General features: G+C 46.0%; 1 protein-coding gene across 2 annotated transcripts; it reads left to right on the top strand.

The window, feature by feature from the left end:
- The first annotated feature begins 61,907 nt into the window (after positions 1–61,907).
- FUT8 (fucosyltransferase 8) lies at positions 61,908–332,110 on the top strand. 2 transcript variants are annotated; one of them, XM_077256999.1, is made up of 12 exons: positions 62,004–62,143; positions 174,334–174,414; positions 175,545–175,904; positions 201,684–201,802; positions 218,764–218,932; positions 220,023–220,137; positions 232,420–232,657; positions 247,892–247,942; positions 282,775–283,021; positions 299,528–299,704; positions 303,836–303,986; positions 331,180–332,110. In XM_077256999.1, the coding sequence occupies exons 3-12, from the start codon at positions 175,633–175,635 to the stop codon at positions 331,495–331,497; spliced, it is 1,857 nt and encodes a 618-aa protein (XP_077113114.1). In that variant the 5' UTR covers positions 62,004–62,143; positions 174,334–174,414; positions 175,545–175,632; the 3' UTR covers positions 331,498–332,110. The 2 variants fall into 2 exon arrangements, with proteins under 2 accessions (XP_077113120.1, XP_077113114.1); XM_077257005.1 differs by lacking the exon at positions 247,892–247,942 and having other exon boundaries at positions 61,908–62,143.
- Positions 332,111–576,716: the final 244,606 nt, after the last annotated feature.

A 576,716-nucleotide genomic window follows, 5' to 3' on the forward strand; every position in this document is an offset into this window, starting at 1 on the left:
TGGTGTCGGTAGTACAACTGGATGTAAGTTGTTCCAAATGGCCTCACAGGTTTCACGAACAAGTTTGCAAATGGTAGATTTGCCCAGTTGAAATTGGAAATGCAGTGAGGCAAACGTTTCTCCCGTAGCCAGGTATCTATGAGCAAAATGGACATAGGGTACAGAGTTTACAAAAGCTTAAATTTTTTCAAAACAAGGCGTCTAAAAATGGATATTAAACTGTATGACATTTGGCTACGTGTAGGAAACAACATGAAATGCACAATGGTATAATTACATTACATCTTGTCTTTGAAATCAGCTGGCACAATTTAAAGAAATAAAAGAAAAATTACCTCAGGGCAGGGCCGGCGTCAGCACCCGGCGCACCCGGGCAAGTGCCGGGGCCCTGGCGAGATGGGGGGGCCCTTTTATGGTAGTAACGTACAAGTACTGAGTCTGTACACACACATGCGCAGCGCTCCTGGGGGCCCCGAAGCCGGAATACATCCCTGCTGTGTGTGACTCTTACATACACGCAGTCATTCAAATCCCTCTCCCAGCCAGGTCTCGGAGCCTGGCGGAGAACATCCATCATCCCCGCTGCGCCGGCGCCCCGGCAGAAGGCGGCAAAGAGCTCTCTTAGGGTTTCGCAGGCGCTGCGCAGCTGCAAAACTCACCTCCGCCGTCACCATGGATACGAAGAGAGTCACTTCCGGGCCGGCGGTCATCTGTCCTGTGTCACTTCCAGTCGTTGAGAGTGTCTAGAGCTCAGAGAAGAATTCTACATCCACCGTCCAGGACAGGTCCAGCGGCAGCGCCAAGCAGAAGATGAGCTGCAGTCAGGTGCGGACGGTGAACGGTCGGTGCATGCACCCTGTCCCTGTGTCCACAATGGGGGCAGCAGCACTGTGTGAAGCAGTGAGTGAGTCTTCGGTCCCAACACATTGCAGGGGCATGGGGGATGCAGCTGCAGCGCCCCAGAGTCCTGGTCGTTGCAGTGCTGTGGCTTCGCCGCTAAGGGGAGCCATGGTACGTTCGATGGCACCGAAGGAGTTCCTCCAATCAGGTATCACAGACACCAATATGTTTCACAGCTGGGCCTCCGGGGGGAGCTAAGGGTGCTATTCATTAGGCCACTCCCCACCATAGTGGGTAAACTGGGGGTCAGGCAGGAAGTTAGACAGAACGCTGACGGGATTGAACGGAGCAACACCCTGTGGCAGGGGGTGTTGTGAAGGGAGAGACTGTAGGGTCTCTGCCAGGGGTGGGATCCTGGCAGAGGCTTGGCATTGAAAGAACGTAACGGGTCCGCGCAGGCTCCTGGAAGCGGCGGGACTCAAGAAAGGACTAGAAGCGAGATAGATTGTGCTGAGTGAGAAACGAGATCAAGCAGAAGGAGAATACCAGCAGGGGTTTTGTTGAAAGAGGCAGCACCCTGCTGAGGCGCAATACCGGTGGCCGGAACGCCGAGGGAGTGGATTAGAATACAGCTTCAAGCCATACTCCAAACAGCGGCAGGACAGTCGGTCTCAGGCGGGCTGTCTACCACATATCACCTATGAAGTCTTGGGGGGCAATTGCGGGAGAGGGGCGACTCTAGGGTCCCGGAAGAACTCCAGGCCTACCTGACAAACGGGTGCCATTCCAACCTGAATACAGGGAAGGGGTGGATTACAGAGGAACATCAAATCGAGTTGTGAGGGAACTTAAGAAACAGACACAACCGTTGTGGGGTTACTTTCCGTGAGCACAGCAGGGAAGGACTACAACACATAGCGCTAGAAGGAAGGCACAGATTTCCACCTGAGAGGAGAACTCTGGAGGTGCCATTGGACCGGCCGGACTTGCGTAGCCTGGTGAACCGTGTTCTGGACTGAGGACTCAGAGATCTCCAGTAAAGAGGTAAAGAGACTGCAACCTGGTGTCCTCGTTATTTACCGCGACTTACACCCCACAACCGCACCGCTCCATCGCTACCATTACTACCACCTATTACACCGGACGTCCCCCACTGACGGACAGGGCCACGGACCGGGTCTAGCCACCGTGACAACCCCGAGACTGAGAACTAGAGGCCCGGCTCCGGGTACCCCTCGGCCCTGCGGCGGTGTGGGGGCGCGCTGCAGACTTGGCGTCACGAACAGGATCTACTTAAGCCTGAAGAATCAGGTCATGTGTGCCTAGAGACTGTGATTTGTTGTGCTTGGACTGTACTTTATTACAAAGACTGTGCTGCGCCAGTTGCCGCCAAAATCCGCCGCCATTGCAGCGCTGAGGAGAGCGCAGGAAGAGAAGAGGGGCGTGGAGTGGGCGTAGACGAGCTGGAGAGCGCGAAGAATAATGGCCGCCCAGTCTAAATATTTCTGTGCAGTGAGGACGTGTCCGTCAGCAGCAGAGATCCGCCTCCTAATCCTTAATGGGGGGCGGAGGCAGAGAAAACGAAACTGCTCACGCAGGAGAGAGCGGGAAAAAGACCAGGAAGCGACCCACGTGGAGGACGCTATGGCCAGCAGCTCCGAACCCGACAGCGGGGTTGAAGTGGAAGTCTCCCCTGACTACCCGGATGAGCCCAGCAGCCTGTCCTCCGTGGATAACACCAAATTCCTGAGAGCCGAGATGGAGGATTTACAGTGCCTACAAGTAGTATTCAACCCTCTGCAGATTTAGCAGGTTTACACATTTGGAATTAACTTGGCATTGTGACATTTGGACTGTAGATCAGCCTGGAAGTGTGAAATGCACTGCAGCAAAAAAGAATGTTATTTCTTTGTTTATTTTTTTTTAAAATTGGGAAAAGTTTTTTCAGAGGGTCATTTATTATTCAACCCCTCAACCCACCAGAATTCTGTTTGGTTCCCCTAAAGTATTAAGAAGTAGTTCAGGCACAAAGAACAATGAGCTTCACATGTTTGGATTAATTATCTCTTTTTCCAGCCTTTTCTGACTATTTAAGACCCTCCCCAAACTTGGGAACAGCACTCAAACATGGTCAACATGGGAAAGACAAAGGAGCATTCCAAGGCCATCAGAGACAAGATCGTGGAGGGTCACAAGGCTGGCAAGGGGTACAAAACCCTTTCCAAGGAGTTGGGCCTACCTGTCTCCACTGTTGGGAGCATCATCCGGAAGTGGAAGGCTTATGGAACTACTGTTAGCCTTCCACGGCCTGGACAGCCTTTGAAAGTTTCCTCCCATGCCGAGGCCAGGCTTGTCCGAAGAGTCAAGGCTAACCCAAGGACAACAAGGAAGGAGCTCCGGGAAGATCTCATGGCAGTGGGGACATTGGTTTCAGTCAATACCATAAGTAACGTACTCCACCGCAATGGTCTCCGTTCCAGACGAGCCCGTAAGGTACCTTTACTTTCAAAGCGTCATGTCAAGGCTCGTCTACAGTTTGCTCATGATCACTTGGAGGACTCTGAGACTGACTGGTTCAAGGTTCTCTGGTCTGATGAGACCAAGATCGAGATCTTTGGTGCCAACCACACACGTGACGTTTGGAGACTGGATGGCACTGCATACGACCCCAAGAATACCATCCCTACAGTCAAGCATGGTGGTGGCAGCATCATGCTGTGGGGCTGTTTCTCAGCCAAGGGGCCTGGCCATCTGGTCCGCATCCATGGGAAGATGGATAGCACGGCCTACCTGGAGATTTTGGCCAAGAACCTCCGCTCCTCCATCAAGGATCTTAAGATGGGTCGTCATTTCATCTTCCAACAAGACAACGACCCAAAGCACACAGCCAAGAAAACCAAGGTCTGGTTCAAGAGGCAAAAAATCAAGGTGTTGCAGTGGCCTAGTCAGTCTCCTGACCTTAACCCAATTGAAAACTTGTGGAAGGAGCTCAAGATTAAAGTCCACATGAGACACCCAAAGAACCTAGATAACTTGGAGAAGATCTGCATGGAGGAGTGGGCCAAGATAACTCCAGAGACCTGTGCCGGCCTGATCAGGTCTTATAAAAGACGATTATTAGCTGTAATTGCAAACAAAGATTATTCCACAAAATATTAAACCTAGGGGTTGAATAATAATTGACCCACACTTTTATGTTTAAAATTTATAAAAATTTAACTGAGCAACAAAACTTTTTGGTTTGTAAGATTTATGCATCTGTTAATAAATCCTGCTCTTGTTTGAAGTTTGAAGGCTCTAACTTATTTGCATCTTATTAAACCTGCTAAATCTGCAGGGGGTTGAATACTACTTGTAGGCACTGTATATAACCAGCTCCTCCAACTGCATGTAAGAGTCCAGGCCCCGCATCAGGTGGGACCGGCAGTGGATTCCCGGACATCGGAAGAACCAGCGGGACCTGTTGCGGAAAGTGGAATCGTACCAGTGGGTGAGTCCGCCGATCCTGCCCCACCAGCAGAGGGTGTGTTAGTGGGTCCCGTAGCAGCACCACCTCTCCCGGGGACCCATAGACTTCAGCGCCTGTTACCATGGGAGGAAGCCACGGGCATGGAACACCGTATGCGAGCCCCAATCACCCCTACTCCCTTGCCGTGTGAGGTCAGCGCGGAGCGCACGGTGTGCCGCTGGGTGAACCCTGGATCCAATCTCATGGGGTTCCCCGGGGTGGAGACCCAGAAGGGAGAAATGGTACAGGCCCTAAGCTGGGAAGAATACCAGATCCAGCTAGAACAGCGGTGGCGAGAGGAAGAGGAAACACATCAGGCTAAACGGGAGGCCTACCATCAAAAAGATTTGGCGGTCAAGGACCGGGCCCGTAAGGACCCCACCACTCACCAGGCCCCGCGCAGGCAGGGCATCATCACCGTCTTTAAACTCCAAGGAGGCTGGGGCTTCATTAAAGAACCGGGGCTATACGCGGAGGTCTTTGTTAACCGACGGGATGTCGAGTCACACCTTAGAGAGGGTCACCCCGATCGAGACCTCTATCCGGGAGACAGTGTTACCTACACCCGGCATCTTGGGGAAAAGGGGTGGTTCGCTCTGAACGTCTACAAGAAAGAGAAACCAGCCCCTGTGGCCAAAGTGCCGCCGTGTGACCGATCTGTAACCACCCTGGTCGGCCCCACCTGCCTGACCACAGAACTTGCGATCTGCCACCCGATCGCCGCCACCACCGTCGTGCCTAAGGAGGTGCCCCTTCGAGTGACCGATGTTCCGGATGTACCAGCACAGAGAGAAGTGGGGACACAGACCTTGATCGCCGCGCACGACCTGGTCGTGCAACAGACCCGGACCCATGGGGTGTATCTGGCAGCGGGAGTGGACCTGAAACCTGAATTGCAGGGGTCCGCCCGCCAGGTGGCGCCTCATGGAAACTTCTGAAAGAAGAGTAAGATTTCGCTTTGTGAAAATGTAAATAGTTACTGTTTGTTCTTTTAAGTTGCTGCTAAACCTGTCCAGGGTTAATGGATCCCTTTGTTGACCCGGGATCCCCTTTGTTTGTTTTTCTTTTTCTTGAAGTTTTTGCACCAAGTTACACAAACTGCAGAAATCATGGACTGTGCATGATTCGAACTTTCTTTTGTAAATAGTTTGCACCTTCTTAAAGGTGCTCCCTACTGGTTTTAGCCAAAGACACTTTGCGAAGATATTTGCCCTATTGGTTTGAGCCAAAGACACTTTGTGAAGATACCTTTCCTACCGGTTCTAGTTAAAGACACTTTGCGAAGATACCATACCGGAACCTTTGCGTGGGCTGGTAGGCTGAGAAGACGAGCTACCTCAGAAAGACTTGGTCCCCTCTTAAAGGGGATGTGTGAAATTGAACTTGAGAAAGATACTGTTGCAGAACAGTAATGTGATAATGAAGCTTGAAAAAGAAATGTAACTGTTTTACATGCTAAGTTATATGTGTTGAATTTGTTGAAATGTGAAATCTAAATAATGTTTTGCAGAAAGAAAAGATGCAGAGAGCCCGTAGGGGTAGAGATAGAGATCTGCATAGCTGAAAGTAAGGAAGTAATGATGAAGGTGAGGATAGAAGGTCAACCCTGCGTCCCCATAGAAAGTTACTTTGTTACTAAGGACAGAAGGCGAACCCGTAGGGGTTAGAGAGTGAGTCCTTAAAGGAGCCGAGTAGAGCGGGCTCAGAGTTCTTTAAACGAAAGGAATGTTATGTCTATACTATGTATAGTAGCGAAAGGCAGTAGGCCCTGGCTGAACGGGGCGGTCCTGTAAAAGAAAGGAGAGGCAGTAGGTCTGGTGCCATAGGGACAGGCGGTCCTGCAGGTTCAAAGTAGGAGAATGTGAAGTTACCTTACCCTGTAATGTGATTATAGGAAGGCCTTTGGTAAACTAAGAGTGTATGTTTCTTAAAGGCAATGTTAATTTATTGTTCCAGAATTTGCACTAAGTAGAATACCCGGTTGGGTAACAGGAGTTATGCATAGCCTGTAATTTATAATGTTGACCATGTTAGTAACGTTAAAAGTGTCCTCACCTCCCATAAAGGGAAGCCTGTTCAAGTATACTTATCGTTTTGCACTCAACAAAATTGTATGTCTTTTTGCTAATCTGTATTGTTGTTTTTCTTCCCAGTCCCGGAGTACTGTGTTTAACCAGGGGGGAGTGCAGCGCCCCAGAGTCCTGGTCGTTGCAGTGCTGTGGCTTCGCCGCTAAGGGGAGCCATGGTACGTTCGATGGCACCGAAGGAGTTCCTCCAATCAGGTATCACAGACACCAATATGTTTCACAGCTGGGCCTCCGGGGGGAGCTAAGGGTGCTATTCATTAGGCCACTCCCCACCATAGTGGGTAAACTGGGGGTCAGGCAGGAAGTTAGACAGAACGCTGACGGGATTGAACGGAGCAACACCCTGTGGCAGGGGGTGTTGTGAAGGGAGAGACTGTAGGGTCTCTGCCAGGGGTGGGATCCTGGCAGAGGCTTGGCATTGAAAGAACGTAACGGGTCCGCGCAGGCTCCTGGAAGCGGCGGGACTCAAGAAAGGACTAGAAGCGAGATAGATTGTGCTGAGTGAGAAACGAGATCAAGCAGAAGGAGAATACCAGCAGGGGTTTTGTTGAAAGAGGCAGCACCCTGCTGAGGCGCAATACCGGTGGCCGGAACGCCGAGGGAGTGGATTAGAATACAGCTTCAAGCCATACTCCAAACAGCGGCAGGACAGTCGGTCTCAGGCGGGCTGTCTACCACATATCACCTATGAAGTCTTGGGGGGCAATTGCGGGAGAGGGGCGACTCTAGGGTCCCGGAAGAACTCCAGGCCTACCTGACAAACGGGTGCCATTCCAACCTGAATACAGGGAAGGGGTGGATTACAGAGGAACATCAAATCGAGTTGTGAGGGAACTTAAGAAACAGACACAACCGTTGTGGGGTTACTTTCCGTGAGCACAGCAGGGAAGGACTACAACACATAGCGCTAGAAGGAAGGCACAGATTTCCACCTGAGAGGAGAACTCTGGAGGTGCCATTGGACCGGCCGGACTTGCGTAGCCTGGTGAACCGTGTTCTGGACTGAGGACTCAGAGATCTCCAGTAAAGAGGTAAAGAGACTGCAACCTGGTGTCCTCGTTATTTACCGCGACTTACACCCCACAACCGCACCGCTCCATCGCTACCATTACTACCACCTATTACACCGGATGTCCCCCACTGACGGACAGGGCCACGGACCGGGTCTAGCCACCGTGACAACCCCGAGACTGAGAACTAGAGGCCCGGCTCCGGGTACCCCTCGGCCCTGCGGCGGTGTGGGGGCGCGCCGCACAGCCTGCTATGGTAATGGTATGTTAGCAATGCTGGGAGTGGGACTTGTAGTTATAGTCATAGACTACTCACTACGGTATATATATGGCTGGCTGTGTTATATACAACGTCACGGGGCTGTGCTATACTACGTGCACTGTGCTGTATACTACGTGGGCTGTGTTATATACTACTGGGTTGTGCTGTATACTGCATGGGGCCATGGGCTGTGTTATATACTACGTGGCTGTGCTATATACTGCGTGGGCTGTGCTATATACTGCGTGGGCTGTGCTATATAATGCGTTGGCTGTGTTTTTATACTGTGTGACTGTGCTATATACTGCGTGCTGTGTTATATATTGCACGTGCTGTGCTATATATTGCACGTGCTGTGTCATATATTGCGCGTGCTGTGTTATATATTGCGCGTGCTGTGTTATATATTGCGCGTGCTGTGTTATATACTGCGCGTGCTGTGTTATATACTGCGCGTGCTGTGTTATATACTGCGCGTGCTGTGTTATATACTGCGCGTGCTGTGTTATATACTGCGCGTGCTGTTATATACTGCGCTGTGCTGTGTTATATACTGCGCTGTGCTGTGTTATATACTGCGCTGTGCTGTGTTATATACTGCGCTGTGCTGTGTTATATACTGCGCTGTGCTGTGTTATATACTGCGCTGTGCTAAAGGGGGGGGGGGGCCACTGAGACTCTTTCGCCCAGGCCCTCAAAAATCTGGAGCCGGCCCTGCCTCAGGGTCACCACTAAACGTTCTTCTGCAGAAATACTTTCATGGAAACTGCTGTGTTGATGACGTATCTCAAACGTTTCAATTGTCATTCGGAGATATTGCTGAAATTTAAATGAATGATCCCGAATTAGAACATAGAGGGTGTTAAAGGCACCATATGCTTGCAGAAAAAAGTTGACTTCACTAACCCAATATCTCCTCTGGAAAACACGTCTTCTCTGACGACTTCGCAACTGCATCAAGCGAAAGCTTACAAGAAGAGACACAAACATCTTGCTAGCAGCTGAAGTACACTCAATGCTTCCAAACTGGAGAATGTGTCCATCCACACACAACGCTGACATTTTTATAGACCCCCCAAAAACTGAACTAACTTCATTGACATTGTCTGAACGCATACAAATGGATACTTCTGGAACGGACACCATAAATGACCTAACGCAGCCACATGTGTTAACGCATGCGTTAGCACGATGGCAAAAATACACAGAAACAATTTTGGGCTCATTTTTAGTGCATCCCTTTAACAGATCCGTTAAACGGATTGCCCTAACGCAATGTGAACCAAGCCTAATGGTGGAACAAACAAATATTACTACAGAAGAACAGCAAAATGATTCTTAGCAATTAGATGATATTGTTGAAGCTGCTTTACACCTCTTTCCTATTTATCACATGCGCTGTGTTGTGCACACACTGCAGCTGGCAATAAGAGATAGTCTGCAAGAGGGACATGCTGGAACTCCGACTAGCAAAGTGAGGAAATTGGCTATTGCTGCCAGAACCTCTAAAATTGATTCCATCTTGAAGAGACGTGCTGGAAAAGAGGTAATTGTGGATCAAGCCACTCAGTGGGGCAGCACCTATTTAATGATTGAGCAATTGCTTGAGCTGAAACCCTTCCTTGTAGATATGGCCAACCCTCAGGTAACACTACATGAAGGTCAATGGATGCAGGTGGCTGAATTGAAGGAATTGCTTCAAAACCTATTTACAGTGACTAAAAAACTAAAAAGTTTCAAGCTTAGAATTTAACTCCTGGTGTTTTTATAAAGGAGTGGAAGAACTTGTTGTTTTGCCTGTCCCAAAGAGGAGGTTTAATCGCAGATGGCATTGCTGCTTCAATGAAATGAAAAGATACACTATTAGAGAATAAAATGCTTCGGGCAGCTGTTTATGTGGACGTGAGTCATCATATTGCTGGATGATCAACAGCTTACAAAAGGGGAAAAAGCTCTGATTAAGGGAGCAGTTAGGATGAGTGGTCTACAGGACGGCCAAGAGCAAGAGGACTCGGGTCCTGCCAGTGCTACTGCTGCCATTTCTCCACCCTCATCAGATGAGGAATTTGATTTCGACAAGTATTTGGACGACATGGAGCAGGCAAAGCATTGCCACAGGGTAAAAGATTCCACTCCCATAGAAAAGAGAATGACCATATTTCAGCAAAATTTTTCACTTGCTCTCAAAGAAGTAGAAGAGTTCAATCGTTCATCAAAACGGACTGTGCACAAGGCAATTCCATTATACCCTGAAATAATTAGAGATGTTGTCCGTATGGTTGCTGCTTTGCCACCAACCCAAGTTAGTGTACAGAGGTTGTTCTCTAGCCTTAAAATAATTAGGTCAGATTTGAGGTCATCTACAGCTCTGGCAAAAATTAAGAGACCACCACATCAAAAACCTGTCATGGCCAGCCCAATCTCCAGATCTGAACCCTATCGAAAACCTCTGGAATGTAATCAAGAGGATGACGGATAGTCACAAGCCATCAAACAAAGAAGAACTGCTTACATTTTTGTGCCAGAAGCAGTGTGAAAGACTGGTGGAAAGCATGCCAAGACGCATGAAAGTTGTGACTAAAAATCATGGTTATTCCACAAAATATTGATTTCTGAACTCTTCCTAACTTAAATGATTGTGAACTTGTTTTCTTTGCATTATTTGAGGTCTGAAAGCACTGTTTTTTTTGTTTTTTTTTAATTTTGACCTTTTCATTGCTTGGAAATTCGGAGACATGTTGTCAGAAGTTTATAGAATACTAGATGGCAGCCCGATTCTAAAGAATCGGGAGTCTAGAATCCATATATACTTTATTTATTCAAATGTAAGAATAATACAATTAATAAATCATAGTAAGAAAGAACAAAAAATGGCTGCACTCACCAGCTCTTGACAATTCTTGACAGTACAGCACATTTCTGATTGGTCGCTCGCGGCAGGCGGCAACCAATCAGAAAAGTGCCGCGCACCACGAAGGCATATATCTTTGTCCACCCTGAGCGGGTGTAGGACGCTGGTGACGTCACTTATCTCCGGACATTATCTCCGGACAAAGCCACGGAAGTTGGCACAAATTGCCGGAAGTAGTATTCTAGGCAATTATATATTAGATTTTAATGTTATCAGTGTTTACCTTTGAACGTTTATATTGTATTGTCCTGTCACCAGCCATGTGTACGATTATCGGCCGAAAGCCTCTCTGGAACCAATAATCACCCCATGTAAAGGTATCTTTATAAGTTAAAGATTCAGAATACTATGACTTTTATCATATCCTGAACAGTCAAGTTTTTTATGAACCGTTAAGGTTTTCTGGTTGAAGTAAAAAAAACTCTGAGTGTTTACAGTTTGAAACCATAAAATGTTGAAAAATTATGTCATTCTTGAGTATATCACTCAATGGTGCTCATAAACGTGTCAAATTTGATCTATAATATACTTTAATATACGTTACTTTAATCTTTAATATACTTAAGAACAGGGCCCCAGACATCACACAGGGGGTCTGAAACACCGCACAGTGGTCCAAAATATTGCTGTGCTCTGCCTGGGGCCCCATATGCTGCCTGGGGCCCCTGTGCTCTGCCTGGGGCCCCATATGCTGCCTGGGGCCCCTGTGCTCTGCCTGGGGCCCCTGTGCTCTGCCTGGGGCCCCATGTTCTGCCTGGGGCCCCTGTGCTCTGCCTGGGGCCACTGTGCTCTGCCTGGGGCCCCATATGCTGCCTGGGGCCCCTGTGCTCTTCCTGGGGCCCCATATGCTGCCTGGGGCCCCTGTGCTCTGCCTGGGGCCCCATAGGCTGCCTGGGGCCCCTGTGCTCTACTTGGGACCACTGTGCCCTGCCTGGGGCCCCATATGCTGCCTGGGGCCCCTGTGCTCTGCCTGGGGCCCCTGTGCTCTGCCTGGGGCCCCATGTTCTGCCTGGGGCCACTGTGCTCTGCCTGGGGCCCCATAGGCTGCCTGGGGCCCCTGTGCTCTGCCTGGGACCACTGTGCTCTGCCTGGGGCCCCCTGTGCTCTGCCTGGGGCCACTGTGCTCTGCCTGGGGCCACTGTGCTCTGCCTGGGGCCCCATATGCTGCCTGGGGCCCCTGTGCTCTGCCTGGGGCCCCATATGCTGCCTGGGGCCCCTGTGCTCTGCCTGGGGCCCCATGTTCTGCCTGGGACCACTGTGCTCTGCCTGGGGCCCCATATGCTGCCTGGGGCCCCTGTGCTCTGCCTGGGGCCACTGTGCTCTGCCTGGGGCCCCATATGCTGCCTGGGGCCACTGTGCTCTGCCTGGGGCCCCATATGCTGCCTGGGGCCCCTGTGCTCTGCCTGGGGCCCCATAGGCTGCCTGGGGCCCCTGTGCTCTGCCTGGGGCCCCATATGCTGCCTGGGGCCCCTGTGCTCTGCCTGGGGCCCCTGTGCTCTGCCTGGGGCCCCATATGCTGCCTGGGGCCCCTGTGCTCTGCCTGGGGCCCCTGTGCTCTGCCTGGGGCCCCATGTTCTGCCTGGGGCCCCTGTGCTCTGCCTGGGGCCACTGCGCTCTGCCTGGGACCCCATATGCTGCCTGGGGCCCCTGTGCTCTGCCTGGGGCCCCATATGCTGCCTGGGGCCCCTGTGCTCTGCCTGGGGCCACTGTGCTCTGCCTGGGGCCCCTGTGCTCTGCCTGGGGCCACTGTGCTCTGCCTGGGGCCCCATATGCTGCCTGGGGCCCCTGTGCTCTGCCTGGGTGTAGGACACTGGTGACGTCACTTATCTCCGGACATTAGCTCCGGACATTAGCTCCGGACATTAGCTCCGGACATTAGCTCCGGACAAAGCCACGGAAGTTGGCACAAATTGCAGGAAGTAGTATTCTAGGCAATTATATATTAGATGGGCATTTCCTGAAGGAAATACATGGTGCTTGAACAGCACTACCAGCTTTACAGCAGCACTTTTCACACACGGGACTGGGGGGCGCGCTTACTTATGCACCTGGGGCCGGGGGCGCGCTTACTTTTGCACCCGGGGGCGCACTTACTTTTGCACCCGGAGGCGCACTTACTTTTGCACCCGGGGGCGCACTTACTTTTGCACCCGGGGGCGCACTTACTTTTGCACCCGGGGGCGCACTTACTTTTGCACCCGGGGGCGCACTTACTTTTGCACCCGGGGGCGCACTTACTTTTGCACCCGGGGGCGCACTTACTTTTGGGGCTGCACTTACTTTTGGTGGGCGGGGCTCCTCGGCCTCCGATTTGGTTGGTGGGGCCCCTCGTCCTCCGATTTGGTGGGAGGGGACCGGCCTCCGATTTGGTGGGCGGGGACCCTCGGCCTCCGATTTGGTGGGCGGGGACCCTCGGCCTCCGCTTTGGTGGGCGGGGCCCCTCAGCCTCCGATTTGGTGGGCGGGGTCCCTCTGCCTCCGATTTGGTGGGCGGGGACCCTCGGCCTCCGCTTTGGTTGGCGGGGCCCCACGGCCTCCGATTTGGTGGGCGGGGTCCCTCTGCCTCCGCTTTGGTGGGCAGGGCCGCTCGGCCTTCGATTTGGTGGGCGGGGCTCCTCGGCCTCCGATTTGGTTGGTGGGGCCCCTCGGCCTCCGATTTGGTGGGCGGGGCCCTTATCCTCCGATTTGGTAGGCGGGGACCCTCGGCCTCCGATTTGGTCGACGGGGCCCCTCGGCCTCCGATTTGGTGGGCGGGGCCCCTCGGCCTCCGATTTGGTTGGTGGGGCCCCTCGGCCTCCGATTTGGTGGGCGGGGCCCTTATCCTCCGATTTGGTAGGCGGGGACCCTCGGCCTCCGATTTGGTGGGCGGGGCCCCTCGGCCTCCGATTTGGTAGGCGGGGACCCTCGGCCTCCGATTTGGTCGACGGGGCCCCTCGGCCTCCGATTTGGTGGGCGGGGCCCCTCGGCCTCCGATTTGGTTGGTGGGGCCCCTCGGCCTCCGATTTGGTGGGCGGGGCCCTTATCCTCCGATTTGGTAGGCGGGGACCCTCGGCCTCCGATTTGGTGGGCGGGGCCCCTCGGCCTCCGATTTGGTGGGCGGGGCCCCTCGGCCTCTGATTTGGTTGGCGGGGCCCCTCGGCCTCCGCTTTGGTGGGCGGGGACCCTCGGCCTCCGATTTGGTGGGCGGGGACCCTCGGCCTCCGATTTGGTGGGCGGGGACCCTCGGCCTCCGCTTTGGTGGGCGGGGCCGCTCGGCCTTCGATTTGGTGGGCGGGGCTCCTCGGCCTCCGATTTGGTTGGCAGGGCCCCTCGGCCTCCGATTTGGTTGGCAGGGCCCCTCGGCCTCTGATTTGGTGGGCGGGGACTCTCGGCCTCCGATTTGGTGGGCGGGGACCCTCGGCCTCCGATTTGGTGGGCGGGGACCCTCGGCCTCCGATTTGGTGGGCAGGGACCCTCGGCCTCCATTTTGGTGGTCGGGGACCCTCGGCCTCCGCTTTGGTGGGCGGGGCCCCTCGGCCTCCGATTTGGTGGGCGGGGTCCCTCTGCCTCCGATTTGGTGTGCGGGGACCCTCGGCCTCCGCTTTGGTGGGCGGGGCCCCTCGGCCTCCGATTTGGTAGGCGGGGACCCTCGGCCTCCGATTTGGTCGACGGGGCCCCTCGGCCTCCGATTTGGTGGGCGGGGCCCCTCGGCCTCCGATTTGGTTGGTGGGGCCCCTCGGCCTCCGATTTGGTGGGCGGGGCCCTTATCCTCCGATTTGGTAGGCGGGGACCCTCGGCCTCCGATTTGGTGGGCGGGGCCCCTCGGCCTCCGATTTGGTGGGCGGGGCCCCTCGGCCTCTGATTTGGTTGGCGGGGCCCCTCGGCCTCCGCTTTGGTGGGCGGGGCCCCTCGGCCTTCGATTTGGTGGGCGGGGCCCCTCGGCCTCCGATTTGGTTGGTGTGGACCCTCGGCCTCCGATTTGGTGGGCGGGGACCCTCGGCCTCCGATTTGGTGGGCGGGGACCCTCGGCCTCCGATTTGGTGGGCGGGGACCCTCGGCCTCCGCTTTGGTGGGCGGGGCCGCTCGGCCTTCGATTTGGTGGGCGGGGCTCCTCGGCCTCCGATTTGGTTGGCAGGGCCCCTCGGCCTCCGATTTGGTTGGCAGGGCCCCTCGGCCTCTGATTTGGTGGGCGGGGACTCTCGGCCTCCGATTTGGTGGGCGGGGACCCTCGGCCTCCGATTTGGTGGGCGGGGACCCTCGGCCTCCGATTTGGTGGGCAGGGACCCTCGGCCTCCATTTTGGTGGTCGGGGACCCTCGGCCTCCGCTTTGGTGGGCGGGGCCCCTCGGCCTCCGATTTGGTGGGCGGGGTCCCTCTGCCTCCGATTTGGTGTGCGGGGACCCTCGGCCTCCGCTTTGGTGGGCGGGGCCCCTCGGCCTCCGATTTGGTTGGTGTGGACCCTCGGCCTCCGATTTGGTGGGCGGGGACCCTCGGCCTCCGATTTGGTGGGCGGGGACCCTCGGCCTCCGATTTGGTGGGCGGGGACCCTCGGCCTCCGATTTGGTGGGCGGGGCCCATCGGCCTCCGATGTGGTGGGCGGGGCCCCTCGGCCTCCGATTTGGTGGGCGGGGACCCTCGGCCTCCGATTTGGTGGGCGGGGACCCTCGGCCTCCGATTTGGTGGGCGGGGACCCTCGGCCTCCGATTTGGTTGGCGGGGCCCCTCGGCCTCCGCTTTGGTGGGCGGGGCCCCTCGGCCTTTGATTTGGTGGGCGGGGCCCCTCGGCCTCCGATTTGGTTGGTGTGGACCCTCGGCCTCCGATTTGGTGGGCGGGGACCCTCGGCCTCTGATTTGGTGGGCGGGGACCCTCGGCCTCCGATTTGGTGGGCGGGGACCCTCGGCCTCCGCTTTGGTGGGCGGGGCTGCTCGACCTTCGATTTGGTGGGCGGGGCTCCTCGGCCTCCGATTTGGTTGGCGGGGCCCCTCGGCCTCCGATTTGGTTGGCAGGGCCCCTCGGCCTCCGATTTGGTGGGCGGGGCCCCTCGGCCTCCGATTTGGTTGGCAGGGCCCCTCGGCCTCCGATTTGGTGGGCGGGGACCCTCGGCCTCCGATTTGGTGGGCGGGGACCCTCGGCCTCCGATTTGGTGGGCGGGGACCCTCGGCCTCCGATTTGGTGGGCAGGGACCCTCGGCCTCCAATTTGGTGGTCGGGGACCCTCGGCCTCCGCTTTGGTGGGCGGGGCCCCTCGGCCTCCGATTTGGTGGGCGGGGTCCCTCTGCCTCCGATTTGGTGTGCGGGGACCCTCGGCCTCCGCTTTGGTGGGCAGGGCCCCTCGGCCTTCGATTTGGTGGGCGGGGCCCCTCGGCCTCCGATTTGGTTGGTGTGGACCCTCGGCCTCCGATTTGGTGGGCGGGGACCCTCGTCCTCCGATTTGGTGGGCAGGGACCCTCGGCCTCCGATTTGGTGGGCGGGGACCCTCGGCCTCCGATTTGGTGGGCGGGGCCCATCGGCCTCCGATGTGGTGGGCGGGGCCCCTCGGCCTCCAATTTGGTGGGCGGGGACCCCCGGCCTCCGATTTGGTGGGCGGGGACCCTCGGCCTCCGATTTGGTGGGTGGGGACCCTCGGCCTCCGATTTGGTGGGCGGGGACCCTCGGCCTCCGATTTGGTAGGCGGGGACCCTCGGCCTCCGATTTGGTGGGCGGGGACCCTCGGCCTCCGATTTGGTGGGCGGGGCCCCTCGGCCTCCGATGTGGTGGGCGGGGCCCCTCGGCCTCCGATGTGGTGGGCGGGGACCCTCGGCCTCCGATGTGGTGGGCGGGGACCCTCGGCCTCCGATTTGGTGGGCGGGGACCCTCGGCCTCCGATTTGGTGGGCGGGGCCCCTCGGCCTCCGATGTGGTGGTCGGGGCCCCTCGGCCTCCGCTTTGGTGGGCGGGGCCGGGCCCCTCGGCCTCCGCTTTGGTGGGCGGGGCCGCTCGGCCTTCGATTTGTTGGGCAGGGCTCCTCGGCCTTCGATTTGGTTGGCGGGGCCCCTCGGCCTCCGATTTGGTTGGCGGGGCCCCTTATCCTCCGATTTGGTGGGCGGGGACTCTCGGCCTCCGATTTGGTGGGCGGGAACCCTCGGCCTCCGATTTGGTGGGCGGGGCCCCTCGGCCTCCGATTTGGTTGGCGGGGCCCCTCGGCCTCCGATTTGGTGAGCGGGGACCCTCGGCCTCCGATTTGGTGGGCGGGGCCCCTCGGCCTCCGATTTGGTGGGCGGGGACCCTCGGCCTCCGATTTGGTGGGCGGGGACCCTCGGCCTCCGATTTGGTGGGCGGGGACCCTCGGCCTCCGATATGGTGGGCAGGGACCCTCGGCCTCCGATTTGGTGGTCGGGGACCCTCGGCCTCCGCTTTGGTGGGCGGGGCCCCTGGGCCTCCGCTTTGGTGGGCGGGGTCCCTCTGCCTCCGATTTGGTGTGCGGGGACCCTCTGCCTCCGCTTTGGTGGGTGGGGCCCCTCGGCCTTCGATTTGGTGGGCGGGGCTCCTCGGCCTCCGATTTGGTTGGTGGGGCCCCTCGGCCTCCAATTTGGTGGGTGGGGACCCTCGGCCTCCGATTTGGTTGGTGGGGCCCCTCGGCCTCCAATTTGGTGGGCGGGGACCCTCGGCCTCCGATTTGGTGGGCGGGGACCCTCGGCCTCCGATTTGGTGGGCGGGGACCCTCGGCCTCCGCTTTGGTGGGTGGGGCCCGTCGGCCTCCGATTTGGTGGGCGGGGCCCCTCGGCCTCCGATTTGGATGGTGTGGACCCTCGGCCTCCGATTTGGTGGGCGGGGCCCCTCGGCCTCCGATTTGGTGGGCGGGGACCCTCGGCCTCCGATTTGGTGGGCGGGGCCCCTCGGCCTCCAATGTGGTGGGCGGGGCCCCTGGGCCTCCGATTTGGAGGGCGGGGACCCCCGGCCTCCGATTTGGTGGGCGGGGCCCCTCGGCCTCCGATTTGGTGGGCGGGGACCCTCGGCCTCCGATTTGGTGGGCGGGGACCCTCGGCCTCCGATTTGGTAGGCGGGGCCCCTCGGCCTCCAATTTGGTGGGCGGGGACCCTCGGCCTCCGATTTGGTGGGCGGGGACCCTCGGCCTCCGATTTGGTGGGCGGGGACCCTCGGCCTCCGATTTGGTGGGCGGGGACCCTCGGCCTCCGATTTGGTGGGCGGGGACCCTCGGCCTCCGATTTGGTGGGCGGGGACCCTCGGCCTCCGATGTGGTGGTCGGGGCCCCTCGGCCTCCGCTTTGGTGGGCGGGGCCGGGCCCCTCGGCCTCCGCTTTGGTGGGCGGGGCCGCTCGGCCTTCGATTTGGTGGGCGGGGCTCCTCGGCCTCCGATTTGGTTGGCGGGGCCCCTCGGCCTCCGATTTGGTTGGCGGGGCCCCTCGGCCTCCGATTTGGTGTGTGCTCTGCCTGGGGCCACTGTGCTCTGCCTGGGGCCCCATATGCTGCCTGGGGCCCCTGTGCTCTGCCTGGGGCCCCATATGCTGCCTGGGGCCCCTGTGCTCTACCTGGGGCCCCTGTGCTCTGCCTGGGGCCCCATGTTCTGCCTGGGGCCCCTGTGCTCTGCCTGGGGCCACTGTGCTCTGCCTGGGTGTAGGACACTGGTGACGTCACTTATCTCCGGACATTAGCTCCGGACATTAGCTCCGGACATTAGCTCCGGACATTAGCTCCGGACAAAGCCACGGAAGTTGGCACAAATTGCAGGAAGTAGTATTCTAGGCAATTATATATTAGAAAAAAAACAATTTACATTTTACTCAAAAATATTCCTATAACGAGAAAAATCAACAAACTGAACATTTTGCAGTGGTCTCTTAATTTTTGCCAGAGCTGTATGAAGGAGGATCTGATGGAGGCAATACTATATCTCAGAACAAATTCATAGACGGCACCAATGTTATTCAGTACGTTTTTGTTGAAAACTGTTTTTTCCACTTACTGCAGTGTATAATAAATTGTAAATATGCAAAAGTTTTTTGTTCTAAAGTTGTATTCCAATAAATATATTTTATGTTTTATCAAAATGGCTTGATTATTGTATCATAATATTGATTAAAAGCCTGATGTTACCATTTTACTACAGTAAATTTATCACTTAAACATGAGACATGTATGTGGGAGTCGGAGTTGTGGTCAAGGAAATTGAGGAGTCGGAGGTTTGGCTTATCGACTCCACAGCCCTGTATATAAGGCAGCACGGTGGCTCAGTGGTTAGCACTGTTCTATATATAAGGCAGCATTGTGGCAACTCTGATCAGCGGTGAATTCAGTACCCGGTGACTGTGAAGAGCAGTAACATTACTGCTCTTCATAGTCGCCGGATTTGGGAATTGCTGGACTACATCGGACCTGCGTGGGAACATGTTTTGGAATAAATTGGGGAAGGAGGAACATTGTCTTGTTTTTTTATTCTCTCTTTTTTTGTGGGCTATGTCAGATTTGGTGGACTACGGTGGTTTCCTAAACTATGGAGGATTTGCATGGCTTTTTTATTTTAAATAAATTAGTGAACCAGGGAAAGTGTTGGTGTTTTTCTTTTCAAATAACCCACTTTGTATGTGTATTTTTTTTTTTTTAGTACTGGGCTAGTAATGAGGATGTCTAATAGACATCTCTACATTACTAACCCCAGGGGTTGATGCCAGCTGTGATTTTTGACAAATCACAGCTGACATCAACCCCAACTACCATTACTCTGATTGCCACCGCGCCAGGGCATCGGGAAGAGCACAGGAAAGCACCAGAATTGGCACATCTAATGTAATACAATACTTCTGGGGTGGCTGCGGACTTGTCTGGGAAGAGCCCAATAACCAGGGACCTTACAAGCCTGATAATACCAATCTGCAGCTGTCAGCTTTACCTTTGCTAGTTTTTCAAAAATAGGGGAACCCTAAATCATTGTTTTATTTATTAGGATAAACCAGGTTAAACCCCTTCGTTAGTGTCACATAAAAGGCACTAAAGAGTGCAATTTTATTATATGTAGGGGGCTTGTGACATTATATACCTACAGTCAGGGCCGCCATCAGGGCATAACTACCCTTACTGCTGTATGGGCACCGGTGAGCAGCAGTATTAATAATAATAATAATAATAATAATAATAATTTTTATTTATATAGCACCAACATATTCCGCTTTACAAATTATAGAGGGGACTTGTACAGACAATAGACATTACAGCATAACAGAAATCACAGTTCAAAACAGATACCAGGAGGAATGAGGGCCCTGCTCGCAAGCTTACAAACTATGAGGAAAAGGGGAGACACGAGAGGTGGATGGTAACAATTGCTTTAGTTATTTGGACCAGCCATAGTGTAAGGCTCGGGTGTTCATGTAAAGCTGCATGAACCAGTTAACTGCCTAAGTATGTAGCAGTACAGACACAGAGTGCATAAAGTGTATGTGAACATGATGCGAGGAACCTGATTATGTTTTTTTTTTTTTTTTTTTAATAGGCCACACAGGGATAGTTAGGTTAATGCGTTGAGACAGTAGGCCAATCTGAACAAATGAGTTTTTAAGGCATGCTTAAAACTGTGGGGATTGGGGATTAATCGTATTAACCTAGGTAGTGCATTCCAAAGAATTGGCGCAGCACGTGTAAAGTCTGGGAGACGGGAGTGGGAGGTTCTGATTATTCAGGGATGCCAACCTGAGGTCATTTGCGGAGCGGTGGGCACGGGTAGGGTGGTAGACTGAGACCAGAGAGGAAATGTAGGGTGGTGCTGAGCCATGGAGTGCTTTGTGGATGAGGTAAGTTTTGTACTGGATTCTGGAGTGGATGGGTAGCCAGTGTAATGACTGGCAAAAGGGTAGAGGCATCGGTGTAACGGTTGGTGAGGAATATAATCCTGGCAGCAGCATTCAGGACAGATTGGAGCGGGGAGAGTTTGGTAAGAGGTAGGCCAATTAGTAGAGAGTTACAATAGTCCAGACGAGAATGAATAAGTATTCAAAGGGGCCTGCAGGTCAGGGGCCCCGCTCTTGTGTTTCTGCTGATCAGGCCCCACCATGCACTAAAATAATGTGCACTGCAGCGCACACGTCGGCACTGGGGTCCGGGAGCCTTTTTGGAGCTGTGCACGGTCATCTAACCTAGTCGGCTGCACAGGTCCTGCTTGGCTGTAGATAGAATGTATTGGCTCCTTTCAGGTCCTGACTATAGTACATATATTCTAGCTGTCTCAGTAGTGAATGTGCTAGAATGTATGGGTTCCTTTCAGGTCTAGTATAGCCCATACATTCTAGCTGCTTCACTGCTGAAAACACTAGACACCCCGGGAACGACTGAGGTAAGTTTTTGTTTTTTAAATGGGTGAGGTGGGGGGGAGTGAGACTGCACATGATGAAGTGTGTTTGAGGGGGTACTGTACATGGTGAAATGATAGGGGGATAGGGGGCTGCAAATGATGAAGTAAGGGGGACTGCAGATGAAGTGAAGGGGGATAGAGGACTGTAAATGATGACGTAATGTGGACTGCAAATGATGTAGTAGGGGCGATGGTGACTGCAAATGATGATGTGGGGGTGATGGGTACTGTAAATGATGTGGGGATGATGGGAACTGTAAGTGAAGTGGGGGTGATGGGGACTGCAAATGATGATGTGGGGGTGATGGGGACTGCAAATGATGAAGTGAGGGTGATGAGGACTGCAAATGATGAAGTGGGGGTGATGGAGACCGCAAATGATGTGGGGGTGATGGGGACTGCAAATGATGACGTGGGGGTGATGGGGACTGCAAATAATGAAGTGGGGGTGATGGAGACTGCAAATGATGAAGTGGGGGTGATGGGGACTGCAAATGATGAAGTGGGGTGATGGGGACTGCAAATGATGTGGGGGTGAGGTACGGGGACAGCAATTGAATTGAAGGTGGGGGTGGGGAAAGCAAATGGTGAATTGAAGATGGGGAGTGGGGAGAGCAAACAATGATGAATTTTGAGGGTGGGGAGTAAATGATGTATTGAATTTGGGGAAGAGCAGTTGATAATGAATAGAGGGTGGGAGAGAGAGAAGACATGACAATGAATTGAGGCAGAAGGGGCATGTAACTATAATGAATCGGGGTAAGGGTTAGAGTGGGAGGTACATTGTGGGGGCGTTGAGAATAAAATGACTGGTAATGAATTGAGGGAAAGAGTATAGGTGCTAATTAATTTATACATTAAATGGGGAGATTGGCTATGTATAGATAGTGGGGGCACAGTGGGGGATTATAATTTATATTTGGAATGGTGGGTTGCATAATAACCAGTGATATAACTCGATGGAGGCCTCATGCTATCGAATCGGGAGGGCGGTAATGTCACGATGGAGGCAGGCTTTGCAGAGTTGAGAATCTCTCCCCCCCATATGCTCACCCACCTATCCACTCACTCTTTCCCCATGTGCTAACTTCTTCCATCTGTGCTCTCTTCTTTGACCTGTCTACCCCATGTGCTATTCCCCTTGTCTGCTGTCTCTCTCCTTCCTGTGTTCTCCCCTCATGTGCTGTCCCGTTTGAGCTGTCTCCCCATGTTGGCATTGATATTTGCTTTTTAACCCCTTCCCGACATGTGACGGAATAGTACGTCACATGTCGGGACCCCCGCTTTGATGTGCGCTCCGGCGGTGAGCGCACATCAAAGTCGCGACATGTCAGCTGTTTTTTACAGCTGACATGTGCGCGCAATAGCGGCGGGTGAAATCGCGATCACCCACCGCTATTAACTAGTTAAATGCCGCTGTCAAACGCAGACAGCGGCATTTAACTACCGCATCCGGCCGTGCGGCCGGATATGAGCGCATCGCCGACCCCCGTCACATGATCGGGGGTCGGCGATGCTCCTCCATTGTAACCATAGAGGTCCTTGAGACCTCTATGGTTACTGATTGCCGGTGGCTGTGAGCGCCCCCCTGTGGTCGGCGCTCACAGCACACCTGCATTTTAGCTACATAACAGCGATCTGATGATCGCTGTTATGTAGCAGAGCCGATCGGGCTGTGCCTGCTTCTAGCCTCCCATGGAGGCTATAGAAGCATGGCAAAAGTAAAAAAAAAAAGTTTTTAAAAATGTGAAAAAAATAAAAAAAATATAAAAGTTTAAATCACCCCCCTTTCGCCCCAATCAAAATAAATCAATAAAAAAAAACCCCAACCTACACATATTTGGTATCGCCGCGTTCAGAATCGCCCAATCTATCAATAAAAAAAAAGCATTAACCTGATCGCTAAATGGCGTAATGAGAAAAAAATTCGAAACGCCAGATTTACGTTTTTTTGGTCGCCACGACATTGCATTAAAATGCAATAACGGGCGATCAAAAGAACGTATCTACACCAAAATGCTATCATTAAAAGCATCAGCACGGCGCACAAAAAATAAGCCCTCACCTGACCCCAGATCACGAAAAATGGAGACGCTACGAGTATCGGAAAATGGCGCAATTTTGTTTTGTTTTGTTTTTTGCAAAGTTTGGAATTTTTTTTCACCACTTAGGTGAAAAATAACCTAGTCATATTAGGTGTCTATGAACTCGTAGTGACCTGGAGAATCATAATGGCAGGTCAGTTTTAGCATTTAGTGAACCTAGCAAAATAGGCAAGCAAAAAACAAGTGTGGGATTGCACTTTTTTTGCAATTTCACTGCACTTGGAATTTTTTTCCCGTTTTCTAGTACACGACATGCTAAAACCAATGATGTCGTTCAAAAGTACAACTCGTCCCGCAAAAAATAAGCCCTCACATGGCCAAATTGACGGAAAAATAAAAAAGTTATGGCTCTGGGAAGGAGGGGAGCGAAAAACGAAAACGGAAAAACGGAAAAAGCTCCGGGGTGAAGGGGTTAAAGGGGCTTTCCCAGGAATGAAAGTTCATTTTAAAAATTGTCTGTGTCTGACCGTGTACAGAACATACCACAGCTCCTGGGCAGGGGAGGAAGCAAAAGACAATACAGGGGAGGAAGCAAAAGACAATTGTGGTCAGACACAATTTTTAAAATGAATTTTCGTTCGTGGGAAAACCCCTTTAATGTGACCAGCTACCTCTGCCTGTAGACACGTCGTGCATCTGCCACCGGGATCAGCCGAATGATTCACTGTGCCAGCGCGGAATTCGTGCAGGCGCAGTAAATCAGACTGCCGCCATCTTTGTGCAGACAGATAGAGGTGGTCACATTAAAACTGCGCATGCGCTCCTCCTGTACAAAGATGGCGGCGGTCAGTGAATCATTTGGCTGATCCCGGTGGCGTATTTGCGACGGTGTTCTGCTCAAGAGGGTGCGTACGGCATATACAGTGTGTGTGTGTGGTGTGTACTGCGTATACAGTGTGTGTATGTGTGTGTGTGGGGCGACGATGTTCCGCTGGTGGTACCGCGCAAGAGGCTGGTACCACGAGCAGTTTCCATATTGAGACACCCATCACATGGGAGTCCCAATATGGAGGTCGGCGAACTTCTGCCGCTTGGAATTCTGTGATCCGGACACATCTGGATGGAACAGGATGTGAAGACATTACAAGGTACAGAAAGTATATATACTGCTTAAAAAAAATAAAGGGAACACTAAAATCCCACATCCTAGATATCGCTGAATGAAATATTCCAGTTGTAAATCTTTATTCATTACATAGTAGAATGTGTTGAGAACAATAGAACCTAAAAATGATCAACATAAATCACTAATAACTAATATCCCACGGAGGTCTGGAGTTGGCATGATGCTCAAAATCAAAGTGGAATATGAAGTTACAGGCTCATCCAACTTCAGTGGAAATGCCTCAAGATAAGGAAATGATGCTGAGTAGTGTGTGTGGCCTCCACATGCCTGTATGACCTCCCTACAATGCCTGGGCATGCTCCTGATGAGGCGGCGGATGGTCTACTGAGGGATCTCCTCCCAGACCTGGACTAAAGCATCCGCCAACTCCTGGACAGTCTGTGGTGCAACAAGACGTTGGTGGATGGTGCAAGACATGATGCCCCAGATGTGTTCAATCGGATTCAGATCTGGGGAATGGGCGAGCCAGTCCATAGCTTCAATGCACTAATCTTGCAGGAAGTGCTGACACACTCCAGCCACAAAATCTTGCATTGTCCTGCTTTAGGAGGAACCCAGAGCCAACCGCACCAGCACATTGTCTCACAAGGGGTCTGAGGATCACATCTCGTTGCCTAATGGCAGTTATGCTACCTCTGGCGAGCACATGGAGGGCTGTGTGGCCCTCCAAAGAAATGCCACCCCACACCATTACTGACCCACTGCCAAACCGGTCATGCTGAAGGATGTTGCATGCAGCAAATCGCTCTCCACGGTGTCTCCAGACTCTGTCACGACTGTCATATGTGCTCAGTGTGAACCTGCTTTCATCTGTGAAGATCACAGGGTGCCAGTGGCGAATTTGCCAATCCTGGTGTTCTGTGGCAAATGCCAAGCGTCCTGCACGGTGTTGGGCTGTGAGCACTACCCCCATCTGTGGACGTCGGGCACTCAGGCCATCCTCATGGAGTCGGTTTCTGACAGTTTGTGGAGATACATGCACATTTGTGGCTTGCTGGAGGTCATTTTGCAGGGCTCAGGCAGTGCTCCTCCTGTTCCTCCTTGCACAAAGGCTGAGGTAGCGGTCCTGCTGCTGGATTGTTGCCCTTTTTCGGCCCCCTCCATGTCTCCTGGTAGCGCCTACAGCTTCTGGACACTATGCTGACAGACACAGCAAACCTTCTTCCACAGCTCGCATTGATGTGCCATCCCGGATCAGCTGCACTACCTGAGCCACTTGTGTGGGTTGTAGAGTCCGTCTCATGCTACCATGAGTGTGAAAGCACAACCAACATTCAAAAGTGACCAAAACATCTGCCAGAAAGCATTGGTACTTAGATGTGGTTCCTAAGTGGACAGTTTGATTTCACAGAAGTTTGATTTACTTGGAGTTATATTCTGTTGCTTAAGTGTTTCCTTTATTTTTTTGAGCAGTGTATTAAGATGGTGGGTGCACGTCTGCATTTAGATGTGTAGTGTAGAAGAAAGGGAAAAAGTGAGGAATGTGCTCTGGAAGCGGTGCTCTACATAACTGTTATTTTATGCAGAGACGAGTCCTGGCTGAAAGAAGTGATGGCGGTCTGCACTGGATTAAAAAGATACGCAAAGATGAAGGACTTCAGCTAGAGACGTCACTGGTGAGTCACTGTGTTACATGTACACTGAGGCTATACACTATATACAGAGCTTATGTGTATAATGTCACTGGTGATCACTGTATTACCTGTACACTGTATGCTATATACAGAGCTCCTGTGTGTAATGTCACTAGTGATCACTGCATTACCTGTACACTGACACTATATACAGAGCTCCTGTGTATAATGTCACTAGGGATCACTGTATTACCTCTACACTGACACTATATACAGAGCTCCTGTGTATAATGGCTGTTATGATTCCTGGAGTGGACCCACTGGATCGTGGTGACAACCGTTCCCAGGCGAGCTGACCAGGTGGAACGACCCCTATACAGGGACCGTTAGGGGTAAGCCTAGGAGGGAGACACACCGCGATAGCTTGTGCCAGAGGGGCAGCTCGAGGAGAATCAGGGTACTCACCGAGGACCAGACTGGTGGTGCAGCCACAGAGAAAACCCTGGACTCAGGACATGGCAAAGTTCACACAGAGGGTACCGGTTACTGGACGGAGCAGAGCATGCACTGGAAGTGTACAGGGACAGAGTAGAGCACGCATGCACTGGAAGCATACAGGGACAGAGAAGAGCACGCACTAGAAGCATACAGGGACAGAGCAGAGCACACACACACTGGAAGCGTACAGGGACAGAGCAGAGCACGCACACACTGGAAGCGTACTGGGACTGAGCAGAGCACGCACGAACTGGAAGTGTACAGGGACTGAGCAGAGCACGCACACACTGGAAGCATACAGGGACAGAGCAGAGCACACACGCACGCACTGGAAGCGTACAGGGACCTGACGTACTGAAACCTAAGTTGACCTGGTGGGAGCACGGAAGGACACAATAATAATCAGGCGCTTCCTCTAGCAGGAAGCGACCTGATATACCCGGATGCCAACAGAAGAATGATGGAGGTTAAGGACCACAGGATTAAGGAGAGACACATTGATGGAGTTGGAGATACGGAGTGAGGCAGGCAACCTCAACTTGCAGGCTACATCATTGATTCAAGCCAAGATCTCAAAGGGACCAATGTAGCGAGGACCCAATTTATAGGAGGGAATCTTAAGATGAAAGCCAGACCTTATCGCCGGGTTGATAAGGAGGAGCATCCAAACGTCTTTTGTCAGAATGCTTTTTCATCCTAACGCAAGACCACTCAAGAGTATCCTTGGTCTCCTCCCAAATCTTAGAAAATTCCAAGGACAGGGAGTTGGCAGCCGGCACACCCGAACCAGAGGAAACTCGAAGAGGCAGGTTGGGATGTTGTCCAGAAACGATGAAGAACGGGGACTTGGTAGAAGACTCACCGGAGTGATTGTTATAGGCAAACTCGGCCCAAGGGAGGAGGTCAACCCAATCGTCCTAGTGGGCATTAGAAAAATGTCGAAGATACGAGGTTAAGACCTGATTAATCCGCTCCACCTGACCGTTGGACTGGGGATGATTGGCTGAAGGGAAATCTAAAGTCACATTCAAAAGTTTACAGAGAACTCTCCAAAACCGAGAGGTGAATTGAACTCCCCTATCTGATACGATGTGTTGCGGGAAACCATGGAATTTGAAGATGTGATGAATAAACATTCTTGCTCCCTCCTGTGGTCATGAGTGGTACTGTGTGAGTTTGTTCTTGGGCTCCCTCTGGTGGCCTTTAGCGATATGGCTGGTCTTGGCTGGGCTCAGCTGTTTCATCTCCTGCTAGGCTGGGCCTATTTAACTCACCTGGACCTTTACTTGTCGCCTGCTGTCGGTGTGTTCAGTCCTGATCCTGTGCTCTCCTGAATATTCCTTGTGACCAGTCTCCTGCTATGAGAAGCTAAGTTTGCTTGTTCAGTTTCTCATTATTTCCTTGAAAATGTTTCTCATTATATTATGAGTTCAGCCCAGCTTGCTTTTATGTGATTTTTTGCTTGCTGGTTAGTTCTGGGGTGCAGAGTGCGCCCCTCACATCGTGAGTCGGTGTGGGGGTTCTTGTATTCTCTGCGTGGTTTACTTTTGATAGCTTTTGTACTGACCGCACAGACACCTATCTATTATCTGCCTACTAGTATTAGCGGGCCTCATTTGCTAAACCTGTTTCATCTCTACGTTTGTGTTTTCCCCTTAACTCACCGTTATTATTTGTGGGGGGCTATCTAAAACTTTGGGGATATTTCTCTGAGGCAAGTGAGGTCTTTGCTTTCTCTCTAGGGGTAGTCAGTTTCTCAGGCTGTGACGAGGCGTCTAGGTTTTCAGGTAACGCTCCACAGCTGCCTTTAGTGTGTTTGGATAGGATCAGGATTGCGGTCAGTATAGCTTCCACATTCCCAGAACTTGTCCTATATATTCAGGGTATATGTGTCAGGTCAGTTTGAGATCCTACCACCAGGATCATAACAGTACAGCAGGCCCGAAAGTGTTAATGCAGCAGAAGAGGGAGAAGAGAAATCTTAAGGTCATTTTTTTTTTTTTTCCTTCCTGTGTTTGGCCTCTGTCCTCCCCTTAATCTCTGGGTGGTTCTGTATGCAGCTACTAATATGGACATTCAGAGTCTGTCTTCTAGTGTGGATCATCTCACTGCAAGGGTACAGGGCATTCAGGATTATGTAGTCCGCAGTCCTATGTCAGAGCCTAAAATACCTATTCCTGAGCTGTTCTCCGGAGATAGATCTAGGTTTTTGAACTTTAAGAATAATTGTAAGTTATTCCTTTCTCTGAGACCTCGCTCATCTGGCGACTCTATTCAGCAAGTTAAAATTGTTATTTCTTTGTTGCGGGGTGACCCTCAAGATTGGGCATTCTCTCTGGCGCCAGGAGATCCGGCACTGCTAAATGTTGATGCGTTTTTACTGGCGCTTGGAGTGCTTTATGAGGAACCAAATCTGGTAGACCAAGCAGAGAAGGTTTTGCTGGCTCTCTCTCAGGGTCGGGATGAAGCAGAGGTTTATTGTCAGAAGTTTAGGAAGTGGTCAGTGCTCACTCAGTGGAATGAGTGCGCCCTGGCGGCGATTTTCAGAAAGGGTCTTTCTGAAGCCCTTAAAGATGTTATGGTGGGGTTCCCCACGCCGGCGGGTCTGAATGAGTCAATGTCTTTGGCCATTCAGATTGATCGGTGTTTGCGGGAGCGCAAACCTGTGCACCTTCTGGCGGTATTTTCTGAGCAGAAACCTGAGCCTATGCAATGTGACAGGATTCTGACCAGAGTTGAACGGCAAAACCACAGATGTCAGAATGGGTTGTGCTTTTACTGTGGAGATTCTGCTCATGTTATCTCAGCATGCTCTAAGCGCTCAAAAAGGGTTGCCAAGTTTGTCACCATTGGTACTGTACAACCTAAATTCATTTTGTCTGTTACTTTGATTTGCTCTCTGTCATCCTACCCAGTTATGGCTTTTGTGGATTCAGGTGCTGCCCTGAATTTGATGGATTTGTCATTTGCCAGGCGCTGTGGTTTTATCTTGGAGCCTTTACAATTCCCTATCCCACTAAAGGGAATTGATGCTACACCATTGGCCAAGAATAAACCTCAGTACTGGACTCAATTGACCATGTGCATGGCTCCTGTACATTAGGAGGTAATTCGCTTTCTGGTGCTACATAATTTGCATGATGTTGTCGTGTTGGGTCTGCCATGGCTGCAGGCTCATAATCCAGTCCTGGATTGGAAAGCAATGTCTGTCAAATTGGGGTTGCCAGGGGATTCATGGCGATGCTCCTTTGGTGTCAATTGCTTCTTCTACTCCTTCTGAAGTCCCTGAATTTTTGTCGGACTACCAGGATGTATTTGATGAGCGCAAATCCAGTGCCCTACCTCCTCATAGGGATTGTGATTGTGCCATAAATCTGATTCCTGGTAGTAAGTTCCCTAAGGGACGACTTTTTAATTTGTCTGTAAAAGAACATACCGCTATGCGGAGTTATATAAAGGAGTCCTTGGAGAAGGGACATATTCGCCCGTCCTCGTCCCCTTTGGGTGCGGGGTTCTTTTTTGTGGCCAAGAAGGATGGTTCTCTGAGACCCTGTATAGATTATCGCCTTCTAAATAACATCGCGGTCAAATTTCAGTATCCCTTGCCACTGTTGTCCGATCTGTTTGCCCGGATTAGGGGGGCCAGTTGGTTCACCAAGATAGATCTTCGTGGAGCGTATAATCTTGTGCGCATAAAGCAGGGCGATGAATGGAAAACAGCATTTAATACGCCCGAAGGCCATTTTGAGTACTTGGTGATGCCCTTTGGGCTTTCTAATGCTCCCTCTGTGTTTCAGTCCTTCATGCACGACATCTTCCGAGAGTACCTGGATAGATTTATGATTGTGTACCTGGATGATATTTTGGTCTTTTCTGATGATTGGGAGTCTCATGTGAAGCAGGTTAGGATGGTATTTCAGGTCCTGCGTGCCAATGCCTTGTTTGTGAAGGGCTCTAAATGTCTCTTCGGAGTCCAGAAGGTTTCCTTTTTGGGCTTTATTTTTTCTCCTTCTACTATCGAGATGGATCCAGTCAAGGTCCAGGCTATTCATGACTGGACTCAACCTACATCTGTGAAGAGTCTTCAGAAGTTCTTGGGTTTTGCTAATTTTTACCGTCGCTTCATCACTAATTTTTCTAGTGTGGTGAAGCCTTTGACGGATTTGACCAAGAAGGTGTTATGATCCCAATGGCAGAGGATCTCTGATATTCCGGCAAGATAGCAAAAATATAAATACTGCTCTAGGGAGGTGGAAACTGGGCTAACTGCATACCTGATCCTGACACAAACAACTAAAAGTAGCCGGTGAACGTGCCTACGTTGGTTCTAGACGTCTCGAGCCAGCCGGAGAACTGACTACCCCTAGAGGGAAAAAATAAGACCTCGCTTGCCTCCAGAGAAATTGAACCCCAAAGATATAGAAAGCCCCCAACAAATAATAACGGTGAGGCAAGAGGAAAACACAAACGTAGAGATGAACTAGATTCAGCAAAGTGAGGCCCAATAGCCTAGATAGCAGAAAATAGATAGTGGACTATGCGGTTAGCAGAAAACCCTACAAAACATCCACGCTGAACATTCAAGAACCCCCACATCGACTGACGGTGTGGAGGGAGAATATCAGCCCCCTAGAGCTTCCAGCGAGTCAAAAATCAAATGTAAAGCAAGCTGGACAAAAACTCTGAATAATGCAAACGATCCAAATTGTACAAAACAGACTTAGCTTTTCTTGCATGAGGCAGACTGAAAGGAATCCGGAGGAGACCAAATAGGTCTGGATACAACGATGCCAGGCAAGAGACTGAGTCCAGAGGAGACTCAAATAGGAAACACCCGCTGCTTAACGACACAGCTGGAGCTCAGGCCTGCAACAAGACATACCTAACACAAAACCGTTAGTGACCACCAGAGGGAGCCCAGAAACACAGTTCACAACAGTACCCCCCCCTTGAGGAGGGGTCACCGAACCCTCACCAAGACCCCCAGGGCGATCAGGATGAGCATCGTGAAAGGCATGAACCAAATCAGCCGCATGAACATCAGAGGCGACAACCCAGGAATTATCCTCCTTACCATAGCCTTTCCACTTAACTAAATACTGGAGTTTCCGTCTAGAGATACGAGAATCCAGAATCTTCTCCACCACGTACTCCAACTCGCCCTCAACCAAAACTGGGGCAGGAGGCTCAACAGCAGGAACCATAGGCACCACGTACCGCCGCAACAAGGACCTATGGAACACATTATGAATAGCAAAAGACGCTGGAAGGTCCAAGCGAAAAGACACCGGGTTAAGGATTTCCAAAATTTTATAAGGACCGATAAAGCGAGGCTTGAACTTAGGAGAGGAGACTTTCAAAGGAACATGCCGAGAAGACAACCAAACCAAATCCCCAACACGAAGTCGGGGACCCACACCGCGGCGGCGGTTGGCAAACCGCTGGGCCTTGTCTTGTGACAATTTCAAATTGTCCACCACATGGTTCCAAATCCGCTGCAACCTATCCACCACAGAATCAACCCCAGGACAGTCAGAAGGTTCAACCTGACCCGAGGAGAAACGAGGATGAAAACCAGAGTTGCAGAAAAAGGGTGAAACCAAGGTGGCAGAACTAGCCCGATTATTAAGGGCAAACTCGGCCAGTGGCAAAAAGGTAACCCAGTCGTCCTGATCAGCAGAAACAAAACATCTCAAATAAGTCTCTAACGTCTGATTAGTTCGCTCGGTCTGGCCATTAGTCTGAGGATGAAAAGCCGACGAAAAAGACAAATCAATACCCATCTTAGCACAAAAGGATCGCCAGAATCTGGACACAAACTGGGATCCTCTGTCAGATACAATATTCTCAGGGATGCCATGCAAACGAACCACATTCTGAAAGAACAAAGGAACCAAATCAGAGGAGGAAGGCAACTTAGGCAAGAGCACCAAATGGACCATTTTAGAAAAACGATCGCACACCACCCAGATGACAGACATCTTCCGAGACACCGGAAGATCCGAAATGAAATCCATGGAAATGTGCATCCAAGGCCTCTTTGGGATAGGCAAGGGCAAAAGCAACTCGCTGGCACGAGAACAGCAAGGCTTAGCCCGAGCACAAATCCCACAGGACTGCACAAAAGAACGCACATCCCGCGACAAGGAAGGCCACCAAAAGGACCTGGCCACCAAATCTCTGGTACCAAAAATCCCAGGATGTCCCGCCAACACCGAAGAATGAACCTCAGAAATAACTCTGTTGGTCCATCCATCAGGGACAAACAATCTCTCTGGTGGACAACGATCAGGCCTATCAGCCTGAAATTTTTGCAGCCCTCGTCGCAAATCTGGGGAAATGGCAGACAAAATTACTCCCTCTCTGAGAAAACCAGCCGGCTCAGAGACTCCCGGAGAATCAGGCACAAAACTCCTAGAAAGTGCATCAGCCTTCACGTTCTTCGAACCAGGCAGGTACGAGACCACAAAGTCAAAACGGGAGAAAAACAACGACCAACGGGCCTGTCTAGGATTCAGGCGCTTGGCAGACTCGAGGTAAATCAGATTTTTATGATCAGTTAAGACCACCACACGATGTCTAGCTCCCTCGAGCCAATGTCGCCACTCCTCAAATGCCCACTTCATGGCCAACAACTCCCGATTACCAACATCGTAGTTCCGCTCAGCAGGTGAAAATTTCCTTGAAAAGAAGGCGCATGGCTTCATCACGGAGCCATCAGAACTTTTTTGCGACAAAACAGCCCCTGCACCAATTTCAGAAGCATCAACTTCAACCTGGAAGGGAAGAGAGACATCCGGCTGGCACAAGACTGGCGCTGAAGTAAACCGACGCTTCAGCTCCCGAAAGGCCTCCACGGCTGCAGGAGACCAATTCGCAACATCAGAACCCTTCTTGGTCATATCCGTCAAAGGTTTAACCACGCTGGAGAAATTAGCGATAAAACGACGGTAAAAATTAGCAAAGCCCAAGAACTTCTGCAGGCTCTTAACAGATGTGGGCTGAGTCCAGTCATGAATGGAACGGACCTTAACTGGGTCCATCTCCACAGTAGAAGGGGAAAAAATAAAACCCAAAAAAGAAACCTTTTGTACCCCAAAGATACATTTTGAACCCTTCACAAATAGAGCATTCTCCCGCAAAACCTGAAACACCATCCTGACCTGGTTCACATGGGACTCCCAATCATCAGAAAAAAACAAAATATCATCCAGATAAATAATCATAAATTTATCCAGATATTTCCAGAAGATGTCATGCATGAAGGACTGAAACACAGAAGGAGCATTAGATAATCCGAAAGGCATCACCAGGTACTCAAAATGACCCTCAGGCGTATTAAATGCCGTTTTCCATTCATCTCCCTGCTTTATGCACACAAGGTTAAACGCACCACGAAGATCTATCTTGGTGAACAAACTGGATCCCTTAATCCGAGCAAACAAATCAGACAACAATGGCAAAGGATACTGAAATTTAACAGTGATCTTATTCAGAAGACGATAATCAATACAAGGTCTCAGAGACCCGTCTTTCTTGCCCACAAAAAAGAATCCTGCACCAAGAGGGGACGAGGATGGGCGAATATGTCCCTTCTCCAAAGACTCCTTTATATAACTCTGCATCGCGGCATGCTCTGGCACAGATAAATTAAAGAGTCGTCCCTTAGGAAACTTACTACCAGGAATCAAATCTATAGCACAATCACAGTCCCTATGAGGAGGAAGGGCACTGGACCTGGCCTCATTAAATACATCCTGAAAGTCTGACAAAAACTCAGGGATCTCAGAAGGAGTAGAAAAAGCAATAGACACCAATGGAGAATCGCCATGAATCCCCTGACACCCCCAACTAGACACAGTCATAGCTTTACAAACTAAAACTGGATTATGGGCCTGTAACCATGGCAGACCCAAAACGACAACATCATGCATTTTATGCAGTACCAAAAAACGAATCACCTCCTGATGTACAGGTGTCATGCACATGGTCACCTGCGTCCAATACTGAGGTTTATTCTCTGCCAATGGCGTAGAATCAATTCCTCTAAGAGGAATAGGATTTTCCAAAGGCTCCAGGACAAAACCGCAGCGCTTGGCAAACGACAAATCCATCAGACTTAAAGCAGCACCAGAATCCACAAAAGCCATAACTGAGTAAGAAGATAATGAACAAATTAAAGTCACAGACAAAATAAACTTAGGCTGAAAAGTACCAATGGCGACAGGATTAACTTTTTTCTTTAAACGTTTAGAGCATGCTGAGATAACATGTGTTGAATCACCACAGTAGAAACACAACCCATTTTGACGTCTATGATTTTGTCGCTCGGCTCTGGTCAGAATTCTGTCACATTGCATAGAATCAGGTGACCGTTCAGACAGCACCGCCAAAGGATTATCAGATTTGCGCTCCCGCAAACGTCGATCAATTTGAATGGCTAGAGCCATTGAATCATTTAGACCTGTAGGGATAGGAAACCCCACCATCACATCTTTAATGGCTTCAGAAAGACCATTTCTGAAATTTGCGGCCAGTGCACACTCATTCCATTGAGTAAGCACGGACCATTTCCGAAATTTTTGGCAATATACCTCAGCTTCGTCCTGACCCTGAGAGATAACCAGCAACATTTTTTCAGCCTGATTTTCAAGATTAGGCTCCTCATAAAGCAAACCAAGTGCCAGAAAAAACGCATCAACATTCACCAATGCAGGATCTCCTGGCGCCAGAGAGAAGGCCCAATCCTGAGGGTCGCCGTGCAAGAAGGAAGTAACAATCTTAACTTGCTGAGCGAAATCACCAGAGGAACGAGGTTTCAGAGACAGAAACAATTTACAATTATTCCTAAAATTCAGGAATTTAGATCTATCTCCAAAAAACGGCTCAGGAATAGGTATTTTTGGTTCAGACATAGGGCTATGGATAACAAAATCCTGAATGCTTTGTACCCTAGCAGCAAGCTGATCCACACAAGAAGTCAAAGTCTGGACATTCATATTTGCAGCAGAGTTTCAGCCACTCAGAGAAAAAGGGGATGGAAGAAGCTAGGCAAACTGCAGCAAAAAAAAAACAAAAAACTCAGAACTTCTTTTTAATCCCGCTTCTGCGATGCATTAAACATTTTCTTTTTGGCCTGGCATTCTGTTATGATCCCAATGGCAGAGGATCTCTGACATTCCGGCAAGATAGCAAAAATATAAATACTGCTCTAGGGAGGTGGAAACTGGGCTAACCGCATACCTGATCCTGACACAAACAACTAAAAGTAGCCGGTGAACGTGCCTACGTTGGTTCTAGACGTCTCGAGCCAGCCGGAGAACTGACTACCCCTAGAGGGAAAAAATAAGACCTCGCTTGCCTCCAGAGAAATTGAATCCCAAAGATATAGAAAGCCCCCAACAAATAATAACGGTGAGGCAAGAGGAAAACACAAACGTAGAGATGAACTAGATTCAGCAAAGTGAGGCCCAATAGTCTAGATAGCAGAAAATAGATAGTGGACTATGCGGTTAGCAGAAAACCCTACAAAACATCCACGCTGAACATTCAAGAACCCCCACATCGACTGACGGTGTGGAGGGAGAATATCAGCCCCCTAGAGCTTCCAGCGAGTCAAAAATCAAATGTAAAGCAAGCTGGACAAAAACTCTGAATAATGCAAACGATCCAAATTGTACAAAACAGACTTAGCTTTTCTTGCATGAGGCAGACTGAAAGGAATCCGGAGGAGACCAAATAGGTCTGGATACAACGATGCCAGGCAAGAGACTGAGTCCAGAGGAGACTCAAATAGGAAACACCCGCTGCTTAACGACACAGCTGGAGCTCAGGCCTGCAACAAGACATACCTAACACAATACCGTTAGTGACCACCAGAGGGAGCCCAGAAACACAGTTCACAACAGAAGGGTTCTGATGTGACGAATTGGTCTCCTGCGGCCGTGGAGGCCTTTCAGGAGTTGAAGCGTCGGTTTTCTTCGGCTCCTGTCTTGCGTCAGCCCGATGTCTCTCTTCCCTTTCAGGTCGAGGTTGTTGCTTCTGAGATTGGAGCAGGGGCTGTTTTGTCGCAGAGAAGCTCTGATGGCTCTGTGATGAGACCATGTGCTTTCTTTTCAAGAAAGTTTTCGCCTGCCGAGCGGAATTATGATGTTGGTAATCGAGAGTTGTTGGCAATGAAGTGGGCATTTGAGGAGTGGCGACATTGGCTTGAGGGAGCCAAGCATCGTGTGGTGGTCTTGACGGATCACAAGAATTTGACTTATCTCGAGTCTGCCAAACGGTTGAATCCGAGACAGGCTCGATGGTCGCTGTTTTTCTCTCGTTTCAATTTCGTGGTTTCATATCTTCCGCGTTCGAAAAACGTGAAGGCTGATGCCCTTTCTAGGAGTTTTGTACCTGACTCCCCGGAAGTTTCTGAACCGACTGGTGTTCTCAAAGAGGGGATGATTTTGTCTGCCATCTCTCCTGATCTGCGACGGGTGTTGCAGGAGTTTCAGGCCAATAGACCTGACCGTTGTCCACCGGAGAGGCTGTTTGTCCCAGACAGATGGACCAGTAGAGTTATTTCCGAGGTTCATTCTTCGGTGTCGGCGGGTCATCCTGGGATTTTTGGTACCAGGGATTTGGTGGCGAGATCCTTTTGGTGGCCTTCCTTGTCGCGGGATGTGCGTTCCTTTGTGCAGTCCTGTGGGATTTGTGCTCGGGCCAAGCCTTCGTGTTCTCGTGCCAGTGGATTGCTTTTGCCTTTGCCTGTCCCGAAGAGGCCTTGGACGCATATTTCCATGGATTTTATTTCGGATCTTCCTGTCTCTCAGAAGATGTCTGCCATCTGGGTGGTTTGTGATCGTTTTTCCAAAATGGTCCTTTTGGTACCCTTGCCTAAGTTGCCTTCCTCCTCCGATTTGGTGCCATTGTTTTTTCAGAATGTGATTCGTTTACATGGTATTCCAGAGAACATTGTGTCCGACAGAGGATCCCAGTTTGTGTCCAGATTTTGGCGATCCTTTTGTGCTAAGATGGGCATTGAATTGTCTTTTTCGTCAGCCTTCCATCCTCAGACGAATGGTCAAACCGAACGAACTAATCAGACCTTGGTAACTTATTTGAGATGTTTTGTTTCTGCTGACCAGGATGATTGGGTGACCTTTTTGCCATTGGCTGAGTTCGCCCTCAATAATCGGGCTAGTTCTGCTACTTTGGTTTCACCTTTCTTTTGCAATTCTGGTTTTCATCCTCGTTTCTCCTCGGGTCAGGTTGAGTCTTCTGACTGACCTGGGGTGGATTCTGTGGTGGATAGGTTGCAGCAGATTTGGAACCATGTGGTGGACAATTTGACTTTGTCCCAAGAGAAGGCTCAGCGCTTTGCTAACCGCCGTCGCTGTGTGGGTCCCCGACTTCGTGTGGGGGATTTGGTATGGTTGTCTTCTCGTTATGTCCCGATGAAGGTTTCCTCTCCTAAGTTCAAGCCTCGTTTCATCGGTCCTTATAAGATTTTGGAAATCCTCAACCCTGTGTCTTTTCGTTTGGACCTCCCAACATCGTTTGCCATTCATAATGTGTTCCATAGGTCATTGTTGCGGAGATATGTGGTGCCTGTGGTCCCTTCTGTTGATCCTCCTTCTCCGGTCTTGGTCGAGGGGGAGTTGGAATATGTGGTGGAGAAGATCTTGGATTCTCGTATTTCGAGACGGAGGCTTCAGTACTTAGTGAAATGGAAGGGTTATGGTCAGGAGGATAATTCCTGGGTTGTAGCCTCCGATGTCCATGCGGCCGATTTGGTTCGTGCCTTTCATTTGGCTCGTCCTGATCGGCCTGGGAGCTCTGGTGAGGGTTCGGTGACCCCTCCTCAAGGGGGGGGTACTGTTGTGAATTCCGTTCTCGGGCTCCCTCCTGTGGTCATGAGTGGTACTGTGTGAGTTTGTTCTTGGGCTCCCTCTGGTGGCCTTTAGCGATATGGCTGGTCTTGGCTGGGCTCAGCTGTTTCATCTCCTGCTAGGCTGGGCCTATTTAACTCACCTGGACCTTTACTTGTCGCCTGCTGTCGGTGTGTTCAGTCCTGATCCTGTGCTCTCCTGAATATTCCTTGTGACCAGTCTCCTGCTATGAGAAGCTAAGTTTGCTTGTTCAGTTTCTCATTATTTCCTTGAAAATGTTTCTCATTATATTATGAGTTCAGCCCAGCTTGCTTTTATGTGATTTTTTGCTTGCTGGTTAGTTCTGGGGTGCAGAGTGCGCCCCTCACATCGTGAGTCGGTGTGGGGGTTCTTGTATTCTCTGCGTGGTTTACTTTTGATAGCTTTTGTACTGACCGCACAGACACCTATCTATTATCTGCCTATCTAGTATTAGCGGGCCTCATTTGCTAAACCTGTTTCATCTCTACGTTTGTGTTTTCCCCTTAACTCACCGTTATTATTTGTGGGGGGCTATCTAAAACTTTGGGGATATTTCTCTGAGGCAAGTGAGGTCTTTGCTTTCTCTCTAGGGGTAGTCAGTTTCTCAGGCTGGGACGAGGCGTCTAGGTTTTCAGGTAACGCTCCACAGCTGCCTTTAGTGTGTTTGGATAGGATCAAGATTGCGGTCAGTATAGCTTCCACATTCCCAGAACTTGTCCTATATATTCAGGGTATATGTGTCAGGTCAGTTTGAGATCCTACCACCAGGATCATAACAGGTTCCTCTTCAAAATCAGCCGACTGGAAGGACCTTGACAGTGCATCAGCCTTAACTTTCTTCTCGCCTGGTCGGAAGTGAAGCTTAAAAGCAAAACAGGTGAAGAACAGGGACCACCGAACTTGCCTAGGGTTGAGTCTTTAGGCCAACTGAATATAAGCCAGATTCTTGTGATCGGTGAAACTTATGATGGGGTGTATCGCGCCTTCCAGAAGATAATGCCACTCCTCCAATGCTAACTTGATGCCCAATAGTTCTCTGTCATCGATGGAATAGTTGCATTCTGAAGTAGAAAATGCCTTGGAGAAGAGTCCGCAAGTGATCAAATGACCGGATGATGACCTCTGGGAGAGCACAGCCCCGGCCCCTGTGGAGGAGGCATCCACCTCGAGAATGAATGGTCTATTAGTGTCTGGGCGATGAAGTACCGGTGCTTGTGCAAAGGCTTGCTTCAGAGTCAAAAAGCCATCCTCGGCCTCCAAAGACCAAACACTGGGATCAGCTCCCTTGCGAATAAGTGACGAGAGGTGCATGGTCAACAAGGAGAAGTGGGGCACGAACTGCCTGTAATAGTTCGCAAAACCGAGGAATCTTTGGATGGCCTTCACCCCGAGGGGGTCGCGGCCAGAGAGGATGGCGGACACCTTTTCGGGATCCATCTTTAAACCGGAATCAGAGATGATGTACCACAAAAAAGGCAGGGATGTCTGTTCGAAGATACACTTTTCATACTTGGCGTAGAGACGGTTCTCTCTCAAACGAAGTAACACTTGACGAACGTTCCATCTATGGGTAGGCAGATCCGGAGAAAAAACGAGAATGTTGTCGAGGTACACCACAATGCAGGAATACAAGAGATCCCAGAAAACGTTGTTTATAAACTCCTGAAACACTGCAGGAGCATTGAAGAGACCAAACGGCATAACCAAATATTCATAGTGCCCATCCCGGGTGTTGAATGCGGTCTTCCACTCGTCTCCAGCACGGATGCGGACCAAATTGTAGGCCCCACGTAGGTCAAGCTTAGTAAAAATTCTTGCTCCTTGAAGGCGATCAAAGAGCTCAGGGAATAGTGGCAGTGGGTACTTGTTCTTGATGGTAATTTCATTGAGCCCTCTCTAGTCAATGCAAGGACGAAGTGAGCCGTCCTTCTTGACAAAGAAGAATCCAGCGCCAGCGGGAGAAGACTTTTGGATAAAGCCTTTGGCTAGATTCTCCTTAATATACTCCGACATTGCTTGCTATTCAACTGGAAAGAGCGGATAGATTCTACCCCTGGGAGGCGTAGAACCAGGAATGAGCTCAATCAGGCAATCATATGGCCAATACGGGGGGAAGACTCTCCACCTCCCTCTTGCAAAAGACATCCGCAAAGGACCAATAAGCGACTGGTAATCCGGCCAGAGCGAAGATGGGAAGAGAAATTTTGGCAGGGTGAACTGATAAGAGGCATTGATCATGGCAGTGCTGTCCCCAAAGAAGAACGTTCCCCAAGCGCCAGACCAGGATAGGTTCATGCGCACTCAGGCAAGGTAGCCCATGAAGAATTGCATGGGATAAATTGGGCAAGACGTAGAATGCGATTCATGCGAGTCCCCACCTCCAACTCCACCTCTTCCGTAGCCTTCATGACGGTCTCTTGTAAAGGCCTTCCATCGACAGAAGAAATCAGACGCGGCTCCTTTAGGATCCTTACCGGAATCTGGTGCTTCTTGACCTCCTCCAGACTAATGAAGATGCCTGCCACGCCCGAATCCAAATACACTAACACAGAGTAGCGCCCATTCACAGAAGTTTTCTGGACATAGTTAAAGCTACAGAGGAGTCACACACACCCAGGGAGGCCTCTCCTACCTGACCTAGGTGGAAGAGTTTCCCAGCCGAACGGGGCAGGAATGGAGTAAAGCCGAAGCACTACCACAATAAAAACAAAGCCCTTGTGCAACCCTCTCTTTCAGATGCTGATCCGCCATCTTGACCTGATCCACCTGCATAGGTTCAGGCGTGGGAATGGAAGAGGATGCCACAGATCGCGGGCTGAGAGATCTATTAATGGAGGAAACCGGACAATGGTACCTCCTTTCCCGAACGGACTCCTGGGAGTGCTCCTGGAAGCGTAGGTCAATATGTGTGGCCAGAGAGATCAAATCCTCTAGGGACAATGGAGTATCCCGACCCGCCATTTCATCCTTAATTCGACCCGACAACCCACGCCAGAATGCTCAGACCAGTGCCTCATTATTCCATCCCAACTCCGAGGACAGAGTACAAAAATGAATAGCATATTGCCCATCCGTAAGGGAGCCTTGGTGGAGATTAAAGAGAGCCTCAGTGGCGGAGGTTACACGACCAGGCTGATCAAACAGTTTGCGAAAGGTCTCTAAAAAGGTAGACAATTGAGAGGTTTTGGGACCATCACATTCCCACAAAGGATTTAACCAGGCCAGAGACTCGCCCTCCTTATGGGAAACCACAAACGCCACTTTTGCCCGATCAGTGAGGTATTGGTGTGGCAATAATTCAAAATGTAGGCGGCATTGATTAAAAAAATCCTGACACAGCTTCGAGTCACCATTATACCGGGGTGGTTTACCAAGATGGGGTGGAGGGTGCAGAGAGGGATCAGGGTTATGAGACTGAGCTTGGGCAGAGGCTGTGGTGGCAAACTGAAGGGGGAGCAGACGATCATCCACTGAAGCCATGTAGCTTAATGTGAGTCTGGGTGTCACGCTGCTGAACTTGCTCCTGTTGGGAGACTGGCGAGCTGGGAAGCATTCCCAGGGTCAGAGGCCTGTAAAGCGGACAACCGAGACTTCATGAACAACATGATACGCGTCTGATTCTCCCGCAAGTACACCAACTCCTTCTGAGTGGCAGCCGAAGCACCAGTGGGGTCCATGGCCTGATTATTCTGTTATGATTCCTGGAGTGGACCCACCGGATCGCGGTGATTACTGTTCCAAGGCGAGCTTGACCAGGTGGAACCGACCCCTATACAGGGACCGTTAGGGGCAAGCCTACGAGGGAGACACACATGAAAGCTTGTGCCAGAGGGGTGGCTCGAGGACAACGAGGAGAATCAGGGTACTCACCGAGGACCAGATGGGTGCAGCAGCCACAGGGAAAACCCAAGACTCAGGACACGGCAGGGTTCACACAGTGGGTACCGAATACTGGATGGAGCAGAGCACGCACTGGAAGCGTACAGGGACAGAGCAGAGCATGCACTGGAAACATACAGGGACAGAGCAGAGCACGCACACACTGGAAGCGTACAGGGACAGAGCAGAGCACGCACGCACGCACTGGAAGCGTACAGGGACTGAGCAGAGCATGCACGCACTGGAAGCGTACAGGGACCTGACGTACTGAAACATAAGTGGACCTGGTGGGAGCATGGAAGGGCACGATAATAATCAGGCGCTTCTTCTAGCATGAAGCGACCTGATATACACGGAGGTCGCTGCCCAGGCAGGACAGCGCTTCTGAGTCAGTACAACCCGTCATCATAAGAAGCCAGGAGTGCTCGCGACCACGACCTATGCGGCCTAGCATGAATGCGTGGGGAACGGGATTCCCAGCGTGGCCGAGAAGAGGAGGAACGCAGCGAGGGACCCGGGAAGCTAGGTGAGTATCACAGTGCTCCGTAATAATAGCAATTAATTATTGCCATTACATCATTAAATCATTCAGCTGCGGCAATAAAAACTAAAACTCCGAGCACTAAAAAATACTCGGAGGACACCCGAGCGTGCTTGGGAAACCTCGAGTAACGAGTATATTCGCTCATCATTAACTGTTAGAATTTGTATTATGGCAAGAAAAAAGCAGCTAAGAAAAACGAGTGGCCATCATTACTTTAACCCCTTTCTGCCATTAGACACTATTGTGGGGTGGGCCCTATTTCCCAAGGACGGAATAGTACGTCCAGAGCGATTGGCCGCGCTCACGGGGGGAGCGCGGCCGGGTGTCAGCTGACATCCGGCACTACGTACCGCCCCCGGCACATTGCGATCAAACATGATCGCAGTGTTGCGGGGGCATAGGGAAGCATCGCGCAGGGAGGGGGCTCCCTGCGTGCTTCCCTGAGATGATCGGTACAAGGCGATGTGCTCACCTTGTACCAAGCATCTCCTCCCTGCAGGCCCCGGATCCAAAATGGCCGTGGGGCTGCATCCGGGTCCTGCAGGGAGGTGGCTTCACAGCGCCTGCTCAGAGCAGGCGCCGGGAAGCCTCCCTGTTGTGTGCTGTGTGATCGCTGATCTGACACAGTGCACAGCAAAGTGTCAGATCAGCGATCTGTCACTTTACTGAGATGTTCCCCCCTGGGGCAAAGTAAAAAAGTAAAAAAAAAATAAAAAAAAAATTCCTAAATAAATAATAATAATAAAAAAAATATTGTTCCAATAAATACATTCCTATATCTAAATAATAAAAAAAACAAACAATATAAGTACACATATTTAGTATCGCCGCGTCCGTAACGACCCGTCCTGTAATACTGTCCCACTAGTTAACCCCTTCAGTGAACACCGTAAAAAAAAAAAAAAACAAGGCAAAAAACAACGCTTTATTATCATACCGGCGAACAAAAAGTGGAATAACACGCGATCAAAAAGACGGATATAAATAAACATGGTACCGCTGAAAACGTCATCTTTTTTCACAAAAAATGAGCCGCCATACAGCATCATCAGCGAAAAAATAAAAAAGTTATAGTCCTCAGAATAAAGCGATGCAAAAATAATTATTTTTTCGTATAAAAGCGCCAAAACATAAAAACATGATGAGTGAGGTATCGCTGTAATCGTACTGACCCGAAGAATAAAACTGCTTGATCCATTTTACCAAACGCGGAACGGTATAAACGCCTGCCCTAAAAGAAATTCATGAATAGCTGGTTTTTGGTCATTCTGCCTCACAAAAATCGTAATAAAAAGCGATCAAAAAACGTCACTTGCCTGAAAATGTAACCAATAGAAACGTCAACTCATCCCGCAAAAAACAAGACCTCACTTGACTCTGTGGATCAAAATATGGAAAAATTATAGCTCTCAAAATGTGGTAACGCAAAAAATGTTTTTTTGCAACAAAAAGCGTCCTTTAGTGTGTGACGGCTGCCAATCATAAAAATCCGCTAAAACACCCGCTATAAAAGTAAATCAAACCCCCCTTCATCACCCCCTTAGTTAGGGAAAAAATAAATTTTTTTATTTATTTCCATTTTCCCGTTAGGGTTTGGGCTAGGGTTAGGGCTAGGGTTAGGGCTAGGGTTGGGGCTAGGGTTAGGGTTGGGGCTAGGGTTAGAGTTAGGGTTGGGGCTAAAGTTAGGGTTAGGGTTGGGGCTAAAGTTAGGGTTTGGATTACATTTATGGTTGGAATAGGGTTGGGATTAGGGTTAGGGGTGTGTCAGGGTTAGGGGTGTAGTTAGGGTTACCGTTGAGATTAGGGTTAAGGGTGTGTTTGGATTAGGGTTTCAGTTATAATTGGGGGGTTTCCACTGTTTAGGCACATCAGGGGCTCTCCAAACGCGACATGGCGTCCGATCTCTATCCCAGCCAATTCTGCATTGAAAAAGTAAAACAGCGCTCCTTAACTTCCGAGCTCTCCCGTGTGCCCAAACAGGGGTTTACCCCAACATATGGTGTATCAGCGTACTCAGGACACATTGGACAACAACTTTTGTTGTTCAATTTCAACTGTTAACCTTGGAAATATACAATACTGGGGGCTAAAAAATAATTTTTGTGGAAAAAAAAGGATTTTTTATTTTCACGGCGCTGCGTTATAAACTATAGTGAAACACTTGGAGGTTCAAAGTTCTCACAACACATCTAGATAAGTTCCTTGGGGGGTCTAGTTTCCAATATGGGGTCACTTGTGGGGTATTTCTACTGTTTAGGTACATTAGTGGCTCTGCAAACGCAATGTGATGCCTGCAGAACATTCCATCTAAGTCTGCATTCCAAATGGCGCTCCTTTACTTCCGAGCTCTTCCATGTGCCCAAATGGTGGTTCCCCCCACATATGGGGTATCAGCATACTCAGGACAAAATGGACAACAACTGTTGGGGTCCAATTTCTCCTGTTACCCTTGGCAAAATACAAAACTGGGGGCTAAGAAATAATTTTTGTGGGAAAATTTTTATTTTGTATTTTTACGGCTCTACATTATAAACTTCTGTGAAGCACTTGGTGGGTCAAAGTGCTCACCACACATCTAGATAAGTTCCTTAGGGGGTCCACTTTCCAAAATGGTGTCACTTGTGGGGGGTTTCAATGTTTAGGCACATCAGTGGCTCTCCAAACGCAACATGGCATCCCATCTCAATTCCTGTCAATTTTGCATTGAAAAGTCAAACGGCGCTCCTTTCCTTCCGGGCTCTCCCTTGCGCCCAAACAGTGGTTTACCCCCACATATGGGGTATCAGCGTACTCAAGACAAATTGTATAACAACTTTTGGGGTCCATTTTCTCCTGTTACCCTTGGTAAAATAACACAAATTGGAACTGAAGTATATTTTTTGTGAAATGTTCTTTTTTATTTAAACATTCCAAAAATTCCTGTGAAACACCTTGAAGCGTCCAGTTTTTAGAATGGTGTCACACTTGGTTATTTTCTATCATATAGACCCCTAAAAATGACTGCAAATGAGATGTGGTCCCTAAAAAAAAATAGTGTTGTAGAAATGAGAAATTGCTGGTCAACTTTTAACCCTTATAACTCCCTAACAAAAAAAATTTGGGTGCCAAAATTGTGCTGATGTAAAGTAGACATGTGGGAAATGTTACTTATTAAGTATTTTGTGTGACATATGTCTGTGATTTAATTGCATAAAAATTCAAAGTTGGAAAATAGCGAAATTTTCAAAATTTTCGCCAAATTTCCATTTTTTTCAGAAATAAACGCAGGTAATATCAAAGAAATTTTACCACTACAATGAAGTACAATATGCCTCGAGAAAACAATGTCAGAATCACCAGGATCCGTTGAAGCGTTCCAGAGTTATAACCTCATAAAGGGACAGTGGTCACAATTGTAAAATTGTGTATGGATGTGTCAGTGTCTGTAGTGTGTGTATATATGTTTGTGTCTATGTATGCACAGTGTCAGTATATGTACATTGTCTATGTGTTTCAGTCTCAGTGTCTGATTATGGCTATGTACAGTACAGACCAAAAGTTTGGATACACCTTCTCATTTAAAGATATTTCTGTATTTTCATGACTATGAAAATTGTATATTCACACTGAAGGCATCAAAACTATGAATTAACACATGTGGAATTATATACTTAACAAAAAAGTGTGAAACGACTGAAAATATGTCTTATATTCTAGGTTATTCAAAGTAGCCACCTTTTGCTTTGCACACTCTTGGCATTCTCTTGATGATCTTCAAAAGGTAGTCATCGGGAATGGTTTTCACTTCACAGGTGTGCCCTGTCAGGTTTAGGCTGGTTTCACATTAGCATTCGAATCGCAAGCGTTTAATCCGCATCCGCAAGTGCAGGAAAAAACGCATGGAAACACGTACAAACGCGGCGTTTTTTAGACGCATGCGGGAACGCATGCAGTTAAAAAAACGCAGCGTTTGCACGCTTTTCTATGCGTTTTTTCCTGCGTTTGCATTTTTGGAGCGCATGGTGACAAATTTTACAGGAGAAAAATCTAGATAACCAGAAACCGCCAATGGGACTACAGAGGGCGTGTATTATGGGATCTCTATATATAGATTCTTGAACAGCTGAAATCTTCAGATTTTGCTCCTGTATGCTGTGTCTGAATGGATCTTCGCATGGAGAGCTTTTATTTCAACCTGGATTGAAGCATCAAGCTGTGCGTTTGCTTGTGAGCAAGACAGAAATCGCAAAAGATGGAGGAGACGGCGTAGGCGTTTTTGGAGACACCCCATTATCGAACTACGTGAGAGCCGCGGAGCCTATCACACGCTGTATGGCGAGCTTAATGCCAACCCGGATAAATTCTATGAATATACAAGGATGTCGCAAGACTCGTTCCGGGATTTGCTTGCTCGTGTCCAAGGAACCATACGGAGACAGGACACCCAGCTCCGTGGAGCGATTCCACCCGAGGAACGTCTGCTGGTTACATTAAGGTAAGTTCCAAATCTAAACCAATGATAGTCCAAATTTTGGGTGTTCTGACATGTATGTTTTGGGTATTTTCCTTTCTGTCTTTAGCGTAACCACACCATAAATAGAATAGATTGTAATTTTTTTTTTGTTTGTTTTTCTTACAGATTTCTGGCAACCGGAGAGAGTTTATCATCCCTCCACTTCCAATACCGGCTTGGAATATCCACCTTGTCCGGAATAGTTGCGGACACCTGCCGGGCTTTGTGGAATGTACTCCGGGATGAGCTTATACCCCTACCCACCTTGGACATGTGGCTTGAAATTGCGGAAAAATTCTGGAGTGTGTGTGATTTCCCAAACTGTTTGGGAGCGATTGATGGAAAGCACATTCGCATTATCAAACCAGCCAGAACAGGATAGGAGTACTTCAATTACAAAAAATATTTTTCTGTTGTGCTCATGGCAATAGCCGATGTGGACTGTCGCTTCATCGCTGTGGACATTGGCGCTTTTGGCCATGGCAACGATTCCCAGACTTTTAAGAACTCTGATATGGGCCGCCGTGTGTATGGCAAAAAATTTAATTTTCCACGGCCACAACCGCTCCCCAACAGTCAAGGTCCACCGATGCCATTTGTTATGGTTGGGGATGAGGCCTTTCAGATGTGTGAAAACCTACTGAAGCCATATTCCAGTCGGGACTTGAACCACACTAGAAGGATCTTTAACTACAGACTGACCAGGGCCCGAAGAACAGTGGAGTGTAGCTTTGGCATTCTGGTCACTAAATGGCACATTCTTGCATCAGCCATTAATCTAAAAATGGAGACAGTCGACGAGGTGGTCAAAGCCTGTGTGGTTCTGCACAATTATATAATGGCAAAGGAGCAACCCAACATTGAACTGGATGAACCAGTTGCACACCCACTGCCCGATTACCAGCATCACCCGCTGCGGTCAACTGCTGAAGTTGGTCACATGCGGGACCAATTTGCTTCCTTTTTTGATTCTGATATTGGACGTGTGTCATGGCAGGACAATGTTGTGTAAATGTCCTGTTGTAATTTTATTTGTACCAGTAATTTTCTTAAATGTTAATAATAATTCTCATTAATAAACTTTATTTTTGGTTGTGTTGACCGTGTCTCTTATGTATTTCCTCTACAAACCAAGGCTGTCCTAAAACTAGCAGTATTTGGTCTGTATTTAATATCAGTATTTGTAATCCAAAACCAGGAGTGGGTGATAAAGGCAGAGGTGCTAGTTATTATGTTAATATTATATTTTACCTCTAATTGTTCCACTCCTTGTTTTGGCTTACAAATACTGATATAAAATACTGACCACATACTGCTAGTGTGACGGCAGCCATGTTGCTTTAGTGGTAAGCATGTTGACGTCATTGCGTCCTGATTCTGTTCTGCAGTATCCATTGGACACAGACTGAAGAGACAATGACTGTCATACGAAAGAGATCTATACTCATCAAGACAGGTGTCAGAAATAATGAATTCATGATGCTCATATAACAGCCTCATGAATTCACTATTTCTGACACCTGTGCAGGTGAGCATAGATATGCCGTGTATGACCACCATCGTCCCTTCACTTTGTGTGGAATAGATTATGTACACAGAAGAGAAAATGGAGGTTATACAAGGCAGTTCTCTACTCACCAGGTCAGGTGTCCTAACTAATGAGTTTTTTGACACCTGACCTGTTGAGTATAGTTCTGCATTGTATTTCCGCCATTTTCTCTCAGACTGCAACACTAGTCACAGACTAAGCAGAAGGAAGAAATTATGGAGATAATACATGAATTAATTTTTTGGCCCACCTCATATCTCTATACTACACTATGTTCCAAATTATTATGCAAATTACATTTTTATCAGATTTTCCTAAATGGTCGGTGCAAATGACAGTCAGTCTAATAAAAGTCATCACCCGTTAGATTATACATCGAATTTTATGGAAGAAACCTCCCAATGATAACAGTATAATCTCCAAAATGAATAAAAACTCAAAATGCACTGTTCCAAATTATTATGCACAGTCGAATTTCTAAACATTTGATATGTTTTAAAGAACTGAAAATGCTCATTTGTGGAATTTGCAGCATTAGGAGGTCACATTCACTGAACAAAAAAGCTATTTAACGCCAAAACATCCCAACAGGCCAAGTGACATGTTAACACAGGAACCCTTCTTTGATGTCACCTTCACAATTCTTGCATCCATTGAACTTGTGAGTTTTTGGAGAGTTTCTGCTTGTATTTCTTTGCATGAACTTGGAATAGCCTCCCAGAGCTGCTGTTTGGATGTGAACTGCCTCCCACCCTCATAGATCTTTTGCTTGATGATCCTCTAAAGGTTCTCTATAGGGTTGAGGTCAGGGGAAGATGGTGGCCACACCATGAGTTTATCTCCTTTTATGCCCATAGCAGCCAATGACTCAGAGGTTTTCTTTGCAGCATGAGATGGGGCATTGTCAGCATGAAGATGATTTTGCTCCTGAAGGCACTTTTCTGCTTTTTAGACCATAGAAGAAAGTTGTCAGTCAGAAACTCTATATACTTTGCAGAGGTCATTTTCACACCTTCAGGAACCTTAAAGGGCCTTACCAGCTGTTTCCCATGATTCTGGCCCAAAACATGACTCCTCCACCTCCTCGCTGACGTTGCAGCCTTGTTGGGACATGGTTGCCATCCACCAACTATCCACTACTCCATCCATCTGGACCATCCAGGGTTGCTCAACACTTATCAGTAAACAAGACTGTTTGGAAATTAGTCTTCATGTATGCGTGGGCCCAATACAACCATTTCTGCTTGTGAATACTGTTTAAGGGTGGCCGAATAGTAGGTTTATGCACCACAGCAAGCCTTTGAAGGAGCCTACACCTTGAGGTTTGAGGGACTCCAGAGGCACCAGCAGCTTCAAATATCTGTTTACTGCTTTGTAATGGCTTTTTAGCAGCTGCTCTCTTAATCCGATGAACTTGCCTGGCAGAAATCTTCCTCATTTTGCCTTTATCAGCACAAACACATTTGTGCTCAGATACAGCCACAAATCTCTTAACAGTACGATGATCACACTCATGTTTTTGGAAAATTTCTAATGTTTTCATCCCTTCACCAAGGCATTGCACTATTTGATGCTTTTCAGCAGCAGAGAGATCTTTTTTCTTTCCCATGTTACTTGAAAACTGTGACCTGCTTAATAATGTGGGACATCATTTTTAAGTAGTTTTCCTTTAATTAGAATCACCTGGAAAACCAATTATCACATGTGTTTAAGATTGATTTCAGTGATCCATTGAGCCCTGATACACAATACCATCCACGAGTTTATTTGAAAAACAAAACAATTAAATCTTTATGACACTTAAATCCAATTTGCATAATAATTTGGAACACAGTGTAAAGACACACAAAGCTGCAGACTTTTATTTGCTAACTACTGGAGCTATGATGTGGCCAAAAAATAAAGTGTGTGGCGAAGTTTCTTATTTGGCGCACGGTGTGTGTTGCCGGCGGCGAAAAACACAATAAACCAAACATAATTGGGGCAAAAAAACTTGTATTTATTATTTAACAACCAAAATATTTCTTTAACTGCGCCGGCTTGGGGTAGAGTGATGTAAACGGGGGTGTGAAGCACTGAGGCCTGGCTAACCGTGGACAACGCAGAGGTGGCAGGAGGAGGGGCAATTAAACTAGTGGGGTCTGGTAGTTCGGGGATAGGGCTTGACACATGAGAGGCTTGAGAGGCACTGGAAGGGTGAGACAAACCTGACATTACAGACACACCGGGAGGTGAAGGGGGAGGAATACTAAGAGTCCGCTGTTTTTTTTTTTGTTTGTTTTTTTGTGATTGCCGGGTTCTGGGAAGCCTCGGTGGGCTCATATGTCGTGGCATGGTCGTGGTGGGTGACTTGTCAGGGTCCGGCTGCACTGTGTCAGAGTCCATAGTGCTCTTAGAACGTGCAGCCATGCCAGAGTCCACAGTGCTCGTAGAGCATGCAGCCATGCCAGAGTCCATAGTGCTCGTAGAGCATGCAGCTATGCCAGAGTCCATAGTGCTCGTAGAGCGTGCAGCCATGCCAGAGTCCATAGTGCTCGTAGAGCATGCAGCCATGCCAGGGTCCTGCTGCATCGTGGTGGTGGCGGTACGGAAGGCCATGCCAGGGTCCTGCTGCATCGTGGAGGTGGCGGTACGGAAGGCCATGCCAGGGTCCTGCTGCATCGTGGAGGTGGCGGTACGGAAGGCCATGCCTGGGTCCTGCTGCATCATCGTGTCAGTGGAGGAGGTCCAAGCAGGAGCAGCGGTTGTCATGGTGGTTGCGGTGGGCTGTCCAACAGCACTCGGTATCGTGGTGGTGCTGTACTGTTGTCCGGCAGTGCTAGGAATAGAGGTGCCGTGCAGTGGTATGCAGCAGAGGTCGGCATTGAGGTTAATCGTGACAGTGAAGGCACAGGTGGATATGCCGCCACTGTCTGCTGACAATACCGACTCTGCTGCATAGCCTGCACGTAAGCAGCATTGCAGGCCTGCATGACACTCAGCTGGAGATCAGGAGTAAGGTGTTCCGACATGCCCTGCTCAATTTGGTTAAAAAAATGATGTGTTGGCCTCTGGAGGTCGGCTTTTACTTGGTCAAGGCTTTTGGTGACCTCCTGGATACGTGTATTCATATGGCTAAGTGAAATATCCATTCAGTCACCCAAAGCCTTGAGTCCTTCGTGAAAAACCGAGCTCAAGTGCAAAAACTCGGGCATGAGGGACCTGTCCGATGCCGTCTGCCGCTGCCGGGAGGAGCCCCCCAAAAAAGGGGCAGTGGCAGAGGACTGGGAAAGGGGAACACCTGATGGACCAGCTTCCTGGTCTCCAGTTAGTGTGGCAGGCCCACTTGCTGCAGCGCTGCTGCATGGCTGGGATGGGTCCGTGGCTGTCTGATGAAGGACCGCTCCAGAACCTGGGCCAACAGTAGTGCTCCATGTGCTGTGAAAAAAGGAAAAAGAAAATTAATACCAAAAATTAACCAGACGCAAAATCCTGTGGAATAGAAATATACAGATTATGGCAATACAATACAACCTAATGCAAGGGAAAAATACTTACGTTCTCTGGGCAAGGACCGGTCTTAAAAATGCCAGAATGCGATGGTATTTGTATTTTCTGATCCTTGCTCCTGAACCACTGGGAACACGGCTCTCTTGACGCAGGTCCTTGTTGAAGCGGTCCTTCATCGAACACCAACGTGTTTTGACTTTGGCCACTGTTAAAAAAAAACCCATTATGGTCAGAAAATGGACTTTTGGCCGTGCTCACACAACTGTGTGTGATGAGAGAAACTCCTGAGAGTTTCTTTCATCACACAGAGTTGTGTGAGCACGGCCAAGGTCTCTGCTGTTTCACACTGCAGTGCAATAGTTACCAAATGCATTTCGGACCAGATTCGGGGCGTTGTCCCAGCCATCCCACATCGCTTTGGCCACCTCATTCCATAGGCGCCGGATTGTCACGTTGTTTGAGTGCAGTGGATCCCGGGTGTCCCACCACGGGACTCGCTCCTGGACCAGGGAGATGAGGAGGTCATTTTCTATGAGGTCTTCATCCCGTTCTGGAACCTAAAAATTAAATAAAGACATTAATGTTGGGTCAATTAACATAAGGAAAAGAAAGAAAACAGAGGCTGAGAAATGGCATGAATAGGAAAGTCAAGATACAAAAGGATTCCAGAAGAAAAATGTAAAGAAATAGGAATGTAAAGAAAGGAAGATTCAAGAATACTAAAGTGAGGATACAGCAAACAGTCAGCCTTGTATAAGTACACGCTGCCGCCTTGCCACCCGATCTTGACTCCGCTGCTCGTGCCCAGTCTCTGCCGCAGTAGAAGAGCTCTAAAAAAATGAAAAACAAAAATTGTCATATGTGTAGATGTGACAGTGAATACTTACCAATCTGAGGAGGCAAGTACTCACCTCACTGACATGTTCTACTTCAGAAGGCCCAGGACGTTGTTCCTCATCAGAAGAAGAAGACATTCTGATGCATGCAGAAAGAAAGAAATGGCAGAAATTAGGACATGTAGAGACAGAAAATAATGGCATTGGATAGGATATACTCACATTGTTTTCCTCCAAGGATGTAGCCTGCGTCTCGTCTGCTTCAGTGTCTGCTGAGTAGTGCCTGCAAAAGTCCACTCCCTCCATTTATCACCTTGTATGTGGGGGGTGGCTTATCATTGTCTAGACATGTTTTACTCTTGTGGAACGCATGCGTTCATGAACGCAAGCAAACGCATGTGCTTGTGAACGCATGCGTTCATATAGACAGCAATGCGTTTTTTTGGCGCATTCCTTGCGCAATCGACCACATACGTTTCCAGGCGGCAAATTGACGCCTCTAAAAATCACTACATGTAGCATTTCCGCGACAAGCCGCAGACGACGAAACGACGCATGCATCGTCAAACGCGGCAAAACGCGAACGATCGCAGACGCATGCGTCCCTAATGTTAAAGATAGGAATACACAACGCATGCGGATATTTGCGGAAGAAACGCAACGGACACAACCGCAAATGTGAAACCGGCCTTAATAAGTGAGATTTCTTGCCTTATAAATGGGGTTGGGACCATCAGTTGTGTTGAGCAGAAGTCTGGTGGATACACAGCTGATAGTCCTACTGAATAGACTGTTAGAATTTGTATTATGGCAAGAAAAGGCAGCTAAGAAAAACAAGGGGCCATCATTACTTTAAGAAATGAAGGTCAGTCTGTCCGAAAAATTGGGAAAAATTTGAAAGTGTCCTCAAGTGCAGTTGCAAAAACCATCAAGCGCTACAAAGAAACTGGCTCACATGAGGACTGCCCCAGGAAAGGAAGACCAAGAGTCACCTCTGCTTCTGAGGATAAGTTTATCCGAGTCACCAGCCTCAGAAATTGCAGGTTAACAGCGGCACAGATGAGAGACCAGGTCAATGCCACATAGAGTTCTAGCAGCAGACACATCTCTACAACAACTGTTAAGAGGAGACTTTGTGCAGCAAGCCTTCATGGTAAATAGGTGCTAGGAAACCACTGCTAAGGACAGGCAACAAGCAGTAGAGACTTGTTTGGGCTAAAAAACACAAGGAATGGACATTAGACCAGTGGAAATCTGTGCTTTGGTCTGATGAGTCCAAATTTGAAATCTTTGGTTCCAACCACTGTGTCTTTGTGCGATGCAGAAAAGGTGAACGGATGGACTCTACATGCCTGGTTCCCACTGTGAAGCATGGAGGAGGCGTGATGGTGTAGGGGTGCTTTGCTGGTGACACTGTTGGGGATTTATTCAAAACTGAAGGCATACTGAACCAGCATGGCTACCACAGCATCTTGCAGCGGCATGCTATTCCATCCAGTTTGCTTTTAGTTGGACCATCATTTATTTTTCAACAGGACAATGACCCCAAACACACCTCCAGGCTGTGTAAGGGCTATTTGACCAAGAAGGAGAGTGATGGGGTGCTACACCAGATGACCTGGCCTCCACAGTCACCAGACCTGAACCCAATCGAGATTGTTTGGGGTGAGCTGGACCGCAGAGTGAAGGCAAAAGGGCCAACACGTGCTATGCATCTCTGGGGACTGCTTCAAGATTGTTGGAAGACCATTTCCGGTGACTACCTCTTGAAGCTCATCAAGAGAATGCCAAGAGAGTGCAAAGCAGTCATCAAAGCAAAAGGTGGCTACTTTGAAGACCCTAGAATATAAGACATATTTTCAGTTTCTTCAGACTTTTTTGTTAAGTATATAATTCCACATGTGTTATTTCATAGTTTTGATGCCTTCAGTGTGAGTGTACAATTTTCATAGTCATGAAAATACAGAAAAATCTTTAAATGAGAAGGTGTGTCCAAACTTTTGGTCTGTACTGTATGTCACCGGTGATCACCGTATTACCTGTACACTATATACAGAGCTCCTGTGTATAATGTCACCAGTGATCACTGTATTACCTGTACACTATACACTATATTATTATTATTATTATTTATTGTTATAGCGCCATTTATTCCATGGCGCTTTACATGTGAGGAAGCATATGCATAATAAAAATATTGTGCAATATTCTTAAACAATACAAGTCATAACTGGTACAGGAGGAGAGAGGACCCTGCCCGCGAAGGCTCACAATCTACAAGGGATGGGTGAGAATACAGTAGGTGAGGATAGAGCTGGTCATGAAGCGGTTTGGTTGATCGGTGGTTACTGCAGGTTGTAGGCTTGTCGGAAGAGGTGGGTCTTCAGGCTCTTTTTGAAGGTTTCGATGGTAGGCGAGAGTCTGATGTGTTGTGGTAGAGGGTTCCAGAGTAGGGGTGATATGCGAGAGAAATCTTGTATACGATTGTGGGAAGAGGAGATAAGAGGGGAGTAGAGAAGGAGATCTTGTGAGGATCGGAGGTTGCGTGTAGGTAAGTACCGGGAGACGAGGTCACAGATGTATGGAGGAGACAGGTTGTGGATGGCTTTGTATGTTATGGATAGGGTTTTGTACTGGAGTCTCTGGGCAATGGGGAGCCAGTGAAGGGATTGACAGAGGGGAGAGGCCGGGGAATAGCGGGGGGACAGGTGGATTAGTCAGTCAGCAGAGTTTAGAATAGATTGGAGGGGTGCGAGAGTGTTAGAGGGGAGGCCACAGAGCAGGATTTTGCAGTAGTCAAGGAGAGAGATGATGAGGGCATGGACTAGGGTTTTTGCAGATTCTTGGTTGAGGAATCTACGGATTCGTGAAATATTTTTGAGTTGAAGTCGGCAGGAAGTGGAAAGGGCTTGGATATGTGGTTTGAAGGAGAGATCAGCGTCAAGGATTACCCCGAGGCAGCGAGCTTGTGGGACTGGGGAGAGTGGGAAGCCATGCACTGTAATGGATAGGTTCGTTGGGGGGGGGTCGCATGAGATGGGGGAAAGATGATGAATTCTGTTTTGTCCATGTTAAGTTTCAGAAATCTAGCGGAGAAGAAGGATGAAATAGTGGACAGACACTGAGGGATTCTGGTTAGTAGGGAGGTGATATCTGGTCCAGAGATGTAGATCTGTGTGTCATCAGCATAGAGGTGATACTGGAAGCCATGAGATTCTATGAGCTGTCCCAGGCCAAAGGTGTAAAAGGAGAAGAGCAGGGGCCCAAGGACTGAACCTTGTGGGACTCCGACAGATAGGGGGCAAGGTGAGGAGGTGGTGTGTGAGTGGGAGACGCTGAATGTCCGGTCTGTTAGGTATGATGAGATCCAGGATAGGGCCAAGTCTGTGATGCCAAGGGATGAGAGGGTCTGTAATAATAGGCAATGGTCCACTGTGTCAAAGGCAGCCGACAGGTCGAGGAGGAGGAGGACAGAGTAGTGTCGCTTGCTCTTGGCAGTTAAGAGGTCATTGGTGACCTTAGTTAGGGCAGTTTCAGTGAAGTGGTGTGACGGGAAGCCAGATTGTAAGCGGTCAAAGAGGGAGCAAGAAGAGAGATGGGAGGACAGTTCAAGGTAGACGTGTTGTTCCAGTAGTTTGGAGGCATAAGGGAGAAGTGATATAGGGCGATAGCTAGATACAGAGGATGGGTCAAGAGAAGGCTTTTTGAGGATAGGTGTGATTGAGGCATGTTTAAAGCTTAAGAGGAAAACACCAGTTGTTAGTGATAGGTTGAAGAGATGGGTTAGGGTTGGGATGAAGACTTTGGTGAGGTTTGGGATGAAGTGGGATGTGAGCGGGTCAAGTGCACAGGTGGTGAGATGCGATCTTGAGAGTAGAGTGGAGAGTTGATCTTCTGTAATGGTGGAGAAGTTGGATTTGAAGGTGGAGGGCTGGGAAGTCGTGAGGAAGGGCTCTGGGGGTTGTTGACCAAAACTGTCTCTGATGTTATCAATCTTCTGATTGAAAAATGAGGCAAAGTCTTCAGCTGAGATAAGTGGGGAGGGAGGAGGTGCTGGGGGACGGAGGAGAGAATTGAAGGTGTTGAATAACTGTTTAGTTTAGGGTTGTGAGACAGGGAGGATGTGAGAGATGAGAAGTAGGTTTGTTTAGCTGTGGCGAGTGTGGTCTTGAAAGTAGTGAGGGACTGTTTGAATGCGATGAAGTGCTCGTTGGAGTGGGATCTTTTCCATCTGCGCTCAGCAGCCCTGGAAGCTCGCCTCAGTTCTTTGGTCAGGCTGGTGTGCCAGGGCTGTCTGTTGATTTTGCGAGCTTTGGTATGTGTAAGTGGGGCAGCAGATTCCAGAGCTACAGCTATTGTGGTGTTATATAGAGCGGCAGCGTCATCCGCATTGTGTAAAGAACTTATATCTGTGAGAGGGAGGAGGGATTCAGAGAATGAATGTAGGTCAAGATGTTTAAGATTTCTGCGAGGGTGTGAAAGCTTGTGGGGTGGGGATTGTAGACATGGAGTGGAGAGGGAAGAGAATGTGAGAAGGTTGTGGTCAGAGAGAGGAAGAGGTGAGTTAGAGAGGTTAGATAGGGAGCAGAGGTGGGTGAAGATGAGGTCCAGTGTGAGACCATCTTTGTGAGTGGCTGCAGAAGACCATTGAGTGAGGCTGAAGGAGGAAGTGAGAGATAGAAGTTTAGTGGCAGCTGAGAGGGAAGTGTCAATGGGGATGTTGAAGTCGCCCATGATGATAGTGGGGATGTCCGCGGAAAGGAAATGAAGTAGCCAGATGGTGAAGTGGTCAAAGGTGATGGCTGGCCCTGGGGGGCGGTAAATGACAGCCAGTTGGAGGGGGAGTAGATGCGCACAGAGTGCACCTCAATGCAGAGCTCCTGTGTATAATGTCAATAGTGATCACTGTATTACCTGTGCACTTACACCATATACAGAGCTCCTGTGTATAATGGCATCGGTGATCACTGTATTACCTGTACAGACACTGCATACTAAGTACACATGCCTTGTGTATAATGGCACTTATGGTGATAGAATTGTTTTTTTTAATTAATGATCAGTATTGTAGTATTCAGTCACAATGTGGTGGTAATATGTTTTCCGGCCATGGAGTGGTGGTATTTGTTCCTTGTATGTGCTATTATTTGGTCACTATGTGGTGGTAATATGTGTTCTGGTCATGTTGGTATTTGTTCCTTACATGTGGTATTATTGGTCATCATGTGGTGGTAATATGGTGTGGTGGTATTTGTTCCTTGTGTTATTATTTGGTCACTATGTGGTGGTAATGTTATGTTTTCTGGCCATGGTATGGTGGTATTTGTTCCTTGTATGTGGTATTATCGGTCACCATGTGGTGGTAACATGTGGTCTGGACATGGTGCGGTGGTATTTGTCCCTTGTATGTGATATTGTTCGGTCACTGTGGTGGAAACATGTGGTCCGGACATGGTGTGGCGGTATTTGTTCCTGATATGTGCTATTAAAGGTCACTATGTGGTGGTAATATGGTGTCTGGTCATGGTGTGGTGGTATGTGTTCTATGTATGTGGTATTAATGGTCACCATGTGGTGGTATTATGTGGTCTGGACATGGTGTGGCGGTATTTGTTCCTTGCATGTGGTATTATAAGTCACTATGTGGTGGTAATATGGTGTCTGGTCATGGTGTGGTGGTATTTGCTCCATATATGTGGTATTATTGGTCACCATGTGGTGGTAATATGGTGTCTGGTCATGGTGCGGTGGTATTTGTCCTTTGTATGTGGTATTATTAGTCATTTTATATATTGAAAAATAAATATATACCTAAATTGTATTGCATATTTTAACAAATGTTTATTAGGTTAGAGTAGAGTAGGGCTTGGCCAAAAGAGTCTACCTTGTCCTCGTGGCAGACTAAAAAAAATCTGTTAATGTGAGAAGTGAAGTCTTTCCAAGAGAGAGTGGTAGGATTGTGGACAGTTCGAGGGGTGGAACCTGGGCGGAGTCTCAAGGGGACCCCAAAATTTTTGCCAGTATGGGACCCCGAAATTCCTAGTTGCAGCCCTGCCTACAGTACTGTTACGGAACCCCCCAGCACCCAGAATATGTTGTGCAGTTATATGTATGTATAATAGGTTCCATGTGAGATGCATGTCCCTAATGCATCAGCCCACAGGCTGCGCCCCTGGGCAGAGGGGACAAAATATCCCCCTTCTAACCTCCCCCACCTTTGTAATTCCCATAGTAAATATCAGCAGGCTCCGGCCACCTGCAGCTATTGTAATGTATGTCTGGCCTGCCGCTTTTCAATTGGCCCGCCCTCTGTATCTGTGTGATATATTCTGTGTCCTGTGAGTAAAGTGTTGTCACACTGGAAATACGTGGAGAAGCAGTGATCTTTTATATGCGCCCATGTAATGAAGCCATTCTAGCCAGCGTCCTTCATTCAGACTCCAGCCAAAGCAGAGTGGACCTCCTGAAACACGGGGTGGTACTGAAAGAGGTACTCCAGCACGGTAGACCCGTTACAAGTACATCTATACATTCATCTATTCGCCGGGTTCAGGCTATGAATTTACTGTACTCGGCTGATGACATTTCGGGTTTCCTTTAAAATTGCACTCGGCATATTTATACGCAAGTGGGAGCGAGGCCTTAGTCAGAGACCAGGCTGAAGATAATGTGAGCAAAACTGTAAAGCGCTGCGGAATATGCTGGCACTATATTAAAAGTAAAATTATTATTATAACTTTTCTTATTCTGCAATTTTTTTTTTTGTTTTCTACAGGTTAAAAAAAAAAATCACAATAATAAAATACAATGCAGTGAGGAGCCATAATGTGAACATGCATAAAAGCAACCACAAAAATGGGCATCAAAGTGGGCAAAGAAGAGTGTTAGTGAAAGGGTTAAATGAGTTTGGGCCACTGACCTCACAATGCAGGCACATAAGATAGTGATGCTCACATCTTGTTCAGTAAAGGTTGCACTCTATCGTGCCAAAGCATGTCTAATATGGAATACTTGAAATTTGAATAGCAAAATGGCTTTTGAACATTAGAAAATTATTTAAGAGACGCTTAGCACAGAATTTGATATAATCAAATAGTGTGTGCCCATCAACCGACGTCAAGGTGGTCTCATAAACTGATGGGTCCCTGACCTCCCTGTCCAAATGTGAACACTTACCGAAGGCCAATGTCTGTATGCCTGGGTGAATGTGAAAACCTCTGTTCAGCACAGCCTACATATGAGTTGGCCGGGACCAAGTGTGATGAGATGCAATTAAAAACCACATGGTGATGGGAGGAGTGCTCAGTCAGTCAGCTAACATAGAAATGACAGAAAAAAAGACTCGCACATCCTAACCAGTGTGAATAGGTGCATACCAGGAGCAGCTACCTCCATACATAAATATACAAAAAAGGTTGCACTCTATCGTGCCAAAGCATGTCTAATATGGAATTATGAGACCACCTTGACGTCGGTTGATGGGCACACACTATTTGATTATATCAAATTCTGTGCTAAGCGTCTCTTAAATAATTTTCTAATGTTCAAAAGCCATTTTGCTATTCAAATTTCAAGTATTCCATATTAGACATGCTTTGGCACGATAGAGTGCAACCTTTTTTGTATATTTATGTATGGAGGTAGCTGCTCCTGGTATGCACCTATTCACACTAGTTAGGATGTGCGAGTTTTTTTTCTGTCACATCTTGTTCAGGTCACCCCAGTATGGTCCATCAGGATCTGCGCATGAGAAGTGGCATCAAAGTGTGCAGTCGATTTTAAGACCAGTTACTAATTTTTGAATTAGTAACTGGTGTTATTAAGGGTTTAAAGGGAACCTGTCACCTGAATTTGGTGGGACCGGTTTTGGGTCATATGGGCGGGGTTTTCGGGTGTTTGATTCACCCTTTCCTTACCCGCTGGCTGCATGCTGGCCGCAATATTGGATTGAAGTTCATTCTCTGTCCTCCGGAGTACACGCCAGTGCAAGGCAATATGTAATCAGGAAGGAACGGTGGCAACAGTGGGATCTGCCGTAATTAGGAAGGGACGGCGGCCACAGTGGGATCTGCTGTAATCAGGAAGGGACGGCGGCCACAGTGGGATCTACCGTAATCAGGAAGGGACAGCGGCCACAGTGGGATCTTCTGTAATCAGGAAGGGACGGTGGCAACAGTGGGATCTGCCGTAATCAGGAAGGGATGGCGGCGACAGTGGGATCTGCTGTAATCAGGAAGGGATGGCGGCGACAGTGGGATCTGCTGTAATCAGGAAGGGACGGTGGCCACAAAGGGATCTGCTGTAATCAGGAAAGGACGGTGGCCATTGTTTTATGGTTTTAATATTTTTAAAGGATTTTAACTCTCTTCTGGTGTCCCTGTGTAGACGAGGATCACATGTCGTGTTATTCTACTGCAAGCTGCACGAAAATGGATAAGTCATCTTACTCATACTCATATGTGGGAGAATTGGCGATTTGGCCCCTTTGATGCAAAGACCCGAGGGCCTGGCTGGGGTGATGGGGTTAGATGTGGGATCGCAATGTAACGGTCACTTAAGCCTCCCAATCCTGCCCTTCGGTGCCCACTCTGACGCCCGTTTCTCAGGGGTGCAGCCGCCTTTCGGTGCAGTCACATCTGGGCTCCGCGCTACATTGGATTTTATCATTGGGACTTTTGTGGTTAAACTAAAAAACACAGAAGAAAAAACATTTCTGAGTAAGAAACCAACTTCAGCCCGGTACCGGGGGTCGCGGACGCCGCGGGCAACACTTGTCATGAAATTCAATTGGCAAGATGACTGGTTGTCTGATACACCGACATGTAGGTAACAACCAAAAAAGTCCCCCCAATGATAGAAACCCCCCTAACAGCCCCGTGATGCCGGTACCGCGCCGCGCACACCCAATGCCTTCGTTGCTTGCTGTGGCTCAGGGGGTGTCGCTGCAGTTTCTGCTGAATTTGTCCCCCCCGCCCATCCGTATCGCCTCCCCCCTCCTATCGCCCCCGTTGATCACACAGTACTGTGCGCATGCGTGTTGTATCCTCTCCCCGCCCGCTCCCTCCTCCTCCTCCTCTCCCCGGTGCTAGTGCCGCTCCGCTCACCACCCGGAGGCGCCGGGCACAGGGTGGAGGCTCTGCCGGCTGCACGGACCACACAGCCACCGCCACCGGACTGGAGCTCCTGCTACAAGTTATCCTCACACAGTGACAGCAGCACGGTAGGTGGCCCCGGGACACAGCGGCGCTGCCAGGGTGGGAGATGCGGTGCGTGCGTGCGTGTATGGATGTGTCAGTGTCTGTACAGTGTGTGTATGGATGTGTCAGTGTCTGTACAGTGTGTATGGATGTGTCTGTACAGTGTGTATGGATGTGTCAGTGTCTGTATAGTGTGTGCATGGATGGGTCAGTGTCTGTACAGTATGTGTATGGATGTGTCAGTGTCTGTACAGTGTGTATGGATGGGTCAGTGTCTGTACAGTGTGTGTACGGATGTGTCAGTGTCTGTACAGTGTGTGTATGAATGTGTCAGTGTCTGTACAGTGTGTATGGATGGGTCAGTGTCTGTACAGTGTGTGTACGGATGTGTCAGTGTCTGTACAGTGTGTGTATGGATGTGTCAGTGTCTGTACAGTGTGTGTATGGATGTGTCTGTACAGTGTGTATGGATGTGTCAGTGTCTGTACAGTGTGTATGGATGTGTCTGTACAGTGTGTATGGATGTGTCAGTGTCTGTACAGTGTGTATGGATGTGTCAGTGTCTGTACAGTGTGTATGGATGTGTCTGTACAGTGTGTATGGATGTGTCAGTGTCTGTACAGTGTGTATGGATGTGTCAGTGTCTGTACAGTGTGTATGGATGTGTCTGTACAGTGTGTATGGATGTGTCAGTGTCTGTACAGTGTGTATGGATGTGTCAGTGTCTGTACAGTGTGTATGGATGTGTCAGTGTCTGTACAGTGTGTGTATGGATGTGTCAGTGTCTGTACAGTGTGTATGGATGTGTCAGTGTCTGTACAGTGTGTGTGTGTATGGATGTGTCAGTGTCTGTACAGTGTGTATGGATGTGTCAGTGTCTGTACAGTGTGTGTATGGATGTGTCAGTGTCTGTACAGTGTGTATGGATGTGTCAGTGTCTGTACAGTGTGTGTATGGATGTGTCAGTGTCTGTACAGTGTGTGTATGGATGTGTCAGTGTCTGTACAGTGTGTGTATGGATGTGTCAGTGTCTGTACAGTGTGTGTATGGATGTGTCAGTGTCTGTACAGTGTGTGTATGGATGTGTCAGTGTCTGTACAGTGTGTGTATGGATGTGTCAGTGTCTGTACAGTGTGTGTATGGATGTGTCAGTGTCTGTACAGTGTGTGTATGGATGTGTCAGTGTCTGTACAGTGTGTATGGATGTGCCAGTGTCTGTACAGTGTGTATGGATGTGTCAGTGTCTGTACAGTGTGTGTATGGATGTCAGTGTCTGTACAGTGTGTGTATGGATGTGTCAGTGTCTGTACAGTGTGTATGGATGTGTCTGTACAGTGTGTATGGATGTGTCAGTGTCTGTATAGTGTGTGCATGGATGGGTCAGTGTCTGTACAGTATGTGTATGGATGTGTCAGTGTCTGTACAGTGTGTATGGATGGGTCAGTGTCTGTACAGTGTGTGTACGGATGTGTCAGTGTCTGTACAGTGTGTGTATGAATGTGTCAGTGTCTGTACAGTGTGTATGGATGGGTCAGTGTCTGTACAGTGTGTGTACGGATGTGTCAGTGTCTGTACAGTGTGTGTATGGATGTGTCAGTGTCTGTACAGTGTGTGTATGGATGTGTCTGTACAGTGTGTATGGATGTGTCAGTGTCTGTACAGTGTGTATGGATGTGTCTGTACAGTGTATGGATGTGTCAGTGTCTGTACAGTGTGTATGGATGTGTCAGTGTCTGTACAGTGTGTATGGATGTGTCTGTACAGTGTGTATGGATGTGTCAGTGTCTGTACAGTGTGTATGGATGTGTCAGTGTCTGTACAGTGTGTATGGATGTGTCTGTACAGTGTGTATGGATGTGTCAGTGTCTGTACTGTGTGTATGGATGTGTCAGTGTCTGTACAGTGTGTATGGATGTGTCAGTGTCTGTACAGTGTGTGTATGGATGTGTCAGTGTCTGTACAGTGTGTATGGATGTGTCAGTGTCTGTACAGTGTGTGTGTGTATGGATGTGTCAGTGTCTGTACAGTGTGTATGGATGTGTCAGTGTCTGTACAGTGTGTGTATGGATGTGTCAGTGTCTGTACAGTGTGTATGGATGTGTCAGTGTCTGTACAGTGTGTGTATGGATGTGTCAGTGTCTGTACAGTGTGTGTATGGATGTGTCAGTGTCTGTACAGTGTGTGTATGGATGTGTCAGTGTCTGTACAGTGTGTGTATGGATGTGTCAGTGTCTGTACAGTGTGTGTATGGATGTGTCAGTGTCTGTACAGTGTGTGTATGGATGTGTCAGTGTCTGTACAGTGTGTGTATGGATGTGTCAGTGTCTGTACAGTGTGTATGGATGTGCCAGTGTCTGTACAGTGTGTATGGATGTGTCAGTGTCTGTACAGTGTGTGTATGGATGTCAGTGTCTGTACAGTGTGTGTATGGATGTGTCAGTGTCTGTACAGTGTGTATGGATGTGTCTGTACAGTGTGTATGGATGTGTCAGTGTCTGTATAGTGTGTGCATGGATGGGTCAGTGTCTGTACAGTATGTGTATGGATGTGTCAGTGTCTGTACAGTGTGTATGGATGGGTCAGTGTCTGTACAGTGTGTGTACGGATGTGTCAGTGTCTGTACAGTGTGTGTATGAATGTCAGTGTCTGTACAGTGTGTATGGATGGGTCAGTGTCTGTACAGTGTGTGTACGGATGTGTCAGTGTCTGTACAGTGTGTGTATGGATGTGTCAGTGTCTGTACAGTGTGTGTATGGATGTGTCTGTACAGTGTGTATGGATGTGTCAGTGTCTGTACAGTGTGTATGGATGTGTCTGTACAGTGTATGGATGTGTCAGTGTCTGTACAGTGTGTATGGATGTGTCAGTGTCTGTACAGTGTGTATGGATGTGTCTGTACAGTGTGTATGGATGTGTCAGTGTCTGTACAGTGTGTATGGATGTGTCAGTGTCTGTACAGTGTGTATGGATGTGTCTGTACAGTGTGTATGGATGTGTCAGTGTCTGTACTGTGTGTATGGATGTGTCAGTGTCTGTACAGTGTGTATGGATGTGTCAGTGTCTGTACAGTGTGTGTATGGATGTGTCAGTGTCTGTACAGTGTGTATGGATGTGTCAGTGTCTGTACAGTGTGTGTGTGTATGGATGTGTCAGTGTCTGTACAGTGTGTATGGATGTGTCAGTGTCTGTACAGTGTGTGTATGGATGTGTCAGTGTCTGTACAGTGTGTATGGATGTGTCAGTGTCTGTACAGTGTGTGTATGGATGTGTCAGTGTCTGTACAGTGTGTGTATGGATGTGTCAGTGTCTGTACAGTGTGTGTATGGATGTGTCAGTGTCTGTACAGTGTGTGTATGGATGTGTCAGTGTCTGTACAGTGTGTGTATGGATGTGTCAGTGTCTGTACAGTCTGTGTATGGATGTGTCAGTGTCTGTACAGTGTGTGTATGGATGTGTCAGTGTCTGTACAGTGTGTATGGATGTGCCAGTGTCTGTACAGTGTGTATGGATGTGTCAGTGTCTGTACAGTGTGTGTATGGATGTCAGTGTCTGTACAGTGTGTGTATGGATGTGTCAGTGTCTGTACAGTGTGTGTATGGATGTGTCAGTGTCTGTACAGTGTGTATGGATGTGTCAGTGTCTGTACAGTGTGTGTATGGATGTGTCAGTGTCTGTACAGTGTGTGTATGGATGTGTCAGTGTCTGTACAGTGTGTGTATGGATGTGTCAGTGTCTGTACAGTGTGTGTATGGATGTGTCAGTGTCTGTACAGTGTGTGTATGGATGTGTCAGTGTCTGTACAGTGTGTGTATGGATGTGTCAGTGTCTGTACAGTGTGTATGGATGTGTCAGTGTCTGTACAGTGTGTGTGGATGTGTCTGTACAGTGTGTATGGATGTGTCAGTGTCTGTACAGTGTGTATGGATGTGTCTGTACAGTGTGTATGGATGTGTCAGTGTCTGTACAGTGTGTATGGATGTGTCAGTGTCTGTACAGTGTGTGTGGATGTGTCAGTGTCTGTACAGTGTGTGTATGGATGTGTCAGTGTCTGTACAGTGTGTATGGATGTGTCAGTGTCTGTACAGTGTGTGTGGATGTGTCTGTACAGTGTGTGTGGATGTGTCTGTACAGTGTATGGATGTGTCAGTGTCCGTACAGTGTGTATGGATGTGTCTGTACAGTGTGTATGGATGTGTCAGTGTCTGTACAGTGTGTATGGATGTGTCAGTGTCTGTACAGTGTGTGTGGATGTGTCAGTGTCTGTACAGTGTGTGTATGGATGTGTCAGTGTCTGTACAGTGTGTATGGATGTGTCAGTGTCTGTACAGTGTGTATGGATGTGTCAGTGTCTGTACAGTGTGTGTGGATGTGTCTGTACAGTGTGTGTGGATGTGTCTGTACAGTGTATGGATGTGTCAGTGTCTGTACAGTGTGTGTATGGATGTGTCAGTGTCTGTACAGTGTGTGTATGGATGTGTCAGTGTCTGTACAGTGTGTGTATGGATGTGTCAGTGTCTGTACAGTGTGTGTATGGATGTGTCAGTGTCTGTACAGTGTGTGTATGGATGTGTCAGTGTCTGTACAGTGTGTGTATGGATGTGTCAGTGTCTGTACAGTGTGTGTATGGATGTGTCAGTGTCTGTACAGTGTGTGTATGGATGTGTCAGTGTCTGTACAGTGTGTGTATGGATGTGTCAGTGTCTGTACAGTGTGTGTATGGATGTGTCAGTGTCTGTACAGTGTGTGTATGGATGTGTCAGTGTCTGTACAGTGTGTGTATGGATGTGTCAGTGTCTGTACAGTGTGTGTATGGATGTGTCAGTGTCTGTACAGTGTGTGTATGGATGTGTCAGTGTCTGTACAGTGTGTGTATGGATGTGTCAGTGTCTGTACAGTGTGTGTATGGATGTGTCAGTGTCTGTATGGATGTGTCAGTGTCTGTATGGATGTGTGTCTGTACAGTGTGTATGGATGTGTCAGTGTGTGTACAGTATGTGTGTGGATGGGTCAGTGTATGTACCGTGTGTTTATGGATGTGTCAGTGTGTGTGTATGGATGAGTAAGTGTCTGTACAGTGTGTATGGATGTGTGTGTCTGTACAGTGTGTATGGATGTGTCAGTGTCTGTACAGTGTGTATGGATGGGTCAGTGTGTGTACAGTATGTGTGTGGATGGGTCAGTGTCTGTACAGTGTGTATGGATGTGTCAGTGTCTGTACAGTGTAGTTATGGATGTGTCAGTGTATGTGCAGTGTGTGTATGCATGGGTAAGTGTCTGTACAGTGTGTAGGAGTCTGTACAGCATGTGTATGGATGTCAGTGTGTGTAAAGTGTGCTTATATATGTCTGTGTCAGTATATGTACAGTGTGTGTATATGTCAGTGTATGTACAATGTGTATGGATGTGTTAGTGTCTAGTATGTGTGTATATATGTTTGTGTCAATGTATGCACAGTGTCTGTGTATTGACATTGTCTATGTGTTTCAGTATTTGTGCAGTGTCTGGTTATGGCTATGTACAGTACAGACGAAAAGTTTGGACACACCTTCTCATTTAAAGATTTTTCTGTATTTTCATGACTATGAAAATTGTACATTCACACTGAAGGCATCAAAACTATGAATTAACACATGTGGAATTATATACTTAACAAAAAAGTGTGAAGCGACTGAAAATATGTCTTATATTCTAGGTTCTTCAAAGTAGCCTCCTTTTGCTTTGATGACTGCTTTACACGCTCTTGGCATTCTCTTGATGAGCTTCAAGGGGTAGTCACCCGGAATGGTTTTCACTTCACAGGTGTGCCCTGTCAGGTTTAATAAGTGGGATTTCTTGCCTTATAATTGGGGTTGGGACCATCAGTTTTGTTGAGCAGAAGTCTGGTGGATACACAGCTGATAGTCCTACTGAATAGACTGTTAGAATTTGTATTATGGCAAGAAAATCGCAGCTAAGTAAAGAAAAACGAATGGTCATCATTACTTTAAGAAATGAAGGTCAGTCAGACCGAAAAATTGGGAAAACTTTGAAAGTGTCCCCAAGTGCAGTTGCAAAAACCATCAAGCGCTACAAAGAAACTGGCTCACATGAGGACCGCCCCAGGAAAGGAAGACCAAGAGTCTCCTCTGCTTCTGAGGATAAGTCACCAGCCTCAGAAATCGCAGATTAACAGCAGCTCTGATTAGAGACCAGGTCAATGCCACACAGAGTTCTAGCAGCAGACACATTTCTACAACAACTGTTAAGAGGAGACTTTGTGCAGCAGGCCTTCATGGTAAAATAGCTGCTAGGAAACCACTGCTATGGACAGGCAACAAGCAGAAGAGACTTGTTTGGGCTAAAGAACACAAGGAATGAACATTAGACCAGTGGGAATCTATGCTTTGGTCTGATGAGTCAAATCCAAATTTGAGATCTTTGGTTCCAACCACCGTGTCTTTGTGCGACACAGAAAAGGTGAACGGATGGACTCTACATGCCTGGTTCCCACCGTGAAGCATGGAAGAGGAGGTGTGATGGTGTGGGGGTACTTTGCTGGTGACACTGTTGGGGATTTATTCAAAATTGAAGGCATACTGAACCAGCATGGCTACCACAGCATCTTGCAGCAGCATGCTATTCCATCCAGTTTGCGTTTAGTTGGACCATTATTTATTTTTCAACAGGACAATGACCCCAAACACAACTCCAGGCTGTGTAAGGGCTATTTGACCAAGAAGGTGAGTGATGGGGTGCTATGCCAGATGACCTGGCCTTCACAGTCACCAGACCTGAACCCAATCGAGATGGTTTGGGGTGAGCTGGACCGCAGAGTGAAGGCAAAAGGGCCAACAAGTGCTAAGTATCTCTGGGAACTCCTTCAAGATTGTTGGAAGACCATTCCAGGTGACTACCTCTTGAAGCTCATCAAGAGAATGCCAAGAGAGTGCAAAGCAGTCATCAAAGCAAAAGGAGGCTACTTTGAAGAACCTAGAATATAAGACATAATTTCAGTTGTTCACACTTTTTTTGTTAAGTATATAATTCCACATGAGTTAATTCATAGTTTTGATGCCTTCAGTGTGAATGTACAATTTTCATAGTCATGAAAATACAGAAAAATCTTTAAATAAGAAGGTGTGTCCAAACTTTTGGTCTGTACTGTATGTATATCTTATATCTCCATCCATCTCTGGCAGTGTGAAAGACTGTTGGAAATGATGCCAAGACGCATGAAATCTGTGATTAAAAATCATGGTTATTCCAGAAAATATTGATTTCGGAACTCTTCCTGAATTAAAACATTAGTATTGTTGTTTCTAAATGATTATGAACTTGTTTTCTTTGCATTATTTGAGGTCTGAGAGCACTCTTTTTTTTATTTTTACCATTTTTCTTTGTAGAAAATAAATAAAAAATGTATTCCTTGGAACTTCGGAGACATGTTGTCAGAAGTTTATAGAATAAAAGAACAATTGACATTTCATTCACAAATATACCTATAAAGAGAAAAATCAGACAAACTGAACATTTTGCAGTGGTCTCTTAATTTTTCCCAGAGCTGTATATGTTTATTTGTATTGCCCATGAATCTCGGCTGCCACTGCCACAACTGCAGCGTCGTTCATCCTGTGTCTGAAAAGTGATATGATAGTTGACCGGTACCACACGTCTTAGCTAACCTCTCCATACCACAGGTCCATTCTATAGTCTAATAATGCCATTTGTTTGTCGTAATGGTTTCATTTTGCAAACACATTGTATTCAAGTATCTGGAAAATGGCGCCATTTCTCTAATGTAACATTTTCAGTTCACTTTGGTCCTACTGATACCAGCTTCTAAGGGTGGTTTGTTGGGCTGTTGGGAGTGCGGTGGGGTCTGGTCACCTTTGTTTTGTTGTGGAAATTTCATCCTGTCAGTTTGTGTATGAATATATGTATATATACAGACAGTGGGTACTGAAAGTATTCAGACCCCTTTAAATTTTTCACTCTGTGTTTCATTGCAGCCATTTGGCAAATTCAAAAAAGTTCTTTTTTTTTTCTCATTAATGTACACTCTGCACCCATCTTGACTGAAAAAAAACCCAGAAATTTATTAAAAAAAGAATAACTGAAATATCACGTGGTCATAAGTATTCAGACCCTTTGCTCAGTATTGAGTAGAAGCACCCTTTTGAGCTAGTACAGCCATGAGTCTTCTTGGGAATGAGGCAACAAGTTTTTCACACCTGGATTTGGGGATCCTCTGCCATTCTTCCCTGCAGATCCTCTCCAGTTCCGTCAGGTTGGATGGTGAACATTGGTGGACAGCCATTTTCATGTTTCTCTAGAGATGCTCAACTGGGTTTAGGGTCATTGTCTAGTTGGAAGGTGAGCCTTCGGCCAAGTCTGAGGTCCAGAGCACGCTGGAAGAGGTTTTCATCTAGGGTATCTCTGTACTTGGCCGCATTCATGTTTCCTTCAATGACAACTAGTCGTCCTGTCCCTGCAGCTAAAAAACACCCCCATAGCATGATGCTTCCGTCGAGCCACTCTGCCATAAAGGTCCGACTGGTGGAGGGTTGCAGTGATAGTTGACTTTGTGGAACTTTCTCCCATCTCCCTACTGCATCTCTGGAGCTCAGCCACAATGATCTTGGTGTTCTCCTTTACCTCTCTCACCTCTTCTCCCATGATTGCTCAGTTTGGCTGGACGGCCAGGTCAAGGAAGACTTAAATTCTTCCATTTAAGGATTATCGAGGCCACTGTGCTCCTAGGAACCTTGAGTAATGCAGAAATTGTTGTAACCTTGGCCAGTTGTGTGTCTTGCCACAATTCTGTCTCTGGGCTCCTTGGCCACTTCCTTTGACCTCATGATTCTCATTTGGTCTGACATGCACTGTGAGCTGTGAGGTCTTATACAGACATGTGTTTGCCTTTCCAAATCAAGTCCTATCAGTTTAATTGAACACAGTTGGCCTTCAATGAAGGAGTAGAACCATCTGAAGGAGGATCAGAAAGAAAATGAGAGCATGTGACTTAAATATGAGTGTCTGAGCAAAGGGTCTGAATACTTATGACCATGTGATATTTCAGTTTTTCTTTTTTATTAAATTTGAAACAATTACTATATTTCAGGTTTTTTTTCAGTCAAGATGGGGTGCAGAATGTACTTTAATGAGAAAAAAATGAACTTATTTGAATTTATCAAACGGCTGCAATGAAACAGAGTGAAAAATTTAAAGGGGTCTGCATACTTTCCGTACCCACTGTGTATAGTGTGTTCCTGCTTGCTCTATGCAATACATGTGTTGCTCTGATTTCCTACATGCTGCGTTCATCTTTGGTTTGCTGTAGGATGAAACACGCGTCATATCTATGATCCTGCTGCAGGGATGTAGCATGAGGACTCCTCTGGTCCAGCACTAGTGGATGTGACTCTTTGTGATCGTCCTGGATGGATGCAGCATGAGCCGGCTCCTCTGGTCCAGCACTTGTGGATGCGGCTCCCTGTGATCATCCTAGATGGATTCATCATGAGCCGGCTCCTCTGGTCCAGCAGTGGTGGATGTGACTCTTTGTGATCGTCCTGGAGGGATGCAGTATGAGCTGGGTTATCAGGTCCTGCACAGGTGGATGCGGTTCCCTATGATCGTCCTGAATGGATGCAGCATGAGCCTCCTCCTCTGGTCCAGCACTGGTGGATGCTGTTCCCTATGATCGTCCAGAATGGATGCAGCATGAGCCTCCTCCTCTGGTCCAGCACTGGTGGATGCGGTTCCCTATGATCGTCCTGAATGGATGCATCATGAGCCGGCTCTTCTGGTCCTGCACTGGTGGATGCGGCTCCATGTGATGCTGCTGGAGGGATGCAGCATGAGCCGGCTCCTCTGGTCCAGCACTGGTGGATGCTGCTCCCTGTGGTCCTGCTGGAGAGATTATGGCAACCAACCCAGAACTATGGACCAATCAGTGGAGTCCAAACAAAGATCAGGTGAAAAAATATATAGCTCTTTATTAATTGGTGACAAACAAAAATGACATAAGAATAAAATGTAAGGTATACATATTATAAAATCATTGTGCACATGTACAGGACCAGATTGGATTTGTAACCCCTAAAACTGTAATATGGTAGATAAGATAGCCTAAAGAACACATGAGAAACAAATACTTGTGACAAAAAATAGTGACAATAGCGTGTGAAAAAATTAATAATAACAATAATTTTTAGAAGACATTTCTAGGGAACCTCACATAGTGCATAATAGCTATATAGTGAATCCATAGTGTAAGCAGTGCCAAATAATAACCATAGAACACGGAGAGCTAATTGCAGCTCTCAGTGTGCATAAAAGGAAAAAGTAAAGTGAGTACAAAATGTAATGGGCACAAATAAAAGTAATGCACCTTCAGGGGTTAACAGGTCCTGGATCACCGTGCACCCCGATGCGTGTTTTGGAATTAAATTCCTTCGTCGGGGGGGGGATGCAGCATGAGCCGGCTCCTCTGGTCCAGCACTGGTGGGTGCTGCTCCCTGTGGTCCTGCTGGAGGGATGCAGCATGAGCCGGCTCCTCTGGTCCAGCACTGGTGGGTGCTGCTCCCTGTGGTCCTGCTGGAGGGATGCAGCATGAGCCGGCTCCTCTGGTCCAGCACTGGTGGATGCGGCTCCCTGTGGTCCTGCTGGAGGGATGCAGCATGAGCCGGCTCCTCTGGTCCAGCACTGGTGGATGCGGCTCCCTGTGGCCCCACTGGAGGGATGCAGCATGAGCCTCCTCCTCTGGTCCAGCACTGGTGGATGCGGCTCCCTGTGGTCCTGCTGGAGGGATGCAGTATGAGCCGGCTCCTCTGGTCCAGCACTGGTGGATGCGGCTCCCTGTGTTCCTGCTGGAAGGATGCAACATGAGCCTCCTCCTCTGGTCCAGCACTGGTGGGTGCTGCTCCCTGTGGTCCTGCTGGAGGGATGCAGCATGAGCCGGCTCCTCTTGTCCAGCACTGGTGGATGCGGCTCCCTGTCGTCCTGCTGGAGGGATGCAACATGAGCCTCCTCCTCTGGTCCAGCACTGGTGGGTGCTGCTCCCTGTGGTCCTGCTGGAGGGATGCAGCATGAGCCGGCTCTTCTGGTCCAGCACTGGTGGATGCGGCTCCCTGTGGTCCTGCTGGAGGGATGCAGCATGAGCCTCCTCCTCTGGTCCAGCACTGGTGGATGCGGCTCCCTGTGGTCCTGCTGGAGGGATGCAGCATGAGCCGGCTCCTCTTGTCCAGCACTGGTGGGTGCTGCTCCCTGTGGTCCTGCTGGAGGGATGCAGCATGAGCCTCCTCCTCTGGTCCAGCACTGGTGGATGCGGCTCCCTGTGGTCCTGCTGGAGGGATGCAGCATGAGCCTCCTCCTCTGGTCCAGCACTGGTGGGTGCTGCTCCCTGTGGTCCTGCTGGAGGGATGCAGCATGAGCCGGCTCCTCTGGTCCAGCACTGGTGGATGCGGCTCCCTGTGGTCCTGCTGGAGGGATGCAACATGAGCCTCCTCCTCTGGTCCAGCACTGGTGGGTGCTGCTCCCTGTGGTCCTGCTGGAGGGATGCAGCATGAGCCGGCTCCTCTTGTCCAGCACTGGTGGATGCGGCTCCCTGTGGTCCTGCTGGAGGGATGCAGCATGAGCCTCCTCCTCTGGTCCAGCACTGGTGGGTGCTGCTCCCTGTGGTCCTGCTGGAGGGATGCAGCATGAGCCGGCTCCTCTGGTCCAGCACTGGTGGATGCGGCTCCCTGTGGTCCTGCTGGAGGGATGCAACATGAGCCGCCTCCTCTGGTCCAGCACTGGTGGATGCGGCTCCCTGTGGTCCTGCTGGAGGGATGCAGCATGAGCCTCCTCCTCTGGTCCAGCACTGGTGGGTGCTGCTCCCTGTGGTCCTGCTGGAGGGATGCAGCATGAGCCGGCTCCTCTTGTCCAGCACTGGTGGATGCGGCTCCCTGTGGTCCTGCTGGAGGGATGCAGCATGAGCCGGCTCCTCTGGTCCAGCACTGGTGGATGCGGCTCCCTGTGTTCCTGCTGGAGGGATGCAGCATGAGCCGGCTCCTCTGGTCCAGCACTGGTGGATGCGGCTCCCTGTGTTCCTGCTGGAGGGATGCAGCATGAGCCGGCTCCTCTGGTCCAGCACTGGTGGATGCGGCTCCCTGTGTTCCTGCTGGAGGGATGCAGCATGAGCCGGCTCCTCTGGTCCAGCACTGGTGGATGCGGCTCCCTGTGTTCCTGCTGGAGGGATGCAGCATGAGCCGGCTCCTCTGGTCCAGCACTGGTGGATGCGGCTCCCTGTGTTCCTGCTGGAGGGATGCAGCATGAGCCGGCTCCTCTGGTCCAGCACTGGTGGATGCGGCTCCCTGTGGTCCTGCTGGAGGGATGCAGCATGAGCCGGCTCCTCTGGTCCAGCACTGGTGGATGCGGCTCCCTGTGGCCCCACTGGAGGGATGCAGCATGAGCCTCCTCCTCTGGTCCAGCACTGGTGGATGCGGCTCCCTGTGGTCCTGCTGGAGGGATGCAGTATGAGCCGGCTCCTCTGGTCCAGCACTGGTGGATGCGGCTCCCTGTGTTCCTGCTGGAAGGATGCAACATGAGCCTCCTCCTCTGGTCCAGCACTGGTGGGTGCTGCTCCCTGTGGTCCTGCTGGAGGGATGCAGCATGAGCCGGCTCCTCTTGTCCAGCACTGGTGGATGCGGCTCCCTGTCGTCCTGCTGGAGGGATGCAACATGAGCCTCCTCCTCTGGTCCAGCACTGGTGGGTGCTGCTCCCTGTGGTCCTGCTGGAGGGATGCAGCATGAGCCGGCTCTTCTGGTCCAGCACTGGTGGATGCGGCTCCCTGTGGTCCTGCTGGAGGGATGCAGCATGAGCCTCCTCCTCTGGTCCAGCACTGGTGGATGCGGCTCCCTGTGGTCCTGCTGGAGGGATGCAGCATGAGCCTCCTCCTCTGGTCCAGCACTGGTGGGTGCTGCTCCCTGTGGTCCTGCTGGAGGGATGCAGCATGAGCCGGCTCCTCTGGTCCAGCACTGGTGGATGCGGCTCCCTGTGGTCCTGCTGGAGGGATGCAACATGAGCCTCCTCCTCTGGTCCAGCACTGGTGGGTGCTGCTCCCTGTGGTCCTGCTGGAGGGATGCAGCATGAGCCGGCTCCTCTTGTCCAGCACTGGTGGATGCGGCTCCCTGTGGTCCTGCTGGAGGGATGCAGCATGAGCCTCCTCCTCTGGTCCAGCACTGGTGGGTGCTGCTCCCTGTGGTCCTGCTGGAGGGATGCAGCATGAGCCGGCTCCTCTGGTCCAGCACTGGTGGATGCGGCTCCCTGTGGTCCTGCTGGAGGGATGCAACATGAGCGGCCTCCTCTGGTCCAGCACTGGTGGATGCGGCTCCCTGTGGTCCTGCTGGAGGGATGCAGCATGAGCCTCCTCCTCTGGTCCAGCACTGGTGGGTGCTGCTCCCTGTGGTCCTGCTGGAGGGATGCAGCATGAGCCGGCTCCTCTTGTCCAGCACTGGTGGATGCGGCTCCCTGTGGTCCTGCTGGAGGGATGCAGCATGAGCCGGCTCCTCTGGTCCAGCACTGGTGGATGCGGCTCCCTGTGTTCCTGCTGGAGGGATGCAGCATGAGCCGGCTCCTCTGGTCCAGCACTGGTGGATGCAGCTCCCTGTGTTCCTGCTGGAGGGATGCAGCATGAGCCGGCTCCTCTGGTCCAGCACTGGTGGATGCGGCTCCCTGTGTTCCTGCTGGAGGGATGCAGCATGAGCCGGCTCCTCTGGTCCAGCACTGGTGGATGCGGCTCCCTGTGTTCCTGCTGGAGGGATGCAACTTGAGCCTCCTCCTCTGGTCCAGCACTGGTGTGTGCTGCTCCCTGTAGTCCTGCTGGAGGGATGTAGCATGAGCCTCCTCCTCTGGTCCAGCACTGGTGGATGCGGCTCCCTGTGGTCCTGCTGGAGGGATGCAGCATGAGCCTCCTCCTCTGGTCCAGCACTGGTGGATGCGGCTCCCTGTGTTCCTGCTGGAGGGATGCAACTTGAGCCTCCTCCTCTGGTCCAGCACTGGTGTGTGCTGCTCCCTGTAGTCCTGCTGGAGGGATGTAGCATGAGCCTCCTCCTCTGGTCCAGCACTGGTGGATGCGGCTCCCTGTGGTCCTGCTGGAGGGATGTAGCATGAGCCGGCTCCTCTGGTCCAGCACTGGTGGGTGTGAGCCCCAGATACAATGATTCATGTTGCTTTTCTCAGGGGTAAACATTTACACTTCTTGTTTGTTCTATTCTGTAATATCGATACTGCTTCCTCACTCTTCTTCCACCTCTGGTGTCTTAGATGATTTCTGAAGTAGTATGTACTTAGTCAGCTACTGAAAATCTATCCTATATACAGTTGTGACCAAAAGTATTGACACCCCTGCAATTCTGTCAGATAATACTCAGTTTCTTCCTGAAAATGATTGCAATCACAAATTCTTTGGTATTATCTTCATTTAATTTGTCTTAAATGAAAAAACACAAAAGAGAATGAAGCAAAAAGCAAAACATTGATCATTTCTCACAAAACTCCAAAAATGGGCCAGACAAAAGTATTGGCACCCTCAGCCTAATACTTGGTTGCACAACCTTTAGCCAAAATAACTGCGACCAACCGCTTCCGGTAACCATCAATGAGTTTCTTACAATGCTCTGCTGGAATTTTAGACCATTCTTCTTTGGCAAACTGCTCCAGGTCCCTGATATTTGAAGGGTGCCTTCTCCAAACTGCCATTTTTAGATCTCTCCACAGGTGTTCTATGGGATTCAGGTCTGGACTCATTGCTGGCCACCTTAGAAGTCTCCAGTGCTTTCTCTCAAACCATTTTCTCTAGTCACCTTCCACGACGGCATATGGAGGTTGCCTCTTTGCCCTAATGGGGAACAGGAAATGGAGAGGTTAAAAGGCCCTCCCACCTCCCTCTCACCAGTGTCTTTTCCTGTTCCCCATGGGACAGGAGAGGTTTACTTCGTATGCAGTGGTGGCCGGTGACTGCTGCATCTTACAAGCGTCGGCTTGTGTGTAACCGGGCAGCATGGGGTCGTATCTTACCTCCCCTTTTATGCTGCTCCCGTCGCGCCGCGCTGCGGTGTCCTCGGGACCTGTGCCTAGCCTTCCCGCGCCCCCGTGAGGGCAAAGCAGGCTAGTGTTTCTGACCGGAGTCCTCCTGGAGCTCTCCGGTCTCCTTCCCCTCCACACACGCTGCTGGCAACCCGGAAGTGATCGCGCGCGTCACTTCCGGTCCTTTCTGCGCTCCCTGGAGGCACTTCCGCCGGCGGTGTCTTGTGCAGGACGGCGTCCTCCACGCTGGACTATGGAGGGGAAGAGGTGATCGCTGGGGGCAGGTGCATTCCACCGTGTATAAAACCTGCCAGAAAACGTCGCAGGTAAGACTGTTCCTGTCATGGAGAGCGGTACCTGCCCTGCGCTTGCAGAGCCCAGCGCTGCCCCTGCCACAGTAAGTGCCGCAGGGACAGGGGTCCTTAGGTAGTAACTTTGGGGTATCCTTGGTCACTCTCTCTCTCCCCTCTCATTGCAGGGAGAAAGGTCTACCCCCAAAACTACTGTTAAAAAGAAGTGTGCCATCTGTACCATTAAGCTGCCACCTTCATGGGAGAAAAAACTCTGCAGGACCTGTACTGACAAAGTTGTCAGGGCAGAGCAACCTTCTTTACTAGAGGAAATCCGATCCCTGGTCAAGCAAGAGGTGCAATCCTCCCTAGCAGCCTTTACCCCTCCACCCCCTCCGCCACCCCCTCCGCCACACTCTCCAGCCAAAAAAAGGAAGATCCAGGAAGAGGATTCTGAATCTGAGTCAGACCTCTCTTATGCCTCATCCTCAGGTCGTCAGGAGGAATCTGCATCCTCTATTACATCTGAGGCCAGAAAATATCTCTTTTCTTCTGACTGGATTGAGGACTTAGTAGCCGCAGTACGCAGTACTATGGGGCTGGAGGAGGAGCCAGAACCCCAGTCCATACAGGACCAGATGTTTGGTGGCATAACTAAGGGTAAACGGGTGGGGTTTCCAATCCACCAGAATATTTCCGATATGATTGACCAAGAGTGGGAATTACCTGAAAAGCGCCTCAGTACTCCATCCGAGATGAAGCGTAGATTCCCCTTAGAAGGCGAAATGACCAAATGGGATGTCCCTAAAGTTGACTCTCAGGTGGCAAGAGTGGCTTAAAGAACGGCTCTTCCATTTGAAGACTCGTCACAATTAAAGGATCCGATGGACAGGAAGATAGAGAGTCTATTAAAGAAATCATGGGAGACCTCCTCGGTAGCCCTCAAAGCTAATATCGCATCAACATGCGTGGCTAGAGCTCTATTCCGCTGGATAGGTGAACTGGAGTCTCACATATCCCAGGGCACTTCAAGAGCTGAGTTGTTAGACTCCCTTCCTAGTCTCCTTAGAGCCACGGGTTTCCTAGCAGATTCTTCGATGGAAACGATCAGAATTGCTGCAAGGTCGTTAGTACAGACTAACTCGGCCAGAAGGGCGCTGTGGTTAAAAATGTGGTCTGGTGATATCACCTCCAAAGCCAAGTTATGCGCCATACCATTTAAAGGTAACTACGTCTTCGGGCCTTCTCTTGATGACATCTTGGAGAAAGCAACCGATAAAAAGAAAGCCCTCCCAGAACAAAAAACTCCCAAAAAGAAGTTTTTTCGTCCCTTTCAGTCCCAAACCTCTCAGAGAGGGAAAGGCAAGTCCGGGAGGTGGAGTTACCCAAAGGGAGGGGGGAGAAACATCCTCATCCCTCAGCAACAGCAGCAGCAGTCTCAACAGGAGAAACGGTGACTTCGATCCAGTGGGGGGGAGACTTTCAAATTTTTACTCCCAGTGGCAAAACATCACCTCTTGCCCCTGGATCCTCAATATCATCAAAGAGGGTCTCCTAATAGAATTCATTTCCTCCCCCCCACGGGGTCTAAAAGTCACCTCCCTACCCTCCCTGAAAGATCAGTCAAAATTGGCGTCCGGTCTCAGAGCCCTAAAGATGTCAGGTGCGATATCCCAGATACCGGAATCGGAGAGGGATCACGGCCACTACTCTCGCTTATTCCTGGTTCCCAAGCCATCGGGCGAGTCCCGTGTCATTATAAATCTAAAGAATCTCAATCGGCATATAAAGTACCGAAGATTCAAGATGGAATCAGTGAAGAATGCCATCCCCTTGATAGGTCCACACTACTTCATGGCCACTCTCGATCTGAAAGATGCCTACTTTCACATCCCTATTCACCAAAGACATCGCCAATACCTCAAATTCGCTGTACAGAGAGGGCGTCTGATAGAGCACTATCAATTCAACGTCCTCCCATTTGGAATTTCCTCGGCTCCAAGAGTATTTTCCAAAATAATGGGGGAGGTAGTCTCCTTTATCCGGAAGCAAGGCGTCTGTATAGTGCCGTACCTAGACGACCTTCTGATAATAGCTCCTTCCAAACAGGCCCTGGAGTCCCATGTATCCAAGACTCTCGAAATCCTGACATCTCTTGGATGGGTGCCGAATCTGGAAAAATCTCACCTACGACCCTCCAAATGCAGGAAATTCCTGGGAGTTCTCCTGGACTCGGCAAAACAAATGTCCTTCCTCCCAGTGGAACACCGTCAAACCCTTTTATCAAAGGTAAAAACGTTCAGGGACACCAGATCCCCTACAGTCAGAGTAGGCATGTCTCTTGTGGGCTCGATGACAGCCTGCATTCAATCGGTACCGTGGGCCCAAGCCCATTCCAGAATTCTTCAGGCACATATCTTGCAGAATTGGGACGGTCATCCCAATTCTTTAAACAAGAGGTTGTACACACCAGGTCGTGTCAAGGCCTCCCTGGCTTGGTGGATGTCCCCAAAAAATCTACAAAAAGGGGTCAGCTGGACGCAAGTCCCACTGACCACAGTAACAACGGACGCCAGCCAGAGAGGCTGGGGGGCCATGATAAATCACACCCCTTTCCAAGGTCTCTGGGACCAGTCAACAAGCAAGAAATCTTCCAACTACAGAGAGCTAAAAGCTGTAGAAGAAGCCCTACTAGTAGGAAGTCATCTAATCAAGGGACATCACGTTCGGATATATTCGGACAATGTGACCACGGTGGCCCACATCAGACATCAGGGCAGTTCAAAAAACAATTGCCTGAAGAATATATCTGCCCGGATATGCTCCTGGGCAGAAAGACATCTCTTATCTCTGACAGCGGTTCACCTGAAAGGCTCGTCCAACATTCAGGCAGACTATCTAAGTCGCCAAGACATACATCCGGGGGAATGGTGCCTGAGCAACCGAAGCTTCGAGATGCTGGTGAACAAATGGGGTCTCCCAGAAATCGACCTCTTTGCATCCAGCCGAAATGCGAAAGTCGAAGCATTCTTCTCTCTGAACCCCAGGGACGGCTCCAAAGGAGTGGATGCACTGGTCCAGAAGTGGAATTTCCGGCTAGCTTATGCGTTTCCACCAATCCCAATTCTGGCAAAAGTCTTACAGAAAGTGCGAGAAGAACAAACGCCTACCATATTGGTAGCTCCACTATGGCCCAAGAGGAGTTGGTACAACCTGATAGTGGACCTTCAGGTGGATGGGCCGCTCCACTTTCCGATAGAAAAAGACCTTCTTTCTCAAGGACCAATCCATCTCCTAGATGCCCACAAGTGGAATCTGGCAGCATGGCTACTGAAGCCCAAATATTAAGAGCAAGAGGACTATCAGAAGCAGTGGTTTCCACACTTCAAAAATCTAGGAAACCTGTAACCATTGCAATATATAATAAAATCTGGAAGAAATTTTCATCCTTCTGTCTTCCTGAGGTGCCGGATCCCTTCAACCCGAATATTTCAAAAATTCTAGACTTTTTGCAAAAGGGCTTAGAAATAGGCCTCAGGCCTAGCACCTTAAAAGTCCAGGTGTCCGCCCTCAGTTCAATATTTGATCAGGATCTGGCAAATCATCGCTGGATCAAGAGATTCATGATATCAGCTTCTAGAATGAACCCTAAGAAGCAAATAACAGTACCACTGTGGGATCTCAACCTAGTATTACAGGGGCTCACAGGTCCCCCCTTCGAACCATTATCCTCCTGCTCCCAGAAAAACCTAATCTACAAAACAATTTTTCTTGTGGCTATTACATCAGCAAGGAGGGTGGGAGAATTACAAGCTCTCTCAATAAGAGAACCATACCTAACCATTCGAGATGACTCTATAGTACTGCGCCTAGACCCTTCCTTTCTCCCAAAGGTCGTATCGGACTTCCACCGCTCCCAGGAAATTATTCTACCTTCTTTTTGCCAAAATCCTGCAAATTCCAAAGAAGAGAGATTCCATATGCTGGATGTCAGGCGCACTGTATTGTTTTACTTAGAACAAACCAGTTCTTACAGAATTGACCACAATCTATTTATCCATCCATCAGGACAAAATAGGGGAAAAAAGGTAGCCAAAAGTACTATTGCCAACTGGATAAAGAAAGCAATAGCAGAAGCATACCTTGCTCAAGACAAAACTCCTCCAGTGGGAATCAAGGCTCATTCGACTAGATCAACCTCAGTCTCCTGGGCAGAAAGAGCAGGTGCATCAGCAGAGCAAATCTGCAGGGCAGCCACATGGTCTTCTTTGCATACCTTCTCCAGGCATTACAGATTGGATGTAATGCCCAACAAGGATTTAGCCTTCGGCCGGAAAGTACTCCAGGCCGTTGTCCCTCCCTAGCGCCAATCAGTTGGTATTCCTCCATATGCCGTCGTGGAAGGTGACTAGAGAAAATAGAATTATTCTTACCGTTAATTCGGTTTCTAGGAACCTTCCACGACGGCGCTAGTTCCCTCCCTATACTCCTGGATTTAAATCTGGGATTCAAGGTAAACCGGTGCTATGGTTTTCAGTTATAAGTCACTGGTGAGAGGGAGGTGGGAGGGCCTTTTAACCTCTCCATTTCCTGTTCCCCATTAGGGCAAAGAGGCAACCTCCATATGCCGTCGTGGAAGGTTCCTAGAAACCGAATTAACGGTAAGAATAATTCTATTTTCTAGTGCTTTTTGAAGTGTGTTTTGGGTCATTGTCCTGCTGGAAGACCCATGACCTCTGAGGGAGACCCAGCGTTCTCACACTGGGCCCTACATTATGCTGCAAAATTTGTTGGTAGTCTTCAGACTTCATAATGCCATGCACACGGACAAGCAGTCCAGAGGCAGCAAAGCAACCCCAAAACATCAGGGAGCCTCCGCCATGTTTCACTGTAGGGACCGTGTTCTTTTCTTTGAATGCCTCTTTTTTTCTCCTGTAAACTCTATGTTGATGCCTTTGCCCAAAAAGCTCTACTTTTGTCTCATCTGACCAGAGAACATTCTTCCAAAACGTTTTAGGCTTTTTCAGGTAAGTTTTGGCAAACTCCAGCCTGGCTTTTTTATGTCTCGGGGTAAGAAGTAGGGGTCTTCCTGGGTCTCCTACCATACAGTCCCTTTTCATTCAGACGCCGACGGATAGTACGGGTTGACACTGCTGTACCCTCAGATGGCAGGGCAGCTTGAACTTGTTTGGATGTTAGTCGAGGTTCTTTATCCAACTTCCGCACAATCTTGCATTGAAATCTCTTGTCAATTTTTCTTTTCCGTCCACATCTAGGGACATCTTCTTGATGACACTGCGCACGGCAGACACAGGAACATTCAGGTCTTTGGAGATGGACTTGTAGCCTTGAGATTGCTCATGCTTCCTCACAATTTGGTTTCTCAAGTCCTCAGACAGTTCTTTGGTCTTCTTTCTTTTCTCCATGCTCAATGTGGTACACACGAGGACACAGGACAGAGGTTGAGTCAACTTTAATCCATGTCAACTGGCTGCAAGTGTGATTTAGTAATTGCCAACACCTGTTAGGTGCCACAGGTAAGTTACAGGAGCTGTTAATTACACAAATTAGAGAAGCATCACATGATTTTTCGAACAGTGCCAATACTTTTGTCCACCCCCTTTTTTATGTTTGGTGTAGAATTATATCCAATTTGGCTTTAGGACAATTCTTTTTGTGTTTTTTCATTTAAGACAAATTAAATGAAGATAATAATACTAAAGAATTTGTGTTTGCAATCATTTTCAGGAAGAAACTGAGTATTATCTGACAGAATTGCAGGGGTGTCAATACTTTTGGCCACAATTGTAGGGGCTTATTCCTGTTGCATGCGTATGGAGTTTTACAAACTCCACTCAGGTGTATGGAAGACTCCTGTACCATATCTACTACCCCATTAATCAGTCATGCATAGACACACTTCTCAGTCCCTAGATGCAGTGACATGCAAGAGTATTTTCCTTGATAAAAAAGCATTTTCTTTTGATTTTGCATGGCAAGTTAACTCATATACACAGGATACTCTCCAACTGCGTGGGGTGCAATCATTGCGACCTCACAAAAATCAGATTTTGTTCCGTATTGAACAGAAGGAGGCATGCATTCTTAACCTTTGCCTTATTCTCTAGGAGTCTACTGTAGACAGTGATTCTCCATTGCTAGCAGTCTCGTAGACAATGAAGGGAGTGAAGGAACCTCCGACCATCCAAATAGGCTCTACAAATCCCCGTTCTCAGGCTTCCTGAGCCTTGTTTCTCAGATTGCTCAGTCCCTTAGCGATCAGCAGGCTATCCCCTATCCCAGATAAAGATTATCTGTCCTGGGAAAAACCCTTTAAAAGGCTTGTTATCTTTAAAAACAAATCGCTTTTCTATGTGTTTATAATATAATAAGAAAGAACTTACTATTTCTTTTTTTTATTTCAATGCCACCCTGAGCTGTGTTCGACAGTAGAGGGTTTCCTGTGTCTGCACCTCATTAGAGATGTGAACAAAGTGGGTAATTCAGTTCTAAGGAAGACCCTTTCTCTTTTTTATTGTATACATAGACTGAGAAGTGGGTGCAGCTGTCTTTTGATGCAGTCAGCCAGCCCCCTCCTCTGTCTTAGCTTGTACACATTCATAGAATGGGTCTGGCTTGGCTGTCAATGAATAGTCGGCATTTCTGTCTTGGCTTCTTGGCTAGTACACAGACGGTAAATGGTTGGGGGTTGGGTTGCTGGCTTGGCTTTTGATATTCAGTTAGCCCATCTCCTTCTATCTTGGATGATGTACTGATACAAGGGGACTGGCTTGGCTTTCAGTGTGCAGGAAACCAACCCCCTTTTCTGTCTTGGCTGATGCACAAAGATGGCTGACTTGAGTTTTCATGTGCAGGCAGCCTGTTATCTTCTGACTTGACTGATTCAAAGACAAAGGGGCTGGCTTGGCTCTTAATGTGCAGTCAGCCTTTCCCTTTCTCTGTATTGGCTTATGCGCAGTCAGCCTATCTCCTCCTTTCTTGGCTGATGCACAGTTGGGGGCTGGTTTGGCTTTTCATATTCGGTCAGCCCATCCCCTTCTGTGTATTGGTTCATGTGTAGTCAGCCTATCACTCTTCTCTATATTGGCTGATATGCCGTCAGCCTGCCCTCTTCTCCGTATTGGCTGGTGTACAGATAGAGAAGGGGGCTGGCTTGGCTTTTGTGGCACAATCAACCCTCTTCACACACAAAAACAGTTTCTCCTGTGTGGAGAAGAGAGCTGAAAGTGGCCCTGCTGTGAGCACTGCTGATATCTGAAGATTGGGACACTTCTACAGCTGAGTCTATTAGAAGGTTCTTTATATTATACACACCGCAAATATTTTTGGGAAAGTTTGTTTTCACATATACAAGTGTACTGACATTGTAGAAACTACCAAAGATCCGGGCCGAGTTGTATCATAACTTGTGGTGTCGCCGGCTGCCTTCATATGAGTGTGTGTTGTGCACTTGGCGCACCTCCTGTTATTACATAGTCGCCTACTTCTCTGTAGTGGAGTTGTGTGGCTCGGGGTAGCTTCCCTGGTCAGGGTGACTTCTTATTGCCAGGGAGCACGACATTCCTATTTGACCTGTGTGATTTTTGCCCGTTCCTCTTTCTCCGTTTTTTACCCTTACTTATAGGGCATTCCGGGCCCGAGGCGTCCATATTGGCAGATGTTGTGACCCCGTTCTGTGTAAGTGGCGAGGCTGTCAGGCACGGCTCTGCTTTCTTCCTCTACGTCATTTTTGTGTTGGCAGATGCTGTAGTCGTCTGATGTTGATGGGTGCCAACATTCCCCGGGATATGTTTGTCGATACTCCATTGTTTCGCCCTGATATTAGTGGTGTTGGAGCCGACCAGCATCCGCCTCTGTCGGAGTAACAAAGATGCTTGTCATCTGTTCAATGAAGGTTTTGTTCACCTTTACTGAGAATGTATTTTTCTTTCTTAACTGTAACTATTTAGGGCTAAAAATCATTTTAGCAATTGGGTTTCATTACAAATGTTGCAGTTTGCCTTCAATAGCTTCTTTGTTCTGTCTGCACAACGAGTCAGCGGAGAATCTATCAGTGAGCCAGCGGTGATAGTCTGAGAAGTTTGCAACTCTTAGCTATCTTTTTCTGAGCTCTGCTGGTTTCTGACAGCAGTGAAACCAAGAACCTGTAAAAGCAAAACGGTGCAAAATTCAGCAACTCAATTAGTCACTTGGTGAATTAGTGGCGGCCTTGCTCCATACAAGTGATTGGAGCGAGGCCGTGCCCACCTGCCAGGCTCTGGCCAGGAGTATGCATTTGGCCCCCTTCACACATCTGTGTTTCCCAACGTATACTGTCATTTTTCACACGCACACCCATTCTGGTCTATGAGGCTGCACACATGTCCGCGTTGTCAGACACATCGTGTGTCCGTGTGACCCACACGTAGACATGTCTGTTTTTTCCCAGCTGTGCGGATGACATGATTGTGACATCCCTGTGCTGTCTGTGGGACACTCACCGGAATAGATGCACAATAGAAATGACGATGTTTCCAGGTCATCAATCCTGACAGCGCCATGGAGGTCGTCCTTCTTATCCTCACTGGGATCCTTCTTCCTGCGTTCTACCCTGGAACGCACGCCGGCCGCTACCCGGAAGTGCTCTGCCCGGCCCGCAGAGATGACGTCGCCGGAAGCACGCCCGAGGCAGACGCCGGGGTCAAGAGCCTCCAGGCAGGAGGATCGGCTCACAACTCAGGAGCAGCACTCACCGAGATAGGCTGTGGGACCCTCCATCGGAGGGTGTCAGCCGCAAACCTCTTGTCAGTGGGAAGGGAGAGGCAGGCCCCCTGATCCACGCTGGTCTGCCCGGTACAGCCAGAGATAGGAGCTTCCTCTCATCATTCCTATCCTCACTGGGACAGGAAAACACACTGAGAGGTGGAGATGGGAGGGTCCTTTTAACCTCTCGTTGTTTCCTGTCCCAGTGAGGATAAGAAGGATGTCCTCCATGGTGCTGTCAGGATGGATTTCTGGAAACACAATTACTGGTAGGTCTAATTACTGTATTATGTATTATAGATGTGCAAAGATAGAGAGAGATATGAGAGAAACAGGGATAAATAGAGGGATAGAGAGGTAGATGGATATCCATAAGATATACAGTGGCTTGCAAAAGTATCCATCATCCTTGGCAAGTCACTTTGGATAAGTCACTATGAGCTTTACACATCCGGCTACTGGGATTTGTGCTCATTCCTCAAGGCAAAAAACTGCTCCAGCGCCTTCAAGTTTGCTGTTCAACAGAGGAAACCATCTATCTTCAAGTCTGACCACAGATTCTCAATTGGGTTAAGGTCTGGGCTGTGACTAGGCCACTCGACAACAGTGACACATTTACTCATACAACACTCGAGCGTTGTTTTGGCAGTATGCTTTGGGTCAGTGTTTTGTTAAAAGGTGACCCTCCATCCCAGTTTCAAAACACTGACAGACTGAAACAGGTTTTGCTCAAGAATATCCCTTTTTTCACACCATCCATCTTCCCCTGGACTTGGACCATTTTCCCGTCCCTGCTGCTGAAAACCATCCCCAGAGCATGGTTCTTTCACCACCATGTTTCACTGTGGGGATGATGTTCTGGGGGTGATGAGCTGTGTTGGTCTGACACCAGACATGGCTTTTAACTCGATGGCCAAAAAGTTCAATTTTCGTCTCCTAACCACAGCACCTTCCTCCATACATTTGGGGAGTCTCTTACATCTTTTAGCTAACTCAAAACGAGCCTTACAATTTTTATGTGTAAGTAAAGGCTTTTTTTTGCCCACTCTTCCATAAAGGCAACCTCTATGGAGTGTATGGCTTATTGTGGTCGTATGGACAGATAGCTACTCCAGTGTCTACTTGGGAACTCTGCAGCTCCTTCAGGGTTACCTTTGGTCTCTGTGCTGCCTCTCTGATTGATTAATGCCCTCCTTGCCCAGGTGAGAGTTTTGGTGGGCACCCTCTCTTGGCACCTTTGTTGTGGTACCTTGTTCTAGCGATTTGATCATAATGGATTGGATGGTGCTCCAGGGGATCATCAGAGATTGGGATTTTTTTTTTTATAAAACAATCCTGACTTGTTCTTCTCAACAACTTTGTCCCCGACTTGTTTGGAGATCTCCTTGGTCTTCATGGTGGTGTTTGGAGAGCTCCTTGGTCTTCATGGTGGTGTTTGTAGATCTCCTTGGTCTTCATGGTGGTGTTTGGAGATCTCCTTGGTCTTCATGGTGGTGTTTGGAGATCTCCTTGGTCTTCATGGTGGTGTTTGGAGATCTCCTTGGTCTTCATGGTGGTGTCTGGAGATCTCCTTGGTCTTCATGGTGGTGTCTGGAGATCTCCTTGGTCTTAATGGTGGTATTTGGAGATCTCCTTGGTCTTCATGGTGGTGTTTGGAGATCTCCTTGGTCTTCATAGTGTTGTTTGGAGATCTCCTTGGTCTTCATGATGGTGTTTGGAGACCTCCTTGCTCTTCATGATGGTGTTTTGAGACCTCCTTAGTCTTCATGGTGGTATTTGCAGATCTTCTTGGTCTTCATGGTGTTGTTTGGAGACCTACTTCGTCTTCAATGTGTTGTTTGGAGATCTCTGTAGTCTTCATGGTGTTTGGTTAGTGGTGCCTTTAATGGTGTTGCAGCCTCTGTGGCCTTTCACAAAAGGTAAAGTGTATATACTGACAGACATGTGACACTCAGTGACAGGAAGTCCACCTAAGCATGTGGCTTACGATAAAATTGCTTGCACCAGAAATTTTTAGGGGCTTCATCGAAAAAGGGGTGAATATATATGCACATGCCAATTTTTAGTTATGTGAGCCCATAAATGTAAGTAAGGCTAAGTGCACACTTTGCAGAATTGCCGCGGAAATTTCCGCGGCAATTCCGCAACTCCTGCCGCGGGTATATCACATGCGGAATTGGCATACATTTTCCTGCTAAACACTAGCGTTTTGCAAGCGTAATTAGCTTGCAGAATGCTAGCGTTTTCCAAGCGATCTGTTGCATTGCTTGGAAAACTGATTGACAGGTTGGTCACACTTGTCAAACATAGTGTTTGACAAGTGTGACCAACTTTTTACTATTGACAATGCCTATGCAGCATCAATAGTAAAAGATAGAAAGTTAAAAATAATAAACAAAACAAAAAATCATGATATTCTCACCTTCCTTCGTTCCCGGCAGTTTTCCCGCTCCTTGCGATGCTTCGGTCCCAATAATGCTTTGCGGCAATGACCTCAGATGACGTATCGGTCTCGCGAGACCGCTACGTCATCATAGGTCATTTTCGCAATGCATTATTGGGAACAGAAGCATCGCGAGGAGCGGCAAGATTGAGCTCTTTGACATTAACTCAACTCGCCGTGTTTGGAGGAAGATAAATGCTGCCTATGACCCAAAGAACACCGCCCTCACTGTCAAGCATGGAGGAGGAAACATTATGATTTCGGGGTGTTTCTCTGATAAGGGCACAGGACTACTTCACTGCATCAATGGGAGAATGGATGGATCCATGTACTGTAAAATCCTGAGTGAAAACCTCCTTCCCTCTGCCAGGACATTAAAAATGGGTCATGGCTGGGTCTCATTAAGGTCATGGAGTGGCCTAGCCAGTCTCCAGACCTTAATCCCATAGAAAACTTATGGAAGGAGTTGAAGCTCCGAGTTGCCAAGCGACAGCCTCAAAATCGTAATGATTTAGAGATGCTCTGCAAAGAGGACTGGTCCAAAATTCCTCCTGACATGTGCGCAAACCTCATCATCAACTGCAAAAAATGCCTGACTGCTGTGCTTGCCAACAAGGGTTTTGCCACCAAGTATTAAGTCTTGTTTGCCAGAGGGATCAAATTCTTTTTAAGACTGTTCATGTCTTTGTCAGTGGGCAAACTTACAAAATCAGTGAGGGATCATTATTTTCCCCACTGTATGTATATACCCTTATATCCATTTATATTGGATTTTTATCCCTTAGGATATTCTTATCACCATGTATTTTTGTTTTTGTCATGTTTGTCATACTCCCCATGTGTGTTTTTAATGTTTTTTATGATTTTTACTGATGATCTTACAGTCATCAGTTGTTGTCATTATTATGCGGGGGTCTTTGTTCGGATTCATTGACACATATAACCACCCTATGTGCATGGCCTGTTAGGCTGTTGATGTCCTATACATGAACTGATGCAAAGCCTCAAAAAAATTTGAAATTCCAGGTTGTGAGGTAGGAAAAATGAAAAATGCCAAGAGGGGGGGGGGGTGTGTGTGTGTGAATACTATCGCTAGACACTGTAGTGTGCTAAAAATTCCGAAATGTCAGTGCGTTTGTTCAATCACACCTAGTCAGGCTTTAAAAAAAAAAAAAAAGAAGCTAGATTCTTTGATTTAGAGATAGCGACGCTATTTCCCTGTCTCCCATCAGGACGAGCTCACTAAACGTTTCTCAGTTAACTCATTCTGCAGCCACTAATACTACATCACAGTCTATAGATGGCAACCGGTGCAACATTGGCCAAAAGCAGATGCAATTAAGTAAGCTATAAAAGATAGCGACTGCTTCCATACTCTAAACTAGGATGAATCCACTGAGACATCGCTCAGCTTTATGGCTTGTCGGTCACATGAGGCATCCTTCCCTTACAGAAGAGAAGCTTTTTTCCTGAAGCCGCACGCTGATCTCTTCTTGCTTCGTTGCTTGCCCCTTATACCGCCAGAGGGGGGGCTGCAGCGTCTGCTCTAAAGCCGGCCGCAAACCCCCTTGTGTTAATATACTGGCTCAGGGTGACGGACAGCCGAGGAGGAGAGAGAGAATCGTAGGAATTCAACCTGAAGAAAAGGGAAATTTGGTTTTTCTTTGCCGTTTCCAGGAGAAAATCTACTATATAATTGTCTAAGGGTCACTTCCATCTGTCCTTCTGTCTGTAACGTTTATTCGTTCGCAGATTGGTCTCGCCAGCTGCCTGTCATGGCTGCCGCGACCAATCAGCGACGCGCACAGTCCGGAAGAAAATGGCCGCTCCTTACTCCCCGCACTCACTGCCCGGCGCCCGCATACACCCCTCTGCTCACCGCTCACACAGGGTTAATGCCGGCGGTAACGGACCGCGTTATGCCGCGGGTAACGCACTCCGTTACCGCTGCTATTAACCCTGTGTGACCAAGTTTTTTACTATTGACGCAGCCTATGCAGCTCCAATAGTAAAAACATCTAATGTTAAAAATAATAATAAAAAATGATTATATACTCACCTACGCCGCCTTTCCCGCTCCTCGCGATGCAACCGCCACGTTCCGTTGGCAAGGATGGTCTAGCAGAAGGACCTGCCGTGACGTCACGGTCATGTGACCGCGACGTCATCACAGGCCCTGCGCGCCTGCGCGAGCAGGCTGGGACTGGAAGCTGCCGCCTGTACCTCGCACAGGCGACAGAACTACAAGTATGGTGAGTATGTTAGAACTACAAGGGGCCCTCGGATCGGAAGGTGAGTATGTTTATTTTTTAACCTGTGACATACGTGGCTGGGCAATATACTATGTGGCTGGGCAATATACTATGTGGCTCTGTGCTGTATACTACATCGCTATACTACGTGGACTGTGCAATATACTATGTGGACATGCATATTCTAGAATACCCGATGCGTTAGAATCGGGCCACCATCTAGTAGTTTCATACTTTGTCCATTCCTCCTGACAGCTGACATAACGGGACGTGTTAGGACCACTGCCACGCGGACCCCAGCTGCTGCTTACCGCACATGTTTTTGCTCTCTTAGCTCCACTCATTGTCATTATTGCTGATAGATAATCGCATGGCTCCTAATTTCATAGCTGGGATTCCTAGAGAGAGTGATCGGGTTTAATTTGGAACTCTCCCTTTTTTTGGGCAACAGTTTGATTTCCGCTTAGCTGCCGCAATTAGGGACCAATTGTCCAAAACCCTAATTTGCATTAATATTTATCATCTATCCTGAAAATAAGTGATGACTTGTGGATTGCTGAGACCCCCACAATCATAGATGCCTTGTTTGAGTAGACCAGTGGCCACCACTGTTAGAGGGATTGTCCACTACTGTACAACCCCCGCTTCATCACTTTTGGGCCCCTTAGAGAGTATTAAAACAATGTATACTTGTCAACCACAGCGGTGATGTTGGGTCTCTTGACCCCTGCAGCCAATCTGTGGTCACTGTTAATCAGAATTCCAACAGAGTGGATGTCCTCTTTGGTAAAATAGTAAGGACTGCAATTGCTTTGCAGATTGGACAAAATGGTAATGGCTGCAGCTGATCATTGACTGCAGTGGTCTGAAATAGCCGCACCGACATCAGTGGAGTGGTGTTACTGCTGGTAGCAAATATAGACTGTCTTTTAATAGATATGGGGCCTCCTAAAGCGATTAAACAAAGGTTTTCCAATAGTAGACAAGGTTATCTTCTAAGTTTCTATGGGGCCACCAAAGATGGCCGAGGACAACAGTCTCCTTGCTCCTCGCCGCTGATTGACAGCACTGTGTGGGGAGATCCAATGTTGATATAAAGGACTCTCCTTGATGTGTTCTCTTTTTGGAGTCCTTCATGAGCTGAGCCTCTTGCCCTTACCACTGACCGCTTTTTTATTTTGCACAGCAGTAAGAGGAGCAATTGTGTAGGACTCCACGGGGTGAGCATATCCTGGGGAAGACTCCAAAAGATGTGCTCATTGTGGAGTCCTTAATATTCATGAGCTGCGGCACAGTACAGGGAGAAAACTGAGTGATATTATTAATTATGGAAGAAACTGCAGCAAGGTGACCTTGAAACGTTACAGAGCGGTGACATCTGGAGCTGAGGAGCAGAGAGCAGAACAATCGTCAGTGCTGTGCGGAGTCCAGACCTCCTCTGGTATTACCATTAACACAAACACTACGCCCCCACCGGGAGCTTCTTGGCCTAGCAGCTGCATGCAGCCGTACATCACCAAGCACAATACCGAGCATCAGATGGAGTGGTGTAAAGCTGCCACCACTGGACTCTGGTCGGATCACACTTCTCTATTTGGCATCTGATGGAGGAGTCTGGGTTTGGTGACTGTCAGGAGTATGTGACCCCCTCACTGCATTGGGCCTCTTGTACATTTTGGTGGAGGAGGATAATGCTATGGACTTGTTTTCCGGGGTCTGCCTCGGCCCCTTAGTTCTAGTTAATAGAAATCTTAATACTTCAGCGGAAGATATTGTGGACAATTGTGGCATCCAGGTTGTGAGAACAAATTGGGAAGGTCTTTTTCTGTTCCCCATAATGGTGCCCAGTGCACAAGGTTCATACAGTCATGGAAGGTGGAGTTTGATGGAAGAACAAGACTGGCCACACAGAGTCCGCACCTCAATCCCCACACAACAACTTTGGGATGAACAATGATTGTCATCCCGACCTCTCCAAACATCAGTTTCTGACCTCACAAATGCTCACAAATTCCCCCGACACCTCCAGAATTTTGTAGAAATCCTTCCATCTAAGGATGTAGAATGGGAGGTCGGGAGAGCTCCCGTAGGCAGAGAATGGAAGGTCAGAAGAGCTCCTGTAGGTGGAGAATGGGAGGTCAGAAGTGCTCCGATAGGTGGAGAATGGGAGGTCAGAAGAGCTCCCATAGGTGGAGAATGGGAGGTCAGAAGAGCTCCCGTAGGTGGAGAATGGGAGGTCAGAAGAGCTCCCGTAGGTGTGGAATGGGAGGTCAGAAGAGCTCCCGTAGGTGGAGAATGGGAGGTCAGCAAAGCTCCCGTAGGTGGAGAATGGGAGATCAGAAGAGCTCCCATAGGCAGAGAATGGGAGGTCAGAAGAGCTCCCGTAGGTGGCGAATGGGAGGTCAGAACAGCTCCCGTAGGTGTGGTATGGGAGGTCAGAAGAGCTCCCGTAGGTGTTATGCGAAGGCAGCACAATACTTTTTGTCTTGCTTTGGTGTATTGTCTTGCTCTATCGCCTTCTTCTAGGACATGGTTATTTCTTGCCGCCTCCTGTTTTTCATTCTCTCTTCCTGAAAGCGGTGACATGTAAAGCAAGCCTGTGGAGCTGAAGATGACTAATCTCATGTCATGATCCAACTTCCTCCTTGGTTTCCTAACCCAACTAGTCGCTTTGACTTTCAGGAGTGACAAAACACAAAAAACCCGTGGCCTTAAGGCCTATCTTTCTTACTTTGCTTTGGCTTATAAACCGTGGCCTTAAGGCCTATCTTTCTTACTTTTCTTTGGCTTATAAACTTTTAATTCAGCATGTAGTAAGAACACTCCTTCCAGACAATTGGCCCTCGTAAAATTGTCTTGGATTGAGTGATGGGAGAGCAGAACCCTAGCTTCTTGTAGACTGCCTAAAAGACAATCCTCCCGATCTGCAGATCTCCCCTGCTGCCAACTGTGTGGGGACTGAACAGCTCTCCTAATGATCGCTCATTCCTTTCCCTCTGTTTGCACATGTTGCCATAAAGGTATGATGGTGGGTGTGATTACAAGCTAATTACCTCTTGTCATTTGATCACTTGATGCGTTTCCATTGACCAAGAACAGATTTTTGTCTGAAGGGTCGATCAGCGATTGTTGTTGCTTGTATAAAGCATTCCTAAAGGCCCCATACACACTAGATTAACGTTGACCAAACCTGCAGATATCGTCTGCTTCGGCCCATGGCCTCATGTGTGTAGCGGTGCCTTAAACTCTATTCCAACGGATGTTTTAGGGAGAAAAGGGATTGGCATGTTCGGACTGCTATCCTTTGTTGCCCAAGAAGTACCGTAGTCTGGCACCTTCAATCTATTCTCTATGAGGAGCAAGTGCTCCTGCCAGCCAAACCTCCCACTCAGCCATCATTTGCCCCACTGCTATCTAATATCTGTGACGGGGGAATTTACAGATGGCCACCAGTTGCTGACTGGGATCTGCCTAGCCTTCTGTTCCTTAGAAAAGGGTGGATATCTATCTATCTATCTATCTATCTATCTATCTATCTATCTATCTATCTATCTATCTATCTATCTACGGTCAGCCTAGCGCTTGTTTGACCAGCATTGTCCCCCGATCTGAAAGTTTTTTTCTTTCGATGTTCCTTTCCTGTCACCAGCAGCATGATGTAGGGGCTGAGACCCTGATTTCAGCAATGTCACTTATTGGTCTACATGCTGTCTTTCTGATACAATCACTGCTTTCTCTACTTGAGATCTAGCAAAGCTCAAAACGCTGAGCTGTGTATAACCCCGCCCCCAGCACTGCTATAGGCTGCTTTGTGTACATTGATAGAGGCAGCCAATCAGTGCTGGAGGCAGGGTTGGACCAGGAGGCACGAGACCCCAAGTCCTGTAGTGATAATCTCCTGCTGATAAAACACTGATTTTATTGAAACAGCAACACAGTGTAGAAAGGAACACATTGCTGGAATCAGGGTCTCAGATTACATAGCAAACAACTACTGACAGATTCCCTTTTAAAAATCAAGTAAAAATTATTCTTTAAAGATGTTTGTCTTTTTTCCACTTTAATTTTTGCTCATTGTGTTAAAGAGCCACTCCAGCATTTTTTTTTTTAAATTTAATTGTCATTTTACTGCTCCTTGTCTGATACTCACCTGCCGCCACCTTCATCAATTTCCAGCGTCACTCTAGTCTGTTTACAACGAAAAGTGTCCTGGCAGCTCCAGTGCTTCATGGAGCTGCGCGGAGGTCAGTAATCAATACAAATCTATGAGAGCCTCCTTCTGGCCTCCTCCGGGCCTCATTCTGACACGCCCACCAGGGCCGTGGGGTACTCGGAACCGAGTCGGACAGTTCTTTGGGGAAGTCATGGGGCCATGACCTGACTCCGTGGCCCTGGCTGTGCCGTAAAATGGGGAATATGTATATGGGATTTAACGTGACGCCACCTGTGGTGTTGAGCAACAGATGACCGATGCTGCTAAAGGAGACCGCTGGGGCTGATGGTGACACAGCTGGAATGGTTCTGCTCCCCACAGGCGGAGTGGGGCCCCAGGGCTACCGGTCCCATTTATGTCAGGCTTCGTGTACCTTGTGGTGCAGGACTCAGGGCGCAAGAGATCACTGAATCACAAGGGCTGTAGTTTTCTTTTCCTTTACTTGATGGTTGATAGCACAGACCGGGGCACTGGTAACAGATCGTGATGGAGAGCCAGGCAGCCTGGAAGCAATTTTGGATATACCTGGCCAGGTAAGTACAGAGCCCTTCCTTCTGCGCTGTCCTCCCTTTTTACTTGCTGCCTCACCGCTCATCCTCCTGCAGCTAAATGTCACTCTCTGTTTTTAGAAAAAACTATCTGTTGCCCGCATGGCAGGCAGCTCGAGCACATCACAGGTGCCGCTCCTTTGTGTCTGCTCCAGGCTCTGGTATGCTGCTGTGCCGCCGGGTATTAGATCGGGCCAGGAGACCTGCAGTCCGCTGCCCTACGGATTTAGCTGCCGGGACGTAAGTACCCGCCCAACCACGGACTCCGGTATCCGGTTCCTAGTGCTCAGCTCTGGGGCGAGTTTAAAAACTGCTCTACTCTCCTACTGACACCTGGTAAGGGGACCCTTCCTTGCTTCCAGGCAAGACATTACTCCCTGTGAGGGAGGCAATGCCACTGTGGCAACTGGACCCCTGGGGTGCCACAGGTCTACCCTTGTTCTGGCCTCGTTCTGGCTCTCCTAGACTTGCAATTAGACCTTGTGAGTTGCTTGCGACTTCCGACCAGTCTGAATTTGTGCTCACAAGTTGGCGTCGCGGGATTGGAGCAGTGCTGAAAAACGTTGAAGGTGCCAGAGGGCGAGTATATGACAAGGGCCGGGAGGGAAGAGGTTAAAGCGCCACTCCACGCATAACGCAGTACATGTACGGCGCGGGTGCACGCTGATCGCCGCGATCGGATGCGGGTGTCAGAGCTGACACCCTGCAGCAACGCCCACGATCGGTGCCAGCACCGATCGCGATCATTTAACCCATCTGATGCCACTAAGCAAGTTGGCTGCAACATCCTTCAGGGTCTTGCAGGGAAGGTGGCTTGTTGAGTGCCTGCTAAGAGCAGTAGCTGAGATGCCTCCTCCCTGCCTGTCTGACGCTGCTCTGATGCTTTGTAGTGCAGAAGCATTACACAGTATCAGATCAGCGTTCTGTCAGTGTAAGGGTGATGTAGTGGGATAATATAAAAAGTAAACAAAAAGTTATAAAAAAGTGTAAAAATGTGAAAAAAAACCCCAAATAAACAACGAAAAAAATATTACCGTATATACTCGAGTATAAGCCGACCCCCCTAATTTTGCCACAAAAAACTGGGAAAACTTATTGACTCGAGTATAAGCCTAGGGTGGAAAATGCAGCAGCTACCGGTGAATTTCAAAATTAAAAATAGATGCTCCATACCGTTCATTATGGCCCCATAGATGCTCGACATAAAGCTGTGCCACATATAATGCTCTGCACAGTTCATTATGGCCCCATAGATGCTCCATAGAAAGCTGTGCCATATACAATGCTCTGCACCTTTGATTATGGCCCCATAGATAGCTGTGCCATATACAATGCTCTGCACCTTTGATTATGGCCCCATAGATAGCTGTGCCATATATAATGCTCTGCACCTTTGACCTTTGATTATGGCCCCATAGATGCTCCACATAAAGCTGTGCCTTATATATAGTGCTCTGCACCGTTGCCCCATAGATGCTCCACATAAATCTGTGCCATTGCTGCTGCTGCTGCAATAAAAAAAACAAAACACATACTCACCTCCCTTGCTTGCAGCTCCTCAGCGTCCGGTCCCGGCGTCTCTCTGCACTGACTGATCAGGCAGAGGGCGGCGCGCACACTATATGCGTCATCGCGCCCTCTGACCTGCACAGTCAGAACAAGAGGACGCGAAGACAGAGCGGCGCCCGGCGGGTGGAACGAGGGAAGGTAAATATGTAATACTTACCTGCTCCCGGCGTCCCGCTCCTTCCCCCGGACAGCTGGTCTTCGGTGCCGCAGCCTCTTCCTCTGTCAGCGGTCACCGGCACCGCTGATTAGAGAAATGAATTATGCGGCTCCGCCCCTATGGGAGGTGGAGCAGCCTATTCATTTCTCTAATGAGCGGTCCCATGTGACCACTGAACAGGGGAAGAGCTGCGGCACCGAAGACCGTGGGACGGGCAGGGGGAGCGCCAGGAGCCCCGGAAGCAGGTAAGTATGCCTCAGCGCCCTCTCCCCCTCACCCGCCGACCGTGACTCGAGTATAAGCCGAGGGGGCACTTTCAGCCCAAAAATTTGGGCTGAAAATCTCGGCTTATACTCGAGTATATACGGTAATCTTAATACATTTAGGCTATGTGCACACGTTCAGGTTTTTTCGCTTTTTTTTCGCTATAAAAACGCTATAAAAGCTCATTAAAAACGCATACATAATGCATTCTGCATGTTTTGTGCACATGGCGGTAAAAAAAGCAGCATGTTCATTAATTTTGCTGATTTTCCGCGTTTTCCCCGCAATTCTATGCATTTGGAAAAAACGCACAAAAAACGCGCAAAAAAAGCGTCAAAAACGCGTCAAAATCGCATTAAAAAACGCATGCGGTTTTCTGGCAGAAATGTCCGTTTTTTTGTCAGGAAAATTTCTGCAAGAAATTTATGTAAAAATAAACAAAAAAGTACACATTTGGTATCGCCACGTCCGGAATGACCAGATCTATAAAACTGTACCACTAGTTAACCCCTTCCATAAACACCGTAAAAAAAAAAAAAAAAAAAAAAAGGCACAAAACAAGGCTTTTTCATCATTCCACCAAAAAAAAAAAAAAGCAATAAAACGCAATTAAAAAAGACGAATGTAAATAAAAATAGTACAGGTGAAAAATGTCACCTTGTTCCACAAAAATCAAGCCGCCATACAGCACCATCAGCAGAAAAATAAAAAAAAGTTATAGCTCTCAGAATAAAGCAATGCAAAAATAATAAATTTTTCTGTAAAATAATTTTTGTGTAACCACACGCGGAACGGTGTAAACCTCCCCAGCTTTGCTGGCTTTTTCTCATTGTGCCACCCAAACATCAGACTGGAAAGCTACCAAAAATGTGATGTGCCCGAAAATGGTACCAATAAAGACGTCAACACTTCCAGCAAATAAGCAAATAAGCAAGCTATAACATGACTCTGTCGGCCGCAGTATGGAAAAATGTTGTGTAAATTTGAGAATGCAAAAACTTGTTTTTTTTGCAATAAAAGTGTATTTTAGTGTGTGACAAACATAAAAATCCAATATAAATCTGGTGTTGCTGCAATCGCACTGACCCGAAGAATAAAGTCACCTAATCACTTATACAGAAAATGGGAAAAATATAAATAAAACCATTTCTTTACCTGCTGTTGATTTTTCTTTCTGCCTCCCAAAGTTCGAAGTAAGGTTCGGCTCACATTTATCCTGCACTCTGCGCTGAGCGCTTACACTGGGGTTTCGTGTAAATTGCTGAAATACTTGATTCAGATGGAACCTCTTGCGGAAGATTCATTGTAATGAGGCAGATGGAGGCACTGTGGACGCCGTTTGACCTGTGATACGGCAGTGTCCGTCTTTTTAGGATTGCATAAGGCTACTTTCACACATCAGTTTTTTGTCTTCAGGCATAATCTGTCTATTTTTTAAAAAAACGGATGCGGTGCAAATTGTGAGAAACTGACGCAGTGGATCCATTTTGGCTGGATCTGTTTTTGTTTATCGGACATACAATTTGGACTTCCTGTTCCGGGGACAAGAGCGAGAGATTATTTTTTTGAGTTCTGTTTTTACAGCGTTCGTGATAAAATTTAACTATCAGTATGGTTCTCCAGAACAGCGAGTATGGCGATACAACACTGGTATAGTTATAGAGAAATAAGAAATGTTACCTTTTTGGAAAATATTTTGGTTTGTGTTGTCGTTTTCTGAGACTATTAACTTTTTTTTTTATTTTTCCATAAGTTCCTGTGTTGTTAGAGCATTTTTTTGCATGGCTAGTTGAAGGTTTTTTTTCTATGTCTACTAGAGGAAGACACTGACGTTCTACTGCAAGTTGTTCTGAAACATGAAAGATGGAGCTAGAAGAAGACACCGTCATTCTACTGCAAGTTCTGAAACGAGAAGGGAGGGACTAGAGGAAGACACTGACGTTCTACTGCAAGTTGTTCTGAAACATGAAAGATGGAGCTGGAGGAAGACACCGTCATTCTACTGCAAGTTCTGAAACGAGAAGGGAGGGACTAGAGGAAGACACTGAATTTCTGCTGCAAGTTGTTCTGAAACATGAAGGGTGGAGCTAGAAGAAGATGCAGACATTCTATTGCAAGTTCTCTTGATACCAGAGGCAGGAGCTAGAGGAAGACACAAACATTCTACTGCAAGTTCTCGTAAAACGAAGAGGCAGGAGCTAGAGGAAGACACAGACATTCTACTGCAAGTTCTCGTAAAACGAAGAGGCAGGAGCTAGAGGAAGACACAGACATTCTACTGCAAGTTCTCCTGAAACGAAGTGGCAGGAGCTAGTAGAAGACACATATTCTACTTCAAGTTCTCCTAAAGCGAGGTGGCAGGAGCTAGAGGAAGACACATTCTATTGCAAGTTCTAATGAAACATGAAGGGGGAAGCTAGAGGAAGACAGACATTCTATTGCAAGTTCTCCTGATACCAGAGGCAGGAGCTAGAGGAAGAAACAGATATTCTACTGCAATTTCTCCTGAAACAAAGAGGCAAGATCTAGAAGAAGACACAGATATTCTACTGCAAGTTCTCCTGAAGCTCCTGAAGCATAAAGGGAGAATCTAGAGGAAGACACAGAGGTTCTACTGCAAGTTCTGAAATGAAAAGGGAGGAACTAGACAGTCATTCTACTGCAAGTTGTAAAGGGAGGAGGCATGAGCTAGAGGAAGACACAGTCATTCTACTGCAAGTTCTCCTGAAGCATGAAGGGAGAAGCCAGAGGAAGATACATATATTCTACTGCAAGTTCTCCTGAAATGAGGAGGCAGAAGATAGAAGGCAAAGAATCTACTGGAAGCTCTCCTGAAATGACAGCTACATTTCTCCATAAAACTTTATGAGCACCAACTGTCATCTCCCATCTCCGTAATGGGAAAATCTGTGTTAATTGAATACAGATTTTATCTGTGAATTTAGGATTTTGAGAATGGAAGATCAGTTCAGGAATAGAAATAAGCAGATGGCTCTGATAACCTAAATGTATATGGTTTCTTATTTTCATGTGAACTCTTGATTTATCTAAAAAATGAAGATGAGGTTCACACTTTAAGGGTAATGGACACGGAGTGCTGCTGCTTGCTGTGCCAAGCTGTAAAGTGAATGTTCACCTATGACCTGATTGTGGTTAGGTAGGTGGAGTGCGCCAATGAGGCTGTTTACAGGAGCGTCCAACTGTTATATGTCCCGGATTTTAGGGACCATCTTCATAAAACAATTTAGGTCTTTTATGAATACATCACATGTCTTGCCTCCCACAATTACTGCAATGTACTCCGGAGCTGCAGTCACAATTCTGCCACTTGCAATTAACAATTTTAGAGTATGTACAGTATCATTTTAGATCATGTGAGTTAACAGTTTCACCTTCTTACTGCCCGTTGGAAAATTTAAAGGATTTTTACCATCTTCATAAAAAGTCTTATTGTAAATACAAGCAATTTTTCAGTTTATTGCCTCTTAAAATTTTCCGCCGTTCTTGAGATATTCACACTTTTCATTTGTTTATAGCTCATTGCTTTGGAGACAGACCACCCTTTAAAGGCTAAAACTTGTTTTTTCTCATTGTCATGAGTTAATAACTTGATTTTTACATTTAGCTACTTTTTCTGTGTGATGAGTTTGTGTATTTCAATGACACCATTTTGGGGTACATAAACTTTTTTTATTTTTATCAGCTTTTTCTCGTAGGCTATGTAAAAGAAAAAAATATGTATTTTTTTTTCCTCATTTTTTTGCTATGCAGCAGAAACAAGTTACAGTTACCGTATTTTTCGGACTATAAGACGCACCGTAATATAAGACGCACCCCAAATTTGGGGTGAAAAATGCAGAAAAAAAGATTTTTTTATAAGATGGGGGTCCGTCTTATTGTCCGAATTTAAGATCTCTTATCTGAGGGCAGGCAGTGGCAGAGCAGGGTCACAGGAGGCATGGTGGTGGCAGAGGTGAGGTGATGCTGAGGTGCGGTGGGTGGAACGGCGTGCACCTGAGCAGGGTCCCATCCTGCTTAAGTGGGCGATGCCATGGCCTGGTGTCCATGGGGAGGTTGCTGTGGCGGTGGCAGACATGCGGTCACTTCCTCAGGTGGCAGCGGCCAGGGTCCCTTCCACATTTGAGGTGACGCCACAGCAGTAGTGAAGGAGAGCAGCAGAGCTGGGTGGTTTTCCTGGTGGCGGCGGGCTTACCGGCATTGTGGCGGCGACAGAGGTGCGGGCATGATGTGGCACGGTGAGGTGTATGGCGTGAGCAGGTCCCATCCATATTTGAGGTGAATCCGCGGCCCGGTATTGATGGAGAGCAGCAGCGCTGGTGAGTTACGGTATTTTCCGGTGGTGGCGGCCATCTTGCTGAGGCCGCGCGTGCGCAGATTCACTACTCTGCGTCCCAGGGCTTCAGGAAAATGGCCGCCGCGATCTCCATCTGCGCACGCGCGGCCTCCCGCGGCCATTTTCCTGAGGCCCTGGGACGCAGAGTAGTGAATCTGCGCACGCGCGGCCTCAGCAAGATGGCCGCCGCCACCGGAAAATACCGTAACTCACCAGCGCTGCTGCTCTCCATCAATACCGGGCCGCGGATTCACCTCAAATATGGATGGGACCTGCTCACGCCATACAGCTCACCGTGCCACATCATGCCGGCACCTCTGTCGCCGCCACAATGCCGGTAAGCCTGCGTTCCGAATATAAGACGCACCCCCCATTTTCCTCACAATTTTTTAGGGAAAAAGTACGTCTTATATGCCGAAAAATACGGTACTTTATTCCATGGCCATTATGATTTTGATGGTACCAGATATGATTTTTATTTTGTGAACTGTTTAAAAGAAATTCTGTCCCCCCCACCCGTACTTCCTGGGACACTTAGGCTATGCTTACGCGTTGCGTTTTTGCTGCATTTTTCTTCCTGCAGGCAACACCTGCTCTTGGAAGTAAGGAGGCTGCTTAAGAAAAGCAGGTTTTGCTGTGTTTTTTTTTTTTAAACTTTTGCCATGCTTCAATAGCCAGCATGGGGAAACTAGAAGCTGTCATAACTTGATCGCCTCTGCTACATAGGAGCGATGATCAGATCGCCTTTATGTAGCTGAATTACAGGCTTGCTATGAGCGCCAACCACAGGGTGGCGCTCATAGCAGTCCGGCATCAACAACCATAGAGGTCTCCAGGAGACCTCTGGTTGTTATGTCGATGCACCGATGACCCCTGGTCACGTGACAGGGGTCAGCAATGCGCTCGTTTCCGGCTGGATGGCCAGAAGCGCTAGTTAAATGCCGCTGTCGGTGTTTGACAGCGGCATGTAACTAGTTAACAGTGGCGGGTAAATTGCGATTCCACTCGCCGCTATTGCGGGCACATGTCAGCTGTTCAAAACAGCTGACATGTCCCGGCTTTGATGCGGGCTCCCCGCCGGACCTCACATCAAAGCGAGGGTACAGCCATTGGACGTACTATCCCGTCTGATGGCAGAAAGGGGTTAAAGAGGGTTGATTTTGCTTTTACTTTTTACAGTAAAAAGTTTACAAAAAAAAAAAAAAAAAGTTTGAATCGCCATTTCTAGTTTTCAAGAAATAAAAAATAACCCTAATAAACTGATGCCGTGTCCATAGTGACTTATCAGCATGTAAATGGCAGAAAAGCCCATATACAGTAGCCACCAAAAGTTTAGCATTTTTTTTTTAAAGTGTCATTCCTTCTGTCTGGTGACGCCATTTTCCTGGGGATGAATTGAAAGTGCATGAAGTCGTCATCACACAAGACCTTAATAGTAACCACCATGCTTTAGAGCAGGAGTGGGGAATCTCTTTTTTCTGCCTAGGTCCATTTGGATATTTTTGCCATTCTTTGGGGGCTGTACAAACTCTGCCCACAAAGTACATCCTGACGCTGGCACTGGTTTCAGGACGTAATCTTTCATTGCAGGCCCTTCAGTGTCCAGTGCGGTCCCTGAGAGTCTGCGCGGGGGCCTGATAAAAGATCATCGAGGGCCGCAAATGGCCCAGGGGCCTGAGGTTCCCCACCCCTGCTTTAGAATATCGGTACAAACATTTAATGAAAGAAAACTGACAGCCAAAAGTGTTGCATCTACTATTTACTGATCACAACATGGAGAGTGATTCATTGTTACAGTGCCATAACTTAGGATTTTGTAGCAGAACCTCTTGCTTTAATGTGCCCCTGTGATCAGGATTGTGCTCAGTATCCTACAGACACTGTCAGGTCGGCGCCGTTATACTAAAAAAAAAATGACATTCAGCAGCCGCGCCTGCGCTATGGCAGGATTGCATGTAATTACCGTATATACTCAAGTATAAACCAAAGGGATAAAACAATGTGAAACACAACTTTCATCCTTAGGCTATGTGCACACTTTGCGGGGTCCTCTGCGGGTTCTCCCGCAGCGGATTTGATAAATCTGCAGGGCAAAACCGCTGCGTTTATCCCTGTAGATTTATCGCGGTTAGTTTTGCGGTTTCCGCTGCGGGTTTACTCCTATACTATTGATGCTGCATATGCAGCAATATGCAGCATCAATAGTAATGTTAAAAATAATTAAAAAATGGTTATACAGTTAGGTCCATATATATTTGGACAGAGACAACATTTTTCTAATTTTGGTTATAGACATTACCACAATGAATTTTAAACAAAACAATTCAGATGCAGTTGAAGCTCAGACTTTCAGCTTTCATTTGAGGGTATCCACAATAAAATTGTATGAAGGGTTTAGGAGTTTCAGCTCCTTAACATGTGCGACCCTGTTTTTAAAGGGACCAAAAGTAATTGGACAATTGACTCCAAGGCTATTTCATGAACAGGTGTGGGCAATCCCTTCGTTTTGTCATTCTCAATTAAGCAGATAAAAGGCCTGGAGTTGATTTGAGGTGTGGTGCTTGCATTTGGAAGGTTTTGCTGTGAAGTAAACATGCGGTCAAAGGAGCTCTCCATGCAGGTGAAACAAGCCATCCCTAAGCTGTGAAAACAGAGAAAAACAAGCCGAGAAATTGCTACAATATTAGGAGTGGCAAAATCTACAGTTTGGTACATCCTGAGAAAGAAAGAAAGCACTGGTGAACTCATCAATGCAAAAAGACCTGGGCGTCCACGGAAGACAACAGTGGTGGATGATCACAGAATAATCTCCAAGGTGAAGAGAAACCCCTTCACAACAGCCAACCAAGTGAACAACACTCTCCAGGAGGTCGGCGTATCAATATCCAAATCTACCATAAAGAGAAGACTGCATGAAAGTAAATACAGAGGGTTCACTGCACGGTGCAAGCCACTCATAAGCATCAAGAATAAGAAGGCGAGACTGGACTTTGCTAAAAAACATCTAGAAAAGCCAGCAGAGTTCTGGAAGAACATTCTTTGGACAGATGAAACCAAGATCAACCTCTACCAGAATGATGGAAAGAGAAAAGTATGGCGAAGGCGTGGTACAGCTCATGATCCAAAGCATACCACATCATCTGTAAAACACGGCGGAGGCAGTGTGATGGCTTGGGCATGCATGGCTGCCAGTGGCACTGGGTCACTAGTGATTATTGATGATGTGACACAGGACAGAAGCCGAATGAATTCTGAGGTATTCAGAGCCACACTGTGTGCTCAGATCCAGCCAAATGCAGCCAAACTGATTGGTCGTCGTTTCATACTACAGATGGACAATGACCCAAAACATGAAGCCAAAGCAACCCAGGAGTTTATTAAAGCAAAGAAGTGGAATATTCTTGAATGGCCAAGTCAGTCACCTGATCTCAACCCAATTGAGCATGCATTTCACTTGTTATAGACTAAACTTCAGACAGAAAGGCCCACAAACAAACAGCAACTGAAAACCACCGCAGTGAAGGCCTGGCAGAGCATCAGAAAGGAGGAAACACAGCATCTGGTGATGTCCATGAGTTCAAGACTTCAGGCAGTCATTGCCAACAAAGGGTTTTCAACCAAGTACTAGAAATGAACATTTTATTTAAAATTATTGAATCTGTCCAATTACTTTTGGTCCTTTTTAAAAACAGGGTGGCACATGTTAAGGAGCTGAAACTCTTAAACCCTTCATCCGATTTTAATGTGGATACCCTCAAATGAAAGCTGAAAGTCTGAACTTCAACTGCATCTGAATCGTTTTGTTTAAAATTCATTGTGGTATTGTCTATAACCAAAACTAGAAAAATGTTGTCTCTGTCCAAATATATATGGACCTAACTGTATACTCACCCTCTGACGTCCCGATCTCCTCGGCGCTGCACGCGGCGGTCCGGTTCCAAAGATGCTGTGTGAGAAGGACCTTCGTGACGTCACGGTCATGTGACCGCAGCGTCATCACGGTCATGTATATATATTAGATTCCTTGATAAGGCGTTGATCCAGGGAACTAGTCTGATTGCCGTATGTGGGGTCGGGAAGGATTTTTTTTCCCCATGGTGGAGCTTACTCTTACCACATGGGTTTTTTTTGCCTTCCCCTGGATCAACATGTTAGGGCATGTTAGGCTATGGGTTGAACTAGATGGACTTAACCCCTTAGTGACAGAGCCAATTTGGTACTTAATGACCAGGCCAATTTTTACAATTCTAACCACTGTCACTTTATGAGGTTATAACTCTGGAACGCTTCAACGGATCCTGCTGATTCTGAGAATGTTTTTTCGTGACATATTGTACTTCATGTTAGTGGTAACATTTCTTCGATATTACTTGCGATTATTTATGAAAAAAATGGAAATATGGCAAAAAAATTTAAAATTTAGCAATTTTCAAACTTTGGATTTTTATGCCCTTAAATCAGAGAGATATGTCACAAAAAATAGTTAATAAATAACATTTCCCACATGTCTACTTTACATCAGCACAATTTTGGAACCAAAATTTTTTTTTGTTAGGGAGTTATAAGGGTTAAAAGTTGACCAGCAATTTCTCATTTTTACAACACCATTTTTTTTTAGGGACGACATCACATTTAAAGTCATTTTGAGGGGTCAATATGATAGAAAATATCCAAGTGTGACACCATTCTAAAAACTGCACCCCTCAAGGTGCTCAAAACCACATTCAAGAAGTTTATTAACCCTTTACGTGCTTCACAGGAACTGAAACAATGTGGAAGGCAAAAATGAACATTTAACTTTTTTTTGCAAACATTTTGCTTCAGAACCATTTTTTTTTATTTTCACAAGTGTAAAAACAGAAATTTAATCATAAATGTTGTTGTGCAATTTCTCCTGAATACGCTGATACCCCATATGTGGGGGTAAACCACTGTTTGGGCGCACCACAGAGCTTGGAAGAGAAGGAGCGCCGTTTGACTTTTTCAATGCAGAAAGTCTGGAATTGAGATCGGATGCCATGCCACGTTTAGAGAGCCCCTGATGTGCCTAAACAGTGGAAACCCCCCACAAGTGACCCCATTTTGGAAACTAGACCCCTTAAGGAACTTATCTAGATGTGTGGTGAGCACTTTAAACCCCCAGGTGCTTCTCAGAAGTTTATAACGTAGAGCCGTGAAAATAAAAAATCGCATTTTTTCTACAAAAATGATCTTTTTGCCCCCAAATTTTTATTTTCACAAGGGTAACAGGAGAAATTAGACCACAAAAGTTGTTGTGCAATTTCTCCTGAGTACATCGATACCCCATATGTAGGGGTAAACCACTGTTTGGGCGCACTGCAGAGCTTGGAAGAGAAGGAGTGCCGTTTTACTTTTTCGATGTAGAATTGGCTGGAATTGAGATCGGACGCCATGTCGCGTTTGGAGAGCCCCTGATGTGCCTAAGCAGTGGAATCCCCCCACAAGTGACACCATTTTGGAAACTAGACCCCTTAAGGAACTTATCTAGATGTGTGGTGAGCACTTTAAACCCCCATGTGCTTCACGGAAGGTTATAGCGTAGAGCCGTGAAAATAAAAAGTCGCATTTTTTCTACAAAAATGATCTTTTTGCCCCAAAATTTTTATTTTGACAAGGGTAACAGGAGAAATTAGACCACAAAAGTTGTTGTGCAATTTCTCCTGAGTATGGCGATACCCCATATGTGGGGGTAAACCACTGTTTGGGCGCACCGCAGAGCTTGGAAGAGAAGGAGTGCCGTTTTACTTTTTCAATGTAGAATTGGCTGGAATTGAGATCGGACACCATGTCGCGTTTGGAGAGCCCCTGATGTGCCTAAACAGTAGAAACCCCCCACAAGTGACCCCATTTTGGAAACTAGACCACTTAAGGAACTTATCTAGATGTGTGGTGAGCACTTTAAACCCCCAAGTTCTTCATAGAAATTTATAAAGTAGAGCCGTGAAAATAAAAAATCCTTTTTTTTTCCTCAAAAATGATTTTTTAGCCTGCAATTTTTTATTTTCTCAAGGGTAACAGGAGAAATTGGACCCCAAAATTTATTGTGCAATTTATGCTGAGTAGGCTGATACCCCATATGTTGGGGTAAACCACTGTTTGGGCGCATGGCAGAGCTCGGAAGGGAAGGAGCGCCGTTTTGGAATGCAGACTTTGATAGAATGGTCTGCGGGCGTTATGTTGCATTTGCAGAGCCCCTGATGTGCCTAAACAGTAGAAACCCCCCACAAGTGACCCCATTTTGGAAACTAGACCCCCCAGGGAACTTATCTAGATGTGTGGTGAGAACTTTAAATGCCCAAGTGCTTCACAGAAGTTTATAATGCAGAGTCGTGAAAATAAAAATAAATTTTTTTTTCCACAAAAAAAGATTTTTGAGCAATTGCCTGTTGGAAAGAGTCCTCAATTTTTCCTTATCAGCACACACACGTGTGTGCTGGGAATCAGCTACATACTTCTTGATTGTGCGATGATCACGATGAAGTGTCTTGGCAATGTTGATTGTAGTCATGCCTTCACCTAAATACTCCACAATTTGTTGCTTCTCAGCAGCCGACACATCCTTTTTCTTTCCCATTTTGGCCAAAAATGTAGGCTGCTTAATAATGTGGAACAGCCTTCTTAAGTAGTCTTGCCTTTATTTGGACACACCTGCCAAACTAATTTGCACAGGTATCTGCAATTGCTTTCAGTGATATAAAGAGCCCTGACACACATCACCATCAATGAGTTTGAATGGCAAACAAAAAAATTCTAACCTTATCACTCCTAAACTCTTTGTGCATAATAATTTGGAACACAGTGTGTGTGTGTATATATATATATATATATATATATATATATATATATATATATATATAATTTATTATATATACACATACTCATACATATACATACGTACGTACATACATACATACGTACAGTACAGACCAAAAGTTTGGACCCACCTTCTCATTTAAAGATTTTTCTGTATTCTCTTGATGAGCTTTAAGAGGTAGTCACCGGAAATGGTTTTCACTTCACAGGTGTGCCCTGTCAGGTTTAATAAGTGGGATTTCTTGCCTTATAAATGGGGTTGGGACCATCAGTTGTGTTGTGCAGAAGTCTGGTGGATACACAGCTGACAGTCCTACTGAATAGACTGTTAGAATTTGTATTATGGCATAGAGAGACCTGAAAATGGCTGTCCACCAACATTCACCATCCAACCTGGTGGTACTGGAGAGCATCTGCAAGGAAGAATGATAGAAGATGCCCAAATCCAGGTGTGAAAAACTTGTTGCATCATTCCAAAGAAGACTCATGGCTGTACTAGCTCAAAAGGGTGCTTCTACTCAATACTGAGCAAAGGGTCTGAATACTTATGACCATGTGATATTTCAGTTTTTCTTTTTTAATAAGTTTGCAAAAATTTCTACATTTCTGTTTTTTTCAGTCAAGATGGGGTGCAGAGTGTACATTAATGAGAAAAAAATGAACTTTTTGAACTTACCAAATGGCTGCAATGAACCAAAGAGTGGAAAATGTAAAGGGGTCTGAATACTTTCCGTACCCACTGTAAAAAAAAAATAAAAAAATAATAATATATATATATATATATGTGTGTGTATGTATGTGTATATATATATATATATGTATGTATGTGTGTGTGTATATATATATATATATATATATATATATATATATATATATATATATATATATATATATATATATATATATATATATATATATATATACCGTATTTTTTGGATTATAAGATGCACTTTTTTCCCCAAAATTTGGCTGGAAAATGGTGGTGCGTCTTATAATGCGGATATACCTTACCGGTCGCAGGCTGGGATGAGGGGGTGTTTGGATGTGCGGTGCTGCGGGGATGTCTGGTGCTGCAGATGTCCGGTGCTGTGGGGGCTCTGCCCGACATTTTGTGAAAACCCAAAGCCCCCGTAGTGACGTGGTTTCCTGTACGATGGACTGGAAGTCGGGAAAATGGCTGCTGGCTGGGGGGCGGCGCATGCACAGATGGAGATCTCGGCACCGCATATCCGAACACCCCCTCATCCCAGCCTGCAGCAACGCTCCACTCTTGCCTCCTCCAGCGGTGACCCTGGGACCCCGCTTCACCGCAGCCACCACCCCCGGTAAGCAATAAGACGCATGGATTATAAGAAGCACCACAACTTTATTTAAAAACATTTTTCTCCTGTTTTTCTCTCCAAAATTTGGGGTGCGTCTTATAATCCGGAGCGTCTTCTAATCCGCTATATCCGTATATATACTGTGTGTGTGTATATATATATATATATATATATATATATATATATATATATATATATATATATATATATATACACCCTGTGTTTTTGTACATATATAATTCTTTTATTTTGGTTCGGTTGCAGTGCCTCCCCAAAATCCAATATAAGCAGCTGAGTAAAGCCGTTTATGTACCAATAAAGATAACAGCTTGGCACACACACCTCCATTGACTGAAAAAAGCAGGTCTTAAAAAAAATGTTGTTTTTATTAGAAGGCAAACATATCCAAAAAAACAAGTTGGTAAAAAGAAATCCCCTTAAGGCACAATGTTGGAAAGTGTTTTCATCTGTTCTTCCCGTTTGTCATTGTTATTAACTTGGAACATTGAAAACGTCAATTAGTTCATTTGGGTAAAGAAATGAACCACGAGCTGAGTCCGTCCTGGCGCCGTGTGTCTTCTCATCCACGCACTTATTGCCTTACCTTGGATGTTGGGTTAAGGCCAACTTTAAACTCCTCAGCTCCACAAGTGATAATATTTAACCCACGACGTCTGACGAGTTGAGCACAATATTTTAGCAGTTAACCCTGTCGTTTCCGGGCCCTGACTGCATTTTTTTGATGCGCCTTTTTTGTGCTGAATCTAAAAGTTGATGCAACAGGTAAAAGCATAAATGTTTGCTTTTTGTAGTTCACGTTCCTTGTAAATACACTTTTGTCTATTTGCTCAAAAAAATGTCATTTTTCCTGAAAACTTGGACTATCAAAAAAAAAACTGCAGCAAAATCCATTGAAGAATTTCCTGCCCACTTTAGGCCCTGTGCACACGGCGTTTCTGAGCCCTGAAGGGGTTAAATAAAGCGATGTATATTGCATTTACTGTTTTGTCGTTGGCGGCCTTGTTGCGGGGTCGGGGAGCTTTGGCACTTGTGTAATAAGCCCGTGCTCTTTTGTCTAGGAGAAAGGTTAGTGTGATTTGCAATGTGACATGGACCTACAGGTCCTTCTCAAAAAATTAGCATATAGTGTTAAATTTCATTATTTACCATAATGTAATGATTACTATTAAACTTTCATATATTATAGATTCATTATCCACCAACTGAAATTTGTCAGGTCTTTTATTGTTTTAATGCTGATGATTTTGGCATACAACTCCTGATAACCCAAAAAACCTGTCTCAATAAATTAGCATATTTCACCCGGCCAATCAAATAAAAGTGTTTTTTAATAACAAACAAAAAAACCATCAAATAATAATGTTCAGTTATGCACTCAATACTTGGTCGGGAATCCTTTGGCAGAAATGACTGCTTCAATGCGGCGTGGCATGGAGGCAATCAGCCTGTGACACTGCTGAGATGTTATGGAGGCCCAGGATGCTTCAATAGCGGCCTTAAGCTCATCCAGAGTGTTGGGTCTTGCGTCTCTCAACTTTCTCTTCACAATATCCCACAGATTCTCTATGGGGTTCAGGTCAGGAGAGTTGGCAGGCCAATTGAGCACAGTAATACCATGGTCAGTAAACCATTTACCAGTGGTTTTGGCACTGTGAGCAGGTGCCAGGTCGTGCTGAAAAATGAAATCTTCATCTCCATAAAGCATTTTATGCCAAAACCACTGGTAAATGGTTTACTGACCATGGTATTACTGTGCTCAATTGGCCTGCCAACTCTCCTGACCTGAACCCCACAGAGAATCTGTGGGATATTGTGAAGAGAAAGTTGAGAGACGCAAGACCCAACACTCTGGATGAGCTTAAGGCCGCTATTGAAGCATCCTGGGCCTCCATAACATCTCAGCAGTGTCACAGGCTGATTGCCTCCATGCCACGCCGCATTGAAGCAGTCATTTCTGCCAAAGGATTCCCGACCAAGTATTGAGTGCATAACTGAACATTATTATTTGATGGTTTTTTTGTTTGTTATTAAAAAACACTTTTATTTGATTGGACGGGTGAAATATGCTAATTTATTGAGACAGGTTTTTTGGGTTATCAGGAGTTGTATGCCAAAATCATCAGTATTAAAACAATAAAAGACCTGACAAATTTCAGTTGGTGAATAATGAATCTATAATATATGAAAGTTTAATTGTAATCATTACATTATGGTAAATAATGAAATTTAACACTATATGCTAATTTTTTGAGAAGGACCTGTATAATGGGGCTCGTGTTGTAATAGAGACACTGCGCGATGGGTGATCCCTGCCAGCCGAACGTGCACAGTCATGTAGTGGGGGACGGCTGAGCTCTGCTTGTGACATGTAAGAGTCAACCCTTATACGATACTCATTTATGTATTTTTCCATTTTCATCTTCCCCTTTCTAAAACTATAACTTTTATTTTTGTGGCCTAGTGCCTGAGGTGGTGCTATCCTCGCACTGTTGTAGTGCCTGAGGTGGTGTTATCCTCGCACTGTCATGGTGCCTGAGGTGGTGCTATCCTCGCACTGTTGTAGTGCCTGAGGTGGTGTTATCCTCGCACTGTCATGGTGCCTGAGGTGGTGCTATCCTCGCACTGTTGTAGTGCCTGAGGTGGTGTTATCCTCGCACTGTCATGGTGCCTGAGGTGGTGCTATCCTCGCACTGTTGTAGTGCGTGAGGTGGTGTTATCCTCACACTGTCATGGTGCCTGAGGTGGTGCTATCCTCGCACTGTCATAGTGCCTGATGTGGTGCTATCCTCACACTGTCATAGTGCCTGAGTTGGCGTTATCCTCTCACTGTCATGGTGCCTGAGGTGGCTCTATTCTCGCACTGCCATGGTCCCTGTGGTGGCGCTATCCTTGCATTATCATGGAGCCTGAGATGGCGCTATCTTCTCACTGTCATAGTGCCTGATGTGGTGCTATCCTCGCACTGTCATGGTGCCTGAGGTGGTGCTATCCTCACACTGTCATAGTTCCTGAGGTGGCGCTATCCTCGCACTTTCATAGTGCCTGAGGTGACACTATCCTCGCACTGTCATAGTGCCTGAGGTGACACTATCCTCGCACTGTCATAGTTCCTGAGGTGGCACTATCCTCGCACTGTCATAGTGCTTGAGGTGGCGCTATCCTCCCACTGTCATAGTGCCTGAGGTGGCACTATCCTCGCACTGTCATAGTGCCTGAGGTGGCACTATCCTCGCACTGTCATAGTGCCTGAGGTGGCGCTATCCTCGCACTGTCATAGTGCCTGAGGTGGCGCTATCCTCCCACTGTCATAGTGCCTGAGGTGGTGCTATCCTCGCACTGTCATAGTGCCTGAGGTGGCGCTATCCTCGCACTGTCATGGTGCCTGAGGTGGCGCTATCCTCGCACTGTCATAGTGCCTGAGGTGGCGCTATCCTCGCACTGTCATAGTGCCTGAGGTGGCGCTGTCCTCGCACTGTCATAGTGCCTGATGTGGCACTATTCTCGCACTGTCATAGTGCCTGAGGTGGCCCTATCCTCGCACTGTCATAGTGTGGCATGATGTCTAAATCAAAGTTTAACTTTTCTTTTTTGTTTTACCATAAAGATATATATTTAACTGGTGTAAAAGCCGCTGTTATGAATCCAACGCTGTTTTCCTTTTGCTCCTGCTCTTCTCCGTTCCTGAGATATGGGCCCTTCTTCCCTGTGTATGAATTTATTCTTATTACAAAGAGGTGTGATGTTCATGAACACACCCACTGGGAATAGCTCACCACACCCACTTGGCTAAAATGGACTAGATTTAAATAAAGGGAGTAGGAGGCTATATCTCAGGAGTGGAGAGAGGCACAGGAAGAAAAGAAAAACATTGCCAAATTCAGGAGAACATCGCTATTAAGATCTCTGGATCACGGCAGTTGGGCCCCCAGTGATCGGAAAGTTAACAACTATCCCATGGATGCTGAAACTTGAGACCACCCCTTTTAATCAATTTAGACGACTGTTTAGGAGATTAGAGTTACAGACTCTGCTGTCAGACAATCTCACTGATTCATTTACTTTTAACTCATTCTGCAGTCTATGTACTGTGATACATAGAAGCTGTAGAAGCCAAGTGGTTCAGCATTTTTAATAAAACCCTACTTTAAGAATTGTGTCCGTATTTTATAAAAATTGCTGATCAGAAGGAGCCACAACACTCCCCAGAGAGCCACTTGCTCCCATCATTATTTACACAGGTACAGTACCAAGCACATTGACCACAGTATGTTTGCTTTTTTCTGTGCTCGTATTGGTGAATGTGTTGATTCTTATAAAGGAGGAGAAACAGTTAGCTTCTTTCCATGCTGATTAAAGCTGCGGTCCCTCCCCAATATGTCTACGCACTCCGCTCAGCCAAGCATGCATACGTTCTCAGTAGGGAGAGGGGAGAAAGCCGTTGCCATGTCAGTTTTTATTTCCACATGAAATAATTCCGGAACCTGCTTTCTTGTAACTTTGTTTTCTCTCCTTTCTGTTGCTTGTCCTAGAAATTTTAGTGTAAACATCACCTTGGCAAAGGGGTGTGTCCTTACAGACTGATTCTAACCGCACTGATTGGACAGTGTTATTGTGCAGGGACATATCTCAAAGGGGTAACACCCAGCTGTCAATTTATTCATAAATTTGGGATACATTTTTGCGCTATGCCATTCCTAAATAAAGATGTGGGGAATGCAAGTTTTCTTTTTTTTTTAAAACCGCCACATCAGGGGTCCTGGCAAGTCATCCTTTAAAGGGACTCTGTTGTGTCATTACAAGCCTGTGTACTGTCCACAGTGCGTTGTTAGTGCTGCAGTGTGCGTCACTAACACGGTGTTTTCATTAAAAACTGCCCTGCAGTGATGTCCAAAAAGTACTTTTTATAGTTATATGGTACCTGCTCGCTTAGTCACCGGGGTGTGCTTCATTGTCGGTTCAGTCACAGGCATCACAACCCTCTCAATTTATTAATTTCTCTGGTTGCGCTGACGTCCCTGGAATCGCACTCTTGCGGAGTGTGGCGTTTGAAGCCACGCTTGCACAGTGTCAAGTGGACAGCAACGCTTGCACAGTGTGTAGCTTGGAGCCACACTTGTACAGTTTGGCGTTTTGAGCCATGCTTGCACAGTGTGGCGTTTGGAGCCACGCTTGCATAGTGTCGAGTAGACAGCCATGCTTGCACAGTGTGTAGCTTGGAGCCACACTTGCACAGTGTTGAGTGGACAGCCACGCTTGCACAGTGTGTAGCTTGGAGCCACGCTTGCACAGTGTGGCGTTTTGAGCCACACTTGTACAGTGTGGCATTCGGAACCACGCTTGCGCAGTGTGTAGCTTGTTGCCACGCTTGCACAGTGTTGAGTGGACAGCCACGCTTGCACAGTGTGTAGCTTGGAGCCACGCTTGCACAGTGTGGCGTTTTGAGCCACGCTTGTACAGTGTGGCGTTCGGAACCACGCTTGCGCAGTGTGTAGCTTGGAGCCACGCTTGCACAGTGTTGAGTGGACAGCCACGCTTGCACAGCGTTGAGTGGACAGCCACACTTGCACAGTGTGTAGCTTGGAGCCACGCTTGCACAGTGTCGAGTGGTCCGCCACGCTTGCGCAGTGTGTAGCTTGGAGCCACGCTTGCACAGTGTTGAGTGGACAGCCACGCTTGCACAGTGTCGAGTGGTCCACCACGCTTGCGCAGTGTGTAGCTTGGAGCCACGCTTGCACAGTGTCGAGTGGACCGCCATGCTTGCACAGTGTGTAGCTTGGAGCCACGCTTGCACAGTGTCGAGTCGACCGCCACGCTTGCGCAGTGTGTAGCTTGGAGCCACGCTTGCACAGTGTCGAGTGGACAGCCAAGCTTGCCCAGTGTGTAGCTTGGAGCCACGCTTGCACAGTGTCGAGTGGACAGCCACGCTTGCGCAGTGTGTAGCTTGGAGCCACGCTTGCACAGTGTCGAGTGGACAGCCACGCTTGCGCAGTGTGTAGCTTGGAGCCACGCTTGCACAGTGTCGATTGGACAGCAATGCTTGCACAGTGTGTAGCTTGGAGCCACGCTTGCACAGTGTCGAGTGGACAGCAATGCTTGCACAGTGTGTAGCGTGGAGCCAGCTAGTTAGCACTATTTTGAGTTTAAAAAAAAAAAAGCATGAAAGCCATCCCACGGCGATCAATTCGGGAGGGTCCTATCCTCTACTAGTAAAACATCTTATGTCGGCCGACATCAGTGTAGATGTGGACAGAAAAGATTGGCCGACTGGGCCGACACCTGGCCGCGGGAAGCTATAATGAGGAAATGCCTCGCCCAAATGGGGGAGCCTCGCCCCTGTTTGTACACTGTGCAAGAAACTACAGCAAAACCAATGAAATGAGCTAGAGCATAAGTTGCTGCGCATGCAGTGTGTAAGAGCGTGTACACACTGGCATTTCGCAGACAAAATCTAACAGAAGTGTTTAATACCAGAGACTCATTTTTTTTTTCTTATCTTGGGTTTTGTCTGTTCAATGGCCACAGTGTGAACCTGCCCTTATGCATTGCACACATATCAACTTATACTTCAGCTCTTTTCTTTGGTTTAGCTCCATACACCGTCTAGTGGTCATTACCTGGTACTGCAGTTCTTCTCTGTCTTTTCAGTAAGAGTTGGTTTACAGTACCTGGGAGAGGCCACTGTACAGTGCACTACGGCTCCAGACACCGTCTAGTGGTCACTGTTGGGTACTGAGCCAGTGTCCTGCAAATTTTATTTGCTTAACTCTGCCTATCCATCATTTATTATATCATACATTTTATGCCGCAAAACTAGCTTATACCAGAGAATAATTTATATTATAGCATTCCTGTACTCAATAGACTTACACATGTCACTTACATCACTTATACCATCTATGTTCTTATACCACTTATACTGTCGAAATGTTTATATTATACCATCTATGTTCTTATACCACTTACACTGGCAAAATGTTTATATTATACCATCTATGTTCTTATATCACTTATATTGGCGAAGTGTTTATATTATACCATTTATGTTCTTATACCACTTATACTGGCAAAATGTTTATATTATGCCATCTATGTTCTTATACCACTTATACCGGGGAAACATTTATATTATACCGTCTATGTTCTTATACCACTTACAACTGTGAAAAGTTTATACACTGCTCAAAAAATGAAGGGAACACTAAAATCCCACAGATATCACTGAATGAAATATTCCAGTTGTAAATCTTCATTCATTACATAGTGGAATGTGTTAAGAACAATAAAACATAAAAAAAAGAATCACAACTAATATCCTACGAAGGTCTGGAGTTGGAATGATGCTCAAAATCAAAGTGGAAAATGAAGTTACAGGCTGATCCAACTTCAGTGGAAATGCCTCAAGACAAGGAAATGATGCTCAGTAGTGTGTGTGGCCTCCACATGCCTGTGTGATCTCCTTACAATGCCTCGGCATGTTCCTGATGAGGCGGTGGATGGTCTCCTGAGGGATCTCCCAGACCTGGACTAAAGCATCTGCCAACTCCTGGACAGTCTGTGGTGCAACGTGACGTTGGTGGATGGTGCGAGACATGATGTCCCAGATGTGTACAATTGGATTCAGGTCTGGGGAACGGGCGGCCTAGCCCATAGCTTCACTGCCTTCATCTTTCAGGAACTGCTGACACACCCCAGCCACATGAGGTCTGGCATTGTCCTACATTAGGAGGAACCCAGGGCCAATCGCACCAGCATATGGTCTCACAAGGGGTCTGAGGATCTCATCTCGGTACCTAATGGCAGTCAGGCTACCTCTGGTGAGCACATGGAGAGCTGTGCAGCCCTCCAAAGAAATCCCACCCCACAGCACTACTGACCCATAGCCAAACCGGCCATGCTGAAGGATGTTGCATGCAGCAAATCGCTCTCCACAGCGTCTCCAGACTCTGTCACGTCTGTCACATGTGCTCAGTGTGAACCTGCTTTCATCTGTGAAGAGCACATGGTGCCAGTGGTGAATTTGCCAATCCTGGGGTTCTGTGGCAAATGCCAAGCGTCCTGCACGGTGTTGGGCTGTGAGCACAACCCCCATCTGTGGATGTCGGGCACTCAGACCATCATCATGGAGTCGGTTTCTAACCGTTTGTGCAGACACATGCACATTTCTGGCCTGCTGGAGGCCATTTTGCAGAGCTCTAGCACTGCTCCTCCTGTTCCTCGTTGTACAAAGGCTGAGGTAGCAGTCCTGCTGCTGGGTTGTTGCCCTCCTACGACCCCCTCCACGTCTCCTGGTGTACTGGCCTGTCTCCTAGTAGCGCCTCCAGACACTCCGCTGACAGACACAGCAAACCTTCTTGCCACAGCTCGCATTGATGTGCCATCCTAGATGAGCTGCACTACCTGAGCCACTTGTGTGGGTTGTAGAGTCCGTCTCATGCTACCTCTAAGCACTAAGTATGAAAGCACAACCAACATTCAAAAGTGACCAAAACATCAGCCAGAAAGTATTGGTACTGAGATGTGGTCTGTTGTCCCCACCTGCAGAACCACTCCTTTATTGAGTGTGTCTTGATAATTGCCAATAATTTCCATCTGTTGTCTATTCCATTTGCACAGCCCCATGTGAAATTGATTGTCAAACAGTGTTGCTTCCTAAGTGGACATTTTGATTTCACAGAAGTTTGATTTACTTGGAGTTATATTCTGTTGTTTAAGTGTTCCCTTTATTTTTTTTTGATCAGCATATTATACCATCTATGTTCTTATACCTCTTATATTGGTGAAATGTTTATATTATACCATCTCATCTATGTTCTTATACGACTTATACCGGCAAAACATATTATACCATTCATGTTTTCATACCAGTGAAACATTTCTATTACACCATCTTAGGCGCTCTCACCATTTATGTGATAGAACCATTTGTACCATTGTGACTTAAACCGGCTGATCATTTACATTTGACAGTCGTACCACTTATATCAGGGGTGTCAAACTGCATTCCTCGAGGGCCTCAAACCATGCGTGTTTTCAAGATTTCCTTCTCATTGCACAAGGTGCTGGAATCATTCTGTGCAGGTGATTAAATGATCACCTGTGCAATACAAGGAAATCCTGAAAACATGACCTGTTTGCAGCCCTTGAGGAATGCAGTTTGACACCCCTGACTTATATCGTTACACCACATATACCGCCTTAGCATTGATACAGTCAGCTTTTGTTTGCAAGTTGCTTTGTGTTTTTGTGTAGCTTGCAGTTTTCAGCTCAAATTTGGTTGTCCTCCCTCTGACCACAACATCAGCTACATTAGCTCTGGGAGGCTCCAGGACCTCACACCCCTCCGTAGCCCCTGCTGCTTCAGTGTCTGTGCCAATGCCATCTCTCTGCCCTCCAGTCTTGTACTATTTGGAGGCAATGAAGGGTGAAGAGAGGGAGATTGGAGGGGACATCCCAGGGGATTGTAGCAAAATGCATACGTAAAAAAAAATACTCTCCAGAAAGCTTGCTTTTTACAACCAGCAGGAACATTTACAATTACAGGTTAAAAAAAAAGTAAAAAATAACTTTTCCATTTATCAGACTTTTCCTTTGTAGCTTCTGGGCCCCAAAGCAAAACATGCCACTTGGCCCCGAAGTGATAGGCAGCAGTTGTAGTCGGGCCATCATTCTTCAGCCTCCTTTTAGGCTTCTGTACACCCCCTGCACCAGGAGTTACGTCCCCCAACTATTCAGTCATAGCTCTGCTCCCATATGGATGTTTCTCGCCCCGTTGGTACCACGTTACAGGAGGGATCACTCCCCTCATGCGGGGGCCAGTCAGATGGATTGTGCGGCTCTGACAGTTCTCATCCTGTAAGCCTCAGAATGTGTATTGCGGCTCTCTCCTATACCGTGTGCCCATTGTAGTCGCTGGAGCAAGGCTTGGTATAAGAATGTGTATTGCGGCTCTCTCCTATACCGTGTGCCCATTGTAGTCGCTGGAGCAGGGCTTGGTATAAGAATGTGTATTGCGGCTCTCTCCTATACCGTGTGCCCATTGTAGTCGCTGGATCAGGGCTTGGTATAAGAATGTGTATTGCGGCTCTCTCCTATGCCATGTGCCCATTGTAGTCGCTGGATCAGGGCTTGGTATAAGAATGTGTATTGCGGCTCTCTCCTATACCGTGTGCCCATTGTAGTCGCTGGAGCAGGGCTTGGTATAAGAATGTGTATTGCGGCTCTCTCCTATACCGTGTGCCCATTGTAGTCGCTGGAGCAGGGCTTGGTATAAGAATGTGTATTGCGGCTCTCTCCTATACCGTGTGCCCATTGTAGTCGCTGGATCAGCGCTTGGTATAAGAATGTGTATTGCGGCTCTCTCCTATACCATGTGCCCATTGTAGTCGCTGGAGCAGGGCTTGGTATAAGAATGTGTATTGCGGCTCTCTCCTATACCGTGTGCCCATTGTAGTCACTGGAGCAAGGCTTGGTGTAAGAATGTGTATTGCGGCTCTCTCCTATGCCATGTGCCCATTGTAGTCGCTGGATCAGGGCTTGGTATAAGAATGTGTATTGCGGCTCTCTCCTATACCGTGTGCCCATTGTAGTCGCTGGAGCAGGGCTTGGTATAAGAATGTGTATTGCGGCTCTCTCCTATACCGTGTGCCCATTGTAGTCGCTGGAGCAGGGCTTGGTATAAGAATGTGTATTGCGGCTCTCTCCTATACTGTGTGCCCATTGTAGTCGCTGGAGCAGGGCTTGGTATAAGAATGTGTATTGCGGCTCTCTCCTATACTGTGTGCCCGTTGTAGTCGCTGGATCAGCGCTTGGTATAAGAATGTGTATTGCGGCTCTCTCCTATACCGTGTGCCCGTTGTAGTCGCTGGAGCAGGGCTTGGTGTAAGAATGTGTATTGCGGCTCTCTCCTATACCGTGTGCCCATTGTAGTCGCTGGAGCAGGGCTTGGTGTAAGAATGTGTATTGAGGCTCTCTCCTATACCGTGTGCCCATTGTAGTCGATGGAGCAGGGCTTGGTGTAAGAATGTGTATTGCGGCTCTCTCCTATACCGTCGTGTGCCCGTTGTAGTCGCTGGAGCAGGGCTTGGTGTAAGAATGTGTATTGAGGCTCTCTCCTATACCGTGTGCCCGTTGTAGTCGCTGGATCAGCGCTTGGTATAAGAATGTGTATTGCGGCTCTCGCCTATACCGTGTGCCCATTGTAGTCGCTGGAGCAGGGCTTGGTATAAGAATGTGTATTGAGGCTCTCTCCTATACTGTGTGCCCGTTGTAGTCGCTGGAGCAGGGCTTGGTGTAAGAATGTGTATTGAGGCTCTCTCCTATACTGTGTGCCCATTGTAGTCGCTGGAGCAGGGCTTGGTATAAGAATGTGTATTGCGGCTCTCTCCTATACCGTGTGCCCATTGTAGTCGCTGGAGCAGGGCTTGGTATAAGAATGTGTATTGCGGCTCTCTCCTATACCGTGTGCCGATTGTAGTCGCTGGAGCAGGGCTTGGTTTAAGAATGTGTAATGTGGCTCTCTCCTAAACCGTGTGCCCGTTGTAGTCGCTGGATCAGCGCTTGGTATAAGAATGTGTATTGCGGCTCTCTCCTATACCGTGTGCCCATTGTAGTCGCTGGAGCAGGGCTTGGTATAAGAATGTGTATTGCGGCTCTCTCCTATACCGTGTGCCGATTGTAGTCGCTGGAGCAGGGCTTGGTTTAAGAATGTGTATTGTGGCTCTCTCCTATACCGTGTGCCCGTTGTAGTCGCTGGATCAGCGCTTGGTATAAGAATGTGTATTGCAGCTCTCGCCTATACCGTGTGCCCGTTGTAGTCGCTGGAGCAGGGCTTGGTTTAAGAATGTGTATTGAGGCTCTCTCCTATACCGTGTGGCCATTGTAGTCACTGCAGCAGGGCTTGGTATAAGAATGTGTATTGCGGCTCTCTCCTATACCGTGTGCCTGTTGTAGTCGCTGGAGCAGGGCTTGATATAAGAATGTGTATTGAGGCTCTCTCCTACACCGTGTGCCCATTGTAGTCACTGCAGCAGGGCTTGGTATAAGAATGTGTATTGCGGCTCTCTCCTATACCGTGTGCCCGTTGTAGTCGCTGGAGCAGGGCTTGGTTTAAGAATGTGTATTGAGGCTCTCTCCTATACCGTGTGGCCATTGTAGTCACTGCAGCAGGGCTTGGTATAAGAATGTGTATTGCGGCTCTCTCCTATACCGTGTGCCCGTTGTAGTCGCTGGAGCAGGGCTTGGTTTAAGAATGTGTATTGAGGCTCTCTCCTATACCGTGGGGCCATTGTAGTCACTGCAGCAGGGCTTGGTATAAGAATGTGTATTGCGGCTCTCTCCTATACCGTGTGCCCATTGTAGTCACTGGAGCAGGGCTTTGTATAAGAATTAGTGATGAGCGAGTGTACTCATTGCTCGGGTTTTCCTGAGCACGCTCGGGTGGTCTCTGAGTATTTGTTAGTGCTCGGAGATTTAGTTTTCATTGCCTCAGCTGAATGATTTACATCTGTTACCCAGGCTGAGTACATGTGGGGGTTGCCTGGTTGCTAGGGAATCCCCACATGTATTCAAGCTATCTATCAGCTGTAAATAATGCAGCTGAGGCAATGAAAACTAAATCTCTGAGCAGTTACAAATACTCAGAGACCACCCGAGCGTGCTCTGGAAAACCCGAGCAAGGAGTATACTCGCTCATCACTAATAAGAATGTGTATTGCGGCTCTCTCCTATACCGTCTGCCCGTTGTAGTCGCTGGAGCAGGGCTAATCTTCCATCAGGGTGGGACTTGTCGCTAATCTCTGGCTGGAGTGTTTATTTTCTGTGCTTTTCAATTGTCGCTCTTTTCTTCTTTCACCTTCTATCTGCACTAACAGAGAAAACATTCAAAACCTGCAGATAATGGGCCAGTGACGCACGGCTTATGAATTGCTACTCACAGTGCCAAATCACAGAATCTTACATTTTGATCTGTGGACATAAAGGGTTCTTCCCATGTTTCAGAAATACCTAATTTTAGGATAGTGTTTGTAAAAGAAAAGAAGACACAAGCACTTTTGTGATTTGTTAACGTTTTCTGCTGCTGTTAAGATATTAACTGTTTTTTTGTTTGTTTTTGTTTACATCTAGAGATGATTGAACCCGAACAGTAAACTTCAGCATCCGTACTGAACACTTACTGTGCGGGCACGGACTTCACCAAGAAGCCCGTGTTACTGTTTGAGTTTGGCCCCCCGAGTACCGGGCGTTTGTCACGCTGTCATGTGCATAACAGGGCAGCAAACACTGCTTCAGATAGGCGGTAAAATCATCACCAACAGGTCAGAGAGCCGCGGTTCTCAAGCTGTCAAATGACAACGTGAGCTCGCAGCTATGATCGAAGGTATAAAGTTTACCTCCGGTCACTGGTATCGGATGATGGGACTACTGCTCCCATCAGCCGACACCTGCTGCCACTAAATACAGCGAGACCAGGAGCTGCTGATGAGAGTAATAAATAAATAAACAAACGGCGTGGGTTCTCCTGATATTTTTGATAGCCAGGCAATACTCAGAGCTGGGGATACACCAATTCTTGTGCTTTGCCCAGCTCTTCCCACTTGCGAGGGGTTCATATTTGTGGGGTTGATGTCACCTTTGTATTGTCAGGTGACATCAAGCCCAGAGGTTAGTAATGGAGAGGCGTCTATAAGACACCTATCTATTACTATCCTATAGTTATATGGTATATAAAGACACAGCCAGTATAAAGTATTTTATTTGAAATAAAACAAAACACAGTTTTCCTTTTTTATTTAAAAATAACAAACACAGTTAAACTCCCCTAACACCTAGTTCCACTGAATCCCTCCTCTCCTGTAACGAAACCAAAATAAAAAAACAATATCACTCTTCTGTCCGTCGTTCTGTCCCACGCAGTAATCCATGTCAGGGGTAAAAACAGTTTTCACCCTGGACAGTGCCAAGATGCAACCGTCCAGGCTGAGAACCACAGGTGAATGAGCTGCTGCGAGCTCAACGTCAGTGACTAGCGGTGATTTCATCGAGGTTACTGCCGATCACGGAGGCTGTATTCCAAGCCGGGCTGAACTGCGGTGACTTCGGTGAGATGCCCGCTAGCACCGTGAGAAAGTCTCACGGTGCATAGGCGAGTTCACCGCTGTTCAAATTCCCCGCTGTGAAATTCTACCAGTGAACTCAACTCTGTACTGTGAGACTTTCTCACGGTGCGTTCTGGGAATGCAGCCTCAGTGACTGGTGGTAACCTCAATGTCACCGCTGGTCATTGACACTGTGCTCGCAGCCGCTCATTCACCATTGGTTCTCAGCCTGGACAGTCACATTTTGGCGCCATCTAGGTTGAAAATTGTTTTTCCCCCTGACATGGATTATGATGCGGGACAGAACGATGGACAGGTGAGGGATATTGTTGCTTTTTATTTTTGTTTTATTACAGGAGACAAAGGATTCAGTGGAATTAGGGGTTAGATGAATATAGCTGTGTTTGTTATTTTTAAATAACAAAGGAAAACCGTGTTTTGTTTTATTTCATAAAAAAGACTTTATTCTGTCTGTGTGTTTATTTACCATCTTATAGACTCCTCTCCATTACTAATCCTCTGGGCTTGATGTCACCTGACAATACAAAGGTGACATTAACCCCACAAATATGGACCCCACTTGCCACCGCTACAGGGCAAGTGGGAAGAGCCGGGCAAAGCATCACAATTGGCGCATCTAATAGATGCGTCTTTTCAAGGGGTTATGGGCTGCTATTTTTTAGACAGGGGGGGGCAATATCCATGGCCCCTTACCAGCCTGAAAATACCAGCTCCCGGCTGTCTGCTTTAGCTTGGCTTGTTTTAAAAAGATGGGGGGACCCCACCCCGTTATTTTAAATTATTTAATTAAAAAATACAGCATTGGGACCCCTCTATTGATAATCAGCCTTGCTGAAGCTGACAGCTGAGGGTCGCAGCCCCCAGCTGTGAGTTTTGCCTGGCCGGTTATCAAAAATACAGGGGAATCTATCCCGTTTTTCTTTTTTTTTTCCTTCAATTAATATTTATTTAGAGCACAGGTGTCGGCTGATGAATACTCTCATAAGCCGCTCCTGCTGTTAGTGTTGTTAACGGCAGCAGACAACGGCTGATGGTATGATGGGAGCAGTAGTCTCATCAGCCGATGCCAGTGACTAGAGGTAATCTTTATACAGTACAGACCAAAAGTTTGGACGCACCTTCTCATTTAAAGATTTTTCTGTATTTTCATGACTATGAAAATTGTACATTCACACTGAAAGCATCAAAACTATGAATTAACACATGTGGAATTACAGGTCCTTCTCAAAAAATTAGCATATAGTGTTAAATTTCATTATTTACCATAATGTAATGATTACAATTAAACTTTCATATATTATAGATTCATTATCCACCAACTGAAATTTGTCAGGTCTTTTATTGTTTTAATACTGATGATTTTGGCCTACAACTCCTGATAACCCAAAAAACCTGTCTCAATAAATTAGCATATCAAGAAAAGGTTCTCTAAACGACCTATTACCCTAATCTTCTGAATCAACTAATTAACTCTAAACACATGCAAAAGATACCTGAGGCTTTTAAAAACTCCCTGCCTGGTTCAATACTCAAAACCCCCATCATGGGTAAGACTAGCAACCTGACAGATGTCAAGAAGGCCATCATTGACACCCTCAAGCAAGAGGGTAAGACCCAGAAAGAAATTTCTCAACAAATAGGCTGTTCCCAGAGTGCTGTATCAAGGCACCTCAATGGTAAGTCTGTTGGAAGGAAACAATGTGGCAGAAAACGCTGTACAACGAGAAGAGGTGACTGGACCCTGAGGAAGATTGTGGAGAAGGACCGATTCCAGACCTTGGGGAACCTGAGGAAGCAGTGGACTGAGTCTGGTGTGCAGGAAATGGGCTACAGGTGCCGCATTCCCCAGGTAAAGCCACTTTTGAACCATAAACAGCGGCAGAAGCGCCTGACCTGGGCTACAGAGAAGCAGCACTGGACTGTTGCTAAGTGGTCCCAAGTACTTTTTTCTGATGAAAGCAAATTTTGCATGTCATTCGGAAATCAAGGTGCCAGAGTCTGGAGGAAGACTGGGGAGAAGGAAATGCCAAAATGCCTGAAGTCCAGTGTCAAGTACCCACAGTCAGTGATGGTGTGGGGTGCCATGTCAGCTGCTGGTGTTGGTCCACTGTGTTTCATCAAGGGCAGGGTCAATGCAGCTAGCTATCAGGAGATTTTGGAGCACTTCATGCTTCCATCGGCTGAAATGCTTTATGGAGATGAAGATTTCATTTTCCAGCACGACCTGGCACCTGCTCACAGTGCCAAAACCACTGGTAAATGGTTTACTGACCATGGTATTACTGTGCTCAATTGGCCTGCCAACTCTCCTGACCTGAACCCCACAGAGAATCTGTGGGATATTGTGAAGAGAAAGTTGAGAGACGCAAGACCCAACACTCTGGATGAGCTTAAGGCCGCTATTGAAGCATCCTGGGCCTCCATAACATCTCAGCAGTGTCACAGGCTGATTGCCTCCATGCCACGCCGCATTGAAGCAGTCATTTCTGCCAAAGGATTCCCGACCAAGTATTGAGTGCATAACTGAACATTATTATTTGATGGTTTTTTTGTTTGTTATTAAAAAACACTTTTATTTGATTGGACGGGTGAAATATGCTAATTTATTGAGACAGGTTTTTTGGGTTATCAGGAGTTGTAGGCCAAAATCATCAGTATTAAAACAATAAAAGACCTGACAAATTTCAGTTGGTGGATAATGAATCTATAATATATGAAAGTTTAATTGTAATCATTACATTATGGTAAATAATGAAATTTAACACTATATGCTAATTTTTTGAGAAGGACCTGTATATACTTAACAAAAAAGTGTGAAACAACTGAAATTATGTCTTATATTCTAGGTTCTTCAAAGTAGCCACCTTTTGCTTTGATGACTGCTTTGCACACTCTTGGCATTCTCTTGATGAGCTTCAAGAGGTAGTCACCTGGAATGGTCTTCCAACAATCTTGAAGCAGTTCCCAGAGATGCTTAGCACTTGTTGGCCCTTTTGCCTTCACTCTGCGGTCCAGCTCACCCCAAACCATCTCGATTGGGTTCAGGTCTGGTGACTGTGGAGGCCAGGTCATCTGGCGTAGCACCCCATCACTCTCCCTCTTGGTCAAATAGCCCTTACACAGCCTGGAGGTGTGTTTGGGGTCATTGTCCTGTTGAAAAATAAATGATGGTCCAACTAAATTCAAACCGGATGGAATAGCATACCGCTGCAAGATGCTGTGGTAGCCATGCTGGTTCAGTATGCCTTCAATTTTGAATAAATCCCCATCAGTGTCACCAGCAAAGCACCCACACACCATCACACCTCCTCCTCCATGCTTCACGGTGGGAACCAGGCATGTAGAGTCCATCCGTTCACCTTTTCTGCATCGCACAAAGACACAGTGGTTGGAACCAAAGATTTCAAATTTGGACTCATCAGACCAAAGCACAGATTTCCACTGGTCTAATGTCCATTCCTTGTGTTCTTTAGCCCAAACAAGTCTCTTCTGCTTGTTGCCTGTCCTTAGCAGTGGTTTCCTAGCAGCTATTTTACCATGAAGGCCTGCTGCACAAAGTCTCCTCTTAACAGTTGTTGTAGAGATGTGTCTGCTGCTAGAACTCTGTGTGGCATTGACCTGATCTCTAATCTAAGCTGCTGTTAACCTGCGATTTCTGAGGCTGGTGACTTGGATAAACTTATCCTCAGAAGCAGAGGTGACTCTTGGTCTTCCTTTCCTGGGGCGGTCCTCATTTGAGCCAGTTTCTTTGTAGCGCTTGATTGTTTTTGCCACTGTACTTGGGGACACTTTCAAAGTTTTCCCAATTTTTCAGACTGACTGACCTTCATTTCTGAAAGTAATGATGGCCACTCGTTTTTCTTGCCATAATACAAATTCTAACAGTCTATTCAGTAGGACTATCAGCTGTGTATCCTCCAAACTTCTGCACAACACAACTGATGGTCCCAACCCCATTTATAAGGCAAGAAATCCCACTGATTAAACCTGACAGGGCACACCTGTGAAGTGAAAATCATTTCTGGTGACTACCTCTTGAAGGTCATCAAGAGAATGCCAAGAGTGTTCAAAGCAGTTATCAAAGCAAAATGTGGCTACTTTGAAGAACTTAGAATATAAGACATAATTTCAGTTTTTTTCACACTTTTTTGTTAAGTATATAATTCCACATGTGTTAATTCATAGTTTTGATGCCTTCAGTGTGAATGTACAATTTTCATAGTCATGAAAATACAGAAAAATCTTTAAGTGAGAAGGTGTGTCCAAACTTTTGGTCTGTACTGTACCTCCGATCACAGCTGTGCGCTCAAGCTGTCTTCTGACAGTGTGATGATTTTACCGCTGATCAGAAGTGGTGTTTGCTGCTCTGTCATGCACATGACACCGTCGCAAACACTGGATGTTCGGGCCCCCCATGCAAGTGAATGAGGTCCAGGTTCAGTTCCAGGTACTGATCTGGTACCCGAACCCAAACTTTTTGTAACTGTTTGGCCGAACTTGCTGGACCCAAACATCCAGTTGTCCACCCATCTCTATTTACAGCCCATTTCCTATTGAGCTTGTAAGTGTTGCTATGAGGTTGGCAAAGATCCCTGTTAACTTCTAATCCTTGCCTTCTTCAGCTCACTGCTTACCAGATAGACAGCAGCAGTGGTCAGTCTCCTAGGCAACAAGCAGGAAACAAAGTCTTAATATATCCAGAACAGATGACAATTGTAATATGCAGTTAACTGAATTGTTTTTACAAGCTCTATCCAACAATATCCATCTGTGAGATGTCAATATCCCTTCAATAATTGAAATCAGTAATTACAATAATCTTTTCTTCATTTTGTGTACGTTCATCTTGACTGAGCTGCTGCTAACATGGTTTAGTGAGATCCTTCATTGCAGCCACAGGGATAAGAGGAACTCGTGGACTGAAGATGTTCATTGACTCCTATGGGAGAGTGTTGTGGATATGCATTGTGATGTGTGCAGGTAGGGCAGGAGATGAGCACTGACTCCTATGGGAGAGTGTTGTGGATATGCTCTGTAATGTGTGCAGGAGATGAGCACTGACTTCTTTGGGAGAGTGTTGTGGATAAGCTCTGTGAGTATGCAGGTAGGGCAGGAGATGAGTGCTGACTCCTATGGGAGAGTGTTGTGGATAAGCTCTGTGATGTGTGCAGCTAGGGCAGGAGATGAGCACTGACTTCTACAGGAGAGTGTTGTGGATATGCTCTGTGATGTGTGCAGGTAGGGCAGGAGATGAGCACTGACTCGTATGGGAGAGTGTTTTGGATAAGCTCTGTGATATGTGCAGGTAGGGCAGGAGATGAGCGCTGACTCCTAAGGGAGAGTGTTGTGGATATGCTCTGTGACGTGCAGGGAGGGCAGGAGATGAGCACTGAGTCCTACGGGAGAGAGTTGTGGATATGCTCTGTGACATGTGCAGGGGATGAGCGCTGACTCCTATGGGAGAGTGTTGTGCATATGCTCTGTGACATGTGCAGGGAGGGCATGAGATGAGCACTGACTCCTATGGGAGAGAGTTGTGGATATGCTCTGTGACATGCAGGGAGGGCAGGAGATGAGCGCTGACTCTTACGGGAGAGTGTTGTGGATAAGCTCTGTGATGTGTGCAGGGAGAGCAGGAGATGAGCACTGACTTCTACGGGAGAGTGTTGTGGATAAGCTCTGTGACCTGTGCAGGTAGGGCAGGAGATGAGCACTGACTCCTACGGGAGAGTGTTGTGGATAAGCTCTGTGACGTGTGCAGGTAGGGCAGGAGATGAGCACTGACTCCTACGGGGAGTGTTGTGGATATGCTCTGTGATGTGTGCAGGTAGGGCAGGAGATGAGCACTGACTCCTACGGGGAGTGTTGTGGATAAGCTCTGTGACGTGTGCAGGGAGAGCAGGAGATGAGCACTGACTCCTACGGGAGAGTGTTGTGGATAAGCTCTGTGATGTGTGCAGGTAGGGCAGGAGATGAGCGCTGTCTCCTGTGGCAGAGTGTTGTGGATATGCTCTGTGATGTGTGCAGGAAGGGCAGGAGATGAGCACTGACTCCTATGGGAGAGTTTTGTGGATATGCTCTGTGATGGGAGCAGGGAGGGCAGGAGATGAGCACTGACTCCTATGGGAGAGTGTTGTGGATATGCTCTGCTGTGTGTGCAGGGAGGGCAGGAGATAAGCAGTGACCATCGGCTTCTTCTGCCATAGTAATCCTGCCGGTTATACTGAGTTGCCTGCTGACAAGGGATCTTCACAGAACAGGAAGTGTCAGCCCATTTTTACCCTTAAGGAATATGTCAGCAGGTATTGGCTATGTAATCTGACAGAAGCATGATGCAGGGCCAGGGACACTGATTTCAGTGATGTATCACTTAGTTTACTGGGTGCAGCAGTTGTGGTTAAATCAGTTTTCTTTGCAGCAGATCTAGCAGAGCTCACAATGCTGAGCCCTGTGTATCCACACACACACACACACACACACACACACACACACACACACACACACACACACACACACACACACACACACACACACACACACACCTGATAAGCAGTGCTGGGGTCATGGGTGGACTAGGAAGCACGAAACACCTAGTTCTGTAGTGAATCTCCTGCTGATAAAACACTAATTTTATTAAAACAGCAAAAGACAGTCTAGTAAGTGAAATATCGCTGGAATCTGGGTCTCTGCCCCAATGTCCTGCTGCTCCCAGATTACATAACACACCCCCGCTGACAGATTACCTTTCATGAGTTATTACCAGTGTGAAAAGTTTAGTTTCTTTTATTTGTAAGGGTCCAGCAGCTGGAATCTCCACAATGTTGGGAACCGAGCTCTGAAATGACCCCTTGAAATTGTGAGCGCTCCTGTGTAAGGGAGAGATGGCCAAGATAGCTGCTGATAGCTGTCTTCACTGCCATCTTCCTGCTGAGCATACATGCCCGAGTGTCCATAGATGTGGTAGATTTACTGTTGTCAGAGTTATGTAATGTGTCTGCCCAACATTAGAAACAAAATGAAAACTACAAATTATGATATGGTAAATAAAAAAAATTTGTAACCAAAACACTCAAACTTTAATAGGTTTTCTTTATCATTATTGTGGTTCAACCTCGGTACTAAAGCCCAGAAGTGCAGCACGCGTGACACAAGACAAGTGCCAGTGCCGCCTGTCTAGATGTCGTCTTCTTTTTCGGAGTTGCCAGCTGATTTCAGCTTTCATCATCTCATACTGAAATGCAAACGGTCAGTGTAGTCTCACCATTTTCCATTCTCTTGCTTCATTGATGTGGTCTCTGTGCATAATTGCGGGGGGCCGCTGTAGGCAAAGCCTGTAGCTTCTCAACCAGCCTGAGTTGGGAGGCTTGGAGGAAGCAGGCGGCGCTCTAGGCAGTGACATAATGAACCAACATCTTGCCATGATCAGATTAGGAATTTCTGAATTTTGCTTTCCTGTGAAGAGCAAGAATCAGGCCCCTGACTGGAGGTCAGAATAATCTTCTCTAATCAAAACGATTCTCGCTGGCTTGTCATCTCCAATAAAGTGGCGCAGAAGATGTCCATTAGTAAAGCAGGCGTCCTCCCCGCTACAGGCATGTGGTTAAGACTAGTACTTAAGAGTATCCATCCAGAAGAAGAAAACAGTCTTCACTCTGAACCTTCTATAATGGAGTCTCTCCAGAATACGTATAAATAGGGAGTGGTTGATCGAAAGGAAAAGAAGTTTAAATAGGGAGTGGTTGATCGAAAGGAAAAGTAGAGTGATTGACGAAGGGAGACCATAGACATTTGGCTATAAAAAAAAAAAAAGTTTTAGATGTTCACGAATGTCTCTGGGGTTTGAGATTTGTAACATTGAGTAATCCTTTAAGATTCATGAGAGGGACCACTTTCACCAGTTCATGTTGACCTTGGATCCATCAGGTGACCCACTACCGAAAGAACGCTATATCGGGGAGTTTCCTAGACGTTCGCGTTTCTTTGAGTTATCAATTTAATGCATAGATTAGAAAGCTCTGCCCGAGGCTAGGCTTTTTGTGCTGCTTACGCAGTCTTCTACCGCCGCTGCCCTTATCAGTCAGGCTTACAAACAACGCCCATATTTCCTTTACACGGCTGGAGAACATTTGTATTTGTACTTTGCGGTGGCTTCCTAACTACGGGCAGGCAGCCAAAGACAACAGGTGGAAATCACCTCCCAGACTTGGAAGGAATTGCTAACATGACACACGTCATAATATTTAACTGGTTGACCACATTTCTGGGCCTTTTTTTTTTTTTATCTGCATTTCGTATCTTAAATGTGAAAATAATTCAAGGCAACCTGTCAGAATGATTTTTTCCTAATAAACCTAGTGGAGGAAACAGATGAAAGAAAGTGCCAGATTCTGAGGAATGGGTAGGAAGAGAGAACTCCAAACACTTAGATCAGGGAAGTGATAGGCCTACCTAAAAAAAGAAAACATGTTTTTAGGACATGCTTAAAACTGTGAACATGCTTAAAACTGTGGATTGTCTGGTTAGTACAGTTTTTCAACACAACGATGCCAAGCCACATGTTGCTCATGCTACTGTGGGCAGCCTGCATTAGCCTAAATGGTCTGCAGCGTCTCCAGACTTGTCTCCCATCAAGCACATTTGCATTGTCGTTGGTTGGCAATTTCACAGGGAGCTGCCAGCAGTGGATCTTGATTATTTGTGTGCCCAAGTACATTCAACACATCAGAAAATTCCTTAGACAGCCATTAATGGCCTCATTGTTGCAGCCAATGCTGAAAATACGGATATTTTGGCACGTAGGAGCTCATTCTCAAAATTGAGTAAATTGACATGTTTTGAAAATGTGTTTGTATATATTTCAGTAAATATAAAGTCCCAATCCAATAGGCTCTCTTCCTCCCTTTGTACGTTTCGCTTGCACTTCTTCCAGGAATTTGCCGCTTAGAAAAAGCACTAGCAAAACTTATATATTGGTATGTACACTTGTCACTTTGTTGCTTAGTACATTTGATTGTTCTGTATTCCATGCTTTATACATTTGACCAATGTTTTTAACGCTATATGTGACCAATGTACTACTTTAATATTTCACTATCATATGAACTGCATTGCATACAATCCAACCATTGGCTCTCTTGTTTTTTTTTATACATGTTTGTTTTGAGGGATTTTGTCTGAAGCTACAGTTATGGCCGAAAGTGTTGGCACCCTTGAAATTTTATTAGAAAATTAAGTATTTCTCCAAGAAAATTATTGCGGTTACACATTTTGTTATGCACATATTTATTTCCTTTATGTGTATGGGACAGCACAAAAAGCAAAGGAAAAAAGGCCATCTGGACTTAATTTCACACAAAAAGACAAAAATGCGCCGGACCAAATTGTTTTCACCATCAACTTCATATTTGGTTCAGATTTTAGAATAGATAACTGCAATCATTTGCTGCCTATAACAATTAACAAGCTTCTTACACCTCTCAACAGGAGTTTTGGACCACTGTTCTTTTGCATACTGCTCAAGGTTTCTCATATGTGAAAGTGCCCTCTCCCAACAGCAATTCTGAGATCTCTCCACAGGTGTCAAAGGAGATTTATGGGGCTTCTTGAAGTATGGTTGAGTCCTTGTCTTGCTGCCCATGACCTAGAACGCAAACACATCTTTCTGACACTGGGCGCTGCATTGCAACCCAAAATTCTTTGGTAATCTTCAAATTTCATGATGCATTGCACACAGTCAAGGCACCCAGTGCCAGAGGCAGCAAAACAACCCCAAAACCTCTTTAAACCTCCGCTAAATTTGAGTGTAGATACTGTTTTCTTTTCTTTGTAGGCCTCATTCCATTTTTGGGAAACAGTAAAATGATATGCTTTACCAAAAAGCTCTATCTTTGTCTCATCTGTCCACAAGATGCTTTCCCAGAAGGATTTTGGCTCGCGAATATTTTGGCTAACTGCAGTTTAGCTTTTTATTTCTCGGTGTCAGCAGGGGTGTCCTCCTGGGTCTCCGGCCATAGTGTTTAATTTCATTCAAATGTCGATGGGTAGTTCGCGCTGACACTGATGCACCTTGAGCCGGCAGGACAGCTTGGATTTCAACATGATTGGGGTTGCATATCCACCATCCAGACTATCCAGTGTTGCAACCTATCATCAGTTTTTCTGCCTTCCACTTCTTGGAAGATAAGTTACAGTGCCCCATTGTCACGGATGTGTCAGAGGCTGCAGACTGCACTGCATCTGTCTGCAGAAGGTCTCAGCAGTTTGCCTTGCAGACTAGTGGCCACCTCCCCCGGCTCTGATGGTGTCACCTGGATCTGGGTGTTTATAACTCCCAACTTCCTGTTGGGAGTTATGGGTGATATTTTCTATTTGCCCATCTCTGTTGAGGCTTGGAGCTGTAGCAGTCTACTAGCAATTCTCTGGTGTTTGGAGGACGCCCCTTGTTTCATTTTTCCTTTCTGTTTATAGAGGTGTTGGGGATTTGCTAGTGCTTATTCTGTTCTTCCCAGTGCAGGGCTTATTCCCAGGGTTAAGCAAGGATTAGGTATCCTGCTCAGCGATAGGTGCGTAACTTATATAGGGACAATGGGGTAGACGGTGATGTTAGATCTGTCTAGGGGTCTTCACTCCCCCCTTCCCTAGTGTTTGGTTCCCTTTTTCTTATTCCCTGCACTTATGATCACCGTGGACAAAGGAACGTCAAGATCTCAGAAGATGGACTTGTAGCCTTGAGATTGTTTATATTGTTCAACAATTTTGGTTATCAATTCCTCTGACAGTTCTCTTCTCCTCTTTATGTTCTCCATGCTTAGTGTGGCACACACAAATACACAATGCAAAGATTGAGTCAACTTGTTCACTTTTTACCTGGTTTCAGGTGGGATTTTCATATTATCTACACCTGATACTTTCCACAGGAGAGTTTGAATGAGCATCCCATGCTTGAAACAAACTTGTTTACCCACAATATTGGAAAGGTGCCAACAATTTTGTCCAGCCCATTTTGGGGATTTTGTGTGAAATTATGTTCATTTCGTCTTTTTTTTATTTTTTTTGTGTTGTTCCAATACACACAAAGGAAATATGCAAGTGTGTAACAAAACGTGTAATTTCAAGGGTGCCAACACTTTAGGCCATAACTGTGTATTTAATAGCTTTCTATTTTATCATGATCTATTTTACAGTATCTGATTTTTTGGTGTGGTTATAAGTAGTATTTTGCTGATACAGTAACCGCCTTACTATCTAATTCACAAAACCTGCACTTTCTATCTAATCTCTAATAACATGAGGTTTTGTTGGTGTTCTGGGTTGTTCACTATAACCACAAGGTATAAGTCATCATTTATTTTCTAACCCGGTGCCCCAGCATACAATATAAACTAGTTCTGCCACATAAAAGTGTCCCCCTGAGGCTGTACATAAAGTGCATATACTCAAGTGTCTAATTCTTTGTCTAAACAAGTTTGTCCAGCATTAACCTCCAGCAGATGGTTGGATGTCTCTTAGCTATGCTTTTGTATGAAATTAGACACATTATATTCTGTCCTTTGCTGACTGTAGTCAATTATTTCACATATTAGCTGTTAGAAAACACCAATGAGGACCATATAGTAAAGATCTATATATTTTGTTATCGGGGAGAAGTCTGCGGCTGACACATTTAGTTACTGAGGGAGAAGTCTACGGCTGACACATTTTGTTACCGGGGAGAAGTCTGCGGCTGACACATTTAGTTACTGGGGGAGAAGCCTGCGGCTGACACATTTAGTTACTGGGGGAGAAGTCTGCGGCTGACACATTTTGTTACTGGGGGAGAAGCCTGCGGCTGACACATTTTGTTACTGGGGGAGAAGCCTGCGGCTGACACATTTTGTTACTGGGGAGAAGCCTGCGGCTGACACATTTTGTTACTGGGGGAGAAGCCTGCGGCTGACACATTTTATTACTGGGGGAGAAGCCTGCGGCTGACACATTTTATTACTGGGGGAGAAGCCTGCGGCCGACACATTTTGTTACTGGGGAGAAGCCTGCGGCTGACACATTTTGTTACTGGGGAGAAGCCTGCGGCTGACACATTTTGTTACTGGGGGAGAAGCCTGCGGCTGACACATTTTATTACTGGGGGAGAAGCCTGTGGCTGACACATTTTGTTACTGGGGGAGAAGCCTGCGGCTGACACATTTTGTTACTGGGGTAGAAGCCTGCGGCTGACACATTTAGTTACTGGGGGAGAAGCCTGCGGCTGACACATTTTGTTACAGGGGTAGAAGTCTGTGGCTGATACATTTTGTTACTGGGGTAGAAGCCTGCGTCTGACACATTTTGTTACTGGGGGAGAAGTCTGCGGCTGACACATTTAGTTACTGGGGGAGAAGCCTGCGGCTGACACATTTTATTACTGGGGGAGAAGTCTGTGGCTGACACATTTTGTTACTGGGGGAAAAGTCTGTGGCTGACACATTTTGTTACCGGGGAGAAGTCTGCGGCTGACACATTTTGTTACTGGGGGAGAAGCCTGCGGCTGACACATTTTATTACTGGGGGAGAAGCCTGCGGCTGACACATTTTGTTACTGGGGGAGAAGCCTGCGGCTGACACATTTTGTTACTGGGGTAGAAGCCTGCGGCTGACACATTTTGTTACTGGGGGAGAAGTCTGCGGCTGACACATTTTGTTACTGGGGGAGAAGTCTGCGGCTGACACATTTTGTTACTGGGGGAGAAGCCTGCGGCCGACACATTTTGTTACTGGGGGGGAAGTCTGTGGCTGACACATTTAGTTACTGGGGGAGAAGTCTGCGGCTGACACATTTAGTTACTCGGGGAGAAGTCTGCGGCTGACACATTTAGTTACTGGGGGAGAAGCCTGCGGCTGACACATTTTATTACTGGGGGAGAAGCCTGCGGCTGACACATTTTGTTACTCGGGGAGAAGCTTACGGATGACACATTTTGTTACGGGGGGGGGAAGCCTGCGGCTGACACATTTTGTTACTGGGGGAGAAGTCTGTGGCTGACACATTTTGTTACTGGGGGAGAAGTCTGAGGCTGACACATTTTGTTACAGGGGGAGAAGTCTGCGGCTGACACATTTTGTTACAGGGAGAAGTCTGCAGCTGACACATTTTGTCACTCATAGAGAAGCCTGCGGATGACACATTTTGTTACCGGGGAGAAGTCTGCGGCTGACACCTTTTGTCACTCATAGAGAAGCCTGTGGCTGACACATTTTGTTACTGGGGGAGAAGCCTGTGGTGGCTGACACATTTTGTTACTGGGGAGAAGCCTGCGACTGACATATTGTTACCGGGGTGAAGTCTGCGGCTGACACATTTTGTTACTCGGGGAGAAGTCTGCGGCTGACACATTTTGTTACCGGGGAGAAGTCTGCGGCTGACACATTTTGTTACTGGGGGAGAAGCCTGTGGCTGACACATTTTGTTACTGGGGGAGAAGCCTGTGGCTGACACATTTTGTTAGTGGGGGAGAGGCCTGCGGATGACACATTTTCTTACCGGGGAGAAGTCTGTGGCTGACATATTTAGTTACAGGGGAGAAGTCTGCGGCTGACACACATTTCTTGTTGTTGAGGTAGAGATCAGCAGACTTGCACTCATTTTTGCTTTTTGGGTGTAAGTCTGCCGGCTGACACATTTAATTTTATGGGGGAGAAGTCTGCAGGTTGTTACACATTTATTGCTATTGGGGGAGAAGTCTGCAGGTTGTGGGCACTTGTCTCGCTGTACTGGATTTATGGGAATGTAGTTGGATTCTATTAGAATAATTTGATTGTGACCTCGTACCTTATTATATAAGTAGTAAGACAATCCGGTCAGAAGGCCTTCTGGTTTCAATAAGATATATAGATTATGGTCGTATGGATTTTCTAAGGAAAACACCTGTTGCACTTTTTTATTGTTGTCTATGAAGTATATAAGGTAGTTTGTGTAGCAGGCGATGCCGGTGTGACGCAACCTGTTCTGTAGATCGGCTGTATGCATTCACGCCATATTGCCCACTGTGCACGTCTTCCATTATGTTTATACAAGTAGCAAGGTCAGCGTTAAGTATGCCAAATCTCCTCCGTACCGCCAATATTTACACTGAGCGAAATAATCCCGCAGCAAATATAGAGGAGATGAAAGCTGGAAATTACCATCATTTATATGCCATTGTATAAACAGTACTCCTGGCTCGGGGCAGGCAGGGAAGGTTGAATATTTTTTATAAATTGATGCTATATCATAATATTTCAATGGCTCATCTGGACTGCAGTAATTTTGATGGCTAAAAAAACTTGGCCGTTATGTATTAGTATGCTAAAGACACTTGTAATTTGCAGTAAATAAAATCGCTATACATATTGAATTCCCAAAAATCGCCCTTTCCCAATGATGTGGGATGAGATGAGGAGACCGGACATTGCGTCCTAAATCTTCTGTTGCAACAGGCTTTATATGGGGTCATGTCAGATGATCCATCTCTGCACTCTACCCAATGAGGACTTCTGCCCCTCTTCTAAAAGCTCCCTTCTCTTCCCAATAACTTGTTATGTGGGCCGATAATTAGACAAACGTGTTCCTAAGAACATTCTTTCCCAATCATTGGTCCTTGTAAACATGGTAGCAATCATACAACATTGTGGGCTGATTGTTGGCTTTATTGGTCCAAAAGATTATCATTGTCGGCAGAACATCTTGCCATGTTAAACAGGAATGGGCGGCCGACAATATACAAGCTATCACATTATTATTTTTTTCACCCCATGTGGTTTGCATTAGGGTGCTTTTAAGGCCAGATTCTGACAACTGAATTTCTCTGTTCGGGTTCAGACTGCGATGTCTGGTACAGTTGCGGAACTCTAGATCTTACCTCTACAGCCTCATTTCAGCTTGTGAGGCTGTTGAGTTTGGGTCAGGAGACCAGCGGCCAATCTGTACACCATGGTCCTTACTTGGCTGTATTCCCATATCCCTGTTTCAGTGTCTAACCAGTACTATTCTACTAGTGATTGAGCACTATTCTATTAGTTATTATCAATGATTGTTGTTTGGACATGTAAATGGGCCTCAAAATGAGATGAACATCATTCCACCTCTTAGGGAATACCATCTTTAAAACAGTAATGCTAATGCCCTTCCCATTTCCCTTTACCCTCAATGCAGGAACACCGACATCCTCGCCGCCCTGGTCGCGCGGCGTGTCCCTCTGCATTCTTCCTGGTTCTGAGTTCATAGCTGCACTCACTGCCATTTTCTTAAAGGGCCAGCGCACACATCTGCTAAGATGCCACCAGCCAACAGCTGGGAGGCATCTTGTATAAAAGGCACCCTCCCTAATAGCGAGGTGCGAAGCAACATTGTATCTTTAGTATGTAGTGGAACCAGTCAGTTGTGAGGTCCCCGGGTCCTTCTGTGGCCAGTATCCTGAACCTGAAGTCCCTGGTCCTTGTGTGTCAAGCCCTGAACCCGTAGTCCCTGGTCCTTGTGTGTCCAGCCCTGAACCCGTAGTCCCTGGTCCTTGTGTGTCCAGCCCTCGAACCTGTAGTCCCTGGTTGTTGTGTGTCCAGCCGTGAACCCATAGTCCCTGGTCCTTGCATGGCCAGTGCCTGCACCCCGAGTCTATATTACTGACCCATGTGCCTGAACATGTGTCTATCTGTGTACTCCATATATCTGGACTGCTAAAACCATTCTCCGAATCAGCCCTGTCTGAGACTCCGTGTCAGTAACCTTTCTTCAAAGGATCCTGAATCTAGTAGTCTGAACGGAGCTGGAGTCCATATCCATGTCAGCGAATTTGACCCTTGGGGTCAGCAGCTGCAGTACTGGGGACTACATAGGAGCAGTACATGGTGACTACCTGCAGCTCAAGCTTGACTCCACCATCAGGAGCTCCAGTGAACACCAGGTAGCTGCCTAGGTATGCCCCTTCCTAGGGCGTTACAACTGATAAGGCTGTCCTTCTGTTAAGTCCCCAACCTTTTTTTTTTTTTGCTCTCCTGCAGCCATCCTTGTGGTCAGTTACAGGTTATGTCCTAATCTTCTTGCCAGCTCTGCCTTTGTTCCTCTAGAATACATTTCTCAAGAGGTGGAACTGTATCTGACCCACAGCTCCTTCCTTTCTAACCTCAATGCGTGGAGACTCCACCTACAAAACATCATTCTGAGACTCCTGTACAGTCTCAAGGTGGAATAATGGGTACATCCTTCATAACATTCCAACCACTTCACCTAGTATGCATTGTTCAAGGAGACTCCTGCAGTTTCATTACAGGGGCTGACACTCGCACCTCACATGAGGCAGCAATGAGTCAGCAAGGTATATTCATGTATTATAATATAATTTAGCAGTCTGAGAGGACCAGCACCAACCACTCGGGTAAAAAAACACTGGTTGATAAAGATTACTTGTCCTGTGTGGAGCCTGCAATCTGCTCTCGATGCTTGTGCACATCTCCAGTCACTGTAAACTTGCATGCAGAGGACCCCAGGACACGCCCCATGACATCATCATTCAGAGCTCCCTGCTGAGCGACAGGACATTTCTGTTCAGACTGTAGCAGGAACTAAGAAGGTGGAGGTCCTATTAGCACACAGGACAGTTCAGTTTCAGGAACACAGCAGAATTTGTTTGTTCATTTCTGATAGGATTTAAGATGCTTTAATAATCTTTGTGCCTGGAAAACCCCTTTACTCTGGACTAGATTTTCAGTGATTACCAATTCTTTTAACGGACTTATCTATAGATTACTTTTTCAATATCAGTTTGGTGGTGGTCTGATATCCACTCCCCCACTGATCAGGTGACACCAGGTGGTGCGCTTAACAGGCACTGTATGCAACCAAGGCGGCACAGCTTCATAAATTATGTAGTGGCCATTCTCAGGTACTACAGCTCAGCTCCTATTCACTTCAATAGGAGCTGAGTTCCAGTACCAGAAAATGGCATCTACTGTGCTCATCCGGCTCCGTACATTGGGAGCTTGCAATGGCTTTGTACCAGGTATCAGCTCATTGGTGGGGTTGCCGGGTGTCTAATATTGATAGTTTATCCCGAAGATCTGGGTCCCAGACACGCCCTGTAAAAATCCTACATGTTTCCTTCCATTTTAGAAGACCATTTTTCACTGTAAGAGATGAGATGATTTGTAACCGGTACGGACACGTATGCGAAATCAGCCAACAAATGATTCACACCAGCACGTCCTACAAGTTCGGTAATAACATAGAGCAGATCATGCCTGAGCCTAAGCAAGTCCAATAAGACGTCTTCAGTAGTCATGAGGAAGATGGTTTTTGACGGCTCTTAGTCCATCAATAAGTCATGTCTGCCGGGTAATGGAGATCATTGCGATCCTACGTAGCCCCCCGCTCCACTCTCTGGAAATTCGAGCCATTTTCGAGTTTGTTCCACTTCTCATGTTTGCTCATTACAAGAGGCTTTGTTGGCGCTGTTCACGCTGGGCACTTGCCTCCTTTCCATTACATGTGCAGACACTCGCTAATCCCAGGGGCTTACCCCCAGAAGCCTCTCATTCTGTATTAATTGAGTGAATGGGATTCATTTGCAGTCACTGTGACCTTGTAACAAAACTTGTCAGTCACAATATGTTCTCCCTCTCTGCGCGCGGCTCTGGTTAAAAGGGTTTTCCAGTATTTCTGGGCCTAGATTTACACTCGGTGGGTGCACAGCTTGGGTGAACGTTGCTAATAGAATTTACACTAACTTTCTAAGAGCTGGAGTTTTCAGAGAAAACGGTGGAGTCCTAATCAAAAGTGCTTGTCCGCTCCTATAAAAGTTCAGAGTGGGGAAATAACTACAAAAAGCTTTTGTCTCTCCTCTGCTCCTTCACATGAAGCGGTACTTCGCCGGTTTCCTGGAGCCAGCGTCTGGCAAGGTAGTCAAATTCTGTATGTAGCAATATTTAGCATTTTTATGCTCACTCTGGCAAGATCAACCTACTTTTTTCTAAGATGGTGGCATGGCCTAGAATGTCCTCAAATTCATCATAATTTACGCCAATAAAGAGGCAAAACTATGACAGAAATGTACTCCAGGCCTTTGGAAAATGTTGGTCGTTATTATTCAGGACTAAAGATGAGAGTTTCAACTTGTAGGACTGGGGTCTATCCACCAGTCTGTAATCTGTTACCGCTGGTCAGGAGTCCTGCCATGCATCTCTTGGCATTCCTATCTCTTCTTTGGATTACCATGCTGGCTCAATGTCAAGTGTTTGTCGTGCCGGAGTTTTGCTCATCTCCCGACCAGCGGTCACAGTTATACTGACCAGTGGACTAGCGTTAATGGGGATCTTTGTGAGTTAAGGTTACATTGGAGGAGGAAACTTCTAGTTGATGGTATTTTTTCCCATATTTCAATATATTTAATTTTTTACTGTTTTTTTTCTTCATTATATATGACCAGTTATAATGACCAGTGGACTAGCGTTAATGGGGATCTTTGTGAGTTAAGGTTACATTGGAGGAGGAAACTTCTAGTTGATGGTATTTTTTCCCATATTTCAATATATTTAATTTTTTACTGTTTTTTTTCTTCATTTTATACACCAGTAATGTGAAGACGATGTGTTTTTTTTCCCGCGCAGGTTTAAATGATCTAAAATGAAAACAAAATGAATTAGCTGACAACACAATGATGGAGGAGAAACACGACAACATGTAATTAAAGCAAATTATACTCCACGGCAGCTCAGCACCTGAGAACAACGCTGTAATGGGTACTCCGAAATGGACGGAGCACGCGATAACAATGTTTGTCACATTTATACACGCTCATCATTATGTTGTCACTGCCGTCACTCAGCGGTAAAAAATAATGTGCAAGTCAAAATTAGACTTAGTCACAAGCCGCCATTACTGACACTGCACAGGACCATTTAAGGAAGGTCAGCGATTTTTTAATATTTGGGGTTATATACAATTTTTAATCACTTTTATTGAAGAATTTTGGTTTTAATTTCTGTGCAAAAAAATAAAATAAATACAGTACATGTTAGTTGCTTCCAAACCCCTGCTTTTCCCCAGTCTATTTTACTGCCTTCAGTTTTATTGATATGAGAAGGTACTCATCTGGAGTACAGATGAAAGCAGTGATAGGCCAGATCATCACCCATGTCTCACTAAGGCTTCTTTCACACTAGCGTCGGTACGGGCCCGTCGCAGTGCATCAGGCCGACGTACCGACGCGCGTTGTGAAAGTGATGTCCGACGTGGGCAGCGGAAGCAGTCTTATGACGCTTCCGCTGCCCCATTGTAAGGTCCGGGGAGGAAGGGGCGGAGTTTCGGCCGCGCATGCGCGGTCGAAAATGGCGGACTGGACACACAAAAAAGTTACATGTAACTTTTTTTTGTGGCGGCGGTGCGCCAAAACACGACGCAACCGTCGCACGACGGTTGCGACGTGTGGCGATATGTCGCAATGCGTCGGTAATGTAAGTCTATGGGGAAAAACCGCATCCTGCAGACAACTTTGCAGGATGCGTTTTTTCTCCTAAACGACGCATTGCGATGTCCGCCGAAAAACGCTAGTGTGAAAGTAGCCTAACTCTAGGGACAAGTTGCTGCAGGAGGTTGTTCGATAAGCGAACATTCAAGAGGATGAGACTGGCTGACTCATCATGGTCAACATCTATACTCCAAATGAGTATTTTATGATATTAATGCCGCTGAAGGCAGAAGAATAAACTGGGGAAACAAAAGGATAGGCATTTAAATTCCAATTCTCTCCTCCAGCATCATTTGTTGGGGTAGAGTTGGGAGGTCACCCATACCCACAAGATTGTTGGTTTCGGACATCTTTCATCTGATGTTTATTGGGGCACCTTTAAAATGATGCTGCAACAAGCTAGTAGCCAAATACAGTTAGGTCCATATATATTTGGACAGAGACAACATTTTTCTCATTTTGATTATAGACATTACCACAATGAATTTTAAACAAAACAATTCAGATGCAGTTGAAGTTCAGACTTTCAGCTTTCATTTGAGGGTATCCACATTAAAATTGGATGAAGGGTTTAGGAGTTTCAGCTCCTTAACATGTGCCACCCTGTCCCTAGCTGTCCCTTGCTCCCTGCTCCTCGCTCGCCGTCCCTCGCTCCCTGTCCCTCGTTCGCCATCCCTCACTCCCTGTCCCTCGCTCGAATGTGTATGTACACATATATACCAGTGTGTATTTTTGTAGTTTAGTTGCTTGCAGTTTTTATCATCCCTTCCTTGCTATGATCTCTTTATTGACTTTCTGGTGGGCTTGTGCATTCAGTAAGGAGCCAGTCTGAACAAGATGAGCCGCTATGTAAAGCATAAGGTACTGGTGTATGAAATCTATCTTCATTGATAGATATATGTTGGCAGGTGGCTGCTGAGCATTCATGTAGTTAATTTGGTTTTTGCACATCTACATGACACCATGGGGACATTGTTTAATCTCTGTATGTATTTTTTTCACAAATGACCTTTCTTTTAACCAGCCATCAGACCAGGAAATCTGCTGCATGGGCATAATAACGCCATCATATCTTTTAATGATGAGTGAAGGACCTTGGTATGTCCGGCACGTCGAAGGGAAAAGTAGAAGGAAGCCTAATTCTGAGAGCGAGAAATGTCTGTACAAAGGGTCAGGCTTTGAAGTCATGTTGCTGTAGCCCGATGGGACCCTGTGCTTTACATATAAAAGAGCATCAGCCTCCCAGCAGGGTTGTCAGTCGCTTACCACTGATGAACTTAAAGGAAATGGTTTCTATTCACAAATGCAAATATCCCATGAATAAATATATGTATAGTCCTCAGCATAAATGAGTACACCCCCTTTGAAAAGAAAAGTAAGATTTTAACCCCTTACTGACCTCCGCTGTACAATACCCCATGAATAAATATATGTGTAGTCTCAGCATAAATGAGTACATCCCCTTTGAAAAGTAAGATTTTAATCAATATCTCACAACAATTTCCAAAGTTTTGAGAAGACTGAGATTGCTAGAGGATTTCTTTTAACCTGTTATTAACTTTCATTAAGAAAATCTTCAGTTTTACTCAGATTAGCTGATGAAAAAATTAGTACACCCCACATCAAAGACTACATCTAGTATTTTGTAAGTCCTCCATGATATTTAAGAGCAGGACCAAGTCTTCTAGACCTGGAATTAACAAGTTGGTGACATATTGCACAGATTCATCTCATCTACTACTCCACAACCCTGCCCCACTACTGAGCATGTGCATAAAGTGCAGCACAGATTCATCTCATCTCCGTCTCCACAGCAGCGGTCACTACTGAGCATGTACATAAATTGCAGCACAGATTCATCTCATCTATGACTCCAAAGCATCGGTCACTACTGAGCATGTACATAAAGGGCAGCACAGATTCATCTATGATGCCGCAGCTGCGGTCAATACTGAGCATGTGCATAAAGTGCAGCACAATTCATCTAAACTATGACTCCACAGCAGCGGTCACTACTGAGCATGTACATAAAGGGCAGCACAGATTCATCTATGATGCCGCAGCTGCGGTCAATACTGAGCATGTGCATAAAGTGCAGCACAATTCATCTAAACTATGACTCCACAGCAGCGGTCACTACTGAGCATGTACATAAATTGCAGCACAGATTCATCTCATCTATGACTCCAAAGCTTCGGTCACTACTGAGCATGTACATAAAGGGCAGCACAGATTCATCTAATCTCCGTCTCCACAGCAGCGGTCACTACTGAGCATGTACATAAAGTGCAGCACAGATTCATCTCATCTACTACTCCACAACCCTGCCTCACTACTGAGCATGTACATAAAGTGCAGCACAGATTCATCTCATCTACTACTCCACAACCCTGCCTCACTACTGAGCATGTACATAAAGTGCAGCACAGATTCATCTCATCTACTACTCCACAACCCTGCCCCACTACTGAGCATGTGCATAAAGTGCAGCACAGATTCATCTCATCTCCGTCTCCACAGCAGCGGTCACTACTGAGCATGTACATAAAGGGCAGCACAGATTCATCTATGACGACGCAGCTGCGGTCACTACTGAGCATGTGCATAAAGTGCAGCACAATTCATCTAAACTATGACTCCACAGCATCGGTCACTACTGAGCATGTACATAAAATGCAGCACAGATTCATCTATGACTCCACAGCATCGGTCACTACTGGGCATGTAAATAACGTGCAGCACAGATTCATCTCAACTACAAGCAGAGATCCTTGGATCAGGAACAGCACAGACATTTATAGGACATTTCATAACCTTCCCAAATTATTATGGAAATATTTACAGCACAAACTGCAGTGTACCCCTGTACCCAATTTATTATATATTTTAGGAGTCTGAGTCGGTCCATTTTATACCAACTCCAGCAAAATGGACTCCAACTCCACAGCCCTGCTACTGAGGGCACAGAGTGATGACAGCATCTTCTCATTAAACATAGAGCAGTACACCTGTGAATGAATGATACCATAAATGATGTTTTCCGACACTAGCAGCACTCATGCAGCCCCACATAAGAACACTGTCACCACCATGCTTCACTGTATATACCTGTAAGGCTGATGGACTGTTCTGCTGCGTTCCTACCCCTGAAGACAACAATCGTGCTATGTATACAGTGTTATGTGGTTTTCGGTGTAATGTGAATAGTACGTACGTCTGTTATATTGTAGGATGGTAATGTATAATGTGAATAGTGCATAGTGCATGGTAAGCACAGGGTTACTTAGGATACTATAAGTATTGTTCTTATAGTTTAGTGGCTTAGCAACGGCATAGGATATAAGTTAAGGACAATAGGTTTTGGCTATAGGATAGGATATAGTTAATAGATAGAACTAGTGCAGTGGGTGGGAGCTAGTGTTTTTGAAAAGTGGGCACTTCCTGATAGTGGGCCAGATAGGGAAGTACCTTGACAAGTTTAAGTTCAGGTGCAGTGAGCTGCTAAGGCCAGCATGGGCCATTAGTTGGAGACAGTGGGAAGCTGTACTTATATTCTTTGTAGACATTCCTGCAACTTCCGGAGCCTAGGGCTTTGTCCAGGTACTAGGGAAAGTGTCCAGTCTTCCGACATACAGAAGTCGATGGACGTGGAGTTGCGTGAAGGGCTGGCGGCTGGTCCCAGATGCACTGCTGAAATGAACATAAAAATCCTGAGGCTGGCTGAGTCAGTGTGCTTATGGATAGTCCAGAATAAAGAGTGATAGAGCTGCAGATGCTTTGTACTGAGGAAGCAAGAAACATGACATCCTGTGCCTTATCCCACATGTTACACCCTGATGAACTTGAACTGACCAGTAAATGTTTGATTGTTGCAATGAACTTTGTGTACTCTGAATTGTGTTCTGCGGCTCCTGAGGATGCAAACCTGGAGGCAGAGGAGCTTTGTGGCCTACAAGTGAGGGTGATGCACCCCACACCTGACAGCACACTGGGACTGGGATACTGTTTTCCCGTAAAGTGCCGGAGCACAACTGGGCAGCGGCTTAGCCATGACTACAACTCTTAGCAACTTTACACACCATACATTTTTCTAAATTCCATTGTGCCTACAGTGAAACATGATGGTGGCAGTGTCCTTATGTGGGACGGTAGAAGTTCTCCTGGTGTAAGGAAGCTATATTGCATTGGTATCATGAATTCACAGATGTAGTGCTCTGTTGAGTCATTTCTCCTTACGGAGAGGATATGTGGCTGTAAAATTGACAGAAATCTCAACCGAAGGCTTTTGAAATTAAGGGTTTTAGTCATCTTCACCTTTCCAAAGTGCAATGTGATTTGTGCTAGTAAATAACCAGAAAATTTAAGTTGTCTGTTCCATGTTGTGCCATCATTTCCTGTAAAGAAAATCCTCACTTCTGCTCGTAGCCTAGCGCCGACCGACTTCAACTTTTCCTAGTGTATGAGGGTTAAAAATATCTCTCATTTGTTGCTTATGTCTCCTGAAAAAAACAGTTTGCAGATTGGGAATACGTAATACTGCAGTTTCAGCTTCTTATTAAACTTGAGTGACTCTTTAATCTTTCCGTCAGTGTGTTTTTATTTAATTAACGAAGAAGAGGGTCTAATAAGCAGAGCAGGAAGTCTCCAACGCCGTTCGTACAGCCGCGTTTGCAGCCATAGCAGCAACCTTATTTGTATTACTGTCAGAGTAGCCACGTAAAAACCTAAAAGAAACGTTGTTTGCTTAAAGGGCACAGTTTTAATCAGATTGGTGTCATGCGCTCTAAATTGAGCTGATTCTTCCAAAAAGTATTGCTGTTTGGATGTGAAATATTGATCTTTACACTGAAGAGGAGCCATCAGTTTTGGTTTATACCTACATTTCCTGTAAAATAATGCACCGGCCTTGGTTTTTTCCATAATGAACCATTTGGCACCGCAGGCAGTTAGGCAATTTTCATCTTTTCGCTCTTTTTTTTTTTTTTGCTCGTTTTTGCTGACGTAGTAGCTGTGGGGTAAGATTTTATAAGAGTACAATCTCTGCTGTTATGGGTTCTTTTTTTGGCTACTGGCTGCAATGACATCCCTTTGAATGCCTTGCAAGGAGAGAGACTAAGAGACTAAGATACTTCCATCTGCCTAACTTCTTAGGTGCCAAGGTTATTATTGCCCATAACATCTAAGGGATTAAACAGCTGCCATTGGAGTTCTCAGATCACGGCATTCACAGTGAATAGCAAGAGTTGTACATCTTGTCACTACGGGTTATGATATGAATGATTTTCATACTTAAGTACTGAAAGGTTGTTAATAACTGTTTTCCCCCAAAACAAGATGCTTGTCACCACACTGCTTTAGAATATCCTGTGGCTATGGGGTCCTTCCCTATCTCTAAAGCTAGGGGCTCCCTAGATATCCCTGCTCCCCGGATTATTTCTGATGGTGAAAATGCCAGGGCTACGTGCCTTGCTGAGCTCTTAAATTATCCCTTATCTATCCCCTGTCCCACCCAGGGAAGTGGGGAGTTGTAGTGTATAAGAATACACAAACCAGACTAACAAGGGAAGACGTACAGAGATAAATGAAAATACCAATCATACATATATACACATACACAAACAACAGAGTGGAACACAGGGAAGTAAAGGAAGGAAAAACCAAATAGGAGAGGATGGGAATATGCACACAGACAAATCATCAAGCAACAATCTTCTGAATAGCACTCAAAATGCCTCCTCAAACAACCAAAACCTCCAACTCCAGAATCAGGCAGTATGAAACTAACACTGACAGGGGAGTGACTTACACTGAACAGCTGAGACCATCAAAGCAGGAGAGCTCCAGGTCCTCTCAAATGAACAGATTAACCCCTGCACTGCTAGTAGAAACTCTTCACTGTTTAATATGATGGTGAAATACTTCTAATCTTTACAGGAGTATGTAAAAACAGACGGCACGGTCTTCTGGACCTTTTCTGTAGCAGTAAACTCATGGATTTTCTTCTGTAAGGGCTCTTCTCATTCTTATACAAGGCAGAAAACTATATTTTTGGCTCTTCTTCAGTGAACAGAGGATTATAGGATGTGGGGGCAAGTCTTTGCCTTTCTGCACATGCTCTCCTGTCTGTTAAACAGCATATTACGTGCTCATGCTCTCCTGTCTGTCAAATAGTATACTAACCTGAAAGAAAACCTGCTTATTAAAATTATATATACTTTATTAATATTGATTAAATTTACACCACAAATAAATATTGCACTTAATACACCATAAATAACTGATACACAGATCACATGTCGTTACCCTATACAATATACAAAACCAATGGTATCAATGTGTCACTGTACTGCAACCCCAAGTGTTCTTTCTCTATGGACTTTCAATAAAATCCCCTGATGAACCATGTATGGACAAACTCGTTGAGGACTACGGATTGGTAGCTATGTAGGATTTATTTATTTGTTTGGGAGTGATGAACCCACTGATGTTTGTGACAGATCTCACTATTGATATTGCTGGGCAAATCTAGCAGTCACTATACATGTTACCTAATTCGGTAAAAACATATTATATCATTACATGTGGGGTGTCTGCAAAGAACCTAGAAACCAGAAAATCACATTGTATGATTTTTTTAAATAATAGAATTGCATTTTTTTGCATTAAATAAGTATTTGATCACCTACCAACCAGCAAGAATTCTCACTCTCATAGACTTTTTAGTTTTTCTTTGTGAAGCCCTCCTATACTGCACTCATTATTTGTATTAATTGTACTTATTTGCACTCATTACCTGTATAAAAGACCCCTGTCCACACTCTCAATCACAACCCAACCTCTCCACCATGGCCAAGACCAAAGAACTGTATAAGGACACCAGGGACAAAATTGTAGACCTCTGCACAAGCCTGAGATGGGCTACAGGACAATAGACAAACAGTGAGAAGGCAACAACTGCTGGTGCAATTATTAGATAATGGAAGAAACACAAGTTGACTGTCAGTCTTCCTCAGTCTGAGGCTCCATGCATGATCTCACCTCCTGGTGTAAGGATGTTTCTGAGAAAGGTCTGGAATCAGCCCAGAACTACACGGGAAGACTTGGTCAATGACCTGAAGAGAGCTGGGACCACAGTCTCAATCATTACCGCTAGTAGCAAACTACGTAGTCATGGATTAAAATCCTACAGGACACGCAATGTCGTCCTGCTCAAACCAGCACATGTCCAGGCCCATTTGAAGTTCCCCCAATGACCATCTGGATAATCCAGAGGAGAGGTATGGGAGAAGATCATGTGGTCCGATGAGACCAAAACTGTATCAACTCTGCTCGCCGTGTTTAGAGGAAGAATAAGAATGACTACAATCACAAGAACACTGTCCCAACTATGAAACATGTTGGGGGGGAAACTGTTGTGAATTCCGTTCTTGGGTTCCCTCCGATGGTTGTAAATGGCACTTTTGTGAGTTCTGCCCTTGGGCTCCCTCCGCTGGTTTTGAGTGGAACTGCTGCTCCTTGGGTTTAGCATTGCAGCTGCTTCCACTGATCCTCTCTCCTGGCTCTGCTATTTAGCCTGGCTCTAGTCTTCAGCCAGTGCCAGCTGTCAATGTTTCTTGGTTGGATTCAGATCTCTCCTTGGATTTCTCTGATAGCCTGTCCATTTCAGCAAAGATAAGTCATTGCTTTTCTTTTGGTTGTCCACTTGCTGTGGACTTAATCGTTCAGCTCATGTTGTGTTTTTTCTTGTCCAGCTTGTCTGTATGATATATTCAGCTTAGCTGGAAGCTCTGGGGAAGCAGATTTGCCCCTCCACACCGTGAGTCAGTGTGGAGATTTTTTGTAAACTCTGCGTGGATTTTTAGCTTTTAATACTGACCGCACAGTATCCTTTTCTATCCTGTCTATCTAGGTAGTTTTGGCCTCCTTTGCTAAATCCTGTTTTCATTCTGTGTATGTCATTTCCCTCTCCACTCAGTCAATATTTGTGGGGGGCTATCTTTCCTTTGGGGTTTTCTCTGAGGCAAGATAGCTTTCTGTTTCCATCTTTAGGGGTAGTTAGTTCTCAGGCTGTGACGAGGTGTCTAGGGAGTGACAGGAACATCCCACGGCTACTTCTAGTGTTGGTGTTAGGATTAGGAACTGCGGTCAGTACAGATACCACCTCCTCAGAGCTCGTCCCATGTTGCTCCTTAACCACCAGGTCATAACAGTACAGCTGGCCGGCAATGTGTTGAATGCATCTCAAAAGAGGGAAAAAAAAAGTTCTGAGCCATTTTTTTTTTTTTTCTTTGCAGCCTGTTTTGTCTTTTTTTTCCCCCTTACCTCTGGGTGGATCAGTGGTTAGGTGCTAGCATGGATATTCAGGGATTGACGTCTCGTGTGGATCATCTTGCTGCTAGAGTACAGGGTATTTCGGATTATATCATTCAGACTCCTGTTTTAGAGCCTAGAATTCCTACTCCTGAATTGTTTTTTGGGGATAGATCCAAATTTTTGAACTTTAAAAATAACTGCAGATTGTTTTTTGCTTTGAGACCCCGTTCCTCTGGTGACCCCATTCAGCAGGTGAAGATTGTCATTTCTCTGCTGTGTGGAGACCCTCAGGACTTGGGCATTCTCCCTTGAGTCAGGGGATTCTGCATTACTCAATGTAGATGCATTTTTTCAAGCGCTCGGATTGCTGTATGACGAACCTAATTCTGTGGATCAGGCAGAAAAAACCTTGCTGGCTCTGTGTCAGGGTCAGGAAGCGGCAGAAGTATACTGCCAGAAATTTAGAAAGTGGTCTGTGCTCACAAAATGGAATGAGCATGCCCTGGCAGCAATTTTCAGAAAGGGTCTTTCTGAAGCCCTTAAAGATGTTATGGTGGGGTTCCCCACGCCTGCTGGTTTGAACGAATCAATGTCTCTGGCCATTAAGATTGATCGGCGCCTGCGCGAGCGCAAGGTGGTGCACCATATGGCAGTGTCCTCTGAGCAGAGTCCTGAGCCTATGTTATGTGATAGGATTTTGACTAGAGCAGAACGGCAGGAATTCAGACGTCAGAATAGGCTTTGTTTTTACTGTGGTGATTCTGCTCATGCTATTTCTGAGTGCCCTAAGCGTACTAAGAGGGTCGCTAGGTCTGTTACCATTAGTACTGTACAAACTAAATTTCTCTTGTCTGTTACCCTGATTTGCTCATTATCATCCTTTTCTGTTATGGCATTTGTGGATTCAGGCGCTGCCCTGAACTTAATGGACTTAGAGTTCACCAGACGCTGTGGTTTTTCCTTGCAGCCTTTGCAGAGCCCTATTCCCTTAAGGGGGATTGATGCTACACCATTGGCCAAGAATAAACCTCAGTACTGGACACAGTTGACCATGTACATGGCTCCAGCACATCAGGAAGATTGTCGTTTTCTGGTGTTGCATAATTTGCATGATGTTGTTGTGCTGGGTTTTCCATGGTTACAGGTGCATAATCCGGTGCTGGATTGGAAATCTATGTCTGTGACTAGTTGGGGTTGTCAAGGGATACATAGTGATGTTCCTGAAATGTCAATTTCCTCTACCCCCTCTTCTGAAGTTCCTGAGTTTTTGTCGGATTTCCAGGATGTATTTGATGAGCCCAAGTCCAGCTCCCTTCCTCCTCATAGGGACTGCGATTGTGCTATTAACTTGATTCCTGGCTGTAAGTTCCCTAAGGGCCGACTTTTCAGTCTGTCTGTGCCAGAGCATGCAGCCATGCGGACTTATGTAAAGGAGTCTTTGGAGAAGGGGCATATTCGCCCGTCTTCATCACCGTTGGGAGCTGGATTCTTCTTTGTTGCCAAGAAGGATGGCTCCTTGAGACCCTGTATAGATTATCGCCTTCTCAATAAGATCACGGTCAAATTCCAATACCCTTTACCTTTGCTTTCTGATTTGTTTGCTCGGATTAAGGGGGCTAGTTGGTTTACTAAGATTGACCTTCGAGGGGCGTATAATCTTGTTCGTATTAAACAGGGTGACGAATGGAAAACAGCATTTAATACGCCCAAAGGCCATTTTGAATACCTTGTGATGCCATTCGGGCTCTCTAATGCTCCATCTGTGTTCAGTCCTTTATGCATGATATCTTCCGGAATTATCTTGATAAATTCATGATTGTATATTTGGATGATATTTTGTTTTTTTCCGATGATTGGGAGTCTCATGTGAAACAGGTCAGGATGGTATTTCAGATCCTTCGTGCTAATGCTTTGTTTGTGAAAGGGTCTAAGTGCCTTTTTGGAGTTCAGAAGGTTTCTTTTTTGGGTTTCATTTTTTCTCCCTCGGCTATAGAAATGGATCCTGTTAAGGTCCAGGCCATTCATGATTGGATTCAACCCACATCTGTGAAGAGCCTTCAGAAATTTTTGGCCTTTGCTAATTTTTATCGCCGTTTCATTGCTAACTTTTCCAGTGTGGTTAAGCCCCTGACCGATTTGACGAAGAAAGGCGCTGATGTGATGAATTGGTCCTCTGCGGCTGTTGAGGCCTTTCAGGAGCTTAAACGTCGTTTTACTTCTGCCCCTGTATTGCGTCAGCCGGATGTTTCTCTTCCTTTTCAGGTTGAGGTTGATGCTTCTGAGATTGGGGCAGGGGCCGTTTTGTCTCAGAGAAGTTCTGATGGTTCTTTGATGAAACCGTGTGCCTTCTTCTCCAGAAAGTTTTCGCCTGCTGAGCGTAATTATGATGTCGGCAATCGGGAGTTGTTGGCTATGAAGTGGGCATTTGAGGAGTGGCGACATTGGCTTGAGGGAGCCAAGCATCGCGTTGTGGTTTTGACCGATCATAAGAATCTGATTTACCTCGAGTCTGCCAAGCGGTTGAACCCTAGACAAGCTCGATGGTCCCTGTTTTTCTCCCGTTTTGATTTTGTGGTCTCGTATCTTCCGGGATCTAAGAATGTGAAGGCTGATGCCCTCTCTAGCAGTTTTTTGCCTGATTCTGCGAGAGTCCTTGAGCCGGTTGGTATTCTTAAGGAGGGGGTGAGTCTTTCTGCCATCTCCCCTGATTTACGGCGGGTGCTTTGGGAGTTTCAGGCTGATAAACCTGATCGCTGTCCAGTGGGGAAACTGTTTGTTCCTGATAGATGGACTAGTAAGGTAATTTCTGAGGTTCATTGTTCGGTGTTGGCTGGTCATCCTGGGATTTTTGGTACCAGAGATTTGGTTGCTAGGTCCTTTTAGTGGCCTTCCTTGTCGCGGGATGTGCGTTCTTTTGTGCAGTCCTGTGGGACTTGTGCCCGGGCCAAGCCTTGCTGTTCCCGTGCTAGTGGGTTGCTTTTGCCTTTGCCGGTCCCTGAGAGGCCCTGGACGCATATTTCCATGGATTTTATTTCGGATCTTCCTGTTTCCCAGAAGATGTCTGTTATCTGGGTGGTTTGTGACCGGTTTTCTAAGATGGTCCATTTGGTACCTTTGCCTAAGTTGCCTTCCTCCTCTGATTTGGTTCCATTGTTTTTTCAGCATGTGGTTCGTTTGCATGGCATTCCGGAGAATATTGTGTCTGACAGAGGTTCCCAGTTTGTTTCTAGGTTTTGGCGGTCCTTTTGTGCTAGAATGGGCATTGATTTGTCTTTTTCTTCAGCATTTCATCCTCAGACAAATGGCCAAACTGAACGAACCAATCAGACCTTGGAAACCTATTTGAGATGCTTTGTGTCTGCTGATCAGGATGATTGGGTGACCTTCTTGCCGTTGGCCGAGTTTGCCCTTAATAATCGGGCTAGTTCGGCTACCTTGGTTTCGCCTTTTTTTTGTAATTTTGGTTTTCATCCTCGTTTTTCTTCAGGGCAGGTTGAGCCTTCTGACTGTCCTGGTGTGGATTCTGTGGTGGACAGGTTACAGCAGATTTAGACTCATGTGGTGGACAATTTGACGTTGTCTCAGGAAAAGGCTCAACGTTTTGCCAACCGTCGTCGGTGTGTTGGTCCCCGGCTTCGTGTTGGGGATTTAGTCTGGTTATCTTCTCGTCATGTTCCTATGAAGGTTTCTTCCCCTAAGTTCAAGCCTCGCTGTATTGGTCCTTATAAGATTTCTGAAATTGTCAATCCGGTATCTTTTCGTTTGGCCCTTCCAGCTTCTTTTTCCATCCATAATGTTTTCCATAGATCTTTGTTGCGGAGATATGTGGTGCCCGTGGTTCCCTTTGTTGATCCTCCTGCTCCGGTGTTGGTTGAGGGGGAGTTGGAATATGTGGTGGAGAAGATATTGGATTCTCGTTTTTCGAGGCGGAAGCTTCAGTATCTGGTCAAGTGGAAGGGTTACGGCCAGGAGGATAATTCTTGGGTTGTTGCCTCCGATGTCCATGCTGCCGATTTGGTTCGTGCTTTTCACTTGGCTCGTCCTGATCGGCCTGGGGGCTCTGGTGAGGGTTCGGTGACCCCTCCTCAAGGGGGGGGTACTGTTGTGAATTCCGTTCTTGGGCTCCCTCCGGTGGTTGTAAATGGCACTTTTGTGAGTTCTGCCCTTGGGCTCCCTCCGGTGGTTTTGAGTAGAACTGCTGCTCCTTGGGTTTAGCATTGCAGCTGCTTCCACTGATCCTCTCTCCTGGCTCTGCTATTTAGCCTGGCTCTAGTCTTCAGCCAGTGCCAGCTGTCAATGTTTCTTGGTTGGATTCAGATCTCTCCTTGGATTTCTCTGATAGCCTGTCCATTTCAGCAAAGATAAGTCATTGCTTTTCTTTTGGTTGTCCACTTGCTGTGGACTTAATCGTTCAGCTCATGTTGTGTTTTTTCTTGTCCAGCTTGTCTGTATGATATATTCAGCTTAGCTGGAAGCTCTGGGGAAGCAGATTTGCCCCTCCACACCGTGAGTCGGTGTGGAGATTTTTTGTAAACTCTGCGTGGATTTTTAGCTTTTAATACTGACCGCACAGTATCCTTTTCTATCCTGTCTATCTAGGTAATTTTGGCCTCCTTTGCTAAATCCTGTTTTCATTCTGTGTATGTCATTTCCCTCTCCACTCACAGTCAATATTTGTGGGGGGCTATCTTTCCTTTGGGGTTTTCTCTGAGGCAAGATAACTTTCTGTTTCCATCTTTAGGGGTAGTTAGTTCTCAGGCTGTGACGAGGTGTCTAGGGAGTGACAGGAACATCCCACGGCTACTTCTAGTGTTGGTGTTAGGATTAGGAACTGCGGTCAGTACAGATACCACCTCCTCAGAGCTCGTCCCATGTTGCTCCTTAACCACCAGGTCATAACAGGAAACATCATACTTCGGGGGTGCTATTCTGCAAAGGGGACAGGACGACTGCACTGTACTGAAGAGAGGATGGATAGAATCATGTATTCCACATTTTGGCCAACAATCTCCTACCCTCAGAAGGGCATTGAAGCTGGGTCGTGGCTGGTTCTTCCAGCATGACAATTATCCAAAACACACAGCCAGGGCTCCCTAAGAAGCATTTCAAGGTCCTCTAGTTTCCTAGCCAATTTCCCGACCTGAATCCAACAGAAAATCTTTGGAGGAAGCTGAAAACGCAATGTTGCCTGTAACAGCCCAGAAACCTGAAAGATCTGGAGAAGATCTGTATTGAGGAGTGGGCCAAAATCCCTGCTGCAGTGTGCACGAACTTGGTCAAGAACTACAGGAAACGTCTGACCTATGTAATTTCAAACAAAGGTTTCTGGACCATATATTAAGTTCTGTTTTTATATTGTATCAAATATAGAAAGGGATAAACCCCTAGTTGTTCAGGTTCGGCGTGTTCGGCCGAACAGTTAGGAAAAATAAGTTTGGTTCATGTAACAGAACACTACCCAAACCCAAACCCCATTCACTTGAATGGGGTCCACTGACATTTAGTGTTTGCCGCGTGGCAAACACTGGATGTTCGGGCCCTTCATTCAAGCGAATGTCACCACCACTGCCTCTGATTGGCAGTGAAATCATTACCGCTGATCAGAGACCCGCACTTCCCACGCTGTCAAGTGATAGCGTGAGCCTGCAGCTATGACTGGAGGGAAAAAGTTTACCTCCTTTGCCTGCTGTTGCTAAGAACAGCGAGAGCTGCGCTCTAAATAAATAATGAGGAAAAACCGAAGTGGGTTCCCCTGCATTTTTGATAACCAGCCAGGCAAAAATGACAGCTGGGGGTGTCAGAGTCAGTGACATCATCGAGGTTACCTCCGGTCGCTGAGGCTGCGTTCCCAGCAGAGCTGAACTGCGGTAAGATCCCCGCTAGCACCGTGAGAAAAGGTCACGGTGCAATCATACACAGGTCTCTCACAGGTGAAGTGTACCTACGATGAAAATGACAGACCTCTCCATTCTCTGTTGGTGGGAAAATCTACAATGTATCAAAAATTTTGCACACTGTATGTACACCTTTGCTTTAGGATTGATGTGTCTTGTTTAGAAATGCACTTATTGTTGATGGGATGCTTATCCATTTACAAGGTCTGTTTTCACATGTTTTGATTGTTAGCGTACCCTAGGGCTTTCCAGGGATAGTAGTCGTTGAACGGGGCACCTATTTTGCATGGTCTCATTAGGGTGCCACCTACTGCAACTAGGCAGTGCATCCCGTAGGGTGTATGTTTACAGGGAAAGCACTTCACATATTACAGTGGGTACGGAAGGTGTTCAGACCCCTTTAAATTTTTCACTCTTTCTTTCGTTGCAGCCATTTGGTAAATTCAAAAAAGATCATTATTTTTCTCATTAATGTACACTCTGCACCTCATCTTGACTGAAAAAAAACAAAACAGAAATGTAGTAATATTTCCAAATTTATTAAAAAAGAAAAACTGAAATATCACATGATTATAAGTAGGGTTGAGCGAAACAGATCAGACAAATTCAAAAATCGCCGACTTTCGGCAAAGTCGGGTTTCATGAAACCCGACCCGATCCTAGTGTGGGATCGGCCATGCGGTCGGCGATCTTCGCGCCAAAGTCGCGTTTCGTATGATGCGTTCAGCGCCATTTCTCAGCCAATGAAGGAGGATGCAGAGTGTGGGCAGAGTGATGACATAGGTCTCGGTCCCCACCATCTTAGAGAAGGGCATGACAGTGATTGGCTTGCTTTCTGCGGCGTCACGGGGTATAAAGGGGAGTGCACGCCGACCGCCATCTTACTTCTGCCGATCTTAGCATAGGGAGAGATTGCTGCAGCTTTGTCAGAAGAAGGGACATAGTTAGGAAGGGAAGATTGACCCCCAAACCGCTTGTGCTGTAGCGATTTCCACTGTCCAACACCACCTTTGTTTTGCAGGGACAGTGGAGGCTATATTTTTTGCATCCGCTCTGTAGCCTATTAGGCTGCCTTATAAGGCTCCCTGATAGCTGCATTGCTGTTTGCACGCTGCTGTGCAAACCAACTGCTTTTTTAAAAGCAAAAATCCTGTTGCACTGAGGCAATCAGTCAGTGGAAAGTTGCACCTCACAACAGATGCATGGACCAGTAGGCATGGCCAGGGACGTTACGTGTCCATCACGGCGCACTGGGTTAATGTGGTGGATGCAGGGTCCACAGGATACAGCCATAGTGGGACAGTTCTGCCTAGCCCACGGTCAAGGAAACAATTGGCTGTAGGCGTTCGCCACCCCTCCTCCTCCTCCTCCATAAGCGAAAGGTCGTCCACAGAGCGCAGTCGCACAACCACTCCATCCGCAGCTGCCAGTGTTGCACACGAGGTGTCCCATTATCAAACAGCTAGTGATAAGCGTCAGCAGGCTGTGTTACAAATGAAGTGTTTGGGCGACAACAGACACACCGCGGAAATACTGGCTGAGTACTTGCAGCAACAAACTCAGTCATGGCTGGGCAGTGTACATCTTGAGGCAGGCAAGGTAGTCAGTGATAACGGAAGGAATTTTATAGCTGCCATAGCCCTTTCAGAACTGAAACACATACCTTGCCTGGCTCACACCTTGAACCTGTTGTGCAGTGCTTCCTGAAAAATTATCCGGGGTTACCAGCCCTGCTCCTGAAGATGCGAAGACTTTGCTCGCACATCCGCAGGTCGCCCGTACACTCCAGCCGTATGCTGAACCATCAGCGATCGCTGAATCTTCCCCAGCACCGCCTAATAATCGACGTTGCAACAAGGTGGAACTCCACACTGCACATGCTTCAGAGGCGTTCTGTAATTTATTTGTGGGATGATACACATACACGGGCAGGCACTTGGATGGCAGACATGGAGTTGACTGGTGTGCAGTGGTCGAAGCTACAAGACCTCTGTCAAGTCCTTCAGTGTTTTGAGGAATGCACACGGCTGGTAAGTGCAGACGACGCCATCATAAGCATGAGCATCCCACTAATGCGTCTGCTGATGCAACATTTGACGCACATTAAGGAGCAGGCGTCTGCAGCCGAAGAGGAGAGAAGCCTTGATGACAGTCAGCCATTGTCAGCTCAGGGAACTCTCCTAGACGAGGTGGCGGATGAAGAGGAGGAGGATGATGGGAATGAATATTTATGGGAGGAGGATGCTTCTCAGGGGGCAATAGAAACTGATGGCGTTGCAAGGTCAGGTACAGGGTTTTTGCGGGACACAAGTGATGTTGATTTGAAAGAAAGTGCTCCTCAACCCAGCACAAGCAGTGATTTGACACCTGGAGCATTGGCCCACATGGCTGAGTATGCCTTGCGTATCCTAAAAAGGGACCCCCGCATTATCAAAATGATGACCGATGACGATTACTGGTTGGCCTGCCTCCTGGATCCACGATATAAAGGAAAATTACAAAATATCTTGCCACATGAGAACCTTGAGCAAATATTGGCTTCCAAACAAGCAACTCTTGTAGACCATTTGGTTCAGGCATTCCCAGCACACAGCGGCGGTGATGGTTCTCACACGAGCCGTAGTGGGCAACATGGCAGAGGTGTTAGAGGTGCACAAATCCGAAGTGGCGTTGGACACAGGGGTTTTATGACCAGGTTGTGGAGTGATTTCGCAATGACCGCTGACACGACAGGTACTGCTGCATCGATTCAAAGTGACAGGAGACAGCATTTTTCCAGTATGGTTACGAACTACTTTTCCGCCCTTATCGATGTTCTCCCTCACAGGTCATTCCCCTTTGATTACTGGGCATCTAAAATAGACACCTGACCTGAATTGGCAGAATATGCATTACAGGAGCTCGCATGCCCTGCTGCTACTGTGCTATCAGAAAGAGTATTCAGTGCTGCTGGTTCAATACTGACCAAAAAAAGGACACGTCTTGCTACCTGAAATGTTGATGATCTAACCTTCATTAAAATGAACCAATCATGGATTTCAAATTATTTGGCCCCACCTTCCCCTGCTGACACGTAGCTTGCCTGAAAAATGTCTTGCTTTTGGCCTCTTCTTACTTCAATTCCTCCATTTGCAGCTGCTGAATGTCTACCATAGGCCATTTTTATACCTTCCTAAATGGGCTGACTCCCCCCACAGGGCCGTGGTCACCACCTGGCGCAAGCACCCGTGCGAGTGCCGTTTGCCTGGACAGGTGGGTGTGCCCACTCTTAGGTGACGGCACTGGCACAGGGTCTCTCATAGTACAATGAAGTGTCGCTGACGGTGGTGGTGCATAACCAACGTCAGACACATCGTCGTAATATGAGAGGCCCTGTGCCAGTACCGCAGCCCACGAGAGAGTGTTCCCCCCCAGCTCAAACAGTGCTCTACCACTTGCAATACTTACCTCTCCCTGCTCCACAACTGTGTAGTCTATGCTGTTAAATCCTTCAATGGCACTGCCAATACAAATTTGTTGAAATGATAGATGATAGTTAAAATATACAGGGGCCCTGGCCTCCATTTAGACCATTTAGTATGTTGCGCCTACTACCACTGTCTGCTACTCAGTAGAGGAGCCCACCCCTGTACCTAGCTATGCCACCAGGTTATTTCTGAAAACATTTTTGGCAGACATTAGCCTACTTTATTATTAGGGCCTACTTACTGTGTCAGCCACTCCTTACAATTGTCCTCCGCTGTACCAAGCAGCGCCGCCTGATTATTCCTATTAACAATTTTGAACTGCATTTAGCCCACTTACTTATTTAGGCCTACTCACTGTGTCAGCCACTCCTTATAATTGCTCTCCGCTGAACCAAGCAACGCCGCCTGGTTATTCCTATTAACAATTTTGAACTGCATTTAGCCCACTTACTTATTTAGGCCTACTCACTGTGTCAGCCACTCCTTATAATTGCTCTCCGCTGAACCAAGCAACGCCGCCTGGTTATTCCTATTAACAATTTTGAACTGCATTTAGCCCACTTACTTATTTGGGCCTACTCACTGTGTCAGCCATTCCTTACAATTGTCCTCCGCTGAACCAAGCAACGCCGCCAGTTTTGTCCTGTTACCAATTTTGAACTGCTTTTAGCCTACTTACTTATTTGGGCCTACTCACTGTGTCAGCCACTCCTTACAATTGTCCTCCACTGAACAAAGCAACGCCGCCAGTTTAGTCCTTTTACCAGTTTTGAACTGCATTTAGCCTACTTATTTAGGCCTACTAACTGTGTCTGCCTCCCATTACAGTTGTCCTCCACTGCACAAAGCTATGCCGCCTGTTTAGTCCTTTTACCAGTTTTGAACTGCATTTAGCCTACTTATTTAGGCCTACTAACTGTGCCTGCAACCCATTACAGTTGTCCTCCACTGCACAAAGCTATGCAGCCTGTTTGGTCCTTTTACCAGTTTTGAACTGCATTTAGCCTACTTATTTAGGCCTACTAACTGTGCCTGCCTCTCATTACAGTTGTCCTCCACTGCACAAAGCTATGCCGCCTGTTTAGTCCTTTTACCAGTTTTGAACTGCATTTAGCCTACTTATTTAGGCCTACTAACTGTGTCTGCCTCCCATCAGTTGTCCTCCACTGCACAAAGCTATGCCGCCTGTTTTAGTCCTTTTACCAGTTTTGAACTGCATTTAGCCTACTTACTTATTTGGGCCTAGTAACTGTGTCAGCCAGTCCTTACAGTTGTCCTCCACTGAACCAAGCAATGCCGCCTGGTTAGTCCTGGTATCACATTTGAACTGCATTTAGCCCACTTTATTATTTGGGCCTAGATCTGTGTTTCCTCCTCATCCTGCCCATTGCCCAGCCACTGCTAGATGAGTCTGCTGGTACATTGACCCAGACCACTACATTCCCCTTGCACTCTACACAGCCAGAATCTAACCCTGCTGAAAGTCAGGTTCCCCTTCCCGCATACTATACCACCTTACACGGGGACAAAGAGGAAGGTGCAGATGAAAGTGCAGATTCCTTCATCAGGTGGGGGGCCATACTCATTGGCACTGGCACAGGGCCCCTCATAGTACGCAAAAGTGTCTCTGGCAGTGGGAGGCGCCGCCCGCCGTCAAACACACCGCCGTACTATGAGGGGCCCTGTGCCAGTGCCAACTAGTGGGCCCCACCTGCTTGCTCAGGATCACAACACTTGCAAAGTTGAAATACCTATCCTTGCTCCACCACCGTGACGTATTCCGCGTTTCCTGGGCCCAAGAAAATCTTGAGCCAGCCCTACCGCCCCCACAACTTTAGCCAAATTACCTTCTGTTTTCAATGCATAACTATTATTATAAAGTAAATTAAGATTGACAAGCTTAAGTAATAAGAATTGATGTTTTTGGCATTAAAATGGGCACTGTAGGTGTTTTCCTGTCCTCCACTCACTGCCGACTTTGATTCCCCATTGACTTGCATTGGGTTTCGTGTTTCAGTCGGCCCCCGACTTTACGCAATAATCGGCCGATTTCACCCGACCCGACTTTTGAGAAAGTCGGGTTTCGCGAAACCCGACTCGATCCTAAAGAAGTAAAAGTCGCTCAACTCTAATTATAAGTATTCAGACTCTTTGCTCAGTATTGAGTAGAAGCACCCTTTTGAGCTAGTACAGTAGTAGTAGATCCTCTCCAGTTCCATGAGGTTGGATGGTGAATGTTGGTGGGCAGCCATTTTCAGGTCTCTCCAGAGATGCTCAATTGGGTTTAGGTCAGGGCTCTGGCTGGGCCAGTCAAGAATGGTCACAGAGTTGTTCTGAAGCCACTCCTTTGTTATTTTAGCTGAGTGCTAAAGGGCCATTCTCTTGTTGGAAGGTGAACATTCGGCCAAGTCTGAGGTCCATAGCACTCTGGAAGAGGTTTTCATCCAGGATATCTCTGTACTTGGCCGCATTCATGTTTCCTTCAATGACAACCAGTCGTCCTGTCCTTGCAGCTGAAAAACAACACCCCCGTAGCATGATGCTGCCACTACTGTGTTTCACTGTTGGGATTGTATTGGGCAGGTGATGAGCAGTGCCTGGTTTTCTCCACACATACCGCTTAGAATTATTACCATAAAGGTCTATCTTCATCTCATGAGACCAGAGAATCTTATTTCTCATAGTCTAGGAGTCCTTCATGTGTTTTTTTTAGCAAACTCTATGCAGGTTTTCATATGTCTATATGTCTTTGACTGAGGAGAGGCTTCCGTAGGGCCACTCTGCCATAAAGGCCTGACTGGTGGAGGGCTACAGTGATAGTTGACTTTGTGGAACTTTCTCCCATCTCCCTACGGTATCTCTGGAGATTAGCCACAGTGATCTTGGGGTTCTTCTTTACCTCTCTCACCAAGGCTCTTCTTCTTCAATTGCTCAGTTTGGCTGGACGGCCAGGTCTAGGAAGACTTCTGATGGTCCCAAACTTCTTCTATTTAAGGATCATGGAGGCCACTGTGCTCTTTGGAACATTGAGTAATGCAGAAATTCTGTTGTGATCTTTTCCATATCTGTCCCTTGCCACAATTCTGTCTCTGAGCTTCTTTGCCATTTCCTTTGACCTCATGATTCTCATTTGGTCTGACATGCACTGTGAGCTGTGAGGTCTTATATATACAGGTGTCTATTTGCCTTTCCAAATCAAGTCCTATTAGTTTAAGTAAACACAGCTGGCCGCCAATGAAGGAGTAGAACCATCTCAAGGAGGATCACAAGGAAATGGGCAGCATGTGACTTAAATATGAGTGTCTGAGCAAAGGGTCTGAATACTTATGACCATGTGATATTTCAGTTTTTCCTTTTTATTAAATTTGAAAACATTTTTACATTAGTTTTTTTTTTCAGTCAAGATGGGGTGCAGAATGTGCATTAATGAGAAAAAATGAACTTTTTTAATTTACAAATCGGCTGCAATGAAAGAAAGAGTGAAAAATTAAAGGGGTCTGAATACTTTCTGTACCCACTGTACATTATATCCTTTGTCTTTTGGTATCCTCTCACCCCCTTGGTTTTGTGTATTCTATAGAGTACTGACGTGTCTGATCTGTGTAACAGTTGTTTTTGGTGTATTAAGTGCAATATTTGTGGTGTACCTTTAATCGATATTTATAGTATATCTAATCTTAATATAAGGTTTTCTTTCATATTTTTTGTATATACCTTTTATTTTTCAATCATCTTTTGTTAGTTTATTCAAACAGCAGACTGCCATGACAGAGGCAGGTTTTCAATTCAGTACAAGCACGCTCCTGGACAATTTGTGCTGAGAAGTGATGGAAAGTAAGTTCCAGTACCCATAGTGCTAGCAGAGTTCTGATGAAGAGAGACTGCCTAGGAGTGGATGGCAAAATACAGATCATGAGAATCGGTGCAGTACCCAGAATTATTAGACTGGCAGGTGCCCAAAAGGCAGTTTTAGTGGGGCAGCAAGACCATACTGGTGTGTGTGAAAGGACAAGTAAAGAATATATCATGAAATTGTGATCCGTTGGATTCTCCGAGCAAAAGCAAGATCAACGCAGTGGTCTTTAAATCTCTCTCCCCGTCATGTATAAGATGCATTCAGCCGAGCGACATTTCTCCAGCACATTGTAAAATCCGAGGCTATGTGGTTGTTCTGCTCCGGCTCACACGATCAGTACATGACGTTCTAGCGCAGTTGTCAGGCTGGAGCATCTGAGTGAGACTGTGATCCTTCTGCTTTGTATGTTGTATCAGCGTTCCCAAAAAAAGCATCTGAACACTTCAAAAGCTTTGTGCTCACCAAAACCAAAACCCCAGAGAGAAAACCCTTGAGCAGCCGGGCTATGAAATGAGCTAGTAAGGAGGAATTGCGCCTAGAAGGATTAGTGTCCATCCCCCATCAATGCAATCAGTGGCCTTTCATACATTAATATGCCCTGACGCCGGCCACAGCCATGATTTCATTCATTCTGCCTCCACCGCCGTCTGTGCTGCTGTGTCACTGATTACATGACTCTGATGTGCTGCAGGTGTGTTTGAAGAAAAACTCGAAATATTTCCCAGGGTCTTGGCACCTGAAATCCCAAATAATTACCTGCATTTTTTGGGTTAATATTTGTTGATTTTTTTTTTATTTTATAATTTCTTGTGATAGTTCTGCTCACTTGTTGGTACATGGAGGTAGAAAACAGGAACACTGTCTCTTTAAGTCTTCGGTTGGTTTATTATATGGCAGCTTAAACCATCGAGAAGGGGAAAGTAAAGAAAACCCTTCAGGCAAAAACAGGAAAACAACAAAGAAAGCAAAATACTGAGACCGAGTCCATACGTTTGCGGGTAACATCCTGCTCTGCAGCACCACAGGTTCAGTCTTTCCTCCTCAGGACACAAACCACTGGAAATCCTCTCTCCTGTCTTGCTGAAAAAGATGGCCTCTAGACCCCAGCTATTTTAAGGGAACCTGTCACCCGTAGTGATGAGCGAATATAGTCGTTGCTTGGATTTTCCCGAGCACGCTCGGGTGATCTCCGAGTATTTGTTAGTGTTGGAAGATTAAGTTTTCATCCTGGCAGCTGAATGATTTACAGCTATTAGCCAGCATAAGTACATGTGGGGGTTGCCTGGTTGCTAGGGAATCCTCACATGTAATCAAGCTGGCTAGTAGCTGTAAATCATTCAGCTGAGGCGAGGAAAATTAAAACTCCGAACACTAACAATTACTCGGAGACCACCCGAGCGTGCTCTGGAAAACCCGAGCAACGAGAACACTCGCTCATCACTAGCCACCAGGTTTGGCTGATATAAGATACGGCCATCACCTTTCAGGGCTTATCTACAGCATTCTATAATGCTGTATATACGCCCCCCGATCCAACCTGCAAGAGAAGAAAAGTAACTTTAATTATAATTACACTTACCTGCGGGCCAGTCTCTGACCCCAGGAAAGGTCAGAAAGGCCCTGCACACTGCAGTACTTTCCTCTACCCTCAACCGGGCAGATAAGAATGCCTGTGCAAGAGCGCGATGCCGGGCAGCCATGAAGCAAGCAGGAGGATGGCATCGCAAGAAGATGGGAGGCGCTGGACCAGGACCTGTGACACCCATCGGACCGGACCAGACCGCCTCGCAGGTGAGTATAATAAAACTTGTTTTTCTTCTCTTGCAGGTCGGATCGGGGGGCGTATATACAGCATTATAGAATGCTGTAGATAAGCCCTGAAAGGTGGTAGCCATATCTTATATCCACCAAACCTGGTGACAGGTTCCCTTTAATTCCCAGACCATGTGACTCCTCCCCCATGTGACTGAACACATGACTGTGACACCATACAGTTTCTGTCAGCACACAGCTGTGCCGACTCTGCAGGAGGAGATAAGGTGGACATCCTCCCACCCACTCTATGAATGTCCACATAAAAACCAGCCCATTTTGTTCAACCTAGCTAAATCCACACAACACTTCATGTGCTGGAAGAACATATTCCCAATTGATGAATCAACATTAAAAAAGACATAAAGGGCACAAATGGAAAGAATAAGGCACAACTGTAAAAAAGGAAAAAAAAAACAAAACCAAAAAGCTTGAATGCAATAACAAATTCGCCCATTGAATGCGATGGGAATGTGCCCTAAATAGTCTGAAACTCCTCAAGACAATATTGGGGATCTCAGCAAATTATTTTAAAGAATCTCCACAAAACTAATTTTGTTCTGCAAATGTTATCTTTGAGACTAAAAGCTGTGAACTGCCGGTCAGATACATTTTTCGTATCTTGGGTATTGGGGCTTCATGGATAACAAAGCTTAGTGTGAACAGTCGGGTAACCTGCTTATCTCGGCTCAGGCCATACAATGAAATGTAGTTCGGTCTGATATACTAAGCTGACAAAAAGGGGCATGTTGGTGAAAGGGTTATTCCCATCTTCATACATGGATATTGTTGGATAGCGCTTATGAAATCAAGCAATTTACTGCTTTTACAATTTTCAGCCATTCTTGAAACATTCACAACTCGTTCCCTTGGAGACCGACCACTGCTGCTGTGTAATTTGTAAGCTGTGCGCTGAAACTGGCCAAGGTGGGGGGGTAACAACGAACCCAGCCAGCTTTAATACACTGCTTAAAAACTCAGTAGAAAAGAGCTTGTAAACACTGCACTTGTTTTGCTATCTAGCAGCGGTGGACTGTCTCCAAAGCAACAAGATGTAAATAAAGGAAAAGAGGTAATAGCTCAAGGATGACTGAAAATTTTTAATAAAAAGTAAATAAAAAAAATAGCTTGTTAATCCAAGCTCTGTCTGATAATATCCATTTGTGAAGATGGCAAAAGCCCTTTAAGCCGTATGTTGAACAGTTGGGGACAGTATTGCTACAGGAAGCACTGAATTAGTTCTGGTCTGTAAGATGCCATCAGATGCTATACACAACAGTACCTGAGTCCCTACTCAAGCCCACTGCTAGCGCATTCCAGATCCATTGGGGACATTAACTTCAAATAACAGCTGAGTTGCAGTTCTAGAGAAGGCCACTACATACTGTGCGGCGCTGTAGCATTCTGGCTCTGTGTACTGACGGCAGAAGTGGATCAGTGGGGGTGCTTGCTATCGGACCCCAACAGGTCTGATACTGATGACTGTTGCTGAGGATGGTGCATCACTATTTTGGTCCTGGATATCTTTTTCTAGAAGGATTCCCATTTCTGAATCCCTTAGGGCAAAAGAGCCTGGATTTTGTAAGGAGATTATTATTATTATTCATTTATATAGCACCATTAATTTCATGGTGCTGTACATGAGAAAGGGGTTACATACAGGGTTATAGATATCGTTTACAGTAAACAGTTTTACAGTGACACACTGGTACAGAGGGGAGAGGACCCTGTCCTTGCGGACTTACATTCTATGGGTTGGCAGGTAGCCTGCACGTAGGTAGGCGAATAACTGGCTGGCTGCTTTGTTTTTTTGCCTTTTAATTCCTATCTGATGTTGGCAATGGACTATATCCCTGACGTTCTGACATTTAGATACCTTCTGCCTTGAATTGTCAAACCGCTAATCAGGGTAGGCCACTGATAGTTCTTGTCTGGGTACCATCTCTTTACTTAACACCCTAGTAAGGGATTGCCATTACTGTGTTTTAGCTGGTTGCTTATCGCTACAGTGATGGCCTACAAGTTTCACTTTTGGGAGAAATTTAGGACAAATTAAACAAAAATCTTACAAAATGTTTTGACAGCTTTTTTTAATAATGGTTTTTGTACACCATTAAAATAATCCTTGTCGACTATCCCGAAACATCCATGAGGTTCTTTGAAAAAGAGTAGACCTCCTGGACTCTCTGGAAGTAAACCTGGATCTGCATAAATGTTCATGAAATCAGCATTTCTAGAAGGTTTTTTCTTGTTTCAATGAGGAAGGACATAGAAGTTGAGGGCATGGATAATGAGTGTGATAGGGGCATGGTCCATGAAGGAAGGTGAGACCCAAGCAACTCAAGACTCATTCACTCACAGGTGCCAATTTCCAAAAGTTGGCAAATATTTTGTAAATTTGAAGGGTAGTTTGCAAAACTTTCACCAGAAGCCATTTGTGCTCTTTAGTCTCTTTAGTCTCTTTAGTCTCTTTAGCCTCTTTAGTCTCTTTAGCCTCTTTAGTCTATTTAGCCGCTTTAGTCTCTTTAGCCTTCTTCATGCTGCACTCATGGTCTACCATTCTGTAGTCTTCCATACTTGCAGTCTTGCTATTCCACAAGTATCTGACATTTGGTATGGAGTGATTCCCGGTGGGTGTCTGGTGTGGGTCCCATTAATTAGTCTGAACTGTATTTTGCATATAAAAAACTCATATTGTTCTCCAGAGCTTTGTGTTAGAGCTGATTGCATCAAGCTTTGTCAGCCATTTTTCTTCTGGCCATAGGTTTGCTTTTGGAAAAAATAATCGAGTTTTGTCTGGTAACAGCTGATCAGTCGGGGTGCCGGGTGTGAGACTCCCACAAATCTGATAGTGATAACATTTTCTGAGGAGAGCTCAAAATTATAATCAATATCACCCTCCCCAGGTCGATCAATGCCTTTTTGATGCCTCTTTCTTACATTTCTGCTATATGTTAAATTAAAGGGGTTGTCTCATGAATAAAATATTTCTCCTACCCACAATATATACAGTACAAGTAAACATATGATCACTGAGGGTCCAACTACTGGGACCACCACCGATCATGAACACCGGGTATCTAAAATCCCTTATGTGAATGCAGCAGAAGAGAGCATGTGTGACTATCATTAATGATGACAACTGAGTGCCCAAGTGTCCCCTGTATGAATGGAGCAACAGTAATGAGCATGTGCGACCACCACTGATGATGAGAACTGAGTGGCCATATGTCCCCTGTGTGATTGGCACAGCGTTAGTGAGCATGTGTGACCACCACTGGTGATGAGAACTGAGTGGCCATGTATCCCCTGTGTGATTGGCACAGCGTAAGTGAGCATGCGTCACCACCACTGATGATGAGAACTGAGTGGCCATATGTCTCCTGTGTGATTGGCACAGCAGTAGTGAGCATGTGCGACCACCACTGGTGATGGGAACTGAGTGGCCATGTGTCACCTGTGTGATTGGCACAGCGTAAGTGAGCATGCGTCACCACCACTGATGATGAGAACTGAGTGGCCATGTATCCCCTGTGTGATTGGCACAGCGTAAGTGAGCATGCGTCACCACCACTGGTGATGAGAACTGAGTGGCCATGTGTCCCCTGTGTGATTGGCACAGCAGTAGTGAGCATGTGCGACCACCACTGGTGATGAGAACTGAGTGGCCATGTGTCTCCTGTGTGATTGGCACAGCAGTAGTGAGCATGTGCGACCACCACTGGTGATGAGAACTGAGTGGCCATGTTTCTCCTGTGTGATTGGCACAGCGGTAGTGAGCATGTGCGACCACCACTGGTGATGAGAACTGAGTGGCCATGTGTCCCCTGTGTGATTGGCACAGCAGTAGTGAGCATGTGCGACCACCACTGGTGATGAGAACTGAGTGGCCATGTGTCTTCTGTGTGATTGGCACAGCGGTAGTGAGCATGTGCGACCACCACTGGTGATGAGAACTGAGTGGCCATGTGTCTCCTGTGTGATTGGAACAGCAGTAGTGAGCATGTGTGGCCACCACTGGTGATGAGAACTGGGTGGCCATGTTTCTCCTGTGTGATTGGCACAGCGGTAGTGAGCATGTGCGACCACCACTGGTGATGAGAACTGAGTGGCCATGTGTCCCCTGTGTGATTGGCACAGCAGTAGTGAGCATGTGCGACCACCACTGGTGATGAGAACTGAGTGGCCATGTGTCTTCTGTGTGATTGGCACAGCGGTAGTGAGCATGTGCGACCACCACTGGTGATGAGAACTGAGTGGCCATGTGTCTCCTGTGTGATTAGAACAGCAGTAGTGAGCATGTGTGGCCACCACTGGTGATGAGAACTGAGTGGCCATGTGTCCCCTGTGTTTGGCACAGCGTTAGTGAGCATGTGCGACCACCACTGGTGATAACTGAGTGGCCTTGTGTCTCCTGTGTGATTGGCACAGTGGGAGTGAGCATGTGCGACCACCACTGGTGATGAGAACTGAGTGGCCATGTGTCTCCTGTGTGATTGGAACAGCGGTAGTGAGCATGTGCGACCACCACTGGTGATGAGAACTGAGTGGCCATGTGTCCCCTGTGATTGGCTCAGTGTTAGTGAGCATGTGCGACCACCACTGGTGATGAGAACTGAGTGTCCATGTGTCTCCTGTGTGATTGGCACAGCGGTAGTGAGCATGTGCGACCACTGCTGCATTTACTGTCTATAGTGATTGCGTATGCTCACTGCCGCTCCACTCACACAGGGGACTTTGTGACCTTTATTTTCTAGATCAAGATGGGATCTCAGCAGCCAGATCCCCAGTAGTCTCAGGGTGATCACCAATCCTGTGGATAAATGTCATTTATAGGACAACCCCTTTCATTATGGGAATAAATATAATATAACATGGCATTGTTCCATTCCTCAGGTCTTTGTGCTGTGATTCAGTTTAGTACCTAGTGAGCTTATTCATTTCTTGTACCATTAGGATATTGAGCGGAGGCCGGCTCCGTGCTCCGGAACAATCTGCCTTCATGGGATGAGTTAGTCAATTCTGGTCCTCCATTAATTATACGTAATGGTGTTATTTTTATTTATTTTTTGTTCCCAGCCTCATGTATATTTTATAAGCTTACGGATTGTGTTCCATCAAGGTTTACGGCTTCTTGGCGCTCAGAATTTGTGTTCCGTTTCCAGTAATTAATCAGCCGCCGCTGGATTGCATTGCCCGGCCCCCGTGAGCACTTAGCCGTCTTTATCACGAGGCCTCTGCTTATAGGAGGACGCCAGGTTTTATAATTGATATTTCCGCTTCATGCTTTTTAATGACCTCTGCTATTATATGGTGAAATATTTCAGAATAAAGGTTTTAGCACTTTTTTTCTAATTATATTCATATACTGTAATTAAATTTGCAATACAGGGTGCTACTATTAATTGAGGATCTTATTGTTTTTTGTAGGGTTTGCTAATAATGCCACTTTACCTTCATTAAATGGCTGCAATTGATTAAAATCTCAACCACATGTGTGCAGTTATTCTGCAGCGCCCCCACAGGAGGGAGGAAACATTACACAAGTGACACAAATGTCAGTGATCTTTTTAAAGGGAACCTGTCACCTGAATTTGGCGGGACCGGTTTTGGGTCATATGGGCGGGGTTTTCGGGTATTTGATTCACCCTTTCCTTACCCGCTGGCTGCATGCTGGCCGCAATATTGGATTGAAGTTCATGCTGTGTCCTCCGTAGTACGCGCCTGCGCAAGGCAATATTACCTTGCATGGGCGTGTACTCCGGAGGATACAGCATGAACTTCAATCCAATATTGCGGCCAGCATGCAGCCAGCGGGTAAGGAAAGGGTGAATTAAACACCCGAAAACCCCGCCCATATGACCCAAAACCGGTCCCGCCAAATTCAGGTGACAGGTTCCCTTTAAGCAAATTGTCCTCCGAGTCAGCAATTTGTCATTGTCACCTACAGGCTCCTGCAGGATGTGCCATCAGCTAGCTGCCCGACTGCTATTGCCTGTGATTAGTTGCAGTGGTCATGTGACTTGAGCAGTACGTCGATAGATTTTTTTATGACACGCTGCTAATAGTCAGCTGACCTTTGCAGCCCATCATAGGCCAGTGTAACGGTAACATCACCGCGACCGATCTCTGCTCAGATCATGGAGCGGCCTATGCTGGATCCAGAGGTGAAGCCTGAATACATAAACCTTGTGTTTTTCGTGTATTTTTGCTGAGTTATTGTGTTTAGGGTCTTGCCCTTTTGAGCTCGCATCTTGGCAGCGCGGCTGTTTCTTGCTGCATGTTTCTGTCTTGCTTCTCCTTCCTTCTGAGCGCTAATCTGTTTACTTCATCCCTTTACTCCCATGTGAGATCGACAAGGGGAAAAACAACCTGCGCTCTTCTGTGCGACCCGGGGGAATCGCGCTTTAGTTAGCGATTGTTTCTGCCTCCACAGCTGGGGGAAAAATGTGCTCATTCTCAAACCCCATGGTAAAGCCCGGCACATGGAGATTAATGTCAAAGATTTGGAGAAAGTAAATAACAGTGATGAACAACATATTCCACAAGTCTATTATTTCTTACAGCTGTTCAAAGCTCGAAAGTTTTGTTTTAAGTGATTATTTTTAGACTTCTTTTTAAAGCCCTAGATCCAAATGTTTAATGAATATTTTTGGACTTTTTTTTTTTTTTTTTTCAAAATTTATACTTTTAGTAAATATTTTTATTTTTTTTCCAAGCTTAAGATCTATAATTTTTAGGCCCCGATGAATCATTTTTAAGTCACTTTCCTTTTTTGTCTTGTGTTATTAGTTTCCGTTTTTGGCGTCAAATTCGTCAAAATGACGCATGCGATTCATGAATTTGTCTCAAAGTCAAAAAGAAGCTTTCTTCCGGTTCTGAACCGTGTCGGTGCCAAAAGTCACAACAATTGCACCAAAATGGTGGTATAACAACTTACACCAGTGAGTGGATTGAAGTTGCTCTGAATTTTACGGCTTTTTAAAAAGTAACGTTGAATATTTTAAATTTCAAAGCTCAAGATTTCGATTTTTAGCGAATATTTTAGCCTTTTTTTCAAGATTATTATTTTTTTTTTTTGGATGCAAAGTGTAGTCGACCTGTAATAGATTTACTGTTGCTGTAAATCCAAGAAGTTAATGTTCAGTGGCCGCACTGGGACCTGGTGCCTGATCATATAATTAACTCCTCTCGTTTCCTTCTCTTACAGACACGGGAAGGAAGAACACAGCAGCCGGACATTACATGATCTCTCTGTGCAAGGGGAGATATCGGAGTATGCTCTAATCAAGTAAGTAATAAGTCCACCAAAGGGTTATTGAGTCTGCGCCGGGGTATGGATATGTGCCTGCTGTTTAAGTCATTTTTTTAAAATGTCTGTACTAAAGAAAAAATGTACGGTAATCACTTCCTGTTCTTTTGGGGATTTGCACTGAACATTAGCAGACTCGTCGAATCCTATTTTTTTAATAAAAGCATCTAATGAGCATGTGCAAAGGTCATTGTGAAGGGAGGGGAAGCAGGGTGAGCTGTGACCATTCCTATTGTGATCGGTAATCTTATCTGAGATGATTGAGGTTGCTGAAAAGTCTTCTATAGAGATATTCTATAAGGAAAACATATATTTGTGTTCTTTTTTTGCCTTGTTTTTGGTGTTTTTGCCTGCTCTTTATTTGCTCTTTATTTTTTTACTGTCTTTAGTCTTTTTTTAATGTTTATTTCGTGTGTCGCCTGACTTTCTTTAAAAATATGTTCGTCATTGTGGGCATTCATCAATTGCAACTTTTTAAGAATTGCATTTTTCTGTTGCCTAAATGTACTCCATTCTTCCTTTGCAGTGATTTTATGTATGCTTGAAATTCTTACAACATTTTTGTGGAACACCAGGTTAAAAACCAAAAAGATTAATTCTTTTCGTGCAAAAGCCATGAACCGTGTCTGCCAATTTAAAAAATTTGATGCAAAAAATGTAAATGAATACTTCAAGCCAAAAATAAGTGAATTAAAAAAAAAAAACCTAAAAAATAAGTCGAGCCCCAAAGACTAGTGTCAAAATTGCAAGGTTTCGCATCCCCCTCCCTTCGCATAGACATTTGCACACGCTCATTAGATGCTTCAGTGCAACGTCTCTTCAATGATGCTAATGTTTATGGAAATTTTTCATTATTTTGCAATGCAGATTGTGATATGGAAAAAAATCATTTTGGCAGAAATGTAAAAAAAAATAAAAAAAAAAAAAAAAATGAACACTAAAATCAGACTTAACATGACAAGTTGAAGTATAAAATAATGTAGTAGATGAGATGCATTGAGCGTGACAAGGAAAAGAAATGTAAAGTAAGAAGAAGAAAATAAAAGAAGTAAAAACAATGAATGTCTTCCAATCCTTTTTTTAACCTGTTTCTTAATGATTATCCATAGGATTCCCAGGTGTGATCTATGCTTGTAGATTGTCCGGAGGAGAGGACGCCGACCATGACTTACCTGTTGGGTGACTGGTGATCTTCGGATGACGAGAAAGACTTTGGGAGTACAATGTTTCTTTCATGAGACGGCACACTGTGGGCAGAAGCTGAAAATGCGGCCATGGACGGGATCCTGGCGGTGGATAATGCTCATACTCTTTGCCTGGGGGACATTACTCTTTTACATTGGTGGACATCTAGTGAGAGATAATGATAATCCGGACCACTCCAGTAGAGAACTGTCTAAGATCTTGGCAAAACTTGAACGATTAAAACAGCAGAATGAAGACTTGAGGAGAATGGCGGAATCCCTCCGGTAAGAGATGCTTGGCTCCAACTTCATAGTCTTAAATGGTCTCAATTACGGGATTATTTTATAGTCTCAGAAGCCCATGCTTTTTGCCAAGTGTTGGTATTATGATATACATATATACGTGATCATATCAAGAATGTCTACATGAGTATGGACCTGTGACCAGGTCAAGTATCTAGATTTCACTCTTATTTTGTTCCAATTGCTCCTTTGAGTATTTTGCTTTTCTTTTTATTTAAATCCACCATACCATTCCAGAGATATGGGCCTTTTCATTCAGTGCTTATTTTTATGTTCTTGACTGAGGGGGTGTGGCTAAAAAAGGTAATGCAAAGCAGTCTTAAGTCACGCCCCCGAGGATCTTGTTAGCTACACCTCCTTGTAAAGACTATATAAAGTGGCACTAAATTAAAAAAAAAAAACATATCTGGAGCTATATAAATAGCAAAAACTGGACCCTTTTGACCTAGTGACAGGCTCTTTATATGGTGGTTTTAGGAATAGCTAGCAGTGGGCATGGTAAAAGCAGGGATGTGACAGCTTCGTGCTATGATGGTACTGCCTTCATGGTAATAGTAACCAACAGGTTTGTGCACACTGGGGTTGATGGTTTCCTGAAGCAAGCAGCAGATTTGAGAAAGCCACACTGATTACAGACTGTAGGATTAGTACATGACTGCAGTCATCGTTGTATAATATAGGGTAAATATCAGCTTGTTCCCCTTTAAAAAAAAAAATCATCCGGCATGAAATAAAAGCAGCGAATCTGTAAAGATTCCATGCCATCGATTTTAACATGTGTAGACGCCCAAAGCAAAAATTCCGAGTCGTCTGCAATATGTCCAGTGAAATAAAATGGGTCATTGCTTGGATACGGCGCTGCTTGTGGTCTGCAGATAACAGGCGCTTTGTTTAGTCATCTGTACATTGAGGCCTTTCATTCTATGTTCTTCCTGAGGTTGGTACCTTGCTGCCTGTTAAATGTCACTGCATACTGCGATGGACGGGTGTCTGCTTATTGCATGGTGTGTATGTGTGCCATCACACAGACTGGTGGGGGTCCGTCAGCTCAAATTCTCATTGATAGTAAGACTTCTAGTCCAGTGTTCAGTAAGTAGCTTCCAAGACGCATATCAGTGGTCACCCAACCTCCTCTTTTTTTTTAAATGGATTGTTTGTGACTCTCTTTTCTTAGGGTACGTCATGAAAATCAGATCTGTGTGGGTCCAGCAACCCCCACCGATCAGCGGGAGGTGTACAGTGCATGAGCTGGAACAGCACCGCTCTGTAAAGGGTGTAGTGGCCATTCTCAGGTTCTGCAGCCCAGCTCCCATAGAGGTGAAGTTTTTTGTTTTTTTTGCGTGTTGGGCCTTTGTCTCGGAAAGTGCAGACACATAATGGTCAGATAAAGAATGAAAAACATCATCATTTTGGCCTCTTGTCAGGTGAATGAAAATGTTAAAACGTATTCCAGATAATTTTCCTTGCATATATGTTCTATGCGATGTGCGCTTGGGCTAAGATTGGGAGGGGGCTCCAAGTACTGCCACTTACCTCCCCCCCCCCCCCCCCACCGAATAACCTGAACCAAAGACATGCACCCCTGTTATCCCAAAGTTTAAAATCGCAACCAGCAGTTGTTGAACGTGCGAAGGTTGAGTATGGGCCATTCCAAGCGATTTAGTGTCCTATAGTTTTTTGATATATAGTGCGTACGGTAAGTATTCTGCCCCGAATACCCCTTAAAATTTTTCACTCTTTGTTTCATTGCAGCCATTTGGTAAATTCAAAAAAGTTCTTTTTTTTCTCATTAATGTACACTCTGCACCCCATTTTGACTGGAAAAAACAGAAATGTAATAATTTTTGCAAATTTATTAAAAAAGAAAAACTGAAATATCACGTGGTCATAAGTGTTCAGACCCTTTGCTCAGTATAGAGTAGAAGCCCCCTTTTGAGATAGTACAGCCATGAGGCTTCTTGGGAATGATGCAACAAGTTTTTCACACCTGGATTTGGGGATCCTCTGCCATTGTTCCTTGCAGATCCTCTCCAGTTTCGTCAGGTTGGATGGTGAACGTTGGTGGACAGCCATTTTCAGGTCTCTCCAGAGATGCTCTATTTGGTTAAGGTCAGGGCTCTGGCTGGGCCAGTCAAGAATGGTCACAGAGTTGTTCTGAAGCCACTTCTTTATTATTTTAGCTGTGTGCTTAGGGTCATTGTCTTGTTGGAAGGTGAATCATCGGCCAAGTCTGAGGCCCAGAGCACGCTGGAAGAGGTTTTCATCCAGGATATCTCTGTACTTGGCCGCATTCATGTTTCCTTCAATGACAACCAGTCATCCTGTCCCTGCAGGTGAAAAACACCCCAATAGCATGATGCTGCCACTACCATGTTTCACTGTTGGGATTGTATTGGGCAGGTGATGAGCAGTGCCTGGTTTTCTCCACACATACTTCTTAGAGTTATCACCAAAAAGGTCTATCTTCATCTCATGAGACCAGAGAATCTTATTTCTCATAGTCTGGGAGTCCTTCATGTGTTTGTTAGCAAACTCTATGCGGGCTTTCATATGTCTTGCACTGAGGAGAGGCTTCCGTCGGGCCACTCTGCCATACAGGCCCGACTGGTGGAGTGATAGTTGACTTTGTGGAACTTTCTCCCATCTCCCTACTGCATCTCTGGAGCTCAGCCACAGTGATCTTGGGGTTCTTCTTTACCTCTCTCACCAAGTCTCTTCTTCCACAATTGCTCAGATTGGCTGGACGGCTAGGTCTAGGAAGACTTCTGGTTGTCCAGACTTCTTCCATTTAAGGTTTATGGAGGCCACTGTGCTCTTAGGAACCTTGAGTACTTCAGGAATTCTTTTGTAATCTTGGCCAGATCTGTGCCTTGCCACAATTCTGTCTCTGAGCTCCTTGGCCAGTTCCTTTGACCTCATGATTCTCATTTGGTCTGACATGCACTGTGAGCTGTGAGGTCTTATATAGACTGGTGTGTGCCTTTCCAAATCAAGTCCTATCAGTTGAATTAAACACAGCTGGACTCCAATGAAGGAGTAGAACCATCTCAAGGAGGATCACATGGAAATGACAGCATGTGACGTAAATATGAGTGTCTGAGCAAAGGGTCTGAATACTTATGACCATGTGATATTTCAGTTTTTCTTTTTTGTTAAATTTGCAAAAAATTCTACATTTCTGTTATTTTCTGTCAAGATGGGGTGCAGAGTGTACATTAATGTGAAAAAATGAACTTTTTTGAATTCACCAAATGGCTGCAATAAAACAGAGATTACATCAGATTACGGAAGGACACAGTGCACTGTAAAAAAAAGGATGTATTTAACATTTGTGCTTTTCTTCTTTTCATGTGAAGAAAGATGTCCTCCCAGTGGATATTCTAATCTAATACTGGAGGTGCTGAGGACAGGGCAGATAGGAGAGTGAACAGCTGCCTCTTACGCAATACCCTGGATATTTCCACTATTAGATCAAACCAGGCAAACAACAGTCTATTCTTGCCTCAGCACCTGTGGTATCTCCAGTATTAGATCAGATAGACAGGGTGGAAAGCAGTGTGAGCATCCACTTCATACTTCAGCACCCCTGGTATCTCCAGTATTAGATCAGACAGACATGGTGGACAGCAGTGTGAGCAGCCTCTTCTTACCTCAGCACTCCTGGTATCTCCAGTATTAGATCAGATAGACAGGGTGGACAGCAGTGTGATCAACCTCTTCTTACCTCAGCACCTGTGGTATCTCCAATGTTAGATCATATAGACATGGTAGACAGCAGTGTGAGTAGCCTCTTCATACCTCAGCACCCCTGGTATCTCCAGTATTAGATCAGATAGACAGGGTGGACAGCAGTGTGGCTATCCTCTTCTTACCTCAGCACCCCTGGTATCTCCAGTATTAGGTTAGATGGACAGGGTGGACAGCATCGGATCAGATAAAGGAAAGCCAGCAGTCTGAGCAGCTTCTTACCTCAGCCCCCCTGGTATCTCTAGTATCATATCAGAGAGACAGTGTGGACAGCAGTGTCAGCATCCTCTTCTTACTTCAGCACTCGTGGTATCTCCAGTATTAGATCAGATAGACAGGGTGGACAGCAGTGTGAGCAGCCTCTTCTTACTTCAGCACTCCTGGTATCTCCAGTATTAGATCAGATAAGTAGGGTGAACAGCATCGGATCAGATACAGGAAGGCCAGCAGTCTGAGCAGCTTCTTACCTCAGCCCCCCCCTCCCCTGGTATCTCTGGTATAATTTCAGATAGACAGTGTGGACAGCAGTATGAGCATCCTCTTCTTACTTCAGCACTCGTGGTATCTCCAGTATTAGATCAGATAGACAGGGTGGACAGCATCGGATCAGATACAGGAAGGCCAGCAGTCTGAGCAGCTTCTTACCTCAGCCCCTCTGGTATCTCTAATGTCATATCAGATAGACATTGTGGACAGCAGTGTGAGCATCCTCTTACTTCAGCACTCGTGGTATCTCCAGTATTAGATCAGATAGACAGGGTGGACAGCAGTGTGAGCAGCCTCTTCATACCTCAGCATTCCTGGTATCTCCAGTATTAGATCAGATAGGGTGGACAGCAGTGTGAGCATCCTCTTCTTACTTTAGCACTCCTGGTATCTCCAGTATTAGATCAGATAGACAGGGTGAACAGCATCGGATCAGATACAGGAAGGCCTGCAGTCTGAGCAGCTTCTTACCTCAGCCCCCCCTGGTATCTCTGGTATAATTTCAGATAGACAGTGTGGACAGCAGTATGAGCATCCTCTTCTTACTTCAGCACTCACGGTATCTCCAGTATTAGATCAGATAGACAGGGTGGACAGCATCGGATCAGATACAGGAAGGCCAGCAGTCTGAGCAGCTTCTTACCTCAGACCCCTGGTATCTCCAGTATCATATCAGATAGACATTGTGGACAGCAGTGTGAGCATCCTCTTCTTACTTCAGCACTCGTGGTATCTCCAGTATTAGATCAGATAGACAGGGTGGACAGCATCGGATCAGATACAGGAAGGCCAGCAGTCTGAGCAGCTTCTTACCTCAGCCCCCCTGGTATCTCTAGTATCATATCAGATAGACAGGGTGGACAGCAGTGTGAGCAGCCTCTTCTTACTTCAGCATTCCTTGTATCTCCAGTATTAGAGCAGATAGGGTGGACAGCAGTGTGAGCAGCCTCTTCTTACCTCAGCACTCCTGGTATCTCCAGTATTAGATCAGATAGAGAGGGTGAACAGCAGTGTGAGCAGCCTCTTCATACCTCAGCACCCCTGGTATCTCCAGTATTAGATCAGATAGACAGGGTGGACAGCAGTGTGAGCATCCTCTTCATACCTCAGCACCCCTGGTATCTCCAGTATTAGATCAGATAGAGAGGGTGAACAGCTGTGTGAGCAGCCTCTTCTTACCTCAGCACTCCTGGTATCTCCAGTATTAGATCAGATAGAGAGGGTGGACAGCAGTGTGAGCAGCCTCTTCATACCTCAGCACTCCTGGTATCTCCAGTATTAGATCAGATAGAGAGGGTGAACAGCTGTGTGAGCAGCCTCTTCTTACCTCAGCACTCCTGGTATCTCCAGTATTAGATCAGATAGAGATGGTGGACCGCAGTGTGAGCAGCCTCTTCTTACCTCAGCACCCCTGGTATATCGAATATTAGACTATCCATTAGGAGCACTTGATCCTATGTATGAAGTAAGGGGTGGAGACTCCTATTGCACTAAGCTGAAAGAAACCTGTTCCATTAATTTTGTAGGACAGGCTTCTATTAATCTAATAAGATGTCAGACATTTGCATGTATTTCAGTGATTACCTCCTTGGACAAAGTGGTTATGAGTTGCTGAAGATATTTGGTAATTTATAATACATTTTTATTTGGTTTTGAACCTCTTTTTTTATTGGAAGTTTTAGTTGGAGAATGTAATCCAATCCGCATCTTAATTTGGATGAACTAGATTTACTCTTCCAGGGTTATTTCCTTCTGCTGTCTTAAGTAGGGCACTGCTCCTGGCTTCATGCTTGTTGGGGGTGCTGCACTCTTAATAATTGGCAGTTCAGACCAGGGTAATTGCTGCGCTTCTGGCCTCAACCATGCTCTTTCAGATGCGGCTTACAGACCACTTTGCCTCTCGACAATGAAGGGGTGCCATGGCTGTGAAGCAGATGAGATCTAGCCAGCTTCAGAGCAGCGAATGCACGCTGTACAGCAAAGAGCTTGTAAGCGCTGCGCTCCTTGGCTAGGAAGCCAGCCACTTATGATAAATTGCAGAGGTGGTCCGTAATCATGACCACGATCAGTACCCTATAGATTAAAAATCCCTCCATTACTGAGTATTTTTAGTAAGAGGTAAATTAAGTTATTTTTAACAAATACTTTTTTTTAATTAATTTAATTTTTCCCATTTCAGAAATTGAGAAAACCACTGTCAAATTCTTATTTTTCAAGTACAAGTTGTTGTTTTTCAGTTAATTACTTGATGGAGCTGTTTTTTTTGCATACGCAGCTGCGTATGTACGCAGGGTGCCTCCGTATCTAATGATCGCACCTAATCCAGGGGCCCGAGCGCCATCGCTGTATCCACAGAAGGTTCCGATGTGTCTTGTTACCTCGGCTCCTTCTGAATGGCAGATCAATAAGACCTTCTCAGATTTCTGCCCTCGCCACCTCGCACATCAGGCTCTGCCTTCTAGGTTTACTTGACTTATTGTTTGTGTGTTAGTGAGAGACTATTATGTTACAGGTTGGTGTTTTATTTAGGACAGTTTTTAGAAAAATCTGAGTATAGCACAATCTGAGATGAAAGCTGGGAAATGGTATCGGTGCTGTCAAGCCTCCTTTCTCCTTTTCGTTTGTCTGCACAGTACCAGGCTTGGTGTAAAACAGCTGATGCTCTTAAAGGGTTCGTCCACCTATTAACACCTGTAGCGTCTGATGGCGGCACCGAATGGTGCCCCTCCTCCTTTGATGCGAAGATGATGGCTTACCGCCCTGGCCCCGGTATGGTCCTCACATGCTTCCTCCTCCTTCCCTGTGCACGCCGAACTGTGATCCGGCAGAGTATCTAGTTTGCGCTCTCCCCTGTTCTTAAAGGGACAGTGCACACATGGTAAAATGCCATGATAAAAGTGTTGGTGTGTACAGCTGTTCGTTGCCAGGTTCCCCATCCCTAGTATGTTCTAACGTTCTTCCCGTATCTTGTGTCCTGTTAGTCCAGTATAGTTTGCCCGTGTTCCTGTCACGGCTTCGGTGGCATCCTATTCCTGAATCTGCGTCTGCGGTGTCTATACTTGAACCCTGGTCCCAGTGTGTCCATCCTTCCTGGTCCTAGTGTAGCCATCTCGAGAACTGTTCCTGATATCTACTGATCTGAACTAGACCCTATCTCCTACATCCACGTCGTCCGTACAGTCTGTCAGTCTCCGGTTCCTGCCTCGGTCATGTCTCCTCGCGTTGGTGAACCCGTCCCCTGGGATCAGCAGCTGCAGTACTGGCGCCTGCCCAGGAGTGGTACCTGGCAGCTGCCGGCAGCCCCGTCTGTCTCCACCATCAGGATCTCCAGTGAACACCAGGTAGCTACGCCCCTTCCTAGGCAGTACGAACCACGTGCCCCACCTGCAGGTGTGACAACACCAGTGTATGAAGTCCTTCTCATCCCAATAGCCATGCCCCTTTTTCAGGCCATACCTCCTAAATACATCTCCCTCACCTCTTTATGCCTTTTTGAAGCGGCACAGAGATTTGCCGACTCTCTTCCAAGAGTACTGGCAATCTCCGGCAAAGTTGAGTAGCTTTGTAAATGCATTGTATTACATAGCTTAGTTGGCTGAGTTACAGCCAGCATGGTGCTCCAGAGCTGAACTCACAATTTTGCATGGCTTCAATACAGATTTCTAGAGTTCTTGTTGGCTTTATGAAAGCAAAGAACATCAAGCCTTTCAGAAACGGTTTAGCGATCTGTTATTACGTCTAGAAGTCCAGGCGATTGCCTGAAAAGTTGAGTAACTTCATAAATATATTGCATTACTTATCTTCCATTGATTGTGAGTTACAGACAGCATTTTGCTGTAGAGCTGCAATCATAATTCAACACTAAAAATTTGACCCGTGAATGCCAATTCTTTGGTTCTTTCAAGACTACCACCGATTCTTAGAATCAGAGGACTACAGTGCTTTTTCACTAAGGTTTGTTTTTATTTCCACCACACTTGCAGCCCAGTCACCTGTCCACGCTAGGAACTGCAGGGTGGACTTTATCATTATCAGCTCTGAAGCCCCTTCATTATAAGGATTAGATGAGGTCGTTAAAGGTCGGACCTATCACTTAATGAGATAAAAAATAGCCCTTTAGAAACCTATATGACAACCACCTTGTCTTCTGTGAACATTGATATTCTGCAGAATTTTGAGTGCAGCTCTGGAGTGTAATACAGGCTTTAATTTAGAAATAGCACAAGGAATACATTTTTGTGTTATAAACCTATTATAGGATGTATAAATAGGCTTGTCTTTTTGGATTAACCCCTTTTCAGTATGAATTATGGGTTATCGCCGAAGATGAGAGTATTGATTTGCAGGACTCCGGTCAGTAATCTGTGACCACAGGCTGGGAGACCTGCAGATTTCCTTGCATCCCGGCATTTCTGGCTCTTCATTTTAGTGGTTGGGCTGGCGAGATGTCATTATTGGGGTGTGACACGCACAACATCGCATTAGCCTAGCTAATCAAAATAAAAATTAAGGATGTCGGGAGATTTGGAAGGCCACAGATCTCACAAATTACTGATCTGGCCTATGGACCGGAGTCCTCCAAATCGATTCTTCCCTAGTTTTCACTATTTCTTAATAGAAAACCATTGGATGAAAAATGCATACAAGCATGGCTGAGAGCAGTAGCTCCCATGGCTTTGGCCGTACAGAACTACCGTATGTGCCCACCTAACCCCTAGTATGCAGGGACTTCTGCAAAGCAGATTTGAGAGGATTAATCTGGTTTGGTTGTAGCGTTGTCCATGTGCCAATGACAGGTGATCTACTATGGTCGGAGAGTCCACATCTGCTCTACCTAATATGGGAAAGGGATCACTAGTGAAGCTGAATTTGACCAGTAAGACATTTGACAAGAGGGAGATTTGATTTTACAACACTGTATCCCAGCCTCCACCATGGAAATGTATGTCCTCTCCACTGGGTATGCCGTAAATATTGACTCGCTGCAGACTCCATTTCTAAAACCTGCCCCTATCTCCAAATGGCGGCCCCATCCTCCACGGCTGTGAATGTGGAGGTGCCTGCCCATGTGCATCTCTATCCATTCAATGCATTAGTGATAATCATCTGTTATAGTAATCTATTTATTGTCTGAAACAATTTCTAATACAAAGATATTCTGACGATAAAAGCTGAAATATAGAAACTAATAAATAAAATAATTAAAGGAAAATATAAAAAATAAATAAATCAATTTTTCCTTTTTGGTAGAGGAAGACACATCTAAAAGAAATCAATATAAAATTCTGCATGTAACCATCTGATACCCCTGATTTAAAAGATCAAATAAAAGTACTGACGTCTAATCCTTTTCTTAATCCACCTGCAGAAATAGTATCCTGTAGAAAGCTCAGAAGGAACCTCTCGGGAGCTGCCGTCTGAGTAATAAGTTACTGACACTCATTTCAGAAACAGTTGTGTAACACAACCAGGACACAGACTGGAGACCGATCAGGACGCAGATTGTAGACCGTCCGGGGCACAGACTGTAGACCGTCCGGGGCACAGACTGTAGACCGTCCGGGGCACAGACTGTAGACCGTCCGGGGCACAGACTGTAGACCGTCCGGGGCACAGACTGTAGACCGTCCGGGGCACAGACTGTAGACCGTCCGGGGCACAGACTGTAGACCGTCCGGGGCACAGACTGTAGACCGTCCGGGGCACAGACTGTAGACCGTCCGGGGCACAGACTGTAGACCGTCCGGGGCACAGACTGTAGACCGTCCGGGGCACAGACTGTAGACCGTCCGGGGCACAGACTGTAGACCGTCCGGGGCACAGACTGTAGACCGTCCGGGCCACAGACTGTAGACCGTCCGGGCCACAGACTGTAGACCGTCCGGGCCACAGACTGTAGACCGTCCGGGCCACAGACTGTAGACCGTCCGGGCCACAGACTGTAGACCGTCCGGGCCACAGACTGTAGACCGTCCGGGCCACCGACTGTAGACCGTCCGGGGCACCGACTGTAGACCGTCCGGGGCACCGACTGTAGACCGCCCGGGGCACCGACTGTAGACCGCCCGGGGCACCGACTGTAGACCGCCCTGGGCACCGACTGTAGACCGTCCGGGGCACAGATGGGAGACTGCTGCTGTGGCTAGAAGGATGGAGTATACGAGCTAATGTATTAAAGCTAGTGGATTCCGCAAGATTACTAGACAGAGGTCCATAAGGAGAAACGTTACCCCTTAGACCCCAGTCCAGAGCCTCTCACCTAGCCAAATCAGTTCTCATGCTTCGCACTGACGAGGGCCAACAGCCCGAAACACCGTGTCTGCGAATTGAGATACTGATTTGGCTTTTATTCTAAGTCATATTGCACGGCTCGTTAAAGGGTTGATTGTGACTTGTAGGATCGCTACTTCCAACAGGTGGTGCTATAGAGTTAAGTCCTCTTTTTCTCAGAAGAGGCAATTTGCGTAGACAGAGGTCTGTAATCTGACGTTCGCCTGCTGTCTCTGCACTACCGCTCCCAGCTTCTCTTGGGTGATCACTGCAGAATTGTCACAATTTGGGGCCCACAGTTTTGTTGATTAATCTAACATCATAAATTAGGAAATTGCAATCCTGCATTTCCCTGGTGGATTTGTTTTCCTTTTTGACATCAAACCATTGTGCCCCAGAAAACCCCTGTAAAGACACAAGATGTTCTAGCTTGTAGCACCCTTTAGCCTATGGACACATTTTGGGTGCTTTTGTTTTACTTTGCAAATGTTTTAATGCAAGTTTTTTTTAACTTTTTTTGGCTTCCACATCCTCTGTGTATCATTGTACATAGCAAAATGTAGAATAATTTACCGGTGATTCAGTCAGTGAGTTTGTGTGAGGGCATAGTCTTAAACTTGTATCTATTTTCTCTTTATCCATTTTCAAAGTTAATTTATGACAATTTGAACGTTGATATAATCTTAAAGAGCCGCTGTCCCTAGCTCAAGTGACCAGTTTTTGCTCTTTTTATTCCCCCTCTCCTGAACATTCCACTATTTGTTCTTTTTTTAAATTCTGTCACACAGTTTTAGAGATATGGGTCTTTTAAATAGTTGCAGATTTTTATGGTCTTTACAAGAGGGCGTGGCTCACATCCTCTAAGGCGTGTCATGAGGCTGCTATGCATAATTACCCTGTGAGCCACACCCCCTTGAAAAGCCCATAATAAAAAGCCCTTATATCTCTAGATCCATATTGTAGATTAAAACCTGGAACATTCAGGGGATCATCTACAATAAATGAAGTGCAAAAAAACTGGACACTTTTGACTTGATGACAGGTCCTCTTTAAATCTTCTCAGAAGAGAAGAAGTAAAGGTTGCCGCTATTTCCTCATAGCAAGCTCCCTGGTAAATTCCCTGCTGACTCATTCTGCAGTATGCTATGTGTTGTCACGCATAGAGTATATAGATGCTAAACTGTCCATAATGTTTTAATGAAACCCTCTTGCAAAAAATGCTTTTTATTCAAAAATACATGACGTTAAAATAAATCTGTACTTCCAACAAACTTTTCCTAAATTAATAGTGCATGCCAATCTACAGCGATATCTGAGAATTCTGCTTCTTTCTCCACTTATGAGACACTTCTTTCTCTCTCCTCTGTCTCCTTAACTTGCCATCTGGACTGAAAAATACAGCTTTGCCTTTCTGAACTTAAAAAGAACATAACAAGTTACGCAGCCTGTTTCACTCTTTAAGTAACAAAGTGGGGAGGAGTAATGAGCATCAGAGGCTGACAAAGGTCTTTCTGAGCTTTCTGACAAGTCTCTTACCTCACCTTGGAGCTGGATTCATACCTACACTGCTGAGAACTGCTGTACAATTTCCTCCATGCTTCTATTGCTTTTGTGTCCTAACAAAAGCTTGAAGAGCAGAGATCCTTTTTTATCATAGCAGATAGCACTATTAGCTGCTGGGGGGAAACGAAGAAGATTTTATGTGACTGCTAGACCTTGGTAATGAACCTATTTCCCACCATAGAAAATACCGTGAAGAGATGAAATTGTCTTTGTATAAATCCTTGGCGGATGAGATACCTCTGTGGCATAATTACATTTAGCAATGTATCAGGCTCTCGCCCTTCTTCAGGCTGATGAACTGGAATTTACTTGTGTGTGGTAGCAAAGATTAGAGCAGCTTTGTGGGGTTATATAGTTGACTCTGGGGTCCAAGGTGTGTTCATAAAGGGGGCACTATGGTACCAAAGCACTTTATCCATGGATCCTTTCATGTAGATATTGATCCATGGTCCATCATGTTTTGGCTGGTCGCGCCCTGCTCTATGTGGAAACTATCAGTAAAGTACAGTTACTGACACTGGATCTCATTACAACTTTAGAACCGTTTCGCTCCTACATCCTCTTAGTACTTAGATACATAGTGATATTCTCACTGCAAATATACATTTCCTCCCACCAGCTCATCACTAAATTATCGAGAGAAGGGGAGTATTTCGCTCCCGTGAAAGCTCCTGTCTTTTGTAAATGAAATTGATCGTTAAAGCAGAAATAATTAATGCAGATAAGAAAAGATCCAACTTCAATTACGGTAAATATGGTAGAAAATCTGGGGGGAAGTTACTATATTTTACAAAATGGAATTTCAATGCGGCAAGAGCTATATTGTGTGGGATAGATGTATACACCGAGACAACATCACATCCCAACCAGGTGAATATGGAGGACCAATGACACCATCCTTTGACCTTCATACTAGTACGCACGTTGGTCTATTACTATCTATTTATGCAGAAGATCACTGCTACTTATTTTTGGAATTTCAACCCAATTAAACCCTCTTATTTTCAAACAGTTGACCACAACTGGTTAAATCTCATTAACTTACATCTATTATCTGCTGTGCCTACCGGTATGACTGACTGTATGTATGCACCTTACCTGTTATGGTGTTGTCTTGATTATGGGTGTATCACACCAGGAGCGCGTTGATCGCCCAGCTGCACGCACTCATGGCTTCTTTACAAGGCAGCCCCTGTGACGATATCATCTGTTTTTAATCTTCACCTTTTGGATTTGAGTTAATTCACTAATAAAGGGAAGTTTTAGCCTGTGAACCTGGATTCCTTCTTTTTGCTATTTCTGCTACGGACAAGCAAAGACTGCTTCCCGTGCTCCAGGACCATTTTCACATTGCAGTGGGCTGGCTTTTTCTTTATATGTTTATTACTATACATAGCAGGCTGCAGAATTAGTTAGTGGGAAATTAGTGTGTACAGGTTTCTAAAACCGCCATTAGGTTGCCATCAGTCCGGTGTGCTATGGGCTCACTTAAAGGGGCGTGTGCCATACGTTGCAATTACAAATGCAAAATCTGCAATAAAAGTCCGGAACACTCAACTATTGAGTCATCTCAATAACATAATATGAAACCGTACAATTAGATTTTTTATTTTTGGGGCTTTTTGTTCAGGTATGCTCACAGGTGGTGTCAGCAGGTCCATCGTCCGTTCCTGAAAGCTGCTAAATCTTTCCACCCATATGGTTTCATATGTAAGAATGTGTATTGACGCTGCCTCCGATGTGGCCTGACACTTACCACAGCCCCCTATGGATCTAAGGCAGCTGCATGAATTGCAACATGATCTTAAAGGATAAAAAAAAAAGTCTAAAAATAAATTATTTCTAGTTTCTGATGATTCTAATCATATAGCAGATGGAGATTCTCTGCCGATCTGTGTTTGTCTGGTTTCTGTATCATGTCTGCAGGAAGCTACGGTAGGTTTCATACATACCGTATATACTCGAGTATAAGCCGACCCGAGTATAAGCCGACCCCCCTAATTTTGCCACAAAAAACTGGGAAAACTTATTGACTCGAGTATAAGCCTAGGGTGGAAAATGCAACAGCTACCGGTGAATTTCAAAAATAAAAATAGATGCTCCATACTGTTCATTATGGCCCCATAGCTGTGCCATATAGTGCTCTGCACCATTATTGCCCCATAGCTGTGCCATATAGTGCTCTGCACCATTATTGCCCCATAGCTGTGCCATACAGTGCTCTGCACCATTACTGCCCCATAGCTGTGCCATATAGTGCTCTGCACCATTATTGCCCCATAGCTGTGCCATACAGTGCTCTGCACCATTACTGCCCCATAGCTGTGCCATATAGTGCTCTGCACCATTATTGCCCCATAGCTGTGCCATACAGTGCTCTGCACCATTACTGCCCCATAGCTGTGCCATATAGTGCTCTGCACCATTATTGCCCCATAGCTGTGCCATACAGTGCTCTGCACCATTACTGCCCCATAGCTGTGCCATATAGTGCTCTGCACCATTACTGCCCCATAGCTGTGCCATATAGTGCTCTGCACCATTATTGCCCCATAGCTGTGCCATACAGTGCTCTGCACCATTACTGCCCCATAGCTGTGCCATATAGTGCTCTGCACCATTATTGCCCCATAGCTGTGCCATACAGTGCTCTGCACCATTACTGCCCCATAGCTGTGCCATATAGTGCTCTGCACCATTACTGCCCCATAGCTGTGCCATACAGTGCTCTGCACCATTACTGCCCCATAGCTGTGCCATATAGTGCTCTGCACCATTACTGCCCCATAGCTGTGCCATACAGTGCTCTGCACCATTACTGCCCCATAGCTGTGCCATACAGTGCTCTGCACCATTACTGCCCCATAGCTGTGCCATATAGTGCTCTGCACCATTACTGCCCCATAGCTGTGCCATACAGTGCTCTGCACCATTGCCCCATAGCTCTGCCATATAGTGCTCTGCACCGTCCATTATTGCCCCATAGCTGTGCTGCTGCTGCTGCTGCAATAAAAATAATAAAACACATACTCACCTGTCTTGCTTGCAGCTTCTCGGCGCCATCTTCCCGGCGTCTCCCTGCACTGACTGATCAGGCAGAGGGCGGCGCGCACACTATATGCGTCATCGCGCCCTCTGCCTGCAGTCAGTGAGGAGAGACGCCGGGAAGATGGAGACAGCGCCCGGCGTGTGGAACGCGGACAGGTGAATATGACATACTTACCTGCTCCCGGCGTCCCGCTCCTTCACCCTGCCTGTGTTCGGTGCCGCAGCCTCTTCCTCTGTCAGCGGTCACCGGCACCGCTTCATTAGAGAAATGAATAGGCGGCTCCGCCCCTATGGGAGGTGGAGCAGCCTATTCATTTCTCTAATGAGCGGTCCCACGTGACCGCTCAGGGGAAGAGGCTGCGGCACCCGGAGACCGTGGGACGGGCAGGGGGAGCGCCAGGATCGCCGGGACTAGGTAAGTATGCCTCAGCGCCCTCTCCCCCTCACCCGCCGACCGTGACTCGAGTATAAGCCGAGGGGGCACTTTCAGCCCAAAAATTTGGGCTGAAAATCTCGGCTTATACTCGAGTATATACGGTAAGTGCTTGTTCATTTATGCGTGGGTAGAACTATAACTAAGGAGCCATGGGGGTCACTGTGGGGCTACCAGAAGCTTCGGAGGGCCACTTATATGTAGATATTCTAGGTTTGCTTTTCGCATTACTACAGTCAAGTTGGTTCTAAAATGTTCTGTTTTTGCAATATTCTTGTAAGCTTGTCATTAGAAATAGTGATCTGGGGCCATGGGGGTTTTCCAAGGCAGCAGAAGTGTTGTGGGGTGTCTTGGATACTCCCCATGTTAATGCAGTATCACATTGTCGCTGACCGCCGCACATTTAAGGTCAAGGACGCACTGGGAGGTTTCACCGTGACGTGGCAGTGGACTTCATACAATCTAATCAGCGTGCTCAGTTTTGGAAATTTTAGTTTAGCCGCAATGGATCAATGTAGGAGTTTTGGATGTGCAGTCCATGTCAGATTTTTTTTTTTCCCTCTACAGTTGTATCTCTTTCATAACCTGTGAAGATTCAGCTTTAAAAAGGATCAGTCACTCAAAAAAATTGCGCTAAAAGCCTTGTAAAAAAAAAATAATTCCTGCGTTCCCCTGATTCTGCCACTCTTTTCCGTTTTGTACTATGTTGTTCTATTGCCGAGATATTCATGTTTGTTTCCTCTGGAGCTCAGTATGTGATATCTTTGCTGGCAGCGAACCTGGGCGATTCTTTAGAGTCTTCTCTGGGGTGTGGGCTATCACCCTCCCTACCAGACACTGCCAATCACAGCTCAGTAGCAGTTCTAGCAGTCTCAGACGTCGGCAAGCTGTGATTGGCAGCATCTGGGAGGGAGTGATGAAAGCGCACGCTCCCAGAGAAGACTGTTGGGAACAAAAAAAGCCCAGTTACACTGCTTGTAGAGATTTCACATACTGCCCTCCAGAAAAAACAAATGGGAATATCTATGCAATGGAGCAACCCAGACCAAAAGTAGAAAGGTTGCAGAATCAGGGGACCTCAGCGATTTTTACTAAGCATTTATGGTATCTATTTTTTATTTTGACTCTTTAAACTGCAGTCTTTTTCCTTTGGCTAAATAAGGGTTAGTACATGAGAATGAGTCTAACCAAATATATCAAATGGAAACTTGAGGGCGTGATCTGGACATGGATAAAAAAATGCACAAATGTCATTTATGGGGAATTTCATTGTGCCGAATATAGAGATGATCAAAATTTTGCAGGACTTGTAGCACATGGCCGCCAGACTTGTCTTTTGACCAACCACGTCCTCTCCACTAATCCCTGGTGCGATGCAAGCCTACTAAATAGAAGTGGCTTTGGGGATCCTGGTAGTTACTGTAGGGGGTTTCACCAAGTTTTGGTCTGACGGCCACAGACTACCAATGTGACCTTTGGACGAGGATCCTCAGTATCTTTATCCAGATGGTGACCTGATCAGAAAGATTTGGAGGACTCTAGTTCAGTGATGACATTGGTAGTCTGTGGCCACCTACTGCTGCTACTATGGTGATACCATACTGTGGTTAGATAGGCCGTTTTCCATTATCATCAGTTTTCCGGTAGTTTTTTTCCCTTCTCCCTTATTATGAACATATTCCATTTGATTTTCCGTGTTTGTTGCATCGCTCTTCATAAAGGTTTTCTTTAGGGAAATCTTTTTGCTTGAGTACCTAGCCAGTTATTTTTTCTCCCCTTCTTCTTTGACCTTTAAACGGAGTATTCTCTAATTGACTGCCAATGTCCTTCATGTAGTTTTTTAATGAGCACAAAACATTAGAAAGATTATTCAGGAACAAGAAATTGGATTTATTCTTCCTCTAAAGCTGGCAACGTTAAGACGGCCAAGTTCTTCTCTGGTTCACAAAAGAGCTAAAGGATTTTCCACAAACGTCTCCTCTATGATAGGGAGTTCAAAGCTGTTTTGTCGATAGGAAGTTTTAGCTTTACGGCATTGCGTCGGGGTTTTAAGAGGAGCTGAAAAGAATTATCAAGTCACTGTAGACGACGGCAGAAGAATGTGAATAGGTTTCCTAATATATTGTATTGTTCACTAATTCTTTTTATCTCGGGGATTTCAGCTATTTATTGCTGGTTTCAGGAGGGATGCCTGAGAACATCGCCCCCATTGTCTGAGTCTGGTGTTGCAGCCTTTGCGCCACTCAACTAAATGAAATGAGTATATTGTTCATTGTCTTTCTTACCTTTCGTTCCATATTGAATAACATTAAAGTAATTTCCCATCTCGAACATGGAGGATTCACAAGATACCTGCTTCCCACCACTGGAATCTGCATCCATTTTAAAAAATGGTCCCGAATACTCAATGTCAGGAATGGGAGAGATGTTTGTGCAACCATGACTCTTTCCATTCATTTGCATGAGAGTTCTTTAAATTGTTGAGAAACCCCTGTTGAAGCTGCAATAACAGCGAAACACATAGCACTTAAATCTGCCCTGCTGTGATATTTTGTGTTGGATTCCTTATACCTCTTGCACTAAGTTTCACTGGTTTATAGGTGTTTTATTATCCAGCAAGAGGTCTTTCCAATTATTGTATTTGGATCATTATTTATAGGAATTGACCATGTACTGTAGCTTCAATAAAATCTATAGTGGCAAATGTTTTTTTCTGACATGAAACCGGTGCTGTGTTTTCTGGTTTAGGGATTTTTAAGCTTTTCAACTCAAGCATATTGTTCTTTTTTTTGTAATAGTAAAATGCGCTATATATACAGGTGCTTCTCACTAAATTAGAATATCATCAAAAAGTTAATTTATTTGAGTTCTTCAATACAAAAAGTGAAACTCATATTATACAGTATATAGTCATTACAGAGTGCTCTATTTCAAGTGTTTATTTCTGTTAATGTTGATGATTATGGCTTACAGCCATTGAAAACTCAAAACTGTTCTAGGAAAATCTGCGCTCCAGGAGGCAAATAGCTCTCAGTATGGCTAAGTAGCACTGTACAGACACATATTGGGTATTGCCACGTTCAGTAGAAATTGTGGGACACATTTTGGTGCCATTTTTACCCACTACTTGTGTGAAAAAGTAAAATCTGGGGCTAAAACTGAAATTTGGTGGTAAAAATGTAGTTATTGTTTAATCACTGCTCAATGATATAAAAATCTGTGACACACCCATGGTGTCAATATGATCACTGCACCCCTAGATGAATTCATTGAGAGGTGTAGTTTGTAAAATGGAGTCACTTATGGGGATTCTGCTGTTCTGGCACCTCATCTCTCCCAATGGGTTACGGGACCCGCAAACCATAACAGTAAAATTTGGCGCTCCTTGCCTTTTGAGCTTTGCTCTGTGCCTGAAAAATATTTCCCAACTATATGTAAGGGTATTCGCACACTCAGGAAAAGATGGACCTCAGTTTGTTGTAAAAATAAAATTCTTAGAAAACTTTAAAACTTGGGGCTAAAACAACATTTTAGTGGTAGAAATGTAATTAATTCTTTCTTCACCGCTCAGTGATATAAAACTCTGTGAGGCACATTTGGTGTCAATATGATCACTGTACCACTAGATGAATTCATTGGGGAGTGTAGTTTGTAAAATGAGTTCACATATATGGGGTTTCTGTTGTTCTGGCACCTCAGAGGCTCTGCCAATGTGACATGACACCCTCAAACCATTCCAGCAAAATCTGAACTCCAATATGGCGCATCTTCCCTTCTGAACTCTGCACTGTGCGATTTCTCATGTTACCCCTATGAAAATGCAAAATCTGGGGCCAACATAACATTTTTGTGGGGAAAATGTTATTATTTATTTATTTTTTAAAAAATCATTTTTCACGGCTCAACGTTTTAAACTTCTGTGAAGCAACTCAAGGTTCAAAGTGCTCAATACACATCTAGGTACATTCCTTGAGGTGTCTACTTTTCCCTTCACCATGACAGCACCGTACGTGAGAGAAATTGATTTTGTAAATTTTTGTTGTAAAAATGAGAAATTGCTGGTCAACTTTTAACAATTATAACTTGAGAACAAAAATCTATTTTGGTTCCAAAATTGTGCTGATGTAAAGTAGACATGTGGGAAATGTTACTTATTAAGTATTTTGTGTGACATATCTCTGATTTAAGGGCATGGAAATTCAAATTTCTAAAATTGTGAAATTGCCAAATTTTTGTGTACTTTTTCACAAATAAACGCAAGTAATATCAAAGAAATTTTACCACTATCATGAAGTACAATATGTCATGAGAAAGCTGTGTCAGAATCACCAGGATCTGGTGAAGCGTTCCGGAGTTATTACCTCATAAAGGGACAGTGGTCAGAATTGTAAAAATTGGCCTGGTCATTAACGTGCAAATCACCTTCAGGGGTAAAGGGGTTAATAAAAAAATAAAAAGTAGCATTAAATAAAAAGTCCCATATCTCTGGAACCGTATGGCGGATTTACAAAACATTGAATACTCAAGGGGGCAGCGGGAATAAAACAAGAGCAGAAACTGGCCGCTTTTGTCCTAAAGATGTCCCCATTTTATATCTAGACAACCTCTATCCATTTAACAGAAAAACTATAGTTAAATACGTTGTGGTGATTTTTATTTTCTTAAATTTAGAAGGGTAAAATACTTTTTTATTCGGGTAATTTGTTCTTATGACAGTCAAGTATCAGTCAAATGAGCATCAGAAAGTTCCAAGTCATTTATCTTGCTCCCAAAGTGGTGGCCAAGATTACGGGTCAGGATTTCACAAGGATTTTGGGGAGAATATAATGTGGAAAAAACTTTGTAATCCTACCTTAGGGCAGGTTGTACATGTCACACGGATCGCAATGTCCGGTCTGACCATGGGTCTCCATGTATGAAGCCGTTGAGCCCGGTTCAGGAGACCCATGGCCGGTCCATGCTTTTCAGTTTGTACTCCAATTAGTAGTGTGAAACCTGCCCAAGAGTATGTTCACGTAAGAGAACTTGGCACTAATAAATGATTTAATATGCAATCTAAAAATAAAGGTTTACAAACGTTTCTGTGTACATTAGACCTTCCTCAGTGCCTGCTGTCCAACTGAAAAAATATCAGATTGCGTTTTATCCCGGGTCAGCTAGGAAGCGCAGAACGCGGTGTTCACCTCAAGTTCCATTTTTTTATTTTTGAATTCCGCCTTACGGTTCCAGAGATATGAGCCTTTTTATTTAGTGTTGATTTTCATGGTCTTTAACAAGTGGGCGGTGGTCACAGGATTCCTTGATGGAGGGTCTATTACTCTGTGAGCACCGCTGGTCAAACAGGCGTCACGCGTCAGCTTGAGCCAGCAGTGGACACCGCGTTCAGCGCTTCCTAGCTGACCTAGGGGATAAAACGCAATTGGATATGTTATCTATTGGAGAATAGGCACTGAAGAAGGTCAAATGGTGACCGAAACATCTGTGAACCTTTAGACTATGTGCACACTTTCCGGAGTTTTCACGTTTTTTTTCGCGTTTTTTTCAGTGGTTTTCCCCTGCAAAAACGCTTACAAACGCTTACATTAAGCATCCCATCAATTTTAATGCATTCCGCAATTTTTGTGCCCTTGTTGCGTTTTTGTTCTGAAAAAAAAAAATGCATCGTGGAAAAAAGCGCAGCATGTTCATTAATTTTGTGGATTTGCCGCTATACTATTGCATTGGGAACCTCCGGAAAATACGCAAAAAAGCACAAAAAACGTGAAAAAAACATGATCGGATTTCCTGCGAAAGTAGTCCGGATTTGCTCTGCAAACTTTCCTGAACGTGTGCACATAGCCTTATTGTTGGATTGGATATTCAATTATTTATTTAATTTCATGTTCTCTGAGTACCAGGTTTTCTTATGTATCATTGATGGAGATTGGATTCACCTTTATACAGTAGTGCCGTGGTCATCTCTGTATAAGAGTATGTTTACACTGAGATTTGTTTCGCAATGATTTTGTGTATTCCACCCCCAAAATGTCATGAGATTCTACCCACAAAATGCCTTTTGGTGTTTTAATATTGACGTCCCTTTTCCCTGCCGCTCTTCGATAATTGACATGTAACTCACTGAATTGCTTTGAGTTGAGATCACAGTGGATATCCACAGTCTTGTGGGTGTACAAACTGCAAAATCTGCAACAGATAGGGTCTATGTGAATAGCCTGTGTGTGAATTGACCCATAGGCTACTTTCACACTGATCCGTCGGTACAGGCCCATCGCAATGCGAGGGCCGACATACCGACGGACACTGCAAGACGTGGGCAGCGGATGCAGTTTTACAATGCATCCGCTGCCCATTCTGCAGTCCGGGAAGGAGGGGGCGGAGTTTCAGCCACGCATGCGTGGTCGAAAATGGCGGACGCGACGCACAAAAAAAGGTTTCATGGAACGTTTTTTGTGCCGACGGTCCGCCAAAACATGAGGCATCCGTTGCACGACGGATGCGACGTGTGGCAATGCGTCGCTAATGCAAGTCTATGGAGAAAAAACGCATCCTGCGGGCAACTTTGCAGGATGCGTTTTTTCTCCAAAACGACGCATTGCAACGTACGTCACTCAACGCTAGTGTGAAAGTAGCCTAACATAGATAACACCTGTCTCGTCAGTCTCCCATACCTGGTCATATTAAGTGGCAGCGAGCCTAAAATTCCAATGACAACACTTTTATTTTGTGATCTAGGATTTAAAAAGGACTCCTCAGCATGTCAAAAGTGACCAGTGTTTGCACTTATATTCTTTCACGCTTCTCTCCTGAGTATTCTGTTTTTTGTTTTCATTAAATCCTTCATACGAGTCTAGAGATATGGGCCTTTACTACTAATATTCATGGTCGTTCCAAGGGGGCAGTGCTCAGAGCAATAGACCCGCCTCCAAGGAACCACTGCCCACTGGCTAAAGACCATCAAGGTCAACACTAAATAAAAAGGCTCACATCTCTGGAACTGTACTGCGGCAAAAACAGTCCCCTCGTGACCTGCTGGCCGATCCTCTTTAAGTGTTGTCATAGGGGAATTTTGTTGAGCCCCGTAATATCACATGTCCTTTTTCTAGGCGCAGTAGAGGCACAATGACTGATACACTCGTATACATTGCAGCTTTAGGGCTTGCTCCGTATGCCTGCCCCCATCAGTTCTGCCTCCTTTGGGCTCGCCCCCAATGGCTGTAATCAGGGACACTGCACTGTTTACCGAGCATTAACCTCCCCCTCCATTCAATGAATACGTTGCTGTGTTACCTAATTTGTAGTCTAAGAGTCCATAATGAGTTTTGATTTTTTTTTCCTCCTAGCTACTGAGCACAATTAAAATTGATCGCGGCCTCACTAATCTAGAGGTTACTTTTATTCCAAGACTCTGAATTAATTCTCTTCCGCAGACTAGAATGTTTTTTTTTTGTAAGCAGCGTTCAACCATCGCTGAGATAAGACACAAACGTCCTTCATGCCCCGGATGACACCTCCGCCTTTATGAGATTGTCCAAATCGCTCCTGGTTATGACCTCCATAGTTATTTTCTTTAATAGGTTCCAGTATTTATTTTTTATGGCTATAAAGATTCAATTTCATTTTGACTCGAAGACATTGATTTTGTGTGATTGTGTATATATATTGCGTGTACACTCTTGGCATTTCTGAATACGCTAATAGGACGGGAAGCGGCTTTGTTATTGCTCGTAGACCGGACTTGACTCATCTCTTGGGCCAGGCCACCAGCACACCTACGGTACATGTTTTCTGCTTCGGTCTGATTTTTAGGATTGTCTTGTATTGATCTGTGGTGAGCCTGGGCAATAAAAATGTTGTCTGCCTCCTATAACACACAGTCGTAATAGTTCTGTTTTGTCTGGATATTTAGGGAGGTACCCTATAGACAATGTTTTATACTTGAGCAAAAACAAAAATGTTGTCATGCTCCCCTGCATGAAAGTGGCTTGCAAAAGTATTCACCACCACCCCCCTTAGCATTTTTGTGTTTTACAACCACACAACATGGAATTTCAATTTTAGTTACATCTGATCACAGCACCTTCCTCCATACATTTGGGGAGTCTCCCATGTCTTTTGGCAAACTCAAAACGAGCCTTACCATTTTTGTGTGTGCGTAAAGTAGTTTTTCTGCCCACTCTTCCATAATGGCCACTTCTGTGGAGTGTATGAATTATTGTTGTTGTATGGGCAGCTCCTCCAGTCTCTGCTTGGGAACTCTGTGGCTCCCCCAGGCTAAGAGTGTTGGTGGGTGCCCTCTCAGTGTATATACTGACAGACACATGACACTTAGAACACACGCAGGTGGGCGGTCCTGTCACTAAGTATGTGACTTATGAAGGGAATTGCTCACGCCAAAATTTTTTAGGAGTTTCATCGCAAAAGGGATGAATACATATGCACATGCCAATTTGTAGTTATTTGATCCCATAAATTTAATTTGTTCCTATATTTTTCTCACGTCACCATCTTAGACTATTTAGTGCTGATGCATCACACACATCGGATTACAACAATATTTACACACAGGTTGTAATGTAACAAAATAGGTAAAAAGCCAAGGGAGGGAATACTTTTGCAAGCCTCTGTAGAAAAGGCATATTTAACACTAGATGCTTTGCCAATATGAGTGACTATGGTGCCTAATTTATGGCAGTAGGTGGCCGTACTTGGGGTCTATTTGCACAGTGGCTATTGCTATTTGCCATCCAGTTTTGTTTCCCTAACATTTGGCTATTGGCCCACCACAGGTGATTAAAGCTTTGGACGTGTTGCCACTGTATTACTGCCACACTCTCTGGCTGTAATCTCCGAAATTCTACATTATTATTTGGGTTTTCCACTTTTTGAAAACTCCTGTCCCCCGGCTGCAATTAGTCCCACAGTCTGATGGCACACTGATAAGGAAATTAGATTGCGAGCCCCACTGGGGACAGTGATGATGATGTATGTAAAATGCGGCGGTATTAATGGCGCTATATAAGTGAGTAAAATAAATAATAAATAAATAGAAAAAGAAACAAACACCCACAGTGTGATTTACTCACTTTCTCCATGTCCGGCATTGAGTCTCTGGAGCTGCTGATGTCACAACGATGGCGCTGCAGCCAATAACTGCACACTGTCTGCAGCGCTGTTGATGTGACATAATGCTGCAGACAATAACCAACACCAAGAGCAGCGGCAGAGACTCAATGCTGGACCCCGAGAAGGTATGTGAAAGTTATTTTTTTTTCACAACAAGCTACAGTCTCAAGAGATGGATTTTCCTAAGCAAGGAAAGAATCAAGTGAAAATTTCCTCTTTAAGAGTTTTCTATAGGGGGCACATGATTGTGACACTTTTGTGTTACCCTATGATCGGTGATTTCATAGACTGTTAGGGTATGTGCACATGTTCAGGATTTCTTGCAGAAATTTCCTGACAAAAAACGGACATTTCTGCAGAAAATCCGCATGCTTTTTTTTGCATTTTTTATGCGTTTTTCTTGTGTTTTTTGTGCGTTGGGAACGCACAAAAAGTTTGATTTTGTAGTAATCATACTGACCTGGTAAATCATGTTTTTACCTCACAATGAACAGCAGAAAAATAAACCCCCCAAATATATTGATCTTGTGATTTTAGTCCCCGACTTTGACATCCTGGTAACGACCCGGCTTGATGACCCTTCTCTTTGCTAGTTCCCTCCACCTGCGAGCATCCAATCCATGGGTGTAACCCAGGAGCCCCTGCCTAGATCCCTGTATAGGGTTAAAGGGAGAAGGCTGGGGTTCCCCTGGGACCTGCTAAATGGAATGACTTGTCTATGAGCTGCCAGCCTTCTCCATACAGCACACTTTACAAACTCATGGCTATATCAATGGGAAAATAAAATAAAAGCGCAAAAATAAAAATTTACTTCATTTTAAGTTAATAGAAATAATAAACTTGTATAAATGATGATTTAGAGGTTAAATTGGAACAAAATGTAATGGTTTCAGGAAAGGATCCTTATCTATCATGGCCAAATTCCTAAAGGAAGCAATCATTTCCAGGTTTAATGACCATTTTCCTATGTGGCGATTTGTTCTATACTGTTCCTCTCTTACTAAATGATATCTATGTTTCTGAGTATGAATGCAGTACTTCTGTTCATCAGTCCTTTATGTAATTTGTCCGCTCTTTTTTTCTTTTTAAAGAATACCTGAAGGCCCAGTGGAGCAAGGAGCTGCAGCAGGAAGGATACGGGCATTAGAAGAGCAGCTGCTAAAGGCCAAAGAACAGATAGAGATGTATAAACAACAATCTAGCAGTACTGGTAAGATTCTGGCTAGTTTGTCACGTTTCTTTATTTTTCATTGACTCCTGCAAAATATATTAGGTTTTTGCTGGTGCCAGACCACTTCTTTGCTCTTAAAGAGGGCTTGTTCACTAATTCGTGCCGGAACTACGGGCAGCATGAAACACTCTGCCTGCATTATTACTGCTTGGTATGTTTTTCTCAGAAAGGTTGTGGCTTGCTTTGAAAAGCCGGCCAGAGACTACGCATCTCATATGACTAGTTCAAGGCCTGCACCTGGCTGGCTTTTTATGCTGTAAAAATCTACAGCTCTTGTGGTGGAGGGTTGAGTAGTCTACTACACAACATGCCTGGTGCTGGGAAATATACCAATCCCAGCAATTAAAGGGCTTCTTCACTAGCTATACTTAAGGGACCCAGGGTGGTTTAAGTAATCACGTGAAGCCCTCTGCCAGATGTTGATGCCAGCAGACAACCAGGAAAACTGATACTAGTGCTATGGAGCAGTGCCGATCCAGGAGGAAGCTGTAGTGATTGCGAAGGAGTGGTGCCAGTCCAGTAGGAAGCTGGATCGATTTCTTATGAGCGGTGTTGTCCAGGTGGAAGTAGTAGCGAGTGCAGAGAAGTTCCAGTGGTTCAGGTTGAAACTGTTGCGAATATGGAGGGGTTCCGCCGGTCTATGTGGAACCTGTAGCAAACTTGGTGGAGCAGTGCCAGTCGAGGAGGAAGCTGTAGCAAATACATAGGATCGTTGCCGGTCATAGAGAAAGCTGTAGTGATTGCGGAGTAGAGCTGTCGATTCAGGGAGAAGCTGTAGCAAGTGTGGAGGTGTGGTGCTGGTCACACAGGAAGTTGTGGTGATTGCGGAGTAGAGGAGCTCGTTCAGGGAGAAGCTGTAGCAAGTGTGGAGGTGTGGTGCTGGTCACAGAGGAAGTTGTGGTGATTGCGGAGTAGAGGAGCTCGTTCAGGGAGAAGCTATAGCAAGTGTGGAGGCACGGTGCTGGTCACAGAGGAAGTTGTGGTGATTGCGGGGTAAAGGAGCTCGTTCAGGGAGAAGCTGTAGCAAGTGTGGAGGCGCGGTGCTGGTCACACAGGAAGTTGTGGTGATTGCGGAGTAGAGGAGCTCGTTCAGGGAGAAGCTGTAGCAAGTGTGGAGGTGTGGTGCTGGTCACAGAGGAAGTTGTGGTGATTGCGGAGTAGAGGAGCTCGTTCAGGGAGAAGCTGTAGCAAGTGTGGAGGTGTGGTGCTGGTCACAGAGGAAGTTGTGGTGATTGCGGAGTAGAGGAGCTCGTTCAGGGAGAAGCTATAGCAAGTGTGGAGGCACGGTGCTGGTCACAGAGGAAGTTGTGGTGATTGCGGGGTAAAGGAGCTCGTTCAGGGAGAAGCTGTAGCAAGTGTGGAGGTGTGGTGCTGGTCACACAGGAAGTTGTGGTGATTGCGGAGTAGAGGAGCTCGTTCAGGGAGAAGCTGTAGCAAGTGTGGAGGTGTGGTGCTGGTCACAGAGGAAGTTGTGGTGATTGCGGAGTAGAGGAGCTCGTTCAGGGAGAAGCTATAGCAAGTGTGGAGGCACGGTGCTGGTCACAGAGGAAGTTGTGGTGATTGCGGGGTAAAGGAGCTCGTTCAGGGAGAAGCTGTAGCAAGTGTGGAGGTGTGGTGCTGGTCACACAGGAAGTTGTGGTGTTTGCGGAGTAGAGGAGCTCGTTCAGGGAGAAGCTGTAGCAAGTGTGGAGGTGTGGTGCTGGTCACACAGGAAGTTGTGATTGCGGAGTAGAGGAGCTCGTTCAGGGAGAAGCTGTAGCATGTGTGGAGGCGCGGTGCTGGTCACAGAGGAAGTTGTGGTGATTGCGGGGTAAAGGAGCTCGTTCAGGGAGAAGCTGTAGCAAGTGTGGAGGTGTGCTGGTCACATACGAAGTTGTGGTGATTGCGGAGTAGAGGAGCTCGTTCAGGGAGAAGCTGTAGCAAGTGTGGAGGTGTGGTGCTGGTCACAGAGGAAGTTGTGGTGATTGCGGAGTAGAGGAGCTCGTTCAGGGAGAAGCTATAGCAAGTGTGGAGGCACGGTGCTGGTCACAGAGGAAGTTGTGGTGATTGCGGGGTAAAGGAGCTCGTTCAGGGAGAAGCTGTAGCAAGTGTGGAGGTGTGGTGCTGGTCACACAGGAAGTTGTGGTGTTTGCGGAGTAGAGGAGCTCGTTCAGGGAGAAGCTGTAGCAAGTGTGGAGGTGTGGTGCTGGTCACACAGGAAGTTGTGATTGCGGAGTAGAGGAGCTCGTTCAGGGACAAGCTGTAGCAAGTGTGGAGGCGCGATGCTGGTCACAGGGGAAGTTGTGATTGCGGGGTAAAGGAGCTCGTTCAGGGAGAAGCTGTAGCAAGTGTGGAGGTGTGGTGCTGGTCATACAGGAAGTTGTGGTGTTTGCGGAGTAGAGGAGCTCGTTCAGGGAGAAGCTGTAGCAAGTGTGGAGGTGTGGTGCTGGTCACACAGGAAGTTGTGATTGCGGAGTAGAGGAGCTCGTTCAGGGACAGGCTGTAGCAAGTGTGGAGGCGCGATGCTGGTCACAGGGGAAGTTGTGGTGATTGCGGGGTAAAGGAGCTCGTTCAGGGAGAAGCTGTAGCAAGTGTGGAGGTGTGGTGCTGATCACATACGAAGTTGTGGTGATTGCGGAGTAGAGGAGCTCGTTCAGGGAGAAGCTGTAGCAAGTGTGGAGGTGTGGTGCTGGTCACACAGGAAGTTGTGGTGTTTGCGGAGTAGAGGAGCTCGTTCAGGGAGAAGCTGTAGCATGTGTGGAGGCGCGGTGCTGGTCACAGAGGAAGTTGTGGTGATTGCGGAGTAAAGGAGCTCGTTCAGGGAGAAGTTGTAGCAAGTGTGGAGGTGTGGTGCTGGTCACAGAGGAAGTTGTGGTGATTGCGGGGTAAAGGAGCTCGTTCAGGGAGAAGCTGTAGCAAGTGTGGAGGTCTGGTGCTGGTCACATACGAAATTGTGGTGATTGCGGAGTAGAGGAGCTCGTTCAGGGAGAAGCTGTAGCAAGTGTGGAGGTGTGGTGCTGGTCACACAGGAAGTTGTGGTGTTTGCGGAGTAGAGCTCGTTCAGGGAGAAGCTGTAGCAAGTGTGGAGGCGCGGTGCTGGTCACAGAGGAAGTTGTGGTGATTGCGGAGTAAAGGAGCTCGTTCAGGGAGAAGCTGTAGCAAGTGTGGAGGTGTGGTGCTGGTCACATACGAAGTTGTGGTGATTTTGGAGTAGAGGAGCTCGTTCAGGGAGAAGCTGTAGCAAGTGTGGAGGCGCGGTGCTGGTCACAGAGGAAGGTGTGGTGATTGCGGAGTAGAGGAGCTCGTTCAGGGAGAAGCTGTAGCAAGTGTGGAGGTGTGGTGCTGGTCACATACGAAGTTGTGATTGCGGAGTAGAGGAGCTCGTTCAGAGAGAAGCTGTAGCATGTGTGGAGGTGTGGTGCTGGTCACACAGGAAGTTGTGGTGATTGCGGGGTAAAGGAGCTCGTTCAGGGAGAAGCTGTAGCAAGTGTGGAGGTGTGGTGCTGGTCACATACGAAGTTGTGGTGATTGCGGAGTAGAGGAGCTCGTTCAGGGAGAAGCTGTAGCAAGTGTGGAGGTGTGGTGCTGGTCACACAGGAAGTTGTGATTGCGGTGTAGAGGAAGCTCGTTCAGGGAGAAGCTGTAGCAAGTGTGGAGGTGTGGTGCTGGTCACAGAGGAAGTTGTGGTGATTGCGGGGTAAAGGAGCTCGTTCAGGGAGAAGCTGTAGCAAGTGTGGAGGTGTGGTGCTGGTCACACAGGAAGTTGTGGTGTTTGCGGAGTAGAGCTCGTTCAGGGAGAAGCTGTAGCAAGTGTGGAGGCGCGGTGCTGGTCACAGAGGAAGTTGTGGTGATTGCGGAGTAAAGGAGCTCGTTCAGGGAGAAGCTGTAGCAAGTGTGGAGGTGTGGTGCTGGTCACACAGGAAGTTGTGGTGATTGCGGAGTAAAGGAGCTCGTTCAGGGAGAAGCTGTAGCAAGTGTGGAGGTGTGGTGCTGGTCACACAGGAAGTTGTGATTGCAGGGTAGAGGAAGCTCCTTCAGGGAGAAGCTGTAGCAAGTGTGGAGGTGTGGTGCTGGTTACAGAGGAAGTTGTGGTGATTGCGGAGTAGAGGAGCTCGTTCAGGGAGAAGCTGTAGCAAGTGTGGAGGCGCGGTGCTGGTCACAGGAAGTTGTGATTGCGGGGTAAAGGAGCTCGTTCAGGGAGAAGCTGTAGCAAGTGTGGAGGTGTGGTGCTGGTCACACAGGAAGTTGTGATTGCGGAGTAAAGGAGCTCATTCAGGGAGAAGCTGTAGCAAGTGTGGAGGTGTGGTGCTGGTCACACAGGAAGTTGTGATTGCGGAGTAGAGGAGCTCGTTCAGGGAGAAGCTGTAGCAAGTGTGGAGGTGTGGTGCTGGTCACACAGGAAGTTGTGATTGAGGAGTAGAGGAGCTCGTTCAGGGAGAAGCTGTAGTAAGTGTAGAGGCGCGGTGCTGGTCACAGAGGAAGTTGTGGTGATTGCGGAGTAAAGGAGCTCGTTCAGGTAGAAGCTGTAGCAAGTGTGGAGGTGTGGTGCTGGTCACACAGGAAGTTGTGATTGCGGAGTAGAGGAAGCTCGTTTAGGGAGAAGCTGTAGCAAGTGTGGAGGTGTGGTGCTGGTTACAGAGGAAGTTGTTGTGATTGCGGAGTAGAGGAGCTCGTTCAGGGAGAAGCTGTAGCAAGTGTGGAGGCGCGGTGCTGGTCACAGAGGAAGTTGTGATTGCGGAGTAAAGGAGCTTGTTCAGGGAGAAGTTGTAGCAAGTGTGGAGGTGTGGTGCTGGTCACACAGGACGTTGTGATTGCGGAGTAAAGGAGCTCGTTCAGGGAGAAGCTGTAGCAAGTGTGGAGGTGTGGTGCTGGTCACAGAGGAAGTTGTGGTGATTGCGGAGTAGAGGAGCTCGTTCAGGGAGAAGCTATAGCAAGTGTGGAGGCACGGTGCTGGTCACAGAGGAAGTTGTGGTGATTGCGGGGTAAAGGAGCTCGTTCAGGGAGAAGCTGTAGCAAGTGTGGAGGTGTGGTGCTGGTCACACAGGAAGTTGTGGTGATTGCGGAGTAGAGGAGCTCGTTCAGGGAGAAGCTGTAGCAAGTGTGGAGGTGTGGTGCTGGTCACAGAGGAAGTTGTGGTGATTGCGGAGTAGAGGAGCTCGTTCAGGGAGAAGCTATAGCAAGTGTGGAGGCACGGTGCTGGTCACAGAGGAAGTTGTGGTGATTGCGGGGTAAAGGAGCTCGTTCAGGGAGAAGCTGTAGCAAGTGTGGAGGTGTGGTGCTGGTCACACAGGAAGTTGTGGTGTTTGCGGAGTAGAGGAGCTCGTTCAGGGAGAAGCTGTAGCAAGTGTGGAGGTGTGGTGCTGGTCACACAGGAAGTTGTGATTGCGGAGTAGAGGAGCTCGTTCAGGGAGAAGCTGTAGCATGTGTGGAGGCGCGGTGCTGGTCACAGAGGAAGTTGTGGTGATTGCGGGGTAAAGGAGCTCGTTCAGGGAGAAGCTGTAGCAAGTGTGGAGGTGTGCTGGTCACATACGAAGTTGTGGTGATTGCGGAGTAGAGGAGCTCGTTCAGGGAGAAGCTGTAGCAAGTGTGGAGGTGTGGTGCTGGTCACAGAGGAAGTTGTGATTGCGGAGTAGAGGAGCTCGTTCAGGGAGAAGCTATAGCAAGTGTGGAGGCACGGTGCTGGTCACAGAGGAAGTTGTGGTGATTGCGGGGTAAAGGAGCTCGTTCAGGGAGAAGCTGTAGCAAGTGTGGAGGTGTGGTGCTGGTCACACAGGAAGTTGTGGTGTTTGCGGAGTAGAGGAGCTCGTTCAGGGAGAAGCTGTAGCAAGTGTGGAGGTGTGGTGCTGGTCACACAGGAAGTTGTGATTGCGGAGTAGAGGAGCTCGTTCAGGGACAAGCTGTAGCAAGTGTGGAGGCGCGATGCTGGTCACAGGGGAAGTTGTGATTGCGGGGTAAAGGAGCTCGTTCAGGGAGAAGCTGTAGCAAGTGTGGAGGTGTGGTGCTGGTCATACAGGAAGTTGTGGTGTTTGCGGAGTAGAGGAGCTCGTTCAGGGAGAAGCTGTAGCAAGTGTGGAGGTGTGGTGCTGGTCACACAGGAAGTTGTGATTGCGGAGTAGAGGAGCTCGTTCAGGGACAGGCTGTAGCAAGTGTGGAGGCGCGATGCTGGTCACAGGGGAAGTTGTGGTGATTGCGGGGTAAAGGAGCTCGTTCAGGGAGAAGCTGTAGCAAGTGTGGAGGTGTGGTGCTGATCACATACGAAGTTGTGGTGATTGCGGAGTAGAGGAGCTCGTTCAGGGAGAAGCTGTAGCAAGTGTGGAGGTGTGGTGCTGGTCACACAGGAAGTTGTGGTGTTTGCGGAGTAGAGGAGCTCGTTCAGGGAGAAGCTGTAGCATGTGTGGAGGCGCGGTGCTGGTCACAGAGGAAGTTGTGGTGATTGCGGAGTAAAGGAGCTCGTTCAGGGAGAAGTTGTAGCAAGTGTGGAGGTGTGGTGCTGGTCACAGAGGAAGTTGTGGTGATTGCGGGGTAAAGGAGCTCGTTCAGGGAGAAGCTGTAGCAAGTGTGGAGGTGTGGTGCTGGTCACATACGAAATTGTGGTGATTGCGGAGTAGAGGAGCTCGTTCAGGGAGAAGCTGTAGCAAGTGTGGAGGTGTGGTGCTGGTCACACAGGAAGTTGTGGTGTTTGTGGAGTAGAGCTCGTTCAGGGAGAAGCTGTAGCAAGTGTGGAGGCGCGGTGCTGGTCACAGAGGAAGTTGTGGTGATTGCGGAGTAAAGGAGCTCGTTCAGGGAGAAGCTGTAGCAAGTGTGGAGGTGTGGTGCTGGTCACATACGAAGTTGTGGTGATTTTGGAGTAGAGGAGCTCGTTCAGGGAGAAGCTGTAGCAAGTGTGGAGGCGCGGTGCTGGTCACAGAGGAAGGTGTGGTGATTGCGGAGTAGAGGAGCTCGTTCAGGGAGAAGCTGTAGCAAGTGTGGAGGTGTGGTGCTGGTCACATACGAAGTTGTGATTGCGGAGTAGAGGAGCTCGTTCAGAGAGAAGCTGTAGCATGTGTGGAGGTGTGGTGCTGGTCACACAGGAAGTTGTGGTGATTGCGGGGTAAAGGAGCTCGTTCAGGGAGAAGCTGTAGCAAGTGTGGAGGTGTGGTGCTGGTCACATACGAAGTTGTGGTGATTGCGGAGTAGAGGAGCTCGTTCAGGGAGAAGCTGTAGCAAGTGTGGAGGTGTGGTGCTGGTCACACAGGAAGTTGTGATTGCGGTGTAGAGGAAGCTCGTTCAGGGAGAAGCTGTAGCAAGTGTGGAGGTGTGGTGCTGGTCACAGAGGAAGTTGTGGTGATTGCGGGGTAAAGGAGCTCGTTCAGGGAGAAGCTGTAGCAAGTGTGGAGGTGTGGTGCTGGTCACACAGGAAGTTGTGGTGTTTGCGGAGTAGAGCTCGTTCAGGGAGAAGCTGTAGCAAGTGTGGAGGCGCGGTGCTGGTCACAGAGGAAGTTGTGGTGATTGCGGAGTAAAGGAGCTCGTTCAGGGAGAAGCTGTAGCAAGTGTGGAGGTGTGGTGCTGGTCACACAGGAAGTTGTGGTGATTGCGGAGTAAAGGAGCTCGTTCAGGGAGAAGCTGTAGCAAGTGTGGAGGTGTGGTGCTGGTCACACAGGAAGTTGTGATTGCAGGGTAGAGGAAGCTCCTTCAGGGAGAAGCTGTAGCAAGTGTGGAGGTGTGGTGCTGGTTACAGAGGAAGTTGTGGTGATTGCGGAGTAGAGGAGCTCGTTCAGGGAGAAGCTGTAGCAAGTGTGGAGGCGCGGTGCTGGTCACAGGAAGTTGTGATTGCGGGGTAAAGGAGCTCGTTCAGGGAGAAGCTGTAGCAAGTGTGGAGGTGTGGTGCTGGTCACACAGGAAGTTGTGATTGCGGAGTAAAGGAGCTCATTCAGGGAGAAGCTGTAGCAAGTGTGGAGGTGTGGTGCTGGTCACACAGGAAGTTGTGATTGCGGAGTAGAGGAGCTCGTTCAGGGAGAAGCTGTAGCAAGTGTGGAGGTGTGGTGCTGGTCACACAGGAAGTTGTGATTGAGGAGTAGAGGAGCTCGTTCAGGGAGAAGCTGTAGTAAGTGTAGAGGCGCGGTGCTGGTCACAGAGGAAGTTGTGGTGATTGCGGAGTAAAGGAGCTCGTTCAGGTAGAAGCTGTAGCAAGTGTGGAGGTGTGGTGCTGGTCACACAGGAAGTTGTGATTGCGGAGTAGAGGAAGCTCGTTTAGGGAGAAGCTGTAGCAAGTGTGGAGGTGTGGTGCTGGTTACAGAGGAAGTTGTTGTGATTGCGGAGTAGAGGAGCTCGTTCAGGGAGAAGCTGTAGCAAGTGTGGAGGCGCGGTGCTGGTCACAGAGGAAGTTGTGATTGCGGAGTAAAGGAGCTCGTTCAGGGAGAAGTTGTAGCAAGTGTGGAGGTGTGGTGCTGGTCACACAGGACGTTGTGATTGCGGAGTAAAGGAGCTCGTTCAGGGAGAAGCTGTAGCAAGTGTGGAGGCGCGGTGCTGGTCACAGGAAGTTGTGATTGCGGGGTAAAGGAGCTCGTTCAGGGAGAAGCTGTAGCAAGTGTGGAGGTGTGGTGCTGGTCACACAGGAAGTTGTGATTGCGGAGTAAAGGAGCTCATTCAGGGAGAAGCTGTAGCAAGTGTGGAGTTGTGGTGCTGGTCACACAGGAAGTTGTGATTGCGGAGTAGAGGAGCTCGTTCAGGGAGAAGCTGTAGCAAGTGTGGAGGTGTGGTGCTGGTCACACAGGAAGTTGTGATTGAGGAGTAGAGGAGCTCGTTCAGGGAGAAGCTGTAGTAAGTGTAGAGGCGCGGTGCTGGTCACAGAGGAAGTTGTGGTGATTGCGGAGTAAAGGAGCTCGTTCAGGTAGAAGCTGTAGCAAGTGTGGAGGTGTGGTGCTGGTCACACAGGAAGTTGTGATTGCGGAGTAGAGGAAGCTCGTTTAGGGAGAAGCTGTAGCAAGTGTGGAGGTGTGGTGCTGGTTACAGAGGAAGTTGTTGTGATTGCGGAGTAGAGGAGCTCGTTCAGGGAGAAGCTGTAGCAAGTGTGGAGGCGCGGTGCTGGTCACAGAGGAAGTTGTGATTGCGGAGTAAAGGAGCTCGTTCAGGGAGAAGTTGTAGCAAGTGTGGAGGTGTGGTGCTGGTCACACAGGACGTTGTGATTGCGGAGTAAAGGAGCTCGTTCAGGGAGAAGCTGTAGCAAGTGTGGAGGTGTGGTGCTGGTCACACAGGAAGTTGTGGTGATTGCGGAGTAGAGGAGCTCGTTCAGGGAGAAGCTGTAGCAAGTGTGGAGGCGCGGTGCTGGTCACAGAGGAAGTTGTGGTGATTGCAGATTAAAGGAGCTCGTTCAGGGAGAAGCTGTAGCAAGTCTGGAGGTGTGGTGCTGGTCACACAGGAAGTTGTGGTGATTGCGGAGTAGAGGAGCTCGTTCAGGGAGAAGCTGTAGCAAGTGTGGAGGCGCGGTGCTGGTCACATACGAAGTTGTTGTGATTGCGGAGTAGAGGAGCTCGTTCAGGGAGAAGCTGTAGCAAGTGTGGAGGTGTGGTGCTGGTCACGCAGGAAGTTGTGGTGATTGCGGAGTAGAGGAGCTCGTTCAGGGAGAAGCTGTAGCAAGTGTGGAGGTGTGGTGCTGGTCACACAGGAAGTTGTGGTGATTGCGGAGTAGAGGAGCTCGTTCAGGGAGAAGCTGTAGCAAGTGTGGAGGCGCGGTGCTGGTCACAGGAAGTTGTGATTGCGGGGTAAAGGAGCTCGTTCAGGGAGAAGCTGTAGCAAGTGTGGAGGTGTGGTGCTGGTCACACAGGAAGTTGTGATTGCGGAGTAAAGGAGCTCGTTCAGGGAGAAGCTGTAGCAAGTGTGGAGGTGTGGTGCTGGTCACACAGGAAGTTGTGATTGCGGAGTAGAGGAGCTCGTTCAGGGAGAAGCTGTAGCAAGTGTGGAGGTGTGGTGCTGGTCACACAGGAAGTTGTGGTGATTGAGGAGTAGAGGAGCTCGTTCAGGGAGAAGCTGTAGTAAGTGTAGAGGCGCGGTGCTGGTCACAGAGGAAGTTGTGGTGATTGCGGAGTAAAGGAGCTCGTTCAGGTAGAAGCTGTAGCAAGTGTGGAGGTGTGGTGCTGGTCACACAGGAAGTTGTGATTGCGGAGTAGAGGAAGCTCGTTTAGGGAGAAGCTGTAGCAAGTGTGGAGGTGTGGTGCTGGTTACAGAGGAAGTTGTGGTGATTGCGGAGTAGAGGAGCTCGTTCAGGGAGAAGCTGTAGCAAGTGTGGAGGCGTGGTGCTGGTCACAGAGGAAGTTGTGATTGCGGAGTAAAGGAGCTCGTTCAGGGAGAAGTTGTAGCAAGTGTGGAGGTGTGGTGCTGGTCACACAGGACGTTGTGATTGCGGAGTAAAGGAGCTCGTTCAGGGAGAAGCTGTAGCAAGTGTGGAGGTGTGGTGCTGGTCACACAGGAAGTTGTGGTGATTGCGGAGTAGAGGAGCTCGTTCAGGGAGAAGCTGTAGCAAGTGTGGAGGTGTGGTGCTGGTCACACAGGAAGTTGTGGTGATTGCGGAGTAGAGAAGCTCGTTCAGGGAGAAGTTGTAGCAAGTGTGGAGGTGTGGTGCTGGTCACACAGGACGTTGTGATTGCGGAGTAGAGGAGCTCGTTCAGGGAGAAGCTGTAGCAAGTGTGGAGGTGTGGTGCTGGTCACACAGGAAGTTGTGGTGATTGCGGAGTAGAGGAGCTCGTTCAGGGAGAAGCTGTAGCAAGTGTGGAGGTGTGGTGCTGGTCACACAGGAAGTTGTGGTGATTGCGGAGTAAAGGAGCTCGTTCAGGGAGAAGCTGTAGCAAGTGTGGAGGTGTGGTGCTGGTCACACAGGAAGTTGTGGTGATTGCGGAGTAAAGGAGCTCGTTCAGGGAGAAGCTGTAGCAAGTGTGGAGGTGTGGTGCTGGTCACACAGGAAGTTGTGATTGCAGGGTAGAGGAAGCTCCTTCAGGGAGAAGCTGTAGCAAGTGTGGAGGTGTGGTGCTGGTTACAGAGGAAGTTGTGGTGATTGCGGAGTAGAGGAGCTCGTTCAGGGAGAAGCTGTAGCAAGTGTGGAGGCGCGGTGCTGGTCACAGGAAGTTGTGATTGCGGGGTAAAGGAGCTCGTTCAGGGAGAAGCTGTAGCAAGTGTGGAGGTGTGGTGCTGGTCACACAGGAAGTTGTGATTGCGGAGTAAAGGAGCTCATTCAGGGAGAAGCTGTAGCAAGTGTGGAGGTGTGGTGCTGGTCACACAGGAAGTTGTGATTGCGGAGTAGAGGAGCTCGTTCAGGGAGAAGCTGTAGCAAGTGTGGAGGTGTGGTGCTGGTCACACAGGAAGTTGTGGTGATTGAGGAGTAGAGGAGCTCGTTCAGGGAGAAGCTGTAGTAAGTGTAGAGGCGCGGTGCTGGTCACACAGGAAGTTGTGGTGATTGCGGAGTAAAGGAGCTCGTTCAGGTAGAAGCTGTAGCAAGTGTGGAGGTGTGGTGCTGGTCACACAGGAAGTTGTGATTGCGGAGTAGAGGAAGCTCGTTTAGGGAGAAGCTGTAGCAAGTGTGGAGGTGTGGTGCTGGTTACAGAGAAAGTTGTTGTGATTGCGGAGTAGAGGAGCTCGTTCAGGGAGAAGCTGTAGCAAGTGTGGAGGCGTGGTGCTGGTCACAGAGGAAGTTGTGATTGCGGAGTAAAGGAGCTCGTTCAGGGAGAAGTTGTAGCAAGTGTGGAGGTGTGGTGCTGGTCACACAGGACGTTGTGATTGCGGAGTAAAGGAGCTCGTTCAGGGAGAAGCTGTAGCAAGTGTGGAGGTGTGGTGCTGGTCACACAGGAAGTTGTGGTGATTGCGGAGTAGAGGAGCTCGTTCAGGGAGAAGCTGTAGCAAGTGTGGAGGCGCGGTGCTGATCACAGAGGAAGTTGTGGTGATTGCGGATTAAAGGAGCTCGTTCAGGGAGAAGCTGTAGCAAGTCTGGAGGTGTGGTGCTGGTCACACAGGAAGTTGTGGTGATTGCGGAGTAGAGGAGCTCGTTCAGGGAGAAGCTGTAGCAAGTGTGGAGGCGCGGTGCTGGTCACATACGAAGTTGTTGTGATTGCGGAGTAGAGGAGCTCGTTCAGGGAGAAGCTGTAGCAAGTGTGGAGGTGTGGTGCTGGTCACGCAGGAAGTTGTGGTGATTGCGGAGTAGAGGAGCTCGTTCAGGGAGAAGCTGTAGCAAGTGTGGAGGTGTGGTGCTGGTCACACAGGAAGTTGTGGTGATTGCGGAGTAGAGGAGCTCGTTCAGGGAGAAGCTGTAGCAAGTGTGGAGGCGCGGTGCTGGTCACAGGAAGTTGTGATTGCGGGGTAAAGGAGCTCGTTCAGGGAGAAGCTGTAGCAAGTGTGGAGGTGTGGTGCTGGTCACACAGGAAGTTGTGATTGCGGAGTAAAGGAGCTCGTTCAGGGAGAAGCTGTAGCAAGTGTGGAGGTGTGGTGCTGGTCACACAGGAAGTTGTGATTGCGGAGTAGAGGAGCTCGTTCAGGGAGAAGCTGTAGCAAGTGTGGAGGTGTGGTGCTGGTCACACAGGAAGTTGTGGTGATTGAGGAGTAGAGGAGCTCGTTCAGGGAGAAGCTGTAGTAAGTGTAGAGGCGCGGTGCTGGTCACAGAGGAAGTTGTGGTGATTGCGGAGTAAAGGAGCTCGTTCAGGTAGAAGCTGTAGCAAGTGTGGAGGTGTGGTGCTGGTCACACAGGAAGTTGTGATTGCGGAGTAGAGGAAGCTCGTTTAGGGAGAAGCTGTAGCAAGTGTGGAGGTGTGGTGCTGGTTACAGAGGAAGTTGTGGTGATTGCGGAGTAGAGGAGCTCGTTCAGGGAGAAGCTGTAGCAAGTGTGGAGGCGCGGTGCTGGTCACAGAGGAAGTTGTGATTGCGGAGTAAAGGAGCTCGTTCAGGGAGAAGTTGTAGCAAGTGTGGAGGTGTGGTGCTGGTCACACAGGACGTTGTGATTGCGGAGTAAAGGAGCTCGTTCAGGGAGAAGCTGTAGCAAGTGTGGAGGTGTGGTGCTGGTCACACAGGAAGTTGTGGTGATTGCGGAGTAGAGAAGCTCGTTCAGGGAGAAGTTGTAGCAAGTGTGGAGGTGTGGTGCTGGTCACACAGGACGTTGTGATTGCGGAGTAGAGGAGCTCGTTCAGGGACAAGCTGTAGCAAGTGTGGAGGTGTGGTGCTGGTCACACAGGAAGTTGTGGTGATTGCGGAGTAGAGAAGCTCGTTCAGGGAGAAGTTGTAGCAAGTGTGGAGGTGTGGTGCTGGTCACACAGGACGTTGTGATTGCGGAGTAGAGGAGCTCGTTCAGGGAGAAGCTGTAGCAAGTGTGGAGGTGTGGTGCTGGTCACACAGGAAGTTGTGGTGATTGCGGAGTAGAGGAGCTCGTTCAGGGAGAAGCTGTAGCAAGTGTGGAGGTGTGGTGCTGGTCACACAGGAAGTTGTGGTGATTGCAGAGTAGAGGAGCTCGTTCAGGGAGAAGCTGTAGCAAGTGTGGAGGTGTGGTGCTGGTCACACAGGAAGTTGTGGTGATTGCGGAGTAGAGGAGCTCGTTCAGGGAGAAGCTGTAGCAAGTGTGGAGGCGCGGTGCTGGTCACACAGGAAGTTGTGGTGATTGCGGAGTAAAGGAGCTCGTTCAGGGAGAAGCTGTAGCATGTGTGGAGGCGCGGTGCTGGTCACACAGGAAGTTGTGGTGATTGCGGAGTAGAGGTGCCGATTCAGGGAGAAGCTGTAGCAAGTCTGGAGGCGCGGTGCTGGTCACAGAGGAAGTTGTTGTGATTGCGGAGTAGAGGAGCTCGTTCAGGGAGAAGCTGTATCAAGTCTGGAGGCGCGGTGCTGGTCACAGAGGAAGTTGTGATTGTGGAGTAGAGGTGCCAGTTCACGGAGAAGCTGTAGCAAGTGTGGAGTAGCGGCATCTGTTGAAGAGAGTATAGGTTAGGTTTTTATTTCCTGAAGTAATTAATTAATTATAAATTTTAATGTAGGGGATAAACCTATTTTAACACCTGTGCCACCATGTAACCTAATCAAATGAGGAGCTCTGTTAGTAGCAGAGATTGACAATCCTGATGGCAGATTGTTGTTTGTAACCGTGGGGACACATAGATCTGCAGAGCAGCTGGAGAAGCAAAACAATAGATTGGTTGCAAAGTTTCTTCATGCTTCAATTTAGTAGAATTGGGTAAGAAAAAAACAATAAATAGGCGTTTATAGGATATCCGTGTGGATGCAGAAATAAAAGGTCCTGCATCCTGGACCCTGAGAGTGAAAGTCAGAAACTGTCCTGTAGACTGAACGCCTCTAAGGCCACGTGTAGTCCTCTCTAGTTGTGTCTGTTAGCAGAGTAATGAGGCTCCTAGTAATGGGCACACTTATAGGGCAGACCCTGAGATGGGTGTGATGTGTTACCAGATGATCATTATACCTCTCTCCTCGCTCCTCTGCATTTTCTGTGGCTAATCTCAGAGAATGTCCAGTAATTTACAATGAGTTATTAAGCATGCTCTTCCTGCATGTGGGGTGTGCCGTCACGTATGAGGGTGCCCACCATTCTCCCAAACCATGTGATGTGTATACGAGATAGCCCGTATGACCTCTGCAGTCTCGAATATGGCCTTTATCTCCAGTCATATGTGAGAGTTCAGACCCCCGCCTGAGATATCCAGGGATATGGAGATGGGGAATAACCACCTTTACTAACGTAAGTTTCTATTATCGGATGGAGCTTGTGAAAACAATTCACTGCTTATTAGAATTGTCCTCTTAACTTGTAGATTGTGAGCCCTCGCGGGCAGGGTCCTCTCTCCTTCTGTACTAGCTGTGACTTGTATTGTTCAAGATTATTGTACTTGTTTTTTATTATGTATACCCCTCCTCCATGTAAAGCGCCATGGAATAAATGGTGCTAAAATAATAATAATAATAATAATAATCTTCACATGCCACCACTTTTCTTGTTTACAGCTTGTTGCCTTGGAGACCGACTGAACATTCAGTGTTTACAAGCTCTTTCCTATTGAGCTTGTAGGTGTATTTTTGAAGATGTCCCGGACTGCTGGGATCACTGTTACCTTGCAATCCTGTCCTGCTTCACTGCAGTGCTTACAAGCCAGACAGCAGCGGTGGTCGGTCTCCAAGGCAACAAGCTGTAAATATAAGAAAAGTGTTAATATCTGAAGAGCGACGCAAATCTTAACAGGCAAAAATTGCAATAGTAAAAACAAACACTATCCAACAATATCCATGTATGAAGGTTGGGATAATCCTTTTAACCCCTTCCTGCAATAGTAGTTCAAAGGCCTTAGATAGTATTTCAAGGCTTGCAAGCGATCATATAAGGGTGATCATGCAGGCATCTAAACCCATGTGAGCACCGACAGCTACACTCCGGGCACAGAGGCCTGACTGTAGTATTGTGTGACGGAGGACCCCCATACAGCGGCATAGCTCCCAACTGTCCCTCATTCTGCGGGACTGTCCCGGTTTTGAGCCTTTGTCCCGCACTCCTGCACGGGACGTTCTGCTTCCCACAGACAGCAGGAGAAGCAGCCGACACGCCCCCTTGTGTTAAGCCATGCCCCTTACCCTTCCGTATGCAATGTATCAGCCGGTCATCGCTGCAACCGCAGAGCCTTACACCACATATTGGCTGCCTGCTCTGTGCGCACAGGACCTGTGATGGGGGTCACAGGATGGGAGGAGTCAGGGGTCACATGATCGGGACCTACGTGGATTGCAAGACTCGGCTGTGCTGGTTTCCAACTTGCCACATGGTGCTGCTGGATGAGGTAAGTAAGCTGCCTTGTGTGGGGTCAGGAGGTGTACAGTGTGGATGTAGCAGAGGCTGCAGAGCCATGTCTGTGTATGAGGTGTACGGAGTGGAGCTGTGTGTGTATGAGGTGTATGGAGCGGAGCCGTGTGTGTATGAGGTGTACGGAGTGGAGCCGTGTGTGTATGAGGTGTATGGAGCGGAGCCGTGTGTGTATGAGGTGTATGGAGCGGAGCCGTGTGTGTATGAGGTGTATGGAGCGGACCTGAATGTGTATGAGGTGTACGGAGTGGATCCGTGTGTGTATGAGGTGTATGGAGCGGAGCTGAATGTGTATGAGGTGTATGGAGCGGAGCCGTGTGTGTATGAGGTGTACGGAGCGGAGCCGTGTGTATGCGGTGTACGGAGCGGAGCCGTGTGTGTATGAGGTGTATGGAGCGGAGCCGTGTGTGTAGGAGGTGTATGGAGCAGTGTCATGTGTGTGTATGAGGTGTATGGAGCAGAGCCGTGTGTGTATGAGGTGTATGGAACGGAGCCGTGTGTGTATGAGGTGTATGGAGTGGAGCCTTGTGTGTATGAGGTGTATGGAGCGGAGCTAAATGTGTACGAGGTGTATGGAGCGGAGCTGAATGTGTGCGAGGTGTACGGAGTGGAGCCGTGTGTGTACGAGGTGTATGGAGAGGAGCCGTGTGTACGAAGCGGAGCAGTGTGTGCAAAGTGTACGGAGCACAGCCGCGTGTGTAGGAGTAGCTATGTGTGGCCATTATACGGTACGAAGTATCATGTGCGGCCAATATACAGTATGGAGCATCATGTGCGGTCATTATACAGTATGGAGCATCATGTGCAGCCAATATACAGTATGGAGCATCATGTGCGGTCATTATACAGTATGAAGCAAAATAAGCCCTCACATGGCCATATTGACCGAAAAATAAAAAAATTATGGCTCTGGGAAGGAGGGGAGCGAAAAACGAAAACGCAAAAACGAAAAAAGCTTTGGGGGTTAAGGGGTTAAAGAAGCTGAATACTCCGGAGAGTGATGGGAATAAAATAAGAGCAAAAATTGCCCCCCTTTTACCTCTCTATAATATATGAAGATATTTCAGTATGATTGATATGGTTAATAACCATTTTGCGTACAAGAAATAATTAAAAAAGATCTCATTGATTTAACTGTTTTTTATTTCTTTTATTTTAGTGACTGGCATGGGAAAAGACCATGAAATGTTACGAAGGGCAATCGATAATGGGGCCAAGGAATTCTGGTATTTCGTCCAAAGTGAGCTAAAGAAATTGAAACATCTGGACCGAAATGAACTCCAAAGACATGTGGACGAGCTACTGATCGATATGGGTGATCAGCAAAGGTACGGAAATGACACGGGGGGGGGGGGGGGATCCTTCTCCCTCTATGCTCTGTAGGAGACTTTCCAAGGGGATGGCCGCTCATCTGTATTGTCACCGTGTAGTTCTACATTTCCTCTGTTGGTCCGATATCTCTTTTGGCGCCCCCTTATTTAATACTTTTAAGACACACACCTGCTACAAGATGGCGAAACTTTTTTCTTTTATTTTCTATTTCTATTTATCTGTATACTTCTGCAATTCCTTGTCCGTCCAGGGGTCTCGTGACCTGAATAATTTAAAAAATATATGTATACTGTACCCCTTAAGCCAATGTATTTTAGTAGAGATCTATTAGAATATATCGATGACCGAAAAACAAACACGAAGGTTTCGCCATGGAATCTGGTCATATTTAGATGGAACATAAATCATTTCATTTCCTAGGAGGACGAGGGATGAGTCAATTAAATTATGTCGTCATAGGAAAAAGAACCGCTACTTTGTGTCATTTCTCGGGAGTTTTATGGAAATGGCTACAAGAAAGCTCTTAATTCACACTGTGCTCCCTTTGGTTTTAGATAAAAAAAAAAGTTGTTTTTCTACTGGGTGAATGAATCTCTAACTAGGAGAAGCAGGATAGAGAACATGCAGGTCCTGGAACAGGCACTTATTCAATAGCAGGACTGCAAATGCTACAAAAGCCATAAAATCAGCAAAATTGCTTTTTTTCACATAATGAAGTAAAAGGAGGTCAGCCGATTTGCATTATTTGTCCAGGAGCATTGCTTGTACATCTCCTTATGTCAGGTTAATGTCCACAAGGAGATCCAGCCATTTTATTTATATTGCAGCCATATAACTGACTGTGATGCTACTATGTGATCAACTACTTAATAGGTCAGGAGTTTTGTAAAATTGGTACAAAAAAACCTCTTCAACACTCTGCTCCTTTATTGATAAAATATTTTAATGAGTGAGCGAAGCACTTCCTGACAGAAGCAGGATAGAGAACCTGCAGGTCCTGGGACAGGCTCTTCACTTATGTAATGTTTTGTTTATTGCAACGGTATATGGGACTGCATTGTCATCATGTCATCATCTGTTTAACAGGTCGGTTATGACAGATCTCTACTACCTCAGTCAGACCGATGGTGCAGGTGACTGGCGAGAAAGAGAGGCCAAAGATTTGACAGAACTCGTACAGCGACGGATTACCTATGTTCAGGTAATAAACTCCATGCTTTATCTGTATGCTTTGTAATTGCATAGCTTTCCCCAGTGTTAGGCTATTCTCTAACTTTCCTGTGTCCAGGTGGTAATTTCCAGCAGGGGTGGAAACAGTGGTGGTGCTACCTGTGTATAAGAAGTAAGGGGGCCACGTCCATCTATCAAGTAGCTTCTACCACAGACACACTATTGGACTACAAAGGGCCCATTTCTTACAGGGGCTTTCTTCTGCCACAGATACACTATTGGACTACAAAGGGCCCATTTCCTACAGGGGCCTTCTTCTGACACAGACACACTATTGGACTACAAAGGGCACATTTCCTACAGAGGCCTTCTGACACGCTCACGAGGGCCGTGGGGTACTCTGAACCGGGTCGGACAGTTCTTTGGGGAAGTCATGGGTCCGTGACCCGACTCCGTGGTCCTGGCTGTGCCGTAAAATGGAGAATATGTATTTGGGATTTAACGTGATGCCACCTGTGGTGTTCGGCAACGGATGGCCGACGCTGCTAAAGGAGCCTGCTGGGGCTGATGGTGACACGGCTGGGATGGTTCTGCACCCCACAGGTGGAGCTGGGCCCCAGGGCTACCGGTCCCGTTTATGTCCGGCTTTGTGTACCATGTGGTGCAGGACTCAGGACACAAGAGATCACTGAATGACTCAAGGGCTGTAGTTTTCTTTTCCTTTACTTGATGGTTGATACTACAGACCGGAGCACTGGTAACAGATCGTGATGGAGAGCCAGGCAGCCTGGAAGCAATTTTTGGGGACACCTGGCCAAGTAGGTACGGAGGGCTTCCTTCTGTGCTGTCCTCCCTTTTTCCTTGCTGCCTAACATCTCACCCTCCTGCTGCTAACTAACTGTCTCTCTTTGTTTTTAAAAATTAATTGTTGCCCACATGTCTGGCAGCTCGAGCCTCTCACAGGTGCCGCTCCTTTGTGTCTGCTCCAGGCTCTGGTATGCTGCTGTGCCACCGGGTATTAGATCGGGCCAGGAGACCTACAGTCCCCCGCCCCCCGGATTTAGCTGCCAGGACTTCAGTACCCACGCAGCCGCAGACTCTGGTATCCAGTTCCTAGCGCTCATCTCTGGGGCAGGTTAAATCACAGCTCCACTCCCCAGGTTCTGCTCTACTTCTCTCTACTGACACTTAATAAGGGGACCCCGCCTTGCTTCCAGGCATGACATTACTCCCTGTGAGGGAGGCAATGCCACTGTGGCAACCGGACTCCTGGGGTGCCACACTTCATCTGTCACAGACACACTATTGGACTAAAAGGGCCCATTTCCTATAGTGACATTCTTCTGTCACAGACACACTATTGAACTACAAAGGGCCCATTTCCTACAGGGGCCTTCTTCTGCCACAAACACTATTGGGCTACAAAGGGCCCATTTCGTACAGGGGCCTTCTTCTGCCACTGACACACTGTTAGACAACAAAGGGCCCATTTCCTACTCTTGCACAGGGGCCTTCTTCTGTCAGACAAGAACCAAAGACAGACAAGAACCAAATCTGCTTGACAAAAAAAAAATAATTGGAGACAAAACATTGAGTGCTATGCGATAATCGCTCTTTTCTTCTCTTTCTTTTCACAAGTCCAGGGAAATAATCTGCCTTAGAAATTAGGTTTTTGATCCCCATTCCGAAGTAACAAAAAAAAAATATCAGCCTCCTTTTTCCCAGGCAGGTCGTGTTGCAGGTGATTGACAGCCTCATATATTATTTCTCTGTCATTAATATTAGTTGGATTTCATGTCTCCCGGCGTGAAAATTGCAGTAAAGTTTTTAACATGCCAAGTCCACTGCTAACCACTTCTCTACATACTTCAAGTAAAAGAAACGTAAATTCTTCTCATTAGTACTTGTCACGTTTTTGCTAGAATTGTGATTTTCGATTTAAAGAGAACCTGTCATTAGTTCAGAAGTGACCACTTTTTTTCTCTTTTCTCACTGCTAGCCTGATTATTCTGTGTTTTTCTTTTTTTTTAAAATCCACCATACGGTTCTTGAGATTTGTGCCTTTTTATTTCATGCTACTTTTTGTGGCTAAGGGGGCGGTGCTCAGAAAAATTATGCAGAGCAAGCTGGAGACACACCCCTGAGGATTCCTGTGAACCACGCCCTTTTGGAATGACTTTAAAAATGAAAATGCTCATATCTCTGGAACCGTATGGCGGTTTTTAAAAGGGAAAAAAGCAGAATATTCAACAGAGCTATAGGAATAAAAAATAAGGGCAATCTTTAAAGAAAATATTATGAAAAGTTTAAATCGGTATTGTACTATTAAAGGGGTTCTAAGGAATTAGAACATTACCAGTCAATGACAGCTATAAATTTCCCATTGGACCACCACCAATCTGCACTAACCTAGCCCCCGCTTCACTTTGTGACTTAATACAACAGGTAAATTATCGAAAACCTAGGTTATCTGTATCTATTGATTTTAACACATCTATCTATATAATCGTCTACGGGTCACTTCCGTCTGTTTGTCTGTCACGGAAATCCTGCGTTGCTAATTGGTCGCTGCCAGCCAGCCGCGACCAATCAGCGACGGGCACAGTCCGGCCGCGAATTCGCCCTTCCCTACTCCCCTCCAGTCAGTGCCCTGTCCATACTCCCCTCCAGTCAGTGCCCCCATTGCGGTTTAGCAGTCCGTTAAACGGACTGCATTACATCGCGGCATAATGCGGTGTAACGCAGTCCGTTAACGCTGCTATTAACCCTGTGTGACCAACTTTTTACTATTGATGCTGCCTATGCAGCGTCAATAGTAAAAAGATCTAATGTTAAAAATAATTTAAAAAATCATTATATTCTCACCTTTCGGCGCCTTTCCCGCTCCTCGCGACGCTCCGGTCCCAAGAATGCATTGCGGCAATGACCGGAGATGACGTAGCGGTCTCGCGAGATGATGACGTAGCGGTCTCGCGAGACCGCTACATCATCACGTGCTATTGCCGCAGTGCATTCTTGGGACTGGAGCGTCGTGAGGAGCATCGCTAAATGCCTGGGCTGGATGCGGGGGACGCCGGAAGGTGTGTATATAACTATTTTTTATTTTAATTCTTTTTTTAACAGGGATATGGTGCCCACATTGCTATATACTACGTGGGCTGTGTTATATACTGCATGGGCTGTGTTATATACTGCGTGGCCTGTGTTATATACTATGTCTCTGTGCTATATACTACGTGGGCTGTGCTATATACTACGTGGCTGTGCTATATACTACGTGGGCTGTGTTATATACTACGTGGGCTGTGTTATATACTATGTGGGCTGTGTTATATACTATATGGGCTGTGTTATATACTGCGTGGGCTGTGCTACATACTACTATACATATTCTAGAATACCCAATGCGTTAGAATCGGGCCACCATCTAGTGCTATATAAAGTTAAAATTAGATATGGTGGATTCCACACATCAAAATTGAAACCCCCTTATCCTCATGTACTCTACGAAATCTTCATGAAATTCTGAGCCGCCTCATTACTCTTTGCAGTGTTGAAAGTCTGCGTCAATATCTGCTTATTACACATCCAGATTTTTCTGCTGATTTGGATCATGATTGTTTGGATTAACCCTTACACGAAGGAGATATGAGGAATATGCAGCGGCTGTAGATTAATTTAGGTTGTCCTTACCGATCTAGGCTTTTCAGTCATTAAAGTGGCAGGTGTGATAACCAACATTTTGACAGGATGGGTGATAACTAATTCTTCAGTGGGAGGGTCTCTGAAGCGGTGATGTTAATCCATGACAACGCCTCCATTCATGAATATGGGTCTATGTATGTGCACGTGTATGACCGCCATCCCCATAGACAATGAATGGGCAGTGGTGTTAATCCATGACAACTCCTCCATTCATGTACACTGCTCAAAAAAATAAAGGGAACACTTAAACAACAGAATATAACTCCAAGTAAATCAAACTTCTGTGAAATCAAACTGTCCACTTAGGAAGCAACACTGTTTGACAATCAATTTCACATGCTGCTGTGCAAATGGAATAGACAACAGATGGAAATTATTGGCAATTATCAAGACACACTCAATAAAGGAATGGTTCTGCAGGTGGAGACCACAGACCACATCTCAGTACCAATGCTTTCTGGCTGATGTTTTGGTCACTTTTGAATGTTGGTTGTGCTTTCACACTCGTGGTAGCCACACACAAGTGGCTCAGGTAGTGCAGCTGATCCAGGATGGCACATCAATGCTAGCTGTGGCAAAAAGGTTTGCTGTGTCTGTCAGCGTAGTGTCCAGAGGCTGGAGGTGCTACCAAGAGACAGACCAGTACACCAGGAGACGTGGAGGAGGCCGTAGGAGGGCAACAACCCAGCAGCAGGACCGCTACCTCAGCCTTTGTGCAAGGAGGAACAGTAAGAGCACTGCCAGAGCCCTGCAAAATGACCTCCAGCAGGCCACAAATGTGCATGTGTCTGCACAAACGGTTAGAAACCGACTCCATGAGGATGGACTGAGTGTGACGTCCACAGATGCGGGTTGTGCTCACAGCCCAACACCGTGCAGGACGATTGGCATTTGCCACAGAACACCAGGATTGGCAAATTTGCCACTGGCGCCCTGTGCTCTTCACTGATGAAAGCAGGTTCACATTGAGCACATGTGACAGACGTGACAGAGTCTGGAGATGCCATGGAGAGCGATCTGCTGCCTGCAACATCCTTCAGCATGACCGGTTTGGCAGTGGGTCAGTAATGGTGTGAGGTGGCATTTCTTTGGAGGGCCGCACAGCCATCCATGTGCTCGGCAGAGGTAGCCCCTGACTGCCATTAGGTACCGAGATGAGATCCTCAGACCCCTTGTGAGACAATATGCTGGTGCGGTTGGCCCTGGGTTCCTCCGAATACAGGACAATGCCAGACCTCATGTGGCTGGAGTGTGTCAGCAGTTCCTGCAAGATGAAGACATTGAAGCTATGGACTGGCCGGCCCGTTCCCCAGACCTGAATCCGATTGAACACATCTGGGACATCATGTCTCGCACCATCCACCAACGTCACGTTGCACCACAGACTGTCCAGGAGTTGGCGGATGCTTTAGTCCAGGTCTGGGAGGAGATCCCTGAGGAGACAATCTGCCGCCTCATCAGGAGCATGAAAGTAACGGCTTCATGGAAACAAATACCCATAAATCCTTATTGTGAAGTCATCAAGGCATAATTACATATGGGCAATACTGGAAATAATGTTAGGGTAATCGCACAATCAATTGTAGGCAATCAATCAATTGCCCTCATCAGGAGCATGCCCAGGCGTTGGAGGGAGATCATACAGGCATGTGGAGGCCGCACACACTACTGTGCATCACTTCCTTGTCTTGAAGCATTTCCGCGGACGTTGGATCAGCCTGTAATTTGATTTTCCACTTTCATTTTGAGTATCATTCCAAATTCAGACCTCCATGGGATATTCATTTTGATTTGCATTGATCATTTTTGTCTTATTGTTCTTAACACATTCCACTATGTAATGAATAAAGATTTGCAACTGGAATATTTCATTCAGTGATATCTAGGATGTGTTATTTTAGTGTTCCCTTTATTTTTTTGAGCAGTGTATATGGACCTATGACGTGTATGACCGCCATCCCCATGGTCAATGACTGGAGCAATGGTGTTAATCCATGACAACTCCAATTCATGTATATGGGCCTATGATGTGTGTGACCGCCATCCCCATAGACAATGACTGGATCGGTGGTGTTAATCCATGACAATGTCTCCACTATGTATATGGGCCTATGACGTGTATGACCGCCAACCCCATAAACAATGACTGGAGCGGGGGTCACAGACATTGGACTCCAGATCATTGGGTGTGTAGATGTCTAACCCCCAACTATCACCCTGCACATAATTATTGCTGCTTGAAAACAAACAAGGTTGTCTGATGAAGTCACCATTAGGTTAGCGCAGATCTGGTGTATCCCACCTATGTATATGTTGTGTGGTATCGAAATTATATGCCACAGATGATCACTAGAGAGACCGTCGTTAGAGAGGGGGTTGTCTGCATCAGTCATCTGCTTTAATGATTGAACACTGGTCAGCCATGCAACGGAGATTCCAAAAAGGGTTATTTCCCATCTTTATAGATGGATATTGTTTCTAAATACAAGCACTTTTGCCGTTTGCTACTTATTAAGATTTGCAGCCGTTCTGGAGATATTAACATTGAGATATTAACATTTTTTTCTTTGTTTACAGCTTATTACCTAGGAAACCGACCTCTACTGCTGTTTAGGTTATAAGCACTGTGAAGTAGTTGGCCGGGATTAGGAGGTAACAGCGCCCTCCAGAGATCCTGGCCAGTTTCTGAAGTGCTTACAAGCTCAATAGAGAAGAGCTTATACGTGCTGCAAATGTTCTTCTCCCTAGCAGCTGCGGTCGGTCTCCAAGGTAACAAGCAGTAAATAAAAGAAAAGTGGTAATATCTCTAACCAGTAAATTGCAAAAGTGCTTGTGTTCACCAGCTCTATCGCCAATACCTATTTCAGAAGATTGGAATATTCCTTTTAATTCATTATTTATTTCAAAGACGAACATATCTTCTGCCAAGATGAACCGCCATTTCGCGTGAAACTGTAGTGCCTGTGTGGCATCATAAATGTGCGGCATTGATTTACTTTAGATTTCCATTTTGCTAAATATTTGTAGCCCTACAATTTTCATTATCTTGAGAGCGGACCCTCGGCATGAAGTTCGCCGCCATTAACTATCTTACTGCTCTTATTTGCAATGCTGCTTGTACATTTTCCCAGTTGGACTCATATCAAGGGTTCATGCATATGTAAGCACACCGTGCAGTGTTACTCATGCAGTGTGCGCTGCCACATAAGGTCACCTTGGTATCTAGTTAAGAGATCCAACTAACGAACTGAACTTCTACGTTACTCCCAGACTTCTTGTCTGTGTGTGACGAAGAATATATTGAGCTTTGTGAAGACTTCAGCTGGTATATCTATACTTCTTATATACAAATGTAAATGTCTTCTCCCCAGTGAGTCTTCTGTAGCCTGGGCTCCACAGTTTCCCAAGTGAATGGACAATACACCAGAGCGCAGGACCCCACAAGTATCCTCCCCACGAGCAGCGGCTTAGTCTCTATCCCACCTCTTCTCAAAAGACAGCAGTATCCTCAACTTCCCTCCCATCCACCACTGGCAACACCTGCCATTTTCCCTCCCATCTGCCACTGGCAGCACCTGCCATTTTCCCCCCCATCCAACACTGGCAGCAGCATTATCCCATTTCCAATCACTCCATCCCAGGCAGCAGCATCCCCCATCTTGTCTCCTGTTCTCCACTGACAGCAACATCTGCCATTTTCCCTCCTGCCTACTTCTAGCAGAGGCATCCTCCAACTTCCCACCATCCTTCACTCGCTGCAGCATTGTCCTGTTTTCCACTGCTCCGTCACAGGCAGCAGCATCTTCCAATATTCCTGTCATTCTCCACTGTCAGAATTAACCAACAAAAGACAATGAGTGTAAGTGCCATAAAATATATTTTTTTATTTAGATGTATATCTTTAAAATAGCATAAGATTAAAACGAAGTACCAGAGGCTGCAACGCTCAAAAAACAAGATATCCTAATCAATACTGCCAGCACTACAGTACTGCATACAGTATGTGTCTAAATATTTAATACATACACAGACAAGAGTGGTCTTGCTAAAGTGCATTCAGTGTAAGGTGCTGCCATCTTCCATACATAATGGAATAGAGTTTAAAGTTGAAGACTTACATGTGCAGACCAGGTGTAGCGAAGGTTGTCCTGCTGTCCCAACGCACGTTTCGTAGTGTAACTTCCTCACACCTCCTGACCCACTCAAATGACGTGAGCCCACAACTGTGATCGAAAGGGAAAAAAAACTTACCTCTGGTCTCTGGCGTCAAAACTAACAGCAGGGGACTGCAACCCTCAGCTGTCAGCTTCAGCAATGCTGGTTATCAAGAATAGAGAGGTCCCCATGCTTATTTTTTAAATTAAATAAATAATTTAAAAAAACGGCATGAGGTCACCACCATTTTTAACAATTGGCCTTGCTAAAGCAGACAGCTGGCGACTGGTATTCTCAGGCTGGTAAGGGGCCATGGATATTGCCCCCCGGCTGAACAGTTACAAAAAGTTCGGGTTTGGGTACCAGAACAATACCCGGACCCCATTCACTTGAATGGGGGCCCAAACATCCAGTGTTTGCCACGCTCTCATGTACATGACAGCGAGGCAAACACCGCTTCTGATTTGCGGTGAAATCATCCCTACCGGTCAGAGACGCGGTTCCCACACTGTCAAAAGACAGTGTGAGCGCTCAGCTGTGATCGGAGGTATAAAGTCACTGGTGTCAGCAGATGGGATCACTGCTCCCATCATCCCACACCTGCTGCCGCTAATAACAGCGAGAACAGGAGCTGCTGATGGGAGTATTCATCAGCCGGCGCCTGCTCTGTAAATACATAATTAAAAAAATAAAACAGCGTGGGTTCCCCTGTATTTTTGATTACCAGCCAGGCTAAACTCAAAGCTGGGGGCTGCAACCCTCAGCTGTCGGTTTCAACAAGGCTAGTTATCAAGAATAGAGGGGCCCCCACACCATATATTTTAATTATTTAAATAAATAATTTTAAAAAACTGCGTGGGGTCCCCCCCATTTTTGGGAATCAGCCTTGCTAAAGCAGAAAAAAGAAACAGAAAAAACCTAATCTGTGCTCCAAACAAGATAAAACCAAGAACCACCAAAGCAGAGAATGTGCAATAAAAGATATACCTTTATTTAGAAATACTATGACAATAAAACAACATACAAAAATGTGCACGTATCAAGATATGCCTAAAAAATAAAAATTCTTATTAAAATAATGTTTTTGTATATTAAAAAAGACCAATATTGCATGTAGCGGATAAGGTAACAAGATTGAATATGTATATATTTTATATAATATTTCCACTAGGAATTAGAAGCACCACTCATAAAAGATTATATAAACACGTGCAAAAATAAATTCTTTTTTACTTTTTATTTTTAATCACTTTAGTGCACAAATAATGTGACAAAAACTCATCACAGTGTGTTACATGAATAATAAATATAAAAATGTGTATATAAAAATACATAATACAAAAACTCATATATTCACACAGTGCATATGAGCTGAAAAAATCTATAAGTATGTGCACTCATAGGTATAAGAGAAATAGATTATATGCTCTGTGTACTACAGTGAGCACTATAAATAAGAGGCACAAAAGATAGTGCAAGTGCAAAGAACAACAAGGCTAAACAGTGTGCATTTTAAAGTGGCATGTGCATGGTGCTCTAAATTCACCAAGGAGCAAAATGGGGGACTGTACCTTTAAATACCGCCAGATCTTGATACCGCGCTTCCCGACGCGCTTTTCGGAACTAGAATTCCTTCGTCAGGGGGTAAAGCAGACACCTAAAGCAGACAGCTGAGGGCTGGTATTCTCAGGCTGGTAAGGGGCCATGGATATTGCCCCCACAGCCTAAAAATAGCCACCTGCAGCTGCCCAGAAAAGGCGCATCTATTAGATGTGCCAATTCTGGTGCTTTGCCTGGCTCTTCCCACTTGCCCTGTAGTGGTGGCAAGTGTGGTTTATATATGTGGGGTTGATGTCACCTTTGTATTGTCAGGTGACATCAAACCCACGGCTTAGTAATGGAGAGGCGTCTAAAAGACACCTATCCATTACTAATCCTATGGTTACATGGTAAATAAAGACACAACCAGAATAAAGTCTTTTATTAGAAATAAAATAAAACACACTTTTACTTTTTTATTTACAGTTGACGACCGTGAGAACCACTGGTGAATGAGCAGCTGCGAGCGCAGCATCAGTGACCAGCGGTGACATCATCGAGGTTACCTCCGGTCACTGAGGCTGCGTTCCCAGCTGGGCTAAACTGCCGTGACCTTGGAGGGAGCCTCGCTAGCACCGTGAGAAAAACTCTCACGGTGCTAGCAGGGATCTCGCCAAGGTTACTGCAGTTCAGCCCACCTGGGAACGGAACCTCAGTGATGGAAGGTAACGTTATTGACATCACTGCTGGTCACTGACGCTGCGCTCCCAGCAGCTCATTCACCAGTGGTTCTCAGCCTGAACGATCGCATCTAATAAAACAAATAAAAAAACAACAATATCCCTCATCTGTCCATCGTTTGGTCCCACACTGTATTCCATAAATAGGGATAAACATTTTTCAACCTGGATGGTGCCAAGATTCAACCTTCCAGGCTGAGAATCACTGGTGAATGAGCGGCTGCGAGCGCAGCATCAGTGACTAGCGGTGACTTCATCAAGGTTACCTCCAGTCACTGAGGCTGCGTTCCCAGCCGTTCCAATGAATTGCAGTGACCTCCCTCTGGTGTCCCGGTATAGGTGTTCGGTACAGATGCCGAACTTTACTGTTTGGGTTCGCCCATCTCTATTGATAATGATCACAATCATTGATGGGGTCTCCAGGCTTTTGGAGCATCTTTTCCTGTTGCAGCTTATTTCAGCTCACCAGTTGTGCTGAGGTTCCTGTAAAAAGCAGCGTGTTTTCTGTGAATTTCTGATTTTGTGCCAGGAATCATTAGTTGTGAAACCACATGCGGTTCTTGACTGCATGTCGAAAACCACAGCACATCTGAATATTGAATATCTGAAGCTGCTCAATCTGAATATACCCTAATTAGGGTAATAAGCAGTAACAAGCCCTGACTGCAGTCTTTCTGCTGATTCTGAGCTGTGATTAATCGGTGGTCTTATAGTAAATCGTACACATACATTGTGCTATCCCCATGGGCTATGCTAAGCTCCATGATGTCTGTACTGGGATTGTTTTTGTCCCAAGTTTCACGTTACCTGATTTATTCATGAGATGCTACAAGTAGGATCCTACATTGCCGTAAGGAATATTCAGTGATAAGTGATAGCAGAGGTGGAGTAGTGACTACTTCCATCACGTATGTGATTATATATCACTACAAAAAAGGCCACACCTAACAATACATGGATAAAATGATGGTAAGGGAGGCACACACCCCAGTGGTATGTGGTGGAGGTAGTGCAGCTCCAAAATACTGATGAACGACCCTCATCTGGGCACATTACACCTCCAGGTGATCGGTGACCTCTCCATCTACATCCATAGGCATTAATATGGGGTCCGTCTTTTTGCAGCTATATCAGTTTCTGCTGTCTTGCTACAGGATTTAGGGATTTTGGAGGTGTCTGGGGGAATTTTTTGAGCATTTGTGAGGTCATACACACTGATTTTGGAAGAGACCGGGATCACAATCTTTCTTTTAGTTCATCCCAAAGGTGTTGTATGGGGTTGAGGTCTAGACTCTGTGTGGCCGGTCATGTTCTCCATCACCAAACTCCCCCCTCCTTGTCTGTATGGACTTTGTGCACTGGGCACCATCATGGGGAACAGACAATGACCTTTTTTAGACTGTTCTCACAAAATTGTAAGCTACAATTGTCCAAAGTGTCTTTATGACTTGAAGTATTAAGATTTCCTTTCACTTAACTATGAGTTCAACCTCTAAAAAACAAGCCCATAGCATTATCCTCCTCCACCAAACTGTACAGAGTCACAATGCAGTCAGGGGATCACATACTCCTGACATTCACCAAACCCAGACTCATCCATCAGATGCCAGATAGAGAAGTGTGCACAGAACACATCTCCTCCTGAGTCCAGTGGTGACAGCTTTACACCACTCCATCCGATGCTTGGCATTGTGCTTGGTGATGTAAGGCTGCATGCAGCTGCTCAGCCATGAAGCTCCCGGCAGGGGTGCAGAGTTTTTGTGTTGATGTCAATACCAGAGGACTCTACCGTTGAGTCAGCAGAGCGGTGGTGACTTTTCTGCCCTCATCTCCTCAGCACTCTATAACACTGCGTGGTCTTCACTTTGTGGCTGAGTTGCTGCGGTTCCTTCCGTTTCTCAGTAAAATCACTCACAGGTGATGGGGGAAGATATTGGAGGACATGTTATGGATGGACTTGTTCCCCCAGTTGCCTCTATTACAGGACCTATGTTAGAATGGGCCAGATGTTATACATTGGGAGCGAGGGGCTGGATTGTATACAACAGGGGCACAGGAGCCCGGTGTTATACATTTCAGCAGTTCCCAATGTCTGGAAATACAATTCTCACTGTTAGATGATGATTGTCTTTTTGCTTTTAATCAGATTTCACGCTTTCTTTTTTTAACTGTAGAACCCAAAGGATTGCAGCAAAGCAAAGAAACTAGTGTGCAACATCAACAAAGGCTGCGGCTACGGATGCCAACTTCACCACGTGGTCTACTGCTTCATGATCGCCTTCGGCACGCAGAGGACGCTCATCCTGGAGTCACAGAGCTGGAGATATGCCACGAGCGGATGGGAGACGGTCTTCAAGCCAGTCAGCGAAACATGCACGGATAGGTCGGGCATGACCACAGGACACTGGTCAGGTCAGTCTGTCAGGACACTGGTCAGGTCGGTCAGTTCCACTTGTAGTACATGCTCGGCTCTCCATGATCTCCTCAGTAGCCGATGTTTGTTGAGCCAGTGCTGCTCTGATGTGTTCACAATATGCAACGCTGCTTATGACCCCAAGTGTTGGCGTAGATGTAACCTTAATATGGCTGCATCTGTCATCTGGCTAAAGAATCTCATCGGCCACTGACGCTTATTCTCCCAGTCCTCTGACACATCTCGGAAATGACGCTGTGAAATTCATGGAGTGTGATGCTTTTGTCCTTGAAATGATTTACTCATTAGCACCCATTTCTGAGTCCGCCGAGCGCAGCCCCGCTTGACTTGCATTGCGTATAATCTCCTGTGAGCCGTAGATTTGCACATATATCAGCTGGGAAGTTTGCATTTGGGAAATGTGGCCAACGTTCTTCTCAACATCACTTTACTACTTTAACTTGGTTGTTTGTATATTGATATTTGCTTTCATACCATAAAGTGACTTGTGAAAAAAAGGGTTTGTATGCACAGGAGAAGATAGGGGGCGCTCTTCCCTCCTTCGTAGCAAATTGAGTATCACGGAAGTACATATAGTATTGAGGGCCTAGTAGAATTGGTGCACATTGATTTGGAGCACCTGATCCATCGGCCGCCTCAGTAGTCTGTGGCCACCAGACAGCAGCTGTAAAACTTCCTGTTGCCTCACCGCATTCGCATCTCTTCTTTACAAGGCCAGCTAATCAAGAGGCGCTGATGTTGGATGAGGTTCTTGAAACTCCAGTCTACCGGCCACAAACTGACATTGCCGGTGAACCAAGTGCTGCAAAACGATTCTAGTGCCAAACTTTGGTTCGGCCCTCAAACACTCAACAAACTTTTACCTACCATACAGGTGGGACTTCCAGCTGCTAATCCCCTAATCCCCCCCCCCCCCCCCCGTCGATCTGTCAAAAGAGCAGAGATTTTTTGTTGAATTGATTGCCTCTGCTACTCTGTTTTAGCCATCAATGGAGGTCTCCGCACCCGTAATCGCACTGATCCAAAATCCCCAAACTTCTGACATCTTGACTGTTTCTGTGTCTCAAGCTTCTGCCCTCTGACCACTTAGCTCTCTCCTGGCATGGGGGTCTTCGTGGTCTGCTTAAATGTTTTTCTTTCCTCTAATACATATGAGCACTAATGCTAAGTCTGAAAATCTCTCCAGTTTCCCCAATTTCTTATGTGTGACAGGGTGCACTAAATACCCAGAAGGAACATAGGAGGGTGGCGGAAACTTTCACCATAAACTACACATATAGGAATCTATCTCATATCTATCTACCTCTTTGTCTTAGACTGTGTTCAATCGTTGCGTTCTTGCTTCACTTTTTTTGCTGTTTTTTATGCAAATTTTAAGTTGTGTTTTACAGTACCAGCATTATCTGTGAGATTTCAGAAATCTCATGTAAACACATTATTTTTTTCCTGACTGAATTGGAAAACTGCTGCATTTTTGAAAACTACAGTTTGTCACTTTCACCGTTTTTTTCAGCGTTTTTTCACTCATTGAAAAAGCAATGAGTAAGTGCAAAAACACAGTAAAAAATGCAGGTATCAGATTTTGCTGCATTGTTAGTGAAAAAAAACATGTACAGTTGGATGTGTAACCCATTTATTTTTGTGATTTTTCCATGTTTAAGCCATCATGTCTTTGTCTCCTCACATTAGTTATGATTACTGCAGTTAACCTAAGCAGGATTAACAAGAGGGAAGGAGGTGTTGCATTGTATGTTAGGAAAACGTATTTCTCCACAGAGATCCAAGCTTCAGAGACTGGTAGCTCTGTAGAAACTGTTTGGGTAAGGATACAAGGAGAGAAGAACAGGAAGGACACTATTCTAGGTGTTTACGCTAGGCCACCTGGACAGACTGTAGATATGGATGAACTCTTTTTATATCAGGTCAGTGAGGGTGATCAATGAGTGGAACAGGCTGCCACACGAGGTGGTGAGTTCTCCTTCAATGGAAGTCTTCAAACAGAAGCTGGACAGATATCGGTCTGAGATGGTTTAGTGACTCCTGCATTGAGCAGGGGGTTGAACAGGATTACCCTTGAGGTGCCTTCCAACTCTTAATGTTCTATGATTCTAAGTTATTGATGTGTGAAAAGTAAATATTTGCAAACCAAGCTGTGAAATTGAACAATACCTGATGAACTCAAAGGTCTACCAAAGTGTGAAAGTAAACAGTGTCCTTCAAACTCATTGCTCAGTAAATATCTTAACCCCTTACTGACTGCCTGTTCGCCTTTTAACGGCGCTGAGAAATAAGTGTATAGCGCCCCTCAGCGTCAGAAAGCCTCCAGGGTCTCAGCTACCAGGGGTAGCTGAGACCCCGGAGAACATGATTCGGGTCGGTTTTTACCATCCCGTCATGGGATTACCATTATTCACCGAATAACAGCGATCACAAAAAAAGTCTGATTTTCAAGTCATTTCTCTCTTTCCTCTGATATGATCTAGCATATCAGAGGAGAGAGAAATGGGGTCCCCCAAGCCCCCCGATTCTCCGCCATGCCCGGGCCCTCTTGCTCAGTCCTCCGGCCCTCCACATCATCTTCCTGGAAGAAAATGGCAGGCGCACCGCACATGCAAGATCTACTGGCTGGTACCCAGCGGCAATAGGAGATTTTTCCTACCACAGTGATCAAAATAAAAAAAAAGTAAATCAAACCCCCCTTTGTCACACCCTCGGTTAAATAAAAATAATAAAATATATAGATAGATAGATATTTTTTTTTTCATTCTTTGCAGTTAGGTTTAGGGTTGTGTTGGGGTTAGAGTTGTGTTGGGGTTAGGGTTGTGTTAGGGGTTAGGGTTAGAGATGAGCGAATATGTTCAACTTCCTCCTTATTCGGCAAGCTTTAGCGCTTACCGAATAAGCTGCAGAGGAAACCCGGATACCTGGATCGCTTCGGCTGATCAGCTGTTCGGCGCCCTTTGCATGTGTTGCAGCTGTTTCACTATCACAACACATGCATGGAGATCCTGTTTGTTAGACTCTCCATGCATGTGTTGTGACTGTCACAGACCCTCGACTCATGCAGCTGCGGAGCCAAATAGCTGATCAATCGGAGCGATCCAGGTATCCGGGTTCCCTCTGCAGCTTATTCGGTAAGCACTATAGCTTGCTGATTAAGGAGGGAGCCAAGCATATTCCCTCATCTCTAGTTAGGTTTGGGGTTAGGGTTGTGTTAGTGTTGGGGTTAGGGTTGTAGGGTTTAGAGTAGAGTTGTGGTTAAGGTTGTGTTGGGGTTAGGGTTTTGTTGTGGTTAGGGTTATGTTGGGGTTGGGATTAGGGTTAGGGGTGTGTTGGGGTTTAGTTTAGGGTTAGGGATGTGTTGGGGTTAGGGTTGAGGTTTGGGTTGCTTTGGGGTTAGAGTTGTGTAAGGGGTTAGGGCTGTGTTGGGGTTAGGGCTGTGTTGGGGTTAGGGCTGTGTTGGGGTTAGGGCTGTGTTGGGGTTAGGGCTGTGTTGGGGTTAGGGCTGTGTTGGGGTTAGGGCTGTGTTGGGGTTAGGGCTGTGCTGGGGTTAGGGCTGTGTTGGGGTTAGGGCTGTGTTGGGGTTGGGGCTGTGTTGGGGTTGGGACTGTGTTGGGGTTGGGGCTGTGTTGGGGTTGGGGTTAGGGCTGTGTTGGGGTTGGGGTTAGGGCTGTGTTGGGGTTGGGGTTAGGGCTGTGTTGGGGTTGGGGTTAGGGCGGGGTTGGGGTTAGGGCTGTGTTGGGGTTGGGGTTAGGGCTGTGTTGGGGTTGGAGTTAGAATAGGGGGTCTTCAGACCCAACAAGGTTCCCGCCATTGATTCCAGCCTATTTTGCGTTCAAAACATCAAACGATGCTCCCTCGCTTCTGAACCCTGCCATGCGCCTAAACAGTGGATTTCCCCCACATATCGGTGTACTCATTTCTTTAGTTCTCGTGAAGCACATGAAGGATTAATAAACTTCTTGAATGTGGTTTTGAGCACCTTGAGGCGTTCAGGTTTTAGAATGGTGTCAATGGTGGGTATTTTCTGTCATATTAACCCCCTAAGGTCACTTCAAATGTGATATGGTCCCTAAAAAAATAGTTTTGTAAAGTTTGCTGGAAAAATGTGAAATCTCATTTTAACCCTTAGGGTAAGTTCACACTGGGCGTTTTTGCTGCTTTTTTATGCTGATTTTCAGCTGGTTTTTACAGTACCAGTAAAGCCTATGAGATTTCTGAAATCTCATGCACACGCATTGGTTTTTTTTGTCATCCTGATTTTGTGCTTTGCAGTGTTTTTTCACATATAGCATGTCACTTCTTTCAGCGTTTTTGCAGCGTTTTTCACCCATTGACTTTAATGGATGGTGAAAAAATGCTGCAAATACGCAGGTTGACTTTTTTTTCCAGCGGATTTGCTGCAGCAAAGTCAAGGAAAGCAGGATGTGACCTCACAGTCAGCTCCGCTACATCTAGATGGCAGTCTGCATGATGCGTTCATTCAGCCTGTCATCCAGCAGAGCGGATCCAAACCCCATTCACTTGAATGGGGGGCCCGACAATACAGGGTTTGACCCGCTGTTATATGCATGACAGCTTGTCAAACACCACTTCTGATCGGTGGTGAAACCATCCCCACCTGTCAGAGAGCAGGAGTTACCGTGCTGTCAAAAGACAGCTTGAGTTCTTAGCTGTGATCAGAGGTATGCAGTTTAACTCCGGTCACTAGCATCAGCTGATGAAACTACTGCTCCTATCACCTGACATGTGGTGCCGTTAATAACAATGGGAGCGGGAGCGATGGATGGAAGTATTCATCAGCCGCTCCTGCGATGTAAATAAATAATTTAAGAAAAAAAACAACCTGCATGGATTCCCCCTATTTTTGATAACAAACCAGGCAAAACTCACAGCTGGAGGCTGCAACCGTCAGCTTCAGCAAGCTGCAAGGTTGGTTATCAACAATAGATCCCCATGCTGTTTTTTTAAATTATTTACATAAATAATAATAAAAAAAATGGCATGGGTTACCCCCATTGTTGACAACCAGCCTTGCTCAAGCTCACAGCTGGGGGCTGGTATTCTCAGGCTGGTAAGGGGCCATGGATATTGACCCCCCCAGCCTAAAAATAGCAGCCCACAGCTGCCTAGAAAAGGTGCATCTATTGGATGTGCCAATTCTGGCTCTTTCCCCAGTTCTTCCCACTTTCCCTGTACTGGTAGCAAGTGGGGTTCATATTTGTGGGGTTGATGTCACCTTTGTATTGTCAAGTGACGTCAAGCCCACGACTTATTAATGGAGAAGCATCTATAACACACCTATCCATTACTAATCCTATAGTTACATGATATATAAAGATACAGCCAGAATAAAGTCCTTTATTAGAAATAAAACAAAACACACTTTTACTTTATTTAAAAATAACAAACACAGTTATGCTCCCCTAATTCTACCGAAGCCCTCGTTCTCCTGTAATAAAACTAAAATAAAAAACAACAATATCCCTCACCTGTCCGACCTTCTGTCCCACGCCGTTATCCATGTCTGGGGGATTAAAGGGAACCTGTGACCTCAAATTGGCGGGATATTAAAATGATTTGCTTCCGGTCCGAGGTCACTGCAGTTCAGCCAGGCCGGGAACGGAGCCTGAGTAACCGAAGGTAACCTCGATGATATCACCGCCAGTCAAGGAGGCTGCACTCGCAGCAGTCCAGTCACCAGTGGTTCTCAGGCTGGACGGTCGCATCTTGGCACCGTCCAGGTTGAAAACTATTAAAGGGAACCTGTCACCTCAAATTGGCGGGATAGTAAAATGATTTGTTACCGGTCTGATGGGCGGCGTATTCTCTTCATTTCTCAACCCCGTATTGAGCAAGTATTTTTCTGTGTTCCGGGACATAGTGCGCGGGCGCATGTGCAGTAATGCTTTTCGGCTTTGCCCGCAGTAGGGCAAAGCATAATGCGCGTGCGCCACTGAAGACTGAATGGCACACGCGCCAACTATGGCACACGCATACTCTATTCTCTAAAATATTGCAAAAAACAGGGACAGACGGGGTGGAGAAATGAAGAGGATACGCCGCCCATCGGACCGGTAACAAATCATTTTAATATCCCGCCAATTTGAGGTGACAGGGTTCCCTTTAATAGTTTTCAACCTGGACGGTGCCAGGATGCGACCGTCCAGGCTGAGAACCACTGGTGACTGGACTGCTGCGAGCGCAGCCTCCTTGACTGGCGGTGATATCATCGAGGTTACCTTCGGTTACTCAGGCTCCGTTCCCAGCCTGGCTGAACTGCAGTGACCTCGGTAAGATCCCCGCTAGCACTGTGACAAAGTCACGCGGTGCAGAAGCAAGTTCATCAGGAGAATTTCACTGGGGTGAATTTCAACTGTGGTGATCTTGCCTCTGCACCCTGCGACTTTCTCACGGTACTAGCGGGGATCTCAAGGTCACGGCAGTTCGGCCCCGGTTGGCTGAACTGTGTCTTATTGACGCGTCTTATTGATGCCTCTCCATTACTAACCTTGAGGCTTGATGTCACCTGACAATACAAAGGTGACATCAGCCCCCCACTATCACCCCACTTGCCACCGCTACAGGGCAAGTGGTAAGAGCGAGGCTAAATGCCAAAATTGGCGCATCTTGTAGATGCGCCTTTTCTGGGGTGGCTGAGAGCTGATGTTTTTAGCCTGGGCTATTAATATCAGCCCGCAGCTGTCTGCATAACCTTTGCTGGTTATTACTTATAGGGGGACTCTACGTAATTTTTTTGGGGGTCCCCCATTTTAATAGCCAGTAAAGGCTAATTATACAGCTGTGAGCTGATATTAATTGCCTGGGAAGCTCCATGGGTATAACCCCCTTCCCAGGCTATGAACATCGCCCCATCCCCCCCCCCCGCTATCAGCTTCCCCTCTGCTGGTTAAGAAAATTACAGAAAAATATTTCATGTACAGTACATGTACAGTAAGCTGCACACACAGTGCACTAATGGTATTTGTCTCTGACATCTATATATTCTATTTGTATTTACTGCATGTAATCCATCTCTTCTATCCTGTCGGCTCCTGTTGTGATTTTCCAGTACACGGCACATGAATTGCTGACTTTTCAAAGAATCTAAAGGTATGGTTCTGCAGGAAGTATTTTTTTTTTCTTGGGGGCACTCAACTTTATTAGCATGCACAAAGAGTCACAAGATAGCCCCAAGAACGCATGAAAAAAAAAAAACACACCAAAAGCGCATCAAAACATGCGTTTTTGCTGCAGGTTATTTCCTGCTTAAAAATCAGGATTTGCTGCAGAAAAAAAATGCAAAAAAAAACGCCCAGTGTCAACTTTTCTTTATAACGTCCTAACAATAAAATATTATGTTTCCAAATTGTGCTGATGTAAAGTAGACATGTGGGAATTGTTATTTATTAACTGTTTTGTGTGATATGACTCTCTAATTTAAGGGCACAAAAATTAAAAGTTTGAAAATTGCTATATTTTCAAAATTTTGCCAAACTTCCGGTTTTTTTTTTTATAAATAAACTCAAGTCATTTCAAACAAATGTTACCACTATCACGAAGTACAATATGTCATGAAACAATAATCTCAGAATCACCGGGATCTGTTGAAGTGTTCCAGATTTATAATCATATGAAGTGACGGTGGTCAGAATTTTAAAAATTGGCCTGGTCATTAAGGGGTTAAGTAAATTATTCACCGCTGTTACATTTGGAATTGTGTATTTTTTCATGAACTCATGTGAACTGTTTTTTCAGATATAAAAATCTTTTCCAGTAAATAATTTAATCAAATTCCCCCCTTTTTCCCAAAAATGATTTTAAAGTTTCACATACGTTTTGCACTGATTACCTGTGTTCACGCTTCTGTGTTGGAAGCAAAACTGAACTTTGATATCCTCAAAAACTCAGCAAAACCTGCTTTTTGTCCGCAGCTTTTTTTACTGCCAATAGAGCAGGTTCCTATCTTTTTTTTCTTGTTTCTTTCCTCTTTTACTCTCTCTCTCTCTCTCTCTCTCTCTCTCTGTATCATCTGTGTATCTCTTTCTCTCTCTCTTCCTTTCTCTCTTTCTCTTTCTCTCTTTCTCTATCTTTCTGTCTTTCTCTATCTTCAAATAGTACTTAGTCCTGCTTTATTGGCAGGACTACCGTAAGTACATGTTAGCATTGCCAAAGCATATGGTAAAAATACGGGGATAGGGGGTGGAGTAGGGAGGCATATAGAGGTCCAGGATATATCAGGCTCCTTTTTGAGGATAGGGGGCAATGTCTAGGGTGGGGTATAGGAGTCCGTGACATAACAGGCTCTTTAGTCGGGGAATAGGGACATGTCCAGGGTGTGGTATAGGAGTCCATGACATATCAGGCTCTTTAGTTGGGGGATAGGGACATGTCCAGGGTGGGGTACAGGAGTCCATGACATATCAGGCTCCTCTTAGTCTGTGGCAGGCCCTGACATATTCTGCTGCTATGGCCGCTGCACTTTCCTCTTCCCCCAGTATTATCGGCAGTTTCTCTTCCTCCTCCATGGAGGTGAAGTCTGGGAGAAGATCAGTCTCTTGAAGGGAGTGTCCCTCACTGCGGAGTATTTGGGGCACCTCAGCAGGAAGTGGGCCTCGTCCTCCAAGGCCTCCGGGGGGCGCTGCTGGCAGAGTCTGCTCTCTCGGGGCTTGTAGTTCTGTCGCTGCTGCCCAGATTCGATGAGTAGATTGAGGGCGCTCAGTCTGTACCGTCTCAGGATCTGTCGCTCTATGAGGTTTTCTAGTTTCTCTAGATATAGGGCCAGTTTGTACCCCCTGTACTGTAGGTTCTGGTATAGCGTCAGTTTCTGGGTTTTGTTTATGTCGTTCCTCCAGATGCTGAGATATTCCTCTTTGACTTTGTGTATCATTTTCCAGATTTCGCCTTTTGTCAGGCCATGTAGGTCATGGCTTGGTCAGGCTGGCTTTGGGTACTTTGTGTTGGGAGGCTTCCTGGGGCTTCCTGGTGTAGGAAGGCTTTGAGATGATAGGACCTGGCACTACTACTTTGTAGATGAGCCTTGATTGACAGCGTCTTCCTCTGGATTGCGAGGTGTAGTGAGAATCTGCCCAGCTCTGCTCGGCAGGCACTGTTTGATGTACTCCAATGGACTTGGAGAAGATGCTTGCAGAACTCTAGGTGGAATATTTCATTCGGCTCCGCGTCCCACTTTGACCAGTTTTGGGTATGAGACTGGGCCCCAAACCTCACTGTCGTACGGAAGGATTAGGGCAATGATGGAGTCAGAGATTTTTAGCCAGACGGTTACTGGTGCCTTGAGATGGTACAGACGTCTTCTGATGGCATAGAAGGCTTTGGATGCCTTGTCTTTCAGTAACTCTATGGCTTACTTGAAGCTCCCTGACTGGCCGAGTTCTAGGCCCAGGTAGGTGTACTTGTTGGTTTCTGTAAGTAGACAGTTGTCTATTATAAAGGTAGAATGGCCAGCAGGTTTTTGTTCACTTTTCTGGAACACCGTGATATTAGTTTTCTTCTGGTTGATTGGCAGTCCCCATGTGCTGCTGAAGGTCTCTAGGATTTTCTCGGTTGGTGATAACAGCACGAGGTCATCAGCATACAGCAGAAATTTCACCTGGGTGTCATGAAAGGTGAGTTGTGGTGCTGAGTAGCATTCTATGGCCACCACCAGGTCATTGATGTAGATGTTAGAGAGCGTTGGACTGAAGCTGCAGCCCTGTCTCACTCCTCGGCTCTGTTGGAAATAGACCGTTCTCCTTCCGTTGACCCTCACGCTGCAACTGTTCTCAGTGTAGGAGTTTCGGATGACATCATATGTTTCGCTTCCTTTTCCGCTCCCCAGCAGTTTTAGGAATAGTCCTGGGTGCCACACTGAGTCGAAGGCTGTCTTGAAATCCACAAAACAAGCGTATATCTTCCCGTTCTTTGTATTGTTGACTTGGCTCTTGATGAGGCTGTGCAGAGTGTAGATGTGGTCTCTTTTTCTCTCTCTTTCTCTTATCTTTTGCTCTCTCTCTTTCTCTTTTTTTTCTCTGTCTCTTGCTCTCAGAAATGTTGAGGATCCTGACAGTAATTGGAGTGTGCTGTGCTGTGGAGTGTAATGGAGACTGGCAGCCTCTAATAAGCCACAGTGCACATCACGTGTCTTTGTACCAAGACTTGCTCTGCTGAGTGAGCTGAGTACACGCCGCAGTGTTCTCTGCCAGAAGAGGATATAATACGTGATCACTGCACCCAGTGTCGGATGTGGCAGTATGGAACGAGGGTTGTTCTCTTGATTTTTTCACTTAAGCGGAGTATTACCTCTAATTACCGTTGTTTTGCTGATTCTGAAACAGTTTTTATTTTTTTCCGTGTCACACTGTTACAAAATTACAGTTAGATCCAGAAATTTTTGGACAATGATAGAATCTTTGTGATTTCAGCTCTGCATGCCACAATTTTACTGTTTTTGATTCATAATTAAACAACTGAGATTCGATTGAAGTGGATACTTTCAGGTTTAATTAAAGGAGTGGAACAGGAATCTCCTGTGAAATGTTTAGTAATTGTGACTATTTTTCTGCAAAGCCATCTCATTTCAGAGGTTCAAAAGTAATTGGACCATAAATAAAATGTTCATTTTTAATAGTTTGTAGAGGATACTTTGCAGCAATGATGGCCTGAAGTGTGGAGGTCATGGCTGTCACCATCACTGGTGTCCTCCGGTGTGAGGCTTTGTCGCCTTTACTGCAGTGACTTCAGTTCCCTCTTGTTTGTGGCTCTTTCTGCCTTAAGTTTTGTTTTCAGCCTGTGAAATGCGGCTGAAATTGGGTCATTGTCCATCTGTCCTGTGAAGCAGCGTCCAATCAACGTTGCTGCATTTGGTTGAATCGGAGGAGAAAGTATCTCCCTGTACAAACAGAATTCATCCGGCTGCTTCTGTATTCAGTCACATCATCAATATCCACTAGTGACCCGGTGTCATTAGCAGTCATGCGTGCCCATGCCATCACACCTCCTCCACCATATGTTACCGAGGATGTGATGTGCGTTGGATCAGGAGCCATTCCAAGCCTTCTTCCCATCATCCCTTCATCATCAACAGGTTGATCTTAGTTTTGCATTTCCAGATCTGGGCTGTTTTTTTAGATGATTTTAGCAAAGTCTAATCTGGCTTTCGTGTTTTCAGGCTGATTAATGGTTTGCACCTTGTGGTGAGCTTTCGGTATTTGGTCTCATGAAGTCTTCTCTTTATGGTAGACTTAGATACTGAAACACAGACTTCCTGGAGAGTGTTCTTCACTAGGGAGGATATTGTGAAGGGGTGTTTTTTCACAATGGGAAAGATTCTGTGATTATTATTATTATACATTTTTATAGCGCTATTTATTCCATGGCGCTTTACATGTGAAAAGGGGGAAAATATTGACAAATACAATTAAACATGAGCAAAAAACAAGGCACACAGGAACATAAGGAGGGAGGACCCTGCCCGCAAGGGCTCACAGTCTTCAGGGGATGGGTAAGGATACAATAAGAGAGGGTAGAGCTTGTTGTGATCATCTACCACTGAATTCTCCTGTTGACATCTAGGCCTTACCTCAATAAGGTTAGCTTAGCTCCCAAGCTCAACAGTGTTCTTTATTTTGAAAGCGACAAACTGTTGATTTGGCCACTCCTAACATTTCTGCTTTCTCTCTGATGGATTTCTTCTTCTGATGTATTTGACTTTATATTCGCGGCACGTTGGTTGCTTACTTGGGATTGGATCCAATTGCTAAGTGAGGTATAAAGCTTTTCTTTTTTTGTGGGATCCAATCATCGTTATGACAGGGCCATCGGAACAGGACTCCTCATTTAGGTGTAGATGTGTACTCTGTCTGTACGGTATATGCTCCATTGTCAGTTATCAAATTGGTACTTTTAATTAAGTAATATTATAAGAGGACATCATCAATGAAAATGTGCCAAATAAGTGCCTTAAGTATGGAGTACCTGTGTGTGGATGTACTGAGGATGCCAAGTGATGGGGATGTGTGCAGCACTGAACAATCACTTATACAGTGAAAATCCACTGAATTGTAAACCTGCTCCCGATGAGGCCAATATCCTGATTTGTTCGTACACATAAGAAAAAGGTGGGTCAGTTTTGGTGACTAAGGGCTCATTCTCACATGCGAGAAAGTCTGATAGCAATACATGCAGCCGCACGCTCCGCTCCTGAGTGTCGGGTGCAGTGCTGGGTATTGACGTGCAAGACTCATCCGAGTTTGTCGCATGGGAGTATGAGCCCTACGTCAAATGTCTGGGTTTTGCTCTTATTTTGTTTTTGCTTCTCCTCTGAATGTTCAGTCTTTTTTATTTTTGTCTTTTTCTTTTAATCCTCCATACAGTTCCAGAGATATGGACCTTTTTATTTAGTGCTCATTTTTATGGTCTTTACTGAGGGGGTGTGGCTCACAGAGCAATAATGCAGAGCAGCGTTAAGACACACCCCAGAGGATCCTGTGGGTTACACCCTCTTGTACCACAGAGGATCCTGTAGATCACACCCTCTTGTACCCCACAGGATCATTTGGGTCACACCCTCTTGGACCTCAGCGGATTCTGTAGATAACACCCTCATGTACCCCAGAGGATCCTGTGGGTCACACCCTCTTGGACCTAAGAGGATAATGTGGGTCACACCCTCTTGGACCCCAGAGGATAATGTGGGTCACACCCTCTTGTACCCCAGAGGATACTAGGGTCACACCTTCTTGAACCCCAGAGGATCCTGTGGATCACACCATTTTGGACCCCAGAGGATTCTGTAGATGACACCCTCATGGACCCCAGAGGATACTGTGGGTCACACCCTCTTGTACCCCAGAGGATACTGTAAATGACACCCTCTTGAACCCCAGAGGATCTTGTGGGTCACACCCTCTTGGACCCCAGAGGATACTGAGGGTCACACCCTCTTGTACCCCAGAGGATACTGTAAATGACACTCTCTTGAACCCCAGAGGATCTTGTGGGTCACACCCTCTTGGACTCCAGAGGATACGGTGGGTCACTCCCTCTTGTACCCCAGAGGATACCGTAGATGACACCCTCTTGGACCCCAAAGGATCCTGTGGGTCACACCCTCTTGGACCCCAAAGGATCCTGTAGATGACACCCTCTTGGAACCCACATGATCCTGTGGATCACACCCTCTTGGACCCCAGAGGATACTGTGAGTCACACCCTCTTGGACCCCAGAGGATCCTGTGGGTCACACATTCTTGGACCCCAGAGGATCCTGTGGGTTATGCCCTCTTGGACCTCAGAAGATCCTGTGGGTTACGCCCTCTTGGACCCCAGGGGATCCTGTGGGTCATGCCCTCTTGGACCCCAGAGGATCCTGTGAGTCACACCCTCTTGGACCTCAGAAGATCCTGTGGGTTACGCCCTCTTGGACCCCAGAGGATCATGTGGGTCACACCCTCTTGGACAATAGATATTACCACTTAACAAAAAAGCTCTTGTCTCTGGAATTGTATTGTGGATTTTAAAAGAAAAAAAAACAATGGAATATTCCTGGGATCAGGGGGAATAAGAGCTAAAAATCTGGCCACTTTTGACGTAATGACAGGACTCCTTTAAGGTGTTATCCCACCTAGAACCTTTATGACATATCGATAGGACATCTATTACTATCGTTGTTTCTCCTGTAGAAATTAATAGAACGAGAAGCACATGTGCGACCTCCTCTCCTGCAGAGATCGAGACTGAGGCAGGTGCCAGTTGTGGTGATAGCCGCATCAGTTGGACATTTATGGCTTAAAAGTCTAGTATGGACCATTAATCACCTGGTTTCCATTTCACCAAGCACATAGGTGTGGCCAGATTTTGTGCAGAGGGTGGAAACCTGACAGATCCATTTCCAATTTGCAGAAAGAAGGGATAATGCTAATGGCATCAAATAAATATATAATCAATCTTGCATTAAAAAAGCCATCCTCTGATGGGAGCTGAGGCTTTTATTTTATGTTTGTGAGCACTTATTTGAGGGTGCATTACTTTGTATCAGGACACCTTTCCTGGGTGATACAGAGTCGGATGTGTTACTTTTCTAGCGGCGGTATGTGTCCTTCCTAGTAAGTAGTGTGATTAGCGGATGTACATTACTGCTGCATACAATCATTGCAGAGTAATTTCAGTAAAATGGCTCCGACTTGTTGCTTCATTACTCCACTGCAGATCTTATCACTCGGCTTCTCTCATTCGCTCTTCACTGCACAATGAATTTTGGTAAATGAAATGGTAATCTGTCCGATACTAATCAGGGTGACTATTATACTGCGCACGTGTAAAGAGATTGTTTCCCTAAACTGCTGCTTTATCACTTCTATAGTATATTCACTCTCCAGTGACTGCTGGCCGCAACATGTACTATTTACCACCTTTTGGGTCTGATGTACGGCTTGTCTGATTTTTCTCTTTATAGGTATATTTGTGAGTAAAATTTAAATTGTTCTTTTAAGTTAATCACAGGAGCATTGGAAACTGGCAATCTGATTAAAAAAAAAAAAAACCTGTTCTTTACTCATCCCACACTCCGGAGTCCAACACTGGCCCCAGGCAGGGTGAGTATAAAAGGTGATGCAACAGCTTTTATAGTGTGAACAGCAGCAAAAAAGAGCTCATTATGCTTATAGTAGACGACGATTTAGTTGCCGATATGAGCCAGGAAATGAATGCAGATTGTAGAAACAAACAGGAGTTTGCAGAGTTAATTGCCACCTGTGTGAATTGGGATAGCTAACTCCAAACCAGAAGTTAGCTGAACATAACCCTTACCTAATACTCTGACACATATGAGTGACCAAGTTGGCCTTTAAAAAGTTTTGGTTGATATCTCTGGGTTTTCCCAAGAAACTTCTGAAATGCGATGTGGAGCACATAACAGGGCTGAGGCCATAGTGGAAGGGCGCAGAGCCCGGCCTTGGAGCCAAGACAGGTGTTTGACAGTAGCCTTATGTCAGTACCTGTAAAAGACTTGGTAACATTTGTAATTTGCAGCATAGGGACGGTGTAATCCCACTTACTAGGCTTGGTGCGCTTCACCTCTTGTGGCTATGCTTCTTCTGCACTAGTAGCTGCACCGCCCTGTAATGTGCACCCGCGCTCCTTCTTGCTGTCTGTGTATTCTTTCTATGGCTGTGTGATAATCTATCATCTCACCTGTTCTTTCTCTTTAACAGCCTACTGCACTGGGTCCACGAATCCCGTGAAGGTGGCATACGCACAGAAGTGTAATTTTTATTTATTTTTTCTTGTTCTACTTGTGCTTTATTTAGTGTCCGTGTAGAGAGACAGCACGGCCATGTATCAATGGTGTCATACGGAAGAATGGCTGGTATAGGCAGTATATTAATACACAGTGTATACAGTGTATTGACGGATTGATACATGAGCCCCTGCGTGGTTTTAAACTTCCAGTCCTATGCTGCTGGGATCTTCATTATTGATACATTTGCACACCGGTAGATATTACAGCTGTACATGTAACATACCCTTACCAAATCTTAGCAGCCCCCCTCCTCACGCACTCTCATTTTTCACCAATCTATTGGAATTGGTATTCACCATGAGCTTTTCATATAAGTCTGTAGGGGGCAGACGTCAAAGAACCCTCATCGGAGACTGAAAGAGGTTTTCTAGTTTCGGAAGGAGCAGTTAAAAAAGAAAAAAAAACAATCTTTACTCGCACTCCCCAGGTCCAACAGTGAGTTTCCTTCACTGCTCACAGTGCCTATTATTGTCTTCAGTGCTAACGTCACGTTGACAGCGCTGCAGCCAATAATTGAGCTCAAGCACAACGGCTCTGAGCATTTCATGACTTTAGCTTGGGCAGAGCCGCTGAGCTCAGTGATTGGCTGCAGCACTATGGAAGTGACTTCAACACTACAGACAATAATCCACCAGGACCTGCAGTGGAGCCTCAGTGTTGGACAATGGGAGGGTGGATGAAGCTTAATTTTCTTTTGTTTTTTTTGGGGGGGAAAAACTGTGAAATCCCTTTTTAAGGCACCCGCGATGACTTCATACATCTTAAATAACTTTCGGCCGAATGAGCTCTTTCAGCCCACGTGAACACTCGGCTGATTCGCATGTGCATGTATTCTGAATGGGGAGCATGAAGTAAGCTGCTGTCAGTTACTTATCTTTTGGTGGAACTGGTTTGGGCGTTAAAATTGGACATTACAGATCTTTCTCCTTACATGATCTCTCCGTTACATATAAAGTGGCGGGTGACTATTCTCTAATGTGAATGGGGGCATTAGAGGCCCACCATGCAGCTGCTCTGGACATTCATCCCTGCTCAATATTACAGGATTGTAACCAGACAGCCATACTTGTGCTGTACCATACCCAGCATGGACTGCACCTTTAAATCCTTGTTATTCTTTATTGTATTGTCATAGATTAGTGGTAGAAATGTTGTGGACTAGATGTGCCTTTTACAGTAGCACTGTCCGGCTTGCCGTCTTGTCTTTGGAATATCTGTGTTACTGTCTTTCTAGCTGCTTTTCTCATTTATAAGGCTGTGTGCACACGTTTAGGAATTTTCGTGTTTTTTTCCCGAGTTTTTTCCCTATAAAAATGCAATAAAACCGCAAAAAATGCATACATTAAGCATCCTATTTTTAGAATGCATTCCGCATTTTTTGTGCACATGTTGCGTTTTTTTCCGCAACGGAATCGCATTCCGGAAAAAAACGCAGCATGTTCATTAAAGTGCGGAATCGCGGGGATTCAGCACACACAGGAATGCATTGATCCGCTTACTTTCCGCATGTGGCTATGCCCACCATGCGGGAAGTAATTGGACCATGTGCGGTTGGTACCCAGGGTGGAGGAGAGGAGACTCTCCTCCAGGCCCTGGGAACCACATAATTGTTAAAAAAGAAAAAGAAGCTTTCCTGCTCAGCGTTTCCGCTCCTCACGATGCTTCCATTCCCGATAATGCTTTGCGAAAATGACCTGTGATGACATAGCGGTCTGGCGTGATATCATCATCTGGGGTCATTGCCGCAAAGCATTACTGGGACCAGAGCATCGCGAGGAGCGAGAAAGGCTGCCAGGGACGCCGGAAGGTGAGATTATCATGATTTATTATTTTTTTTATTATTTTTAACACTGTCTTTTACTATTGATGCTGCATAGGCAGCATCAATAGTAAAAAGTTGGTCACACTTATCAAACACTATGTTTGACAAGTGTGACCAACCTGTCAATCAGTTTTCCAAGCAATGCTACAGACCGCTTGCAAAACGCTAGTGTTTAGCGGGAATACGCATGCCAATTCCGCATGCGATATACCCGCGGCAGGAGTTGCGGCAATTCTGCAACGTGTGCACTTAGCCTAAAATGGAGCATATAGTGCTAACATATGTCACGACGCGGGGGTCAGCATGGGTCTGACTGCAGGGAGCTCCACTGGTCCAGAGAACGGAGGAACTGCAACAAGACCACATTTGCTTAATCAGTGCTGTGGCTTGTTCATTTTTAAGATCAATGGGGGACCTATAATCAGAACCTGATGGGATAGTATAGCGATATGCCATTGCATCACGACATGGAAAAAGCAAATTAGCACCATGTCATTTGTCTCTAAATATAGCCACTGTTGGACAAATACAGCTACTGTATATATATGGGGTTGATACACTTTATTCTCTGAAATCAGTGTGATAAAAAAACAAATTTAGGGATGAGTTTTCAGCAGGCTCATTGTGATACTGACAATGGTAGTGACAGGTAGCTCCCCTATACACAGCTGATAACACAGGATCCTCCAATCACAATAGATCACGTTACAGCTCACACTCCTCCCTTCACAATGACCTTTGCCAACTCACATGTACATGTGTCATTTCCTGAAACAGGACGTTTGAGTTTAGAATAGCTCCAGTGGCCGGTGTGAAAATTGCAAGATTTACAATTTTTTATTTTTTAATTAAGATTGTGATATGGGGGGGGGGGGGGGGGCATTGACAATTAAAAAATGCATTTAGCAAAATTAACCTTTTTTTACACAACTGGCAATTGTGGAATGATTTTTCTTTAATAAAGGAGGGCAAAAAAGCAAGAATAAAAACAAGTTTAATAAAAAAAATAAAATCCATGTTTTCTATTTTGCTGCAATGTCAGATTTTTTTTTTGGAAAGAGTTATTCGCATGTCAGCCTTTCATGACTGAGGCGGGGAATAACTTCGTCCAGGCTCTCTAGCCATTGTAAGTGGAGCTGCGGAATGGCAAATGGCTGAGCTATGCTATTTCTGTTACTTCCAATAGAAATGAATGTGAGTTATGGAAACTACATAATACAGCATTTTTTATTTGCTTCACTAATGCAGTCTTTTTTAGTAGTGTTAAAGATTTTCTATTATTTTGATGCATTGCAGTCTGTACAACTCCTTGTACATAGCTGACTGTTCTGCTGCTTTCTTATATAAATCGGACAGCACTCTGCTTCTGACTTTGTTGGCAGTTACTGCTCTCACTGTTTTTCTTCTTCCTTGTTAATGCTGGACATTTAGGCCAAAAGGGTCAGAACATTTTGTTCTACTGACAAATCTCCTTTGGGATGATATATAGAACAGAAATACACCACCAAGTACATAAAATATCTGGACCGTGTAACTTATTCAGACCAAAAGATACAGTTGCTGTATGACAAAAAGCATGTACAACAATACATCATTATAAACATGCATGCAGCTAGAGTCTGATGGGCTCCACCTATGCAAAATGTGGACCTGGACCCCCTCCTGCACGTTGGTCAGATGTATGGGCCCTTGTAGCGTTCTAGATCCTATTAAAGATATGCATGTTTTCCCCATGTAATAAAGTCCCCTGCCTTGGCTCCTTCCTGTAATAATTTCCCCCAGTCCTGGGACCTTCCAGTAATAATGCACCTCCATCCTGGCCCCCTTCCTGGTATAATGTTCCCCATCATGTAATAATTTCCCCATCCTGGGCACCTTCCTAGTCCCCAGTAATAATGTCCCATTGTGGCCCCAATCTAGAACACTGTCCCCATCCTAGACCCCTTAATTGTATAATGTCTCCTTCTGCTTTTCTCCAGCATATTTAAAACAGAAACAAATGATTATTCTAACATTCCCTGTTCCCACGACACGCAGCGTACTCCTCTATAGCCAGTTGAAAACACAAAAAAGCACAGTAAAACCAAAAACAATCTGTTGCAAAAAAATCACAGTGAACAGCAAGTGCTAGTAAAAAGATGGAAAAAACAGGGTATTTGGTTGATACGTTTTTTGCAAAAAAATGTATACTAAGCCGCTCTACCAAACGTCAAGGTATACCCATAGAGAGCAGTCCTAACTGATGTATGCAATCCCTATCTGATGTATTTAAAAACCTGATCATCTGTACAATCTATATATATAATTGTCTAAGGGTTTTTCCGTCTGTCTGTCTGTCTGTCTGTCTGTCTTTCTGTCTGTCTGTCTTTCTGTCTGTCTGTCTGTCTGTCTGTCTGTCTGTCCTGGAAATCACTCCATATAAGGTATGGTCTACAAACAGGATACCTTATATGGAGTGGTCGGCGGTTTGTAGACCATACCTTATATGGAGTGGTCGGCGGTTTGTAGACCATACCTTATATGGAGTGGTCGGCGGTTTGTAGACCATACCTTATATGGAGTGGTTGGCGGTTTGTAGACCATACCTTATATGGAGTGGTCGACGGTTTGTCGGGCGGCCTCGACCAATCAGAGATGGGCACAGCATGGCGACGATGATGTCATAATGGTTGCCATGGCGACGATGATGTCATAAAGGTTGCCTCGACCAATCAGCGACGGGCACAGTCTGCCGCGAATCACATACTACGGGGACATGCATATTCTAGAATACCCGATGCATTAGAATCGGGCCACAGTCTAGTACCTGTATAAGCAGGGTTCAGAGAGGAAATGTCCAATGTGGAAACGCTGGATAGAACAGCTCCTTGCGCACATGGCTCAAAAAAAGAGGGGTGGAGGCCTCCCCAGTCCTGCAGTGCGCAGGCGCCGGGCCTCTCTGACCTTTTTCGGCACCTGCGCACTGCAGTACTTTGCTCTGCCCTCAACAGGGCAGACAAAGTACGCCTGCGCATGAGCCGCGGCAGGAAGACAAGAAGAGGACGACATCGTATGAAGATGGGAGGCTGTTGTGAATTTGGATTCTGGGCTCCCCCGGTGGCTACTGGTGGAATTGAACTGGTGTCTTCATCTTCTCTGTTCACCTGTTCCCATCAAGATGTGGGAGTCGCTATATAACCTTGCTTCTCTGTTAGTTGCTTGCCGGTCAACAATGTTATCAGAAGCCTCTCTGTGCTTGTTCCTGCTCCTAGACAACTACTAGATAAGTTGGACTCTTGTCCATGTTTGTTTTTGCATTTTTGTTCCAGTTCACAGCTGTAGTTTCGTTACTGTGTCTGGAAAGCTCTTGTGAACAGGAATTGCCACTCTGGTGTTATGAGTTAATGCCAGAGTTTTAAAGTAATTTCTGGATGGTGTTTTGATAGGGTTTTCAGCTGACCATGAAAGTGTCCTTTCTGTCTTCTGCTATGTAGTAAGTGGACCTCAAATTTGCTAAACCTATTTTCATACTACGTTTGTTATTTCATCTTAATTCACCGCCAATACATGTGGGGGGCCTCTGTCTCCTTTCGGGGTATTTCTCTAGAGGTGAGCTAGGACTAATATTTTCCTCTGCTAGCTTTATTTAGTCCTCCGGCTGGTGCTGGGCATCTAGAATCAACGTAGGCATGCTACCCGGCCACTGCTAGTTGTGCGTTAGGTTTAGTTCATGGTCAGCTCAGTTCCCATCTTCCAAGAGCTAGTTCCTATATATGCTGATGCTATGTTCTCTTGCCATTGAGATCATGACAGTTTGACCGGCCCACTAAAGGGTTAAAATCCTTGGCTGAGAAAGGAGAGAAATAAGAAGTCTGCTGAAATTTATTTTTTTTTTTTCTCTCCTTCTAATCTTTGAATGGCTCTGTGTCCACCTGTTTGTAATGGATCTTCAGAGTGTAACTGCAGGTTTGAATAATCTCGCCACGAAGGTACAAAATTTGCAAGACTTTGTTTGTCATGCACCTGTATCTGAGCCGAGAATTCCTTTGCCGGAATTTTTCTCGGGGAATAGATCTGGGTTTCAGAATTTTCGAAATAATTGCAAATTATTTTTGTCCCTGAAATTTCGCTCTGCCGGAGACCCTGCACAGCAGGTCAGGATTGTGATTTCCTTGCTCCGGGGCGACCCTCAAGACTGGGCTTTTTCATTGACACCAGGGGATCCTGCGTTGCTCAATGTAGATGCGTTTTTTCTGGCCTTGGGGTTGCTTTATGACGAACCTCATTTGGAGCTTCAGGCAGAAAAAACTTTGATGTCCCTATCTCAGGGGCAAGATGAAGCGGAAATTTACTGCCAAAGATTCCGTAAATGGTCTGTGCTTACTCAGTGGAATGAGTGCGCCCTGGCGGCGACTTTCAGAGAGGGTCTCTCTGATGCCATTAAGGATGTTATGGTGGGGTTCCCTGTGCCTGCGGGTCTGAATGAGTCCATGACAATGGCTATTCAGATCGATAGGCGTTTGCGGGAGCGCAAACCAGTGCACCATCTGGCGGTGTCCACTGAGAAGTCGCCAGAGAGTATGCAGTGTGATAGAATTCTGTCCCGAAGCGAGCGGCAGAATTTTAGACGGAAAAATGGGTTGTGTTTCTATTGTGGTGATTCTACTCATGTTATATCAGCATGCTCTAAGCGCACTAAAAAGCTTGATAAATCTGTTTCCATTTGCACCTTACCGTCTAAGTTTATTCTATCTGTGACCCTGATTTGCTCTTTGTCATCTATTACCACGGACGCCTATGTCGACTCTGGCGCCGCTTTGAGTCTTATGGATTGGTCCTTTGCCAAACGCTGTGGGTATGATTTGGAGCCTTTGGAGACTCCTATTCCTCTGAAGGGGATTGACTCCACCCCATTGGCTAATAATAAACCACAATACTGGACACAAGTAACTATGCGTATTAATCCGGATCACCAGGAGATTATTCGCTTTCTGGTGCTGTATAATCTACATGATGATTTGGTGTTAGGATTGCCTTGGCTGCAATCTCACAACCCAGTCCTCGACTGGAGAGCTATGTCTGTGTTGAGCTGGGGATGTAAGGGGGCTCATGGGGATGTACCTGTGGTTTCCATTTCATCATCTATTCCCTCTGAAATTCCTGAGTTCCTGTCTGACTATCGTGACGTCTTTGAAGAATCCAAGCTTGGTTCGTTACCTCCGCACCGAGAGTGCGATTGTGCCATAGATTTAATCCCGGGTAGTAAATACCCAAAGGGTCGTTTATTTAATCTGTCTGTGCCTGAACATGCTGCTATGCGAGAATATATAAAGGAGTCCTTGGAAAAGGGACATATTCGTCCATCGTCATCTCCCTTAGGAGCCGGTTTTTTCTTTGTGTCAAAAAAAGACGGCTCTTTGAGACCATGTATTGATTATCGGCTTTTGAATAAAATCACTGTTAAATATCAATACCCATTGCCGTTGCTGACTGATTTGTTTGCTCGCATAAAGGGGGCCAAGTGGTTCTCTAAGATTGACCTTCGTGGGGCGTATAATTTGGTGCGAATCAGGCAGGGGGATGAGTGGAAAACCGCATTTAATACGCCCGAGGGCCACTTTGAGTATTTAGTGATGCCTTTTGGTCTTTCAAATGCTCCGTCAGTTTTCCAGTCCTTTATGCATGATATTTTTCGCGATTATTTGGATAAATTTATGATTGTGTATCTGGATGATATTCTGATTTTTTCGGATGACTGGGACTCTCATGTCCAGCAAGTCAGGAGGGTTTTTCAGGTTTTGCGGTCTAATTCTTTGTGTGTGAAGGGTTCTAAGTGTGTTTTTGGGGTACAGAGGATTTCCTTTTTGGGATATATTTTTTCCCCCTCTTCCATTGAAATGGATCCTGTCAAGGTTCAAGCTATTTGTGATTGGACGCAGCCCTCTTCTCTTAAGAGTCTTCAGAAATTTTTGGGCTTTGCTAACTTTTATCGTCGATTTATTGCTGGTTTTTCGGATATTGCTAAGCCATTGACCGATTTGACTAAGAAGGGTGCTGATGTTGCTGATTGGTCCCCTGATGCTGTGGAGGCCTTTCGGGAGCTTAAGCGCAGTTTTTCCTCTGCCCCTGTGTTGCGTCAGCCTGATGTTGCTCTACCTTTTCAGGTTGAGGTCGACGCTTCTGAGATCGGAGCTGGGGCAGTGTTGTCGCAGAAAAGTTCTGACTGCTCCGTGATGAGGCCTTGTGCCTTCTTTTCCCGTAAATTTTCGCCCGCTGAGCGGAATTATGATGTTGGGAATCGGGAGCTTTTGGCCATGAAGTGGGCTTTTGAGGAGTGGCGCCATTGGCTTGAGGGGGCCAGACATCAGGTGGTGGTATTGACTGACCACAAAAATTTGATTTATCTTGAGACCGCCAGGCGCCTGAATCCTAGACAGGCGCGCTGGTCATTATTTTTCTCTCGGTTTAATTTTGTGGTGTCATACCTACCGGGTTCTAAGAATGTTAAGGCGGATGCCCTTTCTAGGAGTTTTGAGCCTGACTCGCCTGGTAAATCTGAGCCCACAGGTATCCTTAAGGATGGAGTGGTATTGTCTGCCGTTTCTCCAGACCTGCGGCGGGCCTTGCAGGAGTTTCAGGCGGATAGACCGGATCGTTGCCCACCTGATAAACTGTTTGTTCCTGATGATTGGACCAGTAGAGTCATCTCTGAGGTTCATTCTTCTGCGTTGGCAGGTCATCCTGGCATTTTTGGTACCAGGGATTTGGTGGCAAGGTCCTTCTGGTGGCCTTCCCTGTCACGAGATGTGCGAGGCTTTGTGCAGTCTTGTGACGTTTGTGCTCGGGCCAAGCCTTGTTGTTCTCGGGCTAGTGGATTATTGTTGCCCTTGCCTATTCCTAAGAGGCCTTGGACGCACATCTCGATGGATTTTATTTCAGATCTGCCTGTTTCTCAGAAGATGTCTGTCATCTGGGTGGTGTGTGACCGTTTCTCTAAGATGGTCCATTTGGTTCCTCTGCCCAAGTTGCCTTCTTCTTCCGAGTTGGTTCCTCTGTTTTTTCAAAATGTTGTTCGTTTGCATGGTATTCCTGAGAATATCATTTCTGACAGAGGGACCCAATTCGTGTCTAGATTTTGGCGGGCATTCTGTGCTAGGATGGGCATAGATTTATCTTTTTCGTCCGCTTTCCATCCTCAGACGAATGGCCAGACCGAGCGGACTAATCAGACCCTGGAGACATATCTGAGGTGTTTTGTGTCTGCTGACCAGGATGATTGGGTTGCTTTTTTGCCATTGGCGGAGTTCGCTCTCAATAATCGGGCCAGCTCTGCCACTTTGGTGTCCCCGTTTTTCTGTAATTCGGGGTTTCATCCTCGATTTTCCTCTGGTCAGGTGGAATCTTCGGATTGTCCTGGAGTGGATGCTGTGGTGGAGAGATTGCATCAGATCTGGGGGCAGGTGGTGGACAATTTGAGGTTGTCCCAGGAGAAGACTCAGCTTTTTGCCAACCGCCACCGTCGTGTTGGTCCTCGGCTTTGCGTTGGGGATTTGGTGTGGTTGTCTTCTCGTTTTGTCCCTATGAGGGTCTCTTCTCCTAAGTTTAAGCCTCGGTTCATCGGCCCGTATAAGATATTGGAGATTCTTAACCCTGTTTCCTTCCGTTTGGACCTCCCTGCATCCTTTTCTATTCATAACGTTTTTCATCGGTCATTATTGCGCAGGTATGAGGTACCGGTTGTGCCTTCCGTTGAGCCTCCTGCTCCGGTGTTAGTTGAGGGTGAGTTGGAGTACGTTGTGGAGAAAATCTTAGACTCCCGTGTTTCCAGACGGAGACTCCAGTATCTGGTCAAGTGGAAGGGATACGGCCAGGAGGATAATTCTTGGGTGAATGCATCTGATGTTCATGCCTCTGATCTGGTTCGTGCCTTTCATAGGGCCCATCCTGATCGCCCTGGTGGTTCTGGTGAGGGTTCGGTGCCCCCTCCTTGAGGGGGGGGTACTGTTGTGAATTTGGATTCTGGGCTCCCCCGGTGGCTACTGGTGGAATTGAACTGGTGTCTTCATCTTCTCTGTTCACCTGTTCCCATCAAGATGTGGGAGTCGCTATATAACCTTGCTTCTCTGTTAGTTGCTTGCCGGTCAACAATGTTATCAGAAGCCTCTCTGTGCTTGTTCCTGCTCCTAGACAACTACTAGATAAGTTGGACTCTTGTCCATGTTTGTTTTTGCATTTTTGTTCCAGTTCACAGCTGTAGTTTCGTTACTGTGTCTGGAAAGCTCTTGTGAACAGGAATTGCCACTCTGGTGTTATGAGTTAATGCCAGAGTTTTAAAGTAATTTCTGGATGGTGTTTTGATAGGGTTTTCAGCTGACCATGAAAGTGTCCTTTCTGTCTTCTGCTATGTAGTAAGTGGACCTCAAATTTGCTAAACCTATTTTCATACTACGTTTGTTATTTCATCTTAATTCACCGCCAATACATGTGGGGGGCCTCTGTCTCCTTTCGGGGTATTTCTCTAGAGGTGAGCTAGGACTAATATTTTCCTCTGCTAGCTTTATTTAGTCCTCCGGCTGGTGCTGGGCATCTAGAATCAACGTAGGCATGCTACCCGGCCACTGCTAGTTGTGCGTTAGGTTTAGTTCATGGTCAGCTCAGTTCCCATCTTCCAAGAGCTAGTTCCTATATATGCTGATGCTATGTTCTCTTGCCATTGAGATCATGACAGGAGGCGCTGGACCCGAACCGCGACGCCCATCGGACCGGACCGCCCCTGGGTGAATATAATATAACCTGTTTTTCTTATCTTTCAAGATACATTGGGGGCTTATCTACAGCATTACAGAATGCTGTAGATAAGCCTGTGATGGCGGTGGCCTTAGTTTATAGGTCAATTTTGGGGTGACAGATTCCCTTTAATGGTGTCAGTGATGTAAAACCTAGAGATTTTTCTCCAGCACACTAACTGCTGTGAAGGATTAACAACTAATTTGTTTAATGGGCCTTTTTTTTGTGGACAGCCATAGAGGGGATGGGAGGTTGTCCACCTTATCTCCACCTCAGGGAGAGGTCTGGGGCTTAATTAGCTGGCCTCCAGAGGCAGCCGTTATTCAGCATGTAAGAGAGAGGAAGTCCAGAAAAGTTATTTTCCGATAGCAAAACCTCCTGGTTCAGTTTAGCTAACCCCGAGCAGGGAAGATCCCCGCAACTGCAGAGACTGTGAGATACCATTTTGGTTTTGTTTTCTTGTTTTGTCCAAAGGGCTGTGTTTATTTTTGGTACATGTTTGTTTATGTTGCATATACAATAAACCAGCGGGCAATTTAAAGAGACAGTGTACCCGTGTCTACCTCAGTTCGCAGCCGAGTGAGCTAATCTACCACAAGTTTTGTTTCAAATGCTGGCAACGTTTCGGGAGCACAAGTAGCAGATGTGGACAAGATGCATGTCCTGGGTTAAGGTGGACACAAGCCAAGAGACAAAGTTAGGCAGTATGGAGAACCTGATTAAGCATCTGGTGAACGCACAGCTGGCACATCAGGAGATGAGTAAGCTGCTTAACCAACAGATGCAACAGCAGCAAGATCAGCAGAAACTCCAACAGCAGCACCAACAGGACCAGTTCCAACAACAGCAGCAGATTGATTTGCTTGCAGAGGTGGTTAGTGGGAGACCGAAAGCTCGTTCCCCAAGTCCAGGTGATGACACATATGTCCGGAAGGCAGTATGACGAGCGATGCAGAAAATGACACCAATTGATGTAGAGGCATCTGCTGCCCCCAGAGCAGTGGGCGGAGGTGCTGGCACCCTATCTGACTGACAAACCCCAAAAGGCTTATTATGACTTGGCCTTACAAGATGCCCAGGAATACGCCAAGTTAAAAGCTAAGATATTGGCACACTCAGGGGTCACAATGTCTGTCAGAGCCAAAAGAGTTCATCACTATGTGTATTATGGTGACAAACATCCCCGCTTTCAGATGTTTGACTTCTTGCATTTGGTGCAGAAATGGTTGTAGCCAGAATCCTCCACTCCAGCCCAGATAGTCGAGCGGGTGGGCATGGACAGATTTGTTCACTCCCTCCCCAGGCCAGTGCAGACCTGGGTAGCCCAGGGAGACCCCCGGAATACAGATGACCTGGTAGGTCTCATAGAAAGGTACCAGGGGGTGCATCTCCATACTGAGGTACCCAGCGGGAGTCCAAATCCCAAAAGAGGGGTATTAGAGCCACCACTGGGGGGAGTCCGGGGTCCCAAGGAGTCCCTGAGTAGTTGCCAAAGGCTGCTGGTAAAGACCTGGTCTGCTAGAGATGCCATAATTCTGGACACATAGTGGCCCGTTGTCCTATGTCTTCCGAGCAGATGGACTGCAGCCTAGGGAGGTGCTGCTCGTGCTATGCCTATCCCGCCTGCAGTGTGGACTATCAGCCCAGGGAGTGGCCACAGTCATGTCCCAGTGATGATAAACTGAGTACTGGTGTCAGGACTCTTGAGCTTAGGAAGTTTGGTGACCGGTAAGGGCCACACTCCACCACCAGTTAATCCCCAGGAAACACGTGTGTGTTTGTTGTATTCACGGTGACACCAAGGACTACCCCATTGCGAGAGTGTTTATGAAAACAAACTGGGGCTGAGACCCATGATGTCATGGTGGTTAAGGACTTGCTACTCCCGGTGATAATAGGGTGGGACTTTAGCCTGTTCTAGGACTTATTGCGGAAGGCGGGAATGCCAATTGTCTCAGGCAGGAGCCATGCCAACCCTGATGAAACCCCATCCCCGTCAGAGGTGGATGAGTTCCACTTGTGTGTCCTGGCTGGTGATGAGGACGAGACTGTGACCAGTAATGCCGAGATTCTTGAATTGGGACTTTCTGAGGGAGATTTTGGACTTGCTCAAACGCGAGAACTTACCCTTCAAGGGGCATTTGAAAATGTGACTGGGATAAATGGGGGTGCCAAAGAGCAGGGGAGCGACACCTGATTCCCTTACTTTGCAGTGAATGAGGAATTGCTTTACCCGATCACTAAACAGTGAGGGGGAAGTATTAGAGCAGCTGTTAGTCCCAGGACCCTCTAGACATAGGGTACTAGACCTGGCTCATTCTCATGTCTTGGGGGGCATCTAGGCCTAGCCATGACCCAAGAGCGAGTTCTTCAGAGGTTTTACTGGCCTGTGTGTCACAAGGACATTGTTTATTTCTGACCTTCCTGTCAGCTAACTGCTCCCATATCCCACTTCCGCAGTCCACTAGTACTGTTACCAATTATAGAGGTCCCATTTAACCGGATTGCCATGCACTTTGTAGAATCCCTGGTTAAGTCTGCCAGAGGCTACCAATACATCTTGGTGGTCATGGACTATGCAACACGGTACCTGGAGGTGCTGTCACTGAGGAACTCCTCAGCCAAGAGTATAGCCCGAGAGACAGTCCAGGCATGGGAACGCAGATGCCCTGTCCAGACTCCCCATCTTAGTGAGTCAAGGTGCCAAACCCCGGCTTTGGGCGGGGGGGTATGTGACAAAGTCACTGGTAAAGTGCTGGAGGGGACATATGTATCACTGTGCTAAATGGAGTCAGTGATGTAAAACCCAGAGACTTTCCTCCGGCACACTAAGGGTACGGTCTCACAGTGGCACTTTGGTCGCTACGACGGCACGATCCGTGACGTTCCAGCGATATACTTACGATCTCGCTGTGTCTGACACGCTACTGCGATCAGGGACCCCGCTGAGAATCGTACGTCGTAGCAGATCGTTTGAAACTTTCTTTCGTCGTCAAGTGTCCCGCTGTGGCGGCATGATCGCATCGTGTAACAAAGGTGTGCACGATATTGTATTGTTCTACATCGCAAATACGTCATGAAATTATCGCTCCAGCGCCGTGCATTGCAAAGTGTGACCGCAGTCTGTGACGCTGGAGCGATAATGGAGCGATGCTGGAGCGTCACGGATCGTGCCGTCGTAGCGACCAAAGTGCCACTGTGAGACGGTACCTTAAAAGTGCTGCAAGGTGTTAACAGCTAAATTTTTGTGGACAACCATAGAGGGGGTGGAAGGTTGTCCACCTTATCTCCACCCCAGGGAGTGGTTTGGTGCTCAAATAGCTGGCCTTCAGAGACTGTCGGTGCTCAGCATGTGAAGAGAGAGGAAGTCCAGGAAAGTTCTTATCCGAGAGCTAAACTGAACCAGGTGGTTTTGCTAACCCTGAGCGGGGAAGATCCCTACAACTGCAGAGACTGTGCAATACCATTTGGATTTTGTTTTCTTGTTTTGCCTGAAGGGCTGTGTTTATTTTTGATGCATGCTGGTTTGTGCTGCATATACAATAAACCAGCTGACAATTTAAAGAGAAAGTGTACTCCTGCCTACCTCAGTGCGCAGCTGAGTGAGCCGAGCTACCACAGTTGTCTTTTTTGTTTTCTATATTTGCTAAATAAGTATAGACACATGAAAAAAAAATCATCTTCCCTATTTGGACAGGGATAACTTCTAATATATAGTTAGAGTAACGTAGAGTGTTGTAAATCAGGTTGCATCACTATGCACCTTTCACTATATTAAAGAAGCAAAGTAGCCAGACGTGAACACAAACGAGTATTCATACAAATATATTCTTTTACATCATAGTAAGCAGATTAGACATGCTAACAATAAAAACAGATGCCTCTTGTTCGAGGAACGCTATAAGGTACAGTCGGTGTTCATTTTGGTGGAGTCTGAATCAGTATAAAATGGATTGACTCTGACTCCTAAAATATATAATAAATTGGGTACAGTATTTAAATGCAGTATGTTCTGAATATTATTTTCTGAGAATTTGGGAGAGTTATGAAACATCCCTAAAAAAACTCTGACTGAGGGAGCAGTTAGGATGAGTGGGCTACAGGACGGGCAAGAGCAAGAGGACTGGGGACTTCTAGTGCTACTGCCACCATATCTTCAGCCTCGTCAGATGAGGAGGTTATTTCTGAAAAGTATTTGGACGACATGGAGCTTTGCCGCAAGGAAAAAGATTCCTCTCCCATAGAAAACAGATTGACAGATTTCAGCAAAATGTTTCACTTGCTTTCAAAGTAGTAGAAGAGTTCAATCGTTCATCAAGACTGACTGTGCACGAGGCAATTCCTTTATACCCTCACATTGTTAGAGATGTTGCCCATGTGGTTATTGCTTTGCCACCAACCCAAGTTAGGCTAGTTTCACACTAGCGTTTTGAGGAGCAGGTGAGAGCTGCGGACTTCCTCCGTGAAGCCCTGCCCTCGGCCGCACCTCTGCCGCTAGCTCCGCCTACTTCTGCATGCGGCCGGCGTACCTATCTTTAACATTAGGTACGCAGGTCGTGCCGCTGTATGCGGATGCTTCCGCATGCGTCATTTCGATGATGCGGAGAAAAAAAGAAATTGTTACAAGCTGTGTCCTACGCTGGTCGCCGCATCGTCAAAACGGCGCATGGGGAAGCATCCGCATACAGCCGCACGACCTGCGTACTTAATGTTAAAGATAGGTACGCCGGCCGCATGCAGAAGTAAGCGGAGGTGCGGCCGAGGGCGGGGCTTCATGGAGGAAGTCCGCAGCCCTCCGCAGCTCCTCAAACCGCTAGTGTGAAACCGGCCTTAGTGTAGAGAGGTTGTTCTCTAGCCTTAAAATAATTAGACCAGATGTGAAGTCGTCTATGAAGGAGGATCTGATGGAGGTGATACTGTGTCTCAGGACACATTCATACACTGCATAAATGCTATTCAGTACGTTTTTGTTGAAAATTGTTTTTCACACTTACTGCATAGTGCATTGTGTATTTGAAAATTCATTAAAGTTTTTTTGTTCTAAAGTTGAATTCCAATAGATATATTTTATGTTCTATCAAAATATCCTGATTATTGTATCATAATGGTGATTAAAAGCCTGATGTTACCATTTCACTACAGTAAATGTATCACTTAAACATGAGCCATGTATGAGGGAGTCGGAGTCAGACAAATTGAGGAGTCAGAGATTTGATTTATCGACTCCACAGCCCTACTTGCCGCTACCTCCTCTCTGTGGGTGTCTGCCGGGTTCTACTGGTTGGGGTAGATGACCCTTGAAAGCCTGAAGTTGCAGATGTTCTAATTCCGGCGAGCAAACTGAAGGGTGAGACTCAGTCATTTGCACCATCTTGTGTATTTTTGGGACTGTACTATATGACCCAATAAAGTCTTCCCGGCGTGGGTTACCCTCACCCTGTGTTGTCTGAGTAGTATTCTGCCCACGGGGAAGGAGTGGGATGAGCCCTGGTCTGTTAGCTCGTTCTATAGACAGCCAGGCTAGAGGATGAGAGCACCCACTGACTCGGTTGTCTCCACAATAACCCTTCTGATTGGGATTTGCTGTGAGTAGACGCTATAGATGTGATTGTAATCCTGACTCTGATGATAATATATCGTAACTCTAATAGGACAGGAATAAGAATATAATACAACAGCTATGTATGCAGGACTGTCCACCAGAACAGAAATATGGAGACATTACCTATTCACTTTTAATGGGGAGTGTCGTGAGCATGCTCTCTTGGTGTGCAGGGAGGAGGAGGTGAGCTGTATCACCTTGTGTAATTGTGGATCCTGTGTTACCTGCATGCATAAAGATATTGCCATTCTTTGTTATCCTGCCTATAATGATCAGGCTCTACTGGCTGGCCCTACACCTGTCGTATGCAGCTCAAGATGGAAATGCTTCTCTTCAAAACTCAACATTTCAGCTTATAAATAAGTTGTGTATAGAGACATGGGAAATAAAACTATTTTAGCATATTAAAAATCTATACAATTTTTTTGGTGCATTGGAATACTACAAAAGGCTAAATCAAAGAAAGCAGCTTTGTGAATAGCATCACTTAAACATCCTATGGTTTTGTGTCTATTACTCCTGTGCGGACCTATGTATTTTTATGGTAACAGACTACAAAATTGTGTAGTCTGAACTGTTAGTTATACTGTATAGTACTACTTCCCATATGTTGCTTTTTCTTGCAGAGGTGTTCCAAGAACAGCCATTGGTCACCTGATTAATCCTCTGTTACTGCAGCATCGGCGCTACAATCCACCACACCAGTATTTGTTTACTTTTAGGCGGCAGAGACATACTGTCTACTGATGAGACCACTGCAGCTAATCATTCATCTGGACAATCTCATGCCATTTACTTAAGTCTCAGTGATTGGCTGCAGTGGTCATGTAGCTAGCTGGCACTTGACTGGTGAAGGTAAAAAATGATGATTAGGCAACACTGGAGGAACAGGAAATGTATCAGGCAACTGATGATAGCGTTGACATGTTTTCTATTAAGACAAGTCTTTCTTGCAGTACATTGCTGAGGTGCTTTTGTATGCAGTGCTTATAAATAAATATATATATATATATATATATATATATATATATATATATATATACACACAGTGGGGCAAAAAAGTATTTAGTAAGTCAGCAATAGTGCAAGTTCCACCACTTAAAAAGATGAGAGGCGTCTGTAATTTACATCATAGGTAGACCTCAACTATGGGAGACAAACTGAGAAAAAAAAAATCCAGAAAATCACATTGTCTGTTTTTTTATCATTTTATTTGCATATTCTGGTGGAAAATAAGTATTTGGTCAGAAACAAAATTTCATCTCAATACTTTGTAATATATCCTTTGTTGGCAATGACAGAGGTCAAACGTTTTCTGTAAGTCTTCACAAGGTTGCCACACACTGTTGTTGGTATGTTGGCCCATTCCTCCATGCAGATCTCCTCTAGAGCAGTGATGTTTTTGGCTTTTCGCTTGGCAACACGGACTTTCAACTCCCTCCAAAGGTTTTCTATAGGGTTGAGATCTGGAGACTGGCTAGGCCACTCCAGGACCTTGAAATGCTTCTTACGAAGCCACTCCTTCGTTGCCCTGGCGGTGTGCTTTGGATCATTGTCATGTTGAAAGACCCAGCCACGTTTCATCTTCAATGCCCTTGCTGATGGAAGGAGGTTTGCACTCAAAATCTCACGATACATGGCCCCATTCATTCTTTCATGTACCCGGATCAGTCGTCCTGGCCCCTTTGCAGAGAAACAGCCCCAAAGCATGATGTTTCCACCACCATGCTTTACAGTAGGTATGGTGTTTGATTGATGCAACTCAGTATTCTTTTTCCTCCAAACACGACAAGTTGTGTTTCTACCAAACAGTTCCAGTTTGGTTTCATCAGACCATAGGACATTCTCCCAAAACTCCTCTGGATCATCCAAATGCTCTCTAGCAAACTTCAGACGGGCCCGGACATGTACTGGCTTAAGCAGTGGGACACGTCTGGCACTGCAGGATCTGAGTCCATGGTGGCGTAGTGTGTTACTTATGGTAGGCCTTGTTACATTGGTCCCAGCTCTCTGCAGTTCATTCACTAGGTCTTCCCGCGTGGTTCTAGGATTTTTGCTCACCGTTCTTGTGATCATTCTGACCCCACGGGGTGGGATTTTGCGTGGAGCCCCAGATCGAGGGAGATTATCAGTGGTCTTGAATGTCTTCCATTTTCTAATTATTGCTCCCACTGTTGATTTCTTCACTCCAAGCTGGTTGGCTATTGCAGATTCAGTCTTCCCAGCCTGGTGCAGGGCTACAATTTTGTTTCTAGTGTCCTTTGACAGCTCTTTGGTCTTCACCATAGTGGAGTTTGGAGTCAGACTGTTTGAGGGTGTGCACAGGTGTCTTTTTATACTGATAACAAGTTTAAACAGGTGCCATTACTACAGGTAATGAGTGGAGGAAAGAGGAGACTCTTAAAGAAGAAGTTACAGGTCTGTGAGAGCCAGAAATCTTGATTGTTTGTTTCTGACCAAATACTTATTTTCCACCAGAATATGCAAATAAAATGATAAAAAAACAGACAATGTGATTTTCTGGATTTTTTTTTCTCAGTTTGTCTCCCATAGTTGAGGTCTACCTATGATGTAAATTACAGACGCCCCTCATCTTTTTAAGTGGTGGAACTTGCACTATTGCTGAATGACTAAATACTTTTTTGCCCCACTGTGTGTGTGTGTGTGTGTGTATATATATATATATAAAGAGAGTGTGTTGCAGCCAAAGTGCACTTGCACCTGCATATTCATGTAACTATATAGGTGGTGGTCTGGCTAATTTCTATATTTTCAGCCTTTAGTTTGGACATGTAATTGGCTCTCCGTAACAGATTGCTTTTCTTACCCATTGGCATCATGTCAGGGTTTTCTTTTTGTTTGTGTGATTATTTGATGTATTTTTCTCTCGCCAGTCTTTGCTTTGTGGGTGAATAGCGTACCAGTGACACGGGGAGTATAACATTCATTTATACTTTTAGGCTTTGTTTCACAGTCAGATTTATTGCCTCAGAATCAATGAGCAAACAAATGGCCTCCACTTACCGCGCTATTCTTACGTGTTTGCTTTGGCTATCTGCTGCCAGTTTGGGTCATGTCCTAGTTTTTGTGTATTCTCTTAACATAATGCAGCGTGGCAGCAACGACCATTGCATCTGTTATGTGACACAGTTCACTCTCCACAGGTCATTTAAGACTCTTATCTTATTTTGTGTCATTTGAGATTTAGGACAGAAGTTATTAACGTACAACTGATTAAGGCTTAAATTAATTTACTACCTGGCGTCTAAAGAATATCGAGTGCAGCCAAAGTAAACTGTTTGTTTTGTGATATCGGAGTCATAGGATGATAGATGATTCTGAAACCAAACCAATACTTTATCACTGAAATTTCTGAATTCTCAAGTAATGTTACTAATAACTAAAATATTGCTATGATGCATCTTTTGCTTATCTGAGTCTTCTCTATTGGTCCGACTCATCCCCTGTCCTGGCACTCTTTCCTTCCACAACGCCCTTGTTGCTCTTCTTTTTGACAACGCCCTCGTTCTCTTCCCTTCAACGCTTTCGTGCTCTTCTCCTTGACGACACCTTTGCATTCTTCCCTTTGAGGACGCCTTTGCTCTCTTCCCTTCGACGACACCCTCTTACTCTTCTCCTTGATGATGCCATCTCACTCTTCTCCTCAACGACATCTTCATTAACTTCCCCTCAACTATGCCCTTGCGCTCTTCTCCATGACAACGCCCTTGTGCTCTTCTCCTTGACAACGCCCTCACGCACTTCCTCTCGATGACACCCTCGTGCTCCTCTCCTTGATGACGCCCTCTCACTCTTCTCATCGCGACATCTTCATGCTCTTCCCCTTAACTATGCCCTTGCGCTCTTCTCCATGATGACGCCCTCGCGCTCTTGATGACACCCGCGCGCTCTTCCTCTGAACTATGCCCTTGCGCTCTTCTGCCTTGACAACGCCCTTGCGCTTTCCCTCCTCCCACTCTAAACGTTGCCCTCGTACATCTTCTCGTAACTGACTACTGACTTTTCCCCTGTTACTGATTCATTCTCTTCCATCAGCTCTCTAATTCTCCAGCCTTGTCTCATCTGCTTGTCCACTATTGCTGTATTTCATTGATTACATTTGGACAGTTGTATTTTTTTTTTAAATTCGTTTATTGATTGCAGGATAAAACATACACACATTTGTATTCATCGTTATCCATTAATTACAGAAAATTACCATACATAACCATGTCGAAAGTATTATAAAAGTAATAAACTGTGCATGTTGATCATCAATGTCTTATTTTGAACCTTAACTACATTTACTTCTAATAAAACCTCTAAAACTAACATAGTGCCGCCTGCAGGAGAGTTCTAAATAGATTCCGCCCTGCGAGTAAATAGTGTCTGTATAATCGTACACCCTTTTCTTATGCATATACTAAGTTATTTTGACCTAAATAGTATGGTAGGATGAGTTCCATCTTCCCCAAATCTTCTCAGATTTGGCTGGACAACCTCTATTTTGATACAGCGTTCGCTCTTATGCAACAATTGAATTCACCAAGTCAACCCATGCTCTAAGAGATGGACAAGAGCCTCCCATCCACCGTAGTGCCAACACCTTTCGCGCCATAAACAGTGTCTCCCTCAGAAAAATTCCCGTGTGGTGATCCCAGGCCTCCGCTTCCCATACTCCAAACAAACATACCAGTGGCTCAAGTGGGACAGGGATCGACACCAAGGATGTCAATAGTGTCATCACCTCTCTCCAATATTGAAAAACAACAGGACATTTCCATATCATATGGATAAAATCTGCATCACTGGAGTGACACCTCAAGCAGTCTGATGAATGAAGACGGCCCATTTTAAGACGAGTCGGGGTCAAATAGGAATGATATATGATGTACAGTTGGGACATCCTATTATTGATTGATGGGGAGACCTTAGTTGGAGACTCCAAAATTTCATCCCATTCTTCTCCCATCTGGAAGGAACCTCCCCCATTTCCCCCTAATTGAATCTATGGTAGATCCTTCGCCTATGGATAACAGATAGGTATATAAAGAAGAAATAAGTTCCTGAGGACCCTGCGAATTAAGAATTCCTATTAACGGTAAAGCTGAAATAGCTCGACCTGTACCCATATTCCGTACATGTGATTGGAAAGCTGATCTTAATTGTAGGTAGTGGAAAAATTTAGACTTCGGTATGTTATGAGTATTTTGTAATTGTTCAAAGGAGACAAAAATCCCCTGATTATGTATATTACTCACTGTGAGGACACCATACGATATCCAAAATTTGGTAGACGGGTGGCCTAATAATCCCGGAAAATAACCATTATTCCACAACGGCATTTCGGCTGCTATATCGACAAATTTTGTTACTTTTTTAATTTGCCTCCATATTGATCGTGCCAATCGGAGCAGAGGAAGCAAACGAGGAACAGCAATTTTCTCCATCTCTAAAAAACCCAGTGGGCAATCAATTTTAGCTGAATGCAGTATATGGCTTTCAGAGTTAGGAAGAGATTTCCCAGGCATCCACTTATTCATCATTTTAGCCTGCCAGCAAGGTAATATAAATAGAAGTCCGGCAAGGCCGCCCCACCCCCCTGTTTGGGTCTCTGCAGGGTGGATAATTTAAGTTTAGGCCTAGCCTTCCCCCATATGAAATATGTAGTAAGGGAGTTTAGGGTTGCAAAGAAAGATTTAGGTATTGAAACGGCACTGTGCTGAAAACAGTAGCTCAATTTTGGGAGCAATATCATTTTGATCAGGTTGATATGACCAGCCACAGATAGCGGGAGCTTGTCCCAGGTAGCAAATTTAGATTTAACCACGTCCAGTAGTGGATATATATTGAAATGCAAATCTAGGTGACTGCTTTGGGACATATGTATTCCCAGATATTTAAAATTGGAGACAATGGGCAGCAGCAAGAGGGTTTCAAGACATGACATTGGGGTATGGGAGAGAGGCATCAGAGCAGACTTATCCCAATTTATATAGAGACCAGAAAATTTACTAAATTTATCAATCATCGTTATTACTTTTGGTAATGTATCCTCCGTTTGGTCCATAAACACCACCATATCCTCAGCATAAAGACCAATAATATCCACTCGATCAGCAATATGTATCCCTTTAATGTCTACAGAGGACCTCATCCTTATTGCCAAGGCCTCTATTGCCAAGGCAAATAAAGCTGGGGAGAGAGGGCACCCTTGGCGAGTTCCCCTATGCAAAGAAAATGGTGCAGACATAGAGCCGTTCACCACCATACGTGCCCCAGGCTTCGCATATAATGTACCTATCCCTCTCAGAAATTTATTCCCAAATCCATATTTCCGCAGACATGCAATCAAAAAGGACCACTCAAGGGAGTCAAAGGCCTTGGCTGCGTCCAGCGACTCCAATGCCCATTTGTTATCCGGTTCTAGTGAACTACATTGAATGACCGATTGCACCCGTCTGATATTAATAGAAGTATTTTTCCCGGGCATAAAACCCGTTTGATCCGGGTGTATGAGATCTAATATGATCGTATTCAATCTAGTAGCTAGAATTTTAGTAAAAATTTTATAGTCCACATTCACCAAAGAAATTGGTCTATATGATCCACAATCCAGGGGATCCTTCCCTTCCTTCCTGAGCACGATAATATTAGCATCGTAAAACGTTTCGGGCACAGATTCTCCCTCCCATATTCCCTTGAGTACCTTCAGTAATACAGGTGCCAATTTATCACGGTACTTCCTATAAAATTCAATGGGAAATCCATCAGGTCCCAGGGCCTTCCCAGTAGCCATATCTGCTATAGCATGTTCTACCTCTTCCAGGGTAAATTCAGCCTCCATAAGGGCTTGTTGGGAAGGGCTTAGCGAGGGGAATGTTATATCCGATAAATAATCCAAGCATTCATCAACATCAAAACCACTACTAGACTTATATAGCGAAGTATAATAATCATAAAAGCCCTGAAGTATTCCATCAGTAGAGGACACCAATGAGCCATCGGACACCCGGATCTGCAGTATTGTGTTGGAGGCCCCATGCTGGCGCACCAAGAAGGCTAGGAGTGTACTGGCCTGATTCCCCAGCTCAAAATAGGATTGACGAGTGAAAAATAATTTGCGTTTTGACTTAGTGTCTGCATGTTGGGTATATAATCTGTGGGAAGTAAGCCACTCAATTCTATTACTACTGGATTGATTAGCTATATAAGTGGCCTCCGAGTCTATTAATCTTTGCTCTATTTCCTCGTCCTCTCTCGCCGTCACCCTCTTGATATAGGAAATAGTGGAAGATAGGCATCCTCTCAAGTATGCCTTCAAGGTATCCCAAAATAAACCGAGGTTTTGGAGTTCCGAATGTGTTAGAATAAAACTATTCAATTGATCGACTGTCCTATCACTAGAGTCTATTAATTTTAACCAAAAGGGGTTCAATTTCCAGGACCTATTATTGTTATCGAATTGCCCATATTTAAGTTTAAGAATAATTGGGCTATGATCTGAGATCCCCCGATTACCATGTTCAATGCTGTCCACCCGTAATGCCAAACCACCCGACCCAAATATATAGTCTATTCGAGATAGAGACTGCCTAGTAGACGAGTGGCAAGTGTACCCCTTAACTTCTGGATGATGTATTCTCCATAAATCTAGCCACCCGCTACCATCCATAAACAGTGCTAACTGAGAGGGGGGTTGAGGTAAAGCTTCCCCTGATGCTGCGTCGTCTAATCTCAATCTATCCATGGATTGATTCATAACTAAATTAAAGTCTCCCATGCAAATAACATTGGCTTCCGGATATTTTAAGGAGAAGCCCAGAGCCATACGGAGGATTGACATGTTAGCAGGAGGGGGGTTATAGATACACAGCAACACATACTCTCGTGAGTTAATGAATGCATGTACAAAGACGAAACGACCCTCTGGATCACGTCTCGCTTCCTTGGCCTCCCACCTGACCTCCTTATGTATCAGCAGAGAGACCCCTCTTGAGTAGCTAGTGTGGAAGGCATGTAGGGACCATTGTACCCACGGTTTTTGCATACATCGAGCCGTGTCTCTTGTTAAATGTGTCTCTATTAGTGCTACAACATGAGGGTGATGTCTTTTTATCTGCGAAAATACCTTAATTTTCTTTCGAGGGGTTTTAATACCTCGTATGTTCCAGGTCATACATATAATCTCAGCCCCCATGTTTACTTTTGAAGGGAGAATTAATGCATATCATTATTGTTCGGGTGCAGTTCAGCGGCATCACATAGAGCAAAGAGTTAGTATCAGCGGCAACCATATTTAGTAAACAAACAAAACTAGTACATAAAACCAAACTAAGCAAAACTTGAACAGTAGGGGAGTATATTGCCATACTCCCACAGTCAGGTTGAAAAGGGGATACCCTCACTGGATTCAGTGTCCGGTATTGTTGACATTTTCCGCACCCGGACAGAAAGCTCTATTTATATTGCCGTTAGTCAGGGAACCCAGTTTAGGAGTCTTCCACATTCGGCCCCCCGCGAGACCGTAGCCACTCGGTCGCCTCCGCTGGGTCTGTGAAGAATAAGGAGGAGCCCTTATGGACGACACGGAGCCGGGCTGGATAAAGCATGGAGTAGACGATGTTCTTATCTCTAAGTTGTTTCTTGACATCCATAAATCGTGCCCTTTGCTTTTGAAGTTCCATGGAAAAATCTGGAAAAATTATTATGGTAGCATTATCGAATTTAATGAGGCCCTTCTGTCGCGCCAAGCGAAGGATGGCATCTCTGTCTCTACAATTAAGGAGACGTGCCAGGAAAGGTCGTGGTGGAGCTCTAGGTGGAAGAGGTCTTGTCGGGACTCTATGGGCCCTCTCCACCGAGAATGTTGAAGAGAATCCATCTCCCAGGGAAGATTTAAGCCATTCCTCCAGAAATTGCTCGGGCTGCTGACCCTCTGACCACTCCGGGAGACCTATAATTCGGATATTATTGCGGCGCAGTCTATTTTCCAAATCGTCAGCCTTTTGCTTCCAAGCATTTACGGATCCAGCAGCTTTAGTTAGTTTAGCTTCCATAGGGGTGATAGTGTCTTCTATATGAGACACCCTCGTTTCAACCTCCGAAATGCGCTCTCTCATAGCTTGCATGTCATGCCGCAAGCGGCCTACCTCAGTATGCACATCTTCTATTTTCTCCGTAAGAGATGATCTAGTGAGGGAGATAGCCTGCATTAATTGCTCTGATGCCTGTTTAAGAGTCAGTTCATTATCTCCTCCCTCCTCGGTACCATCAGAGGGGCGACCTTTACGCTGGGATGGTGCAGGATTATTTCTAAGGTTGCGCACATTATCATGGGAATCGTCCTTGGCATATTTTTTTAATTTTTCAGCAGCTGCTGCTCCTCTAGGGTGCTGCATGGTGGGTGCACACGAGGAGATCCCACAAAGTGATCACAGAGGTAATTATGGACAAGCTGTAATCCGAGTCCCGTATTATTAAGCCCAAAGCTATGAGTCAAGAGTCCGCTGGGCGGGTAGCTTAAGGTGTCAGGTATATAGAGATAGTCGCTGTAACACACAAGCCGTGCAGTTCCACAGTTACAATAAAGGGAGTAGCAAGAGGGGGGTTAATCCCTGTAATATTATGGCGCTGGCAGAGAAGATGCCCACCCGACAGGGGGGCGCAGGTCCCACTTTCTCAGGGCACACACTGCACCACCCCTACTTCTTCAGGCACACACTCACTCGCCCAGCATCGCTGATAAAATTAGAAGCGCACTATCCCTATCAGTCAGGGTGTGTGCTAAGTTAATGGCCACTGCCCCAGGCACGTACCGCCGTCTGTGTCAGTCCTCACAGCTCCTGCGTGCAGGCACCTCACCGCACTCACCGGCGCCTTCCACCGACGCCGCCTCCAAGATGAAAGGGGCCTGGCTCCAGCAGATAGCAATGCCGTGTCCCGTATGTCCACCCCGCTCCTGCGTGCAGGCACCCCGCTGCTCTCACCAGCGCGGTCAGTCACTCACCACCGCTTCCAAAATGATAGGGGGTCCGGCTCCAGCGGAGAGTGGCGCCGCGTCCTGTATTCCCTGGCGCGCGCTCTGAAAATGGCCGCCGCTGCATGTGGGGGGCCTCCTGCTTGCTTCGGCTCCCGCGGCTCCCGGCTCCACGGATCTCCACAGCGGTCTCCCAGGGGGTCCACAAGGCTCTCTGATGTATGGGGTTCCAATGTGGGTTAGTACCGCTCGGTTACGCTCAGTATTTATGGCAAAATCAGCTCAGGATATATGGAGCTCTCCTAAGATGCTTCTTCCTTCTTCGGCTACATAGCCACGCCCCCCTGGACAGTTGTATTTTAATTTTTTTTTTTTCTGTTACAAAATTAAATTTTATAATTAGGCAGAGTTTGTGGATACAACAAATGTTATTTCTGACAAATTATATTGTTCCTTTGTTGTTTTCTTATTGCAGCTGATAATCAATTCTGTGTTTGTTTTAAGAGTTTTCTGTCCTTGAAAGGCAGGTGTAACAACTCTGCTTGCATCATGGCATGGCCTCTCATCTCTCACACTATCTTACCCACTGCTCCAGGCCATAAGGTGGTTTCTGTTTCTTGCCAGCTCCATATTCTGTGTCTCTGCTCTCTGCATGCTTCCTGGCTGTGTGCATAGGGGGGCGGCGCCTGAACTCTCTGGTTCTTATAGGAATCAGGTGCACCTGTCTAATCTGTTCCTGACCAATAACCAAGAGTCCTCCAGTATTTAGTGCAGCTCCTCCCAGTGGACTGGGCCTGTTCAATGTGTTAGCTCAGTTTGTGTTTTGATTCTGAGTTTGCCAGGCCTTGCTCTGTATTACTCCCTCTCTGGAGGCTTTTCTCTGTGTTCTTGCCTTGATCTTGTTGTCCGCCCTCCAGGAGGCAGAATATCCTGGTCCCTGTGTCTTTGTTCTTGTTCCTTGTTTTGTTCCATTACCTTGTCTGAACTTAGTCTTATCTTGGTCTCCTTGTCTGTGGCTTCCTTCCCTGTTGTGTCTTTCCTTGTGTTCTCAGTCTGCTTATGCTCCGCACTCTTGCCTGCTCTGTACCTTTGTGGCTTTACCTCTGCTCCGAACTCCTGCGGCTCTGCTCCTTTCTACTCTGCTTATCTTCTGCTGCTGCAGTAATCTCTTCCTGCAGCTCCTCTCTGCATTCCTTGCGGTTCTGCTCTGCTTTGTTGCTGCAGAAACCTCTTGCTGCAGCTCCTCTCCACGTTCCTTGTGGCTCCGCTCTTCTTAGCTTCTGCTGCTGCAGTAATCTCTTGCTGCAGCTCCTCTCCACATTCCTTGTGGCTCCGCTCTGCTTAGCTTCTGCTGCTGCAGTAATCTCTTGCTGCAGCTCCTCTCCATATTCCTTGTGGTTCTGCTCTGCTTAGCATTTATTGCTGTGCTATCTCTTGCTGCTCTACCGCTCCTATCCACAGCCTTGCGGTTCTCTTCCTGTCTGTACAGGTCCCAACCTGTTCCTTCTTTCTCCTTTCCTTCTGGCTTGTTTCCGTACCTACAATACCTACAAATATGATACACAAACCAAATAATTTTTATAAAAAGTATATAGTTTGTTTACATAATAATCACAACATTAAATTTAGGGAACAGACCACCAGGTGGCAATAGAGTGCAAGGTTCCATCAGGGGGTATGGATAATAAATATGTACATCAAGTTGATAATAAATTTTAATTAATATAGATATGGAGATGATCACTATTGTTATTTAATTCCATGCAACAAATTAAACATTGATTAGATGTAAGTAAAAGGCTAAATTGCACTCAATATTCACATTTCTCGCTTAAAGTGCATATATCAGGTAAGTACCCAGAATAAAGTGAGCGCCGTGCATAAGTACTATATTGCCCCAAACAATCATAAATAAATAAAGCAATAATAAATATAAAGATGGGGAATAACAAATGGAGTAAAGCCTAATTACTACAAAGCGCACCAAATTAGTGCATCAAACATGATTGTAATAAAGTATATTGTTTCCATGATCTTACATACCCTGGTAATAGACCCGCACGGCCCAACGCGCGTTTCGCTTCAGCTTCGTCAAAGCATGGAATTAAATAACAATAGTGATCATCTCCATATCTATATTTATTAAAATTTATTATCAACTTGATGTACATATTTATTATCCATACCCCCTGATGGAACCTTGCACTCTATTGCCACCTGGTGGTCTGTTCCCTAATTTTAATGTTGTGATTATTATGTAAACAAAAAAACTATATGCTTTTTATAAAAATTCTTCGGTTTGTGTATCATATTTGTAGGTATTGTATGTTCTGACAGATACATGACTGTATATATATATCCGTTTGGTTTATTAACAATTGTTTCCGTACCTGCATCTCCTGTGTGAACAGGTCCCTACCTGTTCCTCCATACTACATATCCGTACCTGCACCTCCAGTGTGAACAGGTCCCTACCTGTTCCTTCATGCACCACATCAACCAGCCCTGTATTCTCTGCCGTGCCTGGCAGCCCTGTGTTCTCTGCCGTGCCTGCCAGCCCTGTGTTCTCTGCCATGCCTGCCAGCCCTGTGTTCTCTGCCGTGCCTGCCAGCTCTGTGTTCTCTGCCGTGCCTGCCAGCCCTGTGTTCTCTGCCGTGCCTGCCAGCCCTGTGTTCTCTGCCGTGCCTGCCAGCCTTGTGTTCTCTGCCGTGCCTGCCAGCCCTGTGTTCTCTGCCGTGCCTGCCAGCCCTGTGTTCTCTGCCGTGCCTGCCAGCCCTGTGTTCTCTGCCGTGCCTGCCAGCCCTGTGTTCTCTGCCGTGCCTGCCAGCCCTGTGTTCTCTGCCATGCCTGCCAGCCCTGTGTTCTCTGCCGTGCCTGCCAGCCCTGTGTTCTCTGCCGTGCCTGTCAGCCCTGTGTTCTCTGCCGTGCCTGCCAGCCCTGTGTTCTCTGCCGTGCCTGCCAGCCCTGTGTTCTCTGCCGTGCCTGCCAGCCCTGTGTTCTCTGCCGTGCCTGCCAGCCCTGTGTTCTCTGCCGTGCCTGCCAGCCCTGTGTTCTCTGCCGTGCCTGCCAGCCCTGTGTTCTCTGCCGTGCCTGCCAGCTCTGTGTTCTCTGCCGTGCCTGCCAGCCCTGTGTTCTCTGCCGTGCCTGCCAGCCCTGTGTTCTCTGCCGTGCCTGCCAGCCCTGTGTTCTCTGCCGTGCCTGCCAGCCCTGTGTTCTCTGCCGTGCCTGCCAGCCCTGTGTTCTCTGCCGTGCCTGCCAGCCCTGTGTTCTCTGCCGTGCCTGCCAGCTCTGTGTTCTCTGCCGTGCCTGCCAGCCCTGTGTTCTCTGCCGTGTCTCTGCCAGCCCTGTGTCTCAGCCGTGCCAGCCTACTCGTCTGAGTTTCAGCCGTGCTCTTCTGCTAGTCCTGCCTGATGCCCGTACCAATCCTGGTGTTCCTGTCTCCCAAGTGGGATTAGCAGCCACAGCCAGACACCACCCTGGAGTAGCACCAGGCAGCTGCCTGCTGCACAAGCCTGACCTCAGCATCAAAGGCTCCAGTGAAAACCCAGGCAGCTGTCATAGTCACGCCCCTTCCAGGGTAGTCTGGTTTGTGGCACAGTGGGGCCACAAACCCCCGAGCTCACGCCCACCAGTCAGGCCGTGAGCGTGACAGCAGGTAAATGTGATAGTGATATAGCTAGATATAGATGTATGCACATTTATTTACGGTATATATAAATATATATGTAATGGCTATATTCATCTTTACAACTATTTTTAATAGTTTCACTGCTTATACAGAAAAAAGCCACTCTGTAAATAGCATATGCATGCATCCATACATTTTCCTACAGGTTTATGTATACAGCTCTTCTGCAGAACCTGCATGTCCTTCCTACTGAAATACATGGAGTTATATTGTGTCTAACAATACAGCACGTAATTGTGACGCAGGTTGGCAAACAGTTGTAGATGCAAGTACTGATAGGTAGAGATGATTGGGAAATCGGGCACGGAATGAAAGAACAAAACAGTCTTTTACATGGACAGGTACAGTAATAAATCATCCCTGATTCATTATTCTTAAACAACTGTAAAAGGATCATATGCTTTCCTTCCTATCTGTAGCCTGGGTTTGCTGCCCTCCCGAATACCTTGAATGCTTTGCCTCCTCTCCAATGACTGTTTACAACCCACTTTTGTATGCCATCTTCAAGGTCTCAAGTTCTTTTCCATCTGTAGGTTTTATGACCCAAACTAACAGAATTATAGCGATCTGGGTTGCTGGTAGTTCGGATTGGTCGGCTCGTAATCGGGCTAAGATTTGCGGCTGTAATATGGATGCTAAAATAAGTCCGTATCTTCGCCATCTGAATTGGGAGAATGCCATGAGCTGTCTTAGCCAAGAACAGAGCTCTCTCAGGTTTATGTCAGGACTGTCGGCTATATAAAGGAATTGCACATACTCTACAACCTCAAAGTGCTAGGAAAATTTTCATCAAGACTATTTAGACATTTACTGTATTTTTCACATAGGAAGTAATGGTAAGTAGGAAAAAATCAGTAGAAAGATGACTGATGGCTTTGAATGCTTAATCTAAAATACTTCATTATTGCATTGCTACTGTGCTTTTCATTTGTGATTTTTTTTTTTCCTTTGTTTATTTTATATACTTTTTTTAATGTTCAGCATTGTGGATGAGTGTTTAGTTTCCTAATATTTTTGGGCATTTATTCAATTGTAATTTATTTGAAAGTCACAAAATTTGAACTCAAATGTTCTTTCGTCCTGTAGTGATTTTATGTACATTTTTATTTTTTGCACCATTTAGTTGAACATGAGACTTCTGCACTAAAAAGTAGTAAAATTAGGTTAAAGAGCACTTTTGATTTTGCGCAAAACTCATGAACATATTGGCATCTGGTAGAGCATGGGGCCCCATAGAAGCATTATGGTCAGGAATATATTGATGTCATTGCCTGAACATAAGTTTGATATCAAAGTTACGTTTTAAGTAAGAAAAAAAATATGCCAGAAAATGATGGAGTAAAGTAGGAAAGTCTCGGAGAAGTAACAATCTTGCCATCATCTTCAGCTGCTTTCAAATAACATTAAGAACAAAGCGTGCAGGGCTGTGTAATGGGACATATGCTGCAGCTTTCATACCATATAGATGGGAAATGAAGAGCTCTTTATTTGCTCCGTCTTCTAACAAAAAGCAGAGCTGATGCGAGTGCTGCCTGTGATCTCCTCCATCAGGATGTCTAAGTAATCGCATCATGTCATGTGGCCTATAAAGCGACCGTACTTATTATTGAGCTTGTGCTAACCTCACTGGTGCCTTAAGACCTCGACTGACCATATTTTCTAGGGATGTAAAAAAGAAGTTTGTTTGTGTTAGTAACTTTGAGAAGATAAAAATCTGAGCAACTTTTGTTGTTTTCATGTCACGATTTGGAAAAAATAAATAATTGGTAATCTTGTAATTTTCTCACTGCCCTCCAAGGCTTTAGACTCTTAACGTCCTGCCCTTTCAGAATAAGTTTTCAGCAGGCTCATTATCATCAGAGGAAGGCTTCCAATGACAGATAACATCTCTATACATGGCTGATAACACAGGATCTACCAATAGCTCAAGACCCCCATTCCAGAGATAAGTGAGGGTCTTCAAGGTGTAGTTCACAGTGATCAGGTATTGAACAAGCTAATTTAAATCTCCTGGTCTATGAATTACATCCTAGGGTACTGAGAGTTAGAGGAAATTGCAGAACCACTTGTCAGAATCTTTGAAAAATCCTGGAGAATAGAAGTCCCAGAAGATTAGAGAAGGGCAAATGTTGTCCCAAGCCAGCGAGCCTTACTTACTAAACAACATGTATGTAAGTACTTGGATAAGAATACAATAATTAACCAGAGCCAGCATGAGTTTATAGCAAACACGTCATGCCAGACTAATCTAATTTCCTTCTATGATGAAATCACTGACTGGGTGGATCAGGGAAATGCGTTAGATATAGTATATCTCGACTTCAGCAAAGAATTTGATAAAGTATCTCATGCTATCCTTATTGAAATAATGACCAATTATGGGATTGACAAGGCTACGGTTAGGTGGATTCACAACTGGCTCAGTGATCGCACTGAAAGAGTGGTAATAAATGGTTGCGCATCCAATTGGAAGAGTATTTCAAGTGGGCTACCACAAGGCTCTGTCCTGGCCCCAGTGTTGTTCAACATTTTTATAAATGATCTAGATAAGGGAACTGAAGTTAAACTAATCGAATGTGCAGACAATGCAAAGCTAGGAGGGATAGCTAACACTAGAAAAGACAGAGTACGGGTTCAGAAGGATCTAGATAAGCTTAAACAATGGGCAGCAACTAATAGAATGATATTTAACAGGGAGAAATGCAGGATTCCACATCTGGGGCAAGAAAAACTAAAATTACATCTACAGAATGGGAGGAATAGAACTAAGCAACAGCAAGTGTGAAAAAGACTTGGCTATACTAATAGATCAGAGACACTACATGAGTCACCAGTGTGATGCATCAGCAAAAGAAGGCAAACACACTTCTAGGATTTATTAAGAGAAGCACAGAGTCTAGATAACGTGAAATAATTATCCCCTCTACTCCTCCTTGGTCAGGCCTCGTCTGGAACACTGTGTCCAGTTCTGGGCTCCACATTTAGAAAAAGCCATTGAAAAACTGAATCAAGTTCAGAGAAGAGCTACCGAGATGGTAAGCGGACTGCAAACTATGTCCTATGAGGAACGGTTAAAAGATCTGGGAATGTTTAGCTTGTTAAAAAGAAGGCTAAGAGGAGACTTAATAGCTGTCTACAAGTATCTGAAGGGTGTCACAGTGTAGAGGGATCATCATTATTCTCATTTGCACATGGAAACACAAGAAGCAATGGAATGAAATGAAAGGGAGAAGATACAGATTAGATATTAGAAAAAACTTTTTGACAGTGAGGATGATCAGTGAGTGGACCAGGCTGCCACGAGAGGTGGGGAGTTCTCCTTCAATGGAAGTCTTCACAGGTTGGACAGACACCTGTCTGAGATGGTATAGTGAATCCGGACATGTGGACCCTGGAGATCCCTTCTAACTCTAACAGTCTAGTGTGAGCGGACCTGGAATAAAGTACGGCTGCTTGCTGTGACCCTGTCATCAGTCCATAGTGGGAGCGGACCTGGAATAAAGTACTGCTGCTTGCTGTGACCCTATCATAAGCCTATGGTGTGAGAGGACCTGGAATAAAGTACAGCTGCTTGCTGTGACCCTGTCATCAGCCCATAGTGGGAGAGGACCTGGAATAAAGTACGGCTGCTTGCTGTGACCCTGTCATCAGCCCATGGTGGAGGAGGACCTGGAATAAAGTACAGCTGCTTGCTGTGACCCTGTCATCAGCCCATAGTGGGAGAGGACCTGGAATAAAGTACGGCTGCTTGCTGTGACCCTGTCATCAGCCCATGGTGGAGGAGGACCTGGAATAAAGTACAGCTGCTTGCTGTGACCCTGTCATCAGCTGTCACTATCCTCGTATATATCAGACACTATATCACAATGCCGGCATGAATCATTGCCGCTGCTCTGTGTGCGGCAGACACTGTGCGGTGTACTATTGGGATACACAGTCTCTGATATTCTGTACAGTCTCTGCCACCTGTTTAGTTCATTGTGGAGATACCCTTCCTGCTTTTCACTTGTGTCATTGGGTTTTCACCTTCCGTTAATTGTCAGTGTTGTTACTTTTTCTGTATTAATAATGGAATTGAATGCTACGTTTGTGCGAGGCTTTAGGTGTTTGTAGCTCCCTGTGTTTTCTACAGTTAGTGTATAGGACATCCCCAGTGTCGTGTGTGCACATTGCACTGATGAGACCTCCCAGCCTATTACATTGTACATGTTTGTCCATCATGTCCAGTATACACCCTAGTGATACAATGAGTGTATCACTCCATGTGCAGCTTGCTCCCTCTGCTGGTCGTTGTTTGGGTCACAAATATATTATTTATCTAAAAAAATCTGTAGTTTGGAAAAGAAAATGTAGGTTTGTGGCACTCTTTCCAAATACCTTTTTTTCATTTTTCTAGTGGTGGAGCTGTATGAAGACTTGTTTTTTTGTGCTTTTTTAGAGTACTAGTTGCATTTTGGTGCTTGGTTTGAACAGTAATTTTGTGCAGACAGGCTCCCTTCATAGGAGTTGTCATTTTCAGAATACTTTTTGCCCATAGGCTCAGGTGCCTGTATAAAAAAAAAAAAAAACAAATTGATCTTCACTTGCCCTCCCAGTGCTGTGTCTGTGTTTAGCTGCAGCGGTGACATGACTTTGACAGCGCTGCAGCCAATCACTGAGTTCATTGTCTCTCCTGCACATTGCACTAGCCAATTATTGGCTGCAGTGCTGTCAGTGTGACACAACTGTTACAGCCAGAGACCAGTAGAGGTAGCATAGAATCAGCCGGAGTAAAGCCCGGTATGATTTTCTGAGTACCTCTTGTGAGATGTTGTGGTTGTGGCCCTACGTGTCCCAGGAACTGTGGCCCTCAGGTGCCTGCATACAGATATCATGGCTGCGCCCATCGGACTGTTCTGCTTTCTCCCATGGTTGACTTTCATGTTCCTTCTCTGCAGGTGAAGCCAATGACAAAGATGTTCAAGTTGTGGAATTGCCCATCGTGGACAGCCTTCACCCGAGACCCCCGTACCTGCCGCTCGGAGTGCCCGAAGATCTGGCGGACCGCCTGATGCGTTTACATGGGGATCCCGCTGTTTGGTGGGTCTCTCAGTTCGTGAAGTATTTGATTCGGCCGCAGCCCTGGCTGGAGAAGGAGATCGAGGAAGCCACCAAGAAGCTGGGCTTCAAGCACCCAGTGATCGGGTGAGTAAGGGGGTCCAGACTGTATGGAGGGTCCTGAGAATGGACCGTACACTGTGTAGTAATGGGGTCCGGACTGTATAGTAAGAGGGTCCCGAGAATGGACCGTACACTGTATAGTAATGGGGGGTCTGGACTGTATAGAGGGTCCCGAGAACAGACCGTACACTGTATAGTAATGGGGGGTCCCAACTGTATAGTAAAAGGGTCCCGAAAATGGACAATACACTTTGTAGTAATGGAGGTACAAACTCAATACAGGTCCCGAGAATGTACCGTAAACTGTATAGTTATGGGGGGTCCTGGGGACTTGCCTTACACTATATAGCAATGGGGGCTCCTGGGGGCGTACCATACACTATATAGCAGTAGGGTCTCAGGGGGATGTTCTATACATTATATAGCATTGGGGGGTCCTGGGGACGTACTATACAGTATATAGCAATGGGAGTCCTGGGGACGTACTATACACTATATAGCAATTTGGGGGTCCTGGGGGCATACTATACAGTATATAGCAATGGGAGTCCTGGGGATGTACTATACAGTATATAGCAATGGGGGCATACTATACACTATATAGCAATGGGGGTCCTGGGGATGTACTATACACTATATAGCAATGGGGGCTCTTGGGGACGTACTATACAGTATATAGCAATGGGGGCTCCTGGGGCGTACTATACACTGTATAGCAATGGGGACTCCCGGGGATGTACTACACAGTATATAGCAATGGGGGCTCCTGGGGGCGTACTATACACTATATAGCAATGGGAGCTCCTGGGGACGTACTATACACTATATAGCAATGGGGGGTCCTGGGGGCCTACTATACAGTATATAGCAATGGGGGTCCTGGGGACGTACTATACACTATATAGCAATGGGAGCTCCTGGGGACGTACTATACACTATATAGCAATGGGGGGTCCTGGGGGCCTACTATACAGTATATAGCAATGGGGGTCCTGGGGACGTACTATACACTATATAGCAATGGGGATCCTGGGGCATACTATACACTCTATAGCAATGGGGACTCCCGGGGATGTACTATACAGTATATAGCAATGGGGGTCCTGGGGACGTACTATACACTATATAGCAATGGGAGCTCCTGGGGACGTACTACACAGTATATAGCAATGGGGGCTCCTGGGGGCGTACTATACACTATATAGCAATGGGAGCTCCTGGGGACGTACTATACACTATATAGCAATGGGGGGTCCTGGGGGCCTACTATACAGTATATAGCAATGGGGGTCCTGGGGACGTACTATACACTATATAGCAATGGGAGCTCCTGGGGACGTACTATACACTATATAGCAATGGGGGGTCCTGGGGGCCTACTATACAGTATATAGCAATGGGGGTCCTGGGGACGTACTATACACTATATAGCAATGGGGGGTCCTGGGGGCATACTATACACTCTATAGCAATGGGGACTCCCGGGGATGTACTATACAGTATATAGCAATGGGGGTCCTGGGGACGTACTATACACTATATAGCAATGGGGGGTCCTGGGGCCTACTATACAGTATATAGCAATGGGGGTCCTGGGGACGTACTATACACTATATAGCAATGGGGGCTCCTGGGGACGTACTATACAGTATATAGCAATGGGGGCTCCTGGGGACGTACTATACACTATATAGCAATGGGGGGGTCCTGGGGGCGTACTATACACTATATAGCAATGGGGGCTCCTGGGGACGTACTATACACTATATAGCAATGGGGGGGTCCTGGGGGCCTACTATACAGTATATAGCAATGGGGATCCTGGGGCATACTATACACTATATAGCAATGGGGGCTCCTGGGGACGTACTATACACTATATAGCAATGGGGGATCCTGGGGGCGTACTATACACTATATAGCAATGGGGGCTCCTGGGGACGTACTATACAGTATATAGCAATGGGGGCTCCTGGGGACGTACTATACACTATATAGCAATGGGGGGGTCCTGGGGGCGTACTATACACTATATAGCAATGGGGGCTCCCGGGGACGTACTATACACTATATAGCAATGGGGGGTCCTGGGGACGTACTATACACTATATGGCAATGGGGGCTCCTGGGAGGTACTATAAAGTATATAGCAATGGGGGCTCCTGGGGGCGTACTATACAGTATATAGCAATGGGGGCTCCTGGGGGCATACTGTACACTATTACACTATATAGCAATGGGGGTCCTGGGGGCATACTATACAGTATATAGCAATGGGGGCTCCTGGGGGCATACTATACACTATATATCAATGGGGGCTCCCTTGGACGTACTGTACACTATATAGCAATGGGTGGTCCTGGGGGCATACTATACAGTTTTATAGCAATGGGGGCTCCTTGGGGCATATTATACACTATATAGCAATGGGGGCTCCCGGGGGCGTACTATACACTATATAGCAATGGGGATCCTGGGGCCTACTGTACAGTATATAGCAATGGGGGCTCCCGGGGACGTACTATACAGTATATAGCAATGGGGGTCCTGGGGACGTACTATACACTATATAGCAATGGGGATCCTTGGGCATATTATACACTATATAGCAATGGGGGCTCCCGGGGACGTACTATACACTATATAGCAATGGGGGGTCCTGGGGCCTACTATACAGTATATAGCAATGGGGGCTCCTGGGGGCATACTATACACTATATAGCAATGGGGGCTCCTGGGGACGTACTATACAGTATATAGCAATAGGGGTCCTGGGGGCGTACTATACACTATATAGCAATGGGGGGTCCTGGGGGCGTACTATACACTATATAGCAATGGGGGTCCTGGGGATGTACTATACACTATATAGCAATGGGGGGTCCTGGGGACGTACTATACAGTATATAGCAATGGGGGCTCCCGGGGACGTACTATACAGTATATAGCAATGGGGGGTCCTGGGGGCGCACTATACAGCAATGGGGACGTACTATACACTATATAGCAATGGGGGCTCCTGGGGGCGTACTACACAGTATATAGCAATGGGGGCTCCTGGGGGCGTACTATACACTATATAGCAATGGGAGCTCCTGGGGACGTACTATACACTATATAGCAATGGGGGGTCCTGGGGGCCTACTATACAGTATATAGCAATGGGGGTCCTGGGGGCATACTATACACTCTATAGCAATGGGGACTCCCGGGGATGTACTATACAGTATATAGCAATGGGGGTCCTGGGGACGTACTATACACTATATAGCAATGGGGGGTCCTGGGGCCTACTATACAGTATATAGCAATGGGGGTCCTGGGGACGTACTATACACTATATAGCAATGGGGGCTCCTGGGGACGTACTATACAGTATATAGCAATGGGGGCTCCTGGGGACGTACTATACACTATATAGCAATGGGGGGGTCCTGGGGGCGTACTATACACTATATAGCAATGGGGGCTCCTGGGGACGTACTATACACTATATAGCAATGGGGGGGTCCTGGGGGCCTACTATACAGTATATAGCAATGGGGATCCTGGGGCATACTATACACTATATAGCAATGGGGGCTCCTGGGGACGTACTATACACTATATAGCAATGGGGGGTCCTGGGGGCGTACTATACACTATATAGCAATGGGGGCTCCTGGGGACGTACTATACAGTATATAGCAATGGGGGCTCCTGGGGACGTACTATACACTATATAGCAATGGGGGGGTCCTGGGGGCGTACTATACACTATATAGCAATGGGGGCTCCCGGGGACGTACTATACACTATATAGCAATGGGGGGTCCTGGGGACGTACTATACACTATATGGCAATGGGGGCTCCTGGGAGGTACTATAAAGTATATAGCAATGGGGGCTCCTGGGGGCGTACTATACAGTATATAGCAATGGGGGCTCCTGGGGGCATACTGTACACTATTACACTATATAGCAATGGGGGTCCTGGGGGCATACTATACAGTATATAGCAATGGGGGCTCCTGGGGGCATACTATACACTATATATCAATGGGGGCTCCCTTGGACGTACTGTACACTATATAGCAATGGGTGGTCCTGGGGGCATACTATACAGTTTTATAGCAATGGGGGCTCCTTGGGGCATATTATACACTATATAGCAATGGGGGCTCCCGGGGGCGTACTATACACTATATAGCAATGGGGATCCTGGGGCCTACTGTACAGTATATAGCAATGGGGGCTCCCGGGGACGTACTATACAGTATATAGCAATGGGGGTCCTGGGGACGTACTATACACTATATAGCAATGGGGATCCTTGGGCATATTATACACTATATAGCAATGGGGGCTCCCGGGGACGTACTATACACTATATAGCAATGGGGGGTCCTGGGGCCTACTATACAGTATATAGCAATGGGGGCTCCTGGGGGCATACTATACACTATATAGCAATGGGGGCTCCTGGGGACGTACTATACAGTATATAGCAATAGGGGTCCTGGGGGCGTACTATACACTATATAGCAATGGGGGGTCCTGGGGGCGTACTATACACTATATAGCAATGGGGGTCCTGGGGATGTACTATACACTATATAGCAATGGGGGGGTCCTGGGGCCTACTATACAGTATATAGCAATGGGGGCTCCCGGGGACGTACTATACAGTATATAGCAATGGGGGGTCCTGGGGGCGCACTATACAGCAATGGGGACGTACTATACACTATATAGCAATGGGGGCTCCTGGGGGAGTACTATACAGTATATAGCAATGGAGGCTCCTGGGGCATACTATACACTATATAGCAATGGGGGCTCCTGGGGACGTACTATACACTATATAGCAATGGGGGCTCCTGGGGCATACTATACACTATATAGCAATGGTGGCTCCTGGGGACGTACTATACACTATATAGCAATGGGGGCTCCTGGGGACGTACTATACACTATATAGCAATGGGGGCTCCTGGGGCCGTACTATACACTATATAGCAATGGGGGCTCCTGGGGCATACTATACACTATATAGCAATGGGGGCTCTCGGGGACGTACTATACACTATATAGCAATGGGGGCTCCTGGGGATGTACTATACAGTATATAGCAATGGGGGCTCCCGGGGACGTACTGTACAGTATATAGCAATGGGGGGTCCTGGGGGCGTACTATACAGCAATGGGGGCGTACTATACACTATATAGCAATGGGGGCTCCTGGGGCATAATATACACTGTATAGCAATGGGGATCCTGGGGGCGTACTATATACTATATAGCAATGGGGGCTCCTGGGGGCATACTATACACAATATAGCAATGGGGGGTCCTGGGGACGTACTATACACTATATAGCAATGGGGATCCTGGGGGCGTACTATACACTATATAGCAATGGGGATCCTGGGGGCGTACTATACACTATATAGCAATGGGGGGTCCTGGGGATGTACTATACACTGTATAGCAATGGGGGCTCCTGGGGACGTACTATACAGTATATAGCAATGGGGGCTCCCGGGGACGTACTGTACAGTATATAGCAATGGGGGGTCCTGGGGGCGTACTATACAGCAATGGGGGCGTACTATACACTATATAGCAATGGGGGCTCCTGGGGCGTAATATACACTGTATAGCAATGGGGATCCTGGGGGCGTACTATATACTATATAGCAATGGGGGCTCCTGGGGGCATACTATACACAATATAGCAATGGGGGGTCCTGGGGACGTACTATACACTATATAGCAATGGGGATCCTGGGGGCGTACTATACACTATATAGCAATGGGGATCCTGGGGGCGTACTATACACTATATAGCAATGGAGGGTCCTGGGGATGTACTATACACTGTATAGCAATGGGGGCTCCTGGGGACATACTATACAGTATATAGCAATGGGGGCTCCTGGGGACATACTATACACTATATAGCAATGGGGATCCTGGGGACGTACTATACACTATATAGCAATGGGGGCCCCTGGGGACGTACTATACACTATATAGCAATGGGGGGTCTTGGGGGCGTACTATACACTATATGGCAATGGGGGCTCCTGGGAGGTACTATAAAGTATATAGCAATGGGGGCTCCTGGGGGCGTACTATACAGTATAGCAATGGGGGCTCCTGGGGGCATACTGTACACTATTACACTATATAGCAATGGGGGTCCTGGGGGCATACTATACAGTATATAGCAATGGGGGCTCCTGGGGGCACACTATACACTATATAGCAATGGGGGCTCCCTTGGACGTACTGTACACTATATAGCAATGGGGGCTCCTTGGGGCATATTATACACTATATAGCAATGGGGGCTCCCGGGGACGTACTATACAGTATATAGCAATGTGGGTCCTGGGGATGTACTATACACTATATAGCAATGGGGATCCTGGGGCCTACTGTACAGTATATAGCAATGGGGGCTCCCGGGGACGTACTATACAGTATATAGCAATGGGGGTCCTGGGGACGTACTATACACTATATAGCAATGGGGATCATTGGGCATATTATACACTATATAGCAATGGGGGCTCCCGGGGACGTACTATACACTATATAGCAATGGGGGGTCCTGGGGCCTACTATACAGTATATAGCAATGGGGGCTCCTGGGGACGTACTATACAGTATATAGCAATAGGGGTCCTGGGGGCGTACTATACACTATATAGCAATGGGGGGTCCTGGGGGCGTACTATACACTATATAGCAATGGGGGTCCTGGGGATGTACTATACACTATATAGCAATGGGGGCTCCCGGCGATGTACTATACAGTATATAGCAATGGAGGCTCCTGGGACGTACTATACAGTATATAGCAATGGGGGCTCCTGGGGGTATACTATACACTATATAGCAATGGGGGCTCCCGGGGACGTACTATACAGTATATAGCAATGGGGGGTCCTGGGGGCGCACTATACAGCAATGGGGACGTACTATACACTATATAGCAATGGGGGCTCCTGGGGGAGTACTATACAGTATATAGCAATGGAGGCTCCTGGGGCATACTATACACTATATAGCAATGGGGGCTCCTGGGGACGTACTATACACTATATAGCAATGGGGGCACCTGGGGCATACTATACACTATATAGCAATGGTGGCTCCTGGGGACGTACTATACACTATATAGCAATGGGGGCTCCTGGGGACGTACTATACACTATATAGCAATGGGGGCTCCTGGGGCCGTACTATACACTATATAGCAATGGGGGCTCCTGGGGCCGTACTATACACTATATAGCAATGGGGGCTCCTGGGGCATACTATACACTATATAGCAATGGGGGCTCCCGGGGACGTACTATACACTATATAGCAATGGGGGCTCCTGGGGATGTACTATACAGTATATAGCAATGGGGGCTCCCGGGGACGTACTGTACAGTATATAGCAATGGGGGGTCCTGGGGGCGTACTATACAGCAATGGGGGCGTACTATACACTATATAGCAATGGGGGCTCCTGGGGGCATACTATACACAATATAGCAATGGGGGGTCCTGGGGACGTACTATACACTATATAGCAATGGGGATCCTGGGGGCGTACTATACACTATATAGCAATGGGGGGTCCTGGGGATGTACTATACACTGTATAGCAATGGGGGCTCCTGGGGACGTACTATACAGTATATAGCAATGGGGGCTCCCGGGGACGTACTGTACAGTATATAGCAATGGGGGGTCCTGGGGGCGTACTATACAGCAATGGGGGCGTACTATACACTATATAGCAATGGGGGCTCCTGGGGCGTAATATACACTGTATAGCAATGGGGATCCTGGGGGCGTACTATATACTATATAGCAATGGGGGCTCCTGGGGGCATACTATACACAATATAGCAATGGGGGGTCCTGGGGACGTACTATACACTATATAGCAATGGGGATCCTGGGGGCGTACTATACACTATATAGCAATGGGGATCCTGGGGGCGTACTATACACTATATAGCAATGGGGGGTCCTGGGGATGTACTATACACTGTATAGCAATGGGGGCTCCTGGGGACGTACTATACAGTATATAGCAATGGGGGCTCCTGGGGACATACTATACACTATATAGCAATGGGGATCCTGGGGACGTACTATACACTATATAGCAATGGGGGCCCCTGGGGACGTACTATACACGATATAGCAATGGGGGCTCCTGGGGACGTACTATACACTATATAGCAATGGGGGCTCCTGGGGACGTACTATACACTATATAGCAATGGGGGGGTCCTGGGGGCGTACTATACACTATATAGCAATGGGGGGTCCTGGGGACGTACTATACACTATATAGCAATGGGGGGTCCCGGGGGCGTACTATACACTATATAGCAATGGGGATCCTGGGGCCTACTATACACTATATAGCAATGGGGATCCTGGGGCCTACTATACAGTATATAGCAATGGGGGCTCCCGGGGACGTACTATACACTATATAGCAATGGGGGGTCGTGGGGGCGTACTATACACTATATAGCAATGGGGGGTCCCGGGGGCGTACTATACACTATATAGCAATGGGGATCCTGGGGCCTACTATACAGTATATAGCAATGGGGGCTCCCGGGGACGTACTATACAGTATATAGCAATGGGGGTCCTGGGGATGTACTATACACTATATAGCAATGGGGATCCTTGGGCATATTATACACTATATAGCAATGGGGGCTCCCGGGGACGTACTATACACTATATAGCAATGGGGGGTCCTGGGGCCTACTATACAGTATATAGCAATGGGGGCTCCTGGGGGCATACTATACACTATATAGCAATGGGGGCTCCTGGGGACGTACTATACAGTATATAGCAATAGGGGTCCTGGGGGCATACTATACACTATATAGCAATGGGGGTCCTGGGGACGTACTATACACTATATAGCAATGGGGGGTCCTGGGGCCTACTATACAGTCTATAGCAATGGGGGCTCCTGGGGGCATACTATACACTATATAGCAATGGGGGCTCCCGGGGACGTACTATACACTATATAGCAATGGGGGGTCCTGGGGCCTACTATACAGTATATAGCAATGGGGGCTCCTGGGGGCATACTATACACTATATAGCAATGGGGGCTCCTGGGGACGTACTATACAGTATATAGCAATAGGGGTCCTGGGGGCGTACTATACACTATATAGCAATGGGGGCTCCCGGGGATGTACTATACAGTATATAGCAATGGAGGCTCCTGGGATGTACTATACAGTATATAGCAATGGGGGCTCCTGGGGGCATACTATACACTATATAGCAATGGGGGCTCCCGGGGACGTACTATACAGTATATAGCAATGGGGGGTCCTGGGGGCGTACTATACAGCAATGGGGACGTACTATACACTATATAGCAATGGGGGCTCCTGGGGACGTACTATACACTATATAGCAATGGGGGCTCCTGGGGACGTACTATACACTATATAGCAATGGGGGCTCCTGGGGCATACTATACACTATATAGCAATGGGGGCTCCTGGGGACGTACTATACACTATATAGCAATGGGGGCTCCTGGGGACGTACTATACACTATATAGCAATGGGGGCTCCTGGGGCCGTACTATACACTATATAGCAATGGGGGCTCCAGGGGCATACTATACACTATATAGCAATGGGGGCTCCTGGGGATGTACTATACAGTATATAGCAATGGGGGCTCCCGGGGACGTACTATACAGTATATAGCAATGGGGGGTCCTGGGGGCGTACTATACAGCAATGGGGGCGTACTATACACTATATAGCAATGGGGGCTCCTGGGGCGTAATATACACTGTATAGCAATGGGGATCCTGGGGGCGTACTATATACTATATAGCAATGGTGGCTCCTGGGGGCATACTATACACAATATAGCAATGGGGGGTCCTGGGGACGTACTATACACTATATAGCAATGGGGATCCTGGGGGCGTACTATACACTATATAGCAATGGGGATCCTGGGGGCGTACTATACACTATATAGCAATGGGGGGTCCTGGGGGCGTACTATACACTATATAGCAATGGGGGGTCCTGGGGACGTACTATACACTGTATAGCAATGGGGGCTCCTGGGGACGTACTATACAGTATATAGCAATGGGGGCTCCTGGGGACGTACTATACACTATATAGCAATGGGGATCCTGGGGACGTACTATACACTATATAGCAATGGGGGCCCCTGGGGACGTACTATACACTATATAGCAATGGGGGCTCCTGGGGACGTACTATACACTATATAGCAATGGGGGCTCCTGGGGACGTACTATACACTATATAGCAATGGGGGCTCCTGGGGACGTACTATACACTATATAGCAATGGGGGGGTCCTGGGGGCGTACTATACACTATATAGCAATGGGGGGTCCTGGGGACGTACTATACACTATATAGCAATGGGGGGGGTCGTGGGGCGTACTATACACTATATAGCAATGGGGGGTCCTGGGGGCGTACTATACACTATATAGCAATGGGGGCTCCCGGGGACGTACTATACACTATATAGCAATGGGGATCCTGGGGACGTACTATACACTATATAGCAATGGGGGCTCCCGGGGACGTACTATACACTATATAGCAATGGGGGCTCCCGGGGGACGTACTATACACTATATAGCAATGGGGGGGTCCTGGGGGCGTACTATACACTATATAGCAATGGGGGCTCCTGGGGACGTACTATACACTATATAGCAATGGGGGGGTCCTGGGGGCGTACTATACACTATATAGCAATGGGGGGTCCTGGGGACGTACTATACACTATATAGCAATGGGGGCTCCTGGGGACGTACTATACACTAGATAGCAATGGGGGCTCCCGGGACGTACTATACACTATATAGCAGTGGGGGCTCCTGGGGACGTACTATACACTATATAGCAATGGGGGGGTCCTGGGGGCGTACTATACACTATCAATGGGGGGGTCCTGGGGGCGTACTATACACTATATAGCAATGGGGGCTCCTGGGGGCGTACTATACACTATATAGCAATGGGGGATCGTGGGGCGTACTATACACTATATAGCAATGGGGGCTCCTGGGGACGTACTATACAGTATATAGCAATGGGGGGGTCCTGGGGGCGTACTATACACTATATATCAATGGGGGGGTCCTGGGGGCGTACTATACACTATATATCAATGGGGGGGGTCCTGGGGATGTACTATACACTATATAGCAATGGGGAGTCCTGGGGACGTACTATACACTATATAGCAATGGGGGCTCCCGGGGACGTACTATACACTATATAGCAATGGGGGCTCCTGGGGACGTACTATACACTATATAGCAATGGGGGGTCGTGGGGCGTACTATACACTATATAGCAATGGGGGGTCCCGGGGGCGTACTATACACTATATAGCAATGGGGATCCTGGGGCCTACTATACAGTATATAGCAATGGGGGCTCCCGGGGACGTACTATACAGTATATAGCAATGGGGGTCCTGGGGATGTACTATACACTATATAGCAATGGGGATCCTTGGGCATATTATACACTATATAGCAATGGGGGCTCCCGGGGACGTACTATACACTATATAGCAATGGGGGGTCCTGGGGCCTACTATACAGTATATAGCAATGGGGGCTCCTGGGGGCATACTATACACTATATAGCAATGGGGGCTCCTGGGGACGTACTATACAGTATATAGCAATAGGGGTCCTGGGGGCATACTATACACTATATAGCAATGGGGGTCCTGGGGACGTACTATACACTATATAGCAATGGGGGGTCCTGGGGTCTACTATACAGTCTATAGCAATGGGGGCTCCTGGGGGCATACTATACACTATATAGCAATGGGGGCTCCCGGGGACGTACTATACACTATATAGCAATGGGGGGTCCTGGGGCCTACTATACAGTATATAGCAATGGGGGCTCCTGGGGGCATACTATACACTATATAGCAATGGGGGCTCCTGGGGACGTACTATACAGTATATAGCAATAGGGGTCCTGGGGGCGTACTATACACTATATAGCAATGGGGGCTCCCGGGGATGTACTATACAGTATATAGCAATGGAGGCTCCTGGGATGTACTATACAGTATATAGCAATGGGGGCTCCTGGGGGCATACTATACACTATATAGCAATGGGGGCTCCCGGGGACGTACTATACAGTATATAGCAATGGGGGGTCCTGGGGGCGTACTATACAGCAATGGGGACGTACTATACACTATATAGCAATGGGGGCTCCTGGGGACGTACTATACACTATATAGCAATGGGGGCTCCTGGGGACGTACTATACACTATATAGCAATGGGGGCTCCTGGGGCATACTATACACTATATAGCAATGGGGGCTCCTGGGGACGTACTATACACTATATAGCAATGGGGGCTCCTGGGGACGTACTATACACTATATAGCAATGGGGGCTCCTGGGGCCGTACTATACACTATATAGCAATGGGGGCTCCAGGGGCATACTATACACTATATAGCAATGGGGGCTCCTGGGGATGTACTATACAGTATATAGCAATGGGGGCTCCCGGGGACGTACTATACAGTATATAGCAATGGGGGGTCCTGGGGGCGTACTATACAGCAATGGGGGCGTACTATACACTATATAGCAATGGGGGCTCCTGGGGCGTAATATACACTGTATAGCAATGGGGATCCTGGGGGCGTACTATATACTATATAGCAATGGGGGCTCCTGGGGGCATACTATACACAATATAGCAATGGGGGGTCCTGGGGACGTACTATACACTATATAGCAATGGGGATCCTGGGGGCGTACTATACACTATACAGGTCCTTCTCAAAAAATTAGCATATAGTGTTAAATTTCATTATTTACCATAATGTAATGATTACAATTAAACTTTCATATATTATAGATTCATTATCCACCAACTGAAATTTGTCAGGTCTTTTATTGTTTTAATACTGATGATTTTGGCATACAACTCCTGATAACCCAAAAAACCTGTCTCAATAAATTAGCATATTTCACCCGACCAATCAAATAAAAGTGTTTTTTAATACCAAACAAAAAAACCATCAAATAATAATGTTCAGTTATGCACTCAATACTTGGTCGGGAATCCTTTGGCAGAAATGACTGCTTCAATGCGGCGTGGCATGGAGGCAATCAGCCTGTGACACTGCTGAGATGTTATGGAGGCCCAGGATGCTTCAATAGCGGCCTTAAGCTCATCCAGAGTGTTGGGTCTTGCGTCTCTCAACTTTCTCTTCACAATATTCCACAGATTCTCTATGGGGTTCAGGTCAGGAGAGTTGGCCGGCCAATTGAGCACAGTAATACCATGGTCAGTAAACCATTTACCAGTGGTTTTGGCACTGTGAGCAGGTGCCAGGTCGTGCTGAAAAATGAAATCTTCATCTCCATAAAGCATTTCAGCCGATGGAAGCATGAAGTGCTCCAAAATCTCCTCATAGCTAGCTGCATTGACCCTGCCCTTGATGAAACACAGTGGACCAACACCAGCAGCTGACATGGCACCCCACACCATCACTGACTGTGGGTACTTGACACTGGACTTCAGGCATTTTGGCATTTCCTTCTCCCCAGTCTTCCTCCAGACTCTGGCACCTTGATTTCCGAATGACATGCAAAATTTGCTTTCATCAGAATAAAGTACTTGGGACCACTTAGCAACAGTCCAGTGCTGCTTCTCTGTAGCCCAGGTCAGGCGCTTCTGCCGCTGTTTATGGTTCAAAAGTGGCTTTACCTGGGGAATGCGGCACCTGTAGCCCATTTCCTGCACACGCCAGACTCAGTCCACTGCTTCCTCAGGTTCCCCAAGGTCTGGAATCGGTCCTTCTCCACAATCTTCCTCAGGGTCCGGTCACCTCTTCTCGTTGTACAGCGTTTTCTGCCACATTGTTTCCTTCCAACAGACTTACCATTGAGGTGCCTTGATACAGCACTCTGGGAACAGCCTATTTGTTGAGAAATTTCTTTCTGGGTCTTACCCTCTTGCTTGAGGGTGTCAATGATGGCCTTCTTGACATCTGTCAGGTCGCTAGTCTTACCCATGATGGGGGTTTTGAGTAATGAACCAGGCAGGGAGTTTTTAAAAGCCTCAGGTATCTTTTGCATGTGTTTAGAGTTAATTAGTTGATTCAGAAGATTAGGGTAATAGGTCATTTAGAGAACCTTTTCTTGATATGCTAATTTATTGAGACAGGTTTTTTGGGTTATCAGGAGTTGTATGCCAAAATCATCAGTATTAAAACAATAAAAGACCTGACAAATTTCAGTTGGTGGATAATGAATCTATAATATATGAAAGTTTAATTGTAATCATTACATTATGGTAAATAATGAAATTTAACACTATATGCTAATTTTTTGAGAAGGACCTGTATAGCAATGGGGATCCTGGGGGCGTACTATACACTATATAGCAATGGGGATCCTGGGGGCGTACTATACACTATATAGCAATGGGGGGTCCTGGGGGCGTACTATACACTATATAGCAATGGGGGGTCCTGGGGACGTACTATACACTGTATAGCAATGGGGGCTCCTGGGGACGTACTATACAGTATATAGCAATGGGGGCTCCTGGGGACGTACTATACACTATATAGCAATGGGGATCCTGGGGACGTACTATACACTATATAGCAATGGGGGCCCCTGGGGACGTACTATACACTATATAGCAATGGGGGCTCCTGGGGACGTACTATACACTATATAGCAATGGGGGCTCCTGGGGACGTACTATACACTATATAGCAATGGGGGCTCCTGGGGACGTACTATACACTATATAGCAATGGGGGGGTCCTGGGGGCGTACTATACACTATATAGCAATGGGGGGTCCTGGGGACGTACTATACACTATATAGCAATGGGGGGGGTCGTGGGGCGTACTATACACTATATAGCAATGGGGGGTCCTGGGGGCGTACTATACACTATATAGCAATGGGGGCTCCCGGGGACGTACTATACACTATATAGCAATGGGGATCCTGGGACGTACTATACACTATATAGCAATGGGGGCTCCCGGGGGACGTACTATACACTATATAGCAATGGGGGGGTCCTGGGGGCGTACTATACACTATATAGCAATGGGGGCTCCTGGGGACGTACTATACACTATATAGCAATGGGGGGGTCCTGGGGGCGTACTATACACTATATAGCAATGGGGGGTCCTGGGGACGTACTATACACTATATAGCAATGGGGGCTCCTGGGGACGTACTATACACTAGATAGCAATGGGGGCTCCCGGGACGTACTATACACTATATAGCAGTGGGGGCTCCTGGGGACGTACTATACACTATATAGCAATGGGGGGGGTCCTGGGGGCGTACTATACACTATCAATGGGGGGGTCCTGGGGGCGTACTATACACTATATAGCAATGGGGGCTCCTGGGGGCGTACTATACACTATATAGCAATGGGGGGTCGTGGGGCGTACTATACACTATATAGCAATGGGGGCTCCTGGGGACATACTATACAGTATATAGCAATGGGGGGGTCCTGGGGGCGTACTATACACTATATATCAATGGGGGGGTCCTGGGGGCGTACTATACACTATATATCAATGGGGGGGTCCTGGGGATGTACTATACACTATATAGCAATGGGGAGTCCTGGGGACGTACTATACACTATATAGCAATGGGGGCTCCCGGGGACGTACTATACACTATATAGCAATGGGGGCTCCTGGGGACGTACTATACACTATATAGCAATGGGGGGTCGTGGGGCGTACTATACACTATATAGCAATGGGGGCTCCTGGGGGCGTACTATACAGTATATAGCAATGGGGGCTCCTGGGGGCATACTATACACTATATAGCAATGGGGGCTCCCGGGGACGTACTATACACTATATAGCAATGGGGGCTCCCGGGACGTACTATACACTATATAGCAATGGGGGCTCCTGGGGACGTACTATACACTATATAGCAATGGGGGGGGTCCTGCGGGCGTACTATACACTATATATCAATGGGGGGGTCCTGGGGGCGTACTATACACTATATAGCAATGGGGGCCTACTATACACTATATAGCAATGGGGGGTCGTGGGGCGTACTATACACTATATAGCAATGGGGGCTCCCGGGGACGTACTATACACTGTATAGCAATGGGGGCAACTGGGGACGTACTATATAGTATATAGCAATGGGGGCTCCTGGGGATGTACTATACACTATATAGCAATGGGGATCCTGGGGGCGTACTATACACTATATAGCAATGGTGGCGTACTATACAGTATATAGCAATGGGGGGTCCTGGGGGTGTATATGTTATGGCAGCATGACATTGAATACGGAGACCTCCTTAATGAATGCTTTTCTGGTGTATCATGTCCACATTCGGTTTCTCATCCCACTACATATTATTCACGTTATCCCACATTTTTGCTCCGCAGAGTCCACGTTAGAAGAACAGACAAGGTTGGGACGGAGGCGGCGTTCCACCCCATAGAGGAATACATGGTGCACGTTGAAGAACACTTTCAGCTCCTCGCCCGCAGGATTCACATCGACAAGAAACGTGTTTATTTAGCAACAGATGATCCTGGTTTACTGCAAGAGGCAAAGTCCAAGTAAGTGTGAGACCTGGTACACGGCTAGCTGAGATCTCCAATGTTTACACCCCCCGGGGGCGTTTGTTTTACTTTAATCTGTGTATTTTTGGCTAGAAATGAAATCGTATTAAAAATGTTGGATCCTTGAGGTCAGAGGTGGGGAATCTTTTTTCTGCCAAGGGCCATTTGGATATTTATACCATCCTTCGGGGGCCGTACAAACTCCGCCCACAAAGTACATCCTGACTCTGGCACTGGTTTCAGGACGTAATCTTGCATTGCAGGGCCTTCAGTGTTCAGTAGTGAACACTGCGTGTGTGTGTGTGCTAACAGAGCAAGAAGAAATGAATGAGCTGGTTGTAATCAAAATACACGTGCCCCAGAATGCGGTCCCTGAGAATCTGCCCGGGGCCTGATAAGAGGTCAACGAGGGCCATAAATGGCCCTGAGGCCTGAGGTTCCCCACCCCTGGTTTAGGTACTACAGCCTCCGTGTGTCATAGTACATGGCAGACTGCAGAATGAGTTACCAGTGAATCAGTCAGTGAGCTCATTCTGACAGCATGGTCTGTAACCCTCATATTGCTTCTTCAGAGCCTTCTAACCTGGTTAATGACCAGTTGAAATCTGTCATGCTGAATTTTTTTTTTCTTGTGGTTTGCTGTCAGGAAAGAGTCCAAAAACCCCTTTGTATATTTAGTCCCTGAAAAACATTTAACATCTGTCCCTGGTTGACAATTTTCATAAGCTCTGGATTGTATAGTACTTAAAGGGATTGTCTGATTTATACAAATTTGTATAAGGAGCCCAGACAATAAGATGATCTAGGGTGTTCTGCAATCAATCAACAATATGAAGAAACCCAGCACAAGTTTTCAATTCCCCTGCAGCGCCACCACAGGAGAAATCAAGTATTACAAAATTTCCATTTAAAGCAAACCTGTCAGCAGGATTTTGCTAAGTAAACTACAGACAGTGTCAGTTTGGCAGTGGTACACTAATTAAAATGATACTTGGGGTAAGGAAATCTGTCTTGTGGTTCTTGTGTAATCAATGTTAGAAGTTTTGAGTGAATGAGATGCCCAGGCTTCAGGGCAGGACTGTAGGCAGAGTCTTATCTTCCTGCTCTAAGCCAAAGAAACCAAAGAGCCAGGAGCTTCCTCTGACCCTTGTATTAGTTACAGCTCCAGAATCTTCGGCCATGGTCATTTTTCTTCTAATTCTGGCCCAGAGCACTCAGAAGGCTTCATCATTGATGCATAGACAATGGCTTGGAGTACAGGCCCTTTCTTTGATAATATGACTATCAGGAAACCAAGAGAGTGTTAAATCTTTAATGTTACAGATCAACTATTAGCTGAAGAGCTTAATGCAAACGGGTAAAAATCCTGTAATAACGGTGCGAGAACCAGCGAGGTGATGATCACGGCAGCTCAGCTGAATGATGTGCAGAGGGGGAATGGCACCAGGAACGGCTGGAGATATGTTCCAGTCCACAAGTGGCTTCAGATATATTAGAGTGTAATTATCATAGTGCGGCTCTTTCATGAGTGACTAGAAGCCTCCGATTCATTGGGAGAAAATGATATGGAAAATGCAAATGGCTTGTACATGAAAGATCTCGGCATAAAATCCCTCATCCTTTCATACAAATTAGGATCCTTGTTCCGTTGTCAATTCTACAATTCTACCTTTTTTTCAGCACATTTTAACTATTTTGTTACTCCCGGTTATATAAAGCATCTCTTAAAGGAATCTATCCCCGGGATGGGCAGCTTCATATTAGTGGGCAGTTGTGCCCACCGTGGAGACCCCTGTCAAATTGATAAATTTCTCATTGGAGCAAACTTGTTACAAACCGTATATACTCGAGTATAAGGCTACTTTCACACTAGCGTCGTACACTGCACGTCGCCATGCGTCGTTCTGTAGAAAAAACGCATCCTGCAAAATTGCTTGCAGGATGCGTTTTTTCTCCATAGACCTGAATTAGCGACGCATTGCCACACGTCACAACCGTCGTGCGACGGTTGTGTCGTGTTGCGTCGGACCGTCGGCACAAAGAAACGTTGCATGTAACGTTTTTTTGTGCGTCGATAGCGTCTTTTCCAGCCGCGCATGCGCGGCCGGAACTCCGCCCCCACCTCCCCGCACCTCACAATGGGGCAGCGCATGCGATGTAAAACAGCATCCACTGCCCCCGTTGTGCGGCGCTTCCACACTATGCGTCGGTGCGCTGCAACGTCGCATAGCGACGTGCAGTGCACGACGCTAGTGTGAAAGTAGCCTAAGCCAAGTTTTTCAGCATGTTTTTTTTGTGCTGAAAACGCCTCTCTCGGCTTATACTCAAGTGTGGGCCCAAGAAGATGGAGGGGGAGCGGCAGTGGCGGAGCTGTGGGTCACAGGAGGCAGGAGCCGGCGGCTACAGCTAAAGCCTGTGCCCGCTGCTAAAGAGAAATAAATATTTACTGGGATCGCAGTGAATATTCGTTTATCTTGAATGGCGCGCACAGTAGTCACAGCCACTGGCTTCCAGCAGTGGCCAGGCGATCGCGTGTGCCCACTACTTAAGGGAATGGATATTCACTGCCCTTCACGTCCGTAAGCGTGAAGATTAGTGAATATTTATCCCCTAAAGTAGGATGGTTTATTTTTTTGTTTTTTTTAATGTGGGCCATGCATACCAGGATTGGGATGAGGACGCCATGCATACCAGAATAGGCATGAGGAGCCATTTACACCAGGATTGGGATGAGGAGCCATACATACCATGATGGGGATGAGGAGCCATGCAGACCAGGATAGGGATGAGGGGCCATGCAGACAAGGATAGGGATGAGGAGCCACGCAGACCAGGATAGGGATGAGGAGCCATGCATACCAGGACTGTGATGAGGGAGCCATGCATACCAGGATAGGGATGAGGAGCCATGCATACCAGGATAGCGATGAGGGGGCCATGCATACCAGGATAGGGATGAGGAGCCATGCATACCAGGATGGGTTTGATTAGCCATGCATACCAAGATAAGGATTAAGAGCCATGCAGACCAGGATGTGGATGAGGAGCCATGCATATCAGGATAGGGATAAGGAGTCATGCCGACCAGGATAGGGATGAGGGTACCAGGCATACCAGGGTAGGGATAAGGGGGCAATGCATACCAGGGAAGGGATAAGGGGGCAATGCACACGGGATGGGGATGAGGGGTCATTCATACCAGGATAGGGATAAAGGGGCCATGCATACAAGAATGGGGATGAGGGGACAATGCATAACCTTCTTTTACTAGAGTCAATACGTTTTTACCAGTTTTTTTTGCCATAAAATTAGGTGCCTCGGCTTATACTCAGGTCAGCTTATACTTGAGTACATATGGTATATGAATGTCCCGAGTCCACCTGAGCAAGAACATCATGCCACTATGTCCCTATACCGTAATAGGGCATATTGGCTGGGTTATGTTAGGTTTACACCTAACCCTAATTTTTGCTCCATCACAAGAGTAGAACAACTTTTTTTTATGGCAGTGCAAAATCCCCCAAAGGTTTCCACCATAGTGTCCAGCCTTTTGCAGTGCCAAATAACGATGCATGCTGCATCCATTTTTTGTGTGCAACCTGCCACTGTGACAGTGTATGGCACCTCCGGTGAAGATGTATGCATAACTTTAGCCTAATGGGAGAAACTCTTTAAAGACCTGTCACCAAGTCAAAATGGTCAGATGTTATTTTTTTTTAATCTGACATACAGTTTCAGAGATATGGGCCTTTTTATTTAGTGTTAATTTTTATGGTCTTTAATGAGGTGGCGTGGCTCTCAGGATCCTCAGGGGCTTGTCTTTGTGCTGTTCTACTTTATTGCTCTGCGAGTTATGCCCTGTTGTAAAGACCATAAAAAAGTAGCACTAAATAAAAAAGCACATATCTCTGAAACCATAAGGCGGATTTAAAAAAATAAATAATAAATGTAATACATAGGCAAGCAGTGGGAAGAAGAGCAAAAGCTAAGCACTCTTTACCTGATGACTGGCCCTCTTTAATACTCTGCTTATTTCCAGTCTTGAGATAGGGGTGCATGCGCCACATGGGGCTACATTTGCAAAATCTCAATTCTCTAATGTGATTTTCGTTGTGGTTTCCACTGCAGATACCCCCAGTATGAGTTCATCAGTGACAATTCAATATCGTGGTCAGCCGGTCTGCACAATCGATACACAGAAAATTCCTTGCGGGGCGTCATCCTAGATATACATTTCTTATCACAGTCGGACTTTCTTGTGTGCACCTTCTCCTCGCAGGTGAGTTAAATGAAGGACCAAGCTTTGATTCTTCTTGTCAAGATGTGTCAATAATGATGAAAGCTTTTCTGGACGGTGACGCTGATCATTGGCTCATCAGTGATGTAGCAGGGCCACCTTACATCCATATATCTGACATGGGGTTCCCTTCAACCGTTCATGCACTATTCACACTTTTTTCTTTTGTTTACAGTTAATTTCCTTGGATACTATCCCCTGCTGCTAGACTGCAAATCATGCGCAGCGCTTACATGCTCGCTTCTGTTAAGCTTGTAAGCGCTATTTTAAAGCTGGTCAAAATCATTGGAGCGTACTGTTACCGCCTAATCCCGGCCAGCTTCATAGTGCTTTACAAGCTAGACAGCAGTGGTGGTCGATTTCCTAGGCAACGAGCTGTAAACAAAAGTGTGAACCGATGCACATTTTAATAAGCAGTAAGCTGTAAAAGTATGACAATATCTATCTTTGATGATGAAAAAAACTCTTTGCACAGAGCGGTCATCAGATAGTGACTTACCAAGCCGATGCTGCGGCCTTGCTGGAGAGCCCCCGATATGACACTGCCGCCCAAATCCAAATGTTGTGCACAAACATTCAACCTTTGTAAAGGGATTTTTGCATTTTTCCAAGTTTTGTTTAAGGCTGTGGGGTAATTCTGTGGCAGGGAGCGTTAGTATAATGTTAATTTAATAGATAAGATATTGATGGAGCTTTCAGGTTGCACAAAGTAATAAATCTCTGAGGATGGACTGACTTTATAAATTATTTATTTATTTTTTTTTATGTGGGCCAAGCATACCAGGATTGGGATGAGGAGCTATGCGTACTAGGATTGGGATGAGGAGCCATGCATACTAGGATTGGGATGAGGAGGCCATGCATACCAGAATAGGGATGAGGAGCCATTTACACCAGGATTGGGATGAGGAGCCATGCAGACCATGATAGGGATTTCATTCATCGACTTTGTGTATTCTCGGGGTAAAGTCAAAAAATGATTAGAATCCGATTATGTTCTAGTCTTCGGCATTTTACCTTTCCCTTCCATTATGTATTTGATCATGTGCTGCAGGTTTAATGACCCAGTGTAGGAGTAATAGAAAGTATTATGTCGTCTCTGAAAAATAGGGCTAAAAATAATAGAGGACATTTCTGATATGCCAAATATTTAAGGACAGGTTCTCATTTGGCCTTCACCCTCTTGCCTCTGATGCCAATTTTCATTTTTACGTTTGCATTGTTTCCTCTCCTTCTAAGAGCAACTCATTTTATATTTTTACTTCGACATACCGGTAAGCGGGAGTGTGTTTTTTTGTGGGCGAGTTGTAGTTTTGGATGGCACCATTCATGTTACCATTCATTGTACTTTATAAAGGGGTAAACATTCCAAATGCTTTGAAAGGGTGAAAGAAACAATATTTAGCTATTCTTTGTTAGGGGGGGGGAAAGGTGGTGATGTTTGTAAAAGTTTGGTGAAGTTTAAGGGTAAATGTTTGCAGAGATCTGGAAAATTCTGAAGGGTTCCCAAACTTTCAGACGGCAGGGATGAGTGGAGGGAACGAGTCATATTTTACAGGTCAGTAGAGTAAGATATGAGGATTTGTTCGATAGGTTGGAAGATCGATATGAAGTGGAGGTGTTTGATGGGTTGAAAGCTAGGTATTGGTGTATGTCTGATGAGTGGAGAGCAAGATATGGGATATGTTTGATAGATCGAGGGCTCTGGATATGGGGATATGTTTGATGGTTAGGAGCTAGATATGGGGATTTGTTTGACGGATTGCAAGATCAATATGGAGAGGTTCTGATGAGTTGGGACCTAGGAGATGTTTGATAGGTCGAGGGCACTAGATATAAGTTATGTCTAATGGGAAGAGTGCACTAGATATGGGGTTATGTCTGATGAATCAAAGAGTGAGAGAAGGTGTCACACGCAGCCGCTGATGTGGCATCGCACTCGCTCACAACTCTGACAGGCTGAGAGGCCCTTTTCACTAGCTCCAGTTAAACAGAGCCCTGACAGCCCGGTAGGACTGCCACCAGTTCCTCATTAAATATAAGCCCAGTCGGGTAACAGGGTTGTATCTGGCCAGAAACCAGCCCAGGCATGTGAAGTTAAAACCAAGAGCATTAATGTGTGGATTCAAGGATCTAGATAAAAAAGCAGCCCAAGGTTAAATTATATATTTAATCGCCTTCAGGGCACAGTAGACAATACACTATATGCACAATGTGTAGTGGCACTGGGGGTCAATGGGTGCCCCAGTCGGCTAGCCTAAATTGCATGGAACAGGGATCATCCCACCGAACGCCTGCTCTCCTTTTACCATGGGAATGAAACTGCTCAGGTAACACTGGGTGAGGTAAAACAGTATGGACACATAAAACAGTCCCAGCACAATACCCAAGATGGTGCAAAATTACAGCGTCTCACGCTTCCGCTGACTAGCCTGGATAAGAGCAACTGTGACTTCAGGGCTTCCAGGGCTGACTACCCCCACCTGTATCACGCACAGAGACGAGGTAATGACAAGCGTAGGAAGATGACAGCCCATTTAGATACAAGACCAAGTGACCGGAGGGTCACAACCTAGCTTATCAGAACATCTCCATGGAGCCAGGTGACTGGTGGGTCCCAATCCTGGCTTTCCCAAACGTATCCATGGGGCTCAGGTGACCGGTGGGTCCACATCCTGACCTCCCCAAATTTATCGATGGGTTCAGTGATGGTCAATGGAGCAGATCTGTATTCATTCAGCTGGGGCCGTGGTCCCCTAAGCGCCTTCCTGTAGAATGTCAAATCTGTGTCCCTCGTGATGGAGCCATGATCTGGCAGGTATCCTGTAGAGTGTTCCTGGCTTTGGTTTTGTAAAGAGTCTCTGGATCTTTTGATCTCTTGGCTTATCTGTTACGGAGGCAAATCCCACTTATATAGCTCACAACTGTTGTCTTTCAATTCAGTATCCAGAGGTCAACAGGAAGATGTTATGAGATTAACTCGCATTGTTTAACTATTGAATCAGTTTACATAGTTTTTACTCCCCTGTTTTGCAAGTCAGCAAGTTAGCTGGCCTGGACAATGTGTAATCAACATACCAGCAAACATCATTGTTCAATTACTCTGCATCTCTGTTATCCAAGATAACAGCATAATATGTTACAACAAACGTCAACTTAAAAGTCAATGTTACATGCTTATATGAACAGTAACACACAAAAATGAAGTAGGAGAAGCTGGCGGCGAAACGCGCATTGGGGTGAGGGGCTGCTGTGCTGGACACAATCATCTGGAAACTGGGAACATTATCTAAGGTAGTGTGGCACTTGAGCACTTTATTAATTATTGGGATCTGGTCCTTTCTGGACTATACATTGTCATATGCTTTCTATTTAAATACTACCTCATTTTGCCTGAGAATAGCGTACCAACTAATATCCCAACTTGTACTTTGCGTTAGCGATAGAGTAGCACATTATTTAATGTACAGTCCGTATATTGCAAACTTTGCACTGGAAAACTTTATGGACATGTTATATACTTGTACTTTGCACTAGCAATAGAGCAGCACATTAATGTACAGGCTGTAGATTACAATTTTGCACAGGAGCACTTTATGGACATGTTATATACTACATCCTGATTTAATTATGAAATAATATCCTATTTTCTCTCTATCTTCGGTGCCTTGATTATGGTTAATGTACTTGTATCCTTTATATATTATAATTTGTAGGGGAGATTTATAGTAGCACTTGAATTTAAATATTGAATTTATGTCTTCACCACCTGTAATTATGTACTATATATTATAATTGTCCCCTTGAAACAGCGCCCCTACATGACATTTCTGTTTATAAATATATTTTAATTTTCTAAACAAATAAAAAATAATTTTTCGCATGGATCTCTTCTCAGAACTGGACCCCTTTCTTTAATTGAAGGCTGCAGATTATTTTTGTGTGTTATAAGTGCTTTGAAGTGCCTATCTCTATTTTTATGGATTTTTGTGCCTAATAAATTATATGAACAGTAGTCTGTGTTTTCTTGACCAACCAAACAACAAATGCATAAATTCAAAAGTCAACATATAAGATAAGTCTATGGGGGCATGGGCTGCCAGCTCATGCCCCCATAGTAAAGTTCCTTTCAGCACTTTACTCGACGTGGCCATCCCTTTAGAAGTGAACAGCAAGCTTCTTCCAGTCCCTGGAAGCTAAAAAGCGACATGCCTGCTTGCTGCTGCCGCCGCCCGACCGCGATCGCCGCCATCAGGCACTCCCCTCTGCTGACCTCCGCTCCCCCCGCTGTCCGATTCCACCCCCCTGACCTCCGCTCCCTCCCTTCTGCCCCGGTAATCACCCCCTCCCCCCCGCTGCTGTCGGCTCCATCTCCATCTGCTGCATCTCCTCACCCCGCTCCTGAACCCCTCGCCTGTCAGCCCCCTCTTGCCCCAGTGATCACCCGCCCCAGTGATCACCCGCCCCAGTGATCACCCCCTGCCCCCCTGATCCCCCCTGCCCCACTGATGCCCCCCTGCCCCGGCGATCGCCCCCTGCCCCGCTGATGGCCCCCCGATCACCCCCTGCCTCGCTGATGGCCCCCCGATCACCCCCTGCCTCACTGATGGCTCCCCTGCCCCTTCGATTGCCCCCCTGATCACCCCCTGCCCCGGCGATCGCCCCCTGCCCCCGCTGATGGCCCCCCTGATCACCCCCTGACCTGCTGATGGCCCCCCTAAACACCCCCTTTTCCGCTGATAACCCCCCTGCCCCGCTGATGGCCCCCCTGCCCTGGTGTTGGCCCCCCCTGCCCCGGTCATCACCCCCTCCTCCCCAGTTTACCCATTAGCGTTAGAGTTGGGGCTAAAATTAGGGTTGGGGCTAAAGTTAGGGTTGGGATTAGGGTTGGGGTTGGGATTAGGTTTAGGGGTTTGTTAGGGTTAGGTTTGTGGTTAGGTTTGGGATTAGGGTCAGGGGTGTGTTAGGGTTAGGCGTATGTTGGGGTTAGGGTTGGAGTTAGAATTGGGGGTTTCCTCAGTTTAGACACATCAGGGGCTCTTCAAATGCGACATGACACCAGCAGACCATTCCATCAAAGTCTGCATTCCAAAACATCACTACTTCCCTTCCAAGCTCCGACGTGTGTCCATACAGTAGGTTTCTCCCACATATGGGGTATCAGCGTACTTAAGACAAATTGGACAACAACTTTTGTGGTCCAACTTCTCCTGTTACCCTTGGGAAAAAAATTGGGGACTAAAAGATCATATTTGTGAAAAATATGATTTTTTTTATTTTCACGCCCGGGCGCTATAAAATTTAGTGAAACACCTGGGGGTTTAAAGTTCTCACCACACATCTAGATAAGTCCCTTGGGGGGGGGTCTAGTTTCCAAAATGGGGTCACTTGTGGGTGAGCTCCAATGTTTAGGCACACAGGGTCTCTCCGTACGCGACATGGTGTCAACTAACGATTCGAGCTAATTTTCCATTCGAAAAGTCAAATGGCGCTCCTTCCCTTCCGAGCCTTGCCATGTGCCCAAACAGTGGTTTATCCCCACATATGAGGTATAGGTGTACTCAGGAGAAAATGCCCAACAAATTTTAGGATCCATTTTATCCTGTTGCCCACATGAAAATGAAAAAATTGAGGTTAAAAGAAAATTTTTGTGAAAAAAAAGTACTTTTTCATTTTTACGGATCAATTTGTGAAGCATCTGGGGGTTCCAAGTGCTCACTATGCGTCTATATAAGTTCATTGGGGAGGTCTAGTTTCCAAAACGGGGTCACTTGTGAGGGAGCTCCAATGTTTAGGCACACAGGGGCTTTCCATATGCGACATGGTGTCGGCTAACGATTGACGCTAATTTTCCATTCTAAAAGTCAAATGGCGCTCCTTCCCTTACGATCCCTTTCGTGCGCCCAAACAGTGGTTTATGACCACATATGAGGCATCGGTGTAGTCTGGAGAAATTGCCCAACAAATTTTAGGATCCATTTTAACCTGTTGCCCGTGTGAAAATGAAAAAATTGAGGCTAAAAGAACATTTTTGTTGGAAAAATTGAAATGTCCATTTTTTCCTTCCACGTTGCTTTAGTTCCTGTGAAGCACCTGAAGGGTTAATAATCTTCTTGAGCATAGTTTTGAGTAGCTTGAGGGGTGCAATTTTTGGAATGGTGTCACTTTTGGGTGATTTTTGTCATATAGGCCCCTCAAAGGGACTTCAACTTTGATGTGGTCACTAAAAAAATTATTTTGTAAATTTTGCTGGAAAAATGAGAAATTGCTGATAAACTTTGAACCCTTATAACTTCCTAACAAAAAAAAATGTTTCCCAAAATTGTGCTGATGTAAAGTAGACATGTGGGAAATGTTATTTATCAACTGTTTTGTGTCACATAAGTCTCTGATTTAACAGAATAAAAATTAAAAACTTTAAAATTGCAAAATGTTCAACATTTTTGCCTAATTCAGAATTGCTAGGATTCGTTGAAGCATTCCTGAGTTATTCCCTCATAAAGGGACTCTGGTCAGAATTGCAAAAAATTGCCAGGTCAAAATATGCCGGGTCATGGAGGGGTTAACTATAGACTGATGCTATAACTTTCTATAAACTAAATGTAATAATTATAGGGGATAACTCAGGAGACTCTCTGCGTGGAACAAGACAACTACAGGACACAGTTTTATAAGTGGTAAAGTCTATATTATCACATGGTGATTCAAACAGGTGCAGAGAGAAACTCAAGTCCACAACACTTGGTGTAAATATTAAATGCAGCTTAGCAGTCTATAGGGAACTTCAGAGGAAAACGCAACCACGCAGAAAGTCTATGAAGCACAATTATTCTTGAGCAGAGGTGTCAAACTGCATTCCTCGAGGGCCGCCAACAGGTCATGTTTTCAGGATTTCCTTAGCATTCCACAAGGTGCTGGAATCATTCTGTGCAGGTGATTAAATTATCACCTGTGCAAAACAAGGAAATCCTGAAAACATGACCTTTTGGCGGCCCTCGAGGAATGCAGTTTGACACCTCTGTTCTTGAGGATACTTGACACGAATAAGTCCTTGCTTAGTCCAAAACACAGATAGATATGCTTATAAGGCAGTTCAAATAATATCTTAGCTCAACCAGGGAGGCCTGGGTAATAGTCTCAGGTTCTTGCAGAGCAGCAACAGCTTACATGTCCAGCAAATGCAGATGGAAGTAAACACGAGCAGCAGATGAAGTAGGATTACTGGAACTGGTGTATGCAGCAGGAACTCAGAGCAGAGTAGCAGGATAACCCCACAGGTTCACAGGAGCAGGTATATAGCCAGGGAGTCACCAGAGGTCAGGAGCTGGATGCAAGGCAGAATACTCTAGCACAGACTGAAGGCTGGGGTGGAGTTTTATAGCAGGAAGACACAGTGCACATGAAACCAAAGACGCCAACTTGGAAAAGAGCAGTAATGCACGAAAGGTAATAAAAAATGTTCAGAGTCCTGACACTAAAGAAAGAAATTATCTTACATAGCCTGAGTGTAGGTCATCACCTTGGGACTTGGGATTTTGAGCAATGCTTAAGCCTTCCTGATGACTTTGTAAGAGACATTAACATAAGGCTGACAATTTAAAGAAATTCAACCTGACACTTGCCTTGACATGACCCTGTTAGAAATCTGGGACCATTTTGCCCTCATCACTGGGTGTTGATGTATGTAGCTGACATGGTGGGCACTTGTAGGATGTAATTCTGATACTTTAGAAGCTGAACTGACAATACTATTTGTGTGCTGTCTTGTCAGGAACATTCCAGGTGTGGGCAGAGAAGCAAGTTGGCATCCTGGAGTCGTTTTTAGTTGTATATTCCTAGATTCAGCTTTTTTTTATATGTTTATACGGTCTTGTGAATCGACACAGAACAATGTGCTGCTGAGAACAATGATTTTTCAGCAGACTTGAAAATCATTTCACTTGGATATTGAGCACTTTGCTCATTCATCGGGTGATTGGCAGTCTACTGCTCGATTATTGAGAAACCAGTGTTCCTAGGAAAGCTACTTCCTGATTGTCCTCCAGTGTAAATCCGGCTCCTATACAAGAGAGATTACAACTCCCTCATCCCACAATTGGCCGTTCATGTGATCTCAATGAGAAAAGACGAGAAAACCACTGCAGACTGCTCTGGCAGTGACTTATCGGTATGGAAAATAATAGGATCAGGTATTTGAATATCCCCATAGACATCATCTGCTTGGGGAAAGTTGAGCGGTCCTTATACTTATTAGGTGATTGACCTGTCCCACCGAAATCTGTGGGATCAGATTATTTTAACCCCTTAACCCCCAAGGGTGGTTTGCACGTTAATGACCGGGCCAATTTTTACAATTCTGACCACTGTCCCTTTATGAGGTTATAACTCTGGAACGCTTCAACGGATCCTGATGATTCTGACAATGTTTTTTCATGACATATTGTACTTCATGATAGTGGTAAAATTTCTTTGATATTACCTGCGTTTATTTGTGAAAAAAATGGAAATTTGGCGAAAATTTTGAAAAGAGAGAGATATATCACACAAAATACTTAATAAGTAACATTTCTCACATGTCTACTTTACATCAGCACAATTTTGGAACCAACATTTTTTTTTGCTAGGAAGTTATAAGGGTTAAAAGTTGACCAGCAATTTCTCATTTTTACAACACCATTTTTTTAGGGACCACATCACATTTGAAGTCATTTTGAGGTGTGTATATGACATAAAATAACCAAGTGTGACACCATTCTAAAAACTGCACCCCTCAAGGTGCTCAAAACCACATTCAAGAAGTTTATTAACCCTTCAGGTGTTTCACAGGAATTTGGGGAATGTTTAAAAAAAAAAACTGAAAATGTAACTTTTTTCACAAAAAATTTACTTCAGCTCCAATTTGTTTTATTTTACCAAGGGTAACAGGTGAAAATGGAAAGTTGTTGTACAATTTGTCCTGAGTACACTGATATCACATATGTGGGGGTAAACCACTGTTTGGGCGCATGGCAGAGCTCGGAAGGGAAGGAGCGCCATTTGACTTTTCAATACAAAATTGACTGGAATTGAGATGGGATGCCATGTTGCGTTTGGAGAGCCCCTGATGTGCCTAACATTAAAACCCCCCACAAGTGACACCATTTTGGAAAGTAGACCCCCTAAGGAACTTATCTAGATGTGTGGTGAGAGCTTTGAACCCCCAAGTGTTTCACTACAGTTTATAACGCAGAGCCGTGAAAATAAAAATTTTATTTTTTTCACAAAAATTATGTTTTAGCCCCTGTTTTGTATTTTCCCAATGGTAGCAGGAGAAATTGGACCTCAAAAGTTGTTGTCCAATTTGTCCTGAGTACGCTGATACCCCATATGTGGGGGGGAACCACCATTTGGGTGCATGGCAAAGCTTGGAAGGGAAGGAGCACCATTTGGAATGCAGACTTAGATGGAATGGTCTGCAGGTGTCACGTTGCATTTGCAGAGCCCCTGATGTGCCTAAACAGTAGAAACCCCCCACAAGTGACCCCATATTGGAAACTAGACCCCCCAAGGAACTTATCTAGATGTTTTGTGAGAACTTTAAACCTCCAAGTGTTTCACTACAGTTTATAACGCAGAGCCGTGAAAATAAAAAATAATTAAGTTCCCACAAAAATGTTTTTTTAGCGCCCCAAATTTTTATTTTCCCAAGGGTAACAAGAGAAATTGGACCCCAAAAGTTGTTGTCCAATTTGTCCTGAGTATGCTGATACCCCAAATGTTAGAGCAAACCCCTGTTTGGGCACATCGGAGAGCTCAGACGGGAAGGAGCACTGTTTTACTTTTTCAACACAGAATTGGCTGGAATTGAGATCGGACGCCATGTCGCGTTTTGAGAGCCCTTGATGTGCCTAAACAGAGGAAGCCCCCAATTCTAACTGAAACCCAAGCACACCCCTAACCCTAATCCCAACTCTACCCTTAACCCTAACCACACCCCTAACCCGAACATGCCCCTAGCCCCAACCACACCCCTAACCCCAACAGACCCCTAATCCCAACCCTAACCACACCCCTAACTCCAACACACCCCTAACTCCAACCATAACCCTTACCACACCCCTATCCCTGACACACCCCTAACCCTAATCCCAACCGTAAATGTAATCCTAACCCTAACTTTAGCCCCAACCCTAACTTTAGCCCCAACCCTAATCCTAACTTTAGTCCCAACCCTAACTGTAGCCCTAGCCCCAACCCTAGCCCTAACCCTAGCCCCAACCCTAGCCCCAACCTTAACCCTAGCCCCAACCCTAACCCTCATGAGAAAATGGAAATAAATACATTTTTTTTCTTTTATTATTTTTATCTAAGGGGGTGAGGATGGGGGTTTGATTTACTTTTATAGCAGGTTTTTTAGCGGATTTTTGTGATTGGCAGCCGTCACACAGTAAAAGACGCTTTTTATTGCACAAAATAGTTTTTGCGTCTCCACATTTTGAGAGCTATAATTTTTCAATATTTTGGTCCACAGAGTCATGTGAGGTCTTGTTTTTTGTGGGACGAGTTGACGTTTTTATTGGTACCATTTTCGGGCATGTGAAATTTTTTGATCGCTTTTTATTCCGATTTTTATGAGGCAGAATGACCAAAAAACAGCTATTCATTAATTTCTTTTTGGGGGGTGCATTTATACCGTTCCACGTTTGGTAAAATTGATAAAGCAGTTTTATTCTTCGGATCAGTACGATTACAGCGATACCGCATTTATATCATTTTTTTATGTTTTGGCGCTTTTATACGAAGAAAACTATTTTATAGAAAAAATAATTATTTTTGCATCGCTTTATTCTGAGGACTATAACTTTTTTATTTTGTCGCTGATGATGCTGTATGGCGGGTCCTTTTTGCGGGACAAGATGACGTTTTCAGCGGTACCATGGTTATTTATATCCGTCTTTTTGATCGCGTGTTATTCCACTTTTTGTTCGGCGGTATGATAATAAAGCGTTTTTTGCCTCTTTTTTTTTACGGTGATCACTGAAGGGGTTAACTAGTGGGACAGTTTTATAGGTCTGGTCATTACGGACGCGGTGATACTAAATATGTGTACTTTTATTGTTGTTTTCTTTTTATATAAAGAAATGTATTTATGGGAACAATATATATATTTTTTTTTCTTTATTTAGGAATTTTTTTTTTTTTTTTTTTTACATGTGTGAATATTTTTTTTTTTACTTTACAACATTGCCCCAGGGTGGGACATCATGTTATAGGGTCCGATCACTGATCTGACACTTTGCAGTGCACTGTGTCAGATCAGCGATCTGACAGGCACTGCAGGGAGGCTTGCAAGCGCTTGCTCTGAGCAGGCGCTTGCAAGCCACCTCCCTGCAGGACCCGGAAGCAGCCCCGTGGCCTTATTGGATCCAGGGCCTGCAGGGAGGAGGTAGGAGATCACATCGCATTGCTCTGAGGGTCTCAGGGAAGCATGCAGGGAGCCCCCGCCCTGTGCGATGCTTCTCTATACCGCCGGAACACTGCGATCATCTTTGATCGCAGTGTGCTGGGGGTTAATGTGCCCGGAGCGGTCCATGACGGCTCCTGGCACATAGTGCCGGATATCAGCTGCAATAGTCAGCTGACACGCGGCCGCACTCCCCCCGTGAGCGCGGCCGATCGCATATGACGTACTGTCCCGTCACTGGGAATTAAGTCCCAGGTCACCTCGACGGGATAGCACGTCATATGGGATTAAGGGGTTAATCTAATGTTTATACAGTAGTGTTCACAATACTAGCTGTCCAATATGACTATTATAAGTATATTAGTATAATTACAGTTAAGTCCATATATATTTGGGCAGAGACAACATTTTTCTAATTTTGGTTATAGACATTACCACAATGAATTTTAAACAAAACAATTCAGATGCAGTTGAAGTTCAGACTTTCAGCTTTCATTTGAGGGTATCCACATTAAAATCGGATGAAGGGTTTAGGAGTTTCAGCTCCTTAACATGTGCCACTCTGTTTTTAAAAGGACCAAAAGTAATTGGACAGATTAAATAAAATAAAATGTTCATTTCTAGTACTTGTTGGCAATGACTGAAGTCTTGAACTCATGGACATCACCAGATGCTGTGTTTCCTCCTTTTTGATGCTCTGCCAGGCCTTCACTGCAGGGGTTTTCAGTTGCTGTTTGTTTGTGGGCCTTTCTGTCTAAAGTTTAGTCTTTAACAAGTGAAATACATGCTCAATTGGGTTGAGATCAGGTGACTGACTTGGCCATTCAAGAATATTCCACTTCTTTGCTTTAATAAACTCCTGGGTTGCTTTGGCTTTATGTTTTGGGTCATTGTCCATCTGTAGTATGAAACGACGACCAATCAGTTTGGCTGCATTTGGCTGGATCTGAGCACACAGTATGGCTCTGAATACCTCAGAATTCATCCAGCTGCTTCTGTCCTGTGTCACATCATCAATAAACACTAGTGACCCAGTGCCACTGGCAGCCATGCATGCCCAAGCCATCACATTGCCTCCGCCGTGTTTTACAGATGATGTGGTATGCTTTGGATCATGAGCTGTACCACGCCTTCGCCATACTTTTCTCTTTCTATCATTCTGGTAGAGGTTGATCTTGGTTTCATCTGTCCAAAGAATGTTCTTCCAGAACTGTGCTGGCTTTTTTAGATGTTTTTTTTAGCAAAGTCCAGTCTAGCCTTTTTATTCTTGATGCTTATGAGTGGCTTGCACCGTGCAGTGAACCCTCTGTATTTACTTTCATGCAGTCTTCTCTTTATGGTAGATTTGGATATTGATACGCCGACCTCCTGGAGAGTGTTGTTCACTTGGTTGGCTGTTGTGAAGGGGTTTCTCTTCACCATGGAGATTATTCTGCGATCATCCACCACTCTTGTCTTCCGTGGGTGCCCAGGTCTTCTTGTATTGATGAGTTCACCAGTGCTTTCTTTCTTTCTCAGGATGTACCAAACTGTAGATTTTGCCACTCCTAATATTGTAGCAATTTCTCAGATGGGTTTTTTTCTGTTTTCGCAGCTTAAGGATGGCTTGTTTCACCTGCATGGAGAGCTCCTTTAGGCTACTTTCACATTAGCGTCATGCACTGCACGTCGCAATGCGACGTTGCAGTGCACCGACGCATACTTTGCAAGCGCCACACAACGGGGGCAGCGGATGCTGTTTTTCAACGCATCCGTTGCCCCATTGGGAGGTGCGGGGAGGTGGGGGTGGAGTTCCGGCTGCGCATGCGCGGTCGGAAAAGACGGGAACGACGCACCAAAAAACGTTACAAGCAACGGTTTTTGGTGGCGACGGTCCAACGCAACACGACGCAATCGTCGCACAACGCAACCGTCGCACGACGGTTGCGACGTGTGGCACTGCGTCGCACTGCGTCACTAATGCAAGTCAATGGAGAAAAAACGCATCCTGCAAGCACTTTTGCAGGATGCGTTTTTTCTCCAAAACGACGCATAGCGACGTGCAGTGCACGACGCTAGTGTGAAAGTAGCCTTAACCGCATGTTTACTTCACAGCAAAACATTCCAAATGCAAGCACCACACCTCAAATCATCTCCAGGCCTTGTATCTGCTTAATTGAGAATGACATAACGAAGGGATTGCCCACACCTATCTATGAAATAGCCTTGGAGTCAATTGTCCAATTGCTTTTGGTCCCTTTAAAAACAGGGTCGCACATGTTAAGGAGCTGAAACTCCTAAACCCTTCATCCAATTTTAATGTGGATACCCTCAAATGAAAGCTGAAAGTCTGAACTTCAACTGCATCTGAATTGTTTTGTTTAAAATTCATTGTAATAATGTCTATAACCAAAATTAGAAAAATGTCTCTGTCCAAATATATATGGACGTAACTGTATATCCCCACATGTCACACAAGTTACCAGTTGGTGCAGGAGATTCTAAGAAAACCATCACACTCCGCATTCATAATCTGCAGGTTTCTGAGTCTGTGTTTTAGAATTTATTAATTGAAAGGAGGTGTGTTCACAATAATAGCAGTGTGGAGGTCAATTATTCTGTGAAGAAACCTGTGTAAATCAGGTGGCCCTTTTTAAGGGTGAAGCCAGGATATGTTGTACATGCATTTCTCCTTGAAAGCCTGAGAAATATGGGTCGTTCAAGACATTGTTCAGAAGAACAGCATACTTTGATTATAAGTTTTAACTTATAAAGAAGTCCAGACAATGATAGGCTGTTCAGCTAAAATGATCTCCAGTGCTTTAAAATGGAAAGCCAAACCAGAGAGACGTGGAATACGGAATACTACCATTCGAATGGATGGATGAATAGCCAGAATGGCAAAGGCTCAGCCAATGATCTGCTCCAGGATGATCAAAGACAGTCTCAATTACCTGTGAGTACTGTGACAGTTAGAAGACGCCTGTGTGAAGTGAATCTCTTAGAAGAATCTCCGCAAAGTCCCAGTGTTAAAAAAAAAGACATGTACTGAAGCGAAGCGGATATAATTTACCAAAGAACACATCAACTGGCCTAAAGAGAAATGGAAAAAAGTTTTATGGACTGATGAACGTAAAAATTGTTCTTTTTGGGCTTAAGGGCCACTGGCCGTTCGTCAGACGACCCCCAAACTCCGTATTCAAGCCACAGTACAGTCTGAAGACAGTGAAGCATGGTGGTGCAAGCTTCATGATCTGGGCATTTTACTCTTTCCATTTTGGCGGACCTATTTACCACATACCAGGGATCATGGACCAGTTTGCATATATTAAAATACTTAACGAGGTCATGTTGCCTAAGGCCGGTTTCACACGTCAGTGTCTCCAGTACGTGAGGTGACCGTTTCCTCACGTACCGGAGCCACTGACACACGTAGACCCATTAAAATCAATGCATCTGTGCAGATGTCATTGATTTTTTGCGGACCGTGTCTCCGTGTGCCAAACACGGAGACATGTCAGTGTTCGTGGGAGCGCAAGTATTACACGGACCCATTAAAGTCAATGGGTCCGTGTAAAACACGGACCGCACACGGACGTTCTCCGTCTGCAGTCCGTTTGCGTGCAGTTGACAGCGCTACAGTAAGCGCTGTCCCCCCCACATGGTGCTGAAGCCGCGATTCATATCTTCTCTCCAGCAGCGTTTGCTGCAGAGAAGATATGAATAATAGTGTTTAAAAGACAGATCTATGTGTCCGCCGCCCCCCCACCCCCTGTGCGCCCCCCCGCTGTCCTGAAAATACTCACCCGCTCCCTCGTTGGCTGTAGCTTCTTCCTGGTCTGACCGCGGCTTCTCTACTGTATGCGGTCACGTGGGGCCGCCGATTACACTCATGAATATGTGGCTCCACCTCCAATAGGGGTGGAGCCGCCTATTCATGAGTGTAAATGAGCGGCCCCACCTGACCGCATACACTAGAAGCCGCGGCCAGACCAGGAAGCAGCGAGGGAGGCGGGTAAGTATTTTCTGACCAGCGGGGGGGCGCACAGGGGGTGGGAGGGCGGCGGACACATAGATCTTTATTTTAAACACTATTATTCATATCTTCTCTGCAGCAAACGCTGCTGCAGGGAACATATGAATCGCAGCTTCAGCACCAGATGCTCCTACGTGTGGTACCCAGCACGGTGCGTGTGGTACCCAGTGGGAACACGGGCTGCACACGTGTGCCGCAAGTGTGACACACTGATGTACACAAGAAAAGTTGGGGCACACGGACACGGATAATTCCGGTACCGATTGTTTCCGGTAACGGAATTATCTGGACGTGTGGGACAGCCCTTATGCTGAAGAGGATATGCCCTTGAAATGGGGGTTTCAACAAGACTATGACCCTAAACATCAGTAAACAAGCAAAATCTTGGTTCCAGTCAAACAAAATTGATGTTATGGAGCCGCCGGCCCAATCCCTGGACCTTAATCGGATAAAATATTTGTGGGGTGACATAAAAAATGACGTTTCTGATTCACAGCCAACAAGTGCGAAAAAATTGTGGGATGTAGTCTAAGCATCCTGGGCTGGAATAACAGGTGACAGGGGCCAGAAGTTGGTTGACTCCATTCAACATACAGTTGTGGCCAAAAGTATTGACACCCCTGCAATTTTGTCAGATAATACTCAGTTTCTTCCTGAAAATGATTGCAATCACAAATTCTTTGGTATTATTATCTTCATTTAATTTGTCTTAAATGAAAAAACACGAAAAATAATGTCCTAAAGCCAAATTGGATATAATTCCACACCAAACATAAAAAAGGGGGTGGACAAAAGTATTGGCACTGTTCGAAAAATCATGTGATGCTTCTCTAATTTGTGTAATTAACTGCACCTGTAACTTACCTGTGGCACCTAACGGGTGTTGGCAATAACTAAATCACACTTGCAGCCAGTTGACATGGATTAAAGTTGACTCAACCTCTGCCCTGTGTCCTTGTGTGTACCACATTGAGCATGGAGAAAAGAAAGAAGACCAAAGAACTGAGGACTTGGGAAACCAAATTGTGAGGAAGCATGAGTTATCTCAAGGCTGCATGTCTATCTCCAAAGACCTGAATGTTTTTGTGTCTACCGTGCACAGTGTCATCAAGAAGTTTAAAGCCCATGGCACTGTGGCTCACCTCCCTAGATGTGGACGGAAAAGAAAAATTGACAAGAGATTTCAACGCAAGATTGTGCGGATGTTGGATAAAGAACCTCGACTAACAAGTTTAAGCTGCCCTGCAGTCCGAGGGTACAACAGTGTCAATCCGTACTATCCGTCGGCATCTGAATGAAAAGGGACTGTATGGTAGGAGACCCAGGAAGACCCCACTTCTTACCCCGAGACATAAAAAAGCCAGGCTGGAGTTTGCCAAAACTTACCTGAAAAAGCCTAAAACGTTTTGGAAGAATGTTCTCTGGTCAGATGAGACAAAAGTAGAGCTTTTTGGGCAAAGGCATCAACATAGAGTTTACAGGAGAAAAAAAGAGGCATTCAAAGAAAAGAACACGGTCCCTACAGTCAAACATGGCGGAGGTTCCCTGATGTTTTGGGGTTGCTTTGCTGCCTCTGGCACTGGACTGCTTGTCCGTGTGCATGGCATTATGAAGTCTGAAGACTACCAACAAATTTTGCAGCATAAAGTAGGGCCCAGTGTGAGAATGCTGGGTCTCCCTCAGAGGTCATGGGTCTTCCAGCAGGACAATGACCCAAAACACACTTCAAAAAGCACTAGAAAATGGTTTGAGAGAAAGCACCGGAGACTTCTAAGGTGGCCAGCAATGAGTCCAGGCCTGAATCCCATAGAACACCTGTGGAGAGATCTAAAAATGGCAGTTTGGAGAAGGCACCCTTCAAATATCAGGGACCTGGAGCAGTTTGCCAAAGAAGAATGGTCTAAAATTCCAGCAGAGCATTGTAAGAAACTCATTGATGGTTACCGGAAGCGGTTGGTCGCAGTTATTTTGGCTAAAGGTTGTGCAACCAAGTATTAGGCTGAGGGTGCCAATACTTTTGTCTGGCCCAGTTTTGGAGTTTTGTGTGAAATGATCAATGTTTTGCTTTTTGCTTCATTCTCTTTTGTGTTTTTTCATTTAAGACAAATTAAATGAAGATAATAATACCAAAGAATTTGTGTTTGCAATCATTTTCAGGAAGACACTGAGTATTATCTTACAGAATTGGAGGGGTGTCAATACTTTTGGCCACAACTGTAGATGTGAAGCAGTTCTAAAAAACTGTGGGTAACAGCTAAATATTGGTTTAGTAATTCACGGGAAAGCTGAACCCTCAAAAACATATTACATATTGTGAGTTTGTAAAGACAAATGCAGACACTGCTATTTTTTAAAGCAGACAATGTTAATTTTCTGTTATTTTCTGTAAAGTAGTTAAAAATTATTTACATTTCTCTTCACGTTTTGAATTAGAAAACAGAGTGCAATGTTCCCAATGCTGGAAATAAGAACTAGTAGAAAGATTTTGTGATTAACTTATGTTTTTGAACACACTGCTATTATTTTGAACACTACAGTACACTTAAGTTTATAGCCGTAGTCAACTCTGGCTTATTAATGGAGTTCCCAAATTAAGAACACCCAAGTAATATCCATTTTAAAACTTTTTTTTTTTTTTTAAGCTCAATAACCCTTTTGAAAGTTAATGAATATCCGTAGTGTCCTTAAATGTTCCATGAGTGCTTTTCATTTATTTCTTGATTTTCGCTGCTCAAGAGAATTTCTAGATGAGTGACCATCTCATCGAGCTGAACATGTTCTAGCCTTATGGGTAACAAGAGTTATGTCCTTTACAGAAGACCCCCTGCTTACTATACGTATAGCTAATGTTAAATCCGTTTTCTGGGAGTTTCCAGAACTGGCCTTAAAGTGTAACTGTTTACAATTTTATTTCGTAAATCAATAGTACACATGGAAATTTAAAAAAAACTTTATAATATATCTTATCAGTGAAATCTACTTTTTTTTCTCCTGGACTTGATTATTCATTCTCAGTTCATGAGTAAAATCTGTATTCGGTGAAGACAGACTTTCCCATTCCCGGGATTGGAGATGACAGTTGCTGTTTTTAGAATTCTATGACAAAAGGAGAATGAGCAGGAGCTAGAGGCAGGCACATACATTCTTCTGTACACTCTGCTGAAAGTAGATAACAGTTGGTACTCATGAAATTCGAGAGCTGTGTTTCTTCAGATTGCTGCCTGTCCTTACATGTGACAAAGACGAGCTGCTGTTTTGAATTATGTGAAGGGGGCTACTTATTACATTCTTGGAAAAAAAACTTTTTTAAAGGTAGATAATGTGATAAAATTGCTTACCCATTGAATCCCCTGGTGCTCCATTTTGGTAGTTGCAGCTGGTACCAGAGATGACCCCACCTGTCCACAACAATCAAACAGTTGCCTCAGTGGTCATGTGATGTACATGTAAATATGACTGATGGGTGGAACATCATCATTTCGGGTACTGACATCTGTGAGGGACAACCAGAGCAATATGAGACTCATTGGATAAACAAGTTGCCTCTTCAGAGAGGAACAGGACTTGAATTCTAGTAACTTCTATTGCAAAACAAAAGAAACCACTAAGCATGGGCCTAAAAAATGGTAACGGGACTATATAAATAGAGTAAAACACCTTTATTAAACAGTGGGTGGCAAACATAGTAACATAGTTAGTAAGGCTGAAAAAATACATTTGTCCATCCAGTTCAGCCTATATTCCATCATAATAAATCCCCAGATCTATGTCCTTCTACAGAACCTAATAATTGTATGATACAATATTGTTCTGCTCCAGGAAGACATCCAGGCCTCTCTTGAACCCCTCGACTGAGTTCGCCATCACCACCTCCTCAGGCAAGGAATTCCAGATTCTCACTGCCCTAACAGTAAAGAATCCTCTTCTATGTTGGTGGAAAAACCTTCTCTCCTCCAGACGCAGAGAATGCCCCCTTGTGACCGTCACCTTCCTTGGTATAAACAGATCCTCAGCGAGATATTTGTATTGTCCCCTTATATACTTATACATGGTTATTAGATCGCTCCTCAGTCGTCTTTTTTCTAGACTAAATAATCCTAATTTCGCTAGTCTATCTGGGTATTGTAGTTCTCCTACGTTGGCACTGTGTGTAAAAGAGTGCCCGCACAAGTACAATAATTAAGAGTATATAAAAACACAATGTACACGGAATTATATTGATTCGGACGAAAAGCTTAGTCCTGACTTAAGTGCATCAGGGTGTGTGCCGCACTTGGACCGGACCCGAGCAACGAGTATACTCACTCATCACTACTTAGAACTCATTGGATAAATAATTGATATTTGTTACTTTAAAACTTTCCCAACCTTAGGACCAATTTTGAAACCTCCAAAAAGACCCCTTTAATTGAAGGTAGAGCTTCACTTTAAGTGTCATCAGTTATATTTATATGAAGAGGTTGGTTTCCAACCATTTGAAGGTTTATTAACAAATGCCAACCTGAAAACAGAGACTTTTTTTCTATAGTTTCTTTCCATCTCTATTGTGACTACACAGCCTTTGTGAAGCTGTGGAATTAATGTATGAGGTCTGTAAATACCCATAGCACAAATGCCGATAAGTGGCTGCCATGACCTTTATTACTGGGTTTTACTTGTTTTTTCTGCTCTAGGAGTGATCAGCAGGGCTTACAGAGACTTTCTGAGACATCTAGCCTAGGAAATGCATTTACCATGAGCTCGGGCCAATATAAAGCAGCGTGGGCTTGTCCTACCCTGGGAGCCATACTGGTTGGGACTTCATGACCTGTAGATCATGGCATGCATTTACAGATTTGTGGCTGCATAATACACTTCACAAGCAGGCGAAAGATGACCATGTGTTATCCATCGGTCACATGTAGGACAAAAGGTCCTCACTGTGGTCCTAGAAGAGACGCGTGCCTTACAGTGTCACTATGTCTTATTATATTCAAGGCTTCTTTTAGTCCCTAGTTAAAAGTCTCTGAAAAATAAAAGATTTGGTTTTACTTCAATTTCAAATATTGTGGTAAATACGATTTTTTTTGGGGGGAGGGGGATCTCATGCAAAACCGGAAGCAGGAAAGAGAAATCCCGGTAAATGTACACCGCCTTACCCAATTCACGCCAGGGCCAATTTCCGTTTTTTTCGTGTCTTCATTTTTTCTTCCCAGAGCCATAACGTTTTTATTTTTCTGTCCACATAGACATATTGCTTTTTTGCAGGACGGTTGTACTTTTGAATAACACCATTCATAGTGTACTGAAAAACAGAAAAAAAATTCCAGGTGGGGAGAAATTGTGGGGAAAAAACTTAAAGGTAAGGTACCGCATTTGTAGATCATTAATAAATCACTGTAATGTAGCATAACATGCTGCTATAACCAAGTTTTAAATGCATGTGAAACAGATTTCGTGTGTTATATGTGTTTAAAGAAGGAACTGGGGGCTGACATCTTGGTTTTGCAGCAGTAGCAGGGCACTAACAGTGTCATTTTACAGCACCCCATGGACATAGGAGATAATAGACCGGCGCTGACCCTATCTATAACATTGGAGAGGTGTTAGCAGTGAGCTGGGCACGCCTCTGTGGGCTGCACAACTCACTGCTGTAGGTGTGACTAGCAGCCATTTTATTATAGCCCAGTGCTCTCTGCTGAGCTCCACTTACTCTCTATCACAGGAGCTCCATTCCCAGCCTGCAGAGAGAGGTGACACCTGACACCTCTCTCAGCCATACAATGTATCTCTCCCCTCCCTCCACAATGCCTGGCCATTCACTGCAGACCTGGAGCTCCTTCTTATCTTACTGAGGGATGAGGCACAGACAGCTCTGCACAGACAATGCTGCTCCATACACACCACATAAACTAACTGTGCTTCTGATGCAGTAACTGCTGGTGATAGCAGATCACAGGGCAGTCACACACAAAATGGCTCTGCCCTGTGATACTGCTCTTCATTCTGCCCCAGGGATACTAGACCACCCAAAAGGGGAGGGAAATGGTGATGTCAGCAGGTACTGCCCAGATTTTCCAGCTAACAGTAAAGCTGGTAAGTCTTACTATAGCTGCTTGAGGTCTAAAACGGAAAATGCTCCCCCTAGTGGTCAATATATATATTTGTAAGAAAATATATAATATTTTTCATATAGAAATGTTTGCAAACAGTGCAAACATTGCATTAATACATTTTATTTACTATTTTAAGCTTAATTTCACAAAAAAACAAACTACAAGAAAACTGGTGGCACCTTCCCTTTAATTCTGACATTTTTTGGGAATTATTTTTACGGTGCACATTTTGTGGTAAAGAAAGACTTTCCGATATGATTCTGCTGATCAATACAATTACGGCGATAACGAACATGTCCAGTTTTTTGGTTAATTTAATGGTGAAAAAAAATCAGAAGTGTACAAAAAATTTTGTGGGCTATCACCATTTTCAGAGACTTATAAAGCTTTTATTGTTTTAGTCCATGGAGCTGTGTGATGGCTTATATTTTGTGGGGTGAAGCAAAGCTTTTATTGATACCATTTTGGGATAGATGTGACATTTTGATTGCTTGTCACAACATTTTTTTTGGGAAAAAAAAAAGACAGTTTTGGCGTTCTTGATTTTTTTTTTTTTTTCATTTACAGTGTTTATTGATCTGGTTAATTATTTGTATACTTTGATAGATCAGGCTTGCCTGAATTCGGCTATACCATGTGTCCTTTTATTATTTGTTTAATGTTGTTTTTTCTAATCAGAGGAAAAGGGGGTAATTGGAACTATTATGGGGTTTTTTTAACCTTTTTTCCACTGTTCTTAATAGTCATAGACCAATTATCATATATGGTATTAACACAACTTGTCAGACCCAAAACGGGACTTCTTGCTACTGTAAGAGTGCTACCTTTATGTGTACTCATATATTCCCTAATCTCCTCTGAACGGAGTGGGAGACGCGTAGGGAGGCTACATGCTGATTTGTGGGTAACATATAGCAGGTCTACACTTGGAGACCACCCTTCACCAGACTCCCAGCTGTCATAGCAGCCCACTGGTGACCCGCGATCACGACAAGGGCGCATTAAATGATGTGATCCCATACCGGCGCATGTTTAAAGGGAACCTGTCACCCCCAAAATCGAAGTTGAGCTAAGCCCACCGGCATTAGGGGCTTATCTACAGCATTCCGTAATGCTGTAGATAAGCCCCCGATGTATCCTGAATAATGAGAAATAGACTTTAGATTATACTCACCCAGGGGCGTTCCCACTGCGGTCCGGTCCGATGGGCTTCGCGGTCCGGTCCGGGGCTTCCTATCTTCATAGGATACTGTCCTCTTCTTGTCTTAACGAGCAAAGTACTGCAGCACGCAGGCGCCGGAAAAGGTCAGAGAGGCCCAGCGCCTGCGCACTGCAGTACTTTGCTCTGCCCTCAACAGGGCAGACAAAGTACACCTGCGCCAGAGCCGCAGCGTGAAGACAAGAAGAGGACGTCATCCTATGAAGATGGGAGGCCCCGGACCGCGACGCCCATTGGATCAGGCCGCCCACCCAGGTGAGTATAATCTAACCTCTTTTTCTCATCTTTCAGGATACATCGGGGGCTTATCTACTGCATTACAGAATGCTGTAGATAAGCCCCTGATGCCGGTGGGCTTAGCTCAACTTCAATTTTGGGGGTGACTGGTTCCCTTTAATACCACTATCAGAGTTTGACAGAGATTGTTTGCTGAAAGATTGGCTGAAGCACCGTTCGCGGACAAACATGTAATGTCTTTGGACAGCTTAAGACTATACAGGTGCATCTCACAAAATAGAATAGAATATCATCAAAAAGTTAATTTATTTCAGTTCTTCATTACATAAAGTGAAACTCATATATAGTATCATTACAAACAGAGGGATCTATTTATCTATTTCACGTGTTGATTTCTGTTAATGTTGATGATTATGGCTTACAGCCAATGAAAACCCAAAAGTCATTATCTCAGTAAATTAGAATACTTTATCACACCAGCTTGAAAAAATGATTTTAAAATCCAAAATATTGGCCTACCGAAATGTATGTTCAGTAAATCCACTCAATACTTGGTTGGGGCTCCTTTTGCATCAATTACTGCATCAATGTGGCATGGCATGGAGGCGATCTGCCTGTGGCACTGCTGAGGTGTTATGGAAGCCCAGGTTGCTTTGATAGCAGCATTCAGCTCGTCTGCATTGTTGTCATTGATTGTGGGTACTTCACACAAGACCTTGGAAATCAAGGTCCAGGGTCTGGAGGAAGAGTGGATAGACAGACAGTCCAAGCTGCTTGAGGTCTAGTGTGAAGTTTCCACAATCAGCGATGGTTTGGGGAGCCATGTTATCTGCTGGTGTAGGTCCACTGTGTTACATCAAGACCAAAGTCAGCTCAGCCGTCTACCAGGAAATTTTAGAGCACTTCATGCTTTTCTCTGCCGACAAGCTTTTTGGAGATGGAAATTCCATTCTCCAGGAGGACTTGGCACCTGTCCCCACTGCCTAAAGTACCAATACCTGGTTTATAAACAACAGTATCACTTTGCTTCATTGGACAGCAAACTTGCCTGATCTTAACCCCATGGAGAATCTATGCAGTATTGTAAAGAGGAAGATGAGAGACACCAGACCCAACAATGCAGACGAGCTGAAGGCTGCTATCAAAGCAACATGGGCTTCCATAACACCTTAACAGTGCCACAGGCTGAGCTCCTCCATTCCATGCCGCAATGATGCAGTAATTGATGCCAAAGGAGCCCCCACCAAGTTTTGAGTGCGTTTACTGAACATGCATTTCAGTAAGCTAACATTTCGGATTTTATGATAATTTTTTCAAGCTGGTGTTTTAAAGTATTCCAATTTACTGAGATAATGACTTTTGGGTTTGTATTGGCTGTAAGCTATAATCATCAACATTAACAGAGATAAACCCTTGAAATAGATTTCTCTGTTTGTAATGACTCTATAATATGAGTTTCACTTTTTGTATTGAAGAACTGAAATTAACTTTCTTAATGATATTCTAATTTTGTGAGATGCATCTGTACTTCACTGGTCCCCACTAGACTCTGATTGATGGGGCTCTTTTACAAAGCCAGTAATTGCATCACTGATTGATGGGGCTCTTGTACAGAGCCAGTAATTGCATCACTGATGGCCTTTCACAAGATCGTAATAGTTCATCACATGTATGTAGCTAGCAGAAGCTCCCAAAGTCCAGATCCCGGCTTTTTCCTGCAGTGGGAATTGGTCCTCAAAATATATTGGATTAGGAAATCTGACTGCTTCTTTATGTAGTTTCTACTCAATTTCTCTAAAAATCCCAATTTCTGTGAGATATTTGTTCTCCGAGAGTTCTCCTATTCTTCACAATTGTGTCTCGTGATTTGTCGGCAGACAGGCAAGATGACAAGGCGGCCATGCAGATGTAATTGTTCTGCAGTAAATACTGAGGTAGCACAATATTCTATAAATCAATATGCGGAGCTTGGCGATGGGGGTTCACCTTTCTTCCCAAAACACTGTCAGATTTGTATTGTTATATGTAGTTACGCAGACAAATAATGTATTTCTTGGCAGCCGACCATGGTTGTTAGATTGTTATCGCAGGATGTTAACCCCTCGTGCTCTTGACCCGGCAGCTCCTAATGCATTCCCATCTTACTCATGCGGGACTATCTGCTAAATGGGGACCAGTGATTATACTGAAAGCTGCTGGTCACCTGACACACACGTTCCTATCGCAATAAACGTTGCACAGATCTCCAAATCTGTCTTATGGGCTCCTTTTCTACCTACTATTCCCAGAAAGTCAAATTATCTTCTCATATGTCGAAAAAGTCTCATAAGTCTAGATTCTTGAGCCAACAACCATTCCAAAAATCCTTGGTGGTGCATGTGATAGATCAGATCATTTAGGCTGGATTTACCTCTAAGGACTTGAGTACTTGGCTTTCTGTTTGATTCTTACTCTCTACCCTAAAAAGTTTCCTTAATGTCCCTTTTGATAAGATGTAGTCTCTTTGCCCACCCATCTAATGTATATTGGGGTATCTTGACTTTCCACCAACAGAAAATGTAGGTGGTAAATCAAAACTGGGCATGTTTGCTTCAATGTGCCTGATCCCTTATTGTCATGGGAGGAGGCAACACCTCTGATTTAAGTTTACTCCCCATTCACTGAGGACACTCGTTTGGCCAACAGCTGTCTAGGGTGTATGACCACCATTTAGTCTTTGACACAAAATGTCTGTTGAAACCAAGCACAGGTGCTCGGTGCGCCCTTGGCATGTTAAAACAGTTCACTGCACCCTCCCACCTGCTTGTTCACCATCTTTCTTCTTCCCCTTCTTCCACGATTCCAGATGGTCAGAGACGGATGTAAAAAAAAGTTGGAAGGTGCCCTGAACTACTCAGCCATTGCAAGGGTGCACCAAGTGCTGATGCTTTGTTTACACAGTCATTTTGTGCTGATAGACCCTCTTAATTATGCCTGTGCACAGGAGTCATATGACTCCTTAATATTCCCTCCGTACAAAGCCGTAAGGCACCTTATGTATACATTTTAACACTGTCTGGTAGAACATGTCATATATTTTTCAGTTTATTACAGAATTTGACCAAAAATAGCCCAAGGATACCTCCACGGGCTGTGATGTCTTGGACATATTATGGCATCCTTTTTATATCTCCACACAGAGTAGAGCCGTAATGCACCAATGTACTTAAGCTGTCGGTCTACTTTATGAAAGCCCGTCGGGCAGTTAGTACAGGTCATATAAAGTCTGCAGCACATCGGTGAGGCCGATTGATCAAGACTGAGATATTGCACTCCAGTTGTGACAAAGTGTGCTCTGGCATAAGGTGCGCAGATCATCAATATCCAATTGGTGGGGGTCCAACACCTGCTACTCCTATCAATCAGTTGTTCCCAGTGCCAGCAGTGGCTGAATGGTGCCGGCAGTGGCTGAGCGGTGACGGCAGTGGCTGAACGGTGCCGGTAGTGGCTGAAAGGTTCCGGCAATGGCTGAATTACCCAGCTCCATCAACTGTATAAAGGCCTCATTGGAATACTGCAGATCCACCTCTGTTATTTTGAATAGGGACGGATGTGCAGTATTTGGCCACGGCCACTATGCATTCATTGGAGCTGGGTAGTTCCATTCCGGAACTGATCACTGGCGGCACCGAGAGCGTCTGATCGGTATTGCACCACTACCAACCTGATATTGATGACCTATCCTAAGAATAGGCCATCGATATAAAGTCCTGGACAACTCCTTTAATAGAGATGTGCCTCACAAGGAATTTGGCACATCTTTCAGGTGTTGTGTACTAGCAGATGAAATGTATTTCAATCATTGACTGGATTACATTTGTCGTAATTTACACCACTTTTTGCGGTATAAATTATCATTAATTTATCGTCACCCACCCATTTTTTTATGCTGGAGTTAGCAGAAAAATGACTAAAGTTCCAAAACTTTTGCTGGAGTCAGAGTGGCAACATTTCAAACAGTTTTATGCCAGAATTCTAGTGCAAACTGTGTTATGAATCTGCCCCTAACACATTTCTATTTTTTTGGATTTTTGGCAAAGTAAATCCTAACTGAAGTTTGAACTTTATACTTCTAGATTTGACTTTTTTTTTTCATCTGATTGTTAATGATTTTTCTATTCTTGCAGGTCTGTCGAGTTGCCTATGAGATCATGCAGACGCTCCATCCCGATGCTTCGGCTAACTTTCACTCCCTGGATGATATTTATTATTTTGGAGGACAAAATGCTCACAACCAAATTGCGATTTATCCCCACCACCCAAGAAGTGCAGATGAAATTCCTATGGAACCTGGGGACGTTATTGGCGTTGCCGGAAATCACTGGGACGGTTATTCAAAGGGTGTTAATCGTAAACTGGGCCGGACCGGTCTCTATCCATCATACAAAGTTAAGGAAAAAATTGAAACAATCAAATACCCGACATATCCAGATGCTGACAAATGAGAAGACTGCGGCCTGATAGTCGACACTGCCACGTGTCCATTGGAACACGAGAGAGACCAAACTGCAGTTACGTCAAGACAGAAAGCTGTTTTACCTTAAAGGGATTTCAATGGAAGTTCCTATGTGCAGAACATTCACCTTACAAAACTCTCTCGTTAACGGTTCAACCTTGTCTGACGATCAGGCTGGTCAATAGAGCGTGGTGCTCTCCTTCTGCCATTAACTGACAGACGTTAAACACTGCCATATTGTGCAATTAGGGTGACGTGAGGACGTTTTATACTTGCAAGGTTTTAAGCGATGATGCCTGTCATTAAGAATCCGGCACAACCTGAAGCACTGTGTGGATTCCCCCTTCTTTAAGTAGCATTGTGACTACGCCAAAGGAAGTCAGTCCAATGGTTTCAGTCAAAGATGTTGATTTGTCAAGATCTCCCTCCATAAAGAGTCAACACACGAATGACTCATAACGCAGACAAAACCATTCACTGTTCGTTACTGTAGGAAGACTTTTTTCTTTTTTTTTTGTATAAATTCTCCATGAGATAATTCTTAAACTTGTGTTTCTTGGCATTGTCTTTGATAACAAACAATTAAATAATATAAAAAATGACCTATTTATAACTTTGTACAAAATGTTGAGAAAAGGGGATGGGTCCCTGTGATAGGACTGTTGTAGGATGGTACACAGGACTTCTCTTTTGTCTGTAATAATAGCTTTTCTATTGAGTTTTCTGAACTTTCTCGATACAGGAGCGTGTCTTTATTATTAGGTTGTTTTGATGGGTAGAGATTGGATCCTTTTAAGTGGAGCTAAAATTACTTATTCATGAGTCAATCTTTATAAGAATACTTTGTGCTACAAGATGTTCATATATATATATATATATATATATATATATATATATATATATATATATATATATATATATATATACACACACACACACACACACACACACACACACACACACACACACACACACACACACACACGCACAGTACAGACCAAAAGTTTGGACACACCTCATTTAAAGATGTTTCTGTATTTCCATGACTATGAAAATTGTACATTCACACTGAAGGCATCAAAACTATGAATGAACACATGTGGAATTATATACTTAACAAAAAAGTGTGAAACAACTGAAAATATGTCTTTTATTCTGGGTTCTTCAAAGTAGCCACCTTTTGCTTTGATGGCTGCTTTGCACACTCTTGATTAGCTTCAAGAGGTAGTCACCGGGAATGGTTTTCACTTCACAGGTGTGCCCAGGTTTAATAAGTGGGATTTCTTGCCTTATAAATGGTGTTGGAACCATCAGTTGTGTTGTGCAGAAGTCTGGTGGATACACAGCTGATAGTCCTACTGAATAGACTGTTAGAATTTGTATTATGGCAAGAAAAAAGCAGCTAAGCTAACAAAAACGAGTGGCCATCATTACTTTAAGACATGAAGGTCAGTCTGAAAAATTGGGAAAACTTTGAAAGTGTCCCCAAGTGCAGTTGCAAAAACCATGAAGCGTTACAAAGAAACTGGTTCTCATGAGGACCGTCCCAGGAAAGGAAGACCAAGAGTCACCTCTGCTTCTGAGGATAAGTTTATCCAAGTCACCAGCCTCAGAAATAGCAGTTTAACAGCAGCTCAGATTAGAGACCCGGTCAATGCCACACAAGAGTTCTAGCAGCAGACACATCTCTACAACAACTGTTAAGAGGAGACTTTGTGCAGCAGGCCTTCATGGTAAAATAGCTGCTAGGAAACCACTGCTAAGGACAGGCAACAAGCAGAAGAGACTTGTTTGGGCTAAAGAACACAAGGAATGGACATTAGACCAGTGGAAATCTGTGCTTTGGTCTGATGAGTCCAAGTTTGAGATCTTTGGTTCCAACCACCGTGTCTTTGTGCGATGCAGAAAAGGTGAACGGATGGACTCTACCTGCCTGGTTCCCACCGTGAAGCATGGAGGAGGAAATGTGATGGTTTGGCGGTGCTTTGCTGGTGACACTGTTGGGGATTTATTCAAAATTCAAAGCATACTGAACAAGCATGGCTACCACATCATCTTACTGCGGCATGCTATTCCATCCGGTTTGCGTTTTTTTGGACCATCATTTATGTTTCAACAGGACAATGACCCCAAACACACCTCCAGGCTGTGTAAGCGCTAGTTGACCAAGAAGGAGAGTGATGGGGTGCTACGCCAGATGACCTGGCGTCCACAGTCACCAGACCTGAACCCAATCGAGATGGTTTGGGGAGAGCTGGACTGCAGAGTGAATGCAAAAGGGCCAACAAGTGCTAAGCATCTCTGGGAACTCCATCAAGATTGTTGGAAGACCATTCCCGGTGACTACCTCTTGAAGCTCATCAAGAGAATGCCAAGAGTGTGCAAAGCAGTCATCAAAGCAAAAGGTGGCTACTTTGAAGACCCTAGAATATAAGGCATAATTTCAGTTGTTTCGCACTTTTTTGTTAAGTATATACCGTATATACTCGAGTATAAGCCGAGATTTTCAGCCCACTTTTTTGGGCTGAAAGTCCCCCTCTCGGCATATACTCGCGTCATACCCAGGGTTCGGCAGTGGAGGGGGAGCGGGGGCCTGTCTAATCATACTCACCTGCTCCTGGCGTAGTCCCTGCATGTCCCTGCTTCCCGGCGCTGCAGTTTCTTCCTGTAGTGAGCGGTCACATGGTACCGCTCATTACAGTAATGAATATGCTGCTCCACCTCCCATAGGGGTGGAGCCGAATATTCATTACTGTAATGTGCGTTAACGGTGACCGCTCACTACAGGAAGAAAATGCGGCGCCGGGGAACAGACGTGCAGCGACGGCGTCAGGAGCAGGTAAGTATGATGGGGGGCAGTGCGAGATAGTCACCTGCTCCTCATTCCACCGTCGGCGCCACTGTGTCTTCTGCGTCCTCTGTGATGCTCAGGTCAGAGGGCGCGGTGACGCGATTAGTGCAAGCCGCCCTCTGCCTGATCGTCGATGCAGAGGATGGGAAGACAGCGGCGGTCAGTGGTGGAACGGGAAAGGTGAGTATAGCAAGTGGCGGAGGCCAGAGAGGTGAGTATGTGATTTTTTTATTTTTTTTATCTCAGCAACAGCATGTGGAGCATCTTATGGGGCCATGTGCAGTGTATATATGGGGGCAATTATCTGTATGGGGCATCTTATGAGGCCATGTGTAGTGTATATATGGGGCAAATACCTGTATAGAGCATCTTATGGGGCCATGTGCAGTGTATATATGGGGGCAAATACCTGTATGGGGCATCTTATGGGGTCATGTGCAGTGTATATATGGGGCAAATACTTGTATGGAGCATCTTATGGGGCCATGTGCAGTGTATATATTGGGCAAATACCTGTATAGAGCATCTTATGGGGCCATGTGCAGTGTATATATGGGGGCAAATACCTGTATGGGGCATCTTATGGGGCCATGTGAAGTGTATATATGGGGGCAAATATCTCTATGGGGCCATGTGCAGCATGATATGGGGGCAAATATCTGTATGGAGAATCTGTATGTGGCCATGTGCAGCATTATATGGGGCAAATATCTGTATGGAGCATCTTATGGGGCCATGTGCAGCATTATATGGAGCAAATATCTATATGTGGCCATGTGCAGCATTATATGGGGCAAATATCTGTATGGAGCATCTGTATGTGGCCATGTGCAGCATTATATGGGGCAAATATCTGTATGGAGCATCTGTATGTGGCCATGTGCAGCATTATATGGGGCAAATATCTGTATGGGGCATCTGTATGGGGCCATGTGCAGCATTATATGGGGCCATGTGCAGCATGATATGGGGACAAATATCTGTGTGGAGCATCTTATGGGGCCATAATCCACATTTGTGGAGCATTATACGGGGCAAATGTCTGTATGGAACATCTTATGGGGTCATAATCAACATTTGTGCAGCATCTTATGGGGCCCATGATGAACTGTATAGAGCATTATATGGGGCTCCTGATTCAATATGGATATTCAAAAACACTTAACCTACTGATGTCTCAAATAATTTTACTTTTATTGGCATCTATTTTTATTTTTTAAATTTACCGGTAGCTGCTGCATTTTCCACCCTAGGCTTATACTCGAGTCATTAAGTTTTCCCAGTTTTTTGTGGCAAAATTAGGGGGGTCGGCTTATACTCCAGTATATAAGGTAATTCCACATGTGTTAATTCATAGTTTTGATGCCTTCAGTGTGAATGTACAATTTTCATAGTCATGAAAATACAGAAAAATCTTTAAATGAGAAGGTGTGTACAAACTTTTGGTCTGTACTGTATGTATATATATATATATATATATATATATATATATATATATATATATATATACAGTATATGTGTGTGTGTGTATATATATATATATATATGTGTGTGTGTGTGTGTGTATATATATATATCTATATATATACTGCTCAAAAAAATAAAGGGAACACTTAAACAACAGAATATAACTCCAAGTAAATCAAACTTCTGTGAAATCAAACTGTCCACTTAGGAGGCGACACTGTTTGACAATCAATTTCACATGCTGTTGTGCAAATGAAATAGACAACAGATGGAAATTATTGGCAGTTATCAAGACACCCTCAATAAAGGAGTGGATCTGCAGGTGGGGACCACATCTCAGTACCAATGCTTTCTGGCTGATGTTTTGGTCACTCTTGAATGTTGGTTGTGCTTTCACACTCGTGGTAGCATGAGACAGACTCTACAACCAACACAAGTGCCATACATCAAACAAAGCAAAACGGAAGCTATATGCCATAAAATATTCGAATTTTATTAGTAGTATTGATAAAACAATGAAAAACTGTGTTAATAATGAAAACAGGGGACGACACTGCAAAGAAAGCAACCATCCAGAGGAATACAGTACCATGACAATGTAACATTAATTAAATATGGAAAATCATAGAAAATGCTACCATTGAAGAAAAGAGGACATGCATATCATGATCATTACGGAGTAAATCTGCTTCAAAAAAGGTTATTGCATGCCTCCAGTCCAGAAAATGATAGGATTATCCATTCATATGCAAGTCATAGAAAAGTGCAAGTGTGCATATACCCAAATGGGAAGTAGATGGCAGCAGTTAAAGTGCCTAGTGTTTATGTCCTTAAAAGTAAAGTACCTAGTGTCGAAGGATTCAGTGTGTACTGTACCTTTAAATGGTGCTGACACCCCGACGCACTTTTCACGTTTAGCTTTTTCCAGGGGAGGCTTGTCAATCTCTATAAGAATAGTTTGTGCTACAAGATATGTATGTATATATATACACATATATATATGTATGTGTATATATATATATATATATATATATATATATATATATATATATATATACACAGTGGGGCAAAAAAGTATTTAGTCAGTCAGCAATAGTGCAAGTTCCACCACTTAAAAAGATGAGAGGCGTCTGTAATTTACATCATAGGTAGACCTCAACTATGGGAGACAAACTGAGAAAAAAAAATCCAGAAAATCACATTGTCTGTTTTTTTATCATTTTATTTGCATATTATGGTGGAAAATAAGTATTTGGTCAGAAACAAAATTTAATCTCAATACTTTGTAATATATCCTTTGCTGGCAATGACAGAGGTCAAACGTTTTCTGTAAGTCTTCACAAGGTTGCCACACACTGTTGTTGGTATGTTGGCCCATTCCTCCATGCAGATCTCCTCTAGAGCAGTGATGTTTTTAGCTTTTCGCTTGGCAACATGGACTTTCAACTCCCTCCAAAGGTTTTCTATAGGGTTGAGATCTGGAGACTGGCTAGGCCACTCCAGGACCTTGAAATGCTTCTTACGAAGCCACTCCTTCGTTGCCCTGGCGGTGTGCTTTGGATCATTGTCATGTTGAAAGACCCAGCCACGTTTCATCTTCAATGCCCTTGCTGATGGAAGGAGGTTTGCACTCAAAATCTCACGATACATGGCCCCATTCATTCTTTCATGTACCCGGATCAGTCGTCCTGGCCCCTTTGCAGAGAAACAGCCCCAAAGCATGATGTTTCCACCACCATGCTTTACAGTAGGTATGGTGTTTGATGGATGCAACTCAGTATTCTTTTTCCTCCAAACACGACAAGTTGTGTTTCTACCAAACAGTTCCAGTTTGGTTTCATCAGACCATAGGACATTCTCCCAAAACTCCTCTGGATCATCCAAATGCTCTCTAGCAAACTTCAGACGGGCCCGGACATGTACTGGCTTAATCAGTGGGACACGTCTGGCACTGCAGGATCTGAGTCCATGGTGGCGTAGTGTGTTACTTATGGTAGGCCTTGTTACATTGGTCCCAGCTCTCTGCAGTTCATTCACTAGGTCCCCCCGTGTGGTTCTGGGATTTTTGCTCACCGTTCTTGTGATCATTCTGACCCCACGGGGTGGGATTTTGCGTGGAGCCCCAGATCGAGGGAGATTATCAGTGGTCTTGAATGTCTTCCATTTTCTAATTATTGCTCCCACTGTTGATTTCTTCACTCCAAGCTGGTTGGCTATTGCAGATTCAGTCTTCCCAGCCTGGTGCAGGGCTACAATTTTGTTTCTGGTGTCCTTTGACAGCTCTTTGGTCTTCACCATAGTGGAGTTTGGAGTCAGACTGTTTGAGGGTGTGCACAGGTGTATTTTTATACTGATAACAAGTTTAAACAGGTGCCATTACTACAGGTAATGAGTGGAGGAAAGAGGAGACTCTTAAAGAAGAAGTTACAGGTCTGTGAGAGCCAGAAATCTTGATTGTTTGTTTCTGACCAAATACTTATTTTCCACCATAGTATGCAAATAAAATGTTAAAAAAACAGACAATGTGATTTTCTGGATTTTTTTTTCTCAGTTTGTCTCCCATAGTTGAGGTCTACCTATGATGTAAATTACAGACGCCTCTCATCTTTTTAAGTGGTGGAACTTGCACTATTGCTGACTGACTAAATACTTTTTTGCCCCACTGTATAATTGGTTAGGGAACCCCGGAAAGGCTTTTTTCTTGTCCCCCGCTTTCTCCAGGATATCATCTAAGGTAGGGACAAATAGGACCTCCCCTTCACAGGGTATGGAACAAAATTTGGCTTTCGTTTGTAGGTCCCCGGACAACATTTGAGCCATAAAACCCTCTTTGCTGCATTCGAAAAGGAAGCAGCTCTTGCCGCCAATCTCACAGAGTCTATAGATGTGTCTGCTAGAAATGCAGCTGCTCCTTTCATTATTGAGATTGAATCTAATACTGATTATCTCGGAGATCTATCTTTTAGTTGTGATTGTAAATGATCTAACCACACCATTAATGACCTGGCGGTACATGTGGCGGCTATAGCTGATTTTAGTCCTCCCCCAGCAGCTTCCCAAGAACCTTTTAGAAATACCTCAGCCTTCTTATCCATAGGGTCCTTTAGGGTCTCCATATCTTCAAAAGGTAAAGCTAATTTTTTCGATGCTTTTGCAATGGCGACATCCAGTTTTGGTGTCTTACTCCTGGAAGAACAGGCTGGGTCGTCAAAAAGATATTTCCTTTTCGGGGTTAAGAGGACTTTTTTGTCTGGCCTCTTCCACTCTTTTTATTATTAGGGCATGTATTTTATTATTTACTGGAAACGCTCTTCGTTTCCTTTGTTCCAGACCGCTAAACATAAAGTCTTGTGCGGTTTTTTTTGGATTTGGTCTCTACTAGTCCCATGGTTGTTCTTAACGCTTTTACTAAAGCGTCTGTCTCATCAATGGGAAAGCAATTGCGGCCCCCCTCCGAGGAACAAGAGGATGATAGAGAGGAAAGCAAAATGTCTGAATTAGAGGTATCGCTATCTTCTTCGCTGGAACTTGGCTCCGGGGATCTATGTTTGGACCTATGTTTCCTTTTTAAACCTTTGGCACTTTTTAACACATCCTCTACCTGGGATTTAATTAACGGTTTTAAGTCAGATGCGAATCTTGGGGACTCTTCGGAAATGGTATTTTCGATGCATATGGCACAGAGTTTTTTTAACCCATGTAGCAGGCAGTTCTACAGAGCAGATCGGACATACTCTGTGCCTGGTTTTCGCTGTACACTTCTTCCCCGAAGAAAACAATAAAACCCCTTTTAGAAAATGAGCATTCACAAAGATTACTTACCCTCCTAATTTAAGGGGAATACCGGTTCTGGCGTAGGAGTAGCTTCCTTGACTTGAACAGTTACTGGTCTTCTGGATCCACCCGAGTCTCTGCTACGTTGAGATCCTGAGCTGCGACTCTGGGAAGGAGTATCATGCTGTCGTTGCTGCTGGTGATGGTGCTGCTGCTGCTGACGCTGCGGTTGGCGCTTTTTTGGTGGGGACTGCAGAATTTCTTCTGCCAGTTGCGCCTTCTCACTCATGGTGAGACTATTTCTGAGCACCGGCCATGCTGTTTTCTGCCTCTTTTATGCATAAGCGGGGCGGCGCACCGCTGGATCCATTACCCAGAGATGCCGTGTGCCACCCCGGAAGTGACCCCTGCGCCAAGCATTCTGGGATTACCAGAATGCTTTGTGGGCAGTACGCGCGTGCTCGTTTCCACGGCGTCTTGCTTCCTGGAGGGAGCATCCATTCTACCGCCTGCCAGATCATCACGCTGAAGGAGGCCACCACAGCCTTAGACTCCCTGGGATTACAGGCACACGCCGGCGCACAATGGAGGGAGCGCCGCTCCATGACGCCCAGCAGGAGAACCGGCGGTAAGAAACCAGGTGACCACTGTCACCTATTACCGGCTGCTAATTTTTTTATGGGGTGAAGCAGATGGATTCTTTCTTCATTGCTTCTCCCCCGCTCACACACAAGGCCCGCTAACCCTGGGATCGTGGCCTTCGGGGAGGATATCCACCATGTCCGAGGCAGGGCCCCCCGCTGCCAGTAATCGAACCGATGGACCCCCGGCATCCCACGACGATCATGCTGCAGGTTCCCCGTCAGGGACAGGAAACCGAACTGATGTGGGAGAGAGGTATCGCCTTTTTCACCTGTAGGTTTCCTGTCCCTGAGGGTGGATCCCTCTCTCTCCGTGGTGCCGTAATGGGGGTAAGAGAAATGCTACTTCTGCATTTAAAGGGAACTTAATTTTACAGCAGAAACTAGTGATACTGCTATATAGGTCCTAGTACAACCGGAAAAATGATACCGGTTTTGTATGCAAATTGCCTCTTCAGAGAGGAAGAGGACTTAAACTTCATATTGCCACCTGTTGGAAGCAGCAATCCTATAAGTTATTATCGACCCTTTACGAGTCTTGAGATATGAGTTAGGATAACATCCAAACCAGACTCTCAATTTGCACACACAGTGTTTAGGGGTATTGCCCCTCGTCAGTGGAAAGTATGAGAACTGATTTGGCATACCAGCTCTGGCATGCCAAGGAGAGGAGGCTTATTTGCCGTGCAATGCTCCTCTGGGAAATTTAATATGCAAATTGCCTATTCATAGAGGAAGAGGACTTGAACTCTATAGCACCACCTGTTGGAAGCAGCAATCCTACGAGTCACTATTGACCCCTTAATGAGCGATAGAGACTGGGAGGATTGCTGGTTCATACAGGTGGCACTATAGAGTTCTAGTCCACCATACCCATAGTGCACTGCCAGGCTAATTTGCATGTTACTTTAAACTTCATTTCTCATTGACCTATACGTCCAAATCACTAGTTTTAGTGGGGACATTGTTCTGAATTGTTTGTGTGTGAAGTGCAAAAAATCCCACTTATAAACTGGAATTCTGACTGTTGCACTAATATTGATATATTGCTACCAAACAATGGCGGCTCTACCTTTAGCTTTGTTTTTTGACAAATGAGACTGTTTCCTGCATTTGACCAGGGATATTTCTATAACTAAGCCTGCAACCTTCTTTTTCTGAATCCAAAGGGGGCTGGATTTAATATAAGCCTGTTCCCTTCTTACACAAAACTGGTCAGGTGCCTGATGAGATCGGGAAGCTTTAATAATTCAAGTATATTTCATTTTGTGTGGACTTCACATATGACCTTTTTTTTTTTTTTTTTTTTACTGGAAAATCCCTTTAAAGAGCTTGTATAGAATTTAAAGGGGTTGTATGGCTGAGAAGAACAACTGTTCTTTGTGAAATGCTGGAAGCACTGTAGATAAGATAAGGCATCAGTGTCTGATTCTGACCCTAAAGGTACCTTCACACGAAGCGACGCTGCAGCGATAGCGACAACGATGCCGATCGCTGCAGCGTCGCTGTTTGATCGCTGGAGAGCTGTCACACAGACCGCTCTCCAGCGACCAACGATGCCGAGGTCCCCGGGTAACCAGGGTAAACATCGGGTTGCTAAGCGCAGGGCCGCGCTTAGTAACCCGATGTTTACCCTGGTTACCAGCGTAAAAGTAAAAAAAACAAACACTACATGCTCACCTGCGGGTCCCCCAGCGTCTGCTTCCTGACACTGACTGAGCTCCGGCCCTAACAGCACAGCGGTGACATCACCGCTGTGCTTTCACTTTCACTTTAGGGCCGGCGCTCAGTAAGTGTCAGGAAGCAGACGCTGGAGGACGAGCAGGTGAGCATGTAGTGTTTGTTTTTTTTACTTTTACGCTGGTAACCAGGGTAAACATCGGGTTACTAAGCGCGGCCCTGCGCTTAGTAACCCGATGTTTACCCTGGTTACCAGTGTAAAACATCGCTGGTATCGTTGCTTTTGCTTTCAAACACAACGATACACAGCGATCGGACGACCAAATAAAGTTCTGGACTTTATTCAGCGACCAGCGACATCACAGCAGGATCCTGATCGCTGCTGCGTGTCAAACGAAACGATATCGCTAGCCAGGACGCTGCAACGTCACGGATCGCTAGCGATGTCGTTTCGTGTGAAGGTACCTTAAGGGTATGTTTCCACGGTCAGTATTTTCTGCAGATTGGACGCTGTGTACAGCCGCAGGGCCCAATCCGCAGCGGCCAGATGTTACAGCATAGTGGATGAGATTTCATAAAATCCCCTCTCCACTATGCGTGCAGGGATGCCTCTGGCTTCCCTGCGTAAACACACATGTGGCACATCTTTATAGACAATGGTATATCTATTTATCTTGCGGAGATGCTCAGTCTCTGCAAGATAAATATCACCGTCCTATGTATAGGATGCGGTGATTCTGCATGGTTCAATGAACACATGCGGAGTCACCGCGCGTACAAAAGCTGGCAGCGCTAAAGGAGATCTTATTCAGATACAGAGCCAGCAAGAATGACAGAGATGTCAACTTTGCAGACTACAGAATTGTGAAATGTAGGTCTTAACTCGCGATCAGTCCAACACAAGGGCCCTCAAAATTGTAGATGACACAACCTATAATTTACAATTGCGTTTTGTGTCCATGTTTACAATCCACTTTGCTATATTCCTTTTTTAACCACAACTTTAAAGGGTTAATCCATTTGCAAAGAGCTATCATTCATTTTCATCTATAAACTGAACAAGGAATAATTGCTAGATTATTGAAGGTCTGACCTCAGGCACCTGTATTAATTGCTAAAATAGGGGGTTTCAAGTTCCTTGTGGGAATGGAGCCATGATTGAGAAAACTGCGTCATACACTGTCTATTCACCTGCTACCGATAGTCCTTTACAGTGCTGGCTTTGCATCATTTACAGCAAAAAAAAATGGTGATGGTTCATTACAGCTGACATACCCCTTTAAAAGGAAAATAAATATAAACTTTACCAAGGGCATAATTTAGTGAAAATATCAAAGTGAGCCATAATCTCCTTCAGTCATGCCTGAGGATCCAACACAGGCTACTCTACTATGGGAAGCAACAACATCACTTTTTTATAAGGATTGACTGCAGGGCTCAAGTTGAGTAGAATCTTTGTGCCACCTGACCACGGCAGCCAGTCATAGTCCTCTGTGGTCCTATGACATTAATACAGTTCAGTAATTTCTTCTGTTGCTGCATAGACCGCCAAAGCTGTTCGGCAGATGAGTATGGCTCCTTATCATATTTTATTACATCTACACTATCGTTCAACAGTTTAGGATCACTTAGAAATTTCTTATTTTTGAAAGAAAAGCACAGTTTTTTTCCAATGAAGCTAACATTAAATGATTCAGAAATACACTCTATACATTGTTAATGTGGTAAATGACTATTCTAGCTGCAAATGTTTGGTTTGTAATGCAATATCTTCATAGGTGTATAGAGGCCCATTTCCAACAACCATCTTATGGCACTTTGTGTTTGCTAACTGTGTAAGAATATTAATGAATGGTTAGAATACCCATGAAAACCCTTGTGCAAGTATGTTAGCACAGCTGAAAACAGTTTGGCTGATTAGAGAACCTATAAACCTGACCTTCCTTTGAGCTAGTTGAGAATCTGAAGCATTACATTTTGTTGGTTCCATTAAACTCTCAAAATGGCCAGAAAAAAAGAACTGTCATGTGAAGCTCAACAGTCTATTCTTGTTATTAGAAATGAAGGCTATTCCATGCGAGAAATTTCCAAGAAACAGAAGATTTCCTGCAACGGTGTGTACTACTCCCTTCAGAGGAGAGCACAAACAGGCTCTAACCAGAGTAGAAAGAGAATTAGGAGGCCCCACTGCACAACTGAGCAACAAGACAAGTACATTAGAGTCTGTAGTTTGAGAAATCGACGCCTCACAGGTGCTCAACTGGCAGCTTCATTACATAGTACACGCAAAATGCCAGTGTCAATGTCTATAGTGAAGAGGCGACTCCGGGATGCTGGCCTTCAGGGCAGAGTGGCAAAGAAAAAGCCATATCTGAGACTAGCTAATAAAAGGAAAAGAATAATATGAGCAAAAGAACACAGACATTGGACAGAGGAAGATTGGAAAAAAGTGTTATGGACAGACGAATCCAAGTTTGAGGTGTTTGGATCACACAGAAAAACCTTTGTGAGATTCAGAACAACTGAAAAGATGCTGGAAGAGTGCCTGACTCCATCTGTCAAGCATGGTGGAGGTAATGTGATGGTCTGGGGTTGATTTGGTGCTGGTAAAGCGGGAGATATGTACAAGGTAAAGGGATTTTGAATAATGAAGGCTATCACTCCATTTTGCAACGCCATGCCATACCCTGTGGACAACGCTTGATTGGAGCCAATTTCATCCTACAACAGGACAATGACCCAAAGCACACCTCCAAATTATGCAAGCAATATTTAGGGAAGAAGCAGGCAGCTGGTATGCTATCTATAATGGAGTGGCCAACGCAGTCACCAGATCTCAACCGCAATGAGCTGTTGTGGGAGCAGCTTGACGCAAACAGTGCCCATCAAGCCAAACCAGCTTGAGGGAGGGGCTTCTGGAAGCATGGGGTGATAGTGCAGCGCCCCAGAGCCCTGGTCGTTGCAGTACTGTGGCTCCGCCACTAAGGGGAGCTACGGTGCGTCCGATGGCACTGAAGGAGTTCATCTGATCAGGTATCACAGACACCAATACATTTCACAGCTGGGCCTCCGGGGGGAGCTAAGGGTTCTATTCATTAGGCCACTCCCCACCATAGTGGGTAAACTGGGGGTCAGGCAGGAAGTTAGATCAGAAAGCTGACTGGATTGGACGAAGCAACACCTGGTGGCAGAGGGTGTTGTGGAGGAAGAGACAGTAGGGTCTCTGTCAGGGGTGGGATCCTGACAGAGGCTTGGCATTGAAAAGAACGTAACGGGTCCGCGCCAGCTCCGGGAAGCGGCGGGACCCAAGAAAGGACTAGAAGCGAGATAGATTGTGCTGAGTGAGAAACGAGATCAAGCAATAGGAGAATACCAGTAGGGGTCATGCTGTAAGACCGGAGCAACACCCTACTGAGGCGCATTACCGGTGGCCGGAACGCCGAGGGAGTGGAATAACATTCAGCTTCAAGCAATACTCCAAACAGCGGCAGGGCAGTCAGTCTCAGGCGGGCTGTCTCACCTAAATCACCTATGAAGTCTTGGGAGGCAATTGCGGGAGAGGGGCGACTCTAGGGTCCCGGAAGAACTCCAGGCCTACCCGACAAACGGGTGCCGTTCTAACTGTGACATCAGGAAGGGACGGATGATTAGCAGAAGATCAGTTAATCGAGTTGTTGTGAGGGAACTTAAGAAACAGACACAACAGTTGTGGGGTACTTTCCGTAAGCATAGCAGGGAAGGACTACAACACATAGCGCTAAGAAGGAAGGCACCGATTTCCACCTGTGAAGAGAACTCTGGAGGTGCCATTGGACCGGCCGGACTTGCGCAGCCTGGTGAACCGTATTCTGGACTGAGGACCCAGAGATCTTCAGTAAAGAGGTAAAGAGACTGCAACCTGGTGTCCTCGTTATTTACCGCGACCTGCACCCCACAACTGCACCGTTACAACACCACTTATTGCACCGGACGTCCCCCACTGACAGACAGGGCCACGGACCGGGTCTAGCCACCGTGACAACCCCAGAACTGATAACTCAGAGGCCCGGCTCCGGGTACCCCTCGGCCCTGCGGCGGTGTGGGGGCGCTCCAATATTTCTCCAGATTACCTCAACAAATTAACTGCTAGAATGCCCAAGGTCTGCAATGCTGTAATTGCTGCAAAGGGAGCATTTTTTGATGAAAGCAAAGTTTGAAGGAGAAAATTATTATTTCAAATAAAAATCTGTTTTTCAAACCTTCTCAATATCTGGACTAGATTTTCAATTCATTTGGTAACACATTTGATTAATAAAAGCATGAGTTTTCATGGAAAACACAAAATTGTCTGGGTGACCCTAAACTTTTGAATGGTAGGGTATGTCCCTGGTAAAGTTGTTTTGTTTGTTTTTTTCTTTTTTGATAGCCCGGACAATCCCTCCAAGTATTATTTTACTCTTATAATATTCCTGTGGTGTTACCAGCAGTTTGCAGATATCCAAAACTCAGACCATCATCCGTATCTTGTTTGTGAGAACGGACCGGAAAACTATGTACATTCATAAAGTGGGAAAAACATTAAGACTGTTCCCGGAGGGCTCTGTTCCCAGTGGGCTCTGTTGCGACCAGGTTGTATTGTTGTTGGAGTGCCTTTCAGCCTATAGATGGATGAAATTGTCTCTGTAGTATTCACATTGTCTGTCATTTTTCTAAACACTTGACTTTTTGCATCTGTCATGTAATGATGCCTTAAAATTAAAGGACAATGGGAGGAACATGATTGTTGCTGAATTCTACAGTAGAGCTTAGGCAGGATTCTAACGAAAACACTGGATATTTTTGCTTAACCCCTTAAGCCCCGAGGGTGGTTTGCACGTTAATGACCGGGCCAATTTTTACAATTCTGACCACTGTCCCTTTATGAGGTTATAACTCTGGAACGCTTCAACGGATCTTGGCGATTCTGACATTGTTTTCTTGTGACATATTGTACTTCATGTTAGTGGTAAAATTTCTTCGATATAACTTGCGTTTATTTGTGAAAAAAACGAATATTTGGCGAAAATTTTGAAAATTTCGCAATTTTCCAACTTTGAATTTTTATGCCCTTAAATCACAGACATATGTCACACAAAATGCTTAATAAATAACATTTCCCACATGTCTACTTTACATCAGCACAATTTTGGAACCAAATTTTTTTTTTGTGACGGAGTTATAAGGGTTAAAAGTTGACCAGCAATTTCTCATTTTTACAACACCATTTTTTTTTAGGGACCACATCTCATTTGAAGTCATTTTGACGGGTCTATATGATAGAAAATACCCAAGTGTGACACCATTCTAAAAACTGCACCCCTCAAGGTACTCAAAACCACTTTCAAGAAGTTTATTAACCCTTCAGGTGTTTCACAGGAATTTTTGGAATGTTTAAATAAAAATGAACATTTAACTTTTTTTCACACAAAATTTATTTCAGCTTCAATTTGTTTTATTTTACCAAGGGTAACAGGAGAAAATAGACCCCAAAAGTTGTTGTACAATTTGTCCTGAGTACGCTGATACCCCATATGTGGGGGTAAACCACAGTTTGGGCGCATGGCAGAGCTTGGAAGCAAAGGAGCGCCATTTGACTTTTCAATGCAAAATTGACTGGAATTGAGATGGGACGCCATGTTGCATTTGGAGAGCCCCTGATGTGCCTAAACATTGAAACCCCTAACAAGTGACACCATTTTGGAAAGTAGACCCCCTAAGGAACTTATCTAGATGTGTGGTGAGCACTTTGACCCAACAAGTGCTTTACAGAAGTTTATAATGCAGAGCCGTAAAAATAAAAAATCATATTTTTTCACAAAAATTATCTTTTCACCCCCAATTTTTTATTTTCCCAAGGGTGAGAGAAGAAATTGGACCCCAAAAATTGTTGTGCAATTTGTCCTGAGTACGCTGATACCCCATATGTGGGTGTAAACCATTGTTTGGGCGCAGGGCAGAGCTCGGAAGGGAAGGAGCGCCATTTGACTTTTCAATGCAAAATTGACTGGAATTGAGATGGGACGCCATGTTGCATTTAGAGAGCCCTTGATGTGCCTAAACATTGAAACCCCTAACAAGTGACACCATTTTGGAAAGTAGACCCCCTAAGGAACTTATCTAGATGTGTGGTGAGCACTTTGACCCAACAAGTGCTTTACAGAAGTTTATAATGCAGAGCCGTAAAAATAAAAAATCATATTTTTTCACAAAAATGATCTTTTCACCCCCAATTTTTTATTTTCCCAAGGGTAAGAGAAGAAATTGGACCCCAAAAATTGTTGTGCAGTTTGTCCTGAGTACACTGATACCCCATATGTGGGTGTAAACCATTGTTTGGGCGCAGGGCAGAGCTCAGAAGGGAAGGAGCGCCATTTGACTTTTCAATGCAAAATTGACTGGAATTGAGATGGGACGCCATGTTGCGTTTGGAGAGCCCCTAATGTGCCTAAACATTGAAACCCCCCACGAGTGACACCATTTTGGAAAGTAGACCCCTTAAGGAACTTATCTAGATGTGTGTTGAGCACTTTGACCCAACAAGTGCTTCACAGAAGTTTATAATGCAGAGCCGTAAAAATAAAAAATCATATTTTTTCACAAAAATGATCTTTTCACCCCCAATTTTTTATTTTCCCAAGGGTAAGAGAAGAAATTGGACCCCAAAAATTGTTGTGCAGTTTGTCCTGAGTACACTGATACCCCATATGTGGGTGTAAACCATTGTTTGGGCGCAGGGCAGAGCTCAGAAGGGAAGGAGCGCCATTTGACTTTTCAATGCAAAATTGACTGGAATTGAGATGGGACGCCATGTTGCGTTTGGAGAGCCCCTAATGTGCCTAAACATTGAAACCCCCCACGAGTGACACCATTTTGGAAAGTAGACCCCTTAAGGAACTTATCTAGATGTGTGTTGAGCACTTTGACCCAACAAGTGCTTCACAGAAGTTTATAATGCAGAGCCGTAAAAATAAAAAATCATATTTTTTCACAAAAATGATCTTTTCACCCCCATTTTTTTATTTCCCCAAGGGTAAGAGAAGAAATTAGACCACAAAAGTTGTTGTGCAATTTGTCCTGAGTACGACGATACCCCATATGTGGGGGTAAACCACTGTTTGGGTGCATAGCAGAGCTCGGAAGGGAAGGAGCGCTATTTGACTTTTCAATGCAAAATTGACTGGAATTAAGATGGGATGCCATGTTGCATTTGGAGAGCCCCTGATGTGCCTAAACATTAAAAAACCCCACAAGTGACACCATTTTGGAAAGTAGACCCCCTAAGGAACTTATCTAGATGTGTTTTGAGAGCTTTGAACCCCCAAGTGTTTCACTACAGTTTATAACGCAGAGCCGTGAAAATAAAAATTATTTTTTTTTTTTCACAAAAATGATTTTTTAGCCCCCAGTTTTGTATTTTCACAAGGGTATCAGGATAAATTGGACCCCAAAAGTTGTTGTCCAATTTGTCTGGAGTACGCTGATACCCCATTTGTGGGGAGGGACTACTGTTTGGGCGCATGACAGAGCTCGGAAGGGAAGGAGCGCCATTTGGAATGCAGACTTAAATGGATTGGTCTGCAGGCGTCACGTTGCATTTGCAGAGCCCCTGATGTACCCAAACAGTACAAACCCCCCACAAGTGACCCCATATTGGAAACTAGACCCCCCAAGGAACTTATCTAGATGTGTTGTGAGAACTTTGAACCCCCAAGTGTTTCACTACAGTTTATAACGCAGAGCCGTGAAAATAATTTTTTTTTTTTTTCACAAAAATGAAATTTAGCCCCCAGTTTTGTATTTTCACAAGGGTATCAGGATAAATTGGACCCTAAAAGTTGTTGTCCAATTTGTCCTGAGTACGCTGATACCCCCTATGTGGGGGGGAACCACTGTTTGGGCGCATGACAGAGCTCGGAAGGGAAGGAGCGCCATTTGGAATGCAGACTTAAATGGATTGGTCTGCAGGCATCACGTTGCATTTGCAGAGCCCCTGATGTACCCAAACAGTACAAACCCCCCACAAGTGACCCCATATTGGAAACTAGACCCCCCAAGGAACTTATCTAGATGTGTTGTGAGAACTTTGAACCCCCAAGTGTTTCACTACAGTTTATAACGCAGAGCCGTGAAAATAAAAATTATTTTTCTTTTTCACAAAAATGATTTTTTAGCCCCCAGTTTTGTATTTTCACAAGGGTATCAGGATAAATTGGACCCTAAAAGTTGTTGTCCAATTTGTCCTGAGTACGCTGATACCCCATATGTGGGGGGGAACCACTGTTTGGGCACATGACAGAGCTCGGAAGGGAAGGAGCGCCATTTGGAATGCAGACTTAAATGGATTGGTCTGCAGGCGTCACGTTGCATTTGCAGAGCCCCTGATGTACCCAAATAGTACAAACCCCCCACAAGTGACCCCATATTGGAAACTAGACCTCCCAAGGAACTTATCTAGATGTGTTGTGAGAACTTTGAACCCCCAAGTGTTTCACTAGTTTACAACGCAGAGCCGTGAAAATAAAACATATTTTTTTCCCACAAAAATGATTTTTAGCCCCCCAAATTTTTATTTTCCCAAGGATAACAAGAGAACTTGGACCCCAGAAGTTGTTGTTCAATTTGTCCCTAGTACGCTGATACCCCATATGTTGGGGTAAACCCCTTTTTGGACGCACGGGAGAGCTCGGAAGGGAAGGAGCACTGTTTTACTTTTTCAACGCAGAATTGGCTGGAATTGAGATTGGACGCCATGTCGCGTTTGGAGAGCCCCTGATGTGCCTGAACAGTGGAAACTCCCCAATTCTACCTGAAACCCTACCCCTAACCTCACCCCTAACCGTTTACTGAACATTTTCTGACAGTCATAAGTGCCACGTATATAAGTGCCACGTATATAAGTGCCACGTATATAAGTGCCACGTATATAAGTGCCACGTATATAAGTGCCACGTATATAAGTGCCACGTATTTAAGAGCCACGTATTTAAGAGCCACGTATTTAAGAGCCACGTATTTAAGTGCCACGTATTTCAGTGCCACGTATTTCAGTGCCACGATATTTCAGTGCCACGATATTTCAGTGCCACGTATTTCAGTGCCACGTATTTCAGTGCCACGTATTTCAGGCACTGAAAAATACGTGGCACGTAAATACTTCAGTGCCACGATATTTCAGTGCCACGTATTTCAGTGCCACGTATTTCAGGCACTGGTAAATACGTGGCACGTAAATACGTGGCACGTAAATACGTGGCACTTAAATACGTGGCACTTAAATACGTGGCACTTAAATACGTGGCACTTAAATACGTGGCACTTAAATACGTGGCACTTATATACGTGGCCACTGAAATATCGTGGCACTTATATACGTATATAAACGTATATTTCAGTGCCACGTATTTCAGTGCCACGTATTTCAGGTTGGGGTAGGGTTAGGGGTAGGGTTAGGGTTTTTTTCTTGTTTTCTTGTGTTTTTCTATAAAAACGCATGCGTTTTACCGCGTTTACATGCATTTTTTCACACATGCAGTTTTTTTAAAAAACGCATGCAGATAAAAACGCAAGTGTGAAACCAGACTAAAAGACGCTTTTTATAGCAAAAAAGTTTTTGCGTCTCCACATTTTGAGAGCTATAATTTTTCCACATTTTGGTCCACAGAGTCATGTGAGGTCTTGTTTTTTGCGGGACGAGTTGACGTTTTTATTGGTAACATTTTCGGACACGTGACCGTTTTTGATCACTTTTTATTCCGATTTTTGTGAGGCAGAATGACCAAAAACCAGCTATTCATGAATTTCTTTTGGGGGAGGCGTTTATACCGTTCTGCGCTTGGTAAAATTGATAAAGCAGTTTTATTCGTCGGGTCAGCACGATTACAGCGATACCTCATTTATATCATTTTTTTATGTTTTGACGCTTTTATACGATAAAAACTATTTTATAGAAAAAATAATTATTTTGGCATCGCTTTATTCTGAGGACTATAACTTTTTTATTTTTTTGCTGATGATGCTGTATGGCGGCTCGTTTTTTGCGGGACAAGATGACGTTTTCAGCGGTAACATGGTTATTTATATCCGTCTTTTTGATCGCGTGTTATTCCACTTTTTGTTCGGCGGTATGGTAATAAAGCGTTGTTTTTTGCCTCGTTTTTTTTTTTTTTTTCTTACGGTGTTTACTGAAGGGGTTAACTAGTGGGCCAGTTTTATAGGTTGGGTCGTTACGGACGCGGCGATACTAAATATGTGTACTTTTATTGTTTTTGTTTGTTTTTTTTAGATAAAGAAATGTTTTTATGGGAATAATATTTTTTTTTTTTATTATTATTTATTTAGGAATTTTTTTTTTTTTTTTTACACATGTGGAAATTTTTTTTTTTACTTTTTTACTTTGTCCCAGGGGGGGACATTACAGATCGCTGATCTCACAGTGTGCACAGCACTCTGTGAGATCTCCGATCTCACTTACAGCCGTGCAGGCTGCAGCTTTCATCTGCAGCCTGCTCCGACCCGGAAGTGCTCCCTGCAGGACCCGGATACAGCCCCTCGGCCATTTTGGATCCGGGGCCTGCAGGGAGAAGACGTTCGGTACGAGGTGAGTACATCACCTTGTACCGATCGTCTCAGGGAAGCCCGCAGGGAGCCCCCTCCCTGCGCGATGCTTCCCTGTACCGCCGGTACACCGCGATCATGTTTGATCGCGGTGTGCCGGGGGTTAATGTGCCGGGGGCGGTCCGTGACCGCTCCTGGCACATAGTGCCGGATGTCAGCTGCGATATGCAGCCGACACCCGGCCGCGATCGGCCGCGCTCCCCCCGTGAGCGCGGCCGATCGCGTATGACGTACTATCCCGTCACCGGGAATTAAGTCCCAGGTCACCTTGACGGGATAGTACGTCATACGGGATTAAGGGGTTAAAGTATCAAATGATTCATGCTGTGGTTTTCTTTGTTCTTATTGGAATATGCACATTGTAGATTTAGTCTGAAGATCGCAAAATCACAGAGGAGCAAGTATGAAAACAAGGAGTAATGAAACATGTGAATGAAAAATATGTGAAACAAACCAGAATATGGGCTATCATTAGTGATGAGTGAATATACTTTTTTTAGTGCTCGGAGATTTATTTTTCATCGCCTCAGCTGATTGATTTACAGCTATTAGCCAGGCCATATAATCTGAAACTACATCCTACATCCCTTTCCTTCTTGGTCATAAAGCCCTTATATTGCTGTGAGGTGTTTTGGGCCATTGTCTTGTTGCAACACAAATGATGGTCTCCCTATGTGTAAAGCAGATGAGATGTGGCTGCAGAATGTAGTCATGTTGGGTAAGTGTCATGTCCTCTGGAAGACCTTGAGTTAGACGGTCATGTCAGGTAATGAATCGCAGGTCTTCTTTAGAGATGGTGTGATTTGTGTCCCATATTAAATGGATTTAGTTTCTTTTGGTACTCGAGGTTAACGGCCTTTTCTATGCTGGTCAGAAACATGCAGCTCCATTTCAGCTGCTTCTGATCTGGTCATTACCTCTTCCTATATAAACTGGTCAGACCTTCTTGTCCCTGCCAGTGAAAGAATTGTATTCCTGTGCTGTGTGCTAAAGCTAAGTGGTTTGAGTAGTGTTGTTGAAGTGTTCTGTGGTTTTCCGTAGTACGTGTGTGCTTATCTCCTGGTCCTTGATCAATTTAGTTTAATCCTCCTTGTTCTTATACTCCTCCCTATTGTTGGTTAGTGCTTTTGTATGAGGTTTTCTACTATACCTGTTTTGTCTTTGTGTCTTGTTTACATTACATTTCTGTCCCATGCCTCGTGGGGGGGGGGATCAGGGTTTAACAGGAGCATAGTAAGGTCAGAGACTCGGGGCTCTTTACCTTCAAGAGTACCCCTGGGACAGGGATAGTTAGGGTTCCAGTTCCAGGGACAGTTTGAGGCCCCCCTTCCTTATTGAAGACTGTTACAGCGTGACAGTAGGTTTGTCTCGAATTTGGAATAAATCACTATAAGTATTATCAGCAAAGCAGTTCACCTTGGGCACCACACATGTAGAAATCATTAACTCACCTTTCCTGCACCTCTCACATAGACATGGTGGTTGGTACCAAAAATCCAAACTTCTGACGCCTCAAATCACAACACAGATTTCCACTGGTAACAAAGAGAAAAGGAGGGCACCACTAGACAAGGGGATACACTCGAGATCTGTTAGAAGTACTAACCCATAAACTAGAAAAAGACAACAGACCATTAATACGGGGATCACCCAAAATAATATAATGTATAACAATATTTTGTAGACAAAAAGGAAAAAACACACAAACACCATCATAAAAACATTAAAATGTCATGAAATGACTAAAAAACATGCTCATAATAGAGCCAGCCCTCATAATGATGGACCCAATATGCAGATAATACAGCACAAAAAGACTAGTAGTTTGACAATCCCTTTTTGTTTAATAAAAATATTGTTATACATTATATTATTTTGGGTGATCCTCATATTAATGGTCTGTTGTCTTTTTCTAGTTTATAGATTTCCACTGGTCTAATGTCCAGTCCTTGTGTTGCTTGGCCCAAACAAGTCTCCTCTTGTTTACAGTCCTAGATAATGACTTATTGGGAGCAATTCGACCATAAAGGCCTGCTTCACATAGCCTTCCCTGGAAGGTTGATGTTGAGATGTGTCTGTGCATCACTTATGAGGGCTTTTGTCTGAGGTTCGGTACCAATTTGTATTTTCTGAGGCTGATAACTCTATTGAACTTATCCTCTTCAGCAGAGGTAATTGGACTTCCTTTTCATGAAAGCCAACTTCATTACATTGATTGTTTTTTATGACTGCACTCGAGGATACCTTCAAGGTTCTAGCAATTTTTCATAGTGACTGATCTCCATGTCTAAGGGCACAGTCAGACGGCCATATAAATTTGACCACAGTGCATGGAACGGCCATCTGCTCTTCCGACCCGAGTTTAACATCTTCATATATTTCTATGCAGCTGTCAGGCTCGAGTAAGCAGTGATCCGTCCGAGCATTGTGGTCTGATTCATACATTTGTCTAACTGGCCCCTTAGGCTATGTGCACACGTTTTGAATTTTGATGCGGATCCACAGCATTTTTGGTCACGCGGAATTGCATCAAATCTGAAGTGTAGTGCACAACCAATGTTAATCAATTTGAAATCTAGAATTGGTGTGCATATGCTGCGGAAAAATTTGCGTGGATTTGCAGCATCTCAATTCTTTTTGCGGATCAAAAAGTCAAATCCGCTGCAAAACCGCAGGTGTAACAAGATTTGTGGTTTTGCTGTGGAGTTGCGTGTGAAAAACGCTGCAGATAGGAGGAAATTAGAGTGTGGGGGCGGAAAATGTGTGTGTGGGTGGAGACTATGTGTAAGCGGAGAAGATGGGTGTGTCTGTGTGTGTGTGTGTGTGTTTGGGTGTGTGCGTGGCTCTGTGTGTAGGCAGGCATTTGGCTAGGTCTGCTGTGACATAGAACAGTGACAGCATTAGCCAATGATGGGATAGTAGTCCCATCATACGGCTACTGTGTTGAATAGTAAAAAAAAACCACGCATACAGTACATACATATACACATACAGTACATACTTACCAAGCAGCTAATCACCGACGCACTCGATCGCCTGCAAATAAAATAATAAGCCAATAGTATACTCCCTGTTCTGATGTAATCCATTTAATAACGAGTGTCCCACAACGATTTCCCATGCAGAACTGTCACATTGGGAGATGTGACTGCTCCAAAGGGGCTCTGGTGGTCAGAGTCAATATGTATCCTCCCGCACTGTATCACTCCGCCGCCTAGAGGTCACTGGAGTTCATCCTGTCACTTGCGGCACCGCTGTGTGAAAAAATTCTCACGCATCTGTAGTGCCATAAAGCGAGAGCACGAACTCCCATGAACTACAGTACAGACCAAAAGTTTGGACACACCTTCTCATTTAAAGATTTTTCTGTATTTTCATGACTATGAAAATTGTACATTCACACTGAAGGCATCAAAACTATGAATGAACACGTGGAATTATATACTTAACAAAAAAGTTTGAAACAACTGAAATTATGTCTTATATTCTAAGTTCTTAAAAGTAGCCACCTTTTGCTTTGATGACTGCTTTGCACACTCTTGGCATTCTCTTGATGAGCTTCAAGAGGTAGTCACCGGGAATGGTTTTCACTTCATGGGTGTGCCTTGTCAGGTTTAATAAGTGGGATTTCTTGCCTTATAAATGGGGTTGGGACCATCAATTGTGTTGTGCAGAAGTCTAGTGGATACACAGCTGATAGTCCTACTGAATAGACTGTTAGAATTTGTAGTATGGCAAGAAAAAAGCAGCTAAGTAAAGAAAAACAAGTGGCCATCATTACTTTAAGAAATTAAGGTCAGTCAGTCTGAAAAATTGGGAAAACTTTGAAAGTGTCCCCAATTGCAGTGGCAAAAACCATCAAGCGCTACAAAGGAACTGGCTCACATGAGCACCGCCCCAGGAAAGGAAGACCAAGAGTCACTTCTGCTTCTGAGGATAAGTATATCCGAGTCACCAGCCACAGAAATAGCAGGTTAACAGCAGCTCAGATTAGAGACCCGGTCAATGCCACACAGAGTTCTAGCAGCAGACACATCTCTACAACAACTGTTAAGAGGAGACTTTGTGCAGCAGGCCTTCATGGTAAAATAGCTGCTAGGAAACCACTGCTAAGGACAGGCAACAAGCAGAAGAGACTTGTTTGGGCTAAAGAACACAAGGAATGGACATTGGACCAGTGGAAATCTGTGCTTTGGTCTGACGAGTCCAAATTTTAGATCTTTGGTTCTAACCACCGCATCTTTGTGCGATGCAGAAAAGGTGAACGGATGGACTCTACATGCCTGGTTCCCACTGTGAAGCATGGAGGAGGAGGTGTGATGTGTGGGGGTGCTTTGCTGGTGACACTGTTGGGAATTTATTCAAAATTGAAGGCATACTGAACCAGCATGGCTACCACAGCATCTTGCATCGACTTGCTATTCCATCCGGTTTGCGTTTAGTTGGACCATCATTTATTTTTCAACAGGACAATGACCCCAAACACACCTCCAGGCTGTGTAAGGGCTAGTTGACCAAGAAGGAGAGTGATGGGGTGCTACGCCAGATGACCTGGCCTCCACAGTCACCAGACCTGAACCCGATATTGTTTGGGGTGAGCTGGACCGCAGAGTGAATGCAAAAAGGCCAACAAGTGCTAAGCATCTCTGGGAACTCCTTCAAGATTGTTGGAAGACCATTCTCGGTGACTACCTCTTGAAGCTCATCAAGAGAATGCCAAGAGTGTGCAAAGCAGTCATCAAAGCAAAAGGTGGCTACTTTGAAGAACTTAGAATATAAGACATAATTTCAGCTGTTTGACACTTTTTTTGTTAAGTATATAATTCCGCATGTGGTAATTCATAGTTTTGATGCCTTCAGTGTAAATGTACAATTTCCATAGTCATGAAAATACAGGAAAATCTTTAAATGAGATGGTGTGTCCAAATTTTTGGTCTATACTGTACATGGTGGGAGTATTATCTCTGCTCAGTGTATCATCGGAGGCCCCTGTAGAGTGGTCACATCTCCTTATGTGACAGCTCTACACGGGTGATCGTCATGGGACAGTCATTATTAAATGGGTTACATCGGAACAGGGAGTATTTGTGTTGGATTATTATTTAAGTTTTTTGCAGGAGATCGAGGGCGTTGCAGGATTAAGGCGTATAATAAATATTCGAAACTGGTGTTTATTTCATTAAAAGACTTTATTCTGGCTGTGTCTTTATTTAACATTAGAACTATAGTATTAGTAATGCATAGATGTCTTATTGACACTTCTCCATTACTAAGCTGGGCTTGATGTCATCTTACAATACAAAGGTGACATCAACCCCACAACTGTTACCCCACTTGCCACCACTACAGAGTCAGTGGGAAGAGAGAGGCTAAGTGCCGGAATTGGCGCATTTTAGAGATTCGCCATTTCTGGGGTGGCTGAGAGCTTGTGTTTGTAGCCAGGGGGTGGGGCTGTATCCATGGCCTCTTCCTAGGCTAATATTATCAGCCCGCAGCTGTCTGCATTGCCTTTTCTGGTTATTAATTATAGGGGGACCCCACTTCATTTTTTGAGGGGGCTCCTCTATTTTAATAGCCAGTAAAGGCTAAATATACAACTGTGAGCTGATATTAATAGCCTGGGAAGATCTATGGGTATTACCCCCTCCCCAGGCTATTTTTTTTCCATTTAAAAAAAAAATTAAATAGATATTGTGTTGAAGGCCGTTGTCACACATGCGAGAAACTCGCACAAGTCTCGCACCTCAGTACGCAACACTGCTGCTGGCACTCAGGACCGGAGTGTGCAGCTGCATGTATTTTTATGGAGCTGAACGCACCGGTCCGAGTGCCGATGGCAGTGCCAAGTATTGAGGTGCGAGACTCGTGCGAGTTTCTCTCAAGTGTGACCACAGCCTAACAGAGATTTTGTGTGTGTGTCTTTATTTAATTTTGTATGTACCATTTTGTTATGTTTATTACTAAACATCAGGCTTGGTATTATCTATCTATAGATATATCTATCCATCTATCTATAGATATATCTATTTATAGATGCCGTGTATACTCGAGTATAAGCCGATCCGAGTATAAGCCGAGACCCCTAATTTTGCCACAAAAAACTAGAAAAACTTACTGACTCGAGTATAAGACTAGGGTGAAAAATGCAGCAGCTACTGGTAAATTTCAAAAATAAAAATAGATACCAATAAAAGTAAAATTAATTGAGACATCAGTAGGTTAAATGTTTTTGAATATCCATATTGAATAAGGAGCCCCATATAATGCTCCATACAGTTCATGATGGGCCCAATAAGGTGCTCCGTACAAAAAATATGCCCCATATAATGCTGCACAAAGGCTAATAATGGCCCCATAAGATGTTCCATATTCAAATATGCCCCCATATAATGCTGTACAAAGGTTAATAATGGCTCCATAAGATGCTCCATACAAAATATGCCCCATATAATGCTCCATAAAGTTCCTGATGGGCCCCATAAGATGCTCCATACAAAAAATGTGCCCCGTATAATGCTGCATAAAAGGTTAATGATAGCCCCATAAGATGCTCCATAGAATAATATGCCCCATATGCTGCTCCATAAAAGTTGATGGCCGATAAGATGCTCCATAGATTAATATGCCCCATATAACGCTGCTGTGATTAAAAAAAAAAAAAAAAAGACATGCTAACCTCTCTTCGCTGGGGGCAAGGTGCCGAAGTCTCCGCTGGCCCCCTGCACTAGCGATATTCACCTGTCCCTGTTCCACCGCCGTGTGCTGCTGTCTTCCGGGTCTCTGCAGTGACTGTTCAGGCAGAGGGCGCGCACTAAACACCTCATCATGCCGTCTGACCTGAATGTCACAGCCAGAGGACGTGGAAGACAGGTTGGCGGTAGAACAGGGACAGGTGAGTATCGCATGGCTCACCCTCCCCCGTCATACTTACCCTCCTGGCGCGGTCTCTGCACGTCCCTGCTTCTCCGATGGTCTTTGGCGCGTGCCGGCAGCTTTTTCCTGTGGTCAGCGGTCACATGGTACGGCTCATTAAAGTAATGAATGTGCGCTCTACACCTATGGGAGTGGAGACGCCTCCATATTCTTTACTTTAATGAGCTGGACTACGTGACCGCTGAACACAAGAAGAGCTGCCGGAGACCATCTGAGAGGCAAGGTGTATGATGATGAGTATGATGTGACATCCGCCACTCCTGCCGCTCCCCTTCCCCCTGACCCCTTGTGACAATGACTTGAGTATAAGCCAAGAGGGGCACTTTCAGCCTAAAAAAATGGGCTGAAAATCTCAGCTTATACTCGAGTATATACGGTATATCTATTTATCTAGCTATCTGTGTATAAACATTATTCTTCAATTGAGTATTTAAAAGAAGAAGTTGGCCAAGAAATTACATCACAATTCTTTTTTTTTTTTGTTAAATAACATATCTTTATTTAGCTTACAAAAACGCATACAAATCTGCATGAAAAAAAGCATGGAAATCCACATGAAATCCACATAAAAAACGCATCGAAAAAGCATCAAATCCGCACAAATTTTCAACTGTGTTTTCTGCCAAGAGAGGAAGAATTTGCGCAGAAAATTCCACAGGCCAATCCGCAATGTGTGCACATACCCTAAAAGTAACGATCTACTGTCATTTCTCTTTACTGAGTTGAGTGGTTCATGCCATATTCTGGTAGAACAGTTGCTGAATAGAGCTCCGCATTGTATGGAACTGTGCATCAGCACATCCTCTGCAAAAACACTTTGTGCTTTTGATGCCTTCAGCCAAAAATCTACAATATGCATAATCCAATGAGAATAAGACATTTAGGACCTCCTCCTAAGAAATGTCGTTCTTGAAGCAGCTGTGTCTTTCATTAAGTGTAGGGGACCCACTATGGGTGTCAGCAATGGGGCATGGATATGTCAGTAGGTGACCTGTACGTTAGGCTCTTTATTGCCTTTGTGCCTTTGTTTAATTTTTTGGTGTTTTTAGCCTATTTTTCCTTTGCAATAAGCTTTTCTTTAAATTTGCATTTTTACAGTGTTAAGACTTGCTCAGAAACAGTTTTGCTGCGTTTTATTTATTTATTTTTTTTGTTGGGGAAAAACGCAGCGTTTTACAGTAGCAGCAAAATGAGATTTTTCAAATATCGTTAACACTGTGTATTTTTGTTTTATATCGTGGTTTAAGAAAAAAAAACATAATTTTTTACAATTTTGAATGCATTTTAAAACACCCATGAAAAACTACATAAAAAAATCTGCGTAGTGTTTTTCCCGCCAATTCTTTTTTTCATGTGTGATAATAGGGATCAAGGTGATTTTATTGGTGGTTGTGACCGCAACACCAAAGTATATTTTGCATGACGGTGCCAGCTGGCATAATGAATGCTTTCCAGGGACAGCACAATTGGTGTGCACGCAGTGAGCAGTCCTGAGGTTCGGGAACCTTATCACATACCTAACAAAGGGGAACCCGTCTTCAGAACACTATAAGTATTGATTCATCTTTTCAAGCTTTTGTTTTAAGTCCTTTTTCTTTTTTTTTTGCTTTTTGCGCTAAATTCAAAGTGGCTCATAGATTTTGTGCAAAATCTCTATACATGGCTCAGCTTTTAGAGCACTGCTAGATCTGCAACAGGGAAAACTATAATATTATCAAAACTACACCTGGCAGCCCTGTAACTGACAAATCGCTGGAATCGGAGTCTCTACCACTACATCATGCTGGACTCAGATTACACCACACAAACCTGCTGAAAGACTCCCTTTAAGGCTCATGTTCATGCTTTCTTTAGCACAACTGTTGACTTACCATGGTTAAAACACTTCAGTGGCCATGGAGGTTTGGTTACAACCAATTTGTCTTCCTGTTGTGTGCAATTCTCGACACTTAATAGTATCAAGACCAGCAACATGTCCACTGAGGGCAACCAACACCGTGTACCTTGAGGGCTCCAGGGTGAGGAGGAAAAAAGTCCACGGCAAAGGCATGGGAAGCCCCCAGTACTCCACTTATACAGGGGGATAATGCTACATACTATGACCCCTTACCTACATTCGAAAAATCCCTGTGCTCCCCTACATAGTATTACAGCAGTAGAATAAAGGAAAGTCTATCATAGTATATAGGAGCGAGTACAATGGAGGGTTTTAGCACATGTGGGGAAGACTTGGGGTTCACAGCGTGATAAATGGACTATAAAATATAATAGGGGAACTTTCCTAGTATATTACATAGACATACTGGAAACAGAAGCAGGATCTCCTCTTTAGGCTGCCGTCACACTATCAGTATTTGGTCAGTATTTTACATCAATATTTGTAAGCCAAAACCAGGAGTAGAACAATTAGAGGAAAAGTATAATAGAAACATATGCACCACTTCTGCATTTATCACCCACTCCTGGTTTTGGCTTACAAATACTGATGTAAAATACTGACCAAATACTGCTAGTGTGACGGCAACCTTACTCTGAGTGCAGTGCATAGGAGACCTCTTAGCAGCCAGTCTCGTAAGCATATGTCGGACAGTCATTGCCATGGCGTCTCCATCACCAGGCTACTTTGGTCATCAGACCAGAGGCCCTGGTTCTTAAGCTTATAGCATTCAGCACCTACATCCGCCATGTGTTATGTTGCTGCCAAACATGATCAGAGCAACTTGACGCCAGCTGATCGGTAAGCCCGGTTACATCCTCGCACATGTTGCAAATTAGTTCCATTTATTGTATGTCTGAACATTAGGCCAATTCATTGTCTGCCTTCCAATCTGATGTCACCAAATGTATGTTACAGGGAGAACGAATGATTATGGGAGATGTGGAATAGAGTTCAAAGGGTTCTGGGCCTTTGACTGTGTAGTGTCCTTTGTGGGATGTTTGTCAGTTGATTAGACTCCGAGGAGATGACCATGTTTCTAACAACATTAATCTGAGTAAAGGGAGTAAACCCAAGGAGATCAGAAGGACCAGCTGACTGTTACAGACCAAGTTACATCACTGATTTTCATCAGTTTGGTAAAGAAAAAGTTTCTCCACCTGGGATGGTATTCGGGTGATGTCTGTCTGTTTGTTTGTTTGTTTGTTTGTTTGTTTGTTTGTTTCATTGGACCCATACACTTGAATTTACTGATTTTGATCCTACAGTCTGATGTGATTCCACAATTTTGCATGGAAAAATAGTACTGACAAGTGAATGGCACCATTCACTAATAGAGGTATAAGGGCTATCCGTGAAAAACACTGACAGCGCTCATACGAGAAAAAATGATATCTGCATGAGCCCTTACTGTTGCATACTTTTAAGTATGGCTTGGATGACTAGTTCAAGGCAGATATCCTGCAGCTTCTCCGCACCCCGGGCCTCTAGTCTGTCAAGTCTCTAAATATTCATACTAGAATTCTTACCCTATCCCTAAAACAGAGGATGCCAGGTTGGGAAACAAATCATACATGTTCCCCTCTTCCCTTCAAAATACTCGGTTGTAGTTACACATGTACGAGGGATGGGGAATTGGTAGGAACAACTGTTGGCCAACAGTTATTGAACATGTGCAACAAAGCACTAGGATTCAGGAGAGAAAGTGCCTTCTGAGAGTAGTATTCAAGGTCATGAAAGATATCTTGCGGGTAGCAAAGTATATTGCTCATCTTTTTGTGTTGTGTGGTAGATCTTTTTGTGTTGTGTGGTAGATGGGCACAACACCCTTACCGACATAGCACCAAAACTGTGCAAAAAAACCTGTTTCCTCAAGCCACCAAAGTCCGACTAACAAAATTGTCCAACTCAACTTCCAGTCTGAAACATACATTTACACTTTCGAAAAAGATGGACCATGGAAGAGGAAGGAGCCTGACGAAGGCTAATTTATTAGATCCAGAACGTATTGTACGAGATTCTCCCAATAAAGTGGCTATTTTAAATTTGGCTTCCACTTTCCTTCTTCCATGGATTCTTGCCCCAAAACAAATGGTCCATCTTCTTCCACAGTATTAGCTAACCGCTATTGTACATGTCTGGGCAGCTTAAAGACCTCAGTAGAGCATAATATTAGCTATCTAGTGAAACAGATTTCACCTCTCCAAAACCTCTACCCCCATTCCTAAATCAAAGTAGCTTGGTATGTGGGAAATTATGACATTGTCAGCCTCTGCTGTCTTCTTGGAACCCTCAATCCAAGTATGATGGAATCGCTCATCTAGGACCAAGGGCATGAGACGCGGCTCAATAATCAAGAAGCCTGTAGTTGGACTGGATGTAAATATCTGTTTTGTTCTGTTATGCTAATTAGCTGTGCATTTCAATCGAGCAACTGAACACACCCCACCATCTACTTCAAGTTAAAAAATACCAGCCAAATTTTAGCACAGCTGAACTATTCTCTTATCTGGCGGAGAGTCTCATCCATTAATGGAAATGTTTTGTTGACTGTGTTTCTAGTTTGAATTTCAAATGCTTTTCATCCCGGAGACGATAAGACGTGACAAATGAGGAACCTTCTTCTTACACCCAGTGAGGACATGGAAAGCTGGCAGCATGTGATAAGGAGGTGGCATAATGCTGATGCAATTTACCTGCCTATTACCAGTGCTACATATGTGCCTATGATCAAATCCTCATTCTACAGACAATAACTTCATTATAGGATATGTTTTTCCAAGATTCAACATCAATTTCATATGCAAAAGTAAAAATAAACAATATGGTAATTTCTACATTGATGTAGCAAAGTGGAGTCCTTTGCTTAATAAAAATAAAAGCTAAATGAGAAAATTCTGTTCTTTTACGTGTATATGGATAGGCTTCACGTTCTTATTGGGTCGATAGTTTCTACCTTTATTGGACTTTGATGGGTCTAACCATAAACTATGGCTCCCATTCATTGTTTTATTTGGGCCTTTATTTGTCTAGGTTTTGGTGTTTTTCATTTGCACCCTGTTCTATATTTTCTGCTTTTTATTATCTATTATATATGCTTTTGCCTGTTATTTATAATGTTTGTCATTGAGGACAAAGATTGGGATTTCCCGAATGTTTTCAGCTGATTCATCAATTCAGATTTTTTTTGTAAGTTGCAAAATTTTGGAGTAAATGGTCCCCGTTTATCCCACTTCATTTCCCCACTTCCCCCAGAGTGATTTTATGTAAGTCTAGAGTGTTTTTAGAGCAAATTTTGCAACATTTTACTGCAGAACATGTGACATTTTGTTCTAAAACATGTACACAAAAAAAAGGTTAAAAACAAAAATAAAAGAACATTTTTGAATTTGGTGCAGAATTCTTGAACCACATGCACCGGCTTCAAAAATTTGGCTCAGAAAACATCGAGTACCCCAAGATAAAAAAAGGGAAAAGCGATTTACAAAAAAAAAGTGAATGATGAATCAGGTCCAAAAGCTGCGATTCTTCAAGATCTTTCTACCATTTTTATGGAGTAAAGATGGTTTTATTATTGACTTTTCATTATTTAATTTGCTAATTTTTAAGTTTTTACTTGGTTTTGTCAGTATTTTTTTTTTAATGTTTGTTATGTTTGAGTTTTTCTTATGTTTTAGCCTAATTTATCATTTGGGACATTTTAAAATGTCACTAAGTCTTTGACAATTGTACTCCAGTTCTCTACTGAAGGACAAAATGTGTCTTAGCTTATTTTTGCACAGTGAACGCTAACATGTGACATTTTAAAGATTCCTGATTTTTTTTGTCTAAAAGAAAAGAAAATGGAGCATCTTTGATTTTGCAAACATTTCATGAGCATCATTTTTAAGAATTTGCATAAGTTGACAATGAATACCACAAGACAAAATAGAAAAGTCACTTAAAAACTAAAACAGCAAAGTATGAATTGGGCCAATAACTGTACCAGAGGCTGCTGTTACAATGCAGTTATAGCAGAAAAAATAAGTCTATAATAAAAGACTATATCCACATCACACGTATGACCTCTGTTTTATGTATTTGCTAGAAAAGTCTTTTGACATATGCATTAAATGAAGGCCTCTGATGCATGCCATACAGTGACATCCATTGCCCTAAAAGCTAAACTGCAAAAAAGAAAATAAATCTATTGAAACCCTATGGCTTCCTGCAGCCTGTCTACTGTCTCCTTGATATCCCCTGTCTGCCTGCTGTTTCCAGCAACCCTGCTGCCTGTCTGCGGACACCTGGACATCTTCCTTCCTGTCAGTGGCCTCCTGGACATCTCCCTCTTGCCTGCTGTTTCTAATATCCCATCTATTCATGTCCTGCGAGCTTCATCCAGTTGCTGTCCTGACACCTGAGACCTGTGTACCCACCTGGACTTTGTATAGTTGACTACTCTGCTAGAGTAAAAAATGCATGATAAAAGTACACTTGTGGAATAAAAAAAATCAGTTAACTTCCTGTTCCTGCACTAGCTGCAGAGGAGTGAGAGACGGCTACACAGTAGTAACAATTGAGGCTGAAACTACAAGAAACAAAGTGGCAGTAAAATCCCGGCAGGTGGCACAACATGTGAGTTACAGAAGAAATCCAAAATGGCCACTACTGAAGATTCTCAATGTGCCTTGCAGCTGTCAGCAGGATAGCAGATGGGGGAGGAGATGCCTGCAAATACCTCCCACAAGGAGAGAGGTGAGGAAGACATGCGGAGAGAAGCTAGCCAGCTAGTGGGAAAGATACAGGCAGATGATAAAGCAGACTCCAGCAGTTAAATTACAAAGAATTGGCTCAGGAAGAAGCCAGACACCTTCCACCAGATATCCCTGCTTCCCTATCAACTGCAGTGCAGAAGGCATTGCTAGTTCTTAAAGAAGACACCTTGCAATATGAAGTAAGAATTAAAGAAACAGGACAGAATAGAGAAGCTGGAGGATACAATTGAGCAGATGGATAAAGACATCACTTTACTACAGAAACAATTCTATTATGGTGAACTGCATTGAAAACATGTCGTGCAGGAACAACTTAAGGGTAGTTGGACTCCCAGAGACTATCAAACCCCGACAACTCCAGAGAATATTTGAAGATGATCTACGAGTCTTTGGGGATAGCTTCTCACAGGAGAGTAAAAATGGCCACAGAATAGGACCCACAAAGACCAATTAAAATGTCAGAGGCAAACCGGAAACCAAAGCAAGCAATAGCTAAATGCTTGGACTTTAACGATAAAGAAAACATACTGCGAGCATTCAGACGTCGCAAAGAGCCGTTAACTTTTCAACATCACAAAATTATAATCAATGATTATTCAGCGGAGGTTAACATACGGCGCAGTATGTTCAGTGACTGTTGTTACAGACTATTCAAACATCAATGGTGGGAAGAATATTCGTTTCACAATTCATCAGATAATTTAAAGACGAAAACATATTGGGAGGTGGGAAAAGGCAGTTTTGAGAGGGAAATTAATAGCGTATGTGCATACATTAAAGAAAAAAACTACTATCAAGTATGCAGAGTTTAGCAGTAAACTAAGGGAAAAATATGTAGTCTTCAACAATAAAAATCTGAAAAAGCTAGAGAAAACTGGAAGGCATGTGCACATGTTGCGGATTTAGATGCGTTTCCGCAGTGTTTTTGGATGCTCGGAATTGCCTCATATCCGTGTTGTGTACACAATGTTAATCAATGGGAAATACAAAAACGCTGTGCACATGCTGCGGAAAAAAAGTGCGTAATCGCAGCGTTTTATTCGCAGCATGTCAATTCTTTTTGCGGATATGCAGCGTTTCTGCACCCATTGACTTCAATTCAGTCAAATCCGCAGCAAAACCGCAGGTTTTAAAAGATGTGCGGTTTTGCTGTGGAGTTGCGTGCGAGAAATGCTTCAGATCGGGAGGGGGAAGAGTATGTGGATGGAGTGTGGGCGGAGACTGTGCGGAGAAGATGTGTGTGTCTGTGTGCAGGTGTTTGTGTGTCTGTGTGTGTGTGCGGGGCTGTGTATGTGTCTGTGTGTGGTGGTCTGCGGAGCTGTGTGGGTGTGTGTGTCTGTGTGCGGGGGTCTGTGGGGCTGTGTGGGTGTACGTGGGTGTGTGCGGGGCTATATGTGTGCGGGTCTGTATGTAGGCAGGCATCGTCCAATGGGATTTCTAGTCCCATCCGGCTATACGTGCTACAGTGACAGCTAGCTTGCTGAAGGGACAGTATAGTCCCATCATCCGGCTATTGCGTTCTAGTGTAAAATAAACCAAAACAAATACACATAGACAGTACAGACGGTACATACAACATACAGTATATACTCACCAATCACCTAGTCCCCGAATCCCTCGATCACCTGTAAGAAATATAAAAAATAATAAACCAACAATATACTCCCTGATCCGCAGTAATCCATATAATATCGAGTGTCCCACGATGATCTCCCTTGGAGAGCTGTCACATCAGCAGATGCGACCGCTCTCCATGGGCACCGGAAATACAATAATTGAAGGTATCCTTCCACACTGTATCCCTCCATTGCTGTGAGTACAGTATAGTTCATACTGTCATCTGTGGCCCAGCTGCGTAGGAAAATTCTCACGCAGCAGTGCCGTAAAGTGAGAGCAATGAACTCATTGAACCCTCAGTGATAACACTTCAGGACCCATTGTCTCCTGTCAGTGTGTCAGTGGAGGCCTTATAGAGCAGTGACATCACCTGATGTCACTGTTCTATAGGGGAGATCGTCGAGGGACACTCATTATTAATTGGACTGCGTCGGACAGGGAGTATACGGTTGGCGTATTATTTTTTATTTTTTGCAGGCGATCGATGGCTTCGAGGAATTAGGCGTGGTTGTAAGTATGGTGAAATTAAGAATATTTTAACTCTTTCACTACTATAGGATTAGTAATGGATAGGTGTCTTATTTACACCTCTTCATTACTAACCGGGCTTGATGTCACCTTATAATACAAATGTGACATTAACCCCTTATTGCCCCATATGCCACCACTACAGGACAGTGGGAAGAGAGGCTAAATGTCAGATGTGCCATTTCTGGGGCTGCTGGGAGCTGGTATTTGTAGCCGGGGGGCAAATATCCATGGCCCCTTTCTAAGCTATGAATATCAGCCCACAGCTGTCTGCATAGCCTTTTTGGCTATTAATTATAGGGGGACCCCACGTCATTTTTTGGGGGGTCCTCCTATTTTAATAGCCAGTAAAGGCTAAATATACAGCTGCGGGCTGATATTTATAGCCTGGGAAGATCCATAGGTATTAAGCCCTTCCCAGGCTACAAACATCAGCCCCCAGTTGCTTGCTTTCCCACTCTGGACTTGAAAATTACGCGGAAGCCCACGCAATTTTTTTCCATTTTTTGTAAATTAAACAGATATTGTATTTACACAATAACTCGCACGAGTCTCTCGCATCAATACTCGGCACTGCCGCCGGCACTTGGGATTGGAGTGTGCGGCTGCATGTATTTCTATGTAGCTGAACGCTCCGGTCCCAAGTGCCGGCGGCAGTGCTGGGTAATGAGGTGTGAGACTCGTGCAAGTTTCTCGCTAGTGTGACCCTGGCCAACACAGATTGTGTGTGTGTGTGTGTCTTTATTTAACTCTTTATGTACCATTTTATTATGTTTATTACTAGACATCGGGTTTGGTATTTTCTATCTATAGATATATCTATCTATCTATAGATCTATCTGTGTTTGTAAACATTATTCTTCAATGGAGTATGTAAATAAAGAGGTTGGACAAGAAAAGACATCACAATTTCATTTTTTTTTTTGAATAATAGATCTTTATTTAGCTTTCAAAAACGCATACAAATCCAGATGAAAAAAACTCATCAAAAATACATCAAATCCGCACAAAAAACGCAACAAAAATGCACCAAAAACGTGCAGATTTTTAGCTGCATTTTCCGTCAAGAGATGCGGATTCTGTGCAGAAAAATACGCAGGGAAATCTGCAGCGTGTGCACATAGCCGAAAGAGGCCAAAACATTTTTTTACAAATGGGCAGAGAAAAGAGAAATGTTCAGGAAGACACAGATGGACTTTAAGTTAAGGAGGTTTAGAGATAAAGCAGGGAGGCTACTTGCAAATTTGGCAAAAGGTAGAAAGGGGGAAAAAATATATTAAAATGTAAGAATAAACAGGGTTTAGTAGTGGATTAACTCAATCCTGAGGGATTTTTATGCAAACTTATACAGTGCTGTAACGTTACTGGCGATACAGGACTGAAGGTCAGTGGCCGAAGCAGGTGTATACAAGTGACCGGACCGTGGAAAGACCTCTGGAGATTCAATATATGGCAGTGGCAGTTCAATATATCCGCAGATGCAGGGACCAGCCCGAGCAAGGGCCGGCCTGGATAACACACGTGCACAAAGTCCGTATGAGCAGCCGAAGTTCAGGGTAGTAGCAGCAGAATATCAATAAGAAGCAGGAAGATGCCAGCAAGACACCTTCCAACCAGGAGCTCAGAGATTGCTTCACTCAGTTAGACTGAGCACACAAAATACTCAGCAACAGGAAGCTGCACAGGGCCAGGTATATATAGCAGGTCCAATCAAGCTCAGTCAGGGCAGGGACAAATCAGCAGGGCAGGTGATGATCTCTATCCCAGACGAAGTTCATATGGTTTCAGGCAGAAGTCAAGCAAGTTCCAAATAGCTCATCAAGCAAAGGAACAGACTAGCAAACAAAGAGTCGCAGGTTCAAATCCTAACAATACTCCCCTCTTAACGGCGGCCTCTGGACACAATTTGCCCAGGCTTTGCAGGATACCGCTGATGAAATTGTCTAATCAAACGGGGAGCATTGACATTGCCTACCGGTTCCCATGAATTTTCTTTCGTGTCGTAGCCCTGCCATTTGATCAAATATTGTAAACCATTTCTATGAATTTGATTCCACAAACTGCTCCTGTCCGTCCACTTCAATTGAATCGGGAGGCGGAGGGGATCACTCTGGGAATGGATTGGCTGTGGCGGCTTTCAACAAAGACACATGGAATACGGGATGAATCTTCATTGATTTTGGTAGCTGTAAACGTACAGCCAATGGACTCACAATCTTATTGATTTTGTATGGTCCCACAAACTTCTGTCCTAATTTAGGAGAAGGAATCTTCAATTTCAAATTCTTAGTGGATAACCACACTCGATCTCCAATCCTAAACGTGGGAGTGGGTCTACGATACCTGTCAGCAGCTTTTTTATATTTCTCCTGAGCTTCCCTTAATGTGTCTTTCAGGACATTCAGATTTTTCTGTAGGAGAGAGATTCTATCTGCGACTGCTGGTATTAATGGCGCCACAGGATTCTTGGGAAGGATGTTTGGATGATATCCAAGATTTGCAAAAAATGGCGTCTGTTTCGTAGAGGCATTCTGTGAATTGTTGTATGAAAACTCCGCAAATGGCAACAAATCTACCCAGTCGTCTTGCAGGTGGCAAATATAATAACGAAGATACTGCTCCAGCGTTTGATTCGTACTTTCTGTTTGACCGTTAGATTGCGGATGATAAGCGGTTGACAATCGTACCTTGATGTCTAGTGCTGAGCACAGACTGCGCCAAAATTTAGATGTAAATTGCACACCTCGATCTGAGACAACTTCATCCGGCACTCCGTGGAGACGAAAAACCTTGCAAATTATCAGATCAGCTGTATCTTTTGCTGAAGGCAGACCTGTACACGGGATAAAATGTGCTGCTTTCGTAAGTCGATCCACTACTACCAGAATGGATGTCTTTCCCTTGGAATCAGGTAGATCCACTATAAAGTCCATTGAAATCGATCCCCATGGCCGTGTTGGAATGGCAAGAGGCTGCAATAGTCCCATAGGAGATACACGTGGGGTCTTATGTCTGGCACAGATGTCACAAGACTTAACGTACTTCTTCACGTCTTCTTGAAAGTTCGGCCACCAAAAGAAACGTGACAAAAACTCCTGCGTTTTCTGTACCCCTTTATGCCCTGCAACTTTAGAGTCATGCACTAGTTGTAGAACTTTTAACCGAGCTGCTTCTGGCACATATAGTCGTCGACCATCAGTCCATACTTGATTTTTGAAAAATAGGTGTACGTCCCCTGATGGACGTGATAGAAAAGAGTCTGTTTCGTATGCTGCTTTCAGATCTTCCAGCAAATCTCCATCATGTTTTACTCCCACGATTTTAGTATCGGCCACCATAGGTTTGGGTGTTGTTACAAGGTTTACATCACTTGAAAACATTCGAGATAATGCGTCTGCCTTCTTGTTACGGGAGCCTGGTCGATATGAAATTACAAAATTAAACTGATTCAGAAACAGACTCTAACGGGTCTGCCGAGGAGAGAGGCATTTTGCAGACCTGATAAACTCTAGATTGCGATGATCGGTCAACACCAAAATTTGCTGTGCAGCCCCTTGAAGATGATGTCTCCACTCTTTGAATGCTGATATAATGGCAAGCAATTCTTTATTACCCACGTCATAGTTTTTTTCGGCTAAAGACATACGTTGTGAGAAAAATGCACATGGATGCAGCAACTTCTTTTCCCCTGTCCTCTGAGAGAGGATAGCACCGACTGCACAGTCTGAGGCATCCACCTCGATGATGAATGCCAATTCTGGGTCAGGATGGCGTAATATGGGAGCTGTTGTGAATTTCATTGTTAAACGAGAGAATGCTTCTTGCGCCTGGGGAGTCCAGATGAAATTTGCTCCTTTTTTTGTCAGTTGCGTGATGGGTGCCACAATTTCTAAAAAATTTTTAATAAAACGTCTGTAAAAGTTGTCGAACCCCACAAAACGCTGGACCTCTTTCACATTTTTAGGGATAGGCCACTCGGTGATAGCTTGCGTTTTCTTAGCATCCATCCGTAATCCTTGAGGTGAAATGACGTATCCCAAGAACTGGATCTCTTCTCGATGGAATTCACATTTTTCTAATTTAATATACAATAAATTCTCTCTTAATCATTCTAGCACTCGTCTTACGTGCGTCTGATGTTCTTCCACAGAGTTAGAAAAAATCAGGATGTCGTCTAGATAAACGACCATGAACTGGTCCAACAGGTCTCGGAAAATATCATTCACCAAGTGCTGGAAAGTAGCTGGAGCATTGTAAAGTCCGAAGGGCATCACTAGACTCTCAAAGTGTCCGTATCGGGTACGGAAAGCTGTCTTCCACTCATCCCCAGGTCTTATACGTACTAAGTTATATGCCCCACGTAAATCTAACTTAGTGAAGATCTTCGCACATCGCACCTTTTCTAGGAGTTCCGGGATCAACGGTAAGGGATAACGATTTTTAATCATCACTTTATTAAGCTCCCTGTAGTCCACTACTGGCCGAAGTGTTCCATCCTTCTTTTTAACGAAGAATATAGGAGCTCCAGTGGGCGAGGATGATGGACGAATGAATTTTTTGTTTAGATTTTCTTCAATAAATTCTTTGAGAGCCTTTAGTTCAGGACCTGCCAGAGGGTAGATAGTTCCAAACGGTATAGCCGCCCCCGGGAGTAGCTCTATTGGGCAGTTGTATGGTCGATGCGGGGGAAGTGTATCCACCCCCTTTTGTCACAGACATCTAGAAAATCTTCATACACCGCTGGTAGCTGAGGTAATTCTGAATTCTGGGCTGTTTCTAATGTTGACTCACTTGGAACTTCCGCCCGAACGTCCATTACAGGGAAACTGATCTTTTTCATCTCCCAGTCGATGCTAGGGTTTTGCTTCTGTAACCAGGGCAAACCTAAAATAATGGGAAAATGTGGGGAAGAAATAATTAGGAATGTCAACATCTCGCGGTGCTGTGGCTCAATATAGATCTCCAAAAGTCCTGTCTCATGGTCCACTGCCCCCGAATTCAGTGGAGATCCATCTACTGTCTCCATCACAATAGGTGAACGTCTTTTCTGCACCTCTATGCCATGTTTTTGAGCAAACACAGAATCCATGAAAGTCCCGCTGGCCCCAGAATTGATCATGGCTGATGCGGTGATCCACAGGGAGTTGACCTTCAGTTTAATAGTTACAAAATAATGGGATTCTCGGTTCTCTTTCCTAACATGTGGAGCTATGGATGATATAGACTGGATCTCATCCTTAGCATAATCAGTCTCTGAAATGTAAGACTCCTCGTCGGAGGAGTCAGGGTCCATTATGGCCGCCACCATTTTTCGTGAACGGCTTGTGGGACGACTTGGACAGTTAATGAGAAAATGTCCTGCTTCCCCGCAGTACAGACATAGATTCTCTTTAAATCTTTGTTCTCTTCGTTCTGCACTCGCTCGTCTCTGGGTTGCGTCTACTTGCATCGGCTCTGATTCTGTATCCCGGGAATTCCGGCTAGGCACTTCTTTGGCTGATGGCAGAGGAGGGTTATATGAGTTAGTTGAGCGATTCATGGAATTCCACTTCTCTTGTCGTCGTTCAGACAGACGGGTATCAATCCGGATGCAATGTTTGATGAAATCATCCAAATCTGAAGGGGTCTCTCCACGGGCAAGTTCGTCCTTTACTGCACTAGAAAGTCCTCTTTTAAAGAAGGTTACTTTTGCTGCATTATTCCATTCAGTGTCGACGGCCCACCTCCTATACTCCATAGCATATTCTGCGACGGGACGTTTGCCTTGTCGTAAAGCCAGCAACGTTGATTCAGCTGTAGCTGCACGATTTGGGTCATCAAACATCTGCTGCATCGTCCGAATAAACTCATTCAAATTGTCTAAATGTGCGTCCCGAGTCTCAATCAGAGGATTAGCCCAAGCGATCGCTTTGTGGGTTAACAGCATAATGATGCATAACACCTTTGACCTATCGGTCGGGAACTGATTAGGATGTGTATCAAAGAACAGATAGCATTGGTTCAAAAATCCACAAAATTTATCTCGATCACCTCCAAAACGAAGTGGTGGCAATTTGGGGGGCCTGTCAGACGCTGAGACGGAAGCTTGTCCTTCTAGCTGTGTAATTCGGACACTCAACATCTGTACCGTATTCTGCAAATCTTGGATAGTTTGTTGGAGATTCTGGACATTATGGTCGTTTTGTATAATAAATGTGTCCATCCGTGCTTTTCCATTCATCTGTTCGGCGTGCAGATTGGACATTGCACCCTGCAGTTTTCTGACACGTGTATCCATAGTTTCTGCCCCAGCGGCCTCCATTTTTGGGCTGAGTATCCTGTCACGTTACTGGCGATACAGGACTGAAGGTCAGTGGCCGAAGCAGGTGTATACAAGTGACCGGACCGTGGAAAGACCTCTGGAGATGCAATATATGGCAGTGGCAGTTCAATATATCCGCAGATGCAGGGACCAGCCCGAGCAAGGGCCGGCCTGGATAACACACGTGCACAAAGTCCGTATGAGCAGCAGAATATCAATAAGAAGCAGGAAGATGCCAGCAAGACACCTTCCAACCAGGAGCTCAGAGATTGCTTCACTCAGTCAGACTGAGCACACAAAATACTCAGCAACAGGAAGCTGCACAGGGCCAGGTATATATAGCAGGTCCAATCAAGCTCAGTCAGGGCAGGGACAAATCAGCAGGGCAGGTGATGATCTCTATCCCAGACGAAGTTCATATGGTTTCAGGCAGAAGTCAAGCAAGTTCCAAATAGCTCATCAAGCAAAGGAACAGACTAGCAAACAAAGAGTCGCAGGTTCAAATCCTAACAAGTGCCTTGTGAAAGTATTCGGCTCCCAGGAACTTTTCAACCTTTTCCCACATATGCTTCAAACATAAAGATGCCAAATGTAAATGTATTCAGACTCCCATGACAGCACCATGAGAGAGGGGATCCGCCCTTCAAGAACAGGAAACCTACAGATACAAAAAGAGCGGCACCTCTCCCATGCATCATCTGGTTTCCTTTTCCTGTAGGGACAGGATCCTGCAGATGAATCCTAAGGATCGCAGGCCGGCCGGGCGAATCAGGTAGCGGGGGGGTCTCCTACCTCGGCCGGTGTGGGAGTTCCTGGAGACGCCACGGTGGTCCTAGCTGGGCTGCACGTCGGTGGCGTTTTTCAGCAGGGAGCAGAGTCCAGAGGATTCCTGTCTCCACCAGCGCCAGCGCCGATAAGTATTCCCCATCCCCTTCAGGTTTGTGCGGTATGCGGTGCAGCAGGATTGCAGGGTACTGGCATCAGGAGGTGGGTGCCGTCCGGAGCACTGCTGGCCGTCTCCGGCATCCTGCGCCGCTCTCAGTGTGAGCTTGAGCATTTCCGGGCCACGGTGATGTCGGGTGCAGAGCCTGTGAGCGCTTCCGGGTCGCTGGGTTGCTGCGCATGCGCAGTCAATCCAAGATGGCGGCGCCCACCGGATCCTGAACGCCGGGTTCAACGCAGGCCCTCTGACCTCCCAGCTACATCCTGGATTGTGTGGACCAATGGGGACAGCGCGAGGCAGTCTGCTGACCGGAATCAACGGGGATTATTAAGCAGGTGTCAGATTCAGAACCCTGCTTTGGCCTCATTTCATCATGGAGAGTGATGGTGATCGGCAGCCTCAGTTGCTGGATGAAGTGCGACAGAAGCCCAAGGAAAAGGAACATGTCAGTCGTAAAAGCTCATCCAGGCAGGGATCGAGAGCATCGACTGGGAAAGAACCCCCTCGCATTCCGGTACCTTTTTTCGGCAGGCACTGGTAAGTGATCTACGTGAATGTTCACTCAGTGACGCAGGCCCCTTATACTTTGTCATTTTAGGGGAAGAAAAGTACGGGCAAGACGAAACATAAGGAATGCGCCCTCTGGAGTGCCCTTACCAGATTCTTGTCCCAAAAAATTGTGCACCCCCTGTATACAGCAGACGGTAGCGAAAGAATCTGAGTGCGGCTAACTTAAAGAAAATGATCCGTGTGGAAGTAAGGGAATCCCTGAGGTCCCTATCCCAGGCAGCAGGTTCAAAGTATAAGGCCCCCTTGAACTCTGATTCTTCGGAGGAAGAAAGAGAAGAGGGTTCCTATGGCTCTGTTCCCTCTTCCTCTTCATCAGAAGAAGACTCTAGCTGATTCTGTCTGCCTCTGGACCAGGTAGACAAACTAGTTAAATCGGTCAGAGGTACAATGGGAATAGAAGAGCCTAAAGCGCAACCTTCCAGACAAGAGATGATGTTCAGCGGATTAGATCAAAGAAAACGTAGGTCTTTTCCGTTGAACAAAAAGATTCAGGAATTAATTCTCTGGGAGTGGAAGAAACCTGAAAAGAAAGGCTCTTTACCACCAGCATTGAAGCGCAGATACCCCTTTGATGACCCAGCTGTTGGTACCTGGGACAAGGCCCCTAAATTAGATGCTGCAGTGGCGAAAGCATCAAAGAAAGCCTCACTACCATTTTGAGGACATGGGGACCCTTAAGGATCCTCTTGATAGGAAGGCAGATGCTTTCCTTAAGGATACCTGGGAAATGGCGGCCGGATCTTTGAGACCGGCAATAGCTGCAACTTGTACGGCTAGATCCTTAATGGTCTGGCTAGATCAGTTGGAGTCCCAGCTTAAAAAGGGCGCTTTCAGAGATATAATTCTGAATGCTCTACCAGTAATTCAAGAGGCCGCTGCCTTCCTGTCGGACGCTTCAGTTGATTCGGTTAAAATAGTGGCCAGAGCAGCGGGACTCTCCAACGCGGCTCGTAGAGCCTTATGGTTGAAGTGCTGGTCAGGAGACATTCAATCAAGATCAAAACTCTATCCCATGCAAAGAGGAATATCTCTTCGGCCCAACTTTGGATGAGTTGCTGGAAAAAGCAGGGGATGACAAGAAAAAATTCCCTAATTTATCATCAGCATCCTACCGTCGTCCTTTCAACAGGAGATTTGGTTGGGGAAGGAAGCGCGTATCCTCACCCTCTAGAGACAATTTTAGATGGGAGGATAGAAGCAGAAGAGGTACGGGCTATATGTTCCGCCGTTCCTCAAAAGAACCTAAGAAACCGGACCAATGACTAGCAATCCCTGTGGGAGGGAGATTGTCAGTTTTTTCTTCAGCATGCTCAGAAATCATGAATAGTGATTGAGTGCGAGGCATAATATTGGATGGACTGAGACTTGAGTTTAGTCACCTGCCTCAAGATAAGTTTAAATTAACTCCCTTGCGTTCTTCCCCCCTTGAACAGACAGCTTTGGAAGCGGAGGTCATAAGCTTATGCCTTAAAAAAGTTCTGATTGAAGTTCCGGAATCAGAGAGAGGAAGAGGGTTCTACTCTCCTCTATTTCTGATTCAAAAACCAGACAAATCATTTAGAACTATTATAAACCTTAAGTCCCTTAATGAGTTTCTGGTTAATAAAACCTTTAAGATGGAATCAATCAGTTCAACAATAAAGATGCTGTTCAAACACTGTTTCATGGTAGTTGTAAATTTAAAAGATGCATACTGTCATGTACCTATCCATGAAGGCTTCCAAAGATTCCTAAGGGTAGCGGTTCTTATGGGAGGAATAGTTCACCATTTTCAGTTCAGAGCTCTTCCCTTCGGTCTTTCAGCAGCGCCTAGGGTATTTACAAAAATAGTTGCTGAGGTCATGGCGCACTTACGAGAATCTAATATTCTCGTTATTCCTTATCTAGATGATTTCCTTATAGTGGGGAATTCAGCAGACCATTGCCTTTCACAAGTAAAAACGGCCACGACCAGACTAGAACACCTAGGCTGGATTATAAATTATGAGAAATCCCGATTACAGCCCTTAAAAATTCAGAGATTCCTAGGGCTGCTATTAGATTCGGAGGCCCAACAATGTCGTCTTCCACCGGATAAGTTATTGCATATTCAACAACAGGTGTCAAAGGCGCTTGATAAACCCTCCATGACCCTTAGACAAGCTATGTCGCTGTTAGGATCCCTGACTTCATGTATTCCCGCTGTCCGTTGGGCTCAATTTCACACCAGACCTTTACAGTCTGAGGTACTGGTTAATGATAGGGCTTTACAAGGGTCCTTGCAGGGTCAGATGATATTAAGTCCAGTAACCCTTACATCTCTTAGATGGTGGCTAAATGAGGACAATTTATCGGCAGGAGTTCCCTGGGTGACACATGTGACTCGTGTAATAATCACAGATGCTAGCCCCGCGGGGTGGGGGGCACACATGGGTGACATTGTAGTTCAGCGTCTATGGGGCTCCCAAACACCAGTTTCTTCCAATCAGAGAGAGTTAATGGCAATTGAACTTTCAGTTAAGAAGCTCCTCGTATATCTACAGGGTCACCATGTCAAGATCCTCTCGGACAACCAGGTGACGGTGGCCTACGTAAATCACCAAGGTGGAACACATTCCGAATCTCTGATGAAAGTGTCGGATCGCCTTCTCCAGACAGCAGAAAGGCATTTTCTATCTTTAACTGCGCTACATATCAGAGGGAAGGAAAATGTAAAGGCAAAGGGGAATGGTCTCTGATCAGAGACATCTTCAATCACATTGTCCACAAGTGGGGTCATCCAGAGGTGGACCTCTTTGCCACCAAGGACAACAGAAAAGCAAGAAAATTATGTTCCCTAAATCCCAGGGAGAATCCTCTGGCAGTGGACGCCTTCCTGATAGAATGGGATTTTCGGTTGGCTTACGTGTTCCCCCCATTGGCCCTGTTGCCCCTAGTGGTCAGAAAGATCAGGGAGGATCGTGCAAGAGTCATACTGATTGCCCCTTTCTGGCCCAGAATGGCCTAGTTCACTTGGCTCAGGGCCATGTCAGTAGACGACCCCTGGGTGCTTCCAGACATTCCGGACTTACTCTACCAGGGTTCGATCAGCTATCCACAAGTGAAGGGGCTCCATTTAACGGCATGGAGTTTGAGAGGTCATTGCTAAAAGACAGAGGTTTCTCCCCAAATTTAATAGATACCCTTCTGAAGAGTAGAAAACAAATAACAACAAAGATCTACTCTAGAACCTGGAAAAAGTTCCTGGCCTCTTCAGATTTTAATATTGATGAAGGAATACCCATAAATCAGATCTTAGAATTTCTGCAGAAGGGTTTGGAGCTAAATCTATCCACTAGTACGCTAAAAGTACAAGTCTCAGCCCTAGGGGCCCTGTTTTCTTGTAACATTGCTAATAACTATTGGGTCTCAAGGTTTATTAAAGCATCTAGTAGAGCTAGACCCATACACAAGAATAGGTCGGTACCTTGGGATCTCAACCTAGTCCTAGGAACCTTTTGAGCCCTTACATTCAGCCTCAATTAAGATGTTATCCCTTAAGACAGCTTTTTTGGTAGCAATAACATCTGCTCATAGGGTGGGGACATCCAGGCGCTTTCCAGACTTTCCCCTTATACAGAGTTTTTACAGGATAGAGTAGTCCTCAAGCCGGACCCGGCTTATTTGCCAAAAGTAGCATCACATTTTCACAGATCACAGTAGATAGTTCTACCATCATTTCTCCCTAATCCTTCTAACTCTAAGGAAGAGATACTCCATACATTGGATGTTAGAAGATGCCTGTTAGAATATATCTCAGTCACTGATGCTTGGAAGAGAGATAATGCGTTATTTTTGTCCTTCCAAAGTCCTAGGAAAGCGCTTAGAGTATCGAAATACATACTAGCAAAGTGAATTAGGGAGGCTATCTCTCTGGCTTATACTGCAGGTGGGGGTCCAGCTCCGCAGAATCTGAGGGCGCATTCCACCCAGGCCATGGCTTCATCCTGGGCGGAAAGATCTGGAGTGTCAATCGACCAGATATGTAAGGCAGCCACGTGGTCATCCCCTTCCACCTTTTTTAAGCACTATCGGTTGGACTTGGGGTTCTCCTCTGATCTCACCTTCGGGTTAAGGGTGCTACAAGCTATAGTCCCTCCCTAAGGTAGATTACATCTCTGTAAATCTCTCGTGGTGCTGTCATGGGAGTCCGAATCAAGCATTAAGCTACTTACCGGTAGCGGCGTTTTTCGGAGGCCCATGACAGCACCCTTAGTTCCCTCCCTTTTCACGTGGGGGTTGCACTTCCTAAAATGTATATATGTATGTTGTGATATATAGATCTCACGTGTGGTATCTAGTTGCAGTACAATAGGATATTTTTGTATATAAACTGTATATAATGTATATTTGTGTGCCACTAACCGCGGTAGTCCTCTCAGGCTCTGAAATACAACTGATGCATGGGAGAGGTGCCGCCCTTTTTGTATCTGTAGGTTTCCTGTTCCTGAAGGGCGGATCCCCTCTCTCGTGGTGCTCTCATGGGCCTCCAAAAAACGCAGCTACCGGTAAGTGGCTTAATGCTTTTTTGTGGTTGAACAAAATTTATTGGCTATTTTAAATTTTTTGTGGAAATTCAAAAACTGAGAAGTGGGGCGTGCAATATTATTCGGCCCCTTTAATTTAATACTTTATTGCGCCACCTTTTGCTGCGATTACAGCTGCAAGTCACTTTGGGTATGTCTCTATCAGTTTTGTACATCGAGAGACTGAAATTCTTGCCCATTCTTCCTTGGCAAACAGCTCGAGCTCAGTGAGGTTTGATGGAGATCATTTGTGAACAGCAGTTTTCAGCTCTTTCCACACATTCTCGATTGGATTGAGGTCTGGACTTTGACTTGGCCATTCTAACACCTGGACACGTTTATTTGTAAACCATTCCATTGTAAATTTTGCTTTATGTTTGGGATCATTGTCTTGTTGGAAGACAAATTTCCGTCCCAGTCTCAGGTCTTTTACAGACTCCAACAGGTTTTCTTCAAGAATGGTCCTGTATTTAGCTCCATCCATCTTCCCATCAATTTTAATAATCTTCCCTGTCTCTGCTGAAGAAAAGTAGGCCCAAACCATGATGCTGCCACCATCATGTTTGACAGTGGGGATGGTGTGTTCAGGGTGATGAGCTGTGTTGCCTTACGCCAAACATATCGTTTGGCATTGTTGTCAAAAAGCTCGATTTTGGATTCATCTGACCAGAGCACCTTCTTCCACATATTTGATGTGTCTCCCAGGTGGCTTGTTGCAAACTTTAACCAACACTTTTTATGGATATCTTTGAAAAATGGCTTTCTTCTTGCCACTCTTCCATAAAGGCCAGATTTGTTCTGTGTACGACTGATTGTTGCCCTATGGACAGACTGTCCCACCTCAGCTGTAGATCTCTGCAGTTCATCCAGAGTGATCATGGGCCTCTTGGCTGCATCTCTGCTCAGTCTTCTCCTTGTTTGAGATGAAAGTTTAGAGGGACGGCCGGGTCTTGGTAGATTTGTACTGGTATGATACTCCTTCCATTTCAATATGATCGCTTGTACAGTGCTCCTTGGGATGTTTAAAGATTTTGGAAATCATTTTGCATCCAGCTCCAGCTTTAAACTTTTCCACAACAGTATCACGGACCTGCCTGTTGTGTTCCTTGGTCTTCATGATGCTCTCTGTGCGTCAAACAGAACCCTGAGACTATCACAGAGCAGGTGCATTTATACGGAGACTTGATTACACACAGGTGGGTTATATTTATCATTATTAGGCATTTAGGACAACATTGGATCATTCAGAGATCCACAAAGAACTTCTGGAGTGAGTTTGCTGCACTGAAAGTAAAGGGGCCAAATAATATTGCACACCCCACTTTTCAGTTTTTGAATGTCTATAAAAATTAAAAATAACCTATAAATTTTGTTCAACTTCACAATTATGTTCCACTTGTTGTTGATTCTTCATCAAAAGTTTACATTTGGTATCTTTATGTTTGAAGCATGATATGTGGTTGAAAAGTTCCAGGGAGCCGATTACTTTCACAAGGCACTGTACTTCAAAGAGTCACAGGGGAAGGACAGAGGCGGAGATTTGAGTCAATTTACAATGCCTAATGTCACAGAAACTCATTGTCAGGACATTTTTATTACCTTTTATGCATTACTGCCCTTTTCAAAGATGGCGTCTTTGGTCTCATGTGCACTGTGTCTTCCTGCTATAAAACTCCACCCCAGCCTTCAGTCTGTGCTAGAGTATTCTGCCTTGCATCCAGCTCCTGACTCTGGTGACTCCCTGGCTATATACCTGCTCCTGTGAACCTGTGTGGTGATCCTGCTACCAGGGCCGTATTTAGAGTTTCTGCTGCCCTAGGCACTTATTGTGCTGCCTCCCCCATTGGTGAGTATGACTAATGCAGACACTATCGGCATTGACTTAGGCTACTTTCACATCAGCGATTTTTGACATTTGCGGCAGATCCGGCAGTTTTTCCGCGTCCGTAATGGATCACTTATGGCAACACTGTGTTCGCCATCATTCATTCCCTATGGGACTTGCGGCACTTGCGGTTTTGCTGCGATCCGGCAAATGCGATACTTGCAGCAACAGGAAAAAAAAATGCTGCTAGCAGTGTTTTTTTTGTCTCACCTCAAGTGCCGCACATGTCCGCAAGTCCCATAGGGAAAGAATGAGGCCGAACGCAGAGTTGCCGGCCCGTAAGTGATATGTTACGTGACAGATGAGGAAAAACTGCAGTATCTGTCGCGAACGGAGAAAATCGCTGATATGAAAGTAGCCTTAGCAAACCTTTCCATTAGTTGTCATGTGAGAATCTGGTGGATCTCATACACAGTACATGGTCAGTTGATTCTGCCATGGTTGCAAGGTTTGGCTGACAGATTTTTAAGGGGAACCTGTCAGTCGATTCATACTACCAAAACCACGGGCAGCATCACTCAGACTGCAAACAGGGAGGTTTATCTCTGCAATGCTCGGACATTTCAGTGAGAATAGTTTGAAGAGCTGGATGGGTAATTTAGTGAGAGAACGGACTAATCTGTTGCTATCATCTGTGGGCTTCTCACTCCATGTCTCTAGATCAGGGGTGGGCAATTTATTTTCCCGAGGGGCCAGATGAAAGACCATGACTGTTGTGGAGGCCGAACCAATAGCATGAAAATAATTCTACTCAATATTAATTAATATTAATTGTATCACTTAATATTGAGCAGAATTAAGTATGCTGACAACCCCCTATATATCTTTAAACCCCCCACAGCCCCTTATATACAGCATGAGCCCCACACAGCCTCCCCATATACAGCATGAGCCCCACACAGCCTCCCCATATACAGCATGAACCCCACACAGCCTCCCCATATACTGCATGAGCCCCACACAGCCTCCCCATATACACTGCATGAGCCCCACACAGCCTCCCCATATACAGCATGAGCCCCACACAGCCTCCCCATATACTGCATGAGCCCCACACAGCCTCCCTATATACAGCATGAGCCCCACACAGCCTCCCTATATAAAGCATGAGCCCCACACAGTCTCCCCATATACTGCATGAGCCCCACACAGCCTGCCTATATACAGCATGAACGCCACACAGCCTCCCTATATACAGCATGAGCCCCACACAGCCTCCCCATATACACTGCATGAGCCCCACACAGCCTCCCCATATACAGCATGAGCCCCACACAGCCTCCCCATATACAGCATGAGCCCCACACAGCCTCCCCATATACAGCATGAGCCCCACACAGCCTCCCCATATACAGCATGAGCCCCACACAGCCTCCTTATATACAGCATGAGCCCCACACAGTCTTCCCATATACAGCATGAGCCCCACACAGTCTCCCCATATACAGCATGCGCCCCACACAGCCTCCCCATATACTGCATGAGCCCCACACAGCCTCCCTATATACTGCATGAGCCCCACACAGTCTCCCCATGTCCAGCATGAGCCCCACACAGCCTCCATATATACTGCATGAGCCCCACACAGCCTCCCCATATACAGCATGAGCCCCACACAGCCTCCCCATATACAGCATGAGCCCCACACAGCCTCCCTATATACAGCATGAGCCCCACACAGCCTCCCTATATACTGCATGAGCCCCACACAGCCTCCCTATATACAGCATGAGCCCCACACAGGCTGCCCATATACAGCCTGAGCCCCACACAGCCTCCTCATATACAGCATGAGCCCCACACAGCCTCCCTATATATACTGCATGAGCCCCACACAGCCTTCCCATATACTGCATGAGCCCCACACAGCCTCCCCATATACTGCATGAGCCCCACACAGCCTCCCCATATACTGCATGGGCCCCACACAGCCTCCCCATATACAGCATGAGACCAGCCTCTTATCTCCTCTCCTCAGCAGCCTCCCCTCTACAGCCTCTCATCTCCTCTCCTCAGCAGCCTCCCCTCTCCAGCCTCTCATCTCCTCTCCTCAGCAGCCTCCCCTCTCCAGCCTCTCATCTCCTCTCCTCAGCAGCCTCCCCTCTCCAGCCTCTCATCCCCTCTCCTCAGCAGCCTCCCCTCTCCTCACCAGCCTCTCATATCCTCCCCTTAGCAGCCTCCCCTCTCCTCACATCAGCAGCCTCTCATCTCCTCAACAGCCTCTCATCTCTCCTCAGCAGCCTCCCCTCTCCTCAGCAGCCTCCCCTCACCAGCCTCTCATCTCCTCTCCTCAGCAGCCTCCCCTCACCAGCCTCTCATCTCCACTTAGCAGCCTCCCCTCTCCTCACCTCAGCAGCCTCTCATCTCCTCTTCTCAGCAGCCTCCCCTCTCCTCAGAAGCCTCCCCTCACCAGCCTCTCATCTCCTCTCCTTACCAGCCTCTCATCTCTCATTTCCAGCCTCTCATCTCCTCTCCTTTCCAACCTCTCATCTCCTCTCCTTTCCAGCCTCTCATCTCCTCTCCTTTCCAGCCTCTCATCTCCTCTCCTTTCCAGCCTCTCATCTCCTCTTCTTTCCAGCCTCTCATCTCCTCTTCTTTCCAGCCTCTCATCTCCTCTCCTTTCCAGCCTCTCATCTCCTCTCCTTTCCAGCCTCTCATCTCCTCTCTAGCCTCTCATCTCCTCACCAGCCTCTTATCTCCTCACCAGCCTCTCATCTCCTCTCCTTACCAGCCTCTCATATCCTTTCCTTACCAGCCTCTCATCTCCTCTCCTTACCAGACTCTAATCTCCTCCTCTTACAAGCCTCTCATCTCCTCCCCTTAGCAGCCTCTCATCTCCTCTCCTTTCCAGCCTCTCATCTCCTCTACTTACCAGCCTCTCATCACCTCTCCTTACCAGCCTCTCATCTCCTCTTCTTTCCAGCCTCTCATCTCCTCTTCTTTCCAGCCTCTCATCTCCTCTCCTTTCCAGCCTCTCATCTCCTCTCCTTTCCAGCCTCTCATCTCCTCTCTAGCCTCTCATCTCCTCACCAGCCTCTCATCTCCTCACCAGCCTCTTATCTCCTCACAAGCCTCTCATCTCCTCTCCTTACCAGCCTCTCATATCCTTTCCTTACCAGCCTCTCATCTACTCTCCTTACCAGACTCTCATCTCCTCCTCTTACCAGCCTCTCATCTCCTCCCCTTAGCAGCCTCTCATCTCCTCTCCTTTCCAGCCTCTCATCTCCTCTCCTCACCAGCCTCTCATCTCCTCTCCTTACCAGCTTCTCATCTCCTCTCCTTTCCAGCCTCTCATCTCCTCTCCTTACCAGCCTCTCATCTCCTCTCCTTACCAGCCTCTCATCTCCTCTACTTACCAGCCTCTCATCTCCTCTCCTTTCCAGCCTCTCATCTCCTTTCCTTTCCAGCCTCTCATCTCCTCTCCTTACCAGCCTCTCATCTCCTCTCCTAACCAGCCTCTCATCTCCTCTCCTTACCAGCCTCTCATCTCCTCTCCTTACCAGCCTCTCATCTCCTCTCCTTTCCAGCCTCTCATCTCCTCTCCTTACCAGCCTCTCATCTCATCTCCTTTCATTTCCAGCCTCTCATCTCCTCTCCTTACCAGCCTCTCATCTCCTCTCCTTTCCAGCCTCTCATCTCCTCTCCTTTCCAGCCTCTCATCTCCTCTCCTTTTCAGCCTCTCATCTCCTCTCCTTTCTGGCCTCTCATCTCCTCTCCTTTCCAGCCTCTCATCTCCTCTCCTTTCCAGCCTCTCATCTCCTCTTCTTTCCAGCCTCTCATCTCCTCTCCTTTCCAGCCTCTCATCTCCTCTCCTTTCCAGCCTGTCATCTCCTCTCTAGCCTCTCATCTCCTCACCAGCCTCTCATCTCCTCTCCTTACCAGCCTCTCATCTCCTCTCCTTACCAGCCTCTCATCTCCTCTCCTTTCCAGCCTCTCATCTCCTCTCCTTACCAGCCTCTCATCTCCTCTCCTTTCCAGCCTCTCATCTCCTCTCCTTACCAGCCTCTCATCTCCTTTCCTTTCCAGCCTCTCATCTCCTCTCCTTACCAGCCTCTCATCTCCTCTCCTTTCCAGCCTCTCATCTCCTCTTCTTTCCAGCCTCTCATCTCCTCTTCTTTCCAGCCTCTCATCTCCTCTTCTTTCCAGCCTCTCATCTCCTCTCCTTTCCAGCCTCTCATCTCCTCTTCTTTCCAGCCTCTCATCTCCTCTTCTTTCCAGCCTCTCATCTCCTCTCCTTTCCAGCCTCTCATCTCCTCTCCTTTCCAGCCTCTCATCTCCTCTCTAGCCTCTCATCTCCTCACCAGCCTCTCATCTCCTCACCAGCCTCTTATCTCCTCACCAGCCTCTCATCTCCTCTCCTTACCAGCCTCTCATATCCTTTCCTTACCAGCCTCTCATCTACTCTCCTTACCAGACTCTCATCTCCTCCTCTTACCAGCCTCTCATCTCCTCCCCTTAGCAGCCTCTCATCTCCTCTCCTTTCCAGCCTCTCATCTCCTCTCCTCACCAGCCTCTCATCTCCTCTCCTTACCAGCTTCTCATCTCCTCTCCTTTCCAGCCTCTCATCTCCTCTCCTTACCAGCCTCTCATCTCCTCTCCTTACCAGCCTCTCATCTCCTCTCCTTACCAGCCTCTCATCTCCTCTCCTTTCCAGCCTCTCATCTCCTTTCCTTTCCAGCGTCTCATCTCCTCTCCTTACCAGCCTCTCATCTCCTCTCCTAACCAGCCTCTCATCACCTCTCCTTACCAGCCTCTCATCTCCTCTCCTTACCAGCCTCTCATCTCCTCTCCTTTCCAGCCTCTCATCTCCTCTCCTTACCAGCCTCTCATCTCATCTCCTTTCATTTCCAGCCTCTCATCTCCTCTCCTTACCAGCCTCTCATCTCCTCTCCTTTCCAGCCTCTCATCTCCTCTCCTTTCCAGCCTCTCATCTCCTCTCCTTTTCAGCCTCTCATCTCCTCTCCTTTCCGGCCTCTCATCTCCTCTCCTTTCCAGCCTCTCATCTCAACTCCTTTCCAGCCTCTCATCTCCTCTTCTTTCCAGCCTCTCATCTCCTCTCCTTTCCAGCCTCTCATCTCCTCTCCTTTCCAGCCTGTCATCTCCTCTCTAGCCTCTCATCTCCTCACCAGCCTCTCATCTCCTCTCCTTACCAGCCTCTCATCTCCTCTCCTTACCAGCCTCTCATCTCCTCTCCTTACCAGCCTCTCATCTCCTCCTCTTACCAGCCTCTCATCTCCTCCCCTTAGCAGCCTCTCATCTCCTCTCCTTTCCAGCCTCTCATCTCCTCTCCTTACCAGCCTCTCATCTCCTCTCCTTACCAGCCTCTCATCTCCTCTCCTTACCAGCCTCTCATCTCCTCTCCTTTCCAGCCTCTCATCTCCTCTCCTTACCAGCCTCTCATCTCCTCTCCTTTCCAGCCTCTCATCTCCTCTCCTTACCAGCCTCTCATCTCCTCTCCTTTCCAGCCTCTCATCTCTCCTTACCAGCCTCTCATCTCCTTTCCTTTCCAGCCTCTCATCTCCTCTCCTTACCAGCCTCTCATCTCCTCTCCTTTCCAGCCTCTCATCTCCTCTCCTTTCCAGCCTCTCATCTCCTCTCCTTTTCAGCCTCTCATCTCCTCTCCTTTCCAGCCTCTCATCTCCTCTCCTTTTCAGCCTCTCATCTCCTCTCCTTACCAGCCTCTCATCTCCTTTCCTTTCCAGCCTCTCATCTCCTCTCCTTACCAGCCTCTCATCTCCTCTCCTTTCCAGCCTCTCATCTCCTCTCCTTTCCAGCCTCTCATCTCCTCTCCTTTCCAGCCTCTCATCTCATCTCCTCTCCTAACCAGCCTCTCATCTCCCATCCTTTCCAGCCTCTCATCTCCTCTCCTTACCAGCCTCTCATCTCTCCTTTCCAGCCTCTCATCTCCTCTTCTTTCCAGCCTCTCATCTCCTCTTCTTTCCAGCCTCTCATCTCCTCTCCTTTCCAGCCTCTCATCTCCTCTCCTTTCCAGCCTGTCATCTTCTCTCTAGCCTCTCATCTCCTCACCAGCCTCTCATCTCCTCACCAGCCTCTCATCTCCTCTCCTTACCAGCCTCTCATATCCTTTCCTTACCAGCCTCTCATCTCCTCTCCTTACCAGCCTCTCATCTCCTCCTCTTACCAGCCTCTCATCTCCTCCCCTTAGCAGCCTCTCATCTCCTCTCCTTTCCAGCCTCTCATCTCCTCTCCTTACCAGCCTCTCATCTCCTCTCCTTACCAGCCTCTCATCTCCTCTCCTTACCAGCCTCTCATCTCCTCTCCTTACCAGCCTCTCATCTCCTCTCCTTTCCAGCCTCTAATCTCCTCTCCTTACCAGCCTCTCATCTCCTCTCCTTTCCAGCCTCTCATCTCCTCTCCTTACCAGCCTCTCATCTCCTTTCCTTTCCAGCTTCTCATCTCCTCTCCTTTCCAGCCTCTCATCTCCTCTCCTTACCAGCCTCTCATCTCCTCTCCTTAGCAGCCTCTCATCTCCTCTCCTTACCAGCCTCTCATCTCCTCTCCTTACCAGCCTCTCATCTCCTCTCCTTTCCAGCCTCTCATCTCCTCTCCTTACCAGCCTCTCATCTCCTCTCCTTTCCAGCCTCTCATCTCCTCTCCTTACCAGCCTCTCATCTCCTTTCCTTTCCAGCCTCTCATCTCCTCTCCTTACCAGCCTCTCATCTCCTCTCCTTACCGGCCTCTCATCTCCTCTCCTTTCCAGCCTCTCATCTCCTCTCCTTTCCAGCCTCTCATCTCCTCTCCTTACCAGCCTCTCATCTCCTTTCCTTTCCAGCCTCTCATCTCCTCTCCTTACCAGCCTCTCATCTCATTTCCAGCCTCTCATCTCCTCTTCTTACCAGCCTCTCATCTCCTCTCCTTTCCAGCCTCTCATCTCCTCTCCTTACCAGCCTCTCATCTCCTCTCCTTACCAGCCTCTCATCTCCTCTCCTTACCAGCCTCTCATTCCTCTCCTTTCCAGCCTCTCATCTCCTCCCCTTAGCAGCCTCTCATCTCCTCCCCTTAGCAGCCTCCCCTCTCCTCACTCTCATCAGCAGACTCCCGTCTCCTCTCTCACCTCACTCCTTTCTGCAGCTTCCTCTGAGTCCTCACACACTGCCCGCCTCCTCTCCCTGCTCACCGCCGACTTCAGTATCTTCTCCCACAAACATGACCTGCTTCTCTGCAGTCTGCTCCAGTGCTCCAACATTAAGAAGAGCGCGTAGCGTGTCACATGACCGGCGTCAGGACCATGATGCACTTGGGCCTACTGCTGCTTAAAGGTACAGCACCCATTTCTGCCCCATACAGTAGTCAGGGCAGTAATGCTGACTGAGGTGGGTGCGCGGGGCGACCCAGGACTTTAAAATTTTTAATTTTTTTTAAACTTGCTCAGGTGCCGGCCCCGCATCATCCCGCCCTAGGCACGTGCCCTCAAGTGCCTAGTGGCAAATACGGCCCTGCCTGCTACTCTGCTCTGAGTTCCTGCTGCATACACCAGTTTCCAGTAATCCTCCTTCATCTGCTGCTCGTGTTTACTTCCATCTGCATTTGCTGGACATGTAAGCTGTTGCTGCTCTGCTTAAACCTGAGATTATCACCCAGGCCTTCCTGGTTGAGATAAGACATTGCTTGAACTGCCTTATAAGCATAGCTATCTGTGTTTGGACTAAAACAAGGACTTATTCGTGTCAAGTATCCTCAAGAATAACTGTGCTTCATAGACTTTCTGCGTGATTGCATTTTCCTCTGAAGTTCCCTATAGACTGCTAAGCTGCGTTTAACATTTGCACCAAGTGTTGTGGACTTGAGTTTCTCTCTGCACCTGTTTGAATCACCGTGTGATAATATGGACTTTACCACTTATAAAACTGTGTCCTGTAGTTGTCTTGTTCCATGCAAAGAGTCTCCTGCATTATCCCCTATAATTATTACAGGATACTCTAGCCAGAAAAGAGGAGACTGCTGGAACAATGACTGCAGAAAGCAGATTAGAGCAGGTGTTTTCCATAATTAGATCACTGCAGAAAGATGTGGAAGGTCTGCAAAAGAAGTTTGGAAGCATTGAACACAATCAACAAGTGTTTGGACAAACTTTGCAGGACTTAAGCACCCGCATGGCAGCCCAGGAAAACAAACTTGCTGGCATAGAGTCCCAGTATGGACGGGCTTTTCAGGACATAAGCACGCAAATAGCTGCACAAGCGACTTTTCCCTCTGGGCAACTGCCACCAGCTAGCCCACCTAAGTTGCCCCCATTCAGATTTAATGGTGATGGCGACAAATTTCGTGGCTTTGTGAATCAATGTATGCTATATTTTGATATGCATGCTGACCGTTTTCCTACTGATAGATCCAAAGTATTGTGTGCAATAATGCTGCTGACCTCACGAGAGCTCGCCTGGGCGAATCCGATGATTGAGTCTTGTGACCCTCGGTTACATAACTTGGATGATTGCTTGGCCGCTATGGCAATGTTTGATGATCCTAATCGCCGTGCAACTGCTGAATCTGCTTTATTGTCTTTACGCCAGGCTAAACGTTCTGTTATTGAGCATGCCATTGAGTAGATAACAATTGGGACAGTTATGCACAATTGCCTATTTTTAAAAGGGGTCTGTCTAGTATTGTAAAAGATGAACAAGCTCTCTCTGAGTCACCACAAGAGCTAGAGACATTTATACAGCATTGTGTGCGCATAGACATTCGCCTTACTGAGCATAGGCAGGAGAAGTTTGCTGCATATAACTGTATTTCTAACTTTTCCCTTCCTTCCAAAAAGCCTGCAGGTAAAACCTCTCGGGAGGTGGAGGAGGTGCCCATGCAAATTGATTCCATTCAGAGGCGCGAGATTAATGAGCGCCGGGTGCATCGCCTTCGTGAAAGTCTATGTTTCTACTGTGGTCAGTCTGACCACTTTTTAATCAACTGTCCCAAGTGGCCTAACAAGGTGCTAGCAGCAGTAGGAGAATATGACAACTGTGATGATGAATCTGACATCTCTGAATGTAGTCTGCCTTTAAACGCTGTATTCCATTCATTTTCTATGACTTCACACCCCAAGGAGCTGAAGGAGAAGAACTCTCACTGTTCTCTCCCTATTAAGATCCTGTGTTCAGGACAGTGGATTTCCAGTTCAGCTATGATTGACTCTGCTGCAGGTGGCAATTTCATGGATATCGCATTTGCCAAGGAACATGGTATTGAAATTCAGCAGAGAGCCTCTCCAATTACCATGGAAACAGTGGATGGGTCACCTTTAATTTCTGGGCCTGTGGATCAGGAGACCATACCCCTTGAAATTTTGTTGGAGCCTAATCATCAGGAGCAACTTTCTTTCTTGCTAATTTCTTCCCCTCATTTTCCTGTGATTTTAGGCATTCCTTGGTTGCGTTCTCAGAACCCAATTATCAACTGGGAGACCAAGCAGATTATCTTTCCAACAAGGAGCAACTCAGCGTTAACAGAAGCTGTCCCTGAGTCCACGACTACGGAACCACATGTACAGGTATTTACTTTACCTTCAGCATATAAAGAGTTCTCTGACATTTGTGACAAGAAGAATGCAGATCAGCTTCCTCTGCACAGGCATTATGACTGTCCCATTGAGCTGCTTCCTGGGGCAGCTATTCCTTTTGGTAACGTATACCCTTTGGCAGCACCTGAGAGCTTCAAGTATATTGATGAAAATCTGGCCAAAGGCTTCATAAGTCCTTCTTCCTCACCAGCAGGGGCACCTATATTTTTTGTAAGAAAGAAGGATGGGACCCTGAGACCCTGTGTTGACTATCGGGAACTTAATAAGGTAACCATACGAAACTGTTACCCTTTGCCTCTGATTCCCGAATTACTGGAAAGAGTCCGCCATGCTAAGGTGTTCTCTAAACTGGATCTTCGTGGGGCTTATAATTTGGTGCGTATTCGTCCGGGGGATGAGTGGAAAACAGCATTCAGATGCCGGTATGGACACTTTGAATATCTTGTGATGCCCTTCGGGCTTTGTAACGCCCCTGCAACGTTTCAACACCTTGCTAATGACATTTTCAGAGATTTGTTGGACCAGTTTGTGGTGATCTATTTGGACGATATACTAATCTTTCCTGACTCTCTACAGGAACATGAAGAACATGTCAAAACTGTGTTAAGACATCTGAAAGAGAACCATCTGTATATTAAGCCGGAGAATTGCGAGTTCCATCGTTCTGAGATACAGTTCTTAGGTTATATCATCTCTCCCCAGGGGCTGAACATGGAATCTGGTAAGATTCAGGCTATCCTTGACTGGCCGGTACCCAATAACGTTAAGGAGGTCCAACGTTTTATTGGTTTTGCAAATTTCTACAGACGCTTCATTCGAAATTTTTCTGATATTGTCCGTCCTATTACTTCCTTGACAAAGAAGGAAAAGCCCTTTAAGTTGTCATCACAGGCTCAAGAAGCTTTTCATCAGCTTAAGATCTGTTTCACCTCCATACCGCTGTTGATACACCCAGATCCAACACTTTATTTCATTGTGGAGGTGGATGCTTTTGATAATGCTTTGGGGGCTATTCTCTCCCAAAGAACTGGAGAGAAGGGTCTGCTACATCCTTGTGCTTTCTTTTCCCATAGACTAACCTCAGCACAGAAGAATTACGACGTGGGAGACAAGGAATTGCTGGCTATTATTGCGGCTTTCAAAGAATGGAGGCATCATCTGCAAGGAGCTGCACAACAGATCATAGTGCTAACTGACCATCGCAATCTAGAGTTCCTTAGATCCGCTAGATGTCTTTCTCCTTGTCAGGCTCGTTGGAACTTATTTTTAAATCAATTTAACTTTGTTATCTTGTACCGTCCAGGTTCTTGTAATGGGAAGGCTGATGCTTTATCCCGAATCCATGCTGCGGATTCCGTACCTGGAGCCCCGTCCAAGACCATTCTACCTGATGCCAATTTCATCGGAGTTATCCACGATCAGGACTTGTGGGAGGAGTGCAGGGAGGCCTATGACGGTGATGTATTTCTGGCCAAACCACCTGTGGATATTAATCTTGTCTTTAAGGGTGGCTTGTGGTTCAGAGATTGACGTATCTACGTCCCTGAGGTCATCCGTCTGCAGATCCTCAGGTTGGTACATAACTCCAAGTTGGCTGGTCACAGGGCGGTACAGAAGACACAAGAGTTCCTGAGCCGATTCTTCTGGTGGCCAACTTGCCTGAAGGATGCCAAGGACTATGTTCTGTCTTGCGAGGTATGTGCTCATTACAAGACTCCTCATGTGGCACCTACGGGTCTTCTACAACCATTACCTGTTCCGTCCCGCCCTTGGGGGTCTATATCAATGGACTTTATTGTGGCTCTGCCTACATCGGGGGGCATGAATACAATCATGGTGGTAGTCGATCGCCTGACTAAAGCTGCTCATTTTGTTCCATGCACCGGCCTCCCTTCAGCTAAAGATACAGTGAACTTGGTTATACAGAACGTCTTTAGGTTGCATGGGGTCCCAGATGAGATCATCTCTGACCTTGGAGTACAGTTCACTTCAAGATTCTGGAAGGGGTTTTGCTCTGCACTCAATATTAATGTCTGTCTCTCTTCCGCTTACCATCCCCAGACAAATGGTCAGACTGAGCGGACCAACCAGACGCTGGAACAATATCTAAGATGCTATGTCAGCCATCTCCAGGATGATTGGTTGAAGTTGCTGCCGTTAGCCGAATTTTCATATAACAATTCTTAGAGCGCCTCCACTAAATTTACACCTTTCTTTGTCAATCTGGGTTATCATCCGTGTATCTTACCTGGGTCTCCAATTAATTCTCCGGTTCCGGCAGTGGAGGAAAGGCTGACTGCGATGAGGCAAAATCTGGAGGTTCTGAAGGAATCCCTGACCACAGCTCAAGAACGTTATAAGAGATTGGCTGATAGATTTTGTAAACCTGCACCCATGTTCAAGGTAGGAGATTCCGTGTGGTTATCAACTAAGAATCTGAAGTTAAATGTTCCTTCACAAAAACTTGGACAGAAATTCATTGGCCCTTTCAAGATCAACGGTATTGTGAGCTCTGTGGCCTGCCGGCTGAAGCTGCCTAGGACTATGAAGGTACACCCAGTTTTTCATGTATCTTTACTAAAGCCTGTATCTCCTAATACCTTCCAGGGATGTGTTGTGCCACCTCCGAAGCCTGTGGTGATTGATGGGCAAGAACAATTTGTGGTGGAGGAAAAAATTGATTCCAGGATTCGCAGGAATCGGCTCCAATATCTGATAAGATGGCAGGGATATCCCCCTGAGGAAGACTCTTGGGAACCTGTGGAAAACATCAATGCCCAACAGAAGATTTCTCGTTTTCATCAGAGATTCACTGAGAAACCAGGTCCAGGATCATCCTGAGGCCGCTTCTAAGGAGGGAGTAATGTCAGGACTCTGAACATTTTTATTACCTTTTGTGCATTACTGCCCTTTTCCAAGATGGCGTCGTTGGTCTCATGTGCACTGTGTCTTCCTGCTATAAAACTCCACCCCAGCCTTCAGTCTGTGCTAGAGTATTCTGCCTTGCATCCAGCTCCTGACTCTGGTGACTCCCTGGCTATATACCTGCTCCTGTGAACCTGTGTGGTGATCCTGCTTCTCTGCTCTGAGTTCCTGCTGCATACACCAGTTTCCAGTAATCCTCCTTCATCTGCTGCTCGTGTTTACTTCCATCTGCATTTGCTGGACATGTAAGCTGTTGCTGCTCTGCTTAAACCTGAGACTATCACCCAGGCCTTCCTGGTTGAGATAAGACATTGGTTGAACTGCCTTATAAGCATAGCTATCTGTGTTTGGACTAAAACAAGGACTTATTCGTGTCAAGTATCCTCAAGAATAACTGTGCTTCATAGACTTTCTGCGTGATTGCATTTTCCTCTGAAGTTCCTTATAGACTGCTAAGCTGCGTTTAATATTTACACCAAGTTTTGTGGACTTGAGTTTCTCTCTGCACCTGTTTGAATCACCGTGTGATAATATAGACTTTACCACTTATAAAACTGTGTCCTGTAGTTGTCTTGTTCCATGCAAAGAATCTTCTGAGTTATCCCCTATAATTATTACACTCATTTGACTATGCTATATTCCCCTGTTATGGAGGAAGTGGTGAAGAGCACTGTTGGTGGTCTACCAGCTGGAAAAGCTCCCAGTCCTGATGGCGTCACGGGGGATTTCTTTAAAGTCATGACAAACCAAATAGCTTTTATTCTAACTAAATGGTGTAATGAGATACTACAACGTGGAGACTTGTTGGGAGGCATCAATATGGCTTATATAAGTTTGATACGAAAAGATGGGATCCAGCTTCCTATAGACCTATGTCTCTGATATACTAGGATGCAAAAATAATTTCCAAACTTATGGCAAACAGGTTGGCAGAAATACTCTCAACTCTAGTGTCATCAGCTCAGGTGGGCTTTGTGAAGGGTAGAAATGCAGTCACAGAGAAGGCGTTTGATAAGGTAAAGTGGAACTGGATAAGACAGGAACTAAACAAAGTAGGGATGACGGGTAATTTCAGAAACTTTGTAAAAGTCTTGTATACAAATCCCACGGCAAAAATTCAACCCCCCATGGACATCTCTCATTAAGATTCCCGCTCGAGAAAGGGATGCGTCAGGGGTGTCCTTTGTCACCGCTTATGTTTCACTTATCACTTGTACCCTTGACACACTATTTGGACCAACATGAGGTATCTGAAGTGATAAGAGTAGGGGGCAACAAGATCAAAGCCTCATATTTTGCAGATGACATAATACTTTATATGGCAGATGTGGAGAGAGATTGGCCAGTAGTATTAGATCTCTTAGAAGTTTTTGGTAGATTTTCAGACTTCACCTTAAATAAAAGTAAATACGAAATTCTACAATTGTCAGACAAACATAGAAATGATGCAGAAAAAATAAGAAATATGTGGTATTCTGGTAGCCGGAATGCATATCACATGACGTGTTTTTTGATCTATAAGACGCACCCCTAAATTTTCAAACAGAAAATAGGGAAAAAAATTAATGTGTCAAATGGGGGTCCGTCTTACAGTCCGAATTAAGCTTACTGGGGAGGATCTGCAGTGCTTGTGGAGTGTGGTCACAGGGTGTGTTCGGTGGTCCCAGGCAGGTGTGGTGGCCTCCTCAAAATCCCATCCCAGGCTGGTGCTGCAGGTTCAACGGATCTCAATCTGAGCATGCACCAGCGGACATTTTCCAGGAAGGCTTCCGCATCGCAGCAGACTGAGATCTCGGCAACAAGTTCTCAATCTGAGCATGCACTGACCCCGGCGGCCATTTTCCCAGAGGCCATCACATTGCTGCTATGGATGTATGGGGCCTCCGGGCTTTCACAAAATGCTGCACCACAGAGCACCACCGCCAAACCTGTCACATTAGCCAGGGAAGGGAGTATGAGGATCGCCCTGCAGCGTCAGACCAGGAACGCCGCAGAATCACCCAACTCCTGCTGCTGCCACAGTGTTTATAAGTATATTCCGACTATAAGATGCACCTCTATTTTTCCCCACAATTTTAGCGGAAAAAGTGCGTCTTATAGTCCGAAAAATACGGTATTTGGGTAGCAAGTTGGGTAGAAAACTGGAGTCAGTCTATAATTGAACTTTCCCCCCGTTATATCTAACGTACAACAGGAACTGATATATACCTATAAAAAGGCACCACACATTGATGATATAGAAAAAACCACTTTATTGAATATCATAAAATACCAAACATGGTCAGAAAAAGCCTACAATAGACAGCAGGTAAAAGACAACACATACAGAATAAATGGGGTAGACACCTGGCAACAAAATCATAGAAAGATATCCTTAAAATTACTGATATGATATGATGAAGCACACATTTTATATACTTTGTATGTGAACAAAGGAAGTGTATTATGATAATCTTGTAAGGCAATCACAATACAGTGTTACGTACCTCTGACATATGTGGTCTTAGTGAAAGAGGGGGCTAATATACCAAATACGCCACATGAGAAATATAAACAAAGACTATCATAACACCACGTGTGGTGGACGCCTGGCTATTTATTCCACTGGGTAAATATGAGCTGATGTAGTACTTTATTCCTATTGTTATGATAGTCTTTGTTTATTTTTCTCATGTGGCGTATTTGGTATATTAGCCCCCTCTTTCACTAAGACCACATATGTCAGAGGTACGTAACACTGTATTGTGATTGCCTTACAAGATTATCATACTACACTTCCTTTGTTCACATACAAAATATATAAAATGTGTGCTTCATCATATCATATCAGTAATTTTAAGGATATCTTTCTATGATTTTGTTGCCAGGTGTCTACCCCTTTTATTCTGTATGTGTTGTCTTTTACCTGCTGCCTATTGTATGCTTTTTCTGACCATGTTTGGTATTTTATGATATTCAATAAAGTGGTTTTTTCTATATCATCAATGTGTGGTGCCTTTTTATAGGTATACAGGTCCTTCTCAAAAAATTAGCATATAGTGTTAAATTTCATTATTTACCCTAATGTAATGATTACAATTAAACTTTCATATACTATAGATTCATTATCCACCAACTGAAATTTGTCAGGTCTTTTATTGTTTTAATACTGATGATTTTGGCATACAACTCCTGATAACCCAAAAAACCTGTCTCAATAAATTAGCATATCAAGAAAAGGTTCTCTAAATGACCTATTACCCTAATCTTCTGAATCAACTAATTAACTCTAAACACATGCAAAAGATACCTGAGGCTTTTAAAAACTCCCTGCCTGGTTCATTACTCAAAACCCCCATCATGGGTAAGACTAGCGACCTGACAGATGTCAAGAAGGCCATCATTGACACCCTCAAGCAAGAGGGTAAGACCCAGAAAGAAATTTCTCAACAAATAGGCTGTTCCCAGAGTGCTGTATCAAGGCACCTCAATGGTAAGTCTGTTGGAAGGAAACAATGTGGCAGAAAACGCTGTACAACGAGAAGAGGTGACCGGACCCTGAGGAAGATTGTGGAGAAGGACCGATTCCAGACCTTGGGGAACCTGAGGAAGCAGTGGACTGAGTCTGGTGTGGAAACATCCAGAGCCACCGTGCACAGGCGTGTGCAGGAAATGGGCTACAGGTGCCGCATTCCCCAGGTAAAGCCACTTTTGAACCATAAACAGCGGCAGAAGCGCCTGACCTGGGCTACAGAGAAGCAGCACTGGACTGTTGCTAAGTGGTCCCAAGTACTTTTTTCTGATGAAAGCAAATTTTGCATGTCATTCGGAAATCAAGGTGCCAGAGTCTGGAGGAAGACTGGGGAGAAGGAAATGCCAAAATGCCTGAAGTCCAGTGTCAAGTACCCACAGTCAGTGATGGTGTGGGGTGCCATGTCAGCTGCTGGTGTTGGTCCACTGTGTTTCATCAAGGGCAGGGTCAATGCAGCTAGCTATCAGGAGATTTTGGAGCACTTCATGCTTCCATCGGCTGAAATGCTTTATGGAGATGAAGATTTCATTTTTCAGCACGACCTGGCACCTGCTCACAGTGCCAAAACCACTGGTAAATGGTTTACTGACCATGGTATTACTGTGCTCAATTGGCCTGCCAACTCTCCTGACCTGAACCCCATAGAGAATCTGTGGGATATTGTGAAGAGAAAGTTGAGAGACGCAAGACCCAACACTCTAGATGAGCTTAAGGCCGCTATTGAAGCATCCTGGGCCTCCATAACATCTCAGCAGTGTCACAGGCTGATTGCCTCCATGCCACGCCGCATTGAAGCAGTCATTTCTGCCAAAGGATTCCCGACCAAGTATTGAGTGCATAACTGAACATTATTATTTGATGTTTTTTTTGTTTGGTATTCAAAAACACTTTTATTTGATTGGTCGGGTGAAATATGCTAATTTATTGAGACAGGTTTTTTGGGTTATCAGGAGTTGTATGCCAAAATCATCAGTATTAAAACAATAAAAGACCTGACAAATTTCAGTTGGTGGATAATGAATCTATAGTATATGAAAGTTTAATTGTAATCATTACATTATGGTAAATAATGAAATTTAACACTATATGCTAATTTTTTGAGAAGGACCTGTATATAAGTTATGTGCGGCTAACCACCGTGGGTTACATTATTGGTGTTGTGTACAACAGGAACTGGAAAGATGGAAAAATCTGCCCTTTAGTTTATTGGGAAGGATACACCTTTTAAAAATGGTGAGTGTTTCAAAACTCATGTATCCACTATAGATACCAGTTCTCCTAAAACATGTAGACGTGGAGAGGATAAATTGAGCTATCAGGAAATTCATATGCAAATGCAAGGCAAAAAAAAAAAAAATCTTTTTCATATAAAAAAAATAGAAACTTAAAATATAAGAATTTTTATTGCAAAAAAATTACTTTTGAAAATACATAGTTCTTAAAAGAAAAATATATACACAAATAACAAGGAATCTTCCAGAAGGATTCTCTCTGCTAAAAGGAATTGATTTGATATGTTTCTTAGCTTCCATGATCAGAACCTATTGCTCTGTTCAAATAGATATGACTCCTTTTCAGAAAAACAAAAAGGCTTAGAATTCTCAAGGGTTAACTTGCACCCATAATTGACGGGGATGCATATAAAACTTTCCATAGGTCACAGTGTTCCATACACCTGAGGAAGGCTCTTTCAGAGCAGAAACGCGTTGTGTAATTTTATGTTTTTTTTACTTATGTTGTTGTTTTATATTTACTAATTAATGTCTGCGGACTTTTAGAATAATGCAATTTTACAAAGTGGTTTCGTCACTACTCCGAAAATCAGCTGGAGGTATGCTTTGAACCAGACGCCTATTTGGGATCATATCCACGAGAGGGAAGCAACTCCTAAATCTTTTCCTTCTACACTTACACTTGGCGCTGTGAATAGAACAGGACTAGCACAACTCTACTTATTTCGGATGGGTGGCAGCCACAGTGTTGAATCCCAATCATCTTTCCATTCCAGCATAGTGTTGTGCCCATCTCGCACTACCTTCACAGGTGAGCACTGATATACGGACCACCTCTATTTTTTTATATCTTACATACAGCTCTTAGGTTCACATTAGCGTTTCTGTGCGCAGCCTATCATCTGTACGCGCAAACGCATGTTTACGCAGAGTTTTTCATCACCTTACGCATGACGCAAAAAAAAATGCTGCGTGTGCATGCGTTTGGCGTGCGTTTGCGTTGTTTATGCAAATGGTGGAGGTGAAGAAATAATTTCCTGGCATACCAATGCGTTCCCATAGACAGTAATGCGTTGTTTTGAGGCACTCATCCACAATCATCCGCATGCGCATGATTGCACATAATTTGACGCCTCAAAAAATGCAGCATGTTGCGTTCGCCAGACACCGCTGCACACCGCGAAACGACACGTGTGTACGCATGTGAAAGCATGCAAACACATATCCCTGAGTACACCATGTTAACCCCTTCACCCCCGAAGCTTTTTTCATTTTTTCGTTTTCGTTTTTTGCTCCCCTCCTTCCCAGAGCCATAACTTTTTTATTTTTCTGTCAATATGGCCATGTGAGGGCTTATTTTTTGCAGTACGAGATGTAATTTTAAACGATACCATTGGTTTTACCATGCCATGTAACATAAAACGGGAAAAAAATTCCAAGTGCAATGAAATTGCAAAAAAGTGCAATCTCACACTTGTTTTTTGTTTGGGTTTTTTGCTAGGTTCACCAAATGCTAAAACTAACCTGCCATTAGGATTCTACAGGTAATTACGAGTTCATAGACACCAAACATGTATAGGTTCTCTTTAAGCTAAGTGGTAAAAAAAAATTCCAAAGTTTGCTAACAAAAAAAAAAATTGTGCCATTTTCCGATATCCGTAGCGTCTCCATTTTTCATGATCTGGGGTCGAGTAAGGGCTTATTTTTGCGTGCCGAGCAGGCGTTTTAAATGATACCATTTTGGTGCAGATACGTTCTTTTGAACGCCCGTTATTGCATTTTAATGCAATGTCGCGGCGACCAAAAAAATTAATTTTGGCTTTTTGATTTTTTTTCTCGCTACACCATTTAGCAATCAGGTTAATCCTTTGTTTTTATTGATAGATCGGGGCGATTCTGAACGCAGCAATACCAAATATGTGTAGGTTTGATTTTTTTAATTGTTTTATTTTGATTGGGGCGAAAGGGGGGTGATTTGAACTTTTATATATTTTTTATTTTTTATATTTATATTATTTTATTTTATTTTTGTAGCTCTGCTACATAGAAGTGAAGCACAGATCACCTCTATGTAGCAGAAATGCAGGGTTGCTTTGAACGCCGACCACAGGGTGGCGCTCAAAGCAATCGGCCATCAACAACTTTAGAGGTCTCAAGGAGACCTCTGGTTGTTATGGCAATGCACCGATGACCCCCAATCATGTAACGGGGGTCAGCGATGCGAGCACTTCCGGCCGGGAGCGCTAGTTAAATGCCGCTGTCAGCGTTTGACGGCAGCATTTAACTAGTTAATGGATCTCGATTCTGCTCACGCTCATTGCGCGCACATGTCAGCTGTACAAAACAGCTGACATGTCGCGGCTTTGAGGTGGGCTCACCACCGGAGCCCACCTCAAAGCAGGGGATCTGCCAGCTAACGTACTATTCCGTCAGCTGGCAGAAAGGGGTAAAAGATATGTACGCATGACGTATGCGGATCGATGCAGATAATATTCTGTGCAACAGATACGCTAATGTGAAACCAGCCTTAAGTTGAGCTCTCTCGTTTTCTCTCTCCCTCAGTTTCCTGCAAAAACCTTTGTATCCAAGAAATTCATGTGGACGGGTTGGAGGCCCCATATAAAATTTACATTATACGGCCCTAGAAAAATGCACTGCTCAAAAAAATAAAGTGAACACTTTAACAACAGAATATAACTCCCAATAAATCAAACTTCTGTGAAATCAAACTGTCCACTTAGGAAGCAACACTGTTTGACAATCAATTTCACATACTCTTGTGCAAATGGAAGACAACAGATGGAAATTATTGGCAATTATCAAGACACACTTAATAAAGGAGTGGTTCTGCAGGTGGGGACCACAGACCGCATCTCAGTATCAATGCTTTCTGGCTGATGTTTTGGTCACTTTTGAATGTTGGTTGTGCTTTCACACTCGTGGTAGCATGAGATGGACTCTACAACCCACACAAGTGGCTCAAGTTGTGCAGCTCATCCAGGATGGCACATCAATGCAATCTATGGCAAGAAGGTTTGCTGTGTCTGTCAGCGTAGTGTCCAGAGGCTGGAGGCGCTACCAGGAGACAGGCCAGTACACAGGAGATGTGGAGGTGGTTGTAGGAGGGCAACAACCCAGCAGCAGGACTGCTACCTCAGCCTTTGTGCAAGGAGGATCAGGAGGAGCACTGCCAGAGCCCTGCACAATGACCTCCAGCAGGCCACAAATGTACATGTGTCTGCATAAACGGTTAGAAACCGACTCCATGAGGATGGTCTGAGTGCCCGATGTCCACAGGTGGGGGTTGAACTCACAGCCCAAAACCGAGCAGGATGCTTGGCATTTGCCACAGAACACCAGGATTGGCAAATTCGCCACTGGCGTCCTGTGCTCTTCACAGATGAAAGCAGGTTCACACTGAGCACATATGACAGATGTGACAGCCATGGAGAGCGATCTGCTGCCTGCAACATCCTTCAGCATGACCAGTTTGGCAGTGAGTCAGTAATGTTGTGAGGTGGCATTTCTTTGGAGGGCCGCACAGCCCTCCATGTGCTCGCCAGAGGTAGCCTGACTGCAATTAGGTACCAAGATGAGATCCTCAGACCCCTTGTGAGACCATATGCTGGTGCGGTTGGCCCTGGGTTCCTCCTAATGCAGGACAATGCCAGATCTCATGTGGCTGTGTAAACAGTTCCTGCAAGATTAAGGCTATGTTCACACGATGCGGTTTTCGCTGCGGATCCGCAGCGGATTTGCAGCTGCGGATCCGCAGACGTTTTCCATGCAGGGTACAGTACAATGTTACCCTATGGAAAACGAAATCCGCTGTGCCCACTATCCTTTTTTCGGCTTGAAAATCAGCACGGATTTTCAGCGGAAAAAAAGAAGTACCATGTCAATTCTTGCTGCGGATTCCGCAGCGGGTTTCCACATGCACCAATAGGAAAATGCAGCTGGAAACCCGCAGTGGAATCCGCAGTAGAAAAAGGACTGAAAACCGCAGTGAAAACCACCGCAGGTTTTGCACTGCGGTTTTCACAAATCAGGACCTGAAAAATCCGCAGCGAAAAAAGGATCGTGTGAACAAGCCCTTAGGCATTGAATCTATGGACTGGCCTGCCCATTCCCCAGACCTGAATCCAATTGAACCCATCTGGGACATCATGTCTCGCACCATCCTCCAACGTCACGTTGCACCACAGACTGTCCAGGAGTTGGCGGATGCTTTAGTTCACGTCTTGGAGGAGATGCCTCGGGAGACCATCCACCGCCACCTCAGGAGCATGCCCAGGCATTGTAGAGAGGTCATACAGGCACATGGAGGCCACACACACTACTGAGCATCATTTCCTTGTCTTGAGACATTTCCACTGAAGTTGAATCAGCCTGTAACTTCATTTTCCACTTTGATTTTGAGCATCATTCCAACTTCAGACCTCCGTGGGATATTAGTTGTGATTTACTTTGATAATTTTTAGGTTTTATTGTTCTCAACACATTCCACTATGTAATGAATAAAGATTTACAACTGGAATATTTCCTTCAGTAATATCTAGGATGTGGGATTTTAGTGTTCCCTTTATTTTTTGAGCAGTGTACTATGTAGATCCATGGACTCTAGTTGCAGTATTGCACACAACCACAAAATCTATTGCCTAGCAAAATTAAAAACTCAATAATATAACGGGACACGATAGCAACATGGAAAAAATTCAGAAAAAGACTGAAGTTATCATGGAGAATTTCAAGGGATTTCCCGTGTGGTGAAATTTTATGGCAATTAGCAGAGAGCAAGTTATTCCAGGAATGGAAGGTGAAGGGGAAACTCAAAGTAGCTAATTTATTGCACGAAAGTCGGTGGTTGATGAGAGAAGAGATCGGATCAAAATTTACAAAATTTAAAATTATTCAACAATTTCTACAATTCGAACAAATCAGAGGAATGATTATGATGCATCTGATAAATGTAAAGGAAGAAACAAAACGCAATGTATACTCTATTATTAGATCGCTGATCTGATACTCTCGCTGCAGAGTATCAGATCTGCGATCTGACACAATACAGTGATGTCCCATCCTGGAACAATGTGAAAAGTAAAAAAAACGCGATAAAAATGGATGTAAATAAAAATGGTACCGATGAAAACGTCATCTTGTAACACAAAAAACAAGCTGTCCTACAGCTCCATCAGCAGAAAAATAAAAAAGTTATAACTCTCAGAATAAAACGATGCAAAATAATTATTTTTTCTATAGTTTTATTGTGTTAAAGCGTCAAAACATAAAGAAATATAAAAGATGTATCATTGTTATCGTACTCACCCGAAGAATAAAGCTGTCTTACCAATATTACCAGACGCGGAATGGTATAAAAAACAAAAGCAATTCATGTATTGCTGGTTTTTGTTCATTCTGTCTAACAAAAATCAGAATAGAAAGCGATCTAAAAGAGCATGGACCGAAAATGGTACCAATAGAAACCTCAGCTCGTCCCGCAAAAAACAAGCCATCACATTATTCTGTTGCCCGAAATATGGAAGAATTATAGCTCTCAAAGTATGGTGATGCAAAAACTAGTTTTCACAATAAAAAGCATCTTTTAGTGTGTGACAACAGCCAAGCAAAAACCCGATATAAATCTGGCATCGCCATAATCGCACCGATGCGAAGAATAAAGTCACCTAATCACTTAAACTGAACGAGGAATGGCGTAAAAAATAAATAAAAACAATTCTTCTCATGCTGTTGATTTTTTAATTCTGCCTCCCAAAGATCGCAGTAAGGCTAGTTGCACATTTATCCTGCGCTCTGCGCTGAGTGCTTACATAGGGATTTCCGTGTGAATATCTGAAATGCGTGATTCAGACAGAACCCCAGATGGAAAATTCTCTAAGGAGGCAGGTGGAGGCACTGTGGACTCCATAGGACCTGTGATCCGGCAATGTCTGTCTTTTTTGGATTGCATAAAAGTGCCGTCAGCCACAGTTTTGTGCAGCTTTGAAAAGGATACCACTGAACAGAGGCTAGACGGAGTCCAGAGTAAATCTGCTGCCTCATTATAGTGAATGGATCCCCCAGGGATTTCATCTGTCAAGTCACTCAGATTTAGATGGAAACCCCAAAGTGTTCAGCGTAGAGCGCCAGATAAATGTGATCCCAAACGTTATGTAAAATTATACCTATAAAAGCTTCAACTCAATCCACTAAATAAGCGAGCTCTCACTCAGATCTGTCATCTGTTATCAGAAATATAGGGGGCTTCCAAGTTACTGGTAGCACAAATGCTCTGGAAAAGCGAGATGGCTCCTAACCCACCAAAAGAAATTCAGCAAATTCTCCGCTCCCAAATCCAAATGCCACCCCTTCTGAGCCTCAGTATGTCTAAACCACATTTAACACCCACATGCTTGGCATTTCTGTAGTCATGAGAGCCCACCTAATTTACAGGTGCGTGTCTTCAAAAGCATGAGCTGGGCATAATGTACTGGTGACTGCAACGTACTGGTCTCTACAGTGTACTGGTCACTACAACAGCAGTTTGCAATTTTTCACTTCCACTGCTGCCTGTTTTTGGAAAACACCCATGGAGCCAAAATCATCACTACACATCTGAAGATACATTTTCAAAGGGTTATAGTTTCCAAATGTGGTCAATTGAGGGGGATTCTGCTTTTCTATCACTTAGGGGCTCTTTATATGGAATTCACAAACTAGTCTAGAAAAATCTGCGCTCCAGGAGGTTTTGTCCCTCCTGAGTCACTCCGTACGGCAAAGTAATACTGTACAGCCACATATGGGGTATTTCTACATTTTCTTGCCATTTTTACCCATTTCCCAGTGTGAAAATATGAAACTTGGAGCTAGCACACAATTGTAACAAGGTTGCACGGGGTGGTAGTCATGGGTGAGTCTGCTAAGTCACAGTCAGTGAACACCTGGGCCTCTTGCACACGAAAAGGCAGATAAAGTCTCAGCCCCATAGCACAGTCAATTACCTCCAGCACATGGTTCTTCACACAGGAACGGCATCCTCCAGATGCACCACACTGCATGTTTCAGTTCCAACATTAACAAACTTTTTAATAGGGATGGGGTAAATGAGGTAAAACTTCCCGTTCTTTCCCTATCAAGTTTTGTCATAGCATCAGCTCCCATCTGGCTCCTGGGAGCTGACCGTCCTTCGATGGGCACTTCCACGGTCCTGGTGCCCCTTTTCACTGCCCAGCAGTCCTCGGCACTGGCTGATCACCCTATGGGGGTATATCCTGCTCCAGTCAGCAGAGCACGTCCTGCCAAAGGTAAGCCTGCCCAGGCTCTGCTCCAGAAGCCGACATTTCTGGCTTCTTTGAGACTGGTAACCCAGCCCCCTTTTGTTAAGCTGTTCTAACCCTGAACTCATTACATACATGTTATACAATACAGTGCACTCACATTAGTAAACAGTAGTACAATCTCAGACATACAGACACATTAATAAAACAACAATACACAAAGTTTACATATTGACTTATAGCCAAACCGTCAGGGCACCGCATGGGGCACACATGCCCAGCATATAGGAGAAAGAAGGCAACTGAGGGTCCCCACCACCGCATTACAACCCTCCCTCCTAAAATATGGTCGTCCTCGACCATAACGGCTCTGTAAATTATAAAACAACAGATGTAAACCCATCAGTCAAGTTAATTAGAGTTCAAATTCTCTTAGTGCGGGTCCGACTGATCCCAGATCCCTCTGTTCCTGTGACCTATAAACAAATGCACTGGCCTGATGGACAACTTATCCATGGTCCTTAGAGTCCTGACCTGGCTCACTCCTCGGGTCCTCCTGCAAAAAGCTTTCCCCCTCTCTCCTTTGCGTAGATCACAGTCCTTTTAACACTGGTAGGCTGCTTATAACAAGGGACAGTCCTTTATTATCATACCGCTGAACAAAAAGTGAAATAACACGCGATCAAAAAGATGGATATACTGTAAATAAACATAGTACCGCTGAAAACGTCATCTTGTCCCGCAAAAAACAAGCCACCATACAGCATCATCAGCGAAAAAATAAATAGTTATAGTCCTCAGAATTGAGATGCAAAAATAATTATTTTTTATATAAAATAGTTTTTATTGTATAAAAGCCCCAAAACATAGAAAAATTATATAAATGAGGTATCGCTGTAAACGTACTGACCCGAAGAATAAAACTGCTTTATTGTGGTTAAAATTAGGGTTAGGGGTGTGGTTAGGGTTGGGATTAGGGTTAGGGGTGTGTTTGGGTTAGGGTTTCAGTTAGAATTGGGGGTTTCCACTGTTTAGGCACATCAGGGGCTCCCCAAACGCAACATGGCGTCCGATCACAATTCCAGCCAATTCTGCATTGAAAAAGTAAAACAGTGCTCCTTCCCTTCCGAGCTCTCCCATCCACCCCGACAGAAGATTACTGCAACATATGGGGTATCAGCGTACTCAGGACAAATTGGACAACAACGTTTGGGGTCCATTTTCTCTCGATACTCTTGGGAAAATAAATATTTGGGGGCTAAAAAATATTTTTTGTGGGAAATTTTTTATTTTTTTATTTTCACGGCTCTGCGTTATAAACTGTAGTGAAACACTTGGGGGTTCAAAGTTCTCACAACCCATCTAGATAAGTTCATTGGGGGGTCTAGTTTCCAATATGGGGTCACTTGTGTTTTTTTTTTACTGTTTAGGTACATCAGGGGCTCTGCAAATGCAACGTGACGCCTGCAGACCAATCCATCTAAGTCTGCATTCCAAAGGCGCTCCTTCCCTTCCAAGCTCTGCCATGCCCCCAAACGGTGGTTCCCCCCACATATGGGATATCAGCGTACTCAGGACAAATTGCAAAACAAATTTTGCGGTCCAATTTCTTCTGTTACCCTTGGGGAAATAAAAAATTGGGGGAGAAAAGATCATTTTTGTGAAAAAATATGATTTTATATTTTTACAGCTCTACATTATAAGCTTCTGTGAAGCACTTGGTGGGTCAAAGTGCTCACCACACATCTATATAAGTTCCTTAGGGGGTCTACTTCCCAAAATGGTGTCACTTGTGGGGGATTTCAATGTTTAGGCACATCAGGGGCTCTTCAAACCCGACATGGTGTCCTATCTCAATTCCTGTCAATTTTGCATTGAAAAGTCAAACGGCGCTCCTTTCCTTCCGAGCTCTGCCATGTGCCCAAACAGTGGTTTATCCCCACATATTGGGTATCAGCGTACTCAAGACAAATTGTACAACAACTTTTGGGGTCCAATTTCTCCTGTTACCTTTGGTAAAATAAAACAAATTGGAGCTGAAGTAAATTTTTTGTGAAAAAAAGTTCATTTTTTTTAAACAATCCAAAAATTCCTGTGAAACACCTGAAGGGTTAATAAACTTCTTGCATGTGGTTTTGAGCACCTTGCGGGGTGCAGTTTTTAGAATGGTGTCATACTTGGGTATTTTCTGTCATATAGACCCCTCAAAATGACTTCAAATGTGATGTGGTCCCTAAAAAAAAATGGTGTTGTAAAAATGAGAAATTGCTGGTCAACTTTTAACCCTTATAACTCCCTAACAAAAAAAAATTGGTTCCAAAATTATGCTGATGTAAAGTAGACATGTGGGAAATATTACTTATTAAGTATTTTGTGTGACATATCTCTGTGATTTAAGGGCATAAAAATTTAAAGTTGGAAAATTTCAAAATTTTTGTCAAATTTCAATTTTTTGCACAAATAAATGCAGGTAATATCAAAGAAATTTTAACACTATCATGAAGTACAATATGTCACGAGACAACAGTGTCAGAATCATCAGGATCCGTTGAAGCGTTCCAGAGTTATAACCTCATAAAGGGACAGTGGTCAGAATTGTAAAAATTGGCCTGGTCATTAACGTTCAAACCACCCTTGGGGGTTAAGGGAAGGGGCAAAGTTCAAGGTCAAAATAGTTCAGTCCTTAAAGAAGCCACACACATAGTCCATAGCCACCTACCCTCATAGCGTTTCACCCCCATGATCCAGCAGAGGGTGTGCAAATGTGCGCAAAAGAACTTGGAGGAGGGGAAAAAAACGAAGCCTCTCAAATGTGACCATGGGGGTCACCACTGACACCTAGTTCCAGGTGCCAAATAGGGCTCACTGCCCTTGCAGGGACTTGGAACAGTCCCATAACTTTCCTAGTGCAACTAGCACAACCTTTTTTTTTAGGACAGGGCCACATCCAGGGGCGTAACTACCGCGGTCGCAGCGGTCGCCGATGTGACCGGGCCCGGCAGGCCAGGGGCCTAGCAGGTCAGAGCAGTGGCGTATCCGGGGGGGCAGATGGGACATGTGCCCCAGCCGCAGCTGACAGGGTGGAGCCAGCTGGCCGCCTGATGATGCGGTGGTCCAAGGAGGGGGTTGGCAGGGCCAGGGAGTGGGGGCTGTCTAATTATACTCACCTACTCCTGGCGTGGTCTCTGCAGGTCCCTGGCTGCCCAGCGCCCCGGCATCTTCCTGTACTGAGAGGTCACATGTTACTGCTCATTACAGTAATAAATATGCTGCTCCACCTCCCATAGGGGTGGAGCTGCATATTCATTACTGTAATGAGCAGTAACGGTGACCGCTCAGTACAGGAAGAAGCAGCAGCGCCGGGGAAGCAGGTGAGTATAACGGGGAGGGGAGCGCAGCACTGCACGATATTCACCTACTTCCCATTCCAGGCACCGCTCGGTCTTCAGCGTCTTCTGCAGTGACGCTGAGGTCGGAGGGCACGATGACGTAGTTAGTGCGTGCCCTCTGCCTGACCGTCAGTGCAGAGGAGGTGGAAAATGGAGAGGCGAATGGTACGAGGAGCGGTGAATATTGAAAGTGCCGGGGGCCTGTGCGACGGAGAGGTGAGTATTAGAGTTGAGCGCCTTTTACTTTTTTAGGATCGAGTCGGGTTTTGCGAAACCCGACTTTCTCAAAGGTCAGGTGAAATCGGCCGATTATTGCGAAAAGTCAGGGATCCGACTGAAACACGAAACCCAATGCAAGTCAATGGGGAAGCAAAGTCGGCATTGAGTGGAGGACAGGAAAACACCTACAGTGCCCATTTTAATGCCAAAAACATCAATTCTAGTTACTTAAGCTTGTCAATCTTAATTTACCTTATAATAATAGTTAGGCATTGAAAATTGGGGGTCATTTGGCTAAAGTTGTGGGGAGGGTAGGGCTGACTCAAGTTTTTCGTGGGCCCAGGAAACGCGGACTACGTTACGGCGGTGGAGCAGGGAGAGGTAAGTATTTCAACTTTGCAAGTGCTGTGATCCTGAGCAAGCAGGGGGGGCACACTCATTTGCATTGGCACTGGCACAGGGCCCCTCAAAGTACAGTGGTGTTTGATGGCGGGGGCGCCTCCCACCGGCAAAAACACTTTTGCATTCTATGAGGGGCCCTGTGCCAGTGACGTCGCCAATGAGTATGCCCCCCACCTGATGAAGGAACCTGCACTTTCATCTGCACCTTCCTCTTTGTCCCCGTGTAAGTTGGTATAGTATGCGGGAAGGGGAACCAGACTTTCAGCAGGGTCAGATACTGGCTGTGTAGAGTGCAAGGGGAATGTAGTGGTCTGGATCAAAGTACCAGCAGACTCATTTAGCAGTGGCTGGGCAATGGGCAGGATGAGGAGGAAACACAGATATAGGCCCAAAGAATAAAGTAGGCTAAATGCAGTTCAAAATTGGTAACAGGACTAAACAGGCGGCATTGCTTTGTTCAGTGGAGGACAACTGTAATGAGAGGCAGACAGCCAGACACAGTTAGTAGGCCCAAATAATAAAGTGTGCCAAATAAAGTTCAAAATTGGTAACAGGAGTAATCAGGCGGCACTGCTTGGTTCAGTAAAGGAGAACAACAAGCAGTGGAAGACACCGTTAGCAGGCCCAACAAAACAAGTAGGCCAAATGCAGTTTAATATGTTATACAGGCCGAAAGCCTGAAGATTGAAGCTCAGCTTTGATCAGTGGAGGAGAACACCAAGGAGCGGCAGACACCGTTAGTAGGGCCCAACCAAACTAGTAGGCCAAATGCAGTTTCATATTCTAAATATAGGGCGAAAGCCTGAAGATTGAAGCTCAGCTCTGATCAGTGGAGGAGTACACCAAAGAGCGGCAGACACCGTAAGTAGGCCCAACGAAAATAGTAGGCAAAATGCAGTTTCATATTCTAAATACATGCCGAAAGCCTGAAGATTGAAGCTCAGCTTTGTTCAGTGGAGGAGAACACCAAGGAGCGGCATACACCGTTAGTAGGGCCCAACAAAACTAGTAGGCCAAATGCAGTTTCATATTCTAAATACAGGCCGAAAGCCTGAAGATTGAAGTTCAGCTTTGATCAGTGGAGGAGAACACCAAGGAGCGGCAGATACCATTAGTAGGGCCCAACCAAACTAGTAGGCCAAATGCAGTTTCATATTCTAAATACAGGCCGAAAGCCTGAAGATTGAAGCTCAGCTTTGATAAGTGGAGGAGAACACCAAGGAGCGGCAGACACCGTAAGTAGGCCCAACCAAACTAGTAGGCCAAATGCAGTTTCATATTCTAAATATAGGCCGAAAGCCTGAAGATTCAAGCATAGGAGAAAAGCACAGGAGAACACCAAGGAGCGGCAGACACCGTAAGTAGGCCCAACCAAACTAGTAGGCCAAGTGCAGTTTCATAATCTAAATACAGGCCGAAAGCCTGAAGATTGAAGCTCAGCTTTGTTCAGGGGAGGAGAACACCAAGGAGCAGCAGACACCGTTAGTAGGGCCCAACCAAACTAGAAGGCCAATTGCAGTTTCATATTCTAAATACAAGCCGAAAGCCTGAAGATTGAAGCTCAGCTTTGATCAGTGGAGGAGAACACCAAGGAGCGGCAGACACCGTAACTAGGCCCAACCAAACTAGTAGGCCAAATGCAGTTTCATATTCTAAATACAGGCCGAAAGCCTGAAGATTGAAGCTCAGCTTTGTTCAGTGGAGGAGAACACCAAGGAGCGGCAGGCACCGTTAGTAGGGCCCAACCAAACTAGTAGGCCAAATGCAGTTTCATATTCTAAATATAGGCCAAAAGCCTGAAGATTGAAGCACAGGAGAAAAGAACAGGAGAACACCAAGGAGCGGCAGACACCGTGAGTAGGCCCAACCAAACTAGTAGGCCAAATGCAGTTTCATATTCTAAATACAGGCTGAAAGCCTGAAGATTGAAGCTCAGCTTTGTTCAGTGGAGGAGAACACCAAGGAGCGGCAGACACCGTTAGTAGGTCCCAACCAAGTTAGTAGGCCAAATGCAGTTCATATTCTAAATACAGGCCGAAAGCCTGAAGATTGAAGCTCAGCTTTGATCAGTGGAGGAGAACACCAAGGAGCGGCAGACACCGTTAGTAGGGCCCAACCAAACTAGTAGGCCAAATGCAGTTTCATATTCTAAATACAGGCCGAAAGCCTGAAGATTGAAGCTGAGCTTTGATCAGTGGAGGAGAACACCAAGGAGCGGCAGACACCGTAAGTCGGCCCAACCAAACAAGTAGGCCCAACCAATCTAGTAGTCCAAATGCAGTTTCATATTCTAAATACAGGCCGAAAGCCTGAAGATTGATGCTCAGCTTTGTTCAGTGGAGGAGAACACCAAGGAGCGGCAGACACCGTAAGTAGGCCCAACCAAACTATTAGGCCAAATGCAGTTTCATATTCTAAATACAGGCCGAAAGCCTCAAGATTGAAGCTCAGCTTTGTTCAGTGGAGGACAGCTGTAATGACTCGAGTGGCGCAGACAGACATAGGTAGTAGGCCTAAAATAAAACAGTAGGCTAAATTCAGTTTAAAATTGGTAACTGGAGTAAAGTGGCGTCATTGCTTTTTTCAGCGGAGGACAGCTGTAATGAGGGGCAGACACAGTTTGTAGGCCCAAAAAAGTAAGTGGGCTAAATCCAGTTCAAAACTGGTAGCAGGAGTGAAAGGGCGGCATTGCTTTGATCAGTGGAGGACAGCTGTAATGAGTGGCACAGACAGACACAGGTAGTAGGCCTACAATAAAAAAGTTGGCTAAATGCAGTTCAAAACTGGTAACAGGAGTGAACTGGCAGCATTGCTTTGTTCGGTGGAGGACAACTGGGAGAAGTGGCTGACACAGTAAGTTGGCTAAAATAGTAAAGTGGGCTAAATGTCTGCCAAAAAAATGTTCCTAAATAAACAGGTGGCAAAGCTAGGTACAGGGGTGGGTTCCTCTGCTGAGTAGCAGGCAGTGGTTGTTCGCGCACAATATTCACAGGTCTAAATGGAGGGCAGGGCCCCTGTATATTTTTACTATCATCTATCATTTCAACAAATTTGTATTGGCTGTGCCATTGAAGGATTTAACAGCACAGACTAAACAGTAGGGTTGAGCGACTTTCATTTTTTTAAGATCGAGTCGGGTTTTGCGAAACCCGACTTTGTCCAAAGTCGAGTCGAGTGCAGTCGGCCGATTATCGCTAAAAGTCGGGGATCTACCGAAACACGAAACCCAATGCAAGTCAATGGGGAAGCATAGTCGGCAGTGAGTGGAGGCCAGGAAAACACCTACAGTGCCCATTTTAATGCCAAAAACATCCATTCTTGTTTCTGAAGCTTGTCAATCTTAATTAAATTTATAATAATAGTTGGGCATTGGAAATTGGGGGTCATTTGGCAAAAGTTGTGGGGGGTAGGGCTGGTTCAAGGTTTTAGTGGGCCCAGGAAACGTGGACTACGTCACGGCGGTGGAGCAGTGAGAGGTAAGTATGTCAAGTTTGCAAGTGCTGTGATCCTAAGCAAGCAGGGGGGGCCCACTCGTTGGCATTGGCACTGGCACAGGGCCCCTCAAAGTACAGTGGTGTGTTTGCACGGCGGGGGCGCCTCCCACCAGCAGCGACACTTTTGCGTACTCTGAGGGGCCCTGTGCCAGTGACGTCGCCAACGAGTATGCCCCCCCACCTGATGAAGGAACCTGCACTTTCATCTGCACCTTCCTCTTTGTCCCTGTGTAAGGTGGTATAACATGCGGGAAGGGGAACCTTACTTTCAGCAGGGTCAGATTCTGGCTGTGTAGACTGCGAGGGGAATGTAGTGGTCTAGGTCAATGTACCAGCAGACTCATCTAACAGTGGCTGGGCAATGGGCAGGATGAGGAGGAAACACAGATATAGGGCCAAAGAATAAAGTAGGCTAAATGCAGTTCAAAATTGGTAACAGGACTGAACAGGCGGCATTGCTTTGTTCAGTGGAGTAGCAAACCCAGGAGCAGCAGACACTGTTTTAAGGGCCCAACCACACTAGTAGGCCAAATGCAGTTTAATATCTGCTACTATAGGCCAAAAGCCTAAAGACTGAAGCTCAGCTTTATACAGTGGAGGACAACACCATGGAGCGGCAGACACCGTTAGTAGGCCGTAACCACCAATTTTTGGTTAAAAAAGCACTTAATGAGAGCCAGAATGTTGAAGCTCAGCTTTATACAGTTGAGGACAACACCAGGGAGTGGCAGACACCGTTAGTAGGCTGTAACCAAAGTTGAAGGCCAAATGCAGTTTAATATCTGATACTATAGGCCGAAAGCCTAAAGACTGAAGCTCAGCTTTATTCAGTTGAGGACAACACCAGGGAGCGGCAAACAGAGGTATTAGGCCCCAACAACCAATTTTTTTTAAAAAAAGCACTTAATGAGAGCCAGAAGGTTGAAGCTCAGCTTTATTCAGTTGAGGACAACACCAGGGAGCGGCAAACAGAGGTATTAGGCCCCAACCACCAATTTTTTTTAAAAAAGCACTTAATGAGAGCCAGAAGGTTGAAGCTCAGCTTTATTCAGTTGAGGACAACACCAGGGAGCGGCAGACACCGTTAGTAGGCCGTAACCAAAGTTGAAGGCCAAATGCAGTTTAATATCTGATACTATAGGCCGAAAGCCTAAAGACTGAAGCTCAGCTTTATTCAGTTAAGAACAACACCAGGGAGCGGCAAACAGAGGTATTAGGCCCCAACCACCAATTTTTTTAAAAAAAAGCACTTAATGAGAGCCAGAAGGTTGAAGCTCAGCTTTATTCAGTTGAGGACAACACCAGGGAGCGGCAAACAGAGGTATTAGGCCCCAACCACCAATTTTTTAAAAAAAAGCACATAATGAGAGCCGGAAGGTTGAAGCTCAGCTTTATTCAGTTGAGGACAACACCAGGGAGCAGCAAACAGAGGTATTGGGCCCCAACTACCAATTGTTTTAAAAAAACCACTTAATGAGAGCCAGAAGGTTGAAGCTCAGCTTTATTCAGTTGAGGACAACACCAGGGAGCGGCAAACAGAGGTATTAGGCCCCAACCACCAATTGTTTTAAAAAAAGCACTTAATGAGAGCCAGTAGGTTGAAGCTCAGATTTATTCAGTTGAGGACAACACCAGGGAGCGGCAAACAGAGTTATTAGGCCCCAACCACCAATTTTTTTAAAAAAAGCACTTAATGAGAGCCAGAAGGTTGAAGCTCAGATTTAGACCGTGGAGGAAAATTTGAATTAGGGACTGCAGACAGACTTAGTAGGCTGTCCCCTGTGGACCATGCATCCACCACATTAACCCATTGCGCCGTAATGGACACGTAACCTTCCGTGGCCATGCCTACAGGTCCATGCGTCTGTTGTCAGGTGCACCTTTGTACTCACAGATTGCCAGAGTGCATGGACAATGGAGGTGGTGCTGGAGGGCTGGGATGGCTTTTCTTGCAAAAGAAGTGTCGACTGGGTAGCTCGTAGCGTGGGACAGCGTAGTCCATCATGGCTTTTTTAATATTACATAAAATAAAGAAATAGGCTCTATGCACTTTAAAATAGGTTCCAGGGGTACACGGGCAGCATTGGTGTGGTCAACGGAGGAGGAGGATTGCAAGGAGGGACCGCAGACAGGCTTACTAGGCCTAAAATAAATAAAAATAGGCTCAAGGCAGTTTTAAATCGGTTACATGGATACACAGGCAGCATTGTGGTCAGCAGAGGAGGAGGATTGCAAGGAGGGACCGCAGACAGGCTTACTAGGCCTAAAATAAATAAAAATAGGCTCAAGGCAGTTTTAAATCGGTTACATGGATACACAGGCAGCATTGTGGTCAGCGGAGGAGGAGGATTGCAAGGACGGACCGCAGACAGGCTTACTAGGCCTAAAATAAATAAAAATAGGCTCAAGGCAGTTTTAAATCGGTTACATGGATACACAGGCAGCATTGTGGTCAGCGGAGGAGGAGGATTGCAAGGAGGGACCGCAGACAGGCTTACTAGGCCTAAAATAAATAAAAATAGGCTCAAGGCAGTTTTAAATCGGTTACATGGATACACAGGCAGCATTGTGGTCAGCGGAGGAGGAGGATTGCAAGGAGGGACCGCAGACAGGCTTACTAGGCCTAAAATAAATAAAAATAGGCTCAAGGCAGTTTTAAATCGGTTACATGGATACACAGGCAGCATTGTGGTCAGCGGAGGAGGAGGATTGCAAGGAGGGACCGCAGACAGGCTTACTAGGCCTAAAATAACTAAAAATAGGCTCTATGCAGTTTTAAATAGGTTACATGGATACACAGGCAGCATTGTGGTCAGTGGAGGAGGATTGCAAGGAGGGACCGCAGACAGGCTTACTAGGCCTAAAATAACTAAAAATAGGCTCTATGCAGTTTTAAATAGGTTACATGGATACACAGGCAGCATTGTGGTCAGTGGAGGAGGATTGCACGGAGGGACCGCAGACAGGCTTACTAGGCCTAAAATAACTAAAAATAGGCTCTATGCAGTTTTAAATAGGTTACATGGATACACAGGCAGCATTGTGGTCAGCGGAGGAGGAGGATTGCAAGGAGGGACCGCAGACAGGCTTACTAGGCCTAAAATAAATAAAAATAGGCTCAAGGCAGTTTTAAATAGGTTACATGGATACACAGGCAGCATTGTGGTCAGTGGAGGAGGATTGCAAGGTGTGTCTGACACAGTTAGTACTCACAAAAAATAAATAGATGTTAATGTCTCGCAAAACAACAACAACAAAAAAAAGTGTGGCATACTTAGGTACAGGGGTGGGCTCATTTGCTGAGTTTCTGACATAGTAATTTGGCAGTAAGTATTTACTGGTGTCAATATAGGACACTGACCCAGACTGCTTTAACTAGCATCATAGATGTCAACAAATTGGTATTGTCAGTGCCAGGCATTGAATGATGTCAGCGCATAGACTAAACATTGGTGGAGCTGTGAGAGATAATTTTACACGTGGTAGAGCACAGTTTGAGCTGGGGGGGGGTGAACTCTCTTGTGGCCGGCGGTACCGTCCCAGGGCCCCTCATGTTACAACGGTGTGTCTGACGTTGGGTGCGCGCCACCACCGCCAGTGACACTTTATTGTACTATGAGGGACCCAGTGGCAGTGCCGTCGACCAAAAGCGGGCACACCCACCTCTTCAGACAAACGGCACTCTAACGGGTGCTTGCGCCAAGTGGCGAGACCACGGCCCCGTGGGGGGAGTTTTCCCATTGAGGGAGGTGTAAACATGTCGTATGCTGGACAAACAGCTGCTGCAAATTAAGAGATTGGAACACTCAGTAAGACCAGTCCACAAGCAAGACCTTTTTATAGGAAAGCTAGGTGTCAGCCGGGAAAGGTGGGGCAAAATAATTTGAAATCCAGGAGTGGTTCATTTTAATGAAGGTGAGATCATCCACATTTTGGGTAGCCAGACGAGACCTTTTTTCGGTTAATATTGAACCAGCAGCACTGAATACTCTTTCTGATAGCACACTAGCTGCTGGGCAAGCAAGCTCCTGCAATGCATATTCTGCCAATTCAGGCCAGGTGTCTAATTTGGATGCCCAGTAATCAAATGGGAATGACGGTTGAGGGAGAACATTGATAAGGGATGAAAAATAGTTAGTAACCATACTGGACAAATGTTGTCTCCTGTTACTTTGAATAGATGCTGCAGTACCTGTCCTGTCTGCGGTCATTGCGAAATCGCTCCACAACCTGGTCAGAAAACCCCTCTGTCCAACGCCACTTCTGATTTGTGCACCTCTAACACCTCTGCCCTGTACCCCCCTGCAGCTCGTGTGAGAACCATCACCGGCGCTGTGTGCTAAGAATGCCTGAATCAAACGGTCTACAAGAGTAGCTTGTTTGGTTGCTAATATTTGTTTGAGGTTCTCATGTGGCATAATATTTTGCAATTTGCCATTATAGCGAGGGTCAAGGATGCAGGCCAACCAGTAATCGTCATCGCTCATCATTTTAATAATGCGTGGGTCCCTTTTGAGGATACGTAAGGCATAATCTGCCATGTGGGCCAAAGTTCCAGTTGTCAAATCTCCGGTTGTGCTGGTTTGAGGGGCAGTTACAGGCAAATCTACGTCACTTGTCTCCCTTAAAAAAACAGAACCCGGCCTTGCAACGCCACTAATTTCTGTTGGCCCAGGAGAAGCTTCCTCATTAAAAAAGTACTCATCCCCATCATCCTCCTCGTCCTCCTCCTCCTCTTCGCCCGCTACCGCGTCCTCTACACGGCCCTGACCAGACAATGGCTGACTGTCATCAAGGCTTTCCTCTTCCTCGGCTGCAGACGTCTGCTCCTTTATGTGCGTCAAACTTTGCATCAGCAGACGCATTAGGGGGATGCTCATGCTTATTATGGCGTTGTCTGCACTAACCAGCCGTGTGCATTCCTCAAAACACTGAAGGACTTGACACAGGTCTTGTAGCTTCGACCACTGCACACCTGACAACTCCATGTCTGCCATCCAACTGCCTGCCCGTGTATGTGTATCCTCCCACAAAAACATAACAGCACGCCTCTGTTCGCACAGTCTCTGAAGCATGTGCAGTGTGGAGTTCCACCTTGTTGCAACGTCGATGATTAGGCGATGCTGGGGAAGGTTCAAAGACCGCTGATAGTTCTGCATACGGCTGGAGTGTACGGGCGAACGGCGGATATGCGAGCAAAGTCTGCGCACTTTGAGGAGCAGGTCGGGTAACCCCGGATAACTTTTCAGGAAGCACTGCACCACCAGGTTTAAGGTGTGAGCCAGGCAAGGAATGTGTTTCAGTTGGGAAAGGGCTATGGCAGCCATGAAATTCCTTCCATTATCACTCACTACCTTGCCTGCCTCAAGATGTACAGTGCCCAGCCATGACTGAGTTTCTTTCTGCAAGAACTCGGACAGAACTTCCGCGGTGTGTCTGTTGTCGCCCAAACACTTCATTGCCAATACAGCCTGCTGACGCTTGCCACTAGCTGTCCCATAATGGCACACCTGGTGTGCAACAGTGGCAGCTGCGGATGGAGTGGATGTGCGACTGCGGTCTGTGGATGAGCTCTCGCTTCTGCAGGAGGAGGAAGAGGAGGAGGGGGGGGCGAACGCCTACAGCCAACTCTTTCCTTGACCGTGGGCTAGGCAGAACTGTCCCAATATTGCTGTCCCCTGTGGACCCTGCATCCACCACATTCACCCAGTGTGCCGTGATGGACACGTAACGTCCCTGGCCATGCCTACTTGTCCATGCATCTGTTGTCAGGTGCACCTTTGTAGTCACAGACTGCCTGAGTGCATGGACAATGCGGTCTTTAACATGCTGTTGGAGGGCTGGGATGGCTTTTCTAGAAAAGAAGTGTCGACTGGGTAGCTCATAGCATGGTACAGCGTAGTCCATCAGCGCTTTGAAAGCTTCGCTTTCAACTAACCGGTAGGGCATCATCTCTAATGAGATTAGTCTAGCAATGTGGGCGTTCAAACCCTGTGTATGCGGATGCGAGGATGAGTACTTCCTTTTCCTAACAAGAGTCTCATGTAGGGTGAGCTGGACTGGAGAGCTGGAGATCGTGGAACTAGCGGTGGTGCCGGTGGACATGGGTGACTGAGAGAGGGTTGGAGATGGTATTCTTGCCGGTGCCGTACATGCAGTGTTTCCTACTGCGAACCTGGTGATTCCCTGACTGCTTTGGCCTGGCGACGAAAGCTGCACAGATACTGCAGGTGGTGCGGGAAATGGTGGGTTTACAGTGAGGGAAGGGATGTAGCGTTGCTGACTAGCTTCATTGGCCGAGGGTGCTGCAACCTTTAGGGACGTTTGGTAGTTAGTCTAGGCTTGCAAATGCATGGTGGATAAATGTTTATGCATGCAACTTGTATTTAGACTTTTAAGATTCTGACCTCTGCTTAAGGTAGTTGAACATTTTTGACAGATGACTTTGCGCTGATCATTTGGATGTTGTTTAAAAAAATGCCAGACTGCACTCTTTCTACAATCGGATACCTTTTTAGGCATTGCAGACTGAGCTTCTTTAACCGGATGGCCACGCTGTCCTCCAACTGGTTTTGGTTTTGCCAAGCGTTTTTGGCCAGATACGGGCCCGGCAGATGGAACCTGTTGTGATGTTGATGCCTGCTGTGGCTCCTCCTCCGCTTCAGAACTACTGCCGCCTGCACCCTGTTCCCCCAATGGCTGCCAATCGGGGTCAACAACTGGGTCATCTATGACCTCCTCTTCTATGTCGTGTGCAACTTCGTCTGTGTCACCATGTAAGCCGGTGGTATAGCGTTCGTGACGGGTCACCATAGTCTCCGCTGGGTTTGATTCTGCCTCACTACACTGCGAGGGCAATGTTCTGTCTGAGTCAAAGGAACAGCATAGTAATCTGGCTGTGGCTGTGCATCTGTGCACTCCATGTCCGATTCAACTTCTAATGGGCATGGCCTGTTAACTGTTTCACTGTCTAACCCAGGAACGGTATGTGTAAAGAGCTCCATGGAGTAACCTGTTGTGTCGACTGACGCATCCTTCACTGTTGTTCTGGGTGAAGGACACAAGGAAGCGACTTTTCCTGACCAGGATCATCCACTGACGATGCACTGCTCTGACATTTGGCACTTTCCGAGGAGGAGGCGAAAGAGCTAGAGGCAGAGTCAGCAATGAAAGCCAATACTTGTTCCTCCTGCTCCGGCTTCAAAAGTTGTTTTCCTACTCCCAGAAAAGAGAGTGTTCGAGGCCTTGTGTAGCCAGACAACGAACCTGGCTCACCAACTCGAGACTTAGGTGCTGTACTGCTTTTACCACGACCACCTGATGCTCCATCACCACTACCATCATTACCAGCTGACAATGACCGCCCACGGCCACGGCCTCTTCCACTAGACTTCCTCATTGTTTGCAAAACGTAACCAAAGTAACGGTATTTGTTACTGTAAAACAACTTATAAGGTGAACTCAAACTTCTGTAGGATTTATATATACCTTTATAGGTGCCTGACACTGAAAGGAAAATCAGGCCCAATGTTACACACTAGGTTTTCTGTGCCCCAATAATTTGAGAAAGATGGCACACACAGGACCGGCACTCAAGCAGAAATGCCAATCTCCCACTATTTTTTTTTTTTCAGGGAGAATTTAAAAAAAAAAAAATGTGCCAGTATTACACACTGGTTTTCGGTGGCACACAATGAGAGACAGATGCCACACACAGGACTGGCACAGAGGCAGACTTGCCAATCTTTATCTCCCACTATTAATTTTTTTTTTTACAGGGAGAATTTACCCCCCCAAAAAAATGGCCCAATATTACACACTGGTTTTCAGTGGCACACAATGAGAGGCAGATGCCACACACAGCACTGGCACAGAGGCAGACTTGCCAATTTTTATCTCCCACTATTAATTTTTTTTTTAACAGGGAGAATTTACCCCCCCCCCAAACAAAAATGGCCCAGTATTACACACTGGTTTTCGGTGGCACACAAGGAGAGACAGATGCCACACACAGGACTGGCACAGAGGCAGACTTGCCAATCTTTATCTCCCACTATTAATTTTTTTTTTAACAGGGAGAATTTACCCCCCCCCCAAAAAAATGGCCCAGTATTACACACTGGTTTTTGGTGGCACACAATGAGAGACAGATGCCACACACAGGACTGGCACAGAGGCAGACTTGCCAATCTTTATCTCCCACTATTTAATTTTTTTTTTTCAGGGAGAATTTACCAAAAAAAAAAAAAATGGCCCAATATTACACACTGGTTTTCGGTGGCACACAATGAGAGACAGATGCCACACACAGCACTGGCACAGAGGCAGACTTGCCAATCTTTATCTCCCTGCAGTAATCTCAGAAAAGTAGGGCAGGCAGCTATAAAAAGGACTGCTGCACACAAAAGTGTGGACAAACAAACAAGATAGCTGTGCAGAAAGGAAGGAACAACAGGATTTGTGCTTTGAAAAAAGCAGTTGGTTTGCACAGCGGCGTACACATGCAGCAACGCAGCTATCAGGGAGCCTTCTAGGGCAGCCCAATGAGCTACAGCGCTGAGGAAAAAAAAATGTAGCTTCCACTGTCCTGCAAACAAAAGGTGGTGTTGGACAGTGGAAATCGCTACAGCACAAGCGGTTTGGGGGTGAATGTACCCTGCCTAACGCTCTCCCTGCTTCTGACAAAGCGGCAGCAACCTCTCCCTACGCTCAGATCAGCAGCAGTAAGATGGCGGTCGGTGGGAACGTCCCTTTATAGCCCCTGTGACGCCGCAGAAAGCAAGCCAATCACTGCAATGCCCTTCTGTAAGATGGTGGGGACTGAGATCTATGTCATCACGCTGCCCACACTCTGCGTCCACCTTCATTGGCTGAGAAATTGAGCTATTAGCGTCATTGAAACGCGACTTTGGCACGAAAGTCGCGTACCGCATGGCCGACCCCACACAGGGATCGGGTCGGGTTTCATGAGACGCCGACTTTGCCAAAAGTCGGCGACTTATGAAAATGAACAATCCGTTTTGCTCGACCCTACTAAACAGTGGTGGAGCAGTGAGAGGTAAGTTTTGCAAGTGGTAGAGCACTGTTTGAGCTGGGGGGGAACACTCTCTCATGGGCGGCGGTACTGGTCCAGGGCCACTCATATTACGACGGTGTGTCTGACGTTGGGTGTGCACCACCACTGCCAGAGAAACTTCATTGTGCTATGAGGGACCCTGTGCCAGTGCCGTCGCCCAAAAGTGGGCACACCCACCTGTCCAGGCAAACAGCACTTGCACGGGTGCTTGCGCCAAGTGGTGACCACGGCCCCGTGGGGGGAGTCAGCCCATTTTGGGAGGTGTAAAAATGGCCTATGGTGGACATTCAGCAGCTGCAAATGGAGGAATTGGAGCAGTCAGTAAGAGGAGGCCAAAAGCAAGACCTTTTTACAGGAAAGCTACGTGTCAGCAGGGGAAGGTGGGGCCAAATAATTTGAAATCCATGATTGGTTCATTTTAATGAAGGTTAGATCATCAACATTTTGGGTAGCCAGACGAGTCATTTTTTCGGTCAGTATTGAACCAGCAGCACTGAATACTCTTTCTGATAGCACACTAGCAGCAGGGCAAGCGAGCTCCTGTAATGCATATTCTGCCAATTCAGGCCAGGTGTCTATTTTAGATGCCCAGTAATCAAAGGGGAATGATGGGTGAAGGAGAACATCGATAAGGGAGGAAAAATAGTTCGTAACCATACTGGACAAATGTTGTCTCCTGTCACTTTGAATTAATGCAGCAGTACCTGTCGTGTCTGCGGTCATTGCAAAATCACTCCACAACCTGGTCATAAAACCCCTCTGTCCAACGTCACTTCTGATTTGTGCACCTCTAACACCTCTGCCATGTTGCCCCCTGCAGGTTGTGTGAGAACCATCACCGCCGCTGTGTGCTGGAAATGCCTGAACCAATCGGTCTTCAAGAGTTGCTTGTTTGGTAGCCAATATTTGCTCAAGCTTCTTATGTGGCATGATATTTTGCAATTTCCCTTTATAGCGTGGATCCAGGAGGCAGGCCAACCAGTAATCGTCATCGGTCATCATTTTGATAATGCGGGGGTCCCTTTTTAGGATACGCAAGGCATAATCAGCCATGTGGGCCAATGATCCAGGTGTCAATTCACTGCTTGTGCTGGGTTGAGGAGCACTTTCTGGCAAATCAACATGAATTGTCTCCCGCAAAAACCCTGTACCTGTCCTTGCAACGCCACCAGTTTCTATTGCCCCCTGAGAAGTTTCCTTCTCCCATAAATATTCATCCCCATCATCCTTCTCCTCCTCCTCCTCTTCGACCGCCACCTCGTCCAGGAGAGTTCCCTGGGCAGACAATGGCTGACTGTCATCAAGACTTCCCTCCTCCTTTGCTGCAGACACCTGCTCCTTAATGTGCGTCAAACTTTGCATCAGCAGACGCATTAGTGGGATGCTCATGCTTATGATGGCGTCGTCTGCACTTACCAGCCGTGTGCATTCCTCAAAACACTGAAGGAGTTGACAGAGGTCTTGTAGCTCCGACCATTGCACACCTGACAACTCCATGTCTGCCATCCAACTGCCTGCCCGTGTATGTGTATCCTCCCACAAATACATTACAGCACACCTCTGTTCGCACAGCCTCTGAAGCATGTGCAGTGTGGAGTTCCACCTTGTTGCAACGTCGATTATTAGGCGGTGCTGGGGAAGCTTCAGCGATCGCTGATGGTTCTGCATACGGCTGGAGTGTACGGGCGACCGGCGGATGTGCGAGCAAAGTCTTTGCACCTTCAGGAGCAGGGCTGGTAACCCCGGATAACTTTTCAGGAAGCACTGCACCACAAGGTTCAAGGTGTGAGCCAGGCAAGGTATGTGTTTCAGTTCTGAAAGGGCTATGGCAGCTATAAAATTCCTTCCGTTATCACTGACTACCTTGCCTGCCTCAAGATGTACACTGCCCAGCCATGACTGAGTTTCTTGCTGCAAGAACTCGGACAGAACTTCCGTGGTGTGCCTGTTTTCGCCCAAACACTTCATTTCCAACACAGCCTGCTGACGCTTACTACTAGCTGTTCCATAATGGGACACCACGTGTGCAACACTGGCAGCTGCGGATGGAGTGGTACGGCGACTGCACTCTCTGGACGAGCTTTCGCTTCTGGAGGTAGAGGAGGAGGGTTGTCGAACGCCTACTGCCAACTGTTTCCTAGACCTTGGGCTAGGCAGAACTGTCCCACTATGGCTGTCCCCTTTGGACCCTGCATCCACCACATTAACCCAGTGCGCCGTGATGGACACGTAACGTCCCTGGCCATGCCTACTGGTCCATGCATCTGTTGTGAGGTGCAGCTTTCTACTGACTGATTGCCTGAGTGCATGGACAATGCAGTCTTTGACATGCTGGTGGAGGGCTGGGATGGCTTTTCTCGCAAAGAAGTGTCGACTGGGTAGGTCATAGCATGGTACTGCGTAAGCCATCAGGGCTTTGAAAGCTTTGCTTTCAACCAACCGGTAGGGCATCATCTCTAACGTGATTAGTCTAGCAATGTGGGCGTTCAAACCCTGTGTACGCGGATGAGAGGATGAGTACTTCCTTTTCCTAACGAGAGTCTCTTGTAGGGTGAGCTGGACTGGAGAGGTGCATATGGTGGAACAAGCGGTGGTGGTGGTGGTGGACATGGCGGATTGAGAGAGGGTTGGTGATGGTATTCTCGATGTTGACCTACATACAGTGTTTCCTACCAAAAACCTTGTGATTCCCTGACTGCTTTGGCCTTGCGACGATACCTCCACATTTTCTGCTGGTGGTGTCCTATCCGGTGGGCTTACAGTGAGGGAATCAATGTAGCGTTGCTGACTACATTCATTATGAGCAGGTGAGCAGGTGCACCAACGGTATGGGACGTTTGGCAGTTAGTCGAGGCTTGCAAGTGTATGCTGGTTAAATGTCTACGCATGCACGTTGTATCTAAATTTTTGACATTCTGCCCTCTGCTAAAGGTCTTTGAGCATTTCTTACAGATAACTTTGCACTGATCATTCGGATCTTGGTTAAAAAATTGTCACACTGCACTCTTCCTACTATCGAATACCTTTTCAGGCATTGCACGCTGTGCTGCTTTCACCGGATGGCCATGCTGTCCTAAAACTGGTTTTGTTTTCGACACACGTTTTTGGCCTGATACGGGCCTGCCAGATGAAAGCTGTTGCGATGATGATGCCTGCTGCGGCTCATCCTCCTCCGCTTCAGAGCTACTGCCAGCGGCACCCTGTTCCCCCAATGGCTGCCAATTTGGGTCTACAACTGGGTCATCTATCACCTCCTCTTCAATGTCATGTGCACCTTCCTCTGTGTCACCGTGTAAGGTGCTACAGCGTTCGGAACGGGGCACCATAGTCTCATCAGGGTCAGATTCTGGCTGAGTACACTGCGAGGGCAATGTTGTGATCTGAGTCAATGGAACAGCATAAAAATCTAGCTGTGGCTGTGCATCTGTGCACTCCATGTCCGATTCATCTTGTAATGGGCTGTGAACTATTTCCCTTTCTAACCCTGGCACAGTATGTGTAAAGAGCTCCATGGAGTAAACTGTAGTGTCACCTGCCGCATCCTTCACTTTTGCTTTGGGTGAAGGACACAATGAAGCGACTTGTTCCTGACCGTGAGCATCCACTGACGACTCTCTGCTTTTACATTTTGAACTTTCGGAAGAGGAGGCGAAAGAGCTAGAGGCTGAGTCAGCAAGGAAAGCCAAAACTTTTTCCTGCTGCTCCGGCTTTAAAAGCGGTTTTCCTACTCCCAGAAAAGGGAGCCTTCGAGGCCTTGTGTAGCCAGACGATGACGCTGGCTCAACAACTCGAGCCTTAGGTGCTATTTTGCTTTTCCCACTACCACCAGATGCTCCTCCACCACCACCACCACCATCATTACCAGCTGGCAATGACCGCCCGCGGCCTCTTCCAATAGACTTCCTCATTTTTGGGAAAGTGTAAACAAACTATCAACCGTTATGTGGTAAAGCAAGGTAGAAGATGTATGTAAACTTGTTGAGAATTTAACTCTCCCTTTTTATGTGTGGGAGACTGCAGCAAAAATAAGGCCCACTGTATTACACTACACAGTATAAGTGGCAGAAAGTGACTGACAGATATACGCCAAACAGAACTGACCCAGATGCACTTAGGCTACTTTCACATTTGCGTTTAAATCTGCAGCGTTTAATCCGCAAACGCAAGGTCAAGAAAAACGCAAGAAAACACGTGTAAACGCAGCGTTTTCTATCCGCATGCGGTTAACGCATGCGGCATTAAAACACTGCGTTTACATGCTTTTTTACGCGTTTTCCATGCGTTTGCGTTTTTTTTGCGCATGTTGAAAAAATTTACAGGAGAAAAATCTAGATCACAAGAAACAGCCAATGGGACTACAGAGGGCGTGTATTACGGGATATCTATATATAGACCCTAGGACAGCTGAAATCTTCAGATTTTGCTCCTGTATCCTGTGACATGATGGATCTTCACATGGATAGCTTTTACTTCAACCTGGATCTAAGCATCAAGATTTTTCTGGCGTGTGCGTTTGCTTGGGAGCAACACCGAAACCGGGAAAGACAGAGAAGGACACGGCGTAGGCGTTTTTGGCAACACCCCATTGTAGAACTGCGGGAGAGCCGTGGTGCATATCACACCCTGTATGGTGAGCTCAATGAGAACCCAGAAAAATTCCCGGAATATACAAGGATGTCACAATACTCTTTCAGGGATTTGCTTGATCGCATCCAAGGAGCCATCCGGAGACAGGACACACAGCTCCGTAGAGCGATTCCACCAGAGGAACGTCTCCTGGTTACCTTAAGGTACGTAATAATTCTAAACAAATGCTAGTCATAATTATTGCTGGTCTGACATGTATTCTTTGCATTTTTGTAAATTATTTTTTCTTTCTACAGATTTCTTGCAACTGGAGAGAGCTTGTCATCCCTTCATTTCCAGTACCGCCTTGGAATTTCCACCCTGTCCGGAATTGTTTTTGACACCTGCCGGGCTTTATGGACCATTCTCCGTGAAGAATTTATACCCATACCCACGGAGGACATGTGGATGGAAATTGCGGATAAATTTTGGACTGTTTGTGATTTCCCCAACTGTTTGGGTGCGGTGGATGGGAAGCACATCCGGATTATCAAACCAGCCAGAACGGGATCACAGTTCTTCAACTACAAGAAATATTTTTCTGTTGTTCTCATGGCAATAGCCGATGCGGACTGTCGCTTCATTGTCATGGACATTGATGCTTTTGGCCGTGGCAACGATTCACAGACTTTTAAAAACTCAGATATGGGCCGACGTGTTTATGGCAAAAATTTTAATTTTCCACAGCCACGACCTCTCCCCAACACTCAAGGCCCACCGCTGCCATCTGTAATGGTTGGGGATGAGGCCTTTCAGATGAGTGAAAATCTCCTGAAGCCCTATTCAAGTCGGGACTTGAACCACACAAAACGGATCTATAACTACAGACTAACCAGGGCCCGCAGAACAGTAGAGTGTGCCTTTGGGATTATGGTGTCCAAATGGCGCATTCTAGCAACTGCCATAAATCTAAAAATGGAGACAGTGGATGAGGTGGTAAAAGCCTGTGTGGTTCTCCACAATTTCATTCTGGCTAAGGAGCGACCCACCATAGAACTTGATGAACCTGTTGGAAACCCTTTGCCTGATTACCGTCATCACCCGCTGCGGACAACAGTTGAAGTAGGCCACATGCGGGACCAATTTGCTGCTTTTTTTGATTCAGACCTCGGACGTGTGGAATGGCAGGACAATATGGTGCGAAATGTCCTGTTGGCTTTGGGTGTGCAACAGTTATTTTCAAAATGTTGATAATGTTGTTTGTTTTAATAAAAAAATTCTGTTTTAGTATCTACACCATGTCTCCCATGTATTTGCTTACACACCACTAATGGTTCTTGGGCTGTTGACGTCATTGCGTTATGACTCGGTTCACCAGTTGGTAAGTGAGGCAGACTGTGTAAACGATGGCTGTTTGGTGCCATCACATTCTCAGTATTTGTTCATTACTTAACATCAGTATATAAGCCGAGACCAGGAGTGGTTGTTAAATCCACAGGTGGTGTTTATATTTTTATTTGATTTTTACTCACATTGAACCACTCCAGGTTTTGGCTTACCAATAGTGATGTTAAATACTGAGCCAATAATGTCAGTGTGACGGAAGCTTCACACAACAGATCAATAGTCATCAAGTCAGGTGTCATAAATAATTAATTCATGATGCATTAATAAGTAGCTCATGAATTTATTTATTCTGACACAAGTCCTGTTGGGTATAGATATGCGTTGTATCACCTACATCGTACCTTCACTTTGGGTTAAATAGATTTAATGTACAAAGAAGATAAAATGGAGGTAATACAAGGCATTTCTCAACTTTAAAGGTCTGGTGTCATAACTAACGATTTTGTTAAGACACGACCAGTTGAGTATAGTTACAGCTATGTGTTCAGCTGTGTATTGCCACCATTTTGTCTTAATTCTGCTACAAAAAGTCACAGACTGAAAATACAAGTGTTTTTTTGGGGGGCAACCTCTTTTCTCTATACCAAACACACAAACCTTATGTGTTGTACTAACTAACTACTGGAGCTAGGAGGTAGCCCAAAAAAAATTGTTCGCCGCATTTTTGGATTTGGCGCACGGTGTGTGTTGCCGGCGACGAAATACACAGTTATCCAAACCTTATTGGGGGACAAAAAAAAGAATATTTATTTTAACAACATAAAACCAAAAAAACAAATTAACTGCGCCTGCTTGGGGTTGATTGCCGTAATTGGGGGTGTGGAGCAGTGAGGGCTGGCTAACTATTGATGACGCAGGGGTGGCTGGAGAAGGTTAAATAAAACTACTGGGGTCGGGAAATTCGGGGATTGGGCTAGACACATGAGAGGGCAGAGACACACTAGAAGGTTGAGACAAAGCAGACATTACAGACACATTGGGAGGTGAGGGGGGAGGGATAGCTATTGTCTTTGTTTTTTTATTGCCTTTCACTTTTTTTGATTGGCGCTGCCATCCGGGGAGCCTCGTTGGGCTACTGGGTATTGGCCTTGATGTGGTCGCCGACATGTCACGGTCCATCTGCCGTTGTTGTTGCCTTCTAGTCGTGGCGGGTAACGCCAGGGCAGGGTCTGGCATTGGCATTTCTATGGTGGTGGCGGGTAACAGGCCTGGGTCCGGCTTCGGCATTCTTGTGGTGGTGGCGGATAACAGGCCTGGGTCCGGCACCGGCATTCTTGTGGTGGTGGCGGGGAACGGGCCTGGGTCCGGCAGCGGCATTCTTGTGGTGGTGGCGGGGAACGACAGGCCAGGGTCTTGCGGCTGCAGCATGGTGGTGGCAGTGGAGGAGGCCCAAGCAGGAGCAGCAGTTGTCATGGTGGTGGCGGTGGGCTGACCCACTGCACTGGGCATGGTGGTGGTGCTATAATACGGTCCGGCAGTGTTTGGAATGGAGGTGGCCGTGCAGTGGTATGCAGCAGATGTCGGCATTGAGGTAAAGCGTGACAGTGTGGGCACTGGTGGAAATGCCCCCACTGTCTGCTGAAAATACCGACTCTGCTTCATAGCCTGCACGTAAGCAGCATTGCAGGCCTGCATAACAGTAATCTGGAGATCGGGACTAAGGTGTTCCGACATGCCCTGTTCTATCTGATAAAAAAAATGATGTGCTGGCCTCTGGAGGTCGGCTTTCACTTGGGCAAGGGCTGTGGTAACCTCCTGGATACGTGTGCTCATATGACTAATGGCAGTATCCAGTCGGTCACCCATCGCCTTGAGTCCCTCACCGAGCTCAAGTGCAAAAACTCGGGCATGAGTGACCTTTTCGCGGCCCTCTGCCGCTGCCGGGAGGAGCCCGTGAAAAATTGGCTAGAGGCAGAGGACTGGGGAAGGGGAAGACCTGATGGACCAGCTTCCTGGCCTCCAGGTTGTGTGGCAGGCCCACTTGCTGCAGCGCTGGAGGATGGCTGGGACGGGTCCGTGGCTGACTGATGAAGGACCGCTCCAGAACCTGGGCCAACAGTGGAGCTCCAAGTGCTGTGAAAAAAGATTAAAAAAAAAATTAATACCAAACAGTTACAAAGCGATAACTCCTGTGTTATATACATTGAGATTAAAGCAGAGGTCACACTAGCACTATTTGGACAGAGTTTTACATCAGACTTTGAAAGCCAAAATCAGGAGAACAACAGTACGAAGAAAAGTATAATAAAACCATATGCTCCACTTCTGCATGCATCAACCACACCTGGTTTTGGATTAAAAAAACTGATGTAAAATATGAAGAGACGATGGAGGCGATATAAGCCATATCTATATACAAGGCACATCTATACTAACCAGGACAAGTGTCAGGAAAAATGATTTCAGGAGCCATTTGTTTGTGCATCATGAATTCATTACTTCTGACACCTGACTTGATGAGTATACATCTGTTGTGTAGGCTGCCGTCACACTGTCAGTAATTGCTCAGTATGTTACATCACTATTGGTAAGCCAAAACCTGGAGTGGAACTATGTGAGGAAAAGTATTCAAAGAACGCGTGCCCCACTTCTGCATGTATCAATCACTCCTGGTTTTGGATTTCAAATACTGATTCAAAATATTGACCAAAAAAAATGCTAGCATTAATTACAAAACTTTTTTGAATGTTTTTTTTTTAACCAATATACTTATGTTCTTCGTGCAAGGACCGGTCTCAAAAACGCAAGGATGCGGTGGTACTTGTATTTTCGTATCCTTGCTCCAGAACCACTTGGAAGCCGACTCTCTTGGCGCAGGTCCTTGTTGAAGCGGTCCTTCATCGATCGCCAACGTGTTTTGACTTTTGACATTGTTGACGAAAACAAAACATAATAGTTAGGACAATGGTCTTTTGACCGTGGTCACACAACTGTGTGTGCTGAGAAAAAGTAATGACTTTCTATCATCATATACAGTTGTGTGAGCATGGCCAAGGTCTTGACTGCATCACACTGCATTGCTATACTTACCAAATGCAGAACGGACCCGAGTCGGGGCATTGGCCCAGCCATCCCACAACGCTGTGGCCACCTCATTCCAAAGCCGCCGGATCGTCACGTTGTTGGCGTGCAGTGGATCCTGGGTGTCCCACAATGGGACTCGCTCATGGACCAGGGAGATGAGGTGCTCATTCTCAATCAGGTCCTCATCCCATTCTGGAACCTAAAAACAAAAAAGACATTAATATTGAAGACATTAACATAAGGAACACAGAAAACAGAAGCAGAGGAATGGCATGAACATTGAAATTAAAAAAACAATGGTGCTGAAGCAAAAGGGAAAGAAAGAGAAAAGTAGAAAGAAATGAAGATTCAAGAATTGTAAAATGAGGATACAATAAACAGTCAGCCAGGTATACTTACACGCTGCCGCCGTGCCATCCGACAGTGACTACGCTGCTCCTGCCCAGTCTCCTGCCCAGTCTCTTCCGATGTAGAAGAAGTGGTCTGAAAAAAGGAAAATATACATTGTCATATGTGTAGATGTGACAGTGAATACTTACCAATCTGAGGAGGTGAATACTCACTTCGCTGACATGTTCCCCTTGTGCAGGCTCAGGCGTTTGCTCATCATCATCAGAAGAAGAAGACATTCTGATGTGTGCAGAAAGAAAGAAATGGCAGAAATTAGGACATGTAGAGAAAGAAAATTGAAAAGAAAGGCATTGGATAGGATATACTCACATTGTTCTGAGGCTTGTTTGCTGCTCCAAGGTGTTGTGGGGCGTCTCATCTGCAAGGCAGTCTGCTGAGTAGTGAACTGCAAATGTCCACTACCTACCTTTATCACCTTGTCTGTGGGGGGTGGCTTATCAGTATCTAGACATGTTTTTCTCAATTGAAACGCATGCATTGAAAAACACAACCAAACGCATGTGCTTAAAAACGCATGCGTTTACATAGACTACAATGCGTTTTTTCAGCGCAAACCTTACGCAATCGACCGCATACGTTTCCAGGCGGCAAATTGACGCCTCTAAAAATTACTACATGTTGCATTTCCGCGCCCAGACGCAGACGACTAGACGACGCATGTGGAGCGCCCCCACTGTCGCAGGGCCAAGGGGTACCCGGTACCGGGCCTCTCTGTCTCGGTTCTGGGATTGTCACGGTGGCTAGACCCACTCTGTGACCCTGCTAAGGGGCGTCCAGTAGAAGTTGAGAGTGATGATGTGTAGTGCAGGGTGCGATGAATAACGAGGACACAGGGTTGCAGTCTCTTTACCTTTTTACTGAAGGTTTCGAGATTCTCAATCCATAGCACTGTTACCAGGGCTGGCTGAGACCGGCCGGTCCAAAGGCACATCCGGAGTTCCCTTAGCAGGTGGGAATCAGTGTCTACCTTCTATTGCTTGTGTGTTGTAGTCCTTCCCTGCTGAGCACCCCGGGATAGTCCTCACAACTGATTTTGTCTGTCTCTGATGTTCGTTCTCTACGTCCCCCAAATGATATGGTTAGGACGCACCCGTATGACGGGGTAGGCCTGGAGTTCTTCCGGGACCCTAGAGTCACCCCTCTCCCACAGCTGCCTCCGTTGTCTGCTTAGGTGATTTAGGTGAGACAGCCAACCTATAATTGGCTGTCCTGCCGTGGTTTGAAGTAATGCTTAAAGTCATTTACTTTCTCGGCGTTCCGGCCACCGACTTTGCGCTTCAGAAGGATGTTGCCTCGTTCTTACAGCACGACTCCTTCTGGTCCTATCACCTCTGCGCTGTATTCCTGTATTCTCACTCCTTCACAGTACCCCTCGCTTCTTGTCCTTTCCTAGGAGACTGCTGCTGAAAGCTCCGTAAAGTTCTTTCTTGTTCACTAGGGCTCTGCCAGGATCCCACCTCTGACAGGTCCTCTCTCGAGCTCTTCCCAGCTCCTTTCTCTCTGTCTTCCTGTCCAACCCCCAGTTTTATCCAAGTGTGAGGAGTGGTCTAATAGATAGAACCACCCCCCCCTGGTGGCCGGAGTGTGAAGTGTATTGTGGGTGTGTGTTACCTGGTAAGGTGAACTCCTTTAGTACAATCAGACGTACCATCACTCCCCTTAGTGGCAGAGCAACAGTACTGCAATGACCAGGACTCTGGGGCGTGCGTCATCAAACGCGGAATACCGCGAACACACAAAAACGCATGTGTTTTTAATGTTATTCATAGGAATACAAAACGCATGCAGATATTTGCGGAAGAAAGGCTGCGGACACAACCGCAAATGTGAAAGCGGACTTAGTGGCAATATAAATCTCCCTTTTTTTCTGTGGGAAACTGCGGCAAAAATAAGGCCCACTGCATTACACTACACAGTATAAGTGGCAGAAAGTGACTGGCAGATATACGCCAAACAGATCTGACCCAGATGCACTTAGTGGCAATATAAATCTCCCTTTTTTTCTGTGGGAAACTGCGGCAAAAATAAGGCCCACTGTATTACACTACACAGTATAAGTGGCAGAAAGTGACTGGCAGATATACGCCAAACAGAACTGACCCCGATGCACTTAGTGGCAATATTAATCTCCCTTTTTATGTGTGGGAGACTGCTGCTGCAAAAAAAAACAGGCCCACTGTATTACACTACACAGTATAAGTGGCAGAAAGTGGCTGGAAGACATATAAAAAAAAAGGGACTGTACTACAATAACAATCTCCCTACAATGATCTCAGGACAAGTATGGCAGCCAGCAATAAAAAGGACTGCTGCACACAAAAGTGGAGACAAATAAACAATAGATTAATGCAGAAAGGAGCAACAGGACTTTTGCTTTTAAAAAAGCAGTTGGTTTGCACAGCGGCGTACAAACAGCAATGCAGCTATCAGGGAGCCTTATAAGCTACAGAGCTGATGCACAGAAATCTAGCCTCCACTGTCCCTGCAAAGAAAAGGTGGTGTTGGACAGTGGAAATCGCTACAGCACAAGCGGTTTGGGTGTTTATATTTCCTCCCTAACAATATCCCTGCTTCTGACGAAGCTGCAGCAACCTCTCCCTATGCTCAGTTCGGCAGAAGTAAGATGGCGGTCGGCGTGCACGCCCCTTTATAGCCCCTGTGATGCCGCAGAAAGCAAGCCAATCACTGTCATGCCCTTCTCTATGATGGTGGGGACCGAGATCTATGTCATCACGCTGCTCACACTCTGCGTCCACCTTCATTGGCTGAGAAATGGCGCTGAAAGCGTCATACGAAACGCGACTTTGGCGCAAAGATCGCCGACAGCATGGCCGAAAGTCGGCGATTTTTGAAATTGTCCTATCCGTTTCGCTCAACCCTAGTGAGTATGTGATTTTTTTTTTTATCGCAGCAATAGCATATGGGGCAAGTGTCTGTATGGGGCCATAACGTTTGTGCAGCATTATATGGGGGCCAAAATGTTTGTGCAGCACTATATGGGGGCCATAACGTTTGTGCAGCACTATATGGGGGCCATAATGTTTGTGCAGCACTATATGGGGGCCATAACGTTTGTGCAGCACTGTATGGGGCCATAACGTTTGTGCAGCACTATATGGGGGCCATAACGTTTGTGCAGCACTATATGGGGGCCATAACATTTGTGCAGCACTATATGGGGAAGTGTCCGTATGGAGCATCTTATGGGGCCATAATCAATGTTTCTGCAGCATTATATTGGGCAAATGTGTCTATGCAGCATCTTATGGGGCCATTATTAAAGGGAACCTGTCACCCCCCCCAGTCGTTTCAAACTAAAAGAGCCACCTTGTTCAGCAGTAATGCTGCATTCTGACAAGGTGGCTCTTTTAGTTCCGTTTTTTAATTTGTCAGAAATACCTTGTCTTCAGTCAAGGAGGCCGGCGTTTCCCTCCTGCTTCAGACGCCACACAGCCGTCACTCAAATCTTCTTGGCGCCGGGCGCCGCCTCCTCCTCGCCGCTGTTTTGAAAATAGCCGGCGCCTGTGCTCTTTTCCCCTGCCTGGTGCAGGCGCAGTGAGCGCTGCCCGTCTTTCCTCATATGCTATCCCGTGTGAATAAATCATAAGTCACTGCGGGGCTGGGAATCACAAGCAGGGCGGCCGCGCAGGCGCAGTCACCGAGACTACATATGAGGAAAGACGGGCAGCGCTCACTGTGCCTGCACCAGGCAGGGGAAAAGAGCACAGGCGCCGTCTATTTTCAAAACAGCGGTGAGGAGGAGGCAGCGCCCGGTGCCAAGAACATGTGAGTGACGGCTGTGTGGCGTCTAAAGCAGGGGGGAAACGCCGGCCTCCTTGACTGAAGACAAGGTATTTCTGACAAATTAAAAAACTGATTATTTCTCTAGTTACAGCACCCAGAACTAAAAGAGACACCTTGTCAGAATGCAGCATTACTGCTGCACAAGGTGGCTCTTTTAGTTTGAAACGAGTGGGGGGGGGTGACAGGTTCCCTTTAACCCTTATGCAGGATTATATGGGGCATATTTTAATATGGAGCATCTTATGGGCCCATCATGAACTGTATGGAGCATTATATGGGGCTCCTGATTCAATATGGATATTCCAAAACACTTAACCTACTGATGTCTCAATTAATTTTACTTTTATTGGTGTCTATTTTAACATTATGGGGATTCAGGAATGTACCTTGGCTTGGTCATACAGTTTCAATAGAGTTAAGGTTCAAATGGGGGAGGGGTTTTTTTGGGGGGAGGTTTGGGGGGGGGGGTGCCAAACTGATCCTTTGCCCTGGGTGCAGGAAAGGCTAGATACACCTCTGGGTCAGAGGCACCCAACACCATGTAGCAGTGCAGGAGATTCCTCCTGCACGGCAACAGTCCGAGGCGTATCTAGGGGGAGGGGGCAGCCGGGGTATGTGAGAGATAGGAAGCAGCTCCAGTCAGCACGGAGAGACAGCTTCTCCTGCTCTGCAGCCCCGGGACAGAAGGCGAGAGCAGCGGGAGGTGCGGGACAGAGCTGCTGTAAGCAGGAGAAGCTGAGGAGCTACAGGTTTATATCAGCCTCCCTTGTACCAGAGAGGAGAGTGTGAGATGTGTATATGAGCTGGTATCTGGTGTGTGTGATATCTATAGTGTGTGTGATATCTGTAGTATGTGTGTGTGTGATATCTGTAGTATGTGTGTGTGTGATATCTGTAGTATGTGTGTGTGATATCTGTAGTGTGTGTGTGTGATATCTGTACTGTAGTATGTGTGTGTGTGATATCTGTAGTATGTGTGTGTGTGATATCTGTAGTATGTGTGTGTGATATCTGTAGTGTGTGTGATATCTGTAGTATGTGTGTGTGATATCTGTAGTATGTGTGTTTGTGTGATATCTGTAGTGTGTGTGTGATATCTGTAGTGTGTGTGTGTGATATCTGTAGTATGTGTGTGTGTGATATCTGTAGTATGTGTGTTTGTGTGATATCTGTAGTGTGTGTGTGATATCTGTAGTGTGCGTGTGTGATATCTGTAGTATGTGTGTGTGTGATATCTGTAGTGTGTGTGTGTGATATCTGTAGTGTGTGTGTGATATCTGTAGTGTGTGTGTGTGTGAGGCAGGGGCGTAACTACCACAGTCGCAGCGATCGCCGCTGCAAGCGGCTCTGGCAGGTCAGGGGCCCGTGTGTCCCCTTGACCTGTCTCCCTTGTCCCCTTATGCTTGTGTGGGCCCGTGTGTCCCCTTGAGCCTGTCTCCCTTGTCCCCTTATGCTTGTGTCCCTTGTCCCCGTGTGCCAGTCTCTCTTGCCCATTAGTCCCTGTGTTTCCCCATGTGCCTGTCTCCTTTGTCCCCTTGTGCTTGTGTCAGTCTCCTTTGTCCCCTTGTGCTTGTGTCAGTCTCCCTTGCCCACTAGTCCCTGTGTGTCAGTCTCCCTTTCCCACCTGTCCCTGTGTGTCCCCTTGTGCTTGTATCCCTTGTCCCTGTGTGTCCCCTTGTGTCAGTTTCTCTTGCCAATAGACCCTGTGTGTCCCCTTGTGCCTGTCTCCCTTGTCCCCTTGTGCTTGTCCCTTTTCCCGTGTGTCCCCTTGTGTCAGTCTCTCTTGCCCACTAGTCCCTGTGTGTCCCCTTGTGCCTGTCTCCCTTGTCCCCTTGTGCTTGTCCCTTGTCCCCGTGTGTCCCCTTGTGTCAGTCTCCATTGCCCACTAGTCCCCTTGTATCAGTCTTCCTTGCCCACTAGTCCCCGTGTGTCCCCTTGTGTTAGTCTCCCTTGCCCACTAGTCCCTGTGTCCCCTTGTGCCAGTCTCCCTTGTCCACTAGTCCCCGTGTGCCCCTTGTCAGTGTTCCTTGCCCACTTGTCAACGTGTGCCCCTTGTGTCAAGCTCCCTTGCCAACTAGTCCCCGTGTGTCCCCTTGTGTCAGTCTCCCTTGTCCCCTTGTGTCAGTCTCCCTTGCCCACTAGTCCTCTTGTAACCTTCTCCCCTGCCTCCTAGCCCCCATGTGTCCCCTTGTGCCTGTCTTCCTTGCTCCCTAGCCCCCCTATGTTACCCTTGTGCTTGTCTCCCCTAGCCCCCTTGTGCCCTCTCCCCTGCCCCCTCATAACCATTTGCTCGTGTCTTTCTCACTGCCCCTGTATGGAGGGGCTGCATTATACTATGAGGGGGGCTGCATTATATTCTATGGGGGTTACATTGAATTGTATGGCAGGGCTGCAGTATACTCTGTGGGGTGGCTGCATTATACTGAATCGAGGACTATGGGGAATATATTATACTATATGAAGAACTATGGGGTGCATTATACTGTGGGAAGTGAATTGTGCGACATGGATGATGATGGCGGTGCATTATACTATATGGAGCACTATGAGGAGTGTATTATACTATATGGAGGACTGAGCAGTGTATTTTAATATATGGAGGACTATGTGGAGTGTATAATACTAAATGGAGGACTGAGGAGTGTATTATACTGTATGGAGGACTATGAGGGGTGAATTATACTATATGGAGCACTATGAGCAGTGTATTATACTATATGGAGGACTGAGGAGTGTATTATACTATATGGAGGACTGAGCAGTGTATTATACTATATGGAGGACTGAGCAGTGTATTATACTATATGGAGCACTATGAGGAGTGTATTATGCTATATGGAGCACTATGAGGAGTGTATTTTAATATATGGAGGACTATGAGGAGTGTATCTATATATATAATTGTCTAAGGGTTTAATTGTCTGTCTGTCCTGGAAATCCCATGTCTCTGATTGGTCGAGGCCGCTAGGCCTCGACCAATCAGCGATGGGCACAGTCCGGCCAAGAATTAGTCCCTCCCTACTTCCGTCCAGCCAGTGCCTGGTGCCCGCTCCATACTCCCCTCCAGTCAGCGCTCACACAGGGTTAATGGCAGCGTTAACGGACCCCGTTATGCCGCGGGTAACGCACTCCGTTAACGCTGCTATTAACCCTGTGTGACCAACTTTTTACTATTGATGCTGCCTATGCAGCATCAATATTAAAAAAATCTAATGTTAAAAATAATAAAAAAACAAAAAACCTGCTATTCTCACCTTCCGTTGTCCGCCGATGTGCACGTGGCTGCCGCCAGCTTCCGTTCCCAGAGACCGCTAAGTCATCTGGGTAATTTTGCAATGCATCTCTGGGAACGGAAGCTGGCGGCAGCGGCTCAAGCATCGGGACAGCTTCGCTGGACGACGGAGGGTGAGTATATAACTTTTTTTTTAACAGGGATATGGTGCTCACACTGCTATATACTACATGGGCTGTGTTATATACTATGTGGCCAGTGTTATATACTACGTGGCTCATACATGCATATTCTAGAATACCCGATGCATTAGAATCGGGCCACCATCTAGTTATACTATATGGAGGACTGAGGAGTGTACAATACTATATGGAGGACTATGGGGAGTGTATTATACTATAAGGAGGACTATGGGGAGTGTATTATACTATAAGGAGGAGGATGGGGCACCGGATAGTTATTCAACTGAGGTCACACTATACAACTTTGCAATAAAGCTATAGTGTGCAAAATGAATTGGGAAAATTTGGGAGGAAAATATTTTGGCGTGGGGGGGCCCCATTTGAAAGTTCGCACCGGGGCCCAAAACTTTGTAGTTACGCCACTGGCCACATCAGTCTACACACGGCCGCTGATTTGCGTAGTGGGCCGCATGTGGGCCCTGTACAACAATATATGCATGGGCCGAGGATTCGCTGGTGGAGGAGTCTCCACTGTTCCTCCGAATTCTCTCCTCCAGCAGCAGCCGACTTCTAGTACCTGGAGCCTCCTGCTCCTATGACCTGACTGCAGTTACCGCTTCCTTTAAGGGCGCCTCTGCCCTCTGGCTCACTGGTGCGGCTGCGACTGTTGCAGGCAGCCACACACAATACTGTTCCTTTAAGAATCGGCGCTTCCACTGCTTCTTTTCAATCACTCCCCTCACCCACTAGGCCTCTTCTGCTGTGGAAACCCAGGGCTCGTCCAGATAGACGTCGCTGGAGGATGCATAGGCCGGGGAAGGTGATGAGGCAGGAGTCAGTGTGAACTTGGAATCTCTGTTGCGACGGTCCCTCTCTCCACAACTTCCGGCTTCTCTATCATTCCTTCTGGCGTGGGCTCCTTCACATCCGCAGTGTCTCTGCGCTCAATGATTTTCTTCTCCGGCCGACTGAAGGGGAGCCACTTCTCCAATTCTCCTCTCGTTCACCAATCCCTGGAATGTGAGCCCTTCTCCACCCGGGTTCCAGACTGCTCCCAGTCCTGGCTTCCGATGCTGCAGTGGAAGGACATGCCCTGCATCCACATGTTATCAGGCAATGGCGTCTCCTCTCCCAACATGCTGTCTCGTCCTTCTGGGCTCCTCCCTTTCATGGGCGGAGACACTTCTGGCTTCTCCACCCGTTTCTTCTGATCAGGCTGGAAGGGCGGCAGCTTCTTCTTCGCCTGAACCCATTTAGGGTGGGCATTCTTCACAGGGGGATATGGTCTTCTCCATTTTGGCACCATCCTTGGCTTTCGCTCCAATGGCCACCATCTTCTCGGCACCATCTTTAAATCATCAACAGCGCCATGTTTAACTCTTTCACGGTGGTCAACAATTCACAAGTCTAGGGAATCTTCTCTATCAGTCTTGTTGCAGGGCTACTGGGTTCGATCCTGCCGACTACGCCAAATGTAACAAGGTGGCACGGGGTGATAGTTATGGATGAGTCTACTAGTCACAGTCAGCGAGCACCCTGGCCCCTTGCAAATGAAAAGGCAGATAGAGTCCCAGCCCCGTGGTACAGTCAATTACCTCCAGCACATGGTTGTTCTTCACACAGGAATGTCATTCTCCAGATGCACCACACTGCAAGCTTCAGTTCCAACTTTAACAAACTTTTTAATAGGAATGGGGTAGATGAGGTAAATGAGGTAAAACTTCCTGTTCTTTCCCTATCAAGTTCTGTCACAGCATCAGCTCCCATCCGGTTCCTGGGAACTGACAGTCCTTCGGGGGGCACTTCCACAGTCCTGGTGCGCGTTTTCACTGCCTGGCAGTCCTCGGCAGTGGCTGATCCCCCTCCGGGGGTATATCCTGCTCCAGTCAGTGGAGCACGTTCTACCATGGGCAAGCCTGCCCAGGCTCTGCTCCAGAAGCCAACACTTCCAGCTTCTTTGAGACCAGCCCCCTTTTGTTAACCTGTTCTAACCCTGAACTCATTACATACATGTTGTACAATACAGTGCACTCACATTAGTAAACAGTAGTACAATCTCAGACATACAGACACATTAATAAAACAGCAATACATAATGTTTATATATTGACTTATAACCAAACCGTCAGGGTACCGCATGGGGCACACATGCCCAGCATATAAGAGAAAGGAGGCAACTGAGGGTCCCCACCACCGCCTTATACAATCTTGGTGGTAACAATGTAAATTATTTTTTCTTCACTGCCCAATGGTATAAAAGTCTGTGACACTCCTGTGGTGTCAATATAATCACTGCACCCCCAGATAAATTCATTGAGAGGGTTAATTGGTAAAATGGGGTCACAAATGGGGTCACTTATGGGGGCCTCTGCTGTTCTGACACCTCATGGGCATTGTCAATGTAACATGGCACCCTCAAACAAGTGCAGCAAAATCTGCACTATAATATGGTGCTGCTTCCCTTCTGAGCTTTGCACTATGCCTCAAAACTAGTTTTCGACCACTTACGGGGTATCGGTGAACTCAGGAGTAATTGCTCAACAAACTTTGAAATCCATTTTCTCATTTTGCCCTTGTGAAAATACAAAATTTGTAGCTAAAAAAGATTTTTGTGGGAAAAACAAGATTTTTTTTATTTTCATGGCTTAACATTATAAACTTCTGTGAAGCACCTGGGGATTCAGGGTGTTCAATACACATCTATATAAGGTCCTAAAAGGGTCTAGTTACCAAAATGGTGTCACTTGTTGGGGGTTTCCACTGTCTAGGCACATCAGGGGCTCTCCAAAGGCGACATGGCACCTGATAATTATTCCAGCATATTTTACATTCAAAAAGTCAAATGGCGCTCCTTTCCTTCCAAACCCTGCCGTACGCCCAAACAATAGCATTCCTCCACATATTGGGTATCTGTGGTGGAATACTATTGAATGTAAAATATGCTGAAATTGCACAACAAATTGTATGGAGCAATTTCTCCTGTTACCCTTATGAAAATGCAAAATTTTATCACTATCATAAAGTACAATATGTCACAAGAAAACAATCTCAGAATCAGCGGGATTCGTTGAAGCGTTTCAGACCTCATAAAGTGACAGTGGTCAGAAATGTAAAAATTGGCCTGGTCAGAAAGGTGAAAACAGGCTTCGGGGTGAACGTGTTAATATACCAATATCCAAAAATATGAGAAATCGTCTGACACATTGTCCGAAATGCAAACTTAAAGATTCAGACAAAACATGGGTTTTGGAGTTGCCCTAAAGTACAAGAATTCTGGAAAGACATAAAACGTATATTGGAAAATACGGGTGTTAAGAGTCTTCCTCTATATCCGTTACCATTTCTTATCCATTACTGGAGTAGTGAGAAAGATGTACAACAAAAAGAGAAAGAAAAACTAACCCCAATATTCCATACAATCTGTTTAATAGCCAAAAGAAGCTTGTTAAAACTTTGGTTCTGAATGAGATTGTAACACAATTGTTGTTCCTGGCTTCCAAGTGTATTATTTCAACTGCTTATGTTTTAATGACTACATTAGAAAATAGAAAATAGTTGATGTTCCACAAAAATTTTGCTTCTGTGATCAGGACAGTGAAATTTTTAAATTTGTCTGTTTCGGGAAAATTCTCCATTCGTATTCAATATTTAGTTGTCTTCATTGTCCTGATCACAGAAGCAAAGTTTTTGTGGAACAACAACTATTTTCTATTTGTTTTAGGCATAACGGGTTAGGAAAACACACTTTGGACCCAGGAAAAAAAATAAATAAAAATTTGTTACATAGTGAATCAGCCAAGTGAAGGAGTGAAGGCCATAATTCATCTGAAAAGGATGGAAGCAGAATGTCATAAGAAAATATATGTAAAATAGCTTGTGATAAAATGGAAAAGCTTTTTACTTAATTATTATACAAAAGAGGAACTTCATAAAATCATGAAGGCCTTTGAGCAGACCAGTTGGTATTTACTGGAAGACTTGGGTGGAACATTGGGGAAGTTAAAAATAATTGATCAGAATTTGAAGGGAAAAGGGGGAGAGATACAGGCTACATGACATTGTATAGAGATTAAATAAGGAAGTGCAACATCTGAGGGGTTACTGTGGTCAAGAGTAGAGATGAGCGAACCTTTCAATGTTCGGTTCGGTTCGATTCGCTGAATGTTTAAATGTTCGACGAACATACCCGAACCCCATTAAATTCAATGGGAGGCTAAACCAAAGGTACACAACACCTTAAGGGCTTACAAGAAGCATCCCAAACAACTATAATTAGGGGCAGACACCATGAAATGTGACATCAATTGACCCCCCAGTAGAAATTTGCAAATGGCACAGCAGCAGTCAGCCATGGGCCGTGCATGAGGTATCAGGGTCTGACCCAGCATTTACAGATTTGAATTGAAGTTTCAATGAAAACTTGGTAGTTAAAGAAGCAGTGTAAGGCTATGTGCACACATTCAGGAAAGTGTGCAGAATTTTCCTGAGCAAATCCAGAATTTTTCCGCAGGAAATCCGCATGCGTTTTTTGCACTTTTTTTGCTGATTTTTCGCGTTTTTTTCCAGAGCTTTCCAATGCAATAATATAGTGGCAAAAACAGGAAAATCCGCAAAATTAATGAACATACTGCGTTTTTACCGCGATGCGCTTTTTTCAAGGAAAAAAGCGCAGCCTGTGCACAAAAATTGCAGAATGCATTAAAAAAGATGGGATGCTTATGTATGCTTTTTTAAGCGTTTTTTTCCGCTGAAAACGGCTGAAAAAAAGAGTAAAAAAAGCTAAAAATTCCGAACGTGTGCACATACCCTAAGACTTCTTAGCTTGGAGCCCTGATACCTCATGCAGCACCTCCATTTTTTTCCAGCCACCCTCAGATGGCACAATCATCAGTTTCATACAGTACTATTCTTAAAAAAAATGTAAGGAAAGTAACATAGGTAGTTCAGTGAAAGTAAGTGCAGGCCTGCCTGTCTGGGAGCCCTACTTTTACAGACAGCGCACAAGAAGGAGACACAACTTGGAGTCTCCGCATTTCAAAAAAATTTTTGTAACATCAGCAGCAGTAGCAATAAATGACACCACAAAGATGGCACAGACTTCATTAACTCGAGATCAATGCATGACACTAAAAACGACACCATCGCAAGTCTGCCCAGTCTGCGATTGGGGAGCAAAAGTCATTGGAGATCCATGACTTGTTCATTTTGATGAAGGTTAGGCAGTCTACACTTTCAGTGGACAGCCGGATGTGCTTATCCATCGAGATACCACCAGCAGAGCTGAATACATGTTCTGAGAGAATGTTGGCTGCTGAACATGACAAAACCTCCAAGGTGAGCTCAGGCCACTCTTCCATTTTTGAAGACCAAACCATCCTGTCCAGTCCTTCACAATGTATCAGTCTTGAACTCTATTCTGCGGTTGCACGGGCTGGTCTAAAAAATGTGTGATATGACTCAGAAATTGCTTATGCCACTTACACTGCTGCTGCTAATGTTTTTGTGATGACGCCTTGATGTTCCCAGGGTTGGAATTGCGATGCACACTGTGTGCCTCACTGCTGTCTTGGGGAAAACCACTCTTAAGCACTATTTCTAACCCGAAGAGTACAGAAATCATGTTGAAGGTAGTGCAGCAAGAATGCGCTCATGTGTCAGGGGCTTCCATTAGGTTCAAGTCCATGGTGTGTTGTTGAAGGAGAAACTCTCAAGGTTGCTTCCACTGTCCCCTCTCGCCAACCATGGACAACAAAGAGGGGATCATTATCCTCTTCATCGCCTGACTGTTGCACATCCATCACCTCTTCCTCCTCATCCTCCTCCATTTGTTCCTCGGCTCCTCCATCTTCACTAATAGTTTGGTACCATGAACCCCCCTCGATCGCTGTAATCCACCCTCTCACGGCAGCCACTTGTGCGATGACAGTCTGGGACTTTGAGATATTGTTATCCCTTCCAAATCCTCCTCTGCTTCCACCTCTACCTCTGGAACCAGCAACTACTCATGCAGACAAAGTGTGCTCCAGCATTTACATGAGCGGAATAGTGATGCTATGATGGCATCGTCAGTGCTAACCATCTTAGTAGCCATTTCAAAACTGTGCAGAAGGGTGCAGAGGTCCTTCATCTGTACCCTCTCCGCAAGCGTGATTTGCACCACGTCCGGACTGTGTTGGCCCACACTATGTAAATGGACATACTGCACCAGGGCTTGTCGCTGCTGCCACAGTAGCTGAAACATCACATATCAAATTTTTAACCGGTGAGCCGAAAGACGTCTGAAGCGATGTAAGTCGATGACCTGAGGGGTGCGATTGTAGCGCCCCCACTGCCGCAGGGCCGAGGGGTACCCGGTACCGGGCCTCTGAGTCTCTGCTCCGGGGTTGTCACGGTGGCTAGGCCCCAGTCCGTGACCCTGCCGAGGGGCGCACAGTGAATGATAGGGAGGATGTAGATGGTGGTGGTAGTGCGGTGCAGTAAATAACGAGGACACCAGGTTGCAGTCTCTTTACCTCTTTACTGAAGATCTCTGGGTCCTCAGTCTGGAATACGGTTCACCAGGCTGCGCAAGTCCGGTCGGTCCAATGGCACCTCCAGAGTTCTCTTCGCAGGTGGAAATCTGTGCCTTCCTTCTAGCGCTATGTGTTGCGGTCCTTCCCTGCTGTGCTTACGGAAAGTCCCCACAACTGCTGTGTCTGTTTCTTAAGTTCCCTCACAACTCGATTAGATGATGTTCTGCTAATCCTCCGTCCCTCCCTGATGTTACGGTTGGGACGACACCCGTTTGACGGGTAGGCTCGGAGCTCTTCCGGGACCCTAGAGTCGCCCCTCTCCACAAGTTGCCCCCCAAGACTGCATAGGTGATTTAAGTGAGACAGCCCGCCTTAGACTGACTGTCCTGCCGCTGTTTAGAGTATTGCTTGAAGCTGGATGTTGTAATACTCCCTCGGCGTTCCGGCCACCGGTAGTGCGCCTCAGTAGGGTGTTGCCTCGGTCTTACGGCACGACCCCTACTGGTATTCTCCTTATTGCCTTGATCTCGTTTCTCACTCAGCACAATCTATCTCGCTTCTCGTCCTTCCTTGGGCACCGCCGCTATCCTGAGCAGGCACGGTCCCGTTACGTTCGCTCAAGTTGCCAAGCCTCTGTCAGGATCCCACCCCTGACAGAGACCCTACTGTATCTTCCCCCACAACACCCTCTGCCACAAGGTGTTGCCTGGTTCCAACCCAGTCAGCTTTCTGATCTAACTTCCTGCCTGACCCCCAGTTTACCCACTATGGTGGGGAGTGGCCTAGTGAATAGAACCCTTAGCTCCCCCCGGAGGCCCGACTGTGAAATGTATTGGTGTCTGTGATACCTGATCAGATGAACTCCTTCAGTGCCATCAAACGTACCATAGCTCCCCATAGTGGCGGAGCCACAGTACTGCAACGACCAGGACTCTGGGACGCTGCACTCCCCCCTGGTTAAACACAGTACTCCGGGACTGAGAAGAAAACAACAATACAAGTTAGCACAAAGACATACAGTTTTGTTGAGTGCAATAACAATAAGTATATTTAAACAGAGCTTCCCTTTATGGGAGGTGTGGACACTTGAACGTTACCAACATGGTTAAATATCATAGCAACATGCTATAAATAACTTTTCTTACCCAACCGGGTATTCTACTAGTACAAACTTGCTGAACAATAACTTAACATTGCCTTTAAGGACGTACACTCTGAATCCACTAAAGACCTTCTTATAATCACATTATAAGGCAATTTAACTTTTACATTCTCCTTCTTTAAATCTGCAGGACCGCCTGTCCTAATGGCGCCAGACCTACTGCCTCTCCTTCCTTACAGGACCGCTCCTTTCAGCCCGAGCCTTCTGTCTTTTCAACTACTATACACAGTATAGAACATAACATTACTTTCAGTTTAAGAGCACCGAGCCATCTCTACATGACTCCTATGAGGACTCAGGGTTTACCTTCTGTCCTCGTTGTTTATCAACATTATCAAACATTTTCTTATAGAACATTAAACCTTCTCATTATTTTTCCTACTGACATGTATGCTGGGCACTACTTCTACCCCTACGGGCCCACTGCATCCTTCTTCTAGCTTTCACTTTCTTTCAGGAACATTATCAGCATTTCTTTACAATTAACTAGTTGGATACATGTAACTTTCTCATACAAACATTATCATCACTTTCTTTTCGTCAAAACATTATTGCTACCTATCTTAAAGCAATATCACCATTTAAGTGCAACAAATGAACATCCCCTTTAAGAGGGGACCAAGTCTCTATGAGGTAGCGTGTCTTCTCAAGCTACCAGTCCGTACTCAGCAAAGGTTCCAGTGTGGTATCTTCACAAAGAGTCCTTTTTGAAGTAAAACCAGTAGGGAGCACCTTTAATAAGGTGCAAACTATTTACAAAAAGTTTGTATCATGCACTGTTCATGATTGCGGCAGTTCTTTTCAACAGGAAACAAAAAGTAGAAAAACAACCAAAAAGCAATAGGGATCCCGGGTCAACAAGGGGATCCCTTTAAGAGTTAACCCTAAACGGGTTTTAGCAGCAAAATCAGTAAACGAACAAACAGTTAAGAAACTATGTACATATTTTAAGAGTAGTATTATCTTACTCATCTTTCGGTAACCCCCACCGGGGCTTCACCTGGCAGGTGGCCCTCTGCATGCCAGGCAGGTCGGACTCCAAGCTCACTCCTGCGGCCAGGTGCACCCCGTGGGTTCGGGTCTCCTGCACGACCAGATCGTGCGCTGCGATGAGTGTCTGTGTGGGCTGATGGATAATGCTGGCAGCAGCAGCGGCGGCAGCAGTGGCTTCAGTGGTGAGCTCCTCCCCCTCGGTGCGGGATACCGCCAGAACGGCAGTGCAGCGCTGCATATCCCGGGCCCACCAGCCGCTCCCCTTTAGGTGCCGGCGATATGTGACCACATCCCCCGGCTTCAGGAAGGACTTGGCGCCGTCTCCACACAGGCAGGGCTCCACTTCTTCCCGGGTGAGGCGGACTCTCAGGGCTGTCCCGATCTCCTGCACGAAGCCCTTTCCCATCTGGGGCAGGTACACAACCACAACGCCCCACTTCGGCAGGGAGCCCTCCAGCAGTTCTCCTCGCGCCTCCCGCTCCACTTCTCGCTGGAACTCCGCGATCAGGTGGTTTCGATATTCCCCCCAGGGGAAGGGCCCGAGGTCATGCCCCCCCGGTGCATTGGTGCCAGACGGCGGGGACATCGGGGCGCCACTGGTCACAGCAGTGGCCGGGTCGTGTGTAGAAGTGAGGTGGCCTCCCCGGGCATTGCGGCATTGGGTACCTTCACTCACGGTAGCTCCTCCGGTGCCGCTTTCCTCTCCTGCGGAAGGCGTACGAACTGGAGACCATTCAGGCACGGGATGCCCCATCGGCAGTTCCCAAGGATCCAAATCCTCCAGCGGGGGCATATCAGAATAATCCGCTGGTGACGGGGGTCGATGCGGGGCCATTCTTTTCTGCAGGCCTGTCCTGGTCTCCAGTCCCACCTCATCTGAATCATAGTTTCGTTTCTTCGGTCTCCGCCTGCCATAGAAGATCAAGAGGCGGATCTCTCCTGTCGACGGGCCCGCCCTTAGGATGCAGCAATATTTAGACTGGGCGGCCATTGTCCTTCGCGCTCTTTAGTTTGTCTACGCCTATTCCACGCCCCTCTTCTCTTCCTGCGCTCTCCTCAGGGCTGTAATGGCGGCGGATTTTGGCGGGGAATGGCGCAGCACAGCCTTTACAATAAAGTACAGTCCAAGCACAATAAATCACAGTTCCAAGGCACACATGACCTGATTTTTCAAGCTTAAGTAGATCCTGTTCGTGACGCCAAGTTGTAGCGCCCCCACTGCCGCAGGGCCGAGGGGTACCCGGTACCGGGCCTCTGAGTCTCTGCTCCGGGGTTGTCACGGTGGCTAGGCCCCGGTCCGTGACCCTGCCGAGGGGCGCACAGTGAATGATAGGGAGGATGTAGATGGTGGTGGTAGTGCGGTGCAGTAAATAACGAGGACACCAGGTTGTAGTCTCTTTACCTCTTTACTGAAGATCTCTGGGTCCTCAGTCCGGAATACGGTTCACCAGGCTGCGCAAGTCCGGTCGGTCCAATGGCACCTCCAGAGTTCTCTTCGCAGGTGGAAATCTGTGCCTTCCTTCTAGCGCTATGTGTTGCGGTCCTTCCCTGCTGTGCTTACGGAAAGTCCCCACAACTGCTGTGTCTGTTTCTTATGTTCCCTCACAACTCGATTAGATGATGTTCTGCTAATCCTCCGTCCCTCCCTGATGTTATGGTTGGGACGGCACCCGTTTGACGGGTAGGCTCGGAGCTCTTCCGGGACCCTAGAGTCGCCCCTCTCCACAAGTTGCCCCCCAAGACTGCATAGGTGATTTAAGTGAGACAGCCCGCCTTAGACTGACTGTCCTGCCGCTGTTTAGAGTATTGCTTGAAGCTGGATGTTGTAATACTCCCTCGGCGTTCCGGCCACCGGTAGTGCGCCTCAGTAGGGTGTTGCCTCGGTCTTACGGCACGACCCCTACTGGTATTCTCCTTATTGCCTTGATCTCGTTTCTCACTCAGCACAATCTATCTCGCTTCTCGTCCTTCCTTGGGCACCGCCGCTATCCTGAGCAGGCACGGTCCCGTTACGTTCGCTCAAGTTGCCAAGCCTCTGTCAGGATCCCACCCCTGACAGAGACCCTACTGTATCTTCCCCCACAACACCCTCTGCCACAAGGTGTTGCCTGGTTCCAACCCAGTCAGCTTTCTGATCTAACTTCCTGCCTGACCCCCAGTTTACCCACTATGGTGGGGAGTGGCCTAGTGAATAGAACCCTTAGCTCCCCCCGGAGGCCCGACTGTGAAATGTATTGGTGTCTGTGATACCTGATCAGATGAACTCCTTCAGTGCCATCAAACGTACCATAGCTCCCCATAGTGGCGGAGCCACAGTACTGCAACGACCAGGACTCTGGGGCGCTGCACGATCACTTAACATGAGAACACAGCAATCGTGCTTTCTGCGGCAGCACATTCAGGGGAAGGATAGTGGCGGTGAAATTGCTGTACCACCAGGTTGAGGATGTGATACATGCAAAGCACATGTGTGAGGTTGCTCTGGCATAGGGCTGCCATCAGGTTTGCACCGTTATCGCACACGGCCTTCCTTGGCTCCTTGTTCAGTGGATACAGCTATTGCTCTAACTCGGCCTGGATAGCTGTCCGCAACTTTTGAGCTGTGTGATTCCAAGGCATTTTGTTGTGCAATACGGGAACAACCACCAGGGGGAGCGGAAGGGAGGTAACAGGAGCTCACCTGAAGTGAAGATCTGAAGAGATAGACAAAACTCTGCTAGGGGCAGTAGGGAGGTCGGACAAATCAAATCAGCAACAGCCGGTAACGCAGTATCAGAGGAGAAGACTGAAGCAAGGTCTGAACTAAGCCGGGAGTCAGAAGACAGTCAGGAGCACGGTACCAAGAGGATGAGATGAAAACACAGCCAGAAACACGCCAAAGATCAGAGCCAGAAGGGCAATCCAAAACAGGAACGCAAGATGGAAGGGCAGGTCAGAAATCAAGCCAGGTCATACACAGCGGGGAACAGACACAGAGGATGCACCAAGTCAGAGGTCAGGTACGGGGCAAATATGAACACGGGCAGATGGGTAGCAAAGGATGCAATCAGGGTACGCTAGGTCAGCTGCTCTAGCTGAAGACATGGACTATTACTGACATCATCTGCCAGCAACAGAGCAGGGAAATAGCCACCCAAACACCAGAGAGAGTCAGGGAAGGTTAACCCGCATATGATCAGGTCAGGAAAGAGATAGCCTGAAGTAAAACCTGACCCGGATCATGACACATATTCATTTTAACACTGATTGCGGTGAGCCATTGCTGTGCAGTACGGATGTGGGGGGGATTCTACAGTAGTATTCAAAATAACAGCTGTGTGTTCAAAAACATGAGGTAATCACAAAATATTTACTGTATATACTCAAGTATAAGTCAACCCGAGTATAAGCCGAGGCATCTAATTTTGCAATGAAAAACTGGGAAAACTTACTGACTCGATTGTCCCCTCATCCCTATCCTGGTATGCATAGCTCCCCATCCCTGTCCTTGTATACATGTCTCCCCATCCCTGTCCTTGTATGCATGGCTCCACGTCCCCATCCTGGTATGCATAGCTCCCTGTCCCCATCCTTGTATGCATGGCTCCCTGTCCCCATCCTTGCATGCATGGCTCCCTGACCCTGTTATTGTATGCGTGGCTCCCTGTCCCTGTATGCATGGCTCCTTATCCCCATCCTTGTATACATGGCTCATTATCCCCTATCCTTGCATGCATGGTTCCTATAAAAAAACACATCCTACTTACCTTCCCTGCGCGCCCTCGCTGCATATCGTTCCGGTGCCAGCAGCTCTTCCGGCCGAGCGATCACGTGTTCCCACTCATTAAAGTAATGAATATTCACTCCACGCCTATGGGAGTGAAGAGGGGTGAATATTCATTACCTTAATGAGAGGGGAACCCGTGATCGCTTGGCTGGAAGACTGGTACCGGAAGGAGATGCGGCGAGGGTGCACAGGGAAGGTAAGTAGGATGTGTGATTGAAGCCGGCGGCTGCGACTGTAACTGTAAATGCTATAAGAGAAATATTAAGTGAATATTCATTTCTCTTTAGCAGCGGCACAGTTACAACTGCAGCTACCGGCTTCTGCCTCTGTGACCCCCTGCTCTGCCGCTCTCCTTGCCCACCGTCTTTCTGGGACAATGACTCATGTGTAAGCCAAGAATCTTCATTTGTGCTGCCATCAGGTAATTATTTGTTTTCTTGTTAATCCTTTGTTTGTATTAAGCATAACAAACTCTTCTCTGAACTAGTTCGCATTACAAGTGCTGTTGCAATTACTGGATCTAATATACAGTACATCTTCAGTTCTCCCTTATTCTTTGTCTATTTGTGTGTACCTGTTTTGTTTGTCTTCCTGCTGTCCAGCATACCCTGGTGTCTCTGTCCTCACTGTAACATGTGCTGTCCTGAAATTCTGTCCACTGTGCATTTGCCTTCAGGCAGAGTGTTCACCCCAAAGAATCCACCTCACAAGGTTTGCTTTAACATCGGGACAATACAGGTCCTTCTCAAAAAATTAGCATATAGTGTTAAATTTCATTATTTACCATAATGTAATGATTACAATTAAACTTTCATATATTATAGATTCATTATCCACCAACTGAAATTTGTCAGGTCTTTTATTGTTTTAATACTGATGATTTTGGCCTACAACTCCTGATAACCCAAAAAACCTGTCTCAATAAATTAGCATATTTCAACCGTCCAATCAAATAAAAGTGTTTTTTAATAACAAACAAAAAAACCATCAAATAATAATGTTCAGTTATGCACTCAACACTTGGTCGGGAATCCTTTGGCAGAAATGACTGCTTCAATGCGGCGTGGCATGGAGGCAATCAGCCTGTGACACTGCTGAGATGTTATGGAGGCCCAGGATGCTTCAATAGCGGCCTTAAGCTCATCCAGAGTGTTGGGTCTTGCGTCTCTCAACTTTCTCTTCACAATATCCCACAGATTCTCTATGGGGTTCAGGTCAGGAGAGTTGGCAGGCCAATTGAGCACAGTAATACCATGGTCAGTAAACCATTTACCAGTGGTTTTGGCACTGTGACCAGGTGCCAGGAAGCATGAAGTGCTCCAAAATCTCCTGATAGCTAGCTGCATTGACCCTGCCCTTGATGAAACACAGTGGACCAACACCAGCAGCTGACATGGCACCCCACACCATCACTGACTGGGTACTTGACACTGGACTTCAGGCATTTTGGCATTTCCTTCTCCCCAGTCTTCCTCCAGACTCTGGCACCTTGATTTCCGAATGACATGCAAAATTTGCTTTCATCAGAAAAAAGTACTTGGGACCACTTAGCAACAGTCCAGTGCTGCTTCTCTGTAGCCCAGGTCAGGCGCTTCTGCCGCTGTTTATGGTTCAAAAGTGGCTTTACCTGGGGAATGCGGCACCTGTAGCCCATTTCCTGCACACGCCTGTGCACGGTGGCTCTGGATGTTTCCACACCAGACTCAGTCCACTGCTTCCTCAGGTTCCCCAAGGTCTGGAATCGGTCCTTCTCCACAATCTTCCTCAGGGTCCGGTCACCTCTTCTCGTTGTACAGCGTTTTCTGCCACATTGTTTCCTTCCAACAGACTTACCATTGAGGTGCCTTGATACAGCACTCTGGGAACAGCCTATTTGTTGAGAAATTTCTTTCTGGGTCTTACACTCTTGCTTGAGGGTGTCAATGATGGCCTTCTTGACATCTGTCAGGTCGCTAGTCTTACCCATGATGGGGGTTTTGAGTAATGAACCAGGCAGGGAGTTTTTAAAAGCCTCAGGTATCTTTTGCACGTGTTTAGAGTTAATTAGTTGATTCAGAAGATTAGGGTAATAGGTCGTTTAGAGAACCTTTTCTTGATATGCTAATTTATTGAGACAGGTTTTTTGGGTTATCAGGAGTTGTAGGCCAAAATCATCAGTATTAAAACAATAAAAGACCTGACAAATTTCAGTTGGTGGATAATGAATCTATAATATATGAAAGTTTAATTGTAATCATTACATTATGGTAAATAATGAAATTTAACACTATATGCTAATTTTTTTAGAAGGACCTGTAGGGTGGATCCTGAGGCCATGTGCACACGTTCAGGCTTTTTCGCATTTTTTTCGCATTTTTTCGTCCTGAAAACGCTATAAATACTCATTAAAAACGCATGCATTATGCATTCTATCATTTAGAATGCATTCTGCATGTTTTGTGCACATGAATGTGTTTTTTTCCGTGAAAAAAAGGCATCGCGGTAAAAAAATGAGCATGTTCATTAATTTTGCGGTTTTTCTGCATTTTTCCTGCGATTCTATGCATCTGGGAAAAAAACGCACAAACAACACATCAAAAACGCGTCAAAAACGCGTCAAAAAACGCGGAAAAAAATACATGCGGATTTCTGGCAGAAATTTCCATTTTTTTTGTCAGGAAAATTTCTGCAAGAAATCCTGACGTGTGCACATACCCTGAAGGTGAAACCTACATCAATCAGATATGTGGATATGCTACAAATGTCTGAGGGGCATGCAGAGAGCAGCTATAGTGAATACTGTCTTCAATTCTACACCAGCGTGTTTAAGGTTCCTCCCACTCAAACCACAGGAAAATAAGTTCAAAAAGTCAAGGAAAATTATAAATTGTAACGATGAAAAAACATGAAAGTGGAAAAATATTCCAAAACATTTGCTATCCGTACACAATGAGGAGGAATAATGTGCTACCTTAAGCATCGTAGTGGAAGGTCGGCCTCATATTCTTCCACAGCTTTTGTTCTTTAGTGTGTGAAGATGTTCTGATAACATGAAAAGCACTGTACCTTTCATTCGCTTAGAAATTCATGGTATTGAATATCTGCTTGTCTCAATATCGCAGTTTAAGATTTTCCAGAAGGTGAAAAAAGTAAGGCAAATAGGGGCTCAGCTTTCATCAATTCACAGAGGTTTGGTGTTGTAACTTTAGTAATTTACTGCAGTACAATAACTGCGCCCTTTTCTTCCCAGCACCAATATTTTGTACGGAGATGTCAACATGACCCATTTAATCTTGAGATATTTGACTGGACTTCCCACTGACTTTCTAATGTAATGCGCTAGGGCTCTGTTAATTAAGTGATGTGAGAGACTTGTTTTATACCAATTAATGTATTAATTTGTGGACTGTTCAGCTAGAATGACAGTGCTACCTTCACAAACAGACAGCTATTAGCAGAATTACATGGCTCCGAGTGATGTCTTTGCTCTTGATGACAGGGCAGTGCAGATGATATTGTCACAGGTGTACAACAGTATATTGCACGAGTAGATATATATATTGTGACAGGGTCACTGGTGCTGTGTCTGAGGGGAGATATGTGTCACAAAGGTTGCTATCTTCCATGATGTGAAACCCAGAAGTTTCTCTCCAGCATGTTATGTGCTGAGGGGTTAATCAGCCTTTACAAGGGTCGTCGCAGTGATGTCATTATCCTTTCAGGGGAGAAGTGATGTCATGTCTGAAGGCAATGAAAGACAACCACATTCAGGTATTACACGCATGCAACATGTTAACACTCCAGACCAGAAGGGGGAGCTCTAAGCCTGTTTAGGGTGAGCTCCCCTATTTACATCCTGATCTGGAGGGAAAGGAGTTCAGCTCCTGTCAGGCAGACAGAAGAAGTGGAGCTCTGCTGGCCTGAAGTGCTGCAACACCTGGAAAAAGACACAAAAAGGTGAGCATACTGCAGAGATTGTGCAGGAAAGCAGAGCACAGGAGAGGAATATCAGAGGGAGATCAGCCAGGAACAAGCTGCTCCTTTCTGAGGCACAGAAGCCGGTAGCCAGGAACACCGAGGGAGCAACTGTCTCTAAGAGACCGGCAGGACAGTCAATTCCAAGTTGGCTGCCCGACCTTAATACCTAAGAAGACTCAGTGGCAACTTGTGGGGGCCGGGGCGTCTCTAGGGTCCCTATAAACAAGCCTCAGGCCATCAGTCATACGGGTTTGTCCTATCCATACCATCTGGGGGACAGAGAGGAAGAAATAACATCTAGAACATCTACAAGAATTATGAGGACCTTACCGAAAAGCTCAGCAGGGAGGTACAACAACAAACAGGAGCTAGTAGGAAGGCTACTGATTTCCACCTGGACAAGGGGACTCTGGAATTGCCATCAGACCGACCGGACTCTGCCTGCCCTGTCATTTGGTGCTCCGGGCTGAGGATACCATCTGAAGTCTTCAGTAAAAAAGGTAAAAGACTGCAAACCTGTCTCCTCGTTCTTTATTGCACCTTGCCCATATATAAACTGTTTTACTGGACACCCCTGGTCACGGACCGGGTCAGCCACCGTGACATTCCCTGAACCGCAGGACCCGGTACCGAGTACCTCATTGCCCTACACTGGGGCGAACCATTTTGGCGTCACGAACAGGATCTACTTAAGCCTGGAGAAATCGGGTCATGTGCGCCTAAGAACTGTGCCAGAACTGTATGTGAACTGCAATTTGCTTAAAGACTGTGTGTTTCAAATTGCCGCCAAAATCCGCCATTGCCGTGACGTGTGGAGCGTGAAGGGAGGAGCCATAGCTTCGTGGGCAGAGCCAGCAGAAAAGAGCACGAAGCAAGAAGACCGGTGCCGTGCTGCTGCCTGGGAAAGCTGGAAGTGGAGACGCCGTGCAGCAGAGCCGCCAGAAGAGACGCTGCAAAGTGCCGATTCCAGAGAGGAGCCCCGACTTCCACCAGGTTAGCAGAGGGGAGGAACGGCCATGTCTGATCCGGGAAGGGAAGTAGCGGCGGTCGCAGCTGCAGACCTGGAAGTGCCTCCAGGCCCCGCAATAGGCGCAGCCGCAGGCCTTGTACCACCGCCGGGTTCCGCAGAGCTTGCCGCTTCCATCAGCCAGCCGGACACCGCCACGGCTACAGCGGCCATAATGCCCTTCTCCATGCCATACATACCTGGAGCAGCCTGGCTCCCACGATACTCTGGAGAATCGCATACATTAACTGACTATAGAGAAGGGATCTGCAGCCTGCTTGAGTTTTATCCCTTGACAGAGCCTCAGAAAGTTCACATGGTAACGGGCCAACTGTTTGGAGCGGCTCTGAGAGAAGTCAAGTCCTGGCCTGCTGCGGATGAGAGAACTGCACAGCAGGTCTTTGCAAAGCTTAAAACCACCTTTGACACCCGCACCGCTACAGAAATTAAATTGACGTTCTATGGGTGCAAGCAGAGGCCGCAGGATAGCTTACGAGACTATGCCCTTAATCTCCAGGAGGCACTGCGGGCAATCAAGCAGGATGGTCCAAACAGCATGCAAGATGAGGATAAACTCTTAAAGGAGCGGTTCATCGAGGGGCTCCTGTGCAGTCACCAAAGGGCCCAACTGCACCTCCTGGCCATGCAGAATTCTGGCCTGACCTTTGCGCAGTTTAATGACAAGGCCATCCAAGTGCTACAGGAGCGACAGCCCAGCCGTGCAGTACTTCCCAGGTGTCAAGCCCTCACGTACCACCAGGAGGTGGCGCCAGATGCTCAAGTTTCTGCCGAGGCCGATGCCCAGATCCTGGAAGACAATTCCCCTGCAGGACTACACCTCCAGATGCAGGAGCTGACCAAGAGCGTTGCTGCCTTAGCTCGGACCGTGCAGTCCCTACAGGAGGCCCCCAAGGAGAAGATCAAGCTGGCTTCCAGACCGGAGGATGTTCCCTGGCGACGACAGAGGAGGATCCCGCTGACCAGAGGCAGAGACGACGATCGCTTTCATCAGGACAGACAACCCATCTGCCGCCGCTGCAACCAGGTGGGCCACATTGCAAGGTACTGTCATTTAAACGAGCAACCCCTGGGGCAGAGGGCCAACCCCCAGGAGTAGGATGACCAGGCCCACAAAACTGGAAAGCCAAGTGCATTGGAGGACGACCTGTTCTCCCTATTGTGATCGACGGTATTCCCATGAACACTGTGTTGGACACCGGTTCTCAGGTGACAACTATGCCTTACATCCTTTATAAACATTATTGGGAGGACACCGACATTACTCGTGGCCCTGATGATGATTTCACCATAATAGCCAGTAACGGTCAGCCATTGCCACAAGTGGGGTACAAAGAGGTCACCATTAAAGTGGGGCGGGTAGAATTGAGGACCCAAGGAATTGTAATTGTTGATATTGACCGACATGAATGTAACCCCATGATGACCATTGGTACTAATGTCATAGAGAATTGTCTTGCAGAGGTTATTGTCTTGTTAGAGCAGGGGGCAGAAACAGCTGGTTACAGTGAACAACGTGCCCTGAAGAAAGAAATCAGAGCTCTACAGTAATGCAGAGACAGCAGGTAGATCTGACTGGTGGAGAAATTGACCGTGTCACAGTGAGTGCAATACCCCCCAGGAGTGAAATGTTAATATGGTGTCGGGCAGCAATAGGCCTCAGAGGTAAAGACTACCAGGCCCTGGTAGAACCTGTGTATTCAGATAGTAGGCCCACCCTCCTGACAGCCAGAGGGGTGGTTGAAGTCCGCAAGGGGAGGGTGCCAGTACGTGTCCTTAACTGTGGAGAGGAAGAGGTCCACCTAACCAAATATGCCACACTTGCCAAATTGTTTGCTGTTGATAATAATGTGATACAGGCAACAGAACCCTTAGTCCCGTCCAACCAGGCGGAGGACAGTGGCTCTGCAGGACAAATGGAAGATTGGTGTCAGAAATTACACGTGGGCACTGACTCTACCCCATCGCACCAAAAACAAGGGGCATACAGGGTGGTTCATGAGTATGAGCGGGTATTCAGCAAGCACCCCCTAGATTTCGGGCAGGTAAAAGGGATCCAACATCATATCCCCACGGGAGATCATCCACCCATTAAAGAGAGATACCGTCCTGTACCCCCAGCTCATTATCAGTGTGCCAAAGACATGTTGCGAGAGATGAAGGAGGCTGGGGTAGTGAGAGACAGTTGTAGCCCCTGAGCAGCTCCATTAGTCCTTGTCAGAAAGAAGGATGGCACAATGAGGATGTGTGTTGATTATAGGCAGATAAACCGCATTACACATAAGGATGCATACCCACTGCCCAGAATAGAAGAGTCCTTAGCTGCTTTAAAATCTGCTACCTACTTCTCTACCTTGGATCTCACGAGTGGGTACAGGCAGGTTCCCGTAGCAGAGGCGGACAAGGAAAAGACGGCCTTCACCACACCGATGGGTCTCTGTGAATTCAACTACATGCCATTCAGACTGTGCAACGCCCCATGAACGTTCCAGAGGATGATGGAGTGCTGTCTTGGACACAAGAACTTTGAAACCATATTGCTATATCTGGACAATGTCATTGTTTTCTCCAAGACTTATGAGGACCATCTGAAGCACCTGGTCGAGGTGTTCGAAGCCCTGTCCATCTTTGGCCTAAAGGTAAAACCGTCCAAATGCCATCTGTTAAAGCCCAAAGTGCAGTACCTGGGCCATGTAGTGAGTGCCGAAGGGGTGGCCCCAGACCCTGACAAGGTCACTGTGATCAGACACTGGCCAAAGCCCAGCAACCTCCATGAAGTCAGGCAGTTCCTCGGGTTGGTAGGCTACTACAGGAGGTTTATCAAAGACTTCACCAAGAAAGCCGCGCCATTGCAAGACCTGTTGGTGGGCCAATCCAAGAAAACCAAGGGTAAGAATACCCCATTTGACTGGAACGACGGACTGGAGGGATCCTTCACTTGTTTGAAGTTGGCGCTGATGGGAGAAGAGGTACTGGCCTACCCTAAATATGACCAACCGTTTGTGCTGTATACGGATGCCAGCAACATGGGACTGGGAGCCGTGTTGTCTCAGGTCCAGAAAGGCAAAGAGAGGGTAATTGCTTACGCCAGCAGGAAACGGTCTTCACGGACAACAATCCACTGACACACTTGGACACAGCAAAACTTGGTGCCTTAGAGCAGCAATGGATGGCCCGGTTTTCCAATTAGGATTTCACCATCAATTACCAGGCAGGGCACAAGAATGCGAATGTCGATGCATTGTCCAGGGTGCCCAACTTGCCAGAAATGGGAGAAGACTCGGAAGCACTCGAAGAAATAGAGTTGCCAGCTTTCCATTGCCCCAAGGCCACTCAGTATTCCCATCATGTGGGGAACAGGCGCAAGAACAAGCAGGACGCCACGCTGAATCCCCTGCCCCACCACAGATGGGCAGATGTTATGATCTGGTGACCTTGGAGCAGCATGAAACTTTCTCTGGAGTCGGTGGAACCTGTACTGACCGCAAATCCTGAACTAACACCGCAACTAGAAGTAGCCGTGGGGTGTGCCTAACATACCCTAGACACCTCGACACAGCCGGAGGACTAAATACCCCTAAAGATGGAAATAGGAATGCTACCTTGCCTCAGAGCAGACCCCCAAAGGATAGGCAGCCCCCCACGAATAATGACTGTGAGTAGGAGAAGAATAGACACACGCAGGTAGAAAACAGGATTTAGCAAAAGAGGCCACTCTAGCTAAATAGGAAAGGATAGGACAGATTACTAGGCGGTCAGTATTAAAACCCTTCCAAAAATATCCACAGCAGATAATACAAAAAGTTCCACAATCTAACTAAAGACATGGAATGTATATCTCCCACTCCAGAGAATCCAACAAGACTGAGAAAATACTGACACAATCTAAGCTGGACAAGAAAACACAAAGAATAGCACTGAATTGTGAAGCACACCGCATGTGTGCCACAGGAAAAAAAAACAAACAGACACTTATCTTTGCTGATTTGGCAGAAAGGCAGGAGGAACCAGGCAGAGGTCCTACACCTCCCAACAACAATTGACAACTGGCAAGGACTAATGAATCCTGCACACCTAAATACCCCAGTCAGAACTGCAATCAGCAGACACACCTGACCAGGACTGCAACCCAGGGACAACTGCATTACCACCTACTACCACCGAAGGGAACCCAAAAGCAGAATTCACAACAGTACCCTCCCCTTGAGGAGGGGTCACCGAACCCTCACCAGCGCCCCCAGGCCGATCAGGACGAGCCAGATGAAAGGCACGGACCAAATCAGCAGCATGGACATCAGAAGCAAAAACCCAAGAATTATCCTCCTGGCCATAACCCTTCCATTTGACAAGCCTCTGCCTCGAAAAACGAGAATCCAAAATCTTCTCAACCACATACTCCAACTCCCCATCAACCAAAACAGGGGCCGGAGGATCAACAGAGGGAACAACGGGCACCACATATTTCCGCAATAAAGATCTATGGAAGACATTATGGATAGCAAAAGAGGCCGGAAGCGCCAATCGAAAAGACACCGGATTAATAATCTCAGAAATCCTATAAGGACCAATAAACCGAGGCTTAAACTTAGGGGAAGAGCCCTTCATAGGAACATGACGGGAAGACAACCAAACCAAATCCCCAACCTGAAGCCGGGAACCAACACACCGACGACGGTTAGCAAAACGTTAAGCCTCCTCCTGAGACAACACCAAATTGTCCACCACATGAGCCCAAATCTGCTGCAACCTGTCAACCACAGAATCCACACCAGGACAGTCAGAAGGCTCAACCTGCCCAGAAGAAAAACGAGGATGAAAACCAAAATTACAAAAAAAAAGGCGAAACCAAAGTAGCCGAACTAGCCCGATTATTAAGGGCAAACTCGGCCAATGGCAAAAAGGCCACCCAATCATCCTGATCGGCAGACACAAAGCATCTCAAATAAGTCTCCAAAGTCTGATTAGTTCGCTCGGTCTGGCCATTTGTCTGAGGATGAAATGCAGAAGAAAAAGACAAATCAATGCCCAGCCTAGCACAAAAGGACCGCCAAAACCTAGAAACAAACTGGGAACCTCTGTCGGACACAATATTCTCCAGAATACCATGCAAACGAACCACATGCTGAAAAAACAACGGAACCAACTCTGAAGAGGAAGGCAATTTAGGCAAAGGCACCAAATGAACCATCTTGGAAAACCAGTCACAAACAACCCAGATAACCGACATCCTCTGGGAAACCGGAAGATCAGAAATAAAATCCATAGAAATATGCGTCCAGGGCCTCTCAGGGACCGGCAATGGCAAAAGTAACCCACTAGCATGGGAACAACAAGGCTTGGCCCGCGCACAAGTCCCACAGGACTGCACAAAAGAACGCACATCACGTGACAACGAAGGCCACCAAAAGGACCTACCAACTAAATCTCTGGTACCAAAAATACCTGGATGACCAGCCAACACAGAACAGTGAACCTCAGAAATCACTCTACTAGTCCATCTGTCAGGAACAATTTCCCCACAGGACAGCGGTCAGGTCTATCAGCCTGAAATTCCTGAAGAACCTGCCGTAAATCAGGGGAAATGGCAGAAAGGACCACCCCTTCTTTCAGAATGCCGACCGGTTCAAGGACCTCAGGAGAATCAGGCAAACAACTCCTAGAAAGGGCATCAGCCTTAATATTCTTAGAACCCAGAAGATACGAAACCACGAAATCAAAACGGGAAAAAAACAAGGACCATTGAGCCTGTCTAGGACTCAGCCGTTTGGCAGACTCGAGGTAAATCAAATTCTTATGAGCAGTCAGGACCACAATACGGTGCTTAGCTCCCTCAAGCCAATGTCGCCACTCCTCAAATGCCCACTTCATAGCCAACAACTCCCGATTGCCGACATCATAATTGCGTTCAGCAGGCAAAAACTTGTGGGAGAAGAAGGCACACGGTTTCATCAAAGAACCAACAGAATCCCTCTGAGACAAAACTGCCCCTGCCCCAATCTCAGAAGCATCAATCTCAACCTGAAACGGAAGAGAAACATCTGGTTGGCGCAACACCGGAGCAGAAGTAAATCGGCGTTTAAGCTCCTGAAAGGCAGAGACAGCCGCAGAGGACCAATTCGCCACATCAGCGCCTTTTGTCATCAAATCAGTCAAGGGTTTAACCACGCTGGAGAAGTTAGCAATGAACCGGCGATAAAAATTTGCAAAACCCCCAAATTTCTGAAGGCTCTTCACGGATGTGGGTTGAATCCAATCATGAATGGCCTGAACCTTAACCAGATCCATCTCCATAGATGAGGGAGAAAAAATAAAGCCCAAAAAAGAAACCTCCTGCACCCCAAAGAGACACTTAGACCCCTTCACAAACAAAGCATTGTCACGAAGGATCTGAAATACCATCCTGACCTGTTCCACATGAGACTTCCAATCATCGGAAAAAAATCAAAATATCGTCCAAATATACAATCAAGAATTTATCAATATAAGTTCGGAAGATATCATGCATGAAGGATTGAAAAACAGATGGAGCGTTAGTGAGCCCAAATGGCATCACAAGGTATTCAAAATGGCCTTCGGGCATATTAAACGCAGTTTTCCATTCATCACCCTGCTTAATACGAACAAGATTATATGCCCCCCGAAGGTCAATCTTCGTAAACCAACTAGCCCCCTTAATCCTAGCAAACAAATCGGAAAGCAAAGGTAAAGGGTATTGAAACTTGACCGTGATCTTATTCAAGAGGCGATAATCAATACAAGGTCTCAAGGAGCCATCCTTCGTAGCAACAAAAAAAAAACCTGCTCCCAACGGTGAAGAAGATGGCCGAATATGCCCTTTCTCCAAAGACTCCTTAACATAACTCCGCATGGCGGTATGTTCAGGCACAGACAGGTTGAAAAGTCGGCCCTTGGGAAACTTACTGCCTGGAATCAAGTCAATGGCACAATCACAGTCCCTGAGCGGTGGAAGGGAACTGGACTTGGGCTCATCGAATACATCCTGAAAATCAGACAAAAACTCTGGAATTTCAGAAGAGGAAGAAGAGGAGATTGACATCAAAGGAACATCATTATGAACCCCCTGACAACCGCAACTAGTCACAGACATAGATTTCGAATCCAACACAGGATTATGTACCTGCAACCACGGGCAACCCAGCACGATAACATCATGCAAATTATGCAACACCAGAAACCGACAATCTTCCTGATGGGCTGGCGCCATGTGCATGGTCACCTGTGTCCAAAACTGGGGCTTATTTTTAGCCAAAGGTGTAGCATCAATCCCCCTTAAAGGAATAGGGTTCTGCAAAGGCTGCAAGGGAAAATCACAACGCCTGGCAAACTCAAAATCCATTAAGTTCAAGGCGGCGCCTGAATCCACAAACGCCATGACAGAAAATGATGACAATGAGCAGATCAAGGACACCGATAACAGAAATTTAGGTTGTACAGTACTGATAGTAAATGAACTAGCGATCCTTTTTGTCCGCTTAGGGCAGACTGAAATGACATGAGAAGCATCGCCACAATAATAACACAACCTATTCTGACGTTTGAATCCTTGTCGTTCCGTTCTAGACAAAATCCTGTCACACTGCATTGGCTGAGGACTTTGCTCTAAGGATGACGCCACAGCACGCACAGTTTGACGCTCCCGCAAGCGCCGATCAATCTGAATGGCCAGAGACATAGAATCACTCAGACCGGAAGGCGTGGGGAACCCCACCATAACATCTTTAACGGATTCAGAAAGACCCTTTCTGAAAATTGCTGCCAAAGCATCATCATTCCATTTAGTCAACACAGACCATTTTCTAAATTTCTGACAATACAATTCTGCCGCCTCTTGACCCTGAGACAGGGCCAACAAGGTTTTCTCCGCTTGATCCACAGAATTCGGTTCATCATATAATAATCCTAAAGCCTGAAAAAAGGAATCTACATTAAGCAAGGCCGGATTCCTAGATTCCAGGGAAAATGCCCAATCCTGTGGATCGCCACGCAGCAGGGAGATGACAATTTTAACCTGCTGAATGGAATCACCGGAGGATCGCGGTCTCAGAGCAAAAAACAGTTTACAATTGTTTTTAAAACCCCAAAATTTGGACCTATCACCAAAAAACAAATCAGGAGTAGGAATCTTCGGCTCTAAAGCAGGAGTCTGAACAATATAATCAGAAATACCCTGTACCCTAGCAGCAAGCTGGTCTACACGAGAAGCTAATTCCTGAACATCCATGCTGGCACAAGTCTCCTCAGCCACCCATAAATAAAGAGGGAAGAAAAGACAAAACAGACTACAGAAAAAAAAATGGCTCAACACTTTTCTTCCCTTCTTCTGAGATGCATTTAACTCATTATAGGCCAGTTGTACTCTTATGATCTGGTGACCTTGGAGCAGCATGAAACTTTCTCTGGAGTCGGTGGAACCTGTACTGACCGCAAATCCTGAACTAACACCGCAACTAGAAGTAGCCGTGGGGTGTGCCTAACATACCCTAGACACCTCGACACAGCCGGAGGACTAAATACCCCTAAAGATGGAAATAGGAATGCTACCTTGCCTCAGAGCAGACCCCCAAAGGATAGGCAGCCCCCCACAAATAATGACTGTGAGTAGGAGAAGAATAGACACACGCAGGTAGAAAACAGGATTTAGCAAAAGAGGCCACTCTAGCTAAATAGGAAAGGATAGGACAGATTACTAGGCGGTCAGTATTAAAACCCTTCCAAAAATATCCACAGCAGATAATACAAAAAGTTCCACAATCTAACTAAAGACTCGGAATGTATATCTGCCACTCCAGAGAATCCAACAAGACTGAGAAAATACTGACACAATCTAAGCTGGACAAGAAAACACAAAGAATAGCACTGAATTGTGAAGCACACCGCATGTGTGCCACAGGAAAAAAAAACAAACAGACACTTATCTTTGCTGATTTGGCAGAAAGGCAGGAGGAACCAGGCAGAGGTCCTACACCTCCCAACAACAATTGACAACTGGCAAGGACTAATGAATCCTGCACACCTAAATACCCCAGTCAGAACTGCAATCAGCAGACACACCTGACCAGGACTGCAACCCAGGGACAACTGCATTACCACCTACTACCACCGTAGGGAACCCAAAAGCAGAATTCACAACAGGCAGAGACCCAGGACAGTGACCCCGCGGTCCGTCGGGTGAAAGAGCTCCTGACGCAGGCAGGTTCAAACCCTGGCCCGGATGATCCACAAGAGACACAACAACTGTGGAAGGGGAGAGGCAAATTGTTTATTTATGATGGTACGCTGTGCCGAAGAAGCATCGACCCACGCACTCATGAGTTGGTATGGCAGATAGTAGTCCCAAGACAAGATGCGCCAATGGTTCTGGAAGCGTACCACGATGGAGCAGGACACTTCGGATGGAGAAAGTTGGAGAGTCTACTCCGTGGAAGGTTCTACTGGATTGGCATGAAGAATGCCATTGAAAAGTGGTGTAGAGAGTGTGGCCCATGTAGCCTACGCAGGAAGGACTGTGACAACCAAAGGGCTCCCCTGCAGCCTATCATCACCAAACGGCCGCTTGAACTGGTCGTGCTAGATCATGTAAAGGTAACACCCAGCTGGTCAGGCTATGTCTACGCTCTAACCATCGTGGACCACTACTCTAGATTTCTGGTAGTTGTGCCTGTCAAAGATCTGACGGCCAGGACAGCAGCCTTCTAGCAGTACTTCTGTAGACCACACGGGTACCCAGAGAAGGTACTGACTGATCAAGGACCAGCATTTGAAGCGGAAGTGTTCCAGGAATTCTGCAATTTATACGGGTGTAAGAAGATCAGAACGACACCGCATCACCCACAAACCAACGGAATGTGCGAAAAGATGAACCAAGTGGTAATCGACTTACTGAAGACCTTGCCTGTGGAGGAATGGAACTTTTGGCCAGCAAAGTTGCCTGACTTGGTAGACATGTACAACCACATCCCAGTGAATTCCACCAACTGCACTCCAGCATACCTGATGCGAGGAAGATCCAGTAAGTTACCTGTTGATCTAGACATGGGAGTCCTAACCCCAGAAGATACCTTGCCAGATGCAGATTGGGATACAGAAAGACAGCAAAGGTACCGCAAAGTACAGGAATGCGTGGAAAGAAGTCTAGCCCAAGCCAGACAAAAACAAGAAAGGGACTACAACCAGCATGCTCCTGCAATTCCCTTGTCGCCAGGTGAACAAGTACTCAAACGGAAGAGGAGACTACACAAACTTGAAGACCAATGGGAAGCGGAACCATATACCATCCTGCCATCCGTCTTTGACAATACAAATGTCTGTCTCATTAGCAAAGATGGAGGAGAAACCTCAACAGCAATATCCAGAGACCACCTCAAAATATGCCCTGATAAGTTGAGAGATAGGGAAACAGATCCAGGAACATTTCCACCCGTAGAAGAGGAGAAGATGATACACACTGTTCTTGGAGACTTTCCCCAGTCTTGGACTCAAATAAATCAGGCCATCGTGGTACTTGTTTTGACATTTCATCAGCCGAACCCGCCGGAACCAAATATGATGCCAGATCATCTGGAGCCAAAAGAGACTCTGCACCAACAGATTCCAATAGCCGACGTGATCCCAGCCGTAACTCAGCCACAGCAGACTCCAACAGAGCATGCCATGCCAACAGTTGAATCGGCAAGTCCACCCTCGGCTATCGGTGAATCTGCCATGCCCACAATTAGTAGCAGCAGTCCTGAGAGCTCCAGCATACCAGTGCTACCTAGACTCACTAGAAGTGTAGCCAGAAGACAGTGCACTACACCAGCGATAGCAAGCACAGCGGACCCTGTTAGGTCACTAGCAACCCCTGCACTGCAGAGGTCTACACGTAGCACTAAAAATCAGACCCCAATTCACTACAAAAATTGGAAATATTAATGGTTGCTGCTGTTTGTTTGAAAATGTCTGTATATATATCTTTGTCACAGGTTTAAAATGGACAATGGAGTAATGGACAGTGAATTGCTCAAAAACTTTCATTATACTTTTTTTTTTTTCAGTAAATATATTTATTGAAATTTTAAACAGGAAAAACAGTAAAAAGAATCATTACAATGTCCAGAGCTATACATTACGTCTCTGAGAACACAGCACAAGTGTAGTTGAACAAGAACTCTGGCACATAAAGGGTACATGGTTCTCATCTTGAGAATCACCTCGGGACATAGACCTTATATACAAAATACAGAACCTGTAAGAAAAGCAATTGTAGAAATAGGAGAAAGGAAAGAAAGAGAAAAAGAGAAAAAAAAAAAAAGGGGAGGGGAATGGGGGAAAAGGGGAGTAAGGAGGGAGGGGGGGGGGGGTTAAGGGAGACCCAGCAATGTACACACCCATGTATTGAGAATTGTGAGTATGTACGCAGCCAAGTCAGGAACCCTGTGCTCTCCTTGAAGGATTGCCAGAGGAACCAGGTGCGCCCCTGGTCATATGCAGCATCACCATCACCCGCCTCCAGACGATGTAATCTATCCATTTCAGCTATCCATTCCTCCGTGGAGGGGACCTCAGTAGACCTCCAATGCCGGGGAATAACTGCCCTGGCTGCTATTAGGCAAAATCTCAGGATCCCCTTTTTAACGGAAGCTATCGAACTGGGTATCAGGGACAGTAGGGCCATTTGCGGGGAGGGCTCGTGGCGGACCCCAGTCATCAAGTAAAGGGCATCGAAAACTGAGTTCCAGAAGGGTTGCAGGGGACCACAGGACCACCAAACATGAAGCATAGAGCCCGTGGCGGAGCCACATCTCCAGCAGGCGTCCGAGATCTCCAGGTTAATCCTGTGGAGAAAGGTGGGACACCTATACCAGCGTGTCAGTAATTTAAAATTCCTCTCCTGCGCCTGACTGGACATCGTCATCTTATGTGCAAGAGTGAAGATTTTCAGACTATCCGCCTCAGAAAAGGTGATCCCCAGGTCCCTCTCCCAAGCCTCCATAAATCCCAGCGTAGTGGGGGGAAGTGAATTCAAGACCAGGCCATAGAGCACCGAAACCACGTGGGAGGGACCCTCGGTAGGGAGCATCAGGGACTCAAATGGCGTCAGCGCCCCATCGGCACACTGGAAAGAAAGCTCTGCAATTGCAGAAACTCTAGCCAGGACAGCAGTGTCGTAAGATCAGAACCTCGTAACCCCCCACATGCCGGAGAGCCCCGCAAGCTTATCCTTCACCTGACCCAGTCCCACCCCGTCAAGTCGTGCCCAACACAGATACGTAGATCTATTCATTGCTGGGGGAAAAGCCGGATTGTCAAAAAGGGGACTCAGTCTGCTCAATCGGGAGGTCAGGCGTAATTTCACATAGGATCTATCCCAAAACCTCAAAACAATCTGTGTGAGTGGAGCAAAACTCGACACAGGTGGGCGTCCGGTCCCCCCCAGCCAAGGCAGCCAGTACAAAGAAGAGGGCGATAAAAGTTTCTCCAGAAGCACCCACTGTTTATGAGCATCACTGAACCTCCAGTCGACAATCCTAGAGAACAAGACTGCCTGGTAATAACGTTTAAAATCAGGAAGGCCTACCCGACCTTTAGTCTTGGGTCTCACTAACACTGAGAATCGAGTCCGCGGCTTCTTAGTTCCCCAAATAAAGCTATTGATGGCCGACTGCAGGCGCCTGAAAAAGCAATCCGGAACCTGCACTGGAGCAGTCTGAAAGAGATAGAGGAATCGGGGTAAAATATCCATTTTGACCACTTCCACCCGTCCGAACCAAGATAGCTGAGGTCTGCCATACCGTTTAAGGTCCAAGATAGTTTTCTGCAAGAGCGGGACGTAGTTCAGAGCATATGTTGCGCTAATGTCATCAGGTATTACGACTCCTTAATATTTTAAGGCGTCGGTCTTCCACTTAAAAGAGAAGGACGCCTGGAGCTGAGAGACTAGATTATCAGGCAGGGAGATATTGAGCGCCTCTGTCTTGGAGTAGTTGACTTTAAAGTTTGAAACCTCCCCGAACCTACGGAACTCTCGGAGAAGTACAGGAAAAGCCACGGTCGGGTTGGTAATGTACAGCAATAAATCATCTGCATACAGGGATATCTTAAACTCATGTTGGCCAATCCGCAGACCCTCAATATCAGGTGTCTTCCATAATGCCACTGCCAGATGCACCATCGCAAGGATATAAAGTAAGGGGGAAAGGGGGCAACCCTGACGGGTCCCGTTTCCTATGTCAATGGGCGGGGAAAGGGTGCCGTTCACTCTAAGACGGGCCGTAGGCCTATGATACAGAGCAAAAATCCTCTCCAACATGTTAGGTCCCACTCCCAGTTGTTTCAGGGAGGCACGTAGAAAGGTCCAGCCTAGGCGATCAAACGCCTTCTCAGCGTCAATAGATAATAAGCATGCTGGTACCTTTCCTGTGCGCATGTATGAGGTCAGAAGCAACGTCTTCACCGTGTTATCCTTGGCCTCCCTGTGTGGCACAAAGCCCACCTGATCACTATGGATGGACCCAGGGAGAATAAGGTTCAGTCTACCAGCTAACACTTTCACGAACACCTTCACATCCACATTAATGAGGGATATGGGCCTATAGCTTGCACATAATAGGGGATCTTTTCCCAGTTTAGGAATCACGGTGATTGTGGCCATCAGCATTTGGGGGGCAAAGGGGCAGCTGGCTGAGATGGAGTTAAACAGTTTGGTCATGAAGGGGACCAGGGAATTCGCATATAACTTATAGAAGGCGGCGGAGAATCCGTCAGGACCAGGGCTTTTACCATTAGCCAAAGATTTTATCGTGGCTAAAACCTCCTGTTCCAAGAGAGGACTCTCCAGGGCCTCAGACTCCTCCACCAACATAGGCGGGAGCTCAGTGTCCCGGATGTAGTCTTCCACCCATGCTTGAAACTCGGAAGGGGACATATCAGGCAACGGGCCGCTTAAATTGTAGAGAGAGTCATAATATGCTCTGAATGAGTCCACAATCTCCTCAGGAAAATGGACCACTTCACCCGTAGCAGACCTCATGGTATGGATATAAGTGGTGGGAGCACGGGGGTGTAAAAACCTCGCTAGAGCTCTCCCAGGTTTATCAGAGTACTTGTACAGAAATTTATGAAAGCGGTCCCTCTGTCATGCTAACGTCGTGTCCAACAAGGCACTCAACTCACAGCGTGCCCGGAGGAGATCAGCCAGCACCCCAGCATCTCTAGTCCGTCTATGATCCAACTCCAGAGTTTGGATACGAGTAAACAAACCCACCATGTTAGTCTCCCTCTCTCTCTTCAGTTGGGCCCCCTGTTGTATAAATACTCCCCGTATAACTCCTTTCAAAGCCTCCCATTGGTATGGGATGGCCGTGGGGTCATGCTTGTGAAAATCTAGAAAGTCCGAGATTGCTGTTCGCACGGCCGCCTGACACGTTAGATCTCCGAGGAGACCAGGGTTTAAGGACCAGGTCCATTCTCTCGGAGAAAGGCTCGGCAGCCAGAGGGAGAGCAAAACTGGGGCATGGTCTGACCACAACATCGTGTCAATGTCAGACTTTGGGTCAAGAGACAGGAGCCCGTGGCTGATCAAAAAATAATCCAATCTACTATAGGAATTATGTACTGTGGAGAAGTAGGTATAATCTCGGGTAGTGGGGTGCAGTAACCTCCATACATCCACCAACCTTGAGTCCGTCAGGGCCCGCCGTAGTCTCTCCAGCTGTGAGAGGGACACCGCCGACCTGCCCGAAGAGGAATCCACAGCGCGGTCCAACACCATATTGAAGTCCCCTCCCATAATCACATAGCCTTCCGCAAAGGCCGAGAGGTCCCATAGGTACTTTCTGCACGCTCGGACCTGGTCTTGATTGGGGAGATAAATGTTAGCTATGGTGAACAAATCATGGGCAATTTTAAGCTTCAAAAACACATATCGACCATTAGAATCCGCTTTAGAGGCAACTACCTGAGCCTGTAAAGACTTGTGCAATGCAATGCTGACTCCTTTAGACTTGGAGTCAGAGTTACTGCCATGGAACCACTGTGTGTAGTATTTATGGTTAAGCTTAGGGATTCTGTCTGATCGGAAATGTGTCTCCTGCAACAGAAGTATGTCAACCCGTTTCTTATGCATACCGTATAAAACCTTCGATCGCTTTTCAGGGACATTAAACCCCCTGACATTAAGCAAGCAGAGTTGTAGAGATGCCATTGGAACTATCGGGCCTGCGGGTGGTACAATCGGGTCGGAAAGGAATAGAAGGGGTGGAAATTGGGGAAAAATAGAAACAGAGAAAGTAAAGCACCAAGGAAAGATAGTAGTTCAGCCGGAAGACAGGGTTCTGACCAAAAAGAAAGAGAAAAACCAAGAAGCCACTAGGCCTCAAGGGTACAGAACAATATCAGAGAAAACTCTGAGAAGTAGTGTCAGAGACACACCCTAGTGGGGAGGTGATTGAGCAGGGAGCAACCAGCCGAGCCCGTGCAGCAAAAAAGAAAATAAAAAATCCAACTCTACCCAGAAGGCCCATGACCCTGGTAACATAAACATTGTTAACGAACATAACAGCGGATCGTGGGCCAAGTACATTTGTCAAAATGAGCAGAGTCATAACAAGCCCCCCAAGGGGTATCATCAAAAATCACATTTCAGGAGAAAGAGCAGCATTAGCCAACATGGAATAACATTAGCACATTAATGCGGTAGTGAAACAGTTGAGCACAGTACATGAGGAGTCAATTGAAGTAGGTGGACACTCATAGATAGTGCAAAATGAACCATGCTAGGAACCCCGCTCAGGAGTCCCAGGTAGAATCAAATAGAAATGTCACCGCTACAAAACATGCGGCTCCAATCCATCCACAATTAACAGGCTAAAGCAAAGTCACGACCAAGCCCCCCGTGGGAGCCCGGCCACATGGAGGGACAATGTAGGCGGCAAGAAAGTAAAAACAGACAAGATAAAAGGGGCAGTAGTGATCATAAGGTCTGAATTGGGTGATCAAGTGTCATCAGCATGAGTAACGGAGGCACGTCTACGGCGGGAGCCCTGTTTCCTCTTTCCCAGCGACCCAGCAGGGGGGCCACCAGTACGGCGTGGGCCCCATAGGTCAGACGCAGTAAGGCGAGGCCAGTCTCCCAGTGTGACCATGGGTAAGCCTAGTGCAGCGGTGAAGTTCTGCAGATCTGACGGGGATCTCAAAATTATCAATCCTTTATCACTGCGTACTTGTAATTGAAATGGGTAACCCCAACTGTAGGGGATCTTATTTTCTCTCAGCACCTCCAGGAGGGGGCGCAAAGCCCTGCGTTTAGCCAGGGTGAAGCGTGAGATATCAGACAAGAGAAGAACATCAGACCCATTAAAGTCAATAGCATCGTGGTCCCTCGCCTTACGCATGATGTCATCCTAAGTTTGGAAGTAGTGAATCCTACAGATGACGTCCCTCGGCTTAGATGTATCGGGGTTCTTTGGGCCTAGCGAGCGGTGGGCTCTGTCAATTTCAATTTGTTCAGTGGGTGACCTCCCTAAGAGAGAATTGAAAATGCCATGGAGGGCCGAGGAGAGGTCACATGGGGCTACGGACTCAGGGATCCCACGGAGCCTGATATTATTCCTCCGGTTCCTGTTCTCAGAGTCCTCCAGCATATCTAGGACCACATTGAAAGTTTCTGAGTGTAGGTCCAGAAGCTGCTGCTGACCCTGTAATTGTGAGGAAAGCGACTCCACTTTAGCTTCTAGTGCAGAGACAGTGGTGGTAAGTAGGGTTGAGCGACTTTCATTTTTTTACGGTCGAGTCGGGTTTTGTGAAACCCGACTTTGTCCAGAGTCGAGTCGAGTGCAGTCGGCCGATTATCGCTAAAAGTCGGGGATCGACCGAAACACGAAACCCAATGCAAGTCAATGGGGAAGCATAGTCGGCAGTGAGTGGAGGCCAGGAAAACACCTACAGTGCCCATTTTAATGGCAAAAACATCCATTCTTGTTTCTGAAGCTTGTCAATCTTAATTAACTTTATAATAATAGTTGGGCATTGGAAATTGGGGTCATTTGGCAAAAGTTGTGGGGGGTAGGGCTGGTTCAAGGTTTTAGTGGGCACAGGAAACGTGGACTACGTCACGGCGGTGGAGCAGTGAGAGGTAAGTATGTCAAGTTTGCAAGTGCTGTGATCCTAAGCAAGCAGGGGGGCCCACTCGTTGGCATTGGCACTGGCACAGGGCCCCTCAAAGTACAGCGGTGTGTTTGCACGGCGGGGGCGCCTCCCACCGGCAGCGACACTTTTGCGTACTCTGAGGGGCCCTGTGCCAGTGACGTCGCCAACGAGTATGCCCCCCCCACCTGATGAAGGAACCTGCACTTTCATCTGCACCTTCCTCTTTGTCCCTGTGTAAGGTGGTATAACATGCGGGAAGGGGAACCTTACTTTCAGCAGGGTCAGATTCTGGCTGTGTAGAGTGCAAGGGGAATGTAGTGGTCTAGGTCAATGTACCAGCAGACTCATCTAGCAGTGGCTGGGGAATGGGCAGGATGAGGAGGAAACAGATATAGGGCCAAAGAATAAAGTAGGCTAAATGCAGTTCAAAATTGGTAACAGGACTAAACAGGCGGCATTGCTTTGTTGAGTGGAGTAGCAAACCCAGGAGCAGCAGACACTGTTTTAAGGGCCCAAACACACTAATAGGCCAAATGCAGTTTAATATTTGCTACTGTAGGCCAAAAGCCAGAAGGTAGAAGCTCAGCTTTATTCAGTTGAGGACAACACCAGGCAGGGGCAGACACCGTTAGTAGGCCGGAACCACCAATCTTTTAAAAAACAGCACTTAATGAGAGCCAGAAGGTAGAAGCTCAGCTTTATTCAGTTGAGGACAACACCAGGCAGGGGCAGACACCGTTAGTAGGCCGGAACCACCAATCTTTTAAAAAACAGCACTTAATGAGAGCCAGAAGGTAGAAGCTCAGCTTTATTCAGTTGAGGACAAACACCAGGGAGCAGCAAACAGAGGTATTAGGCCCCATCCAGCAATTTAAAAAAAAAAAAAAAAAAAGCTTAATCAGAGCCAGAAGGTAGAAGCTCAGCTTTATTCAGTTGAGGACAACACCAGGCAGGGGCAGACACCGTTAGTAGGCCGGAACCACCAATTTTTTTAAAAACAGCAGTTAATCAGAGCCAGAAGGTAGAAGCTCAGCTTTATTCAGTTGAGGACAAACACCAGGGAGCAGCAAACAGAGGTATTAGGCCCCATCCAGCAATTAAAAAAAAAAAAAAAAAGAAGCTTAATCAGAGCCAGAAGGTAGAAGCTCAGCTTTATTCAGTTGAGGACAACACCAGGCAGGGGCAGACACCGTTAGTAGGCTGGAACCACCAATTTTTTAAAAAACAGCAGTTAATCAGAGCCAGAAGGTAGAAGCTCAGCTTTATTCAGTTGAGGACAACACCAGGCAGGGGCAGACACCGTTAGTAGGCCGGAACCACCAATTTTTTTAAAAAACAGCAGTTAATCAGAGCCAGAAGGTAGAAGCTCAGCTTTATTCAGTTGAGGACAACACCAGGCAGGGGCAGACACCGTTAGTAGGCTGGAACCACCATTTTTTTCAAAAACAGCAGTTAATCAGAGCCAGAAGGTAGAAGCTCAGATTTATTCATTTGAGGACAACTTGAATTAGGGACTGCAGACAGACTTACCAGGCTGTCCCCTGTGTGGACCATGCATGCAATACATTAACCCATTGCGCCACAAAGGACACGTAACCTTCCGTGGCCATGCCTTCCGCTCCATGTGTCTGTTGTCAGGTGTACCTTTGGACTCACAGATTGACAGAATGAAAGGACAATGTGGTCTTTAACATGCTGGTGGAGGGGTGGGATGGCTTTTCTCGCAAAAGAATTGTCAACTGGGTAGCTCATAGCGTCGTACAGCGTAGTCCATCATGGCTTTATTAATATTAAATAAAATAAAACAATAGGCTCTATGCACTGTAAAATAGGTTCCAGGGGTACACGGGCAGCAGTGGTCAGGTGAGTGGAGGCCTAGTGGAAGGAGGGACCGCAGACAGGCTTCCAAGGCCTAACATACTAAAATGGGCGGGCTGTAGGCACTGTAAAATAGGTTCCAGGGGTACACGGGCAGCAGTGGTCAGGTCAGTGGAGGCCTAGTGGAAGGAGGGACCGCAGACAGGCTTCGAAGGCCTAACACAATAAAATGGGCTGGCTGTAGGCACTTTATAATTGGTTCCAGGGGTACACGGGCAGCAGTGGCCTGGTCAGTGGAGGCCTAGTGGATGAGGGACCGCAGACAGTGGTCTGGTCAGTGGAGGCCTAGTGGAAGGAGGGACCACAGACAGGCTTCGAAGGCCTAACTCAATAAAATGGGCTGGCTGTAGGCACTTTATAATTGGTTCCAGGGGTACACGGGCAGCAGTGGTCTGGTCAACGGAGGCCGATTGTAATGAGTGTCTGCCAGTTAGTAGTCAAAAACAACAATTAAATGTGAATGTCTCGCATTAAAACACAACAAAAACAGTAAAGGGTGCAATCATTAGGTTCAGGGGTGGGATCCTCTGCGTTGTTTCAGACCTACTAATTTAGCGCAAAGTATTTACTGTGGTAAATAGAGGACACTGCCCCTGACTATGTTAAGTACCATCATACATGTCAACACAATGGTATTGTCAGTGGCAGGTATGGAAGGATGTCAGCGCATAGACTAAACATTGGTGGAAGTGTGAGAGATAACTGTGGAAGTGGTAGAGCAATGTTTGACCTGGGGGTGGGTGAACTCTCTTGTGGCCGGCGGTACAGGCCCAGGGCCCCTCATGTTACAACAGTGTGTCTGACGTTGGGTGCGCACCACCACCGCCAGAGACACTTTATTGTACTATGAGGGACCCAGTAGCAATGCCATCGACCAAAAGCGAGCACACCCACCTCTTCAGACAAACAGCAATCTCACGGGTGCTTGCGCCAAGTCGTGATACCACGGCCCCGTGTGGAGAGTTTGGCCATTTAGGGAGGTGTAAACATGTCGTATGCTGGACAATCAGCTGCAGAAAATTAGACATTAGAAAAGTAATTCACAGTAGTACACAGGCAAGAGCTTTTCATAGGAAAGCTAGGTGTCGGCCGGGCAAGGTGGGGCAAAAGATTTCGAAATCCAGTTGTGGTTCATTTTAATGAATGTTAGATCATCAACATTTTGGGTAGCCAGACGAGTCCTTTTTTCGGTTAATATTGAACCTGCAGCACTGAATACTCTTTCTGATAGGACACTTGCTGCCGGGCAAGCAAGCTCCTGCAATGCATATTCTGCCAATTCTGGCCAGGTGTCTAATTTTGATGCCCAGTAATCAAATGGGAATGACGGTTGAAGGATAACATCGATAAGGGATGAAAAATAGTTAGTAACCATACTGGACAAATGTTGTCGCCTGTCACTTTCAATTGATGCAGCAGTACCTGTCCTGTCTGCGGTCATAGCAAAATCACTCCACAACCTGGTCAGAAAACCCCTCTGTCCAACGCCACTTCTGATGTGTGCACCCCTAACAATCCTAGTCTGCTGCCCCCTGGAGCTCGTGGGAGAACGATCACGTGCGCTGTGTGCTGGGAATGCCTGAAGCAAACGGTCAACAAGAGTTGATTGTTTGGTTGCTAATATTAGTTCCAAGTTCTCATGTGGCATAATATTTTGCAATTTGCCTTTATAGCGTGGATCAAGGAGGCAGGCCAACCAGTAATCGTCATCGTTCATCATTTTCGTAATGCGTGTGTCCCTTTTTAGGATACGTAAGGCATAATCCACCATGTGGGCCAAAGTTCCAGTTGTCAAATCTCCGGTTGTGATTGGTTGAGGGGCAGTTTCAGGCAAATCTACGTCACTTGTGTCCCTCAAAAAACCAGAACCCGGCCTTGCCACGCAACCAATTTCCAGTGCCCCCGGGAAAGCTTCCGCGTTAAAAATATACTCATCCCCATCATCCTCCTCGTCCTCCACCTCCTCTTCGCCCGCTACCTCGTCCTGTACACTGCCCTGACCAGACAATGGCTGACTGTCATCAAGGCTTTCCTCTTCCTCTGGTGCAGACGCCTGATCCTTTATGTGCGTCAAACTTTGCATCAGCAGACGCATTAGGGGGATGCTCATGCTTATTATGGCGTTGTCTGCACTAACCAGCCGTGTGCATTCCTCAAAACACTGAAGGACTTGTCACATGTCTTGTATCTTCGACCACTGCACACCTGACAACTCCATGTCTGCCATCCTACTGCCTGCCCGTGTATGTGTATCCTCCCACAAAAACATAACAGCCCGCCTCTGTTGGCACAGTCTCTGAAGCATGTGCAGTGTTGAGTTCCACCTTGTTGCAACGTCTATGATTAGGCGATGCTGGAGAAGGTTCAAAGACCGCTGATAGGTCTGCATACGGCTGGAGTGTACAGGCGAACGTCGGATATGTGAGCAAAGTCCACGCACTTTGAGGAGCAGGTCGGAGAACCCAGGATAAGTTTTCAATAAGCACTGCACCACCAGGTTTAAGGTGTGAGCCAGGCAAGGAATGTGTTTCAGTTGGGAAAGGGAGATGGCAGCCATGAAATACCTTCTGTTATCACTCACTACCTTGCCTGCCTCAAGATCTACTGTGCCCAGCCACGACTGCGTTTCTTGTTGCAAGAACTCGGACAGAACTTCCACGGTGTGTCTGTTGTCGCCCAAACACTTCATAGCCAATACAGCCTGCTGACGCTTGCCAGTAGCTGGCCCATAATGGGACAACTGGTGTGCAACAGTGTCATCTGCCGATGGAGTGGTTGGCCGACTGCAGTCTGTGGAAGAGCTGTAGCTTCTGCAGGAGGACGAGGAGGAGGAGGAGGAGGGGGTGCGAACGCCTACAGCCAACTGTTTCCTAGACCGTGGGCTAGGCACAACTGTCCCGAAATTGATGTCCCCTGTGGACCCTGCATCCACCACATTCACCCAGTGTGCCGTGATGGACACATAACGTCCCTGGCCATGCCTACTGGTCCATGCATCTGTAGTCAGGTGCACCTTTGTACTCACAAATTGCCTGAGTGCATGGACGATGCGCTGTTTAACATGCTGGTGCAGGGCTGGGATGGCTTTTCTGGAAAAAAAGTGTTGACTGGGTAGCTCGTATCGTGGTTCAGCGTACTCCATCAGGGCTTTGAAAGCTTCGCTTTCAACTAACCGGTAGGGCATCATCTCTAACGAGATTAGTCTAGCTATGTGGGCGTTAAAACCCTGTGTACGCGGATGCGAGGATAAGTACTTCCTTTTCCTAACCAGAGTCTCATGTAGGGTGAGCTGGACTGGAGAGCTGGAGATCGTGGAACTTTTGGGTGTGCCGGTGTACATGGCAGACTGAGAGACGGTTGGAGATGGTATTGTTTCCGCCGGTGCCCTAGATGCAATATTTCCTCCTACAAAACTGGTGATTCCCTGACCCTGACTGCTTTTGGCTGGCAAAGCAACCTGCACAGATACTGCCGGTGGTGCGGAAAATGGTGGCCTTACAGTGACGGAAGGGATGTTGCGTTGCTGACTAGCTTCATTGGCCGAGGGTGCTACAACCTTAAGGGACGTTTGGTAGTTAGTCCAGGCTTGAAAATGCATGGTGGTTAAGTGTCTATGCATGCAACTAGTATTTAGACTTTTCAGATTCTGACCTCTGCTTAAGCTAGTTGAACATTTTTGACAGATGACTTTGCGCTGATCAATTGGATGTTGTTTAAAAAAATGCCAGACTGCACTCGTCCTAGCATCGGATCCCTTTTCAGGGATTGCAGACTGAGCTTTAACTGGATGGCCACGCTGTCCTCCAACAGGTTTTGGCTTTGACACGCGTTTTGGGCCAGATACGGGCCCGGCAGATGGAACCTGTTGCGATGTTGATGCCTGCTGCGGCCCCTCCTCCACCTCCGCTTCTGAACTACTGCCGCCTGCACCCTGTTCCCCCAATGGCTGCCAATCGGGGTCAACAACTGGGTCATCTATTACCTCCTCTTCGAGCTCGTGTGCAACTTCGTCTGTGTCACTGTGTCGGTCGGTGGTATAGCGTTCGTGGCGGGGCAACATAGTCTCATCAGGGTCTGATTGTGGATCAGTACCCTGAGAGGGCAATGTGGTGGTCTGAGTCAAAGGAGCAGCATAGTACTCTGGCTGTGGCTGTGCATCAGTGCACTCCATGTCAGAATCTACTTGTAATGGGCATGGCCTGTTAAGTGTTTCACTTTCTAAGCCAGGGACGGTATGTGTAAAGAGCTCCATGGAGTTACCCGTTGTGTCGCCTGCTGCATCCTTCTCTCTTGTTGTAGTTTTTGCTGAAGAGGACAAGGAAGCGACTTGTCCCTGACCGTGAACATCCACAAGCGACGCGCTGCTTTTACATTTACCAGTTTCAGAAGAGGAGGCAAAAGAGCTAGAGGCTGAGTCTGCAATGTAAGCCAAAACTTGCTGTTGCTGCTCCGCCTTTAAAAGCGGTTTTCCTACTCCCAGAAAAGAGAGCGTTCGAGGCCTTGTGTAGCCAGACGACGAAACTGGCTCCACAGCTCCAGACTTAGGTGGAATATTTTTATCCCCACGACCACCTGATGCTCCACTACCACTACCATCATTACCAGCTGACAATGAACGCCCACAGCCACGACGACCTCTTGCACCAGACTTCCTCATTGTTTTAAAAACTTAACCTAAGTAACTTTATTTGTTGCTGTCAAACAACTTACACGGTGAGCTATAACTTCAGTATGATTTCAATATCCCTTAACAGGTTGGTGAGACCACAAGGAAAATCAGGCACAATGTTACACACTCTGTTTTCTGTGGCACCAAATCACAGAGATGCCACACACGCAGGACTGTCACTCACGCACAAATGTCAATATTAATCTCCCACTGTTTTATTTTTTTTTTATTTTTTCAGGGAGACTTTAGAAACCAAATAATAAAAAATAAATAGGCTTTCTATGGCCCACTGAGTGAGAGATGGCACACACAGGAGTCAGGAGTGGCACACAAGCAGAAAGGGCAATATTAATCTCCCACTGATTGATGTAGTGTTTTTTTTTCAGGTAGATTTTAGAACCCAAATCAAGCAAAAAAATAAATAGGCTTTCTATGGCCCACTGAGTGAGAGATGGCACACACAGGAGTCAGGAGTGGCACACAAGCAGAAAGGGCAATATTAATCTCCCACTGTTTTATTTTTTTTTTCTTTTTCAGGGAGACTTTAGAAACCAAATAATAAAAAATAAATAGGCTTTCTATGGCCTACTGAGTGAGAGATGGCACACACAGGAGTCAGGAGTGGCACACAAGCAGAAAGGGCAATATTAATCTCCCACTGTTTTATTTTTTTTTCTTTTTCAGGGAGACTTTAGAAACCAAATAATAAAAAATAAATAGGCTTTCTATGGCCCACTGAGTGAGAGATGGCACACACAGGAGTCAGGAGTGGCACACAAGCAGAAAGGGCAATATTAATCTCCCACTGTTTTATTTTTTTTTTCTTTTTCAGGGAGACTTTAGAAACCAAATAATAAAAAATAAATAGGCTTTCTATGGCCCACTGAGTGAGAGATGGCACACACAGGAGTCAGGAGTGGCACACAAGCAGAAAGGGCAATATTAATCTCCCACTGTTTTCTTTTTTTTTTCTTTTTCAGGGAGACTTTAGAAACCAAATAATAAAAAATAAATAGGCTTTCTCTGGCCCACTGAGTGAGAGATGGCACACACAGGAGTCAGGAGTGGCACACAAGCAGAAAGGGCAATATTAATCTCCCACTGTTTTATTTTTTTTTTCTTTTTCAGGGAGACTTTAGAAACCAAATAATAAAAAATAAATAGGCTTTCTATGGCCCACTGAGTGAGAGATGGCACACACAGGAGTCAGGAGTGGCACACAAGCAGAAAGGGCAATATTAATCTCCCACTGTTTTATTTTTTTTGTTCTTTTTCAGGGAGACTTTAGAAACCAAATAATAAAAAATAAATAGGCTTTCTATGGCCCACTGAGTGAGAGATGGCACACACAGGAGTCAGGAGTGGCACACAAGCAGAAAGGGCAATATTAATCTCCCACTGTTTTATTTTTTTTTTCTTTTTCAGGGAGACTTTAGAAACCAAATAATAAAAAATAAATAGGCTTTCTATGGCCCACTGAGTGAGAGATGGCACACACAGGAGTCAGGAGTGGCACACAAGCAGAAAGGGCAATATTAATCTCCCACTGTTTTCTTTTTTTTTTCTTTTTCAGGGAGACTTTAGAAACCAAAAAAAAAAAATAAATAGGCTTTCTATGGCCCACTGAGTGAGAGATGGCACACACAGGAGTCAGGAGTGGCACACAAGCCCTGAGGCCAATATTTTTCTCCCACTGATTGATGTAGTGATTTTTTTTCAGGTAGATTTTAGAACCCAAATCAAGCAAAAAAATAAATAGGCTTTCTATGGCCCACTGAGTGAGAGATGGCACACACAGGAGTCAGGAGTGGCACACAAGCCCTGAGGCCAATATTTTTCTCCCACTGATTGATGTAGTGATTTTTTTTCAGGTAGATTTTAGAACCCAAATCAAGCAAAAAAATAAATAGGCTTTCTATGGCCCACTGAGTGAGAGATGGCACACACAGGAGTCAGGAGTGGCACACAAGCCCTGAGGCCAATATTTTTCTCCCACTGATTGATGTAGTGATTTTTTTTCAGGTAGATTTTAGAACCCAAATCAAGCAAAAAAATTAATAGGCTTTCTATGGCCCACTGAGTGAGAGATGGCACACACAGGGATGGCACTCTAGCAGAAATGCCAATCTTAATCTCCCACAAAAAAAAAAAACAGGGACTGTCCTACAATTACTATCTCCCTGCAGTAATCTCAGCCAGGTATGGCAGGCAGCAATAAGGAGTGGACTGATGCACAAATTAAATAAAAAGTGTGGATAAACAAAAAAGATAGCTGTGCAGAAAGGAAGGAACAAGAGGATTTGTGCTTTGAAAAAAGCAGTTGGTTTGCACAGCGTCGTACACACACAGGCACAGCAACGCAGCTATCAGGGTCAGGGAGCCTTCTAGGGCAGCCCAATGAGCGACAGCGCTGAGGAAAAAAAATGTAGCTTCCACTGTCCCTGCAAACAAAAGGTGGTGTTGGACAGTGGAAATCGCTACAGCACAAGCGGTTTGCAGCTTTATGTACCCTGCCTATCACTATCCCTGCTTCTGAAGAAGCGGCAGCAACCTCTCCCTACGCTCAGATCAGCAGCAGTAAGATGGCGGTCGGCGAGAACGCCCCTTTATAGCCCCTGTGACGCCGCAGAAAGCAAGCCAATCACTGCAATGCCCTTCTCTAAGATGGTGGGGACTGAGATCTATGTCATCACGCTGCCCACACTCTGCGTTCACCTTCATTGGCTGAGAAATGGCACTTTTTGCGTCATTGAAACGCAACTTTGGCGCGAAAGTCGCGTACCGCATGGCCGATGCAACGCTGGGATCGGCTCGGTTTCATGAGACGCCGACTTTGCCAAAAGTCGGCGACTTTTGAAAATGAACGACCCGTTTCGCTCAACCCTAGTGGTAAGGTGGGACACGTCCTCCTTAAGGGTCCCCACTTCACTCCTGCACACTGCCTCCAGACGCTGTATATAGCCCTCCATGTCAGCCTTTGTAGGGAAGGCACTTAGCTGCGCTCTCAGATTAGAGGCAGTTATATAATCATCAGAGTCCAGGGACCTAACAGGAGCCTGTGTGGGGAGGCCATGACATGCAGTGCTGGTGGGCACAAAGTCCTGGGGCACTAGGCTGGGAGAAGCCCCTCTCTCAAGTCTCCCTGGTGGTAGTAGTGGGGGGTCCATTTCAGTTTCCTGAGCCTGGTAAGGGTGCAGTATAGGGGGAGACAGGTCCTCAGCCAGCTCAGCCTGTGACATGGTCTGTCCAGGGGGGAGGGGCAGGTCACAACTCTCACCTCTCCCTTGCTCTGTGCTTGGCTCCCTCCTGTCAGCTTCTGTGGTGAGCGGCTGGTACCTGGTGCAGCAATCATCCGTCCTCTCTCCTGTGCCTTCTCTGCTATGGCCCCATTCTTCTGTGTGCCTGCAGTCCCAGATGGGGAGCTCCTGTGTGCATGCTGCTGCATGGAGGATAAGGCACCTCCCCCCTCCACTATGGCTGAAGGAGCTGCTCTCTTTCCCATGCTTCCAGACACCGACATGTACCTGGTGATATTGGAGCCTGCGTGGCCCGCTGTGAGCTCCCGAGATGCCTGGGAGCGGAGCCCGACCTTGTTCTTCCACATCGGTGGGTGAGTGGAGCTGATGGTGGCTATATAATTGCTGCAGAGGCCTCAGGCACGCTGGAGCTCAAGAGAGATGTGTGCTCACAGCTCCATGCCCAAGCCACACCCCCCATTATACTTTTAAAAGGATCCCTTTGTTTACCCGGGATCCTTGCTGTTTCAAGTTTGCACTCACTGAACTGGGAGTCATGAGCTGTGCATGACCAAGACTTTCGCAACGTTCAAGTGTCCTCACCTCCCATAAAGGGAAGCATTGTTATCTTAACCTGTTTTAAAGCATTCCAAAAATTTGTATGTCTTTTTGCTAATGTATTGTTGTTCTTCTTTTCCCAGTCCCGGAGTACTGGATTTAACAGAGTAGGAGTGCGGCGCCCCAGTGTCCTGGTCATCGCAGTGATGTCATTATCCTTTCAGGGGAGAAGTGATGTCATGTCTGAAGGCAATGAAAGACAACCACATTCAGGTATTACACGCATTCCACATGTTCACACTCCAGACCAGAAGGGGGAGCTCTAAGCCTGTTTAGGGTGAGCTCCCCTATTTACATCCTGATCTGGAGGGAAAGGAGTTCAGTTCCTGTCAGGCAGACAGAAGAAGTGGAGCTCTGCTGGCCTGAAGTGCTGCAACTCCTGGAAAAAGACACAAAAAGGTGATCATACTGCAGAGAGTGTGCAGGAAAGCAGAGCACAGGAGAGGAATATCAGAGGGAGATCATCCAGGAACAAGCTGCTCCTTTCTGAGGTGCAGAAGCCGGTAGCCAGGAACACCGAGGGAGCAACTGTCTCTTAGCCTTGCTCCAGAGACCGGCAGGACAGTCAATTCCAAGTTGGCTGCCCGACCTTAATACCTAAGAAGGCTCAGTGGCAACTTGTGAGGGCCGGGGTGTCTCTAGGGTCCCTATAAACAAGCCTCAGGCCATCAGTCATATGGGTTTGTCCTATCCATACCATCTGGGGGACAGAGAGGAAGAAATAACAACATCTAGAACATCTACAAGAGTTGTGAGGACCTTACCGAGAAGCTCAGCAGGGAGGTACTACAACACACAGGAGCTAGTAGGAATGCTACTGATTTCCACCTGGACAAGGGGACTCTGGAATTGCCTTCAGACCGACCGGACTCTGCCTGCCCTGTCATCTGGTGCTCCGGGCTGAGGATACCATCTGAAGTCTTCAGTAAACAAGGTAAAAGACTGCAAACCTGTCTCCTCGTTCTTTATTGCACCTTGCCCATATATAAACTCTTTTACTGTACACCCCTGAGGGCCACGGACCGGGTCAGCTACCGTGACATTCCCTGAACCGCAGGACCCGGTACAGAGTACCCCATTGCCCTACACTGGGGGCGATCCACCATTATGCCTGAAAAGCCACATTTGTTTTGTTAAATTCTGCCATGGTTTATGTCTTGCCTAATAAACCAACAGGCGATTGACCCAAGAATTGTTCTTGTGTCTATCTCTGAAAGCAGCTGAGTAAGTGCAGTGCCCCAGAGTCCTGGTCGTTGCAGTAGTGTCATTCCTCCACCAGGGGGAGTGATATTATGTCTGGAGGCAATAAAGGAGATCTTCTGTCCAGGTATCACAACCACACAACACACTTCACACTCCAGCCACCAGGGGGAGCAAAGGTTCTATCTATTAGGCCACTCCTCACAGTTAGGTAAAACTGGTAGTTGTAGGGAAAGATAGAGAGTTCCTGGCTGGAGACTGAGAGAGAAAGGTCTCCAGACCGAGCTGGCTGGAGCGAAGTCCAGTCAGATCCAGACTACGGTCTGAGGAAGACGAGGGTCCACAGAGCTGCGCCTGCCCCACGTGCGGCAGCAACCAAGATAGAGACATTGAAAAGAAGCGTGTTGTAGTGAGTGAGAAACGAAGGCATAGCAACAAGTGGATACCAGAGAGAATAGTAGACGAGAGGAGCTGCATCCTTCTGGTGCGCGTTCCGGTAGCCAGAATACCGAGGGAGTAAAGTTCTCTACACCATTGCTTCAGAGACTGGCAGGACAGTCAATTCCAAGTTGGCTGCCCGACCTTAATACCTAAGAAGAGAGGTGGCAACTTGTGGGGGTCAGGGAGTCTCTAGGGTCCCTATAAACAAGCCTCAGGCCATCAGTCATATGGTTTTGTTCTATCCGACCACGGGGAACAGAGAGAGAAGAGTAATAACAGTGAGGACCTTATTAGAGCTTAAGCAAGTGAGGACCTACTGTGTTACTGTGCGCATAGGAAGGCTATTGCATTCCACCTGGATAAGGAGACTCTTGATTTGCCTTCAGACTGGCCGGACTCTGCCTACCCTGTGATCCGGTGCCCAGGACTGTGGACACTGAAGCCTTCAGTAAAGGTAAAGAGACTGCAACCTTGTGTCCTCATTCTTTACTGCACCTCTCACCATCCACCATATACACTTTGGGAAGCCCTGGGGATACACTTCACCTGTGGGAAGGTATACCATCTAGCTGCCATAACATCACCGCAGCGGACCCCTTAGCAGCATTGGTCACCCTGACCGAATACCACAGGTGGCGTCACGAACATCATATAAACTTTTCCTTTTATTGGACGCCCCTCATAGGGCCACGGACCGGGTCGGGCCACCGTGACATCCCCCGAACCGAAGGACCCGGTACCGAGTACCCCATTGCCCTTAAGTGGGGGTGATCCATGAGTCAACCTCCCACAGCTGGTGTTTTGAATGCAGGTCGCATTCCAGGAACATGTCTATCTTTATAGAGAACATTGTCTGTCCTGGGTAAAAGCCACCATCCAGCAGGAGACGTCCGGCCACATGGAGGACATAATCAAACACCTGGTCCAGACACGTCAACAGCAGCAGGAGACAGACAAGCTACTCCTACATCAGATGTAGCAGTAGGAGCTGTGGTAGCACATGCAGCTTCTGGTGAGCGCCATCCAGGGCAGATCAGCCACCCACTCCCAAGTCCGTCTGACGACTCCCACGTCTGGAAGGCAGTAAGATGGGCATTGCAGAAGATGACCCCCAGGGATGATGTGGAGACTTTTCTCACGGTGTTCAAGAGGGTGGCTGATTGTGAGAAAGTTCCGCCAGAGCAGTGGGCGGAAGTGCTGGTGCCATATCTGATGGGCAAACCTCTAAAAGCATATTATGACTTAGCACTACAGGATTCAAAGGGATACACCAAGTTAAATACCAAGATCTTGGCGTGCCTGGGAGTAACTATGTCAGTTAGAGCCCAGAAAGTCCACAACTGGGCATATGCTGGCTACAAACCCCCTCGCTCGCAGATGTTTCACTTGTTACCAAAAGTGGTTGCAGCCAGAGTCTTCCACTCCTGCCCAGATGGTTGAGTGTGTGGTGATGGAGAGATTAATCCACTCCCTTCCCAGGCCAATACAGACGTAGGTTTCCCAGGGCAACCCTCAGAACACGGACGACCTGGTTAGCCTAGTAGAGAGGTAACATGTTGTTGAGAAATCCCTTGGTAAATCAGAAACATCGTCACTTCCCCATACTGGAATACCAAAGGGGACGGGCTAATGATGGAGAAGGTCTAGAGCCACAAATGGGGTGTTCCAATCCTGCTGAGGGTCCCCCTAAGGCCTGGGTCACACTTGTGAGTGTGATGTGAGAAACTCGCACGAGTCTCTCGCATCAATACCCAGCTCTGCTGCCGGCACTCGGACCGGAGCTTGCGGCTGCATAGAAATACATGCAGCCGCACGCTCCGGTCTGAGTGCCGGCGGCATGCCAGGTATTGATGCAAGAGACTCGTGCGAGTTTCTTGCATCACAAGTGTGCCCCCAGCCTAAGGCTGTTGTTAAAGATGTGGTCTGTTGGCGATGTCACAACCCTGGAAACATAGCCATCCGGTGTCATATGTGCCCTGAACCAATGGACTGCAGCCTAGGCAAGCGGTGTTTCTATTACACCTATCCGGCCTGTAGAGTGGACTGTCAGCCTGGTGAGGTGCCACAGGCATGTGCTGTGTCAATTAATGGGTTAATAGTACTTGGACTGTTGGACTCTGGAAGTCTAGTGACCCTGATCAGTGCTACACTTTCCCACCATATGATCCCTGACAAGTTTGTGGGCATCCGCTGCATACATGGGGACGCCAAGGACTACATTGTAGCCAGAGTGACCCATGGGAACAGACTGTGGAATCAAGTCCCATGGGGTCGGGGTAGTAAGTCCAGTCATATTGGGGCAGGATTTTTCCTTTTTTTGGGACTTGTGGAAAAAAGGGGCTGTACAGAGGGTCTCTGACAAAAGTCAGATCATCCATCCAGATACTCCATTGAATCCAAAAAAGGAAGAATTTCCTCTGTGTGTCCTTGCTGGAGAGGAGGATGAGATAGTGACCGAGGAGCGTAATCTCCCTGAGTTAGAAGTGTTCGATGAGAACTTTGGGACAGCTCAAATTAGGGACCTTACCTTAAAAAGGGTGTTTGATAATGTTACCATCTGTAATGGGGTTGCTCAAATGCTGGGGGCAGACACCAGATTCCCACACTTTGCAGTCAATTGGGAGTTATTGTATTGGGTGACCAAACTGAGTGGAGATAGTGGAGCTGCTCTTCGTTCCAGGACCCTCCCGCCGGAAGGTTTTAGACATAGCCGATTTGCATGTTTTGAGGGGACATCTTAGTGTAGAGAAAACTCAGGAGAGATATGATAAAGGTTCCATTTGAGAGAATCACAATGGACCTAGTAAGTCCCCTAGTTAAGTATGCACAGGGGCATCAATACATCCTAGTGGTCATGTACTATGCGACCCGGTACCCAGAAGTAGTACCACCAAAGAACTCTTCTGCCAAAAGTATAGCCCAGAAACTTGTCCATATTTTTGCTAGGATGGGCCTGTGAGCTCCTGTATGGTCAACATCCTCAAGGGCTACTAGACATCGCCAAGGAAACCTGGGAAGCAGAGGTGGCGCTACACCAGAGCATCATAGAGCATGTCGCCCAGTTGCAGGAGAGGATGGTGAAAGTGATGCCTATCTTAAAGGCGCATCTTCTCCAGACACAGGAGGCACAGGCAAGGATGGGTAACCGATCAGCGAGGCTGAGGCAGTTCCAGCTCGGGGACCATGTGCTGGTGCTTATCCCCACAGTAGAGAGCAAGTTCCTAGCTAAGTGGCAAGGACCCTACAGGGTGGGGGAAAATCTGTGCGAAGTTAATTACAAGGTACACCAGCCAGGTCGAAGGAAGCAACACCAAGTATACCACCGCCACAGTCAGGACATGGAATGCCAGAAAGAGTTGACCCACACAGGAGATAGATATAAAATAGCCTTTATTATAGTGAGTGGCAAAACAAGAAGAGTTATATATACATAAAATTTGCAATAAAATATAGGATAAAGACAAGTACGCGATTTACTTTCAGGACAATAGAAAAAAATATAAAATATTTTATAATATATGGTGCCCTCCAATCATGGTTGGAACAGATAGAAACCTACTTAAATAAAATATAAAAATTGTATAAACAGTGACCACCTAAGATATCACCTCAATAAAACGCATTAAAGTGCATAAGTGAAAAAAGTTTTATGGTGGTAGTGTGTGGGACTGCAAAATATAAAAGCACACCATTCAATGCGTGCAAAGCCACTCCCAAAAGCAGCATGTAGCTGCACAGTGAACACACCAAAAAAAGTGCAGAGTGCAAAGAAAATAGAGGGGTATTCTATCTGTAAATTACCAGTGAGGAGAGACGCCAGGTCCTGACACCGCGCACCCCGACGCGCGTTTCGGAAAACACTTTCCTTCGTCAAGTGTTTTCCGAAACGCGCGTCGGGGTGCGCGGTGTCAGGACCTGGCGTCTCTCCTCACTGGTAATTTACAGATAGAATACCCCTCTATTTTCTTTGCACTCTGCACTTTTTTTGGTGTGTTCACTGTGCAGCTACATGCTGCTTTTGGGAGTGGCTTTGCACGCATTGAATGGTGTGCTTTTATATTTTGCAGTCCCACACACTACCACCATAAAACTTTTTTCACTTATGCACTTTAATGCGTTTTATTGAGGTGATATCTTAGGTGGTCACTGTTTATACAATTTTTATATTTTATTTAAGTAGGTTTCTATCTGTTCCAACCATGATTGGAGGGCACCATATATTATAAAATATTTTATATTTTTTTCTATTGTCCTGAAAGTAAATCGCGTACTTGTCTTTATCCTATATTTTATTGCAAATTTTATGTATATATAACTCTTCTTGTTTTGCCACTCACTATAATAAAGGCTATTTTATATCTATCTCCTGTGTGGGTCAACTCTTTCTGGCATTCCATGTCCTGACTGTGGCGGTTGTTTCTTACTTGAGTGTTTAGTCACTACCTTTCACAGAGCACCGATATACAATATATATTTTATTGAATTTTATCTTGTATTATTATTGGTTTAATTTTTATTGGAGCATCTGTGTATTCTAATACCAAGTATACCACGAAAACTTGCTCATGCAATGACGAGATCGGGAATCGCTGGAAGCTCTTTGCCTGGGATCCCATCCCAAAAAAGTGGAAGATGTTACAATTGCAGAGATCCTAATGCCGGCCCAATGGCAACAGTGTCGGGAACTGCTGCAGTGGAACTGTGACCTGTTCTCAGAGTTGCCAGAGCATATGCGCGTGATGGAACATGACGTGTTCACAGAGCCGCATGTAAGCCCTATAGAATTCCTGAAGCACACCGGGAGATAATATCAAACGAGGTGAAGAGAATGCTAGACTTCAGCATGATAGAGGAGTCAAAAAGTGGATGGTCAAGTCCCATCATCCTCAAGCCGAAGCCTGACGGTGAGTGGCGGTTTTTTAAGGACTACCGCAGGCTGAATGAGGTGTACAGTTTTATCTCGTATCGGATGTCCCATGTTGATGAACTCATTGAGAGACTGGGACCTGTGAGATACATTACAACCCTTGACCTGATGAAGGGCTACAGGCAGATTCTCAAGTCCCCGAGTGCCACAGAGAAGACGGCCTTCTCAACAACTGATGGGTGTATTCAATACACCAGAATGCCCTTTGGACTGCAGAGGGCCATAGCTATGACTAGCAAGTAAGTCATGCCAGAGTAATCTAATTTCCTTCTATGATGAAATCACTGGGTGGATCAATATATATTTCAAGGGAAATGCAATAGATATAGTAGATCTCGACTTCAGCAAAGCATTTGATAAAGTATCTCATACTATCCTTATTGGAAAAATGACCAAGTATGGGATTGACAAGGTTACGGTTAGGTGGATTCATAACTGGCTCAGTGATCGCCCTAAAAGAGTGGTAATAAATGGTTGCACATCCAATTGGAAATGTTTCAAGTGGGATACCACTCTGTCCTGGCCCCAGAGTTGTTCAACATTTTTATAAATGATCTAGATAAGGGAACTGAAGGTAAACTAAAAAAAATTTGGAGATGATGCAAAGCTAGGAGGGATAGCTAACACTAGAGGAGACAGATAAAAGATTCAGAAGGATCTAGAGAAGCTGGAACAATGGTTAATGTAACGGTATGTGGTCATATAAAACTTAACTTTTAATTAGTGTTGAGCGATACCTTCCGATATCGGGAAATATTGGATCGGATTGGATCGGACCGATACCCAAAAAATATCAGATATCGCCGATTCCGATACCGGAAACCAATGCAAGTCAATGGGACACAAATATCGGAATGAAAATAAACCCTTTCTTTCCTTGTAGGTTTAAAAAGATCTGCGGTTTTGCTGCAGATCGGGAGGGGGAAGAGTGCGTGGGCAGAGTGTGGGCGGTGCATGGGCGGAGACTGTGTGTGCGGGGAAGATGTGCGTGTCTGTGTGCGGCGATTGCAAGGGTCTGTGGGGATTGCGGGGCTGCGGGGTTCTGCGTTGGGCTGTCGGGGGTCTGCAGCGGGCTGTGGGGGGTCTGTGCCGGGCTGTGGGGGGTCTGTGCCGGGCTGTTAGGGGTCTGCGGTGAGCTGTGGGGGATCTGTGCCAGGCTGTGGGGGGTCTGTGCTGGGCTGTAGGGGGTTTGCGGCGGGCTGTGGGGGGTCCTTGGGAGTGTGTGCGCATGCAGGCATTGTCCGATGGGACTACAAGTCCCATCGGGCTATGCCTGCTACAGTTTTAGCGATTGACACATTAGCCAATGATGGGACAGTAGTAGTCCCATCATCCGGCTAATGTGTTGAATGTTAAAAAAAACCCACGAACATACAACAGAACATACAACATGTAACATATGACAGAACATACAACATATGACAGTACATACAACATATGACGGAACATACAGCATATGACAGTACATACAACATATGACAGAACATACAACATATGACAGTACATACAACATATAACATATGACAGTACATACAACATATGACAGTACATACAACATATGACAGAACATACAACATATGACAGTACATACAACATATAACATATGACAGTACATACAACATACAACATATGACAGTACATACAACATATGACAGTACATACAACATACAACATATGACAGTTAGTGATGAGCGAACACTAAAATGTTCGGGTGCTCGTTGTTCGAGTCGAACATCTCCCGATGTTCGAGTGTTCGTTTCGAATAACGAACCCCATTGTAGTCAATGGGAGACTCGAACATTTTTCAGCGGGACCAAAGCTCTGCACAGGGAAGGTCGCCTAAAAACCTGGGAAGCTCAGAAAATGATGGAAACAACACTGGAATGGACAGGAAACAGCAGGGGCAGCATGCATAGTTGCCTCTGAGGCTGCCCAAATGCACCATTACGCCAAATTATGGCCAACAGCTTTGTGGTGACAGAGTGACCCACTTTGATGAGGTAGCAGGTGAAACACACCGAAATTGAGCCTGACACAGCATGGCAGCTATGGGCACGGCATGCGGAGGCAGCATCAGGCCGGAGAGCGGCACAGTGACGGACCCTTGAGGAGGCGGCAGCAGCATCATTCCTTACACATTGAGGCCACAGAGTGGCACATTTACATAGTTTGGAGGTAGCGAAGACCCAGCATGTGGAGGCGTCAGCACGGAGAGTGGCACGGTGACGGACCCTTGAGGAGGCGGCAGCAGCATCATTCCTTACTAGTGTTGAGCATTCCGATGCTGCAAGTATCGGGTATCGGCCGATACTTGCTGTATCGGAATTCCGATACCGGGATTCCGATACTCTTGTGGTATCGGGTATCGGGTATCGGAACAACATTTTATTTTAATTCTCTCTTTTACACATTTTAACATTGTTAAAATGTGTAAAAGAGAGAATTAAAATAAAAAATATCGCTATACTCACCTGTCCGACGCAGCCGGGACCTCAGCGCAGGAACCGGCAGCGTTGTTTGTTTAAAATTCCCGCTTTTACATGGTTACGCGAACTCCCGGCTTGTGATTGGTCAGGGCGCCCATGTTGCCGGGCCGCGGACCAATCACAGCAAGCCGTGACGAAAATACGTCACGGCTTGCTGTGATTGGTCCGCGTCCCGGCAACATGGCCGCCATTAACCAATCACAAGCCGTGACGTCACGGGAGGCTGGACTTGCGCGCTTTTGAAAAAGCGCGCGTGTCCAGCCTCCAGTGACGTCCCGGCTTATGATTGGTTGATCGCGGCGCAACCAATCACAAGCCGGGAGGCTGGACACGCGCGCAATTTTAAAATGCGCGCTTGTCCTGCCTCCCGTGGCGTCACGGCTTGTGATTGGTTAATGGCGGCCATGTTGCCGGGCCGCGGACCAATCACAGCAAGCCGTGACGTATTTTCGTCACGGCTTGCTGTGATTGGTCCGCGTCCCGGCAACATGGCGCCGTGACCAATCATAAGCCGGGACGTCACTGGAGGCTGGACACGCGCGCTTTTTCAAAAGCGCGCAAGTCCAGCCTCCCGTGACGTCACGGCTTGTGATTGGTTAATGGCGGCCATGTTGCCGGGACGCGGACCAATCACAGCAAGCCGTGACGTATTTTCGTCACGGCTTGCTGTGATTGGTCCGCGGCCCGGCAACATGGGCGCCCTGACCAATCACAAGCCGGGAGTTCGCGTAACCATGTAAAAGCGGGAATTTTAAACAAACAACGCTGCCGGTTCCTGCGCTGAGGTCCCGGCTGCGTCGGAGAGGTAAAGTATAGCGATATTTTTTATTTTAATTCTTTCTTTTACACATTTATATGGTTCCCAGGGCCTGAAGGAGAGTTTCCTCTCCTTCAGACCCTGGGAACCATCAGGGATACCGTCCGATACTTGAGTCCCATTGACTTGTATTGGTATCGGGTATCGGTATCGGATTGGATCCGATACTTTGCCGGTATCGGCCGATACTTTCCGATACCGATACTTTCAAGTATCGGACGGTATCGCTCAACACTATTCCTTACACATTGAGGCCACAGAGTGGCACAATTACATAGTTTGGAGGTAGCGAAGACCCAGCATGTGGAGGCGTCAGCACGGAGAGTGGCACGGTGACGGACCCTTGAGGAGGTGGCAGCAGCATCATTCCTTTCACATTGAGGCCACAGAGTGGCACATTTACATAGTTTGGAGGTAGCGAAGACCCAGCATGTGGAGGCGTCAGCACGGAGAGTGGCACGGTGACGGACCCTTGAGGAGGCGGCAGCAGCATCATTCCTTACACATTGAGGCCACAGAGTGGCACAATTACATAGTTTGGAGGTAGCGAAGACCCAGCATGTGGAGGCGTCAGCAGCGTCAGCACGGAGAGTGGCACGGTGACATGACAGACTTCAGTTTGAGCTGCTTTAACACGGTGGCGAGTGGAAATCTGTAGAAATCCATGCTTTATTCATCTTGATAAGCGTCAGCCTGTCAGCGCTGTCAGTTGACAGGCGTGTACGCTTATCGGTGATGATGCCACCAGCTGCACTGAAGACCCGCTCTGACAACACGCTAGCGGCAGGGCAAGCCAGCACCTCCAAGGCGTACAGTGCCAGTTCTGGCCACGTGTCCAGCTTTGAAACCCAGTAGTTGTATGGAGCAGAGTGATCATGCAGGACGTTGGTATGGTCACCTAGGTAGTCCTTCACCATCTTTCTGTAAATCTCGCCTCTACTCTGTCTAGACTGTGGATTGGTGGCATACTCTTGCATGGGTGACATAAAACTGGCAAAGGCCTTGGAGATTGATCCTCTGCCAGCGCTTGACAAGCTGCCTGCTCCCCTCCTCTCCCTCGCTTGTTGACCCTCAGAACCACGTCCTCTGCCGCTAGCGGTGTCAGATGGGAAGGCTATTTTCAGCTTGTGCACCAGGGCCAGTTGGTATTGATGCAGTCTCATACTCCTTTCCTCTATAGGAATTAGAGTGGAAAAGTTGTGCTTGTACCGGGGGTCCAAGAGGGTGAACACCCAGTAATCGCTGGTGGAAAATATTTTTCTCACGCGAGGGTCACGGGAAAGGCAGCCTAACATGAAGTCAGCCATGTGCGCCAGAGTCCCAACACGTAAGAATTCCCCCTCCGCAACAGGCCGACTCTCCATTTCCTCCTCCTCCTCCTCCTCCAACTCCTCCTCCTCAGCCCAAACACGCTGAACTGAGAAGAGGGAATGGGTACCATCTTCAGTCTCGCCCACAGTCTCCTCCTCTTCATCCTCATCTTCCTCCTCCCCCTCCTCAGTTACACTCTGAGAAACAGACTGGCTGGTGTTCTGGCTCTCAGTCAACTCTTCTTCCCCCATCTCCTGTGACAATCGATGCGCCTCAGACTTCATGCTGAGCAATGATTTTTTCAGCAGACAAAGCAGCGGGATGGTGACGCTGATTATGGCGTCATCCCCGCTGACCATCAGTGTTGACTCGTCAAAGTGGCTTAACACCTTACATATATCAGACATCCACGTCCACTCCTCATTGTAGATTTGAGGAAGCTGACTAACTTGACTACCGGTTCTGGTGGAAGTGGTCATCTGACAGTCTACAATGGCTCTGCGCTGCTGGTAAACCCTGTTTAACATGTGTAGGGTGGAATTCCATCTCGTTGGCACGTCGCACAACAGTCGGTGAGCTGGCAGTTGTAAGCGCCGTTGCACTGCCCTCAGGGTGGCAGCATCAGTGGTGGATTTGCGGAAATGGGCACAGATGCGTCTCACCTTGGTGAGCAAATCTGACAGATTGGGGTAGGTCTTGAGGAACCGCTGAACCACCAGATTGAACACGTGGGCAAGGCATGGAACGTGTGTGAGTCTGCCCAGTTGCAGAGCCGCCACCAGATTACGCCCGTTGTCACACACGACCATGCCTGCTTTCAGGTTCAGCGGCGCCAGCCAAAGATCCGTCTGAGCCGTCATGCCCTGTAACAGCTCCTGGGCAGTGTGCCTCTTGTCACCTAAGCTCAGCAGTTTTAGCACCGCCTGCTGGCGCTTGCCCACTGCGGTCCTGCTGCGACTGCAGCTGCCGACTGAAGGTGGCGTGTCCACGGATGGAAATTTACAAGTGGTGTTTGTGGAGGAGGAGGAGGAGGAGGAGGGGGGAGAAGTATAGTAATCCTGGGAAACAGTCACCGAGGTAGGCCCCGCAATCCTGGGTGTGGGCAACACATGAGCTGACCCCGGTTCAGACTCTGTCCCAGCCTCAACCAAATTAATCCAATGTGCCGTCAGGGAGATATAGTGTCCCTGCCCCCCAGCACTGGTCCACGTGTCCGTGGTTAAGTGGACCTTTTCTGTAACCGCGTTGGTCAGGGCACGGTTGATGTTCTGAGACACGTGCTGGTGTAGTGCTGGGACGGCACATCGAGAAAAATAGTGGCGGCTTGGGACGGAGTAGCGAGGGGCAGCCACCGCCATCAGGTTGCGGAATGCCTCCGTCTCCACCAGCCTGTAGGGCAGCATCTCCAAACTCAGGAGTTTGGAGACGTGGACATTTAAGGCCTGTGCATGTGGGTGGGTGGAGGCATATTTGCGCTTGCGCTCAAATGTTTCATGCAAAGACAGCTGAACACTGCGCTGGGACACATTGGTGGATTGTGGGGGGGATGGTGAAGGTGCAGGGGTGGTTGCATGGCGGGAGTCGCTGGTGCCGGGCTCCTGGGCTGGGGAGTTACTGGCAGAGCCAGCATGTGACACAGGGGAAGGAGCAGCGGTGCGACCAGAAGGAGGTGAACGGCCTTGATTCCAATGAGTTGGGTGTTTAGCACTCATATGCCTGCGCATGCTGGTAGTGCTTAGGTTGCTAGTGGTGGCTCCCCTACTGAGCTTGGTGTGGCACAGGTTGCACAACACAGTCCGTCGGTCCTCCTCACTTTCTTTAAAGAAGCTCCAGACTTTAGAACACCGAGGCCTCGACCAAACTGGTTCACTTGTTGAACCTCTGTCTGATGAAATTACTCTGGCCCTGCCTCTCCCTCTGGTCGCACGTCTACCTCTTGCAACGTTTTCTGATGTTACACTTGCCTCCCCCTCCGAAGCACTCTCTTGACTAGGCCTAACAACCCAGCTGGGGTCAGTCACCTCATCATCCACCGGCTCCTCCTCCTCCCATTCATCAGCCTGCTCCCCCCTGGGAATTACTGCACTGACAAGCACCTCACTGTCTGACACCCGTGTCTCATCCTCAGACACCTCTCCACAGACTATTTGTAAATCCCCACTTTCATCACCCACAGACTGGGAAAGCTCTCTATTTTGGGCATCGGGACAGACCCACTGGTCAGGTTGCTGCTCAGCAGTGCTTTGTGAATCTAGGAAGGGTTGGGAAAACAGTTCCTGGGAGTATGCAGGATTTGAATCACTAATTTCCAAGGAGGGGCCAGGCTGGGCGGGAGGAGGTTGAGCTGAAAGATCCTGAGGTCCACTCCCTTGGCTAGCGTTGGTGGACTGCGTGGAAGACTGGGCGGTGGATAAACTACTGGATGCATTATCCGCTATCCAGTTGATCACCTGTTCGCACTGCTGGGGATCCAATAGGGGTGTGCCACGTGACACTGTAAATTGGGACAGGAAGCTAGAAAAGGGTACTCTGCGGCGTTCCAGTGCTCCATCAGAAGCAGGTACTGTGTCACCCTGCCCAGGACTACGGCCTCTGCCTGCAACCTCACTTTGACGCCCACGACCACGTCCTCGTCCTCGTCCCTTACCCCTGGGGTTCACCATTGTAAAGGTTATGCTAGAAAAGCTAGTTATGAAGGTGAAATACACTCTATTTGTCCAAACAGAGGATATATTGCGTGTTGCAAAAAGGACTATTCGGTAAAGAGCGTATTTTATGCAACCAAACCTTGGTTTACAGCAAACTGATGTGTATCAGTAACAGATATAAAACTGTGTTTTATATTTGTGGTATTTCTTCAGATCAAATACCCCTTCTTTATGTAACTATTAGATATGGCGTGCACAAAACTGGCCACAGGCCTAGTCACTAAATACAGAGCTTATTTTTGGACCACAAAACTTGGGTACCAGTAACAGATATAAAACTGTGTTTATATTTGTGGTATTTCTTCACATCAAATACCCTTTATTTCTTTAACTATTAGATATGGCGTGCACAAATCTGGCAACAGGCCTAGTCACTAAATACAGAGCGTATTTTTGAACCACAAAACTTGGGTACCAGTAACAGATATAAAACTGTGTTTATATTTGTGGTATTTCTTCACATCAAATACCCTTTATTTCTTTAACTATTAGATATGGCGTGCACAAATCTGGCAACAGGCCTAGTCACTAAATACAGAGCGTATTTTTGAACCACAAAACTTGGGTACCAGTAACAGATATAAAACTGTGTTTATATTTGTGGTATTTCTTCACATCAAATACCCTTTATTTCTTTAACTATTAGATATGGCGTGCACAAATCTGGCAACAGGCCTAGTCACTAAATACAGAGCGTATTTTTGGACCACAAAACTTGGGTACCAGTAACAGATATAAAACTGTGTTTATATTTGTGGTATTTCTTCACATCAAATACCCTTTATTTCTTTAACTATTAGATATGGCGTGCACAAATCTGGCAACAGGCCTAGTCACTAAATACAGAGCGTATTTTTGAACCACAAAACTTGGGTACCAGTAACAGATATAAAACTGTGTTTATATTTGTGGTATTTCTTCACATCAAATACCCTTTATTTCTTTAACTATTAGATATGGCGTGCACAAATCTGGCAACAGGCCTAGTCACTAAATACAGAGCGTATTTTTGAACCACAAAACTTGGGTACCAGTAACAGATATAAAACTGTGTTTATATTTGTGGTATTTCTTCACATCAAATACCCTTTATTTCTTTAACTATTAGATATGGCGTGCACAAATCTGGCAACAGGCCTAGTCACTAAATACAGAGCGTATTTTTGAACCACAAAACTTGGGTACCAGTAACAGATATAAAACTGTGTTTATATTTGTGGTATTTCTTCACATCAAATACCCTTTATTTCTTTAACTATTAGATATGGCGTGCTATAAAAATGCAATTTTTATCTAATGCGGTTTTTTGGACACACAAAACCTTGGATTAGAATGTAGGGTATTCTATACTATATATATATATACTATATATGTGGCAGAATTGCGTATTCTGTACACTGCGCTTATGTGTACGCTAAACAAATATTTTTGGGCCAGGTGTGGTATATCTGTATCACTCAAAAATGCATTTTTATATCTTATGCGGTTTTATTTTTAGGCCGCAAATATTTCCTTTTTTAATTTATTAATTATTGTTATTAATTAATATTATTATTATTAAATGAGGTGACAGCGTGTGCTGTACCACTCTACGGAGTCTGAGGCACTACAAGTCCCAGACAGCAGCACAAATGAGGTTACAGCGTGTGCTGGAGTCTGAGGCACTACAAGTCCCAGACAGCAGCACAAATGAGGTTACAGCGTGTGCTGGAGTCTGAGGCACTACAAGTCCCAGACAGCAGCACAAATGAGGTTACAGACAGCGTGTGCTGGAGGCTAAATGGAGTCTGAGGAACATCCAGCAGCCGATATTCTAATAGTGCGGCGTTCGCCCAAAATGGCGGACGCCGCACTATAAAGCCCAGCCTAATGCACACACGATCCCTGCCTAATGCCTAATGCCTATAAAGATTGACTTGGAGACTGAGATTGAGACTTGGCACTGAGACAGTGAGTGCGCAGCTAAGATGGCGGCCGCTGCACTCCTGGTCCCAGCTGCCACACAGCTAGCCAGCAAATACAAGAGAGGACTAGTAGTAGTAAACGTAGATTAGCCCTGACAAGGGCTGTTGATTTCTGCACCCTGCCTGCCTGATTAATTCTGGTCTTTGTCCCTGCTCTAGTCCCTATCAATTCCCAGTCCCCCCAGCACGTCTGTCCCTATGCTCTTTCACACTGCAAATGGCTGAAAGCGCCGAACATAATGAAAGCAGTCTATTGGCTGGTCAGGTCACCTGATCTGGCCAGCCACTCACTGCTCTCGTCTTGTACATGTCCCTACGTCATGCTAGTAGCTTAGAAGGCTCACCTAACATGATTGGCTCCTTGAAAAACCGCCAAAAATGAGAAAAACAAAAACGAGATTTCACTCGAGTACCGCGAGATGTTCGGCCGAATAACGAACACCTTCGAACGCCCTAATGTCCGATCGAACACCAGGTTTGAGTGAACACGTTCGCTCATCACTAATGACAGTACATACAACATATGACAGTACATACAACATATGACAGTACATACAACATATGACAGTACATACAACATACATACTACATACATATATACATACAATACATACATACAGTACATTCATACAATACATACATATAACATACAGTACTTATAACATAGATTACATACTCACCATCACTTGTCACTTTGTTTCCCGAAGCCAGTGTCACCGGTAAAAAATATTAAAATAACAAACAATATACTCCCTGATCCACAGAAATCCACGAGTGTCCCACGAAGATCTCCCATGGAGAGCAGCAGCATCAGCTGATGCGACCGCTCTCTAGGGCTCCAGGAATACAATGACGGGAGGAAGGTATCCTTCCTCACTATATTCCTGCACCACTGTAAAAAATAGTCCCTAGTCTCACTTTTGGCACTGCTGTGTGAGAAAGTTCCCACACAGCAATTGCCATAAAGTGAGACCAGTGAACTACAGTAATCTCTCAGTGATGCACTGCAGGGGCCATTGTCTCCTGTTAGTTTGTCACTGAAGGTCCTATAGAGCAGTGACATCACTCGATGTCACTGTTCTATAGGGGAGATCGTTGTGGGACACTCGTTATTAATTGGACTGTGTCAGACAGGGAGTATACGGTTTATTATTTTACGTTTTTTGCAGGCGCTGAAGTATGGTAAGTATGGTGAATTTTTTTTTTTTTCGGAATCATATTTATTAAAAATTTTTTCAGGTTAGACAGATAAACACAACAATTCCGCAAACAGAGCAGAGTAGATTAATAATACAATAAGAAAACAAACATACCAACGCAAGGGAGGGGGGGGAAAGGGAGTAGGTACACATAGGTATACAACTGTAGATTATTTAGATCAAAGGTCTAAATATAAACTAACCTACTAAAATACAGGTTCCTGAAAGTCAAAGCGACATATAAACTAGACAGCTAGGCACAGAGCAAGACTCTTCACGATGGGATAAAGGAAAACTGGCTATCAAGCCACAGCTTCCAGATCAGAGACTTTTTTGTTTTTGATGACGCAGATAACACCAGCGCCCGTTCGTATAGGTTCATCCTATCAATCACAGATTGTATGGTCGGTGCGCTAGTAACTTTCCATTTGGAAGCCACTGCCAGTCTAGCGGCTATAAACAAATGTGAGAACACACCTCTCAGCCCATGTGGGATCTCATCCAAACCAATATGCAATAAAACCATACTAGGTTGCAAGGCCACCCGAATCCCAGTCATCTCCGCTATCACGTCCTCTAAACTAACCCAAAGATTTAGTAATTTCGGACACGACCACCACATATGGCTAAGCGTCCCCAACATACCGCAGCCTCTCCAGCACAATGGGGAGCATTGAGGGCCAAAATGGGCAACTTTAACTGGGTAATAGTACCAGCGTAAGTGGACTTTTTTCAATTGTTCCAGATGGTTTACACATGAGGATACTCTCCGAACCTCTAACACCGCTTCCCGCCACCCATCAGGCGCTAGGGTGACCTGCAAGTCATCCTCCCACTGACTCATGAATTGCAACTTAACCTCTGAGTCAGGATCATTCAGGGCTCTATACAAAATAGATACATTGCGAGTACTAGGACCAGGCACCAAGAAAAGACCATTTACTGTACGAACTAGGTTGGTATTAAAAAAGGACGTCAGTTGAGTAGTGTGTATAAGATGTCTTAATTGTAAAAACTGATAAAATCTATGCCGAATATCAGGGTGTTTCGCAACTAGGCGATCAAATGGTTTAATCATTGTGTCATCAAGCAGCTGATGAAGTGATTTTACACCAGCCAGTACCCATGGCTGTAAATCTATATATGGAATATGTAATTCTAGCGCCTTCAGTGACACTTCAGTTAACGGAATTTTAATAAGGGACGGGACCGTCTGTCTCCAAAAATGCAGTGCAGTAGACATGGTCGGTAGAGGGAGACTACCTGTCCGCGGCCCCAAAGCTTCAACCTCCAGCATGAATCGGGTGGAGCCTCTAGTTGCATAGAAATTTTCAATTTGCAACCATCTATGATCCTTATCAAGCTGCCACCAGTCCCGCAACCCTGCCACCACCGAGGCCTTATAGTACGCCATTAAGTTTGGTAATCCCATTCCCCCCAAATCATAAAGGTAGTACATAAGGGATTTAGCCACTCTAGGAGTTTTGTGGGCCCATATGTATTTATTTGTTAAGCGTTGAAAGTTTGTTATAATTTTGCTTGGAACCCTCAAAGGGAGACATCTAAAATAATATAATATCTTGGGGAGAATTTTCATTTTGAAAATGTTGATTCTGGCCACCCAGGATGTCATAAACATATGCAAGGTGTCTAACTCAGTCTTAATCTCTCTGAATAGAGCAGAATAATTCACCTCTATAATATGTTGAGAACATGTAAGCTTTATACCAAGGAAAGGGATACCCTGATCAGTCCAACGAAAGGGAAACTTATTCTCTAATTCAGTTCTGACGGCCAAAGGGACCGCGACAGGGAATACCAAAGATTTGGAAGCGTTCAGTTTGTAATAGGATACTGACGCAAAATCCTCTAGTTCAGCCATGACTGCCGAGAACGACCGCTCCAGGTCCACACAAGTTATGATAACGTCATCCGTGTTTAGACCAATCTTATGAGCAGCCGGGCCCACCATCAGACCTGAAATATCCGAGTTAAAACGGATTTTCTCCGCCAATGGCTCCATGCATAATGCAAATATAAAGGGGGATAATGGACATCCCTGCCGCGTCCCATTGGTGATCAGAAAGGGGGCAGATACTACTCCAGAGGCGAGAACTCTGGCAGATGGAGTGGAATATATGGCCGAGATCGCCGATAGGATGGAGCCCTCCAAACCGAACTTCCGAAGAACACTTCCCAAATATCTCCAATGTACCCTATCAAAAGCCTTCTCAGCATCCAAGGACAGAAAGGCACCGGGAAGGCCCGACAGTTCCGCCACCCTGACGAGATTCAACATTCGGCGGGTACCATCCTTAGTTTCTCGGCCAGCCACAAAACCGACCTGGTCGGGAGAGACAAGAGAGGGGATTATCAAATGAAGGCGGGAGGCTAACAATTTGGTATATATCTTTAAATCACAATTCAATAAAGCAATGGGCCTAAAATTTCCAGGACTATCAGGGGTCTTACCTGGCTTAGGGAGAATGGTAATAATAGCTTCCAGATTGGAGGCAGCAACTTTGCCTGAATCCCGCCAACTTGAAAACAACCTCAATAGATATGGGGCCAGAAGATCCTGGAAAGTGCGATAATATTCATTTGATAGTCCATCCGGACCAGGTGCGGTGTGCAGCTTACAGCTTTTAATGGTTTTTTAATCTCCTCCTCTGTAAATGGGGCATTTAACAAGAGTAATTGTTCTTGGGATACGCATGGTAAATTAACTGACTGTAGATATGAGTCGATTGATACCTGGGTGGGTTGACGGGTCTGCTGGTCAGAATGTAAGTTATATAAATGGGAGTAATACTTTGCAAATGTCTCTGCGATTTCAATCGGATTCCTAACCAAACACCCATTCTGACCTAGCAAACCATCTAATCTGGATTTAGCCTCTCGCTTGTGTACCCTACAGGCCATTATAGCTCCCGCCCTATCTCCAGTGGCATAAAAGTGAGTTTTAAATTTACGTAAATTATGGGCATAGGTAGAAAGCAAATTCTCCCGCAATTTAAAGCGAACCCCGTATATCTCATCCGATACCGCCTGAGAGGGTGAGGTTTTATTCAGTGATTCCAATTGATCAAGTCTAGTTAAGAGGTCATCTCGTAACCCTCTATTGCGCTTCAGTATGGAGGCTTGTTGACTGAGATATCCCCGAAAAACCACTTTATGTGCAGCCCATAGCGTTTCATCTGAAACTTCCCCATTATCGTTAATGTGGAAATAGTGGGTCAGCTCATTAGAGATACCACACGTCACCCTCTCATTTAGTAAGAGAGAAGGGTTCAGGCGCCATCTAAAGGCAGGGTTCACATGATGTTTTAATGCTAACTGTAACACAATGGGGGCATGGTCAGACCAGGTAATTAGTCCTATGTTGGAGGAGACACATCTTGAAAGAACCGTAGTATCTACCAAAATATGGTCTATCCGAGAGTATGTACGGTGTCGGAAAGAATAGAAGGTATAATCTTTTTCGCTCGCATGGGAGTACCTCCAGAAATCATGTCGATGATATTCTTTGGTTAAGCCTTTCAACTCCCCCCTAGGCTGAACGCCACCTCGTGAGCAGTCTAGATCTCTATCCATGGGGAGATTAAAGTCTCCGCAATATAACTTTTCACCCTGTGCCAAACCTTCTACTCTTTGTAATACCTTGCGTATAAATGACTGCTGCAAATGATTTGGGGCATATAGGACTGTGATGGTGTGAAACTCGCCATTCAATGTGCATATGAGGATCAGAAATCTGCCCGCAGGATCCACCACCCTCCGAATATATTTAAAAGCTAAAGTATTTTTAAAGATGATGCACACCCCAGCTTTTTTAGTGTTATTATTAGCGAAGTAGATATTAGAGAATTGCGGGTGACGAAGCCTAAAATTATCAGCTTCTATCAGATGTGTCTCCTGCAGGCAGATGATCTCCGCACCTGATATTTTCACTTCTTTCCATAGGATGGACCTCTTACAGGGGGAGTTCAACCCCCTAACATTAGGGACATAATGGTAACACTCATAATTGAACATTCTAAACCTTGCTATCACACATACATCTTCATGAACCCACATCACCCGCATCAGTGCACCTGTGTTAGCCACATAAAAGATCACAGGAACCACATTAAAAAGACCCATCTCGGAGGTGTATCTAAAAAAAGGAAGACAAGGGAAACAAAACACAAAGAAAACTAGAAGAACTTCTAAACACAAAGTCATGTAGCCACTAGGCCAAAGGCCAGGCTGGTCAGGCGATAAACACCTAAATGGTCAGTCCTAGACCGTAGGTGGATGTCAGCTCAGGGCAATTCCAAGAGTCACTCCCAAACAGATGAAAATAACCGGGAGTTATCTTGGACGGGGTGCTGGAGTAGAGAGAAAAAATGTGGAGAGAAAAAGAAAAAAAAAAAAAAACCCAGCAAAAATAGAGAAATAGGATATAAGATCCGTAGCACCCTCACAGCATAGTCCTGCATCCGGACAGCATCTCATTCACCTCTTCAAGTTTGAAACCAGTCCTGAACAATTTTCTTTCCTGTCGGATTCTGACGGGGAGCGAAGGAAATCTTCCATTCAGTTAAGGTACCGTCACATTAAGCGACGCTGCAGCGATATCGACAACGATGCCGATCGCTGCAGCGTCGCTGTGTGGTCGCTGGAGAGCTGTCACACAGACAGCTCTCCAGCGACCAACGATGCCGAAGTCCCCTGGTAACCAGGGTAAACATCGGGTTACTAAGCGCAGGGCCGCGCTTAGTAACCCGATGTTTACCCTGGTTACCAGTACTTACATTCCGGTGCCTGCCGCGTCCGCTTCCCTTCACTGTGTGAGCGCCGGCCCTAAAGCACAGCGGTGATGTCATGTCTCCTTTAGTAATAGGAGACAAGTTGCTGAGAGTCTCAGATGTCTCCCTCCCTCCAGAGCCACCAGACGAGTGGGAAGAAGCCGAGGGGGAAGCCGCCGCCATTTTACCTGCCGCATGTGCAGAATGTCTTTGGGGGGAGAAATCCGAGAGCCTCGGTGGAGAACTGCGTTTCTGCGATCTCCCTCGAGTCATCATGTGCCCAAGATCTTCCAGGAGCCGTTACAGTGCACAGAGAGGAGAAGAGATAATAAAAAGTGCCGATATTAGCCAGTTTAAGTCTGGAGTAGCAGGAGCCTGTGAGTTATGCTACCTCTCTAGTCTGCATGCAGGCCACGCCCCCCGTGAAATTAAGAATAATAAAATACTTTTTTCTGGCTGTGTCTTTATTTAGTTTTTAACTATTTCACTACTCTAGGATTAATAATGGATAGGCGTCTTATTGACGCCTGTCCATTATTAACCCGGCTTAATGTCACCTTGCAATAGCAAGGTGACATTAACCCTTTATTACCCCATATCCCACCGCTACTCGGGAGTGGGAAGAGAGAGGCTAAGTGCCAGAATTAGCGCATCTTACATCTCTGGGGTGGCTGCAGACTGGTATTTGTAGCCGTGGAGGGGCGGCAATATCCATGGCCCCTCTCTAGGCTAAGAATATCAGCCCGCAGCTGTCTGCATAGCCTTTCTGGCTATAGAATATAGGGGGACTCCATGTAATTTTTTTTGGGGTCCCCCTATTTTAATAGCCAGTAAAGGCTATGCAGACAGCTGCGGGCTCATATTAATAGCCTGGGAGGGGCCATGGGTATTAACCACTTCCCAGGCTACAAATATTGGCCCCCGGCCGTCGGCTTTCCCCCTCTGGTGCAGAAAATTGCGCGGGAGCCCATGCCATTTTTTTTCCCTTTTTTTCTTTGTGTTCATTAATCACCATTGGCCTATCTATGGATATATCTATCCATAGATATATCTATAGATACATAGAGGTTTCTATCCATATATCTATCTGGCTAATTTCACACATCAGGTTTTTGCCATCAGGCACAATCCGGCGAGTTTTGAAAAAAAAAAGATCCTTTTTTTTTCCTGCTGGATCCGTTTTTTCTCATAGAGTTGTATTAGCGCCGGATTGTGCCTGATGGCTACATGTTTCATCTGTTTTTTGCCGAATCCATCAAAAAAGCTGTTTCCGTCGGACGGAAAACACATACAGAGGAACAATTTTTCAAAACTTTCACCAAAAACTGTACCAAAGCCACACCAAAAACTGCATCATAACTGCACAAAAACTGCATCAAAACTGCATCAAAACCTGCACTAAAAACTGTATCAAAGCAGCACCAAAAACTGCATCAAAATGCACAAAAAACCGCACCAAAACCTGCATCAAAAACCGCATCAAAAGCTGCACCAAAAACTGCATCAAAAACTGCATCACAACCTGCATCAATAACTGGTGCAGTTTTGATGCAGTTTGTGGTGTGGTTTTTGATGCGTTTTTGATGCGGTTTTTGGTGCAGTTTTGATGCAGTTTTTGGTGCGGTTTTTGATGCAGTTTTGGTGCAGTTTTTGGTGCAGCTATGATGCAGTTTTTTAAGCAGTTTTGAAGCAGTTTTTAGGATATGTGCACACGATGCGGAAAACGCTGCAGATCTGGGGCAGCTGTAAAACCGCTGTGGAATCTGCAGAAAGAAGTGACATGCTGCAGAATGTAAACCGCTGTGTTTCCGCAGCATGTGCACAGCGTTTTTTGTTTCCCATAGGTTTACATTGAATGGTAAACTCATGGGAAACTACTGTGGACCCGCAGCTGCGTAAATGCTGCGGATCCGCAGCATTTTCTGCAGCGTGTGCACATACCCATATGCAGTTTTTGATGCAGTTTTGGTGCAGTGTTGATGCAGTTCTTGGTGCAGTTTTAGTGCAGTTTTTGGTACGTTTTTTGTGCAGTTTTTGGTGGGGTTTTTTAAGCAGTTTTGGTGCAGTTTTTGGTGCAGTTATGATGCAGTTTTTGATGCAGTTTTGGTGCAGTTTTTGGTGCGGCTTTTGAGCCGTTTTTTATGCAGTTTTGGTGCAGTTTTGATGCAGTTTTTGATACAGATTTAGTGCTGTTTTGATGCAGTTTTGGTGCGGTTTTGGTGCAGTTTTTTGGTGCGCGGTTTTGGTGCGGTTTTTGATGCAGTTTTGATGCAGTTTTTGGTGCAGTTATGATGCAGTTATGATGCAGTTTTTGATGCAGTTTTGATGCAGTTTTTGGTGCGGTTTTGGTGCAGTCTTGGTGCAGTTTTGATGTGTTTTTGATGCAGTTTTAATGCAGTTTGTGGTGCATTTTTGATGCAGTTTTGATGCAGTTTTTTGTGCGGTTTTTGCGCAGTTTTGATGCAGTTTTTGGAAATAAATAAATAAACGGAAAATGTGCATGATTTGAATGGAAACATGCATGAAAAAACGGATTCGGAGGCCGGATTCATCATTTCACATCTCAGTTTCATACGTTTTTCGCCATATCCGTCGCTATGCGTTTTTTTTGCCGGACAGAAAAATTGTTCCTCTGTATGTGTTTTCCGTCCGGCGGAAACAGCTTTTTTGATGGATCCGGCAAAAAACAAATCAAACATGTGGCCATCAGGCACAATCCGGCGCTAATACAACTCTATGAGAAAAAACGGATCCAGCAGGAAAAAAAATAGATATTTTTTTTCAAAACTCGCCGGATTGTGCCTGACGGCAAAAACCTGATGTGTGAAATTAGCCAGATAGATATATGGATAGAAACATCTATGTATCTATAGATATATCTATAGATAGATATATCCAAAGTTAGGCAGACATTGATTAATGAACATAAAGAGAGAAGCGGGAAAAAATAATGGCGTGGGCTCCCGCGCAATTTTCTGCTCCAGAGGGGGAAAGCCGATGGCTGGGGGCCAATATTTGCAGCCTGGGAAGGGGTAATAGCCAAGGCCCCTCCCAGGCTATGAATATCAGCCCGCAGCTGTCTGCATAGCCTTTACTGGCTATTAAAATAGGGGGACCCCCCAAAAAAAATGACTTGGGGTCCCCCTATATTTTATATCCAGAAAGGCTACGCAGACAGCTGCGGGGTGATCTTCATAGCCTAGAGCGGGGCCATGGATATTGGCCCCCCCGGCTACAAATACCAGCCCACAGCCGCCCCAGAAATGGCACATCTGTAAGATGCGCCAATTCCGGCACTTAGCCTCTCTCTTCCCACTCCGAAGTAGCAGTGGAATATGGGGTAATAAGGGATTAATGTCACCTTGCTATTGTAAAGTGACATTAAGCCGGGTTAATAATGGAGAGGCGTCAAAGCATCTCAAATAAGTTTCCAAAGTCTGATTAGTTCGCTCGGTCTGGCCATTTGTCTGAGGATGAAATGCGGAAGAAAAAGACAAATCAATGCCCAGCCTGGCACAAAAGGCCCGCCAAAACCTAGAAACAAACTGGGAACCTCTGTCAGACACAATATTCTCCGGAATACCATGCAAACGAACCACATGCTGAAAAAACAACGGAACCAAATCAGAAGAGGAAGGCAATTTAGGCAAAGGCACCAAATGAACCATCTTAGAGAACCGGTCACAAACAACCCAGATAACAGACATCCTCTGGGAAATGGTGAATTAGTCGGTATTTACCCTGATCTTTTTTGGGAACTATGCCCAATGGGGAAACCTTAAATTATAAAAGGGGCGGTCGTTGAAAGGGCCCCGAAAGCGCCATGCTTGAATTTCCTTGTTCAATTTTTCATACAGGATAACGGGGAAGTCCCTTGCAGATTTTAAATTGGGGGCTGACTGAGGTTTGTGCGAGAAAACGAAAGGGATGAAAAAAACGAAGGAAAAACCGAAACTGAGCTGAGCCGCAGCTGATTTATTGGGGTACCTGTCCAACCACGGCCCCATGTTTTTTACGCTCACTGGTGTCATGTGGCTCACCCCCTGTGGGTGTCTTACTGCTGTTTGATTTTTGTGAGGGTTGTGTGCATTTAGCTGCCGAATGGGTTACTCCGCAGACGGAACATTCGTGTTTGTATTTGCATAATCCGTAAAGTTTGCAGTGGCCCTTGTTGAACAGCCAGCATGTGCCTGGTCTCCATATAACCGCCGACCCTGCATTGCTGACAGCGCCGGTGGGCGGACCGGGAAAGGGCTGCATGTTTTTCTGGGCCATCATCAGGCGCAACCAGGAATCAGTGGCCTTCACCCCCCACCCTAAATGTGGGTTGACAGCTAGTCGACGGCGGAAATCTTCATCATATTTCCACCATGCCGACCCGCCGTGGGCCTTGTACGAACTGTAGATGCTGTCTAAATAAATGAATAGCTTGGAACATCGCTCCGGGTGTTTCTCGCCCATCACGCAACCTAAAACTGCAAAAGCCTGCAGCCAATTGTTGATGGTTTTTGCTACCTTGGGCTTCCTGTCAAACCTTTTCACCAACCCATCTCTCCTTGTCCACCGAGTGCTGCTCAGTGGACACGAGTGACCAAATGTTAATGAACTCGTTAGCACAAATTTGTTCCTTTACACTAACAGCTAAATGTAATCCTAAAGGAGGAACCCCACAGAAAAGTCCATCTTTATAGATGTCCGGGCAGGGGGAAGGAGGAGGTTTGGATGGTGCAAAAGGTTGTAACAACCTGGGGTTAACGAAAATCTTGCCGCCACCCGCACTGAACGGGGTTACCGTGTCCGATAACTTCAAACTATTAGCCCTGTCCCCGCCCCAAGCCCCAATAAAGGGTTACTCACCGGATTGCGTAGTGGGCTCCGGACGGCTCTGCTCTTGATTTCCATGGTTGGTAGCACCTCACCGATCCACTCGAGATGCGGACCTGCGGCGTGATGAGTCATGTCGACAGTACCTGCCGGATGAGCTATCTGACGAAGATGGAGAACGCCATCTTGATGCTCTAGACCGCCGGCTGCGACGGCTGGATCTGGACCTATGGGAATGCCTCTTACTACTGTAACATTCCCTCCGCCTATTCCGGCGTCGACGATAGCCTCCTGACGACGATGATGATGGGGAGAGACTGCGAGCGGAGCAGTTACCCGCACTCTGTCCGCTAATCAGAGCCGGGGTACCAGCACCCTGTGCGGAAGGACCAACACCGGTGGCCACCAGCGATAGAACTGCTGGGGCGTTCTGATGTTCCCGATTCCATTTGCGATGCAACTATTTGCCCCCCAGGTATTTGTGAAGGAGGTGTTGCGAAAATCACCGGGCATAGGGGGAAAGGGGATTCCCCTCTAACTGCTGATAATACCTCCCACTCTCTCCCTGTATTATTGCTGGCCTCTCCTAATAGTTGTGGGGTCGAGGAGATAATCTGTTGAGACTCTCCTGCTAACATATCTGATCCCCCAGCCTCCTGAGAGGAAGAAGATGACCCATGCACACCCCCATAGGAGCAGCTGGTAACGGACATGGCCCAGGTAAAGGAACTGATGACCGCTGCCTGAAACTTCCCCCACTAGCGGTTGTCCCCATCGGGTGTATGCCGCTGGTCGGCGTAACTATACCCCCCCTCCTGTGTCTGCCCGTCCCCTGTGGCCAAGACGTGCTGTTTGGCGCCTAAATGTGAGGAAGCGCGCGCGCTTGAACCGTGCACGCTCCTCTTCAAATGTATTGGCGGGCTCAGGCGAGCCAGCGGCCGTGTGGCTCTGCGAGATCGCCGACCGCCCGACGGCATCACCTGGCCCACCGCAGGGAAGGAGCCGCTCCCGGCTAACAAAGCCACTAGCCAAGCGCTGCCTTCCCTGCTTATTTTCTCCCTCACCACCTCCTGGAGCGGGTCCATGATGCCGGCAGCCCCAACCAGGTCCAGGTTCAAAATGGGGACCGGAAGCCGCGTCAGAGCGTGACCGTCCCCCTTCTGAATGTGGCCACGCCCACAAGCTGCGCGGCCACCCAATCCCGGGCGACATCACCCCGTGGGAGACCGGTGATAGCCATGCAGGGGCCCGGGAGTCAGGGGACAGCGGGATTGCCGCAGTGTCCCTCACATCCAACAAAACAAACACAAGATGGGCAACATAGCCTTTGCAATACAAGCAATGCAACTCATGACACATAACATACACAATTGAAGTAACACACAAGTCACACAGTATAACACACAACACATGAAGCAAAACACATGTGAAAAGGCATGCAACACAATCAACACTTCACATGCAACAAAACGAGCAACACATCACATGCAATGCAAATCAAAACACACACAAGATAGTATACCTATAATTCATAACCCAAGAAATGCAAGCAATGCAACACAACACATAAAACATACATAACAAAACTTATGCAACACACAACACACACACACAGTATAACACAACACATGCAATGCAACACAACACACAACATACACAATACAAACTATGCAACAGACAATATACACAACACAAGACATGCAACACAAGACACACAACACATCACACACAACACAAGACACACAGCACAACACATGCAACAAAACACAGGCCTGAAGTTTCTTTTGCATGCTCCCAAAATGTACAATATAGAAAGATTGCAGAGACAACCGTTACATTAGTTTTCCCATCTTTTCAATTGTTGGACAGATATTGTGGACCATATTTATTGAGTGTGACCTCCTACTGTAATGGAACGGTGGGAAAAGGCTTTTGCTGCAGCCAGTTACCTTACGGCCAGATAATAGTCGATCTGACATTTATGAGAAGGAATGAGGAAATGCCAAGTCTTCTGCGAGACCTAAATTAAAAAATGTTTCATACTTTTCCTAAACCTTTCATTGCTGTATGAGACAGAAACAAAATGAACCTTTAAGTGAACATCTTAAATCCATGGTATTGTATATACAATCCTCACCAGAACAGATTGCTCCAATGCGTCTAAGCATATAATGCAATTGATGTTTGTGGGCAACTTTAAATTCCATCCAAGCGACCTGCTGTTTTAGAAAAAGCGCAGTGGCTTAGCATAGTCTGCATCCTAAGTGTGCAGCCAGGTATGGCGGCGCGCATACAGCATGATAAATGTCCCCCTTCCCCAGTACTAACACTGGCTGGGAGCTAATCTTGGTGGTTGCTTGATAAATGGATGTAACCTCTTGGTGAATCTCCGAACATTGATTAAACATTCTAGACCCGTGTTCCAGATAGTGCGGCTTCTCTGCATTTTCTACGGGGGATGCCACTTAACATTTATCTTCGCTCAAGTTTTAATTGATTTTACGTTCCGTCCCCCTGTTGCATCAGGCGATATTAGGGTAATAATTCTTACAGGCAGAATGATAAAGAGCATAGGTTTTAATAATCAACTTCCATTAGTGTCTTCTAGCTCCTTTGCATACTTATGTGACTTGCACGACACTCCTATTACATATCCAGGATAATGGAGGAGCTAAAATATCCAGGGATTGTGGCAGCTGTAGAATAATATGCATATAATTTAAAAAATGCATTATTATTACTGCAGAGTTCTATGAATCAGCTCATGTCAGATCTACATTATATTAAGGTGCCCATAAAATCAGGCAAAAAAATAAATAAAGCGCTACTGGTACTGTGCAGACATATATGCAAAAGTTTCAGGAGATAACCATGTTTGTTATATGACTGTGAGCATGATGGACTCCACCTGTGATATGGAAATTCGAGTACACCTCATAACTCTCACTCTACCTCCGGGACTACCTTGTTTAATCACTGCCGCAGAATTCATCCACCTCTTTATATTCAGTTGTAAATAAATAAAAAAAGTTTTACGAGCATAGCATATTTATTGCAACGTCAACTATTTTCTTCCTATACAGTAAAATAAAAAGGAAACCACGGGGGCACTTTCATCTTGAGTTTGTATATTATTTGTTGGGTTAGTGGTTTATTTCTGATAATCTATAATAGAGCTGTCATTAGATTTTACAATATAACCCTCATAAATTAGGGTATAGATCTCATAGACCTGAGGAAGCTGGGATGCTTTCCATGAAAATTATATTTGAAAATTATTGTTCATTGCTTTTTAATGTTTTGCAGTCTGCTTATAATAGTATCAGATTGTAAAAACTTCCAAAAGGATTATATGGCCATTCTGACATAGAATTTCACAATAAGTGCACCAGCCTCATCTGGTCTATGAGTGTCACTCACAGTGTTGGTAGACTAAGTGTAACACGAGGTGAAGAGAGGAAGGAAGCCTTAGGGAAAGGGTGAGTTGAGACCCCTACACAGATTTAATAGCACCCTGCCTCCCTTATCATCCCTATATTGGTTCCACACAAATCGCCGAGCCGGAACCTAAGCCCTGTATATCCCTAGAGCTAGGCCCTGAATAGGGAAGGGGGAGGAATGAGCACTGGTAAGTCCGCACTGTACACTAAAGACAAGAAGGGAGACAAACAAGAGGGAAGAAACTTAGCTTGAGTGGACTCAGAGTGGTAAAACCAAACGTCTTCCAACAGCACCAGAGAGTAAGCTGACTGCTATAGCTCCAAACCTTCATAAGGGAAAATGTGAATATCACTGGCGACTCCCTGAAGCAGACTGGGAGTCTATAAACAACCAGGTCCAGGTATGTCTATTAGAGCCGGGGGTAGGTTGTCACTGGGTTCAAAAGTCAGAAGGATAAAGAAGGTGTCTGCAATGGACAATGCAGAGACCTTCTGCAGCTAGATACGGAGCGACCATCTGCAGCATCTGACACACCCGTGACAAAGAGGTCTGTTTGATGATTTATACATTTTCTGTAGTGACATTTTATGACAGAAGAACTCTAGGTTTTGTCTTTTCAGTTCATCTATCTGTAGACAAAGGGGATCCTTGATCTCTGGTTGCCAAAGAAAATGTGGTCACCAACTATAATGGAAAGGTGTCCATTCTTGCCCATTTCCTTTCACACTAGATAGTAGTTCGGGATACTTTAATCTTTACACCACCTATAACTTAATCACTTGACCACTTCTTCTTACTATCTCTTTCTTGTTATTTTACAAAGGACATGTCTCCAGCTCAAGTCAAAACTGGCTATTTTTTTGCTAAAATTTTATTCCCACTGCTCCCCTAAGTATTACATTGTTGTTGTTTTTTTTAAAAAAAATCCTGCATACAATTTTAAAGGCAAGGAATTTTTTATTTAGTGCACTTTGTATGGCCTTTACAAGGGGGCATGGCTCACAGGGTAATTATGGCCGAAAAGTTTAAAGATACACCCAGGAGGATCTTGTGAGCGACACCCCTTGTAAATACCATAAAAATTAGCACTAAATTTAAACTGAAACGATATCGCAATCTTGAAAAACTGGCATATTCATGGTAGCAGCAGGAATAAAATTAGAGCAAAAACTGATAACGTGACCTGGTGACATGTCCTGTTTAAGGCATTAACTAATGTTGAAGGAATTGCCCTTCATGCCTGCTAGATATGACTGTGCTCACTTTCTTTCTCCACCACACTTAGACTACAACTTCAAACTAGAAAGACAGTGGACAATCTAGATGGTTGGAGCATTCACGAGAATAAACAAAGGAATCTATAAAGTAAGTTAAAGAGCCACGTTTTTGGGATCGTGGGGTCCTGCATACCACCATGAAGCAAAGAAGATGGTGTAGGCACAACCAGCCATTTCTCATTTTATTACATCAGTAAAGTAAGATTTCAAATGACCACTTTTGACCTTGAGCAATTCTTCGAATCTAAGGGCACATCTAACAGTTTGTTGGCAGATGATCTGGATACCATGTTCTATCGTATGCCATGACTCCAAATATGGACAATCTACAATGGCTTCATAAAAAATTACTACTTATAGAATCAGAAATTGCAAGAGATGATTCTACTGGAAAGATACTTGAGATAAATCTTCGTCTTACAGCCCATCTGGTGACATGTTAATGTCACAACATGTATATATTTCACACAAAGTTTAAAATCAATTTCCAAAAACAAGTGTAAAAATGTTTCGTTCAGCACTTTAGGGAACTGTAATGGGTTTGGTGCGTTTTTATTAGATGTAACAGCTCTGTCCTCACCCGTTACACTCATTAAATCAAATGGAGCTTGACGCTTTAAAACATCCCCAAAATCTTTAAACATCCCCTAATCATTAGAAAGCAACTTAATTGTTCTTCGCCTTTTTTTCTTTTTGGTAATGGGAAATATCTTGCATGATCTGATGATAGGCAATAAAGATTCCAAGAGGTTGGATTAATTTGAGAACTAATGGCTTAAAGATTATTTATTTTATGTGCAGACATAAGGAGCGTTTAGATTGGCCAAGAATTGGTGAACAAACATTCCTATGAAGGCTCTTTGGGATCAACTCATTTTGTTTTATTGGTCTTACCTGAGTGCGTTTTTCTTTACTGCCATATTCAGAGATTTTTTTTCCTATAAACAATACAGAAACATTATGATAGGGTATTTTTAATGAACCTGGTAAAAAAAAAAGCAGAAAAAAACATAATGTGAACATACTCTAAGGCTATGTTCACACGATCCTTTTTTCGCTGCGGATTTTTCAGGTCCTGATTTGTGAAACCCGCAGTGCCAAACCTGCGTTGGTTTTCACTGCGGTTTTCAGTCCTTTTTCTACTGCGGATTCCACTGCGGGTTTCCAGCTGCATTTTCCTATTGGTGCAGGTGGAAACCCGCTGCGGAATCCGCAGACAGAATTGACATGGTACTTCTTTTTTTCCGCTGAAAATCCGCGCTAATTTTCAAGCCGAAAAAAGGATAGTGGGCACAGCGGATTTCATTTTCCATAGGGTAACATTGTACTGTACCCTGCATTGAAAACGTCTGCGGATCCGCAGCAGCAAATCCGCTGCGGATCCGCAGCGAAAAAAGGATCGTGTGAACAAGCCCTTAGGCTTCTTTCAGACACTTTTTTGTGGCTTACTAAAATATAACAACTGAGTATTTTATTGTTTTGCTGTTTTTTTGGGGGAGGGGGGCAGGTTCTGAAGCTTCAACATTAGTTTTTTTTAATTTTTTATACAAGCTTTTATTTTCTTGTAAAGAAATGTATATAAAATATCATGAAAAGAAAAAAAATTAATACCCAGAAACCACCTGAAAAAGCTCCCAATAAAATGAATATTACATATGATGTTACTGACTACATGAGAGTATGTAGACTAGGTGGTACAAAAAAAGGGGATTCCGCTCACCTGGTGGAGTTGCACTTAAGCAAAATGTGTAGCACATGGATCAGATGCTGCGGGACACAGGTCCATAAGGTCTGCGAAGCAAGGAATCCGGGCAAAGTGTCACTTGTTGCGCTGCTGATGGATACAGATGGCCAGACGGTATGATTTCAAAACATTATTAAACAGGTTTTTATAGGTCAACACGTTTTGAGGACAGCACGTGACCTCTTCATCAGGGCAAAATCTGGAGGTGGGAAGCGCCGGGCAAAGCACCAGAATTGGCGCATGTCATAGATGTGCCTTTCCAGGGTGGCTGCGGGCTGCTATTTTTAGGCTGGAGGGGGCCAATATCCATGTCCCCTTACCAGCCTGAGAATACCAGCCACCCGCTGTTTTCTTTAGCAAGGCTGGTTGTCAAAAGTGGGGGGGAGACCCCAAGCCATTTTTTTTAATTATTTACCTAAATAATTTAAAAAAACAGCATGGGAACCCCTCTATTCTTGATAACCAGCCTTGCTAACATTGAGAGCTGAGGGTTGCAGCCCCCAGCTGTGAGTTTGCCTGGCTGGTTATAGAAAATACAGGGGAACCCACACATATTTTTTCATTTATTTTTTTATTTATAGCGCAGGTGGCGGCTGAGGAATACTCCCATCAGCTGCTCCTGCTGTCACTGTGGCAGAAGGTGTAGGCTGATGGGAGTAATAGTCTCATCAGCCGCCGCCTGCTGTCATTGTTCTCGCTTGAATACATCTCACCACTGGCAGAGCAGGGGAGAATAATGAGAGCTGTCTTCAGCACTCAGCCCCGGGGAACAGCACTTACTGTACCGCTGCTTCTCAGGCGCCAGGACATGTCACACAAACGACATCTCAGTGTGTCATCTGTGTGCACATGTGCATGACATTTTGCGGCCTGTGATGCTGGTAAAAAACATTCATGCTTACGTGTGGGTCACACGGACACAAAGTTCACGGAAATGCAACACCCGCTAGGGATGTGGGGTACTCGGAACCGGCAGCGGTGACCTGGTCCGTGGCCCTGGGCGTGCAATTAAAAGGGATTGATGATGAAAAGGAATGAAATTTATATAGGAAAAGGGGATTGTTTGTGACGCCACCTGAGGTATTCGGCTATAAATGGCCTACGCTGCTTAAGGAGACTGCTGGGGCCGATGGTGATGCAGCTGGAATGGTTCTGCTCCCCACAGGCAGAGCGGTGGGGCCCAGGTCTACCAGGACAGTTTATGAGGGATGGTGTAAGTTGGAGTGCAGGAATGAGGATGCAGGAATAACTAGAGGACTCAAGGATTGCAGTTTCCTTTACCTTTAATCCCAGGTTGCAGGTGCAGTCTGGGGCACAAGTCACAGCTGGTGATGGAGATCCGGGCAGCCTGCCAGCAATTCAGGATCCTCCTAGCCAGGTAGGGTTGGAGGCCTCCCTGCTGCGCTGTTCTCTGGGTGCTTGGTGCTTTTAGTTCTCCTCAAATCCCTCTCTCAGTCTGTCCACTAAGTGAAACACTACCTGCATGGCAAAGGCAGCTTGAGTCTGTTCCAGGTGTCACTCCCTCGTGGTGACTCTGGACTTTCATATGCTGCTGTGCCTTCAGGTGTCCAATGGGGCCAGGAGAACTGGAATCTCCTGTCCTCTGGATTTGGTTGCGGGATCTGCAGTTCCCACACAACCATGGACTCCGCTGTCCAATCTTCGGCGCTCAGTCCTGGGGTGGGCTCAGTCGCAGCTCCTATCCCACAGATTGTCCTCACTTGCCTCTTCTTCCTTCACTGTCTGCTTCCTCACCCACTCTAACTAACCCTGCCTCCGGACCAGAACTTATAGGGAAGTTCCCCTGAAATCAGCTCCCCCTTTTGGTCTGGAGAAGGAAAGATGTTGCATGCTGATGTATTACCTGCTAAGATCAATATTTCTGCATTGATGCCAATTTAGGTTTCTTAACCTAAACCACATTTCGGAGGGTTTCAGCTTTCAAAAGAATAATTTATACAACCAATGGATGAATTTAACGTCAGGTTATAAGCTTTTATTTACATAACATGGATAAGCAACATAACTTCTGTCAGGGAGTGTATGCTGTCAATCTCCCATTAAGAGATTGTGCAGGAAAACAGTGGAAAGACCACAACGGTACATGGCTGCAGTGTGAATGTAGCCTTACAAGAAATGCATCACCCGGCCCTGCCTTTCCCTTGGGCGGCACCAGGAAGGAGCATGTAGGTGCCATTTTCAAACATTGAGCCTTCCAGTAAACAGTTACTTTGCCCATTGGCAGACACTATTATGCATGGTTGCCACCTGTCTGTAAATTTACTAATAGTGCGTAAAAACCTGATGCTTTTCTTTGCTGTTCGCTGAAAAGAACAACGTCTGTGATTTTTTTTTTTTGCGACAAAGTCACTGGCAGCCATTTGGCAGACACAGTCAGCAAGCTTTATCTACTTTCTCAATAAGTCTGCCATCACACTAGCAGTATTTGGTCAGTATTTTACATCAGTATTTGTAAGCCAAAACCAGGAGTGGAACAATTAGAGGAAAAGTATAATAGAAACATATGCACCACTTCTGTATTTATCACCCACTCCTGGTTTTGGCTTACAAATACTGATGTAAAATACTGACCAAATACTGCTAGTGTGATGGCAGCCTAATTCTTGTTCTTTTTGGCTGAGGAGCCATTAATGTGAACAGAAATAGGTCATGTTGGAACATTGAACCTCTTGTCAGAGGGACGCACCAGGTCTGTGTGATTAGAGGGCGCCGCATGGACCATCCAATCTGGGACTTCCCAGACTGACTGCATCCACCTTGTGAAAGGAAGGTAGGATTGACCTGTTGTTTTATACCAAATTGTTATTTATGAACTATTTTACAGCTACTTTTATGCTTTTTGGTTGCATTTTGACTTTCTGACATTTTCTGCAAGGTCCAGTGACCTGAATTTGAGTTGCAAGACGAACATTTGTCCAAGGATGGAGATTTTTTCTTTTGATTGCTAATTTTGCACTTGTTTGGGCACCATTGCACATTTTGTATATTATCAATTGAGCTGGCAACCGTAAACTCCTTCTATATCGGCTCATTTTGTGTTGGTAAGTCAAGCTATGTGTGACACCTGGAGCCCCCAGTACACCGGGCATGGGTCGGATCCTGTTCACTGTCAGGTAGTTGGTGGTGGCCGTGCCTGGTGCCTGGCACTCCAGAGCGCAGTAATAGGGTACACAGCTGTGGGTGTGTGGGGGGTTAAATGTTGGCATTTCATGTTCCCTCACTAGTGATGGTGATAGCTGGTAGTGTACCCCAGTGTAAATGCAGTCGGAGGCAGGAGAGTCAGGTTAATGGTTAACGGGTTAACTTTACTTGCACCACAGCCAAAAGGGTAATAGCAAGAGATGGTAGAATAAAACACCTGCAGGTGACCAAGGTTCCAAAATTACAGACAGCAGATGGTGGCAGATATTGAGAACTGGACGCATAGGAAGAGCGCATGGCATCAAGTCCCTCTAGTGCCAAATGCTGGCAGTATGGAATTATCCTCCACCCCCAGCTGGCCTTCATGTCCCAGTCTCACTACTTTTCATTATGTGTGGGGTGACCAGGCACTTTCCCTTAGGTGACTATGAGAGGCTTACTTCTGGCTGACTACTCCTTCTGCGTCCTTGGCATATTTGCAATTGCAATTAGACTGTGTACGCTTGAGGACCAAGGCATTCTTCCAACACTGATAGCTGAGAGTCGCGGCCTCCAGCTGTCAGTTTTGCCTGGCTGGTTATCAGGGGAATCCACGTCAATTTTTTTAAAATTATTTATTTATAGCGCAATTGATGCTACAATTGATGCCACTTTTCCTGGTGTCTGCCCCTAATTTTAGCTGTTTTGGCAGCTTGTGGGCTCCCCTAAAGGTGTTGTCTTTGAGTTTGGTTTTGCGTCCCATTGGATTCAATGGTGTTCGATGAACTGATCGATGACCATAGACGAAACAAAACCTTGAAAGGTTTGCTCATCTCTAATCACAATGTGTCTATAAAAATTGGGTGCTATGTGGATGATCCATATTGGATGCAATTTTTTTTTTCTTTTCTGGACATTTGGTTCTTTTGAAAAAAAAAACCCTGTCATCTGAATAGCCCCAATAATAACATTCGTATGTGGGAGGTCTTTTTTTTTTTGTCACAGACAGCAAGCACTCTGACCTTAAATATGGTGGTGTGAACATAACCTAAGTGGCACTGCATGTATTTTATTCTGATGTTTTAGCTTCTTTAGCCACATATTCTAATTTTCTGTATTAATCTAGGCTAATTGACCTATGCAGCATTACCTTAAATTTCAGGACAAGTTTACTATATGATATAGTCATGAATGTTTCAGTTTCCATTCATCTATTAGTCTACAGATTCTGTTCTGTCTTCTTACATGTTCTCACAGCTTTCAGTTTGACATACAGCTTAAACCTTCTCTGTCTTCCAAGATAAGCAGATTGTTCTCTGTAGTCTAACCTCTTTATTGGTCAACAGTTTTATGTATATAAATATATGTGATAAAACTAGAAGAATACAAATGATAGGTATAAGTATTGCGCTTAGAATATCACATAACTATGACATTTACAATTAACAGTGAACGCACACAGCAAGATGGTGTCTGAGGAACCAAAAGACCGGAGTGTCGGATTTTTCCTATTCCTGCACTGATTAGAAGCACTTCACCTTCATATTAAGGTGTAAATTTCTTTTAGCAGTGCAGGGGTTATCCTATTCTGTTGAGAGCTCCTGGAGTCTCTCAGCTGTGCACTGTTAGCCACTCCCATCTCCTATATAATCTGGACCCTGGCTAGCACTCATTGTCAGAGCAGCTTATGCTGCATGGCTGGTGGTTGTTGGTGGTTGTTATTGGAGAAGGCGTTTGGTGGATTTATCTGTGATTGTTGCTAGGTTTTGAGCATGTGATAATTTCCTTTCTTTTCTTACTTTGTTTTAACCCCATCCTCCATCTCTCCGGTGTATACCGCTGTTGTTTAAATGTGTATATTTGTACTTTATTAGTCTGGTTGGTGTATCATGGTACACTACTACTCCTCTCTTCCCTCGCATAAGGGTAAAGACTGAGGGCAAATTCAGGAGCTAAGGCAAGGTACATGGCGTCTACCCCATCAGAAGTATTCCAGGGAACAGGGCAAACTATGGCACCTCATTAGGGACAGGGACGGGGCGCCTGGTCCTGGGACACCTGACAACAGAGTAATGATATTAGTTCTGACTGAAACTGTTTTTGAACCATTATGGATTCTATCACTGCTCTGACAGGGCAACTGTAACAGCTCAGCGTGGAGGTGGCAGATCTACGTACTGTCGTTTTACAGCACTCTAGCGTATCAGGTTTGGGGACTGTGATTCCCAGGCAACACTTAGTGGAGCCCAAGATTGATTTGCCTGACAGGTTTTCTGGGTGGCGTGACAAGTTTGTTGTTTTCAGGGACCCCTCAAGCATGGGCATTCTCTCTCCCATCTGACTCCCAGTCGCTCCAGAAAATGGAGGAACATTTTTCTGGCACTAGGTCATATATATGATGACCCCAACCGCATCTCCCTGGCTGAGTCCCCACTATGTCAGCGTCAGCAGGGACACTGGCCAGTGGAGGAGTATTGCTCTGAGTTTCAGAGGTGGTCCACTGACACTAAGTGGAATGACGCTGCGCTCTGTAGCCATTTCTGTGAGGGGCTATCAGTAAGGTTGAAGGATGCCTTAGCCGTGTATGAAACTTCAGTTTCCCTTGAGGCGGTCATATCTCTGGCTACTCGGGTGGATCGCCTTTTGCCAGAGACATATAGAGACATAAAGAGACACCCCAATGTGCGGGAGATCCGGGGCCAAGTGAAAACCTGGTCTGAGTAATCTAAGGAAGCTATGCAGTTGGCTGGCACAACTCGTTCTGGAAAGAAATCTGTTGTTTGGTGCAAAGGGGGAGTGTGCTTTTACTGTGATAGAAAGGGCCATTTTGTGGGAATGTGTCCTTCCCTATCTCATTGTAAGCAGCCTCCGGAAAACTACGAAGCCCGGGTTGCAACCCAGGAATACATATCTCCTCCGTGGCAAGGACACAATTTTTCTGCTTGCTTAGATCCATCTGGGCAAAAATAAGATGGTTGTTTCTGCCTTTCTGGACAGTGAGGCGGGGTTTAACTTGATCGACGCTAGGTTCGTCCAGGGCCTCAAACCACATACAGTATCTAGACCCAGTGGGTCAATTTTAACATATGAGACGTATCTGTTCTGACGACAAAAAATTTGAGAACCAGGCCCAAATATTAAGGCATAATTTGAAACAACGTGGGTATAACCATATTCGTACAGGTTATAGGCGAGTAAAATTTACTCCTAGAAATCAGTTGTTGATAAAAAAGAGGAAAGTCCCACAACAACAAAAACAGCCAGTGAAATTGATAATTGATATTTTGAAAATATAAAAAAACACTGACCAATTCTCAGAATGGACAATGATTTAGTTAAGTATTTGCCCGAAACCCCATCAATTACCTGGAGACGCTCTAAAAATCTCAAAGACTTACTAACTCGTAGCCATTATGTGGCTCCTCAAAAATCATTTTTTTCAGATAAAGCGGGCCCAAAATGAGGCTGTTTTAAATGTGGTGATTGTTCAGCCTGTATATATATAGAGCGAGCATTTACATTTAATAATAGCGACAATTCTCGCACGTATAAAATTACTCATCACATTACATGCAAAACTGATATGGTCATTTACTTTGTCTCTTGTCCCTGCAATCAGATTTATATAGGGATGACCACTCGTCAGCTCAGAGTTAGAACATTCAAGGGACATAAAAAATGCTGCCGCAGTACAGGATTTAGCAATAATAAAGACAATCCCTAAACATTTCAAGATTCACCATAATAGCAACCCCAAAGGACTTAAGGTAAAAGGCATCGACAGAGTGCAACTTGGTATTAGAGGGGGAATTACAAAAGAGAGCTTTTGAAAAGAGTGACAAAATGGATTGTGTCCTTAAATACTCTTACACTCAATGGCCTTAATGAAACTCTAAGCTTCAAATCCTTTATTTAACAAGTGCGCAAAATTTAGTATTGTGTGTATTGTCTTTTTTTACTATTTTGTTTTATTAAGTTTTGTGTTTATGTTTTGTCTGAACATTATCTATAGGATCTATATTTACTCTAGCCTTGTTTTTCAGAGTCGTAGAATAGTTGATGGGGCGGGTTTACAGATGGTGATGTAATGGCCTGACGCATGTTGATCTTCTACAGACAAGAAATTGGTGAATGACATCGTCTTAATGTTCTAACTGAGAGTTTACAACAAGGATTTAAATGATAAGATGTTATTTAATCATGGATTGTATGTAACATGTGGAGTATCTCTATTGCTATACCTTGGTATTAATTACACTTGTTATACACTTGTGCACTTTATTTCAATATTTTATTTTTGTTTTATTTGTTTCTAATATTATTGTGTGTTATGTTATAGACTGTACTCACGTTTATATATAAGATGTGTTCAGCCTTTAATACATTGTAGGTCATTATTTGTATTGAACACTAAATGTCGTTTTGAGTAGCTTTATTTACTTTTATATTTATATTGGCTGTACATGCATTTTTATCATGTATGTTCAGTCTTCATTATGATATATTATTGTTTGTTCACTTGATTGTTTATAATATTCACATATATTATTGAATTTTGGCACTGAAATGGTAATGTCTTTATGTTTAGCCAATTTTAGTTGCACATTTAGTGACAAGGACAGCAGCAATGAAAAACCGTGGTTATTTTCACATGTAATTTTATGTAGCATCTATGCTTCTATAACTCTTGAAGACACAAAAGAGCACAGTGAGGTCAAAAATACTCTGTTGTAAAAAAAAAAAAATCACAGTAATCAGCAAGTGCTAGTCAAAAGATGTAAAGAAAACAGGGTATTTAGTTGATACGTTTTTTTGCAAAAAAATGTATACTAAGCTGCTCCACCAAATCGTCAAGGTATACCCTTATAGAGCAGTCCTAACTAATGTATAGAATCCCTATCTGATGTATTAAAAACCTGATCATCTGTATAATACCTGTATAAGCAGGGTTCAGAGAAGGACTATCCATGTGGACATGCAGGATGGAGCAGTTAAATGCAAATGACCCACAGAGGAGTGGTGGACTCCCCAGTCTTGTAGGGTGCATACTGCTGTGCGAGATGTGAGCACATTGTGCATTTGGAAACCCAGATACTGGATCTAAATGTGCAGCTGGCAACACTGAGATCCATAGACAATATGGAGAGGAGTCTTCTGCTCACAGAGCAGACGCTCAATGGGATAGATGAGGAGGGGGATGGTAGGATGGAGCTGCAGGACAGTGTGGCAGTTAGCTGGGTGACAGATAGAAGGCGGGGTAGAGGGAAGAGTGCCAGGGAGGCTAGTCCTGATCTGGCACACCCCAATAAGTTTGCTAAGTTGGCAGATGAGGGGGGTGCCAGTACAGGGGTAGCACTGCTGCAGCCAGGCATGTCCTCTGAAAGCCGGAGGAGTGACTGCTCCAGTAAGGAGGGAAATAGGAGAGCAGGGCAGGCCAGACAGGTGCTGGTAGTGGGGGACTCAATTATTAGGGGAACAGATAGGGCAATCTGTCACAAAGACAGGGATCGTCGGACGGTGTGCTGCCTACCTGGCGCTCGAGTCCGACACATCGCTGATCGGGTGGACAGATTACTGGGAGGGGCTGGTGAGGACCCAGCGGTCATGGTGCACATTGGCACAAATGACAAAGTTAGAGGTAGGTGGAAGGTCCTTAAAGATGATTTCAGGGAATTAGGCTGCAAGCTGAAAGCAAGGACCTCCAACGTGGTATTTTCCGAAATACTGCCTGTACCACGTGCCACGCCAGAGAGGCAACGGGAGATTAGGGAGGTTAATAAGTGGCTCAAGAATTGGTGTAGGAAGGAGGGGTTTGGGTTCCTGCAGAACTGGGCCGACTTCTCAGTTGGCTACAGGCTCTACGCTAGGGACGGGCTGCACCTCAATGGGGAAGGGGCAGCTGTGCTGGGGGAGAAAATGGTTAGAAGGTTGGAGGAGTGTTTAAACTAGGGATTGGGGGGGAGGGTATTCATTTTATAGGAGGGGAAGAAAGTGCAGATAGAGACCTGGGCACAAATAAGGAAGTTGGGGGTGGCGGTGGCATGGGGGGTGGGGTTAGAACAGTTAGTAATTTAAGAAAGAATAGAGGTACAGAGAGTAACATCAAGTGCATGTATACTAATGCAAGAAGCCTCGCCAACAAAATGGATGAATTAGAACTAATGTTGTTGGAGCATAATTATGACATGGTGGGGATATCTGAGACGTGGCTGGATGAGAGCCATGACTGGGCTGTTAACTTGCAGGGCTATAGCCTGTTCAGAAATGACCATACAGATAAGCGAGGGGGAGGGGTGTGTCTATATGTAAAATCTTCCTTAAAACCCATCCTGCGTGATAATATAGGTGAATTTAATGAAAATGTAGAGTCCCTGTGGGTGGAGATAAGGGGAGGGGGAAAAAATAATAAATTACTGATAGGGATTTGTTATAAATCTCCAAAAATAATGGAAGCAATGGAGAATATCCTCGTAAAGCAAATAGATGAAGCTGCGACTGAAGGAGAAGTCATTATTATGGGGGACTTCAACTACCCTGAAATAGATTGGGGAACAGAAACCTGCAGTTCCAGCAAAGGTAATCGGTTTTTGACAACTATGAGAGACAATTACCTTTCACAACTGGTTCAGGACCCAACAAGGAGGGGGGCACTGCTAGACCTAATACTAACCAACAGGCCAGACCGCATATCAAATATAAGGGTTGGGGGTCACTTGGGGAATAGTGATCACAAAATAATAAGTTTTCATGTAACCTTTAATAAGATGGGTAGTAGGGGGGTGACAAGGACACTAAACTTCAGGAGGGCAAATTTCCAACGGATGAGAGAGGATCTTGGTGCAATTAACTGGGATGATATCCTGAGACATAAAAATACACAAAGAAAATGGGAGACGTTTATTAGCATCCTGGATAGGACCTGTGCACAGTATATACCGTATGGGAATAAACATACTAGAAATAGGAGGAAACCAATATGGCTAAATAGAGCTGTAAGGGGCGCAATAAGGGACAAAAAGAAAGCATTTAGAGAATTAAAGGAAGTAGGTAGTGAGGAGGCATTAAATAAATACAGAAAATTAAATAAATTCTGTAAAAAGCAAATCAAGATTGAGACAGAGAGACTCATTGCCAGAGAGAGTAAAAATAATCCCAAAATATTCTTTAACTATATAAATAGTAAGAAACTAAAAAATGACAGTGTTGGCCCCCTTAAAAATAATCTGGGGGAAATGGTGGATGAGGATGAGGAAAAAGCCAATATGCTAAATGACTTTTTTTCATCAGTATTTACAAAAGAAAATCCCATGGTAGACAAAATGACTAGTGATAAAAATTCCCCATTAAATGTCACCTGCTTAACCCAGCAGGAAGTACAGCGGCGTCTAAAAATAACTAAAATTGACAAATCTCCGGGCCCGGATGGGATACACCCCCAAGTACTGCAGGAACTAAGTACAGTCATTGATAGACCATTATTTTTAATCTTTAAAGACTCCATAATAACAGGGTCTGTACCACAGGACTGGCGTATAGCAAATGTGGTGCCAATATTCAAAAAAGGGGCAAAAACTGAACTCGGTAATTATAGGCCAGTAAGCTTAACCTCTACTGTGGGTAAAATCCTGGAGGGCATTCTAAGGGATACTATACTGGAGTATCTGAAGAGGAATAACCTTATGACCCAGTATCAGCACGGGTTTACTAGGGACCGTTCATGTCAGACTAATTTGATCAGCTTCTATGAAGAGGTAAGTTCCGGACTGGACCAAGGGAACCCAGTGGACGTAGTGTATATGGACTTTTCCAAAGCTTTTGATACGGTGCCACACAAAAGGTTGTTACATAAAATGAGAGTAATGGGGATAGGGGAAAATATGTGTAAGTGGGTTGAGAGCTGGCTCAGGGATAGGAAACAAAGGGTGGTTATTAATGGAGCACACTCGGACTGGGTTGCGGTTAGCAGTGGGGTACCACAGGGGTCAGTATTGGGCCCTCTTCTTTTTAACATATTTATTAATGACCTTGTAGGGGGCATTCAGAGTAGAATTTCAATATTTGCAGATGACACTAAACTCTGCAGGGTAATCAATACAGGGGAGGACAATTTTATATTACAGGATGATTTATGTAAACTAGAAGCTTGGGCTGATAAATGGCAAATGAGCTTTAATGGGGATAAATGTAAGGTCATGCACTTGGGTAGAAGTAATAAGATGTATAACTATGTGCTTAATTCTAAAACTCTGGGCAAAACCGTCAATGAAAAAGACCTGGGTATATGGGTGGATGACAAACTCATATTCAGTGGCCAGTGTCAGGCAGCTGCTACAAAGGCAAATAAAATAATGGGATGTATTAAAAGAGGCATAGATGCTCATGAGGAGAACATAATTTTACCTCTATACAAGTCACTAGTTCGACCACACTTAGAATACTGTGCACAGTTCTGGTATAAGAAAGACACAGCTGAACTGGAGCGGGTGCAGAGAAGAGCGACCAAGGTTATTAGAGGACTGGGGGGTCTGCAATACCAAGATAGGTTATTACACTTGGGGCTATTTAGTTTGGAAAAACGAAGACTAAGGGGTGATCTTATTTTAATGTATAAATATATGAGGGGACAGTACAAAGACCTTTCTGATGATCTTTTTAATCATAGACCTGACACAGGGACAAGGGGGCATCCTCTACGTCTGGAGGAAAGAAGGTTTAAGCATAATAACAGACGCAGATTCTTTACTGTAAGAGCAGTGAGACTATGGAACTCTCTGCCGTATGATGTTGTAATGAGTGATTCATTAATTAAATTTAAGAGGGGACTGGATACCTTTCTGGAAAAGTATAATGTTACAGGGTATATACACTAGATTCCTTGATAAGGCGTTGATCCAGGGAACTAGTCTGATTGCCGTATGTGGAGTCGGGAAGGAATTTTTTTCCCCAATGTGGAGTTACTCTTTGCCACATGGGTTTTTTTTGCCTTCCTCTGGATCAACATGTTAGGGCATGTTAGGTTAGGCTATGGGTTGAACTAGATGGACTTACAGTCTTCCTTCAACCTTAATAACTATGTAACTATGTGACCGGAAGACACGAGCGTTACGGAGCGGCAACATGCCGGGTATGCGCCGCTACAGCTGCAGACATTTAACTCCTTAACGACCGCCGATACGCCTTTTAACGGCGGCCGCTAAGGGTACTTAAACCACAGCGCCGTTAATTAACGGCGCTGTGGAAAAAGTGAATAGCGCCCCCCCTAGTCGGATTTTCTCTGGGGTCTCAGTTGCCGGGGGTAGCCGAGACCCCAGAGAACATGATTCGGGGGTTTTTTACCGACCCCCGAGTTGCGATCGCTGGTAATTAACCGTTCACCGGCGATCGCAAAAAAAAACAAAACGCGATCTCCCTTTTAATTTCTCTGTCCTCTGATGTGATCACACATCAGAGGACAGAGAAATGGGGTCCCCGATAGCCCCCCGATACTCACCTGTCTCCCCCGGTGCTCCTCGTGGCTCCCGATGGGCGCCGCCATCTTCTTCCGGCAAAAAAATGGCGGGTGCATGCGCAGTGCGCCCGCCGGCCGGTACCCGGAGGATCTTTGGGGTCTCGGCTGCCAGGGGTAGCCGAGACCCCAAAGAACATGATCGGGGTCGGTTTTTACCGACCCCTATTTTGCGATCGCCAGTAATTAACTGTTTACCGGCGGTCGCAAAAAAAAAAAAAGAAAAAGCGATCGGTAATTCTCTGTCCTCTGATGTGATCGCACATCAGAGGACAGAGAAATAGGGGGATTCGGGGACCCTGCTATACTTACCGGTGTCCCTGGGTCCTCCTGCGTCCCCTCCTGGCCGCCGGCTTCTTCCTATGGAAAGAATGCGCAGTGCGCCCACTCTCTGCTGCCATCTGCCGGCCGGCAGGAGAGAGGAGTTGGGGCTAAAATTAGGGTTAGGGTTAGGGTTGGGGCTAATTTAGGGTTAGGGTTGGGGCTAAATTTAGGGTTAGGGTTGGAGCTAAATTTAGGGTTAGGGCTAGGGTTAGGGCTAGGGTTAGGCTTCTTTCACACTTGCGTCGGTACGGGGCCGTTGCAATGCGTCGTTGTGCACAACGTGGGCAGCGGATGCAGATTTTCAATGCATCCGCTGCCCAGTCTATGTCCTGGGGAGGAGGGGGCAGAGTTACGGCCATGCATGAGCGGAAATGGCGGACGCGACGTACAAAAAAAAGGTTACATTGAACTTTTTTTTGTGACGACGGTCCGCCAAAACACAACAGATCCAGTGCACGACGGACGTGACGTGTGGCCATCCATCTGCAATACAAGTCTATGGGCAAAAAAGGCATCCTGCGGGCACATTTGCAGGATCCGTTTTTTGTCCAAAATGACGGATTGCGACGAATGCTACATGACGCAAGTGTGAAAGTAGCCTTAGGGTTAGGGTTGGGGCTAAAGTTAGGGTTAAATTTAGGGTTAGGGTTGGGGCTAAATTTAGGGTTAGGGCTAAAGTTAGGGTTAGGGCTAGGGTTGGGGCTAAAATTAGGGTTAGGATTAGGGTTGGGGCTAAAGTTAGGGTTAGGGATAGGGTTGGGGCTAAAGTTAGGGTTAGGGCTAGGGTTGGGGCTAAAGTTAGGGCTAGGGTTGGGGCTAAAGTTAGGGTTAGAGTTGGGATTAGGGTTTGGATTAGGGTTGGTATTAGGGATAGGGTTGGCATTAGGGTTACGTTTAGGATTAGGGTTAGGTTTGGGATTAGGGTTAAGGTTAGGGTTGGGATTAGGGTTAGGGGTGTATTGGGATTAGGGTTAGGTTTGAGGTTAGGGTTGAGATTAGGATTAGGGGTGTGTTGGATTTAGGGTTTTGATTAGGGTTATGGTTAGGGTTGAGATTAGGGTTGTTTTGGGATTAAGTTTGTGATTATCGTTAGGGTTGTGATTAGGATTATGGATTGGGTTGGGATTAGGGTTAGGGGTGTGTTGGGTTTAGGGTTGGAGTTAGAATTGGGGGGTTTCCACTGTTTAGGTACATCAGGGGGTCTCCAAAAACGACAGCCAATTTTGCGCTCAAAAAGTCAAATGGTGCTCCCTCCCTTCTGAGCTCTGCAGTGCGCCCAAACAGTGGTTTACCCCCACATATGGGGCATCAGCGTACTCGGGATAAATTGGACAACAACTTTTGGGGTCCAATTTCTCCTGTTACCTCTGCATTATAAACTTCTGTGAAACTCTTGGGCATTCAAAGTTCTCACCGCACATCTAGATAAGTTCCTTGGGGGTCTAGTTTCCAAAATGGGGTCACTTGTGGGGGGTTTCTACTGTTTAGGTACATCAGGGGCTCTGCAAACGCAACATAACGCCCGCAGACCATTCTATCAAAGTCTGCATTCCAAAACGGCGCTCCTTCCCTTCCGAGCTCTGCCGTGCGCCCAAACAGTGGTTTATCCACACATATGGGGTACCAGCATACTCAGGACAAATTGGACAACAACTTTTGGGGTCCGATTTCTCTTGTTACCCTTGTGAAAATAAAAACTTGGGGGCTAAAAAATCTTTTTTGTGGAAAAAAAAATATTTTTTATTTTTACGACTCTGCATTATAAACTTCTGTGAAGCACTTGTGCATTCAAAGTTCTCACCACATATCTAGATAAGTTTCTTGGGGGGTCTAGTTTCCAAAATGGGGTCACTTGTGGGGGGTTTCTACTGTTTAGGTACATCAGGGGCTCTGCAAACGCAACATAATGCCCGCAGACCATTCTATCAAAGTCTGCATTCCAAAACGGCGCTCCTTCCCTTCCAAGCTCTGCCGTGCACACAAACAGTGGTTTACCCCAACATATGGGGTACCAGCATACTCAGGACAAATTGGACAACAACTTTTGGGGTCCAATTTCTCTTGTTACCCTTGTGAAAATAAAAACTTGGGGGCTAAAAAATCTTTTTTGTGGAAAAATTTTTATTTTTTATTTTTACGATTCTGAATTATAAACTTCTGTGAAGCACTTGGGCATTGAAAGTTCTCCCCACATATCTAGATAAGTTCCTTGGGGGTTCTAGTTTCCAAAATGGGGTCACTTGTGGGGGGTTTCTACTGTTTAGGCACATCAGGGGCTCTCCAAACGCGACATGGCGTCCGATCTTAATTCCAGCCAATTCTACATTGAAAAAGTAAAACGGCACTCCTTCTCTTCCAAGCTCTGTGGTGCGCCCAAACAGTGGTTTACCCCCACATATGGGGTATCGACGTACTCAGGAGAAATTGCTCAACAACTTTTGTGGTCTAATTTCTCCTGTTACCCTTGTGAAAATAAAAATTTTGGGGCAAAAAAATAATTTTTGTAGAAAAAATGTGATTTTTTATTTTCACGGCTCTACGTTATAAACTTCTGTGAAACACCTGGGGGTTTGAAGTGCTCACCACACATCTAGATAAGTTCCTTAAGGGGTCTAGTTTCCAAAATGGTGTCACTTGTGGGGGGTTTCCACTGTTTAGGCACATCAGGGGCTCTCCAAACGCGACATGGCGTCCGATCTCAATTCCAGCCAATTCTACATTGAAAAAGTAAAACGGCACTCCTTCTCTTCCAAGCTCTGTGGTGCGCCCAAACAGTGGTTTACCCCCACATATGGGGTATTGACGTACTCAGGAGAAATTGCCCAATAACTGTTGTGGTCTAATTTCTCCTGTTACCCTTGTGAAAATAAAAATTTGGGGCAAAAAGATCATTTTTGTAGAAAAATTGCGATTTTTTTATTTTCACGGCTCTACGTTATAAACTTCTGTGAAGCACTTGGGAGTTCAAAGTGCTCACTACACATCTAGATAAGTTCCATAAGGGGTCTAGTTTCCAAAATTGTGTCACTTGTTGGGGGTTTCCACTGTTTATGCACATCAGGGGCTCTCTAAACGTGACATGGCATCCAATCTCAATTCCAGCCAATTCTGCATTGAAAAAGTCAAATGGCGCTCCTTCACTTCCAAGCTCTGCGGTGCGCCCAAACAGTGGTTTACCCCCCACATATGGGGTATCAGCGTATTCAGGAGAAATTGCTCAACAAAATTTATGGTTACATTTCTGTTTTTACACTTGTGAAAATAAAAAAAATGGTTCTGAAGTAAAATGTTTGCAAAAAAAAGTTAAATGTTCATTTTTTCCAAGATTGTGCTGATGTAAAGTAGACATGTGGGAAATGTTATTTATTAACTACTTTTCGTGACATATCTCTGTGATTTAAGGGCATAAAAATAAAAATTTTGAAAATTGCAAAATTTTAAAAATTTACGCCATATTTCCATTTTTTTCATAAACAATCGCAAGTAATATCGAAGAAATGTTACCACTAGCATGAAGTACAATATGTCATGAAAAAACATTCTCAGAATCAGCGGGATCCGTTAAAGCGTTCCAGAGTTATAACCTCATAAAGTGACAGTGGACAGAATTTAAAAAATTGTCTCGGTCATTAAGTACCAAATTGGCTCTGTCACTAAGGGGTTAATCAATTAAGGTACGACATAAATAGATGCCAGACACAGTGCTACTTACCTCCTAACGAAACTGCAGAGGCGGTGAAACGCGTTTCGAGGTGTAGTCACGGACCATCATCCTATTACCGCAGGTAATTGATTTATTTCCTTACATGTAGCATGACAACATATTTAGCCATTTGGCTATATACCCCTTGCAAAGCCTTTTTGGCAATGTATATTGAGGAGTTGTTTCATGCACTGTGGGCCCGTTAGAGACACATATATATGGACATGTATGCTGGAATTTAATGTTATTTAGTGGTTAATGGTATCTTTTACTAACCAGCATATGTGTACAAGTGACTATTTCAGTATTTATCATTATCAGGATGTATAGGTCATAGACCTCTATATTGTTTGTCTACTGTTATGATTGTCCATGATCATCAGGGAACTTGTATCCCTGCTATTTATTGTATGTGATATTTTTTGTGAGAATTTCTTATTAAATAATTAAATAATTTTCTGCAATATTTTTTTAAACATTTGTAATAAAAGTTATTCATATTTTTTATAATTTTGATTGTGTTGCTACTTCATTTGCTCTATTGGTTATGAGTGTCTAGACCTATACCCATAGTCTCCATCGACTCTGCACCCTTGAAACAGGGGTATTTTACTCAAGTCATCCGAGGGTTACATATATAGGAAGGGGCCATGCACTCAGAAGGTATTGGCAGTTATGTGCTAGAGGGTCTGTCCTCTCCTGTGGTTCTTGGCCTTCCTTAGTTCACTTTGCACAACCCTGTGGTAGATTGACTCGGAAGGTGGTAAAGTGGAGTGAGTATTGTCAAGGACACTGCTTGGGCATCAGACTTGCAAGGATGGTTACCCATTCAGTGCCTAAATACCTGTCTGACGTTGGGGACGTGTTTTCGGAACAGGGATGTTAAGAACTTCCTCCCCATCTTCCTTATCACTGTGCCATTAATCTAAACCGCAAAGGAAACGGTGTCCACTCCAGGGTGCTCTGTTTCAAGTGATAAAGACCTATTTGGTCAAAACGTCGTGCTTCTTTGGTGGTGGAATAAATCACGATTTGAAGTAGAACACCCTGAAGTGGACACTGTTTTTCCTTTGCAGTTATGTATGTACTTCAAGTAAGGTTCCTTGGAAACTTAACATGCCTCCTTATTAGTAGTGCCTCCAGCCATCATTTTCTTCATGCGCTATTAATCTTGTGCCTGGGGCCAAGCTGCTAAAGAGCAGACTATATAATATCTCTGGTCCACAGAGGCAGGTGTTGTGAAATTGGATTTTGGGCTCCCCCGGTGGCCACTGGTGGAATTGAACTTGTGTGCATCATCCCCTCTGTTCACCTGTTCCCATCAGGATGTGGGAGTCGCTATTTAACCTTGCTCCTCTGTCACTTCCATGCCGGTCAACATTGTAATCAGAAGCCTTTCTGTGCATGTTCCTGCTACCAGACAACTTCCAGCTAAGTCGGACTTTTGTCCTTGTTTGTTTTTTGCATTTTGTTCCAGTTCACAGCTGCAGTTTCGTTTCTGTGTCTGGAAAGCTCTTGTGATCTGAAATTGCCACTCTGATGTTATGAGTTAATACTAGAGTCTTAAAGTAATTTCAGGATGGTGTATTGATAGGGTTTTCAGCTGACCATGAAAGTACCCTTTCTGTCTTCCAGCTATCTAGTAAGCGGACCTCGATTTTGCTAAACCTATTTTCATACTACGTTTGTCATTTTCATCTTAAATCACCGCCAATATATGTGGGGGCCTCTGTCTGCCTTTCGGGGAAATTTCTCTAGAGGTGAGCCAGGACTATATTTTCCTCTGCCAGGATTAGTTAGTCCTCCGGCCGGCGCTGGGCGTCTAGGGATAAAACGCAGGCTACGCTACCCGGCTACTGTTAGTTGTGCGGCAGGTTTAGTTCATGGTCAGTTTAAGTTTCCATCCTTCCAAGAGCTAGTTCCTATGTATGCTGGGCTATGTTCTCTTGCCATTGAGAACCATAACAGTTTGACCGGCCCACAAAGGGTTAAATTAATTGGCAGAGAAAGGAGAGAAAAAAGAAGTCTGCTGAAAATTTTTTTTTTTTTTTTTTTTCCTTCAGTTCTGAGTGTGCTTTCAATTGAATCACTTGCAAGTCTGCCTATATTGCAGCCTTCCTCTCTCTCTCTCCTTCTAATCCTGGAATGGCTCTGTGTTCACCTGTTTAAAATGGATATTCAGAGTTTAGCTGCAGGTTTGAATAATCTCACCACGAAAGTTCAAAATTTACAAGATTTTGTTGTTCATGTTCCTATATCTGAACCTAGAATTCCTTTGCCTGAATTTTTCTCAGGGAATAGATCTTGCTTTCAAAATTTCAAAAATAATTGCAAGTTGTTTTTGTCCCTGAAATCTCGCTCTGCTGGAGATCCTGCTCAGCAGGTCAGGATTGTGATTTCCTTGCTCCGGGGCGACCCTCAAGATTGGGCTTTTGCATTGGCTCCAGGGGATCCTGCGTTGCTCAATGTGGATGCGTTTTTTCTGGCCTTGGGGTTGCTTTATGAGGAACCTCATTTAGAGCTTCAGGCGGAAAAAGCCTTGATGTCCCTATCTCAGGGGCAAGATGAAGTTGAAATATACTGCCAAAAATTCCGTAAATGGTCTGTGCTTACTCAGTGGAATGAGTGCGCCCTGGCGGCGAATTTCAGAGAGGGTCTCTCTGATGCCGTTAAGGATGTTATGGTGGGGTTCCCTGTGCCTGCGGGTCTGAATGAGTCCATGACAATGGCTATCCAGATCGATAGACGTCTGCGGGAGCGCAAACCTGTGCACCATTTGGCGGTGTCTACTGAGAAGACGCCAGAGAATATGCAATGTGATAGAATTCTGTCCAGAAGCGAACGGCAGAATTTTAGACGAAAAAATGGGTTGTGCTTTTATTGTGGTGATTCAACTCATGTTATATCAGCATGCTCTAAGCGTACTAAGAAGCTTGATAAGTCAGTTTCAATTGGCACTTTTCAGTCTAAGTTTATTCTATCTGTGACCCTGATTTGTTCTTTATCATCTATTACCGCGGATGCCTATGTCGACTCTGGCGCCGCTTTGAGTCTTATGGATTGGTCCTTTGCCAAACGCTGTGGGTATGATTTAGAGCCTCTTGAAACTCCTATACCTCTGAAGGGGATTGACTCCACCCCATTGGCTAGTAATAAACCACAATACTGGACACAAGTAACTATGCGAATTAATCCGGATCATCAGGAGATTATTCGCTTTCTTGTGCTGTATAATCTACATGATGTGTTGGTGCTTGGATTGCCATGGCTGCAATCTCATAACCCAGTCCTCGACTGGAACGCTATGTCTGTGTTAAGCTGGGGATGTAAGGGGATGCATGGGGACGTACCTTTGGTTTCCATTTCGTCATCTATTCCCTCTGAGATTCCTGAATTCTTGTCTGACTATCGTGACGTTTTTGAAGAACCTAAGCTTGGTTCATTACCTCCGCACCGGGAGTGCGATTGTGCCATAGATTTGATTCCGGGTAGTAAATACCCTAAGGGTCGTTTATTTAATCTGTCTGTGCCTGAACATGCTGCTATGCGAGAATATATAAAGGAGTCCTTGGAAAAGGGACATATTCGTCCTTCGTCATCTCCCTTAGGAGCCGGTTTTTTCTTTGTGTCTAAGAAAGATGGCTCTTTGAGGCCGTGTATTGATTATCGGCTTTTGAATAAAATCACGGTTAAATATCAATATCCGTTGCCACTGCTGACTGATTTGTTTGCTCGCATAAAGGGGGCCAAGTGGTTCTCTAAGATAGATCTCCGTGGGGCGTATAATTTGGTGCGAATTAAGCAGGGGGATGAGTGGAAAACCGCATTTAATACGCCCGAGGGCCACTTTGAGTATTTGGTGATGCCTTTTGGCCTTTCAAATGCCCCTTCAGTCTTTCAGTCCTTTATGCATGACATTTTCCGTGATTATTTGGATAAATTTATGATCGTGTATCTGGATGATATTCTGATTTTTTCGGATGACTGGGACTCTCATGTCCAGCAGGTCAGGAGGGTTTTTCAGGTTTTGCGGTCTAATTCCTTGTGTGTGAAGGGTTCTAAGTGCGTTTTTGGGGTTCAAAAGATTTCCTTCTTGGGATACATTTTTTCCCCCTCTTCCATTGAGATGGATCCTGTCAAGGTTCGGGCTATTTGTGATTGGACGCAACCCTCTTCTCTTAAGAGTCTTCAGAAATTTTTGGGCTTTGCTAACTTTTATCGTCGATTTATTGCTGGTTTTTCTGATGTTGTTAAACCATTGACTGATTTGACTAAGAAGGGTGCTGATGTTGCTGATTGGTCCCCTGCTGCTGTGGAGGCCTTTCGGGAGCTTAAGCGCCGCTTTTCTTCCGCCCCTGTGTTGCGTCAGCCTGATGTTGCTCTTCCTTTTCAGGTTGAGGTCGACGCTTCTGAAATCGGAGCTGGGGCGGTTTTGTCGCAAAGAAGTTCCGACTGCTCCGTGATGAAACCTTGTGCTTTTTTTTCTCGTAAATTTTCGCCCGCCGAGCGGAATTATGATATTGGGAATCGGGAGCTTTTGGCCATGAAGTGGGCTTTTGAGGAGTGGCGTCATTGGCTTGAGGGGGCTAGACATCAGGTGGTGGTATTGACCGACCACAAAAATTTAATTTATCTTGAATCCGCCAGACGCCTGAATCCTAGACAGGCGCGCTGGTCGTTGTTTTTCTCTCGGTTTAATTTTGTGGTGTCATACCTACCGGGTTCTAAGAATGTTAAGGCGGATGCCCTTTCTAGGAGTTTTGAGCCTGACTCCCCTGGTAATTCTGAACCTACAGGTATCCTTAAGGATGGAGTGATATTGTCTGCCGTTTCTCCAGACCTGCGGCGGGCCTTGCAGGATTTTCAGGAGGATAGACCTGATCGTTGCCCACCTGGTAGACTGTTTGTTCCTGATGATTGGACCAGTAAAGTCATTTCTGAGGTTCATTCTTCTGCGTTGGCAGGTCATCCTGGAATCTTTGGTACCAGGGATTTGGTGGCAAGGTCCTTCTGGTGGCCTTCCCTGTCACGAGATGTACGAGGCTTTGTGCAGTCTTGTGACGTTTGTGCTCGGGCCAAGCCTTGTTGTTCTCGGGCTAGTGGATTGTTGTTGCCCTTGCCTATCCCGAAGAGGCCTTGGACGCACATCTCGATGGATTTTATTTCGGATCTTCCTGTTTCTCAGAAGATGTCTGTCATCTGGGTGGTGTGTGACCGTTTCTCTAAGATGGTCCATTTGGTTCCCCTGCCTAAGTTGCCTTCTTCTTCCGAGTTGGTTCCTCTGTTTTTTCAAAATGTGGTTCGTTTGCATGGTATTCCGGAGAATATCGTTTCTGACAGAGGAACCCAATTCGTGTCTAGATTTTGGCGGGCATTCTGTGCTAGGATGGGCATAGATTTGTCTTTCTCGTCTGCTTTCCATCCTCAGACTAATGGCCAGACCGAGCGGACGAATCAGACTTTGGAGACATATTTGAGGTGTTTTGTGTCTGCAGATCAGGATGATTGGGTTGCTTTTTTGCCTTTAGCGGAGTTTGCCCTCAATAATCGGGCCAGCTCTGCCACCTTGGTGTCTCCTTTTTTCTGTAATTTGGGGTTTCATCCTCGATTTTCCTCCGGTCAGGTGGAATCTTCGGATTGTCCTGGAGTGGATGCTGTGGTGGAGAGGTTGCATCAGATTTGGGGGCAGGTGGTGGACAATTTTAAGTTGTCCCAGGAGAAGACTCAGCTTTTTGCCAACCGCCGGCGTCGGGTTGGTCCTCGGCTTTGTGTCGGGGACTTGGTGTGGTTGTCTTCTCGTTTTGTCCCTATGAGGGTTTCTTCTCCTAAGTTTAAGCCTCGGTTCATCGGCCCGTACAAGATATTGGAGATTCTTAACCCTGTGTCCTTCCGTTTGGACCTCCCTGCATCTTTTTCTATTCATAATGTTTTTCATCGGTCATTGTTGCGCAGGTATGAGGTACCGGTTGTGCCTTCCGTTGAGCCTCCTGCTCCGGTGTTGGTTGAGGGCGAGTTGGAGTACGTTGTGGAAAAAATCTTGGACTCCCGTGTTTCCAGACGGAAACTCCAGTATCTGGTCAAATGGAAGGGATACGGTCAGGAGGATAATTCTTGGGTGACTGCCTCTGATGTTCATGCCTCCGATCTGGTCCGTGCCTTTCATAGGGCTCACCCTGATCGCCCTGGTGGTTCTGGTGAGGGTTCGGTGCCCCCTCCTTGAGGGGGGGGGTACTGTTGTGAAATTGGATTTTGGGCTCCCCCGGTGGCCACTGGTGGAATTGAACTTGTGTGCATCATCCCCTCTGTTCACCTGTTCCCATCAGGATGTGGGAGTCGCTATTTAACCTTGCTCCTCTGTCACTTCCATGCCGGTCAACATTGTAATCAGAAGCCTTTCTGTGCATGTTCCTGCTACCAGACAACTTCCAGCTAAGTCGGACTTTTGTCCTTGTTTGTTTTTTGCATTTTGTTCCAGTTCACAGCTGCAGTTTCGTTTCTGTGTCTGGAAAGCTCTTGTGATCTGAAATTGCCACTCTGATGTTATGAGTTAATACTAGAGTCTTAAAGTAATTTCAGGATGGTGTATTGATAGGGTTTTCAGCTGACCATGAAAGTACCCTTTCTGTCTTCCAGCTATCTAGTAAGCGGACCTCGATTTTGCTAAACCTATTTTCATACTACGTTTGTCATTTTCATCTTAAATCACCGCCAATATATGTGGGGGCCTCTGTCTGCCTTTCGGGGAAATTTCTCTAGAGGTGAGCCAGGACTATATTTTCCTCTGCCAGGATTAGTTAGTCCTCCGGCCGGCGCTGGGCGTCTAGGGATAAAACGCAGGCTACGCTACCCGGCTACTGTTAGTTGTGCGGCAGGTTTAGTTCATGGTCAGTTTAAGTTTCCATCCTTCCAAGAGCTAGTTCCTATGTATGCTGGGCTATGTTCTCTTGCCATTGAGAACCATAACAGGCAGGCTAATAAGGACTATATCATGGAAAGTTTGACAAAGAGTCATATCAGACCATCCTCATCTCACATTGCTGTGGGGGGTTTTCTTAGTAAAGAAGAAAGACTGGGGGTTACGACCCTGCCTAGATTTCCGTGAACTCAATCAGATCACAGTCCGGGATCCGTATCCACTCCCTCTCATCCTGAACCTCTTTTCTCAGATTGTAGGTTCAAAATAATTTTCTAAACTTGATCTCAGGGGGTTGTATATTCTCATTCGTATTAAAGAGGGGCATGAGTGGAAATCAGCTTTCAATACGCCTGAGGGAGAGTATGAAAACCTTGTGAGGCCATTTGGGTTAACTAATGCTCCTGCCGTCTTTCAGCACTTTGTAAATGACATCTTTAGTCACCTCGTAGGTAGATTTGCGGTAATCTATCTGTATAACGTATTAATTTATTCACCTGACCTAGAGTCACGGCAGGTCTTACATGTACTCAGACAATAAATTATTTGTCACACCAGAGAAATGTATGTTCTTGGTAGAGGAGATCCTTTTTCTAGGATATGTTTTATCATCCAACAGTTTTAGCATGATTCCGGTGAAAGTGAGGGCGGTATTGGATTGGGATTGTTCTGAAGATTTGAAGGTGTTACATAGGTTTTTGGGTTTTGCCAGCTTTTACCAAAAGTTCATCAAAAACTTTTCAGTAGTGGTCAAACCTCGGACAAATATGACCAGGAAAGGGACAAACTTTTCCAAGTGTTCCAGTCCAGCCAGGGATGCATTCATTACCTTGAAGGAGTATTTTGCATCTGCACCGATTCTTATAAAGCCTGACGTCACTCAGCCTTTTATTATAGAAGTTGATGCGTATGAAATGGGGGTAGGGGCTGTATTGTTGCCGGATGCATCACCTGGTAAATAGCGTCCATATGCATATGTTAGGGTGGGCCAGGGTGGTAGTCATGGCTGAGAGCAAACCTTGCATCACACCCTGGCCTCCCCTCACAATACAATAATGTCTATCCTTCTGCATACCAGTGCTCTGGGACTCCGCTCTGGGCCGCAGGAGGCTCTTTGTAGATGGCACCACACAAAGGGAGACGCAGTCCAGCTCAACTTTATCAACAACAGTTTTACTTGGTTCTGTACACAGCATACTCACATATATATATTACATGGATATACTGTACATATGGCAGCAATAAATGCAACCGGAACGTCACTTAAGTGGTTAGCGAGAGATGAGGGACTTTAAAACCCCTTACACATACTTTTCTAAAAAACTGCTATTAGCAGATACAAATTATGACATTGGTAACAGGGAAATAATAATAATATTAATAATAATTGTATTTCTATAGCTCCAACATATTTCGCAGCCCTTTTATATTTTAGAATTCTTGGCAATAAAGTGGGCTTCCATCTATTGTAAGAAGGACATCAACAGTGATAAGAAAAATGGTTACCCCCACAAAAAAAGGGCTAACATTACAATGTATTCAGGGGGTCATGATAGCAAAGAAACAATTTAGCATTAAGAAACTAATTTCATAATTAAAGAGTTCTCATTCCCCATAGTAGTGGGAGACATTATTACAGTGCTATCAGTAGAGGCACACAGAATGATCAAGAAAATACAAGTTTTGGTTATCCTTTCTTACCATTGCTTCCCTGAGTCTTCCTTTTAAAAACAAAAACAATAGTGCTATTTTCCTCTGGTCATTAAAACAAGGTGGCATGGCTCTCAGGATTCTCTGAGGCATGTCTTTAGGCTACTCTGTATTATTGTATACAGCTACCAGCTTGTTTTCAGACTTTTCACCATTTCTTTCCCATATAGAGCTTATTTTATCATTTTTGGAAAGTGCTCAATACTTTTAGCATGATGACTAGTGATGAGTGAACGTGCATGCCACTAATCTGTACTCGTCCGAGTATCACTATGCTCGGTGTACTCAGCGGGCACCGAGTATTTCCGAGATTATTCGGCGGGAGATCGTGTCTCCTCCTTTTAGTTCTGGCACTTGCAGGGATTGTCTGCCATGCACTGTAATACCGCAGCCATCTTTGTTGTGGTATTACAGTGATTGGCTGGCTGCAGAGCGTCATCAGGTCTATAAGAGACCTTACGCTGCCCTGCTCACCGCATTCTGCTCGGGACTCAGCTAGTGTTGTGCTGAGATAGGGTCAGATTCTTACATTTATTAGTTAGTGTGGGTCTACTAGTGTTAAATCCACAAATCCTGATGAACCAACAGTCCTTTTTAGAGCTAATTTGGGGGTACATAGATTGCAGCGCTAGGTAGGCCGGGGAGTCTATGTGCACATATCCACATTAGTGCAAGGCCTACAGGCACTGTATGTGAGTCTATAGATCTCATTGCATACCTCCAAAAGCTCCATTCCTGTCTGCTGCTGCGTATTTTATATATACGTAGCTGCAGAGATCCGTGGCAATTTTTTTTTTTGCAGCTTAAACCTGCTCATTTTATTGGAAAGCAATCCATAGCCCCCTTTTTTCTACATTTATTTGCTTGGTCATGCTGCAGACTACAGCCAGGTCATTACAATACAAGAGCATGAAAATCGAATTAAAAAAAAAAAAAATTGTCCCAGGCATCAGATGTGATGTGTTTTTTTTTGGTACTATATTATATTTTGGAGTGTCTTACAACATTTTTGGACACCATTTTGCTGCCCCAAAAATCTGTAGCTGGTCTAAAAATATTTAGCTACAGTTCTTATTTTTATCACTGTGATTTGTACACCACACGCATTGCATATCCTTGCGCTAAATATCTTACAGTTTTAGTACTGCAAAATTTTAATTTTTTTTTAAAAAGGCCACACATTTAAACAGTCTGCTATCTCCGTCAGACGAACACAACATGAATAGCAGACTCACCAAAACCTTGTCAAATGACAAATGCAGCAAGCCCCCGATAATAAATGCTAAAGCAGCACAGGTGCAAGCTACTGATGAGAGCAACCACCCACTCGCCCAAACATTAGAGGGGTTGGCTGCCTAGTAGCAAAAATGCACAAAGGTAAGGCTTGCATAAGACCCTATTCACACAGATAAATGTGATGCACAGTTTCTGGACAACCTATTGATCACGCCCATAGTATGAGCAGGTGGGCCATCCAGCACTAAATACAGTTAGGTCCATACATATTTGGACAGAGTGAACATTTTTCTAATTTTGGTTATAGACATTACCACAATGAATTTTAAACAAAACAATTCAGATGCAGTTGAAGTTCAGACTTTCATCTTTCATTTGAGGGTATCCACATTAAAATTGGATGAAGGGTTTAGGAGTTTCAGCTCCTTAACATGTGCCACCCTGTTTTTAAAGGGACCAAAAGTAATTGGACAGATTCAATAATTTTAAATAAAATGTTCATTTTTAGTACTTGGTTGAAAACCCTTTGTTGTCAATGACTGCCTGAAGTCTTGAACTCATGGACATCACCAGATGCTGTGTTTCCTCTTTTTTGATGCTCTGCCGGGCCTTCACTGAGGTGGTTTTCAGTTGCTGTTTGTTTGTGGGCCTTTCTGTCTGATGTTTAGTCTTTAACAAGTGAAATGCATGCTCAATTGGGTTGAGATCAGGTGACTGACTTGGCCATTCAAGAATATTCCACTTCTTTGCTTTAATAAACTCCTGGGTTGCTTTGTCTTTATGTTTTGGATCATTGTCCATCTGTAGTATGAAACGACGACCAATCAGTTTTGCTGCATTTGGCTGGATCTGAGCACACAGTATGTCTCTGAATACCTCAGAATTCATTCGGCCGCTTCTGTCCTGTGTCGCATCATCAATAAACACTAGTGACCCAGTGCCACTGGTAGCCATGCATGCCCAAGCCATCACACTGCCTCCACCGTGTTTTACAGATGATGTGGTATGCTTTGGATCATGAGCTGTACCACGCCTTCGCCATACTTTTCTCTTTCCATCATTCTGGTAGAGGTTGATCTTGGTTTCATCTGTCCAAAGAATGTTCTTCCAGAACTGTGCTGGCTTTTTTAGATGTTTTTTAGCAAAGTCCAATCTAGCCTTTTTATTCTTGATGCTTATGAGTGGCTTGCACCGTGCAGTGAACCCTCTGTATTTACTTTCATGCAGTCTTCTCTTTATGGTAGATTTGGATACTGATACGCCTACCTCATGGAGAGTGTTGTTCACTTGGTTGGAGGTTGTGAAGGGGTTTCTCTTCACCATGGAGATTATTCTGCGATCATCCACCACTGTTGTCTTCCATGGGCGCCCAGGTCTTTTTGCATTGATGAGTTCACCAGTGCTTTCTTTCTTTCTCAGGATGTACCAAACTGTAGATTTTGCCACTTCTAATATTGTAGCAATTTCTCGGATGGTTTTTTTCTGTTTTTGCAGCTTAACCCCTTCATGACCCAGCCTATTTTGGCCTTAATGACCTCGCCATTTTTTGCAATTCTGACCACTGTCACTTTATGAGGTAATAACTCAGGAACACTTCAACGGATCCTAGCGGTTCTGAGATTGTTTTTTCGTGACATATTGGGCTTCATGTTAGTGGTAATTTAGTTCGATAATTTTTGCGTTTATTTGTGAAAAAAATGGAAATTTGGCGAAAATTTTGAAAATTTCGCAGTTTTCACATTTTGAATTTTTATTCTGTTAAACCAGAGAGTTATGTGACACAAAATAGTTAATAAATAACATTTCCCACATGTCTACTTTACATCAGCACAATTTTGGAAACAACATTTTTTTTTGCTAGGAAGTTATAAGGGTTAAAATTTGACCAACGATTTCTCATTTTTACAACAAAATTTACAAAACCATTTTTTTTAGGGACCACCTCACATTTGAAGTCACTTTGAGGGTTCTATATGGCTGAAAATACCCAAAAGTGACACCATTCTAAAAACTGCACCCCTCAACGTGCTCAAAACCACATTCAAGTAGTTTATTAACCCTTCAGGTGTTTCACAGCAGCAGAAGCAACATGGAAGGAAAAAATGAACATTTAACTTTTTAGTCACAAAAATTATCTTTTAGCAACATTTTTTTTATTTTCCCAAGGGTAAAAGGAGAAACTGGAACCCAAAAGTTGTTGGCCAATTTGTCCTGAGTACACTGAATCATATGTGGGGGGGAACCACTGTTTTGGGGCACGGCAGGGCTCGGAAGGGAAGGAGCGCCATTTCACTTTTTGAATGAAAAATTAGCTCCAATCTTTAGCGGACACCATGTCGCGTTTGGAGAGCCCCTATGTGCCTAAACATTGGAGCTCCCCCACATATGACCCCATTTTGGAAACTAGACCACCCAAGGAACTTATCTAGATGCATATTGAGCACTTTGAACCCCCAGGTGCTTCACAAATTGATCCATAAAAATGAAAAAGTAATTTTTGTTTCACAAGAATTTTATTTTAGCCTCAATTTTTTTCATTTTCACATGGGCATCAGGATAATATGGATGCTAAAATTTGTTGGGCAATTTCTCCTGAGTACACCGATACCTTACATGTGGGGGTAAACCACTGTTTGGGCGCACGGCAAGGCTCAGAAGGGAAGGAACGCCATTTGACTTTTTGAATGAAAAATTAGCTCCAATCTTTAGCGGACACCATGTCGCGTTTGGAGAGCCTCTGTGTGCCTAAACATTGGAGCTCCCCCACAAGTGACCCCATTTTGGAAACTAGACCACCCAAGGAACTTATCTAGATGCATATTGAGCACTTTGAACCCCAAGGTGCTTCACAAATTGATCCATAAGAATGAAAAAGTACTTTTTTTTCACAAAAAATGTATTTTAGCCTCAATTGTTTTCATTTTTACATGGGAATCAGGATAAAATGGATGCTAAAATTTGTTGGGCAATTTCTCCTGAGTACACCGATACCTCACATGTGGGGGTAAACCACTGTTTCGGCGCACGGCAAGGCTCGGAAGAGAAGGAGCGCCATTTGACTTTTTGAATGAAAAATTAGCTCCAATCTTTAGCGGACACCATGTCGCGTTTGGAGAGTCCCTGTGTGCCTAAACATTGGAGCTCCCCCACATTATGACCCCATTTTGGAAACTAGACCACCCAAGGAACTTATCTAGATGCATATTGAGCACTTTGAACCCCAAGGTGCTTCACAAATTGATCCATAAGAATGAAAAAGTCCTTTTTTTCACAGAAAATTTATTTTAGCCTCAATTTTTTTCATTTTTACATGGGCATCAGGATAAAATGGATGCTAAAATTTGTTGGGCAATTTCTCCTGAGTACACCGATATCTCACATGTGGGGGTAAACTGTTATGACCCCAATGGCAGAGGGTCTCAGGAATAAATACCAAGTCTGCAAACACAAAAAACCAGCTCATAGGGCAGTGGTAACTGGGCTGACCATATATCTAATCCTAGCACCACAAATAGAAGTAGCCGGGGAACGTGCCTACGTTGGTTCTAGACGTCTCGCGCCAGCCGGAGAACTAACTAACCCTAGAAGGGAAAAGAAAGACCTTTCTTGCCTCCAGAGAAAAGACCCCAAAAGTTGGATACAAGCCCCCAACAAATAATAACGGTGAGGTAAGAGGAAAAGACAAACATAAGAATGAGCTAGGTATTTAGCAAAGAGAGGCCCACTAGCTAATAGCAGAATATAGTAAGATGACTTATATGGTCAGCAAAAACCCTATTAAAATATCCACGCTGGATATTCAAGAACCCCCGAACCGTCTAAGGCCGGGGGGAGAACACCAGCCCCCCAGAGCTTCCAGCAAGGTCAGAAATCACATCTAGTACAAGCTGGACAAAAATAGCAGCAAAGCAAGTAACTCAAAAAACAAAGAAGCAAGACTTAGCTTAATTTTGCAAGAGCCAGGACCAGCAGACAGGAGCAACAGAAGGACCTGATTACAACGATGCCAGGCACTGGACTAAGGATCCAGGAAGTTAATATAGCGACACCCCTGGACTAACGACCCAGGTGAGTGCCAAACAGAAAAAAGACAATCCCAGAGTCATACCACCAGTGACCACAAGAGGGAGCCAAAAAGTCTAATTCACAACAGTACCCCCCCCCCTTAAGGAGGGGTCACCGAATCCTCACCAAGACCACCAGGGCGATCAGGATGAGCAGCGTGAAAGGCACGAACTAAATCGGCCGCATGCACATCAGAGGCAACCACCCAGGAATTATCCTCCTGACCATAGCCCTTCCACTTGACCAGATACTGAAGCCTCCGCCTGGAGAGACGAGAATCCAAGATCTTCTCCACCACGTACTCCAACTCGCCCTCAACCAACACCGGAGCAGGAGGCTCAACAGAAGGAACCACAGGTACAACGTACCGCCGCAACAAAGACCTATGGAACACGTTGTGAATGGCAAACGACACAGGAAGATCCAAGCGAAAGGACACAGGATTAAGGATTTCCAATATCTTGTAAGGACCGATGAAGCAAGGCTTAAATTTAGGAGAGGAGACCTTCATAGGAACAAACCGAGAAGACAGCCATACCAAATCCCCAACACGAAGTCGGGGACCCACACCGCGGCGGCGGTTGGCAAAACGCTGAGCCTTCTCTTGTGACAACTTTAAGTTGTCCACCACATGATTCCAGATCTGCTGCAACCTATCCACCACAGAATCTACCCCAGGACAGTCAGAAGGCTCCACATGTCCCGAGTAAAAACGAGGATGGAAACCATAGTTGCAGAATAATGGCGAAACCAATGTAGCGGAACTAGCCCGATTATTAAGGGCAAACTCAGCCAACGGCAAGAAGGTCACCCAATCATCCTGATCCGCAGAAACAAAACACCTCAAATAAGCCTCCAGAGTCTGATTAGTTCGCTCCGTTTGTCCATTAGTCTGAGGATGAAAGGCAGACGAAAACGACAACTCAATGCCCATCCTAGCACAAAAGGATCGCCAGAACCTGGAAACAAACTGGGATCCTCTGTCAGACACAATATTCTCAGGAATGCCGTGTAAACGAACCACATTCTGAAAGAACACAGGAACCAGATCGGAAGAGGAAGGCAGCTTAGGCAAAGGTACCAAATGGACCATCTTAGAAAAGCGATCACATACCACCCAGATGACAGACATGCCCTGAGACACCGGGAGATCTGAAATGAAATCCATGGAAATGTGTGTCCAAGGCCTCTTCGGGACAGGCAAGGGCAAGAGCAACCCGCTGGCACGCGAACAGCAAGGCTTAGCTCGAGCACAAGTCCCACAGGACTGCACAAACGACCGCACATCCCGTGACAAGGAAGGCCACCAAAAGGACCTAGCCACCAGATTTCTGGTGCCAAAAATTCCCGGATGCCCTGCCAACACCGAGGAATGAACCTCGGAAATGACTCTGCTGGTCCACTTATCAGGAACAAACAGTCTGTCAGGTGGACAAGAGTCAGGTCTACCAGCCTGAAATCTCTGCAACACACGTCGCAAATCCGGAGAAATGGCTGACAAGATAACTCTCTCTTTAAGAATACCAACTGGTTCTGCGACTCCCGGAGACTCAGGCACAAAGCTCCTTGAAAGAGCATCAGCCTTCACATTCTTTGAACCTGGTAAATATGAGACCACAAAGTCAAAACGGGAGAAAAACAATGACCAGCAGGCCCGCTGGTCATTGTTTTTCTCCCGTTTTGACTTTGTCTAGGATTCAGGCGTTTAGCAGACTCGAGATACATCAAATTTTTGTGATCAGTCAAGACCACCACACGATGCTTAGCACCCTCGAGCCAATGACGCCACTCCTCAAATGCCCACTTCATGGCCAACAACTCCTGATTGCCAACATCATAATTCCACTCAGCAGGCGAAAACTTCCTAGAGAAAAAGGCACAAGGTCTCATCACAGAGCAACCAGGGCCTCTCTGCGACAAAACGGCCCCTGCCCCAATCTCAGAAGCATCCACTTCAACCTGAAAGGGAAGTGAGACATCAGGCTGGCACAAAACAGGCGCCGAAGTAAACCGGCGCTTCAACTCCTGGAAAGCCTCCACGGCTGCAGGAGCCCAGTTAGCAACATCAGAACCTTTCTTGGTCATATCCGTCAAAGGTTTAGCAATGCTGGAAAAATTAGCAATAAAACGACGGTAGAAGTTAGCAAAACCCAAGAACTTCTGAAGACTCTTAACTGACGTGGGTTGGGTCCAATCATGAATAGCACGGACCTTGACTGGGTCCATCTCCACCGCAGAAGGGGAAAAAATAAACCCCAAAAAGGGAACCTTCTGTACTCCAAAGAGACACTTTGAGCCCTTAACAAATAAAGCATTCTCACGCAAAACCTGAAACACCATCCTGACCTGCTCTACATGCGAGTCCCAGTCATCAGAAAAAAACAGAATATCATCCAGATAAACGATCATAAATTTATCCAGATACTTCCGGAAAATATCATGCATAAAGGACTGAAACACTGAAGGAGCATTAGAGAGCCCAAAAGGCATCACCAAGTACTCAAAATGACCTTCGGGCGTATTAAACGCGGTTTTCCATTCATCTCCTCACTTAATGCGCACAAGGTTGTACGCACCACGAAGATCTATCTTGGTGAACCACTTGGCACCTTTAATTCGGGCAAACAAGTCTGACAACAGAGGCAAAGGATACTGAAATTTAACAGTGATTTTATTCAAAAGCCGATAGTCAATACAAGGTCTCAAAGATCCGTCCTTCTTGGCCACAAAAAAGAATCCCGCACCAAGAGGGGAAGAGGAAGGACGGATATGCCCCTTCTCCAGAGATTCCTTGATATACGAACGCATTGCGGTATGCTCAGGTACAGACAGATTAAATAGTCTTCCCTTAGGAAATTTGCTACCTGGAATCAAATCTATGGCACAGTCACAGTCCCTATGAGGAGGCAGAACACTGGACCTGGACTCGCTGAACACATCCTGATAATCAGACAAATACTCAGGAACTTCCGAAGGAGTAGAGGAAGCAATAGACACCGGCGGGGAATCACCATGAATACCCTGACAGCCCCAACTTGACACAGACATTGCCTTCCAATCCAAGACTGGATTATGAGTCTGTAACCATGGCAACCCCAAAACGACCAAATCATGCATTTTATGCAGAACAAGAAAACGAATCACCTCCCGATGTTCAGGAGTCATGCACATGGTTACCTGTGTCCAAAACTGCGGTTTATTTTCCGCCAATGGCGTAGCATCAATACCCCTCAGAGGGATAGGATTAACCAACGGCTCAAGAACAAAACCACAGCGCTTGGCAAATGACAGATCCATAAGACTCAGGGCAGCACCTGAATCCACAAACGCCATAACAGGGTAGGAGGACAATGAGCAAATTAAAGTCACAGACAAAATAAATTTAGGTTGCAAATTACCAATGGCGACAGGACTAACAACCCTTGTTAGGCGTTTAGAGCATGCTGATATAACATGTGTAGAATCACCACAGTAAAAACACAACCCATTCTGACGTCTATGATTTTTCCGCTCATTTCTGGTCTGAATTCTATCACATTGCATCAAATCAGGTGTTTGTTTAGACAACACCACCAGAGGATTAGCGGTTTTGCGCTCCCGCAAACGCCGGTCAATTTGAATAGCCAGCGCCATGGAATCATTCAGACTTGTAGGAATGGAGAAACCCACCATCACATTCTTAATGGCTTCAGAAAGGCCATTTCTGAAGTTTGCGGCCAGAGCACACTCATTCCACTGAGTAAGCACGGACCATTTCCGAAATTTTTGGCAATACACTTCAGCTTCATCCTGGCCCTGAGAAATAGCCAGAAAGGCTTTTTCTGCCTGAACCTCAAGATTGGGTTCCTCATAAAGCAATCCGAGCGCCAGAAAAAACGCATCAATATTTGCCAATGCCGGATCTCCTGGCGCTAGCGAGAAGGCCCAATCCTGAGGGTCGCCCCGTAAAAAAGAGATAACAATTTTAACTTGCTGAACTGAGTCTCCAGATGAACGGGGTCTCAGGGATAGAAAAAATTTACAATTATCCCTGAAATTCCTAAACTTAAATCGGTCTCCAGAAAACAGTTCAGGAATAGGTATTTTAGGTTCAGACATAGGACTACTGGTAACAAAATCTTGTATGCTTTGCACACGAGCAGCAAGCTGGTCCACACTTGTAATCAAGGTCTGGACATTCATGTCTGCAGCAAGCTCAAGCCACTCAGAGGTAAAGGGGAGGAAGAGAGGAAAAAAAAAAAAATTCAGAATTTCCTTTCTTATATCCCACTTCTGCAATGCATTAAACATTCAATGTAGGCCTGGCATACTGTTATGACCCCAATGGCAGAGGGTCTCAGGAATAAATACCAAGTCTGCAAACACAAAAAACCAGCTCATAGGGCAGTGGTAACTGGGCTGACCATATATCTAATCCTAGCACCACAAATAGAAGTAGCCGGGGAACGTGCCTACGTTGGTTCTAGACGTCTCGCGCCAGCCGGAGAACTAACTAACCCTAGAAGGGAAAAGAAAGACCTTTCTTGCCTCCAGAGAAAAGACCCCAAAAGTTGGATACAAGCCCCCAACAAATAAAAACGGTGAGGTAAGAGGAAAAGACAAACATAAGAATGAGCTAGGTATTTAGCAAAGAGAGGCCCACTAGCTAATAGCAGAATATAGTAAGATGACTTATATGGTCAGCAAAAACCCTATTAAAATATCTACGCTGGATATTCAAGAACCCCCGAACCGTCTAAGGCCGGGGGGAGAACACCAGCCCCCCAGAGCTTCCAGCAAGGTCAGAAATCACATCTAGTACAAGCTGGACAAAAATAGCAGCAAAGCAAGTAACTCAAAAAACAAAGAAGCAAGACTTAGCTTAATTTTGCAAGAGCCAGGACCAGCAGACAGGAGCAACAGAAGGACCTGATTACAACGATGCCAGGCACTGGACTAAGGATCCAGGAAGTTAATATAGCGACACCCCTGGACTAACGACCCAGGTGAGTGCCAAACAGAAAAAAGACAATCCCAGAGTCATACCACCAGTGACCACAAGAGGGAGCCAAAAAGTCTAATTCACAACAGTAAACCACTGTTTGGGCGCACGGCAAGGCTCGGAAGGAAAGGAGCGCCATTTCACTTTTTGAATGGAAAATTAGCTCCAATCATTAGCGGACACCATGTTGCGTGTGGAAGGTATGTAGTGTATGTCAAGTTGGTGTGTGTGGTGTAGTATTCACCACACACACCAACCTGACGTACACTATACCAAACTACACACCAACCTGACGTACACGCCATACACACCCACCTGACACACTTCGTCAGGTTGGGGTGTGTGGTGTAGTGTACGTCAGGTTGGTGTGTGGTGTAGTGTACGTCAGGTTGGTGTGTGTGGTGTAGTGTACACCATACACACACACCAACCTGACGTACACTATACCACACCACACACCAACCTGACGTACACTACGCCATACACACCAACCTGACACACTACGTCAGGTTGGGGTGTGTGGTGTAGGGTACGTCAGGTTGGTGTGTGGTGTAGTGTACGTCAGGTTGGTGTGTGGTGTAGTGTATGTCAGGTTGGTGTGTGTGGTGTAGTGTACACCATACACACACACCAACCTGACGTACACTATACCACACCACACACCAACCTGACGTACACTACGCCATACACACCAACCTGACGTACACTACGTCAGGTTGGGGTGTCTGGTGTAGTGTACGTCAGGTTGGTGTGGTGTAGTGTACGTCAGGTTGGTGTGTGTGTGTGTGTGGTGTTGTGTATATCAGCCTGGTGTGGGTGAGTTCTGTAGTGGAATATTAGGATGTGGCTAGTCCATGGACGTGTGATGAATTCTGAAGCATTCATTCAAACACAGTCCAGGTTTGTCGGGACACGTTTCACAGTGGAAACGAGTTTCCCTTCTTATCCCCCTTTTATAGCACACCCGGCACCTTTTGTTTGCTCTCCCCTCACAGGGAAAATGTTGCCCTGTTACCACACGGGAACCTTGAGTTCCAGGGGTGCTGGGGCCCGCTCCTTCCTCGCCTCCAAACATCAGGGCCTTTATCACCACCTCCTGGAACTGAAGGAAGGTGTTGTTGGTCTGGCCTGCACATCGTGATAGCACGTATGCGTTATACAGTGCCATTTGTACGATGTGCACAGCCAGTTTTTTATACCACACCTTCGTTTTCTGCATGGCACTATAGGGCTGGAGGACTTGATCAGAAAGATCAACTCCCCCCATGTGTTTGTTGTACCCCAGGGCACAGTCCGGTTTGTGGACCTGTGCTGGGGTACCTCGAACGGTGGTGGCCGTGGTGCCGGGACCATAAATTGTGGTCAAGAAAAAGACGTCCCTTTTGTCTTTGAACTTGACCACAAGCATGTTGCCGCTACATTGGGCCCGGCTCTCACCCTTTGGGAGAGCCTGCTCAATTAGCGACAAAGGGAGACCCCTCTTGTTTCTGCGCACAGTACCGCAAGCGACGGTAGCTCTGGCAGAGAGGGATTGAAAGAGTGGGATGCTTGTATAAAAGTTATCAACGTACAGATGGTAACCTTTATCAAGCAGTGGGTGGACCAAATCCCACACTATTTTCCCACACCCCCCCAGAGCGGGTGGACATTCTGGGGGCTGGATACTGCTGTCCTTTCCTTGATAAACTCTAAAGCTGAGCGTGTACCCTGAGGTACTCTCGCAGAGCTTATAGAGCTTAATCCCGTACCTTGCCCGTTTGCTGGGCAGGTACTGACGGAACTGAAGCCGCCCTTTGAAGTGGATGAGGGATTCATCCACACAAATTTCCCTTTGGGGAATGTACACTTAAGCAAACTTGTTGCTGAAGTGTTCGATGACAGGCCGAATTTTGAACAGTCTGTCAAAATTTGGGTCATCGCGGGGAAGGATGTCAGTGTTGTCCCTAAAATGAAGAAATTTATGAATCGCCTCAAAACGTTTGCGAATCATAACCATGCCATATATTGGAGTTTGATATAAAATATCAGTACTCCAGTATTGGCGAATTTCTGGTTTCTTCACAATCCCCATGTGAAGGACCAGTCCCCAATATTTCATCATTTCTACGGAGTCAACGGGATTCCAAGTAGTAAATGATGAACTTGGGTTTTCGGCAAAAAATTGCAGGGCGTACAAATTTGTTTGCTCCACCATGAGACTGACAATTGACTCGGAGAAAAAGACTTTGAAAAAGTCTATTTCCCTGAGGTTGGCAGTCTCAAATTGGATTCCTGATTGGGGAATGAAATCAGGAATCCGTGGAGCAAAATTTTCAGGGACGGGGGTCCAGGTGGGGGCACTAGTGCTAGGTTGGGCGTGACTAGCACTAGGTTGGGGGTTACTTACCCTTGGCTGTGTGTCTTCTCCCCTGGGTCCGGCTCTCCTCCGCTGGGCTCCGGGCGATTTCTCGTTCTGCGACATCTTGGGGGTGGCGAGTCCGTGTCACTGGAGGAGGAAGAGTGGGAGGAATACAGAAAAGTGGGGTCCTCTCCCTCACTATCAGCTTCGGAGGCAAGAAAGGGATATGCCTCCTCAGCTGAGTACAGCCTTTGTGACTGGGATGACTGGGATGAGCGGGACATTGTGTGTGTGTAAAAAAAACTTTAATATAGTGTGCGTGTGTGTATGTGCGAGTGTTTGGTGAAACTTTCCACTACAGGAGGGGGCTGTTAGGCGCGCGGGGGCTGTCAGGCGCGCGGGGGCAGAGGCGATGCAGCAGCAGATGGAATCGGCGGCAGCAGCAGCAGGGGGTGATCAGAGGGGCAGCGGGTGATCAGGGGGGCAGCGGGTGATCAGGGGGGCAGTGGGTGATCAGGGGGGCAGTGGGTGAACACCAGGGGACAGGAGGGGGCTGTCAGGCGTGGGGGGGCAGAGGCGATGCAGTAGCAGCAGCAGATGGAATCTGCGGCAGCAGCGGGGGGTGATCAGGGGGACGGGGCTTGATCAGGGGGACGGGGCGTGATCAGGGGGGCAGGGGGTGATCAGGGGGGCAGTGGGTGATCACCGGGGGACAGGAGGGGGCTGTCAGGCGTGGGGGGGCAGAGGCGATGCAGTAGCAGCAGCAGATGGAATCTGCGGCAGCAGCGGGGGGTGATCAGGGGGATGGGGGGTGATCAGGGGGGCAGGAGGGGGCTGTCAGGCGCGGGGGGCAGAGGCGATGCAGTAGCAGCAGCAAAAGGAATCAGCGGCAGCAGCAGGGGTGATCAGGGGGACGGGGGGGGGTGATCAGGGGGGCAAGGGGTGATCAGGGGGGCAGGGGGTGATTAGGGGGGCAGGGGGTGATGAGCGGGGCAGGAGGTGATCACCGGGGGATAGGAGGGGGCTGTCAGGTGCAGGGGGGCAGAAGCGATGCAACAGCAGATGGAATCAGCAGCAGCAGCAGGGGGTGATCGGGGGTGATTAGGGGGGCAGGGGGTGATCAGGGGGGCAGGGGGTGATCAGGGGGGCAGTGGGTGATCAGGGGGGAAGTGGGTGAACACCGAGGGGCAGGAGGGGGCTGTCAGGCACGGGGGGGGGCTGAGGCAATGCAGCAGGAGCAGATGAAATCTGCGGCAGCAGCAGGGCGTGATCAGGGGGGCGGGGGGGTGATCAGGGGGGCAGGGGGTGATCAGGGGCAGGGGGTGATCAGGGGGGCAGGGGGTGATCACCAGGGGGCAGGCGGGGGCTGTCAGGAGCTAGGGGAGCTGGGGTGATGGAGCTGGCAGCAGCAGCAGGGGGGGTTGAAAAGGGGGGCAGGGGGTAAGATCGGGGGGGAGGGTGATCAGGGGGGCAGAGCGCAGAGGTGGATGGCAGAGAGGGGAGTACCTGGCGGTGGCAGCAGGAGCACAGGCGGCAGCGGCGGCGGCAGGAGCACAGGCGGCGGCAGGAGCAGCGGCAGAGCAGCGGCAGCGGCGGCAATCGGCAGCGATCGGCGGGAGGTATGAGGGGAGGGTCCTCATTCTCCAGCTTCCAGCAACGGGATGAGTCTGGAGAACGAGGACAGAGATATTTTACAAGGACGCTAGCTCCAATCAGAGCTGGAGGGGGTTAAAAAAAGGTCGCCGGGAGCGATCGTAGACCCGGGGGGGCAAAGCCCCTGGGGTGAAGTACAGGTCCCCCTGCACCTGCGGGTACGGTGACATTTGAATGACCCCGGTCACCGGACCCGCAGGGAAGCATTCCTGCCATGACGCCACATAGGCGTCATGGGTCGGATTGGCACCGACTTTCATGACGCCTACGTGGCGTCAAAGGTCGGGAAGGGGTTAAGGATGGCTTATTTCACCTGCATGAAGAGCTCCTTTGACCGCATGTTTACATCACAGCAAAAACTTCCAAATGCAAGCACCACACCTCAGATCAACTCCAGGCCTTTTATCTGCTTAATTGAGAATGACATAACAAAGGGATTGCCCACACCTGTCCATGAAATAGCCTTGGAGTCAATTGTCCAATTACTTATGGTCCCTTTAACCCTGCTGTTCTGTTAGGTCAAAAATGACCGTTTTTGAAATTCTATAATGTTATAAAAATTCAGCGTGTGATTCTGAGACTTGAGGCTCCCTGACTTTTCGTCATTAGGGGGGTACTCTCTGTGGGAATTTTTTTTTTTTTAAATTTTTGTTTACTTTATTTGGTACAATTTTTTTTACACTTGTACTGTTCGGTCAAAAATGACCGATAGGCCTTTATTCAGCTCTCCAGACAATTTTTGACAAAAATAAAGGTGCTATCACCTCATTTTGAACTATATATTGCATCTACTACTATTTATCAATGTATCTGACTACTTTTGGTCAGAACAGATTTACACATACCAACATTTTCAAGTTGCGATACAGCCGACGGATTCGCTTCCAGTATAGCTATGCGCAATTTATTTCACTGGTTTTTATTTACCCTGCTGTTCATATAGATCTAGTTCCATTCAGTTGTCAACATTTCATATTGTAAATCATGATTTTCTGATTTTCCATGTGTTTGCTGGTTGTACAGTATTACACTGTACATAAATGTTAATTTATTTGATTCAAAAAATAAAAGTTTTTGATTTAATTTTTCATCTGATTATTGAAAACCATGTTCACATACAGTAAAACAATGCAACAGGTAATCAAATAACACTTGAATTAGGTACAAATCACAACTTTGTTAGGTCCGGTCAAAAATGACCGGGAACAGTATAAGTGTATAAAAAACAACGTTTTTTGCCATTTTATAGAGAAAAAAGCTTTTTTTTTTTTTTTTTTTGCCTTTGAAAAAAGTATATCTACATAATGTTTGATATTATTACTTATAGTTAACATTTAGATCAAGATTTTTTTTTATCTGCAAAAATAATCAATTATTACAAAAATCGAAAAAATACCATGTTCCCTTTTGGATATAAAAAAAATATAAAACAAGCTTTGTATTTATTTTTTTTTCTGGTATTTGAACAACCATCTTCACAAGCAATATAATAGTGCAAAAACTGTTTAAAAAAACCACTTAGATTAGCTAAAAATGATTATTTTATAAGGACGGTCAAAAATGACCGGGAACAGTACAAGTGTATGTGAAATCTAAACAGAACAGCAGGGTTAAAAACAGGGTGGCACATGTTAAGGAGCTGAAACTCCTAAACCCTTCATCCAATTTTAATGTGGATACCCTCAAATGAAAGCTGAACTCCAACTGCATCTGAATTGTTTTGTTTAAAATTCATTGTGGTAATGTCTATAACCAAAATTAGAAAAATGTTGTCTCTGTCCAAATATTTATAGACCTAACTGTATATACATGCAACACACAAGAAACAACATAAAGGGGCCATGCCGCACCCTGCAAAAAGATGATAAAAAGTGCAAAAAAGATTAAAAATTAAATAATGTATATAATACATTAGATGAGATATTAGTTACAATTTTGGCCAAAATGGATAAGCTTGCAACCCAACGTCAAGGGTCCTCATCAACTTGAAAGTCCTACTCTAATATCAAAATACAGCTAACATAGAAAAACTCAAAAAAACACAACATGAAGAGCAAACTCACCAAAACCTTGTCAAATGACAAATGCACTCGCAGAGTGCAGCAGGCCCCCGATAATAAATGCCAAAGCAGCACAGGTGCAAGCTACTGATGAGAGCAACCACCCACTCACCCAAACATTAGAGGGGTTGGCTGCCTAGTAGCAAAAATGCACACAGGTAAGGCTTGCATAAGATACTATTCACACAGACGCCTGGTGTATTTGTGGTGTCAAAATCCTCGCTTTGCAGGCATACGTTGCATTGTTTTGTCTTTTAGCTTTGGTTTACTCAGTATTCAGTGGTTTAAAAATGTTTTTGTTAAAAAAACAACACATTTAAACAGTCTGCTATCTCCGTCAAACGCCTGGTGTATCTGTGGTGTCAAAATCCTTGCTTTGCAGGCATACCTTGCATTGTTTTGTCTGCTAGCCTTGGTCTATTCATTATTTTGTGGTTTAATTTTTTTTTTTTTTTTTTTTTAAAAGCCACATATTTAATTAGGCTGTTATTTCCGTCAGACACCTGGTGTATCTATGGTGTCAAAATCCTCGCTGTGCAGGCATACATGTACATTGTATTTTTTTGTCTGGTAGGCTAGGTGTACTCATTATTCTGTGGTTAAAACATATTTTTTTTTTTAAAAAAGACAACATATTTAAACTGTATGTTATCTCCGTCAGATGCCCGGTGTATCTGTGATCTCCAAATACTTGCTTTTCAAGCATACTGATCACATATAAGTTTTCTCCAAATTAATCCATTTGTATTGAACTTTTCAAATATTTCAGTAGTCCATTTAAAATGGGCAAGGCAAGGGGGGAAAGCATCTGGGAAGTGGACGTGATGCTGATGGTGCATGCAGAGGACGAGGCCGTGGCCAAGCTGAAAGTAGGCCACAATAAAGACCCCCACCTTCTCGCTCGACTTTCATGTCCCAGTGTCTAGGGGACCGCAGCACACCACTATTGAAGCCAGAACAGTATGAAACAGTTGTTGGTTGGATAGCGGATAATGCTTCCAGTCATTTAACAACCACCACCACCGCATCTTCCACTTGGTCAAGTCTGAGTAGCCGTGAGTGTGGACCGCATATTACTCACCCTGATCCTCCTTCCTCCCACCATGCCAAGTGCCCTGAGACAACTGATCACACACTTGGACACTCTGAAGAGCTGTTCAGTTTTCCATTTAACCCCTTTACCCCCAAGGGTGGTTTGCACGTTAATGACCAGGACAATTTTTACAATTCTGACCACTATCCATTTATGAGGTTATAACTCTGGAACGCTTCAACGGATCCCGGTGATTCTGACACTGTTTTCTCGTGACATATTGTACTTCATGATAGTGGTAAAAGTTCTTTGATATTACCTGCGTTTATTTGTGAAAAAAATGGAAATTTGGTGAAAATTTAGAAAATTTCGCAATTTTCCAACTTTGAATTTTATGCAATTAAATCACAGAGATATGTCACACAAAATACTTAATAAGTAACATTTCCCATATGTCTACTTTACATCAGCACAATTTTGGAACCAATTTCTTTTTTGTTAGGGAGTTATAAGGGTTAAAAGTTGACCAGCAATTTCTCATTTTTACAACACCATTTTTTTTAGGGACCACATCTCATTTGAAGTCATTTTGAGGGGTCTACATGATAGAAAATAATCAAGTGTGACACCATTCTAAAAACTGCACCCCTCAAGGTGCTCAAAACCACATTCAAGCAGTTTATTAATCCTTCAGGTGTTTCACAGGAATTTTTGGAATGTTTAAATAAAAATGAACATTTAACTTTTTTTCACAAAAAAATTATTTCAGCTCCAATTTGTTTTATTTTATCAAGGGTAACAGGAGAAAATGGACCCCAAAAGTTGTTGTGCAATTTGTCCTGAGTATGATACCCCATATATGGGGGGTAAACCACTGTTTAGGCGCATGGCAGAGCTCAGAAGCGAAGGAGCACCATTTGACTTTTCAATGCAAAATTGACTGGAATTGAGATGGGACGCCATGTTGCATTAGGAGAACCCCTGATGTGCCTAAACATTGAAACCCCCCCACAAGTGACACCATTTTGGAAAGTAGATCTCCTAAGGAACTTACATAGATGTGTGGTGAGCACTTTGACCCATTAAGTGATTCACAGAAGTTTATAATGCAGAGCCGTAAAAATAAAAAATCATACTTTTTCACAAAAATGATTTTTCACCCCCAATTCTTTATTTTCCCAAGGGTAAGAGAAGAAATTGGACCCCAAAAGTTGTTGTACAATTTGTCCTGAGTACGCTGATACCCCATATGTGGGGGTAAACCACTGTTTGGGCGCATAGGAAAGCTCGGAAGGGAAGGAGCGCCATTTGACTTTTCAATGCAAAATTGAAATGGGACGCCACGTTGCGTTTGCAGAGCCCCTAATGTACCTAAACAGTAGAAACCCCCCACAAGTGACCCCATATTGGAAACTAGACCCCCAAGGAACTTATCTAGATGTGTTGTGAGAACTTTGAACCCCCAAGTGTTTCACTACAGTTTACAACGCAGAACCATGAAAATAAAAAATATTTTTTTTTCCACAAAAATTATTTTTTAGCCCCCAGTTTTGTATTTTTCCAAGGGTAAAAGTTGAAATTGGACCCCAAACGTTGTTTTCCAATGTATCCTGAGTACGCTGATACCCCATATATTGGGTTAAACCCCTGTTTGGGCACACGGGGGAGCTCGGAAGGGAAGGAGCACTGTTTTACTTTTTCAACGCAGAATTGGCTGGAATTGAGATCGGACGCCATGTCACGTTTGGAGAGCCCTTGATGTGCCTAAACTAAACCCTAAATTATAACTGAAACCCCAAACACATCCCTAACCCTAATCCCAACTGTAACCTTAACCACTCCCCTAACCCTGACACACCCCTAACCCTAATCCCAACCCTATTCCCAACCGTAAATGTAATCCAAACCCTAACCATAACTTTAGCCCCAACCCTAACTTTTGCCCCAACCCTAGCCCCAACCCTAACCCTAGCCCTAACCCTAGCCCTAACCCTAACCCAAGCCCTAACCCTAGCCCTAACCCTAATGGGAAAATGGAAATAAATACCACATTTTGAGAGCTATAATTTTTCCATATTTTGGTCCACAGAGACATGTGAGGTCTTGTTTTTTGCAGGACGAGTTAACGTTTTTATTGGTAACATTTTCAGGCATGTGACTTTTTTGATCGCTTTTTATTCTGATTTTTGTGAGGCAGAATGACCAAAAACCAGCTATTCATGAATTTCTTTTGGGGGGAGGCATTTATACCATTCCGCGTTTGGTAAAATGGATAAAGCAGTTTTATTCTTCAGGTCAGTACGATTACAGCGATACCTCATTTATATAATTTTTTTATGTTTTGGCGCTTTTATATGATAAAAACTATTTTATAGAAAAAATAATTATTTTTGCATCGCTTTATTCTGAGGACTATAACTTTTTTATTTTTTTGCTGATGATGCTGTATCGTGGCTCGTTTTTTGCGGGACAAGATGACGTTTTCAGTGGCACCATGGTTATTTATATCGGTCTTTTTGATCGCGTATTATTCCACTTTTTGCTTGGCGGTATGATAATAAAGCGTTGTCTTTTGCCTCGTTTTTTTTTTTACGGTGTTCACTGAAGGGGTTAACTAGCGGGACAGTTTTATAGGTCGGGTTGTTACGGATGAGGCGATACTAAATATGTGTACTTTTATTGTTTTTTAATTTATTTAGATAAAGAAATGTATTGATAGGAACAATGTATCTTTTTTTTTTCTTAGGAAATTTTTTAAATTTTTTTTACACGTGAATATTTTTTTTTTTACACTATAACATTGCAACAGGGGGGGCATCATGTTATAGTGTAAGATCACTGATCTGACACTTTGTTGTGCACTGAGGGCTCGCATCAGTAAGCATAAGAACACTGTGAGGACAGGGCTTACTGAGCTACCGGTACCGAAACATTTTCATGAACACAAGCATTCGGTTAATCAGCTGAGATTTAGGGTCATTGACAGTGTTCCGGTTCTTAGGAAGGGTGGTGACAGACTACAATTGTTGAAAAAAAAGGAACTAAAGTGGATTTATATGTTGGGATCCTTGCAACCCAAGGGTCTCAATTTGGATTTCAATTTACAGACCTGTGTTACATAGTTTCATCACGCAGATGTGATCTGGGTCATGCACATTGGTATTGTTTTTAATGTAGTCTACTCCATGGTTTAGTACTTGTATACTCACCTTAGTTTTATTTTATTTTATCTTATAGGTTGTTATATATATATGGATGATTGGGGACTGGATTTACGGAGGACAATGTATGTCGGGGTCGGGTTATTGGATCCGCCTCCTGTCTACTCCGATTTCTCCAATAAATGATAGGAGATGTGTCACATGTTGTGATTTTCAACTTCAGGTGTGTGGTTGGTTTGGATCTACATAATATAGCACCTTACTGTGGAACTATGAAAAAAACAGGGTTTTGTTTACTGGTATCACCTAGGCAATTCTTCCCGGCCTCAGACGTGTGGTACCGCTGCGGATGTGGGGGTGGGTACTCCTGCCGACTGGGTTTGCTGCTTATTGGCGGCGTCCTTTTCGGGCTGGTTGTGCGCGTGCGCACCTCTGCGGTGATGCCTTCATGTCCTGAGGCTTTTGGTGGGCTATGTCAGATGATGCGGCCATAGTGGGAGTGTATGCTGACGTTACCTAGGCAACTTTCTCTGGCCGCGATCATGTGATGCTGCCACTGTGTGTGGGGGCGGGTGCTCCTCACATGGTGTACTCTCCCGGCCTGGTGTGCGCGTGCGCACTCCTGTGGTGACGTCAGCATGACTGGAGGCGAAGATTGGACGATGGTGGACGACAGAGCCGCTGTGCAGGGATATGACGTGAGTGGTTGGGTGATGAACCTCCTGCTGGAATGTGACTTCTGATAGGCATCAGGTACATTTAGGTGCCGGTTTTGAAGGTAACCAATTGGCCTTATCCACCATAGGAGACAATGTAGGGCCTACTTTGGATTGGCCCATTGTTCTCATGGCAACGATGGACACTTTATGCCGATTGGTTGGTGTAATAGTAAACAATCTATGAAACTCCGAATATATATATGCTTTCTATATTTACTATGTGGTGATTATATCTGCGGTGGTGGATTTTTAACATATGTATGGTTGATGTCTAGTGTTGAGCGGTACCTTCCGATATTTGAAAGTATCGGTATCGGATTGGATCGGCCAATATCCCAAAAATATCGGATATCGCCGATACCGATACCCGATACCAATACAAGTCAATGGGACACAAATATCGGAACGTAATAGGGAGCGATCCTGGATGGTTCCCAGGGTGTGAAGGAGAGGAAACTCTCCTTCAGGCCCTGGGATCCATATTCATGTAAAAAATAAAGAATAAAAATAAAAAATGTGGATACACTCACCCTCGGAAGGCCCCTGGCTGTCACCGCTGCAAGCGTCTGCCTCAGTTCCTAAGAATGCAGAGTGAAGGACCTTCGATGACGTCGCGGTCACGTGAGCGGTCACATGAGCGGTCACGCGACCAATCACAAGACCGCGATGTCATCGCAGGTCCTACACTCACTGCATTCTTAGGAGCGGAGGCTGCCGGTTGCACCGCTGAGAGCCAGGGGCCGTCGGTGGGTGAGTATATCCATATTTTTTATTTTTATTCTTTATTTTTTTACATGAATATGGATCCCGATTCCGATTTCCGATAACACAAAAATATCGGAACTCGGTATCAGAATTCCGATACAGCGAATATCCTCCGATACCCGATATTTGCAGTATCGGAATGCTCAACACTATTGATGTCTGTTTTGATATTTTTTTATGGTATATTGTGTGGTGGGGGGTTGGCTTGATTGCGATTGGTGCATTGTGTAGCATCGACGCTATTTAAAGCTGACCCATGACATGGTTTGTTATGCTTGAAAAAGACCCTCGGATCGAAACGTTGCTGTAACATGGCTTAATAAAGTTCTACTTTGGAATACTACACCCGGATGGAGCGCTGGTCCTTTAATTATTTATTGGACAATTGCCAGAAAGTCAGGAGGAGGATGAGGGTGCGTATGTGGAAGACGAGATGGTGGATGACATAGTATCTGACCCAAATTGGCAGGAGGACATGCAGAGCGAGGACAGCAGCACACATGGGGGAGGAGGCATATCACCCAAACAGGTAGGAAGAAGCAGTGTGGTGGTCACAGACAGAAGGCGTGCATCCATTCCCCATAACACCAACGTGACGGAAGTTGCCATTCCAACTGTTAGATCTTCCCAAGTCTGACTATTTTTTAAAGACTCTGCCGATAACCCCAAATGGGCCATTTGCAGCACCTGCCATGCCCGCATCAGCAGGGGTAGCAAAACTACCAGCCTGACCACCACCAGCATGATCAGGCACATGGCAGCAAAGCACCTGACTTTGTGGGCAGAACCCCAGGCTCCAGGAACACTGTCTGCAGGTGACACCACTGCTTCTTCCACTGTTTTGCATAAAAGTCAATGCTCAGTTCACTGTGCATGTGAAGATGCCTTGTCCCCTGCACCTGTTGTTGCCCACAGTCAACCAGCACCATCATCAAGCCCGTCCATGTCCTTGTCCCAGCGCAGCCTTCAGTTGTCTATACCACAGTCATTGGAATGGAAGCAGAAATACCCAGCCAACACCCCACAGGCCACAGTAATAAATTCTAACATTTCTCATCTGCTTGCGCTTGAAATGTTGCCTTTTAGGCTCATTGAGATGGAAGCTGTCCTCAACCTGATGGCAGCGGCTGTCCCAAGGTACTCGGTCCCCAGTCGCCACTATTTCTCTCAGTGTGCCGTACCAGCATTACACCAGCATGTGTTCCACAACATTACCCGTGCCCTCAACAATGCTGTTACTGGGAAAGTTCACCTAACCACGGATACATGGCAAGTAGGGTTGAGCGAAACGGGTCGATCATTTTCAAAAGTCGCCGACTTTTGGCTAAGTCGGCGTCTCATGAAACCCGATCCGACCCCTGTGCTTGTCGGCCATGCGGTACGCGACTTTCGCGCCAAAGTCGCGTTTCAATGACGCGAAAAGTGCCATTTCTCAGCCAATGAAGGTGAACGCAGAGTGTGGGCAGCGTGATGACATAGATCCTGGTCCCCACCATCTTAGAGAAGGGCATTGCAGTGATTGGCTTGCTGTCTGCGGCGTCACAGGGGCTATAAAGGGGCGTTCCCGCCGACCGCCATCTTACTGCTGCTGATCTGAGCTTAGGGAGAGGTTGCTGCCGCTTCGTCAGAAGCAGGGAGAGCGTTAGGCAGGGTCCACTAACCACCAAACCGCTTGTGCTGTAGCGATTTCCACTGTCCAACACCACCTTCGGTGTGCAGGAACAGTGGAAGCTATTTTTTTTTTTTTTTTCCTCAGCGCTGTAGCTCATTGGGCTGCCCTAGAAGGCTCCGTGATAGCTGTATTGCTGTGTGTACGCCACTGTGGAAACCAACTGCTTTTTTCAAAGCACATATCCTCTTGTTCCTTTCTGCACAGCTATCTTTTTTGTTTGTCCACACTTTTTATTTAATTTGTGCATCAGTCCACTCCTATTGCTGCCTGCCATACCTGGCTTAGATTACTGCAGGGAGATAGTAATTGTAGGACAGTCCCTGTTTTTTTTTTTGTTTTTTTTTTGTGGGAGATTAAGATTGGCATTTCTGCTACAGTGCCATCCCTGTGTGTGCCATCTCTCACTGAGTGGGCCATAGAAAGCCTATTTATTTTTTCCGTGATTTGTGTTCTAAATTCTACCTCAACACAAAAACACTACATCAATCAGTGGTAGAAAAATATTGGCCTCAGTCAGGGCTTGTGTGCCACTGCTGTGTGTGCTATCTCTCATTCAGTGGGCTATAGAAAGCCTATTTATTTATTTATTTATTTTTTTTCTTATTATTTGGTTTCTAAAGTCTCCCTGAAAAAAAAAAAAAAAAAAAAACAGTGGGAGAGTAATATTGCCCTTTCAGCTTGTGTGCCAGTCTTGACTCCTGGGTGTGCCACCTCTCTCTCATTCAGTGGGCCATAGAAAGCCTATTTATTTTTTTGGTTTTTTTAATATTATTTGGTTTCTAAAGTCTCCCTGAAAAAAAAAAAAACATAAAAAAACAGTGGGAGAGTAATATTGCCCTTTCAGCTTGTGTGCCAGTCTTGACTCCTGGGTGTGCCACCTCTCTCATTCAGTGGGCCATAGAAAGCCTATTTATTTTTTTTTTAAAATATTATTGGGTTTCTAAAGTCTCCCTTAAAAAACAAAAAATACATAAAAAAACAGTGGGAGAGTAATATTGCCCTTTCAGCTTGTGTGCCAGTCTTGACTCCTGGGTGTGCCACCTCTCTCTCTCATTCAGTGGGCCATAGAAAGGCTATTTATTTTTTTGGTTTTTTTAATATTATTTGGTTTCTAAAGTCTCCCTGAAAAAAAAAAAAAAAAAAATTAGGTGGGAGATTAATATTGACATTAGTGCTTGAGTGACAGTCCTGCGTGTGTGTCATCTCTGTGATTTTGTGCCACAGAAAACAGAGTGTGTAACATTGTGCCTGATTTTCCTTGTGGTCTCACCAACCTGTTAAGGGATATTGAAATCATACTGAAGTTATAGCTCACCGTGTAAGTTGTTTGACAGCAACAAATAAAGTTACTTTGGTTAAGATTTTAAAACAATGAGGAAGTCTGGTGCAAGAGGTCGTCGTGGGCGTTCATTGTCAGCTGGTAATGATGGTAGTGGTAGTGGAGCATCAGGTGGTCGTGGGGATAAAAATATTCCACCTAAGTCTGGAGCTGTGGAGCCAGTTTCGTCGTCAGGCTACACAAGGCCTCGAACGCTCTCTTTTCTGGGAGTAGGAAAACCGCTTTTAAAGGCGGAGCAGCAACAGCAAGTTTTGGCTTACATTGCAGACTCAGCCTCTAGCTCTTTTGCCTCCTCTTCCGAAACTGGTAAATGTAAAAGCAGCGCGTCGCTTGTGGATGTTCACGGTCAGGGACAAGTCGCTTCCTTGTCCTCCTCAGCAAAAACTACAACAAGAGAGAAGGATGCAGCAGGCGACACAACGGGTCACTCCATGGAGCTCTTTACACATACCGTCCCTGGCTTAGAAAGTGAAACATTTAACAGGCCATGCCCATTACAAGTATATTCTGACATGGAGTGCACTGATGCACAGCCACAGCCAGAGTACTATGCTGCTCCTTTGACTCAGACCACCACATTGCCCTCTCAGGGTACAGATCCACAATCAGACCCTGATGAGACTATGTTGCCCCGCCACGAACGCTATACCACCGACCGACACAGTGACACAGACGAAGTTGCACACGAGCTCGAAGAGGAGGTAATAGATGACCCAGTTATTGACCCCGATTGGCAGCCATTGGGGGAACAGGGTGCAGGCGGCAGTAGTTCAGAAGCGGAGGTGGAGGAGGGGCCGCAGCAGGCATCAACATCGCAACAGGTTCCATCTGCCGGGCCCGTATCTGGCCCAAAACGCGTGTCAAAGCCAAAACCTGTTGGAGGACAGCGTGGCCATCCGGTTAAAGCTCAGTCTGCAATCCCTGAAAAGGGATCCGAGTCTAGGAAGAGTGCAGTCTGGCATTTTTTTAAACAACATCCAACTGATCAGCGCAAAGTCATCTGTCAAAAATGTTCAACTAGCTTAAGCAGAGGTCAGAATCTGAAAAGTCTAAATACTAGTTGCATGCATAGACACTTAACCACCATGCATTTTCAAGCCTGGACTAACTACCAAACGTCCCTTAAGGTTGTAGCACCCTCGGCCAATGAAGCTAGTCAGCAACGCAACATCCCTTCCGTCACTGTAAGGCCACCATTTTCCGCACCACCGGCAGTATCTGTGCAGGTTTCTTTGCCAGCCAAAAGCAGTCAGGGTCAGGGAACCACCAGTTTTGTAGGAGGAAATATTGTATCTAGGGCACCGGCGGAAACAATACCGTCTCCAACCGTCTCTCAGTCTGCCATGTACACCGGCACACCCGAAAGTTCCACGATCTCCAGCTCTCCAGTCCAGCTCACCCTACATGAGTTTCTGGTTAGAAAAAGGAAGTACTTATCCTCGCATCCGCGTACACAGGGTTTTAACGCCCACATAGCTAGACTAATCTCGTTAGAGATGATGCCCTACCGGTTAGTTGAAAGCGAAGCTTTCAAAGCCCTGATGGAGTACGCTGAACCACGATACGAGCTACCCAGTCGACACTTTTTTTCCAGAAAAGCCATCCCAGCCCTGCACCAGCATGTTAAACAGCGCATCGTCCATGCACTCAGGCAATCTGTGAGTACAAAGGTGCACCTGACTACAGATGCATGGACCAGTAGGCATGGCCAGGGACGTTATGTGTCCATCACGGCACACTGGGTGAATGTGGTGGATGCAGGGTCCACAGGCGACATCAATTTAGGGACAGTTGTGCCTAGCCCACGGTCTAGGAAACAGTTGGCTGTAGGCATTCGCACCCCCTCCTCCTCCTCCTCCTCGTCCTCCTGCAGAAGCTACAGCTCTTCCACAGAACGCAGTCTGCCAACCACTCCATCGGCAGATGACACTGTTGCACACCAGTTGTCCCATTATGGGCCAGCTACTGCCAAGCGTCAGCAGGCTGTATTGGCTATGAAGTGTTTGGGCGACAACAGACACACCGCGGAAGTTCTATCCGAGTTCTTGCAACAAGAAACGCAGTCGTGGCTGGGCACAGTAGATCTTGAGGCAGGCAAGGTAGTGAGTGATAACGGAAGGAATTTCATGGCTGCCATCTCCCTTTCCCAACTGAAACACATTCCTTGTCTGGCTCACACCTTAAACCTGGTGGTGCAGTGCTTATTGAAAACTTATCCTGGGTTCTCCGACCTGCTCCTCAAAGTGCGTGCACTTTGCTCACATATCCGACGTTCGCCTGTACACGCCAGCCGTATGCAGACCTATCAGCGGTCTTTGAACCTTCCCCAGCATCGCCTAATCATAGACGTTGCAACAAGGTGGAACTCAACACTGCACATGCTTCAGAGACTGTGCGAACAGAGGCGTGCTGTTATTTATTTGTGGGAGGATACACGGGCAGGCAGTAGGATGGCAGACATGGAGTTGTCAGGTGTGCAGTGGTCTAAGATACAAGACATGTGTCAAGTCCTTCAGTGTTTTGAGGAATGCACATGGCTGGTTAGTGCAGACAACGCCGTAATAAGCATGAGCATCCCCCTAATGCGTCTGCTGATGCAAAGTTTGACGCACATAAAGGAGCAGGCGTCTGCACCAGAGGAAGAGGAAAGCCTTGATGACAGTCAGCCATTGTCTGGTCAGGGCAGTGTACAGGACGAGGTAGCGGGCGAAGAGGAGGTGGAGGACGAGGAGGATGATGGGGATGAGTATATTTTTAATGCCGAACCTTTCCCGGGGGCACAGGAAATTGGTTGCGTGTCACGGCCGGGTTCTGGTTTTTTGAGGGACACAAGTGACGTAGATTTGCCTGCAACTGCCCCTCAACCAATCACAACCGGAGATTTGACAACTGGAACTTTGGCCCACATGGCGGATTATGCCTTACGTATCCTAAAAAGGGACACACGCATTACGAAAATGATGAACGATGACGATTACTGGTTGGCCTGCCTCCTTGATCCACGCTATAAAGGCAAATTGCAAAATATTATGCCACATGAGAACTTGGAACTAATATTAGCAACCAAACAATCAACTCTTGTTGACCGTTTGCTTCAGGCATTCCCAGCACACAGCGCACGTGATCGTTCTCACACGAGCTCCAGGGGGCAGCAGACTAGGAGTGTTAGGGGTGCACACATCAGAAGTGGCGTTGGACAGAGGGGTTTTCTGACCAGGTTGTGGAGTGATTTTGCTATGACCGCAGACAGGACAGGTACTGCTGCATCAATTGAAAGTGACAGGAGACAACATTTGTCCAGTATGGTTACTAACTATTTTTCATCCCTTATCGATGTTCTCCCTCAACCGTCATTCCCATTTGATTACTGGGCCTCCAAATTAGACACCTGGCCAGAATTGGCAGAATATGCATTGCAGGAGCTTGCTTGCCCGGCAGCAAGTGTCCTATCAGAAAGAGTATTCAGTGCTGCAGGTTCAATATTAACCGAAAAAAGGACTCGTCTGGCTACCCAAAATGTTGACGATCTAACATTCATTAAAATGAACCACAACTGGATTTCGAAATCTTTTGCCCCACCTTGCCCGGCCGACACCTAGCTTTCCTATGAAAAGCTCTTGCCTGTGAATTACTTTTCTAATGTCTAATTTGCTGCAGCTGATTGTACAGCATACGACATGTTTACACCTCCCTAAATGGCAAAACTCCCCACACGGGGCCGTGGTATCGCGACTTGGCGCAAGCACCCGTGAGACTGCTGTTTGTCTGAAGAGGTGGGTGTGCTCGCTTTTGGTTGACGGCATTGCTACTGGGTCCCTCATAGTACAATGTAGTGTCTCTGGCGGTGGTGGTGCGCACCCAACGTCAGACACACCGTTGTAACATGAGGGGCCCTGGGGCGGTCCCGCCGGCCTCAAGAGAGTTCCCCCCTACCCCAGCTCAAAATGTGCTCTACCACGTGCAAAATTATGTCGCACAGCTCCACCAATCTTTAGTCTATTCGCTGACATCATTCAATGTCTGGCACTGACAATACAAATTTGTAGACATCTATGATGCAACTTAAAGTAGTCTGTGTCTGTGTCCTATATTGGCACCATTAAATAGTTACTGCCAAATTACTATGTCAGAAACTCAGTAGATGAGCCCACCCCTGTACCTAAGTATGCCACCTTTTTTTTTGTTTTGGTTGTTTTGCGAGACATTAACATCTATTTATATTTTGGGAGTACTGGGACAGACACTCCTTGCACTACTCCTCCACTCACCACCAAGCTGCCTGTGTATCCATGTAACCGCTGTAAAGCTGCCATGAGCCTATTGTTTGTTATTTTAGGCCTTTGATAGCCTGTCTGCGGTCCCTACTTTAAATACTCCTCCACTGACCACCAAGCTGCCTGCCCGTGTATCCATGTAACCGCTGTAAAACTGCCATAAGCCTATTGTTTGTTATTTTAGGCCTTTGATAGCCTGTCTGCGGTCCCTACTTTAAATACTCCTCCACTCACCACCAAGCTGCCTGTGTATCCATGTAACCGCTGTAAAGCTGCCATGAGCCTATTGTTTGTTATTTTAGGCCTTTGATAGCCTGTCTGCGGTCCCTACTTTAAATACTCCTCCACTGACCACCAAGCTGCCTGCCCGTGTATCCATGTAACCGCTGTAAAACTGCCATAAGCCTATTGTTTGTTATTTTAGGCCTTTGATAGCCTGTCTGCGGTCCCTACTTTAAATACTCCTCCACTGACCACCAAGCTGCCTGCCCGTGTATCCATGTAACCGCTGTAAAACTGCCATGAGCCTATTGTTTGTTATTTTAGGCCTTTGATAGCCTGTCTGCGGTCCCTACTTTAAATACTCCTCCACTGACCACCAAGCTGCCTGCCCGTGTATCCATGTAACCGCTGTAAAACTGCCATAAGCCTATTGTTTGTTATTTTAGGCCTTTGATAGCCTGTCTGCGGTCCCTACTTTAAATACTCCTCCACTGACCACCAAGCTGCCTGCCCGTGTATCCATGTAACCGCTGTAAAACTGCCATGAGCCTATTGTTTGTTATTTTAGGCCTTTGATAGCCTGTCTGCGGTCCCTACTTTAAATACTCCTCCACTGACCACCAAGCTGCCTGCCCGTGTATCCATGTAACCGCTGTAAAACTGCCATAAGCCTATTGTTTGTTATTTTAGGCCTTTGATAGCCTGTCTGCGGTCCCTACTTTAAATACTCCTCCACTGACCACCAAGCTGCCTGCCCGTGTATCCATGTAACCGCTGTAAAACTGCCATAAGCCTATTGTTTGTTATTTTAGGCCTTTGATAGCCTGTCTGCGGTCCCTACTTTAAATACTCCTCCACTCACCACCAAGCTGCCTGTGTATCCATGTAACCGCTGTAAAGCTGCCATGAGCCTATTGTTTGTTATTTTAGGCCTTTGATAGCCTGTCTGCGGTCCCTACTTTAAATACTCCTCCACTGACCACCAAGCTGCCTGCCCGTGTATCCATGTAACCGCTGTAAAACTGCCATAAGCCTATTGTTTGTTATTTTAGGCCTTTGATAGCCTGTCTGCGGTCCCTACTTTAAATACTCCTCCACTGACCACCAAGCTGCCTGCCCGTGTATCCATGTAACCGCTGTAAAACTGCCATAAGCCTATTGTTTGTTATTTTAGGCCTTTGATAGCCTGTCTGCGGTCCCTACTTTAAATACTCCTCCACTCACCACCAAGCTGCCTGTGTATCCATGTAACCGCTGTAAAGCTGCCATGAGCCTATTGTTTGTTATTTTAGGCCTTTGATAGCCTGTCTGCGGTCCCTACTTTAAATACTCCTCCACTCATCACCAGCTGCCTGCCCGTGTATCCATGTAACCGCTGTAAAGCTGCCATGAGCCTATTGTTTGTTATATTAGGCCTTTGATAGCCTGTCTGCGGTCCCTACTTTAAATACTCCTCCACTGACCACCAAGCTGCCTGCCCGTGTATCCATGTAACCGCTGTAAAACTGCCATAAGCCTATTGTTTGTTATTTTAGGCCTTTGATAGCCTGTCTGCGGTCCCTACTTTAAATACTCCTCCACTCACCACCAAGCTGCCTGTGTATCCATGTAACCGCTGTAAAGCTGCCATGAGCCTATTGTTTGTTATTTTAGGCCTTTGATAGCCTGTCTGCGGTCCCTACTTTAAATACTCCTCCACTCACCACCAAGCTGCCTGTGTATCCATGTAACCGCTGTAAAGCTGCCATGAGCCTATTGTTTGTTATTTTAGGCCTTTGATAGCCTGTCTGCGGTCCCTACTTTAAATACTCCTCCACTCACCACCAAGCTGCCTGTGTATCCATGTAACCGCTGTAAAGCTGCCATGAGCCTATTGTTTGTTATTTTAGGCCTTTGATAGCCTGTCTGCGGTCCCTACTTTAAATACTCCTCCACTGACCACCAAGCTGCCTGCCCGTGTATCCATGTAACCGCTGTAAAGCTGCCATGAGCCTATTGTTTGTTATTTTAGGCCTTTGATAGCCTGTCTGCGGTCCCTACTTTAAATACTCCTCCACTGACCACCAAGCTGCCTGCCCGTGTATCCATGTAACCGCTGTAAAGCTGCCATGAGCCTATTGTTTGTTATTTTAGGCCTTTGATAGCCTGTCTGCGGTCCCTACTTTAAATACTCCTCCACTGACCACCAAGCTGCCTGCCCGTGTATCCATGTAACCGCTGTAAAACTGCCATAAGCCTATTGTTTGTTATTTTAGGCCTTTGATAGCCTGTCTGCGGTCCCTACTTTAAATACTCCTCCACTCACCACCAAGCTGCCTGTGTATCCATGTAACCGCTGTAAAGCTGCCATGAGCCTATTGTTTGTTATTTTAGGCCTTTGATAGCCTGTCTGCGGTCCCTACTTTAAATACTCCTCCACTCATCACCAGCTGCCTGCCCGTGTATCCATGTAACCGCTGTAAAGCTGCCATGAGCCTATTGTTTGTTATTTTAGGCCTTTGATAGCCTGTCTGCGGTCCCTACTTTAAATACTCCTCCACTGACCACCAAGCTGCCTGCCCGTGTATCCATGTAACCGCTGTAAAACTGCCATAAGCCTATTGTTTGTTATTTTAGGCCTTTGATAGCCTGTCTGCGGTCCCTACTTTAAATACTCCTCCACTCATCACCAGCTGCCTGCCCGTGTATCCATGTAACCGCTGTAAAACTGCCATAAGCCTATTGTTTGTTATTTTAGGCCTTTGATAGCCTGTCTGCGGTCCCTACTTTAAATACTCCTCCACTCACCACCAAGCTGCCTGTGTATCCATGTAACCGCTGTAAAGCTGCCATGAGCCTATTGTTTGTTATTTTAGGCCTTTGATAGCCTGTCTGCGGTCCCTACTTTAAATACTCCTCCACTCACCACCAAGCTGCCTGTGTATCCATGTAACCGATGTAAAACTGCAGTATTTTGCTTATAAAAAAGAAAATACTGGAGAGATATCAAATGCAGACATTTTAACATTAAAAACAAAAACACATACAACAAAAAACTGGTACAGTACAAAAATTGGCCACCAGCTACAAAAACTTTCTCCTGCAAGTAGTTAACTGAAAGGTTTTTTTCCATTGAAAACACAGATATGGCATCCACCGAGTGTTGTCCCGTCGCGTCTTCTTTATATTATTGCCAAGAAGCTGCAACTGAATAAAGCTGAGCTTCTACCTTCTGCCTCTTATTAACTGCTTTTTTAAAAAAAAATTGTCCACCAGCTACAAAAACTTGCTCCTGCAAGTAGTTAACTGAAAGGTTTTTTTCCATTGAAAACACAGATATGGCATCCACCGAGTGTTGTCCTGTCGCGTCTTCTTTATATTATTGCCAAGAAGCTGCAACTGAATAAAGCTGAGCTTCTACCTTCTGCCTCTTATTAACTGCTTTTTTTTTATAAAATTGGCTGTTCCGGCCTACTAAAGGTGTCTGTCTGCCCCTGCCTGGTGTTGTCCTCAACTGAATAAAGCTGAGCTTCAACCTTCTGTTCCAAATTACCATTTTTAAAAATGCAATTGGCTGTTCCGGC

This window comes from Ranitomeya variabilis, chromosome 1, assembly GCF_051348905.1.
Source record: "Ranitomeya variabilis isolate aRanVar5 chromosome 1, aRanVar5.hap1, whole genome shotgun sequence".
In the NCBI taxonomy this organism is placed as follows: Eukaryota; Metazoa; Chordata; class Amphibia; order Anura; family Dendrobatidae; genus Ranitomeya; species Ranitomeya variabilis.

Coding starts and splice junctions, on each gene's coding strand:
- FUT8 (XM_077256999.1), top strand. CDS start 175,633: ATGACGAGAAAGACTTTGGGAGTACAATGTTTCTTTCATGAGACGGCA. Junction 247,943..282,774: donor GGTGGCATACGCACAGAAGT/GTAATTTTTATT, acceptor CCTTCTCTGCAG/GTGAAGCCAATGACAAAGAT. Junction 283,022..299,527: donor TTCAAGCACCCAGTGATCGG/GTGAGTAAGGGG, acceptor TTTGCTCCGCAG/AGTCCACGTTAGAAGAACAG.